This window comes from Lissotriton helveticus, chromosome 12 (genome assembly GCF_964261635.1).
Source record: "Lissotriton helveticus chromosome 12, aLisHel1.1, whole genome shotgun sequence".
Taxonomy (NCBI): Eukaryota; Metazoa; Chordata; class Amphibia; order Caudata; family Salamandridae; genus Lissotriton; species Lissotriton helveticus.
In genome coordinates this window covers 910,495,864-911,072,579 of record NC_136073.1, presented here as the reverse complement: position 1 = coordinate 911,072,579, position 576,716 = coordinate 910,495,864, and the positions used below count along the sequence as shown (strand labels likewise).

The 576,716-nt window shown below is 43.4% G+C and overlaps 1 protein-coding gene across 1 annotated transcript; it reads left to right on the top strand.

Annotated features, from left to right (window-relative positions):
* The first annotated feature begins 267,340 nt into the window (after positions 1 to 267,340).
* Positions 267,341 to 268,006, top strand: LOC144798206 (olfactory receptor 5A2-like). Its single transcript, XM_078668951.1, has one exon. It carries the CDS (start codon positions 267,341 to 267,343, stop codon positions 268,004 to 268,006), a length of 666 nt encoding a protein of 221 aa, XP_078525077.1.
* The last annotated feature ends 308,710 nt before the right edge of the window (positions 268,007 to 576,716 follow it).

Sequence of the window (576,716 nt, the reverse complement as noted above, 5' to 3'; positions counted from 1 at the left end):
GGTCCAGGGATCCCCAACATTGGACTTAAAATCTCAAAGAATATCTCAAAAGACCTACTTTAAATGCAGAGAACTTTTGAGATAGTTAAAATCAAAGTAGCAATGCATAGGAGCCATTATTCCCTCTAGATCAATAGGTCAACTTGTTTCTACCATTTCTTACCCCCAAATGGAGTCCCTGGTTTTCATCAGGACCAGGATCCCTTGATAATTAGACTTCATACTTCAGGCACTCATCCATACTTCATAGATGTTATGCCAAAATATACTTGCGTCTTGCAAAATTCTAGACACTAGGACCCTACAAAAGCAAATAGAAATATTTTAATCAGCATCAAGAGTGGATTCACTCCAATCATGTGATTGTATATCACTGTGTTAGAAAGTCATCCTTTTGCCCTGTTCACTTCCATTTTCTGCTGAATGATACTGGTGATAACTGACTCCGACTCTACCCTGGGCTCAGCTTTCCAGGCCCAGGGCCAATGCTATGTTTAAAATGTTAAATGTGATAGCGTACATTTATAATTGCCAATGACAGACCGTATAAGTCCCTATTGTATAATAGGGCCAGGGGGTGCAATATACCTATAAGTCACTAGTATATAATAGGGCTATGGGATTCACACTACTTATAAGTCCCTAGTATATAATAGGGCATGGATGTTTAGAGGCCCCGCGGATTGCCTGCACTTGCACGTGTGCAATCATGAGTGCCTACTGTCATTTTCCGACTGTCTTTAAAAGTAAATTGTATGCAAATTCAATTTTGGTGGCATGGGCACTTTAAAACTGATAATCTACATTATGTGTAAATATTAGGCATCCCCAAGTCTTCTCTTCGTGCTCGAGGTGTGGGCACCATGTAACTATAGACATGAATCTTATAAAATATGTTGTATACCCCCTGTTGAGGGAAAAATTACCCACTTAAAATTTCCTCATTGCAGGTACTTAGTGACCTCGGCTAACATTGCAACATTTTATTTAAGTATAACTATTGCTTGAAAAGGAGTAAGTGTCATTCAAAGACTTAAAAGATTGCGATTGATAAATCCAACAACTTACTACTGTTGAATGTATCATAACTGGTGCAGAAAACAAATTATATAACTTTCTCTTCTGTAATTCAAAATCCAGCCTTCTAGTAGTCACTGTCGATTGGTCAGCCTTAACAGGCTTAGCCAGGCTGCCTTGATGAGGTAATACGTGGACTTATAGACCAGGGGTTATCTGATGGAGAGAACTCTGCAGCTTCAGGGGATAGGTCATAAAGAGGGGGCTGCATAAATCAAACTGAGCTCAAAGAGAGAGCAGATCAGTAAGGAAAGCCAGGCGCACCTACACCGGCATCCTGTAACCCAAGCCAGATGGCAGGCTTAGGACAGGAATGTGCGAAGCCCAGGAGGACGGGAGCTAATGGAAGTGAGCCACAATGTGAGTTGGTTCAGCCAGCTTTAACTCTTCTGGAGAGAAATCCTCCATGTTGGATTTTGGAAGTGCAATGATTTGTAGGACAAGAAGATGCCATATTTTGGAGGACGTTGTCTTGCTTTTGGGTGGCACCCAGCATCTCATTGAATAGAGGTGCCCCCTGCTTGTTGCCCAGGACACTGAATACATATGGGGAGCTGCTCAGCCTCTCAGTTCTGCTGCCAGAAACTATTAGGAATAGAAGGACTGCTCTGCAGGAATCTGGATCCGCACCCAAAGGCCTGCACTAGGGCTGAATGCACCTGCTACATAATCTGGTACTACATTCCTGGTGACTGCGACTTGCTTCAAGAAGGATTAAGAAGTGGACTCCGCACAAACTGCAGGTTAACAGAGCACACCTGCATCATCTCCACCAAAAGTCTCCATCCTGGAGTGCTTACGGAGGGCTTTTAAGAATTTGACTAGGTGCAGAATTTCCAAACCCCCACAAGAACATACTTCCTACCATCCCTAAAGAAACCTTTCCAATCTCACCAAACTACATGAATACAACAACACCGACGTCAACATATTCCATAGCAGAACCACTGACTAACTTTCAATGCTTAGGAGTAGAACCCTTACTTCCTGGCATACTCGCTCATGGTGAAAGCCTCCTATACCTTTTAATTTCCATATGAAGCCTCCTCCCCAAAACACAGCACTCACTTTTATCCTCCTCCAGCCTGGTGCCCTGTGCCTTAGGCTCCCTCGTGCTGGCGCAGGTGGTGGTAGGGCAGGTAAGGCCTGGCATTATGATGCAGGTGTACATACAAGCTTCAAGAGCCCAGGCCGTTAGGTGGAGCACCTGCAGGGCCCCTAGGCTGGATCGGTGAAGCCATGCAGGGGCAGTGGCCCTGCAGCGAGGGGTCTCTCTCTCCCTGAACTCCAGGGCAGTGGCCTTGGAGTAGTCCAAGCCCAGCAGGCTCTCGGACATGGAGCTACTCGTGCTGCAAGTTGTACCTGACATGCTTCATAACATGCTCTTACAAGTGGACTGCTGCAAACTCGTGCCTACTAGCACAAGCCTAAGGAACCGAACAGCATGCCCACGCTGCACTCATTGGCGGATGCGCCTCTTGTCCCAGCTCAGGGAGAAGAAACGCCACTCACGTTGCATTGAGTTTCAACTGGTGGGCGCCACATGGTGTAGGCAGAATTTTTGCCAAACTCCGCTCTCCAAACAGAGTGCTGCATGGCAAAAACTCTGTGAACTCCATAGGTGGAGCAGAGTTCACCGCCCACCCCTAGAAGAAACAGCAAAAATAACATTTCTAAGTGTGAAGGTAACATTTTGACCGTGGCCTCCCACTTAATGCATCTGACCAAGGCTCCATCACATTCAGCCTCAAACTTTGACTTTGTCCCGGCCAAGCATGACCAGATGTCTCAAAGTGGCGTATAGGCTTTTAAGCACTAGAGAGTGTTAATTTTATGAAAATTCCTATCTCTGGTTCCCTACGTTGGATTTTTGTTATTTTGGTGTTGATTTGTTCATAAACATATAACATATTTTTATAAATTGTTGTGGGATTTTTATAGTGTTTGGAGTCTTACTTATTTGTTGTATTGTTGTTTTTAAATGCTTTACACTCCTGTCTCCTAAGTTAGACCGTACTGCTTGTTGCCAGCTATCAAGGGTTGAGCAAGGGACCAATTTATTGAGACCTTTACTGGACCTTACACTGCGTTAATGGCCTTATTGCTAGTAGTAGGTGCATACTTATCCCTACCAATCACCCACATTCCAGCACACTACGAAAGCAGACGTGGGGGCACAGCACACCGAAGTGGCATAGTAAACTAGTGCTCATGCGGGAAACAATGTATACAATGCTGTTTCCACAACGCAATGGCTTTACAATGCAGTCGTTACAATGACTGCGCTGTTACCAAGCAGTGCCATTACAATGCAAGTCGGATTTTAAATCCAACACCTTCCCTGCTGTTGCGCAAACTGGAGTAGGAACAGTAATTAAGACTATTCCTAAGTCCAGCGCGCCCCCTACAGCAAGTTGTTGAAATGACTTGCGATGAAATGGCACTGCGTGGTAACAAAGTGATCGTTGTAACGACCGCGTTGTAAAGCCCCGCGTCGAGAATGTATGCGATGTAACGTCATATATTTGCTCATGGTGTCCAATTTTGTCATGCAACCATTCAGCCATCTTACCCTAGGTTTAGGATATCAGTACCTCATGGAGGATCACCAGAGACGCCCCCTTGTTGTCACATACTAGGAAGAGAGACACAGTAAATTAATAATTGTGAGGTCATGAATAAAAGCAAAGGTCAGGTTCAACATGACCTCTGGAAGTGGGTCACATCCCAACACTTACTTCGTCAAAGGGTGATCTCTGCATCATGACGAAAAGCCCTATCTACTTGCAGTTGTGACTGAGTTTTGCGGCAATAATTAACACCTTTTTGAGATTGAGATTTCCTTGAAGAAATGCTTTGGTTTCTCCACAAGTATGAGACTTTGCATGTGTGCTGCACTGTCCAGCACACTTCCAAAGCGGTAAAAATGTTGAAGATTTTTTAGACATAGTTTTTTGCACTGGATGGCTACTCTTCCAATACAAAACCTATGCTAGACATCACACACACACTTTTATGATGGTGCAAAGGTGTGTGCATGGTGCTAAATACTCACATTTTGTAATTGTGGGCCTGCGTAGAGGGAGAGCAGAAGATATAGGGCCAGATGTAGGTAATCAGATTTTACCGATTCTTAAATAACGAATTTTACCGATTCGGTATTTAAAAATCGGTAATTGAGATGTAGATGAAAAATCGTTATTTTTTACCGAATCGGTAAAAGTCGGTATCTGAGTTTCGGAAAATACCGAATCGGTATTTACCGAATCGGTATTTACCGATCGGTATGTCCAATGCATTCCTATGGGCCAAAAGGCCCATAGGAATGCATTGGAAATACCGATCGGTAAATACCGATCGGTAAATACCGATTCGGTAAATACTGATCGGTATTTTCCGAATCGGACAGCAAACAAAAGTAAAACTTAACACAACAGCCAATCAGGTGCAACCACCCTCCCCCTTCCTGCCAGGAAGTGGCTACACAGGCAGATGCAACTAATTAGAAGGTTCTGGAAAGGCAGTTGGAGCAGAGAGACTGGGAGCAGCAGCAGCAGCAGACAGAGCTTGTGATTTTTGAAAACTTTAACATGGAAAGCAGCAGGGACACTGAGCAGGCTGAAAGGAAAAGAAAGCTTAAATTCAGTAGTACTGAGCTACAGGTCCTTGTTGAGGAGGTGGTAAAGGTACACCACAGACTTTTTGGAAAGCAGTCCCTCACTGTGCCAGAATCAACAAAAAGGAAAATATGGCTGGAAATCTTAGATAAAGTTAATGCAGTGGGAGTGACCACCAGAGTCACTGAAGATTTAAAGAAGAGGTTCTATGACCTAAGGAGCCTCACAAAGAAAAAATTGGCTGGATTGGAGGGGGGCAAGATGGCGACCGTGTAGGACGGTCGGGAAGCAGCTCGAGTGAGGAGATGCGGTCTGGAAATCTGTAGGATCCAGAAGAACCCGAACCATACACCCGCAGTGCCGACACGAGGATATGCATCCCCCACAGATAATGCGCGTTTAAAAAGATCCAGCTACCCTATCTGATCGGATCTGAGCGCAAGAAAGACAAGGGGGAAGAAGAAAAAAACGCGATCAGCACTGAAGGAGATACCGCCGCATGAAACTTACTTGCGGTTGGCCGCTTCAGCGGCTTCTGTTGGAGCTGTTACGGGCTGGGAGGAGGCGGAGAGCCCTATTGGTTGTCGGTCTGCGTGCAGAGGCTGCGGTGTCTGCAGAGTCGGCGTCGGCGTCCAGCAGGCAAGCTCGGCGGGGTTTGCTGGCTGAGGCAGCGGCAGCGGAGGTTGTGGAGTCGGCATCCAGTAGGCTTGCACGGCGGAGTCTGCAGGTGAGGCGGAGGCAGTGCAGGAGGAAGGGACAGATTGAGGCTCTGGAGATTCGATTGAGCCAGCGACTATACTCCCCCTGTAGTGATGGGAAAAACGCTCTGAGAGCTCTGGAGGCTTTGGAGGCTCTGGCGGACTGTGGCCCCGAGGGGTCAATTCGGGAGTGTAACAGCACGAGGGGTGAGGCGCAGTTTGGGCTCCCAGAAAAGAGGAGAGAGATTATGGCCCCCAAAAATACCGCAGGAGCCAAGGCAGCTGCTGCTAGAAGAAAGGCTGCAGCAGAACTAGCAGGCTTAACTACAGAGAAAGAGTCGGAGGGTAAAAAGACCAGGAGACAAGATACCCCAAATAAAAAAATGGCACTACAGGGTAATGGTAAACCCAATCTAGACTCTCAGGGTACCACCCCGATATCGAATATTTTTCAAAAACTGGCTAAAATGAAAGGCTCTGATGATACTGCTGATTGTATAGCCATCAGTAACGAGGTTGACCAGGCTACGACTAGACCTAAGGATGGGGGGGGGGTTCCCAATGATGCAGAGGTTGTACCTGCAAATGAAACAGATATAGACTTGCCTGTGCTCCAGGATCAAAACGAAGACACACTGGGGTCTAAGAAAGTGGATCTAGGTACAGGAGAAGCGGAGGGCATTGTGCCCGAACTCAATCTGCTAGAAAGAACATCAGAGGAGGAAACCGGGGGTGATGGAAGCGACAAAAAAGAGGTCCCCAGCGAAGCGTTCTTTTCGGTGTCAGAGGGCGGGGAATGGTCGGAGGAAGGGGATGACAGTTTGGATCAGGAAATTAGTGGGTCTGATGCAGACACTGACAGCGACCTGGAACAGGATGATCATAACCCTCCAACAACCGCGGTGAAAGTTGTGACAGGCCCTAAAATCCAACATAAAAAAGAGCAACTGACGTCTAAGTTTGCTAATACGGTTCAAGATAGTTTAGGGGGGGAGACGGCACAGATGTCTCTCCTAGAGGTTATCCATCAGGAGATAATCTCCCACAGGGAAGAAGTACGTCAGGAAAGCCGCAAATCTCAGGCAGCAGCTAGAAAAATACAAGGGGCAGTCAGGAAATTAACAAAAGTCTGCATGAATCTAGGTGAACGTGTTAATAATTTGGAGGAACGAGTGGTCTCAGTAGAAGCTGAGACGGCAGCAGCTTCTAGCAGTATGGACTTACAAGGAACTCAAATTACTGATATACAGTGGAAATTGGAGGCGTTGGAGAATAGATCAAGACAGAATAACCTGCGCATCTTGGGAATCCCCGAAGGTTCAGAGGATTCAGACACAAAAGCATTCGTGGTGAAGTTATTTGAACAGGCCTTTACAGATCTGAAAGATTGGAATTGGTCGAGGGAGGTTCAGAGGGCACATCGGATACCTTTCAAGATTCACAAAAATGCAAAAGAGGGGGACAAACCAAGGGCCATTCTGATCTTCTTGGGCAATTTCAACTTGAGGCAAGCAATCTCAGAGAGAGCAAGACCTGATAAAAAAAAGACTGTGGACGGTTACTCCTTTTTTGTGCGCCCTGATTTCTGTCATGTCACGGTGGAGAGACGCTGGAGACTACGTCAGATGATTAAACCGTTTCAAGATAAGGGCATGCAGGCATACTTGATTAATCCGGCTCAATTGAAGATAGTCAAAGATGGTCGAACATTATATTTTTCTTCCGAGATAAAGGCCAAAGAATTTCTGCAGCTGTAGGACATGTAGCAATGAGTAGCAATGAGTAGCAATGAGTAGCAATGAGTAGTAATGTATAGTAGTGTATAACAGTATTTAGAATATTTCTATTTTTGCCTGGTAGAGTAAATTTTGTTTTGCATAGGGTACTATCTTGTGAAAACAGGGATCTTTATTTGGATTAATAACCAACATGACAGGTACACGAAGTGGTGGTGATGGGTGGTGTGGGGTGTAGTAGACATGGTGGTGGGTGATAGGGTACGGGTATTCAAGGATGGGTCATATGTTCTAAATCTCCTCAACTCGGGCAGCGAACCATCACGTGCACAGACCTTCAGTCTGAGCGCCTCTAAGGAAGGGGGGGGAGCCCTGGCAGGGGAGGGGAGCAGCAGGGCAGGGAGGGGGAGGGTGCGAAAGAATGGGGGGAAAAAAAAGAAAATTTTTGAGATGGAAAGGAGTAAGACTAGCACTATGAGCAGAATGATATACATGGATAACAGTCATCATAGGGAGAAGAAATACAGCAATAATGTCAGACATTAGGATTTGTACCATAAATGCAGGGGGGTTAAATGATTGGAAAAAAAGACAAAGGATATCACACTGGGTAAGATCTAATAATATAGACATACTCTGTATTCAAGAAACTCATATACCCTGGGATAAAAGGAAGCTGCTGGATATCTATGGGTATACGCTGATAGGGTGTTCATCACAAACATCGATGATAAGAGGTGTGGCTATTTTAGCTAAATGCAATTTGGGGGGGGCGAAACGTAGCAAAACGGATGGGTCTGGTAGATGGGCCATAGTGGAATTGCAGATGGGGGTTACGCTGTGTGTAATTTATGGCCCAAATGAAGATGAGCCAATGGTTTTTGATAAGCTGGAGGAAGAACTGGCTAATTGGGCAACCCCGATGATAGTATGTGGGGATATGAACATCACAGCTGACTGGAAACAGGGAAGCAGATACACAGGGCGTAAACGGAAGGTAAAGAGGGCTCTTGACTCTCTAATAGAGTCACATGGCCTGGTGGATGTTTGGGGACTTAATATGCCCGGGGATCCAGGGTATACATATTTCTCACATCCCGCACAGAAATATTCTAAATTAGATTACTTTTTTGTGACAAAAGGAGAAATCTGTAAGGTTAAAATTACTAAAACCCCAAGAATTATTTCGGATCACAATCCTCTGATACTAACATATAAAACTCCTAGTACTCAAAGGAAATTCTCAAAGTGGACGTTTGAAAGGAAACTCCTAAATGACGAAAGGTTTGTCAAACACATTAAACAATGGGCGAAAGAATTTTTTGAAATGAATAGATACAGTGCATCTAGAAATGGTGTATGGGAATCCTTTAAAGCTTCATTAAGAGGGGAGACAATCAGTTGTGCAGCCAAATTAAGGAAAGAGGATAGAAGTATCTTGGAGAAACGTACATCGGAGTTAGCAGAAGCTGAGAAACGCCACATAATGGAAATAGCTTCAGGTCAGGATAGTTCGGAAACGACTAGAACTATGGCTTTGATCAAGGGGGAGATTCTAAAAATAATTACGCAGAAGGAGATCGGTAATTATCAGACACACAGAGCAAGGAGATATGAGACAGGTGAGCAAGCTGGAAGAGTCCTAGCCCTCCGTATTAGGCAAGAAACGAATAAAAATAAAATTGCGAAGATCAAATATAACGGTGTTGAGCATACAGACCCTAAAGCTATAATGGGGGTATTCCAGAATTTTTATAAAAAATTATATGATCAAGAGACTGTGTTGGTACCAATTTTGCATGACTATGGGCCATCATGCCCCTCGCTGGGGGAGGAGGAGAAGATGCGACTGGACTTAGACATAACATCAGAAGAGATCAAGACTGCTTTATATGAATTAGCAGCGGGTAAGGCAGTAGGTCCTGATGGGTTACCATTAGAAGTTTACAGGGCTTTGGAAGACGAAATCCTTCCTATGTTGGTAGATCTTTTTAATGGAATAATCTGCACTGGAATGATCCCCGATACATGGAAACAAACCAACATCGTTATATTTCATAAGAAGGGAAAACCGGCGGAAAATCCAGGCTCGTATCGGCCAATATCATTGATAAATTCGGATGCAAAACTTTATTCGAAAGTATGGGCCAAAAGACTAGGGAGGGTAATTGGCCAACTTGTCTCACCCTGGCAGCATGGGTTTGTCCCGGGTAGGGGGACAACGGAACACATTGCGCGAGCAATCTCGCTGTTTGACTCAAATGCTGCTACGGGAGGAGATATGGCCATGATCCTTTTAGATGCGGAAAAGGCCTTTGACCGTGTAGTATGGGATTTTATGTGGGAGGTTTTAGCTAGAAGGGGTTTTGGAGAAAAATGTAGAAATGCAATTAAAGCTATGTACAGAGATCCGGTAGCCAGAATTAACGCAATGGGTCTGCAGTCGGAAGAAGTGGTGATTAGGAGAGGAACTCGACAGGGGTGTCCCTGTTCCCCGATCCTTTTTTCTCTCTTCATCGACCCTTTTATCAGGAAAATCCTCGCCTCTGATAACATATCCCCAGTTATAACCAATGGTCATAGCACTAAATTATTGGCATATGCGGATGACCTGGCAATCACCACTAAGGATCCGCAAACGGCAATGATTGAATTAACTCATCTTGCGCATGAGTTTGGATTATGTTCTGGCTATAGGCTTAATACCGAAAAAACTATAATAATTGGGACTAGAAATATCTATAAAAGAGATCCAAGATATGTGGATTCTGCAGTTTATCTTGGGGTAAGAATCAATGCTAATGTTGGGAAAATCATCGAGGAAAATTATCTGCCTCTACTTACCTCAATAGATAGAGAACTCAGAAGATTAGATGTTTTACATTTATCTTTGATTGGGAGGGTGAATGTACTGAAAATGTCAATGTTTCCGAAATTGTTGTATTTATTCCGTGCCATACCCTTACTAGTAGAAGAGGGTTTGCTTAAAAAAATGGAAGCAGTTTTTGTAAAATTCGTGTGGCAGTATGGGAAAGTCCGGAGATCATTAGCTCGACTTTCTACACCATTAGAGGAAGGAGGGCTTTCTGCACCCAATTTGAGGCTGTACCATTGGGTTTGTTTACTGCTGCAAATGAATTATTTGTTGAGAAATGATGTTTTAGAAACTCCACCTGGCTTCTATAGAATTCCGTCAATTTATGAAGTATTACTAGGAGAAAGGGCTCGGGGGCTCCTAACACGAGAAATTAATGTATCATACTTTAAAAGGAGTAAAAGCAAAGTAATGCTAAGTGTATGGGGTACTTGGAAGGCGATACTGAAATTCCTGGAAATCCCGAAGATCAATGGTATGATTGACCTCTGGACCTCAAGACCTTTTTCTCATCTTGGAGAGAACAGAAATAGTAGCTCATGGAAGGCATTGGGTATTAGATGTCTGGGGGATGTCATGTGTGGGGATGATTTACTGGAGTTCGATATATTACAACAGAAATTTGGTATTCCGGCTACCCACTGGCTCCTGTATAATCAAGTCAAGCAAACGATTAAATCACTCAGACCGAGATTAGCATTACAGGAGATAAATCCTCTTATAAAGTATGTAATAAATGGCGGCAAGAAGATCAAAGTAGGGTATAGTTATCTCTTGAAGGCGCTGGGTAATGATATTACACAGATAGAGTCTGCTTGGGCTCAAAGGATAGGGGATCCAAATGTAGACATAGATTATGTGCTCGTATTGAACAAAAAGGTATTAAGAGCAACTAATTTAAAAGCGCAGCACTACAAGATGGTTTTCAATTTGTATTATACCCCTGCAAAGTTGTTTCAATGGGGGCTAAGAGATAACGATAAATGTCCAAGGTGTAATCAAGGCCCGGCGGATCTTCTGCATATTTTTTATTCTTGTCAGAATCTCACACTTGTTTTAACAGAAATGGAAAAATTTTTATCGGGGCTGCTAGAGTCTCAAATATCTCTATCCCCAATTATGGTTTTACTTGGTAGGGATGAAAACCTAGCAATCGGACATGACGCTGAAGCATTTATTTTTTTATCCGTGGCTGTTTTTAGAATCTTAATTGCAGCGGCTTGGAAAGACCCGATTGCGCCCTCTTTTCAGATGTGGCTAACCAGGCTGCTGGGGATCCATAATATAGAGGAATGCCTATATAACTTTAAGGGTAAAAGGATGAAAGAATATGGTAAAAGGATTTGGGCTCCTCTTAGAAAGTGGAGAGAACGAAGATGAATAGACAGTGAGTTGATGTAAGAATGATCCCCCTGTATTATTTGGACTGTAACATTTTTGTGTACTTTTGCTGCCCTTTTGCTGTTTGCCGAGATGTTTTTACATATTAACTGTCTGATTTTATCATATTCAATATAGTTTATATCCATATGTGTAAATGTCTGATGGGATTCAGTTGGTATTTGTAAAATTGTGTTATATTCCGATCCATCTCAATAAAAAGATTTAAAAAAAAAAAAAAGAAAGAAAAAATTGGCTGACCGCCACAAACAGTCACAGAAAACAGGTGGAGGAAAGAACACTGCCCCCCCTCACCGACCTGGAGGAGCTGGTAGCCACAACCCTGGAGGCTGAAAGTGTCCATGGACTGGGAGAAGTGGACAGCTCGGCGCAATCTGCAAAAAAAAAGGTAAGATGCATGCACAGCAATCCCCCTGCAACCCCCATCCATCCCTCACCCCTTGCAGCTAAGTTACCCCAGTCCCAGGGTGTCTGTGCCAAACTGTAGCAATGCATCATGGTACACCTAGTCAGTTATTGAAAGACCATGTCACACAGCACTGTAACCAACAAGTTATTTAAATGATTGCAGACAAAATGAAGGGCAGGCAGCATGTACAAAGTGCAATGTTATATGTTTAATTGTAGTGGCTGTGACACATTTGCACCTAGCTGATATGTGCTCATATGTCCACAGGTCACACATCCAGAAGGCAGTCCGAGGAGGCAGAAGGTACGGCACCCCAGAGGGATGACAGTCAGGAGCCAGGGCCCAGTGCATCCCAGGACACAGGTGTTCCGAGTGGGCAGCCACCCTCCCAAGAAACAGACATCAGTGAAGAAATGCAGGGCTCCCCAATTCCTTCACAGTCCCCACTATTGGTCTCATCACCAGAAATGCCTGCATCCTTTGTAGTAGTAACACCTGTTGCACACCCTAGCAGGAGGCATGTCGTTTCCCCACTGCTGGAAATGGAGACAGGTGCTGAGGAAATGGTGGGTGAAGACTCACAGAACTTGTCTCAAGCTGACATCACTGCCACACTGCAGCCCGGCACAGAGCCTGTACCAAGGACCACTATAAGGCGCACAGTACAAGGAAGGGGTGTAGGTGCACGTGGGGAGGGGTCCAGTGTCTTCCAAGGCCTGGAGGGATCCATGGTCAGGATACAGAGGATGCAGGGCAAGGGCATCATGGCCTGTCAGAGACAAATGAGAAACATGACCATTAACATTCAGGACATTGGCAAGGGCATAAAAGAGCTGGTGGAAGTGAACAAGAGCATGGCAACAGGCATACAGCAACTGTGCACTAAACTTAACTCTGAAATTACTGCAAGGCGCAGGGACAAGCAGCGCGCACAGAGAACAGAGAAGTCCATACACCGCCTGGCAACAGCCACATCCCTGCTATGCAGGCGTAGCATCAATAGTCAGGAAGTCCTGACTCATAATAGCAACCAGTTGACAAGGGGCATAGCTGGAATGACTGGTGCGCTGGAGGCACTACTCAATGCCCAAAGTGCACATAGTTCTGCTCTTGACGTGCCGGACACTGAAGCTAGCACCAGTAGGAGCAGCACAGCTAGCCACCATGGTGTTGAACCAAGGAGGAGCTGCAGGAGACAGGGTGAGGCTACAGGACAAACGCCCAGTGAACAGGCTGAGCCACAGACACCTGCCAGTGCAAAGCGTGGCCGAAAATGAACAGTTGTAACTATGGCCTACTGCCATTGGACATTTGATTCATAGTTAATAAAGTTTTATTTGCACATTTGTGTCATTTCAACCTGCCTAGTGACAATGTACAACTACGGTGGGTGGATTCAACACCTGTCTGAGTGTGTTTGCTCACTGTGAGCATTGATGTCAAATGCTTACTGTTGCACTTTTGTTCTTTAACATATCTTTAAAAAATCTAATTAAACAGAAGCTTGTGCTTTCACTATAGCTCAGTGTCTTCACTTACTCAGAAATAGTTGCGTGTTATGTCATCACGTCTGTATCTGCCATCACTTGGTGTTGACACTCCAGCAGGTTGTCTTTCAGGCACAGCAATGTCGTCGTCATGATCCTCATAGTCAGTTAACTCCACCTCAGTCCCCTTCTTAACAGCCAGATTGTGCAACATGGCACAGGCAGCAATTATCTTACAGCAGGTGGTGGGGGTATACTGCCTTGCACCTCCGCTCTTGTGCAAGCATCTAAACCTGCTTTTCCAGATACCAAATGTTCTCTCAACAACATTGCGTGTGCTCTTGTGGGCCCGGTTGTATCTCCTTTGGCTGGGTGTTGAGGGGTTGAGGTAGGGGGTGAGTATGAATGAGCGGAGGGCATATGCACTGTCTCCTAAAATGAAAAGGGAATAATTTACTCACATGCATACATGTACTGCTTATTGCAATAGGTGTAATAGGTGTTTCACACTGTCTCTTACCTAGGAGGTAGCCTTCACCAAATTCCCCTGCAGTCAGGCATGCATAGATGCCACTGTTTTGAAATATATAGGAGTCATGGGTACTTCCCGGGAATTTTGCGACAAGGTCTGTGATGACGTTCTTTGCATTGCAAATCACCTGCACGTTGATGGTGTGGCTTGACTTCCTATTGCGGTAAATGTATTCTGTGGCAGCAGGGGGACAAATGGGGATGTGTGTGCCATCAATGCATCCGATGATATGGGGAAATCTTGCCATCTGGTAGAAGTCCGATTTGGTTTGAACCAGTTCAGCATGGGTGGATGGAAAAGAAATGTAATGGTCCATCCTATGCAACATGGCGTCAAGGAAATTGTGAAAAAACCTTGAGAGGCTGCTCTGGTAGCTCCCTGACGCCAGCAGGTGGAAGCTGCACAGCACCTGTACATGTGTTGGAATTGCATGTGCCCTTGGGGTGGGGTGCTCCAACAGTGGTTTTAGGTCCCTGATGAGCTCCATGATGGTGGCTGGAGCCAACCTGTACCTTTGCAGTATCTCTTCCTCTGTGAGCATGAACAGGGTCACCCTCTGCCTGTAAACCTGCTCCTGTCTCAGCCATTCCCTCTCTCCTTCCTCCTGTAGCCGTAGCCGTCTTGCAATGACATAAAATGCCGCCATTTTGCAAACAGAATTGCATTTTGGGTCCATTTTTAAAGGCTGCACCTGGTTACCACCTGATTTGAATCCATGGTAAATACCGACTCTTAAATACCGATTTTGGTGCAAATTCGGTATTTCAGAGCCTCCCTACATCTCAAACTTCAATTTTAACTATTCTTAATTACCGATTCGGTATTTTACCGATTGGTAAGTTTACCGATCGGTAGGTTTACCGATCGGTAAGTTTACCGATCGGTAACCTTACCCATCGGTAAGTTTACCGATCAGTAAGTTTACCGATCGGTAATTTCTCCAATTCGGTATTTTACCGATCGGTAATTTTACCGATTCGGTAAATTTACCGATTCGGCCTATTTTCAATCACCTACATACCGATCGCTCAATACCGGTCGGTAACTGCCGAAAATCGGTATTTTCGTCCGTTACCGACCGGTAACAGCCTACCTACATCTGGCCCATAGTGCTTTCCTGGTCTCTCCCTCTCAATCAATGCACTGTGTTGCATGAGATTTTACTAAGTATACCCCTTAAGGTCAGGCATCAGCTACAGAAGTGGAAAATCCACAGAATCCTTAGGAGTATCTATTTAGTTCTTATATGTGGCCCGGACCAGGTCATGGTTGCGTGTTTGAACAGTATAAAGATCCTTAGCTGCTTTTGGATGCTAGGCCTCTTTCCCTAACTGTGGAAGAACCAGCCTCTCCAGGGAAAGAGTTCTGTGCCGAATAAGAAATATGAAGTTTATTGTGGTATAAAATCATGTCAACAAAGCTAGCTGGTGGTGAATGCAATAGCATAAAAAGTGCAGAAAGGATAATGGCAACCCAGTCTGGGGTTATCGGGTTGTATAGATAGGGTTTCCATCTTGAAATCAGGATAACTGGGCATGTTTGTTAGCTCTTGATGATTAGTGATCAGGTTCGTGGGAGCGGTAACACCCTGGGTGATCTGACCCTGGAATGATCACATCGGACAGGCCTTTTATCTGGGACCATGGTTGAAAGTTAAATGCTTTCATTTATAGTTACATAAATCAATGAAGTGTTTTAAAGAAGAGGTTACAGATAACAAGTCTGAAAGGAAAGGGCAGAAAAATGTAAGATAGAAGTTGAGATGTCAGCTACAGCACTTATTGTTTTCCTTGTAAGCCAGGTAAGTATTGAAAAAGGATTGAAATTCCTGGTGTCAGCACCACTGCCATGTCTCCAAATCTCAGGATCTGATTGATGCTCAAAGTGGCCCTTCTTCAAGCAACTCTGAGTTTTTTCAGTTATATCGCAGACTATTTTTTTTTTTTTTTGTAAGAAGTTTATTGCACTTTATCAGTTCGTCAGTATACATGGTGTCGCCTACAACCTTAACAGGCCGGCTATTCAGATATAACACACGTACAATGCTTGCTAAGTACACAGCCCATCAGCCGACATCCATGGGACCGGCGGCGTTGTGGCGAAGATTGTGTGGCAGTTCAGAGCAGTGCATTTGCACATAAAAATCACGTTAGTCATCTTACTTTTCTGTTGTTTTTTTTTTTATAACGTTTAACACTCTTTAAACAACTAAAAACCCAGGAAATCTGAGAAGAACTATCACTGTGTCACAGCATCCTTCCCCCTGTCACAGGTTGATATCACTACACCACATTTCTTCATGCCCGATGCAGTCTACTCTAAGGGTTATCCACATTGTCTACCAACTCATGTTCCATTAAATATTTGCGTAAGTACATCCAGCAGTCTCTGGGTCGCGACCCCGCTGGCAACTCTTCCTCATACACGACCAGCATATCCCGGCAATATGTCAAATCTTCCAGCCAGTTCTTAACCTTCGGCCCTAGTGTACTGTTCCAATGCATTGACACCCTTCTCTTGGCCTTCAGCAATGCCACCCCGCAGAATTTACGTCGTTGTGCCCTCAGCTGTGGGATAATATCCAATAAGCATATCTTGGCTTCACATTGCATTGTCATCCCAAGCATTTCATTTAGTGCCTGCACCACCTCCTCCCAAAATCCCGCCACCCGGCGACAACTCCACGCCAAATGTATGAAGTCCGCATTCTCTTGTTTGCACCTTACACATCTGGAGTCATCTCTTAACCCATATCTGTGCAATCTCATTGGGGTATAGTACATTTGATGTAGGTACTTGTAGTGAATGATCCTTAGGTTCCCATTTGGCGACAGCATACCTGTGAGCAGGCAGGTCATTAACCATTCATCATCCGTGAGTTGTACGCCCAGCGCAGTGTTCCATTTGTCCCTCGCCCTCTCTGTGTTCACTCCTATGTCTCGCTGCAAGCTGGTGTACAATTTCGATACCAACTGGGAAGCCATAGGTGTGGTGAGTACTAGTTGTAAAGGTGCCAATGTTTTAGGTTCAGTTGGGTAATTCGGGAAATGCTTTTTGACTGCCCTCTGCAGCCTGTAATAGGTAAAACTAAACAGCAATGTCGGATTAGTAATATATTCCAGGCTATCTAGTGTCTTAAAGGCCCCTGTGTTGTATAGGTCGCTGAATTTATCTACCCCAGCACATTTCAGCAAATCCATTCCAACCTGTTCCTGGGTGACTGAGAGTGCTGGATGATGCTCTAGTGGAAGGGCAGGCGCATAAAGTGGTAAGCAATTCGCAGCCTTCCCCATCAGTCTCCACGCTTCCGTGGTGGTGTTGACTGAGTTAATTGCATGGTCGTGTATACTAGGCCGTTTGTACGTTATTATACTTGTCAGCGGAATCGGGTCCGCATCCCCCGCTTCCACCGCCACATGTGTCAGGAAGGGTATTTCATGGTACCAGTAATGCGCGAATTGCACCTGAGCGCACAGGTAATAGAGATATAGATCTGGGACCCTGAAACCCCCCTGTGCGAATGGTAGTGTCATAGTGTGTGAATCCATCCTGGCCTGTTTTCCCGCCCACAGCAAGTTAAGCACCAGTTTCTTAATGTTGCGAAAGACCTCCGCAGGTGGTTTTATTGGGATATTATTAAATAAATAGAGGAACTTGGGCAGTAGCACCATCTTTATTATTGCTACTCTGTCTGCCAGTGACAACGGCAATTTATTCCAACTGGCAACCTTATCTTCTAATGACGAAATCGTTCTACCGTAATTAGTGCGAATGACCAGTTCCGGGTCTCTATGGAACCATACCCCCAAGTATTTGGTTGGTTCGTCTGACCACTCAAGCGGGTAGTCTAGCTCCGTGGGATGTGTGCTATCTGTTAATGCTATTACTAAGGATTTGGACCAGTTTATCTGTAAACCCGAGTGCTGTCCGAACTTAATATATTCCCTTAACAGGGGATTGAGATGTTGTTCCAGGTTTTTAAAGTACAGCACCATATCATCAGCGTAAAGCGAGATGTGTATGGGCCGTGTTGGTAGCTGTATCGCCGAATAGTGGTGATGTTGTCGAATTTTGCACGCCAGAGGTTCCAACATCAGAGCAAAGAGCATCGGTGAAAGCGGGCACCCTTGTCTGGTGCCCCGACAGATCGGTATCAGCTCAGAGACATATTAGTTAATTCGTATCCTTGCTGTTAGGTTCGTATATAGCATATTAATCCATCCCAGGAAGATAGGCGGAAAGCCCATGCGGGGCAGAACAGCGCGTAGGAATGACCAATCTATGGTATCAAAAGCTTTGGCCGCATCTAGCAGCACCGCCACTGCGTTAAGTTCTGGCGCCAAGTAGTGGGCCAGTGCGAAGAGCGTGCGCGTGTTATGCATGGTGGACCTATCAGGTATGAATCCAGATTGATCTGGCCGAATTAACATGGGCATCAGTGGCTTGAGTCTATCTGCCAATAGACTTGCTATTATTTTTGTGTCGACATTAAGGAGTGAGAGGGGGCGGTACGAATCGCATTTATCCTCGTCTTTCCCAGGTTTCAACAACGTGACTAGTAGTGCCTCCCTCATTGATGGTGGCAGAGACTGTGCCTCATGCGCCGCTCCATACAATCTCACCAGATATGGTGCTAGCAAGTCTGCAAATGTTTTATAAAATTCCGTCACAAACCCATCTGGGCCCGGCGCTTTACCATTGGGGAGTCTTTTAATCGTATCCGTGACTTCTTCAATTGTAATAGGTCGAGCTAGATATTCCCGGTGCCCATCCGTGAGCCAAGCTATTTGTACGTCTGCCATATAGTCCAATAAGTCCTCTTGTGGTATCATGGGGCGTGCCTCATACAACTTACCATATGTGGCCATGAATTCTCTAGTTATTCCCTCCATGTCCCTAATGACGTGTCCCTCTTGGGTTTGAATGGCCGTGATATTTTGGGGGGGCGGAAGACCTGAGCAGATCTTGTCCGCTAGTGCTTTGCCCGGTCTGCCCCCCTCCCCATATCATCTGGCAGTTGTGCGTTTGGACATATATTTAAGCTTGTCCTCCGCAAACTGGCGGTGTTCGACTAGTAATGTTTGTATATCTCCCAACAGTTTAGTGTCGCCTGTTTGTGCATATCTCTGTTCTAGGTCATGTATGTTATCCTCGCGTGTTGTTAACTGGCGTCGGATATCTTTTAGAATGCCTGCAGAAGCACTGATGCAGACCCCTCGAGTTGTGGCTTTAAACGCCTCCCACAACAGACAAGGATCATCGGTCTCTGGGTCATTGAGTTTGAAGTAATCTACCATTGCTTTATGTAAGGTGTCTACATATAAGGGGTCTCGCAGTGCTGCCGCATTGAATCTCCAAGTGAAAGGCGGCGGCACATATTGTGGGATAGCCATCTCGACCAGCACAGGGCTGTGGTCAGACAATGTCCTGGGGAGATGCCGTATGTGTATGGCCCATGACGTCACCTCACGTGTTCCTAGCCAGTAGTCCAGTCTGGACCAGCTGTTATGAGCTGCGTTGATATGTGTCGCCACTGTCAACCCCGGGTGTTGAGCCCTCCACATATCAATCATGCCCAAGTCCTCCACTGCATCCTGTATCATTGCTCTCGCTTTGACATGTGGCTCCAGCGTGCCCGGTGTTCTATCCAGCCCATCCCTCAGCGCCACATTAAAATCTCCACCCCAGAGCACATGTTCCACCTGAAGTTCTGCAATGGTATTCCATATATTCCTGAAGAAACCTGGATCATCGACATTAGGGCCATATGTGTTCACTAATGCTAGCCTCCTTTGTCTCACTGTACCCGCTACAATCACATATCTGCCTTCGTGATCTGTGTGTGTGCTAGCTATTTCAAAATGTGTCCCCTTCTTTATTAAGATGCTGACCCCTCTGGAATATGACGAATAATTCGAGCAGGTAACTGACTCCGCCCACCAAGCACCCAGATTTGCTGTGCCCGTGGCTGCAAAATGCGTTTCTTGTAGAAACGCAATGTCAACATGTATTCTATCCAGGTATGCAAATATCTGCCTGATTTTCTTGGGGTTGCCTAGGCCTCTTACATTCCACGTGAGAACTTTTAATGCGTGTGATCCCGTCACGACGGTGTTGGCAGGTATAGCCATGTCGTGTTAGTGGTCATCTTTGTGTACGTCTTAGTAGTTGGTCGCAGCCCTGTGTGCAATAGGTGAAGTGTGATTCGCATTTCTGTTGTCGTGTCTGTGTGATTCAGTAACAAGGAGGTCGCCATGCTTCTCAGACACAGCGTTTGTAATCCAACAATCCCCAAATCCCCCCCCATCCCCCCACCCACTTCAGCGCCCAAACTTTGCCAAAGCCTTCCCTGCAAAACTTTCATAACAGTAGTAGAACTTGGATTGGGGCGCACCCTCTCTGGGGTGTCGCCAGGTTCACACATCTCCATCCACATGGTGGATGTGGACAGAAGCTAGCGGTCTAGTTATTTTAATGTACGTAATCCCTTTTTCCCCCTCCCCCACCCCTCGTCAGTCCGCAAACACACAGTTCAACATTGCCGCCCGTTGTATGTTTGCCACTCAGCAGGCGTCAGTTACGTCGACTGACACATTTCTGAATCTGTCTTTGCTGGGACGTCCAACTGGACTCTACCTCACAATTCCAATGTTCAGTTACATTCGTTAAGTCCAATCTCATCAATATCCCTATATGCACAAGTTAGCATTCAGCACTCAGCGTGACGTCGTGCAGCCCATTATTGTCTATATTCTTCTCCCTCCAGCCCAACTCTCAACCCATGACCAGTGTACTCACTGCGAGAGGTGCCACCTCTAGTGTAATCATCCAGCTCTGTCAAGCATGTGGTGCGTGGGAGGTCCCCACACCCGGAAGCAGTGTGGTACCAGCACTTCCTGGCGTCCCTCTGGGAGCGCGATACCCAACTACTCTCGCTCCTCACTGCAGCACCCGTTAGTTAAAAAAAAAAAACTTGTCGACGTCTGGTCATGCATTTATGCGAGGGGTCCATTCTCCTGAAGAGTCAATCTATGTCACTGGTCTGCTCGTCTCGATCTTGTGCCTTCCTCCGCTTGCCCATTTTCTTGATGTATTCCTGTGCCGCTTGCACCGTCGGGAGCACCACCGGTTTACCCGCAGACATGATCTTGAGTTTCGCAGGGTACAGCATTGCGTATTCCAGTCCCAGATCACGCAATTTTTTCTTTACCGGAGCGAATTCTTTGCGCGCCATTTGTACTGCCATGGTGTGGTCCGGGTAAAATTCCAGGGTATTCCCATTATGCGCGATTTTGCCCATGGCCAATCTGAGGACTGTATCCCGGTCCCTGTAGTTTAGCAAACGGGCAACGATCATGCGTGGGGCCGCACCCGGTTTAGGCACCGGTGCCGATGATCGATGAGCCCGTTCGACCAGGAAGACAGACGATAGTTTGTCAGCGCCAAAGATCTCTTTTAGTAGCGTTTCGACATAGGTCTCCATTTTGCCAGTGTTGGTGGACTCCGGCAGGCCAGAAATGCGCACGTTATTGCGTCTGGACCTCGCTTCCTGGTCCTCCACCTTCGCCCGGAGAGTCTCCAACGTTTTGTCATAACCGCTGCACGCCTTCAATGCGGTCCTGGAGTCGTCTTCCACTTTAGAGATCCGCTGTTCTGCTTCTACTATGCGCCCACCGTGTTTTTCTATCGTCGCCGCCATGCTGTCTGCCCTCTGCATCACGTTATCCAGTTTGTTGTTCATCTCTTGGAGACTCTGCAGGATAGCCCTGAGGACTGCCTCCATGCCCGCACCTTCAGGCGTCTCCTGGTCTCCTTCTATGTCTGGGGTAGCCGTGTTGCTCTTAACTTGCTTCCTGGTCTCGAATGGGAGTTTTGTCTGTTGCTTATCTGGCTTTCCCATGTCACCAACGTGCTGTTGGGGGCTGTGGCTGTGCGGGCTCGCTGATTTCTGGGCTCCCGCCTTGACTTGGGTGCGGCGGGCTGGTGTTCTGGCTCCCAACAGGGCAGCAGGTCTACTCATCAGTTGCTGGCTAGTTGCGCGGGGCCTCCGTGTTGTCTTCACTTGTAGCGGTATGGGCAGCCACAGGTCAGGCGGCCATGATTGCCGTCTCCGCAGTGCTCAGGCACCACTGTTCATATGTGATCGCAGGGCAACTATATGGGGACCTAGACTTTCCCTAGGCCCATTGCTGTGCCAAACCTTCTGCGCTGCAGGAGCTACACGCCCCCCGTATAGTGTGGCAGTGGCGCTGCAGCTTAATGACTATAATCGTGTTGTTTCACTTCCCAGCGTAGACTTGGTTTATGACCCTGTGGTGTGCTTGCTGCATATGCTCCATTCGCCAGGATTTGCCGCTTAGAATTGCCGCTTTCGCACCCCTGGCTCTGCCGATATCTCACCTCGCATTTCCAGTTTCAGCTCTCGCCGACCTGCAGGCAGTAGACGCACTTGATCTCACCGCCAGCTCTGCTCCCCGCTGTCAGGAGGTTTCGTCGCTCGCCCTCAGCCAGTGGTCCCTGATCCTCCGGCATACAGGACCCCTTAGCGTCGCGCGGGTCTGGACACTATTTAGGCGCTCCTCACTCCGCAGCGGGTTTGCGTTCCAGCACCTCCGCCATTTTGTGTCCGTTGGAACGCACACCGCATCTCCGCAATCTCCGTGTGTCCCAGGGCTCTCCGTTGGCTGTCTCTAGTTGCGCTGGCATCCGAGCGTCCCGGCAGGTCCCACAGCGGGTCTGGATGACTGTGTGTCAGGCGTCTGGTCGCAGTACCTGCGATAGTCCTGAATGGCGGGCGCGGCCATCTTGCCGCCTCTCCCCACCCAGCAGCAATTATCTCCGTTAATGTCGGTAAACGCCACTAATTCGTCATTGCAGCATACTTCTCTCTTGGGTAGTGTATTCCGACGGCCATATCCACCGTTTTCGCCGCTTTTGGGGCGTCCGAAGGGGGTCAAAGGTCGTTGTTTAGCTCCCGTCCGGCGGAGCTGACACACTCAGCCAGCCATTCCGCAGTGCGCCCTCTAGCGCCCCCAGTTATATCGCAGACTATCAATGAGGCTTTATGAGGTCAAAGGGTTTTGGGAAAAGAGAGCAACTAAGAGGGATACCTGACAGAAAAATCAGGATCATCATTAAGTATTCGACACCAGATGTGGCTCCCCATAGGCGGCGTTGGGGCTTCGGCCCACTGCCTACCTCTGTCGCTATTTGTTTTTGGCAGGCTACACCTTTTACCTTTTATGATATGAGCATTCTCCTGTAATCAGTTTCTGCCTCATTAGGTGGACCTTTGAGCCTTTCCATGCCTTGCCCAGAGGATGAAGTGGTATTTGGGAAGCGTCTCTCGTTTATTTTTGGATTACTTCCATCTTTGGAACTGAAGCTGTCATGCTTTAGAATGCAGGCATGATCTTTTAAAGGGAGAGCTTAGTTCTTCCAATGAAGATACACAGGGTAAGATTTCCAAATATTATTATTTTTTACCTGGTCGTCTCCGGAGGCTTTTGTTGAATGGTTGTTTGGCAAACCAGTTGTTGCGTCTTCTCTCTTGGTTTTATAAGGTAAACAGTTTGTTTGGAAAAAAGAAGGGAAGGGTGTCTTCTCATTTTTTGTTTTCCTTTCTCCTTCAGTCTCTTCTTCGTAGTCCTCTCCCACTTATGACTCTGATGAATTTGACATAAGTGGTGGTGGGATGCACGCCTTGTTTTATGGTTTTTGTACTGCATTGTTTAGCCATGAATTAATTGCTTCAGACACATGTTGGCGTGCATGCTGGACTCGCGCTCCGTCCAGTTGTGCTAGCAACATAAAGCAGACACACGGGGGACCATTTTGCGATCCCACTCTAGTTGCGCAGCCATATCCGTTGCTAATTAATCAAATAAATCAATTTTATATATCTATTCTTCAATTTCAACCACATGGTTTACTCCTTCCTTTTTTCGCGTTTTCACCTTGGCCATTCCTCATCAATTTATTGTACTCATTTCCATATTCAGACTAACAATGTTCATAAACAGGAGATGTTTCTGCATGTCACAACTTTATTTTAAAATTTCACCCAATGCATTTCGGGATATTTCCCTTCGTCAGGGGTATCTATAAAAGAATTCATAAACATAACATGAGTTTAGATGTTATATGACTAATTACGTTACAAGAACACATTATTCACTGTTTAAAATGAACCATTCTGTCACAAACAATACCTACTGAACAGCAAGATGTCTATATGAACTCCCATAATCCAACGTTAATTAAATCTTCAATAGAACCTGAATTACAATCAAACCACCCCGCTTTGTGGAAGGCAACACGTATCTTTAAATAAAACTTGTGCTTTGTTCTCGTAAAGTTTAGCCCTCATATATCTAAATGCAGCCTGCGCTTTTACACCCGAAATTTAGCCCCCTTGTCTATCTGGAACCTAACTTCAATTATTTCTTCACCTGATAATTCACTGTGTGCTTACCGTGACATAGTGCTCTACAGCGCTCAACTACCGCTTTTTACTCCTTCATTCTTCTTTAAATGTCCCGGTACATCTTTACACGTAACAACTGAAACCCAATTTAAACCTACTTAATCATTTATAACCCCTCCCTTTCATTTCCGTTAAACAGTCACATGTCGCAGTGTGGAAAAGAAACTCAGGACCAGATTAAATCGGTATTGCGCTTTCCTCGAACTAAACTTCGATATGTGTACTGCATTTCTCAGAATACTTTTTGTCGGGGTCCTACACCGAAAATATTTGCTTCCCAACGTAGATCAAAGAAATTCAACCTCAAACGAAATAAATCAGCATGCTAATTACTGACAACATCGTTTCCTGATGAAACTTATTCTATGCCAAATAGTCGCAGCATAACAGTCAAAAATTGTTCTTATATTGTTTTCGTGTTCGTAAAAGTCGCTCATGTCCAAAAAGCTCCTGCAGTGTTAGTCATTATTCGTATGGTGATTTTCTCAGATCAATTTTAACGTGCTTTTCACATCTTAAACTCTAGGGTGCATCTCAACGTTTAGGACGGACATTCAATGTACATAAGTGGTGGTGGGATGCACACCTTGTTTTATGTTTTTTGTACTCCATTGTTTAGCCATTAATTAACTGCTTCAGACACATGTTGGCGTGCATGCTGGACTCGCACTCCGTCCAGTTGCACTAGCAATATAAACCAGACACATGGGGGACCATTTCGCAATCCCATTCCAGTCACACAGCCATATCCATTGCTAATGAATCAAATAAATCAATTTTGTATATCTATTCTTCAATTTCATCCACATGGTTTACTCCTTCATTTTTCGCGTTTTCACCTTGGCCATTTCTCATCAATTTATTGTACTCATTTCCATATTCAAACTAACGATGTTCATAAACAGGAGATGTTTCTGCATGTCACAACTTGATTTTAAAATTTCACCCAATGCATTTCGGGATATTTCCCTTCGTCAGGGGTATCTATAAAAGAATTCATAAACATACCATGAGCTTAGATGTTATATGACTAATTTATTTTTATTTATTTATTTTGAAGTTTGTAAAGCACTCAGCTACCCCCAACGGGGGTGTCCCGGCGCTATGGACATACGACAACCAGAAAAGGTCAGTAAGGGCTAAATCAAAGAGAAGAGCCAGGTCTTAAGTTTTCTCCGAAACAGAGGCTCTGATGTGAGAAATCTAAGTTCCAGCGGTAGTTGATTCCAGAGTTTGGAAGTGGCCACCGCGAAGGTACTGCCACCCGTACGTGCAAGACGGAATCGTGGGGCAAACATTAGGCGAAGATGATTAGATCTGAGGTCCCATGTCGCTTGTGTCATCCTAAGTCTGTGCCTTAAGTAGGCAGGGCCTCGTCCATTAAGCGCTCTGAAGGCAAGGACTAGGGCCTTAAACTGTATGCGGTATCTCACTGGCAGCCAGTGCAGTTTGGCCAAATAAGGTGAAATAGAGTGGCGATAGGGAATATTACAGATCAGCCTGGCCGCTGAGTTCTGCACCATCTGAAGACGGTTAAGGAGATACGCCGGGGCTCCAACATACAGACTGTTTGCATAGTTACGTTAAAAAAAACACATTATTCACTGTTTAAAATGAACCATTCTGTCAGAAACAATACCTACTGAACAGCAAGATGTCTATATGAACTCCCATAATCCAACGTTAATTAAATCTTCAATAGAACCTGAATTACAATCAAACCACCCCGCTTTGTGGAAGGCAACACGTATCTTTAAATACAACTTGTGCTTTGTTCTCGTAAAGTTTAGCCCTCATATATCTAAATGCAGCCTGCGCTTTTACACCCGAAATTTAGCCCCCTTGTCTATCTGGAACCTAACTTCAATTATTACTTCACCCGATAATTCACTGTGTGCTTACCGTGACATAGTGCTCTAAAGCGCTCAACTACCGCTTTTTACTCCTCCATTCTTCTTTAAATGTCCCGGTACATCTTTACACGTAACAACTGAAACCCAACCCCCTGATGAAACTTATTCTATGCCAAATAGTCGCAGAATAACAGTCAAAAATTGTTCTTAAATTGTTTTCGTGTTCGTAAAAGTCGCTCATGTCCAAAAATGTTTGACTGTTATGCTGCTACTATTTGGCATAGAATCCGTTTTATCAGGAAACGACGTTGTCAGTAATTAGCATGCTGATTTGTTTTGTTTGAGGTTGAATTTCTTTGATCTACGTTGGGAAGCAAATAGTTTCGGTGAAGGACCCCGACAAAAAGTATTCTGGGAAATGCAGTACACATATCGAAGTTTAGTTCGAGGGAAGCGCAATACCAATTTAATCTGGTCCTGAGTTTCTTTTCCACACTGCGACATGTGACTGTTTAACGGAAATTAAAGGGAGGGGTTATAAATGATTAAGTAGGTTTAAATTGGGTTTCAGTTGTTACGTGTAAAGATGTACCGGGATATTTAAAGAAGAATGAAGGAGTAAAAAGCAGTAGTTGAGCGCTTTAGAGCACTATGTCACGGTAAGCACACAGTGAATTATCGGGTGAAGTAATAATTGAAGTTAGGTTACAGATAGACAAGGGGGCTAAATTTCGTGTGTAAAAGCGCAGGCTGCATTTAGATATATGAGGGCTAAACTTTACGAGAACAAAGCACAAGTTGTATTTAAAGATACGTGTTGCCTTCCACAAAGCGGGGTGGTTTGATTGTAATTCAGTTTCTATTAAAGATTTAATTAACGTTGGATTATGGGACTTCATATAGACATCTTGCTGTTCAGTAGGTATTGTTTCTGACAGAATGGTTCATTTTAAACAGTGAATAATGTGTTCTTGTAACGTAATTAGTCATATAACATCTAAGCTCATGGTATGTTTATGAATTCTTTTATAGATACCCCTGACAAAGGGAATTATCCCAAAATGCATTGGGTGAAATTTTAAAATAAAGTCGTGACATGCAGAAACCTCTCCTGTTTATGAACATCGTTAGTTTGAATATGGAAATGAGTACAACAAATTGATGAGAAATGGCCAAGGTGAAAACACGAAAAATAAAGGAGTAAACCATGTGGATGAAATTGAAGAATAGATATACAAAATTGATTTATTTGATTCATTAGCAACGGATATGGCTGTGCGACTGGAGTGGGATCGCAAAATAGTCCCCCGTGTGTCTGTCTGATGAATTTGAGACTTGTGTTCCTAGGTGTAAGTACGTGCAAAAGGAACATGTAAAGGGACTGCTTATTTATATTTCCTCAAATTTGAATATGCCCCCAGAGGTGGAGCAGTTTTCTACCAAAAACTGTTTAAACAATTTAATAAACTACTACTCCCAATTGTGTGATGAGTGCTGCCTTTTAAAGAGGGAATGGAAGGATTGGAAAGGTTCTGTGAAGTGCATCAAATTTCCAGACTCGCCTAATTTTCAGTTCCCCGATTTATGACTATAGTTTACTCCCTCTCTAAGGTAGAGCTGTACCTTCCACAGAAGCTCTCTATACTCCCTTTTTTAGCAAAGTGGACATGCCAATCTGCAAAGCTGATGTCTGAGGATGTTGTATTTCCAGATCCAGTTCACAAGAAGGTTGAGGCATCTCTGAAGGGGGCTTATTCTGGACTAAATGTAGGATTAAAAGTGCATTTTGTATGTACCATGCGATCCTTAGTAAAAAATACTTTCAGGACCTGTCCTCTGCTGTTCAGGAGGTGGAGGGCCATGCTCATCTTCCAGCAGCTATGGAGGCCCAGGAAATGTTTCTTTCAGATTTAAATATTGTCTTTGATAATGTAAGAGCTTCTGCCTGTGGCATGGTAGCTGCTAGGAGACATTTGTTTTGAAGCAGTTGGGAAACTGATGTCAGTCACAAAATAAGCCTTCCTTTCAAGCAAGAATCAAGATCTTTTTCTAAGAGGAAGAAACCTTACTGAAACCAGTACCTGTTCTCCAAGGAGTACTCCCTAGAATTCCAAGTTTTTCCTCCAGAAAAATGTCTTGTTGTGACTCATCTTCCAAGGATTCAAATAAAGAGCCTTGCCTTACAGGAGAACATTGCTTTGCTGCTTCAGAAGAGAGTGATCGTATCCGTTCCAGATTCCAAAAGGGCTCTAGCCTGGTGTTCTCTGGTCTTCCTGGTAATAAAATGACAGGTGACTATTGGCTTATAATAGACGCGTTGGACTTGACTGTTTAGCTAAAGACGGATGAACGTCAGTACAACGCGATCTTTTAGATCGCGGTACTTTACAACGCTGCCATTACAACGCAAGTCGTTACAATGACTTGCGTTAGTGTGCGCGGATTGAGGATTATTATAATTTTATATTCCAACACCAGCCCACGTAACAGTAGGGAAGGTGTTGGAATATAAAATTACAATATTCCTTATCCAGCAGCACCATCCAGCGCAAGTCGTAGTAACGACTTGCGTTGTAATGGCATTGTTGTAAAGGTAGTGCAGTGTAATCACTGCGTTGTAAACTATGTATTCCCGCTATAGACTATTCACTTAAAAAATAACTCTGTGAACAATTGAGCTGTTGGTTGACTAGAGTGTGAGCCCTGGTCAAGCAACAGCCACAATCCCTGGCAGGATGAACCACAAAAAGTCACAACAATAACCTGTGCTTATACCTGGGTAGCAATCACAAAAACTTAGAGACAATGTGTAAAGCAAATGTATGCCACACACAAACAGTAATAAAAGGAAAACACAATACAAGAAAAATCCCAAACCAATTTATAAAAATAGAGTACATTTTAAATAAAGTATCTGACATCAAAGCAGCCAAAAAAAAGAAGTAGAACCAGAGTTTTTAATTTTTAACATTTGTAGTAAAATCTGGCACCAAAAAGGTCAAAGCTCTAACCTCGGACATCTGGTCTCCCAAGACTGGGACAAAGTCGATAGTTAAACCTGCCCTTAATGGAACATTGTTCGGATACAAGAAGTGGATTAGGCCTGCTCAGTGCTTGACCTTCTGAGTTAGAAGAAACATGTCTGGGAATGTAGAAGTACAGTTGTGCAAAGTTACATATTTTCCGAGGAGGGAGCTTTGCTGTGGAATGGCCTTGGGTATAAGTTGCGGTGAAGATTTTTACGTTTGTACTTAGGAGCCTGATTACAATGGCAGACCCCTGGAGTGTGAAGAATACTGACATTCAATGGACTTAAAAGAGATTGTTTTTTCCATCTTAGCATATTCTGTTCTGCCCATTATATTACATGTTGCTCAACTATCCAATAAAAATTGGACTTTTTGAACACCTACCATTAAATTCACTGACTTTTTTTATATTTTCTCTCTTTGTCATATTGAGTAGTTGGACTTCATTTCCATTGTCTTCACACATCATATAAAGTATTTCTGATTGTTTGGTTCTCCTTCAGAATCTTGTTCAATACCTTCAATTTGTCTGACATATTCAGTATTTTCAATGTTCTTGTTAATGTCTATAGTACTTTGTTTGTTCCAACTTGCATTTTTATTCCATGTCTCTTTTTTTACTTTCTTGAATCTGCAGACACTTGCAAAGTGGTTTTGCCTTCCACATTCTCTACATTGTTGTCCCATCACTGGGCATATTTTCAGATGTTGAAATTGAAATCCACATCTATAACATAACATTCTTCTTTTTGTGTGAAACTCTATTTTTTGTCCTACTATTTTCCTTTGACATCTTTCTTACCTCTTCTACAGTTTTCATTCTGCGTTCTTTCATGTTTGCAGCATGTTTTTGTTCTCACATTTGAGTTTTAGCCATATGAAGAATTTCCTGTAAATCATAACTTTTCTCTAGAAGTTTTTTAAAAATGTTATTGTAACCTTGGACTATTCTTAATCGTATTGCCTCTTCTTTGTTGAACTTTTCAAATTCACAGAAAGTTACACATTTTTTTAGTTGTGTAACATATTCATCCATTGTTTCATTTTCCTTTTGGAATGCCATATTTAAATTATATATTTCAGAATCTAAGTTTATTTGCGGATCACATTTTCATTTAAACATTTGATGAGACCTTTGTAAGTATGTCGTTCTTGCTCAGGAAACGTAATTATTAAGTCTTCTACGTCATCTTCCACAAGATTGATTAACAAATCTTTGGCCTGTTCATGAGTGTACCTTTTACACATTCTTTTATAAAAAATCAAATCTTTTCCTCCATTTCTACCACACGCAATATTTTGCTGATTTGAAATGTCAAAAGGTAATGGCCTTCTAAAAATTGTACTTGAAACACTCCCTATACTTTCTTCATCACTATATATTTCTGAATCTATATTTATTGCTGCTTTGCTATTTGTTTCTCCGATCAACATTGTTTTTATTCTTCTATTCTTGTACTTCAATGTTATTTTGCTGTATTTTACTGTTCAAATCAGCATCACATATGTTTTGCCTGACTTTAAAATATCACTGTATAGTTTCCCATTGCACTGTCATGATAATGTGTCTGTTTCCAAAATAGCAGAAGAGATTTGACCCAATCTCGTGAGATTCCAGCCTTTCAGCCTTTCTGCCTTTTTCTTATTATTTTCTTTAATTACCGTTGGCCAGTAAATCCCTTTTTTTTACATCCAATTATTTATGATGCTGCCCACTCTGTGATTTATGGGCTTCTCGCTAGTGATTTACATTAGAGTTTTGCTCGACGCAGGTGCCTGATTTTAAAAAAGCAGTCTTTATTGACAATGTGCATGCCCTATGCCTGTAATAGTTTTCCTTTACTTTTATTTTTTTCCTTATTGCCACTCACCGCTTCTACAGAACAATTCAGAAAGGTTCTGGAACAAGCCAAAAGGTTCAAAACAAAGCCAGAAGAAATGTAAAATAGCCATGTGATGGTGGCAGCCATCTATGATTTCAGGGTGGTGTAAATACCACTCCCTCAAATCACACCCTTTGCTAGGCAATCAGAGTTCAAAATAATTACATCACCTTTGTGTATCCCACTGACCCAGCTTACCTGTGCATCTAGGATATCTTCTTCCTCTGTGAACCTTGCACTTCCTTGAAAGAGTTCTCAACAATCTGCAAGAGATAAAAGAGACAAGAGAAAGCTAAGAAAATTTAATGTTTACCTCTTTCATGCTCGCATGCAAGTCCACAATTTAAGACAAAGGAATCATGATTGAGCAACACTGGTCGACAAACGCATGATACTTGATTATTTACAAGGTAGTTCATTAATATTTGGTGAATTGTGCAATCTCTGCACTAACCAGAGGGAGACATTAAGGAAGTGATGCAGCGTGTGTCAAGTTCTAATGAACCAGAATGGAAACATTAATTTTTTTAAGGATTCTCAAGTGAATTTACAGGTATATTGAGTCTAGATTGAAAGAGACAATGTAAATGATTGAAACCGTAAATCAAAACCTGTGAAGGTTTTTAAAACAAACTAAATGTTTGCTCTTGTTTTTGTTTAGACACTTGCACACTGTGAGGCAGATGACAGATAAGCCTAAATGGTTATACAAGGAAGCTGTCATACAGTCAGGGGTTGGCTATGTTCTTATTTTTCATCCGATTCCCCCATTCCTCCTTGTGTTCGTCCAGAATGAATGCTGTGTAGACCTTGTAGGTTGAGCATCAGGGGGTGGGATGATAAGCATCGTACATTGCTTCTGCCGGGCCAGTTATCTCAGGTTAGTCACTCTCTGTTCAGTAATTGTGGTATCTGACAGATTGCCTTGAGCACTTTGATCTTTCTGGCCTGAGCAATGGACACCAAGTTTTAACTACTATTTTGGAAACCATCACCAGTTTGCAGCAAGTAGTACAAACTTCTAGGGCTTGAGTTCAGGATTTAAGAAAGGAGTTACAGACAATTTGGAGAGAATTAACAAGGTTGTCTCTTCAGAGTAAAACTGAGTCAAGTAGTGGGAGAGCTGGAGTAAGTCTAAAACATTGGGCTCTGACTCCTCATGTGGTGGAATCTGAAACATTGTATAATCACACAACTACTTCTCCTTCAAGGGGTGGAATTCAGGGTATGGTATCTCAATATGCTTAACCCTCTGCAACAAAGACTACTGCCAGTTCTATTAATGTTCATCAGCTACCTGTAGTTTCAAAAGCCTCCCTGAAGGTTTTTATGGGGATCCAAAGAAATTTGGGATTTTTCTTAATCAAAGTCAGCTTACATTTTGAGTAAACAGGTGAACTTCACTGATGAACAGACCAAAACGGCTTTTGTGTTATCCTACAACGGAGGAAATGCCGATAGTTTGTTAATTCCTATAATTGAAAGAGATGACCCTATTATTTATACTTGTACTAACTTCTGTGAAGAAATAAAAAAACTATTTGACAGCAAAACTCATATTCTCTCCTCAGAGAAAGAGCGTATCACTCAGTTAAATCACTTCATTTGATTCTTGAATAATAAGATCATAAAGATACAGACTGTAAAATAGACATTAAATATACAGCCTCCATAGTACAAATATTGGCAATAATAAGAAAAGTTGTGTAAAAACATAATTTTAAAAACATATTGAAAGCATTAAGTTCTTTGAAAAAGATTGCACAATTGCCTAGTCTTCCATGGAAGAAGTAAAAAGGAGCCACAGAGTAACAAACTAGATGGTCAGGCAATAATTGTAAAGAATACATTCCTGGGCGGCATTGAATAAAGTGGTATTTGCGCATGAGTGGCCAGATAAATCAAGTTCGATGATCCTTCTAAAATGTACAAAAGAAAAAGAATTTGTAAATTTGATTCGGGAGAGATACCATCACACGGACAGGGAGCGAGATCAAGGATTGAATAGATTCCTGCTGAATAAGAAAACATACAGGGGCTAAAATTCAGTCGAAACCTCACTAAAATAAATCAGTGGCATGAGATGGTCACAAAGGATAAATATGGGGCTGCAACTTCCTGATCAAGTAGGCCCTCTAAGTATGATTTTACATACACTTTTGAGCAGTTTAGTTTGAATCGCTCGGATGCTCTTAGTTTGAGGAAAAGTGTCTTCATTTCTTTTTTTGAGACAGTGGTGCAGTTAAATGGGGAGGTGAATAAATGCTCTAAGCCTAGAGAAGAGAAACTGTTTTTGATGTATGTTAGCCATGGGATCCTGTGGGCGTATTCAAGGGAGAGACAATCTTCTATTAGTCTCTGTGTGAGGTTCACCTATTCTCTTCTCCAAATCGAGTGCCTTAAAAGTGATGGTGCCAGCCTGATTATGTAATTAATGTAAGGGACATCCAGTTCTGCATGATAGTTGAAATTAGAGCAGCTTGCTGGAATACCAACAAGTTTTGTCCAAAAGGAGTTCGCAATGATCTGCCTCGGAAGTTGCTACTGATAATGATTTGGCGGGAAAAAAAATTTGAGCGTTTCGAGGGGCTTTGCTTCCAGCTTCTTTATAAAGGAGTTTAGTGGAATAATGCTCTTTTCCATCGTTAAACTTCTATCAGTGATCATGTTGGCCCAAGAAAGTTGTCTATCAAAAGTTATTCCGAGGTAAGAGAAAGTGTCCGTGTGAGCTATTCTACGTCCTGCTATATAAATATTTGGGACCCTCCTTTCTTTGTGCTCAGCTGTTAAAACACAGGACTTGTCTGGTTGGTCTTTAGATCTAAGCTCCTCATGTAGCTTACATAGACTTCCAGTAACTGTTGTAAGGCCCGACCAGTGCGGGCAATCAGTGCTGCATCGTCTGCGTAAAGCAGATTTGGGGTGCGCACATTATTGATCGTGGGAACATCCTGTGTGCAGTCCAGCAGGGGTGATTCCACCCCATTCGTATAGATGGAAGAGAGGTATGGGGCGAGAGCACAACCCTGGCGCACCCCCCTGTTATTTAGGAGTGGGCTAGTGCATTCTCCCTGTTCACCGTAATGGACACTTGCCAAAGCCGATGAGTAAAGCTATATAATAAAAGTGGTTATCTCCTCATCAATACTCATTTCCGTCATTATTCTCCATAGGTGGTGAAGTGCAACACAGTCAAATGCTGTTGATAGATCCATCAATGCCAGGGATACGTTTCCCTGCTTTACTTGTGTATACTTGGCTATTAGTAGGCTTAGGATGATACAATGATCCTGAGTGCCACTCCTCTTTTTGAACACGTGTTGCACCGGGATCAAGAAGTTGTTATGGGTAGCCCACTCCTCTAGCCTGTTTAGTAAAACAAAACTCATCAATTTGGCAGTGCTGTCCAAGAGGGAAATTGGCCTTTAATTTTTGGGCTCTGATTTGTCTCCTTTCTTATAAATTGGAATTAAGACTGACCTCTTCCACAGGTCCAGTGGGCCCACGATGGCAATTACATTAAAAACATTGGTCCGGAACGGACCCCATAAACCTGGCTGCTCCATAAAAGGATCTATTGCTGTGCCATCCGGACCAGGAGCTCTATTAGTGGAGGACTTCGAAAGGGCCTCTCTTATTTCAGATTAATTAAAAGATAGAGGGGACTTAGTAAGAAATATACTAGGTGCCTGATGGCTGGCCACACCCTCGACGTGTATCTTTAAAATAGACAAGAAATAAGTAGTCCATGATTCCTCGTCCACCTGACAGTCTGTGCTCGGGTCATCAGGAGGTTTAAGAAATCAAGCATTAATAACTCTCCAGAAATCCCTGGCATTCTTCGAGAGAGCTGCTTGATGCAGTTACTCCCAGGCGTCCTTCTTAAGGGTTTTGAGTCTCAGCTTCCTTGCCTCTAGGTAACAGAGGCACAGTATGTTAACTAGTTCCGCGTCTCTGAGGGCCTGGTGTAGGGTGGATAGAGACGTGGTACATGACTGGTCAAACCAATTGGAACCTGGTGTGTTGGAGGTTGATCTTTCCCTGATTAAGGCCAGTTTGGTCTCTATTAGTATCCGGTCGTAGGCCATAATTATCAATGTTGGGTCAGGGATTGCTTCCAAGCAAGACATTATGTCATTATATCTATTGCCCACCACAGCTGTGGTGATTTATGCTTTATCTGCCATTGCCCATTTTAAAATTATCCTGTTTTTCCTTGATAATGTGGGTTTGAAGTGCCTTGTCTGCTCTAAAAGGGTTCCACCCTATTCCAATTTACCAATTAGGGCATCATGGCCGCTAATATCAGATGATATAATTGTGATTTTAAAAATGAACTTTTTAAGAGACGATGGATCAATAGCTAATCTAGGGTTGAACCCTGACTGGCATAGCCCAAAGTGTTTTGTAGAGTACTGGAAATAGGGTCTGCGGGATTCATAATTTTTAAGTCATTAATGAAAAAGAATCATTAAACACGCCACACACTGTTTTGTTTCAGAAGGTACAGCAGTGCGTATTAGAGTCACCCACCGATGATATATTTAGAGGCTGGTTAAGTGTACTAAAAAGGGTAGTAATGTTCTCTTCCAACATAACAGCAACCTGTTTCATATTGTCATTAAATTTATTGCTATAAAAATTAATTAGTAAAATGTTATCGCTTCTCAGACCTTTAAGATAAAGAAAGTGGTAATAGAGAGAGTCATTAAAAAACAATAAAACTGCTAGTTTTAGATTATTTTTTAGGAGAGTTAAGATCCCCCCAGCACAGCCCGAAGTGGAGGGGTGAGCTGGAGTGTAAAAGGAACGATAGCCATTTAGACTGATTCGTCCTGTGTCCCATGTTTCATTGAGATAGATCAAGTCGTAATTGGTGACAATTGCTAGCCAATCTGGATTGGACAATTTGGATCTTAGTTCAGCAATATTCCAGGAGATTAATTTTTCCTGATCTCTGGAATTAAGGTCATGAATAGAAATGGTCGTTGGAGATGTAGGGGGATCAGGCCCTAGGTTCCTTGAGCTTTGGGAGGATTAGGGGTGCTCCTATTTCCCCACTGTCAGTCTCACACATCCAGATCTGTGACGACACTGCAACAATAATGATGTGGAGGAGGGGTAGTGGTCGGCCTATGGAAAGATGCAAGTGCTCCTGGTAGTTGATGCTGTGTGGAATGAGGGGAACTTGAACCCTAGGGGAGGGTCTAGCTGGTTTATAAAAGAAGCCAAGTGGCAGCGCACACATTTGGGTACGCTGTGAGGGACTATTGGGTGTGCGACCAAACAGTAGTTGAACCAGGTGGTGGGACTTAAAGTTAACTACCACACAGTCCCCCTGAATAGATTTTGTGGAGTTCCTTAACCAGGCCACCCTTCTTGCCATTAGGATGTGAGGAAGTAACTATCCCCGCCCCCCCCCCCCCCATGTTTGCAGATCCAGTGGCATGACTTGGAGATTTGCTGGTCTGTAATATCTTTCTGTGTGGCGTTGTCTTGCTTCACCTTTCAGATAATACAGAATCTCCCACATGGTGGCTCAGAACCCATGGCGAAGCAGGAGACATAAAACACAACAAACCTCACCTTTAGACAAGGCTTTCATTTTACAAAATGCAAAGACTCTCTTTTTAGTATAAGGCATGAGATTTTATTTTACACAATGCTCTATATTAGAATGGCTTTCACAGATGCCTAATTAAAAACATAAAAATTTGTTTATAGATATGTATGTTTATATTTATATGCATGCAATAATAACACACGTGGTAAATGCAACAGTTAATTGCATAAATAACACTGATGAATAAACAAGTAGCAAAGGATATGATAATATTCAAGAAAATATAATATGCTGGACATCCTGCAAGAGATCAGAAAGATATATATATATACATTTGATACATCAAATTATTACTGTGGATGTGCACCTCACTCAGTCAAACATCTCAAAGAAAACACCTCAAATGATCAAAGCCATTGGCCACACATCACAATGGCAATAATCAAAACTCAAACACCTCAAAGGACCACAGCCACTGGAACCACTCATCACAATGACACTAGTCAGAAACAAATCACCTCACCCGATCGTTCACTCAACATCCTTGCCAATTCTTGCTGGGGGCCCGTTCACAGCTGGCTTGGACTCTCGACTGGGACTCAAGTTCCGTTTGTCTTACAGCAGTACATTTATCTGTAAGTGTGCACCCAAACTCAGCTGTCAACAAACCTCAGCTTTGTAGTCTCAAAACTCACACTAGAAGGTTCGAGAATTTCCTTCCTGCGTCAAAGGAATCTTACCAGGACTGGCCAGCTTCCAAGCAATCATTCCATGGCAGGAAGGAGCTCTCACGTTCCCTCTAGATTCTCGCACGTTCCAGCCTTTATCTTGATGAAGTTCATGAAAGCCTTCCAGGGTATATTAAACAATCTTTCACAAAAACAATCCTTGAACGTGATTAACCCAAACTACTTGCAAGTGTGGCTGTGCGCGCAGACAAAGCTCAAGCCAGGCAGAGTCAGAATTCAGGATGACATGAGGCCATGTCACAGCCAATAGTAAGAACTTTATGATACTTATCAATGTACAACACAGTGCACATCTGTGCACCACTGCCAATAGCATCACATACTTCATCTCTCAATGTACAACACAGTGCACATTTGTGCACCACTCCACATAACACTGCACTTCGAGACCAAAAAGTTCATTCCACAACTCACTCTCTCTCTCATGCTTTCAAATGCACATCCCACATGTTCTGTTCTTGGCAAGGCTGTTCTACTCTGTGGCAGCTCCCACTGAAAGACCACAAGATTACAAGAAATAAACCCCTAGAAGAAGCAAGGCATATGCAGGACATCGTACATTTTGGCTAGGATAAAATAACACACCAAAGTCAATTAAAATAATGGTAATCAAAGGTCATCACATTGTGTCAGACCACAAGAGTGCCTCTAGTGCCACAGGCATTTAATTTCAGAACATTTACCAAAATTATCATGTAGGGGCAAGTGGCAGGGGGAAGGTATAGTCTTGAGTCACAGGATGCCTGGGCTCCTTTTACTAGTTTGTGATAATGTTCTCTGGTGCATGCCACAGTAGATGGTGTGGGGGAACTAGGTGCCCTCTGTGGTTGCTGTACTTCATGAGAATATTGGGAGGTGGTGGGTAACTTGCAGAGTTGGAGATTGGGAGTGACTTTTAGGTCTCCCGGTGATCAAAACTACATTATGGAATTCTCTTGTACTGTGGCCCCCTCTTTCGGGTTCCGTGCAGTCCTGGATGTTAGTAAAGGAGCACTGAAGTGTTACGGGCAAATCAAGATGAGAGGACAACACCGTTGTCCTGACCCGGTTAAGGTTACTCATATCTGTTCAAGTGGGAATTAAGGACTAAAGGCTTGCCTCAATTCTGGATAGTCTATCAGAGAGGGGTTCAAGTATACGAGTGATTGTTCAATTTTTAAAATGAAATCGTCCGTTAAGGGTGGGGAGGCAACTTTGGATCCTTAGGGGCCAGCGGAGGTTTGGCTTAATGGTTGATCTTCCACCCCCTTTTTTCCTCTTTAAAGGTGCCTCAACAGGGGCCAGCGGTGAGTGTCTTTAACGTGGGAAATTGTGCGTTTCGAGCAAGTTGAGACTAACTTGGCTGTAGGGAGGAGGTAAAGGGATTGTCTATGTGTACAATCAGAGGCTCGGTAGTGGTGTACTCACATGGGCGATCAGGTGCTTCTGTGTCGCCCATAGATAGACTACGTTCAGCAATCTGGATCTCCTTGTTCAGAGCATCTGAACAAGGAGGGAAGTGTCTAAGGTGTTTGATGGCTCACCTCCATTAGTGGTGGACTTCCTTTTTCTCCTTCTGAAGGTCCAGATCTTATCTGGGGTAGCCAAAGTTGAGCATGTTTGGGGGGGGCTGCCTCTTCCGGGCTCTGACGGGTGTGGACGGGTCCGCCCTTGGCCCAGGTTTTGCCGGGGGTGCCCCGGGCATATCCTCGTGCACTTACCACGTGTGTCCCACGGGGCGGCTTCACACATAAGAGCGCAGTGACATGGGTGCCGGGGTTGATAGGATATGGAGTCCCCAGTGATGCCTCTCTGCTCCTCACAAGAATGGCACTCCCCAGCGGCTGTTGGCAGTCTTCACGGGGCCGCAGGCGCCTTCATGCTTAGGAGCACAGTGACGTGGGTGCCTGGGCTGATGGGATATGAAGTCCCCAGTAGTGACTCTCTGCTTCTCACTGGCAAGATCCAGCCAAATATCTAACTTACAGCGCTGCCGAATCTCAGATTTGTTGTTTTACTACCCTTCTGAAATGGTATAAAGATTATCGGAAAGTGCTTGATAAACAAAAAGCCAGTCAGTTGCCCACACATCAGGAGTATAATTGCTGGATAGATCTAGTTCCTAGGCAGAAATTCTTTTCCGAAGGACCTATGCTCTGATGAGCCAGAGATCCAAAATTTGCGAAACTTCCTAGATGAGAAATTGGCAACAATGTTTATCCAACCCTATTATTCATCAGCATCCTCGTCTCTTGTGGTGCACAATAAGAGAGGGGAGTTACACCTGTGTATAGATTATTGAGCAATAAGTTGGGTGGCAGTAAAAAATAGGTATCCTCTACCTTTAATACCGGTGTTGCTGGATCAGTTGAACAGGGCTGCGATTTTTACAAAGTTGGATCTCAGGGGCATTTACCATCTTGTTATAGCTCGACAGGGCGATGGATGGAAGACCGTATCAAGTTCAAATTCAGCCTGCTGAATTATAAGGTCGTGCCTTTCGGACTCTGTATTGCTGGTATATTTCATGGACAATGTGCTGCGAGGATATTTAGATGTATTTTTTGTAATTTAAATTGATGACATTTTAATATACTCAGAAGCCATTCAGGAACATATTGGGCATCTGAAGGCCATCTTGATTTGATTGAGGGAATATTGACTTTTCGCAACATTTGAAAAGTGCCAATTTCATATTTAGGAGATTGAGTTCTTAGGGCATCTCAGAAATCCTGAAGGCATAAGAAGGGATGTGAAAATGGTGTTTGCTATAACTCAATTGAATTCTTTGTTAAATGTAAAAGCTCTTCAAAGCTTTCTAGGATTTGCCAATAATTAAAGGTATTTCATTGAAAACTTTAAAAACCATTCTTCAATCCATCACTCGCCTCTTGGGAAAAGGAGCTACACTTACATGGATAGGAGAACCAAAACAAGCATTTCAAACTCTGAAACAGCAATTAATTCAAGCCCCTATCTTGAGTCATCCAGATGTTAACCTCCCATTCATACTTGAAGCAGATGCTTCATTTTATGCAATGGGAGGTGTTCTCTCACAGCGTCACATGGATCGTGGTGAAAGGCATCTAGTTGCCTATTATTCTCCAAAATGTACCCGAAGTAAATTAAACTATAGTATCACAGACAAAGAGTGTTGGCGATAAGGTAAGCATTCTAAGAATGGAGCCATTATCTGCTGTAGGCCAGACATACTATTGAAATTTATTAAGACCACCCAAATTTAGAAATTTTGGTAGTTTTCTCAAATTTTGACTTGGTCATAAAATACCATCCAGGTCTTCAGAATGGGAATGCAGATGCCCTTTCAGGGTCTCAAACAACAAATCCAATTGATGGACGGAATGATGAACAATGACAAACACTCACCCCAATACAGAGTTCTGGCCCTAAAGCCAGCAAAGTTCAAGGAGCTTTGCCCACTGCATGCTCCATTTGAAATATGGAGTTTGAGAGTGCAGTGATGTGGGTGCTGGGGCTGATGAGCTATGGAGTCCCCAGTGGTGCCTCTCTGCTCCTTACTGGCACGGCTCTTCCCAGCACCTGTTGACAGTCTACACGGGACCGCAGGCGGCTTTACGCTTAGGAGCGCAGTGACGTAGGTGCCGGGGCTGATGGGATATAGAGTCCCCAGCCGTGCCTCTCTGCTCCTCACTGGCACGACTCTCTCCAGCCACCGTTGGCGGTCTAGCTCATCACTGTAATGTAAGAGTTGCAAAATGTTTTTAACTGCATCACAACCTTTAACAGATTGGTAGTTGAGACCGAGTTGCTAGTTGGAAAGAGAGCTTCCCTTTTCTATCAAGTAGTTAAGTGAACGATGTGTTGGCTCAAGATGTAAATCTTCCAGATAACTGTGAGTAGTCGATAGAGTTAACTATACAACTTGATCACAGTCTGTTAAAACCAAACGGAGATAGGCCGCAATCAGACTTTAAGGTGATTGTATATGACTGAACAAACCTGTAATGGATGAATGGAGCAAAAGCTGAAATAGTGTAGAGCCAATGCAAATGACTGTAATATGTGGTCCTTTGACAATTGAAGAGTGGGACAAGTGAAGGAGATTAAAATGTTGTATGTACGGTGGGAAAGGAGGGCATTTTATAATGGATTGTCGTGCCAGAACCAAAGTAACTGAATTAAAGATCAGGCACTGTTGCTCACTGGTTCCAATATCAAAGAGGATTTGGAAAACTAGTTCTCTTGAATTAGGCTGAGGTCCCTTATCTGAGAGAGGCCTTTACTGAGAGCTCTGTGGTGTTGGCCAATACCCAACAAAGTTCTGTAGCTCATTTGGACATCAGCGTCCAAGTTCAGTTACCAGGTGGTTAGGAACCAATGGTTCCTGATTTGTTAAATTCTGGGGCCAGTGGGAATTTTATCAGTCAGAATTTTGCCAAAGAGTTGCAAATTGATTATATCAGGAAAGACATACGGGAGCCAGTAAAAGACATGGATGGGACTGCTTTAATGTTGGGAACAGGTCACTATCTTACGTGCCCAGCAATTTCGAGAATTGTTGAGGATAATTTTGATCACATTAGATTTGATGTAATCGTTGCATCACATTTTTAACTCAAATTCTGTTAAAATATTATCTACAAATTTGACATTCCTAGTGTGATCATAACTCATCGAGGCACTCAAATCACTTGATTTTGCTGCCAAAAAGTATGCTCAGTGATTAAAATAGATGCTCGGTTTTCTAATACCTTTTACCCAGAAGCTGATTATAAAACAGAATGCTTAAATGAAACATTAGAACAGTATCTTACGTGTTTAGCAATCACTTATACTGAAGATTGGAGCGGGCATAGGTGGAGGGCCAAGCTTGTTTATAATAATCACCACTATGATAGTCAGGAGCAGGTATTCTATGTTTATCTGCTTGTGTTTTACATGCCGCTTGATACTGTTGTTGGATATCATACAATTTAGTGTGTTGTTCCTGCACTTACTGGACTTTGCCTGCGTGGGTAGGGTCAAGAATAGGAAATATTCTAGTATGATGACCATTCAAAGAAAAAAAAGGGGAAACCCCAGTAGCAGTGTGCTTACTGTTATTATAGATTAATTCAATCAATGGCAAGACCATATCTCACTGGGAGGACCGCATGGAGACTAGACACTGTAAGATTTGTTCTAAAGATTAGTTCATGCACTTCGTTTGACCATCATTCTGGGGATGATACACAGCGGACAACGGACATCTATCCCCAGAAAAGAACATACACCCTGCCAGAAGCAAAAGATGAATTGGGGCTCACGGTCAGACGTGATGGAAGAAGGTAACCCATGAACATGTGTGGTGTTTTTGCTTTAATTCAAGTAGGACAGTCTTGAATGTATGTTTTAACATCCTGTATTAACTTGGGTCATCACAAATACCATTGACATAGGTAAATTGTCTCATTTTCCCCTAAGTGCCCTCACCAGAACAAGGTCATGTCCCCAGTGTAATACTGTTTCCTGCAATTCTTGGGTGGGAGCAAAGAGTTGGTCACCACGATACAAGAATCCCTAACGTTCAAGTACACCAGTGGGATAAGGAGTGATATCTTTTACCTGAGCAAGTTTCTCATAATATTTTTGGGAGGAACAGACTACTATAATTCTCTCAGCTGGTACGATAGGTTGCGTATTATTTTAATCACAATTGGGTGAGGACGTTTTTTTACGCAAAACTGTGTCTGCTTTCTGTTGTGTATTGCCGGGTCTATATGTAAAAACAAAATCAAATTCCTTAAAGGAGAACATCAAGTGGAGTTGTTGTGGAGTCAAGGCTTTAATGTTTTAGAAGAATTGATCTTTACAGGGATCAGTATGGATGGTTATGGTATGGCTTGCTCACAAGAGATGATGACTTCATTCTAGGAAGGTGAGCTTTATGCTAAGCAGCTCTCTTTCTGCCCCTGTATAATTCTGCTTGGTTGGTAACAATTTTTTTGAAAGAGAGACAACAGGGTAAAAACATCCTGTCTCCGGGTCTTGTTGTGACAAGACACCACCCACAGCAATTTGTGACACATCAGCCTCCACAAAAAAAAGTTGAGATGGATCTGCTGTCAAAGTAAAGGGGCTTTCGTGAAGACCTTTTTAAGTTGCTTAAAGGCTTCATTACCTTATGAATACCAGCAAAAGAGAACCCCTTTTTTCAGTAAGTGGGCGATGCGAGACACTCCTTAGGAAACTGGAATATGAAGCACTGGTAGAAGTGTGTAACTCCTAAAACTTGTTGTATCTGTTTCACAGATTTTGGGGCCTTCCATTGTAAAATGACTTGCACCATGGAGGTGCCCATGGTAATCCCACCTGGGGAGATGACATACCCCAAAAGCTCAATGGTTGTGGCATGAAAAATGCATTTCTCAGCCTTGATGAAGATGTGGTGTTGTCTGAGTTTTTGAAGGACCGCCTGTACATTCTCTATATGTTCTTTTGGAGAGGAAGATTTGATCACAATATCTGCAATGCAGACTTTGACACAGACATCAAGGAATTCCTGCAGCACTTCACTGATAAAAAATTAGAAAGCTGCAGGGGCATTGCACAGACCAAAGGACATAACAGTATATAAAAAAAAGTCCAAATTTGGTCCGGTACACCATCTTCCACTCTTCTCCCTCCAAAAGACGAATTAAGTGGTAAGTTCCCCTCAGATCAAGTTTTGTGTAGATAGTGGAGTTACAGAATTGGTCCAAAAGAACCGATATCAGTAGCAAAGGATATTGTTTTTTTACAGTTGCCTCATTAATTGCTAGGTAATCTGCAATGTTCCACGGAGTTCAGGGGGCGGGTTGAATTGGGCACACCACGATGCTCGTGCTAATTTTTAGCACCAGGAGCTTGTAACGCTCTGTAAAATCAATGTGAACTGTACCACTTGGCATGCAAGAGGGCGCTGCTTCTTTCTGACACTCGAGTAGATTTTCTACTCAAGAGGCAGCTTTCTCAACACGCACTGCCGTGACCTGCCACAACCGCCCCCCATCGAGTAATCTCATTGGGAGGCATTCTACTGGCTGAAAATTATGCTAGAGGACACAAATTCTCACTTGCACTATCTAACTTAACATTGTTGAGGCATGCGCGAGAGAAAACTGCACCGCACAGTGGTTGCTGGAGCTTTGCCTGTACCCCATGCTCCAAGCGGAATGCAGAGTGGGCAAAACTCCACAAACTCCACCGGCAGAGCAGAATCTTTCGCTCACCAATACTTTTGAATTGTTGAGACCTAAGGTCAAAAATACATTTCCTCCCTGGAAAGTAATGTTAGTGTTGAAATCCTTGCAGGATCCTCCATTTGAGCCACTGTCTGATGTGTCCCGTATGTTTTTGTCCCTAAAGGAAGCCTTTCTGGTTGCCATTTTTATCGCCAGAAGACTGGGGAAATTGGCAGCCTTATGATTTAATCCTCCATACCTTAGAGTTTTTAAGGATCTTATTGCCTTAAGATTATATCATCACTTTATCACAAAGTTAAATTCAGTTTTGGGAGGACTCAGGATATTGCTCTTCCAGTTTTGCCTCTTACATCTGATTCTGTGGCCCTTCATTTTTCATGCAAATAAAGATGAGAAGTATCCTCTTTCCACCATTTCTCGTATGATAATACAGGTAAGTCCCATTTCTTACGCTGGTGCAAATCATGTTCCTCCAGGTTTTTTTCACCCACGATTGACTCGTGGAGGCTGTTCCTTGGGGAGAGTGGGGTGATATCTCCATTTCAGATATTGGTGCATGGGCTTCCCCATCTACCTTTGTGGATCATTACAGGTTGAATCTTGCTCTAGGATCTGAACTGAGTTTTGGTACAAAAGTTTTAGCTTCTATGTCCGTTTGAAGTTGTTGTTATTTTTTTGGGTAGATTAATGTTACTTGATGGGATGATGTTTACTAAAGATTTTTCAAGCATGAATTCTGTCCTTTGTCTGACTTCTGTATATTCTGGGGTATGCTTGCATACAGTAAGAAATGTGATGAGGAATGGAGAAGGATGTAATGCTTGGATTGCATACTGGTAATCATATTTACTCCAACTTCTGATTCCTTCTCCCATTACTTACATTCCCTCCCTCCCTTCCCTTCTGTTGTGGAGTGGCTGTGGAAGCTCGGTAGTTTGGGAAGTCTCTTTTCCTTGACTTCTTTTAGTAGCAATGGTGCTGGGTTATGGTTTTTTACCTATTTTCAAAGGGCAAGTGTGCTTGGGAGGTTTGTTAGCAGTGAGGCCTTGCCTCACCTAATGCATACAGTAAGTAACGAGGAACGAGAGAGTAGGAATTGGAGTAATGAAGTTTACCAGTTAGTAATCTAACCATTCTTCCATTTTGACTTCCGTCCTATTCAAAGGCAGATTTTAGAGCAAGAATGAATGCAAACACAAAGCAAATAAAATAAAAAAGGGGATCTAAAAGAAGAGGGGAAACCACCTTTACAACACAGTCATTACAACACAACATCCTTTACATTGCATGTTATTACAATGCAGCCATTACATCGCATGTCACTACAAAGCATGTCAACAGAACTCGTCACTACAACGCATGTCATTACAACACAATATAAGGTAAGTAATGGGGAATAGTAATTTTTACCCCTACACTATCCAACACTTACCCTACTGTTGCCCTAAAAATAATATGCGTTGTAATGGTATGCGTTGTAATGGAATGCGTTGTAATGGAATAAGTTGTAAATGTAGTTTCTAAAAATGCGTGCGATGTAAAAACATGTGTTGTAATGGATGTTGCGATGTGAAAAGTGCATTGTAAATGTGTGCGTTGTATCATCATACATCCAAAGAAGAGTGCTCAGCTTTTATTAATCAGTAACTGCTGAATCACAACTCTCCTTCACATCTTAATATCTTTATTTGTTTAATGGAATATGTTTATTGAAATGTATGTAACCTCCAAGGGCTATAATTATTTTGGCACAGCTTGAAAACATGAAGTTGTGTCTTCCTTGTTACTGTCCTGCCCTTACGGCTATGGGGCCTTTGTAAACGCTATTAACCCACTGGAGTTGTGGAGAGGAGGGTAAGACAAGCTTTACAGTGTATGTGGGCAAACAGTAAGTACTCAGTGCGATGGAGCTGAATTTAGCCATTTAGAACAATAAATAAATGGTAATTATATGCATGGGAAAGAGCAGAACATTATAATGTCTTCTCTCTCCACAGCAGAACACATACATGACAGGGAAGGCTATCAACAAATTGGAATTGGAGCATATTTCAAGGTAAATTGGACCGATTTGGAGACAAACACATAGCTCACACAGCCCTAACTCCACATGGGACCCTCGTCTCAATGGCCAGCATTGATAGGGACTTCTGCAAGGACTTCAGAGCGCTGACATCTGCATATCTATGCTGACTTGAAATGGAGACATTTCAAGGCAGTAACATTTCCAGACTTGGGTCTGGAGCTCTCTGTGTCACTGGATCCGCGCTATACCACCTGCTGAGGAGTACCTAGTGTGAGCCAGTCCTAAGTTGCTTGTGTTCTGGTTCAGGGAGGACCTGGCCTGGCATTTCTAGCGGGACTGTTCCCATGAGGAGCAGGGTCAAGAATGATTTGCATATGGCTGGCTCCAAACTGAGGTGGCAAGGTGGGCAAAAGCACGATGGACTGGGATTCTACCCCGAGTGATCATCACTGGTAAGACAAATTGCAAGCATTCTCCCATCAACTTTGTGTATTTAAAATGGAGACAGGCACCGTTAGAGGGAGAGCTGAGCCCTTCTGAAGCAGCAGAGTAGACTTTCAGAGCAAGGACCCCTGCAGCAGTCTATGAACAGACACTTCTGGAGCATGGGAGCTGCAAAAAAGAACTGGTTTGCAAAACAAGAAATGTCAATGAAAGTAGCCCTGACATTGAAGGGACCTGTTTTTTGGACGGAGGTGAGGATGTGCACGGGCAAACTGCCGTCACTCACATTCAGGGGGACTCAATGGCTAAGGTGGGCTGGACAACTCTCCGTACTAAATGCTGCATTGGACTGAAGTAAAATGTGAATGACAGCTTAATGGACCAATGGATGCATACCAAGGACCAGAAGCCCCTCGATACACATACAGATACATTTTTATATATGATTTAAAAAAAAATAATAAGTCTGGTGAAGCAGCAAAAACTCTCTCTAGGCCAGACCAAAGCAGATGCAGTGAAGTGATTTGCTTAAGATCCAAGTGTTTCATTGTGATAACTGGGATCATAGGCCAGATGTACGGCCCATCAATTTTCTACTAGCTAATTACGTCGCATTTGCGACTCACAAATTGGGATGCACAACAGCGTCCCAAACAATGTTTGGGATTCCTAATGGGGTTCCACATGGCATGCCTCATTAATATTAATGAGGCAGGCACAATTTGTGACCCCATTGGGAATGGCTAGCACTCACAGGGATGGTGGCCTGCTGGGGTCAGAAGACCATCATGTCTCTGACTGCTTCTTTTAAAAAGCAGTTTCTTTTTAAAAGGCAGCCCGTTTTCATTTTTTTAAGGGCAGGCATTGTGATAGTTGGGATCCAAGTCTTTAATTCAAGCACTAGAAGTAAATATGTGTTGATTTAGTGAACATTTCTTAAAGTGCACGTGCCTGGTTCTCCATAATGCAGACAGGAGAAACTCCCATTTCCTAAATAAATAAAAAACATCACCTAAGCAACAGACCAGGGAGACTCCACAGAGGGTATATCTTTTAGCGGCCGCATCTCCGAGGTGCAGCCTTGCTGAAATCTGCGGATGTACTTCTACGGGTGATAGGTTTGCCTACATAAAGATGTCAATATTAGGGACATATGTACAAGGCCCTATCACCACAGTTTACTTTTTCTAATGTTCCTTGCATATGTTGCAAGTGTGTGTGTTATGGCCTGCATGGCACACGCATGATTTGTGTGAGTGTAAGCAGAGTAAGGGAGGCCTGTGGGGCATCTTGGATGGGCCTTGGCTGGCCTTTTGAACAAGATTAAGATGCTGCTGCTTTCCCAAAAAGTGGAGTGTATTGCTGGCATTCCTGAGACTGGAGGGAGGGGATCTGGATACAGGAGTGTGGAGAGATGAGGCAAGGCTCCTTTATAACTCCCAGTAAGCTTGATACTGAGAGGAGTTCAGACTTGTCTTCATGAGGCACTGCCATGTGGTGGATGGTGGGAGTGAAGTGTGGGACTGCTGGCTCTGCTGTGCGGGATGAAAGCAGCCTCTTAGGTGAGATCAGCCTGTGCCTTTCCCCTGAGCAGTCTTCTGTGTGGTTGTTCTACACAAAGGCTCTATCTGTGTAGTATCTTGAGGAGGTCACTGGAAGGAAAACCACCCTAAAAGTGTTCTGAGAGTGCAGACAGAGGATCCACATCTCCTGCCTGCTTTAACCATAACCGTGGACCCACTGACACACTTGACGTTCCAGTTCCAAGTTCTCTGTCAGAAAGGGAGGGAGTGGTCCAGAGTGTACTCAGATGACTTTTGTACAACCATATCTAGTGTCTGCCCGACAACAAGCTTTCCAAAAAGAAGGGGACATCACACAGCATGACTTGCACTCCTGTGCCAAGAAGTGTGCAGCCATGGTGTGACCTTAGCTTTGTATACCCCATCTGCCCAGTGAGGTTCACCCATCAACTCACCTGCTGTCATTGAACCTGTGGTTGCAACCTTCCAGACTTGCACACCTGGAAGGGGCTGCAATGCATTCCAGTCAAGATAGAGATGCCAAGTACCCTCTGGAGAAGCCTTTGACCAACAGGGTAGACTCAAACACGACAGTGAGAAAGGCCTGAGCAGGATGACTGTCTCGTGCTCAACCCCAGAAGCATCAAAGTAAGCAGGAGCAAGGTGGGACCAATATTGGACTTGAGCATCAGCCTCACATCTGTTTTTGGTGAGCAACTGTAGAAAGACTGAGGGACTGTGCACTATTAGGAGTGTTCTTGTGAAACAGCACCTGAGTGAATTCTTGCTACACCTTGCCTAATGGAGGGGATCTACCGAGTCACAAGGAGGGAATAAGGGTAGAGTGGAGAGCACGCCAAGGGACTCTGTCATCAAAACACTGCCTAGAATCCTGGATATATCTGTGTGTAGTATTCAATCCTAGTGGGTAATGAACACATTTATTTTTGAAAGTCAAGTGCTGGTTTGGACAATACTTTAATCTTGCAATACGTGTGTGGTGCGTGCTGAACTCCATCCCCTCCCTGAAGAGCCTGTGACTGCTTGTCAACATTACCACTGAGAATCAAGTGATGAAGGGGATGAACTTTCTGCTGACTGTGATGGGTTCTGGTCATTTGTTTCTAATGTGAGTCTCTTTTTTTTAATTATATTTCACAGGGCCTCCCCTTCATCGTGGGGTCGTTGGAGACTGGCCCTTCCCTTCTATGAGTTGTCGTGGGCAGACTGAGGCCACCTCACATCGGGGCCCTGGCACCCGCTCTCACTCTTTCTCCTGGGATTGTCCCCGTCTACAATGTAGGTGGTGCAGACAATTACAAACATGTGAGTCATTGAAAACCTGCATAAATGACATCTTAAACTTCCAACAACCACATGCAGGTGGAATACATTCCTGAAAGTGCAGGGAATTAATGAAAATCTGTAAAGCAATACATACGACACTGCAACAATTCAAAAAGACAAGTCACAGGCACTGTGTGAGCTGGAAAGATAAAATTCAGCACTCACCTGCAGAGAGGGTCGACCTCCCATAACAGCCATGGACAGGTGAAGCCCTCAGTGGTCCATTGCAGCATCTCAGACTTCCACTCGCAGTCCACCCATGTGGATGAAGCGCGGCCAGGCACTCATCATGCTATTGAAAACCCACGTTCCTCCACAGCAAACCATGCAGCATTAGAATGGACACCAGGCCACCCATCAATGGCTTCAAACAGCGCAGCAAAGCAGGACATAAACATAAGTCGACTTGATAATCAGAGAACATGCAGGCTTGATATTGGTATCAAAGAAACATAATGTCATCATTTCGGGTACCCTCGAGGCCAACACAGCCATCCACAGCCATCCCCCCTTCTTGAACATGCTAGCAGGTCCAGAACTCTGTACAACAGCCCCCACACCCCAGACTGTAGGGGGCTCCGTAGCATCTCCCAGCCAACCCTCAGCAACACACGCTGCTGAGAGATGCGACTTTGCAGCAAGTTAGTCTTAGCTACAGCAGGATTTCCAGACATCCTGGGGTCACTTACCTGCCCTCACGCCCACACGCTGGCCGCATGTGGCCCATAACAAGTGTGCTGCAGCTGTCACATGTGCAGATGCTTGGGATGTAGACATGTGTGCAATGAACTGCTGTGTTAGATGTCTTCCATCAAACTACAATGCCATGATCAGGCAGAAAAGTAACATTCATCCTAATGGGGTAACACATGACGCTCAACCCTTCAGACAATTCATCCCTCCACCATTAGGGGAAGGAGTGCATTACGACGGTAAACAATGTTTACCCCGAAACTTTCTCCCCGCAGGGAATCACAACGCAGTTGTTACAACGACGGCATTGTGATTCCGCATACCAAACTCCGCAAGTCGGAACAACGAATTGCGGAGGGGGGGAGGTGTTGGATTTAAAATCCAACACCTTCCCTAGTGTCCGCACAGACTGAAGTTGCAATAGTAAATTATACTATTCCAACATCCAGGGCCCCCCCTCCACAAGTCATTGTTCCGACTTGCAGAGTAATGGTATGCTGAATCACAACGCGGTCGTTGTAACGATCGCGTTGTGATTCCCTGCGGGGAGAAAGACTGCAGGATGGCTGTACATATTCCATTACTACTGTTGTTGTCCAATCTCAATACATGTCGGCAGCACCACTAGAGATTTTTTAGCCCCTAAGGCAGGACATATATATTTGCTATTGTGAATATGTATAACAAATTCCTTCAGTCATTCTTTGCAATGATGAGGATTCTCAGCTAAGTCAACCTTTTAACAACCAAATGTCCGTCTATTAGAACTCTCATGTCTCTTTCTTTGGTTTATTCCAGTGTTGAGACCTTCTTTCATGTCTTCCACTCCAGAAATGTTGAGGATACTCACATTTTTTTCTCCCCACAGCTTGAGTTAGAGCCTAGCTGTGGAACCACTACTAGTTGCTATGCTTTCATGCGTGTGCTTTGCAACTCTCCTAAGTACCGTGCATGTCAAGGTTTCCAACATGTTTTTAATGTTCTCAGCATGATGAGGATATGTTGATACAGTGTTGATTTTATTTGTTATCTCTTGCTACAGGCTTATTCATATTTGTTTTTGGTGGCATCTTCAGCATGATATAGCACATTCGATAGTCATGGTGTCACCACCTCTCGGCCAAGAAGTCTAGCTCAGGATCTGTAAACTTGTGCTTCATACCTTGCTGGGGTCCATGATGGAAGAGGGTGGAAGGTTTTAGTTATGATGACTGATAGCTATAAGAGGACGTAAGTGGGTTCTGTTTATCTCTTTTTAAGGGACTTTGCTCCCACAAAATGAATGCTTGAACCTCTAACACAGGAATGAGTTGTTGGTGTGCTTTGGAAGCATCCTGAGGTCATTCTGTGTTTTTCTTTGGTGTTTTCAAACCCTGGGCCTAGGACTACATTACGCTCGCGTAGTTTGCGCTACTACGCGAATTGCACGTAGCACAGTGCAAAAACGTGTAGCGGGCATTTTTGGCTTGCTCGTGGTCCTCAACGTCAAGTTGGTGACCGCGAGTGAGCAAAATGACATCCTGGCGAGACTTTTTCCTTGTTCGCGATCGGCAACATCAAGTTGCCAATTGCGAGCATGAAAAATAACCTCCCGGCGAGATTCTCAACGAGGGGAAGTCAGGTTTCTCATTGCGAGTGGTCACATATGCTCGCGACCGTTCGCCATGAGAAACTACCAGTCCGCGTTGAGAAAACTGCAGCTCGGGAACAAATCTACTCGAGCATCAGAAAACGACCGCTTGCACATTGCAATATGCCGTTTGCAATGATTGCACAGTGTGGCCAAACATCTGGCACTGTTCAATCAGTGCAAACAGCATTTTTCCTACCGCATTACCCAGGTTGCGTAGCTTGCATAGAGCGAAGTGCACTTCGCGTAGCGTAGCACTACTAAGGAAACTACACCCAAGGTTAGTGTTTTCTACACTCTAGGTGATATTATTTTATTCCTGGAAAATCCAGTACCAGCAAATGGGCACTTCCTTACTTATTGCGACTTATATAGCGCACGTATCACCCGAAGGCATCAAGGCGCTTGCCTTGGGAACCCGTCCTGGCTTTTCCCTGTGAGATAACCCCTACTGGGTATCCCCAGGGTGAAAGCCAGGCATCCCGCAGCGGGTGGGCTGCCGTAGTGGAGATTAAGCAGCTATTGCCCAGAGTTGCAGCGTGGAACCCCATGATTAGAATAGGCACCGAGGCGAGAATTATCGAGTCCGTGGACATTTTTGGGCTCAGGACCCTGCCGCGTCGGGAATTGAACCCTGGTCCCGGGCCAGACCTCTGCATCCGGGTCTGCCGCTCTAATCAGTGAGCCACACTCCTCCACTTCCTGAGGTTTTGTGCATGTGCTATATATCATGTGGAGAATTTTCCACACTTTGTAAATAGTACACAATCAGTATTTAGCACTTGCTCTCAATATCGATTCCATTGTATACAGTAGAAAATTCACCATATGTTTTATTTACCATGCGTTATTTAATGACCTCCACAAAATTGGTATTTGCTGCATGTGGTCGTGGCAGCGGGATGTCGGGTCCTGGAAGAGCTGTAATATCTGGGGCTGACAGCCGCACGCTCACTCTCCTCGCGCATGCGCCCTGGAGAGGTTGGCACCTTCTTTTTTTATGTTTAAAAAGTTTTATTAAATAACATGTAAAAGATACAAAGGCCAGCCAGGACAAAGGAGTATTGACTAACAAAGTACAAAGTATGGGCAGCAATAAAAAACAAAGAGGAAATCTATTTATATTTTTTAACGACAATAGGGGCAAAGAAGTAAGGGGAGTGTAAGAGAGTTTGGAAATATTCTTACAACTAAGGAAGTAGTTATATTGCAACACTTTAAATGATTATAAAAAAAATCTTCAACTAATTCAGGTAGACAATGTGCCAACCAGAAATCAGAGGAAAAAAGAGCAGAGAAAATAAAACAATTACGGATTTTACAAAATTTCAGCACATATACAAGAACTTTTTACAGACTTATCTAAATATGATATAAGTGGCAAACAGGAGAGATCTCTGTTAACAAATGGTTTACAGGAGGAGGCAAAAGCAATATCCAGTCATTGGTAGTGACATAGATAATTCCACCAGTGTTGGATAGGGGGTTTTAATGAGTTTTTCCAATTAAGGGCAATTTGTTGGAAGGCTAAAGCCAGCATAAGGTCAAATAGACCCTGCTTGTGAGTAGGGAGGTCCAGAGAGTCCAATAAACTCCCTGAGGAAAGGGTGACATTGGAAAAGGGAAGGTGTATGTTTAATATAATAGAAATATAGTGCCAAACTTTTTTCCAAAAAGAAATAGCATTAGGGCAGAGGAAGAGAAGGTGCATTAGATCAGCTGAGGGGGTACACATGTCCAACAGTTTGTGTTAGATGAATGGGAAAAAGTAGCAATAGATATGGGAGTAAAATATAGTCTATGATATAGAAAGAACATAGATTGAGTGACGGAGGCAGATCCTGGAGATTTTGAGAGATCGGCTCCAGGACGTGTCCCAGAAAGTGATGCTGAGGTTGGGACCTTCTTAAACCACAAGAACAGTGTCTGGCTCTTTCATTCACCTCCGCAGTGACATCACGGCCCCTTTCATCCAATCACAGACCGCACCCCTCTCTTTCGGCTTGGGGTCTAAATGTCCCACCAGGGGATCTGTTTTGATCATCATCTGACCCTTGCTTGGATGTCAGTGCCTTGATCTCTTCTGGTCTTGCTGCCCCGCTCTCTGGTGCCGGGTCGTGGGGACTGAATGTAGTGAGTGAATGCACTAGTCAGTCAGGAAACATCAAAGCACCACCAGGAAGAAACATGAGAGGATCAGACCCTGAGGCCTAGCAAGAGACAAGCCAGGCATTGGGACGCCCAGAGCGGAAGGGAGGTTTTCCATCCGGGTGGGTGAGGTGCGTCAGAGTTTAGCCCCCACACGGGTATGGGGTCGACCACCCCAGCTGGCTTTGCAGTCTTTTGGAACTCCCACCTGTCTCTTGGGGGCAGAGGGCAGCGGGCTTCAGGGCACATGCCATTGAAATGTGGATCTAAATACCATGGACTGGTGTTATGTAGCGCCTGGTGAGCCAATCACAGGCCTCTAAACCCAACACCTTTGCACACGGCACCCAGTGCAGGGTCTGGAAGTGCTTGGAATCCGGCAGATGTGTGGAATGTCCAGGATAAGACGGCGCGACATTCTGGGTCACCTGGGATATATTACTTGATATCCGATGGACGTTAAGATGGAATGCATAGCAGTGATGTAAGAGTGACGTCACCGACGCCTGAATCTAAAGGCATGAGCAGAAAGGTTGTTTCCAAAGCTCTGGTGATGCGGAGGCGAGGACCACTCGTATGACTTACCTCGCTATGAGAAGGCACGCCTTGTTAAAAATAACCCCAAGCTTCTTAGCTGAGCCCACAGGAGCGGGGGGGGGAAGGGGGCGCGAGAACCAGGCCCCCAGGTCCCTGATGAAACGGACCGCAGCGCTGGAAACACCAGACCTCTGTTCTACCGCATGAAGTAAAGGAAGGTTCCTTGAACCTTGCTGCCCAGAAAGAGCGCTACCCATAATGGACACAATAATTGGGTGTTTTTCTGCACAAGCAATGTTCACCCCAACACTCACAGAAGCAGGGATGAGACATCTTGGCGCTGGGGCCAGATCTGGGCCGTTTGAACAGGAGTGCGCACTTCGCTTGAGTTAGACGAACCTCTGGATGTAGTAACCCAATCAAGGTTATTATTTGTACGACAAAATTTGTTCAAAGTGGCAATAAAAAGGAACTCAAATGGCGAGGAATGCAAGAAATAATTTTATAACTCCGCCCTGGCCACGAGGAGCACTATTAAACCCTCTAGTATTTCCCTCATCTCTACTCCAACCCACACACGGTTTGCAAAATTGATTTCAGAATCCTTACAATGCATCACTACACATTAATCGTGTCCAAACTAAGGGGACAGTGTGAGGTGTTTCAATAAAACAAGCATTTGCAATGCAATAGGTCTCGCGTTGAGGCAGGTTTAAGCTATTGGCATTGTAAATGACAATGCCTTTTATTTATGTTTTAAAAATGAAAACAATAATAAAAGGCATTGTTATTTGCAATGTCAATAGCTCAGACTCATGCAAATGCAAGACCTATTGCATTTCAAATGTGTGTTTATATTACCGAAGGACATTAAAATATGTTGAGTTGAGCCAAAGCAATGTATCTGCCTAATTCTAATAAAAGCTATAAATGTACCATAAAGAATAACTTTAAGGTTGCATAGGTGCAGCTCAAAAATGTTTTTTTCTCTGCCTTGGTGAATAAATCCTAGTGTATTGGCATTTGTTCTGTGAAAAAAAGGAGCCTGCTGTTGTGTGAAAATTTAGTATGTGTCCTACAGTTTCGTAAGGAAACCAGGAGGAGCTAACGGAGTGAAAAGAAGCCTTGTTGTAAAGATCATGGGGGCATATTACCAACAACTAGCGATATTTATTGGTAAATGAGTTTAGCGATATTTTTTTTATCACCGCGCATCGCCGGATTTTATCGCAGAGATAACGTGCTATTAGCAATGTTTATCTCAAATGCAATAAAATATCCGGTGATAGCAGCTCAATGCGTGAATATCGCTGAAAATCCAGCGATATTGAGGCATCATCGCCAATAGGGTCTTAACCTGAATATCCACCTCCCATTGGATATACAGATTAAGAAGTGGTCTGAGCAGGCATTAGGTTTTGGCGATATTCGCTCTTACAGCAAATTTTTTTATCGCTTTACCTGCGTTGATAATAGGCGATAGCAATGTTAGCAACTGCTTTCAGCCGCTAACAGTTTGGGTACGCCCACTTTGCATGTCATTAGCGATAAATATCGCTGACATGCAAAGCGGGCCCCGAACGGGGCTATTGCCTACAAGCTGTCGCTAACTGTTGTTAGTGACAGCTTGCTAATAGGGCGATAAAATAATCGCCGCTTTCACAGGAAAAAGTCCCGATATAGCGGCGATAATGCGCTTGATAATATTCCCCGTAATCTTTTCATCTACAGCATCTGGGGGATGCAGGTTAGTAACCTACAGAAAACAACAGGATGATCAACACAGGGGAAAAAAGTATGTGGCTAAAGCTGCTGCCTAAATACAGCTCCAGCTTTTTTTTGCTTTGAATATTTTTACATATGTTTTGGTGTTTGTCACATGCTTACAAAAAATATATTACGTTAAGCCACAACAAGGCATTTAACTTAGTAAAATAAACCCATGATCCTACCATAAAGTTAAAGCAGGACTTTAATTTTAAAAGTAAGTTGTGTAGCCTGTTAAAGATGCCATGTGTGCTGTTCACTCAATGCGCCCAAAAAAACACAGACCATCTACTTCAGCCTTCTACACAACATTGTTATGTTCCACTTGAAAAAATGTAGGGAGATTAAGTGCAAAATCAAACACTATTGCGCAAAATATGACACTGAAACCGTGCTTTATACATGTAGTGGCAGACTCCTTTTAAGAGGGGGTTTAATAACAGCCACGGCCGGTGGTAGGTGTAACTGCAGGGCGGTGACGTAGGGAGGGGGAGGGGCAGGGTGGGGGGTTGTAATGTATGGATTACGGACTTTAACAGGTAAGTAAACATATAAATAAATAAAACGAATTTCATTGCGCGCACTGCATCGCATATGGTAATGCAGTGCAAACAACGAAATCGTTTTATTAATTTATATGTTAACTTACCTGTTAAAGTCCATAATCCATACATTATAACCCCCCACCCTGCCCCTCCCCCTCCCTACGTCACCCCCTGCAGTTACACCTACCACCGGCCGTGGCTGAATAAATAGTCTGTAGCTGCCAAAACACAAGAAAGTGAACGAGTGGTGTGCGCTCGATGGAGAAAAATATACAAGACGTCTCTGTCTCAGAGTCTGGGAGGGCTGCTTGCTCGCGGGTTTAATGGATGGATTGAGCTGGTCAGGAGTGAAGCGTCTGCTTGTTATGAGCCTTTCATGCGTATCTGTCAAATGGCGGTTTATGTTCTGCTGTTTTGCTTTTTCAGTACAAATAAAAATGCTTTGTAAAAATGCATTTCATGTTGGTAGATTGAAGGCATTTTTACGAAGCTTTTTCATTTGAACTTAAAAAACTAAACAGCAATTCATTCCTGTTTCAACACAAATGCAGAATGTCTACCAACAAACTCCTGAGCTGAGGTAGGAAATAATTAACAAGCTTTGTGAGTCAATTAAGTGGAACTGCCTGAGAGAGCCTCATGAATGTCTGGAAGGGGGGGCAGCAGAGAGAGTGAGGTGGAGGCACAAGGGGCGAGAGACCCCAAGGAAAGCAAACCCAGAGCTGCCCTCCTGAAAGGGCACCAGCTGATGAAAAGAGCCTGCCTGCCGAGCACAACAGCTGAGGAGCGGGGCAGGCACAGAGAGCAGTGGCCCCTGCTCTGAGGCAGGCACAGAGAGCAGTGGCCCCTGCTCTGAGGCAGGCACAGAGAGCAGTGGCCCCTGCTCTGAGGCAGGCACAGAGAGCAGTGGCCCCTGCTCTGAGGCAGGCACAGAGAGCAGTGGCCCCTGCTCTGAGGCAGGCACAGAGAGCAGTGGCCCCTGCTCTGAGGCAGGCACAGAGAGCAGTGGCCCCTGCTCTGAGGCAGGCACAGAGAGCAGTGGCCCCTGCTCTGAGGCAGGCACAGAGAGCAGTGGCCCCTGCTCTGAGACCTGGCTCTGCTGTGAGGCGGCTGGAGCCCGTGACTGATTGGGAGCGGGGAATGTATGTATGTATGTATTTGAGCTTGTAAAGCGCACTGCTACCTGTCCGCAGGTTTCCTGGCGCTGTATAACTCTGGGGAACCCCTCCTGGCTTTCCCTGTGGGATGGTCCCTGCTGGGAGTCCCCAAGGTGGAGCCAGGCATCCCCGGCGTTGATGGGGCCGTTGTGGAGATTAAGCAAGCTAATGCCCAGAGTTGCCGAGTGGAGCAAGCACCGAAGCGAGAATTATCAAGTCCGCTGACCCAAGTCCACGACCCTGCCGCGTCGGTAATTGAACCCTGGTCCCGGGCCGACTTCTGCTCCTGGGTCTGCCGCCTCTAACCAGTGAGCCACACCTCTCCACAAAAAGAGAGCAGAGAAACTGGAGCCAGGAAACACACAATCAAAACGAAACCAACACATTGCTGGTGAAATGCTAGCAGTGCTGATAGATAATCCTGGTAGATAATGTGACAATTCTTAACAATTAACCAAGTGGGAGGCAGGGCTCAGGAGGCAGCAGTAAAACAACTGTGGTGGGAGGAGGTGGGAGGAAGAATGCAATATTTAAATGTAAGCAGCTCGGTGCTGAAGTTGAACACAGACAAACAGCAACAGAGCAGGAAACCAAGAAAAAAGAGTCCCCCAGAGAACAGATAAAGAACCATAGTGGAATGAGATAGTACTTTGTCCCTGCTGCATGGGAGGAATGGAAGGGAGAAAGGAGGGACAAAGAGGCAGGAATGACCACTGGCAAGCAAGGATTTTTGAAGGGCACTGACACAAACAAATCAAAAGCGGGGGGATAGCTTTAATCCAACATAAGAAATTACAATAGGTCTTGAATGCTCTACCTAAAAAGGAATCCTTTACCTTTCTATTCCAAAAGGATGAGTGATATTTTTGAAAGATGTCTGTGTAACACTATCATTTCTACCTTTTTGACTCTTCAAAACAAACATGCATTTTCAAGATTATTTAAAGAATTTGCTCGCCTCAGTTTTTTCAACTACACCAGATTTTTTGCATTTGTCGCTCATTAGCAGGTTTATGATTGAGGCTGAGATTGAATAATCAGGTGTATTTTGATGCAAGTCCTCGCGCACCAGCAGCAAAATAATAAATATATTCTGACAATTGACTTTGACATAAGGTTTTGCGTCATGTGTGTTTGTGAAATAAAACTGTGAAATGCAATACCAGAATCTGAAGCATTACATTGCTTGTGTGTGTTGCAAATTTGATCCTCTTGTTATTTTTAAATAAAACCGACGCATTATGACTAAAGACAAATTACAGCCCCCCTTCGAAAGGACGCAGCACTTTGTGACACGGTGTTGAATAGATGGATGAATGGCCCATCAGATGTCTGGATCATGGGGCGGTTTGTGACTTTGGGGGTGTTGAGTGATGAGGGGGGGCTGAGGATGCACACCACCCTCCCCTCCCTCTCACACATTATCACCAGTGACTCTGTCGTGATATTTTACAACCTGTCAGTCACCGAGGAAATCTCTTGTGCACAGAAGGTTCTGCACGGTGGACTCATCCCCCCCAGCAGTACTTTACATCAGATGGGATGCCGGTGTTTGAGGTGAGACTTCTTGGGCACATATTCAGTGGTGCCCCTTGTCTCAGGTGAACCTGTGACACCTAACACTTACCTGATGTCCAGTCAGTGCTTGGTGAGTCAGATCTCAGATTCTATGCGCTACTGATGCCGTTGCCGGACTCTCCCCTCTCAGCATTAGGACCGTGCCTAGTTTTTATCGCTTATGGAGTTCGCAGAGAGCCCCCTCCTGGGGCCCTCGTGATGAAAAGATCTACACAGGAGAAACTTCTCAGCAGAAACCTTTTGAATCTTTGTTATTATTGGCCTGTAGAGACATGCCTCCCTGGTGCATGGACTAATTAGTGAAGCTTCACTGCTTCTGGCCAGGGACTGCAGCCTGTCTCTGATGGCTCAAAGCAATGAGTGTTGGGGGACTCACACAGAGCGGTCATGTCAGGGAAGGAAGAGCTTGAATTCTGCTATGGACCCAGTCTATAGGACATTGTGTGTGAGCAATGTACTGCAGAAAAAACACAGTGCACACAGTGAGATACACATACCATGTAACCTTAAAGTTTGTACACATGTACTCATATCAGCTTACACACAGACACCCATTGTGACCAAAAAACAACATTGTAGTTCAAGCTTAGGACGGTTGTCCCACAAAAAGGGAAAAAATGAGTCCTAAAAAATGCGAATATACATAATATTTGTTCAAATTTAAAAAAAAAAAAGTAAAATTGAGGCCCCATTGAGCAAAAAGAAACCTGCTCAAGCACATTATGAAAATCAGTATTGGTATACACAGTGCTCTTGTCATTTGTAAAGGGAAAGGTTTTTGAGTTGACCTCTTGATTCCTTACTATGGAGCCAAAGAAAGATTACAGCCAGTATCAAGAAACACTGATTCACAACTGTCAAAGTTGGGAGTGTCTCTAATACCCAGGGTATTCTACTTTCAGTTAATACCGTTTATAATCGATAAAACACATTCTAAGCAGATTTGCTTTCAGTAGAAATCAGAAATAACTGAATTTTGAAGCATATATAGAGCTTTGGTGACATCAACGTACTGCAAGTGCAGCCCCCGTCTCTGAGCACTTTTCAGGGATGCGTGCTCCTCCTATGTTTCATTCTGGGCCCAAGGTCGGCCACCCAATATTCCTTGGCCACAGGACCTCCTTTCAAATGGATTCTGGGTCTTTGGCTCACTGCATCTGTGCTCAGCCTACTGTTGTCTACACCCAATAACAACATATTTATCTGTTAGTGTTCTTTCCTCACAAGATAGACTATGCACCAGATCAATGTGGTCAGGGCAACCACTGCACACACCACACAAAGGTAAGCCACATTGTAGCGATACCCATGATTCCCTGTAGATGAGTACCTCAAACATCCCAAATGTATCAGCAGAAAAGTAGGAGGCACTTGGAAACGATATGTAATGGAGCAGATAGAAATGGTTACATGCACGCTCGGAACTCCTTCAAAGCTCAGATCTTTAAAGCCTGTTCTTTCATTTATACAGAGAACATTTCCACTGCCCCTAACACCACTCGCGTTTTGAATTACTCATAAACGCTGCCCCTCCCACGTCAACATTAGGTTAGATAACTGTAGGGTGAAGCTTTCTTTCCTCTTTTGATCCTTGGTCCTCGCTGTGCCACTCTGGAACTCTACGTGGCCTCATGCTCCTACGACCATATTTAGAGCGGGTATCACCCCTTGAACACATCTCCAAACTGTTCTTGATCGAGAAGGGGTGACAAACAGATAGCATGTCCACACTCCATGTGCCTCTGTCATTCAGTGTACTACATTCTTGCCCACCTTGACCACTTTCAAGGTTTCTGAATACTTGCTTCCCCCACTTTGACGAGCCACTGGTAATTTGACCTGGACTGTGTCTCCTACTTTCCACCTGCCCTTTACAACACCATACTTCGAGTCATACTTCTCTTTGTAACTAAGTTGGTGGAGCTCTCCAAGTCTTTTCATCTAGTCCTTATCCACCCATCTGGGCTCGCCTACACCCAACCAGTTATGTGATAACTTAGTTCTGGGCAGTCTTCCTTTTAACACCAGGAATGGTGAGATATTAGTAACTAAGTTGGATGTGGTATGATAGGACCATAGCATGCTTTGGAGAGCCTGATCAGCAGGTTTCCTTGATATTTGAGACAATTGTAAGCATTCCTTTATCATCCTATTGACCCTTTCAACCAGCCTAGCGCACCTAGGACAATGTAAAGCTGTCTTCTAATGGCAAATGGACAACCTCTTCAAGAACGCCTACATCTCATCAGATAGCCTTTTTATTACTTTACTAAATAGGGGCACGGGGAGGTTAATATTACAATGAGGACAGAATGTCGGATTTGCAGTTAGTCCTTCATATAGGGAGAGGCATGGACAGTCTAGGCTCCTGCCTCCTGTAATATTAGTTGGACCAGCCTACGTCTTGAATAGGTAAGTATTGGTTGATTACCTGATACAAAACTGGCAGGGGTCTTTGCACTTGGCGCGGGCCAGGCGGAAACGGGCGCAGACGGCCTTGCTTTTGGCACGCCTTCGGAGTGCCCGCTGCGCGCTAGAGTTATAATTCTTTTAAGGGTTTCCGGTCCAGCACCTAGAGCGCTGCCTCCCGAGAATCCCCAAGATGGCGGCCCCGCTATGCCTGGAACAAAAAGACCATGACCGGCAGTGCCCTCAATTCCACCGTCACCGGTCAGTCCGCCCGCCCAAATGGTAAGCCCTCAATTCCCAGCAAAGTTTAAAAATATTAAAATAACAGCAAAAACATAAAGTGCAGCGTGTCGTTTTTAGTTAAAATCTCCCGGCTGTGCCTCAGGAGTGTAGCAGAGACTGCACGCTTACATCCAGCCTCTTTTAAGGGTTTCCGGTCCAGCAACTAGAGCGCTGCCTCCCGAGAATCCCCAAGATGGCGGCCCCGCTATGCCTGGAACAAAAAGACCGTGACCGGCAGTGACCTCAATTCCACCGTCACCGGTCAGTCCGCCTGCCCAAATGGTAAGCCCTCAATTCCCAGCAAAGTTTAAAAGTTTAGTCAGTTTCTTGGCACGAGAGGTAGGCCCACACACACAAGAGAGGTATCATTTTTATTAGGAGACTTAGGGCCAGATGTAGGAAGCCTAATTACGGTCGGTAACTGCCGAAATAATCACATTTCGGCCGTTACCGACCGGAATTAGGCTTTTCAGATGTAGGTGGCTACATTTCAGATTCGGTAATTTACCAAATTGGTAATTTAAGGAATATTACCGATTCCTTAAAATACCGAATCGGTAAATTACCGAATCTGAAATGTAGAGAGCACTCAAGTGAGTGCTTTTTACATTTAAGGATTTGTTATTCACCACCAACTAATAGTTGGTAGTAAATACAGAATACCTTATAAAAAGCAATGTTGTGCTTTTTATTCAATGCCATGTGGCAGACATACATGCCCTTAGGGCATGTATGTGTGTCACATGTGTACACAAGCACGATTCAGGGGTGCAACAGGGTGTCAAAGTGAAACCCTTGAATGTTTTCCCCATTTTACCGAATCGGTATTTACCGATTCAGTAATTGACATTCATTCCTATGGGCCTCCAGGCCCAAAGGAATGAATGGCAATAACCGAATCGGTAAATACTGAATCTTACCGATTCGGTAATACTTACCGAATATTTAGTTACATAGCATTTACCGATTCTAGAATACCAAATCGGTAAAATTCAGTATTCTAGAATCGGTAAATGTACTTTACCTACATCTGGCCTAGTGAAGAATGCCAGGGGGATGGAAGTTTGGGCTCTCTACAGATCCAGAACTTTCCATCACAGAAATGTGTGGAAAATATATAGTTACAGCCAAAGTTTGAAGTTTGCAAGTAATTCTGGAAAAAAAAAACTGGTGAGAGCCATACAAGTCAGCTCACACTGGATACCCCTGGTTGTCTACTTTTACAAAAAGTACAGGTTGGCTTGGATTCCCTAGGTGCAGTCTGAGCTTGGGTCCCAAATCTAGAGTTATGCCCATTAGGAAAAAAGGGTCAGTTTTTGGTGGAAAAAAGCAATGCTTTCAAGTTGGGTTTTTGGCAGTTTCCTGTTGCAGGCACCAAGCCTATAACCACAAGTGAAGTACCATTTTTATCAGAAGCCTTGTGGGAGCATAGAATAGTACAATGTTTATTTCTACTAATTGGATTTCACTGCATTTGTGCCTATCAATTATAAGCCAGTGCATAAGAAAGATCACATTTTGAAAAATACCCTCTAAATCAAATGCTGGTACGGCTTCCCACAAATTCAGAGATGTAGAAATAACCACTGCTTCTAAACTCCATATCACGTGCACATTTCAGAAATACATAGGTTTCCTTTATACCCATTGCTCACTCTGCCTATTTTGCTATATGAATTGGTCTATATACAGTACTCAATGAAAACTATTTTGAGGTGCAGTTATGTTATGTTATGTTAATAAGGCATTTGTAAGCGCACTATCACCGATTGGTTTCTTGGCGCTGAGCTCAACAGTAACATAAGCACGGAAGGTGGATGGTAGGTTTAATGGAAAGCTTGTCTGTAGAGCCAGGTCTTCAAGGCTCTCCGGAATGAGAGGAGGTCCTGGCAAATCCGGATCTCAAGAGGGAAGGAGTTCCACAAATAAGGTGCCAGTGTTGCAAACCTACGACCTCCAGAGCGTTTGAGTTTGAAAGAGGGTATCTGGAGGAGGTCAAGATGGGAGGATCGGAGGTTGCGAGATGGGACATACTTTGTAATTAGTTTGTCAATAAATTTGGGCCTTTTGCAGTGCAAGGATTTAAAAATCATACATCCTGTTTTAAAAGCACAGCGCTGAGCCACTGGAAGCCAATGGAGCTTCATGAGTAAAGGAGTAGCCGCATGCCACCTAGGTTGACTCAAAATCAATCTAGCGGAATAGTTCTGTACCATTTGGAGGCGTTTTAACAGATAAAGGGGAGACCTAAATAGATAGAGTTCGCACAGTCCAAATGGGACAGAACGGTGGCGATCACAACCTGGGTAATCGCATCCAAGGTAAGAAGGCGTCGGACCTTTCGTATCTTTTTTAATTGAAAAAAGCATTTAGAGACCACCTGGCCTACTTGTGCTTTTAGTGAAAGTTCACAGTCCACAGTAACCCCAAGTGTTTTAGGCGATGGTGAAGGGGTCGGGGCTTGACCCAGGTCCGATGGCCAGTAGTGGGGACCCCAGTACTTAGTGCCGTCTCCGGTAAGGATCAACTCGGTTTTTCCCGGGTTTATTTTAGCTGATTTTGGTCCATCCAAGCTTTAATGAACCTCATGGTCGATTGGAAATGAAAGTTTGAGGTTTCAGAGTTATCGACCATGAATAGCAGCTGTAAATCATCAGCATAATTACAAACCTTCACTTGCTCCTCTCTGAGGGCCTGGATCAAGGGGAGCATGTAGAGATTGAACAGATGGGGTGACAGGGAGGAGCCCTGTGGGACTCCACAAGTAATGGACTGTTTTGAGCCAGCTAGATCTCCAAGATGTACTGCTTGAGTACGGTTCTCCAAAAAGGACATCAGCCAACAGGCCACGTGTCCCGGATTCCGGCCTGTTCGACACGGTCGATCAGAATGTTGTGATCGACCGTGTCAAATGCGGCCGACAGATCCAGGAGCACCAGAGCCTGAGGGGAACGTCTGTCAGCACAGTCCCATAGCGTATCCAGCACTGTGGTTACCACTGCCTCGGTTGAGTGTGCCGGCCGGAACCCTGCTTGGTGGGAATCAAAGCATCCGGATTCCTCTAAAAAGTTAGAGAGGGATTTGGCAACGTGGGCCTCCAACACCTTTGCCAAGTAAGGTAGTAAGGAGATGGGCCGATAGTTTGCCTTACAGAATGGGTCAGCCCCAGGTTTTTTCAGGAGCGGTATGACCGTGGCTTCCTTAAACGCTAGAGGAGCTAAGCCGGAGGTCAGGGAGTCGTTCAGGAGCGAAAGAGCAGGGCCCGGGAGGGCAGAAAAACACTCTCTCAGAATGTGAGGGGGGCAGCTGTCTGAGGGGGTACCAGATTTGACTCTTGTTAGTAATTCCTGGAATAGAGTCTGGGTTATAGGTGGAAAACTACACAGAGTGTTAGGGTTCTTCTTAATTGCCATTCCAGAAGTAATTGGGGTCACAGACTGGGGGATACTGGCTTTAATATTTACAATTTTCTCACTAAAATAGGTGTTAAGTGAGTCACATAGGGACTGGGTAGGGATTGTCTTAGGGCGGACATTATCCATGTTTGTAAGTTCATTAAGAATATTAAAAATGTCCTTGGATCTATTAGAAGATTTAAGGATACGGGATGAGAAATGGGCCGCCTTCGCGACGGAGACGGCATTCATATATTCCTTCCTGGCCCTTGTATATTTGATCTTTGACTCAGGGTCATAGTCGCGACGCCATTGGCGTTCCAGCTGACGCAAGGCCAGTTTCCTGGATTTTAAATCAGGGGAAAACCATCTATGGGCGTCAGCTCGCCGTGCCAGTCTGACTTTTTTGTAAGGGGCATGCAAATTACCAGCGGCTTGTAACCAGCCGGAAAGAATGGATTCTGAGGAGTTAATTTCACCATAGAAGGTGGGGGTGGTATTGGCTAGTGATTGTAGAAATGCTACTTTATCCGTAGCATTCCAATTCCTAGCTTAGCCACCTATGGCCGGTGTGGTAGTCCTAGCGGGGGAAACATGTAGATTGAATTTAAGAATTAAGTGATCAGACCAGAGACAGGGGAGGGTTGTCGGGGTAGTTTCTCAGGTGGTGTTGGTCCACACCTGGTCTAGAATGTGGCCCTTAAAGTGAGTAGGGGAAAGCACTAATTGAAAAAAGTTTAAGTTGGACATAAGTTCAGTCAGCTCGACCGATTGCGGGCTTTCCATGGGATCATTATACCAATAGTTTAGATCACCTACTAAGAAGATCCTAGCATGATCCAGAACTAGAGTAGCAATTTGGTCGCAGAGTGACATGGGGAATGTTGGCATCGAATCAGGAGGTCTGTACAGAAGTACACATGCCATTGTCATATGGGAAAAGTTAATCTTTAACACTAAATTATCCGTGTTTAGTAGTGAGAGGCAGGTCAGAGTGGTAACTTCCAGACTTGTGTGGATAATTGCCGCAACCCCTCCGCCCACTTTCCCCGTGTCCCGATCTGCATGAATGATATAATAGTTGGGTGGGAGAGCTGCTATTATATCCGGAGCAGAATCTGGGGTTAGCCACGTCTCGGTGAGCAGGAGAATATCCGGTTTCTCCATGTCCAGCAGAAGGAAGACATCCATCTGGTGTTTCACCAAGGAGCGAGTGTTTAAATAGAGGATTGTAAGGGAGTGGGTATGTGGCCCAAGGTTTACCTGGCAGTTTGCGGGGCTGCTGAAGAGCTACCCTTAATCAAGATGCCATATTTATGTGCCCGTCTGAATGTATCCATAGGCAAGTAGTCCTGACCCTTACTATATTCCATAAGTTCTTCACTGGAGTAGTGGATAGGGCGAGCAGCGTTATCTGCCCCTGGTCCCAGCCGGGCGCGGACGGGCGCAGATGGGCTTGTCTTTGGCGCGTCTTCGGCGCGCCGTTGACGCGCCCGCTGCGCTCGTCCGCAGCGCTTCCTGAGAGGAGGTGTCATTATATGGACGTAGAGGTGGGAGGGGCCGAGCACTGAACCGCTCGCCTGCTCCTCACCTAATATGGTGGCTCGGCTCTAGACCCCGGCAGCGCCTAATTGGCTGCAATGGGGCGAGCAAGATCGGGGGAGCGAGACAGAAGTAAGTTAAAAGTAATGCCCAGAGTGCTCGATGGGTCGATTTAAAAACAAATCACAATTATACGATTTTACACTTTTAAAAATCAATTTTACAGCTCACTCGCACAAGCAGTCCCGGCTTCCGCCTCAGGACACTCAACATCCGCGTGCACACTGTTAGTCGGTGCACGCGATCAAGATTAGCTTTTTTAAGTGGACAGAGGTGGGAGGGGCCGAGCACTGAACCGCTCGCCTGCTCCTCACCTAATATGGTGGCTTCGGCACTAGACCCTGGCAGCGCCTAATCGGCTGCAATGGGGCGAGCAGGATCGGGGGAGCAAGACAGAAGTAAGTTAAAAGTAATGCCCAGAGTGCTCGATGGGTCGATTTAAAAACAAATCACAATTATACGATTTTACACTTTTAAAAATCAATTTTACAGCTCACTCGCACAAGCAGTCCCGGCTTCCGCCTCAGGACACTCAACATCCGCGTGCACACTGTTAGTCGGTGCACGCGATCAAGATTAGCTTTTCTAAGTGTACAGAGGTGGGCGGGGCCGAGCACTGAACCGCTCGCCTGCTCCCCACCTAATATGGTGGCTTCGGCTGTGTTTAGCCATTTTTATTTCAGGTTTTGTAAGATAAATGAAGCAAAAATAGTACATTTCGCAATTTTTATTTAAATGTAAACTCTTATATGAATGTATAACCGATTTCAATAATATGAAATCTGACAGATGATACATTAATACCTATACAATTATTAATAATTAATAGAAACATTCACATTTTTAAGCCGTTGCAAGAATTTTCTGAACATAGATGATGACAATTAACCCCTTAGCTGCTGGGCCTTTCCCCTCCCCACAGTGCTGGTAGGGCTCCATAACTTTAGTTTCTACATAAGGTATCCATGCCAAATTCATGTTCAATTTTGACATAATTCCGGAGAGTCTAAGGATACACAGGGTTTGGAGGGTTACTTTGGAGGGGACAGAAAAAGTAGCAAAGTATAGCAACACTTTACATTTTTGGGAAAAAAGGAAAGCCTGCTTCAGATAAAAGTGTCTGTTTTATTCTCTAAATGTGGCATTCACAAACGGTTTAAAGTACAAGAGTCACCATCTTTCCAGCTTTCAGGAACATGCATAACTAAATAAAAAAACTAATTTTGTACCACAGCTTTGGCATTTTTCAAAGAGGTAGACCATTTTGCTATTTTTGTTCTCTCAAACTATTTACAGTTTGTGCTGTAAAACAGCATGAAACACATGGGTGATCCATCAAAGCGATACATTTCTGAAAGGTAGACAGAATTTCAAATTCAGCAAGGGCTCATATGTGTAGATCCCTTAAGGGTTTCCCAAAGAAAATAATAGTTGGAATAAAGAAATATTAAAAATGAGTAGGGAAAAACTGACCACGTTTTCATCTGTAACGTTTTGACACAATGGCCGATTTACAGAAACCAATATACCTTTATGCCCTTCTAGTTTTGGGGCTATATAGGGTTTGTAATTTTTTCCTACAGTCCTGGGCCCCAGGCACAGCTATGACATACAGGTCAGCCTGGTAGGTCTGGTGTAGTTGGTGTTTGGATAGGAACACAAATGCTGTTTCAGCAGGTGTAATTCCTGGTTAATTTCTTAGCCTCTTTGGCCTAAAGCACGATCAAGTCAACACGAATCAAATAATCACTGCACTGTAGATTACCATTTGATTGAATCATTTAGGAATGTAACACAAAAAAACAATCTTACGCCCGAGATAATTTTGTTATCTCGGGCGTAAGATTGTTTTTTTGTGTTACATTCCTAAATGATTCAATCAAATGGTAATCTACAGTGCAGTGATTATTTGATTCGTGTTGACTAGTGCGTAAGCTGAATTAACGTCTGGGACCACTTTTTCTATAGCAAATTGATACCCAGGTCCTTTTGACTCCTATTGGGTTACCCCTTGTTAATAACGCTAACGCACTGTGAAGTGAAGTAGTGTGGCTCACTGGTTAGAGGCGGCAGACCCGAGAGCAGAGGACGGCCCGGGACCAGGGTTCGATTCCCGGCGCGGCAGGTTTCTGGACCAGGGTCAGCGGACTCGATAATTCTCTCGCCTCGGTGCCCTCTCTGATCAGCGTTCACAGTCGGCAACTCTGGGCATTAGTTTGCCTCATCTTCACTAACGGCCCCACCAGACCGCCGGGGATGCCTGGTCTCACCCTGGAGATACCCATTAAGGGACCATCTCTCAGGGAAGCCAGGAAGGGTTTCGCAGCGGTCGAAGCGCCTTGGGACCCTACGGGTAAGTAGTGCGCTATATAAATGCCTATACATTTACATTTACATTTACAACGCACGATCAACACATGGGGTTGGTGGCTGTGGGGAGGGGAAAGGCCCAGCAGCTAAGGGGTTAATTGTCATCATTGATACCCAGGTCCTTTTGACTCCTATTGGGTTACCCCTTGCTAATAACGCTAACGCACGATCAACACATGCAGATCCGCAGTATCTGCAGAACAAGTAACAAGTAAGAGTGGACGGAGGACCTATTGGTGAACACCCTCTGGCTTGGCGATTATTAAAGGGAGTATGTTTTGCTAGACCTCCGGTACCCAAGTACAATGTCATGTGTTATGTTAATTTAATATTATGTTAGTTTATTGCATGTCCAGTTAATTATACTTTAGCTCTTGAGCATTTATCTGCCAAGATAACTATGCTCTTGTGTTTGGTCTCACTCAAATGTTTTTCCAATTTTAGTTTATGGTGGTTTTTAATTAGGGCTCCCTGTTTTATGGTATTTATTTTCTTGACATTTCTGTATGTATTTATCCATATTTATTTTTTACAAATTGTGTCTGTATTTATTCATTTTTATTTCGGGTTTTGTAAGACAAACGAAGCAAAAATAGTACATTTCCACATGTATTTAAACAATAAATGTAAACTCTTATCTAAATGTATAACCGATTTCAATAATATGAAGTCTGACAGATGATAAATTAATGTACATATATGAATTTTGCATATTTTAGTATCAACCTTTTGCATATATACTGGAGTTAAAGCCTCATAACAATAATTTCTTTATTTTGTAACCGCTTACCTGTAAATCTGCACAGCTATTGGCCTTACAGTCACGACTGACCATATTTAGAATCACTCAAAAAAAGAGTCTAATTTACGTTTTTATCCACATTTACATATAAATACATACAGAAAAATAATTGTTTTTTTGTTTGTATTTATCTGTAAAAATCTGTAAAAACTGAAAACATTGAGCCTTATTTATAATTTACTCTCAAAGTCAGATTTATACATTGAAATACATATTTTAAAGTTAAGGGTGCTGGAGAGTCCGGCTTCGAGAAGGCCACCCCTCAGGGAGGCTTCTTGCGTCAAGGTCAAATATCCATCATCATCTGGAACCTGGCAGCAAGAACATATACCTCCCTGGCCTGTGCAATGAGTGAGGGCATGTAGGGTGCAGCTGAGGTCTGCATTGGACACTGCTTGGGTCACAGATTCAAGAATCTGAAGAGGTGTAACCTGGCACAGCACTTCCAGCAGGCTGGCTCTGACATTTCAGGGATTGCTTGGCCTTTGGGGGTGGGCGCAAAGTGCTGCACAGACTGTGGTATATGGTAGGCTCCCCCCCATGGCAAGATAAGTCTCTGTCCAGGTCCTCACCAGGATGTCCTGATTTTGCACCTCTAATGTCCATCCCAGATATACTGATGCATGCCAACACTTTTCTTCCTAGAAAATGTAATGCACAGATTCTTCCTGGTTGTTCTGATGGAGAAGATAACCTATGAGATGGCACATGCGCAGATCTCAATGGACAAACCACATCATGGCTTAATTGTTTTCACTTTATATATATATTAGATGTTTGACAGAAGAAATATGTATCCTTGCATAGCCATCTGACCCCTAGCTGACAGCAGGATCTCATGTATTTATCAGATTCTTCCCATGTCCAAGCTCAGAAATCCTTTCCCAGTGGCCACTCCTCTACTCAGAGGGTGCTGGTAGGCTGGCTACTAGTGCTATCCCTGGGGAAATCCCAAAGTATATACCTTGACATGCTTTGTGTTGTGCTAGCTGGGTTTTTAGAGCACATTTCTCTGGAGTGTTCTGGGGTCTAGATTAATTCAGGGAAGATCAAATGCTCACAAATTGAGATCCCTCTTTGCTTGGATGCATCAGTTATATCCTGAAATGGAAGAAGTGGATTTATTTTGAGACACCACTGAATGAATGAATGAATGAATGAATGAATGATATTTTATTGTTTGGTTACTGAAAACCATTACATAAAGCCAAAATACAAAGTCACAGCATTACAAAAGTTAAAATCAAAATACATTTTATCTAGTTGCTCCATAGGTCCCGAAAATTCCAGATGAAAGGGTTCATGGGCCCACAGGAGACTCTATAGCCCGTCTAGTAGAAATCATCAGCATCGCCCGTGCTTGAAAGATGAATTTTCCGAAAGCCGCCATGTGCTTTACCGTGGACAGAGTATAAAGATAGCTAAGACCCTCCTTTGCAGTGCGTGTCCCAGATTGTCTTAGTAATGGCCTAAGATAAAGACTACGGGCCAAACGCAGGGCCGGGCAGCAGAAAAGGAGGTGGGACAAAGACTCGCGTTTATACATGCAAAGCCTGCATTCCTGGACTCCTGGGCTTGCCTGACCACCAGGATATAGTTCATTTAGGGGCAATGGGTGGAGTCTGTACGCCAAGATCTTGTGAAGGGCGGTGCGGCCCACGGCCTGCGTGAGATGAAGTTTAGCGATGTGCAGAATGTGCGGGAGACACAAAGTCTCATGCAGGCCTTTTCTTCCAAGCGACTCCAGATCCAGTTCCCGTGACCTCGCACGCACTTGTTTTTTAATTGCGTTTTTGATGGCAGAGTTTTTGACGTGTTCAGGGTTCCATGAGTCCGTAGCAACAGTGAGCTGGTCCTTAGCCGCTTCGAAGGTGGCCGACCAGGGGTTCCCTGGCTCACTGAAGATACCTTTCAAAACTGCCTTTAGTGTGTTCTCCTGAGCCGCCATTGTTAAAAAGTAATACTTACTTAGGGCGGCCAGCTCTTCTAGATTTTGCTGGTTAAGTGAGAACTCCAGGCAAACGAGGGTATTTCTGGTGCACCTTGGGAGATGGAAAAGTTTCTTATATGCTTTGCAGTGAATTTTTTCTAATTCATTGCTTAGTTTGCCCGGAAATGCCTGTAGAGCATAATTGAGTGCCGGCATGAGCTTAGCTTTAAGTACTCTGTTGATGGCTGTGGTGGATGGGCTGTATAAAGAGGCTTGCAGCTTGCAAATGGCGTAGGTGATGGACTTGCCTTTAGCCTGAATTGACTTAAGATGGCCACTTGCACGTCCTGATTCCTGGAAGCAAATGCCCAAGTAGGTGTACCGCTGCGTGCTTTCCAGAAGGAGGTTGCCTAACCTCCATTTTAAAGATTTCTTCCTTGGGTAATGTCCAAAGATAATTACTTTAGACGTGGTTGGGTTTGCTACAAGCCTGTTACTGTCATTATATGCAGCGAGTGCCGTCAACGCCTTTTGTAGCCCCACTCTCGTGTGGTCCAAAAGGACCAAGTCATCAGCATACTGCATAAAGTGGATTTTAAATCCACCGATCTTTGGAGTTGCCAGGGCGGCCCCAGTCAAGGCCTTCTCCATGTCTGCTGTATATAGGTTGAATAATAAATGGGCTAGCACACACCCTTGTTTAAGGCCTCTGTCTGTGTTGATCTTAACGGATGCGTGGTCCCTCGAAAGTTTGATTCGCACCCATGTTTTTTGATAAAGGGACTGTATCGCTCTTAACAAGACCAGATTGATGTTCCATTGGACCAATTTGTGCCACAGAATTGCGCGGTCTACCCCATCAAACGCCGCCGAATAGTCAATAAAGCAGGCGAAGAGGGGGAGGCTTTTACTAGACCGTGCGCGATGTGCCAGGAAAGAAAGAGCAATGATGTTGTCATCCGTGGCAGACCCAGGTCTGAATCCGGTTTGGCAGAAAGGAAGATTGCCTTCAGCGCTGGTCCAGTCTACGAGGTCCCTCAAGATGGCACTAGCATACGCTTTTCCCTCAATATCCAACAAGGCGATCATCCGGTAGTTGGAAGGTTCAGATTTTGGGCCTTTTTTATGGATAGGCTGTAAAAGCGAGCCTCTCCATGAATCTGGTACTTCCCCCTGGAGCCAGCATTCAGAGTACAGTTAGGTCAGATTTTTGGCCCAAAAATCAATGTTTGCCTTGAATAAGTGACCAGGATGGCCATTGGCCCCTGGAGCAGCGATTTGTCTGATGTTTTTTATGATGTTGACGACAAGCGATTTTCCAGGTGGAGCCATCTTCTCAACGAACAGATCTAAGTTGTCTCCAGCAGTGGATGCTTCATTTTGCATGTGGGCCGGACCAGCATTAGTGTAAAGAGCTCTTACATGCACGACCCAGATCGAGGCTTCAAGGGAGTTTTCTCTGTGGTTTGGGCCGTGGCCCAAGGTACATATAAACTTCCAAAACTCCTGTGACTTTCCCAGGCTGAGCAAATCAAAAATTATTAGCCATTGTGCATCGCAATGTGCACGTTTTGCTACCCAAACCTTCTTTGCATGGCTTTTTTTAGCTTCTTGTAAACATTTCTTGTTTAGGGCAGTCCCAATTTTGCGGGCGAGTTTGTATTGCTTATTTAGTTTTTTGGCGCTTATTTTGATTTCAGTATTATGACCATATGTGGGTAAAAGGCGCCTTTTTGATGTACTATTCACACTCCCGCGAAGAATCCCCGCCAGAGACTCTGTTGTGGAATTCCAGAATTCTATGGCGCCCATTTTTTGTTCGCTCGGTGGCCAACCTGTCCACTGATTAACCCAGCTGTTAAATCCAGTAATTGCCGTCTGTTCCCATTTAATCCTTCTGGGCAACCTTATGAGTTCTTCTCCATCGGCTTCTCCGATGGGTTCAAGCTTATGGCGATGATCCGCTATGAGGTTCAAAATAACGATGAGGGCAGCATGATCGCTATCACCTCGTGAGTGCACTGAAAAAATTTGACGTTAGAAGTTGGAGTTTGCCACTTAAGATTATATAGTCGACCGTAGTTTGGTTGTTAAATGTGGGGCCGACAGTCAGCCTGGCTGTTCTTTAAGAGGACTGAGTGCGTTGTCTCCAAGTTGTAGGATTTTAGTAGGGCATTCAGGGCATTAGTGGTCCCGGCCTGGAGCCTGCGTGTGGTTGTAATCCCGATATTGTGAATGTTAAAATCACCAAGAATGATGCATTCAAGGCCCGCGAATTGCAGCAGTAAACGCTCGATGTGGCGTATCAACGTAGCCGTGTTAGATATGAGCCCTTGAGGGTTATGATATAGATTAATTAATAATAATGAAAAGTTACTGTTTGTTAGATAACAGCCTTTCAAAATGCCTGCCTGAATGGTGTCCGGCAGGTTGGATATTTCTGCGAATTTCAGATTGAGTGCGTGTTTTATATAGACGCATATCCCACCAGAGGGTCTGCCGAAAATGTTGGACTTTTTTGCGGGTTTTCCATACTCAGCGTATCCTCTCAAAGAGAGGGGGTGGATTTGCCAAGTTTCTTGTGTGCAAATTATGTCTGCTTCCTCGATAAATGACACCGCAGATTGGTTGAGAAGCAACCTCCTGAGCCCAGCAACATTCCAAGACATGATTTTCAAATTCATCGGAGACCATTCCTTCTCTGGGGGCTTTAAGTGCGTATTTGTCGCGTCTCGATAGGTGTAGCCCCAGGGTTTAAAACGAGGACCATTAGGTCTTGGAATTTAAAGCGAGCGGCAGCCAGGACCAGTCTTTAATCGCGGGTCCCAGTGTTGCGCATGCGCGTGTGCCCTGGGTTGGTTCTGATGAATTGACCAGTGTTTGTGCCACCTTTTGACCCCTGGAGGGTAGGAGCCCTTTTTGGCGCGTGGGAGAAGGGCGCGTGCGAACGTGGTGGCTCTCCAACCGGTTGAACGATGTTTCCCATGTGGGGATTTGCAAACTGTGTTTTTAATATGAGGGGATATTTTTGAGAGTGCTTGGGTTTTATCTTTATTCTCCAGCGTTCCAGTATCTTATGCTGTCTTTTCAAGGCCTCTGCCATGGCCGAGCTCGTGAAGGTTAGCTCCGTCGTTTCATTTTTCTCTTCCGCATCTGGAGGTAGGAAGGCGATGGTTTCAATGTCAGTAGTTTTTATTCCCTCCAACCCTGGGATGTTTGCGCAGAGAGTCAGAAGATTGCTGCGATTGAGAACGTCCCACCTCCCCTGCGAGACATATTCTGGATACAGCCTAATTTCCCGATCCTGGGATAGGGCATTATTTATATAACCAACGGGGCCCGCGACCTGACCGCCTGTTTGTAATACTTGTGGGATGCCAGATGAGAGGGCGATTGCCAGCCCTCTTGGCCCCATGACTCGTTGAGGGGCCACCATGAGTGGAAAGCTAGGAAGACTGTTGTTAAGCGAGATGTTTTCAATATCTTTGGTCTCTAAGACGGCCCATGGCCTTTGAATCGCAACATGCGTCGTCAACGTTGATGGGACAGCGACCAAAAGATGTTTTAAGCCGGCATCATGTTCATTGGAACAAGTTTGGGTCGCTTCCGCGGCGTTTTGACCTTGCAGATCGTTTACTAGGCATGTAGGTGGAGCTGATGGGACTGGCCGGGGCGCGTTTTAACCTTGCAGATCGTTTACTAGGCATGTAGGTGGAGCTGATGGGACTGGCCGGGGCGCCACCAGGGGGACAGCTGTCCCTGGGTTTGTTACTGCGTCAGTCAGGTAAAGAACTTCATGCTTTCGTTCCGGGCTTTCTGATGTAATGAGAGTGGCATCTGATTGAATCATTTCCGGTGTATCTGTATGGCCTTGCGTCTGATTGCCGGGACATAGCCATTCCCGTATGGATTTATTCTTGTTCGCCTTGTTCAATTTTTTAAATGTTTTCTTATTTTTTCTCGATAGATTCTTTTGAAAGTCTAAGCTAGATGATATAGGTATCTTCTCCCAATCGTGGGTATTTGTTACGGTCAATAAGACCTCTGCGGAATTTGCATCAGTCACCAATGGGAGACCCACCCTGGCAGATTTCTTTTCATTATTTTCTTTGCAAGTTTCTGTTCTGTCCGATGATGAAATATTTATTGTGCCTTCTTTGTTAGACGGATCGGGCGTGGGTGCCTTTTTGTTTGAAACCTTGTTCTTGCCAGCCTCTATTTTGAGATCCTCAATTAGTGTGTTCATAATGTGCGGGAGTTTTTCTAGATTTTTCAAAATAGGAACGCAACTGCATGATTCAGGCTTAAAATTCGTGCTATCCTGTACTCTGCGGATCAAGGAATTCAAATGATCCAATTTAGCATCGACCCCTGATATTAAGTTAGCCACTGTTTGTAATATGTTTATCTGGGCATCAAGCTTATCGGCATGCATGATTGAGGCTCCAGTCATAGAAATGAGTGTCTCGTTGATCAATGCTAGATGGTCTACAAACGCTGGGGGCTATCCCCCCTGTTGCATCTAAAAAATGATGACAGAGAAATTTTTTCTTGATCAGGGGGACTCCAACTCAACAAGATCGGAGACTGGATGTGCCAGGCCTGTGACTCTGTAATTGCTCCTCCTTCTTCAGGGCATTTGCTGTTGCCAGACACATCAAGTATGTACTCTCCCTTTGCAGATACGCTGCGACGTGGGCCATTACGAGCTTCAGTCGTTGGGGCCCCATTTTGGGAGAACTTTAGTTGATGATTCTCTAAAGCTTGAGGGGGTGGGGTTGTTGTGCTGTTGTACTCGGGCCTCGATGCCGCCCTGTCAGCAGGCTCTGGCTTGGGTGGATCATCCCCCTGGGGCGTGGTTATTGTAGATGAAAGTGGTGGCCCTGGAGCCTGCGCCGCAATAACGCTCAAGCTCTGGCCCTGTCCTTCCTCGGGAGTATTTGTAGGCGATATACAGCTCTGGGGCCTAACAGGTGCTGCAGTACTTATTACTAAAGGGCGCAAGAAAGTTCTTATGTCTTTATTTCCTAAAGGCCCAGGGATGGCTATGGTAGCGCCTGGGCGGGGGGTTGGGTAAGCTCGAGTGTGACACTTACCCTCTTCCCCTGTATGCGGCTGTACATTGTCCAATGGCACTGACCATGCTGGGGACGCCGTCAGTGAGGCTAGGAGCGTAGGAGTGGCACCTGTGGCTCCAGAAGAATCCAAGAATGCGCCCTCCAAGGGCACTGGCCCAGGGTAGAGTTCCCCCGCTCCCGGGGGATAGAAGAGTTTTGCCTTCCGTCTTCTGGCAGATCTGTGAGGGCGCGGCTTTGCCTGGGTATGGGCCTGCAGTAAGGTTGAGTTTCTAGTCCTCATAGTTTCTCCTTTCACCCATCTCCTGCTGGGTTCCTATTAAAGTTACTGCTGCGTTGCGTTGTGCACTCTGAGCTGGTCGAAGTGAAAGTACACTCTGAGCTGGTGACGTGAAAGTGAGTAAAAACAAGGGCAATGTTCCAACACCCCGTAGAGAGGGACCCAAAGTCAGTCCTGCTCTCTGCGTTTCCTCAATTCCGTAGACCTCTTGCGCTCTGATTCACTTGGGGTAGGATTCTTTGCTCAATAAGTACGTAGCCAGATGGGCAAACTGGGCAGTGTCGGTGGCGGCGTTGTTATCACAGCGCTCAGGTTCCACACAGCGCTCACGCCTGCCTACCGCACACTGGAGCTTTGGCCCCCTGACGCGAGAGGCCATGGGGCACAGGGTCAGCGCTGATTTGCATATCGCCATTGTCTAACCCAGGGTGGTGTGGAGTGGAAAAACGATGGATTTGGGCCCAGATCTTTGGACTGGGGTGAATGTGTGACATTGATCCACATTCTGTCCATCACTGTTGTGTTTGCAATTACCGCTCTAAGTGTACTGGGGATGCTCAGACGTGAGTCCCAGGCACTCCACACCACTGGAGTCAAGCTAGCCGGGCTGATGAGAGGTGTTACCTCGAAACCGGGCCGGTCCTCGGATGCTTGATTCCGTTCTGGGAAGGACATGGCTTTTGTAGTTCGGACTGGACTGTTCCCATGGCGCACAGGGTCAGAGCTGATTTGCATATCGCCATTGTCTAACCCAGGGTGGTGTGGAGTGGAAAAACGATGGATTTGGGCCCAGATCTTTGGACTGGGGTGAATGTGTGACATTGATCCACATTCTGTCCATCACTGTTGTGTTTGCAATTACCAAAATGTAACAGCACCCGCCCCACCCCTACTAGCAGGCGTTGTTATCACAGCGCTGGGACAGCGCTCACACCTGCCAGCAGCCCCCCAACAACGCCGTGGGCCTAGCGCCTTAGTCTTTTGCGCCTGATTGTATTATTACGGGGGTTACGGGGGATTTACGGGAGATTAACGTTTTTTTTTAAAGTGTTTAAAAGTTTTTGTGTGCCGAGGTGGCGGCTGATCCTGATCCTGAGCAAAATTGGGCTCCGGTACCCACAACAACAGACTGGATGTCCTCAGTAGTATAGAACAATATAGAAATAAACTCAGGGCAGGTTATGGGTGAGAAGTTTTAGAAGTAGACTCCTCACCTCACCCAGCTGCTGCTGCTCCTGTTGCTGTATTTCTTTTACTCCTTTGTTTTGTATTTCCTTTGCTTCTTTACCCCTTTGCCCCTTTCAAAGTATGTGCTCCCCCTTCACCTCACCTCCACTTTGGCCTCGCCGTCACCACTCATCACTCCGCAGTCGATGTCTCACCTCCCAGCCTGTCTGCTGCTCGGCTCAGCTCCCAAGGAACTCCCAAGAGCACAAGAGCACAGGGAGCACAGGGAGCACAGGGGGAGCCGTAACAACCAGCCAAACCCGCCAAACCCGCCAGCCACCAGCCGCAACACAGGTGGGGCAACGTTACGGTGATGTGGCGGGGCGGTCGGCAGAGCAGCAGCCGTCAGGGAAGGGAGCAAGGCAGCAAGGCAGTAGGGCGCAACAAGGCAGCGGCACCGGCAGCGGGAGGTCCGGGGGGGGGGGACCCTGGGATCCAGGGGGGGTCCGTCAGCCGATGGCTCGATTATCCGAAGGCACGCTGGACTCTGCTTTCAACGCGGCTTTTCCAGCGCAGCTCGGCTCGGCAGCGCGGCTCCCTACGGTACGTAGCTCCTCCTACTCTGGCTGTGGCTGAGACACCACTAAAGTTTAAGATTCATTTGAATGACAGTTTTTGTGTTCATGTTGTCTAGAATGGGAGTCCCAGAAAACTTTGTGACAAGGGTCAATCTGCTATATATGAGTTCAACCGCTGTGGTCCTGTTGTATCTGACACTAACCCTATTGCCTGAGGCAGGGGAACCAGGCAGGGCTGTACCCTAAATGTGTTGCATTTGGAATGCACAATTAGACAAGCATATGTCAATAGCAGCCTACAGTTCAGAATCAGGAACTTAATTATTGCCTCATATGCAAATGACATAACTCTGTACTTGAAGAATAAAGAGAAAAAATGTATCCCAGTTATTTGAGAATTTACAGTTTTCAAGCTCTTGGCAGGCTTTCTATAAAATAAAAAAAAGACTGAAATTTTTTTTCACAGATTAAGAGGTGCTTATCTGTAAACTTGAGTCCCCCCTCTGGAGGAACAAGTTTTCCATTAAATATCTTGAATATGGATTAGTAGTGACAGAACAACTGTCATAGCAGAAATTGTGGTACTTTAATAAACAAAATCAAAGAACAAAAAAAGAAATGGATCTCTTTTGAACCCTCTTTAATGGCAGAATTGTCCTAATGAAAATTGTGATTTTACTGGATCTAATTTATCTGTTCTACAATCTCTCTATAACCCTTAACAAACAATTTTTCAAAACTCTGTTCTCAAATAACCACACTGGCTTGGGCGGACGGACAGCCCAGGCTCAACTGGCGTCCTTAACTCTGCCTCATGAACAGGGGTGACTGGCAGCTTCTGATTTTGAGTTCTATTGCCGCTGTGACGAGGAACAAAATGCCTATTTCTGGATGCATCCTCCACCATATATGGTACACTTACCTGTAGAGAATGACATTCCTCATCCGAACTCTCCATGTGTGCTGATCGGGCAAACCCCCTGCATAGTTACAAAGGGATACACTCTGTGGTTTGTACACAACATGCCTGGGATGGGATCAGAAATTGTGTGCTTTGCCTCATTATCTATGCACTGGAACAGTCAATAACCACTGTCTCCTCAGTCAGTTCATTGTGGAATGATTAACTCTTCATAGGCTATGGATCTAGGGGATTAACACTATTGGTGATGGACTGTTGTTTCCTGAAAACACCATCAAGGATAGGATAACTGGCATAATAATGATGCATACGATATTGAAACACACAAATTGTGGAAACCAAATATCGATAACAAAAATATCAACGTCCGATACTTAGTTAGTAAAACCACTAATAGTGAATAGACAAATGTTGTTTGTTAAAAATATACATTTTCACCTAAATCGAAAACAAAAAATGTAATTTAAACCATTTGTAAAGCGCCTGGTTACTCAAAGACAGTGTGTCCCCGCGCTCAAAACTGCAAAGAAGCTCAAAGGAAGGAGCACAGGTAAGGCAAACATGGGCAAGGGAAGGGATATGGATTAAGTACGTGGGAAAAGAAAAGTTTTACGTTTTCCCCGGAACCTGATAGCAGAGGGTTCCATACGGAGCTCAAGAGGGAGCTCGTTCCAACACTTGGCAGCCAGGTAACTGAACGAGCAGCCACCCATCCTGGCTGTGGTGGTTTTAGGGATTTTAAACACCATTGTTCCAGAAGATCTCAGATTCCTGGTAGGGCGATGTATTGTTAGAAGGCGTTGTAGATATCCTGGACCAGTGCCATGTGCGATTCGGTGGGCAAAGCATAAGGATTTGAATTGAATTTGTTCCTTAATGGGGAGCCAATGTAGTTTGGACAAAGCAGATTTCCCTGAAGATCTGCAAGGAAGTTTGAGCACTAGCTGCGCGGCGGCATTCTGAGTACACTGGAGTTGGTGAAGTCCTTTTTTGCTCAAACCAAGTAGCAGGGCGTTCCCATAGTCCAAATGGGGAGTCACTAGGGCATGGACAATGGTCTTCCTGGAGTCCTTAGGAAGGAGATCTAATACCTTCCGGAGAACTCTCAGTACGCTGAAGCACTTAGCCGTGACTTTGCTGACATGAGGCATGTATGATAGGTTTGAGTCAAGTGTAATGCCCAAGTTACGCACCGAAGCCACAGGGCAGGGCAGACTGCCTAATTCCACAGGCCACCACGTGTGAGACCATGCGGAAGATGATTTTCATACCACCAGCAGCTCGGTTTTGTCGCCATTAAGGCGGAGACAGTTGTTGTTCATCCAAGCTGCCACGGAGGAAAGGCAGTTGGAGAAATTGGTGGCATCTTCTCTGTGGTCGGGCGTAAGCTTGAACATCAATTGGGTGTCATCAGCGTAGCTAACAATGCCCACCCCATAAGTCTCAACTATACGAGCCAGGGTTTCCATATAGATATTAAATAAGGTAGGGCTCAGACTCGAGCCCTGAGGAACCCCATGGCTTGTCTTCCTGAGAGATGATTTAAAGGGGGGGCAGTGCAGCTGAAAGTTCCTGTTGACCAGAAAGGACTTCATCCATGCAAGCACGTGTCCCTTTACTCCCATATCAGATAGCCGAGACAGCAGTGTTGAGTGCCGCACGGTGTCAAAGGCTGCACTTAGATCTAAAAGTACCAACGCTGCTGTCTCTCCCTCGTCCACTATGTGCCGTAGACTCTCAGTGGAAAAAAGTAGGGCTGACTCAGTAGAGTGTCCCTCTCTGAAGCCTGATGGTGAGGGGTGCAGGAGAGAGTGTTCTTTCAGATAACTCATGAGCTGCCTGTTCACTACTTTTTCCACGATCTTTGCTTAAAAGGGAGGAGGGAGATAGGGCAAAGATTTTGAAACTGGGAGATGTGAATGTTGGCCTTTTTTTTAGGGGAATGACTTGAGCGGTTTTCCAAGCATCTAATACCTGGCATTCTTGAAAGGAGAGCGACACAATAGGACTAATATAGTAAATTATTGTGGTCTCCATGACTCCTTTGCAGCGAGTCGGCAGGCAGACATTGCTGGGAGAGCCAGATTGTATACTGTTTGCGATGCTAAGTAACTCTTGTTTCTCAGGAGTGATAAAACACGTGAGACCAGGAGTCCCCGTGTTGCTGTTGTTGGCTACTTCAAGTTTACTCAAACTGGCCTCATCCTTTATAAAAGTGGCATGGATTTTATCGATCTTGCTTACGAAAAAGTCAGCAATGGAGTCACACAGTTCTTTCGAGTAAGTATCTTGAGCTTCCAATCTAGTTGGGATCGTGAGTTCTTTATAGATAGAAAAGAGTTCTTTGGTGGGGTTATCCGCTAAAACTTTTTTCCGATCTCACTAGTTTATTGTATTTATTTAATTCCCTCTTATATAGTAGTTTATCACCAAGATTGTAGTGTTGTCTCCAGCTGCGCTCTAGAGTTTTACATCTAGTTCTGGCAAGTTTAAGTTTTTCTGAAAACCAAGGAGCGGTTTTGGATTGTCTAACCGGGGGTTTGGATGTCCAAGGGGCTATCTCATCCAGAGCAGTGGTCAACCATTTTTCATAATTTATCCAGGCCTCCTGGAGGGAGTTGCTTTGCGGGGGGGGATTTTTTTGAAGGGCCTGTCTAAAGGCATCTTGGTTAAACTTTTTCCAATTTCTTCGCTTCAAGGAGAGGGGGTTAGAAAGTCTGTTTTCTGTAAGAGTATTATCAACCAGAAACAGGAAAACAAAAAATATCAGAAACAAAAATATCAAAAATTCTTCTCAATGTGTTTCTAACATATGGAGATATTTTATGCCTATTTAAATAGCACGCTTATCATCTGTTAGATTACACAGATGCCTGAGCATGTGTGTAGGTGAGTGTCCCCTCAGAGTAATTCGAAGAGCCAGGTCTTCAGCTTCTTATAGAAGTCAAGAAGTGAGGAAGAGGCTCAGATGTGATGTGGGAGGCCAGTCTATACTTTTGGTGCAATGTGTAAGAATGAACAACCCCCTGTTTCGCTCTTGTGAATGAGGGGGATGTGTGTCAGTGGAAGAGAGGCTGAGTGTAGGTGTTTGCTGGAAGTTGATCTGGTTGTTGAGGTACAAGTTTTGAATCGGCTGAGTTTGTAAACTGGAAACCAATGCCGCTCTGACATGGACGAGATTTGGGTTCAGGGAGGGAGGTCAAGTATGAGCCTTGCAGCTGCTTTCTGGATGGTCTGGGGTATATGTAGGAGCTGGAAGATTCTGTTGTAGAATGTATTGGGGTGGTCGAGCCTGCAGTGATGATTGCTTGTGTGACAATAAGTCTGGTGTTCTGTGGCAGTCACTTGAACATTTTTATAGCTAATTTAGGATATGAAAGCGGGTGGTCTTTACTGAATTGACTTGTGCTATCGTGTTGAGCTTGTCGTCCCATATGATCCCAAGACTCATAGAGTGTTGGGTGGTTGTTGGTCCTAGCTTGGTCAGCAATCAGGTTGCCTCTCATGTGGAGGACTTGTTTCCAAATACCAGTACTTCTGTCTTGTCAGAGTTGAGCTTCACGCAGTTGGTACTCCTCCATTCTGCTACCATTGTCATGCAGTTGGTGAAGTTGGTGCTGGTTATGGTTCTTTTGTCTGTCAGGGAGAGTATGAGTCGTGTGCCATCAGCATAGGAGATGATGCCCTGCAATTGGATGATTGATGAGTGGTATCATGTAGATGTTGAACATTGTGGGGCTGAGGGAGGATCCCGGGGGGACTCCACAGATCAGGGTCTTAGTCTATGAGTTCAAGGGTGGCAATCAGACTCTTTGGGTTGTCCCATGAGGAAGGAACAGATCCATTTGGGTGCAGGTCCTTGGATGCCTATCTTGTGGAGTCTTCTGATGCGTTTGTTGCGGTATACTGTGTCAAAAATAGCAGGGAAGTTGAGCAGGATTAGGGCCGCAGTTTCTACAATATCCAGGATCATCCACATGTCACTGGTATCTGCGGTGAGTGCTTTTATGGTGATGTGCTTCTTTATGAATCCTGATTGAATGTTGTCAGTGGTGTAGTTCAAAGTGAGTTGTGAGTTACTTGTTGATGGTCTTCTCTATTACTTTGGCTGGGTATGGGAGCAGGGAGATAGATCAGACGTTTCTCAGTTGTTCGGGTCCGTGAATGGTTTTTGCGGAGGGCACTGACTGGTAAAGGCTTCCAGTCTTCCAGGAAAGTGTTGGATGTGATAGAGGTGTTGATGATGCGATTGAGGGCAGTGCTAATTGGTAATGCTCCCAGCCTGCGGACATGGTGAGCACATGGATCTGATGGGGTCCTGAGTAGATGGCCTGCATGATCTTTGCTATGTTGTCTCTGATGAGGGTAGTCCATTCGGTTAGATGACCATCCTGGTTTGTGATGAGCAGGATGGCACTGAGATTGCTGGGTTTGGGTTGGTGTGAGGAGTTACTGTTGATGTTGCAATGTTTCAGTTAAATATGTTTGACAGGCCGTTGCAGAGCTCTTGAGAGGGTGATGTTGTTGACGGAGGCTGAGGGTGTGGTCGAATGAGAAAATCGCCTTTCAACTGTTGGATTACCTTCGATGCATTCAGCTAGCACTCGTTTAGTAGTGTCTCTCAGTTGCTGATGGTAATGCAGTCCTGTAGGGGGGTTTGTGGCTGGCTCTCCATTTTATTTCCAGCTGTTTGCAGTACTGTTTGGCATCTCAAAGGTCCTCTGTGTACAAGCTTGTCTTGCTTGTTGGGTTTGATGGGTGCAAGAGCATTTGCACAGTTCTTGATCGAGTTCTTTAAGTTGGTGATATCAATGTTGAACTTATCTATGAGGTTGGTTGAGCATTGCTGCAGGTTTTGCCCCAGCTATGGCTTGGAAAGGCTGGTGCTGGTGGGTGCGTTGACTTGCGGTGTGTTGATTTGAAAGTGGCATGGTCTGTCCATGTGAGCAGTGAAGTGGCATTATATTTTATGCTGGTGTTGAAGATGGTGTGCATTGTGTGTCCTGTGATTAGCTGGGTAAGTCCAATGTTGTTCAGGAGTTTGAGGACAGCTGTCGAGCATGGTCAGTTTTGTCTCCCAGGTGGTTGGTAGTGGAGGTCACCAAGAACTATGTAATCAATAGAGTCGATAGTTAGGGGGCGATGAAGTCAGTGATGAGGCTGCTGAAGCGGCTTGCGGTCCGGGTGGTTGGTAGGTGGAGGTTCCATCCAGGGTGAAGTTCTCAGAGATTTGCAACTTGAAGTGTAGATTTTCCATAAATTGGAGTCCAGGGTCGAGTGACCTGAGGAATGCAGCAAATTATCGCAGTGTGCTTAAGAGACCAGGGTTTCTGGTGCTGGATGTGGTCCAGGCATGGCCAGGCACAGACGAGCTTGACTTTGTGTGCCAGTGGCATGTGTGTGGTCACTGTACTACCACATTGTAGCTGCCAATAAGTAGGTCCTGCGCGGAAGTCACAGCAAGCTCACAGCAAGGTCAAGTCACTTTCTTTGTAGCTGGATGATGGATGGAAGATCTAGCAATGTCACCACCTATGCTGATGGGTGATGGGTAATGGGTAATGAAGTCCTCTTGCTTGGCTTCTTCTTTCAAAGATGGTTTTAATGGGAAGCCTGTAATGTCACTGCCTGTGCCGACAGGCGATGAGAGTAGGACAAAACACCAGAGAAACTAATCAAAATGCCAACTTTTTGGAAGAACTACCTAATGCCATTTCCTAAGACTTGATCACTCTCCCAGAGAACAAAGCATTTGCAGAATAGAATAGTTTCCGGCAATGCCATAGTGGCCAAAGCAGGGTCTGCACCACAGTAGGGTTTGAATGCTGCACTTGCACCCTTAACACTTCTCTCAAATTCCATGAACAGATGGAACAATTCAAGCACAGCATAGAAGAATTGCATGAGATTAAATGAGACTTAGACTTGAACATGAGTGGCATTTGGTCTTGAATAACTGGGTTTTTGGAAAATGGGGAACCCTTAATTTGGGGTATCAAGCCATGCAAAGCCACCTTGTGTAGTCCTGAGTGACTTGAGAATCCAGAGTAAAACAACGCAAACCGCTGGGTTGCGTTATTCTGCCCTGGGAAGGCGTTATGTGGCTGTTCCCACACATCCATCCATGAATTCTGAAGCATTCCCAGATTTGCCAATATTGGTAGACCTGGGGACGAGTCAGAATGCTACGCCTTTCCAGGGGGAGAGTAACAAGGGGAAATATGTTTATTGTTCTTCCTTACTTCCTCTTTCTGTTTGTGCTGTATTCTGCATTCAGCAGCACACATAGAAAGAGTATTGTGCCTCAGGGGATTGTTTCTGTGAGGGAAGGTGTCCCTTACTGCACAAAAACAATCTTGCTAACAATGTAGGAAACACTTCCACCCCCTTGTAGTGTCCAGGCTCGCTGCACTTGCATGGGGGCTTGTCTGACCACATTTGCGTTCCCAATCCAGCTCAGTTCATGTATGTATTGTAAAACGTAGACCGTTTTATTTATGCTCTCCTGTGTAACTGTGACCACATATTTCCATGCAAATTCTCCTTCTAACCATTCCTCAGTTGTGTACCCACGGTTTCCTTTTAATCTCATACACATATTCCTCTCCCAAACTGTCTACTTCTTTGTGAACTCTGGGTCTAGTGTACACTATTTACAACCACAACTACATAGGTACAGCATGGTGTTTTAATTGTATGTTATCTGTGTTATCTGTCACTGTCTTTAGAGTTCTCAATTTTTATATGTTTTCACCAAAGTGATTACTTGCAGTTTTGCATACTCTATTTGCTATAGATGGGATTTTCTTTTGATCTAATATTATATTATATTTTTGCTCTCATGACCTCTCTGCAAATCCCACTAGTGGCTTTAGGGGCTTGGCTTGGGAAGTAAATAAATGACTAAGGAAGGACACTTTGCTCCCTACCTATTAATTATTCAATGCTAACCTGGGGGATCTTACACCACTGGGATCCCAGAAGTGAATCCCCTGTGGATCACTCAGGTAATAAATTCCTGGCTCCCGGAGAGAGGGAACCGTCTGATTCTGGCAGCTGCACGGCTGGCGATGAATGAATCTCTGCTCCAATGCAAAGCATCACCCACTCCTCCACATCCCGGCATAGACTGAAGTCAGGTGAGTACTGAACTGGTGCATCGCCACTGGATCAAAAAACCCCTGCTCAGTTACATCAGTTCTCCTTACTATAATGGCTCTTTCTGAAGGATGTCTCCTCAGTCAGTAATTCGAAATTTATGTTTTGACTCATATTACACAGCCAGTATACTTAGTTGGAGGTATTTATGCCCCCAGACCTCTTACCACCTTACCATGGAAACGTCTTTGATACCCTACAAACATGTGGCCCTGACAGGTGACAGTCTTATGCAATGTCACATGCCACAGAACTCTAAAACAACATAGGAGTTGAAAGATATGCAATCTAGTAGTAATGGGGCATATACCAAACAAAGCTTTTTAGATAGCTGTCAATGAAAAGATCATAGTATGCCTGGATTGGCTTGCAATCAATAGAATATGATGTGTTCTGTTAATAGTTGTTCATGGTTGTCAAGGGTGTACACATATATATTGCACACAGTACTGCACACTGTATTAAGTGTGCAGCAAGAGTATCACAAAGGAGCTACTCCCTGGGTCATGGTCTTTAATGTCTAAGGAGGGTTGTGAGGTTATAATGTCCTGCACACAGTCTACTGTCCTTGGCTTGTCAGGCTCTCTGTGTGGTCCTTGGTCTGACCTCACCTCTTGCTCAGAGGACAGTGGTCATATGCATTCCACTTGGCTTGGTATGATCTTCCTTGGCTTGTTAGGATCTTTACTGTGCGGTCCTTGATCTGGCCATACCTCTGTTCAGAGGCCAGTGGAGGTGTGCAGTTCACTTCCCCTGGTTTGTGTGCCTCACCACAGTGTCTGGCCTCACTTTTTCTCAGTGACTAGTGAAGCTGTGAAGTCCACATCACTTTGCTTGTTATGATACTCACTATTCAGTCCTTGGTCTGTCCTCACCTCACCTCTGCTCAGAGGCCAGTGGAGGTGAACAGTCCACTGCTGTTGACTTTTCATTCTTCCCACTGTGCAGTCCTTCATCTGGCCTCACCTCTGATCAGAGGCCAGCAGGGCTGTGCAGGTCGCTGATCCATGAGTGTGTAACAAGTGTGTACAATGAGATGGTGTACTGAGGAAATAACATGACTGGTGCATGTTTGAGATTGTAAGGAAAGCATAGCAGGTGTGGAGAGACCAGAACTGTAAGAAGCAGACCTCTGAATACGTGTTCAGGATGAGCTGCCCCACTCAGAGCACTGATTGAGATGCTCCTGAAAAACCCTGGACTTCATCATGTTGAACCTGAGTGTTGCCTGTACCTTCTGCTCCTTGTAAAGACCCAGGGCCTCATTTATGAGAAATGATGCATCGCTGCGTGAAAGCCGCGTTGCGTCACATCTCAGTGCGCACTTCTTGCGACATACCTGACGCATCATATTTAATGTATGACGCATCCTGTCGCAAGGAGTTACAGATCTGTCAGTATTTCTGATGTATCTGTAAGTGCAAAAGTGACGCATTGCTGGAGTGTGTCACAAAAGTAACACAACTCCAGCAATGTGTCCTTTCACATGAGGCAAGCCCCATGTGAAAGGGCCTGCATCAGTCTTACGCCTGCTGTGAGCTAGGCGCAAGATGTTGACGCAACAGCATCTTAGAAGTGACGCAGTGAATTCTCATAGATTTCACTGCGTCATTTCTACGGGCGATTTTTGCGGGGGAACGCCCCCCTGCATACATTATACCTAACGCAGGTATAATGTAGTGCAGGGGTGTACAAGGTGACGCATCTGCTTACATGCTTCACTTTGTAAATAGTTCGTAACAGGAGGCATGTTTTACGCCGCTGATGCGTCACAAAAAGTGACACATCGGAAGCGCAAAACTGACACAAGGCCTCCCAGTGTGGCTGCACATGTCAGTTGCTGAGACCATGTTTCATCCTGGACATACGATGCATCGCGTCAGTCCTCAGGAGTGAAAAGGATAGATGTTGCTGTACAGATGGGAGCAGATACGCAGCAATGCAGGTTATAAGATACCAATGCATAAAGAGTTGTCCCAGAGTGGAGCAGAGATGCTGGTTCATCAGCAGTTACTCTAGTACTGTGAACCAGGAAGCTAGAGCCTGCAGGTGTCCCACAGGCTCAGAGAACCACTGTATGAAACAGCATCTTCTGAGAGGCATTGTCATACCAGCCACTGGTGTACAAAGCAAATAATGTCAGTTTTTATGTATATGATCTCTGACATAAGTATACCACTGGCATGTGGTACTCTGCACGGAGGGCACCTTTTAAAGCATGGGTGTCTGGAGTTTGTAACACTCACATGCCTGTTGTTTTTGGATGGTCATTCTTTGACACTCTCTGAGTAGCTGTGCACTCTATAAGTTCTGTGATTGATTGATTGATTGATTGATTGATCAGAGGCTGGAGGCATTGCCTTGCTTCAAGGAAGTCCTGTCTCTGTGACTCAGCCTCACCCTTAATACAGACTAGACCTTCCAGAGCACGAGAGGTCACAGTATAACTCACAGAGTAATTTATACCTTGAGACATCAAGTACATTAGTAAAAGTGTTATCTTTACAAAGATAAGGAGGATATTGTGCAGATTAATTTCATCACTACATATAAGGAAGTTGCTGTGTATGTTCCATCCAGTCCTTGAAAACAATCCCACTGCCTAATGTACCAAAGATGAAATCAGCAGGTGACCACTCTTAGCAGAATAAACACACATTGGCAATATCACTAGGCCTGGCTTTTTTGTACTGCATCTTGCACTGTTACAGGTACACCACTCACACTGCACTCAGACAGGCTGTCTTTTACCTCACTTGGAATAGGCTCAAGAACCAAGAAAGAATACCTGTCTGCTCTAGTGAGATGGAACATGGGCACAACCAAGAGCACATGAGAAGTGGAATGAAGCATCTTTGAGGACACTTAGGAGTGATGCCCAAAGATGAGATGTTCAAGACAATTGTGTTAACAAAATTTGATTATTCAGTGGTCACTTGTAGAGAAAGTCCTACAGGGATTTAATCGAAAGGCGCTGTGGTAAATTGAGTAACTGATGTACCAGTGGCATTTTGCACAATTCAAAGGAGACAGGTAAGATATTTAGATAATCCAAGCAAGTTTGCATTCTTATAATCTAAATAGGGTGGGAGCTGCCTTGGCCACCAACCTTTCCCCATCAATTTATGGGCATTGAAGAATTTTTCCTGAGCCTTTCAAAAGGGAGTAACGTACCAGAGAGTTGTCATGCAGGAAGAAGGTAAGTTGAGTATTTATAGTAACAACAACATTTTGGCCATTATAACAGCATCAGAGGGTTGGACTAAAGGTGACTGACTGCCCAACAGAAGACCAGGACAACAAACACATTCAATGTATTAGCCTTCAACTCAAAAGCAACTGAAGCAACACATTCCTGAACTGAAAACTAGTGTTACTACTACATTGTTTTATCAGAAATTAAGTATTAAAAGACTAGTTAAAAAACTAAAGCAAAAAAAAAACACATTAATGCAACTTAAGGCTGAAATAAATGTTATAGAACTCCAAAATGTGCATCATAATTTTTAACTGTTCAATCTGCAGTATATTTACTTTTAAAAACTACTTTAATTTGCAACTGTTTATGAAAATAAAATTTCAAATGTATGCAAAAAAAATGAGATCTATTCCTGCTAATGTTGTCACATAGATATAAATGTAGTCCCTTCCACGTGCATTTGTCTAAGTATTCACAATGTAGACCTTGACTCTCAGGCTATTGTAAAAAAAGGCAGTCGAAGGCTGAATCAGGGAGTTGTTGTGGCTAGAACCTGACAACTGCAACACACAAACATAACACAGAATAAATCAATGTCCAACCAATGACAACTATTTACAAGATCCCAGGTGGAATTGCAAATTGGAATTGCTCACTTAGGGGCCTCATGAACAAATAGGTGTGCAAATTAAGTTTCCTACAGAAATATATCAGTGGGGCAAATAACCCTGTAAATGGTGCCTGCTCTTGATATCTATGAGGTATATTGTGCCAACTTGCACACAGCAGGTGATATTCATAAAAACGAGCAATGCTCCTACATAGGAGTTAGGAAAACATGAGGATTTACACAACCAAACTGGTTCTACGTATAGGCTTGGTCAAGTCAAATTGTAAAATGTGAGTGCTACTACCTTTTTCACACCGTTTGATACTCAATAAAGCAAGCCCGGTAGATTAAACATGAACATAAGCAGGACCATGTGATCTTTGCCTGGAGAAACCAGTCAAACAATTGAGTCAGACTCAAAGAACACATTGACAAGAAAAGTAAATCTCCTTCTAACACACCAAGCATTTACTATGGCTGGATGTAACATTAGAAATATGCACAGTCAGTTCATGTTGCATATGTTGGGTTGTTGACAATGTAAAGCCAAATCCAAAATCCTTCTTATCAAATAATTCAAAATATAAAGCCTCTTCCAAAAGTGTTTGTGGCTGAGGAGCTCATTACGATGGCGGAGGAATCACCACCACCACCGGGCCGGCGGTGGCAGTCCCTCCACCATCTGGCTCCCATTTTCCCCTGCCATATTAGGATGGTGGAGGGAATCGCTTAGTGACTGTAGCGTTCACAAAGACCGCCCTCCACGCTCCCGCCATGGCAATCGTCATGATTGCCTGGGGGAGCGGTCAGCATGTGTGAAATGGTGGCGATTCCTAGCAGGCTCCGCCCACCAGAATACAATGCTGGCATCAGCCAGCCTTTCCATGGCGGTTCCACTGCCATGGAAAGGCTGATGGAGGCTGGGTTCTGGGGCCCGTTGCGGGACACCTCTCTGAGGGGGAGGGTCTATGTGGCCCCTACATTTCCATGCATCAGGTGGTAGGCACCACATGGTACCTGCCATCTTGTGCATGAAAATGCACTACGTGGCATTTGTGCATTGCAAACGGTGCTTCAGCCAGCAGCACGATCTGCAATGATCAGGGGCCTGGATATGCCGGCCATAGTGGCGGGCACATTCTAATACACTCAGCGGGACCTCTGTCTTACCCGCAGGCGATCCCAGCTCTGCAGCGATGGTGGGCAGACTGATGTCAACCTGCCATTGTAATGAGCCACTGAGTCCTCACTATAACACTCTTTTTTATTGCATTTGTGAGAGTTCACTATCTGAAGCCACTTATATTTTTTTGGCAAGCAATTCCAAAATGGCCTAAAGGCTGTAATATATGATTTTACGATAAAGAATTCTGGCCTACAGCCTTTGTCATAAACAGGACAAACCTATGGCATCTGACACAACATTTCCCAATAAGCAGTTCAGCCTTGCTACTTAGATCATTGGCGTGTCTCCATAAGCAACCCAGGCCTACTGTTTGGAGCGTTATACAGGCACTGTTTTGAGTGGAAGCACACAACTTCTGATCAATCAAATCAGTAGGAAGAAACAGCGACTTGTGACCGGAGCCAAAGCTTTTCTCAGAACTTCTTAATGATCTTTTTCTACAGTCAAGCCAGATCCAAAAGCTATCAAGGGGTATGACCTATATGGGGGCCTTTCACTGTTCTGGTGAAGGACAGTTCCTTTGTGGCCTTGTACATGTCTATGTTGAATACACAGAATACTGAGCACATGGCCAACAGATTACAGATATTTCCAGAAGAGGTGAAATTCTCTATGATACATTAGACCATAACAAGAGGATCAAGACCTTTTCTTGTTGCATTGAGATGGTATTGTTGCTGCAGTAAACACTGAATGTGGCACCTGTGCCAAATAAAGGGGCTTTGGTGATCCACCCATAGTCCTCAAAAGGGTCTGTAGAACCAATCCCCACCAAAGGAAGATTGTTAGTTATTGTTTATTCAAGCTCCAGATATGGGACATTGCTATTTTCTGCATGGCAAAGGACTGCTGCAGCTTTACCCAAGCTGGCACTTGCTTCTGGTTGATTCTAAAATGTGAAATCTTCTTCAACTGACCTGGTAATTGGTAAGTCATCTGGACCACCAGAGGCCCATGAAGGTGTAACCAGGCTACTGCATCACAGTTAATGATAGATTGTACAATGCAATTTGTAGCTGCCCTGATGTGGAGTCATCAACCCTCCCCATCTGGAGAGGCATAAATGTGCCTTCAAGCATGGCACACACATGAGGAGCATCCCTGAGTGAATGTGATTATCTTCTTTGGATTTCACTCTATCATCAACCATTGCGTTTCCTCATGTTCTGCTGTGTCAAAGCACAACATGTATGGAACAGGTTCTTATGTTGAAAAGGGGTGTGAACTGAAGGACTGGATCTCTGCTCTGATCATTGGCTGAACAGTGTGCTGCACTGCATGACATGTGAAGACACTTCACACACTCACATTGCATGCAGCATGTCATACATGTACAGCAACTACAGCTGGGGTGTGTTGTGTACAGTCCTTAAGAATCCAATGTGGTCGTGCTGATACCTGATGTAACACCTGGGGAAGGTAACCTCTACCGTGGTATGACGTAGGGCAATATTTGGAGTTTGGAGGACACTTTACATCCACCAGAACAGTGACAGACGTCTCATCAATCCTATTTGGAGAACTTTGAAGCCACATGTATGTCAAAGAATTCAGACTGTTGTGCATCCGTCAAATTCAAACTAAGGACCTTAGACTTGAATACCATACCTCGGTAAGTCATGACTAGAATGTGTGGATGAATTTAACGTTTTTGGGATAAAAGATAAGCCAATTATGTGCCTGTGATTTACATGAAACAGAACAAGAAAGTAGGACAACATTGTGCCTTGCCCTTGCCTGATCTAGTGGTGTGTGCAACAGAGTAGACTATTTTCATACATAAGATCTCATGTGGAGCTTATCTTTAAATTCATGTTTACCTTTTATGAAGCGCCTGGTTACTCCATTTGGAGTGTCCCCAAGCTAGTGATTCATACACCAAGAGACCTGGAGGTAGGACATTTCTGGACTACACCTGCCTAAAAAGCCATGTTTTGAGCTTTTTACTAAAGCCTAGTCCAGAGCTGACCTGTCTAAAGTCGAGTGTAAGGGTATTCCACAGTTTGGAAGCCAAGAAACTGAAGGAAGGGCCTCCCAAACATGCTTTTTTCACCCTTGTTAGTGCTGCTTCAGTTGATCTGAGAGGCCTGCTAGGGCAATATGCCTTGATCATAGAGTGTAAATAGCGGGGGCCGTCTTACTTCTGAATTTTGTGGCAGAAGCACAGGGCTTTCAAGGCCACTCTCTTCTACATTGGGAGACAGTAAAGCTTAGCAAGAGCTTAGCTAATAGACGATTGTCTAGGAATGTTCAATAGCAGATGGGCAGCAGCATTCTGCCCCCTCTGAAGTTTTCCTAATCTGCCTTTAGTGGTACCTAGATAGAGTGCATTACAGTAGTCCAGTCTTGATATGACCAAAGACTAAACTATTGTTTTCCTGCCAGCTTCTGGGAGGAGACCTAGAAGCTTCTGTAGCATTTTTAAAATGATAAAGCAAATGACAGCAAGACAGGATATCTGACTGGCAAAGGTGAAGTTAAAGTCAAACTAAACACTGCTATTCTTAACTTTCTGTTTGGGGGTCTGCACCGGTCTCAATACATCAGGGCATCATGCTGTGGACCAGACAGAGGGCTGTTTCCCAAATGCCAGCACCTTTAGAGTCCAGGGAAGAGCAGCCAAAGGGAGACAAAGAGACCTTAAAACATGAAAGTAATTTTTAATCTTTAGAAATACAGCCATAAGCTTAACTAAAAGTAATGCAGCATCTACAATAATGAAAAATTATTGTTAAAGTGAAATTTCTAAATTGTGCATTACACTAATAATGGCACCCAACATATTTCTGAAAGCTTTAATCTAGAGTGAAATTGGAAAAAGTGAAAAAGGCAATTTAAGTTAATTCTTTCTGAAAGTATTTGATAAAACTACTCACCTCATTTCAAGCTGGGCTTATAACATAGTACAGTAATTTATAAATCTGTTCACGTAAGGTAAAAATGAGATGTTTAATAGAGATAGTGATTATTTCTCTGAAACAAAACTTTAAAAAAATGTCTCTAAAACTTTTACAAGAGCATTTAGGGGCATATTAACAAGGGGCAGCATTAATTATCTCTGATCACTGGTAGCGTGAGAAAATCTATCACCGGCTATCACTGGCGATAATCTCCACGTTAGCGTTGTATTAACAACGCTTAACGCCATGGAGATAAAAATCCCAGCGATAGCAGGGATTATCGCCGTTTTCAATGGAATATCGCTGGTTTTCCAGCAATATTCCATTGAAAATGGTGATAACCTTGTTGTTAGGGGAGGGTAATCTTAGCCATGTAATCCACCTCCCATTGGATTACATGGCTAAATCAGGTCACAAGCAGGCGTTAGGAATGTAGCATTAACTGTGGTTAGCGCTACTTTTCCTAACGCTCTGCTTGTTAGCGTGCAGCTTGATAATAGGAGAAATGTCGCTAAAATTTCTCCTAATATTTAGCTCTGGAACGCCCACTTTGCATCTCATGCAAAGCTGGGCGTTGTTGAAAGGCTCTCCAAAACAGCAAAATACACAATAGCGTGTCTTTGCTGATAAGGTGACAAAAACGGGCGCAAAAGCGGCGATAATTTCATAATGCCTCCTTGGTAATATGCCCCTTAGTGTTGAAACTTCTGTTGATGAACATAACATGAGCATAAATTGGGAGGCATGTTTTGTTTTAGCTTATAACTTTGGCGTTGTTTGATGAATCTTCATGAAATGTTTGAAACTAATTCTTTGTTTATATCAGCTCCTATGTTGAAACTCTGGGGGTGATACGTCAAGGGGAGCCAAGAAAAAAGTGGTGTCCCTAAATGTGTTTTCTCCATGCAATTTCCATAAGAAACTTTAGACAAGGCTACAGGTCGAACGGGTGAATGTAATTACCCCAATTTTGGCAGCGAGAAGGGTCTTGGTCTAGAAAGCGCGCTTTTGTTCATTTGGTGTAAATCCATTCAGTAGTTTTGGAGGAATATCGAAATTTAGAGATATCGATATTTGGGAATTCTACCTCCCTAGCTCCTAGCTCCTATCCACTCTCCCCTGAATCTCTCACCTTGCCTGCTAGTCTGCCTAGCCCCCTGTCCTTTGTGCCCTTTGACTAAGCACTCCTTCTCCCCTTGTTGGGGAAAGATGCAATATTTATATTCTGGAGTCTCAGCAAACTCGCTGAGAGAGTCCACTGCGCCAAGGGAGCCACTCACAGTTGAGGTATGGTATGGCACCCCTTGCCAAAGCACTCCCTCTGCCCTTTTGGGGGAAGGATCCAGAATGAAGGCCTTGGAGTCTCAGAGACCCCTCTGAGAGAGTCCACTGTGTAAAGGGAGCCTCCCGCAACAGAGATAGGCAAGTGATATCACTTCCAATGGGATCACAGCTTAATGGACTTTGGACGTTGCTTTGACTCGTCTACCGGTTTGGGTCCCCGTCGCCCTTCCCCTCCTCTTTCCATGCGATGTCCTTCACCCTCCCCTCCTCTTTCCCACCTTCGTTACCTGTCTATGTCCCCAGCTCCTTCCTTCCTCCCCTGAATCTTTCCCCTTGCTTGCTTTTCCCCTTTCTTATTTGTGCTTATTGTTTATCTTGACCTTACAAGTAACTATGTTCCCATGCTCTATTAACTGTGTAACCTTTGTGACGATGTAACCTGTAACTATGATCTGATGCTCATCTAAAGTGCTCTGATACCTCCGGGTCTAGCCAGCGCTATATAAAACCTTTAAAATAAATAAATAAATAAATAAAATCTGTTTGGATGCGACGTTACGAGCAAGAGCTTGCTGGTTATTGGCTGCGAGCGGTGCAACTAGGAAGTGTTGGTAGCCATTTTGTGATTCCGTTAAAGCAAGTAAGGGGGAAAAAGGGTGAAGAAAGTAGGAATGAGGAGGGTAGGAGCACTGTGAGCTCTGTGGGGTGGTTAGGGTGTGCTAGACAGGGAGTGTGAAGCGAAGTATTCACCCCCACCGGTGTGAAAGTGCTGTTTTGCCCAGAGGGAGATGGTGCTGAGGTGAGGTGCCGATACACTCGGGAATTAAAGCGTGCGCCTAAACTGTGAGTTGTTTGCTGTAAACTGATGTGCTCTGGGTACCGTAGCATACTGTGCGCTGTAGCATAGCTGTGCAAGTGGTGTTAGTATGCATTTAGAGTATAGCAGAAGTGGGAAGCAAACTACTTACTCCTACCGGTCTAAAGACTCGAATGCAGTATTTTAGCAAGTAGGAACAAAGAAATAATCATGAAGAATATAATGCAGAATGTTGCAATACCACAGAAGACAAATTGTCTGAAGACTCAGGGATCAAACCGTGAGCCTAAGCCATGAGCGGATTGCTGTAAAGTGATGTGCTGTGGGCGCTGTAGGATACTGGCCGCTGTAGCATACCTGTGTAAGTGGTGTTAGTATGCATTTATACTATACAGGGAGTGGGAAGCAAACTACTCACCCCTACCGGTCTGAAGACTTGAAAACAGTGTTTTAGCAAGCAGGAATAAACAAATAATCTGGAAGAATATAATGCAGAATGTTGCAATGCCACAGAAGACAAATGGTGAAATCACGTGTGTCTAAGAAAGTGGCTGTGTGTAATAAAGGAATGGAGTCTGCAAGTTATATAAAAAGTATCTTTATTTAAGTGCCATAAATGGACCTACTGGTGCAAGAGCTAAGGCATCCAGCTGAGGCAAACTCAAACGCTTCTGCTGTATTCAAACCTAAGCTCCTGCATCAGTGAATTCCAAATTACATGTTACAGTTCCATGTGACATAAACAATAGCTATTGGACATGAATGACTAAATTCTATAATGAAAATAAAGGTAGGATACGATTACCACACTGTGCCAATAAGAAAATAAACAAAATGTAATTATCAAAGTTCTTAGGTATCTTGGTACTCCTTTTTTGTTACACAAAATTATCAACACCAGAACAGTCAGCAATCTCTTCTAAAGTAGATTAAATCTGGTGCGTGTCAGAATCGGTAATAGTTCTACTCACATCGGAACTTTGAGGAGGAACACAAACATTGTGCTTCTCAGAAGCACATTTGGCGCCCTTCTCGTCAAACCATACATTATTGTCTTCAGCCCTTTCAAAAAAACATTCTTGTGCAAGAGGTAAGGCATCGAGCTGAGGCAAACTCCAACCGCTTCTACTGTATTCACACCTAAGCTCCTGCATCAGTGAATTCCACATCACATGTTACAGTTCCATGTGATATAAACAATAGCTATTGGACATGAATGACTAAATTCTATAATGAAAATAAAGGTAGGATACGATTACCACACTGTGCCAACCAGCTCCTAAACAATGTCGTGTTTTTTTAATCTTGATCGCCAGCTCGTGAGCAGAGGCTGAGGATGAGCTAATATGTGTGAAAGGGCTTTGTGGATAATAGGCAGGCAGAGAGACGTGTGCACAAAGAATAGACATGGTTTCAAAATGGATGTCGAGTTTAGGCTAATTTAGCAAGTAAATAGCGTATTTGCATAGGCCATACATCTCCCATCCCTGGTTAGGCTGGAGACGTAAGGGGCAATAATGAAAACAGAGTTCAAATGCCTGAGCATACTTAGAAAGTTATTATATGAAAATAGTACAATTGAAGTGTATTAAAAAATTGCATACAAGGATAACGTGAATTTCTTACAAGTCTTGGAGATTGCAGTTCGGAAGTTCTTCAGCGGCTTCAGATGAGTAATGTTCCAAGAGGCAATTGTTGCCATCGTGTGAGAAAAGCGAAGCAATCATATTCATATCCTCAAAAGGGACAGTAATGTTCCTCGAATGTTGGAGCGGCAATTTGAATTGGCAGGCAATCTGCGATGTTGTCAAAGGTCACACGTTGCAGGAGATCTTTGGCGCTGCGCAGAAATCTCATTCCACCAGGATACCTTTTTGCATTGCATCGGCCATTGCTCCACTGCCCGAACAATCAAGTTCATGGTTTTCATGGTTTTCACTGGAGCGATTGATGGGATGTTGGCAAGGCATAGATCCATTCACCAGTCGAATGGGCTAGTTTTGCAATAAAAAAATGGTTGCACATAGATTGTATATGTGTAAATAAATGTCATGTTGTAGCTGGCTCCAATAATAGATAGAGGCAGGCAGCCGAAAAGTTGTTCCATTTTTTAACGGTATTGATGTAGCTTCACGTAGAGGCGTATTCTGTCGGACATGCTTGTTACTACAGGGAGCGCAGTAATTTTTTACAAGCAGAAATAGTAGTAGGATGGCCGCAAACAAAGAGAGAATTATGGGCACTGTTCCTGTTATTCCAGAGCTGATCGAATGAATGAAATGTGGTATTATACCAAAAACAGTTTGAAAGCCTGTGACAAGGCGGGAGGAGACAGTGTTAAAAAACTGTGCCAGACTTTGAGTGTCAGATGTGTTGAAAATTGTGTAACAATTCACAAAGTGTAATGGGAGGTTCGCATTTAAAAGGGACTGTATTTTACTCGAAGTTTGTGCTATTTGCAGTTGATACATTTCTTTTGCAGAGGTGAGGGACACTTCTATTTGAAACAAAAGCGCTTTCAGTTTGCTCAGTTTAATGAAATCTGTTTTCAAAGTAGGTATTGAAGGCCAAGTTGAACTTTGGGAGTTACTTTGTGTGGGTGGGAATAGACATTGCCACGAGAAGGTACTCGGTTTGAAACAATAAGGACATACAGTATGCCAGCTCACTTTCCGTAGCAGTCCATGTTATTAAGAAGCAGATAACTGCCGTTAGAAAGCTGTGTGAATGTTGGCCTGATTGAGGGAGTTGGCGTGCTTTTAAGAAAGAAGGCAAGATTGGGGGCTGTAAGCTTAGAAGCGTCAAGCAGTTGGACATTCTTGCATAGTAATGAAGGACTGCCGTTGTGGTCGCACTTCTCACCTGTAAGAAAAACTTCTGTATCCTCTTTAAGACAGCGATACGTAAATGGGAGAAACCCCTGCTCGTGAATAAACGCACTACCTTATATAATCACATACGAAATGACAAACAACATGTACACCTAGCAGACACAACAACACTACATACTGTGGGAATCGTGGCTAGCCATGTACACAAACCAAACATGGCATGGCACCTCTGCCACACAATGCAGAATGCGGGGAGTGAGGGTAGCAAAGTATGTGCGAAAGTGGCAAGTGATTGTTGATTATAAAAGGATATAATGCAAAGTGTTGAGGGGATGTGCCGGACAGACTTGAGTATGCAGAGCACCGACATGTACATGTCAACATACACTGATGGTCTATTGAGTGAAGTGGACAGTGGACGCAACCATGATAGTACAATCAGTAGGGAAGACTACAAAAACATAGCGCGTACATGCCCCCTCCCCCTCAAATCTTTAGCGTAGTGGGCTGGCTCGGCGTACGCAAGGCTAGCGTAGGGGTATGAATAAAAGGTACGTTTCTCTGGGTGTGGTTCTCTTACGGAATGGCGAATGTGTCTGCCAGGTCTGCGCAGCTTACACCGCCACAAGGCTGACGCCGTGAGCGAAGGTGGCTGCGTTCATGATGCTCTCAGCCTTCTGGTACCCAGAAACCGTCATGGCCGCTGGGACGCACATATGCCCCACAGTTCACCTTTCGACACCGCCGTATGTGAAAGAGGGCCCACCACGTGCAGGCGGAAGCTCCTGGGCCCGAGGTCTACAAGCTGGGAAGGCTCCTGAGATCAACGCTGGCTAACGCGACACAGGCTCACAGCGCCCAGCCTGAGGCCCAGTACCGTGGAGTGCTCTGTACACTACTAATACAGTAGTCCAACAGGTACCAACAGTGGAACCGTGTCTTGATCCCACAATGGACGATGTTAGAACTGCATCTGAGAGTGGAGATGAAGGTACTCCCTTCGAACAGCTGCAACCAACTCTAGGTCCCAACAGTGGAACGGTGTCTTGATCCCACAATAGACGATCTCCGATATTACCTGCTGCTTGGTTTTCACACAACTCCCTCCGTTGAGGTGCATCACACTCTGTGCTTCTGTAGCTAACTGCTGCACATGATTATTGGGCTTGGTTGACTGTAGTCACTGGACTACAACGCGGTACAGCAGGTCCGAAAAAGTGAAACGGGGTCTTGATTCTATGATTGAGGATGTCAGAAGTTAAAGTCTGTGATGATTTCTATGTACCCCCTCTGATCAGGTACAACCAACTCCGTGCTTCCGAATCCAACGGCATGTGGCTGTGAGGTGTTAATGACCACTACCTCTGGCCTACACTGCGGTCAGCAGGGCTCACAAATCAAAAAAAGAGTGGCGATTGTTTAATTACAGACTCCAGTAGGCAACTAACTACAACGTCTATTGAAATATACACAATATCCTTTTAGTATACTTGATTGAAGAACTTTTTTAAGATGAGTTATAGGTCACTACAATGACCAAATTCTTCTTGGTAGTGGAAAAGAACACTGAATAACAGTCTGCACTGTGGAAAGCAAAGATTTCAGTTTGAATTGTTTTGATGTATTTATTGCAGAGTTTTTTGTAAGTTCTGTTGTTTTATTTTGTGAATAGGAAGTGGGAAAAAGTATTCATGGATGTCTGTGCTGATTACTGCCTTCAATTTACACTGCAGACAGCAGTGTTCACAATTCAGATTGAGTCGCTATTGTCGATGACGCAGTCCTGTATGCAAAAGACATTGCTCCGGGGCACTCTGTCCGTACCACACATACGCATCATCAGGCTCCGCACACGCTTTTTGTTGCTTCGTGTATTACAAACTGGGCAGCTCAAGTCAACGTCACTTGGCTGTGGTCCCTTGCTGACCGCTCTATCTGGCCTGCACCTCAGACAGCAGTGTTCACAATTCAGATCGAGTCGCTATTGCAGATGATGCAGTCCTGTAGGCACCAGACATTGCTCCTAGTACGGCGCGCCCGCCGCACACATCATTGCTGGATGTGCACATGCTGAATGCTTTTGATGTGGCTATCTGAGTGTACTAGAACTGATGGACCCTTTATGATACAATCTTTTTGTGTATTATTTCAGATCTACTGCCTGTATCTCAGTATACCACAAGTTATGGTTCTTTTACGATAGAATCTTTTGTGTATTATTTCACATCTACTGTCCCTACCTTACAGCAGCACAAACTATAGACCCTTTTATTATTAAATCTCTGTGTGTGGTCCAATGATTACTGTTGTAGTTGATGCTATCAGCAACCGTTCCCTGAGGGATGGCTTACACTCACCCCACACGCATCCAGCACAGACGTCACTGGATATGTGACCCTGGTAATAAAAAGGAGTCGAGCGCACGTGCCCGCACCGACTTCCACCATGAATCTGTGTTGGTGTGTTCATTATCTATGCATGATACTGCCCGTGGGCCGTACCACATTACATTGTGCTGTGGACAGCGTATGCAACCATGTTGCCTCTGGCAGTGGGGACAACTTCGGTTATGTAACTTTTAGGTGCATGGCTATCACAGGTGGAAGGCTACTTTACAGACCATGGCTTTCTATTTAACAGATCTTGATCAGTTGAAGTCTATTTCTATCAAATAGAAGCAACAAACCCACAAAACATTGGGCCAGACTCATGGTGCCATAGCGGTTGCAGTCTTCCAAATGCACTAACACAAATAGGGCAATCAGACCACCATTGCACCGCTGCAACCGCCAGAGATCACTGGCAATTTTGAGGTCGTCTCGGGGTCATAAAATGCTTGGGGGGACCATCATGGTCCTGACAAGCATATTACGAGTTTCCTCTCTGCCACGGTTTTCATGTCGATGAGCCCGCCATGAAAACTGTGGCAGAGAGGAAACAAAGAGGCCCAACAGGGCCCCCATTGCCTCATGGTAATGGACTACATGCAGGAGGGAACATGTTGTGCTCCCATGGGAGCATGTACCCCAGTACCTGTACGGCATGGACAGAACCAAGTCATGCCAAGCAGGTACAGCAAATGATGTTCCCACTGCGGTGCCTGTTTCATAGGGAACGCCAAAGAATTGCCCACCAGTAACTAAAAAAGTAATGTGATAATCTGGTGGGTGGTGTGCAAACAGGTTTGGCATGTGAGAGCGGGGCGGCGGCATGACAGTCCCACTCCTGCACCACCAAACTCATAATCAGGCCCATTGTGATTCAATATCCTCACATAAGTATTGAGCAATTCTGTAAGCAGTTAATGATCACAGTATGATAAAGAGTGTCTATTATTCTTGAGTCCCTACAGTTCAAACTAAATCGAATATCTCAGATAGAAAACTGTTCTAAGTTTTTATAGATTCATTATATTTGTTGGTTCACTTGCTGAGGGAGATCTAGTAGGATTTTTTCCCCCAAAATTACTCTTAATTACGCAAGCGGGCCTAATCGTGTTATTATTGGTAATTCTGCAAAATTAATGTGGAATTGCTAAAATTACTACAATTACCTCAGGAAAATTGAAAATTCACCCTGGCCTAATTAAAGTGATGTTATAGTTAGGAATGGGAATAATAGTTTACATTACATTAAGAAACCTGGACATTCACTGAAAAAAAATAAAGTTAAAGGGATTTGTACTTAGGTGAAAATGTCAATTGAAACATAGAATAAAAATTTTACAAAACCACCTAAATTCACCAGTTATAGTTATCTCAAGCAACTATACCTTGTGCCATAAAGAACTACACAACGTGTCCTTGCCATGCAAAGCTAATTACCTCCAATTTACATCACAAATGACATGTTCGATGACATTATTGATAACATCAATGCAACATCTGAAAGGATATCCTTGATGACAGCACTGAGCATGGTGAGGGAATGAATTATAGTTACTTTAGAGCATTAGTTATGTTTGTGAAGCACTTCTCCATGCAACTGAACACAACACAATGCAAGACATCGCAAGTTAACCCAATGCATCTCAACCAGGTGCGGGCATATTTCGCTAAGTAACCAAAAATCTCTGCAGAGTTTCATGAGTGGTGGAGTGCAGTATAGTGTGAACTGTCATTCGCACTGATCTTCCTGCCGCTCAAGTAGAAATTCTACCCATAATGCGCTGGCCAACTTACCATTCGAGTTAAAAGGGGTGGTTGCAGAAATCCTTGCACCCTATTGCAGGCTGCCCATGGTGCCTGCCACACTGTGCATGGTTGTAAAGAGAGGTCCCATGGGTACCCCCACGGACCCCCAACTTGAGGCCTCAGGGTGATGGGGGTCTGCTACGGGACCCCAAATTCAGATCCCAAAAGAAGCTCGGTGTCAGACAGACCAATTCAGAAAGGCTGCCGGAATCTGACAATGTAATATGCCGGTCGGAAACGCAGTACTTAGACCTGTATGATTCGCCTCTGACCATTTGGTAGTCTCCAGATGCCGGTCGGAACCCAGTTGGAAGACCAATGGTTGCATTCTATCATAATCGGTCGGTCCTAAATTATTTTGAGTTGGTAGGTAACATGGGTTCTGACATGGATTAGGAAAATCCGAATGCAGTTTAGAGCCTTTACGACTGACATCGTAATGATGCACTGTATATCAATGCAACACAACTCTAAGGGGCTCATTACAATGTCAGTCAGAAAGCCTCCAAACGGAAGTCAGATTCCTCAAAACCGTGTCAGAACCTATGTTTCTGACTCGGTCGGAATCATTTCTGACCGACCATTTACGATGTACTTGGTCAGGAGGTAAACCATTCAGTCAGTCTGAATCAATACCGACCAGCATTCGGAAGCTCTGAGTCAATCAAAGCCAAATCATACAGCTTTATTTTGTTTTGAAACCATATGTGAAGGGGTGCAATATTTAGAGGCTGATTGCGATGTTGTATTTGGACAGCCTTTACTAATTGGTCTGTCAGACATGAAAAGGCTGTTAGAAACTGACTTTGGGGGCCCCTAGCAGGCCTCTGTTCATCCTCGGCCTCTGGCTTGGGGTCTTGGGGGTACCCATGGGACCACTCTTTCAAACCATGCACAGTATGGCCGCCACAATTGGGTGCCCTCTACAGGTTGCAGGGTTTTCCGCAACCACCCCTTTTTTTCAATGGGAGCCTGTGTTGTCGGTCAGAACACAGGATCACATTGAAGTCAATGGGAGACTTTCTGAACAGTGTTTGGAAGCATCATAATCTGTCGGTCAGACTCGCCGAAAGCGAGCCAGTCGGAACCGAAAGTTTTCTTTCTGATCGACATCGTAATAAGCCCCTAAATATTACAACCCTTCACATGTTTCCAAAAATAAATATATAACAAAGCAACACATGACAACATGGCAAAAATGTGTTCTAAAACAGTAAAACACTGTATATTTAAAAGTGCTGACTTTTATACATTCATAACCAAGTACTCTGTCTCCAAACAAGATGGCTGACAACTTCTGTGAAGAAAGGAGAAATACTTATGATTTTTTACCACATAAATAATGATAATTTTTTTCATGTTTTGTTTCAGAACAAAACATAGTTTACAACACTTATTTTAATTAAAATGATGGTTTAACCTTCAAAAATATAAACACAATTGTCCACCATTTTGTAGTCAGTAGTATACTTAGCAGAGGGACATACACTGTAGAAAACTGCCATAAATCTATTGAAGTAAGTTTAGCTTGCACAATTTATAGGTATACAAATACAAAGGTATGTCAGATAAATAAAATATTATATTTGTTTGACATTTTCTGACGTTTTTTCAGCGGATTTGAAAACAACAAAACAACTGTGAAGGTTTTCTCATTCAAATATATAATGTAAGTTAACAAACAACAATATTGTGTCTTTTATTTTTTATAACATTTTCACAACAATTACAATGTTCAAATATTATATTACATTATACACTGGAAAAGTACTGGACAGTGGCCGGGGTAAATTTACTATTCTAACTCTACCAAGTGTTACAGAAGGGAAACTGCTGGACAGTGACTTGGATTGGTAGATCTACTATTCCAACTCCACTAAGTGTTACCATAGGGAAAGTGCTAGAAAGTGACTGGTGGGCAAATTTACTATTCCAACTCTACAAAGTATCACCTCAGGGTGGCTGCGGGACAGGAACGGATGGCTGATTTACTGTTACAACTCAACCAAGGGTTACCTATAGGAAGGTTCTGGACAGTGTCAAATGAGAATATCTAAGACATTTTGTTTGTAGATCAGAGAACTAAACAACAAAACTTCAAAAAAGAAGAAAACTTTGTACAAACCAAAAAGTCTTTCAAGCCATCAAACTAAACCAAAAGAAAATCACCAAAAGGAAGGTAAACAGTTGACAAATTTAAATTAATAACAGAGAAGTCAGAAATTCATAAAAATCTGTAAATAATCCTTAAATATTTTCCAGTCTTAGATACTCCACGAAGAAAACAAATAACATTACATTTCTTAGGACGACCAATCAAAATAGGAAACAAATACTAAACATCATAACATCATAGTCATATAATTTTTTTATTTTTCTTTGCAAATCATTTTAAAATGGAGAATGCAAGACTGGCAGATTACATTAAATCAAACTGTGGGAACAGACTTAAAATATGGAGGCTTTATTTACTGTAAGGAGAGATTAACTGAGCCAGGGAGTCACTGGACATATGTTGAATATTTCTCATCCTATTACAAAGGCATAGTGGTATTCTTGGAAACACAGAGGAAAAAAACACAGAACATTCCCTCTATGCCTCTGCAATGGAGATATACGTATGAAAAACGATGCAACAAATAAAGACACTTGCAGCCACCTCCAATGTACACCATGGGTCAGTTTGTAGGAAGGTAGTCCAAAACATCCCCATACTAGTTGTCAGTAGTATGCCCCAAGTTAGAATTTCATGTCATAGTAGGATTGAGGTTTTACCCTTGAGGGTTACTTGACTGTTTAGAATTTAAGAAGAATGTTTCAATGACAAAACAGTCAAGTAACCCTCAAAGGGTAAGACCTCAATCCTACAATGACATGAACATGCCGCCTGAACAAACTGTTTTTACTAGCTAAGCTTTTCTACTCTATGGTAATGAGAACCCTCAAAAATGAATTCTAATACTTGGTACAGTGCATAGCACAGTACCCTTGAGAATAGTTACATTTGGATGATGGATGGCACTTCTAAATCAACTCCCCTTCCTTTCACCCACATTTATACTATCCAGGCTAACATTACCAACTTTACCATCCCATTAGCTCATGGTTTACTTACTGACAAACAATACTCCACTTACACTGAATTTTTATAAGTTATAAAATGTAAAACATGAATGAAATTCCTAGGAAAATAATAATTGACTTTGAATTACAAATGATTGATACAATTACTAAACATTATCCAAACACACAAATTCAAGGATGATATTTTCACTTTTCCCAAGCATACTGGTAAAAGATTAAAATAAAATAAAATACTTAGGTGAGGATTACATGTCAAATACTAAACAGCAATGTGAACAAAAGAACTAATTGCATTGTGCTTTGTACCTCCTGAATGTGTGGATGACTTCTACCCTTTAAATATATAATCAATTATACAAAACAAAGCAAAGAAAAATTGGCTACGCCTCTAAATACTGCAAAGACACATGGAGTGGGCATCTAAACAGGTCAGGTCACAGAAGGAAACTATCATTACAAATTCAATGGTAGAGCTGTTACTAAACCTGCTTAGAGGGAGGTGCAAAAGCCAATAATGTCATGGAGGATTTGCATAATTCTTTCAACAACTCAATCGGAAAACATCACTCCAATCCACATAATTTCCTGTAAATTAAAAAAAAGAACAACATTTCCAGGGAATGAGAATTAGAGGTGGGCAAAACCAGTTGATGTCACTCTGTGGAATTCTGTTGAGTTTCCTAAAAACTCTACGAGATTCTGCAGAGTTCTGTGAGCAGTGGAATTCAGTATGTTGGGTAGCTCATGCTGACTTTTAGCGATGAGAGCTTGTCCCATGATGTAAAATCAGCACAAACAATTGACAAAGATTCATCAATTATTATTGATAGGAGTTTTTAACTACCCTGACAATTTTGTGTACATTTTAGAATACTAATGACAACTAATACCTTCTAAAATTACTCTCCTGTATAGTCTATATTTTTTTAATTTGGTAATTCTTCCACTTTCTACCTGTAGTTATCTTCTTTCTTCAGCTCTCTGTGATATTTTAGAAAACATCTCACCAAGCGCCTGGTTATGATGACGATTATCCCTGGGCGTAGTTCGCGTAGTAGCGCTACGGATAGCTACGTGAAGTAGTGCACTGTGCAAAATGCTGTTCGCACTGATTGCACAGGGCCGGATGCTTGTCCGCACTGTCCAATCAGTGCAAACTGCATCTCGCACAGTGCAAGCGGTCATTTTCTGCCGCTTGAGTAGATTTCTACTCGAGTGGCAGCTTTCTCATCACGGACTGGTAGTTTCTCATCGCGAGCGGTCGCGAGCATAGGCGACCACTCGCAATAAGAAACCTGACCTCCCCTCATTGAGAATCTCGTCGGGAGGTTTATTTTCCACTCTCGCGATCAGCAACTTGATGATGCTGATCGCGAACGAGGAAAAAGTCTCGCCGGGATGTCATTTTGCTTGCGGTCACCAACTTGATGTTGAGGACCGCGAGCAAGCACAAAATAACTGCTACACGTGTTTGCACTGTCCCACGTGCACTTCACGTAGTGCAAAGTAGCGCAAACTTCACAAACTATAGAAGCATAGCGTAATTCTTCGGCCAGGGTTAATGACGATGCACCCACCACCAACATGTCTGTGCCGGGCTCACCATCATCATGAGGCAATTTTCCGCTCACCATATTATAATAGTGGGTGGTAAAAAGGTGGTTGCAAATTCCAACAGCCATGCATCCAATGGGCTCCTTGAGCCTGCTGGTGCTGTGGAGACCCTCGTATTTCCATAAATGGTGGCAGTGCCAACAATTCACCACCATTGGGACTACAATGGTCCATCCTCACAAGCCTTTCCATGGACGTTCAGCTGCCATGGAAAGGCTGGCGGGGATGGACTTTGGGGGCTGTAGCAGCCCTCCTTTCACCGAGGTACCTTGGTTCTGGGGTTGGAGGCACCTATGGTGCCCCCCACATTTTCCTGCACCATCTGGCAGGCACCAAATGGTGCCTGCCACATGGTGCAGGGAAATGTAAACAGTGCATTTATTACATTGCGGTGGGTGCTTCAGCCAGCAGCACTCACCGCAATATAATGTGTGGCAATAGCGGCCTCCATGGTTGCGGGCTGCATCGTAATAGACCCTGAGGGACCACCACCTTGTAGGCAGGCGGTCCGACTCCCTGATACGATGGCAGACGGACTGAAGTCTGTCCGACATCATAATCAGCCTCCAGGAGTCTCAAATAATCCAACAATCCAAAGAGTTTCCCACAAATCTAAACAATCTATCCAAAAACAAAAATGAAAAAAAATCATGGCGCATGTATTTATTTTTATAGTGAAAAGTATTCATTTTCCAAACAAAATGAACAGAGAAACAGAAAAGCAATCCAGTAATCCAGAATTTTGTCTTCAACAGTTTTGTCTTCTTCTTTCACAACTGAAAAACAAGAAAGAAATATGACACAAAAAATAAGATTATACCTTTAACTCACATAGGTTTGAAAAGGGTAACATGATTTTTTCCCATTTTCAAACCTATAAAGTAAATACTTGTTTGTATTAAATAACATCTCTCCACATCGCCCATCCTTACATACAATATATGTCTTAAAAAGTAAATTAAACAGTCCCTATCTGACCGCAGTTGCTCCTTCCTTCTGACCTTGACTGCAATTATCTACCAACTGAAGAAGCAGACACTGAGCCATTTATGTAAAACTGGAAAAGAAACAACTAAAAGAGGACAATTTCTTCCTTTAAAGTCAACGGAAAAGCCTGGGAAAATGTTTTAATTATGTAAATAAATATGTTTGACCTTATTTTAAAATATATATTTTTCATTAAAATTATATTTTATTGTATTTCATAAGTATTTTTAATACAAGTTAATAAATATAATAAATCAATGTATTGTAATAATATTTTTCAATTAAGGTTCAAAAATTATTAATTCACTTTGTGTTTTGTTGTTGGGGGGGAAATGATTTTCCCATTGTACTATTTAAAAAAATAGTAGTCAGCTTTGTATCTATTTTTAAATTTCTTATGAAAACATAATAAAAAGTAGTTTATGAAAGTTATAAAAACTAATATCCAGGTATCACACTTGAAACATGAACATTAATAAACGTCCACACCAATTAGCCTTATACCCTTTACATCCCACTCCTAACATTTATTTTTATATTTTTTAATTATTTGCATAAATTTTTTGATCAAATTAAAGACAAGAGGCCTTTGGCGAAACATTAACAGTTAGTTTAATTACAGGTAGCGGCCCGGAGAGCAGGCAACAGAATCAGGGTCTGAAGGCTTTCTCAAAGTACATTGGTTTTGATAATCATTTTATACATTTCACAAGGTGTAGTAAAGAGATTTGTGCAGAACAGGACTTTGGGCCTAGTCATAGAGTCATTAATCTGTTCATTCAATAAGAAGCACAGGTGGGTCTCAACGCTGAGTGGACACAATGCAGAGTTAGTGGGTATGTTTCCAGTTGTCTGACATGGAGAGCACAAGATCACTGTGTGTATTGTGCTTGCTGTGTTCTGATTGGCTGAGTGTTCCTAACTAAGTGTGGTATCTGACTTTATAGTGTTTTGGGAATGCCATCTGGCCAAACATGTTTTTTTGGCGGCAAACCCCCAGAGACCATTGTGGTGTTGCTGCCTATTTGTGGGATCGAACTGGGTTTTCCAATTTGTATATTTGTCTATAGGTTACGTGTCACCCCACCTGTGATCTGTCAATCTGTTGTTTTGGGCTTAGGTTGCAGGCCTGATTGGGGTTTGTAGGGGGTCACTTCGGGTGATTTAAACAACGGTAATGCAAGTACGTCATTATACTATATCGTGGCGTGCATTCATATTTTTTCCAATGTTAACAAATTATTTTTAAAATATAAAAAATATTTTTAAATAGATTACATATTTAATACACAGGTATCACAGTTGATACCGGAGTATGAATGCTCTACCCAACCCATTAACCCATGTCCTACATCACACTCCTAAAACATACTTTTGATTTGTTTAAATCGATTTGCATAAAATCTTTTAGAAATATTACAATTATTTTTAACTATACTGCATATTTAATATTCAGGTATCACAGTTGATACCCAAATATTGATACACTTAGATCCTGCTTCTTAAACTTTATTTTGATAGTTTTGAATTAATTTGCATAAGTTGTTTTTAAAATATTACAATTATTTATAAATAGTTTATATATTTAATATTCAGATATAACAGGTTATACTTGAGTAGGAATACACTAAGCAACCATCCCCCTCTCTAACATCCCCCTGGTAAAAATTTATTTTAATATTTAAAAAATATTTTGCATAACATATTCAAAAACATAAACAATATTACTTAATATATAACATATTTAATTATCAGGTATCACGGTTGGTACCTGAGTCACAATACACGTCCTGATCCATTTTCCTATATCCTGTACATCCCATTACATATATATATGTGTGTGTTTGTGTGTGTGTATAGACATATTTAACAAAATGTCATGAGTGATGTAATTTGTGAGGTCATAAGCAGTTTAATGCAGGGGTGTAAGTTATAGTTAGCTGAGGTAACAATGACTGCTGAATTTCTATGGTTTTGAACAAGTGAAATTTTCAGCCTAACTGTAACGTCACTATAACCTTTGTAAGGGGATTTTTATTCTATTTCCGAACAAGGTCGTCCCTGTCACCTTTATTTTTTTCAGTGAATTCTGACTTTAAAAAACATGCATTTGCTAACTTTAACTTGTTCCATCATGCCAGAATGAATCCTGCCCTGCGTATTTATCCAAGAAAGGGCCATTGTCCTTAACCCAACTGGAGTACTTTCTACCGGCTAATCAGTAAATGTCAAACTGTCGGGTAAATGTATATTGCATCCCCTACACTACAGCTTTGTAAAGGATGCCGAGTAAATGTCTCCAGTGACCTTGTGTGTCTGTACCTTTGCCAACGTGATTAATGCTCGAGCCTCTTAAACAGATAATTTTATAAGGTGGAACTGCAGAGAAAATACTCATGGATGATTTGTACTTTACAGAAATAAGTGCTTCTTTGTTTTAGTGGGGATGAGATCATATTCTAGGCATCCCCGTCTCCAAAATCTTTTCATACTGCTAATGTATATGGGCTGGAGCAAATACTTGGGGATTCTGGTTTAGTCTAGTAAAAGGTAAGAGCACAATCTTTGATGTCAGTAGGAGATGACAGGAAAGAAAACCCTTCATCTATTACGTCTATGCACTACAGTGAGATATTACGCCCATAGGGCCCGCCGGAATAAATAATATTAAATGCCCCTGGGAGGTGGCAGTCCCCAGGGCGTGGAGGTTGCCATGCAGGCACGAGTGCATAAATTAAGAACACTTCCCTGGGAAGGTGGGGGCCCCTGGATCTTTTATATGCCTGTGGAGGGGACCCGTGTGCCTTCTCCAATTTTTTTTGTTGTTCTGCCCCCAGGCCCTAGCCTACCCGGGGGTCATTTAAAACTAAACTGTTTTTTCCCCGTAAATATCATAATTTTGCAACAATTCCCCCCCAAAAAATTTTTGTTGGGGCCTGGCTTGGTCCCAGAGAGTCCCCAAGACCATCGCTTGGGGGGTCTGGGTGTTCCTATCCAGTCCCCTTTTACTTTTTTACTTCTTTTGTGGGAAGTCGGGTCCCAAGGTAGCTGCCAGCACTTCCTGGTTGAAGTGGTTGCAGCCAATCAGAGCTCTGCATTTCCCTGCACGAGCTCCTAATTTTTTCACACAGTCATCAAGGCCAACGATATCACTAACTCTGTTTTCTTAAACTTCTCAACAACTACTGAACAGATTTACACCAAATAACAAAAGGCAAAATCGGCGTACCAAAAGCTAGCATTGTGCCAAATTTGTTGTAATTCCGTCCAGCGGTTCAGGCTGCAGGAATTTCTAAAGGTTCAATGGGAATTAACATGGGAAAACACACTTTTTTTGTCATCCCTTTATTCCAGCACCAAAACCTCCATGCACAACAAGACTCGCTATGACACTTTGGGGCAAATTCTCAAGGAGCTTTTGCCAAGTTTCCGGCACTTTATCACAGTCAAAGTCGCTATAAATTTACCGCCCCCATTCATAAGCTGGTGTAAACAGCCGATATCACCATTTCCAAACTGTAACTTGTTCCATCATGCCAGAATGAATCCTGCCCTGCGTATTTATCCAAGAAAAGGCCATTGTCCTTAACCCAACTCGAGTACTTTCTACAGGCTGATCAGTAAATGCAAACGTGTCGGGTAAATATGCATCTCCTACACTACAGCTTTGTAAAGGATGCCGAGTAAATGTCTCCAGTGACCTTGCGTGTCTGTACCTTTGCCAACGTGATTAATGCTCGTGCGTCTTAAACAAATAATTTTACAAGGTGGAACTGCAGAGAAAATACTCATGGATGATTTGTACTTTACAGAAATAAGTGCTTCTTTGTTTAGTGGGGATGAGATCATATTCTAGGGATCCCAGTCTCCAAAATCTTTTCATACTGCTAATGTATATGGGCTGGAGCAAATACTTGGGGCTTCTGGTTTAGTCTAGTAAAAGGTTAGAACACAATCTTTGGTGTCAGCAGGAGATTACAGGAAAGAAACCCCTTCATCTATGATGTCTATGCATTACAGTGAGATATTACGCTCGAGAAAAGTAATAATGTAAAAACCTTCATCACAGATAACGTTTCAGGGTGGAAATGCAAAGAAAACACACTTGGATATTTATACTTAACATCATTAAGTGATTTTTGGGGTGGGGGGCCATGAGGCCCCAACTTCTGGGATGATTTTGGCCCCATGGACCCCATCCCCTGGGGCACGGTTATGTCACCTGGGTGCCTCCAGAGTACCCAGTGTGGAAAGGCACCGCAGAAGGAGCTTCAAAGCCCTCGCATTCCCAGCTGGTTCCTTGCCTCCTATGAGAGCCTGGATTGCTCTGACAGACAGGGGGCTGCAGATAAGCAGGTCCCTGTCTAGCAGAGCAAATGTTGTCATCTGTTTCCTTGCACGCATATTGGCATGCTGGGAATCAGATGAAAACTCAGCTTTCTGAAAGCCGGAGATGTTTAACAGCTAGGGCTTGTAGAAAGTGGAAGTATGTTGGCTTTTGCTTGGTGGGATCTGTCAACTCCCACCAAGCAAAAGCAAACAGCTTCTCCCAAGGGTGGGCATCTTGGGAGGTAGCACGAGATGGGCCCAGAGGGGTGGCGTTCTCCAGGGCCTATAGTGGCTCCATGAGGGGGGTTGAGTGACCCCCCTCCATCATACAAGTTAGCCCCAGGGTGGTATTAGCATCGGGTCTGGGGTCCACGACAAACCCTCTAAATTAAATTATTTCTGCCCCGGGGAAGTGTGAGTCCCCAGGGCTGCAGGGGGGCCGCATGGGTCACCCAGCAATTAATTTTATGATTAACCCCAGGGAGGTGGCATAATCAGGGCAGTGGGAGAATCTGTACAGGCCTCCCCACCTTAATTTTATGATTAGCCCCAGGAAGATAGCAATCCCTGGGGAGAAGGTGGGCCCATAGGGCCAGCCCAAATAAAAAATATTAAATGCCAAAGGGAGGTGGCAGTCCCCAGGGCGTAGGGGTTGCCATGCAGGCACCAGTGCATAAATTAATAAAGGTGGGGGTCCCTGGGTCTTTTATATGCCTGTGGAGGGGACCCGTGTACCTTCTCGAATTAATTTTTTTTGTTATGCCCCCAGGTCATTTAATAGTAAGCGTGGGAGCATGTACTGTTTTTTTCCCGGTAAATATCACAATTTTGCAACAATTCAAAAAAAATATTTTTGGGGGGCCTGGCTTGGTCCCAGAGGGACCCCAAGACCAACTCTTGGGGGTCAGGGTGTTCCTACCCAGCTCCCTTTTCTTTTTTACTTCTTTTGTGTGAATTCGGGTCCCAAGATAGCTGCCAGCACTTCCTGGTTGAAATGGTTGCAGCCAATCAGAGCTCTGCATTTCCCTGCACGAGCTCCTAATTTTTTCACACAGTCATCAAGGCCAAGGATATCACTAACTCTGTTTTCTTAAACTTCTCAACAACTACTGAACAGATTTGCACCAAATAACAAAAGGCAAAATCGGCGGACCAAAAGCTAGCATTCTGCCAAATTTGGTGTAATTCTTTCCAGCGGTTCAGGCTGCAGGCATTTCTACAGGTTCTGGGAATTAACATGGGAAAACACACTTATTTTGACACCCCTTTATTTCAGCCCCAAAACTTCCATGCACAACAAGACTCGCTATGGCACTTTGGGGCATATTCTCAAGGAGCTATCGCCAAGTTATCGGCACTTTATCACAGTCAAAGTCGCGATAAATTTACCGCCCCCATTCACAAGCTGGTGCAAACAGCCAATATCACCAGTTTTCCTGCAATAGCAGCTGCCAAAAGCATCGCCACAGATGACCCCCACAACTATCGCTAATGAGATACAGAGAAGGCGTTCTCGTGCAAAAAGCTGCGACAACCCCACACCTCAACATTCTCAATAACCAGCCTGATCTGCGATAAGATCACAAAACATGAGATAAGGTGCGTTAGCACCAGGAAACTAACACCTGCTCTGACCTGGTGCAAAGTCGAACTACAACCTACACCAGAAAAGAGAGCCCAGCCCAGAGCCACACAGAACAACAGACGCCATGGAGCCACTGAACATATGTGCCGGACACCCAAGAGGGCCACAACACCCACTGCCACACCCCCAGGACCCCCCTCCCCGCCCCCCGGCCAAAGACATGCCACATCAAATACACAGAATCATATACCAAATAACCCGCATGATGTCACACAATCACATCTTGTGACATGCATGTGTCACCACAAAAATGAGCCTCACACATTCACCTTCGAAGCAAAAATTGATAATTTGTTAAAATAAACACAGAACAGAAATGAAGACACATGCGGCTCCCCTCGGGACAATCCGTAGGTCACAGCCTGCAAGACAAAAATCATGATGAGAAGGTGTGTCCTGCACACATCAAGGGACAGAGAGAGTGATGGAGAGAGAGAGAAACAGAGGGAGAAGAGATAGTTGGACAGAGAGGGGGAGAGAGAGATAGACAGGCAGATAGGGGGAGGGAAAGAGAGATCGACAGAGAGGGGGAGAGAGAGATAGATAGATATAGAGGGGGAGAGAGAGATAGATGGACAGAGAGGGGGAGAGAGAGAGAAAAGAAGAGAGGGACAGGGAGAGAGAGTGCCAACACTGCGTACCCAGGCCACACTGCCCACCTGCTGCCACCGGTGTATCTCCAACCATGTGCCGGTATGTAGTGCAGTTCACATGGTCCCACATCCGAGACAGACCCGTCATCTGAAACAGAGTCCAGATACCTGAATGGCAAAGTACATACAATTGCACAAGTCATCATCGCCTGACCGCCCCTGTGCACCCAGGCAGCTGCACCCCAACCCCTCGAGCGCCCAGTGGTGCATGCCCACCCCTGCACACCCAGGCCTCACTGCTCACCTTCCGCCACCGGCGTGTAGAAAAGATGGCCCACCATGTGCAGCTGCAAGCCACAAGCCCAAGGCACGCAGACATGGCACCCTCCACATCATGCAGCCCCACTCCGCAGGCCACCAGGTCTCACATTAGGCGCTGGGTCTTGATTACAGCATGGCAGAGGACCATCCAGTGCACCCGACATCATCGCAGGCTGCACCCCCACTCAGCCTCATATGTGCCACTAACTCTGTGATCCAGGAGGTGACGCCACATGGTGGTAGGCCCTTGCTGCCTGCTGGCTCAGGCCTTCGCTGCGGTTCAGCAGGGCACACAAAACCTAAGCCGTCCGGACTGCCGGGAAGGGGCATCATCGCAGGCTGCAAACCCGCTCAGCACTTACGGTGCCTCACCTGAGCACACTGAAAGTCACCATCCCATGGCAGTGTGCATGTGCCGGCTGCAGTGTATCCGGTGTCACCAAGTCTGTGCCCCCACAGTCATGAACCCTCTATAATTAATTATTAATACATTACTTCCCACAATTAACACTATAACATTTCAATGACATAAATACTAATAAATAAAAAATAATCATTCATTTATTATAATTAAATTACTTTCCACCCTATTCTCCTGTTATCCCACAACCCGCTTTGGACGGACAAATTGCAAAATGTAATTAAAATAAAATAGATTATTTCTTAAAATGTAACACATATATTAAAACAAATAACCAATACTTATAAAAAAATATATATTACATACACATAAAATATATACTTAAATACATAATACCAATTTAAAAATCGTTATTTTAAACAACTATATATTTGCAAACGATATTAATGACTTCAATATTTTTTTAAATGATACTTCTTACCTTAAAGTCGATATTCCTGCCCACAATATTCTGTGTCATAATATTTACAACTAGATATTTATGTAAGTTGACATTTCTAATTCGATATTTTGTCTAAATATCGTTTTGAAGAGCTCTAAAGGCTCCTGATCGATACATAAAGTTAAAATTCATCACCCACACCTTCAAAGCACAACACAACATAGGCCCTCCTACCTAAACAGCTGCATCTCCTTTCACAAACCTTTACGACACCTTAGCTCGACTGGACTCCTTCTCATACGCATCCCATGAATATGCAGAACAAGTTCTGGAGGTAGAGCCTTCTCCTACATCAAGAACCAACTCTTCTCTTCTTGAGTTCTACAAGAAGTTGAAGACCTTCCCTCTTAGAAATCTTCCCCCAAGTCACCCTTGGCATGGAGGCTGGACTCTCACTGACTCAGCACCAAAATAACCTCCCGGGTGATGGTTCACACATACAAATCACAAAACATAGCATAACATATCATTTTATTACTGAATTAGTTTGTACACTACATGTCAGCCACATATCAGGTGGGCAATAGTCTATACCCTTATACCTGGACATACACCACCAAAACAGATCAACACCACGTGGTGTGTTTAGTTGCCAATTACAGCTGAAAGCCATAGATTACTTTTGTATGAAACCAAAGAACCTGGCCTCTGCTTCATCACCATTGATCCAGAATCTAATCCACAAGGGCAGAGTGGAAGTGTGTTTGCAATGGTGCTGTGTCTGTAATGTTATGTTTAGGCTTTAGTACAAGTGTCTGTACACATGTTTCTACAGTCTAGGGCTACTGATACCCTAAATCAATAATATTATATAAAATATTCCATGTCTCTTTTTGTATTTCCTTTATAGGCAATGGCCATGGCAAGATCAGAGTGCTCCGGAAACACAACCGATGCTGCACAATTCCTACTCACTGGACTGCAGGTTGTCCCGCAACTGAGGACCTTCCTTTTCATCATCTTCTTTGTCATTTACCTATTAACTGTGACTGGAAATGTCCTCATTATAATAACAGTTTACATGGAAGTCAGCCTTCATTCGCCCATGTACGTCTTCCTGGTGAACTTATCACTGTTCGATGTCTGTGCCATCTCCAATGTGATACCCACCTTACTAGGTGGTTTATTAACACAAATCCATATTATTTCTTTCAGCAGTTGTTTGACACAGTATTTCTTCTTTGGTTGGATGGTATCGGCTGAGTGCCTTCTTCTGGCAGTGATGGCTTACGACAGATATCTTGCCATATGCTTTCCTTTACATTACCCAACACTCATGGGTCTGAGGCACTGCCTTCATCTGGCTGCGGGATCGTGTGTGGCTTCTTTTTTGTTGGTGGCGTTTGTGCACTCTCTAGTGAGTACAGCACTGTTCTTTGGTGTTAATGAGCTAGACCATTTCTTCTGTGAGTTAGAACCTCTACTGAAAGTCACCTGCTCAGATACCACCCTGATTAAAATAGTTGTTTTCCTTTTTACAGCTGGTATAGCATTGGTTCCTTTTGTATGCATCATAATCTCATATGTATATATTATCTCTGCAATTCTTAAAATTACATCAAATAAGGGTAGGAAAACGGCCTTTTCCACGTGTAGCTCCCACCTTGTGGTGGTCAGCATGTTTTTTGGCTCCTTGATCATAATGTATGAGGCTCCGTCAATGCACTTCTCACTGAATTTAAAGAAAGTCTTGTCCCTGCTGTACACTGTGGTCACCCCGTTGATGAATCCTGTGGTTTACACCCTGAGGAATAAGGCAATCATGGAGTCATTCCGTAGGATCCTAAGGAAGCTGTTGTAGTTTGCTCATTGCCTAGAAGTTTCTAAGTATGCAATCTCTCAGCTGGAGAATGAACACTCTGGCCACCCCATTGACTAACCCTGTGGTTTACACCCTGAGGAATGTAGCTTCTCACCCAAGCCCACAAAGCCCTCCACAACACCGGACCTACAAACCTGAACTACTGCCTCGCATTCCATGCATCCCAAAGATTCTTCCGCTCAGCACAGCTCTGCCTTGCTACGGTGCCTCATGTCAAGAAGATCAGAACCGGAGATCGCTCCTTCTCCATCCTCATGGCCAAGGCATGGAACACCCTCCCACTCCACCTCAGACAGACACCAACACTCTCCAAGTTCACAAAGGACCTCAAGACCTGTCTCTTTGACAGAGCACCATGACCATCTGGGACCTGTGCCCCCCCCAAGCGCCTTGAGACCCGCCCTGATCAGTAGCTACGCTGAACAAATCTATGATTGATGATGTTTGATTGATTGATGATTGATGAGGAATAAGGCTATCATGGAGACCTTCCCAAGGATCCTTAGGAAGGTGCAGCCTGTTCATTGCCTAGAAGTATCAAAGCATGCATTCACTCAGCTGGAGAATGAACTGATCACAGTGATGGATGCAATACTTATTAGAGGTGTGTGGCTAGATGGTTGTGTGATAGTTATTGCATGGTAAGTCATTAAGCCATCATGAAAAGGCATGGTGCTTACCCCTGAGGAGCAATGCTCCAATTGACTGTCCTTCATCTCTGCAATTGAACACTCTTCCTCTTGAACAACTGGATTCAGCCAGGGTGCTGCTATCAATGTTACATCAGTGAAGACTTAGGGGTTGTGAAAAATCCAAGTGTTGCACAATGTGTGGCAAATAGTGCGACAGGAGGAAGGTGGGTGAATAGTATGTGCCCACTGGTGAATATTGGAACTCGTCCCAAATATATGACAAAAGCATAGTGTGCTAGGGCACTGCTATGTACAATGAGCACATTTTCTATTAAAATGGCCTCTTGATTTGGATATTAAGCATCTAAGTGAGACACCAACAATAACCAGTGGAAATTTGGTTGCTGCGCATATTTGTAATTTGTCCATCGCACAAGTAAAATGTATTTGTTCCTTCTGATCCTATTAAAGTTGCTCCTTTTGTCACACATCTGTTACGAAACTAAAATCGCCTCATGAAATTCATTGCCAGTATTTACGTGTTGTTGTGTGATAGGAAACATTTCACATCCTATAGCCTTTCTTTCACACTCCTTGACCCCCAGTAAGATTGACACTTGATTCCCATTACAAACAAGGAGAGGAAAAGTAAATACCAATCCTCATGTTAAATAAGCAAGTTTGTCAGCAGGCATTGCATGACACTTGACTTCTGACTTTGAAGCACAGCTTCAGACAAGATAAAACTCTAACTAGAAGCCTCCTCATTGCATTCCACTTCAGATCTCCTTCAAGGTTATCTTGGGGGTGCTCCACTGCCGCTGACTGCCCTATCAGAATGTGTCACTGAAGGATGTTCTTCCTCTTCACAAGCTTGGTTCTTTCCTGATGCCATCCATGATAAATAGGCCTGGATGTGAAATTCCACTCCGTTCATGGAGTTTGAGGAGTTTTTCCTGCTCCGCATACCATGCAGTGTTTGGAAAAACCGTGTTTTTCCTCCCTAACACTTGCTGTCATTATGTTGGAGAACAAGAGCAAGGAAATTCTTACTCCAGACCACCTTCCCATGAGATTTCTCAATTTGAGTGGCCGTAAATAGATGCTACGGCTCATGTGGAGAAACCTAACGTACATGTTGAGAAACCTGCTGCTCGAGTAGAACATGTACTCAAGCAGCAGAAAGAAGCAGCGCCCTCTTGCACTGCGCATGGTGCCATTTGCGCAGATTTTCAAGTGTGGGACAGACACCGAGTGCTAAAAACTAGCGCGAATGGCACAACCTTGCAGAAATCGGCATAGCGTGGCTGAGTTTTTTGTTCACTGCGCATAACTTCGGGAAGTCTGCCGAGGCCTAAAAATAATTCACTGTTTTATTGTTATTCCTAGCTTTACATATCAAAATTCTCTTCAATTTTGTCAGTGCTTAGTTTGTAAAATAATAAGTGTCAGGCCCTAATCAGGCTACCACAGCTTGCACCACCCATTCACACTGCCAGCACTGGCAATCATAGTACCTGCAAAACTACTAACCCTCACTCTCCTACAAGAGTGACAATGAATCCCTTCGATGCTATGCCTTCACCCCCTCACCCTGTACCAGGCCCTTTTTTTGGCTATTTGGGGTGGTTCACGCCACATCGCATTGGCGTCTTTTTTTTCCAACACCCTGAGGATTTTAAAGGTACCCAGGTTTTGTGGATACCCCTGGAGGAGACCCAGAAATTAGCTGGAAAGCAGCAGCATTATGTTTTAAAAACAAAATGGGAAAAAGTAATGCAGAAGAAAGCATCTGTTTTTCATCCTGCAAATGGTATCAACATAGGGTTTGTGGTACTGAAATCACAATCTTCTCAGTTTTCAGGGACAGGTAGACTTTTGTCAGAAAACCAACATTCTCTACACAGTTTTGGCATTTTACTGGCACATGGTCTATTTTTTGCTATTTAAAATGCTTTCAACCTCCTTCCAGTTAGTGGTAGAAATTGGTGTGAAAGCAATAATGGATCCTGGAAAGCTATACATTTCTGAAAAGTAGACAAAATTCTAAATTCAGCAAAGGATCATTTTTGTAGATCCTTCAAGGTTTTTTATAGAAACTGGTGGAGCATAAATGTTAAAAGATGTTTGACTCTATCAAGTATCCCTTTCTAAAGAGATTAACAATAATTGTTTCTTGATAAAAACAAGAAAAATCCATAAGTTGAAAAATGTAAGATTTCATACTGCATCGTAAAAGCATGCAGATATGTATGATAATGTGTAAACGTGAACATTTTTAAAAAAGAAAGAGAAACAATGACCGTATATATGTCTGAAAAAACGTAATTGAGAAACCAATCTTAGTTAAACTGTAAACAATGATGACAATAACTTCTAATATGCACTAAATCAAATAACGTTTATACAATGAAGCTTCTGAAATTATTAAAATGCTTAATTCAGTAATAATCAATAGTCATGCAAAACTGCAGTTTGCTCTAACGTTATGTGATAAACATGCATTTCTGGAAATGAAACAAAAATAATATTTTGAAAAATGTCAAAGGTGCAAAAGATTTTTTTTAGTAGTGCTTAATATAGACATATAACTGCTCGAGAAGAATAGTAATTGAATTAATCAAGAAAGCTCAAAATTAAATTAATAATGTTTGATTTCTAATAATCAATAACATGAAAATGAGTCAGCAGAATTTCATGTAGGCCTCAAAAGCTTTTTCTCTCTTGTTCAAAAATGCAGAATCAAGATGAAGTAGTCATTTTAGCCGCTGTGAGAACTTTTCATGAAGTTTCCTTCCTGTACTTTAAAACAATAGGTTCACTTTTGTTTTAGCAACACTGTCAACAGAAATGTACAAAAATGATTGTAAAACTAGAGAAAGTGTCTGGGAACTGAAGGACTGTAAAAGGGAGTTTTCTTATTTCCGTGGAAAGTATGGAACTATGTACAATTTGGAACTTAATGGATTAGCAAAAAGATTCCCTAATGTTTCCGGGTTTCCAAATGAGGTATTGATCACAACATGAGCTGCCCATCGTGAGCAGCCAATTGAAACCATACAACCTGATTGGAAAGATACTTTGTGGGTGTAAACCATGAACTTTTGAAAGTATAATTGCTCCCTGGAGGAGGAGTCGGGGCTGGCTGTCCTTTCCGTTTTCCCTAAGTGTGGCAGGGTATGCTCAGACGTGAGTCCCTTGTTCACTTGGCCACTGGATTCAAGATAGCCTGGCTGATGAGGATTATGAATCCGAAACCGGTACCAGGATGCTTGTTTCCGGTCCAGGGAAGACATGGCTTGGCAGTTCGGGCTGGACTGTTCCCATGAGGCACAGGGTCAGACTGATTTGCATATGGCCATGTCTGAACAGGGGTGGCGGAGTGAGCTAAAGAATGGTGATGGATTAAACCCAGGTCAGTTGACTGGGGGTGAGTGTTTGATTTGCTCAAAAACTCCGTCCATCATCCCCTTTTGTATCGCTTTTCCGTTTACCCTGCCTGGAATGCTCTCGGACTGATTTTGGATTTCCTTCAGTGCCAAACCATTGGACGGAACACTCCTGACTGTCCTTAACCTGTATTTTTCTGGCTGGGACCGGCTGGTAAATTTGAGCAGAAAATTACCTTTTGGCTGAAGAGTTAGCTGACTCCTTCCGTGGCACGCTTTATTTCAGTTTTGACTTGATCAAAACAGACTATATGACAACCATCTCTTGGTTTGTATGATCTAAACTGAATCTTGTATTTTATATGTCTCTCTCTCTCACTCTAGGCATCCGGCAAATGCTCATTTATTGAATCTGCAATATGTTGTGTGGTTATGTTGCACTAATTATCTGCTAATAAATCTGATTATGAAATGCAACTTTATGTACTGGTTCTATTCAAATAGAGGCTATTGAGAAATGTTTCTATGAGTATTTCTATATCGTATTCGTCTCATTTCTTTGCTCAGTATTTTCTTGTCTCTATATTAGTCACTGGGTGTATGAGTAAGTTGATGAAATAGGCATGTATTTGGCATTTCTTTATTCCAGGTCCTCTTAAGGAAATTACCTCACATTTCTACAAATATCCAAGACCCTGTTAGCTAAAAATAAGATCCATTGGAGGACCAAGCGCGAATGGCACAACCTTGCAGAAATCGGCATAGCGCGGCTGAGTTTTTTGGTCACTTCGCATAACTTTGTGAAATCTGCCAAGGCCTAAAAATAATTCACTGTTTTATTGTTATTCCTATCTTTACATATACAAATTCACTTCAATTTTGTCACTGCTTTCATTTGTAAAAAAATAAGTGTCAGGCCCTCATCAGGCGGCTACCACAGCTTGCACCACCCATTCACACTGCCAGCACTGGCAATCATAGTACCTGCAAAACTACTAACCCTCACACTCCTGCAAGTGTGACAATTAACCCCTTCGATGCTAGGCCTTCACCCCCATGCCAAGCCTGTTTTTGGCTATTTGGGGTAGTTCAAGCCATATCACATTTGCGTCCTTTTTTTTCAACTCCATGAGAAATTTAAAGGTACCCAGGTTTTGTGGATTCCCCTGGAAGGGACCCAGAAATTAGCCGAAGTACAGCAAAATTATGTTTTTAAAAAAAAATGGGAAAAAGTGTTGCAGAAGAGAGTATCTGGTTTTTTCCTGCAAATGGTATCCACAAAGGGTTTGTGGTACTGAAATCATAATCTTCTCAGCTTTCAGGGACAGGTAGACTTTTGTCAGAAAACAAACATTTTCGACACAGTTTTGGCATTTTACTGGGACATAGCCTATTTTTGCTATTTAAAGTGATTTCAACCTCCTTCCAGTTAGTGATAGAAATGGATGTAGGCAACATTCTAAAATTCAGCAAGGGATCATTTTTGTAGATCCTTCAAGGTTTTTTTTATAGAAACTGATGGAGCGTAAATGTTAAAAGACGTTTGCCTCTATCAAGTAACCCTTTCTAAAGAGATTAACGATAGACTAACAATAGTTATTTCTTGATAAAAACTTGAAAAATTCTTACGTTGAAAAATGTGACATTTCATACTGCATCGTAAAAGCATGCAGAAATGTGTTATAGCGTGTAACCGAGAAAAAGAGAAAAAAGAAAGAGAAACAATGACCGTATATATGTATGAAAAAACGTAATGGAGAAACAATTCTTAGTTAAAATACAGACAATGAAGACAATAACCTCTAATACAATGGAAGGGTTTCGATAACCTCACCACTCACGCACATAAAAACAAAACCCTCACAAACACCACACATAGCCATCTAAATAAGTGCTCCCGCGTAGTCGTAGGCCGCAGCACGCCGCATCCCATAGAGGGGTGCGAAGACCCCAATGATGAAGCATGACACCAAGGGTCCTTTTGGTGTGTGAGGGTATTTTACCAACACTGGGTGCTCCCCACCATTGTAGGGAAACCCTTCCATTGTAAGAGTGGATTCTTGTTATTTATGCATAATCTACTAGGGAGAACGAATCCATTATAGCACTCTCTCTCTCCCCCTCTTGATATTTACAATAACCTCTAATATGCATAAATGAAATAAGGTTTATACAATGAAGCTTCTGAAATTATTAAAATGCTTAATTCAGAAATAATCAATAGTCATGCAAAACTGCAGTTTTCTCTAACGTTATGTGATAAAAATGCATTTCTGGAAATGACACAAAAATATTATTTTGAAAAATGCCAAAGGTGCAAATTATTTTTTAGTAGTGCTTAATATAGACATATAACTGCTCGAGAAGAATAGTAATTGAATTAATCAAGATAGCTCTAAATTAAATTAATAATGTGTGATTTCTAATAATCAATAACATGAAAATGATTCCGCAGAATTTCATGTAGGCCTCAAAAGCTTTTTCTCTCTTGTTCAAAAATGCAGAATCGAGATGAAGTAGTCATTTTAGCCGCTGTGAGAACTTTTCATGAAGTTTCTTTTCTGTACTTCAAAACAATAGGTTCACTTTTGTTTTAGCAACACTGTCAACAGAATTGTATCAAAATGATAGCAAAACTAGAGAAAACGTCTGGGAACTGATGGACTGTAAAAGGAAGTTTTCTTATTTCCGTGGAAAGGATGGAACTATGTACAATTTGGATCTTAATGGATTAGCAAAAAGATTACCTAATGTTTCCGGATTTCCAAATGAGGTATTGATCACAACATGAGCAGCCCATTGTGAGCATCCAAATAAAACCATATGAGCTGATCGAAAAGATACTTTGTGGGTGTAAACCATGAACTTTTGAAAGTATAATTGCTCCCTGGAGGAGGAGTCAGGGCTGGCTGTCCTTTCCGTTTTCCCTAAGTGTGGCAGGGTATGCTCAGACGTGAGTCACTTACTCACTTGGCCACTGGATTCAAGATAGCCTGGCTGATAAGGATTATGAATCCGAAACCGGTCCCAGGATGCTTGTTTCCGGTCCAGGGAAGACATGGCTTGGCAGTTCGGGCTGGACTGTTCCCATGAGGCACAGGGTCAGACTGATTTGCATATGGCCATGTCTGAACAGGGGTGGCAGAGTGAGCTAAAGAATGGTGATGGATTAAACCCAGGTCAGTTGACTGGGGGTGAGTGTTTGATTCGCTCAAAAACTCCGTCCATCATCCCCTTTTGTATCGCTTTTCCGTTTACCCTGCCTGGCATGCTCTCGGACTGATTTTGGATTTCCTTCAGTGCCAAACCATTGGACGGAACACCCCTGACTGTCCTTAACCTGTATTTTTCTGGCTGGGACCGGCTGGTAAATTTGAGCAGGAAAATAACCTTTTGGCTGAAGAGTTAGCTGACTCCTTCCGTGGCACGCTTTATTTCAGTTTTGACTTGATCAAAACAGACTATATGACAACCATCTCTTGGTTTGTATGATCTAAACTGAATCTTGTATTTTATATGTCTCTCTCTCTCACTCTAGGCATCCGGCAAATGCTCATTTATTGAATCTGCAATATGTTGTGTGGTTATGTTGCACTAATTATCTGCTAATAAATCTGATTATGAAATGCAACTTTATGTACTGTTCTATTCTAATAGAGGCTATTGAGAAATGTTTCTATGAGTATTTCTATATCGTATTCGTCTCATTTCTTTGCTCAGTATTTTCTTGTCTCTATATTAGTCACTGGGTGTATGAGTAAGTTGATGAAATAGGCATGTATTTGCCATTTCTTTATTCCAGGTCCTCATAAGGAAATTGCCTCACATTTCTACAAATATCCAAGACCCTGTTAGCTAAAAATAAGATCCATTGGAGGACCAAGGTTTGATACTTAGGTTGGTCATTAAAATGTGATTTTTGAGATCTGGACCGAGCTGGTGTAATGAATTGTGATGTTTGTAGAGTAATGAAATTTAGTAAGATTTCTGCTGCAACAAAGTTAACAGTTGAAAATTAAAAATATTGAAAGTGAGTGGGAAAAAACAGCGCTTTGTGCAACTTCTTCTAGGTTTGACAGATTTTTTTTAAAGCAATATCCCATTACATCTGCTGGATCCTTCTGGTTGTGGGGTATATAGGACTTGTAGGTTCACCAAGAACCCGAGTAACCCAGAGCCAATGACTGAGCTGCGTCTTGCAATGGTTTTTCATTGTGTACTGGGTATATAGCAATTTATTTGGTAAAATTTGAAGAGTGAAAAATAGGTACCAAGGAAACCCATATATTAAGAAATTGGAACAAAATATAGAGTTAAGAAGCAGTGGTTTTTCACACATCTCCAAAAGTGTGGGTACACCTACAAGCATGTGAATTAGAGGTCATTTTTTAAAATGACTTATTTTTTACAAATTGTCTTACCTTATATGTATTTAGCTATGCAGCACATAAGCCTGGGTGCTGAAACATCTACTGTTCTTTAACATGGAGGGAAAGTAAGCACCAAACTGCGTGACACACCAAATATGGGAACACATGGAGAGAAATATTGCCTTTCAGCTGGAAATGGTATAATCAAAAGTTCTGTTTTTAATATAAAATCAGGACCTTCTGTGGTTACATCACTGATAAATACAAGATTTGAAAAAAATATTATTGTCTACAGGTGCTCGTGGAAGACAATTTCTATGGACTGGAATCTAGAGAATGCTAAAGTGATTCTGGTATTTTACTGACCTCTGCTGGTCGTTTTCTATCCAGAAAGTTAAACAGAGGCATTTGCCAGTAAAATAGAAAAAACAAAGTCCCTCAGCAGAAAGCAAGAAAGAAATGTTGGTATTTTACTGACCTCTGCGTGTCGTTTTCTATCAAGACAGTTAAATAGAGGCAGTTGAACAGAACAAAAAGTCACTAAGTGGAAGCAGACAAGTGCTAGGGCTGATCTCCAGTGCCCACAAATGACATACACATATAAGTATATACTAAAATATATACAAGAGGTCTCGAATGCTCGACCTAAAAAAGAATGTGTGCTGGAAACAGGTGAGTACCGCTGAGTGGTGCCCAAGGTGGGAAATCACAGGGATGTCCGCAGGAGACGTTGTCACTGTGACCATGGTACTCTCAGTAAACAGAAAAATCACTCCTTGGTATCAGAGATATGTATCTAAGGCAAGAAAATATTCATGAGGAATCCAGAACCTATCACATATTGCCCCATAAGCGATTCGTGAGGTAAAAATAACTCTTCATCATGGTGCTGGCAATTGGCACTGTTGGTATAGACAGTACACACACATAAACACTTAAAGTATGAGTTTATATATGTATCTTTGTAGCTATGAGATTATTTAGCACATTATCAGACCCTGTGTTCAAATAACATACCCCTTATCTCTGATAAGGGGTTCTTCTTGAAACGTCATTAGCACCGCAGCCTAGCCGAGGGACACTATCTACTATTCTTGATTCCCCTTTCCTTTGTCTTGGATCCTGAGAAAACACAAACATGGACCCTAATCTTAGAATGAGCTATGGCGAAGATGTAGTCGCGGAGACGGGTAGGTGCAGACGCACGGTCCGCACACAAAACTGTAAGTCCTTGAACCGACCCCTGATCAGCCGAGCTCCGCTTTATTCCCACTTGACTTTGAAGCACATTCTCTTGTATTTAGAACCCTCTCTCTGACTTTGACACTTGCTATCTTTACGATGGATTGGAGTGCTACAGGGAAGGGTCATAATATACCTCAAATATTTCTGGTTAAGTTTGGTGTGAAACTTATTTTAGAGTTCTTGGGCTCTCAAGTGCTTTCAGGAATCAGGCCTCAAGTTGGCCCCTTAGGTGATGATCACCCCAATAGTCCGGGTCAGACCTGGTGGATCCCCTTGTAGGAGATTAGGATTTGCTTACTATGGTTACCCCCACTTTTTGTTGGTGTTTCACTGTTTTTCGACTTTAGTCTGGCTGGGGCCCTGCTATTCAGGACCCTAGCCTAGTTGCTTCCTTTCTAAAATGAATGCATGTACTTTATGTACACTCCAGATGGGTTACTGGGTTACCCTTCTGAGTCTCTAGTATATGGTACCTTAGGTACCAAGGGCATAGGTACCCCAGAAGCCTACCAGGGGCTGAAGCATATATTATGACACCATGGGTCTGCTACTGCAGCCTGGGTAAGGTGGTGCATGCACCCCGTACTAAGATATAGGTTACCTATATCTACCTTTAATCCCAGAAATATATAAACCTATAGTCACTCCTACGGCAGGCCTTATCAATCCTGAAGGCAGAGTGCTTGGTTTTGTGTGAGAGGGTGCCCAAGCATGAGCTGAGCCCCTCTGCAGCTTTCGGAGCCTATTCTCTGAGGCTTTTCTGTGATGTAACCAGACCATATACTCTTAAGTGCATTTTAACCTCGCAGTTAATGCTAACTTTGGAATGGCTTCATGGAAACATGTTGTGTTTGGTGTCAAACACTTTGGAATCCTACCCCCCACCCCCACCAGTCCTGGCGGCGGGGGTAGAATTCCACCATTCTAGAGGGAGAGACATGTACACACTGAACTAACCGGTAATAGTTTAAAAGAACCCTAGCGTTACAATATGGATGCTGCAGCCCCAGGCACAGGTCTGACCTCCTGCTGCTGGGCGAAATCCTGGCAGGGGAGGCCTGGGCAATAGGTTTCCTGTCACATGGAGGTGTAACCACCTCCCAAACAGGCTTTAGTGTACTGGGGCTGGGTGGGGGCATTCAGAGAATGCTTTTCAGACAGAGCTGGGGGCACACTTGGTGTCCCTGTGCATATCCTAGTTCAAACTGGTTGCAGGGCTGTCCAGGGGCTACACCCATTCCCTGGACAAAGGGAATGGGTGCAACCACCTCTCTTCCCAGACCCTTTCATAGGTGGGTCCCCAGAGTAGGTCCAACCCCTTTCTTTGGTATAAGTAAGGGACCCCTGGCACCAGGACTTTAGATTATACCTGGACGAAACTCTGAAGCTGAATCCTGGAACTTCGACACACTATATCGACTATAGGACTGAAGAATCTCCTTGGGGTCAAGGAATGACTCCCCTGTTCAAATAGGCACCAAAGAAGCATCTTGCCGGTCTGCATTTCTGAAGCTCCCGCCAGACTTCGAAGTAATTGCGACTCAGGACACAGACTTCCAGACTTCTCAGAGGCCGACACGATATCCCAGCAAAGCTGAGACCCTCAGCCCTCACGAGTGACGTAGAGCTGGAACTCCTGGACATCGTGCACATTTGCAAGTGCATCAACTTCCCGAGCTTTCCCCAAGTTGTCTGTTGGGCTACTTGTAGTACAAGGCCGAGCACACTCTGCACCAAAGATTGGGGGCCTACACTCCACGAGTGTTCCGTGAGCCCACTTCTAGCATTTCTGAGACCCCTTTGTGATCCCTGGTCCGTCAACTGGTGGGTCCCCATGAAGGTAACTCTTCTTTTCCTAGGGGTTTTCTGGTTGCTGCAGATGTGCCCTGACTCCTCACCAAGTGGTGAGTCCCTCAGTCCTAGCTAGTCTGCTTTCTGCATTGGTTGCTTTTACCAAGGTTTGTTGGGTCCGATCTGGAAACCGACACCGCAGCACTCAACATCCTTTGTGGGAATGCTCGAATCCAGAACCTGGTAATCGTAGACGCATCCTGGTCCTCGTGGCTGAAGTGTCAAGCTTCACCCTCTTCACCAGAAATCACCCGACATCTGTGGGCATCTGCTCATCGCCTTCCTGGTCACTGGCAAGTGACCCAGACTCTGTTCCCTCTGCTTTCAGGTTCTTCACATCTCGGATCCACCCTTGGATCCACCCGGACACTTTCCACTTGGTCGCCAGCAGCACTTTGCAGCAGCTCGTCATTGAAATCGACGACGAAACCCAAGATGAAAAGACACCTATGCACCCGGCTTCCCTGGGTGAGGTAACTCAAGTACTCTGGTGCTCCCGTGGGTATTGACTCTAGAACTTCCTTGTTCTAAAGGGGTTTGTTCCAAGTCCTCTTCTAAGTGTCCTTTAATCTTTGAAATCCAACCAAAGTTAATGGTGATTCGCAGCTGTGTTTAGACACTGCACGCGTCCCCCGTGGGTCCCCTGTGTCACTAGCCTTGGGTGGTTCCTGGTGGCCCCAGAGGTTCTACAGGCTCTAGGCCTTGTGTCTATGTCACGCGTGGTTCTTATACCACTTTCGTAATATATGGTTTGGTACGCCCCTAGGGCTCAACGTACATTGTGCTAATTTACTGTGCTAATTAAGTTTACTGAATGTACTTTTGCCTCTAGCCTCATAAAGAGACTAGAGGGATGTGCTTAGAATAAATACATATATTTTATATTTATACCTGGTGTGGTTCTCCTTTCATTTGGTCATTCACGAGATTATGGACTGGTAAAACAAGCTGCTTTACATTCCCTCAAGACTTAGCCTGAAGGCTGCTCTCCACAGCTACCACTAGGATAGCTTTCTATATAGGTTGTCTTTAAACCTACCATCAATAAGGGTCATTTGGACTGGTGCAAGGTTCCCACTATAATAGTGGACATCTTCTCACACCCCTTAGCTCCAAAAGTTAGTGTATTATTTTTACAAAAAGGAGGACTGGCAGGTGTCTCTCACCCTCTCTCTTGATATATTCAAGTTATTCGCTGCTTGGGTGTATTGAGAGTGAGACAAACCTGTCAGAGTAAGGCTGATCTACAGTGCCGCCCTTGTAGCCAAATCACTACACAATGGTTGGTATTTTGCTGTCATAGGGATTGTTTTTCTACAAATCATATGTGTTGCAATTGTAATTATTTTAAAGAAATGAGAAGATTACATGCAGATGGAGGGAAATATCTGACAGGCTCTAAAAGTATTTTATCTCACATCCCTAACTTATGAGTATATTCCCTACCCAAAGTATCTACATGTCATCCAACTTGTCATTGGGTCAGAAGTAGGAATTTAGCCCTGCTGCATCTCGCACAGTATTCAGTCCATGTGTATAACTCCTCCACTTTATCAGTATCTTACATGCCTTCATTGCCACAGATGTCATCAGAGCCAGGCGGACTCACTCATGTTCTGCTCCTGCTCTGCTACAGAAATGTGCAAACAACACCCCTTTTCAAAAGCCTACGCCACCTCACCCTGCTTGTTTCTTATCCATCCTGGTTGGATCTCTACAAGTTAATCTTCCTTTCAGGCAGTGGGTACAATATGCACAGCAGAGAAGCAGGAAGTGTTTCTTCCATGCCTTGTTAGTTTGAAGAGTGGCTCCCAGGTGCGGCCGAGGGTCTCATCAAGTAGGCCTGCATTGTCCACAGTTTTCTGCATTATGCGCATTCTTATCTGTGCCAGGGAGTGGACACCTCAGGAGGTCAGCAGCAGCTGCAGGGCTCCAGCCCTTCCTTGTTTGAAGGCTCAACGTGCAGAAAGAACAGAACTCTGGAGCAGTCCTTCTTGGGTGAGTGCCCAAGGCATGAGGCTCCCCCCTTCTACTGTCAGATTGGACCTCTCCTTCCAGCTTCTTTTGTCACCTTTCCTTTGATTTGGCTTGGTTTTGTTTGCTTGGGATTTATTCTAGCGTTAGCAGATGTGTTATTGTATATGTGCAATTTATACCAATGGTTCTCTAATTATTGTAGGTTATTATGTATGCACATAACATGTATCCCCTTTGTGCAATTTATCCAATCCCCCCAATTGGTTACATTTATTCATAAATTCTCCTTTGGTGTTTCAGTGTCTGTATCTTGTGACCAGACACCATATATTCTGTCAATCAATCAATCAATCTGGGAATTATTAAGCGCGCTACTCACCTGTGAGGGTCTTAAGGCGCTGGGGGTGGTGGGGAGCAGCTCCTGTTACTTGAAGAGTAGGTTCCTGAAGATGTTCAGGGAGGGGGCGCATCTGATGTTGATTGGTAGCTCATTCCAGGCCTTGGCCGCAGTGTAGGAGAAGGTTCTCCCACCTCTTTTTGCTCTGCGGATGTGCAGGGGTTCGGCGAGGTTGAGGTTGGCAGACTGGAGGTTCCTCTTGGGTGCGTGGAAGGAGATTCTATCATTGAGATATTGGGGTCCGGTGTTGTGGAGGCATTTGTAGGCGTGAGTGAGTATCTTGAAGGTTACTCTCGTCCCAACGGGGAGCCAGTGGAGGTTACGCAGGTGTTGGGTGATGTGTTTGTGTCGAGGGATGCTGAGGATGAGTCTGGCTGCGGTGTTCTGTATGGCCTGGAGCTTACAGAGCAGAGACGCATAAAGGGCGTTTCTGTAGTGTTGTCTGCTGGTTATGTGTGTGTGGGTGATGGTCTTCCTTGATTCGGAGTGGATCCATTTGAAGGTCTTTCAGAGGATGTGGAGGGTGTTGAAACAGATGGAGGCGATGGCGTTGACCTGTCAGATCATGGAGAGGGAGGAGTCGAGTATGATGATGAGGGTTTGGTTTTGGTCCATGGGGATGGAGGGGCTGCTGAGGGCATTGGGCCACCAGATGTTGTCATACGCAGAGGGGGAGGGTCCAAGGATGAGGTCCTCCGTCTTCTCCGAGTTGAGCTTCAGGAAGCTGCTGCTCATCCAGGATGCTACCTCCTTCATTCCTTCTTGTAAGTGAGTCTGGTGGTGATGGGGTCCTTGGTGAGAGAGACAATGAGCTGGGTGTCATTCGCGTAGGGTACTATGCTGGGTCTGTGCTGTCGGATGATGGCGGTGAGGGGGGCCACATAGATGTTAAAGAGCTTGGGATTGAGAGCCAATCCTTGGGATACTCCGCAGTTGATTTCTGTGGGTTCGGAGAGGAAGGGTGGCAGCATGATTCTTTGGTTTCTGCCGGTGTGGAAGGAGTTATGGTATGTCCTTGGTCGAGGAGAGTGTTGATGTCATCTGTGGCGGCAAGACGAGCAGTCTTTGTGCTGTGGTTGCTGAGGATTCCGGATTTGAAGGGGTCAATGATGTAGTGTTCTACGATGAATTTTGTTAGTTGGATGTTGACGGTCTTCTCTGTGACTTTGTCCACGAAAAGGAGGAGGGAGATGGGTCGGTACTGGTAGTTCTTGAGGTCCGTGTATCTGCCTAGGGCTTCTTGAGTGGGGGTCTGACTTCTGCGTGTTTCCAGTCATTGGGAAAGGTGCCGATTTTGAAGGTGGAGTTGATGGTGCATCGTAGTTCTGGAGCAATGGAGGCTGTGGCTCTGTGGAAGATGTGCGGAGGGCAGGGTTCCATGGTGGCTCCTGAGTGAATGCCTTTCATGGTTGATGTGGTGTCTTTGGTGGTGACTGGGGTCCAGGAGGAGATGGTGGGCTGGCTGGCATTGCTGGATGAGGAAGTGTTTTTGGGGTCAGGTGTCTGGTAGTTGAAGTTGGTGTAGAAGCCCTTGATTTTCAGATGGACGTAGGAGCCGAGCATGTTGCCTGGGAGGGGGTGATGCCCATAGTTTTGCTGGGAAGGTTTGGTTAGTTCATGGATGATGCTGAAGAGTTCCTTGGAGTTGCTGGAGTTGGCGAGGGCCTTGTTCTGGATGAAGGTCCTTTTGGTGAATCTTATGTGTTGGTGGTATTCCGCATGGCGTTCTTGTAGGTGGTGTTTTCTTCCGGGGTTTTGCTGTTTCTGCAGTTCTTTTTGAGACATCCTGGGGCGTAGTCTGTTGGGGTTGCGTAGTGGTGCGAGTTCATCTACGCAGTTGTTAATCCATCTGTAGAGTTATTTGGCTGTGAGGTTTGCGTCGATCCAGTTGTTGGGGGCATCGCGGTTGAGGGTGGAGTTGAGCTGCTCCTCTGTGACTTTGCTCCAGTTTCTTCATGGAGGGCGAGGTGCAGGTTTGGGCGGCATGGGTTTGTTGATGAGAAAGTATACACGGTGGTGGTCCATCCATGGGGGTTACATGGTGTGGCTGAAGCTGATGTTGTTCCCACTTTGCGAAGATGGGTATGAGGGTGCGTCCTGCCTTGTGGGTAGGAGTGGTAATGAGCTGTTTCAGTCTCATGTTGGCGAGGTTGTCCAAGAGTGTGGCACAGTTGGAGTTGCTGGGGTTGTCGAGGTGGAAGTTCAGGTTTCCGATGAGTATGTGTGGTATTGGGTTTCTACAGATCTACATACTCTGCAACGAACTCTCAATGACCATAGAATAGAAGTTGGCAAGGAAACTGGAAATGCAAAAGACAAGTTTATTAGGTCCCCATGGGGTGGTGGTACAATCCTACAGTACCCTTCGGTAATGCAAGAAGTATCACACCGGACATCGGTGCGTGACCTCTTTTATACAGTTTGACAGCAATAAAAAGGGTAGGCGGTATACTTTTACACAGTTTAGGTACATATAAGGGCATTTTTGGAACACAGCCAACTTGTGGGAGGAGTCTAGTACCACTGGTCAGTTTTGGAGAACATTCCTGAGAGGTGACCGTTCACTAATCTAAAATGTTCGAGTACGCATGCGTGAGCTTGACCAGTGCTAAAAATAGCCAGTTGCTGGGCAAGTTAAATGGTCATCGGTACAGAGGAAGGACAAAAGGGCATGCTGACCACGAGGCAGCATGTTCATTGGAAATGGAAGCCAGGCAATTGAAATGGCCTCCGCAAACATGGTCAAGTTAACAATGAGAGTTTGTGTAGCTGAGCTAAATGCTAACCTAATCACTGCCAAATTACGACAGACGGCCCTTTTAGCATTTAGCTGAAGCTACCTCATAATGGAAGTAATCAGGATACTCATCATCAGTATTAATCAACATTATATTAATTATTTCTTTGCTAATTATTTGCTCATTTTAAGCAATAGCTCGTTTGGACGGAATGCAGGCAGTAATACATACAGAACATAAGGTAAGGCCACATTGAATACATAAACAAAGGAAGAAGAGTATTCCAATGATCATACACAGGATAGTCAATAGTTCCCAACCCCAGGTACTAAGCAAAGTCCAGAACCAATTCGAGAATGTCCATGTACCATTTTCAGGATGAATTTCAGCAGCGATTTTGTGTAATTTAGAAATGGCATCATACACAGAAGGTGAGTTATCTGGGATGTTTACACAACAACTACTACCGATAATGCGACATGCACCCCCACGATCAGCTAATACTACGTCCAAAACCATTCGGTTCTGGAGCGTTACAATCCTAGTAATTTGGAGTTCCTCAGTCAAGTTCCCTAAGGCAAAGGCAGTTTCATTAGCAACAGCCTCCACAACACGTGTTAGCCGTCTTATTTTTCTACTATTTAGGGCAGCACCAACAAATGAAAATAGATCTAAATTTAAATCTACATATTGCTGCAAAGAGGTGTCAGTCTGGTCAATGTTATCAATCTCTAATGCTCTCTTTACCCTATTTAATATAAAATCATGATATAATACAAAATCATTATGATACATGGGCGTGGCAATAAATACAGGGGGTAGTACAAAATATATGTAACAAGTTCCTAACCACCCAATGGGAAGACGATGGTAACCCTTATTTCCACAAATAAAGTAAGTGTTTCGTGAGGCTACAAAAGCAATACCATTTGGTGCGTCAAATGTTAGTGTAGTGGTACATTCACTTTTCCCTACCGGAATAGTACCTTTATTTCGTACACATAAGTCAGCTTTGGTATCAATAACTGTAATCACATATAAACTGGACATATTTGCAATCCTTTGATTAGTGAAAATACGAGGTGTTGATACATTGTCCGGTCGATATTCTTCCCATTCAAATTTAGTTCCTTCTGCTTGTGGGTAACCATCTCTGTCATTATAACAAACTTTATTAAGTCGGAAAAGTAGTCCACCTTTTGTTGGGCATCTCAAAGTAAAAAGAAGAGTGTACCAAGCATTACAAGAACCATTATGAGAGAACGGAAGAGGAATAAGTGGAGTTCCTCCTTTCTTCTGATGTCCAGGCAACATTCCACATACCCAACAGTTCGAAGTGTTCGTCATATTATGGGTATGATGTGGAATTTGAATGAAGCTGTTATTTAAATAAGTCTGTCTATGTCTCTCTTCATGATAAGGCAGAGTGAAATGAAAATGTTCAGATGGGATTGGAGTGGTAGGCAGTAAATATTCTCTCGCCGGAATTAATCGTTCTACAATCCAGGCTATTGCTGCTATTACCACTATAGTGGTAACAAAAAGCACAGCACCAAGAATTTTTTTGTTTCTCATCGTAGTAGGTGCCATGGTTCCGAAAACAAAATATTCAAAACAAAGCTAAAAATAAAAATGAGTGCTGAGCTCCGAGGTGGCTGCTGGTTTCTTCTCCGAGATTCAAGACGGGTGTCGCTACACTGGACAGAACTGATCCCCACCCCCGTGATATTCTCGGCTTCCGTTTTCACAAACCTCAGATTGGTAACTCAACCAGTCTCGCACAAAACAACTGCTTTTCTTAACCATAGGTTATACTTTGCTGCACCAGAAACAGTGTGGTCCGGGAAGGCTCCCTCCGATTCACTAGGCGTAGTAGCTGGGCTCTTCTCTGCATCCAAGATGTCTCGATAATCAGACAGCACAGTAGGATTCACCAGATCCGGAGAGACACGACGACAATGAGTGGAATGCACCCACCGCTTCTTGTTCGTGACTCGCACAGCCGTTCGAGTTGCCAACAACACTTGTTCAGGGCCACGCCACCTCGGCTCTAAGCTGCTGGATCTCCCGAACGATCGGATCATCACATGATCCCCAGGACGAAGATCGTGAGCCTCTCCAATGGAATTATCTGGGAGCGCTTCTCGAACCTGCTGATGAATAGAAAGTAAATCATTTGTTAATCGTGCCAAATAATCGTTCATCATTATACAAGGCACATCATGTACTAAGCGAGGCTTAGGAACTCCCCAAATGTTCATAGGCCTTCCAAACACCACTTTATAAGGTGTAAGGCCAGATCGGGAATGTGGCACTGATCTAATAGACAGTAGTGCTAAGGGCAGGGCGTCTGGCCATTTCAAAGACGTGGATGCCACGATCTTTGCTAGCTTCAGCTTTAAAGTAGCATTATACCTCTCTACCAAACCTGCTGACTGCGGGTGAAATACAGCATGAAACTTCTGCTTAATCCCCAATCCTTTCAGGACATACTCCACTATTTTCCCAACAAAGTGAGGACCATTGTCATTCCACAAAAATTTACAAACACCAAAGCGGGGGAAGTACTCTTTGAGTAACACCTTAGCTGTTGTCAATGCTGTATTGTCCTTTGTGGGGTAGGCTTCGATCCATTTACTGAAGGCACACACCACCACTAAGACATACTTGAGATTGTTACAGCGCTCAAGCTGGATGTAATCCATTTGCAGTACTTTGAATGGTGCAGTAGGTGTAACGAACCCTCCTTTAGGAGTATAAGTCCCTTTGGCAGGATTGTACTGTAAGCATATCAGACAGGCCTGCACTACTCTCTTAGCCGTGCTGGCAATCTCAGGATGCTCCCAAACTCGTGTAAGCAATTTAGTAATTGCAAGAGCTCCAACATGTGCCAGCCCATGTATCATTTGAACCATTGTTTGCAAATAAGCGGCAGGCAATTTCCATCTCTCCATATCCTTGCTACGCCAACAACCCTCATCGTCCAACACTCCCTCTGTTGCCCTGGTTGCAAGTTCTGTTTCAGATGCTGATTTTTGTATATCTAATATTTCCTCTCTGGCATCATGCCATCGCTCAGCCTGTGATTTCACCACATACATAGGAGAGACATTTTGTAACATTGCAGTCTCTCTCGCTATGCGATCTGCGAAAGCATTACCTTGTCCTATTTTGTCTGTCATCTTCTTATGTGCACTACATTTGACTATCGCCACTTTCTTTGGACATAATAGTGCATTCAGGAGATCACGTACCAACTCTCCATGCATGATGTGTACTCCATGCGAGGTCAGGAACCCTCGTTCCTTCCAGAGTAGGCCGAAATCGTGCACTACTCCAAAAGCGTAACGGCTATCAGTGTAGATATTCACACATAATCCAGCACTTAACTCACATGCTTTCGTTAAGACTATCAATTCAGCTGTTTGGGCTGATTTTTGCGGTATCCGTGCTGTTTCTACCACTGTCTTAAGTGTCGTGATCGCATAGGCTGCGGAAGTCGTACCATCTGGCAACTTTAAACACGATCCATCAACCCACAGCTCCCCATCTACATCTGGAAGTGGCGTATCCTGTAAGTCGATACGACCCTTTGTTTGTTCTTCAGTCAGAAAAACACAATCATGGTTTTCTTCCTTCTGGGTTTCAGTAACCGGATATGGCAATAAAGTAGCAGGGTTCAAAGTGGCGCACCTCTTCAGTGTAATATGTGGCGCCAACAGCGTTAGCTCGTATCCTGTTAAACGAGCGCTGGTTAGATGCTGTGTTTTCGTTTGGTTCAATAAAGCATCTACCGCATGGGGAACTAACACCAACAATTTGTGTGACAAAACTATTCCCTCACTCTGTCGTATAGCCACTGCTGTTGCTGCAACTGCTCGAAAACACCCAGGCAATCCTCGTGCCACAGGATCAAGTACTGCTGAGTAGTATGCACAAGGTCGCTGTTTATCTCCGTGTGTCTGCACCAAGACTGACAATGCACACCCATCCTTCTCGTGTACATATAATGTAAAGATCTTTGTATAATCCGGTGTACCTAACACTGGTGCAGAACAAAGGGCTTGTCTCAAGTGTTCAAAAGCATTCTGACATTCATCTGTCCATTCAAAGGGAATCGGTGTAGTTTTGGACAACAACGCTAACAAAGGTTTTATAATGTGTGAAAATCCTAATATCCACTGTCTACAAAAGGACGTTAAACATATGAAAGCACGGATATCTTTCTGAGTGCAAGGGACTGGTGTATCTAAAATTGCTTGAATCCGATCTGACGTCAATGCACGTCCCTCCTTAGACAAAAGATGACCGAGGTAGGTCACCTTTGGTCTACAATATTGCAACTTCTTCCTGGAAACCTTGTGATTATTCTTGGCAAGGAAAGAAAGCAGGGAAAGAGTACTCTCCTCACATTGTTCCTGCGTGTCTGCTGCTAATAAAATGTCATCAACATATTGAATAAGAGCCCCCCCCGACTGTAGTTCGAAAGAATCAAGCTGCCTTTTCAAAGCCTGCCTATAAATACTAGGGCTCTCTGTGTAGCCTTGAGGAACCCTACAAAATCTAAATGATTTGTTATTTAATGTAAAGCCGAAAAGATATCGGCTATCGGGATGAATGGGAATCAAGAAGAAGGCATTTTTCAAGTCGATAACCGTGAAGGTAGTGGATGTAGGTGGAATCAAAGTAAGTAAGGTGGTAATTAACCCTGGGCGTAGTGGGCGTAGTGGGGCTTTGTGGAGCTACGTGAAGTGGGCGAGAAACTACGCCCACCTCCGCACTCCGCGTAGCCCCACTACGCACCGCAGGCCTCCCTCCCGCCCTCCCTAAATACTTTAAATTAAAAGTGTAAAAGAATTAAAAGGCACTTACCTTGCCCGCCGCTGCCCGCCGCGTCCCCGGGGCTCGCTATCTTCATGGCTTCCGTCTTGTGTATCTAATGCGCGGGCGACCGCGCATGCGCATTTCTCGTGAGAAATGCGCATGCGCGGCCGCTCGCGCATGCGCATTAGATACACAAGACGGAAGCCATGAAGATAGCGAGCCCCGGGGACGCGGCGGGCAGCGGCGGGCAAGGTAAGTGCCTTTTAATTCTTTTACACTTTTAATTTAAAGTATTTAGGGAGGGCGGGAGGGAGGCGGGTGGCGGCCAGCTACGCTCCGTCTGCGGAGCGTGCATAGTGCCGGATTCTACGCCTGCTACGCAAAATGCGTAGAAGCCGGCACTACGCACACTCCGTGCACGGAACGTAGCCGCCCGCCCAGGGTTAGTGGTAATGTCAGACACCACTGGATACTGGGGCACTACTATCTTATTAATATCCCTCAAATCAATAATAAAACGATAGCTCTTAGTGTCTGTGTCTTTCTTTAGAATTGGAAGAATTGGGCTGTTACAAACATTATAGGGGACTTCCTCCACCACCCCTGCCATAATCAAGTCATTTACAATATGTGTCAAGGCAACTTCACCTTCTCTGGAAATTTTGTACTGTGGTACACGAGGCAAAGACACTCCCTCCTTTACAGTAATACGTACAGGAGGGATAATCATCTGTCCTACATCAGTATCGGAAGTAGCCCACAAAGTACTTGGAAGAGAAGCTAACGCATCGGCCTCCTGCATGAGGCACGATCTCTCAACATCTGGGTAATTCTCATTCAAAATAACTCGCACCCCTTCAGGGGCGCAGCGTATAGTTGCTCGAAAATGTTTAAGCATATCAAGTCCCACAATATTATCTGGTGTGTTTGGAGATAACAAAAACGGGCATGGGGCAGTAAACTTATCAATGTGAAATGTAAGGGGTTGAGACAATGGGCTAAGAGAAGGTGTTCCATCGAACCCTATTGATGTAATCGTTTCGCCAGACAGGGGAGCCCATGGAACCAAGTGTTTGGACAGAGCGCTACGAGTAGCTCCCGTATCAACCAGAAACTGATCAGTAGAACCCAAAACATGCGCTGATATATATGGACTCCTTTGATCTACTGGTACTTCAACCGATTCCACACCCCATCCTACACAATCCTATGCATATGCATTATCCTGAGACTCAAAAGACTCACCCTCAGCTATCTGATACTGATTCTGTCTATCAAAAATATTATGATCAGCCTGACCACGACCCCTAGCCTCAAACCTACCACGATCATTCGCTCCACCCCTCGACCCTGAATAACTATTTCGAGACCTTCCAATTCCTCGACCACGCTGATTATGCTGTTCTCGAAGCACCGGACAATCTGAAACCCAATGTCCAAACTGTTTACAGTATGCACACTGATCCTCGGAAATATCGGAACGTGCTGAAGACGTACCATACGATCCACATCTACCCCTATCATTCCCTCTCGACTGTGTAGCGTAAACCTGAGCCAACATCACCTTTGTCTTCAAATCCTTCACTTTCTTATCACTACTTTCCTTAGCCTCCAATTCCTGTCCTTCATAATACTGAGCCATAGTCAATAAAGAAGCAGGGGTTGCCGTGGTCCATGAACTCTCACTAGTCTTTAAACGCTTTGCAATCTCCGGTAGGAGATTAGCCACGTACTTATCAACGAACAAATGCCTGCCCGTGTCCTCCGTTAATAATTGACCACTGTAATCATGAAACGCTTCCTCGAAGCGTGAAAAAAAGTCAGAGACCGATTCATCCGGCTTCTGTTTGCAAGAAGCCAACATTGTCCAATCAATTTTCTTAGGGGGAACGAGCGTTTTTAATTTATTCAAAATAGCCACCGGGAGATCTAAAATCAGTTGACATGGCTTACATGCGGGTTCTCTATCCAAATCAGCTCAAGCTAATTCCTTCCAATCTGCACCTAAAATCGTTCGATCATCAAACTTACGAATCGCTCTCCACATATCAGGAGGCAATATTAACCCAAAGAAAAGATCAATATCAACTAATGTCATAACACATGAAGAAATAGCACCTTCCACTCCTTCATAGAAAGCTGCCGGGTTTTTGCGGGGGTCAGGCAAAGCATTCTTAAGCGCCATAACATCTGTTCTATTCCAAGGCGTAAAAACCCAATTATATATAAAATAACCCTTCGCATCCTTAGACAACTTATTATCATCTGTACCTTCCCCTTTAGGAGGGACGTACAAAGGCGCAGCTTCTCGCATAGGCATAACATGGACAGTAGCACTCTTATCTGCTCCAAAGATAAGACACTCTTTGGACTCAGCCGTCGATCCAGACGCAGTCGAACCCGATGTCTTTTTCGCCGCCCGTAGTCGTAACGTCTCATCCCGTAGCTGAATCAAACGCTGGAAAAAAATATCCGCATCTGTAAGAACAAAAACACCTTTACGTAAATCATCACGACCGACCGATATATCCTTAGATTCCAACTCAGATGAATATTTTCTAAACCGTTCAACAACTTCTTCTCCAAAATGTTCCAGAAAATACAATCGTTCTTTCTCAGACCACTTACGCATAAGCTCAGCAATCTCTGAAATAGTAATAACATTAACATTAAGTTTACGAGCCAACCCGCGTAATTCCGCAGATCGGCTAACACTAATCCTGATGCGATTATCCCTCGAATCATCCTCGCCCGAGTCCTCATCCGGGGCTGTAGGCGGAACATACGGAGGCGGGCAACGATCTAGCAATGAAAAATCATCAGATTCATTAGTAAGGACAGGATAAAGAGGACGTCGAATAAGAAACTGACCATTAACTTGCAAATTACGTTCTCGAGTTTCCCTCTCTCTCTGTTCCTGCAATTCTTTCTCCTGCAACTGTAAAGCTTTGTCACGAGCAGCCTTTCGTTGCTCCTTGTCCGCCAAGGCTTGTTCACACTTCATTCGTTCACGCACCGCTTTCTCCCACATACGCACACAATCAAACATATCCTGTCTAGACCTACGCTGAAACAAACACTGCTCCACATTTTGAACCTTTCGCAAATCAAACGACCCATGTAGTGGCCATTGCAATTCATGATCAGTTTTCGTGTATTTGTGCCACAATGTACTATTCATAATAGGGGGAAGGCCAAATTTAATATACATTTCACGATTAGGTGTCCCCTCTGGGGGAGCCGGCTGAGATTCATTTAACCAATATCTGGTACCGTTTCCAAGACAGCACATTCCTCGAAGTGTGCTTAAAACAGGCATGTCAAAATATCACGAAAACGCGATATTACATAAAATGGCACTTAATATGTTTTACACATGGTGTGCCGTTCAAACAAATACAAAGTCAGAGAAATAACTCTACATTACCTGCTTATGTGAGGTGCACTCCACATATAACTCAAATCATAGATCCAAATGTTAGCTAACTCAAACAAATCCAAAAAGCCACAGTAAGTGTCAGTAGACTACCTGACCAATCAAAAGCTTACCAAATATTCTCAAATGTCCAGGTTCCAACTGCCAAGTTCCTTAATCGAATCAGCCAAACAGGCACTGCACGACAACCCAACCGATCAGGATCTCAGTCGAGGACCGGCGCCACCTGGAAGGTCAGGTCGGAGGGAAAGGAAGAAACCACCGTGGGTGCCAAGACTCGGGTCACTCAGTGGCAGCGTACGCGTCCATGGCGAGTTTCCAATCCTTCGTCGTGACCACTCCTTTGGGCATCCGAGGCGCCGATTAGTCCCTTCGTGGTCGCCAATTTGTGGTATTGGGTTTCTACAGATCTACATATTCTGCAACGAACTCTCAATGACCATAGAATAGAAGTTGGCACGGAAACTGGAAATGCAAAAGACAAGTTTATTAGGACCCCATGGGGTGGTGGTACAATCCTACAGCACCCTTCGGTAATGCAAGAAGTATCACACCGGACATCGGTGCGTGACCTCTTTTATACAGTTTGACAGCAATGAAAAGGGTAGGCGGTATACTTTTACACAGTTTAGGTACATATAAGGGCATTTCTGGAACACAGCCAACTTGTGGGAGGAGTTTAGTACCACTGGTCAGTTTTGGAGAACATTCCTGAGAGGTGACCGTTCACTAATCTAAAATGTTCGAGTACGCATGCGTGAGCTTGACCAGTGCTAAAAATAGCCAGTTGCTGGGCAAGTTAAATGGTTATCGGTACAGAGGAAGGACAAAAGGGCATGCTGACCACGAGGCAGCATGTTAATTGGAAATGGAAGCCAGGCAATTGAAATGGCCTCCGCAAACATGGTCAAGTTAACAATGAGAGTTCGTGTAGCTGAGCTAAATGCTAACCTAATCACTGCCAAATTACGACATATGTACTCCAGGGAGACGATGGCATTGGGTGCGATTAGGTCAGCGATGGGGGTGGTGAATGAGGTGCGAGGTCTGGGGGGGTCTGTATGTAAGGGTGCCGCAAAGTGTGAATCTATGGCTGTTCTAGATCTGGAAGATAAGGTGTATGGTGATGGAGCAAGAGTTGCTCGTGGATGAGGTGGCGAGGTGGAGGGAGCTCTTGTGTGCGATGGCGAGTCCTCCTCTTGGGCATTTAGGGCAGTACGTCCTCTGGATCTTTTATCCGTCGGGAATGGCGGTGGCGATGTCGGATATGGAGGAGGCGTTTTCCAGGTTTCTGTGAAGAAGGCAACATTTGGCAAGAGGGTGTCGAGGAGGTCAAAGATTTCTATGGCATCTCTGTGCAGGGAGCGCACATTTAGGAGGATGCACTTCAGGGCTTCGGTGGTGTTGGCATATCACGTGGGTGACTGTGGGGGTGCAGAGGGTGGTGAAGGTCTGGCAGCAGTGACGGCAGGAAAACTGGGCGTGGGTGGTGTTTGGCGTGAATAGCTGCAGTTGTTGTTCCTTACGGGGTTGAGTGCGAGGAGTGCAGCTCTGTCGTAGCGGAGGTTGGCCAGAGATCCAGGGTCCATGGTACAGGTCGCGGTCAGGGACGGGCGCAGATGGGCTTGCCTTTGTTGCAACTTCTGCAGGTTAGTGACGCCATTACATAGGGAAGGGTGAGGGAAGTGCAGCTGGGAGGTGGGACCGGGAAACGGCAGGGGAGGGCCACTGGGGCAGCATCAGAGGGAAAAGCCAGGCACAGAGGACACGAGCGGACAACTTGAAGAGACAGGAGAAAACAAAACAGGGAGAGAGGCACAAATCAGAATCACAGTAACAAGACACCAGGGCACAGAAATCACAGATACAGCCAAGGAAAAAAACGGGCACGAGCAGAGAGGCAGACAGAGGTCTCAAACCTACTGGCAGAGGAGACGCGGGGTCAGAGGTGGCGTCACAACAGCTGAGCTACTGTGGGAGAGAGCAGGTCCCTGGCCAGGAGGTCAGGGGTCTTGCTTGTGCTCCGTCGCAGCAGCTGCCATGAAATAGGGGAGGGAAGAAGAAATGGGTGGCGGGAGCAGGAAACCGGCATGGGGAGGGGCCGCTGGGGCAGCAGCGGCGGGAAAAGCTGGGCAAGGAAGAACACGACCAGCAACAAGAAGAGCCCAGAGAAAACAAAACAGGCACAGAGGCACAAATTAGAATCACAGTAACAACACACCAGAGCACATAAATCACAGATACAGCCAAGGAAATAAAAAGGACATGAGCATAGAGAGGCAGACAGAGGCCTCGAACCTACTGGAAGAGGAGACGCGGGTCAGAGGCGGCGGCATGATTCTGTTATAATGTAATTAATTTATCTTGTATTCTCCTAACTCTGGAATGTAGTCCATGTATAGCACTCTGCTGCCCACATGGTTTAGTATGCGCTTTATTAAACCGCAATGAAATAAACACAAACAATTGCTTGCACTTATGTGCAGCTTGGACAAGGTACTCCATGTATGTTTCCACCAATGCAATTCTTCCAAGCTGGTCATTTTGTATCTAGTTTTTGCTGAACCCGATTAACACTTTTGATACAATGTTACTCTGCATTTCTGCCTCATGATCTCTGGGTAAGCTCTTTGAAGCCCTTAGGGGCAGGGTTCATGAATATAAATAAATAGTGATGAAGGACACTTCAACTTAATTAGCAAACGGTAAATTGAGGCTCCTAGAAGTGGGTCCTCAGAGGTAAAGTCCCAGTGGGTCACACAGTCCATAAATTCATCACTCCCTGGAAGAGAGATCCGTCTGACACCGGTAAAGGCTGAAGGGAAGAAGGCGCTGTGCCAGGTGAGTTTCTGAAGAATGGCAGGTAGTGGCGGCTAGAGCAATTTGGATGTGGTGAGGCATAAACCCATTTTCCAATTTGCATTATAGAAGCAAGCCTCTACCCCTTATTTTGGAGAGGTGGGGGGAGGAAGGAGAGGAGATTTTTTAGCAACATTTCTCTCTCAAGTCGGCCAGGACACTTTCCTTTTTAGAGGAGGGTACGGGGCATTGGGCTGAGTGGATGATCAAGAGCCCTTGATATATTTCATCATGAGCTAAGGTCTGGCTTGGCTACAATAGTACACTGCATGATCAAGCCATCAGAATGTTTAACATGTAAATTGTGTAACAAACATCATATAAAATATGAAAAAGTCTCTTCAGAATAAAAAAAGATAAACCTCTTTAACATGTGGATACGTTTCACCTTAGTACATCACATTATATGACTTCTTTAGAGGCCTTAAAAGTGATAGTTTCTAACCATGTACTTACAAATATTCATTCAATCCCCACCATAGGAGGTAGGTCAGTTGTCATGTGCACCTTATAAGTTACTTAGATCTCTATTGTAGGCGGAGCAACATTATAGCCTCTTAAACCGAACATGGAAGGTTTTTGTACAGCACCCATCCTTAACTCAGGTGTTTCAAGGTTTGTGGCATCTTTGACCTCTAATGTGGGGCAGTGGTGATGTTGCAGCAGGAGGCGGGTAATGGATTGCACAGGATCACACGTGTAACAGAGCAGACACCAATGCTCCACACCTCTCTAAAGAAACGCTTCACAAGCATGACCATACTTTAGTGCAGAGCGCTGCAGGTTATTGTCTATCCTGACCTGACTCTCTGCTCAATGGAACGTGTGTTTCTTCTATCTGCAAAATGTCCATCACGCTGTAGTCCTTCCCTCCTACTCAATGAGGCAGAGCGTGGCAGAAATACACAAGCCAACAAGAAGAGACTCCTGTGATGAGTGGTATGAAGTTTCACACATGGCTTCCTCCTACAAAGCCTGAGACTATGTCTATCAGCTGCCCCTCTGCCTGCTCTACTGTGCCCTCACTGAAGTGATGAGGGGCTGGGCGATGCTAAGTTCAGCCTCATTACGTCCCGGCAGAGAGTCGTACCATCAAGGCGCGGGATAACGCAACCTGAAAATACAGAGGTTATAACCCGATGTACTACCCGCCAGTGCTGTTGTTGTTGCTCATCACTGGCCAGATAGTTTAGGCAGATACAGCGCAACACAGGTACACCTTTGTTTTCAATTTAAAAATCAGTAATAAATACCTGATACGTAGGAAAACACTATTTGTAGACAGTTTCCAATAAAATTCTTTCCGACATTGGTCCTGATGAATCGCTAGTCAGTGTACGTTTGCGAGAAACATGTCGACCCAGTCCTGCACACACTAGCCTAGTCTCGAACAAGGGAACATAACCTCCCTTCGAGTACAGTCTAGTTCTCTTTTAATTGAAGCAAGGAGCTCCCAGAATAAACCTGATCCTGGTACCCTTAGCCTCATTTTAACTCACTGCAACGTCTAGACCATCTTGGCCCCACACCCGCACTTCATCCATACGGCAGTTGGATAGAAGATCTCCGCCAAAGAGCCCCTCTTAGAGGTGTTGCCCATTGGGTATTGCACCGCCGACCCAACGAGGAGCATTGCCGATGATGAAGCATGACACCTGTAAGGGTGTGTGAGGACATTACATCCAACAAAATGGATGACCACCCGTAGGACTCCATTTAGGTCCTACTACATCCAAACAACTGTGCGGACCCTACACTCTTTATTACAAGGAACAGCCCAGTACCTTTTTTGATACTTAACATTGGTTACTCAAGGTTTCCAAATGAATAGCAGTAGTGTTGGTGGGACTAGAAAGCACAAGGCATTTAATAGGGCAGACTGGCCTTTTCTCTTTTGCACGCTGCAGCAGTATGGGTTCTGCGAGGCTTTCATCATGATCATTCAAGCTAACTATAAATAACCTTGCTCAAGAGTGGGGGTTAACGGAGTGAGCTCAGAACCTTTTCAACTAGGCAGACGAAAAAGACAAATATGCCCGCTATCTCCTTTACTTTTTGAATTAAATATTGAACCTTTTTGCAGCAAGGATGAGGGCAATATTGGAGATTAGCGGCATACAGTTTGGGTCAGTAGAACATAAAATCTCTGTTTGCTGATGATGTCCTTCTGACAATTTTGACACAAAGATCCTCATTGACCGCCTTAAAAAAGAAGCTCCGTTCCTTCAAGGGAATTGTGGGCTTCAGGATTAACCTATCTAAGTCCTTTCTGTTGAACCTTACTCTTTCCAACACAGATATGATCACATTAGGTACTGCTACCCTGTTCAAGTGGTCAAAACACGACCTCACCTCCCTAGGTATAAATATCACTCCCGTTATAGAGGGCTTTACCAGGCAAACTAGTCCCCCTTCTGTAACAGTTAAAGAATGATCTTGAAAGATGGATACCAATGTACATCTAATGGATAGGGTGCATACATGCAGTCAAAATGACGGTACTCCCTAATTTGCTACACCTATTCCAGGAGCTAAAAATAAGCTTAGACCAAGACTTCCTCCCAGCATTGCGAACACTCATCACTCGCTTCATTTGGCAGAATGGAAGGGCTTGGTTGTCCTTCAAACTGTTCAGGGGATCTAAGGAGGAGTGAGGCTTAGCCCTACACGATGTTGATCTAAATTGCAAGTCAGCGCAGTTAAGGGTCATTGCTGAACGGTCACTGAGGCAATCTGATAAGCACTGGCTACGAATGGCTAGAGTGATAGTGGGCAGGATTATTTTAGATGTGCTTTGGTAACCTAGAGAGCACTGGCACCAAAATGCTTATCTTAGCACCCCTACAAGAGACACTCTTAAAATTTGGGATGAGGTGTTAAGCGCTGCAGAGTGGACCACATTACCTTTCCCATACACAACTATACATTTAACCCAGCGTTCTCCCCGGCTATGCAGCCAGGCCACTTTGATGCATGGTGGCAGGAAGATTGCCTGACTCTATAGGACCTCTTCCATGCATATGATATATTAACCTTTGAAAATTGTTAAAGGTACTGTTGTGTTTCGATTTAGATACCCGTACATAGGTTTCCTGAATCATGTTGTTATATAGGCACAACTCACATTGCCCGTATTTAGGCATAGAATCCCAGTCCTTATTTAGGCATTAGCCATGCTATCCAAATACAGACACAGTCACCTACATCCGTCCATCCCACGTCACAACGATTACTTAGAAACCAGACCCTTAAGCCAGAGGGGCTTTCCCTGCTTGGATTATTGATTTCTCCAAGAACTCATTTATTCTGCATGAACTACTATTCCTTAGGGATTCATTCATGACGTCTTCCTCTGCCCGACTTTACGTCAATGCTAGCATTCCTAGGCACCCTCCAGGTATAAATATACCTTCACTTACCATGGCAAACTACGGCTCGACTCGGCTACACAGCTTGATACGGCTCGCCACGGCAAGTTCAGAAGGAAATTTTTCTTCTGTAATTATGAACCATTTCATCATATGTATATATATGTTCATTGGTTTAGCATTAACAATAAAAATATGCTTAGAATGAAACATTGCTTAAATATTTACAGCACCTTTGCATTCCATGCATAGCAACAGTTTTTTAATGCATTTTAAAGTATGTGTTTAGACATGTTTTTAGCAATTCATGTGATACTCTACTTTAGCATGTTTAGCATTTAGTAATGTCGATCATTCGAAATTGGAGTGGGTGTTGTGTTTCGATTTAGAGACCCATACATAGGTTTCCCAAATCATGTCCTTATATAGGCACAACTCACATTGCTAGCATTCCTAGGCACCTTCCAGGTGTAAATATACCTTTACATACCATGGCAAACCATGGCTCGGCTCGGCTCGGCTACACAGCTTGATATGGCTCGCCATGGCAAGTGTGGAAAGAATTTGAGTCCCCACCTGATGCACTGACCAGACGTTGTCCTCCCTGCTAAAAGAGAATCCAGCTTCCAGTGTTCCGACTCCCTTCGCGGGGTGTTAGAGTTTGAGATCCGGAAAGAGATTCCCACCTCTCTCATTCTAAGGTATGGAGCTGACTAGAACCTAGAGGGACTCTTGGCATACAGAACTATAGCTTACCATACTATAGAATACAGCATCTACTTCTTACGTCAAACTACACTTAGGCTAGGTACACTGGGGTAGAACTATTTAGAAGCATCAGATGAGTATCCACTTTTTAGCCTGTGTTATTTCTGTTTGTGTATATTATTATATGTCATAGATAAAAGACAATGCTATTACAGTATTATTTGTTCTTACTGCTTACGCTGTATGTATTATATTTCGCATACAGTCTTGCGATTGTAACTGCTCATATCTCTTTCACGAGAAACAAGACTGTTCAATAAATCCTTTTATTGAAACACCAGTCTATCTATTTATGTGTAACTCTGAAGTTAGCTGGCACACAAAGTAATTAAGTTTAATGTACTCGATAGAGGCATACTGACCTCAGTTCTATACCTAAACTATAGTGTATTTTGTTCCAATGCGCAGAGCCTATAAGGGAAATAGGAACTACACTACAGAACTTCCAACTTCCCAGTACTCAACACTTTCATTACCTCCATCTGAGGCAGTGGGAGTTACACCCCAAGGTTAGAGCAGTATCCACTAGAGAGCAAACACTCATAGAGCAGTTTGCACAGAGGACAGGTTCCTCAAGAGGTGTGATATCTTTTTTGTATACCTTGCTGCTTACCACTCTGCATTCTCCACAACCATACCATATGGGTTTCTGGGAACACAGCCTGGGGATGGAAATTAACGAGGGCCAATTGAGGACAGTCTGGATAGACATTGCTAAATGTAATCACTCCCTGGGCATGAAGAAAGTGCATTATAAGACACTTTATGATTGGTATTTGTATCCCACAAGGTTGAAAAAAATATTGCGTAACACCTCCGATCTTTGCTAGAGGAGATGTGGCCTTTTGGGAGACTTCCGTCATATGTGGTGGGATTGTCCAACAATCCATCCCTTCTGGACAGAAATTCGAGCACATATCAAGGACATACTGGGTTACCCTGTCCCTGACACTCCTGAGTTTACATTGTTGAGCCTACGGGATAAATGTCTGCCATATCAAACAAAAGGGGATAGGATGATTATGTAGTTCTGCCTTGAGGTTGCAGTTAATTTTGATGTTCTAGAGATGGTGTACTGTATTGAAGAAAATGTAAGCCAGGCTTCATCCCTATAATTAATATGCAACCGTGTTCTCTGTAGATCCACTGTGAACATATTTGGAATGTTGTGACACATAAAGTGCCATTGTCTGTAACTCATGGAAAAACTAATCAAAATAAGTTTGAGAAAACAAAAATGTACACATAACGGATGCACATTATTAGAAATGTACTGATATATAAATTGTTATAATAAAAACATAAAAATGTACTACTCACTTCACTTTAAACATTACCCTACACACTTAAAGACAAAACATTAGGCATTGCGTATCACAAACAAATGCACAGATACACACACAATGGCATACAACTCAACTTATGTTTAATATCCACAATATCTCACAACACAAGGAGAACAGGGAAACTCCAAAGTTGTGGGCACTATAAGTGGGTTTACAGTAGTAACATGTTTCAGGTGCCTATCACTTTCTTCAGCTGATGCCTCTTTCCGTATTCCTAGGTTAAGTGGCCCCGTCCCATCGCTTAAGCGGGAGGGGCATGTGCTTACACTTTGTCCACTTTGAGGAGGAAATCTCCACTGGAGTTGTTGAATTGCTCTAGGCTGACATGTACACATAGGCAGAGGAGCAAATCTATTGTGTGGAGATTTCTGAACACTGATTCAGTTCTGTGAATCTGACCTTTGAAGTCAAGTCTAATTTCAGGTGGTCAATAGCGCATGCCCGTGCACCTTAACATAAACGTCAATGTAGTTCTACATTATGGGACACATTCACAGTGAACAAGTCCTGGGCGTTTGAAGTCTAAAAAATATCGTTTTTCCTGATTGCTATTGGTCCAGGGTCTCAAAATCAAGTGGGGAGATTCTAATTGAGATATCAATGGCCGACTCTTTGGACATATTACCAAGGCGGCAATAAATAAATTATTGCCGCTTTAGCGTCCGTTTTCGGACACTAAGCGACGATAATATTATCGCCGTGTCAACACGGCCACTTAGCGTTGGTTTTCAACGCTTAGCAAACTGATTTTTTATTGCCTAGCCTCGCATCTCTAATGAGATGCAAGGTAGACGCGTGGTAGGCGTGTCTGGGAATACTTTAAGGAAATCTAACGTTAACAGGGCTTTGCGATATTAACAACTCGGCCCCGTCGGCGTTAGCGTTGCTCTTTATATCGCTAAGAGGGGCTTAAATCAGGAATTTAACGTCTGCTAAATTTCTGACTTAGGCATACCTGTAATGTTAAATGTTAAATGTCGTATACTTGTAAAGCGCACAGCTTCCCCAGCAAAGGGGCGTCCCGGCGCTGTATACCGCTGGGGAACCCGTCCTGGCTTTCCCTGTGGGATTGTCCCTACTGGGAATCCCCAAGGTGGAGCCAGGCATTCCCGGCGTTGATTGGGCCGTTGTGGAGATTAGGCAAGCTAATGCCCAGAGTTGCCGAGTGGGATCCCAGGTTAGAGTAGGCACCGAGGCGAGAATTGTCGAGTCCGCTGACCCTGGTCCACGACCCTGCCGTGTTGGGAATTGAACCCTGGTCCGGGGCCGACTTCTGCTCCCGGGTCTGCCGCCTCTAACCAGTGAGCCACACCACTCCACTATGGGGGGGTGGATTATGTGGCTAAAACCACGGGCCCTATCAACAAGGTTATCGCCATTTTCAATGGAATATCACTGGAAAACCAGCAATATTCCATTGAAAACGGCGATAATCCCCGCTATCGCTGGGATTTTTATCTCCATGGCGTTAAGTGTTGTTAATACAACGCTAACATGGAGATTATTGCCAGCGATAGCCGGCGATAGATTTCCTCACGCTAACAACGGTCAGTGATAATTATCGTTGCCACTTGTTAATATGCCCCCAAGTTTTCTATTGTCTGTTCTTCAGTACATGTATGTGTGCGTACACTTCTAGGGTCCTCAAAGAGTGAAAGAGACCTAGAGACATGAGTTTCCAATTCTCTCACCAGGCAGGTCTCACTCTAACTGAAACGATGACATTGATATCCTGGATATCCTAAATTAGCATTATCCTACATTAATATTTTATATCTTTTTCTGTTTGTTCTCTTAGACAATAACAATGGTAAAACCCGAGTGCTCAGAAAACACAACTGATGCTGCAGAGTTCCTACTCATTGGGCTGCAGGTGGTCCCTCAGCTGAATATCTTCATTTTCATCATATTCTTCATCATCTACTTATTGACTCTGTCTGGAAATATCCTTATCATTGTAACTGTTTACTCAGAAGTCAGCCTTCACTCTCCTATGTACCTTTTCTTGGTGAACTTATCGCTGTTGGACGTCTGCACCATATCCAATGTGATGCCCACCTTGTTGGGAGGTTTAGTGACAACAATCCATATCATTTCTTTCAGCAGTTGTTTGACACAGTATTTCTTCTTCTGTTGGACAATAATTGCAGAGTGCTTCCTTCTAACAATAATGGCTTATGACAGATATGTGGCTATATGCTTTCCTTTATATTACACAACACTCATGGACCAGCGACACTGTCTTCAGCTGGCTTTCTGCTCCTGCCTGACCTCATTTTTGCTGGTGGTGTTGGTGTACTCTATAGTAAGCACATTGCAGTTCATTGGCCTCAATGCACTCGACCATTTCTTCTGTGAGTTAGAACCTCTTCTGAAAGCCACCTGCTCAGACACCATCCTGGTTAAGGTAGTTGTTTATCTTTTCACAGCTGGTATAGGATTGCTTCCTTTTTCATTCATCATAATATCATATTTATATATTATCTCTGCAGTTCTTAAAATTGCATCAAATAATGGAAGACAAGCTGCTTTTTCCACATGTAGCTCCCACCTTGTGGTGGTCAGCATGTTCTTTGGCACCCTGGCGATAATGTATGATGGTCCATCAATGGGTTTCTCTCTAAAATCAAGCAAAGTCTTGTCGCTGCTGTACACCGTGGGCACCCCAATCACTAATCCTGTTATTTACACCCTGAGAAATAAGGCTATCATGAAATCCTCCAGAAACCTCTTAAGAAAACTGTTCTAGAGTATCCATGTTAAAAAAATCTACTGATCTCAGTGATGGCTGAAACATTTATCAGTTGGTATGGTATTTTATGTTGGCAAAGGATGGTGTATTTGATTATCTCAACCAATTCTTTTCTTCAGACAGTGAGTCAGCATCAATGGGTTACGCACGCAAGTGAAGGAGAGATGATCCCAAAGGAGCAACTGATTGCCCTGGGACTTGAAACATAGTTAACTTCAAGAGCAAATCCACCAGATTATTTTTTTCTAAATACTTGTGTTTTTTCAGATTTTCACAGTAGGTTTGTATCCTAAGTTGGCTACTTTCTGTGGAGTCCTTTTCTTTGTTTTTAGAACATGTGTGCAAAGTTATTGCACCTCATCGCTGTAGATAACCTGGCTGGAGATCTGTCATCCTGCTTTTTTATACTTGAGATAATAATGGCTATCTAGGTCAAAGCACAATTATAATATTTATATTTCACACAAATGTTAAAACATTGAAGCGTGAAATAAATAAAATGAAATTCCATTATTCTTGTCAAAGATATCATAGCAAGAGTACCAGGTGGCCTTGAGTTATTTTGGCTGAAGCACTTTTGTTGACTGAACTATTCTTTGATCAATGTGGCCCTTTTTTGTGACCATGTCTCTTGCATTAGCCTTGTTCCATCTACTGTGTGCTGCTGTCTCCCTGATTATGGTAGGTTAGGGATTCACACTCCACTCCGATACCCTTACTACAGCGAGAGTCTGCACCATACAAAAACAATGCACTTATGACTCTCTTCCCCCAAATTTAACTACTCAATTTTAGGTCAATCGAGGCCCTTAATGAGAGTGTGTTGTGGTACTGCTAAAGGGATTATATGTCAAACCTCAACCTTCAAGGAGGGCCAGAGATTCACTCTGATGCACATACAGTATGTTATGTAACAACTCCTGATTGGCGTGTGCCCATCCGCAATCCAACAGTTAACCTCCAGAATTTTGTCTAAGTGGTGACACCACTCGACTGCAAAGAGTCTGCCTAAATCCAATAGACTTAAGCAAGTGATTACCAACAGGCTTCTTGGCTCTTTCCCAAGGTCCATTAGTTCATCCACCTCCTCAGAGGGGAGACATATTGATGGCCTTCCTAGAGCATAACACTGAATGATCTTCAACCCTGTGTTTCTGTTTCACTCCACACCCTAAGTGACCTCATAGACTATCATCCACCCTGAGAAGCTAATTCAAACAACTGCCTTGCTCATACATTGAGACTCACATGAAACTAACTCAAGTACGTGCCAGCCACTTCTAATAATAACACATCATGCTCTGGAGGTGTCACTTATTCTTATCACGAAGACCAAGCCAATAGTAAGTGTAATTTATGTTTAGCATCAGTATACACAATTGCCTAAAGTTGTAATTGCCCCCAAATTAATATTTTGTTTTGTAGCATACAATTAATAGAGAGTGAGAAAACAGAGCACTCACCTTCCTGGAATGTGAGCACACTACCATGTATATGTATCAGTCCTCTCGAGATGTCTCTTACACTCTGTGTGAAAAAACGTCTTTAGGTTTTCTTTAAAGACCCTTCACTCACCAACCTTGTTGGTACCATGTTACATCACGGGGGTCTCACCTGAGGTATCTAGGGTATTAAGGGTGTGCGTAAACACCTGATTACACAGAGCGGGGGTTCTGGAAGGATTTCTCAAGTGAAGAAAAAGGTGAATTAAAATTGCTTTCAGCTGCCATCCACTGTGTATATTAACTCACTGTAACCTTTGACAAAGATTGAAAATGGTGGTGGATGTGCTCTGAGAAATGAATGAACTCTCACAACCTTAGTTTGGGTCGACATGTTTCAGCCATATTTTCTAATGCCCATACGGGTCTGTATGGCTTTCTTCAGGGCCAATATCGTATGCAAGCTAAAGCATGCAATAATATCACAGCTCACTTAAGGTTTGTCAATTAATTTGAACTACTCAAAAATAAGTGGAATGATTACTGGGCTATGTAAGTGCCCCTCACTCCCAAAATAAAAGGTTAAACATATTTATGATTGAGTTCTACTATGAGAGATTAAATATCCTAGGAGGTTGAATGCAAGATTTAATCCTGCAAATATTAAAAGTATTACAGGAGTTTTAAATATCTTCTCATATACATGACGCTTTAAGCTAAATCAGTAATAGGCTCATATGGTATGCATCAATAATTGATAATGGTATTGTATCTCTTCAGGTTCCTTGTCAGAAAACTTTTGTTGGCATAAAATTGAATTGTGGTATTGATAGCGGGAATTGGTCTAACTTGCCCTGTTAAAAATTGAAAGATTAAATACATAACATTAAAAAATCTAACAATAATATAAATAATAAAAATATATATTACTGATATATTAAACTAAAAGAATAAAGAACGAAATATAAAAGACTTATAAGAGAACAAATATAATGCATTATAGTAGCAAATGGGAGAAATCAACTACTTTATTTTAGAAGGGGGATCAAAAACAGTTGTGAAGATTAGTGAATGATGTATTTAGATCAAATCGTACATGGCTAAAATTGGGAAAAATATCTATATAATTTGTTTGGCCCACCACTCACTAGATTACTTCCCGTCAATCGTGTAGTTGATCCAACTATAATTAAGCCCTTCTCCATGACCACAATTGAAGACACCATTGGGTAGATCAATTAAACAGAACTGCTGCTCCAGAAAATCTCTCAGCAGTGGTAGTCAATAGCTATATTAAATGATGGGTCCAGTTCCTAATACCTCCTTTTAAATGGAGTGCTGAAAAAGGTATAATCCCATCTTTCGGAGGGGGTCATAGTGGAGCCTATCCTTTAAAAAAAAGATTGGACATTCCCCAGTAAACTCTAGATTAATACGTTTGACAAAAATACTTTTGGCACACTTGGAGTGGATTGCCGGTAGTGATCTAATACCACTGGGAAATGGGGATATCTCTGAAGGGCTCTCTCCATGGACCACTGTTTTGACCTATGGGTTTTAGTTTTAAAATCAATCAAGACTTCAGGTCGCTCCCCCTCCGCACAGCACCGCCTGTGTCTCCCTGCCCCAGCCGCCGCTGCTGAGGAAGTCCGAGGCCCTCCACCACCCGCAGGCTACCACCTGCGCCTCATCCCTGGTGGCCAGTGGTAGGCCGTAGGTAGGTTTGTTCATCCTCCGCTTTATTGCTTTTATTGTATTGCCTGTATTTTCATTCTTGTGTCTGTGACTGCTGTTGTCTGTCTTCCCCCGCTGCCTGTTTGTGGTCCGTGCCCTTCTCGCTGTCCCGGTGCTCTCTCTGCCGGGTCTTTCCTTCTGCACCCCTCGCTGCCCCATGCCTCTCTGCCCGTTCTGCCCTCTGTTCCACTCGTTTTTCCCTTGTTTTTTGTGCCCTTCTGCCCTCTGTGCCACTCGTTTTCCCTCGTTTTTTGTGCTTTTCTGCCCTCTGTTCCACTCATTTTTCCCTCGTTTTTTGTGCCTTTCTGCCCTCCGTTCCACTCATTTTTTCCCTCGTTTTTTTGTGCCCTTCTGCCCTCAGTTCCACTCGTTGTTTTGTGCCCTTCTGCCTTCTGTTTTGTAAAGAAAAACAGGTGTGTGACCCATAAACCAATCGGGATTGGGGTTCAAAGGTATAAGGGTAAAACAATATCCCAAAAGGTATGAATAGAAAGGCAATTTATATTGCATGCACAATGCATTACATAGGTCAGAAAAAGGAGACACTTATTCACATAAATTTAAAGTAAAAAAAAATTAGTTTTAGTATCTTGATATTTAAGTCATGAAAGGACAAATTCATATAACAGGAGTTATATACAGCACACAGTTCAAAAATTCAATTGACAACCAATAAGACTTGGTGCTCAGTATTTACAAGTGATGTGTGGCAGCACAAGTGAAAAAGTGAACAGCGATAAACGGCGCAGGGTGAGCAAGGTGAAATATGTACAGTGACTAGCTCAACATGTGACAAGGAATCAGTGACTTTATGTTGCACAATTCGCAATTTAATTGGAGTCACAACGGGGTGCGCCTATAGTTTGCGCTGTGGAGTCCAATTGAATTGCGAATCAAGTCTTATTGGTTGTCAATTGAATTTTTGAACTGTGTGCTGTATATAACTCCTGTTATATGAATTTGTCCTTTCATGACTTAAATATCAAGATACTAAAAATTTATTTATTTGACTTTAAATTTATGTGAATAAGTGTCTCCTCTTTCTGACCTATGTAATGCATTGTGCATGCAATATAAATTGCCTTTCTATTCATACCTTTTGGGATATTGTTTTACCCTTATACTTCTGCCTTCTGTGCCACTCGTTTTTCCTTGTTTTTGTGCCCCTTTTGCCTTCTGTTCCACTTGTTTCCCCCGCAGCTGTGCCCCCTGCAGCCCCGCCCCCCCTGACTGCCCACTGCCCATTCGCTTCCCCCGCCTCCTGCCTCCCAGTTGTTCCTCCCTCCCACCTCACCATACAGGCCGGGCGCTACGTGGTGAGGAGAGCGCCCCTTGACCCCACCAGGTAGATCGCTCCCCATCCCCACAGCACCACCTCTGTCTCTCTGCCCCAGCTGCCGCTGCTGAGGAAGTTCGAGGCCCTCCACCACCCGCAGGCTACCACCTGCGCCTCACCCCTGGTAGCCAGTGGTAGGCCGTAGGTAGGTTTTTTCATCCTCCGCTTTATTGCTTTTATTGTATTGCCTGTATTTTCATTATTGTGTCTGTGACTGCTGTTCGGTATTCCCCCGCTGCCTGTACGTGGTCCGTGCCTCTTTTTCTTCCCTCTGTTAACCTCGCTGTCCCCATGCTCTCTCTGCCAGGTCTTTCCTTCTGTTCCCCTCGCTGCCCCGTGCCTCGCTGCCCGTTCTGCCTACTGTTCTTAGATGCCCCTGTATTTCTGTATTCTGTATTTTGGCCTCTGTGCCACTCGTTTTTCCGGTATTTCTGTGCTCTTCTTGCCTTCTGTGCAACTCGTTCTTCCCTCGTTTTTGTGCCCCTTTTGCCTTCTGTTCAACTCGTTGTTTGTGCCCTTCTGCCCTCTGCGCCACTGGTTTTCCCCTCGTTTTTGTGAAGCCTTTTGCCTTCTGTTCCACTCGTTTTTTGTGCCCTTCTGCCCTCTGTGCCACTCGTCTTTGTACCCCTTTTGCCTTCTTTTCCACTCGTTTTTTGGGCTCATCTGCCCTCTGTTCCACTCGTTTTTTGTGCCCTCCTGCCCTCTGTGCCACTTGTTTTTCCCGCGTTTTTGTGCCCTTTTTGCCTTCTGTTCCACCCGTTTTTTGTGCCCTTCTGCCCTCCGTTCCACTCATGTTTGTCCCCTTCTGCCCTCTGTGCCACTCGTTTTACCCTCGTTTCTGTGCCTCTCTTACTTCTGTTCCACTTATTTGTTTGTGCCCTTTTGCCTTCTGTGCCACTCATGTTACCCACGATTTTTGTGCCCCTTTTCCTTCTGTTACCTTCGTTGTCCCTCACTGCTGAGTCCCATGTGGCCCCGCCCCCTGACTGCCCACTGCCTGTTCGCTGCCCCCGCCTCCCGCCTCCCAGCTGCTCCTCCCTCCCACCTCCCCATATATGCCAGCCACTGCGCGGCCGTGTCGCTGGCGCACAGAAGGTGCACCTAAGGCCAGCCCGTCTGTGCCTGTCCGTGCCTGGACCGCGCCCAGCGCCAGAACCCCTGGTCCCCGCACCTGCCATGACGACTGCGCCACTAGGACGCCAGTACTCTGCGCGAAATCAACTCCCGACAGGAGCCACACCTGCTTCATGGCTGACCTCTAACGCACATACAGCCCCTTCACCTGCCGCAACTGCAGCTACACCAGCCTCAGAGCTGACGAACCACCCACCAAGAAAGACCCCAACCACCTCCGATGCATACCACTGAACACCCGCTCCGCACGCAAGCATGCTCTGGGACTTGCTCGACACAACACCCCTGGACGTCACCTTCCTGACAGAGACCTGCATTAACGACTCCTCCGCACCCAACATCGCCATAGGTATCCCAGATGGCTACAAGATCACCCGCAGAGACCGCACCAACGGAGTGGGAGGAGGAATCACCATCGTCCACAAGAACAGCATCAGGGTCTCGACTAGCACCGACGACGCGCTCAGCACCGCCGAACAAATGCATTTCCAGAGCCACACAGACCCTAATTCACCCTCAGAGGCACCCTCGTCTACCGACCCCAAAACCAGTTCCAGGGACCATATAGCACTTTGACGAAGGACCTATTAACAGTATTTGCTGCTGCACAGAAGAACGTAGCGGGATCAGATGCAAAGTCAAATGCACCTTGGGCAGAACGACGAGCAGGTTGGTGCTTGTCTCCTCCTGGTTCTCAGAACAGTTTGTGTCTTCAGTTTTGAATTTTGGCCATCTGGACACCTTCAGCACCACAACCAACTGTCAAGAGGTGTTTGCCAGTGGCCCGGTGGCAGTGGGCAGACTGGTCAACGCTCGGAGAGCTTCGTTATTATTTTAAGCATTTCGCCCTGCTGATTGCAAGCAGAGGCGTTACCACGCTGTTATTGCATTATTTTAAAAATTGTCACTAACCCCTTTTAAAGTTATGCAGGTGCGGAGTTGATTCTGTTCTTGGGGGTGTGCTGCCGGCTGGGGCTGGTCGTGTTTGCGGGCTCCCAGCGGTAGCGGGCGCCATCTTAGGTTGGGTTCTCTCTACCATCCCAGGCCTGCCACTCCCACGCCGTCCCGCCCCTATTTAGGAGCTCAGCTCCCTCTCCTTCTGTGTTTGCCAGTGGCCCGGTGGCAGTGGGCAGACTGGTCAACGCTCGGAGAGCTTCGTTATTATTTTAAGCATTTCGCCCTGCTGATTGCAAGCAGAGGCGTTACCACGCTGTTATTGCATTATTTTAAAAATTGTCACTAACCCCTTTTAAAGTTATGCAGGTGCGGAGTTGATTCTGTTCTTGGGGGTGTGCTGCCGGCTGGGGCTGGTCGTGTTTGCGGGCTCCCAGCGGTAGCGGGCGCCATCTTAGGTTGGGTTCACTCTACCATCCCAGGCCTGCCACTCCCACGCCGTCCCGCCCCTATTTAGGAGCGCGGCTCCCTCTCCTTCTGTGTTTGCCAGTGGCCCGGTGGCAGTGGGCAGACTGGTCAACGCTCGGAGAGCTTCGTTATTATTTTAAGCATTTCGCCCTGCTGATTGCAAGCAGAGGCGTTACCACGCTGTTATTGCATTATTTTAAAAATTGTCACTAACCCCTTTTAAAGTTATGCAGGTGCGGAGTTGATTCTGTTCTTGGGGGTGTGCTGTCGGCTGGGGCTGGTCGTGTTTGCGGGCTCCCAGCGGTAGCGGGCGCCATCTTAGGTTGGGTTCAATCTACCATCCCAGGCCAGCCACTCCCACGCCGTCCCGCCCCTATTTAGGAGCGCGGCTCCCTCTCCTTCTGTGTTTGCCAGTGGCCCGGTGGTAGTGGGCAGACTGGTCAACGCTCGGAGAGCTTCGTTATTATTTTAAGCATTTCGCCCTGCTGATTGCAAGCAGAGGCGTTACCACGCTGTTATTGCATTATTTTAAAAATTGTCACTAACCCCTTTTAAAGTTATGCAGGTGCGGAGTTGATTCTGTTCTTGGGGGTGTGCTGCCGGCTGGGGCTGGTCGTGTTTGCGGGCTCCCAGCGGTAGCGGGCGCCATCTTAGGTTGGGTTCACTTTACCATCCCAGGCCTGCCACTCCCACGCCGTCCCGCCCCTATTTAAACGAGCGGTATGAGGCAGCGCAGCGGACGAGCGCAGCGGGCGCGACGATGGCGCGCCAGAGTTGCGCCTGAGTTAAGCCCGTCTGCGCCCGTCCGCGGCCGGCCGGGGTCAGGGGCACAAGATACTGCCCGTCCAACTATGTACTCAGCTTCTCTGCTCTGCTCGTATTGGTCCCCCGGTGTCATTGACCCCTTTACAGTTACCCACCTAATGCATCTTGGTTTGTTTACTTCCCCTCCTCAATTACCCCCGGGGATTGTTTCTTATTTAGCCTCGTCATCCAATATGCCCCTCCTTGTTCCCTCATCACTTTCTGTCCCTCCTGGTCCGGTATTTAGCACCTCTGCCACACTCCTAAACACCAGATCTGCGGTCACCCATCAATACGAACTTTTCGATTATATTGACTCCCACGAACCAGATCTCCTATTCCTGACAGAAACCTGGTTCAAGGATGACTCCCTGCCTAATGTGTTAGCCGCCTTACCATCTACTTATTCCGCCATTCGGGCGGATCGTCCAGAAGGCAGGCGGCGAGGAGTGGCCTTAATAGCTTGCACTGATCTCAGTTTTCAGATTCTTCCCTCTCCCCCCATCCCCGATGTAGACTACCTTTTAGCCCGTTCGATTTCTCACCAGGCACCTCTTACTTTTGTTTTAATTTACCGTCCTCCTCAGCCCACCCCCTCCTTTCTCCCTAGCATCCAGACCCTCCTGGCCACCCTGGTGATTAACAACTCATCAGTATTAGTCCTGGAGGACCTTAATTTTTGGCCCAATGACCCTGCTGAGAGCCCCCAATCCAAGGAGTTTACTAATCTCATGACCAGCCTAAACTTTTCACCGCTTGTTCACAGTCCAACTCACACACACGGCCACACGTTAGACCAAATCTGGGCATTAAATGTTCCGTCCACATCCCCCTTAATAGCTCCCTGTTCTTGGTCAGATCATTTTATCATCAATTTTTCCCTTGCCTTAGCCCCCATGGCTAAAACTCAGCTCCCCAAGAACACTTGGGCTAGGAAATGGGGCAAAACCGACATGCTTTCTCTTTGCTCGACCTTGGCCAAAACTAGCCCTGACCTATCTGGCCTTGCAGCTACTTCCCAGCTGGCTGCTATTAACAACTAGCTGACTCTGGCAGGTGACGAATTTGCTCCCTTAAGGCGGCTCACAGTCAAGCGGGCCCATGCTGCCAATCGCTGGTTTACTCCAGATCTAAAAGAAAAGAAACTAGCTGCACGGAGGGCCGAGCGAGCCTGGAGAAGAACTTTTAGCCCCGAGCAAAAGACAGTTTATTTGTCCATTTTACAAGTCTACAAAAAGGGCATTCTCGAGGCTAAAACTGAGTTTTATACGAGCAGGATAATGGCAGCCGAGTCTCACTCGAAGGAAATATTCTCTACCGTCCATGAACTGGCATCATCCAGCAGAGCCACGGCCCCCATCCCCCCTTCCCAGTCCCTCTGTAACTCGCTCAACAAGTTTTTTATTGACAAAGTTGCAAAAATTAAACTCAACATTCCTCTCCCTTCCCCCACATTTGTCAATCCTTCCCCACCCCCCACGGTCCCTAAACTGACCACCTTCCCGCTGTTAACCAATGATACACTTCCTTTACTGCTTTGTCGGGTCAAATCCGGCTCCCCCCTGGATTTTGCCCCAGCCCATATCCTTAGGGAAATTTATTTAGCTTGCCCCACCCCGCCCCTGACCCTTCTTAATGACTCGCTCACACACGGCACCGTCCCCAGCTCACATAAATCAGCGGTTGTCGTTCCAATTATAAAAAAACCTGACGCCGATTCATCTCTCCCTTCCAACTACCGCCCCATTTCCCTTCTGCCCTACCTTGCAAAAGTCCTTGAGACTCATGTCACGACTACTTTGAGCACCCATGTAGAGGCAAATCACTGCCTCTCTTCCAGTCAAGCTGGCTTTCGCCCCCTGCACTCTACGGAGAAGGTGGTGATTTCAGTAATGGACAAGCTACGTGAAGGCATAGACATCAATCTACCACAAGCCCTGATACTTCTGGATCTGTCCGCCGCTTTTGACACGGTGGACCATTCCATCCTCCTCAGCCGTGTCAGGGCGGCGGGCATAGAGGGCTTGGCCTTCTCGTGGCTCGAGTCCTTCCTAGCAGGGAGAACTCAAGCGGTCCATTTGGCTGGCTTCGCCGCGGCCTCCCGCAAGATAGAGTGCGGGGTCCCCCAGGGCTCGTCACTTTCCCCTCTTTTATTTAATCTATACATCTACCCCCTTATTTTTATGTTACAGCAGCTGGAGGTCACGGTGTTCAATTACGCCGATGACCTCCAGCTAATTTTCAACCTCTCCCATTCCCCTTCATCTGCCCAGAATGTTCAGTCAGTCATGACGTTTATCCAGGACTGGATGAACTGCAACCACCTCAAACTCAACCCAGACAAGACCGAGTTGGTCCTGACCGGAGGTGGTTGCAGCCCATGGTCCCCCTCCTTTTGGCCCCCGTCACTAGGTGCCCCTCCACTCCCTGTGCCCAAAGTTAAAACCCTTGGGATTCTCCTAAATTCACAGCTTTCTGTTCATTCACAAATTGGTTCAGTGGTTTCCTCTTGTTTCTTTTCCCTTAGAATAATTAGGAAATTTCTCGTTTTTTCTCCCTTTCTGCTTTAAAAATTATTGTGTTGGCCATGGTACTTTCTCGTATCGATTATGGCAACGTAATCTACAATGGGGCCCCTGCCTATGCGATCCACCGCCTGCAGCTGGTACAGAACCAGGCCGCCCGCCTGATTCATGGCCTACCTAAATACCATCAGGCCAGTCCACTGCTTAAAGCGCTACACTGCCGGTGCGAGAGCGCGCCCTTTTCAAACTTGGCTGCCTCACTTTTCAGGCTAGGTCAGGTACTGCCCCTGAATTCATACGCTCTGCTATCATGCCTTATCTTCCCGGTAGAGAGCTTCGCTCCTCTCATATGGCCCTACTAGTCATCCCCCGTTTTAAAAAACAGAGGGCGGGTGGAGCGAAGTTCGCTGTCCTTGCTCCAGTATTCTGGAATTCTCTTCCTGTTGCCCTCCGCACATCGCCTTCCTACCTACAGTTCCGGAAGGATCTCAAAACCTTCCTATTCACGCAAGCTTACCCTGCCTAAATCTCTCCCTGCTGCTGCCGCCCACTGCATCACACATAGCGCCATGAAACCGCTGGGTAAAAGTGCGCTGAATAAATGTTTTTAAATTCAAATTCAAATTCAAGATGTGGGGGACACCACTTGGGGGTTCTTATCTCACATTGGCTGTGTCCAGGTGTGGGTTCAAAATGGTAACAATCTTTTGTGTCCCTGTGGCTTTTCACAGGAGGTCAGCAAACTAGCTCTTGGAGTCACTCCAATAATTCTGAGTTCAAGATATAGGGTTCAGCACTAGGGCGGGCCTCTGACGTTGCAGGCTCCAGGCAGTCCTTCACACATGTCCAAGAGGGAACTGTTGAATGGTTCTGAGGTGCGATGTTTACACCTGGTGCCTTTCTTCTGGAAGGTGGAAAGTGGGAGAAGTTTCTAGAAAGTATCTTTAAAGTGCATGGAATTTCCTAAATTATTTGTGTGAAGGCAAACCACAGCCTATTCATTTGCAAGTGGGACAGTGCTCAACATTGCCGCCTTCCCATCCTGCTAGCAGATGGCTTATTCAAGCATATCCAATCCTTCTATTGTGAGTGACTATTGCACGACTGTCTGTGAGGATTTCAGAAAGTCTGTCTGTTACACCCAGTCATGTGACCCAAAACAGGGTGCAGGTCCAAAAGGGCTCAGGGCAGGAAAATCCCTATTTTCTAAATGTGCAAAACCAACAACCTGATGGATGGAATTCTTAAATTGCCATTGGCAATTGCTAAGGCCGCATCCCAATCCATCATTTTTCATTCACCTGGCCACTTCCATTTGGACACAGCCATAAGCGAATCAGTCTTGATCCTGCTCCTCTTGGGAACAGTCCAGTGCCAACTGCCAGGCCTGGTCCTTCCTGAACCAGAATACAAACAACCAGGACTGGTGTTGCTCTTGTTATGGGCTCTTCAATAGGTTTCAATGGCATATTGACCCGGGACCCACATCTGGGCATACGTGGTGCACTTGGGGAGTCAAATGCAAAACAACAAGGTGATGGCTGAATGCTTGAAATAATCTCACTAACTGGGAATCACTCGGACTTCATCCTAATCCATAATTTTTTGTCCACACTGCTACCTCAGTTTGGACCTAGCCATATGCAAACCAGTTTTGACCTTTTTCTCGTGAGAACACTCCAGCCTGACCTGCCGGGCAATGTCCTCCATAAAATAGGCCACAAGCAACCCAGGATAAGTTTCACCCTTTTTATGGGCTCTTCAGCCATTTATAGATTAGTTTGAGTGGCATAGTAAGCCCGAGAGACACATATCCTGAGCATTTCAAGAGCACTTAGGGTGCTAAAGGCAAAATCAACAATGTAACAGTTAAATTAATATCATCCACTGGTGATCACTCGGGCAGCATCCAAATCCATTGTTTTTTGCCCACAGTGCCACCTCTGTTTGGACCCCGCCATATGCAAATCAGTCTTACCTACTTTCCTAATGGGAACAGTCCAACCCAAACTGCCAGGCCAGGTCCTCCCTGAACAAGAACACAAGCGACCTGAGACCGATTTTGCCCTTGTTATGGGCTCTTCAGCTATGTAGTGCTTGGACTGTTCCCATGAGGAATAGGGGTCAGACTGTTTTGCATATGGCTGAGTCCAAACTGAGGTGGCATGGTGAGCAAAAGAACAATGGGTTCAAGTGCTACTCCAAGCAATTGCCAGTGGTTAGACTTATTGCAAGCAGCCTCCCATTACATTTTGTGCCTTTCAACTTTCTATAAGAGCCCGTTTCAAAATTGCAATTAAAAGGCCGACTTTACCATTAAAGAGGATATGCATTAACATTTAGTAAATATCAAACATGAACTGGCCACCTGCAGACCCATTAGTACCATTTAATTTACAGGCCCTGAGTATATAGTGTGCAACTCTACAAGGGACTACTAAGTCAATTATATATGTCAATCAGGTATAACCAACATAAACCATGTTTAAGGGATAGAGCACATATCAGTGGTAAATTGCACATAGTCCTAAAGCCAACCAAAAGGAATTCAGCAAAAAATAGGAGTGGAGGCAAAAAGTTAGAAGTTGACTCTGTAGAGGAGGCCAGGTCCAATATTTAGTATTAAAGAGGATTTTAAATTACAATTTTTTAATAAACCAAATATGAATTTCCTACCTACTCCCGATCAAAGTTACCACTTATTAAATGGAAAAAGTTAACACAATGGTATCCTATGGGAGAGGTAGGCCCTACATTAGTGAAAAATGAATTTGGGAGTTTTTCACAACCAGGATATGTAAAAATTAAAAGTGCATGCCAAATGTTTCAATAACAATGCACTCTTTCCGATGGGCTGTCTAGGGCCTACTTTAGGAGTGACTTACATAGGAGAAAAAGGGAACATTGGAGTTGTCAAGGGGGTTATTATTAGCAAGTCAAATTGTTTAAAACTCCATTAACCACTTGGGAGCTAGTAAACAAACCTCCCCAGTGCTGCGCTGTCCATTATCCGGTGCTGAACTGGACGTCCAGCGGTCGCACGCAGCACTGGGGAGGTAGTGCCCGTGACGACCGTTGGCCGACGGCAGCACTTAAGGGGTTAAGGCTGCACTGGGACATGTTTTTGGGGGTTATGTAAGAAGGTGGCATCATATGTGCTGCAGGTCTAGTTTACCAGCCCTGGGTATATGGTATACACTTTTCTAGGGACATATAAGTAAATTAAATACCAATCATGTGTAAGCCAGTTTTACCATGTTTAAGGGCGTGAGCCCAGGTACTTTAGCACTGGTTGGCAGTGGTAAAATGCACAGAGTCAAAATTCCAGCAAAAACGGACTCCTCAAAAACAGGAGGGCTGAACGCCAAAGGTTTTGGGGAAGAAATCCCTAAAGCTGATAGGTCTAACAGTGGGACTCCAGGCCTTCCTCCTCCTTTCCTCCCATCATTGCTCACAAAGACCCAGAATTCATCAATAAGCATTTGGGCAAATACTTTTTATCAGTTAAATGCTAAATAATTCTCAGGCGGACTTAGGTGTGGCTTTCCTGTTACAGAGAAGGGTCATAAGCTACCTCAAAGGTGTCTGGTTAAATTTGTGGGTGCCATTTATTTTAGGGTTAAAATAATAGGCAGATGAAGGAACATGTCTAACAGGCCCTAATAGCATTCTATCGCACATCCCTAACTTATGAGTTTATTCCCTACCAAAAGTGTCTACATGTCATCCGACTCATTAATATCGCCATGAGTTTCCTGACATTAATGTTGCCAAGCTAGGAAATGTTTCCCTGATTGCCTTATGTTGTCATTGGTTCAGAAGCTGGAGTTCAGGCCTGCAGCATCTCTCTCAGCAATGAGTCCATGTGTATAACTCCACCCCTATATCAGCTTCATACATACCTTCATGGGCACAGATGTCATCAGGGGCCAGGCAGAGTCAATCATGTTAGCCTCTTGCTTTGCTACAGAAATGTGCAAACTACACCCCTTTTTCAAAGACATGTGCCTCCTCATTCTACTTATTCCTTATCCGTCGAAGGCGGATACCTGCAAAGGTTTTTGCGCCTTGATGCCTCCGGGTTAAGTCGCGCCATATAAATTCCCAATTCATTCATTCATTCATTCAGGTCGTCTTCTCTTCCGCCTATGGGTACAAAATGCACAGCAGAGAAGCAGAAAGTGTTTCGTCCATGCCTTGTTAGTTCGAAGAGTGGCTCCCAAGTGCAGCCAAGTATATCATCAAGTAGGCCCGCATGGTATACAAATTTTTGCATTATGTGCATTGTTTTTTTTACTGTCCTCATTCATAGATAAGTAATTGTCTCGTGAGAGGTATGGGCTCCTAAACAGCTCCTTTGGAGGGAGGGCTCATCTTCTAACTAATACCTTGCAGTCTCCCAAGTTCCTAAAGGGCCAAACCTCAATACGACTAGGCGATCGGAGTGGAGCGTTGCAACCTTACCGTACATCAACCTTCTTGCCGTGGCCTTACTTATTTCATAATCATAGGACCAGATTTAAGACATTGTATAGTGTATCTTATTGGCCCACTCTTCCCAAGCCACCCAAAATCTCATTCTTTTTTCAGAGAGACATCCGTGATCAAGCATGTTGACTCTTTTAACAGAATGAACCCAGTCCAGGAGAACTGGGGGCTGAGGCGATACCCATTTCAAACAAATTTCTCATTTTGCCAGAAGAATTAGGATAAATAATAAATATACTTGCAGTTTTGTAAGTTTACAATTAACAACCTCTCTTGGGAGAATCCCGCAAATAAATAAAGCAGAGCTTACCTCAATTTCTTTCCTGAGAATCTTTGAGATAGTCTTACCAACGTCTTGCCAGAAGCCCTGGATCTTAGGACACTGCCGGAACATATGTAGGTCATCTGCATTAACGGAAGCCCACTTTAGGCAAGGCTTACCAGCATCACCTCCCAGTTTGAATAACGTTTTAGGAGTCCAGTATGCTCTGTGGAGTGTCAACAGATGGTTCCTTCTGAGTGGAGCAGCTTTAACAACAGACCACAAAGTGAGCATCGATACTGGCCATAGAAATGTTGTGTCAATCATTGCCAGGTCTCTCTTCCTGGACTCCTCCATAGACGCTGGTGGTAGGTCCACTTTTACCAGCATCCAATACCATTTGGAGACTACTTTGTGTTGGAAGAGGGGCCCAAGCAGACTATTTTCGCACTCTTCGTTTCCTTCTCCATCTTTATCTAGGCTAGCTGCCCAGCTTGACAATTGGTAGAATTTAACCATAGAGAACTGCTGGTTTGTGATGTTATTTAACCCCTTCCGTGCTGGGCTGTTTACCCCGCTGTGCTGGGGGGCGGGGGGCGCATACAGCGCCCCGCTGCTTATGACGAGGTCAGCTCGTCATGAGCTACGGCGCTCTGGTGCTCATGAAGAGCTGAGCTCATCATGACCATGCCCGTTCCAATGGAACGCTCAGCATGCGAGCGTTCCATGTAACGGGCGCGGTCATGACGAGCTCAGCTCGTCATGAGCACCGGAGCGCAGTAGTTCATGATGAGCTGACCTCGTCATGAGCACCGGAGCGCCGTAGTTCATGACGAGCTGACTTCGTCATGAGCACTCAAGGAGTGAAAAGTTCCCAGGAAAGCAACGTGTTATTCTGCAGGAGTTGACCCCATTTGTCAATCCCTTCTTCCATCAATGGGGCAGTCAAATTGTCTTTTAGGCAGATTGGAGTTCCTAGGCACTTCCAGATGGGGGCTCCAGAGATGTAATATGGAATAATTAGAGATCTTCTGATCTGGTACCAAAGCTCACTAGCTATTCTTAGGAACTTTAATTTGACTTTATTAAAAATTTTAGGATGACCAAACTTAAAAAGAAAACCATCACTGGCAAAATGTAGATTTTTTGTCATAGTTTGAAGGAAGGGAGGAAAGCAGGATACATTAAATGGAAGGGATTTTACATTTTTTAACTGGAAGGCCCAGCAGTAGAAGCGAAGGTGGGGGCTTGCGAAACCGCCTTGTAACTTTGTGCTTCGCAATTTCTTCCACGCGATCCTCACGCCCTCACAGGCCCAAACAAAACTAGATATTTCTCCTTGCTATATTTTTATTGTTTTAGAATTAAAAGGTAAGGGGTCGAGTCAAAAATAAAAATTAATTTTGGTAGAATTGACATTTTCACCAAGTTAAAGAGACCCAAAATAGAAAGAGCGAGACTTCCCCAAGATCTTAACAATGATCTTGGCTCTTTCAATTTGAGCTCGAAATTTGCCTGAGCTAACTTAGTAATGTCCTCAGTAGCCTGCAGCCCTAGATACCTAATTTCTTGTTCAATCAGGGGGTTGTTTGATTGAGTATTCCAGGACATGATTTAAGTTTTTTCTCAATTAATTTGGTAGCTGGAGACCTTCCTGAACTCTATTAGGAGTAGCTCCAGGGCGGGTAAAATATTAGTGCCCTCCCTAGTGGAGATCATTAGGTCATCCGCAGACAGGGCTGCTTTTGTTACCCACCCACCCATCCCAATCGAACAGCACTGGTTTTTGGCTGGCCCTGATGTTACATGCTAGGGGCTCAATGTATAGATCAAAGAGCAAGGGGGATATAGGACAGACCTGTCTAGTCCCTTGCTCTAACTTGAATGGGTGAGTGAGATTCCCATTAATCACTATCCTCGCTGTAGGAGTCTTGTATATAGAGTTAATGGCCCCTGCAAACCTTCCACCAAGGCCAAATGCATGAATCGCATGTCGTGAAAAAGGCCAGCATACTCTGTCAACGGCAGTAGTGTCATTGAATGTAAAGACGGTAATAGATAGACTATTCACTGAGGATATATTAATTGCGCCAATCAGCTTGTGTGTTAAGTCATTCAGTTGACGACTCTTGATAAAAACCTCCTGATCGGCCTGGACCAGTGAGGCCATCACAGGCTCTATTCTCCTAGCTAATATCTGTGCATAGAATTTATAATCACAATTCAGCAAGGAGATCGGTCTGTATGACGCACAACTTTCAGGGCTCCTATTAGGTTTCAAAATTAAGCTAATGGCTGCTTCATCCCAGAACTTCGGGCTCGATAGCCCATCAGAAAATATATTGTCGACCAACTTTGCCAAAACCGGGACAATTTCCTCAGTGAGGAATATATAAAACTCATTTGGGATACCATCCACCCCCACGGCGCTACCGCTCTTTACTTTCTTCACTACTGCCTTAACTCCTTCAGAGGTGATATTATGGTTCAATCATTGAGCTTGATCATCAGCAAGTGAGGGCAACGCTATGGTATTAATGTAATCTTTCATCTGGGGCTCGGAGACAAGCAGATCCTCAGTATACAGATCTTGGAAAAAAGCTCAAATGCTTGCTCCATCTTAACCTTCACTGTACAACCGTTCCCGTCTTTGTGTCAATTATTACTTTAATTGTACCTTAAAGGTAATCTGCTAGGGCCTGTTTTTTTGTTATTTCGATGTCTCTCTTGACCTGGCCTTGACGATCTAGCTGTAAAGTTCTCTCACTCAAGGCCCTGGAGATGTCAGTTTTTAACCTTTTTATCATGTGTTTGGCTTCCTTATACTTTAATGCGGCAAGGCTAATAACTCTACCTCTTATGAATGGTTTATAAGCATCCCATATTACATGCAATGGGGCTGAGGAGTCATTCAATTCAAAGAAGATCAGAGTATCCCTCCTCAGCTGTCAGATAATAAAGATCTTTCAAAGGTCCATCGTCCATTCGTGCGACCTCTTTCTATTGGTAACTCTAAGAGAACCGCAGAGTGGTCAGAGAGATGCTCAGGGATATGTGACACCTTTTTAGCACTGTTAACCAATCTGGAGTCTATCAGAAAAAAGTCAATTCTAGAAGCATACTTATGCATTTTGTTGTGGAAGGTAAAGTTTTGGGGGCCACTTTGCCCCTTATTTTTAACTCCCCAAATGTCAAGAAGGCCTAAATATTCCATTAATACCTTGTTAGACTGTCTCATTTTTGTGAAGCCTGCACCCGCCCCTTTAGTAGATTTATCAAGATTGGGGTTCAAAATCGCCTCCTATTACATTAGGGGATTTGAAATCCAGCAGGTGAAGGTAATGGAGCTCAAAGGGGTATTATCATAAATGTTAGGCCCTTAGTAACCTTCTAGAGTGCACCAATCATCCTGAAATTTAACATTGTCAATACTCCATCACTCCTTAGTGTCAACTTTACAACCCCGAATGTAGCTTTAGCAGATATTTTAATAAGTAGGGCTACTCCCTTCATGTAACACAATTGGGTTGTGTTGACAGATATTTCTATTCACTTCTGCTTAGAACTGGTGGCCTCCCACTCATCTTGCATTGAATGTGTCTCTTGTAGGATTATGATATCGTGTTTGGCTTGGCTAAAGTTTTGGAAAACTCTCCTTCCTCTATTTGCTACTCTAAGCCCGTTAGCGTTCAATCTTAGAATTTTCACTGGGGCATATTCTCTACAGTCAGTCATTAACTGTTTTTTCTTTTTAACTCTGACTCTGGCTTGACGGTAGCTCCCCTCCCTCTCACTTCTGAACTCAGATTTCCAAAACAAGTTAATGAGGATTCTTATTTATTTTTCCCTTTTTTCCCCATATGCTCCCCACCCAGTGAATTACTAAAGTAAACAACACAACTTATGACCCCACCCAGGGGAACCCTTCCCCCCCAAAAAATTGGGTATGTTGTATTTATTACTCTTGGAACTCACGTCTTCCTCTGGCCTGTAAATATTAAACAGATCAAACCTGGGCCCTTATCTGCTCAATAAACATTCCTACCTCACTGGGGTCCCGCAAGTTATACAATTTGTTCTTCCACATAATCTTAAGCAGTGCTGGGAATCTCAGTTGGGCTGAGCACCTAAAGACCTTAAGTCGGAGATGAACTGCCCCAACTCCCACCGTCTGTCCAGTGTTATCCCAGAGACATCTGGCCGAATCTGAAACCACCACTCGCCTTTGGTAAAACTGCCAGCCTTTAAGGCCACAGATAGAACTCGTTCCTTTAGAGTGCAGGTTTTAAAGTTAATCAAGATTCTCCTCAAGGTTTTCCTGTTCGGATTTTTTTAAAAAGGGGTCTCTATGTATCCTTTGAATATCTGCCTCCAACTCCTGAGAGTTGATGGAGGGGTATATTCAATTATGTGCATTCTTATCTAGCCCAGAAAGTGGACACCTCAGGAGGTCAGCAGCAGCTGCAGAGCTAAAGCCCTTCCTTGTTTGAAGACCCAACCTGCAGAAAGAACAGAGCTCTCGACCAGTCCTTCTCTGGGTGAGTGCCCAAGCATGGAGCTCCACCCTCAACCATCAGATGGGACCTTTTCTTCCGGTTATTGTTTTTCCCACCTTTCCTGTGATTTGGTAAATCGTGCTTGTTTATACCGTGTGTTCTCTGTTTGATTATCATGTATGTGTCCCCTTGTGCATTTTATCCAATCCCTCAAATGGTTTATATTTCTTTGGAAATTCTCCTAGTGGTGTTTCTGTGTCTTTATCTGGTAATCAGACACCATGCATTCTGTTATCATGTGATTCATGTATCTGGTATTCTCTTGACTCTGGCGTGTAATCCATGTATAGCGCTATGCTGCCCACGTTGGTCTAGTATGTGCTTTATTAAGCCACATATAAATATACATATAAATATACACATAAATAGTTGCTTGCACTTCCGTGCAGCTTGGCCAGCAGGTGCTCCATGTATGTTTCCACCAGTGCATTTCTTCCAAGCGGGTCCTTTTGTATCCAAGTTTTGCTGAATCCAATAATACTTTTGTTACAATGTTACATCACATTTCTGCCTTGTGATCTTTGGGTAAAGCTTTTTGACTCCCTTAGGGGCGGGGTTCATGTAAATAAACAAATAATGACAGACACTTTCACTTAATTAGAAGAGAGTAAATTGAGGCTCCCGGAAGTGGGTCCTCAGAGGTAAAGTCCCAGTGGGTCACACAGTCCATAAATTCACCGCTCCCTGGCAGAGGGATCCGTCTGACACCGGTAAAGGTAGAAGGGTAGAAGGCGCTGCGCCAGGTGAGTTTCTGAAGAATGACAAGCAGTGACGGCTGGAGAACGTTGGAAGTGGTGGGACATATACCCATTCCCCAGTTTGCACCATGGAATGGAGCCAATTTCCCTTATTTTGGTGAAGCGAGGGAAGAGAGCGGAGGAGATGTGTTGAAACAGTGAATCAGGTGCGTTTGTAAGCAGAATTTACCTTTCAGATTGGCCATGATCATGACTCCTTCCTTTTTAGAGGTGGGGAGGGAGCACTGGGCTGTGTCACCAGGAGCCCTGGGTATATTTCATCATGAGCTAAAGTCTGGCTTGGCTACAAGAGTTCACCGCATGATCAAGCCATGAGAATGTTTTGCTTGTAAATTGTGTAACAAACATCACGTAAAATATGAAAAAAGTATCTTCAGAATAAATAAAAAAGGTAAACCTCTTTAACATGTGGAAACGCTTAACCTTAGTACATCATATTATATGACTTCTTTAGAGGCCTTAAAAGTGATAGTTTCTAACCATGTACTTACAAATATTCATGCAGCCCCCACCATAGGAGGTCAGTCAGTTGTCATGTGCACCTTATAAGTGACTTAGATCTCTATTGTAGGTGGAGCAACATTATAGCCTCTTAAACCGAACATGGAAGGTTTTTGTACAGCACCCATCCTTACCTCAGGTGTTTCAAGGTCGTGGCATCTCTGACCTCTACTGTGGGGCGGGAGTGATGTTGCAGCAGGAGGAGGGCAATGGATTGCACAGGATCACACGTGTAACAGAGCAGACACCAATGCTCCACACCTCTCTAAAGAAGCGCGTCACAAGCATGACCATACTGTAGTGCAGAGCGCTGCAGGTTATTGTCTATCCTGATCTGACATGCTCAGTTCTTTGCATGTCAGGCTCGCAGCTGCAGAGGACTCAGGTTAGTCCACATATGACTCCGACTGTCCTGGGGCATAAAACAAGCCCGTGCAGCCTCTACAGCATGGGGGGCCCCAGCCCCTGAGGGTGCCTCCACCCCTACCGGGGCCCCCGTTCATCCCAAAGCCTGTGAATGTTTGTGAGATATTGTAGACTCAGGGTCTTTTATCACATTCTAGGCTGGGCCATCATTTTGTGCTATGACACTGCGACTCTCTGCTGTTCACCTCTCAGCTAAGAAGTTATTTCGAGGGGTGCTGTGTCTCTAAATGTGACCCTAAAACAAACCTCATTCTCTGTTCCATGGAAGGTGTGTTTCCGCTATCTGCTCAATGTCCGTCCCATCACTGCACGCGGTGGTCCTTCCCTCCTACTCAAGGAGGCGGAGCTGGGCAGAAGTACACAAGCCAACAAGAAGAGACTCCTGGGATGAGGGGTGTGAAGTTCCACCCAGGGCTCCCTCCTACAGAGCCTGAGCCTACATCTATCAGCCTTTGTGTGCTCTACTGTGCCCCCACTGAAGTGACGAGGGGCTGGGCGGTGCTAAGCCCAGCGTCATTACGTCATTCCTACCTCAGGCGCTCTGGACGCACAGGGAGCGCATGGCATGGGCCAGGTTGCCTGATCTTTGCTACATGCAAGTGTGAGGCAGCCTCGCAGTTTTCTTTCACTGTATATGTTTTTCCTCTTATCGGTTATATTACATTTAGAACAGAGGTTGCAAATCAGATGGGGGGACAGAGCCAAGAGCCCTATATGAGAAACCAGCACTTTCAGGTACAGACCATGGGACAGAATTTGGACAGAGGGCAGATGCTGCCGTAGAAGGACATCTGGAGGCAAAGGGCACCTGCCGCAGTCTGGGGGTCTCTCAGATAGACGTTTGCAGGGCACACAGTGTGGGGGAAGAGTGAGGCAGCCAAGCACAGCGAATGAACATGCAGACTGGATCACCCATAATTATTTAAACCACAGTGGAGATAAAATGTGGAACTTGTCATTCAAGGACCTTCTTGAAGCTGGACTTTAGATCTCTGGGGCCTCATTTATGAGGCCGTGCGTGAGTTTTTGCGCTTCCGATGCGTCACTTTTTGTGACGCATCGGCGGCGTAAAACTTGCCTCCCGATGCGCACTATTTACAAAGTGACGCATCTAAGCAGATGCGTCACTTTGTAAACCCCTGCGTCACATTATACCTGCGTCAGGTATAATGTATGCAGAGAGGGCGTTCACCCGCAAAAAGCCTCGTAGAAGTGACGCAGTGAAATCTATGAGATTTCACTGCGTCACTTTTAGGATGCTGTTGCGTCAAAATCTTGCGCCTGCCTCACAGCAGGCGTAAGACTGACGCAAGCCCTTTCACATGGGGCTTTCCCCATGTGAAAGGAAGCATTGCTGGAGTTGCGTCACTTTTGTGACACACTCCAGCAATGCGTCACTTTTGCGCCTACAGATACGTCAGAAATACTGACGTAGCTGTAACTCCTTGCGCCATGATGCGTCATATTATAAATATGACGCATCAATCATGTCGCAGGGAGAGCGCAGTGAAAAGTGACGCATCGCTGTTTTTACGCAGCGATGCGTCACTTTTCATAAATGAGGCCCCTGGACTTTTTGGCTGATGGGGCACGGATTTGGACTAGTCGTCCACTGAACAGCCAAGCGACCCAGAGCGAGTGTAGATTCAGGGGATGGGCCCGGCCAATCTCTTCCCAAAGCCTCGGTTTAGCTGGCCCCGTTTCTACTCCAGCCTCCTGTCTTTGGGAAGAGTTCATTTGACAATTCATACCATGAATTTGCGCTTTATTTTGTTTATGATGTTGTGTGTTTAACACTGGTTCCTCATCGGTTTTGTCTATCTAGGACAGTCATACAGCAGAAGTTTTTTCACAGTGCAAAACTAAATAAATGTAGGTGCAGGGTACATAGACTGCCGCACCACTACCTGTGTTTGAAACAGACTCAGAACCGGCGCTATGTTCCCATGGATTCTCCCCCTAAAAATCCCCACCTCTTAAGAACCAGCCGCCATTAATGGTCCTTAATATAACAACATGAAAGCACAAATACGAGAGGCACAAAAGTGGAGGCAACATCCCTGGGATAATCCCCCAAAACAGCCATTTTTGCGGGATTATCCCAAGGATGTTGTTTGATTCTCTCCACTTTTGTGCCTCTCTTATTTGTGCTTTCATGTTTTTTCACAGTCTTTAAAACTGTAATTGGTCGGTCCGTTTTGAGGGTGGAGGTGGTTGAGCCAAGAAGTTACGAGGGAGAGCCGCAGAGCTGAGTTAAGGCTCTGGCTTGGGTCTTAGAGCACACGAGTGGCCCGAGCCCAGGAAAAGCCTGCTATGTATAACAGACAACATCACGTAAAATGGGAAACATCCTTTTCAACGCAACTTTTACCACGCAGTGCCTTTACGACGGAACTATTACAACGCATGTCATTACAATGCATTGCGCTTGGGGGCGCTCTAGGATAGGGAATGGATTTAATTTACTATCCAACACCTTCCCTACTATCCACGGGGACTGGAGTTGGAATAGTAAATTAAACTATTCACTATCCAGCGCCCCAAAGCGCTATGCGTTGTAACAGCATGCGTTGTAAAACCTGCGATGTAAAGGCATGCGTGGTAAAAGCATGCGTTGTAGTGTCATACATCCCGTAAAATATGATACAGTCTTCAAAGTTCAAAGACGTGTATTTCCTTAACACATGGAAGCTGTGACATCAACACGTCACAATACTGCACTGAGGAGTACTTATTAAAAGTAATCCTTTTTAAACATGAGCTTAGTCCTTCCTACCCGTCCTCACACTGGTGACAGTGTCATTAGTGAACCCACAGGCGAGGCACTAGTCTTCTGGGCCCTGAATGTGGCCCAGATTATTATAGAACAATATTAGTTCATTAAATCAAGCATATTAGAAATGTATGTAGTTGGTTTTCTGATTCATGTAATTGAACGTGCTTTCCTGCGCCAATATGAAGAAAAACATGTTTTGATCAAATTAAATATGTGCCCAAGATCACACAATTTAAGTTGGGAAGCTTCATTTTATCCAGGTTTCATTTTTGTACTTTGTACAAATCAACCACTAAATGGCTATCTATTTATCTCTCCTTTTCATGCTACTGCTTTGTTTTGACCTCTTTGTGCAGTTTCCTACAGTTTTTATTTAGAGCGAACTTAGAGGTCTCGAAGCGCTTCACCTAAACACCAAGGGGCAGATTTATGTTAACTGGCGCATCCCCAGGGATGCGCCAGTTAATGTGCGCCACAGTGCGCCACTGCTCCGCCACCCATGGTGCGCCGCATTTATAATGCGGCGCACCATGGGGCAAAAACGGCACAGATGCGTGACGCATCTGTGCCGTAAAGGTGGCGCATTGCTGGAGTTGCATCGCAAGCGCGACGCAGCTCCAGCAAGGCTCAGGGGTGCCCCATCTTAACAATGCTGCGTCAAGACCTACGCCTGCTTCAAGCAGGCGCAGGCTTTTGACGCAGCATTGGCCTGAAAGTGACTGAGTGAAATCTTATAGATTTCACTCAGCCACTTTTGCGAGGCGCACCTGCCCCGGAACGCCCACCCTGCGCCGGAACGCCCACAAGCGGCGCAGGGCTTTACAACGTGACGCATCTGCCTAGATGCGTCACGTTGTAAATCGTTCGTAGGGATGCGCCACGTTTATGCCGCCTTGCGTGACGCAACAGCGGCGTAAACGTGGCGCAAGTGCCTCATAAATCTGCTCCCAATTGCATCGCACAAGGTCACCTTCATTTCTTTTAGGCACTGGAGGTTTACCCAGAATAACTGAATGTTGATCCAACCCCGAGACTCGAACCTATCTTGTTCAGTCCCAAAGTTGGAAGCTCCCGCCGTTATGTCACATCCTGAGCAGATTGAGGGTGGAGGCAGAAGGTACATGGAAGCCTGGCTCCTTATTGGCTCAAAGTTCCAAGAGCACCTCGAGCTGAGCTCGAGCCGGGCTGCAGGCAGAAGCTCAGATGAAACCTTCAGTTAGCCCCTCATCTCTAGTTGGAAGAGAGGGGACAGAGGTTTACCTCCCAATGGAGCAGCAGGTGCAGTGAGACCAGGGCCCAGGCCTGTGAGCTGCCTTCTGCACTTCAAGTAGGGTCTGTGTGGGGGTTCTAAGAGTGCTTATGTGTTTTAGCTTATGTAAGATGCTTGCAGTGAGATACTGTGCATACATTTTAGTATGCAGATAGTAGCAGTACGCGCCTGACTGGATGAGCCGCCACCAGGGCGAGGGAACCATAAATGTCTTCCAAGAATTAATGTGGAATAACAGCAGTACCGAATACAGTAAGAGCCTGATTCAAAAGGTACACGTTTGTGTAAGTTTGCAAATGTATTGTTTTTACAACTGCAAGTTTTCCTAAAATTAAACTTGTAGTATATTTATACCAAAAAATACTAAACGTACACAAATGTTTAAGTTTATCTTTGGAATCAGGGGCCTCATTTATGAGGCCTTGCGTGAGTTTTGCGCTTCCGATGCGTCACTTTTTGTGACGCATCGGCGGCGTAAAACATGCCTCCTGTTGCCCACTATTTACAAAGTGACGCATCTAAGCAGATGCGTCACTTTGTAAACCCCTGCGTCACATTATACCTGCGTCAGGTATAATGTATGCAGAGGGGGCGTTCACCCGCAAAAAGCCTCGTAATAGTGACGCAGTGAAATCTATGAGATTTCACTGCGTCACTTTTAGGATGCTGTTGCGTCAAAATCTTGCGCCTGCCTCACAGCAGGCGTAAGACTGACGCAAGCCCTTTCACATGGGGCTTTCCCCATGTGAAAGGAAGCATTGCTGGAGTTGCATCACTTTTGTGACACACTCCAGCAATGCGTCACTTTTGCGCCTACAGATACGTCAGAAATACTGACGTATCTGTAACTCCTTGCGACATGATGCGTCATATTATAAATATGACGCTTCATTGGTGTTGCAAGGAAGGCGCAGTGAAAGTGACGCATCGCTGTTTTCACGCAGCGATGCGTCACTTTTCATAAATGAGGACCCTGGTGCTAAGTGCGCATGACTGTTGTGAAGTAAGTAACTGTGTTATCTTAAGTAAGATATTGTGTTGGGCTGGATTTGTTCTCACCGGTAGGGCAGAGTTACAAAGGTGAGCATTTCATTTCTGATCTCTTGTTACAGTACATTGCAGCTTGTCAGGTTATAGTCAACACCCCTAGAAGTATACATTTTTATGGCTGTGGCGTTTTCTGCAAAACTATGGATTTGCCGTATTTGCCACATCATTGATCATATGCTGCATAATCTGCAGATTAAAAAAAAAAATGCTCCTAGCTCGAAGGGATCAAAGGTTACAGAAAAGATGCTACAGTGCAGTGCAGTGGAAGCCCCCTTGCAAAGGTTGACTTTCCATATTTCTGTTGCTTATTTCCATGTCTGCATGTTGAACCTGTATTAATGAGGTGCAACCGAGGCCCAGAGATTGTTAAAAAGTGTAAATAAATATCAAAATAATGAAGTAATACTATCTCAACATGTTGTGGTATTACACCACAGAATTGTCCATTTATTGCAGCGACATTGAGTAAACTCTGCGTCATTATTGGGTCCTCCCCTAGGACCTCATTTATGAAAAGTGACGCATCGCTGCGTGAAAACAGCGATGCGTCACTTTTCACTGCGCTCTCCCTGCGACATGATTGATGCATCATATTTATAATATGACACATCATGTCGCAAGGAGTTACAGACCCGTCAGTATTTCTGACCTATCTGTTGGCGCAAAAGTGACGCATTGCTGGAGTGTGTCACAAAAGTGACGCAACTCCAGCAATGCTTCCTTTCACATGGGGAAAGCCTCATGTGAAAGGGCTTGCGTCAGTCTAATGCCTGCTGTGAGGCAGGCGCAAGATTTTGACGCAACATCATCCTAAAAGTGACGCAGTGAAATCTCATAGATTTCACTGCGTCACTATTACGAGGCTTTTTGCGGGGGAACGCCCCCTCTGCATACATTAAACCTGACGCAGGTATAATGTAGCGCAGGGGTTTACAAAGTGACGCATCTGCTTAGATGCGTCACTTTGTAAATAGTGCGCATCAGGAGGCATGTTTTACGCCGCCGATGCATCACAAAATGTGACGCATCGGAAGCGCAAAACTCACGCACGGCCTCATAAACGAGGCCTTGCACATACATTCATTGGCCCTGGCGATACTCGTTGTCTAACCACTTCTGCTCACAAAGCGGGTGTAATTCATTTCAAGAGAGGGCCACCAGAGGGTGTGCAATGTGGGTGATATACACACGGTGGCATTAATGCTAATTATCTAGACTTACCTCAGAACTAAATAACCCTAGCCAAGAACCTTTGCAGTATTGGGGGCATTCCCTCACCACCCTGCACGTGGTCAGGACGTTATTAGTGGTCAGGACATGTGCAGGACAGCACGACACATCTGATGCCACAGACCAGCAGGGGACAGAAAGGGGCAGGGCGCAGGGAGGGGTGAAAGAGGGTGCCCGAGGGACAGAGTCGCACAACGCCCGTGAGGCGGCCCAGTGGTAGTGTGGGGGGCAGCACTGGGCTGGGGGGGGGGACAACAGATATATCAGACCTATAATAGCGTGCCAGACTGGGGTGGCCAGCTTGAGCCCCTGAGCTGTGAAGGAGCAGATATGGTGCAAGGAGTGTATTGCCTGCTGCTGTAGACCAAACTGACAGGGTTGGACCTGGTACCGTAGGAGAAGAAAGACGAGGAGTGGAGAAGTGTGGCTCAATGGTTAGAGCGGCAGACCCTGTGGCAGAAGTCTGGCCCGGGACCAGGGTTCAGTTCCTGCCTCGGCGGTTCTTGGGCTCAATTTCCTCGGACCTGATTTCTCGCCTCGGTGCCTACTCTAAGCATGGGCCCCGCGCTGCAACTCTGGGCAATAGCTTGTTTAATCTCCACACCGGCCCTGACAGCGCTAAGGATGCCTGGCCTCCACCTTGGGGGTGCCCAGGAGTGGACACCTCACAGCGAAAGCCAGGATGGGTTCCACAGCGGTATTCGTACAAGCGCCTTGAGACCCTTGCGGGTGAGTAGTGCGCTATACAAGTATCAATTTTACAATTTACAATTGCGAGGACAGGTGGAAGAGGTGGAAGCCCAGGCTGGACAGCGCAATCAAACCCTGGCTGCATGCATTCCGCAAGTGGACATGCCGCAGCAGAATTATTACTGTACGAACAGACTGTGCATAATGTGCAGCAAAAATGCAAAGTATGGTGAAGGCTTTAGGGCAGACATGCAGACATGGCCAATCATAAACTGGGGTCGCCAGGGCGTGGCGGGAGTTACTGAGCACGTGTTTGGCGCGCGAGAGAGGGTGGACTCACAGGAGCATTGCTTTCTTTAGGAGGACTGAGTGATACCATCAAGGTAGCAAAGGTAAACAATATTCAAGGACCAAGCAGGCGTGGCCACCGCCCATGGCATGATAATAATGTGAGAAGAGAGAGTGCCCATGGGGCTCAGCCTGCACCTTTACGCATGCGCGCAGCAGCTGCAGGGGAACCACCCGGCCAGCAAGTGCTGGAGGGGGACTGGAGTGACAAGTACAAGGCCTCCTTAAAAAAGTGAATCCGAGTCAAAGACGTGGAACACTGTGGGACAGGGACTATGGCTCGCCTCAATTAAGTGCCAACATCTGATCAAATTACTCAGCAAATACAAGAAGAATGCCAATGCACACTTGTTAGCAGAGGTTTTTACAAATGCCTTCAGCATACCTTACATGGGGCCGGTGGAAGGCAGAATCTGCAGCAAACTTAAATCAGGACTATGTAAATGTGGGTGTACTTGTAAAGCACACTGCGACTCCATGGAGTATCCTGGCGCTGAAGACCACTGGGGAACCCGTCTTGGTTTTCCCTGTGAGATGGTCCCTTTCTGGGTATCTCCAAGGTGAAACCAGGCATCCCTGGCGTCTGTGGGGGGCCGTTGTAGAGATGAGGCAAGCTTAATGCCCAGAGTTGCCGAGTGGGACCCCTGGTTAGAGTAGGCACCGAGGCGAGAATTATCGAGTCCGTTTTGACCCTGGCCCACGACCCTGCCACGTCGGGAATTGAACCCTGGTCCCGGGCCGTTCTCTGCTTACGGGTCTGCTGCCTCTAACCAGTGAGCCACACCACTCCACTAAACAACTCAGAAGCAGTTAGACGGAAGGGGGCCAAGGAGCAAGAGCTAAGACGAGTGGTGGGCCCACTTTAGAAGCCACAGCTGAAAGACATTGTAGCATCCCCTCTGGGGGGTAGTCACCAAAAAAGGAAAATGCCAATTCTTCTTCATCAACCCCATCTCACTATACCTTAAGGGGCAGATTGACAAGCCCCGTGCGCCTCTTTTACGCCGCTGTTGCATCTGGGAGATGCGTCACATTGTAAAGCCCTGCGCCAGAAGTAGGCGTTCCTGCGTGTGGGGGGGGGGGCGTTCCGGCGCAGAAACGCCTCCTAAAAGTGGTTGAGTGAAATCTACAAGATTTCACTCAGTCACTTTTGAGCCCATGTTGCGTCAAAACCCTGCGCCTGCTTGAAGCAGGCCTAATGATTGACATCGCAGCATTTTAAAGATAGGGCACCCCGGAGCCTTGCTGGTGCTGCGTCGCGCTTGCGATGCAACTCCAGCAATGCACCTCCTTTACGGCACAGATGTGCCACACATCTGTCTGTTTTGCGCCATGGTGCACCGCATTGTAAATGCGGCGCATCCATGGTGGCAGAGCCGTGACGCACAATAACTGGCACCAGTTATTGTAAATCTGCCCGTAAGTCATTTAGTGGTGGTTTTAAGCTCGCCTGTCAATAAGGAAGCTTGCAAGTTGTCAGCAGTCTAACCAACTGATTCTATCATGCTTATTTAATCTAATATGCATGTTTGTTTGAAGAACTCTTGGGGGTTGTCGAAACCTAGTGTCCCAGAAGCAAAGTAACTTCTGTTTTTTTCCCCAAAATTGGTAATTAATAATTATTTTTTGGGAATATGCCACTTTATTCGGCATGGTTTTACCTGCATGCAATTACAATACGGTTGTTACAATGACCGCGTTGTAACAACACATACCATTACCTCGCAAATCATAACAACGACTTACTCTAGGGGGGGTTGCTGGATGTTGGAATAGAATAATTTACAATTCCAACTCCAATATGTGCAACAGTAGGGAAGGTGTTGGATTCTTAATCCACTACCTTCTGCCCCCTCCGCAAGTCGTTGTTCTGACTTGCGGAGTAATGGTATGTATTGTTACAACATGGTCACTGTAACAACCGCATTGTAATTACCTGCGGGGAAAAAGATTTGTGGTAAACGATGTTTACCAATTTCTTGGCTTGTTGTTTGAGTGCAGATAGAAAGACAGGTTGTGATTTATACACTACTTTATTGGCATATTTGAGCAGATGGGTAAACATCCTTTACAACGCAACTTTTACCACGCAGTGCCTTTACGACGCAACTTTTACAACGCAAACCATTACAACGCATTGCTCTAGGATAGGGAATAGGTTTAATGTACTATCCAACACCTTCCCTACTATCCACGGGGACTGGAGTTGGAATAGTAAATTAAACTATTCACTATCCAGTGCCCAAAAGCACTATGCGTTGTAATGGTATGAGTTGTAAAACTTGCGAGGTAAAGGTAGGCGTTGTAAAAGTATGCGTTGTAACGTCACACATCCGAGCAGATGTATTTTTATTACACTTGTATTGGCAGGCATGACTCGGAAACTGTTGGATTTAGTCATACTTTACAGAGACGAGCCCAAACGAAAGCATTTCACAGAGTATGACCCTATATGTGCTTCAGCTAATACTGTGTGCATCACATGCACGTATTAACAACAAATGGGTCGTGGTTGCTGCTTTTGTTTTGAACTACAATACAACAATTGACAAATTACATGAATGCAACAATAAAACTTGTAAAACACAGAAAGGCTGTAAATGTAATGTGTTAGCTGTAAGTAACATGGGGCAAAGGAATCTATATATCTGCTGTCATGCCGGCGCTTCTGAACAATAGTGACGGCACACAGAAAATAAAGCATGCTAAGGTGTTTCGGGAAAGTATTACAAAATCAGTAAAACACAGCAAAAAAAACTTGGATTTAAATTTTACTTGTGGAGAAACTTGCCCATCTCCTTAATTAAAAGTATTTTCTTCCAGTAAAAAAAAATCCCTGGGAGGAAGACGAGAAGCATTGACCACAACGTGTTTTGCGTTTATTGTTATGTATGAGGGATTCAGAGTGCCATGGGCCTCATTTATGAAAAGTGACGCACCAGCGGCGTAAAAGTGACGCAAGGGCTAATAAATGAGGCCCCATGATTTCAGGGGTGCACGGAGAGTGCAGTGGTTTTTGAGATTGGTACAGAGGTGGAGAAATAAAGCGATGTCAGTAAATGCCAAGATGTTGAAGACTACAATACAGAAGACCGAGCAGACTTGGTAGGGCTGTAACCATTACTGATGCTGTTTTAAAGCTACTTACAGACCATTACGCTACACAACAGGGATATATCAGAAATATACAGCTGCGGTCCGTGCAGGTAACAGCGGTGGGGCCGGATGCTGAGGGAAAATTAGATAAATAATACATTTTCCTTCTGTATCATCGCTCTAAATCTCCCCCAAGCAGCTCCTCCGCCCCACGACTGTTACCTTCAAGGACCCCGACTGGAAATATATCTAATTACAAGGAGATCAACTGTTTTGCTCTCAGTAAAGTCTCACATCGTCAAGCACAATTGTACCGAAAACAAAGAAGTGTCACACAAAAGAAAACCAAACATTTAGCAGCTATGCAGATTCAAGATTACAAAACAGGATAGTAGTGTTTACACTAAATCTAGAGGGCGTCCTAGAGCACAAAGCTCACAGTCCCAGATTGTTGCATGAAACATATTCCTACTGACAAGATAAGGTCTAATGTATGTCATGCTCAAGTGGCAACCATGGTAATCAGTGAGCTTACATTTTATAAATGAAGGGTGACTTTTTTGACATGTGTACAGAGAGGTGCTAGTTTCGGACGTCAATTTTTTTTGGGGGGTAAATATATGCAATGAGGCAGATTTATGTTAACTGGCGCATCCCCAGGGATGCGCCAGTTAATGTGCGCCACAGTGCGCCACAGGTCCGCCACCCATGGTGCGCCGCATTTACAATGCGGCGCACATTGGGGCAAAAACGGCACAGATGCGTGACGCATCTGTGCCGTAAAGGTGGCGCATTGCTGGAGTTGCGTCGCAAGCGCGACGCAGCTCCAGCAAGGCTCGGGGGTGCCCCATCTTCATAATGCTGCGTCAAGACCTACGCCTGCTTCAAGCAGGCGCAGGGCTTTGACGCAGCATTGGCCTGAAAGTGACTGAGTGAAATCTTGTAGATTTCACTCAGCCACTTTCAGGAGGCGTTCCTGCGCAGGAACGCCCCCCCCCTGCGCAGGAAAGCCTCCTTATGGCGCAGGGCTTTACAACGTGACGCATCTCCTAGATGCGTCACGTTGTAAATAGGGCGCATTATTTGCGCCGCCGTTTCGTCAAATAAAGTGACGCAATTGCAGCGCAAAGTGGCGCAAGGGCCTCATAAATCTGCCCCAATGTCTCTGCTGCGTCGTCCCCTTCACAGCCCGCACATGCTGCAGCAGACCCAAGCCCCTTGGAGCGAGCCCGCACTACATGGACCCCGCCTTATCCTTATGTGTGTAGCTCACAAAGTACACAGAAGCATAACCTAGCTGCCGACTGGTTCTGGAGATGCTGTCTGCCGATGGGCAGTGCCTATGTCTCCGTTTCTAATGCTGAAGGTGGGCAACATAAGGTTAATGACCTCCAGCTGACACTGCAGCCTCATGATGCCTTAAGGCGCACAGCAGAGCTGTCAGCTTAATCCCACTGTTCTGCGTTCGCTCAATCCGCAACTTTTGAGAAAGAGGCGGGCTCAATCAGATAGTGATCCCTGGGCTCTCCCGACTCTTTGTACTATAGAGAAACCAATGAAGAGTAGAGCCAGTGATACCAGGGCCAATTAGTTCTGAACGTGTTTTTCAGCATAAGCAACAGTCACCCACCAAGAAACGTAGGGCCTCATTTATGAGAAATGACGCATCGCTGCGTGAAAGCAGCGATGCGTTACTTCTCAGTGCGCCCTCCTTGCGACATTCCTGATGCATCATATTTACTGTATGTACTGTAATTGGGAAGTATGTCCAGGCGAAGAAAGGCAACCTCCACCTGCTCTAAGTGGATTTGACCGCAGCCTTTGACTGTGTTTCACACTCTAGGCTGTGGTCAATCCTAACTGAATTGGGAGTAGACCCTCCAATAATATCCTTTTTACGTGAGCTGTATTCGGGAGCATTGGCAAGGGTGAGATTTGGGGTGAACGGGGAGCTTACTCCCCCTTTCGCAGTGACTAAGGGAGTTAGACAAGGGTGTGTCCTGGCTCCCTTTTTATTTAACCTGTACACAAATGGTCTCGAGAAGGCCATGTTAGAGGGGAGTCAGGACTTGCCAGCAATCGCCCGTCATCCAATTCCTGCGTTACTTTACGCGGACGACGCAGTGATTATGGCGCGAACCCCAGTACAACTTCAGATTCAGTTAAACTCGTACTGTAAATTCATGGCTTCATTGGATTTAATGGTTAATATTAAAAAAACCCTAGTTATGCATTTTGGCAAAAAGATATCTAAGAAAAAATCGATACGTATTGAAGAAGCTAAGTTGGACTGCACTAGGACATATCCTTACTTAGGTATCTTATTTGATAATACCTCCTCTTGGAAATCGGCCATCGATAGTAGACATCTTCTATTTTTAAAAGCTACTTCTGCCCTAACTGCTTTTTCCCGTAAAATAGGGAAGCCTCCCCCAAAAGAACTCATGCAAATATACTACGCTAAGTGCCATAGCGTAGCTCTATATGGTGCTGGGGTGTGGGGCTACGTACCTGTGGTCACCTTGCAGAGGGTAGAGAATAATTTTATTCGTTATCTTTTGGCCGTCATATCAAATTGGGCATGGATTACATCGCTGACTACATAAAAATCCAGCCAATTTTACTGTGGCATCGCATTTTGTCAACGGAACAGTGTAGCTTAACTCGTGCATTAATTGCAGATTGCTTGGCTCTAGACAATTGGTCAGATGTTCCGTGGCTGTCCTTTGTACATAACTTCCTTAATGACTTGGGTCTTTCTAAATATTTTAAAGAACCTGCTATTCTAACTACTGTTACAAGAAAGGCCCTGAGATTGCTTTGCCTATCTCATTTGGGGGAACTACGTATGGCTCAAGAAATCAATAAAGTTTCCAATCGCCATATTTGAACTATTCAATGTACTCCGGGCATCCAGCCGTATCTCACCTTTTGCCTGACCAGCTATGAAAAATATCTGCTGACGCGGTTTAGGCTTAATCTGTTTTTCCGCTTGGTTACATTCCCAAGGAGACAGGATTGGTCAACTTCTAACATCCGGTGTCCTTGCGATGGTATCTCAGAACAGTCTAATATTCACGTATTTCTGTTCTGTAAATTTTACGATCTACCACGCAAATGCTGGATTACTCCAATCCTGTTATCCCAAGGACTGAGAAGATGCCACCCTGCCCTTATGGCTTTACAACATTTAGATACAGTTTCAATCGCCAAATGTATAGCTATGTTTCTTAAGAGCTTCCTGAAAATCCGATTCACACATGGATAACTACAGTGACTGAAAATTGAACCACCTTGGGTAGCCATGTTTGATTTGATTTTATATCATTAGCAGACAGAATCCAAACTTTTTATATGAATAATTGTAGCAATGTAAAGCTTTATAATGTGAATGTATATATAATGTTTAATACTACTTTTATTGTATTCCTATGACTGTATATGAAAATGTATAACATGATTGTTGCTTTTATGATTTTATCCTGTTCTAAAATCGAATAAAGCTTTCTACTACTACTGTATGACGCATCATGTCGCAAGGAGTTACAGATACGTCAGTATTTCTGACGTATCTGTAAGCGCAAAAGTGACGCATTGCTGGAGTGTGTCACAAAAGTGACGCAACTCCAGCAAATGCACCCTTTCACATGGGGCAAGACCCATGTGAAAGGGCCTGCGTCAGTCTTACGCCTGCTGTGAGGCAGGCGCAAGATTTTGACGCAACGGCATCCTAAAAGTGACGCAGTGAAATCTCATAGATTTCACTGCGTCACTTCTACAACCCTTCCTTGCGTCAATACGCCCCCCTTGCATACATTATACCTGGCGCAGGTATAATGTGGTGCAGGGGTTTACAAAGTGACGCATCTACCTAGATGCGTCACTTTGCAAATATGGCGCAACAAGGCACATTTTTTACGCCACTGGTGCGTCACAAAAAGTGACGCACCGGCGGCGTAAAAGTGACGCACAGCCTCATAAATGAGGCCCGTAGTTTTTACAGACTAGGGCATTACGAAGCAAGCATGTCTGTCTTGGATTAAATAAGTAATAACGCTCTACATCATGATACAGCGGTTATTCGCAAAAATAAAAGGAATGCTAACACTATTTTGTATGGGTTGAATCTGAGTGAGGAGCGCAACATACTGGGGGCCAACCATGCCTTCAGGGCCATCTGGAGAGCAGTTTTCGGAAGAGTGCTCCTGCCGTGGGGTGTGAAAACAGTGTGCTGGATCTGTAACACCAACTGCAAGGTAGTGAAACCCATTGGCCGAGGAGGGCAAAGAAAACAAAGGTGCCCTGCAGGAAACACCATAAAAATGGCTATTTAGGAATCGCAATTCCTCATGTTGATGCATGTGGGCCAAAGATCATTGAGTTGGAACAAGGCACAACGGAACTAAGTGGTATGACACAGGACATCCGGACCAAATTATAGGCAACATTGTCAAACAAGCATTTGCAATGCAATAGGTCTTGCATTTACTAGAGTTTGAGCTATTGGCATTGTAAATGGCAGGGCCTTTTATTTATTTGTTGTTTTTAAAACAGACAAAAGGTATTGTCATTTACAATTCCGATAGCTTAAACGTTCTCAAATGCAAGACCTATTGCATTGCAAATGCGTTTGGCGTTAGGAGAGAGCGTGTCCTGCTTTTTCTTGCCTGAAAGAGCAGGCAGGACAAAGCTATTTGAGAAAATAGTGCTCGGAGGCTGTATTTAAAGAATACCGAGCAACAGCACCCAAACACGAAGCAAAGTAATGATTTTTTATTCTACAACAAAAAATATCACCAATAAATTTGACAGTCACACGAATCGCTTGAGGCTGCCCACCTTTCATGGTTCATTCTGAAATTTCAAAAACAGACACAACATTTTAAGGAAATTAGCCTTCCTTTGCCATTCAGCTTAAACCTTTGCGCGCGTCGGACGGTCCCCGGACGTCCGAAGTCACAGTGGGCGTGTGCGGAGGACAGCTGGGGGCCGTCTGAACCACGCCCAGTCATAAATCACCCGCACCGTGGCGAAATTCGTGCCGCAGTCAACAGGTTAATAGAGGAAAACCGAGAGGGAAGATAAAAATCTAAAACTAACCACTAAAAAAGCAACAACATTTAAAAAAAATTAAAAAACAGTCTGATCACTAGTTGGTAAGCTCTGACAATTCAAAATCCCATGCCCGTTTTGAAGAAGTTTGAATACAAGCTAAAATGGCTTTCAGAAAACAAGCCTATACAGAACAATGATAATCTACACTAAACGCCGTAACCATATGCTGCCGAATGCTGTGGACATAGGAGGACGGCAGGCACTTCATAAATAATCTTCTAAGGGCTGCATTTTTTTTTTTAAATACTTTATTTGTCATTTTCACAAGCATCGCACAAAAACCATCAGCAGTGTAAACAGCACACACCATTGTATAAGGAAGTACACCAAGTCCGTCACTCCATAGCACAGCAGTAAATATTAAAAAAGGGAGGGGGTAGCAATCGTAGTGGTTCACAGATACAAAATAGCCGCGAGCTCAATAACATCCCCATATATCACATGCATTTGGTACATTATTAACATTGTAAAGAGTTCGGTAATACCGTGGGTTACCCCACCCCTTCTGGGTACAGTTGGTTGTCCAATTGTGCTTGAAGTTCCGCCGTAAGTTTGGCAATATAAGTGCGGTATGGTCCCCATATGTCTAAGGGTCGAGATGGAGTGGGAATGGTAGAAGAGTATTCGACACAGTTAACATTGCAGGAGGCCAAGCTTTTTAGCCAGGATTTCACACTTGGACTTCTTTTGGAGCACCAAAGCAGGGCCACCTCCCTCTTGGCCAACAAGAACCCCAGCGCTGCATTTAAAGTGCTTTCTGAACAAATGTTCATCGGATGGGATTTTATTTTTAAACAGAAACTAACCGGAAGGATTGCTGTTTTGCTTTTTAATTACAAATGGAAATGCTTTGAAAAAATGCATTCGATATTGGTACAAAGCTTTTTTATTTGTACTTAAAAAGCAAAACGGCAATCCTTTTTCCTCTTTTATTATAGAAATACATCCGTCTGGTGAATGCTTTGCATTCAGAAAACGCATTAACTGCAGCTTTAACAAGGTTATTTTTAAAGTGTGCGCTTTGGACACAATTTGTTTTTAATACGGTTAAGAAACGTGTTATTTTTTACTTACACAGCAAGATGGTAATGATTGCTGTTACAACACAAATGAATGCAAAACAACTCTCGACTTCTTGGCTTTTGAAGTAATCACCACACCGCGTTTTAGCTTAAGCTAAAGCGCAGGTGTTGGCATGGTTAAACAAGAAGAATACAAAACAATGCCAGACAGCCACATGGAGGAAACTGGGAGGAATGAATGCTGCATTAAAATGTAAGCAGCTATGGGCCTGAGCACCCACAGCGTAACACAATGTTGAAAACATAATAAAATAGTCCCCCCCATTAGCAGATCAACAGAACAAAGCGGAATGATATAGTACTAAGTCCTTGCTCCTTGGAGGAAAAAGGAGGGACGAAGTGGCAGAACTGGCCACTAGTAAGTAAGGATTTTTACAGGTCATTGAAACAAACAAATGAGAAGCAAGGAATGGCATTTGGCCCACCAGACATATATGTATACTAAAGTATACAAGAGGTCTAAGCTTGCACTCGACCTAAAAACAAAGAATTGGAAAATAGATTCAGACAGTATATCATCAGAATTCAGATTCAGATTCAGAAAATGCTTTATTCGATTTTAGGTACTTGATAAAATCATAAAAGCAGAAAATACAAATGACAATTCATTTAAAGTATACATTAAAAAGTACATTACATAAACTACTAGCCCAACAATACATAATTTTACAGTTTAAAAGCTAACAAGTTATGTTCCTTTTCCTCAGTATACTTTTTAAAAGTCCAGTCATGATTCCAATACAGTACACATTATCCAATAATTGTAAAAATAGGAAAGCCGGACTACATTGCCGCCACGCTCCCTGCTTTATAAAAGGCATAATCCACCTGACACGTTCCTTAGCATAAAATGTACAAAAAAGGAACACGTGCATTGTTGTTTGGGGTGCTAGATTATCGCACGGGCAGTGGCAGAGATTCCTGGACCAGCAAGCTAAACTTCCCTTGTGGCCTAAATACTTTACAATTTATAACATGGCTCTCATTTTTCAAGAATGAAAGTCCTTCAAGATATGACAAAGACTTACTTCAATTAACTTTCCAGTAATGTATTCATTTTTTTGTATCACAAAACTTTTTTAAAACTTTTTCATAGAAATAAATATGTTTAATTGTAAATTCATTTGTCAGTACATTTATAATAATAAAAAAAACACTTCAATCAATTTGTAAATGACACAAATTTTTACATAAAATACACAAACGATACCCAGTAACTCACACACCTACACATTTAACCAAGCTCACATACTAGGCACACATTCATAATCATCCCAAACAGTCTCCTTTCTTCTGTGGTTTAAGGAAACACAGATATTTTTATGTAGTTCCACGCCAGGTCGACGCGCGTTTCGGTGGACTTGTACCACCTTCCTCAGGACCTCGACAGAGAAAAGTATGTGTGGACACAGGGTATCTGAAATAACAAATGCAACAAAATGTACCCATGTCATATGGCAGAAGGACAGATACTTAAATGTTATAATCAATGTCAAAAACGTATGCTTCTGATTAACGTTGGGGTAAGCGTACACTGACATGTCACTCACACCTGGGAGGAGCAGTTTATACATACTTCTATACTGAGTTTACATTTTTACCCCGTACACAAGCCCACCCCCTTAAGAGGGAAATTTACACATTAGTGTTGAGTGAGACAAGTAAAAGAAAAGATTTTGAGAATAGTTTGGAACAGAGGTCTCGCATTAGGAAAGTTTGAGCTATTGGTCTTATAAATTAAATTCTTTTTTTATTTATGTGTTTGTTAAAATAGCTAAATTAATAGCTCTGTCATTTACAATGCCAATAGTTATAACTTTTGAAAATGTGACACCTATAACATTTGTAATGCAACATGTTTTTTATTTACGTGACTTAGATGTATTAATATTACAAATAACAATGGCTGTTATTTTTTTGTTAAATTAATTGTTAATTAATTTATTTAATTTGTAATGGCAATAGCTTAAACTTTTGTAAATAACTTTTGTGAAGATTATATTCAGTGTTTTTTATTGTGACGAAAATCCAAGAACAGAAGTGAAATATTAACATCTTTTTTGTGATTTGTAATAAAGCTTGAAAGCTTGAAAACAGCTTGAAACAGTGTCGCCTGTCGTGAACTGAGGGCTGTAACTCACTGTGTAATGCACTATGTAAAGGCGACGACAAAATACAGAAACTGTGAATTGAACTTTACAGGAAATGGGAGCCGAACAATGGGGAGAGGGAGGGCGGGGTGATTTATGCTTCCAGATTATGAGGTGGAAGTGCTCTGGCGAATACACCGCCCCCTCCCCACAGTTGCAAGTCAAACTTGAGCGAAGAGAAGAACATGCAGTGTTGCAGATCCTGAGCTAACTTTTGTTTACCTTTGTCAGTGGCAGTGTAATCCCTGTCAAAGATTACATGTTGTTTTTTTATTTATTATTTACTTTGTGTTTCAGCCTGCCGCTAGTTGTGCTAGTTGTGTGCGTGTGTGTCTGAGTGGGAGTATTCACTCACTCGCTCATCTTACATGAAACCGAGCTGCATAAAGCCTTGCGGAGTCCTCAGTACTTAGGAACCTCCGCTGTCACAATACTAAGGAAACAAGCTTGGCAATGAAGCCAGCTGGTTTAAAAGGGGGAAGGCTGTTGTTTCTCTGACATCCAAGATAACATAAAGCACAGAGTGATGTTACCATAGTGTAGCCCACTTCTTGGTAAAGTTAGTGGCAAAATAACAAGACGGTTGATGCATCATAATCCTGGTCATGGGCAAAAGCTGGATCAAGGTTATCGAGGCAAAGAACTGGTCACAGGCCACTAGTGCGTGATCGCTCATTTTAATGAACCAAAAATAGCTCCACTTAATACACTGCTGCCAGGTGAGGCTTGCTACCTTCTTTTTGTAGCCTTTCCTGCCTGTCTCCTGACTTACGGAGACGTTTTTTTTCAAATTAATTGTGAATCGGCATCAGCTATTTGGCCATTTGTGTGGTTGCATAGCGGCAAAGAAGAAACACATTTAACTGCTCCTGGAAAAGGCAGAGAATGTCCTTGTCAAAGCTCTAGGGGAACTAAGTATTTAATTACTCTTCAATTCTCTGAGTACTTTAGCATACAAAATTACATAAAAATACATCCTACGCAAGAGTTTGTGATATTTCTCGTATGTGGCAGAAAATGTGCTGCACATGCTTTCCTTGTGATGGGAAAACATAACACTCCTTGGATGCTCTGTGCTCTGTGAATCTGACCTTTGAAGTCAGTCTAGTTTCAGGTGGTCAATAGTGCATGCCCACACACCTTAACATAAACATCAATGTAGTTTAACATCATGGCACACATTACAGTGAACAAGTCCTGGACTTCTGTAGTCTGAAATATAGTAACTCTCTCTATTCCTGATTACTATTGGTTCAGGGTCTCAAAATCTTGTGGGGAGATTCTAATTGAGATATCCATGGCAGACTCTTTGTTTTCATTTGTTTGTCCTTCCTTACATGTATGTGTCAATATACTTCTAGGGTCCTCAAATAGTGAAAGAGACCAAAAGATATCAGTTTCCAATTCTTTCACCAGACAGGTCTCACGGGAACTGAAACGATTGCATTGATAGCCTTGATATCCCAAAGCAGCATTATCCTATATTAATATGTTATGCCTTTCTCTTTTTATTTTCTTAGACAATAACAATGGTAAAAGCTGAGTGCTCAGGAAACACATCTGATGCTGCAGAGTTCCTACTCATTGGACTGCAGGTTGTCCCTCAGCTGAATATCTTTATTTTCATCATATTCTTTATCGTTTATTTATTAACTGTGGCTGGAAATGTCCTCATCATTGTAACTGTTTACTTGGAAGTCAGCCTTCACTCTCCAATGTACTTTTTCTTAGTGAACTTATCGCTGTTGGACGTCTGTACCATATCCAATGTGATGCCCACCTTGCTAGGAGGTTTAGTGACCAAAATCCATATAATTTCTTTCAGCAGTTGTTTGACACAGTTTTTCTTCTTTTGTTGGACAATAACTACAGAGTGCTTCCTTCTAACAATCATGGCTTATGACAGATATGTGGCCATATGCTTTCCATTACATTATACAAAACTCATGGACAATCAACACTGTCTTCAGCTGGCGGTGTGCTCCTGCCTGACCTCATTTTTGTCGGTGGTGTTTGTGTACTCTATAGTAAGCACATTGCAGTTCATTGGCCTCAATGCACTGGATCATTTCTTCTGTGAGTTAGAACCTCTTCTGAAAGCCACCTGCTCAGACACCATCCTGATTAAGGTAGTTGTTTATCTTTTAACAGCTGGTGTAGGATTAATACCTTTTTCATTCATCATAATATCTTATGTATATATCATCTCTGCTGTTCTTAAAATTGCCTCAAATGATGGAAGGAAAGCTGCTTTTTCCACATGTAGCTCCCACCTTGTGGTGGTCAGCATGTTCTTTGGCACCCTGACGATAATGTATGACGGTCCATCAATGGGTTTATCTCTAAAATCAAGCAAAGTCTTGTCGCTGCTGTACACCGTGGGCACCCCAATCACTAATCCTGTTATTTACACCCTGAGAAATAAGGCTATCATGGAATCCTCCAGGACCCTCTTAAGAAAACTGTTCTAAATTATACATGTTAAAATACTCTGCTGATCTCAGAGATGGCTGAAGCATTTATCAGTTGGTATGGTATTTTATGTTGGCAAAGGATGGTGTCTTAGATTATCTCAACCACTTATTTTCTTCGGACAGTGCGTCAGCATCAATGAGTTAAACAAGCATGTGAGGGAGAGGAGATATTCCCACAGGAGAAACGCATTGCATTGGGGACACAATCAAACTGAACTGAAAGAGCAAATCCACCAGATAATATTTATCTAAAAACTGATGTTTTATTTTCTGGTTTTCACAGTAGGTTTGTATTCTCAGTTGGCTACTTTCTTTGGAGTACTGTTCTATTTTTTTCAAAACATGTGTGCAAAGTTATTGCACCTCATCACTGGTAGACAATTGGGCTGGAGATCTGTCACCCTGCTTCTTCATACTTGAGATAACAATGGCTATCTTGCTTATAGCACATTTTAATCTTCATATCTCACACAAATGTAAAAATGGATGAGCATAAAATAAATGAACATGAAATTCCATAGTTCTTGTCAAAGAATATCATTGGAAGAGCAACAAGTGACCCTAAGTCTGTTTGATTTAAGTAACTCTGTTGATTGGTCAAATTGGACTTAGCAGCAGTTTTTGGGGTTTTGCGACATACAAGGAAATCCTTGTAAATATTGTGTTGTGTGTTTTGCTGGAGTTTTCACACAGGAACGCCTGCCTTGAAAGTCAGGCTAACAGCAGTGCAGATGTGAAAATTTCACGTTAACGAGTGAAAAATGCTGATAACTAGAGTTAGCGGCAACTTGTAAATATGGCGATAAAAAAGGCACAGAAACGTCAAAAAATGGATGCTACACCCACGTAAAAATGCCCTTAGCGTTTAATTCTGTGCAAAGCGCAGCAAAAAGTGGCACAGAATTGCCATTCACTGCAGAAAGGTGGTAGAGTGCAAGCCCTTGCTTTTTCTAAAAAATATACAGACCACACACATTGTGTACACTGCACACTTCTACCTGGGCCACAACAGGGTTAACAGACTGACTCCCGGAGCACCCATATGCAAGGTCCCATCGTCAGTTTGGGTTAAGTGTGGAAAAAACTTAACTTAGTAATCCTCTCTACGTCCTATTGTAATTGTGTATATACACCACGCCATCGTTACATGGCTTGTGGTAAGCAGCATTTGGTTACAGGAGCAGTCCTTCATCAGCAACCGCAGTCAGTGACCAAACACACAATATCTGATGCCAGTCGCCATCACTTCTGAAGAAAGCAAGCAACAACGACTAATGTGGTAAAATTCTATGTCAGTCTCATTCACATATGCTGTTAATGGACGATATTTGACTTCAAGGAGATCGTTGGTATTGCAAAGCACTGGTCACCAGTCAGGGCTTCACGTTGGCGGAAAACATGGGTGGTCATTGCTGACATGAAAAACACTGTGCGGATGATGTCCAGAGTCTGTAGCCAGGGAGGTCACATTGGCAGTCAGTTGCAGGTCTGACTCTTGCGTTGGCTTTTGTGAAAACGAATTGCATATGTGAGGAGCTAGTGTTTTTTCCAAAGCAAAGAGTCCAGAAACTGTGGATTACCAACAGGAGTCCAGTTCTTTCAGGTGTGAGGTAGAAGGAGTGCACTTGCATACCAGCCAAGGGCCTTGGATCTGGGATAACACCTTTAAGGGGACATCTGGTTTTACTCTAGTAAAGGCCAACAGAGGTTCTAGGCAGGTCCCATTGGTGCTGGCAAACAGGGAAGTCCTTCTTCTGGTTCTCCACTGGTCCAGGAAAGTTCTGATGAGAGTTTATGAGTGCTAGTGTGTGTGTAGGGATCACCCCTTTTATCTAACCCTAGGTGGTTCTGGTCACTTCTTTCTGTTCCCCTGGGACTGACTCCAATTTGTCTAGGGTAACATAAGGCAGGCAGGCTCTGGTATTGGCTGCATTTTTTAGTGACAGACAGCTTTAGAAGTCAGGAAGAGAATGCATTAACACTCATGTGACTCTGGACACAGATAGAAAGACCCATTTGGTTTAGGCAGAAAAATGCCAACTTTCTAAAAGTGAGTGAATTAAATGAATGTGTGTGAGAACCACACTTGTATTGAAAAATTCGGACAAAGTATTTTGATAAGTGTGCTATGCCAGATTAGTGCCTGCTAGCATACATGTAAAATATGAAAGTGGCCTAGCCTAATGTGGCCTAATGTAATATGTTTTTTCACCTAGTTGACTTAGGGAATACATATATCATTCCTTTAATATGATCAAATCTGTTCAGATCAACATAGCAGTGACTGTTCAACTAAATCAGGAACAATAAAGTTTGTTTACTATTTTTCATATTTTGAGGGCGCTATTACTAGTCCTCTCTCGATTCATACTACTCTTTAATTTCTAAATAATTGGTTTGATTCTTTCAAATAAATTTTTTTAAATACATCCGTTTCTTTTCTTTTTCCCATTCTTTGAACTGACTTCGCGCTTTATAAATAAAACCTATTCGAAGATACCTCATTCACTTGGACCAGTTCTATTTTTATTTTGTCCTAACACACCGTGTATCAAACAGTGAAAACCGACTCTTTCTTCGCGCATTCGCATGAAGACGGCACTAGTCTTATTTTTATTTCTTCATCTAAACACACTGTGTATCGAATAGTGAAAACGGACTCCTTCTTCGCGCATTTGCACGAAGACGGCACAGTTGTTAGCTGGAACTCACCGATGTTAGCGGGTAAGCTCATCTAATCTGAACTCAAACTTGAGTCACTCGTGACTTCTTATACACTCCGCCAAAGGGTATTGAGACTTATTCTTTTCCCTATTTTCCCTCAGTTGCTGTTATTTATGGAACCTTACTTGACGAATTTCAAATTCGGTTTCACTCACGCAGGTGAGCAATATTGACCGCTCGGTCTAATGCCTCGATATTTTCGTAATACTTTTAACACACTGATAGTCCGCATTATTATTTTTTTAGGTTGCCATCAAATTTCCCTGAAACCTGTTGATACAGGTAAGCTCTAAAACTCGAGGGACTTGACTATTCCCACATAACCTTGGCGGCTCACGCCTAAACGCTGTACACCTTTTTTTATGTGCAGATTTCGACAGTGTTTTACAAATGGTTTAACGCGTGCTTTAGAACACCCATACTTTTCAACTAGGTAAGATAGATCTTTTCATCTACCTAAAATCAGTAAACTCTATAAATGAATTTAATTCATACACAGAATTGCAGGCATCAAACTAAAATGTTCCCTTTATTGTGTTTTGTCGACAAAACCCCTGACGAAGGAACTTTCTGTTCCGAAATGCATTGGGTCATGAATTGAAATGTTTTATGGTTTTTATTGTCAAAAAACAATTATTGTATTGTGAAGCATCATGAAAAGCAACAAATGATTGTATATGAAATGAAATGAAATGAAATGAAAAATTGCATTTGTATAGCGCATAACTGCCCTGAGGCCTCGCAGCGCTATTGAATCTGATTGCTGAAATTTTGATTGTTGACATGATTAAAATGTTTATAATCTAATAGTCCTAGCAGCCAATAGGGGCTAGGCCACTTTCATATTTTACATGTATGCTAGCAGGCACTAATCTGGCATAACAAACTTATCAAAATACTTTGTCTGAATTTTTCAATATGAGTGCGGTTCTCACACACATTCATTTAATTCACTCACTTCTGCCAAAGTGAAAACCAGCACCACCACTATCAAAAATGTCTTTTGAATCTATTGCAAGTATCACGGACAATCGTGCATCTACAAAAGTATATACAACTGATGAAGCTACCGAAATTTACAAACGTATAAAGGAAACTAAAACGTTTGATGCTCAAAGTGGATCCATCACCCAACAATTACGTCAACTAGAGTACCTCACAAGACGTGAACTAAACCAACGTCTACATGCGTCTACTTTAATTCAATATCACCGTGTAAAAAGAATTCCACGCGGCCTGAGACTAGCAAGACGACCAATGTTATTTAGACTCAATAACAACCCACAATTCATGGAGAAATGGTACTGTATACTGAATAAGCGTTCTTTAGATTTAATCTTACTTCTCATCGAAGAACTCTCCAAAACAATAAATGAACTGGAAGAGGAAATCTATAATGTCAAACAAGAGCTATCCAGCAGAATGGAAGTTGAACCATGGGGCAAATTTCTAGAAGACCTAAACATCCGCCTTGATAAATATGGTAAAGAATTGCAAGAAACGAAGCTTCGTAAATTCAAAAGAGACACGATAGATTACAAGCTGAACGAAGCTTATACATGGGCTGAAGTTTATGCCCAACGAAGATACAGCGGTAAAAAAGCAACACAACCAACTTCATCAGACGAAAGTGTAATTTCAGATAGTGACATCAACATCTCCAGACAACCTGCCAGTCACATATCAAGCTTGAAATCAACTGACAAAACAGGTGACTCAGCAGCAACAAACAGTGATATAGCATCTGCTCCATCTTCGTCTTCTTTTTTAGAAAAAGAGGGAACATCAAACAGACCACCGGACCAAGTTGCTTCAAAGCAATTCGAAAAAAGACAAGACGAGGAAAAGGAAAAAGAAAAAGAAAACAAAAAGAAAGGTCTGAGAAGCCAAGGGAAAATCTCGTAGTCAATATCTATAAACAACAACTAACATCATTTGAGGAAAATTTACTGAATAAAGGCATCACATTTGTAAGTACTTATCATACCACGGAATTGGAAACGGAAATATTCTACAAATTCATGAGAGTATTACGTCTAAAAAATTTCTTTTCCATAGTCAATCCAACTGATTCAAATGATGATTCTACTATTCAGTTTAAACCTAAGATTACGTCCACTGCTCCAATTTCACATAAAAGTTTGGACACTTTCGAAATCTTGGTGAAGACTGATTTACACAAGATCAAATACAAAAGAAATCTCAAGAATCTTTCTCGAGCAGTATATAGCGCTCTTCAAACATTGGCCAAAAATGAGGCAATCATAATACAGAAGGCAGACAAAGGAGGAAGTTTAGTAATAATGGACGCGAGTTTCTATTATGCAAAAGGCACAGAGCATGTATTGGACCACAACATCTATGCAAAACTAAACAGAGATCCTACAAATGACATTGCTGATTCTCTAAGTAGAATCTTGGACCAGGCAGACAAATTCAACTGGATTAACATCACTACAAAGCGGTTTCTTTGGCAAGCATACCCGAGAAGACCAAAAATGTACTTTCTTCCGAAAATACATAAGAACCTCGAGAACCCCCCCTTCAGACCAATTGTGTCAGGATGTGAGTCTATCTTTGAGAATTTGGGGAGATTCATTGATAATCACTTGCAGTCTTTCATTCAACGCTGGCCAAGCTACATAGAGGATACATATGATTTCCTGAGAAATCTCATGACTGTTAATCCTAACACAACCGACAACTGGATCTTATGCACCATAGATGTGGTTGCACTTTACACATCTATTCCACATGCCTTAGGACTAGAAGCAATCGAATGGGCATTGTTACAAGAGGACACACCTGAAACACTGAAATGTTTGATTATTCAATTACTTGAATTCTGCCTGTAAAATAGCTATTTCATGTGGCAAGATGACTTTTTCCTTCAGCTCAATGGCACAACAATGGGCTTTCCAGGAGCCTGTGTATATGCTAATATCTTTATGGCCAAATTCGAGCACGATTACATCATGGCAGATCAGACATGGCAAGAAGGATTAGTCTACCATAAAAGATATATCGATGATATATTCATAATTTGGAAGAACACACAAACATCTCTAACCAATAACATCCAAAACCTCAACAAGATTGATCCTAGAATCCAATTCACTTACGGCATGGACAATCATACAATACCATTTCTAGACGTCATGATTACTCTACAAGACCACCAAATTCACACAAGTGTATTTAAGAAGCCCACTGATAAAAATTCAGCAGTACTACATAAGAGTTTCCACCCGACATCTTTAATTAACAACTTGCCAATCTCCCAATTTATGAGGATTAAACGAATCTCTTCTGATCAAAGCTCTTGCAATAAAGCACTTGAGGAACAAAAACAAAGATATATAGCACAAGGCTACTCTTCAAAACCACTGGATTCACAAATTGCAAAAGTAAATGAAATATCAAGAGCAGATCTTCTTCAAAAGAAAACAAAAAAATCTACCAACAGGATGGTCTTTGTTTCAAAATATTCCTCAGCATCACGAGACATCAAAAAAATTATCCTAAAGAGATGGGATATATTAGAAACAGAAAGTGATTTTGGATCTTTATTCAAAGAGAAACCTTTATTTGCATACAGACGAGCACAAAACCTAAAAGAACTTTTATCGAAACGAACTAAAGAACCAGCACAAATTGCATTCAAAGGTACCAGGCAGTGTTGGAACTGCAAGAACTGCAATACCGCTATCACCGGCAATATTCTTTTACATCCAAGGACAGGAGAAAAAATTAATTTACGACATACCACAAATTGTGACTCAGAACACTTGGTCTACATGATAAAATGCCCTTGCGGACTATTATATGTAGGCAAGACAGAGAGGAAAATGAAAGTCAGACTGTCTGGACATAAAAGTAGGATTCGAAACAAAAGTACGACATCTCCACTTGCGCTACATTGGATTGAACATCGACATACAATAGCGCAACTTAAATATCAAATTATTGAACAAGTTCCGCAGAAACTTGGCTTTGACAACTCCAAAATTCTACTCCAACGAGAAGTATTTTGGATAAAAAAATTACAAACTTTGGCACCTCTGGGATTAAATGATAAATTAGATATGGTATGTTTTCTGTAACTAACACATACATCGGAACCCAGTAGATTAAAACAGGTTTCCTATCACATAGAGCATGAGATACAATTTTCTCCGAAATGCATTTAAATACACAGAACTATTGATGTAGTTTTTAAATGGGATGTATTTAAAATGTAATATGTTTTTTCACCTAGTTGACTTAGGGAATACATAAATCATTCCTTTAATATGATCAAATCTGTTCAGATCAACATAGCAGTGACTGTTCACCTAAATCAGGAACAATAAAGTTTGTTTACTATTTTTCATATTTTGAGGGCGCTATTACTAGTCCTCTCTCGATTCACACTACCCTTTAATTTCTAAATAATTGGTTTGATTCTTTCAAATACATTTTTTTAAATACATCCGTTTCTTTTCTTTTTCCCATTCTTTGAACTGACTTCGCGCTTTATAGATAAAACCTATTCGAAGATACCTCATTCACTTGGACCAGTTCTATTTTTATTTTGTCCTAACACACCGTGTATCAAACAGTGAAAACGGACTCTTTCTTCGCGCATTCGCATGAAGACGGCACTAGTCTTATTTTTATTTCTTCTAAACACACCGTGTATCGAATAGTGAAAATGGACTCCTTCTTCGCGCATTTGCACGAAGACGGCACAGTTGTTAGCTGGAACTCACCGATGCTAGCGGGTAAGCTCATCTAATCTGAACTCAAATTGAGTCACTCGTGACTTCTCATACACTCCGCCAAAGGATATTGAGACTTATTCTTTTCCCTATTTTCCCTCAGTTGCTGTTATTTACGGAACCTTACTTGACGAATTTCAAATTCGGTTTCACTCACGCAGGTGAGCAATATTGACCGCTCGGTCTAATGCCTCGATATTTTTGTAATACTTTTAACACACTGATAGTCCGCATTATTATTTTTTTAGGTTGCCATCAAATTTCCCTGAAACCTGTTGCTACAGGTAAGTTCTAAAACTCTAGGGACTTGACTATTGCCACATAACCTTGGCGGCTCACGCCTAAACGCTGTACACCTTTTTTTATGTGCAGATTTCGACAGTGTTTTGCAAATGGAATTACGCGTGCTTTAGAACACCCATACTTTTCAACTAGGTAAGATAGATCTTTTCATCTACCTAAAATCAGTAAACTCTATAAATGAATTTCATTCATACACAGAATTGCAGGCATCAAACTAAAATGTTCCCTTTATTGTATTTTTTCGACAGAACCCCTGACGAAGGAACTTTCTGTTCCGAAATGCATTGGGTCATGAATTGAAATGTTTTATGGTTTTTTATTGTCAAAAAACAATTATTGTATTGTGAAGCATCATGAAAAGCAACAAATGATTGTATATTGAATCTGATTGCTGAAATTTTGATTATTGACATGTTTAAAATGTTTATAATCTAATATTTTCTCATTGTGGTTGCATGCCAGAGTCCTAGCAGCCAATAGGGGCTAGGCCACTTTCATAACTTTCTAAAAGGGACATTTTCTGAATTTTAACTTAAAATACAACTTTACCATTAAGAGAATTTTAAATGACACTTAAATGAGTGAAATAACTTGTTCTCTATCTGCAAATTTCCAAACTGAAGTTATTGCTTATTAAATGTAATAAGGTAACCCAGTATTAGTCTATGGGAGCAGTACCCTAGCTGCAGTGAAAACAATTTGTTTTTTTTTGGCTGTTTGAAATAGTAAAACATTAGTGCGCGTCCTACTTTTAAAATATCAAGATCATAGGAGATGGTAGGGTATTCAGGGCTTTTGTAGAACTGCCTGCAGGTGGCGGCAGTGTGCACACAGCCAAGACCTGATTAATGAAGAACCCCAAAGCCTTGTTGAGTAGGAGCTTGTGACAACAGAAACCCCTAACAAAAACTGGCCTCAATCCCTTCAGCCTCCAGCGTAAATGCATAGTGCCTGACATTGGCGGTCTAGCACTGTAAGTCAGCTGAAGTTCAGTAAGGTTCCATCTACACCAGTACTACAGCTGCAGCTATAGAGGCAGAGAATAACATAAAGCCCATTTATTTTCAGAATTTGCACACATACAAGGTGGAAACTTTTTTAAAGTTAGTTTAAGCATATTATTTTGTACTGTAAGGGTATCCTTCCAGTACAAAACCTATGCTAGACTCATGCAGACACACTTGCACTATGGTGCAAAGGAGTGTAAATGGTGCACGGCTGCACATTTGTGCAGCAGTGTTAGGGAAACGAGAGGAGAGTGCCATATTTCTGTAAATATGGTGCTCACCCTGCTCTCTCCTTACCATACAATGTAGAAATAGTGGCTATTGCACTGCACTGCATGACAAACTTTTAAATCTGACCCTGTGTGTCACACACACACACACTCACGAGATATAACACAACTGTAACTTATGTCTATTATCCACAATATCTCGCAACACAAGGCAAAAGGAAAAGCCAAAGGTGTGGGCATCAATATTGTTCTTCCAGTAGTAAAGTGTTTCAAGTGCCTAATATTTTCATCTAGTGATGCCTGTTTCCATATTCCTAGACTGCGTAGTCCTCAGTTTGGCAGATTTACGCCAGAAATATGTCCATAAAGTTACTGGTAGAAATTGCGCAGTCGTTCTTTGAGATGTAGATATCCCACCCCATCCTGTTGATGGGAGGGACATGTACCTCCACCTCCAGAAGCAAATCTTCCCCCTGGAATTTCCCACTTGAATTAGGTTGAAATGCACACATAAGCATAGGAGTAAATCTATGGTGTGGGCATTTCTGCCCATTGTTTTAGCTCTGTGACTCGGACCTTTAAAGTGAGTCTAATTTCAGGTGGGCAATAGCGCATGCCCCACAACCTTAACCTACTGCTATAGGGCATGTTAAACTGTCGTATGACTTTTGTAGTCCCAAATATAGTAATTCTCGCTATTCCTTATTACTATTGGTCCGGGGTCTCGAAATCATTTTAATAATTGAGATATAGAGTGCAAACTCTTCGTTTTCTATTGTTTGTTCTTCAGTACATGTATGTGTGCATACACTTCAAGGGTCCTCAAAGAGTGAAAGAGACCTAAAGACATCAGTTTCCAATTCTCTCACAAGGCAGGTCTCACGCTAACTGAAATTTTATATTTTATGTCTTTTTCTGTTTGTTCTCTTAAACAATAACAATGGTAAAACCTGAGTGCTCAGAAAACACAACTGATGCTGCAGAAATCCTATTCATTGGACTGCAGGTTGTCCCTCAGCTGAAGATCTTCCTTTTCATCATATTCTTCATCATCTACTTATTAACTCTGTCTGGATATGTCCTCATTATTGTAACGGCTTACTTGGAAGTCAGCCTTCAATCTATTCTTGTTCTGCCTTTCGCTGCTGGACGTCTGTACCATATCCAATGTGATGCCCACCTTGCTGGGAGGTTTAGTGAGAAAACTCAATATAATTTCTTTCAGCAGTTGTTTGACACAATTTTTCTTTGCTTGTTGGACAATAGTTGGTGAATGCTTCCTTCTCGCAGTCATGGCTTATGACAGATATGTGACCATATGCTTTTCTTTGCATTATACAACTCTCATGAGTCAGAGGCACTGACCTCAGCTGGCTTTGAGCTCCTGCTTGACCTCATTTTTGTGTGTGGTGTTTTTGTACTCTCTACTAAGTACACTGCAGTTCATTGGCATCAATGCAATCGATCATTTCTTCTGTGAGTTAGAACCTCTTCTGAAAGTCACCTGCTCAAATACCATCCTGATTGAGGTAGTTGTCTATTTTTTCACAGCTGGTGTAGCATTAATTCCCTTTTCATTCATCATAATAACTTATATATCATCTCTGCAGTTCTTAAAATTGCATCAAATGATGGGAGGGAAGCTGCCTTTTCCACATGTAGTTCTCACCTTGTGGTGGTCAGCATGTTCTTCGGATCCCTAATGATTATGTATGGAGCTCCATCGATGGGTTTGTCTCTAAAAACAAGTAAAGTGTTGTCGCTGCTGTACCCAATGACTAACCCTGTTATTTACACCCTGAGAAATAAGGCCATCATGAATGCCTTCAGAAATCTCTTGAGAAAACTGTTGTAGTCTATACATGTCAAGAACATCTGCTGATCTTAGTGATGGATGACATATTTATCAGTGGTTATGGCATTTTATGCTGGAAAAGGATAGTGTATTAAGTTATCAGACTCTTTTCTCCAAACAGTGAGTCAGCAACAGTGGGTTAAACACGCATGTGAGGGAGAGGAGATGTTCCCAGTGGTGGAACGCATTGCACTGAGGTCGTAAACTTAGTCTGACACTCTAAACTGCAAAAGCATATCCACCTGATTATTTATTTCCTAAATCCTTTTTAAGTTCAGAAGACGTTTATTAGGACAAAAGAATTACAACAATGTGCAGAATATAAAAAAAAAGAAGGCAGTAGGCTCTTATACAATGTATCAAGTGGGTTTTGAAAATAAACAGAATATGAACATAACAAATAAGAAATGCAAATACAGTCAAAAATAATGATAACATAAGCTATAGTGTACAAAAGAAGGTATAAATAGGAATATAAATGAACACTAAGGAAGTCTTGGAGGTTTAGTAACTTCTTGCTGCAGAGGTCTAGGGGTAGTAGAGCATTTAGCACTAGCGTCAATAAATAAAATGACTAGAGTCCATAAATCAGAACGCTTGGATGCCAAATGTGATGGATATACAAATGTAGTGTCTAGCCTATGATTATAACAGACCGCATACCACCATGCTTGATATGAAAGCTTAGTGAAATCCTTCCAGTTTCTCGTTATTTGCTGGAAGGCTACTGCTGTTAGGAGGTCAATTATTTTGACATTAAAATCAGAATGTTCCCAGATGGAAGATAAGTTACCTAAAAAAATATTCAATGTAGGAAAAGGGATGAGTGGACTGAAAAATCAAGTTTAGTTGAGTCCATACCTTTTCCCAAAAAGGGCGAACAAATTTACAATTAAAGAGTAAATGGAGTAAATCAGCATGTTGGGCCGAGCAGGACCAACATTCACGTGAAACATCAGAGTGGAATGAGTGGAGGGTAAGAGGGGAGAATAGAAGACAATTATAGATAAAGAAGAGCGTTTGCGTCGTGTTTGCAGCCCTGGAGGATTTCCTAAGTTTAAGCCAAATTTTATCCCAGACATCAACATTCCAGGAGGTGTCAAAGTCCTTTTTCCATAATAATTCTGTGTGAGTTTTGTCTCTTGGTGTGGATGAGGTATGTAAAAAACTGTAAATGGTAGAAGCTTTAGAATGAGCAAGCAAAAGAGAATGCAGTTTAGCAGTACGAGTATAATTGATAGAGCTGTTTAAAGGAGGTGGTTTAAAAGTCAAGGAAGCAGATAGGATAGCTTGTGTTAGGATGGACCCAAATCAGTCCACGTTGCCTCCAGGGTTTCCAAAAGAAAGGTTTATTGTTAATTAGGATGTGTAAATTGTGCCATATGGGAGAATTAAGAAAAGATGACGAAGGTATAGATGGGATAAGTTTAGAAGTAAGTTTAAGTATAGGAGTAGAAACGGATTGTGGTTTGCGTGTAAAAGATAGGTATTCCTGAAAGGAGAAAGGAGAAATTAAAGACTGTTCTAATTTAGTCCAGACAGGGCAAGGTGCAGAAGGGTCAGAGAGCCATCGTGACGATTGAGATAGCATGAAAGATTTATGATAAAGAGAGAAATCTGGGAAGTTCGTCCCACCTTCCGATTTTGGACAAATTAGTTTACTAATAGACATGCGGGACTTATTATGTCCCCATAAAAAAGAGGATAAGATAGAGTTAATTTTCCTAAAATGCTTGAGAGGGATAGACAATGGAATATTTGAAATTGTATATAAGACTATGGGAGAGAGCATCATTTTTATGGTATCCAAACGACCCCACCAGGATATGTAAAGTGGATGTCACTTTGACGTTAAAGAAGATAATCGTTGTACACAATTATCCATGCAACGCGATACTGTCCCCAAAAGGTTGAGGTAAAATGCAGACCTAGATAATTGATAAATTGAGGACTCCATGAAAAGCCTGAAATAGCAAAATCAGCGCTAAAAGTATATTTTGTCAAGGGCAGAATTTCACACTTGTCTTTATTTAGTTTATAGCCAGAGACAAACGCAAAGGATTGTACCTCTTCTAAAAAGGCTGGAAGAGAAGTTTGGAGTTGAGACAAAAATAAAAGCACATCGTCAGCATAAGCTGCTATTTTAATATTGGAATCATTCAAAGTAAAACCCTGGATGTTATCTCTTTGACGAATCCGGAGTAGGAAAGGCTCCAGGGCAATATTAAAAAGAAAAGGAGAGAGGGGACATCCCTGTCTAACACCTCTAGCAAGATCGAAGTAAGAGGAAACACCACCATTTGCTGTGACAGCTGCTCTAGGATTGGAATGTAGGATAGAAATGAGAGCCAACATTTTGGGACCGAGTCCAAACAACTGAAGTGTATGAAAAAGGTATGGCCATTCAACTCTATCAAACACTTCTTCAGCATCCAAAGCGATGGCTGCTAGAGGATGATACATGTGTGAGGCTTTGGATAAAATATCAAAGAATAGGCGTGTGTTGTCTGTAAGAAGCCTTCCTTTAACAAAACCAGATTGCTCAGCACCCAGCAAATCAGGCATGAGAGATTCTAATCGCAATGCTAGAGCTTTCAATTTTTTTTTATAATCAATGTTAACTAGGGATATGGGTCGATAATTCTTACAATATTGAGATCTTTACCATCTTTAGGGATAAGGCAAATAATAGCGTCAGAAAAAGAACCAGCAGATACACCAGACTGCAAAAAAGAAAGTATAAGGGTATGCAATTTGGGGATCAATAAGGACGCAAAGTGAGAAAAGAATTCTACAGTGAGACCGTCTGGACCAGGAGCCTTATCCATTTTGAATATTTTTAGGGCAGCGTGAAGTTCCTTTTGTGTAATATGCAATTCTAAACAGGAAAGATCTGGACGTGCTTCAGGTGGATAATGAATTTTGGATAAGAACTGTGATGTAGAGTGATCAGAAGAAAGGGTTTCAGATGTGTATAGTGTTTTATAAAATTGAAGGAATTCATTTAAGATCTCATCATCCTTGAACTTTAATGAGTTGTCAGTACCAAAAATATACTCTACGTTAAGCTTGTTTTGTTTAACTTTTAAATAATTAGCTAACAATTGTCCAGCTTTATTTTGGCCTCCGTAAAATTTTGTACTAGATTTAAGTAGATAATTTGAAGCATTGTTAGTGGTGTCTTTATTAAATTGAAATATAATCTTTAGGAGCTCGGATAAGCAATCTTTAGATTTGGAAGAGTAATTGGAGTGTTCCAATTTTTTGATCTTGGCTTATAAAGCATTTGTGACCTGCTGAGCTTTCTTACGTTTGTTGGAGACAAAACGAATAATAAAGTCCCTAGCTGAAGCTTTGAAAGCATCCCAGATTACGTGAAAGGACATGCTGTCTGTTTGATTAATGGCGAAATATTCATGAAAAAGAGAAGTAAAAAATGATGTGAATATTGGGTCCAGAAGAAGGGCATTATTGAAACGCTATTTGCGAGGTAGATTGGGCTTGTGTAAAATATCAAGGTGTATGATTACAGGGGCATGATCAGAGATCAATATAGAACCAATATCTGCCTTTATCAATGACTGAGAAATATTGTGAGAGACAAAGATGTTATCTAAGCGGGATTGAGTATGATGTACAGGTGAGTAAAAGGAGTATTATCGTAGGGTAGGGTTGCAGAGTCTCCAAGCATCTATGAGTTTGTGTTGTTTAATGGTATGTATGAATGATTTGTGAGATTTATGAGGTGTGAAAGAAGCTGGAGAATTTCGATCCAAAAAAGTTTCCAGGATTTCATTACAATCACCAGCAAGTATAACATTGTCATCATAACATTGTGTAATTTGCTGAGCTAATGAAGTCCAAAAAGAAGGGTCACCAATTGTGGGTGCATATATATTCAATAAGGAGACCGGGACATTATCAATTAGGAATTTAACAAAAACCCACCTGCCCGCCTGATCAGTACAGTGAGATAGGATCTTAATGGAAAGGGACTTGCGGAAAAGAATGATAACTCCATTACGTTTGCGATCACCTGGAGAAAAAAGAACATCCCCAAACCATGCCCTTTTGAGTTTCGCAGACTCATCGTTAGACAAATGAGATTCTTGTAAGCAAGCAACATCTGCTCCCAGTTTAGTCAAATGTGTCAGTACCCTCTGACGCTTAATAGGTGAATGTAAACCTCTGACATTCCAAGAAATAAGTTTTAAAGGCATAAATTAAGGTTGTAGAAGTACAAAAAATTCCAATAAGAATGACATGTGAAATCAATAAAAATACAAGCAATATAAAACCAACTGCACAAAAAGTAAGAGAACTGAACTAGAAAGGAGAAGCAAGAAAGAAAGGAATCAAAGCGAAAATGCAACCTCTGTAAGAGAAAGGAAGATTGCAGGGTATAAAAAGGAAATGAGGAAGACCAAAGAGAGAAGAAAATATGCAAAAAGAGAAAGAAACGAGAAAGAAGAAAGAGAGCATGAATAGAATAATGAAGAATGAAGAAAGAAAACTTACATACAATCCAAGACATATGAAGGGCGGAGGGATGGAAGGCCACACGGAACAATGACGTGTCCAGGACCCACAAGGGGAGGCGGAGGGAAGGGCATAACTAACATACTTGAACATAGGTAGGAGAAGACACACACGCGAAACCTGTGGGGGTAGAAAAAATTATTAGATATATTGCAAACAATAACAACGTAAGTTAACTGCTGCATACATTTTAAGAAACGACAAACGGATCAAAAACCAGAAGATAAAACATGAGAATACTGTAACCAGAAACAGAGTCTGAACGTAATCTAGCTGGAACTAAATGATGAAGTAGTCTCCATTGTATCAGTGTGGTGAGAGAACAGGAAGCTCTTCAACTTAATTGGATCCTCATAGGTGGTAGTTTTATTATGGAATGTCCCTTTAAACAAGCAAGGGTGAAAAAGACCATATCTTGCACCTAATGAGCGTAATTGCGGCCGCAGTGCTAAAAATTCTTTGCGTCGATCAGCCCTCGATTTGGAGTAATCCTGGAAAAAGAACAGAGAATTTCCTGACCAAGTTAAATGATTCATTGCCCTAACTGCTGATAGAATCTTTAAGAGGTCACTATATTCCAAAAAGTACGAGATAACTCCTCTCGATTTGTTTGGCGACGAAGAAGATGTTTGACGCATCGGTGGATCTAATCTGTGAGCTCTCTGTATATTCAACACGGTACCCTCAGGTAGCTTAAGGAGTGTTGGAAGAAATGATTTAAAGAAGGTGGGCGGATGCGAACCTTCTGTCCCTTCAGGAAGACCATAAATTCGAAGGTTATTCCGTCTATTTCTGTTTTCCAACTGCTCAACTTGTTTGTGAATTATGGAGATCTGTGAACTAAGAGATTCTACTTTAGAAGTAGACGAAGATAAAGAGCCAAAGTTCTGCTCCAGCGTATTGACTCGTTGATCCATTGCTGATCATTTGTCAGAGAGCATCTCAAGCGTGGATTTGGTCTCTTCCATAAACGGAAGTAGATCTCTAATCTCCTCTAGTATTAGATCCATTGTGACAGAAGCAGTCTGTTTAGGTAGAGAGGGAGGAATTTTTTTCAATCTTTTTGTAGAGGCTTTGGAAACAGTAGAGACTGAGGCAATCTGTGAAGGCAATGCACCTTTGGGCGATGAAGCAACTGAATCCTCTATGGATAAACAATTATAGCGTGAGCTGAGATGAATCAAAAATGTTCGAGGAGAAGGTGTAGATATCTGTAAATTTTTAGATGTCCTGCCCATAGAATTGAGACAAAGAATAGCAATGCGTAGAAGCAGAAATTCCGTATTAAGAGCAAATATAACGTGAACCCAACATTGGGGTACACTGCCTTATCACTGTAAGCATAACAATATTAATACAATAATAGCAAAAAAGATCCTGTAGAAATCTAGCATAATACTTTTTTAACCTACCCACGCAACAGGAAGAGTTAAAACCTATACAGAAAAGGTTATGTAAAACTGCAAGGTGTAACGTTAGTGCGCATTACACCTAATAATAGTGGGCAAGGCACGCTGTAACAGAATTTGCGTGCATTTGGCGCATGACAGAATATCAAAACATAAATTTACCAATAAGCATGAAGTGAAATATAAAAGTGATATCTGTTTGCTTAAATGGAAGAAAATATATGTATGAAATGTAAGTCACCACAATGCATTAAAAGAGTGTGTCTATGCCCAAGCAAACCATACCACCTAGTTAGCTTAATACCATATCCAAGAGAGCCACTTTAAATAAAGAATCTCGTAGTACACTCATATAACATTGTAGGTTCTGAGAGAAACACAATTAAGAAATGCAGATATTTGCACATACACATATTAGCAACACAACAACAAGGTTACTGGAATGCCCATCTAAAGCCTGTTAATACAAGTGCATGGGAGCAATGACCAAATTCAGTTTTCTACATGACTTCTAGTGTGAAAAATTCATAATCAGTGAACTGCGGTCAGTAAATGAATAAAACATTGCTCCTTTTGAAGAAATTCAGGCACGATGGAAATAATCTCCTCAGTGCGCAGACTGTTTTGAAGCCACAGTTTTCTTTCAGTTAGTCAGGAAGCGATATGTTTCACAGAGTGAGCAATGCGAGGCAATTAATCACTGCAAAGTTTAAATGAAGAGTTCTTCTCACTTTAGTTCAATTTGTTAACATGCATATATCTGCGCTGCCAGAGAAAATGCAAACTGAAAGGAAAGCCGGCTTCAGTTAGGCATCTGTCCCAGATACTTCAGCTGTGAGCAGAAAGGTTAATAAAAGGTCAAAGCTTGCCAGAAAGAACACAGCACTACTTCCATTTAGAGGATCCCACATTCCGACGTTGATTTATGCAGTTTTGATGACCTTCAAGACATGGGTGAAGCCATAAAATCCCTCGGAAAGCCCCGTCACCAAAAGAGAGCCACAGGAATGCCGCCATCTTCCTCGGCGCAAGCCACGCCCCCAATTTTCTAAATCCTGATGTTTTTTCTGGTTGTCTTTGTAGATATATGTCCCCAGTTGTTTACTTTTTTTGGTGTATTGACTTTTTTTTAACATGTTTGCAAAGTTATTGCACCTCCTCACTGGTAGACAATTGGGCTGGAGATCTGTCATCCTGCGTCTTCATACTTGAGATAACAATGGCTATCTTGCTTAGAGCACATTTTAATTTTCATATCTAACACAAATGTAAAATAAATGAACATAAAATACAATAGTTCTTTTCAAAGAATATCATTGCAAGAGTAACAATGATCCGGTTTGATTTAACCCCTTGCATACGGCCGCGATTCTGCGCCTGTGCGGCAAAATCGCAAGTGGGGGGGTTTATGACGGCCCCCAGCCGTCATCAGCACATGAGCGCCGTAGTGCATGATGGCTAGGGGCCGTCATCAGCATGCATGGGGTTAAGCAACTCTATTGGGCTACTTTGGGGCTAGTGCTACCCTCTTCCTTTGTGGACCATGTCCCTTGCACCAGCCCTATTCCATCTACTATGTGCTGCTGTTTCCTAGATTCTGCTCTGTTAGGGATTCACACTCCCCTCTGATACCATTACAATGGCTGAATCTGCTGTCATTCAAACATAATGCATTTATCAGTCCCTCCCCAAACTTAATTATTCCATTTTTTGTCAATCCATGCCCTGCCTGTACGGCCACTAATGTGAGTTTGTGTAGTGGCACGTTCACTGGTTAAGGGAATCTATGTCAAAACCACAATCTTCATAACGAGGCAGAGATATGCTATGATACGCATAAGATGGGTTATGTGACAGTTTGAAAGTCTGTTGCTTTCCCATAATCCAACCATTAATCGTGATAATTTTGTCTTAGGTCTCACATGGTTTGACTGCGGCGAAGAGTCTGCCTCAATCCAATGGACTTAAGCAAGTAACTACTGTGAAAAAGCCATCCATTTGCCCAGATCACCCCCATTTGTTTGCTTGTTACTGGTGGTAAATGACTCTGACTGCACCCTGGGGTCTCCTTGCCAGGTCCAGGGCCAGTGCTCTGATTATAAGGATATGCAAATTAGGTGTGATTATATTTGGTACTGACAGCCCAGCTGTAAATCCCCGTATTGGGCATGTAGGTTTAGGGGCCCGCTAGACTAAATGTACTTAAGTGTGCACTACTGTGGTGCCTGCTGTCATTTTAAATGCAGCACTTTCTTTCAGGCTGCCTTTCCCCTAAATTTATGTGCAAATTCGACTTTGGATTTTTAGGTAGTTCCAAAGTCTCAAACTACCTTACTTTTACATCTAAGTCACCACTAAGGTCTCACTACTTGCCTTAGGACTACGGTGCCTGGTAGCTATAAACAGGGACATTATAAATGATGTCTTATAAGCCCTGATGAGGGAAAAACTGCACCTCCAGACACACAGGAGCCTCAGCAATTAGATTAATCATGGAGTTGGAATGGGTGAGTTAGTGAAACCTAGCGACGTCTGTGGGTTGGCTTAGCCTGATCTAACCATCAAGGAGAGACATTGCCCATTTTGAATTTTGTGAGAATGCTGCTTCCTGGAACAAGAATATGCCACACTTTGGGGTATCCCATTAGTCAGGGGTGTCCCCTGCTTGATGCCCAGGAACAGTGAATACATATGGGAGAGTTGCCTAGAGACTCCGTTCTGCTGTCTGAAACTACAGGGAGAAGAAGGAGTGCCCTGCTAAAATCTGGATCTGCACCCAAAGCACTGCACTCTGAAGGACTGCACCTGCTGCTCAATCTGGTACTACATCCCTAAAGACTTTGCCTTGCTTCAAAATGGAATAAGCAGTGGACTCCCTGCAAGCTACAGGTTAAAGGAGCCCACTTGCATCATCCCCACCAAGAGTCCTCATCCCGGCGTGCGTCCAGTGAACTTTTAAGGATTTGGTCAGGTGCATTGTGGGAATTGTAGTCGAGACATCCCAAGGACCAGCAAGAAGATTCCAGACCTTCAAATTTGAGTTTTGGCCACTTTGACTCCTCAAGGAGAACTTCTAGAAGAAGAACCAGAAATGTTGTGAAGTTTGGGAACTGTTTGTCAAAAAGCACAATAAGGTGACCCAAACGACGTGGAGAGTCAAGCCGGCCACATACAAGCATGGCCAGCCTGGATTTCAGGTTCATCCTGCTGAAAACTCCAGAGCTCCAGAGACTACCAGGGTTTGCTGATGCCTTGTGGAGAAGCAATATGATGACATTCAATCGAAATCGGCCTGCTGGAGGGGACCGCTCAACATCGAGAAAAAATCCTCCAGATAAGTTTCTAAATCCGGGGAACATTTTTGACTGAGGCTTCCTGCTTAGTGTATCTGGCCAGGGCTCCATCGCAGTCTGCCTCAAATTTTGACTTTGTCCCTTTCAAGCGGAACCAGATGTCCCAAAGTGGTGCTCTATGTTTTTAAGCACTAGAAAGTGTTTATTCTTTCAAAATTCATACTTCGGTTTTCCGTTTTCGGTTTTTGTCATGTTGGTGTCTAGTTGTTCATAAAAATATAATCTTTTTTATATAAATTGGAGTTGGATGTATGAGTGTTGTACTATCTTACATATTTAAATTATTGCTGTTTTAAAATAGTTTACACACCAGCCTCTTAAGTTACACCAGCCTGCTGATTGCTAGCTAACTAGGGCTGGGCAATGGAATAATTATTGAGACCTTGTTTGAGTGTTTTGTGGCCTTATTACTAGGGGTAAGACACTACCAATAAACCACTTAAAAATGGTTCACTGACAGAATATCGACCCCCAAAATATCCCCACACCAAAATATCATGACCAAAATATTGATGTAAAAAATATCATCATCCTATACTTATAAGGGTAAGTACAAAAATATCCCAAACAAATATCGAGGTAATAAAAATTGTTGTATTCAATTTTGATTTTTAAATATATCTATGTTAAAATAATAAAAATATATAACAAATAAACATAATTAAAAAAAGTTAAAAGCACATATAATAATATATATATTTAAATATATCTACTTTAAAAACAACTATTAAACTAATGATTCTAATTTATAATATAATTTCAAAAATGTTAAATAAATATAATAAATAGGTGTTATAGTTAGGACCTTGTTTCTATTCAAAAAGCACTTTTTCTTTTGCCAATGTCTTTGGCGCCGTTTGACGAATCTTCGTGAAATTTTCAAAACTAATGGCTCCTGTCAGCTCCTGTCTTGAAAATGTTCATGGTGTTCGCCAAGCGGGGGCTGAGAAAAAAAGGGGGTCCCAAAAAGCGTTTTCTCCATGTGACAAGGCTACAGACCAAACTGCAGAACGAAATAACACTAAATTTAGCAAAAAGTTAAGTCTTGGTTCAGAAAGCGACCTTTTTTTAAAATGGTGTAAAACTGTTCGATAGTAATATTTATTTTCAATTTTTTTTTAGGTTAAATATTTTATATATTTTGTAATATATTTTTATCATTCAAAAATCATATTTAAGTTATTTGTATTCTTTTTTGTAAATCACCAATCTTGTCTATGGGAGAAGTAGTCTTTTTTCCCTTTCCGTTATGCAGCCATTTGTTTTGGATTATGTTGCTTTTGTTTTCGATCTATTTTGTTTTGAGTCATTTTGGAAGAGGGAACTTTGTGATTGGGAGTTGCATTTCGTTGCTTAAGATAAGTTTGTTTTTATCTTACTTTTCAGGTAATTTTGGGGCAGGGAGTAGTTGGTAGGAATCTTATTAGAGTAGTTAGACTGTTAAATGTAGGTTTGTTTTGTAGTATGGTGTAGTTTTGGTAGGTTAGTGTTTGGTTTGTTTGTTGTGATTTAGTAGGATAGTGTTATAGAGTGTTAGTTATATGTTATTTAAATGTGTTATGTTATTTTGAATGTAATATTTTATGTATTCAGGATTGTATGAGTTTTTGTAGAGGGTGTTGTTTTCCTATTTTTGCCAGTTCCTGGTTTCGTTTTCCAATGGAGGTGAAGAGGCAGGTTTTTTTTAAGACAAGGAAATTGTATTTAGCTTCATTGAAACTATATCATTTTTACATTTTCATTTATTTTTGGGGTTTGTTAGAGCATTTCTTTTTTTAAATCTATTTTTGGGGTATTTGAGGGTCTCATTATTGAGAGGATTGCGTCGTTGGATCCTTTTTTCTACAGCTTTATTTAAATTTTTCGGGGTCTATACTTTTTCTTGGATTGGGATTTGGTTGGAGATCGATTGGATTTCTACGCTTTTGAGGATGGTCTACTGCCACATAACTGTAAGTTATTTTTAAATATTATGAGTGGGAAATGTTTTTGTTTATGATTTGCTTTGCTGTTTGCTTTTTTAATTTCATAATTATCGGGATGATTATGTTGAAAGTCCAACCACCATCCTATCGGGAATGGGACCGCCCGACTAGGTGTTGGCGGTCTACCCAGAGGGATTACAATGCGATTGCCTTCAAGGCAGTCCCAATGTGTATATATTGTATTGTGGCGTGTGTTGCAGGCTGCAGCCCATGCCACAGTACAAAATATACACATATTGCATATCCCTGAACTATGTGGCAGGCACCATGCACTGCCTGTATCATTGTGCAGGGACATGGCCCCCCCAAGAACCCAAGGCTGAGGGCAGGGGGGGGAAAGAGGGCCTGCTAGGGGCCCCCAAAGTACCTTTCCCTCTGAAGAGAAAGGGACATTGTAATCCTTACGGTGGTGCCTACTCAGACACCACCACTGTTGTAATGAAATGAAATGAAAAAGGTTCTTAGTAAAGCGCACTGTGACCAAGCGGCTTCCTGGCGCTAGAGGTGAAAGGCTGAGGGAGAGGGGAAACCAGAACTGTTTAACAGGAATAGGCAATGGAGAACAGGTGGGTTTTTAGAGCCTTGCGGAATTGGGAATAAACGGTGATGGATCTGATTAAAAGAGGGAGACTGTTCCAAAAGGAGGGGCCCAAAACAGAAAATCGGGTGCCTCCGGTTTTGGATCTACGGAACCGAGGTACATTGGAGAGAAACTGATTGGCAGAATGAAGGGAACGGTTGGGGGTATAGGGAGTGATGAGGGAATTAATAAAGGCTGGGCCGGTGCGGGCTCGAGCCATGAAGACCAGACAGCCCATCTTAAAGAGAGATCTCTGAGAGATGGGGAGCCAATGAAGTGTTTTCAGAACGGGGGTGATGTGGGAGGACTTTGGGAGGTGAAGAATAAGACGGGCGGCCTGGTTCTGAACAGCCTGTAGGCGGCGAAGTTCATACGCTGGAATGCCCACGTACAGGCTGTTCCCGTAGTCAAGACGGGAAAGAATCATGGCCAAGATAATGAGCTTAAGGGCGTCAGAGGAGAAGAAACGGGACACCTTTCGGATGATTCGGAGGGAGAGGAAACAGGAAGAGACAACCGAGCTGATCTGGGCATGCATAGAGAGGTCCCGACTGACTCTAATGCCCAAGGTCTTTGCCGAGGCCACTGGATAAGGTGGAGGGCCAGAGATGGAGGGCCAGAAGGCAGTCGACCAAGGGGAGGAGGAGGAGCCAGTCAAGACCAGCTCCGTCTTGTCCAGATTGAGCTTCAGTTGGTTCTGATTCATCCAATCTGAAATAAAGACCAAGGTGGAGTGAAATTTAGGTGGGGAGTGCAAGGGAGAGGAAAGATCAAAAACAAGCTGGAGGTCATCCGCGTAGTTGTACACGGAGACCCCCATATCAAGAAGGGAAAAAATAAGAGGACGGATATAAAGGTTGAAAAGAAGGGGGGACAAAGAGGAGCCTTGGGGAACTCCACAGGGGACCAAGCGGGAAGGAGCAGAGTAACCGGAAAGATGAATCGCCTGAGTTCGATCTTTAAGAAAAGAGGCGAGCCAAGAGAGGGCAGTACCCCGAATGCCCGCTGCGCTGACACGGTTGAGAAGGATGGCATGGTCGACCGTGTCAAACGCAGCGGACAGATCGAGGAGCACCAAGGCTTGGGGCAAGTTGGAATCTGCCCTACTCTTTAGTTCGTCCAAGACGGACAGGACAACAGACTCGGTGGAGTGAGCCAGTCGGAAGCCCACTTGGTGAGAGGCCAGGAGGTGGTTGTCCTCGATGTAAGAAGAGAGACAAGAAGTAATGTAGCTCTCCAGGATCTTTCCGAGGTAGGGGAGGAGAGAAATAGGCCTAAAGTTAGAGGGGAGGGAAGGGTCTAGGCCAGGTTTTTTTAAAATAGGACGAACTATGGCGGATTTGAAATACTTGGGGACAGAACCAGAGAAAATGGAGGAATTAAGAAGAGAGAGAGGAGGGTCAGGGCAATGGGTGAAAAATACTTTCAGAAAGCGGGCAGGCGCACAGTCGGCTGGGGAACCAGACTTCACTTTCTGGAGTAGAGCCAAGAACACATCCAAGGAGATAGGGGAGAACTGATTAAGAAGAATAGAGGACAGAGAGGGGACAGAAAGAAAAGGGGACGGAGAGACAGAGGGAATATTAGATTTGATCTTGGCAATCTTCTCCAGGCAGAAGTCATTAAGAGATAGGCAAAGGTCTTGGGAAGGGATGGTGGTCAAATTGGCTCTGTCGGATGCAACAAGATTGCGAACTATAGAGAAGATCTCCTTAGGCTTATTTGCTGAAAGGGATATTCTCTCCGAGAAGTAGATGGTTTTGGCTTGCAATATGGCTTTTTTGTAACTCGCTAAAAGCTTTTTGTATTTGGCTCGCAAAACAGGGCAGTATTTACGCCTCCAATGACGTTCAGAGCGTCTAAGGTCCAGTTTGAGGATTTTTAGCTAATCTGAAAACCATTTTTGAGCGTCATGGGGGCGACAGGTCTTAACTCTCCTGAGGGGGGCGATCAAATCACAAGAGGAGGACAGCCAATGGTTTACGGCATATACTTGACGGTCAATAGGGAGGTTGCATAGGTCAGGGCCAGAAGAAGCAAGGGAGACACACAAAGAGTCAAGGTCCACCCGATTCCAATTTCGGGCCACGATGTTTTTAGGTAGGGGGGGCCTCTCTTGCATTCCGAGCTCAATGGAAAAGGAAATCAGTGAATGATCAGACCAGGTGCAGGGAAGGACAGTGGGGGTGGGAATGGGACAGTTAACTGACCAAATTTGGTCCAAGACATGACCATGAATGTGAGTGGGGGAGTGAATGTGGGAGGAGAAATTAAGAGACTGAAGGGTAGCAGAGAAATCCTTAGAAGACAAATCTTCTCTGGGGTCGCCCGGCCAATAATTAAAATCCCCTAGAAGAAGCACAGAGGAGTTATTGACAACGAGCGTAGCCAGAAGTTCCTGTAGTGCAGGAACAAAGGAGGACATATACTGCGGAGGGCGATAGAAAAGGGCTATAGTAAGAGGGGCCCTAAGATTGACAGAACGGGCAACTAGGAAATCTACTCCACACATGGGAGAATAAGAAAGAGACTGAAACTGGAGACTAGAACGGATGATCATCGCCACTCCCCCCCCCCCCGAGTTTACCAGCGGGACGATCCGCCCGAAGAGCATAGTAAGAGTCGGGGAGGGCGGAGAGGAGATCAGGAAGGGAATCAGCAGAGAACCAAGTTTCCGTAAGGAAAAGAAAATCAGGGGCGACAGTGTCTAAAAAAATGAAAATATCCAGCTGATGTCTACCCGCAGATCTAGTATTGAGTAGGTAGGCAGTAGCCGTACTGGAGGGGGGGAGGGGAGAAGAAACCAAAATGGGACAAGACTGGGACGAGGGGGAAGATGGCGTGGGTAAGGGTAGTAGGACTGATGGGGCTAGGATGTCCAGAGCAATAATGCGCTGAAGCAGAAGAGGGTCAATGCACTGACCGTTATTGAAGGACCGGAGTTGGGCTGGGGTATAGGGTAAGGGAAGGGCAGGGCAGGGTCCATGGCCCCTGGTCCCTGCCGGTCGCGGACAGGCGCAGACGGGCTTGCCTTTGGCGCGCCTTTGGCGCGCTGACGGCGCGCCCGCTGCGCCCGTCCGCTGCGCGACCGGGGGAAACACATTGTTTATGGAGGGGATAAGCGGAAGGGGCGTGGCCTGTAGGTGGTGGGCGTGGCCTGTGGCCTCTGGGGGATGGCGGCGGAAGGGTGGTGGCCCGCAGCAGCGCTCGATTCAGCTGCGCGGGAGTGCCCAGAGCATAGGGATCAAAGAAAACAAGTGCCCAGAGCCAGGTAAATCAGTAAATACAACAACAATTTTTTAAGCAAACAAGTTAAAAACAAGTGATGGCGTTCTCCCGGCTGTGCCTCAGGAGATTGAATAACCTCTGGCAGACGCTTGTACTCAGCGTGGTTAAATGCCTTCGGTTGGGGGCGTGGTTAGCGGGAGGGGCGTGGCTTATGGCCTTCGGGGATCGTCCAGCAAACAGATGCCCAGCGAGGACACCACAGTTGAAACCAAATGAACAGACAATTTTTAAAACAAAAGTTCAGTTTTTAGCAGAAACGCTCTCCCGGCTGCGCCTCAGGAGATGTGAAAGCCTCTGACGAGCGCTCGTTGTCAGCGCTGTGAAATGCCTTCGGCGGGGGCGTGGCTATCAGGTGGGCGTGGCCAAGAATTTAAGGGGATCGAGCAACAACACAGGAGCCCTAAGTGAGCAACACAGTTAGAAACTTAAGCAATAAGCACACAGTTTTAAAAACAGAAGTTCAGTTAAAAACAGAAACGTTCTGGGCGTGGCTACGCGAGCAGAGATGGCGGTCGCAGCTTGCTAGAGCTCCCGCCGGCCCGCCGATTATCCGACGAATTATCCTGTCCCCAAACCCACAAACCCACTACCGGACCGCGACGGACGTTCCTACAGGCGCCGGGTGTCATCCGGTGGGCTCAGGGGTGATCTCGTGCCCCCGGACAGAACCGAGCAGAGAGGGGCGAGGTGCGGCCTGGTGGTCGCGGAGCAGCCGGGGCCTCGATTTTGGCGAAGCGGCAGGGTGCGCTACCTGGCCCGGGAGCGGCCGCGGTGTTGGCTGTCCCTGAGGCCGCGACACTACAGGCGATCCTTCACCTGGGGCCAGGCTGGGCCGGAGAGAGGCACAGGCGCCACGAGTGGACTGTGGCAGCGGAGGCGGCCTGGTGACCTGGCGCAGCCGGGACCTCGATTTTCGCGGCCTCGTGTCGGGCCGGGGCCGGCGGCCTAGAGGAGTGACTGGCATCCCCTGGAGACCCTGGTAGGAGGCGGACAGACGTAGGGCGACCGGCCCGGCGAGCAGCAACTGTAAGTAGTGGCCCTCCCCGGCCCCCCCCCCCCCCCCACCCCCCGGGCCCACTATTCAGTGACATTATTGGCATAGCAGTGCAGGACGCTGGGAGTCCTCGCACCTCCCGAAAGGCAACGTGGGCCACGGGGGGGCCCTGGTCAGCGGCGGCTGGGGGGGCTGTTCCTGGGGGAAGTGGCTGAAGCCTGCCCCCCCTCCTAATTCTCAACTGCCACTAGACCTTACCGAAGAGGCTTCTTTCGGGTCTCCCTGACTGTGGACCGGCGACCCTAGTGGCCCTCATCCACCCGGGCGATCATGACCAGGGGAGGTGGTGGATCCACCAAGCAGGTGACCATCGACAAATTTACTGGCCCCGGTGGGGGCCCTGGATCATCGGGGGGTGGTCCATCAGGGGGAGGGCCGGACAATACAGCCCTTATGGCGGCTATAACCCAGTCGCGAGACATGCTGGACGCAAAGATAGGGGCAGTTGGCGCAGACGTAACCCTGTTGCGCCAGGATCTTAGGAACGCAGTGGCACGAATCACGGAAGCCGAGTCCAGGGTGTCAGTGGTGGAAGAGGATGTAGGTGCCCTGAAGAAGAGAATGGCGGCGATGGAGGACGCGCAGCGGACCACAGCGCTCCGGGTGGAGGATGCTGAAGGGCGGGCACGGCGTAACAACCTCCGTTTTCTCGGCTTTCCAGAGAGCTGTGCCAAAGGCAATATGGAGCAGTTTCTCACACAGTGGCTGGAGTCATGGATGCCCCCGGGGTCGCTGTCTGCCTGTTTTGTTATCGAAAGAGCACACCGCGCCCTGACACAAAGGCCGCCTGAGGGCGAGCGGCCTAGGGCAGTGATCGCTAGGCTGTTAAATTACCACGACAGGGACGCTATACTGAGGGAAGCCAGATCCAAGGAAACCCTCCTGTTTGAAAGTCAAAAGATCATGATTTTCCCTGATTACACTAGACTTGTGCAGCAACGGCGCCAGTCTTTTGTGGCGGCTAAGGCTAAGCTGAGAGGTCTTAAGCTACAATACTCCCTGCTGTACCCGGCGCGCCTGAGGGTGATATTCCAGTCACGGACATTGTTTTTTGATACCCCAGAGGACCTTTTCAAGTGGACGGATGAAACAGTGCGGGTCAGACCGAATCCTCAGCCAGGACTTCATCCAGGCACCCCTGAGGGTTCACCGCGGGCGCAGAGGGACCGAACGACACAGAATGGGCGGTCCAAACGCTCTAAATCACGCAGGCGTGCGGCCTCGGTGGATGGCTCACTGGACGCTGGCAGACCAGAAGACTCGGAGCAGTCGGGAACAGATCACTGAAGTCTCCGGAGCCTCGGCTCCAATTTATTGCTAGAAATGCTGAGACTCCGGGCTGGGTGCGCTGAGTCGCTTGTGACCTGTGCACTACTGATCACTGTGCAGCTCTGAGATAGTACTGTTTTGCTCTCCTGATTGGGGGGAAAGTTCTTGGTGGGGTTTGGGACTTGGGGACTGCGATATAAGGGCTACCACTCCCCTAGTTGTGAGTGGGATGTCAAGGGGAGGGGGGTGTGTTTATGGTTTTTCTGCTTGGGATGTTGGGATCCATTGGTATGGGTGGGCCCGGGCCCTCGGTTTTGGGCTCGAGACTACCCATGCCGCGACAGATACTTCATGGTTCATTGAGGTATAGGGTGGGGGGAGGCGGGATACGGGCGGTCGGGGTTGCGACTGCTGAGTTGGGGGAGGGAACTGTTGCAGATCATGGGACGAAGGGGTTGATAGTTTTTCTTGGGGTAGTTAGCGTAATGCATGTGTGTACCAAAATGATGCTTTGTGTGGTGTGTGGCAGGTGGTGCGGGCCTGGGGGGCTTTTATGGTGGACTCCGATTGACTATGGCTGAATCGATCGACCGACTCCCTGTAGACTTTATGCGGGTGGTTACGTGGAATGTCAGAGGATTGTTAGACAAGATTAAACGGGGGGCGGTGTTGCGATGGGGGAAAAGGGAAGCGGCGGATGTATTACTACTTCAAGAAACTCACATGATGGGCACTAAGGCACTGGGCCTACAGAGATTTGGATATCAGCAGGTCTTCCACGCGGGGTTCTCCAGAGGATCCAGGGGGGTGGCTATACTGATACACCGCAGAGTGGCGTATGTGCACGAGAAGCAGTGGGTGGATCCTCAGGGTCGCTACCTGTTTATTAAGGGCATGGTGGGCACGGAGCCGGTGGTGTTTGGAAGTGTATACGCCCCCCCTCCCCTGCAGTGGGCCCTGGCAGAGCGGCTGTTTGCGGTGTGGGAGGATGTCTCTGGATCACTGGCAGTGGTTGGGGGTGATTGGAATGACGTGATGGACGTGAGTGTGGATCGCCGGAGACGTCAGGAGGTGACTGGCACCACCCCCCCCTCCCTTCCGCCCACCAGATTGCATGCCATGAGTGAGGGGCTAGGCTGGGTGGATGCTTGGCGACATATGCACCCTGTAACCCGAGACTATACGTATGTCTCGGCAGTGCATGGCTCGTTCTCGCGGTTGGACTATATGTTTCTACCTGGAGAATATTTGTGTAGGGTGAAGGGCGCTGACATCTTGCCAAGGGGCCTGTCCGACCACTCCCCGGTTTCGGTTAAAATAGATCTCCATCGGAAACGGCAGCCGTTTAGATGGAGGATGTCCTCGTGGCATCTCCTTAAACCGGCGTACGCTCAGCACTTACGAGAGACTATTGACCATTATTGGCGGGAGAACCTAGTGGAGGGTGCCGATGTAGGTGTGGTGTGGGAGGCTATGAAACCTACTATACGGGGAGTCGATATTGCATGGTGCTCGGCGGCCCGTCGACAGCGACGAGAACAAACTGCGGAGGCAGCTGCCCGAGTAGCGACCCTCGAACAAGAACACAGTACCGGTAGTGATGGGGTGGATCTGCGGCTGCTCCTGCAGGCACAGCAATCATATGCGTCCCTATTGCTAGACGAAGCCAAACAGGCGTGGCTCGCCACCAGAAGTAGGGTGTATCAATGGGGGGACAAGTCGTGTTCCATGCTCCATAGATTGTGCCAACACAATTTCCAGCCCCTCGTACTACCGGGTCTCACGAACGACAACGGAGACGTTCTAACCGACCCAAACGAATTGGCGGCAAGCTTCGCCACGTACTTTACAGACCAGTATGCCCCACGTGACCAATTGCCTGAGGGCGACTTAGCCCGTTTCTTCGAGGAGTTCCCACCGGTGCCGGTGTCGGACGAGACCAGGGAGGCCCTGGATGCACCCCTCACGGCGGAAGAACTGGGAGACGCGTTGGGGCAACTCAACGCCGGTAAGGCCCCTGGACCAAACGGCTACCCGTGTGAGTTTTTTAAAAAATTCCATGTGCAGCTGGGATCGCACTACCGCCGAGCGCTGGAAGCGGCCCGTACCCGGGGTCTACTGCCACCGGACTGGCGCCATGCAGAAATAGTGGTCTTTCAGAAGCCTGGCAGGCCCCCAGATAGCCATGATTCCTACAGGCCCATCTCCTTAATTAATACTGAGGCTAAGATACTGGCCAAGGCCCTAGCGAACCGTTTGGCTCCACACATTACTGCCTTAGTCCATTCTGACCAGGCAGGCTTTATGCCCCGAAGGGCGACGCGACACAATATCAGGCGTGCGCAGGCGGCGATCGACGCTGTTGGAGCCCTGGGGGACCAGGCGGCGTTGTTGCTGGCCGATATCAACAAGGCCTTCGACTCGGTTGGCTGGTCATACCTATTTACCTTGCTATCTTGGCTCAACTTAGGCCCGGTCTTCCTCTCCTATATAAAGCTCCTCTACACTGATGTTACAGCCTCGGTGCGGGTCGCCGGGGCGGTGTCAGAGACATTCCGCATAGGCCGAGGGACCAGGCAGGGCTGCCCGCTCTCCCCCTATCTTTTTGCACTGGCCATGGAGCCCTTGGCGGCGAGGGTGCGCCAGGATGCGCAGATACGGGGCTTTGTATGGAATACTACCCTGTCGGACAAGATCGCGCTATACGCGGATGATGTCCTCTTTTTCCTCACTGATTTGCAACGCTCGGGCCCACGTGTCTTGGAGATCATGCACCAGTTTGGAGAGGCCTCGGGCTTGTATCTCAACCTCCACAAGTCCACCCTGTGGGTGCTATCAGGAGACCCGGTGACAGACCCTTGGGCCTCGGGATTGCGAATGGCCACGACTGGGCTGAAATACCTCGGAGTGTTTCTCTCGGACTCGGCTGACACTGCCTGGGACCGTAACCTGCAGCCCGTCTGGGAACGAGTTCAGTCGGACGTCAAAACTTGGTCTCGAATGCCCCTGACAATCTTTGGCCGATCTGCCATTTTCAAGATGGTTGCGCTCCCGCGCCTACTCTACCAGTTGCAAAACCATCCGTATCCTATTCCACCTCGGTGGTTTAAACAGGTTAACTCAGTGCTGGGCCGCTTTCTCTGGGCGGGAGGCCCTGCCCGGGTGGCATTGCGCACATGCTTTCTGTCCACCTACTGTGGAGGCCTGGCCACCTCGGATCTGCAGTCGTACTACCAGGCCGCTCACCTCCTTATTCTGAACGAATGGTGGTACTGTGACGGTGGGGACCCGGCCTATGCCCTAGAGCGTGCTTTGATGGGCGATAACTCGCTCCATACCATCCTATACTCACCCCGACTGCGTACCTCGCTGCCAAGGGTTACCAGACTCGTGTTTGCTATATGGCGACAGGCCTTGCGTCGCGTGGGCTGGTGGGGCCGACTAACCGCTGAAACACCTTTATGGCGGAACGGCATGCTACCTGAACTCTCTAAATTGCCAGGCTTCGATGGCTGGGATGCGATAGGTATCTCGCAGTTAGGTCAAGTGATGTCTGGTACGTCGCTCAAATCCTTTCAGACCCTCAGTGCCGAATTTGATATGCCCCAATCTCAATTTTTCCGGTACCTACAGTTCCGACATGCACTGACGCCCAGCATTGCCAACCTTGACTCACTCCCTGACTTTAGCCCGATCGAGGCGAAGGTCTTCATGGGAGATCTTGGGGACAAAAAAGTATCGCGCATTTATCAAACCATGGTCACCCACTGCTCCCCTACTCTTCTCTCACTGAAGGCGACTTGGGAAGTTGACCTCGGCCCCTTGGACGAGGACGACTGGCGAGAGGCCTTGGAATCCCCGAGGGGGGCGGCTATCGCAATGCGATTCCGACTCATCCAATTCAAGATTCTCCATAGGGCATACTATACCCGAGAGCGTCTGTGGAAGGCGGGCCTGATTGGGTCCCCGGAATGTCTGCGGTGTGGGGCTGAGGTGGGTACGCTACTTCATACATTGTGGTCTTGCTCTAGGCTGGTTGGCTTCTGGAGGGGTGTTTGGGGCTGTCTGTCTGAGGTGTTGGGCTGGACCCTCCCCCGTACTCACCGTCTGGGTCTGTTGCACGTCCTGGAAGGGGTTGGTGGCAATATTTATAAGCGGCACCTGCTCCTACTGGGGCTGGTGGTGGCTAAAAGGGACCTGGCCCGAGCGTGGAAGAATGTGAGCCCCCCCCCCCTGACTGCATGGAAGGCTGGTATGGACTTCTGTATGGGCCTGGAGAGACCTATATTTGAGGCGCGAGGATGCCCCCGCAAACACTTTAAGATTTGGAAGAGGTGGGCAGACTATAGAGATCTGACACTGGACCCTCCAGTGGAGCCAGAAGAGGACCTTTAGCCCCGTACTGGCTGGCAGGGCCCATGTCCACGCACTTTACCCACGTCATAATCTTACATCGTTACGGTTAGTACACACATGCATGGGGTTCGGGTGGGTTCCAGGGTGGGATCGGGGAGTTGGGTAGATAGGTAGCAGTATAAGGTGAAGGTGGGGTACCTGTTTTCTGATATCCTTAATTGCATCATCTTCTTGCTTGGACACTTGGTTAAGTGCTGTGATTGTATCATAATGTTTGGTGGTGTAGTCCTGATTGTGGGCTGCCACTATATTTCATATGCTCATCTTCATCAATAAACTGGTTGTGAAAAAAAAAAAACAGAAACGTTCTCCCGGCTGCGCCTCAGGAGATGAATGGGCCTCAGGCAGGCGCTCGCAATCAGCGCCGTTAGGTGCCTTCGGCGAGGGGGCGTGGCCTGTAGGTGGTGGGCGTGGCCTGTGGCCTCTGGGGGATGGCGGCGGACGGGTGGTGGCCCGCAGCAGCGCTCGATTCAGCTGCGCGGGATTGCCCAGAGCATAGGGATCAAAGAAAACAAGTGCCCAGAGCCAGGTAAATCAGTAAATACAACAACAATTTTTTAAGCAAACAAGTTAAAAACAAGTGATGGCGTTCTCCCGGCTGTGCCTCAGGAGATTGAATAACCTCTGGCAGACGCTTGTACTCAGCGTGGTTAAATGCCTTCGGTTGGGGGCGTGGTTAGTGGGAGGGGGCGTGGCTTATGGCCTTCGGGGATCGTCCAGCAAACAGATGCCCAGCGAGGACACCACAGTTGAAACCAAATGAACACACAATTTTTAAAACAAAAGTTCAGTTTTTAGCAGAAACGCTCTCCCGGCTGCGCCTCAGGAGATGTGAAAGCCTCTGACGAGCGCTCGTTGTCAGCGCTGTGAAATGCCTTCGGCGGGGGGCGTGGCTATCAGGTGGGCGTGGCCAAGAATTTAAGGGGATCGAGCAACAACACAGGAGCCCTAAGTGAGCAACACAGTTAGAAACTTAAGCAATAAGCACACAGTTTTAAAAACAGAAGTTCAGTTAAAAACAGAAACGTTCTCCCGGCTGCACCTCAGGAGATGAATGGGCCAAGTCCCTACGACGGTCCGACGGGCTCCTTGAGCCTGTCAAATTCCTGGTAGTCAGTCTCTCTGACGGACAAGCATCTGCCCGTCATCATAATGTGACGGGTGGTAATGCTGGATCCAATAGCGGTGGGACCACCACCGATGAGCTGCTGGTGGCTGTTCCACCACCATCGTAATGACCCTATTTTATGTCATTTGTTTTTCGGTAAAAAGTTATAGATGCAATGACATAATTATAATTATTAATTAAAAAGAGATGAGTCATAGGTTGTTTGCTGCTCTTTTATTTTATAGTTTATGGTGTTTGAATTGTTGTGAGTATAGATTTGGCTATTGTATCTAGATATTCTATGCCTTGGGTGTTTGGGTATACTCTAGTTTTGTACTGTAGGTGTTTGTACATAGTTTTGGCTTGTTTACTAAGTTTAGGACCTATTTTAGGGGGTGATTTTAATGTCGGACGAACTTCAGTCCATCCTCCATCGTTTCATATTTGGGATCACCCGCCTACAAGGCGGCGGTCCCACAGGGCAAATTAGGATGCGACCACCACCACTGCGGTAACATTGCTCATGTAGGTAGGTATTAGATGTTTCTGGGTGAAACAAATAGAATCTGCTGAACAGTGGTCTTGCAATGGCTGACACACCATCAGCTTAAGTGTAATGCAGAAAAAAATGGAAATACTCTGCTGTGGTGAAGAACTTAGGCATTAAGCTTGATGGTGAGCTATCCCTTTTGCCGCATGTCAATGCTGTGGTTGGGAATTGTTTTGGTCTACTCAGTGCCTTAAGAAAGTTCTTGTACTTTCTCTCTCTTTCAGAAAGGAAGCAGGTAGTTCAGGCCTCAATAACATCTAGGCTGGGCTACAGTAATGCACTGTATTTGGTCCTCCCTGACATCCTGATTAGGAAGGTCTAAAATGCAACATCTGGGCCTCTTCTTGATCTGTTTTTGAGAAGACACGTTTCCCCTTATCTAAGAGTACTGCACTGTCTTCCGATAAGGGAGAGGATCCTTTTTAAGACCCCGCTGTTGGTACAAAGAGACATTCATCAGTCTGGGGCTCTCTATCTTAGAGCAAGGAAGGACTTTAATATTCCACTCATACATTTGGGCTCTACCAACCTTTTCCGGCCAAAACTACAAGGATCTGGCAGGCCAGGATGGGAGGCAGGTCCTTTTTATTCTTAGGAGCCTCAGTATGGAAAAACTCCCTCTGGAGTTACGGAGCATCTCAGCCACCTCCCAGCTCCAGAAGAAACTGAAAACTTGGCTTTTTAATCAAAATTATTAGGGATGTCCCTCATTTGCTGGTCACCTTGGAGGCATAGCACCAGGACACTCTCCGGAGTAACAGAGGACTTTATAAATGACTGTTACATTACAATCTTGGTGGATGAAATATCCTGTCCATATGCTATAATGGAATCTTTATACGGCAGATGGGAAGTCCGCCACGTTTGTGATCATAATCATGCCCTTAGCCTCTTTTTTGGGAGCTGAAATACTTCAGTGGGATGAGGCAGAAGACTATTTGCCGGAGACAGTTCCCGGGGCTTAGATACATTTTAGTGAAGGACCGCTGAACAGGATTTTCTGTTGCGCAGAAGAAAGTATCAGGAGCAGTAGCAAAGTCAGCCAGCTGGCAATGCATCTTAGGTGGATCGAAGAGCAGGTTAGTTCCCGTCTCTTTCTTGTCCACAGAACAGTTGTGTCCTCAGCTTTGGTTTTCGGCCATCTGGGCACCTTTAGACACCACAACCAAGGTTAAAGGACAGGTGAGACTCACTCAGGCTGGGTCCAGGTTCGGGTTCAAGATGGTAAGAGTGTTTTGTCTTCCTGTAACTCTGCACAGGATGTCAGCAAACTAGCACCTGGAGTCACTCTGATAATCCTGGGTTCAAGGTACAGTGTTCACCATAGGACTTGCCTCTGAGGGTTCAAGACAGGCTTCAGACAGCAAAACAGTCCTTCAGACAGGTCCAAGAGTGAACTGAAGAGTGGGTCAGAGGGTGCTTTTTTTATACCTGGCGCCTTCTTCTAGAAGGTGGGAGAAGGTTCTAGAAAGTCTCTTTAAAGTGCATGGAATTTCGTGACTCCCCTTTCCTGGCTTCCGGCTGGGTGCAGTGACAATGTGGAGGTGATAGATCTGTTGTATGAAGGCAAAGCACAGCCTATTTATTTGCAAGTGGTGCTGTGCTCAGCTCTGCCCCCTCTTTCGAGCACCCGGCCCATTCAGGCATAGCTAATCCTTCTATTGTTTGTGACTATTGTGTGAGTGGGAGGAATTTATAAGTCTGTCTGTTACACCCAGTCAGGTGACCCAAGACAGGCTGCAGGCCCAAAAGGGCTCAGGGCAGGGAAATTCAACACAAACAAAGTGATGGATGGAGTGCTTGAATTAATTTCAGACACTGGCCATTGCTCAAGCCGCATCCCAATTCATCATTTTTCACCAACCATGCCACCTCAGTTTGGACACAGCCATTTGCAAATCAGTCTTGACCCTGTTCATCATGGAAACAGCCCTGCCTGAACTGCAATGGCAGATCCTCCCTGAACTGAAATACAAGTAAACCAGGACTGTTTTTTCCCTTGTTATAGACTCTTCCCCTGGGTATAGCTTGGTTCCAGTGAACACAGTGAGCCTGAGACCCACGTCTGGGCATACGTAGTGCACTTAGGGAGTCAAATACAAAACTAACAAGGTGATCAATGGAATGCTTGAATTAATCTCAGTTACTGGCAATCACTCGGGGCTATATCGCATTCCATCATTTTATTGCCCACCATGCCACCTCAGGTTGGAACCAGCCATATGCAAATCAGTCTTGACTAACCCTGGGCAGAGTTTGCGGAGTTGTGCTACGTGAAACTCTGCAAAGTGGAAAAAAACTCAGCCACGCTATACGGAGCTCAGCAAGCGTTAGAGTGCGATAGAAAATGGCATTCGCAGTGATTTCAGTGCTGTATACTTGTCCGCACTTTCAAATCAACGTGAACGGCACATTGTACAGTGCAAGCCGATGCTGCTTTCCTTTCTGCTGCTCGAATAGATTTTTACTCGAGTAGCAGCTTTCTCAACGCAAATGGGCAGTTTCTCAATGTGAGCGGTCGCGAGGATACATGACCACTCACAATGAGAAAACGGACTACCCCGCGAGCGAGGAAGAAATTCTGAGAGCTCCGCGTAACGCGGAGTGTGGAAAACTCCGTAAACTCCAGGAGCGGAGTTTACTGCCCAGGCTTAGTCTTGACCCTGTTCCTCATGGGAAGAGACCAGCCTGAATTGCCAGGCGAGATCTTCCCTGAACTGGGATACAAGCAAGCCAAGACCGGTTTTGCAATTGTTATGGGCTCTTCAGCGGGGCATAGCTTTGTTTCAGTGGCCCAAGACCCACGTGTGGGCATAACCAGTGCACTTAGGTCATTAAAGGTAAAACCAGGAAAGTGATGGATGGAAGGCTTGAATTGAGCTCAGCCACAGGTGATCACTCGGGCAGCATCCCAATCCACTGTTTTTCACCACCATGCTACCTCAGTTTGGACCCAGCCCTATGAAAATCAGTTCCTCCCTGAACAAGAAAAAACAAGCAACTGAGGATCAGTTTTACCCTTGTTAAGGGCTCTTAAAGATGGGTACAGCTTGGACTGTTCCCATGAGGAACAGGGTCAAGACGGACTTGCAGGTGGCTGGTAAGTATGGACTAATTTTGCGGATTTGCGGTCCGCGAAATCTTGCAAAATCGCAAAAAAATCAGCGAGTTGGCAAAAAAATTTGCAAACTCGCGGATTTGCCCAAATATACTAGACTACTGTTTCTACTGGCTAATCAGTAAGTGCTAGCTCGTTGGGTAAATGTATAGTGCTTTCACTTACTGATTAGCCAGTAGAAAGTACTCCAGTTGAGTAGAGGTATTGCACAAAACCGTGGCACCTTCGTGGACCACTATGCAGGGCAGGATTCATTCTGGCACGAGGCTCCTGTCACAAAATTTAAATCCCAACAGGAAGCACTTACAGATATAAATAAAGCAGGTGCCTGAGTTGAAGCTCAAATTCAGTAACGTTTTAATCAGCCCAAAACATTAGTGAACACGGTCGAGGCTGGGCAAGCGTGTTTTATCCCCATATCTGCTGTCGAAAATTAGCTGTAATAATTGGGGGAGGTCTTTGCATCCATGAGTTTCTCGAGCGCAACCCCGTGTAGTTCCTGTGCCCAGGAGGCTGCTTTCTCCTCATCTGCTGGCCTGCTCACTCTCTGACCCTTTATACACAAGAGTCATGTGAACACGCATTGCAGCCCCGCCCGTTTGACCCCGCACACCACACACTAGCGGTATCAAACGTCTTCCCACCCTTTCCCAACTATGATGGATAGCTCAATCAGGGGACCTCGGCACCTTTTGGCACGGTGGCAAAGTTACAGGCACACATGGTCAGTGGAGAAAAATCTTCTGGCCCTTTACGCAGCTGCAGTCTAGGAAAAGCACTATACATTTACCCAACGAGGTAGCACTTACTGATTAGCCAAAAGAAAGTACTCCAGATGAGTAGAGGTATTGCACAAAACGGTGGCATCTTCGTGGACAACTATGCAGGGCAGGATTCATTCTGGCACGAGGCTCCTGTCACAAAAATTAAACCTCAACAGGAAGCACTTACAGATATACATAAAGCAGGTGCCGAGTTGAAGCTCAAATTCAGGAACATTTTAATCAGCCCAAAACATTAGTGAGCACGGTCGAGGCTGGGCAAGTGTGCTTTAACCCCATATCTGCTGTCGAATATTAGCTGTAATAATTGAGGCATACTAGCATTTAATGTACCAGCACTGGTTATATGGTATACCACTTTACCAGGGACATAAAAGTAAATTAAGTATAGCAATCAGGTGTAAGACTATTTTATTATGTTTAAGGCAGTAAGCACAAGCACTTGAGTATAGTCCTAAGGCCAACAAAACCAAACTCAGCAAAAACAGATGGGGTGAAAGCAAAACGTTTTGGGATGGAATAGGAGACGTTACAATGCAAACTTTTACAACGCATGCCTTTACAACGTGGTTTTTATATCGCAACATCCATTACAATGCATGATTTTACAACACATGCCATCACAACGCATTTTTAGAAACTACACTTACAACACATTCCATTACAATGCATACCATTACAACGCATAATACTTTTAGGGCAACAGTTGTGTATGTGTTGGATAGTGTAAGGGTAAAAATTACTATTTCCCATTACTTACCTTATAATGCGTTGTAATGGCATGCGTTGTAGTGACATGCGTAGTAATGGCTGCCTTGTAATGGCATGCGATGTAAAGGCTGTTGCATTGTAATGACTGCGTAGTAAAGGTAGTGCGTTGTAATGACTGCGTTGTAATGGTTGTTTCCCTTTGAGAAGATCGCCCGAAGGCTGACAGGTCTAACAGTGGGTCTCTCTCTTTCTTTTCTCCCATCATTGCTTGCAAAGACTCTGAATTCATTAATAGTGATTTGGGCAGATACTTTGCTAAATTATTCTCAGGCAGACTAGGGTGTGGCCTTCCTGTTGCAGAGAAGGGTCATAACATGCCTCAATTATATCCGGTTAAATTTGTGTGAAACGTATTATATTATTTGGGCTCTCATGGGCGTTCAGGAGCCAGGCTTCAAGTTGGCCTCTTAGGTGGTGATCACCCCAATAATATTCAGTCACATTTTATAGCTCCAAAAGTAAGTGTATCCATTTCAGAATAAGAAGAACTGTGCCTTCTTATCTAGCCCAGAAGGTGGACAACTCAGGAAGTAAAGCTCACGCACGTCCTTGTTTGAAGACCCACCATGCAGAAAGAACAGGACTCTGGAGCAGTCCTTCTTGGGTGTGTGCCCCAGGCATGGGGCTCCCCCATTCTACTATCAGATTTGACCTTTCCTTCCTGTTTTTGTCACCTTTCCTTTCATTTGCTATATCATGCTTGGTGTTGTTTGTTGAGGATTTAATCTAGTGTTAGCAGATGTGTTATTCTATGTGTGCAGTTTATACCAAGTGTTCTCCAATTGTTGTGGGTTATTATGAAAGTATCTCTTTGTGCATTTTATCCAATCCCCCAAATGGGTTATATATCATTGAAAATTCTCCTTGTAGTGTTTATGTTTCATATCTAGTAATCAAACACCATGTATTCTGTTATCATGCGATTTGAGTATCTGGCATTCGCTTGACTCTGGTACGTGATCCATGTATAGCGCTTTACTGTACACATGGTCTAGTATGCGCTTTATTAAATCGCAATGAGATAAACAAATAAATAATCGCTTGCACTTCTGTGCAGCTTGGCCAGCAGGTGCTCCAAGTATGTTTCCACCAGTGCAATTCTTCCAAGCTGGTCATTTTGTATCTAGTTTTTGCTGAACCCGATAATACTTGTGTTACAATGTTACTCTGCATTTCTGCTTCATGATCTCAGGGTAAAGCTCTTTGATGCCCTTAGAGGCAGGGTTCATGAATATAAATAAAAAATGATGAAATACATTTAACTTAATTAGCAAACAGTAAATTGAGGCGCCTAGAACTGGATCTTCAGAGGTAAAGTCCCAGTGGATCACACAGTCCATAAATTCATCGCTCCCTGGCAGAGGGATCCGCCTGACGCTGGTAAAGGCGGAAGGGAAGAAGGCGCTGTGTCAGGTGAGTTTCTACAGAATGGCAGGCTGTGGCGGCTAGAGAACTATGGAAGTGGTGAGGCATAAATCCATTCCCCGAATTGCATCATGAAAAGAAGCCTCTACCCCTTATTTCGGGGAGGTGGGGGAGAAAAGAGAGGAGAATTTTTTTAACAGTGAAACAAGAGAGGGTTTTACCAAACCTTTCCTCTCAAGTTGGCCCTGACTCTTTTCTTTTTAGAAGTGCGGAAGTAGCACTGGGCTGTGTCATCAAGGGGGTATATTTCATCATGAGCTAAGGTGTGGCTTGGCTGTTAAGAGTCCACCGCACAAACCAAGCCAAGAAACAGTTTAGCTTGTATATTGTGCAAAAGCATCACGTAAAATACGAAAAAGTCATTTCAGAATAAAAAAAAGTTAAGGGGCCGTCGATGATTAACGCTCAGCACGCTTAGGGCGAGGATAATTATCGACGGCTAACGTTGAATTGTATTGCTATCAGCAACGCTTATCTCAACAGCAATAAAATTCCAGGCGCAAGCTGACAAATGTGCGATTATCGCTGGAAATGCATCGATAATCCCACAACGTTTGGCAATAGCTTGATGATAGGGCAGGGCAGATTCAGCCGCGATACCCACCTTCAAATGGATATCATGGCTAAGTCAGGCTGAAAGCAGGCATAAGGAAAGTAGCGATAACCACGGTGAGCGCTACTTTTCTTATTGCTATGCATGTTAGCGTGCAGCTTGATAGATGACATTTCTGCCGTTATTTTTGGGAGGAACGCCCAGTTTGCATCTCATTAGAGATGCAAAGCTGGCGTTAAGGGAAATGGTGTTGAGGCATGGAAACACGCGTTAGCGTGTCCATGCTGATAGTGCGATAAAATTATTGTCGCTTTTCGTCCGGAAACAGACGCTAAAGCGGCGATAGTTTTATCGCGTGCCTTGATGATATGCCCCTAAATTGCTTAACATGTGGAAACGTTTAACCTTAGCGTAACGCATTATATGACTGCTTTCAGAGGCTTTAAAACTGATATTTTTTAAACATGAATTAAAAAATATTCATGAAATCCCCACTATAAGAGGTAAGTCACTTGTCAATCATGTGCACCATATAAGTGACTTAGATCCATATTATTATGATAGGCAAAGCAAACTTATGGTCTCCTAAATCGAACATGAAAGGTTTCTGTGCCACCCATCCTTACCTCGGTTATTTCAAGGTGTGTGGCATCTCTGACCTCTACTGTGGGGCAGGAGTGATGTTGCAGCAGGGGGCGGAAAATGCACACTTAACCTCAGCAGGAGCAATAACTATTTGTCTGGGCTTTTTCTCATGTTGGTGAAGAGGCACCAGACACACCTGTTCTGTCATCATGGACAGGTGAAAGATGCGCCTGTAATGTACAGTGTCAGAAAAACCACCATTTCCCAAATAACATTAATCTGCAGAGCGTGTGCAGAGGGAAGCCTGGGAATGGATTGCACAGGATCACACATGTAACAGAGCGGTATCAATCCACCATACCTTTCTAGAGAAGCGCGTTTTCTAAATCAGACCTGAGGTACTTTGGTCTTTGCAGGCTGGTAGCTACAGAAGACTTAGGTCAGATGGTAGTGAGGGAATCCAAGGAGGAGATAATGGGGCACCAAAAAAGATTGTCGGACCAGGCGCCACCATCACTACTGCTGCCTCTGCCAGGAGCAATACCCCGGATGCGGGAGGTAGAGTCATAAACTGGACAACAAAATCACCACCCATTGCCAAAAGGTAATTAGTTAGGGTAGGGAAGGAAGGGGGTGAGTGAGTGTCAGTGAGGGCCTCTCTTTGTGCCTCTCCAAGTTCTGTACCCTAGTTCACTGTCTCCTAAATCCTGAAGCCCTTTCTCTGTTATATATGCGTATATACTGGATTAATTCACAATTTATTGCCGCTTGTTATCAGACATGAACCTGAATATGATTGGTCTTCCTAGATATATTTCTAAGCCCTCCTCAGGAGTTGGCAGGGCTGTCCTTAACCTGGATGTAGGGAGTGCGCTGCTTCTCAGAGCTAACTAGTGGTGTGCATTCCCCAGACAGATAGTTTATCACAAACATTGACTCAAACCCTGGCGAGGAGAGTACAAGCGTTTATAGTGGCTGTGGAATTGCAGCCTACTAAAGTTGTATTTCCTTAAAGTGAAACACCATCTTTGGGCTTTAGGCTACAAACGCACGCCCACTCAGGGTTAGGTACAAGGGAGCCATCTTGGGTACACCCACCTTTTCTTTACCCCTGCCATTTTGTTTCCTACAGTACATGAGGAAAGAATTCTTTCAAACACTTCATTTCTGGATGTCATTGCCTGCCTTACAAAAGGGGATGATGGACGGAGCGTTTGAGCAAATCAAACACTCACCCCCAGTCAACTGATCTGGGTTTAATCCATCACCATTCTTTAGCCCACTCAGCCACCCCACTTCAGACATGGCTATATGCAAATCAGTCTGACCCTGTGCCTCATGGGAACAGTCCAGTCCGAACTGCCAAGCCATGTCTTCCATGGACCGGAAACAAGCATCCTGAGGCCATGGACCGGAAACAAGCATCCTGTCATTGCCTGCCTCCCAAGAGTTCTTCTGTGGTCTTATGAGTGTGAAGCGAGGGTTGATGGGACGACAGAAGATGAGCAAGTAAAATAACTGATCGACTCGATTATATCCTTGCTTCAAAACCACCTGCCCCCGTTCCTTAAAGCAATCTCGTCGCTGGTGCTTGAGCCTCTTGTTGGGGTCTGGCCATGCACCCTGGTGTCTTTGGGATTGAGACGGATCTTGTGGTTGATGTGTGCGGGATACTTCCATTGCTGAGGTGTGCAACACTTCTTTTTCTCACATGCTACCAGTTCAATATTTTACCAGCTCGCCTGTAGCTTTCTTTACATTTTGTTTTCGAAGAGTGAGTAAAGATATCTGGTTATAAATCTCCAGGAAGTTCACTTATCTTTCCTTGCCTCCCTCCTCCCCCCACACACACACACATACACACACAATTCCCTTTAACATAAACCGGTCTCCGAGTCCGGCTGGAGTACAAGCAGCAGTTTTGTTCAGCGAGTCTCGTCTGGACTAAGGATCGCAGTGTTGAGGGCTCTGCGTCTCTCTCGGGGTCCTGCTGTATCGGTGTCTGCTATAAATACAGCGCTCTGCTTTCACAGTGCGCTGCCTTGGTAACTCCAGTCCCTTGGCGCAAGGGGAGCTTGGCATAATGACCTGTGAAGTACTCGGGTGCGGCTGGCAGAGCTCAAAAACTGACTGTCTGTGTGTGTCCCGGGAAGCTGCTGACACACACGAGTGGGGGGGGGGGCTGCGCACAGCCAATAAAAGGCATTGTTTGTTTTGCTGTCGCTCGGTAGAGACACTTTTTGGTAAATATCGCGGCCAATATGGTTATTATCGCGGCCATTGCGGTAATCTGCCGATTTCGCGATTTTTTCGTGAATCGCGAAATCGCGATAAACTGGAGGGTCTGCCTAATGACTACATGGAGGCGGTGCCTCTTTCCGACAGCCTTTCCATGTCGGCCTGTCTGACATGGAAAGATAGTCGGAAAAGTGAATTTTGGGGGCCACCAGCAATTCCCCTCCGTTGTGTGGCTTTCGGGCCGCAGCACAAACCGCATGCCACAATGGTAAAGGCTATGTTTCCGACGACTATGTTGGGGTCACATCATAATATCGGGAGTGGAACCGCCGACTACTTGTCAGGCTGGTCCACTGCCGAAATTATGTTGATTTTATGCTCGTCTGACCAGCATCTTAATATGGGCCAAAGTGTGACTGTTGCAAACATGGATGTGTAGCCGTTTGCGTACTAATGTCTGTATATGCAGGAGACCCAGAATCAAGCAATGCTATATGTTCTTCTGGAGTACAGCCAGAAGCTGGCAGGCACAATCTTCCTCTAACTCAGAACATGCTGTCAAAATGCCTTGTGTGGCTAGAAGATGAGTGAAAAGTTCTTCCATCTTTTGACAACTACCATTTTGTGGTCTAAAGCCTCATGTGTTCGGCAACCTTCAGTGTGTGGATAGCTTTGTCTAGTGAAATATCCAAAGGTCAATTACTTCATTATTACATATCAATTGGGGGAAAATAAAATACTGTAATTCTTTCCAATAAAACAACATACAAAAAAAAATAGAAATATAAGTTAAACCTCCATATCTCTCTAAGGGCCAGATGTAGGTAATCCCAATTTACCTATTCTTAAATGCTGAATTTTACCGATTCGGTATTTAAGAATAGGTAAATGGGATGTAGCAAAAAAATCAGTAAACATTACCGAATCGGTAAGATTCGGTATTGACCAAATTGGTATTTACCGATTCGGTAATGGCCATTCATTCTAATGGGCCTGGAGGCCCATAGGAATGAATGGCAATTACCGAATCGGTAAATACCGATTCGGTAAAATGGGGAACACATTCAAGGGTGCCAGGGTGTCACCTTTTGCACCACTGAATCCTGCTTTTTTCACCGACACACGAGGTGACAGCTGTACCCAGACCACTAACAGGGTCAGCGGAGCGTTCACTGACACACGAGGTGACGGCTGTACCCAGACCACTAACAGGGTCAGCGGAGCGTTCACTGACACACGAGGTGACGGCTGTACCCAGACCACTAACAGGGTCAGTGGAGCGTTCACTGACACACGAGGTGACGGCTGTACCCAGACCACTAACAGGGTCAGCGGAGCGTTCACTGACACACGAGGTGACAGCTGTACCCAGACCACTAACAAGGTCAGCAGAGCGTTCACTGACACACGAGGTGACAGCTGTACCCAGACCACAAACAGGGTCAGCGGAGCGTTCACTGACACACAAGGTGACGGCTGTACCCAGACCACTAACAGGGTCAGCGGAGTGTTCACTGACACACGAGGCGACAGCTGTACCCATACCACTAACAAGGTCAGCAGAGCATTCACTGACACACGAGGTGACATCTGTACCCAGACCACTACTAGGGTCAGTGGAGCATTCAATGACACACGAGGTGACAGCTGTACCCAGACCAATAAAAGGGTCAGCAGAGCGTTCACTGACACACAAGGTGACGCCTGTACCCCAGACCACTACCAGGGTCAGCGGAGCGTTCACTGACACATGAGGTGACATCTGTACCCAGACCACTAACAGGGTCAACGGAGCGTTCACTGACACACAAGGTGACAGCTGTACCCAGACCACTAACAGGGTCAGCAGAGCGTTCACTGTCACACAAGGTGACGCCTATACCCCAGACCACTACCAGGGTCAGCGGAGCGTTCACTGACACATGAGGTGACATCTGTACCCAGACCACTAACAGGGTCAGCGGAGCGTTCACTGACACACGAGGTGACAGCTGTACCCAGAACACTAACAGGGTCAGTGTAGCCTTCACTGACACATGAAGTGACGGCTGTACCCAGACCACAACCAGGGTCAGCCGAGCCTTCACTGACACACGAGGTGACAGCTGTACCCAGACCACTACCAGGGTCAGCGGAGCGTTCACTGACAGACTGATGGAGCAAGGTTTCATAAAAAACGAAACTTGCCTTCTCGACATAATATATAACTTATTAACCAACATTTTTTGTAAGTACTGATAATTGCACCACACACAATTTCCGTATCTAGGTGAAGCTTTACTATGTGCTTTACTAACAAGTAACCCGAGTGTCTTAAAAGGGCCACTGAAAACGCAGGAAACTCTTCTGCGCATGCGTCTACTACATCTACGTAGTATGATGTACTTTGCCTTTGTTGGGAATTCTTTGCAGATGTGCAGTAGTGCCAGAAATGGCCGCTTTGAATCTCACATGCTAATGCATATGCTTCTGCCTAAACTAAACCTTGTGTGTTTTGCTTAACTGCTAATGCAATAGATAAAATAAATTAATGGGATTAGAATAGGAATAAGTGGCATACAGTGCATTAATTTATTTTCGTATTCTTACGCGTCCTTCTTTTACTTTATTAGTAGCTCGTAATTGGGCCTGAAGGGTGACTTGTATCGCCATCTTGAAATCTGAATGCGCATGTCATGAAAAGAGACGCAAGAATGAGCGCCAGGTCCCATCCTACCAGTGATGCACCTGGGAACCTTATCTCCTGACCTGGAGAAAGGAATATAATAAAATAAAATGTTTTACATTGTATATGAAACTAAATGAAATAATGCGGGGTGGAATAAATTCATAGGAAATACATTTATGGGTGGGAACTTAGAACTATTAAGTCAATGAACATGAGATCATACTGGTATGTTGTGATGACCTCTCCCCATCTTTCTGACCAATCAAATAAAGGGAATACACAAATGTGCAACATTGGGGGGGGGGTGCATACCCTCGAAATTGGTATAACTAAGGTAGGCTCAGTTAGTTAACTTGTCTGACTTGACACAGACCTGTCACTGACCCAACGTATGCAGAAGGAGAATCGAGAGCAGAGGGCTGGTTGAGGACTCTAACAGAAGAATCGTGAATTTGCTGAGGGAGAAGAATCAATCTACCCAGTCAGGGTCCGAGAGTAGCATCAGAGAGGGGTGTAACGCTGGCGTTGCACTTACCAGAGGTTACCTGTCCTGTCCTGCTCCTGTCCTGCACTTGTCCTGACCTGTTGGTACCTGATTAGTTGGGAGCCCTTTTCTTTCCAGCCCCTGGCCAGGGAATGGTCCTCGCACCATTCTAGGTAAATATAAATCCATGTGGTATGGCCTTGTACTGTTTTCTCTTTCTCACCCTTCCCAGGTACAATGTCTAAAATTTTAATTAAGTCTCCAAAGATTTTCGCTTTGGTCATTATTCTTATTCTTGAGAAACTGTTGAATAGTCTGTTTTGGTACTTGACTCACAAAATATTGCATAGATAAAGTGTTTAAAACTGCCCGAGTCTGTGGTTATTTTATGATAAAGTGGATTGTTAAGTTACCTATTATTCTAACTGCCAGATCCATTTACCTAAGTGATTAAATGAGTAAAGTGACAAGGACTTGGTAAGTTGTGGTGTTCAGGTATAATTTAGAAAATTCCTGATAGGCAGGAAAACAAGATTACCAGTTTAAAGTGTGCATGTTTATGTGCCCAGGTGAGTATGTTGGTTAGAAATATCCTAAACTGGTAATCTTGCGCCATCAGTATTTCTTGGTAGCAGAGCTATGGTTAGGTTTTAGTTAGGATAGGTAGTTAGTAGTAATTTGTATATATAGTTGATTTTATGTAATTAACCAAACCCGTTTGTATTCTTATTCGTTGTCCAGAAATCCCCAGGGATATTGAATAGCGGGTGGTAAGTGGAAGCCACACTGCAATGAGGTTACTGGCCTTGATGAAGTAGGTGTGGAAAGTTAGGTAAAACTTGAAGCACTAATTAGGGATTATTTCTTTGTGTATAAGTGAGAGCGATTGATAGCAAAGAAGTTAGCTGGAAAAATTTTGGTCTTATATCACTTAGAAAGGGTAAGTCTAAAGGAGTAATATGTTCTTCGATGCTTGAGTGAAAGGTAAGTGGAAGAGGTTTTACTTGTAGTGTGTGAAGGGTAAACTGAAAGGTTTTTTACTCGCTGTGAAAGAAATAAACTTTTCTATGAATTTAGTCAATCAGGTGCAGTAGCAAATGTTTTTATGTTGTTAATTAATGATCTGCATAAGAAATATTAAAAGAAATTGAATTGTCTTATTACCTTGCAAAGGAGGGGTCAGTTGTGGGTGCTGCACTGACACATCAAGGGAAACAACCTTTACAACGCAACTTTTACAAAGCACTACCATTACAACGAAACTTTTACAACGCAGAATCCATTACATAGCATGCCATTACAACGAAACAATTACAATGCATGACACTACAACGCATGCCATTACAACGCATGTCATTAAAACGCAGTCATTACAGCGCATACCATTACAACGCATACAATTACCATCCAACACTTACGCTACTGTTGCACCCCCTGGAGTTAGAATAGTATTTTTTACCCCTACACTATCCAACACTTACCCTACTGTTGCACCCCCTGGAGTTAGAATAGTAATTTTTACCCCTACACTATCCAACACTTACCCTACTGTTGCACCCCCTGGAGTTAGAATAGTAATTTGTACCCCTACACTATCCAATACTTACCATACATGCAATGTAATGTTATGCGTTGTAATGGTATACGTTGTAAAGGTAGTATGCGTTGTAATGTAATGCGTTGTAAAGGTAGTTTTTAAAAATTCGTTGTAATGGCATGCATTGTAATGGAATGCGTTGTAATGGATGTTGCGTTGTAAAAAATGCGTTGTAAAGGTGTGGGTTGTAAAAGTATGCGTTGTAACGTCATACAGCCCACATCACTAAGAGCTGCGCTGGGATTGGTAGAAACAGCGGGCGTGTAGCCGAGGTAACATTTGTAAAGGAGGTGTGGGTGCAGAGAGTAAAACTCACGTCACAGAAAAGCATAGTAAGCATTGGTTAAAGTGTTTCTGTAAATGAAATGTTGATTGGTCAATAAAATAAGAGACGCGCTGTTATTGGAAAGACCGATTCAAAGAAATAAACAATTGATTACATTGCAAAAATATAATTTTCAGTATTCATAGATAGTGGTGATTATATGTGGAACCATGATCCAACTATAATCGGGACTCGTCTAGATAGAAGATAGATAGGTTTTGCCCACGAACAGTGCATTAGAGAAAGACCGAACATAATGCATGGAGAAAAGAGAAAAATGTCATTTATGCAGAAAATTAGGAATTATTTTAAAAAGGATAAGCCTATTTAAAAAAGAGAAAGAATTATTATTCCACCTCCAAAAACGCCTGCATAATACATGATGATAGAAAGAGGCTACAACTCTTGTGTAAAGTTGAAAAATTGGATAGAGTAACAAAAGATGATGGCATAGTAGCATTCCACTGGTCACCCCACACGCCGCACGGCTCCCCCTTTGCCTCCATGACCCCCTCCTGCTGCCTGGATCCCGCGGCTGGTGTGCCCCTGCCCCTGCCCCTGGGACTGGTATTGTTGTTATCGTAATTGGCATTGTTTCTGTTGCTGTTTTCTGTCGCTGTATTTTGTATTTTGTATTTTGTGGCTTCTGGCATCCCCTTGCACCCCTTGACCCCCCCCCCGCCCCACGCTCCCCGCCGCAGCTCCCTCGCCTGTTTTTCCTTCTGTAATCCCTACCCTCGCCCATTGGCCGCCCCGCTCCCGCCTCCCAGCTGCTCCTCCCTCCCACTTGTCCTCTTAAGGAGGAAGCCGCGCACAGTGGTTGTGACCTGACCTCTGGTCACCCCACACGCCACACGGCTCCCCCTGTGCCTCCGTGACCCCCTCCTGCTGCCTGGAGCCCGCCGCTGGTGTGCCCCTGCCCCTGGGACTGGTATTGTGGTTATCGTAATTGGCATTGTTTCTGTTGCTGTTTTCTGTCGCTGTATTTTGTATTTTGTATTTTGTAGCTTCTGGCTTCCCCTTGCGCCCCTTGACCCCCCCCGCCCCACGCTCCCCGCCGCTGCTCCCCCGCCTGTTTTTCCTTCTGTAATCCCTACCCTCGCCCATTGGCCGCCCGCTCCCACCTCCCAGCTGCTCCTCCCTCCCACTTGTCCTCTTATGGAGGAAGCCGCGCAGCAGTGGTTGTGACCTGACCGCTGGTCACCCCACTCGCCGCACGGCTCCCCCTGTGCCTCCGTGACCCCCTCCTGCTGCCTGGAGCCCGCCGCTGGTGTGCCCCTGCCCCTGGGACTGGTATTGTTGTTATCGTAATTGGCATTGTTTCTGTTGCTGTTTTCTGTTGCTGTATTTTGTATTTTGTGGCTTCTGGCTTCCCCCTGCGCCCCTTGACCCCCCGCCCCACGCTCCACGCCGCTGCTCCCCCGCCCGTTTTTCCTTCTGTAATCCCTTCCCTCGCCCATTGGCTGCCCTGCTCCCGCCTCCCAGCAACACCTCCCTCCCACTTAGCCTCTTAAGGAGGAAGCCGTGCGAAAGCTCAGCGGACGCGCGCAGCGGGCGCGCCGATGGCGCGCCAAAGGCAAGCCCATTTGCGCCCGTCCGCGCCTGGACCACGCCCAGTGCCAGAACCCATGGCCCCAGCTGATGCCAGGGCACCTGACTGAGGTAGGACACCGCCACCCTCACCGCACTCAACATCAGTCGACCTGCCGCCTGCCACCGAGCCACCCCGAGGCGCACCCACGGACCCTTCACCTGCCGAGCCTGCAAATTCACCTGCCTCCAAACCTGCACCCCGCCCACTGAACACAGCAACGACAACAACAACCACCTCAAATGCATCCTACTCAACACCCGCTCCGTCTACAAACACGCCATCAAACTCTGGGACCTCCTGGACACAACAGCACCAGACGTCGCCTTCCTCACGGAAACCTGAATGAACCCCTCCTCGGCCCCCGACATCGCCATAGCCATCTCAGACGGCTACAAGATCACCCGGAAGGACCGCATCAACCAGACTGGAGGAGGAAGAGCCATCATCTACAGGAACACCATCAGCGTCACGACTAACGCCGAAGACACACTCACCGCCCCCGAACACCTACACTTCCAGATCCACACCGACCCCCAGACCAACCTCCGGGGAACACTCATCTACAGACCCTCAGGCCCACGGACACAATTCAGCAAAACCATCGCTGACTTCATCAGCTCGCACGCCCTAGCCTCACCAGAGTACATCCTCCTAGGGGACCTGAACTTCCACCTAGAGAAAAATAATGACAACAACACCACCACCCTGCTCGACAACCTCACCAACCTCGGACTCAAGCAACTGGTGGACACGCCCACCCACCTCGCCGGCCACACGCTCGACCCCACCTTCACCGCCAGCAACCACGTCTCCTTCGCCACTCCACCGGACTCCACTGGACCGACCACAGGTGCATCCACTTCACCTTCAAGAAGACCACCTCCCACCACCAGACGCTACAGACCCCCTGCAGATGCTGGAGCAAAGTCACCACTGGCCAACTGACCACATCACTGAGCAAGAACCCACCTATCAACACCACCGACGCCAACGACGCAGGAAACAATCTCGCACAGTGGATCTCCAACTGCGCCGATGACCTCGCCCCTATGAAGAAACCCCCAGGCAAGACTAGCAACAAAAAAAACGCATGGTTCACAGATGCCCTCAAAATCGCTAGGAAATCATGCCGAACCCTCGAAAAAGCCTGACGCAACAAACGGACAGCAAAAACATGACAGCCCTCAAGAGCGGAACCCGCGAATACCACCAGATGATCCGCACCACCAAAAGGACATCGTTCAAAGAGCGTCTGGACAACAACGCCCACAACAGCAAGGAACTCTTCAGCATTGTCAACGAACTTTCCAACCACAGCGCCAGCAACAACAACATCACACTGTCGCAAGACCTCTGCAACTCCCTCGCCACATTCTTCCACCGCAAGATCACAGATATACACGACAGCTTCGGACCCCAGACTACGCCTCCAACCACCAAACCAACGCCCCCCACCACCAGCCTCAGCGCATGGACCCCCATCCGCACTGAAGACACCACCCGCGTCATGAACACCATCCACTCCGGCTCCCACTCCGACCCATGCCCTCATTACATCTTCAAAAAAGCCGACACCATCATCGCACCCCACTTCCGGAACGTCATTAAGAGCTCCTTCATGTCAGCCACCTTCCCGGGATGCTGAAAACACGCACAAATAAATGCCCTTCTAAAGAAGCCAACAGCGGACCCCAAAAACCTCAAGAACTTCCGCTCCATCTCCCTTCTCCCCTTCCCGGCTAAAGTCATCGAGAATGAAGGTAAATTTGAAGGTAAATTTGTATGGCGCTACTTAACCCGTAGGCATCAAGGCGCAGAAGGTGGAAACAAGCTGAAAGATAAAAAAAAAGCAACCCAGAGGAGAACAGCTTACCGGTAGAATTCTGAGAAAAGCCAGGTCTTAAGATTTTTTTGAAAAAGAACAAGAGACGGCTGAGGCTTAAGATTAGCGGGAAGCGTGTTCCACAGTTTGGGGGCAAGAGAAAAAAAAGCTTTCTCTCCCCACCTTGCCTTGGCAATTCGAGGTGTAATCAAAAGGTTTTTATGAGCTGAGCGCAAGTCCCTGCCGGGAGTGTAGAAGGATACAAGGGATCCAATGTCCTCAGCACCCAGACCGTGAAGGGCACGGTAAGTGAGGACAAGAACCTTAAAATTGATCCTTGCCTGTACTGGCAGCCAGTGGAGATCTTTTCTAATCCCCGAGACGGAAACCCGTCTGGGGGCATCCACAACAAACCTGGACAATTTGGAGGCGATTAATCAATTTTTTGTTTATGCCAAGGTAGAGGGCATTACAGTAATCCAGGCGAGGGGAAATGAGGGCCACTGAGATCTGTTTCCGGGCATCTGGGGAGAGGTAGTGAGCGAGTTTCCTGAGGATCCTTAATACCCCACAGCATGTGGAGACGGACCTTCCTACTTGCTTATCAAAAGCAAGAGTGGTATCAATGGTTACCCCCAGATTTCGAGCAGAGAGGAAGGGCTTGCGGCAGGTGCCAAGAGCAGGAGGCCACCACTGCTCTGACCAAAGATCCAGTTTTCCCCCAAAGACGAGGACCTCAGTTTTTTCCACGTTGAGTTTGAGGATATTCGAGGTCATCCAGCCTGCCACGGCTTCCATGCAGTTCTTAAAATTCAAGGCCGAGGACTCCACAGAATGGGATAAGGAGACCATTATCTGAGGGTCGTCGGCATACGACAGGACTTCCAGTCCATAGGATCTAACCAGTCTTGCAAGTGGGGCCACATAAATGTTAAAAAGTGTGGGGCTCAGGGAAGAGCCCTGCGGGACCCCACAATGCAAAGACTTGGCCGGAGAAAGGAAGTCACCCAGTTTGACCTTTTGGGCACGGAGGTTAAGGAAAGATGTCAGAAGACCCAGAGCTGATCCTTCCACTCCCATCTCACCAAGTCGCGTGGCCAAGATGGAGGGGGACAGGGTGTCAGACGCGGCTGTAAGGTCGAGCAGGATCAGAATGGTAGATTGACCCCTGTCGACCTTAGCACGGATGTTGTTGACTACCACTGTCAAGGCCGACTCGGTGCTGTGAGCCTCCCTGAAGCCATGCTGAGAGGGATCTAGCAGGCTAGCTGTATCCAGGAAGGCATTGAGATGGTGATTCAGATGGGCCTCAAGCCTCTTTGCAGGGGCTGGGAGGAGGGATATGGGACGGAAATTTTTAAGAGTCCCAGGATCCAAGGTGGGTTTCTTCAAAAGAGGTTTGACAATGGCCAGCTTCCAGGCTACGGGGAAGACGCCATTTGAGATTGCCAAGTTCATCACATGAAGGTAAGGGGAAAGTAGGACCTGTCTACAATTTTTCAAAACTTTAAGAGGACAGGGGTCTAGGGGAGATCCCGATTTAAGGTTGTCAAGCAGGCCGTTAAGCACTTCATGGGACAGTAGGGGGAAATCGGATAAATGTCCTCGCGGGGTCAGGGAAAGGCTAGATCCAGGAGAAAGATCGGATGACAAAGGGGAGTCCTGGATAGAATTAAGGGCTTCCAAGTGGGAGTAGATGTCTCCAATTTTAGTATGAAAAAATAAGGAGATCTCATCACAGAGTTTTTGTGATGCAACAACGGGGTCAGGAGAAGGAATAACAGACAAGGAATCCACAATATTAAAGAGATCTCTGGGAGAGCGAATGGAAGTAGTTAGATTGGTAAAATATAGCTGTTTGGCAGCTAGAATTGCGGCCTTATATCCTGTAATAAGGTTCTTATGTTTAGTCCTTTCATCAGGGTCAAGATGGGCTCTCCAGAGTCTTTCCTGCCTCCTGCATTCCTGCCTGCACAGTCTAAGAGCATCGGAGAACCAAGGGGCTGACGGTCGTTTCCTAGCACAGTAGTGGGGTTTGGCAGGGGCAAGAGTATTAACTGCCTTCGAGATGATATCAGCAAGCTCCTGAGCGGCAGTATCCAAGTTAGATTTGTAAGAGGACATAAAGTTGACAAGAAAGGGGCCAAAGGTCTCATTGTTAAGTCCTTAATAATTCCTTTTCAGAGTCCAGCTGTTATTATCCTTTAAAGGCCTGTCCAAAGGCCCAAAAGTAAACTCCAAAGGGACTGCCTTATGGTCGGACCATGAAAGGGGAATAGGAGGGCCTACTGCCAGCCTTGGGTCATTGGTGAACACGCCATCTAAAGTATGACCTGCAGAATGAGTAGAACATCCCACAATTTATGAGAGACCACAGGAAGCCATGGACTCCACAAGGGATAATGTGTCTGATGAATGAGAATTCTCGAGATGAAAATTAAAATCGCCAAGAATGGTAAAATTAGATTTGTCGATAAAAGGTTCAAGAGTTTCTAAGAGACTGGCGGGAAAGGCCGATCTGGGACCCAGGGGTCTGTAAATTAAGATAACCGTGAAGGATATTGTGGGTGAGGGACTGAGGGAAAAGTGAACAGCCTGGAAGGAGTTCTGAGGGGAAGGGAGGGATTCGATACGACAGGTAGAAGAAGTTTTATGTAGGATGCCAATTCCCCCGCCTGTTCGACCTATTCTGTCGAGTCTTGCAAAGGCATACCCTTCAGGGATGGCGTTGAGTAAATCAGGACCAGCTGATTCAGAGCCCCATGTTTCGGTAACAAAGACCCAAGAGGGCTTATTTTCTGAGATGAAGTCTCTGAATGCAATATTATTTTTAACAAGAGATCGAGCGTTAATAAGGTAACCTGATTCTCCAGAGTGAGGGGAAAGGGATTGCGCCTCCCTAACTGACGGGATAGCTAGAAGCGCGGGGGGGTGTTAAAAGTGGTGTTAGAGCACCGACAATCTAGGCCATATAGAAAGTCCTCCGGTGCATACTTGAAATGACAGCAACGCCAAGGGGGTCTAAGAGCTATCATGATCGAGAAGACCGTCAATAAACAGATGACTGCATTCCTCGAAGAAAACAACTCGCTCGACCCAGCCCAGTCCGGATTTCGAGCCAACCACAGCACCGAGACTGCCCTCATCGCAGCCACCGATGACATCAGGACCCTGATGGACAACGGAGAGACAGCTGCTCTCATCCTCCTAGACCTCTCGGCAGCCTTTGATACCGTCTGCCACCGCACCCTAATAACCCGCCTCTACGACACTGGGATCCAAGGAAAGGCCCTGGACTGGATCACATAGTTCCTCTCCGACAGAACCCAGAGAGTCCGCCTCCCTCCCTTCCGCTCTGAGGCCACCAAGATCATCTGCGACGTACCCCACAGTTCCTCACTCAGCCCAACCCTCTTCAATATCTACATGAGCCCCCTTGCCACCATCGCACGCAAACACAACATCAACATCATCTCCTACGCCGACGACACCCAACTGATACTCTCCCTCACCAAAGACCCTCTCACTGCCAAAGCCAACCTCCAGGACGGAATGAAAGACGTCGCAGAATGGATGAAGCACAGCGGTCTGAAGCTCAACTCGGACAAGACGGAGGTCCTCATCCTTGGACAATCCCCATCTGCTTGGGACGACTCCTGGTGGCCCACCACGCTGGGCACCGCACCGACACCCACAGACCACGCACGAAACCTGGGATTCCTCCTGGACTCCCCTCTCACGATGACCAAGCAAGTCAATGCAGTCTCATCCTCATGTTTCAACACCCTGCGCATGCCCCGAAAGATCTTCCGGTAGATCCCCACCGAAACCAGAAAGACGGTCACCCAGGGCCTGGTCACCAGCCGACTGGACTACGGAAACACCATGTACGCAGAAACCACAGCCAAACTTCAGAAACGACTTCAACGCATACAGAACGCCTCCGCACGACTGATCCTCGACATCCCTCGCCACAGCCACATATCCGCCCACCTGAGAAACCTGCACTGGCTCCCCGTCAACAAGAGGATCACGTTCAGGCTGCTCACCCACGCACACAAAGCGCTCCACAACATGGGCCCCAAATACCTCAACAGCCGACCTCTTGTTCTACACTCGCACCCGAGAGCTCCGCTCCACCAGCCTCGCCCTCGCCAGCGTCCCACGGATTCGCAGAACCACCACCGGAGGAAGATCGTTCTCCTACCTAGCAGCTAGGACATGGAACTCCCTCCCCGCACACCTACGACTGACCCAAGACCATCTCACCTTCAGGAAACACCTCAAGACCTGGCTATTTGGGCAGTAGTAGGCACCTCCCCCTTCCCCCAGCGCCTTGAGACCCTCATGGGTGAGTAGAGCGCTTTACAAATGTATGGATTGATTGATTGATAGATTGATTCCCAGAGTACGGAACATTTAATGGAAGAATTTTTCACAATTTAAGAACTCATATGAATGAATTAGAATCCAGACCTAGATTAACCCAGTATGAAGCTTTAGAAGAGTGGGCGACTGAGGCTTTTGAATGAGACAGATCTCGATGTGATAGGAACTTAAGTACATTTTACCCTAGATTTCCCATAGAAACCAGAGATAAGCAGATGAAACAATAGTGACAGTCTATGAAAGTGGAAGGATTATATCCTGTTTTACCACTGAAGAACCAACTGGAAGTAAATGTACAGAAAAGACAAAACATTTGGAGACTGTTAATGGGGATTTTGAGGACGATTATCTTGAAGATCTTTTATTGAAAAATCCACCAACTTATCAGGAAGAAACAAATAGAATTACTCCTAGTACCCCGTTTCTAAAAACTCCCTTGGTTCCGCAGGTTGTACATGAGAACACATTAGGAAGGATACTCCAAGAAAAAGAAAGAGAAGCAATAAATAAAAACCGAAGTGAGTTAATTCAGAAATTAACTCAATTAAATACAAGTCCTGAAGCACTAACAATCCCAGTGACTATAGGTCCTGTTGTTCATTTGTATGGAGATAAGCAAATCAGTTCTAAAACTCCCGTTATACCTACTCCAATCATTCAACCTAGAAAAAAAAATATAATAGTTGATGATCAAGCAAGTGAATGTGAGTCAGTATTTCCCTGATGGATTTACCAATAAGAGAGCCAATAAATGATTTAATCAGAATAGTTACCCACTGATGCTTAAGAGAAGTTCAAATAGAAACATCCACAGGAACGAGAAATGCTACTGTAGTCTCCCCAGAAGAAATAGAAAGATGGACACGAGATATAGAAAAGCCAAAATCTCAGCAAAAGGTATTAGACATTTTTAAATTAAGGGTGGAATTGGAAGAAATGATAGCTGGAAATGTAGGGCTAGAAAGATTGAATGTGTTTAGTGAAGAAGAATTATTATTCATATGCAGAAGTATTACACGAAATACAAAAATATTCCATGAAAAACTGATGAATCGGGCCTCCGAAATGGAAATTGACATAGGTAAATCAAAAGCATTGCAAAAGCTATATAGAGCAGAGCTTTCTGATAAAGATTTAGAGAACATGTATGTGTCAGGAAGAAAATTACAGATAAAGGAATTATTGTCATTATAAGAGAAATGGGGAGACAGATAGATGGAAAGCTAGATTGACAACGAAAAAGGAAGAAGCACAGGCAAATCGACCAACATCTGAATATGTAATAAAAGAAACAGAAAAGGTTGAATGACTGTGTCCAATAAGAGAAGTGCCAGGAGGAGGTTATATACATGTCCCATGGTCCTGACAGGATATTTTGTCATTTACAAATGCTTTCCCAAAGCTTAGACAAAAACCAGTAGAATGGTACAGGAAGTCGAAAAGTTTGTGAAGGTTTCTAAAGCGCTACTAAAAGATTTAGATGGGTTGTTTGACATAGTTGTTCCTGCTGACTTATGGACAGAATGTACAATTTCAGTCGATTGCCCTAGTGATGAATACCCAAGAGATGCAAATACAGGAGCCCCATCAGATGATGTAATTAAAAAATATCACTAAGTAATAACTTATTTGAAAGGAAGAGTCCCCCCAAAGGGAAAAGATTGGATAAAAATAGACAGGACTACCCAAGAGAAAGATGAATCTGTACATGCATATTATGAACTCCTTTTACAGGTATTCAAACAGTACAGTGGGTTGGAAAACATTGATAATAGGGACACATTTCATATATCGTTTTGTGTCTGGGTTGAGATCAGATATATCTCAAATGATTAAAGAGCATAAGTTATGCTGGCAAGCAAGGGAATTGACGAGATCCTCAAGTATGCAAAATACTGTGGGGATGAAATTGATAACAAGCGGAAGAAATTGGAAGAAAAGGTAATGTGGGCCCAAGTAAAATTAGCGGAGCAACAGGAACTTCAGTTAAGTCAACAGGCGAAAGGAAGAGGGGATGGTCAAGGTGAGAATAATGGTGGAAAAGCCAGAGAGGGATGAGTAAAGAAGAGGCAAAGAAAAAGTTTCCCTGTCACGGGTGCGGAAAATTGGGGCATTAGAAAAACAAGTGTAAACTTATACAGAAGAATAATGTCCAAACTCAAAATTTAAATCCGCAGACGCAGAATGAGGTGTCAATAAGACAGCCCCAACAGGTAATACAGAATCAATTGCCACCTGCCCCTATGCCAGATTTTGTGAAACAAGCCAAGTACAGTGTGGACACCGGATACCAGGAGGGAAGTGGTAAGAAAAACTCAGTAACCTTACAGTTTCTTTTACAGGACACATTTTTTGATGAGGTTAATTTATGACAGTGCCTGAGAGGGGGGAAGAGGAATGCGTACTTGGTGCATCCTTGCCGGTAGATCAGTCAGGCCCTTACATTGAAGGTAAGGTTGAAGGAGATGACGTCACCTTCTTGCTAGATACTGGTGCTACCCGTTCTACTGTGAAAACAGCAGACCTTCTTGGATCACTACAAAGTTGGGTGATTCTGCCAGACTAGGTCATGAGATGGTTGGTTGGAAAGAAAGAGAGTTGGAGAAAATGAATAGGAGAAAGAGTGAGTATGATCTGAGGAAAGCTGTAAGGAAAACAGTTGTGAATGTTGGGGATTTGGTGAGGATAAAATTACCTGAGAGGAAGTTTGGTGTTTCAAAATACAGTCAACCGTTAAAAGTTGTCAAACTTTTAGGCAATGCTGTAAGAACGCAGGACCATAAAGTTTGGAATCTCAACAGGATTGCTAAATGTTGCCCCAATGAAGTTGAAGAAGATTTCCCGCTTTCCTCCACTTCTTCTCCTACTTGTGCAGTGAGGAGATCTGTAAGGGACAAAGCTGCTCCTTCTTACTTAACCCCTTCCGCGCTAATGACAAAGCCGGCTGGTCATGGGCGTTACCTGCGCTATGCGGATGACGAGCTGGCTTTGTCATAAACAAGCCATTTTTGAAATTCCAGCGCACAGTGGGAAAACGCGGTAGTGCGGAAGCGGTTGAAAGACTTTGTCTAATTATATCTTTTTCCCCTGCTTCTCTGACTTGTTTGGTTGATAATATGAGGGAGGTGTTGTGGTATTATTAAATAAGCTGAGCCTTCTGTCATCTATGGTATACTGTTGCTCATGCATGTGTATATTGTTCCAATGTAGAATCTATCTTGTTTAGAATGTTTGGCCTCAAGCTGAAGTCAGTTGTATGCTGGTCTTTGGAGGATGAGGTCTCTTGCTTAGAGTTTACAATAAAACCCTTCCTACATCTACTGCTGTGCCTTCCTGCTCATCATTTCAACAGCGACACTACAGAGTGCTTAGTCAAAGGGCACAAAGGACAGGGGGCTAGGCGGTGTACCAGGCAAGGGGAGAGATTCAGGGGAGAGGGGATAGGAGCAAGGGAAGCAGACAAAGAGAGAAAGGGTATTAAATGGGAACAAACAGCCTCAGTTTATGTAACAGACTGTTTTCTCTCTGTGGCCATGAGTTTGCCCCATCTCAATGGTAAAAACCTAGTGCGTGCTATTCCAGAAGCTTTGCCATCCAGGACAAGAAGCACACAGTTTGTAATTCTTCTATTTCTAGTGGTGGTAGAAGAAGCACAAAATGGGAGTCAGCCACTGGGAAACTCAAAATGGGTGCCAGTCCAAAGTCAATATTTAAAAGTTCAGAAAAATGGAGACCCCACAAAAGCAATTAGGAGTGCACCACAGTGTCAAGATCAGCCATATGAGACTTCTGTCTATCATCTACCTCACTCAAAATCTTTTGTTGTCCTGCCTCTCGCTGCTATCTTGATCATGTGAGGGCGGGCTCTGGTCAGATACGCACTTGAATACGGCATTGGCAAGGTCACTGGAAAGGAACTCCGGATGAATGCAGGACCCCTTCCCCACAAACGGCCTGATCCCTGACTATAGCACACATTCTACCTGCTGAACCCGAGGACAAGTCTACCTAGATATTTTTGAAGTTCAGCCCAAATCAGTCATTAGGTTGGTCTGTGGGAATGAGCGGAACAAGATCACAGAATTGAGCAGGAGTGTCAGGTAAGAAAACACTCTGATCACTCTTCAACCGTCACGTTTATGGAAAATTAGTGCAGCAATGACTTCAGGATCTCCCACAAGCACCTATTTTTCACAAAGAACTCAGGCTTGATGAATTTAAAGATTATTTCAAGTCGGCATATCTTCTCCTGTGGATTTACATGTTGACTAATCTAGCCACCCATTAGCTCAAAACTGACTTAAACATACAGCAACTCAAATATTTATTCGGTAGTTATTAGAAAACAGAAATTCTGGAACAAGAATACTTTCCTCCATCAGATGGATGTATTTAAATTAACTAAGATAGACGCCAGGTCCTTCCCGACAGTCAAAAAATTCAGAGCCTATAGAGCTTATAGAGAGTATTTTTCTTTTTTGATGCTAATGAATGATATTGCCCAATGTATGTTATTTTCTCAAAGTGTTGCGCACTTGTGGATCGGAACTTCTGCCACAGTGACCGGATCACAATTCGGAAACTAAATTGAGACGTGTGCTAATACTTTAATTTGCTGTACATTTTCCCATACTGAAATTTCCATTGCAGAGGCAGAGTGGTTATGCTCAGTTGTCCTGACAACGGCAGCTTCCAGAGTAACTGCTCTGCCTGTGCAAAGGGAAGAGAAATACTGCACACACCTCTAATGACTCCTGGGCTCAGGCAATCTCTCCTTACAGGAGGCATTGCCACCATACATTACTCCATTACAAAAGTTGCTTGATGAGCTAAGGCCATTGCTGGGAAATCTGTTGAAAAGGGAAAAAGAAACTGTATAAGTATATTTGTTTTATTTGTATGCATTTCTGGCTTCTGGTGTTTTGCCTGGTTAGAGAAAGAGAGAACTGTGCAAATTGTTGTAGCCTGTGTAGAAAGGGAACAGTTACAAAACGTTGATGGACTAAAAACTGTTATGGACTGTTAACTCTATTGGTTTGCCAACTATTTGGGTTTCAATATTTATAGTGTACTTTATTGCATGAGGGTGAAATGGGTTGTGACTTGTTGAAAGAATGATGGTTGGTTCTCTGAGTTGTTAGTTGTTTTTGAGATGAAACTGGCACTTTTGGATACTCTTTACGTCTGTGGAAGAAGGGAAAAAAATGTATTTTATTTTTTGAAACGTATGAAAATATAAGGTGGTTCTGTTTTCTACCTCTTTGTTTTTGTGCTATGCTTACTTTGTAATTTGTACATTGCCTGTGAAATCAGTTATGTTTTCAGATGCTTTTTCAAATGTATTTTTGAAGGTGATCTCTCTTTTTGAAAAATGTTAACTGCTTAGATTCTGTATTGTTTCGACCTTTGAAACGTTAAAGACTTTATTTAACTTAACAGAAGACATGCGGTTCAAGCATTTTCAGATCCGCGACTGTTTTGTACGTAGCATGAATCTAATAGGTATCTTGGATTCTGATATCTGGAACTGCATTTATGAGGTCCTGAATAAATCATTGATTAGTAATGGATATAGAAGTCTCAATTCGTACAAGGTTGATGATTGTGTGAGACTAGCGGAGAGATGGAGTGTAAGGATGGGTACTAATATTACTCTAATACTATCTCCTCTGCTCTCAACAGCATTAATAGATCAATACATTCTTCTAGCTTAAGATTACAGCAATATAGAACAATATGTGCATTATACTAAACTCCAGAAAGGATAGCAAAATGTTCCTCAAATAATTTCATTAGTGACCGAACAAAATGCCCAAAATGTGATCTAGCAGCGGCTGATTTGAAAGATATGTTCTTCCTTTGTCCGGAACTAATGGAATTTTGGCAAGGAGTCGCTCAGGTCTTGACACAGAAACTTGGGAGATCTATATCATTAACGGCACTCAAGGCATTGCTAAGTGGACAGACTGCGAGCACCTGTCAGATTTAATAACCATCTTATTAGCTTGCGCCTGACTGACAATAGCTCGGGTCTGGATATCACGGCGCCCACCTTCGGTGTTGGAGTGGTGGTCGCTGGTCAGAGAAACATATGATATGGAATCATCACTGGCTAAAATGTGAGGAATTCAAGCATTACCCAAAATGGAAGAAATCTGGGGGACATTTATTTAATACCTATTTGAAATTTAAGTGTTGCTGTAAATTTGGTAGAATATAAAGAACAAATGATGCCTAGGACACCAATAACGCACTTATAGTACTAGGTAAGATAGCTAAATTATCCCATCTTATGACAAATATATTATCTTAAACACAATAACTTCTTGTATTTGTTTTTATAAGGCTTCCCACCTCCACACAGAGCACACAATATATTATTTTTCTTATTTACTTTTCAATTTAATTGAAAAAGAATTAGATTTAGGCTAACGTAATTTTTTTAAGCCCATTTCGTACCTGTAAACAAACAAACACATATATATATATACACATCACTTTTTACATAAATAAATACAGACAAATATACATACATCGATCCATTGGCATTTCTTTTTCAAATGTTGTACCCCAATTTTTTTCAACAGGATGCTTGCTACATGTAAAGACTGAGCATTCCTTCTAAAGTAAGATCACCCAGACCTACAAACAAAGAATATAACAAGTCTATATATTTTTTCAGACCTATCTTAAGTCCTTTACTCCTTGCAAAAAAATACATTTTCTTCACAACTTAGAATACTTTGGCTGCAGTCTTCTTGGAACAAAATGTCGACGCGTTTCAGCCCTCACAGTATGGGCCTCATCAGGACTCGGGCTAATGAGATATTCCGTGTATTTTCCGTTGTCTCTTGCCTTCAATTATGTATCTGTCTTCTAAAAAAGACTCTCTAGAAAACGCTCTTATTCCATCATGGAGAACTATTATGTACGTGGCAGTCAATGAACATTACTCCGTAGTTACTTCTCTTAAATTTCGTGTGGTACCCTTTCAACAATTCCCAAGCTCTTGTTCTCGAAGCGCATTAATAACATCAGAGGAAATACAGCTATTCAATGAGTGCATCGTAATGCACACGGCAGTCGGGTCATCTTGCCTTAAAATCCTGTCCAGACTCTTCCTCTCTACGACACTTTATTTTGTAAGGAGAGATCCTAAATGTGCACACCTTCACACGAACGCGAGCCGGTTCCTACTGCCGACCACGTGTCACGTGATCACTATATCGGCTTCATCTTACACAATTTTGGTAATTCTGGTAATTTCGCATTAATCTTGGTACATGAAAAATCTGAACTAATGCTATTAACCCATGGTACATACTTTGATGCTGTTAATGGTAAATTGTAATGCATGCGCATGAAAACAACACACCCAACATAACAAGAGCAGCTGTTGTTCACAGTACCTCTGTTTTTTTTGTGCTACTGTTTAGCACAGAATGCATCTTTAACGACAAAATAGACAGAAACATACATTTAGCTCTAAAATCTAGGGGAAATGCTGATTTTTCATTTACTAATGTATAATTTTTCAAAAATGTCATATTATTGCGCAAATGTCACCTACACTAGTAATCTGCACATAAGCCTAACCTCATTAAGCATTGATCTAGGGGGGTTTCAAACTGGACCATAAGGGAGTTTCAGGGCCAATATCGGGGAGGCGCGCAGGCTTATTCCAGCCAAAGACAGTAATTCCATTGTGTACATTTTCATATGTGTAGAATTAAGATCCAGTGTGCAATAAAGTACTTTTATTCTTGAAAATCAAGCACTGAGTTGGACAGCCACTTATTATTCTAATGTGTGTTTGTTGAGCACCACCATTCTGAATCCATGAGAAACCTGTGACTGCTCACCACCACTACCACAGAGCCAAGTGCTAAAGGGGTGATACTATTCTCAGTTTTCCATGCCAAATTTGATTGGACAATTGGAGGTTGAGGCAAATGACCTCTATACTGAAGGTTCAAGCCCAGCTGCATCTGCTTGCTTGCTTCATAGCCCTCCCTCTATGGCGTCGGAGAGTGTCCCTTTATGAATTCCCATCCACACTTTGAACTCACCTAAAGGCGACTCAGTTTACAGTATGCACTATATAATACTTTCATGTTACAGGAAAACAAAACTTCAGAGGCACTTCACCTAAGGAAAGGACATTTATTTTTTCTAAATTGGCCTAATACTTCTAACACCTCAATGGTGAGAGTTTGGGCTGTCAAAAGCCCAAAAGAAAGACATAACAGATGACTGATCCAGCTGCAAACTTCCAGGGCCCACTGAGTGGGGGCTGGTGACAACAGCAATCCTAGAACAGAAACCAGACTCCTTCCCTTCAGACTCAAGGGGAAATGCCCACTGTAAGTCATCTGCAACTCAGTAAGGTTACATCCACATCTACTCCAGTAGTGCTACAGCCCCCAGCTGCAGAGGCAGAGAATAACACCAGCAGCTCAAGGCTCAACATCCAGAAATATGGTTTTATATTGTTATATATTGTATTTAGCTGCATACATCACATTTTAGAAATATTGAAATATATATAAAAATAAACTAAAAAGATAAAATGTATGTAAGAAATATTGATGTCAATCACGCATGCAAATTACATTATCAAAAGTAAACATACTAACATCTGTAATTCAGTGCCAAAATACCCTTCACAGTGAGCGTGCATTTTACAAATACGCATACTATGTTATGTTATGTTACATTATGTTATGTTGTAACAGATCCACATACTTATACATTAACTCATCAATAGGTTGTTTAACCAAACTATAAATAAATGCACTACTCATTTCACATCTAATGTTGCTCCACATGCACTTAAAACAAAGCCCAATACATTGTGTGAAGGATTGGGCAGGGTTGGTGGAATTTGGTTCCACAGAATTCAGTGGAATTATATTAAAATCCAGTGGGATTCTGTGGAATTCCGGTAGGGTGGAGAGGGTATTTGGTGGTATTTTCTTAGCACATAGTGCACCGTTGCAGCCAAAAATGTATGTGAGGGTGCATTTTGTGCTAAGAAATACCACTGCGAAGCACCAAATGCACTACAGTAGATACCCCTCCATGCCGTTATAAACTCTGCAGTGTTTACTGCAGAGTAAGAATCATCAGGGTTGTATAGCGTGGCTTGTCAACCAGGGTTGTCTCCTGGCATTGAGTGGTGTAAGCAATACTTGGTCATAGAGAGGTTGAGGTTGAAAAAACTGTTGTTCAGCTTCTTGCTGAACCCCCTCAGAAAGGGGAATATGTGCAAGTGTATGGGGGAGGCCATTCCAGAACGTTTAGGAAAGATAGGAGAAAGAGCAGCCTTCGTATTGGCTGTGATGGATTTGTGGGACTTGGGCTAGGGCAGCAGAGCGGAGTTCTCTGGTCGGTTGGTAGAAGGTCAGGCAGTTGTAGATGTAGGTGGGTCTGGTTTTCTGGAGGGCTTTGTAGGCATGAGTGAGGAGCTTCAATAGGCATATCTTCTGAACCGGGACCCAGTGGAGGGCTCTGAGGTGAAGCTGAGGATGAGTCTTTCTGCGGAGTTCTGTGTAGTTTGATGGCAACTGAGGAGCTCTTTGCTGGTTCTGGCATAGAGGGTGTTGCAGTAGTGGAGTTGGCTGGATATGAGGGCCTGGGTCCCCATCTTCCTGGTAGAGATGGGGATCTACTGGAAGATCTTGTGAAGGGTGTGAAAGCAGGCAGAGGATACCACACTCATCTGTTGTTTCATGGAGAAATGAGTGTCCAGGATGATGACAGGTTGGGTGTGTGAAATGACACGGAAGGTGATGGGCCAAGTATGGAGGACCACAAAGGGTTTGTTCCAAGGGGAATGTTTGTTCCTCAAATTATGACATTTGTTTTGTCTGAGCTGAGTTTTAGGCAGTTGGTTTTAATCGAAGTGGAGATGTTGGTTATGCTGATTTAGAAATTGAGTCTGGGGGTGTCTTGATCTTCTAAGCTGGGCGTCGTCAGCATAGGAGATGATGTTGAGATTGTGAGTGCGGGCGAAGTTGGCCTGAGGTGTCTTGTATGTGTTGAAGAGGGTGGGGCTGAGGGAGGTGCCTGGGGTATGCCACTTATGATGTCTTTGGGTACAGAGGAGAATGGTGGATGGTAATCACTGAAGAATATGTAAGGGTGCCAAGATATACTCCTAAGAAAGGGAACCCCCTCTAAGGGCGAATTCGGTCAGGGAGAAAAAGGAGGACAACCACAGCAAACATAATATTTTATAAACCTCCCACTTGACCTCTATTTCTTCAACGTATTGGCTAGATCTGCTAAATCCTGCCCATACATTAAAGAAATAGAGGTCAAGTGGGAGGTTTATAAAATATTAAGGATGCCTTTATATTTGCAGAGCAGTGCATAACACTTTGCTCACTCACTTACTCTGCAGTGACTACTGCAGGCTATGTAACAGAGATGAGGCATATGCACTGCCTTGCATACCACTTGGTGCCCTTTCATTCTCTGCAGTAATGACTGCAGAGTAAATAAGAGCACGGAGACGTATGCCCCATAGTGCAAACCCCTCAAAAGTATACAGTGGTTACTGTACGGGGCCAAAAGGGAGAGCTGTTCCACCATGTTTTAAAGATCATTGCAGATTAAACTTTAAACTGCAGTTGTTTTTAAACATATAGAGTGTGCTCTCTCTTCCAGCCCTCTTTAAAACCAAACACTGCAGATCAATTCCACTGGAGTAATTGAGTTACAAAATTCCTCTGACTCCAACACAACCTTAACTTATGTTTACCATCCAAAATATCTTACAACACAAGGTGGAGAGGCATGCTCAAAAGTGTGAACTTTAATAATGTGCTACAAGTTGCAATATTTTTCAGCTGTGTATTATTTTTCTCTACTTTGTGTCTGTTTTCCAATTCCAATGTGGACCTACATTTGACAAATTTATCCCAAGAATTTGCCCATAGTGTTATTATTGGAAACTTCACAGTTGTATTTTGAGTTTTAATTGTCCCACCCAATCATGTGAGTGGGAGGGGCCATGTGCTTCCAAAGCTTCCACTTTGGGGAGTAAATCTCCTGTGGAGTTGCTGATTTGCATTAGGCTGAAATCTACATATAGGCATAGGAATAAATCTACGGTGTGGGCATTTCTGACCTTGTCTGTCAGTCCAACAGTAGGAGGCGTATTTAACTGTCATTCACAGCTGAGCAGCCCTGGAATTCTTTGCTATGAAAAGTGGCAGCTCTCTCTCTCGTCTAAATTGCTATTGGCCCAGTGCCTCTAAATCATGTAGGCAGTCTAATTGAGATTGTAATGGTATTGTTTTTACTTCACTGCTTGTGTGTGTGTGTATACTTCTAGTGTCCTCAAATAGTGAAAGAGACCCAGAGACATCAGTCTTCAAATCTCTCTTCTGACAGGTCACAAATTAACAAAGTAATTGCATTGACATCCTAAAACAGCATTTCCCTAAATTATTATTTCCTGTTTTTCTCATGTTTGTTCTCCTAGATTGTAGCCATGGCAAAGCCAGGCTGCTCAGGAAACACAACTGATGCTGTAGAATTCCTCCTCATTGGACTGCAGGTTGTCCCACAACTGAAGACCTTCCTTTTCATCATCTTCTTCATCATTTACTAATTAACTGTGTCAGGAAATGTCCTCATCATTTTAACAGTTTACCTACAAGCCAACCTTCACTCTCCCATGTACCTCTTCCTTATGAACTTATTGCTTTTGGACATTTGTGCTATATCCAATGTGATGCCGACCTTACTAGGTGGTTTATTGACAAAAATGCGTATAATTTCTTTTGTCAGTTGTTTTACACAATATTTCTTCTTTAGTGGGACAATGATTGCAGAGTGCTCCCTTCTTACAATCATGGCTTATGATAGATATGTGGCCATATGCTTTCCTTTACATTACACAACACGCATTTCTCAAAGGCACTGTCTTCAGCTGGCTCTGGGGTCCTGCCTCACCTCCTTTTTGTTGGTGATGGTTCTACACTCTATAGTAAGTACCCTACAGTTCCTTGACATCAATAAACTGGACCATTTCTACTGTGACTTAGAACCTCTTCTGAAAGCCACTTGCTCTGATACCACCATGATTAAGGTAGTTATTTATCTTTCCACAGTTGGTGTGGCTTTAATACCCTTTGTATTCATCACAATATCGTACTTATATATCATCTCTGCCGTACTTAAAATTGCATCAAATAAAGGGAGGACAGCTGCCTTTTCCACATGCAGCTCCCACCTTGTGGTGGTTAGCATGTTCTTTGGCTCCCTGATAATTATGTATGAAGCTCCATCAATGGGCTTCTCTCTAAATTCAACCAAAGTTTTGTCTCTGCTGTACACTGTGGGCACCCCCATGACTAATCCTGTCACTTACGCCCTGAGAAGTAAGGCTCTCATGAAGGCCTCCAGAAATCTCTTAAGAAAACTGTGTTAGTCCATACACGTCAAGAAAATCTGCTGAACACAGAAATGGGTGAAGTATGTATTAGTTGTTATGCTATTTTGAGTTGCCTTGTGTGGTAACATGGGATGCTGTCTTGGCAAAGGATAGTGTATTACATTTATTTCACTCACATCTTTGCTTCAGACAATGAGCCAACATTGGTTGGTGATGTGAGTATGTGATGGAGAGGAGATGTTCAATGAGAGAAACACATTGTACTGGGGTCTACATCACAGCCTGTCACTCTCGACTGCGAGAAGATCCACAATTTCATTTTTGCTAAACACTGCTGCTTTTTATCTGGTTGTCACTGAGTTGCCTAATTTCTCTGGAGTGTTCTGCTTTTTTTTAGAACATATCTGAGGAATGTTATTGCCCCTCATCACCGGTAGGCCTCCGAGCTAGAGATCTCCCAACCTGCTTCTTCAGACTTAAGAAAATGTTGGCTATCTTGTTTATAGCTCATTTGAATCTTCATGTCTCACACAAATGTAAAAATATATAAACATAAAATAAAGAAGTATGAAATCCCAAAGTTTTTGTAAAATTCTATCATGGTAAGAGTGACAAGTGGCCTTGAGCATGTTTAAGCACCTGCACTGACTCGGCTACATTTTGACCAGCATTGTCCTTGACCCCTTTCACTAGCCATACCCCATCGACTATATGCCACTGTCTCCTGGATTATGCTATGTTATGGATTCACAGCACTCTTGTATACTGCTATTACGGTGAGAGTCTGCAACATACACAAATAACTTATTTATCAAGAGTCCCTCTCCAGCTTTAACTATTCAATTGTATGTCATCCATGCCTTGTCTGTGAACCCAACTACTAATCATAGGGGCATATTTATTAGACGGTTGTGTTGTGTACATGCACAACATGAACCTCTAAGACAGATTTATTAAGCCACGCAAATCCACTTTGTGTGGCTAGAGTTGTGTAACGCAGCACAAATTGCTGTGTTGTACTACTCTGCCCTAGGTAGGTGTTCCATGTAGGTTGCAGTGGATGTTCCAATGCATTCCCCATGCAGTTTCATGTATTCCCAGACTTACAAGAACTTGTACACCTGGAACTGTGTCTAAATCTTACTCCTTCCTAGGGGAGGCGTAACCAGGAGCATTTAATTTGTTTTGCCTAGTTTCATCACTTCCTCTGTGTGATGCATTCTGCTCCTTCCTGCACATAAGCAATCCTTCATGCAACACAGGCACTGTTGCACCATGGTACAAGAGAGCCTGCATCGCCATTAGGCAGTCAAAATGGCACCAGCATGGGTAAAAAGGTAGGAATGCAGAGTATTAATTTAAATGTGGTTCTTTCCTGCCCTTTCCCTGTAACGCAGCGTAGTGCAGAAAGTTTACTTGCTATGTTGTGTTACTTTCCCATAAATATTCGCATAGTGTTTGTAGTGGTAGGTGCACTGTTAAAGGGAACATATGTCAAACCACAACTTTTAAATAAGGCCAGAGATGGTCTATGATACACACACCGTATGTTATGTGACAACACCTGAATGGCTTTTGACTTTCCATAATCCAACAGTTAATTTCTATAATTTTGCCATAGGCATTACCCCATTTGACTGCAAAGAGACTGCCTCAATCCAATGGACTTAAGTGAGTACCAACAGGCGCTTTCCCAAGGTCCATTAGCAGCTTCCTTAGAGGGGAGAAATGCTTCTGCTTCTACGAGAGCTTGATATTGAATGATCTTCAAATGTTTGTTTCTGTAGCAATCATAGTCTCAAGTGATCTCATAGACTAGCAATCAAACCAATATCAGAATTCAATGGACCACTGCCACAATATCATGGTAAGGAATATGGCTGTCAAACAAAATCCGGACAAAATATAGTTTACCATATTATTATGATCTAATACGACTGCCCTTACATCGGCCGGTTCTGGGAAGAAGTGTAGTCAACTCTGGACTCTATCTTAAATATATCACTATCCATCACTCTGACATTAATAATCTTTGGTCTGGATGCTGGCATCACAGGCCAGGCAAGGTCCTTTTTGGTTTATGCAATCCTCCTGGCCAGGAGACAAATTTGTAAAGTCTGGGTAGAAAAAACGGCTCCATCACACAGTGGCTGGTTGATGTCCCTATATGAAACATCTAAGGTGGACTTGACCAGATCTTGTAGTAAATGTAACTTGGCTTTTTGGGACTTGTTGGTCCAGTGGAGATAGTACTCTTTTTTTTGGGGGGGGGGTTCCCCGGGTCTTATGATTATGCCTACAACACTCCACGGACCCTGGTTTCCTCGGCTCGATATCGGTCCTACAGGTTGAAAAATACCTTGATGGAGTAATTGCAAGCCCACTCCCTCCCCCCCACTCTGGTTTTCTTCAGGACTCTTCTGCCACCAATGTTATCAAATCTTGCCTGTTGCGGGAGACAACTAAAACCTTAAGTCTCTCTGCGATGGACACGCAAGGTGGTTGGCGTTTCTTGAAAAGAGGGAAAGGCAAATGAGGACAAAAAAAAATCATAGTCTCAAGTGACATCATTGACTAGCAATCAAACCAATATCAGAATTCAAATTTACCACTGCCACAATATCGTGGTCAGGAATATTTTTGTCAAACAAAATCCGGACAAAATATAGTTTACCATAATATAGTGATCTAAAACATATATTAGTAAGTGCACAAATATAGTAAAACATATCATGGACATCAATACTGTCCAAAAATAGAAAACAAAATATATCTATAGCATAATATATGTATTACTATATATAAATATATACTTACAGAAACACACACACACACACACACACACACATATATATATATTACCTACTGGCGGTCGCCAGTAGGTAGTTATAGTTAGGATTGTTTTCCATAGGAAATACGCAACATTCTATTGGGAATAACTTTGGCGCCGGTGGACGAATCTTCGCGAATTTCTAAAAAAAGATGGCCCGCTCCTTCCCTGAAAGTTTGGGGGGATTCGTCAAGCAGGGGCCGAGATATTTGGGGGATCCCAAAACGTGTTTTCCCCATTTTAATTTCCATAGGGCGGTTGGACTCACTTTTAGCCCGAACGGCTGAATGGATTTCCACCAAACTTGGTAAAATTGTAGGGACTGGTAGCCCGATGTGCCTTTGCTATGTCTCAAGATATGTGCTCCAGTGGATTTTGAGTAATTTAGGTTAAAAAAAATATATATATCTACAAGCGCGCCCCGGTACGCGCACCGGGGCGCGTACCAGCGCGCTACGCGAGTTCGCGAGCGGAAAGCTGATTGGCTCTCGGGTGTCTGTCAACATTCCAAACAGTCCGGAGCGGCCGCCATCTTGTGTCTCGGTAGGATCGAGACACAAGAGGTGGCAAAAACAAAGGGGGAAATGACTAAAAGGGGGTAGGGTAGACCCCCACTGACCCCTAGGTTTGATGTGGGGGCCATAAAAGGGCCCCGCGAGGCAAAAAAAAATTAAAAATCGATTTTCGTGGGGGGAGCGCCCGGTACGCACACCGGGAAGCGTACCGGGGAGCGTACCATGGGGAAAACCAAGCGAAACAGTAAAATATTAATTTAAAGTGCTTAGAGGTAGGGTAGCTCTGAATAGAGTTGTTGTGTTGTGTGGGTGATTTAAGTACCAACATGTAGGTACCAATGCAGAGTCTTAAATTCAATGTACACCTTCTTTTCTGTAGATATCTTGCATGTTGTTACAGAAGTTATTGTGGTATATGGAATCCATACCAGAGTCTGTCAGGAAAGCAGAAACAGATCCTATAAGCACTCCCTGAGAAGGCCTAGGGGATTATGGGTAGTCTACCCTGCTCCCTTATGATGTTTTAAAATTGCACAGTATACTGTAAGTCTCACTTTATATTATAATCATTTTGGTACTACTTCATGAATTACATATACAAATGAATAATGTCTCAAACAATTTTTAATTATTAAATAAAAATGTATTGAATAGAATTTTCATAGTTTAATAAAACTTCCAGCATCAGATGATCTGGAATCTCCTCAAAATTGCATGATTCAATTTTTTTGTAAACAGTCTATAATTTGTTGGTCCAGAGACTCATCCATAAAATCATCGTCAACAAAATCTTGTTGAAGAATCTCCTCATCGGTAATTTCGAAAGAAATATTGATATTTTCTTGTTGTCCTTCCATTTTCTTGCTGTAAATTGTATAAAAAATAAATATATCAGTAGAGTTAGGGCACTGTTGGGTTTAAGTTCAGACAGGTACTTCTGAGTTTTTAACAGTGAAGTTATCTTTGGGCAGTGTATGGTATCAGGCAGGAAGTAGAAATATAAAAAAGTGTATGTGAAGAAGCCTAAGTAAATTCATAATTATACCAGAGAAGCCTAACTCAATCTATAACTATAACAGAGAAGCCTATCTTAATCTATAACTATAACAGAGGGACAGTAAATAACTATAAGAAAACGTTTTTGCAAATTAACTTAAAGTGCCCCTTACAAATTAACAACTTACCTTATAGAAAGGTGATGAAGATAAATGAGAATTTCCTTTAAAGATGTACCTCATGTAGTTGTAGTCAAAATGGCTGTGTTTCCCTCTCATTTTTCATTTATATTCATGTACATAACCAATCAAATGTCAGGAAATAAAAGTAGAAAATGAAAGTAACATTTTAATTGGTTGTAAATTCTAACACTTCATATGTGTTTTTGTCATGTAATTCACCTCAGGATATTTAGACAGGGCTACAGGCCAAATGGCTCAATGGTATTCCATCAAATTTGGGAAAATGGTAGGGACTGGTATGTAGTAGGGCCTATTCTATATTTGGTGAAAGTCTCTCCAGTGGTTTTTATGTAAATTAACTTTTAACATTTTTTGGGAGAGCTTACCGGTGCGCGCCCCGGTACGCGTACCGGCAGCGCTACGGGAGTCCTCCATCTTGTGTTTCGGTAGATTTGAGACACAAGATGGAGGACAAACAACGTTGGGAATGGGTAAAAGGGGGCACGGTAGACACCCCCTGACCCCCTAGGTTTTCTGAGGGGGGCTCAGGAGGCCCATATAGGCCAAAAAAATATATATATATTTTTCGCGGGGGGGGAGCGCCCGGTACGCGTACCGGGGAGCATAGCGGGGAGCGTACTCTGGTGAAAAACAGTGAAAAAAGTTAGAGTAAAGTAATCATTTTGAGTGATGAGAAGTACGGTAGCCCTGAAAAGAGCTTTTGGGTTCTGTGGCTGATTTAGGTACCTACAAGTAGGTTCCAATGCACAGTCTTAAATTCAGGAGGAATATTCTATTCCCCTCATCTGAGAAGTGCACACCATCTCCTCTGTAGATATCTTGCATGTTACAATGCAAGTTATTGTTGTATATTGAACCCATTCCATAGTCTCTCATGTAAGCAGAAACAGATTTATTCACATGTTTCCGTGCTTTCTCAAATTGTGGACAAAATTGGTTGGACCACTTCCATTTCTGTCTTTGGCATATATTGGAATATACCAAGGCAGTTTGTGGAAAAAGTGTCATCAATTGCCCAAAGGTGTCCTTTAAAAGCATTTCCAGACCTACCCCAGTCAAAGTGCCTAGGTCATTTCCACCACAGTGCAAAATTATGAGGTCAGGGTGTGGCAGATGGTAAAAGGTTTGAATTGATGACATCTCAATCCTCTTTGGCCAATCCACTTGATGTCTACATTTGGTAAATCAAGGTTGTGAAAATTTCTGATAGCTGCATACCTTTGAGCCCAGTGGATGTAGCTATGTCCAATAATCCAGACAGAATACATGGTGAGAGGAGGTTCTGGTGCAGTCAGATGAAGTGTGGGAATGAAATGGAAGTTGGAACAGTAGGAGTTTGCAAAAAAAAACTGTGGAGTTTCAGTGCTCACAAGCAATTATTGGTGGATTCAGATAGTTGAAACTGAAAGTTAGGGTGCATGGTTCTGTTCTGTGAAAGAAGTCTTTGAATGGTTAAGAAAAAATCATTTAAAGAAACATTGCACCGGATAAGCTGGTGTATTGAGAGGTCAAACATCCTTGCTGAGTTCATTTGCAACATTGTAGAATAAACTTTTAAACCTGAGAGGTCAGTGAGGAGGGAGTTGCTATGGTAACATGTAGAAAGGGCTGAGGGGGGAAGGGTGTTGGTTTGAAAATAGAGAGGGAAGAGTTTTAATTGGTTAACATGAGGGATATGTGTATAGAATTAGAGGTTTTCTGTGCCATTCATGGTTGCAGTGCCTGGAGTACATACCTTTTGCTCTTCTAAAGAAATATTGGTGTGTGTGTCTGACACTGTTCTCAATCTCCCAAAGCATTTGTAAAGGTGAGTAATGATTCATTTAATATTGATAGAGACTTGTATACTCTATGGAGAAGATTTGGAAGCAAATTGTGGTTTTTAAATGTTTCTTTGTGTCATGTTTTTTGATAATGCTTAGTAAAAAGTTTTTGCTGCATAGCGGAAATGTATTTTGTAAAATTGTGAAGTTTCAGTAGTGACATGGAATGCTTGTACATAGGACCTGCGCTCTGTTTCTAAAATGTTATTTAAAAAATGATTTTGGGGCAAATGAATGGCTTTTACATTTTTGAGAAGGAATAAATAGTGTATGTATGATTAAATAAATATTTTTGAACCTTTCACAATCATGTCACCTGTGTTACCTCAGATTAAGAAGCAGATTGAGCTTCTTTCTTGTTGGTTTGTGTCATGTTTTTTGATAAGATAAAAAGATAGAGGATTTGTATTTTGTGAAATAGTGAGGTTTCAGTAGTGAAATTGAATGCTTGTACATAGGACCTGCGCTCTGTTTCTAAAATGTTATTTAAAAAACGATTTTGGGGCAAATGAATGGCTTTTACATTTTTGAGAAGGAATAAATAGTGTATGTATGATTAAATAAATATTTTTGAACCTTTCACAATCATGTCACCTGTGTTACCTCAGATTAGGAAGCAGATTGAGCTTCTTTCTTGTTGGTTTGTGTCATGTTTTTTGATAATGCTTGGTATCAACATTTGCAAGATAGAGGAATTGTATTTTGTAAAATAGTGAGGTTTCATTAGTGAAATTGAATGCTTGTACATAGGATATGCGCACTGTTTATTAAATGTTATTTAAAAAACGATTTTGGGGCAAATGAATGGCTTTTACATTGTTGACTAGGAATAAATAGTGTGTGCATGATTAAATAAATATATTTGCAGTTTTCACAATCATGTCACTTGTGTTACTCTAGATTAGGGAGCAGATTGAGCTTTTTTCTTCTTGCTTTTTGTTAAGTTTAATGATAATATTTGGTATCAACATTTCCTAGATAGAAGAATTGTATTTTGAAAAATAGTGAGGTTTCAGTAGTGAAATGGAATGCTTGTACACAGGACCTGCGCTCTGTTTCGTAAATGTTATTGGAAACACGATTTTGGAGCAAATGAATGGCTTTAACATTTTTGAGAAGGAATAAATAGTGTCTGCAAGATTAAATAAATATATTTGAACCTTTTACAATCATGTCACCTGTGTTTCCTCAGATTAGGAAGTAGATTGTGCAGATGAGGTGAGGCATGTCCAGGGGTGCAAAGGAGGTGAGGCCTGTGTCCATGAGTGCAGTGGAGAGGACTCACCTCCTCTGACCCTTGGACTAGACTCAGCTCCTCTGTGCCCCCTGGACAGGTCTCAATGTATTGGGTATAATTGATGGTAACAGGGTGCAGATGAGGTAAGGCGTGTCCAGGGGTGTAGATGAGGTGAGGCCTGTCCAGGGGTGCAGATGAGGTGAGGCCTGTTCAGGGTTGCAGATGAGGGGAGGCTTGTCCACGGGTGCAGAGGAGATGAGGCCTGTGTTCAAGAGTGTAGTGGGAGAGAGGCCTGTCCAGGGGTGCAAAGGAGATGAGGCCTGTGTCTAAGAGTGCAGTGGGGGAGAGGCTTCATGAAGTCCAGTCCACTGCCCTCTTAGACACAGGCCTCAACACCTCTGCTCCCCAGGACAGGCCTGACCTCATCTGCACTCCTGGTCAGGTCTCACCTCATCTGCATCCTGATACCCAATAGATTGAGGCCTGTCCAGGGGGCACAGAGGAGGTGAGGCTTGTCTAGGGGTCAGAGGAGGTGAGTCCTGTCCACAGCACTCTTGGACACAGGTCTCACCTCCTCTGCACCCCTGGACAGGCCTCACCTCATCTGCACAATCTGCTTACTAATCTGAGGAAACACAGGTGACATGATTGTGAATTGTGCTAATATATTTTTTTAATCATGCAGATACTATCTAATCCTTGTCAATAATGTAAAACCAATTCATGTGCCCGAAATCTTTTTTTAAATAACATTTACAAAACAGAGCACAGGTCATATGTATAAGCATTTCTTTACACTACTGAAACCTCACTCATTTACAAAATACAATTCCTTTATGTACCAATATTACTTTACCAAGCATTATCTAGAATGTATTAGTCTCTATTATATCTCTTCCTGACTTACTCTATTTTTCCACCTGTCCCCTTCTAACACCCTCTCTCTGACTTATTCCTTTTTACATCCTGACTCTGTGTTACACTCTCTTACACTCTCTCTTTGACTTACTTTCTCTTACACCCTGTCTCTAATTTATTCCCTCTCTCTCTTTTTTACAGCAATTTGTAAATCATACTCTCTCTTACATCCTGTTCCTGATTTACTCCGTCTTACAACCTTTCTCTTTCAAACATTCTCTCCCTGACTTACTTCCTATTACAACTTTTGTCTGTTTTACACCCTCTCTCCCTCTTTCTGGCTTTTTTATTCTCTTACCTCTCTTCCTGTTACACCCTCTCTCAAACTTACTCTCTCTCTCTACCTTTTACAGCCTCTCTCTGTTTTAGTCTCTTTTACATTCTCTCATCTTCTAACACACCCTCTCTGTCTTACATCGTTTTACACCCTCTCTCTGTCTTACACCCTGTTACATCCTTTTTCTGACTTACTTCCTTTGTCCCTTTCTTTGACTGACTCCCTCTCCCTATTACATCCTTTTTCTGTCTTACAACATATTATACACTCTTTCTGTCTTACTCCTTCTCTATGTTTTACTCCCGCTACCTGTTTCTTTGTCTGACTCTCTCTGTCTTTTTGTGTTAGTTCCTCTAGCTCTTTTTCTCTGTCTTACTCCTAGTTACATAGTTGCTGTGATATAAACTTAGATATGTTGTAAACTAGTGTTTATATCGTTTGCTTATTGTCATTGCTTTGTTGTTTGGTAATAGTGGTCTAAAATGTGTTATTTTTTTCTTTAACACAGATTGAAATCAAGATTTCAATAGTAAGGAAATATGCCCTCAAGGCAGAGGAGAAGAAAAGATGCCAAGCGGAAAAAATCAAAAACAGCAACGGAATTAAAGCACTCGTCTACAACAAATACTTCAAAAAACAGGAAAAAAGCTCCTGGTAAGATAACTAAGTCTTTCTTTCGGAACATATGTAGATAAAAAAAAAATGTTGATGAGAATGTGAATATACAGAAGGAGAGAGCAAATGTGAAAAGGAAGGAGAGACCCCCCAAAAATGTTACTACTGGAATAGAAGGCAAAACCAATTTAGGGACATTCGTAAACGAATGTTTCGCAATAGGGTGGTTTTAAATTTGTTAAAAAATATTAAAAAAGGTAAACAGAGAGCTGCTTTTTATAAGAAAAAGAAAAGTGTAGAGAAGATTGTTGATCAGGCTTTTGAACTTAAGAAAAAAATATTTATTTTAGTAATCAATAGAATTAGGACACTTAACAAGACAATTGATGTTTTCAAATCAAAGAGTAGATGCAAAAGAGTAATTAATCGGACTAATTTTTGTAAAGTTTTTTCTGGAGGATGGATGCATAGTTCAAGTGGTGAGCCATTTTTTAATGAGGAGAGTTACTTCCAGGAGAATGATTTGGTACATGCAGTTGACACTAGTGGTCGAGCATATGAGGTGAAAGACGGTTGTCCGATTGAAAAAGAGAAACTTGTGTCTAGAGATGCAGAAGAGGTGTTAACTGATGAAGTTTTAGGGAGACGTACTAAGGGTCCAGTGTACACTTGGAAGTGTAGTAGTATTTGTAGTGTGCGACAGGATTCAATCGATTTGCTTCGTAATTTCTTACGTACATATAGTAAGAAAAGTCTAAAACAGAAAATGAAGATGTTGCAAGACTTAGATCCTTGCAGAGTGAGAGAAAACACAGGTTTGCAAGGGCATTCACTGGCTTGTCTTTCTAGAAAAGTATGTCAGAGTGTTTTTCATCATTTTAGGATGTTAGCAGTGCATCATAACAAAATGAGGACATTAGTGAGAAGGTTGTACTATGCAAAAAGTCCAGCACTTAAGCTTAAACAATTAAACAGTGCTCTTTTGCATGGAACTGAATTAGATGTGAAGAAGATTTGTGAAGAAATTGAGATTTGTTATTTTGGTGAAAAAGAGGACAGTGTAGAAATTGACACAGTAATAGAAGGTAATGTGGAAGACAATGTACAGATTTCAAGTACAGAAAAGTTTGACCAGGAAATTACCAAGTTTAAGGTGAAATCAAGTGAAAGGCCTAATTGTACTTGTGTGTGTTGTCGACGGACTCATTATAAGATTCAGACTAGGTTAGTTGATTTATATGCAGAAAGTGAAATGGAAAATAATAGTGAATGGAAGAATTTTGCAACTTTTTTGTTGGTGGAGAATTCTTTTGATTTGAGTTCTGATCAGCGTATTTGTAAGTATTTTTATAATAAATTAAATGAAAACAGAATGCCTACTAGAGCTGTTCATAATAATCTTGAGTTGGTAGACATTCCTCCTGAACTGATGGATTTAAATACATATGAATCTATTTTGATTCAATGTGTCCATCCTTTTCAGGTTATTGTTCGCATGGAGCCCAAGATAGGGAAATTGCCTCCTTCAGATTTACAGAGAAGATTAAAGGGAAGAGTTGTTTATTTGCCTCTAGATTTCAAGAAAAATATTGATACAATTGGTGTAGAGAAAGTGGAAGAGGAACCTCTGGTTATTCTAGTTAATGGGGTTCCGACAAAGAGTAAGAAAATCTGGCAAGATTTAGTGGATGTTAGGAAAGTCAAAAAGGCAACGTCGTATTTGGTCAAAAACAATGAGTACTACAAAGATGTATGTGTTGGAGCAGTGGAAACAGCTGCAGAAGAAGACAGTGATTGTTCAGCCGGCCAAATTGAAAAAGTTGATGTGTCTAGAAGTGAAGAAATATATGAACATTATACTGTTCATCCTTTGCATTCCAAAGAAGTAATGGGGAATGCAATTGACTTGTTTCAAATGAAAGCAGCAAAAGGAAGTCCCATTAGTGTATGGGAAGAAAGTTTGGAAGCTCGTTGTTTTCCACAGCTATTTCCAACAGGTCGAGGTGGACGATATGAAGATCGACCACTTCAAATTCCTGAATCTGAATACCGGACTTTAAGATTATATGCTGAAGATCCAAGGTTTCGTCAATGCATCCCATATTTGTTTCATCTACTGTATGAAAGTGACTTGTCTGGGCTTTCTTATGCAGTAAACACTATACTGAAAAGTGGAGCACATCTTCAAAATGTTTCGGCGAGGGACTTTATGGAGAAAGTCAATCTGCAAGACAATATTTTGGAATCTCATCTAATCAATCTCATGGCATGTCAGCGTGGTACAAACGAGTATTGGTACCGTCGTCATGGGGAATTGAAATGTATGCTAAGAAACTTAGGAACTCCTACATGGTTCCTCACTCTTAGCTGTGCTGAGTATGCATGGGATGACTTACTTCAATTTCTACGAGAGGCAAATGCAAACATACAAAATATAGAATTCAAAACACCTGGAGAACTGTGGGGCATATTACCAACCAATAGAGATAATTTTTGTCTCTAACTTGTTTAGAGACAAAAATTATCGCCGCAAATCGGCGATTTTTATCGCAGATAAACCTTGCTATTAGCAAGGTTTATCGCAAATGCGATAAAAAACGGCCGCAATGCATGAATATCGCTGAAAACTCAGCGATATTCATGCATTATCGAGCAAATGCTCTTAGCCATGTTATCCACCTCCCATTGGATAACATGGCTAAGAACTGCTCCTGGGCAGGTGTTAGCTTTTGGAGATATTCGCGCTTAGCGCGAATATCTCCAAAAGTTGGTAATAGGAGATAGCGATGTTAGCGACTGTTTCCAGTCGCTAACATCTTGGCATGCCCACTTTGCATGTCATTAGTGATAAATATCACTGACATGCAAAGCGGGGCCCAAGATGGTCACTATCTCCTATTAGCTGTCGCTAACTGGTGTTAGCAACAGCTTGGTAATAGGGAGATCATTTTATCTCCGCTTTCTTGGCTTTTAAAGCCAGAAAAGCGGAGATAAAGCCCTTGATAATATGCCCCCGTGTTCTTTGGATCCAGTGAATGTATGCAGATATTTCAATCATAGATTTGAAACTATGATGTCTTTCATTACCAACAAAAAAAATCCTCCCCTTGAAGAGGTTTTGGATTTCTTTTGGAGAAAGGAGTATCAAGCGAGAGGTGCTCCTCACATACATATGTTGTTATGGATTAAAGATGCACCCAAATTTGGAACAGATTCGGATGACACAGTGATGAGTTTCATTGAAGAGTATTCAACATGTGCTGTTCCGAAAACTGCAGAAGAAAACAGTTTAAGGCAACAAGATTTATGCTTTCAATCCCATCGTTGTGGAAAGTACTGTCGTCGAAAATTCAGAAACAAGGACAAGTTCTACACAAAATGTTGTTTCGGGTTTCCACGACCAGTGATTTCTAAAGGAAGAGTAAATAATTTGATGTTTTCTCTGCGACATACTGTGACGAGGAAATCACCAAAAAATACATACAATTTAAAAAGAAACGAAGAGTCCAAGTACATCAACGACTACAACCCAGTGATTTTGTCCATGTGGAATGCTAACATGGATATTCAGTTCGTTGCTGACAACTCTATTGCTGTGGCTCGATATGTGACGTCTTACATCACAAAAAAAGAAAAGACAGAACTGAAGGAAATGTGGGAGGACATTTCACATGAAAAGAGTATAAGTAAAAAATTATACAGTTTCAGTCTGAAGATGTTGTCGCATTGAGAAATTGGAGCATATGAATGTTCTGATCGGTTATCATCAGCAAGTCTCTACGCCAAGTCTAGAACAATTATTTGGGCGAGTCTAGGTCTTGCTGCAACACGAAACCGAGTTTTGAAATCTGTACAAGAAATTGAGTATTTGGCGGAGAAAGAACCAAACAGTACAGATATTTTGAAGACAAACATGTTGGATACATACTATCCAAATAGAAGTAGTCATCTTGAGAACAGTTGTTTGTATGAAGTTCTGCAAAACTATATTTATAAGAGGACCATCAGAGAAGATATCAATAATGGAATATATGCTATCATTGGGTGTGAAGGATGTCTAGTGAAGCAGAGAAAAGGCCATTTGATTAATCATCAAAAATTGAGTTGCAAAAATCCAGAGAAAAGGGAATTTTACTATTTAGCTCTTTTGCAACTCTTTAAGCCCTGGCGTACAGAAGAGGAACTACTTGGAGATTTTCTCTGTCACGAAGATTCTTTTAATGCAACCAAGGATACCATAGAATGTCCTGATTTTCCAAATTATCTGCAAATGTTGAACGAAGAAATAGAGCAAGAAGCCACAATTGCTGTAGAGATTGCTAGAGACAGTTCTCAAGACAGTCAGACTTCTGCTTCATTGAGTCAGGATCCACTAGGAGGACCAATTATCCAAAATGAAGCTGCCACTGCCATGGATGAGGTGGAAAGAGCTATGGAACAAGCTCAAGATGATGTAGTTAACTTAGAAGATTTGGTGAAACAACTAAACCTTGAGCAGAAACAGATATATGACGAAGTCACAGAACAGGTTGAACATGGATTCAGTCATGAGAAAAAAGAGTGCTCATGTACATCATTTAAGCCTGTCCGACTGTACGTGAGTGGAGAAGCGGGAACTGGAAAACGTTTTCTGATTAAAGCAATTGCAACTTATCTGCAGAAAAGGACTGAATCACCGCTGTCTTGTGTTGTTACCGCTCCAACTGGGCTGGCAGCACATAATATTAAAGGGATTACTTTACATTGTTTACTGATGCTACCAGTTGAGCATGATAACAAATTACAATACCACAAGCTATCTGGAGATGCTTGTTCTGAAGTTTCCAGAGTCCTGAAGAAAATGAAACTTCTTATCATTGATGAAGTAAGCATGGTCTCAAATCTAATGCTTGCATTTGTGCATTTGAGAATGCAAGAAATTCTTAGAACAGACTATGATGTCTTATTCGGAGGAAAACACATTATTGTTTTTGGAGATCTACTGCAGTTGACTCCAGTGAAAGGACAACCAGTGTTTAAAATGCTCACGCATGAAGATAGTGGAATGGCTCAAAGCCTTAAATGCCCTCAATGTCTCTCTTACTCCAACGGACTCAGCAAAATCACTAGGAATCACTCTCGACTCCAAACTGGACATGAAGAAGCATATCTCTAAAACCGCCAAAAGCGCGTTCATGAACTTGAAACTTCTCTACAAAATTAAACCCTTCCTCCCCCCCAAAGATCTGAAACATGCCACCCAGGCACTCGTGCTCTCAAGAATTGACTATGGCATTGCTGTACTGACTGGAACAGCCAAGTCACACCTGGGTCCCCTCAACTCCACCCTCAACGCTGCCGCAAGAATGATTACAGGAACAAGGAAATTTGACCACATCTCCCCGGCGCTCAAAGAACTCAAATGGCTTCCGATTGACCAACGAGCTAACTTCCGCACAGCCTGCCTCACACATAAAGCCTTGCACACAGGCAAACCTGAATACCTGGCTTCTAAACTCAAAAGGGCTGGACAATCCAGGAACCTCAGAAGCTCCAACACACTCCTGCTCATCCCATTGAAATCACAGAAACGCAAGACCTCTAATAAATCCTTTGCGGGGAACGCTCCCAGGATTTGGAACTCCATCCCCCCACATATCAGAACGACCGCCTCCTTCCCACAATTCAAAACGCTACTCAAAGCCCTCTTCCTTGAACACTCCGGTGCTTAAAGAGAAGCCCATCTCGCAACAGCAGAAATCCGATTCCTCTACCGTACTCAAATCTAACCGATTCACCCCCGAACTCCGTCTCTTATTATGTTATTATTGCTGTTGTTTTGTTGGTGTACAGGCTTTATTCCCATCCTATCGTGTCCGATTCTTGTGTTATTTGCTTATTGCCTTGATTGCATTTCTCTATTTGCTGTGAAGCGCTCTGATACCCCCGGGTCCAGCTAGCGCTATACAAAACTTCAATAAATAAATAAAAAATAAAGATACCAGGAAGTGCCTAGGAAGCATTGGAAACGTTAATATATGGTTAAATTTCAAATATGCAGAACTGCTTCAAAATATGCGACAGGCAAAGGATGAAGATTATAAAAATATTCTACAAGATGTAAGAATCGGAAAAGTAAGTGAGCATGGGAAAGAAGCATTACATGCACGATTAATTTCAAATTTGTATCCAAATGAAAACATTCTTCCAGAGAATATTTTTAAGAAAATTACTGAGAACAAATCTGGGATATGTTTCATGCCAACTCTGCAAGAATTTTCCATCTTCAACAACAACGTGTTAAAGTTAGAAAATGAAGAGATTGTGAAACTGGAATCTATAGATAAAATAGAGCATATGGGAGCAACAATTATTTTGTCAGAAAATTTGAAATCAAAATTGGATTCATTAGAGAAGAGTATATCTAAAACTGCTGGTTTTGAAAAGACTCTGAATGTGTGTTTAAATTGTCGTATCATTTTGAGAAGGAATTTAGATGTTGAAAGAGGTCTGGTAAATGGAGCAATGGGTCATGTTGTTGATTTTGTGAATGACAAAAATAGAGATGGAATTGAAATTTTATAACTTAAATTTGATGGCATTGACGAAATAGAACAAATTTGTCGTTGTTCAAATACATTTTTGCTTGTGAAAGACTTATATGTTCGCCGAAAGCAGTTTCCTGTTTGTTTGGCATATGCGGTGACAATTCATAAATCTCAAGGTTTAAGTGTAGATAGTGCTTTGGTGAACATTGGAAGTTCTGTGTTTAAAGAGGGTATGGCATATGTGGCATTATCACGAGTCAGAACTTTATCAGGATTGTAATTGATTGAGTGTGATGAAACAAAGATTTGTGCAGATCTAGATTGTGTTAAAGAATACAATAGGTTAAGAAGAGAGTATGCTCCACATTTGCCTCAATATCCTCTGTTTGAAAAACGTGTGGTAGGCCGAAAAAAAAGAAATGAGAATAATTGCAGTGAGGTAGTAGCAAAAAGACAAAAAGTAGATGAAACTGTAATTGTAAGCAGAAAGAAAAAGGATTCTGTTGAAGATGTTGTTGGATTTCAGTTTGAAAACAGTTCTGGTGTCAACTGCTATGCTAATGTAGTGGTTAATGTTGTTTTTTTTCTTCAAAATTTACAAGAACAGATTGTTGAAAATCGGGATCAAACATTCTGCTGTTTATTAAATTCTGTGTTTGAGAAATGTAGCAGTGATAGAGCAAAAATAGAAAGTGCTTCAGAAATTCGAAATCTTTTAGACATGTGTTCTGGTCAAAATCAATTATCACAGAATATTCAGCAGGATTGTCAGGAATTTTTAATGTATATGTTTGATGTATTGGAAGATGAAGGTGTAGATATAAAAAATCTTTTTAGCCTTTCTTATGAATGGCAGCATGACTGCGACAACTGTAGTTTATCAAGTAGTACTACAATAGACAACGAAAGATTTATATATTTGACTTTACCAGACTGCAAATCAGTGCCTTTTAATAATCTAGTTAAAGCAGCTGATCACAATATGGTGTGTAAATGTAAATAAATGTAAATGTGGGATACTTGTAAAGCGCACTGTTACTCTACCCGAGTGTCCTTTTTTTTAAAAAAAAAATGTTATTGAAGATTTTTTCCCCATTTTACATTATATCATGAGCAGGGCACAATAATTACAAAACAATGAAACATAGAATCATACAATCACATTCAAATGTACATCTAAACAGATTCTTATTATTTTAACAGTCGGTACCTAACTTCCATCCAATAAAAGGACCCCATATTTGCATGCCCAGTTTCTTGCCCTTTCTTCCCTTCCTAGCATATATAGCTGTTTCCAGTTTTTGTATTGAGAATACTTTACCTAACCATTGATGATATGATGGAGGATTGGGATCAAGCCACGCGGAAGCTACTAACAGTCTGTAGATCGCCATTACTACGAATATAAAGTATCTAAAGGGCGACTGCCCATCATTACTTATCCCTAATAACATAGTAGCTGGTGTTAACTCTATTGTAATAGATAGTGCATTCTGAAAAAAGTTCGCAATATCCTGTTTTAACTTATTCAGATGTGGGCATGTTGCAAAAATATGTAACAGATCAGCATCTATACTGCCACATCTAAAACAAGTAGTGCCAGATAAACCACCCCACTGGGCAATCTTAGCAGGTGTATAATATAGGTGGTACAGCATCTTATAATGTTGAGCCTGAAGAGACGAAGAACACAGCGTTTTACTCCCCATTTCTAAAGACTCAATGAAGATTTCCCTACCTATGTCTAATTCTATAGACCATTTTTCTGACCATTTCTCTAAATCATCTTTCTTTAAATTTGTCATTTCTAAATAAAACCTCTTGATAGTGCAATCCCAGCCGCCCTCTATTAAATCCATCACTGTATTTCTTTCAAAACCCAATGTACCCCCTTGTTTCTGTAATATACAGCTTCTTATTTGGAGATGTTTAAAAAAATGTTTTGTATCCAACGCATATGTAGTTTGTAGCTCCTTGAATTGTAATATACCTTGAGGTCCCATCATATCTCCAAATTTCTTAATCCCCCGCCTTTCCCATTCCTGAAAGACCACTCCAGAAAAGATCTCAATGGAAAGGGAAGGGTTGTCCTTTAATCTGGTATAGGCATTATATTTCCCAATTCCCAGCTTTTTAGCGAATCCTTTCCATATATTATAAGCAGCCATTACTGTCTTAAATCGCGTTCTTTTAAAATAACTTCCCTCTGTAAATCTCAAAAATACATTTTCAGCGTTAGAGCCCAAAACCAAGCCATAGATAGCAAGCGAACCAAACTTATCCCACCCCTCCATTTCTGCGCCCCCAATCAATCCCACCATACATTGCAGTGCTGTTGCCCAATAATAGAGCTTTAAATCCGGTAGTGACCAGCCACCTCTTTCCCGCGGGAGCGACATAAACCTCAGTGCCCTTCGCGTCTTGCCTTTTGACCAAATAAAACGATTAATCATTTGTTCACAGATTTTAAACCACTTATTGTCGACTGAGAGTGGGATTGCTCTAAAAACATACAGGAATTTTGGCAAGATCAACATTTTGACAATATTAACTCGTCCTACTAGTGAGAGGTGGAGATTCTCATATCGATCCAGGTCTTTCTTTACTTTGCCTATTATCGGGGCAATATTCTTTTCCACCAAGGAATCAAGATCCGCTGATATGTTTATACCTAAATAGATCCCGTCCTGAACCACTCGACTATCATCACACACAGTCTCAGAGTTTTTAATAATCTGTGTCTTTGAGGTGTTCAGGGCGTATCCTGAGACTCGCCCAAATCTATGAGCCTCAGCCTCTAACAACTCGATAGCCTCCGTAGGGTTTGGTGTTATCACTGCCACATCATCAGCATAGGCAAGAATCTTGCACGGTCCCAATAACGTATTTAATGGAGTAATATCTGCACATGCCTCTATCCTGCGAATTAGTGGGTCCATATACATGGCAAATAGTAGCGGGGAGCAAGGGCATCCCTGGCGTGTGCCTCTCTTGATTTGGAATTGTCCCGTAACACCCCCATTTACTCCTAATGCCGCAATAGGCTCCCTATACAGAGTCTGTAAAGCTTTAACGAAGCCCTCCCTAATCCCAGCTCTTGCTAAAGTGAGCCACAGATAGTCCCAGGAGACCCGATCAAACGCCTTCTCCGCGTCTAACAACATTACAGCCATCGGGTCTCCTGTGACCTCGGCGGCATCAAACAGAGTTATTACTTTCCGAGTGTGGTGTGTCGTCCCTCTTCCGGGAATAAAACCGTGCTGATTACTACTAACTAGGGCACCTATTATTCCTGCAAATCTTGTTGCGAGGGCTTTTGAATATATTTTCGTATCGTTGTTCATCAACGTGATTGGTCTATAAGACCCAGGCTCCGTCGCCAACTTCCCTTTTTTCAATATTAGAACGATATCTGCTCCTCCCCAAGATTTTGGGATAGACTCCCCCGTCTGGGCAGCATGTATTGTTCCAATTAGATTCTGCCCTAGACTCCCCCAAAATGTTTTATAAAACTCTAAGGGTAGTTGATCTGGGCCAGCAGCCTTTCCTGAAGGGAGATTGCCCATAGCTTCTTTAATTTCAGTGTAATCCAAAAGGTTCTCTAATCCTTCTGCTTCTTCATTAGAAATCCTCTCGGCTGGTATATTCCGAAAATACTCACCTATCTCTTCAATGCTACTGGGGCTTTGATCGTCATAGAGTACTTGATAAAATGTCCTAAAAACTTCCCTAATTTCCTCTGAATCTGAATGCAGCCTTCCATTTTCATCCCTGATCTCCCTTACTGTCCCATCTGCTGCTATCTGTCTGGTACGTGTGGCCAGAGTGTGTCCAACCTTTTCACTGAACTCATAACATCTCTCCCTTCTGATAGTGTAATATTGGGCTGCCTTGTTTGCTACATCTTCCTCCGCTTCACGTTTTGCTTTTATCAGTTCTATAGTTGATTGTTCTATCGATTCACCTTTTATTGCACATTCATGGAGGGATTCCTCCGCCTCTAATACAGCCCTCTCGATGTCATTATACCTAGTGCGTTCTAATTTTCGCTTATATGCGCTAAAACTACATGTCTCGCCGCGAGCACCAGCCTTGAAGGCATCCCATATAACTCCCACCGGGGCGCTCCCATTATTATTCTCAAAAAACTCACAGATCCATTTGGACATATGTTGTACATAATCATTGTCCAAAAGGAGCCGTCTTTCAAAAGTCCAAACCCTATTTACTCTAGTTTGGCTTGTTGACTTCATTGTCAGCACTAAGGGGTTATGGTCGCTCAGGATACGTGGGAGCCTGTCGATTTCTACACTCGTCATTAAATCGTTAGACCCGAGTGTCCTGGCGCTGTAGACCGCTGGGGAACCCGTCCTGGTTTTCCCTGTGAGATGGTCCCTTGCTGGGTATCTCCAGGGTGAAACCAGGCATCCCCAGCGTCTGTGGGGGGCCGTTGTAGAGATGAGGCAAGCTTAATGCCCAGAGTTACCGAGTGTGTTCCCTGGTTAGAGTAGGCACTGAGGCGAGAATTATCGAGTCCGTTGACCCTGGTCCAAGACCCTGCCGCGTCGGGAATTGAACCCTGGGCCCGGGCCGTTCTCTGCTTACAGGTCTGCCGCCTCTAACCAGTGAGCCACACCTCTCCACTTGACCAATGTAAGTCAGCAATGCTGTCCACATTATTTATACAAAATTATGGTCAGTATGTCATTTTAATGTTCCAACGATGTAGACCTGATGGAACTAAATTGACAACTTCTATTAAAAATGTTGTGGCTTCTCAGTTATCAATTTCAGGAAGAACTTTTGCAACTGTAGCTATTATTTATCATGACGGTCCTTCAACAACATCAGGGCATTACACATGCTATTTGAAATGTCAAAAAGGTTGGACTAAATGTAATGATACTCATTTGACTTTCAAACAACGTTTGCCTTTTGACTTAAAAAATTCATACCTAGTGTTTTTACAACCAAAAGTTAAGTAAAGGTAATTGGCCTATGAAGACGGGAGCAGTTAATAAAAGTTAGTCTGCTGTCTAAAATTATATTGTGAGTAAAAGTGATGAAGATAATATAAAAATTATAGTTCTCATATAGGTACGGTAAGTGGATCGCATAGTAAGTGATATCAGTATTATAGGAAATGTTCAACATGAGAGAGCCATAGATGGAATTAGGAATATTTAAATATTGTGAAAATGTTGTTTGAGACTTTCTTTCAGAACGTCGGGAAAACGGTAATTTTAGAGTTTGTTTTAAGTAATTTGAAAATATACTGATACATCTGACACTATTTGGCCTTAATGAAAGGTGAAGGAATGAGCAAAGAGTCATGACTGAACACAAGGAGTATATGAAAACATTGAAACATATTTCAGATGTTCTTGGAGCATTTCTTCTAGAAAGTCGATGAAATGGAATTTTTAGAGAACAGCAGAGTACCTTCCAACGAAAAGGACCTTCATGATGTACTATTTGGCCTAAAGGAAAAGTAAGTGAATAAAAGATTAGTGTACATATGTGATTTGTAAGTTTATATGGGTTTTTTTAAACACAATATTTTTGATTGTGTTTTTTTTCCCGCTGTCATATGATGAATAGTTTGAAATCACTGTTTTTAGTGAAATTCAACATGTTCTGGGAACAGCAAAAATAAACTAACATGTTGTAAAAATTATTCTATAGTTTGTATTGTGTAATTTATATTGTATTCCCATTGTCTCAAACTCACTTTCCTTTTTCCTCTCTCTTTCAGCTCTCTTTACTCACTCACACTGCCTTTCTCTCACTCTGTTTCACACCCATTCGTTTACTCCACTTCTTTCACAACCCCTCATTTCCATTTCAACTGTCTGCATCCCCTCTCTCCCTTGCACCACTTTTCAGCTTTCAGTCTCTCTGCTTTACTTCCCTTTTCCGTCTTTTCCTCCTTTGCTCTTTTAGTGATTCCTCTTTACTCACTCACCAGTATTGTCGCACTCTGTCACTATAACTCACCCACTCTCCCTCGCTTATCTTTGTTTGCTCCTTTCTTTTGACCTCTTCTCTCTATTTTCCGTTCACTACCTCTATGTCCTCAGTCCCTCACTCTCCTTGTGTTATGTTCACTTGTGTTTATCTACCTTCTATCATTTCTCTTACAACAACTTCACTGCTCCTCTCTCGTCGTTCTTCACCCCATTTCTTTTAGTCCGGTTCCATTACTACCCCTCTATTCCTATCTTTCAGTGTCCTTGTCTTTACTTTCATCACCGAATCACTTTCTCTCAGTACCGCTGCTTTAGTCCTCTTCTCCTCTCTTTCCTTCTTTTGCTCCCTTACTCATTTTCCTTTCCTCACTCATTGTACTCCACTTCACTCAGTCCTTCCCTCAGTCTCTCTGTCTACTAACTTCCTCACTCCTTTTCCCTCAATCCTTCTATATTATCCACTCTCCCTTCATCCCTTCACTCTATGACTCTCCTTCACTTACTCTCAGTTATCTTCCATTCCTCATTCTTCTAAATGCATCCTCAATCAGACTCCTTTCCCTCTCAGTCATTCTCTTTTTACTTACTCCTGTTTCCTGATTTAGTTTTACTAACTCACATTCTTTTAGTATCTTTCTTACCTTCAGTTCATTTATCTCTTCTTCTCTTCCTCTCTGTCCGTGAATCTATATGCCTTACTCTTAGTAATTTGCTCTCCTTCTATTTCTTTTACCCTCTTTTTGTCCTTCTACATTACTTTATTTCCCTTTCTGTGTCTTTCACTCGTACTTTATTTCTTAATACACTGTTATGATTTTTAACCTCTTCACTTGTATCTTTTATTTTAAAATATATATTTTACTAATTATAACTTATTTTTTCTTATCTCTTTCACAGATACGAAGTGTAGTAAAAAAAATGTAATTAAAGTTACATTAATTTATGGTAAGAGTGACTAAAAAAATGTAGTTTGTCATCACCCTTTGCTTTAACCTCACTACTATTTTCTCACCCTACCTCACTCCTGTTTCCTTACTCTGCTTCCCTCACTTATTCTTATCCTCCATGTTTACTCCTCTTTCCCTTACTCTCCTACCAACTTCAACTTCTTTTAGTCCCCCTTGCTTTACTTCCCTTATGTTCTGTTCCCTTCCTTCGCTCCCTCACTCATTCCCCTACTCATTTACTTCACTCCTCTCACTCCTTCTCTCAGTCCGTCTGTCCTCACAGTTCCTCACTTCCGTTCCCTCACTCTGTCTCTCTTACCATTGATGTCTCTGTCCCCTCACTCTGTCACTACTCTTTCGTCATGCTCACTCCCTACAACTCACCCACACTCCCTCACTTACCTTTCTTTGCTGCTTCACTCACACCCTTTCAGTCACTCCTTCATTTACTCTCTCTGTCCTTTCTCTCTGTCACTCCCTATGTCTTACCCTTATTCAATTTTATCCACCCTCTTTCACCCCTCTTTATTTACACTCACTGCTCTTTTCTCACCCTCCCTCACCGTTGTTCCTTTACTCCGGTTCCGTCACTACCCCTCATTCCTCATCCTTTACTGTCCTTCCTTTTACTCTCAACACCCACTCACATTCTCCCAGTACCTCTGCTTTAGTCTTCTTCCTCTCTCTTCCCTTCTTTCACTCCCTTATTAATTTTCCTTTTCTCACTTACACCCTATTACACCTTCTCTCTGTCTTACTATCTAATAAACAGTCCCTCTGTGTTGCTCCCTCTACCTCTCTTTCTCTTAACATCACTCTCTCTGTGTCGTTCCCTCATGCTTACTCCTTTATTTATTTTTTTGGTACGCGCCCCGGTACGCGTACCGGTGCGTGTACCGGTACGCGTACCCTGGAGAAAAAAGAATGACAGAGGTTTTTAAAAATGTAGCATGTTTTTATAAATTAGAGGTAGTTCTAAAAAGAACTGTTTTTTTAATTCTTTTTGTTGTTTTATATTTTTTTATTGTTTTTGTGAATTTTTTTTACTTTTTTTGGCTTTTATGAAGAATTTTATATTTTTTTTGTATTTTTTATGGGGACAAACAAAAAACAGAGAATTGTAAACGGCTCAACTGGAGCAAAAAAAAAACAGGAAAAAATTAAGGCTTCTTTGGACACTGGTGGTTGTCACCAGCAAGGTTGATGAGATTAATACTTTGCTCACCATAAGTAATAATTTTTCCACAAAGTATACAAACGATTTTGTATCTACCAAACTTGGTTTGTATGTTTGGGACCATCTCCCTTGCCTCTGGACCCGATGGAGTGGGTTCTTGGCTTGTTGAGGGTCTGGAAGATGATTGTAGAAGGTTTCTGCACAGTTCTCTCACCTCTGCTGCAGAATAGTTATTGGGGTGCAATCGTTGCATGTGGCGAATCATTGTGTGATTCCCAAATGAATATTTTTTGGAAGGGTTCCCCCTGGATAGTACAGCGCCACAGATGAGACAGGTCACCTTTGCAGCGTTTACCTTCTTTGCACCCCTTGGGAATTTAAAAAACTCCCATATAAAGTGCTCCTTTGGTTTATATGGGGGATTGTCTTCAGGCAGGAACTGCCTCTCTCCTCCTCTTCCTCCTCCTCCTCCTCTTCTTGTTCACCACCAAAGTGATGTTGTGGTGGTCCTTGTGCTGGTGGTGGTGGTGGTGGTGGTGCCGATGCTCCAGCTGCTGCTGCTACTGTAGCCATTTCTCTATCAATAGAAGCAAGTCTTCCTCACTCAAAGAACAAAGTGAGAATGAGGAAAAGAGGTGGGGGGTTTCATCATTTGGAAAACAAAACTGTTCTGAACCAATGAAAAGTGTTATTTTCAGGTCACATGACCTGGGCTTTCATTATTTGGAAACCAAAACTGTTCTGAACCAATGAAAAGTGTTATTTTCAGGTCACATGACCCGACGCGCTTACGCGCCCCGGTGCGTGCCCGGCGGCGCTTACGTTGCGCGATCGTATGCGCTCGGGCGCTTCTGGGTGTGCTTACGCCGTGCGTCATGAGACGCATCACGCGACTACGCGATACGTCACGATGATGTTTTCGTTCGCGGCAATAGCGCTAATGGGACGCTCACCGGGGCGTGCTATAACACTGCGCTTACCGGTGCGTTCACCGGTACGCGCACCGGGAGCGCACCAAGGCAAAAAAAAAAAGGGAAAAATATACATAAAAAAATAGTATTACATAAATATACAATATAGGATTTATTATAAAAAAAAAATATTTCATAGCTATAGAAATTAGCTATTAAAAAACCTATGAAATTCACTGAAAAAAACATAGGTTTGAGACCCTATATTTAGTTAGGAATTAGCTTTTACAAAACCTATGAAATTCACTGAAAAAACCATAGGTTTCACACCAGTTATAGTTAGGAATTAGCATTTAAAAAACCTATGAAATTCACTGAAAAAACCATAGGTTTCACACCAGTTATAGTTAGGAATTAGCATTTAAAAAACCTATTAAATTCACTGAAAAAACCATAGGTTTCACACCAGTTATAGTTAGCTGGAAATTTTACTCGCATAAAACCATTGAAATTCCCACGTTATAGTTAGTTGGACTCACTATAACTTGCGCGTGCAATGCACAGCTGATGACGTCACATATTACATCACTCATGACATGGCAGGGACATCACTCATGACATCACTCATGACACCATCCTTGTGACAGAGTGACAGACCTCCTTTCACTGTAATGTAACCCTTGAAACACATATTCAATAATAGAAAATAAAATTTTCAAAAAAATTGACCTACCCATACCAGTTTCAACAACCAATTCAATAATTCCAAGATCTATATACACATCCACTCATTCACCAACAGTTGTATATAGTCACTCATACATATACTCACTCATCATATGTAGTGATACACCTATACATCCTGTTACACACCTACAGTCATCTGAAAGATACTCTCACACATACTCACACATGCAAATCAACTATTGAACATCCATTTATTTGCATATACAGCTATACACACACTACCACCTTACTTCTAAGGAAACTTACACATACTTACTCTCTTAAACAATCACTTATAGAAACACATACTTATTTAAACAGGAACTCTTAGAATCCCTCATTCTCACATATACTCACTTATATACATCAATATTCACATATTCTACATTAAAACATATGTAGTTACTGATAAAGACACTAGTGAGACAGTCATTCACTCACTAACACACACATATACACACTCATCCACCCATACAGTCCTGCACATATGCTGTCTTCAAAACACATACAAAGAGAGAGTCAGTCATTCATGCATCTATGTGCTAAGTAATACCCCCACCAAACCATACAAACATCATACTGATACTAAGAAAAACATCTAATAACCATATACATACACATGTAGCTACTCACCAATCCATGCAGCCACTTATACACAAAGTGAAACACTGATACATATATTTACATTTTTAAACATTACTCTCTAATATATGTATTCACTAAGATACACTTAATAAACCAGTTAACCAATCATTTTTTTTTTTTAAAAACATCCATGTAAACACTTATTTAAACATTTATTCTTCCATCAACTTTTACATATACATATATAACACATATTTATTTTTTAAAAAGACACACATTCGCTGGATGGTGTCATCAGTGATGTCATGAGTGATGTCACTGACCATGTCATGAGTGATGTAATATGTGACGTCATCAGCAGTGCATTGCACGCGCAAGTTATAGTGAGTCCAAAGTAACTATAACGTGGGAATTTCAATGGTTTTATGCGAGTAAAATTTCCAGCTAACTACAACTGGTGTGAAACCTATGGTTTTTTCAGTGAATAGATATATATATATATATATATATTACCTACTGGCGGTTGCCAGTAGGTATATATAGTTAGGATTTTTTTGAATAGGGATTTCTGAAAATTCTATGTTGAATAACTTTGGCGTTGATGGACGGATTTGGCTGACATTTTCAGGAAAATGGCACATTTTGTTTCTGAGCGTCCCCTAAAAGTTTGGGGGGGTTTCGTCAATATGTTAGAGCCCAAATGTAGCCCAATGTAGCCCAATGTAGCCCAATGTAGCCCAAAGATGGCCACCAGAGACAAAAAAAAACAAATGTATCCCAAATATCAGCCAGATGTAGCCCAACTATAGCCCAGTGACAGAATGTCCCAGAGTGTTCTAAAGAACAACTAGAGCGCTAACAGTCTTACTTATGACAAAAGTATGGCACACCTGAAGTCATCTTGATTGGAATAAAGTGTTAACACTTAAAACATTTAATTTGCAAAGGAACAAAATGAGGGGGTTCATTTTGCCATAGAAATTATGATTAGTGCTGAAGAAAGAAAAATTAGGGCACATTTTGAGTGACTTCTCAAATCCTCTTATATTTCATTAAAAAAATTCTGATATGCAGTCTCCCAAGATGGCCACCAGAGACAAAAGAGCCCAAATGTAGCCCAAATATCAGCCAGATGTAGCCCAACTATAGCCCAATGACAGAATGTCCCAGAGTGTTCTAAAGAACAACTAGAACGCTAACAGTCTTACTTATGACAAAAGTATGGCACACCTGAAGTCATCTTGATTGGAATAAAGTGGCAACACTTAATACATTTAATTTGAAAAGGAACAAAATGAGGGGTTTCATTTTGCCATAGAAATGTTATATATATATATATTACCTACTGGCAGTCGCCAGTAGGTATATATAGTTAGGATTTTTTTGAATAGGGATTTCTGAAAATTCTATGTTGAATAACTTTGGCGTTGATGGACGGATTTGGCTGACATTTTTTAGGAAAATTGCACATTTTGTTTCTGAGCGTCCCCTGAAAGTTTGGGGGGGTTTCGTCAAGCGGGGACCGAGAAAAAAGGGGGGTCCCAAAACGTGTTTTTAACATTGAGTTTTCCATAGGGCGGTTGGACTCACTTTTAGCTCGAACGGCTGAATGGATTTCCACAAAACTTGGCAAAATTGTAGGGACTGGTAGCCCGATGTGCCTTTGCTATGTTTTAAGATATATGCTCCAGTGGTTTTTACGAAAATTAACTTTGAAAAATATATATTGGGCTACATTGGGCTATATATATGTTAGAGCCCAAATGTAGCCCAATGTAGCCCAATGTAGCCCAAAGATGGCCACCAGAGACAAAAAAAAACAAATGTAGCCCAAATATCAGTCAGATGTAGCCCAACTATAGCCCAGTGACAGAATGTCCCAGAGTGTTCTAAAGAACAACTAGAGCGCTAACAGTCTTACTTATGACAAAAGTATGGCACACCTGAAGTCATCTTGATTGGAATAAAGTGTTAACACTTAAAACATTTAATTTGCAAAGGAACAAAATGAGGGGGTTCATTTTGCCAAAGAAATTATGATTAGTGCTGAAGAAAGAAAAATTAGGGCACATTTTGAGTGACTTCTCAAATCCTCTTATATTTCATTAAAAAAATTCTGATATGCAGTCTCCCAAGATGGCCACCAGAGACAAAAGAGCCCAAATGTAGCCCAAATATCAGCCAGATGTAGCCCAACTATAGCCCAATGACAGAATGTCCCAGAGTGTTCTAAAGAACAACTAGAACGCTAACAGTCTTACTTATGACAAAAGTATGGCACACCTGAAGTCATCTTGATTGGAATAAAGTGGTAACACTTAATACATTTAATTTGGAAAGGAACAAAATGAGGGGTTTCATTTTGCCATAGAAATGTTATATATATATATATATTCACTGAAAAAAACCATAGGTTATAGACCATATATAGTTAGGAATTAGCATTTACAAAACCTTGAAAATTCACTGAAAAAACCATAGGTTATAGACCATATATAGTTAGGAATTAGCATTTACAAAACCTTATTTTACTCACACAAAACCATTGAAATTCGCATATATAGTTAGTTGCACTAACTATATATCGCGCACCCGCAATCCACTGCTGATCATGTCACATATTACATCATTCATGACATGGTCAGTGACATCACTGATGACATCACTGATGACATCTCAAATGACATCACTGATGACATCTCAAATGACATCACTGATGACATCTCAAATGACATCACTGATGACATCTCAAATGACATCACTGATGACATCACTGATGACATCTCAAATGACATCACTGATGACATCACTGATGACATCTCAAATGACATCACTGATGACATTACTGATCACATCACTGATGACATCATTCATGTGATAATACGATGAACCTCTTCAGACTCTAATATAACCTTAGATACACTCAGTGTAAACAGACACTCACAGACTGTCACTAATCCATGGAGTTACTCACACACCTAGTCAGTCATGCAAAGAATCAATCACACCTCCATTTCCTCAACTATACAGTTATACACACCTTACTTATTCAAACATATACTAACACATATTTACTCTCTTATGCAATCCCTGATACAAGTTCACAATGATCCATACAGCCACTCACACATTCACTGGCTCTTATGCACAGTTATTTATATGTCAACTCTCACATGTACTGTGTTTTACATATGTACTTACTTTGACATGTAGCACTGAGATATCCATTCACTCACCAATACACTCATGCACACAGTCAACCGCCCATACAGCTGTTTCCACATGCACTTTTGAACCCATACATCTAGTGAATCAACTGCTCACACATCTATGCACAGAGTCATACACCTCCCAGCCACCCACACACACACTCAGTCTCCCATACAAATACTTGGGCAACCAATCAATAACCCATATAGTTACTCATATAGCTACTGATCAACACATGCAGCAGTTTACAGAACAACAGACATAATGATGCACAAATTAAGACAGTTTAGTCACTAACCCATGCACTCAGTGAGCCACATTTAATCACTCACTCATACAGTCAGTCATGCACCTACTAAATCCTTCATCCAGACACTTATACATCCACTCATTCTTCAATATGTAAGACATATTTTAACTTTACAGAAACATACAGTCACTGGATGTTGTCATCAGTGATGTCATCAGTGATGTCATTTGAGATGTCATCAGTGATGTCATCAGTGATGTCACTGACCATGTCATGAATGATGTAATATGTGACATGCTCAGCAGTGGATTGCGGGTGCGCGATATATAGTTAGCGCAACTAACTATATATGCGAATTTCAATGGTTTTGTGTGACTAAAATAAGGATTTGTATATGCTAATTCCTAACTATATATGGTCTATAACCTATGTTTTTTTCAGTGAATATAGATATATGGATGACTTTATTACCCGTACTAACTTAGCCATTGACCAAGAAATAACGAAATTACAGACCCGTGTCTCATTAGACTTGGCCGCTGCTAGGAAATTGTCACTGGACTTTGCAAATTCAAAAAAATCCTCCTTGGGGCACATAGCAACTGCTGTAACTCCGGAGCGTCCGACCATCCCGCATTGTATAATTACGCAGGCAGATGTTCACATTAGTCCAACCACACCCACTTCACCTCTATTCTTGTCTCTCGCTTCTCTATCTGATAACCAGAACCTATCTTCCGCCACTTCCAGCCAGCCAACCACTAATTCCCCCTCCTTGCTGACTTTTGGGATACCTGTATCTAATAACACTAAAGGTAAATTACACAAAAGGAAACGCAATTCTAGGTCTGCTTACTCTCGTAAAAAATCTAAAATTGCTGTGGCATATCAGTTCAATGTGGGAAGTACACTTGTGACCAATGCTGTAGGAGGTAGTGCCTCTCCGACTGTGGGACTCACAGAGGTAGTTGAAGAGGGTCTTACCTCTGTATCTGCCACCACAATTGCTAAGGGTGATGGCAATCAGTCTGATGGACACGAAGTTGGGGATGGGGAATTTATAGGTTTGGTTTGGGAAACACTAAAGAAGCTTCTTTCTCCCTTAGACCTGAGACTATCACGTATTGAAAATAATTTGTTGGAGATGGAGAAGAGTATTATAGCCCTGGCTACACTTGGCTTGCGTGGACTAGAACACCATGGTCTCTTAGAGAAAGATTTAACCCCACATGCCGTCCAATCACCATCCTCAGTACCCGCTGTAGTACGGCCAGTTCCCAAACCACGAACATTAGGTGTGGATTGGCAAATTATTGACCCTATATCTATACAACCAAAGCTCCCCATCACACAACCTCCTGTAAATTCCATTGCTAGCGCTCCCTTAAGGCCCATTGCCAACAAAGCTGTTCACCATCCAACTCAGGGCCCACGTAGTAAGAACAATTTTCGAGGGGGTTATATTGATCTCCCTCCGGAGGCTAATGAGTATGTGGTAGTATTGACGGGGGTTCCGCAGCTTGGAAATGACCAGCACGAGACTGACTGGTCTTTGAAGAACAAGACCATGCATTGGCTCAATGTGAACAGACCGATCTCAAACGGTCGGAGAAGCAGAGTCCTAATGGTCCGTTGAGTTCCATGGGTGGGTCCCTCATGGAAATCTAGCCCGGGGGACTGTATAGTGGTAACATTTGAGGATCCATATACGGCGCACCACATTTGCTCTTGGGCTACTGATGGCAAAGGTTCACCTATTATACCAAGGCCGCTGTCTTTTTTCTACCCCCCGCGCAGCACGCATATGCAGGATGGCGATTGGTCCCTGGTACGCTATCGGCCACGCAGGGGGCTCTCAAATAAAGATAAAGATCGAGATCTATCGAGACGCTGGCTAGGGCTCCCTAATACGAATAGGTTCGGCTGTCTCGAGGATGTTGATTGACGCCCAAGGCCACCTGCTTCTCCAGTGCCTAAAAAGGCCCCTTCATCTATGGGGTCCTCTAATCATCTACCTTTGTTGCCTGATTCTATGTTATTTCCCCCGCAAATAGAGGGGGCTTCGAACGCCACAATTAAATTAGGAACCGAAGCTGCAGCTCAGGACCTAGATGTTATTTCTATGATCTTAGTGTCACCACATCGTATGGCCTCACCAGATGGCATGCATCCCAATGTAACCAGGGCCGTTTTCGGATCCCAGAAGGAGCCCCCCCAAAGACATAATGTCGCTGATGTAACGGCGTCAGGAATTGAGCCAGATCCCGTTACATTAGCCAGGTCGCTGAGAGAAGTTCCCCCCGATAGAAACCAGATAAAGATCCTAAGTTGGAATGTGGCAGGGCTTTCTCGTAACTTTTCCAACCCAGAGTGGATTTCTTTTTTGGATCCTTTTAGCATCTGCCTTTTGCAGGAAACTTGGTGCCTAGAACCTAGACACAGGGTAGGCTTTACTACCTACTTCGTTCCAGCCACCCAACAACCAGGTAGCAAAGGTCGCCCGTCTGGCGGCCTTCTTATTTGGGTTAGTATTGCTCTAGGTCTCAGTGTTAATTACAAACTCACCCAATCCCCCGATCTTCAGAGACTAACCATACAGTGCCAGGGGGGTAGGAAGTTAGAAGTGTTCAACCTCTACCTGAGGGGGGCCAAAGGAGGGGTATCAATGTTATGTTCATTGGGTCTAAAAAGTGAACTAGAATCCTGTAAGATTGACTCCTATGTAATCCTTGCTGGCGACTTTAACTGCTGCTATGAGCCCTTGGCAAGTGAGGACATACTAGATAATTGGGAAAATGACACAAGGAGAGGTATCCCTACGCTCGCCTTGGACCCAATCCAAAAATGGACGCAGTGTGTAATTGACATCAATTCTCTCTGCATGGAACACGCCCTGAGAGCAACAAATGGGCGTTCCAAATCTGATCTAAGGGGAGCGCACACCTATAATAGGCTGGGTCACACTTCCAGAATAGACTATATTATGCTGAATTACAACCTATGGCCATTCCACCGAGATATGGAAGTTATTTCTTCTTGTGACAGCGATCATAACCCCTTGTCTCTAACTATTATTCCACCGTGGCAGGTCGGGAACCAGGTCAAGGTCGCCCATGCATGGAAATCATCCCATGAACTTGTTCCCTCCAATTGTGGCAGGCGACTAAAATGGGCCAAAGTAGTAGCGGATGAGGGTAGGATGGAACAAGCGAAGATTATAATGGCAGCTATGAGGTTGAGCTTAGATGCTCTGGAAAACACCGTCCTTACTGCCCTAGCGTCCTTTACAGAAACTATCTCAGCCCTTAGTGAGCTGTTTTTTATTCCGCAAAACAGGGTAGGGGTCGGGATGAGAAGTGTCTCTAAGGCGAGAGACAAATGGTACTCTGCAGAATGTCGGGTCGCTAAAATGGATCTCATTCTTGCTGTGAAATCCAAAGACCCTGGGGAAATTAGACTTGCCAGAAAATTATATAAAAAACTATAGTCTTGGCCAAGGAAGCCCATGATTCCATTTTTTGGAGTGACCTAATGAAGGCGAGTGCTAAGAAAGACTCTAAGGGGTTTTGGGATCTGTTGAGAGCTAAGGACAAGCCCAACGATGTACAATTGACCTGTAACATCTCAGGGGAGGCTTGGTTTGTCCACTTTTCGAAGCTATATTCTATCCCCTTAGCTTTACAATCTAGCACGGATTCCCCACCTAGATTGCCGGTTTCCACTGCAATTATTGATTACCCCTTTAGTGCCAACGAAGTGGAAGGGGCAATCAGGTCCCTTGTTACAAATAAAGCTGCTGGCCCGGATGGCATTCCTGGCAATCTGTTGAAGGAAAACGTACACGAGTGGAGTAGACTAATTGCCTCACTCCTGAATGAGGCTGTTTTGGGAGGCCGCCTACCTGACTCTTGGAGGGGTGCTGAGGTCGTCCCGATTTTTAAGAAGGGTTGTCGGGACGACCCAGCTAACTACCGACCAATCAGTCTGCTCGATTCAACACAAAAGGTAGCAGGCAAAGTAATCTTAGGCAGAATCCTACATTGGGTTGAAGACAATCAGATATTATCAGATTTTCAGGCGGGATTTAGATCAGGGACAGGTACAATCGAGCAGACATTTCGCTTCTTAATGTTGTATTGGAAAGTGGTCGTATTGGGCAAGGGCAGCTTGTATTTAATTTTCATCGATCTACGAACTGCCTTTGACCTGGTCCCACGAGTCCAATTGTGGAATGTCCTGGAAGGGTTGGGTATCCCCCCGTACCTGTTGGCTCTGCTTATTAAGTTCCATGAGCATAATTTTGCTCAGATTAGGTGGGGTGATCAGGGGCAAAAAACATCTCGAATTCCTGTAGATAGGGGTGTCCGCCAGGGTTGTGTCCTAGCTCCCACTCTGTTTTCACTCTACGTAAACGGAGTGGTTGAGCATCTTCTTCAAAAACCATCAGATGCACCCTCCCTGGCCGGTAGGAAAATCCCCACGCTCCTATTTGCAGACGACACCCTCCTAATCTCTAAGACTCCTGCTGGCATTCAAAGGTTGCTTTCTAGTTTTAAGGACTTTTGTGACACCAGGGGCCTAGCTATTAACATAAACAAAACCAAATTCCTTGTTCTAAACCCTCCCAGGAAATCTGTTATCCCTCCTGTCCTGGATTCTGTGCCCCTTGATAGGGTTAAGGAGTTTGACTATCTGGGCTTAAGAATCTGTGACTCGATGAACTTGAAGGCCCACCACCAAAAAATGTTTCTGATTCATAAGAGGGTCACAGGGGCCCTGCTGAAAGAACAACGCGCCTCATCCCTCAAACCTATTGGGGCGCTTCTGGACATATACAGGGCAAGGGTGGTGAGCGCTGCATTGTATGGTGCGGAATTGTGGGGTGTGCAGAGAGTTAATACTTTAACTTGCCTCGAAAACAATTTTCATAAGGATCTTATGAAATTGCCACATAGTACCCCCACACTCCCTCTCCTGCTTGATGCAGGCACACGCCCAATAGGTGAGCAAGCTAGGCTACGACCCCTCTTATTATGGGCCCGGATATGGAATGTTCCAGAATTATGCAGCTATGCTGATGCCCTAAGAGAACTCCTTGCCCTACCTGGTTGGCACAAGGTCGGCTGGCTTAGGGAAGTTAAGCGGCTTCTCTATGAAATGGGTCTAGGAGACGCCTGGGTAAACAGAACAGACCCTTCAAAGCAGTTGCTTAAGAAATTATATTGGGCTTGGGCGACTAATGAGAGAATGAGCAACTCCAATCTCTGTAGATCTGCTGTAGAGTTTCTAGCTATTAAGGAGATCCCTTACAGAGAACCCTACCTGGACTTGATCCATAATCCATGGGACAGATCATTGTATTTTAGATTCAGGGTGGGAGTTCTTCCATTAGGGCAGCTAACCTCTAGTTGGAAGCCACCGTTGCAAACCACACCATTTTGCCCTTTCTGTGAATTAAAGGTGGAGTCCATGGCCCATCTGTTGTTTGAGTGTCCCGCATATGTAGTTCCCAGGTCCAGATGGTTGACTCCAATATGCAGGAGCCTTGGCACTAGATCGCATCTGGAGGCTCTACGTATATAACGATCGGATGCTCGTCCTTTGTTCGCCTGTTGTATGGCTAAATTTCTGGGTTGGATTTGGCGGTTGAGAACTGCTAAGAAACTCTTGCTCCAGTAAAATGTTCTGGTGGTATTTGCATCCAAACTGATTTTATGTTAAGCTAACAGTGTATTTTATGGCTTAGTATCGTTTTGTAGATTTTATACAATGTATTGTTGGATCTTCATGCATTTTTAGTATTGTTGTATTGTAATGCTTTTATGATATGTAAAGATATCGAAATAAAGCTATTCAAATCAAAAAAAAAAAAAAAATATATATATATATATATATATATATATATATATATATATATATATATATATATATGTATAAAATATTACCTACTGGCGGTTGCCAGTTGGTAGTTATAGTTAGGAACTAGTTACCATAGGAAAATCAGAACATTCTATTCCCAATAACTTTGGCGCTGATTGATGAATCTTCACGAAATTCTCAAAACTTATGGCCCGCTCCGGTCTGCTCCTATCTTGGAGGTTTCGGGGTGATTCAGCAAGCAGGGGGCCAAGAAAAAAGGGGGACCACAAAGCGTGTTTTCTCCATGCAATTTTCCATAGGAAATTTTAGACACAGCTACAGGCCGAACTGCTGAACGGAATTACACCAAATTTGGCAAACAGGTAGCCCGTGGTTCAGAAAGAGCCCTTTTTGTTGTTGAATGGTGTAAATCCGTTCAGTAGTTGTTTAGAAAATCAAAATATAAAAAAATATTGGTATCTATGGCCGGTCAGGATCCGCACACCCTGCAGATTAGGATCCATGCACCCTGCCGATCACGAGCTGCATTCTAATTGGCTGTCAACAGTCCAAAGCAGGAACTGTTGACTGTCATCTTGTGCCTCGGTAGAAGCTAGGTGCAAGTGAAGAGTAAAATGAAGCAACAAAACAAAAATAGGGGGCAGGGTTGAAACACCCTGATTCCCTAGGCCTGCCGTGATGCGTGCTGGGTGCGCGGATCCAGCTGTGAAAAGATGTGAAAATTAAAAAAAAGAGGCACGGTCTCCCACGCTTCATTTAAATAAAGTCCCTGTGTGAGCCAGGTCCCAGGGGTAAAAAAACAAAAGTGTTGAGGGCCCCGATCCCCCCCACAAACCCAGGGACCGCCACCTACCCGGCGCTCTAATTATTAAAAATGGGGGTCCATGATGGACCCCCAAAACCCGGGGACCACCACCACCCGGGGCTTTAATTTAAAAATAATTCCTGGGGGCGTGGCCAAGATGGCGGGCTGACTAGACGCTCTTGCCGTGAGCTCCTGAGACCCCGGAGCCCCTGAACCGTCCTGCGCCGCTGATCTCCCCCGGATTCAGCGGAAAGGAGACCGGACACGGCTGCGAGCACGGTGTGCGCTGCTTGGAGCCTCCGGCGGCGCGGATAGCATAGCGCGCCGCCTCGCCCCGCAGGTCCCTGGAGCGGGCGGAGACAGCGACTCAGCCGCGGTCCCGTGTGATGGAGGCCGCGGCCAGCCCACGGAGCCCTTAGGCCGTAGTGCGTCTCCGGCCCACCAACCATCGGGGATTCGGGGATATACCCCTCCCGGAACGCCGGAGCGCTTTGAGGGTGGAGGAGGCGGTCGCGGCGGCGACGTGCCTCGCGGAGCGGACCGGGGGTGGAGCCGGCGTAGTGTCGCTACGCGACCCCGGGGATTGAAAGGGCCGCGAGGCCTAGCAGGCCGGAGAGGCAGACTGACTCCTTCCAGTGACCCCAGCAGTGCGGTGAGCCGTGTGAAGCCCCCGAGGACGTCTCTGAGTGCCCGGCCGGACCCGCTTGCAGAGGGGAGGACCCGGGAGACGAGAACAGGCGACAGCCACGCCGGGCCTGGGCGGAGGAGCCGCCTAGCAAGTCGGCGGTCCCGCCCGCCGCCGAGCCACCGGGACCCCGGGCCTGAGCTGAGACGCCACATCCGCAGGAGGGCCCTTTGGACCCCAGGGCCGCCCAGGGCCCTACAGACATCGGTCCGGCTGCTGAGGTGGCACGATCCGGCCAGGAGGGGGCCTATCCCGTACTGCTTCTCCTTGTGAAGTGGCGGTGCTCATCCAGGACCCTTGCGGAGGAGCTGCGTCCCGGCCATCAGCCTGGAGCCAGCGAGGTGGTGCGCTCCTGAGCAGGAAGGGCGCACTCTCTGACTTTCGCTATTGGCCACTGGTCGTTGGCCCTCCACCGGGTGACTTGCAGTTGAGCGTGGGCTACTGCGTCCGTGCGTGGGCCGCTGCCCTGGGCCCTGGCATGCCACGGATCTGACCTGCAGCGGAGGCGCTCCGAGCGAGGGACGTAGCTCCATTATCATACTGACGGCCTTCCACCACCACGCTTCTGTGATGTCGGGCAACAGAGGGGGCAAGAAAGGAGAGCGCACATTGCCCGAAATGCTGGGCAGAAATGCCACACGACAGGACAGATCCCAGCCAGCCCCGAGCCCTCCAACTAGCTCTCGAGGAGCAGAGGGGGGTGAACCTCCAGTCACCAGATCTTTTCTGGAGTCGTTGTTTAGCACCCTCAGGGAGGACTTCCAGACGCTGAAGCAGGAGGTGGCTGGCGAGGTCCGCGAGGTGAGGAGGGAAGTCTACTCACTTGGAGAGCGTGTCTCCACCATGGAGGACGCTAATCAAACCCGGGACGAAGAGATCGTGCACCTGCAACAGGAGGTGCTGCGGCTCAGGGACCAACAGATTGACCTTCAGGCCCACGCAGAGGATCTCGAGAATAGGTCCAGGCGCAACAACATCAGAGTCAGGGGCGTTCCGTCTAAAGAAGAGGGGGAAGACACAGCAGCCTACCTGAGAGACCTGTTTCGCGACATACTGGGCAAACCCGGAGACTTCCCGGTGAGAATCGACAGGGCACATAGGGTGGGACTCCCGCGCCGCGCCTCAGCGCCGCCCCCAGACATCTTGGCCTTCCTGCCGGATTTTCCTCTGAAGGAACGGATCTTGCGCGAGGCGCGCCGCAAACACCCGGTGAGCTTCCGAGGCCAGCAACTAGCCTTGTTTCAGGACTTATCCACGATCACGTTGCAGAAACGCAAGTCCTTCAAGATTGCCACGGACTTTCTGCGAGAGCACGACACGCAGTATTCTTGGGGTCCACCCCTTTAGGCTTATTTTCCGCTGGAACGGAACGCTGCATCAACTTCGGTCCCTCCAAGACATTTGCGGAGTGCTGGGTATCACCGCAGCGGATGACACTGCGTCGACGCCTCGCCGCCGTAACTCCAGGGACGGCTGGCAAACGATTAGACGGCGATGACCTACGCCGCTGCCTCCTCGACCGGACTCTCCCACGATCAGAGCCGAAATGTTCAGCGCCATACGAGAGGTGTCTAGAGACACGTCGTCAGGTGACACGGCCTTGACGGCTTGAGCAACCTCCGGGGGGAGATTGTCTTGGCATCATCGACATTGCAGGTTCGAGGGTTCTGGGTGAGAGGGGGGGTTCCGGGAGGGCTACGGTGGTGGCTGGACGTCCACTCGAATACCTTTCCACGGACTTGTCCACTAGGGACTGGACTGGGACAATGGAGTTTTCTACACAGTTAGGGCCGGGGCTGCAGGGGGGGAGGGGGGAGGTGGGTGGGGCTCAGGAGGGGGGTTGGGGATCCGGGGAGTTGGGAAGTTCGGGGTCTGTTTGGGGAGTTGGGGGGAGGGAGGTACGGGGTTTGGGATGTGCTACATTTGCCTGCTGCCGCGCTTGTTATGTCCTCATGTCACTATATCGGGGCTGGTTGAGGCCTACTCAGGGGAGGATCCAGACTCCGCGTGGATTGATGTAATTGTTCTTTGTTGCTGCTCTTGCCCTGTCCTTCCTCTGCAGGAACAGAGTGGGAAATGCTGTGCTGGATGTATGAGGCTTTTGTTGCGACCTGCACTGCCGATTTGTACGGGACTCCCTGTTACTCCCGGCCCATTCAGCGCCACTCTTACAATGTTTCCTCATGGCTCTTAAGATTGTCACTCTTAATGTCAAGGGGTTAAATAACCCGGTCAAACGCAGGGCAATACTGTCCCTCCTCGAGAGTACCCAGGCGGACATATGCCTTTTGCAGGAAACTCACTTGCTGGCCCGAGACTGTCCCAGGATGCGGTCTCCAAAGTTCCCGGTGCAGCTCTTTTCCTCTGGGGCTACTAAGACAGCGGGGGTGGCTATTCTGGTCTCTAGGAGATTTAAGGGGGAGGTACTGCACAAGGTCGTAGAGCAAAAGGGGAGGCTCCTGGCTTACAGGGTTAAGATGGGGAGCTTTCTATTCACGGTGGGCTCCATATATAGCACCAATGACCGTCAGGATCTGTTTTTACAAACTGCACTAGCAGACATAGCGACTACCCCAGACAGACACATAATCATTGGGGGCGACCTGAATATGGTCTTTAATTCGTCCTTAGACAGGTCCATACAGCGCCACCCACACACCGGGGAATTTTCGCAATTGAGTAACTCCCACCTGGGGGATCTGGACATGCATGATCTCTGGAGACGCTTACACCCCACTACACAGACCTATTCCTACTACTCCCACGCACATAGGACATACGCGAGGCTGGATTATCTCCTGGTTACGGGGCCGATGGCGGAACTGGCGATCGCTTCTGATATAGGGGTCCTCGCGTTGTCTGATCACGCTCCGGTGACGGGCTCTTTCCAGCTGCCGCCGGAGTCTCCGTTTCGCGGAGTTTGGCGCCTGCGAGATACCCTGTTACATAGACCAGCGGTACTGCAACAGGTACGCGCAGCGATTACTGAGTTTCGGGAACACAATGAGAACGGAGACACCTCCCGGGCGACGCAGTGGGCAGCCCTGAAAACGGTGCTCTGGGGCGAGTTTATCGCTATCTCCTCAGCGGAGAATAGGGACCGGCAGCGGAAAAGGGGCGAACTTACTGACACCATACGGGAGCTGGAACAAATGCATCGGAGGACGGGGGCCCCCAGAGTCTGGAGGCAGCTCAAAGCGGCCCGGAAGCTCCTTTCCGCGCTCGACATGGATCGGGCGGAATATGCGGCGCTGCGCATGAAACACGCTTACTACACAGGTGGTGACCGCTGCGGCCGACTGCTGGCGAATAAGCTTCGGGTGCAACATCTGCGCCAACGGGTCACGGGGCTGTCCGGCCCTGGTGGTACGTTGGCCACGGAGGACCACCGGATTGCGGACGGTTTCCGTCGCTTTTACGCCGACCTGTACGCGGGCGAGTCCCCCTCTGCCTCGGCTGAGGCCGATTACCTCGCGTCGGTGGACCTTCCTGTTCTTACATCAGAGCAGGCGGAACACTTGGAACGGGACATTCGACCGGAGGAGGTGATTGGCGCTACCTCCCGCCTGAAGCATGGGAAGGCCCCGGGACCTGACGGTTACACCCCGCTTTACTATAAAACATTCTGTACGGAGCTGGTGCCGCTGTTGACGCGACTCTTTAACTCCTTTGCCGAACCTGGGGCCATCCCTCCGGATCTCCTGCGGGCCACAGTGTCGGTTATCCCTAAGCCAGGGAAGGACCGGACCGACTGTGCCTCCTACCGGCCGATCTCGCTACTCAATGTAGACCTCAAGCTCTACACTGGGATTCTGGCGGCACGTCTAGCACCACTCTTGCTGGGACTTGTGGACCCGGATCAGGCCGGGTTTGTCCCGGGCCGACAGACGGTGGATAACACTAAAAGGGTGGTACACATCCTGGAGAAGGCCTCCCGTATCCCCGGTGAGCGCATGCTGCTCTCGGTCGACGCGGAGAAGGCGTTCGACCGGGTGCATTGGCCTGACCTAGAGAAGGTGCTTTGTAAATTGGGTATAGGAGAGAAGTTCCGCACCCTCATATTTAATTGTTACAAATCTCCTACTGCGATAGTGAGAGTGAATGGCTGCGACTCTGACCGATTCGCGATAGAGAGAGGGACCAGACAGGGGTGTCCACTTTCCCCACTGCTTTTCGCTCTTTACATGGAGCCATTTGCTCAGAGGATTAGGCAAAACTCGGAGGTGACTGGAGTCCGGATGGGGGGATACATTCACACCATCAGCTTGTATGCGGATGATGTGATTTTCATGCTTGACAATCCGAAGGAGTCACTCCCCGCTTGCATTGCTGAGCTGGACGCCTTCGCCGCGGTGGCGGGTTTTAAAATGAACATGAGAAAGTCGGCGGCCCTTGACATCTCACTCGCCTCTGCCACACGGCTTGCGCTGCAGAGACAATTCCCCATGCGATGGTCTGGTGAGCTGATCCCCTACCTTGGGGTACTACTGGCGCCCTCTCTGCCTGCCATGGTTACTGCTAACTACGCAGCCCTGAGCAAGAAAATGAAGGAGGAACTACTCCGGTGGAGCAAAGGCACGCTATCATTATTGGGACGGGTCGCCGCGGTAAAGATGACCCTCCTACCGCAGGTACTGTATCTGTTCCGGGCCTTGCCACTCCAGCCGCCGAAAGGGTGGATACGTCAGGCTCAGACCGATATCGCGCGGTTTTTCTGGCAGGGCCGTAAACCCAGACTCAGGAGAGCCCTGTCCACGCTGGCACCCGAGTCCGGTGGTCTTGGGATTCCGGATCTCCACAAGTATTTTCAGGCAGCGCAGCTGAGATACCTGGTGGAATGGAGCAAATGGGAGTCTGACAAGCACTGGCTGTTCCAGGACCAAGCGGTGGCGGGCAGGACTCTACAAGAGATACCCTTCCTTCGCAAGGGTCACAGACCCCCCAATCTCTATGCGTCCTTTGTCACACAGGTCCCGCTCCGTGTTTGGGATGCGGTGAATATTAAACATGACCTTACCACCTTCCCGTCACCGCTTACACCACTGGTGGGGAACCCCGACTTCCAACCCGGAACGGAGCCTCGAGCGTTCTCGCTCTGGCAGGCAGCCAGATGCTGCGCACTGTACCATATCTACGGCCCGGAAGGTGCCGTGCCATTCGAAGACCTTCGCCGGGAATACCGCTTGCCTGAGACTGAGCGTATGCGATACCTGCAAATACGCCATTGGGCGGTTCAGCCGCAGGTAAGGGAGTTGGCTGATCGGAAGCTTACTCCGTACGAGATGTGGCTGGCAACGCGTTCCTCGGACGCCAAGCTCATTTCGGACATATATCGACTGTTACAACCCCCCCCTTACCACATCCATAGCCCCGGGAGAGCTAGCTGGGAACGAGAGTTGGGGAGGGAACTGAGTCATAAAGAATGGGACGACATCTCCTACCGAGCGCGTCACTCCGCATATCACACCGGGCTCACGGAGACCTTCACTAAGATATCCACATACTGGTACTATACACCACAGAGGTTGCAGGAAATGAACCATCACATCTCGGACACCTGCTGGCGTGAATGTGGGCAGGTGGGCACGCTTACGCACATTTTGTGGGATTGTCCGCTGCTGGGTCCGTACTGGAAAGAGGTTTTAGATGAGATAGACCAGTGCTTTAACATCGAATTACCTCGCCTCCCTGCCTATGTCCTGTTAGGGTTGCCCAATGGCTTGATGTACCCTCTGCGCTCCAGGCGAGGCAGACAGATTGCGATCGCCTTAGGCTCGGCAATCCAGAACATTCTTATATACTGGCGAACCACCACCCTTCCTCATTCCGTAGGCTGGCTACACAGGTTGTGGCACGTTCTGGGAATGGAGAAGCTGTCCCTCACAGTGGCGGGGGAGGTGGACAGGTTTGATGACCTGTGGCGGCCTTTTCTCATCCTGTTGCAGTCGGAGTTCAAGGAGATTACATGTCCACGATATCTTAGACTGCTGCGGCTGACAGCTCCAGTTACGCAACCGACATAGAGGGGGGGTGCATTGGAGGATGTGGCTCCTTTGAGGAAGAGCAGGATGTATAGGGCATTTGCACAAGCACAGAGGGGAAGGGAAGGGAGGGGGGGTTCGGGAGGGGGGGTACGGGAGGGGGGAGTTGGGGGGGTTGTTGGTTCCGGAATCTGTCGTCACGACCCCTTTGCCCACAATAAGACTCTGCGAATGCGTGGCTAGCAATATGTGATTTTCAGACGGTGTTACAGGAGAAAGTCTTTGCAGTACTTAAGCACGACGACTGCATTCCTTGTTTGTACTGTTTTTCTCTTTGTTTCTGAAACTGCAATAAAATACTTTAAACCTAAAAATAATTCCTATGTGGGGGGGCTGGAGTCCCCCAACATGCCCCAGGAACCACCACCTCCCGGGGCTCTAATTATTAAAAATGGGGGTCCGTGACGGACACCCAAGCCCCAGGGACCACCACCCCCCAGGGCTTGGTAAATGTTGGCCTCCTGGAGCCCTTCATGGCCCTGGGGACCGCCACTCCCGAGGTCAGGCTCTTGCAGTATACCGGGGTGCCCACCCCCAGGACACTGCTGTTTGCTATGGCAGGGGGGGTGTCAAGTGCCGAAATCTGAATTTGATGTTCCACAGGAGCGGATGATAATTCCTCAATCCCCTATCTCACTACAGTGAACACCAAGGCTCATGAGTAGCAAAGAGGGGGAAAGGGGAGTTGGAAGAAAAGAGAGACTGTCACTGCTTCACTTCTTCTTGACTGGTCTCGAGTTGTGGGCCTCAAGATATCCTGTAACCCAAAAAACATCATGTAGCAACTACTATTTGTACTAAATAACTATTACTAGTACCTTGCTTAAATACCTGTCAATCCACAGTGTCTTGCTGCTCTCTATAGTGATTGGTTTTATGTAAATAGGATTGTCCTGCACCATTCCTATGTGGTAGTACAGTTACTGTTAATCTCCTGCAAAGAAAAACATACTTGTAAGTTCTGTACCTAACTATGTGAAAGTCCCTGCTAGATGAATCCCTGTTACCTGTATTTCCAGACTTATAGCTGAACAATTGTCCTTAAGTTATTCTTCTTTTCAGTATTTTAGATTGTGTCTAATGTTCTTCTCTTCTTATCTTACAGAATTCTGTCTTCTTCGTTGGTAAGTACAATTATATGTATACATGTGTATATATATATATATATATATATAAACGCTCCCAGACTCCTTTCGCCACTCCAGAAGAAATCACAAGCACTCACGGGGGGTGATATCAGCAGTATAATTTAATCCAGCAGGTAAAACAAACGCGTTTCGGATATAGTCCTTCTTCAGTGTTCATTACACATAGAATAGTGAGGCGGCATATTATATACACGCATACGATCGCGTCACAGTAGAAACAAAGGAGGGGATGGTCGCCAGCAAATTGCGGGCGCCATCTTTGAATGACAAATTATCACAGTTGTTATGTTACGTTCGGCATTTAGGAACCTCAGGATCGAGGTTGCTATCTCCCTACTGCCTTATTCTCAAAAACCATTGTGTGGCCGTATATCGGCTTACTCACTAAGTAACAAAAACATTTTCTTAGACACAAATTCCCAAACTCAGTGCAAAAGATTTAGTTTCAAAAAAAGTTCCTTTACCTATGCAGACAGTATTTATTAAATAAATACATCCATATAGAATTGAATTAATAAAGTACTACTCTAGATCCCTAGGTGTACTGTTAGCTCTTCCCCAGAATTTAACCCATTAGGGCTTTTAGTCTGCAGGTCAATTATATATCCCGACTCCAGTCTTCGGAGTCTGGTCACCCTGTCCCCTCCTCTAGCATGTACAGGGACGCAATCAATGGGAAAAAACTGTAAAAGATTTCTATCGCTCTTGTGTTTTATAGCAAAAGTTGAAATCCTTTTTAGCTATAGCTTGCATATGTTCTAAAATTCTAATCTTGACATTATGTATCGTGCTGCCCACATACATAAGTCCGCAAGGGCATTTCAAACAGTAGGCAGCATGTGTGGTAAGACAAGTCAAGAATTTAGTGATAGTTCTTCCTTTCTTCAACCCCTTTACGTTGTAGGTTAACATTCTTTTACTAACGGCGCAGGCTTTGCACTTCCTGCATGGGTAAAAGCCTTTCATTTCTTTTAAAGTGCCTTGTTTGGATGGAACTGGATGCAGATGACTATGTACAAAGCTATCTCGTAAGGAGTGCGCTTTCCTAAAAGTGATCATGGGGACCAGTGATATATCGGGGCCGATGACTGGATCTGTTTTTAGAACATGGCAGTTTCTTTTCATGATAGTTCTAAGGTCAGAGGCATTCTCGGAAAAAATGGTTTTCAAACGGAATTGGCCCTCATTCGTTTTTTTCTTCTGTTTTTCTTTCAAAATTTTCTCTCTAGCCAGTTGCTTTACTTTCGTTAGAGTAGATTTTAACAAATTACTGTCATAGCCTCTTTCCAGAAAGCGGCTCAAGCTCACATTTGCTGCTTCCTCAAAATCACATAGTTTTGAACAGTTACGTAAACATTCCCCTTAGGGTATGCTGTTTTTTAGTCTCTTAGGGTGGCTGCTTGAAGCGTGTAGCATGCTAGTGCCCGCTGTCGGCTTCCTATACAGGGAGGTTGTTAATTCCCCTTCCTTTATTTCTACCTTCAGGTCGAGATAGTTTACTGCCACTAAACTAATCTCGCTTGAAAATTGTAGATTACATTAATTTCTGTTCAGATGTTTAATGTATTCCTGGGCTTTGATCTCTGAACCCTTCCATATGAGGAAGAGATCGTCTATGTATCGATGCCATGATACTATTTCCTTTGTCCATTCAGCATTACCAGTGGACCAGGCCACCTGCTCCTCCCACCAGCCAATGAACAAGTTAGCATAGCTGGGGGTGAAGCAGGTGCCCATTGCTGTCCCGGAGATGTGTCGATAAAGGTCTCCCTGGAAAATATATATATATATATATATATTATATAACTATATTTACTTGCAAGAAGTCTCTTGCATAAATGCCAAGCGGAAATATTGCTGCAATGCACTTCTTCCTCTTGCTAACAGTAATATTCCGTGAGCCGCTGCATCTAAAATGAGTACTTCTTTGTAACTTCTTGTTCTCTGACTAAAGTTCTCTGCGAAGTCTAAACAGTCCTTTACTATTGATACCATATACTTCTACTGGAAGCTATGGACAGTTCATTTTACCATTGTCAATCTTAACTACCAAGCCTCTTATTGAATTAAATGACTTACTTGATATTTCTGAAGTTACCTTCCATTACCTCTATCAGCCAGTTCTACAGACCGACTGTTGTTTCTTCCTTGTGCTTATCGAGTTCTGCATATTGTGAATACTCTGCTTTATCTTCTGACTGACTGGAGCATCTGACTAAACCTTCATATATGTAGAATTCTTTATTTTCTTTATGTATTGCCCAGCCTTCTCCCTTTCAAACACAAAGGTGAAATGTGCGGTGTACAGACATAATATTGAGTTTTTATTTTTTAAGTGCTCAAATATCGAGTTTGAAATATCGAAGGGACAGAATATGGACATCAAGTATATCGATGACCAGAATATCGACATGAAGATCAGTAAAATCGTTTGTAAAAATATTGATGTTAATAATATCAATGTTTATATTAGTAAGGAAACAAATGTGAGATCACACTGCTTCACCTCCCAGCAGGTTCATCCCGAGCCATCATGGTAAATGCTGTTTGCCAAGTGTATGTACTTGCAAAGTCCCTTGACTGTTTCACCAGGTAGGTGCAGGCTGGTGTGGGCCATCTCTAAACATGTAATTCTGGATTATTATCCATCATCAGTAGAGATAAGGCAATTGAAATGTTAGGGGTTGCTGAGCAGGCTGCCAAAATATTCTCGGTTCACAGTACCTCTCAAGGCGCGCAGGTGCCTCTCCATTAGCTCATCAGCTCAAATAGCTTGAGGGAGCCTTTTAAACAGGAAACAAATGTGGGATCACACTGATTCACCTCCCAGCAGGTTCGCCCCTAGACATCATGGTAAATGCAGTTCGCCAAGTGTGTGTACTTGCAAAGTCTCTCTACTGGGAGATGAAGCAGTGTGATCCCAAATTTGTTTAATATTTATATTAGTGTTATGTATTTTAGTATGTATTTTAAATGTATGTGTTCTATATTTTTGGTTAAGTATTGTATTTTTGTTAAAAATATAAGTATTACATTTTTAGATTTTATTAATTTATTTTGTAAGTATATTTTGCATTTTAGTTCCGTAGTAGGTTGCGGGTTTATAGGGGAATACGGTGGGAAGTAATTTTATTATAGTAAATTAAATAATATTTTGTATTAATTTATACTTATATATTAAATATTGAATATTTTTAATTGTGGTAAATAATTTATAATCAATTACTTATTAATTGGTTGTTAATTATTATTCATTATTTAGTAAATATCTTAATTGTGTAATATTTTTAGGAGCAGGTTGGGGTTTAAAGGGGAATAGGGTGGGAAGTAATTTAATTATAATAATTAATTAATAAGGTCAATTAACTAATTAAGTAAATATTATTTTATATTGTAAATTGTTGTAAATAATGTATTAGTAATTAGTTATTAATTGTTTGTTAGTTATTAATAATTAATTGATAAATGTGTAAATTGTGTTGTTTTTTTAGGAGTGTGTTGTGGGTTTATAGAAGAGTAGAGTGGAGAGTAATTAAATAATAATGTATGTATTTGAATTTTTAAATATTTAATATTTATGTATTTTAAAATAATTTGGAAATTGTGTTAAATAACATATTGTTAATTATTTATTAATTGGTTATTAATAATTAATTATTAATTATGTTGTTTGTGCGATTTTTTTAAAGATTGGGTTGTGTGTTGATTGGGGAGTAGGCTGGGAAGTAACTTTATTTCTATTTTTTTAAATTTTTGTTAAACCATATTTTTTATATTGATGTATACTGTTAATTGTGTGAATTAAATTCATATTCATTTTTTTAATTGTTTGTTAATTTTAATTAATGAATCCATTAAATATTAATTAATTATGTTAATAGTGTTATGTTTTTACAACATTGGTGGTTAAACAAAAGGGAAGAACCTGGAGCTTTTTTAAATAGTTCCTGAACTATGCTCCTGAAGGTCAGTCAGTCAAGTGGGTGAGCAGTTCCTGAGGGGGGGATTCGGGAAGTGAACAGGTCTCTTATGAATGCCCTCACACACCCCAAAGGATGTCTTGCTTCATCATTGGGCTGTGCTCCTCATTGGGCCGGCGCTGTGATGCCCGATGGGCACCCGTGAAGAGGCTCTTTACTGGAGATCTTTTAAGAGACAGCCGTTGGGTGCGTGTGGGTATGTGATCAAGGTAGTGAATTGAGAGTGCAAAGTTGGTTAAAATAGGTTTAGTACTGCCCTGTATGGAACAAATGTTATTCTGGGGGTGTACTAACCTAACTAAAATAAGTGAGCCCTGTCTAGAGGCTATGATCCTAGAGGGTCTAGATAGTGTAAGTGGTTGACATGTTTCTCGCATTCTGGCCCTAACGGGTCAATCGGCAATTCTTCAGGACCAGTGTGTTGTTAAAATGGGAAGGAGTAAAGCTTGAAGCATTCTTGATATAAGAGGCTGACCACAGGAATGCTGTTAAAGTAGGACAATGTACACCCCCCTTCCTTAACCAATAATAGAAGTGACCATAAAGAAAAAGTTAGAATAATCAGTAAGATGACTGATAGGTAGTAGTGGTCCCTCCTAGGGACAACCGCACATCAATATGAACAACGTCTTAGTAATTGACAATGGTTGCGTGTGAATAATTATGTTGCTATAATCAAGACGGGTGCTAGAGTAGCTTAATGCACCTACTACCTGGAGGTGCAATTAGCACATTAGAAGCTAATATGCATGTAAATACACTGAAACAAAGCAGTTACAGCACACCCTTTGATATCTATAACAATCAAGATAAAGTGATTCCTGATATATGTTGGTGCGAACAGTTCAATGAGACAACAGATGTGTGAAACATGGTATGGAGCATACAGGATTATATCATTTCAACATTCACTCTCCGGCCCCCAACTACCTGAACAACCTGAACAACAAACTGGTAAGAGCAGGTCAATCCAGAACACTGAGAAGCTCCAACTCACTCCTTCTTATTCCTCCAAAACTGAAAAAGAAAAGCACCCGATACTGATCGTTTTCTGGCAACGCTCCCAGGAGCGCTCTCTCTGGAGTCCTCAGATGCAACCCCTCCTTCTCCTGTTTCAAAAGGGACTTGAAACTCCATCTCCTTAACAAATACTTTCCTGACCAACGTCAACCAACCCGGACTTCAATATCCGAGTTGATTCCTCTTTCTCTTGACATTCAAGGATAGTTGGTGCCCGGACTGTGTTAATCATATTTTTTTCTGTTCTCTCCCGCTCCGATTCACTGTTTACTTATTTTTCATGCTGTATTCTTTTATCTCTGGTTTGCCTCCTTACTGCCTGCCCGCTATGTAATGCAATTTCCTTCTGTTTTTTACAGTGTGCATACAAAGTGCTCTGATACCTATGGGTCAAGCTAGCGCTATATAAATCTTTTAAAATAAAATAAAAAAGACGTTTGTTTGTCCTAGAAGAGCAACAAGTGTTTCTCAATCCATTACTATTTCTATACATTTTTTTAAATGAACCAGCAGAAGTAAAAATTGCATTGTCTAAATTTGCATCCATTTTTCCTTTAACCACCACAACTCTGTTTAGATTCCAAATGCAATGATCCTGGGTTTTTGATAGCATTCTTGAAACCTTTAATGACCATAAGAGGTTTAATAAATTTAGAAATAGAATTACCACCCAGACTAGGCTGTTTAATCATGACCCAATCACCAACCTTCAACCTTCACCAAAGTTCTTTTTACAGCATTCTTTATATCAAAATAACATTTCCTTTTATTGCCTATCATATCTTCCCTCTTTTGTATGTCATTACCATCACATACACTTTCTTTTCCATTGGCTAACTCTTTTTTGTTTACTCAAAAAAGGTTCTACAAATGTGGTGAGTACTCTACCACTGAATAAAATATTAAAGGGGTTTTCCCTGTGGTACCGTGAGGAGACATTTTGTATTCCTCCATCTTTTTCATAACTTCACCTTTCCAATCCAAGGACAACGACTTTGCCAAGGTAATAGTTTCTTTAAGTACTCTATTAAATCCCTCAACCATGTTGTTGGATTCCGGATGATATAGAGCACAAGTTTTATGAACAATACCTCTCAAGGTTAAAAATTCCTCCATTTCTCTAGAAGTAAGATTAACACCATTGTCAGTTAAGATAGACTCAGGCATACCGTCCTTTGAAAACAATTCTTTAAAACACTTAATTACGTGGGCTGAATCTATCATAGACACAAAAAACTTCTGGCCAACAAGAATACATATCAATTACCACCAAAACAAAATATTTGCATACCACCATGAAGAACTAGTTCAAGTATGTTCAAAGTAATGTCCTGCCAAGGATGAGAGGGACGACTTCTTATGATCATGGGTTGCACATGTGGACATTTAGATTTATCACTCAACGTGCAGGGAACACAATCCCTCACCACAGGATCTACAAGCTTATCCATGCTGGGCCACCAATATGACATGTGCACCCTTTCTTTGCTTTTAGTAAGACCAGCATGGGTTTCATGAACTAAATCCACTAATTCATTCCTGAGGCTACATGGAGGAATTAACCTAGTGCCTCGAAACAACAAGCCATTCTCAACAGACAATTCGTTTAATATAATCCAAAATGGTCTCATAAGATCAGAGCCTGCCTTTCTGTGTGTCCAACCCTTTCGAACAAACTACATCACTTCTGTCAAAGTCGAATCTTTGGCCACCTCCGCCATCCACCTTTTCTATGAAATTATTTCATGATCTACCACACACACCCATTCAATGGAATCTTCAGATTCCTCACTCACAGTGGATTTGTAGTGTAGTTCCTATATTCCCAATAGGCTATGCGCATTGGAATAGTGTATCCTGTAGTTTAGACGTAGGACTGAGGTCTAGGTCTCTACAGAATATACTAATCTTAATTGTGTGTGTGCCAGCTAGCTCAGAGGTCACTAGAAACTTTCTCGAATAAACAAGAAGGGATTTAGTTTCTGACAACCGCTCAAAACATGACAACTTTGTTTCCCAAGAATAAGAATATACCTCTAGAGTTGTGGAAACAATAGATTGTTATTTCACTCAGTCAATGGGGCATGCTTCGTTTCACCAGAGGTGCAGAGAAATAGAGAGATGGGCGTTTTCAATAAAATATTTATTGAACAGTCTTCTTTCTCAAGCATAAGAAATGAAGTGCTGCAATTGTAATACTTGCGGTAAAGTACAAAGTGTACAGTACGAAGAGTATTATAAAATAATATTGCAAAAGCATGATATGGTTTTTAAGCCATAAGATATCTAAAATGCATAAAATACATACAGTGATAAAATAATGACTAAAATTACTCAACTGGTGCTTCTAAAATACGCCTATCCCGGTGTACCTAACCTAGGCTTAGTACAAGGGAGGGAGTAAGTAAGTTGTAGCCTAGTTTTAGTATTTGTTTGCCAAGAATCTAATCCAAGAATTCTCTTAGGGTCTTATCAGCTCCGTACCTTAGTTTTAGAATGTAAGAGGTCTGGTATCTCTCTCTCAGGACTCGATTTGCCAACAACCCGCAAGGGTAGCCTGGAAACACTGGAGCTTGATTTCTCGGCAGGAGAAAAGTGCAGCCTCTCTCAGTGCGTCAGTCGGAGGGTCGGCTTCCTTCGGCACTTGCAGCAGCAGGGCGCGTCGGGCAAGTAGATAGTCGAACTGCTCTTAACCACCGTGTGTTTGTTTGGACAAGTGCGGACATATTTATACCTTGAAGGTGCCGAGTGTGACGTAAGAGTGGACATAATAACGTAATTAGAGACTTAATTCTCTGAAAACTCCATGATTTCTTGGATAAATTAATATTCATGCAGGGGGAAGTCCCTGACTGCTGAAGGCAGGTTATTCCAAGAAATCGTTGTAGATTTTCGGAACTAGTGGAAGTAGCCTAGCCGTATTAGGACTACTTGAGTTATGTCTTAACACGGTTATGATTTCTATGCCTATATAAGGATACAATATGTTATACCTATATAAGGACATGAATCGGGAAAATCGCACTAGGATCCTAAAACGCAATACAAAAGATTCTCTAGGAGCTGTGATAATACATCAGCAATGCCATTGTCAATTCCTGGAATAAATTTAAGTGAGAAAATATATTCTTGCAAACCAATGACCCATCTAGTGATCCTACTTGAAATTAGATCAAGACCCTTTTCATTGAATATTTCCACTAATGGCTTATGGTCAGCGCGAACCTCAAAATTAATTCCCCAGAGAAATGTTAAAAAAATTTTATTGCCCAAAAAAGCGCAAAGGATTCCCTTTCAACCACAGAATATCGTGTTTCAGGATCTCTCAAACTTCTGAAAAGAAACATAACAGTTTGCACACCAGATGGACCATACTGTTGTAAAACGGCACGCCGGCCTTTCTCACTAGCATCAGTAATGAGAATAGGTTGAATAGTGGGATCAAAGCTCTTGAGGGAAGGAGCAGCATTAAGTTTTTCCTTAACACTAATATATTCACTCTCGCATAACTTCGACCATTCAAAATCAACACCTTTACGTAATAAAGACCTCATATTTACAGTTGAATCTGCAAAACTTTTCCCAAATTTTGCGTAATATTCCACCATACCTAAGAATTTCATCAACTCACTCCTATTAGTAGGAGAGCTCATATTATGAATAGTATTAATCAAGTCACTCTTGGGTTTAACTCTATCACCAGTTATATTGTGTCCTAGGTAATTTATCGAATCAGCTCTGAATCTACATTTCTCCATCTTAATAGTAAGATTGCACTCACACCGAGTAGAACGGGTGGTGGGGTCGCTGCCATCATTCGCTCCCAATTTCTCTTTACTGAACTCGCTTCTATTTCAATCCCAAACACTGATATTCTTACGTTAAAATTCACTTCCCCTCAATTGTCTTTTATATGTGTTCATCGTCCTCCTGTTAATATGTCCTTATTTCCCTCACAATTTGGTAGTTTCATCTCCCAATTAGTTATTAATTCGGCCAAAATCCTCATCATAGGTGACTTCAACTATTGGCCGCAAGACTCCCAGGAAAGCAGTCTGTACGCTGATTTCACAGATCTGCTTTATGGCCTGAATTGTAGACAGCACATTTCAGTTGCGACCCATATTAAGGGTCACACTCTTGACCAAGTATGGTCGGCGAATCTTGCCATCTCCCCGCCCTTAGTCTACCCTTGTACTTGGTCGGATCACTTTTTTATTTCTTTCTCGTTAAATCTCACTCTACCCATCCGCTCCCCTCCCATTGTTAATTTCAGGGCACGTAACTGGAAGCGAGCTGATATTCCTCAGTTTCATTCTATTTTGCTAAACACAATTCCCAGCTATTTCCCTCCAAACTCTTCCCAAACTGCCACCCTTGATGAATGGCTGGGACAGGCTAGTGACAAGGTTGCCCCGATAAGAGTTGTCAAAACTAAACGTCCTCATGACGCTCAGCGTTGGTACACTGACCAACTTAAACAGGAAAAATTAACTCTTAGACAAGCCGAGCGTAGTTGGCGACGCAACTATGACCCCTCATCAAAAACCATCTATATGAATCTCCTAAAACTGTATAAAAACTCCATTCTCCTGGCCAAAACTTCCTATTTCTCACTAAAAATTCTCAGTTCAGCCTCCAAAACCAAGGACATTTTTTCAATCGTTAGAGAACTTTCCTTGCCTGACCGTATTACCGCGCAACCCCAACCTTCACAAGTTTTCTGTGATTCACTCAATTCATTTTTTTTTTAAAGATTTCCTCCATTAAAAACAATATCCCTTCCCCTTCTCCTTCCAGTGTTCACCTTTTACCCCCCAGAAACCCCTGGTGCTTGTCTGAATTCCCCCCTATTTCCCAGACTGAATTCATCTCCCTGTTACATGCAGTTAGTTCAGGCTCTCCCAACGATTGCTGTCCCCCTCTAATCCTAAAAGCTGCCTTTTTGGCCTGCCCTGGCCCCCCCTTGCTCTTCTCAATGATTCACTTGCTACAGGTTCTGTCCCTAATGCTTTCAAACAAGCTGTCATTGTACCTATTCTTAAAAAACCTGGCACTGACCCATCTGTTCTGAGCAATTACCGGCCTATTTCCCTTTTACCCTATCTGGGGAAGGTTCTGGAAACCTATGTCACTCGATGCCTCAGCGCATTCATTGAGAGGTCCTCCTTCCTCGATGACCAGCAGGCTGGGTTTAGACCTGCCCATTCAACCGAAGCGGTCATCGCGGCGGTGATGGATGCGCTGAGACTAGGTGCTGACCGGAACCTTACCCAGGCCCTGGTTTTATTAGATCTGTCTGCGGCTTTTGACACGGTCGATCACGATATCTTGATTGACCGTGTCAGAAATGCGGGCATCCAGGGCCTAGCTTTAACCTGGATTAGCTCCTTTTTACATCAGCGTTCTCAATCGGTTCATTTATCCACCTTCTCTGCTCCTTCCTCTTCACTTTCCTGTGGTGTCCCCCAAGGTTCTGCCCTCTCGCCCCTTCTCTTTAATCTCTATATGCACCCTCTCTTAGCCTACCTTTGTCACACCCCAGTAACTATTTTTAACTACGCAGATGACCTACAGTTAATCTTCCCTATCGATACCTCCTCTGCTTCCCGTACCAACTTTCAGGCCACTATGCTTACCATCTCCGAGTGGATGCATTTCAGCCAGCTGAAGCTCAATCCTCGTAAGACAGAGCTTGTCCTGACAGGAGGGTCCTCCAACCCCTGGGATTCCAGTTTCTGGCCCCAATCTCTTGGCCCTCCACCTTGTCCTGTCGATACCGTGAGGAGCCTTGGCGTGATTATTTCCAGCGATCTGTCTATGAGACCTCAAATCAACGCCGTCACTTCTGCTTGCTTTTACCACCTGCGCAGAATTGGCAAAATCCGTAGGTTCCTCACCACAGAGGCTCTTGTACTTGTGATCATGGCCCTTGTTATTTCTCGTGGTAGGCAGACAAAATATCGAAATTAAAATATCGATATACAATAATATCGATGTTTTAATATCGATGGTATAGTATATCGATGTGCCATAATATCGACAGACAGAATATCGAGATTAAGGTATGTATGTTAGTAATATCGAAATTTTGTTGTTTAGTGTTATGTATTTATATGTTTGCTAAATATGTTTAGAAATGTATGTTTGAAAATTAGTAATTTTGTTAACATTTTGCGTTTTAATATTAGAGCTGGTTGTGGGTTTATAGGGGAATAGGGTGGGAAGTAGTTTAATAATAATTAATTAATTAATATATGTTTGTAAATATTTTTAATAAATAATTAATTAATCGGTAATGAATTAATATTAATTAGTTAATTAATTAATATATGTTTGTAAATATTTTTAAATAATAATTAATTGGTAATTAATTAATATTAATTAGTTAATTAATTAATATAATTTTGTACATATTTTTAATTAATAATTAATTGGCAATTAATTAATATTAATTAGTTAATTACATTAATTAAAGTAATTTTTTAATATATATAATTTTTTTATTGTTGATTAATTATTTGGGAAAAATTTATATTAATTAGTACATTAAATTAATTATAGCTAATGTGCTAATATATTTACTTTATTGTTAATTAATAATTAATTGGTAATTAAATAATGTTAATTAATTTTGGGTAAAGGAGTATTTTTAGGGTTCAGGGTCAGTTTTCAGTTCTTGGGTAAAGGTATTTTTTGGGTTCAGGGTCAGTTTTCAGTTTTTGGGTAAAGGGGTATTTTTAGGGTTCAGGGTCAGTTTTCAGTTTTTGGGTAAAGGGGTATTTTTAGGGTTCAGGGTCAGTTTTCAGTTTTTGGGTAAAGGGGTATTTTTAGGGTTCAGGGTCAGTTTTCAGTTCTTGGGTAAAGGGGTATTTTTAGGGTTCAGGGTCAGTTTTCAGTTTTTGGGTAAAGGGGTATTTTTAGGGTTCAGGGTCAGTTTTGGGTTTTTGGGGTACAGGGGTATTTTTAGGGTTCAGGGTCAGTTTTGGGTTTTTGGGGTACAGGCGTACAGGGTAAAAATAAAATAAATTTAAATTTAATTTAAATCAATTAAATGAAATTAAAAAAAATAAAATTACATTAAATTATTAAGTTTTTAATTTATTTTAAATGTATATGTATTACTTTTAATTTTTTAATTATGTTTTAATGTTTTTATTTAATATTTGTTAAATTATATGTATTTTAAAATTATTTTTACATTATTATTAATACATTTAAAAAAACGATATTTTTAATTTTGATATTTTTGTACTACGATATTATTTTTTCGATATTTTTGTACTTACCATTATGTAGATATAATTTCGATATTTTTGATTTCGATATTTTTGTGTCGATATTTTTGTATGTAGATATTCTGTCTGTCGATATTATGTCAGACATTCATTTCTCGTATCGACTACGCCAATTCCCTTTATGCCGGGACTCCTGCTTACCATCTCCATCGGCTCCAGCTGGTGCAAAATAAGGCGGCCAGACTGTTTTTTTAACAGCCAAAACATCAACATGTCTCGCCCCTGTTGAGGAGACTACATTGGATCCCTGTAGCCTCTCGATGTACCTTCAAACTCGGATGTACTGTTTTTAAGTCACTAACTGGTCTTGTTCCCGCTTTTACTTCACACAGTCTCAAGTGTTACATCCCGTCTAGGAACTTGCGATCTTCTGATCACAACCTTCTAACCACTCCCAGGTTTAGACGTAAAAAACATGGCGGCTCCTGTTTTTCGTTCCTTGCCCCCTCTACCTGGAACTCCCTTCCCGCCACTATCCGACTCTGTCCTGATTACATATGTTTTCGTAAACTCCTTAAAACTCATCTTTTCCAGCTAGCTTACAACTGAACCCTCAGGCCCTCCGCTATGTTTGCCTTTGAGCGCCATGAAACCAATTGGTGTCCGTGCGAGGTACAAAACCTTTTAACATAACATAACACAATCTTTCTAACACCATCCTTAGTCGAGAATCATGTTGCTCTACATCATCACCAAAAATAAGGATGTCATCTTGGAATATACATACCCCTTGAACATCTCTAAGTACATTTTTCATGGCTCGTTGAAAAACAGATGACGCGGATACTAAGCCAAATGACATTCCAATGAATCTAAATGTACCAAAAGGTGTTATAAATGATGTAAAATCCCTACATGATTCTTCCAACTAAACCTGATGATAAGCGGAGGTTAGATCGATTGTGCTAAACACCTTCGCCCCAGCTAGCAAAACCAACAATTCAGTGATGTTTGGCAAAGTATAACGATCTACAATCACACATTTGTTTAGTTGTCTCAAGTCAATACAGAGACACAAGTCACTGCTGGGCTTTCTGGCTGCGACCACTGGGGCCAACCATTATGTTCCCTCTACCTCTTCAATAATTCCAAAACTCTTGAGTTTAAAAATCTATTTTTGCATATCATCCTTTACAGATAGAGGCACATTTCGTACTTTGCAACATACTGGTACAGAACCTTTTTTCAAATTGATTTTGTGTTGATAGCCCTTTAAGCCACCCAACTCATGTTTGAAGACACCAGGAAATTCTTTCTTGAGATTATGCAAAAATGAATTGCCCTCAGATTTAATCACTGAATGCTCTTTATCCTTAATTTGAATTGGAGGATCAGTGTTGGGATCAAGAAACACTCCTAAGTCACCTTGATGTAACCAAATGATAATACTATTACCTTTTTTTGACACTTATATCTTTCCAGATACAAATCTGTTTCTATATTCGATCATTAGACCAATAAAATACCCATGCAATTTTATAGGCTCCCTACCAAAGGCCAAAAGTGTGATGTCAGGCTTTATAAGTGAAATTTATTAAAATCATTAGATACAATGGTACTCTTGTCACCTGAGTTGAAAAATACATGAGTGGTTTCCCCTTCAACAGTAATATTGTCAAAAGGGCATGATTTCTTATTAGTTTCACTCTGAACCTGAATAACAATTTGTCCAAATTCAAAAACATCACCACCCACCTCACTGACGTCGGCTACATAAACCTCCACAGTTTTAACTTTTGGTACTGCTTTACTTTTACACATTGAAGCAGAATGACCTTTTCTTTTACACTTCGTGCAGGTTTGAACCAAAGCAGGACATATTTTATCGTTTGTGAGATGGCCCACTCTACCACATCTGTAACATCTTCACTGCTCAACAATTTTTCCTTTAAATTTATCCTTACCAACTGGGGCATTATATTTACATTTTTCAGCTCTATTTTGGTTTTTATCTTTAACCTTTTGTACTTTTACATCTTTCTCAATATTTTTTTTAAACTTCAACACATTTCAAAGAATGTTCTATTCTCTTAGCTACAGTGAGAACTACATCTAAAGTAGGTTCATCGCGTAACCAAAGTTCTTCCATAATCTTTTCCATGTTGCACCCAAACATGAACTGATCACAAATACGTTCATACGTTAAGTTTTAAAATTTACATGAAGAGGCAAGTTTTCGTCAATCAGTAACATACCCTTCAATAGTTTCTTCTTTCCTTTGCATTCTTTTTGCAAAATGATATTTCTCTAAAATTGTACTTATCTTGGGTAAATAGTGTTTATCTAACTTTTTAATACAGATCTCATAATCATTCAAATCTCTTGCTTCCGCAGGTGGCGCATAGGGTAGATGATCAAACACATCGTGGCCTTCTGTGCACAAACAATGGAGAAGTAACAACAACTTTGTCTCAGCACTAAGAGATGGACCACAAACTCTGGAATACCTTTCACACACTACTTTTATCTTTTCCATTGTATGGGTGGGACCCCAGAACTAGAAAGAAAGAAAGGTGTTGCCATAACATTTTGCATGTTGAATTGTAAAATTTCTAATTATTAGCAAATTATATCTATGAAAAATATTAGTTGAATGCCATGTACGAAGCAATATAAAATATCTATAACATTATTGTGACTGTAAGCAATAACAATAAGGTATTTCAAAACAAAATTTCAGCACAAAATATTGAAAAGTTCTAGTAATAAACAATTCCAGTGATGAATGTGTGTGTGTGGATCACAGTTGATACTTTACCCGATGTATTGGTGGACATGTTTCTGCGGTTATTTAAAGAGCCACAAGGTATCTACCGCTTCAACAGGACCTAAATATTTTGCTACTGCTTGAAAAAGAAATACAACAAAATTGATACAGAAATCACTTGATCAATCCTGGTTGCCCTCCTCAGAATCAAGAGGAACGTGCTTCTCCTCACCTGGCAACAGCTCAGGAAGATAGTGCACCGCTCTGCCCGTCGGTACACCTTGCAGCCATCTGTGCTGCATGGGGAGGTCCCCATGCAGCACAGATGGCTGCAAGGTGTGGATCTTTAAATAACCGCAGAAACATGTCGACCAATACATCGGGTCAGTAGCTATTTGCTGAACCTACTGGCTTTTTTTGCACTAAACTGCTTTTAACATTGGAAGTGGACGGCAAATGCAGTTCGCCAAGTGTGTGTACTTGCAAAGTCTCTCTGCTGGGAGATGAAGCAGTGTGATCCCACATTTGTTTAATGTTTATATTAGTGTTATGTATTTTAGTATGTATTTTAAATGTATGTGTTCTATATTTTTGGTTGAGTATTGTATTTTTTTTTAAATATAAGTATTACATTTTTAGATGTTATTATTTTATTTTGTAAGTACATTTTGCGTTTTAGTTCCGTAGTAGGTTGCGGGTTTATAGGGGAATACGGTGGGAAGTAATTTAATTATAGTACATCAAATAATATTTTGTATTAATTTATACTTATATATAAAATATTTGATATTTTTAATTGTGGTAAATAATTTATAATCAATTACTTATTAATTGGTTGTTAATTATTATTAATTATTTTGTAAATATCTTAATTGTGTTATATTTTTAGGATCAGGTTGGGGTTTATAGGGGAATAGGGTGGGAAGTAATTTAATTATAATTAATTAATAAGGTCAATTAACTAATTAAGTAATTATTATTTTATATTGTAAATTGTGGTAAATAATGTATTAGTAATTAGTTATTAATTGTTTGTTAGTTATTAATAATTAATTGATACATATGTAAATTGTGTTGTTTTTTTAGGAGTGTTGTGGGTTTATAGGGGAGTAGAGTGGAGAGTAATTAAATAATAATTTATGTATTTGAATTTTTTATTATTTATCATTTATGTATTTTAAAATAATTGGAATTTGTGTTAAATAACATATCGTTAATTATTTATTATTTGGTTATTATTAATCATTAATTAATTATTATGTTGTTTGTGCGATTTTTTTAAAGATCGGGTTGTGTGCTGATTGGGGAGTAGGCTGGGAAGTAATTATATTTCTATTTTTTTATTTTGTGTTATAAAATCTTTTTTATATTGATGTATACTGTTAATTGTGTGAATTAAATTCATATTCATTTTTAAAATTTGTTTGTTAATTTTAATTAATTAAACCATTAATTATTAATTAATTATGTTAATAGTGTTATGTTTTTACAACATTGGTGGTTAAACAAAAGGGAGGAACTGGGAGCTTTTTTAAATAGTTCCTGCACAATGCTCCGGAAGGTCAGTCAGTCAAATGGGTGAGCAGTTCCTGAGAGGGGGGATTAGGGGAGTGAACAGGTCTCTTATGAATGCCCTCACACGCCCCAAAGGATGTCTTGCTTCATCATTGGGCTGTGCTCCTCATTGGACCGGCGCTGCGATGCCCGATGGGCACCCGTGAGGGGGCTCTTTACTGGAGATCTTTTAAGAGACAGCCGTTGGGTGCGTGTGGGTATGTGATCAAGGTAGTGAATTGAGAGTGCAAAGTTGGTTTAAATAGGTTTAGTACTGCCCTGTATGGAACAAATGTTATTCTGGGGGTGTACTAACCTAACTAAAATAAGTGAGCCTTGTCTGGAGGCTATGATCCTAGAGGGTCTAGATAGTGTAAGTGGTTGACATGTTTCTCGCATTTTGGCCCTAACGGGTCAATCAGCAATTCTTCAGGACCAGTGTGTTGTTAAAAAAGGGAAGGAGTAAAGCTTGAAGCATTCCTGATATAAGAGGCTGACCACAGGAATGCTGTTAAAGTAGGACTATGTACACCCCCCTTCCTTAACCAATAATATAAGTGACCATAAAGAAAAAGTTAGCATAATCAGTAAGATGACTGATAGGTAGTCGTGGTCCCTCCTAGGGACAACTGCACATCAATATGAACAACGTCTTAGTAATTGACAATGGTTGCGTGTGAATAATTATGTTGCTATAATCAAGACGGGTGCTAGAGTAGATTAATGCACCTACTACCTGGAGGAGCAATTAGCACATTAGAAACTAATATGCATGTAAATACATTGAAACAAAGCAGTTACAGCACACCCTTTGATATCTATAACAATAAAGATAAAGTGATTCCTGATATTTGGTGGTGCGAACAGTTCAATGAGACAACTACCTGAACAACCTGAACAACAAACTGGTAAGAGCAGGTCAATCCAGAACACTGAGAAGCTCCAACTCACTCCTTCTTATTCCTCCTAAACTGAAAAAGAAAAGCACCCAATACTGATCGTTTTCGGGTAACGCTCCTAGGAACGCTCTTCCTGGAGTCCTCAGATGCAACCCCTCCTCCTCCTGTTTCAAAAGGGACTTGAAACTCCATCTCCTTAACAAATACTTTCCTGACCTACGTCAACTAACCCAGACTTCAATATCCGAGTTGGCTCCTCTTTCTCTTGACATTCAAGGATAGTTGGTGCCCGGACTGTGTTAATCACATTTTTATTCTGTTCTCTCCCGCTACGATTCACTGTTTACTTATTTTTCATGCTGTGTTCTCTTATCTCTGGTTTGCCTCCTTACTGCCTGCCCACTATGTAATGCAATTTCCTTCTATTTTTTACAGTGTGCATACAAAGTGCTCTGATACCTATGGGTCAAGCTAGCGCTATATAAATCTTTTAAAATAAAATAAAAAAGACTTTGTTTGTCCTAGAAGAGCAACAAGTGTTTCTCAATCCATTACTATTTCTATACATTTTTTTTAAATGAACCAGCAGAAGTAAAAATTGCATTGTCTAAATTTGCATCCATTTTTCCTTTAACCACCACAACTCTGTTTAGATTCCAAATACAATGATCCTGGGTTTTTGATAGCATTCTTGAAACCTTTAATGACCATAAGAGGTTTAATAAATTTAGAAATAGAATTACCACCCAGACTAGGCTGTTTAATCATGACCCAATCACCAACCTTCAACCTTCACCAAAGTTCTTTTTACAGCATTCTTTATATCAAAATAACATTTCCTTTTATTGCCTATCATATCTTCCCTCTTTTGTATGTCATTACCATCACATACACTTTCTTTTCCATTGGCTAACTCTTTTTTGTTTACTCAAAAAAGGTTCTACAAATGTGGTGAGTACTCTACCACTGAATAAAATATTAAAGGGGTTTTCCCTGTGGTACCGTGAGGAGACATTTTGTATTCCTCCATCTTTTTCATAACTTCACCTTTCCAATCCAAGGACAACGACTTTGCCAAGGTAATAGTTTCTTTAAGTACTCTATTAAATCCCTCAACCATGTTGTTGGATTCCGGATGATATAGAGCACAAGTTTTATGAACAATACCTCTCAACGTTAAAAATTCCTCCATTTCTCTAGAAGTAAGATTAACACCATTGTCAGTTAAGATAGACTCAGGCATACCGTCCTTTGAAAACAATTCTTTAAAACACTTAATTACGTGGGCTGAATCTATCATAGACACAAAAAACTTCTGGCCAACAAGAATACATATCAATTACCACCAAAACAAAATATTTGCATACCACCATGAAGAACTAGTTCAAGTATGTTCAAAGTAATGTCCTGCCAAGGATGAGAGGGACGACTTCTTATGATCATGGGTTGCACATGTGGACATTTAGATTTATCACTCAACGTGCAGGGAACACAATCCCTCACCACAGGATCTACAAGCTTATCCATGCTGGGCCACCAATATGACATGTGCACCCTTTCTTTGCTTTTAGTAAGACAAGCATGGGTTTCATGAACTAAATCCACTAATTCATTCCTGAGGCTACATGGAGGAATTAACCTAGTGCCTCGAAACAACAAGCCATTCTCAACAGACAATTCGTTTAATATAATCCAAAATGGTCTCATAAGATCAGAGCCTGCCTTTCTGTGTGTCCAACCCTTTCGAACAAACTACATCACTTCTGTCAAAGTCGAATCTTTGGCCACCTCCGCCATCCACCTTTTCTATGAAATTATTTCATGATCTACCACACACACCCATTCAATGGAATCTTCAGATTCCTCACTCACAGTGGATTTGTAGTGTAGTTCCTATATTCCCAATAGGCTATGCGCATTGGAATAGTGTATCCTGTAGTTTAGACGTAGGACTGAGGTCTAGGTCTCTACAGAATATACTAATCTTAATTGTGTGTGTGCCAGCTAGCTCAGAGGTCACTAGAAACTTTCTCGAATAAACAAGAAGGGATTTAGTTTCTGACAACCGCTCAAAACATGACAACTTTGTTTCCCAAGAATAAGAATATACCTCTAGAGTTGTGGAAACAATAGATTGTTATTTCACTCAGTCAATCGGGCATGCTTCGTTTCACCAGAGGTGCAGAGAAATAGAGAGATGGGCGTTTTCAATAAAATATTTATTGAACAGTCTTCTTTCTCAAGCATAAGAAATGAAGTGCTGCAATTGTAATACTTGCGGTAAAGTACAAAGTGTACAGTACGAAGAGTATTATAAAATAATATTGCAAAAGCATGATATGGTTTTTAAGCCATAAGATATCTAAAATGCATAAAATACATACCGTGATAAAATAATGACTAAAATTACTCAACTGGTGCTTCTAAAATACGCCTATCCCGGTGTACCTAACCTAGGCTTAGTACAAGGGAGGGAGTAAGTAAGTTGTAGCCTAGTTTTAGTATTTGTTTGCCAAGAATCTAATCCAAGAATTCTCTTAGGGTCTTATCAGCTCCGTACCTTAGTTTTAGAATGTAAGAGGTCTGGTATCTCTCTCTCAGGACTCGATTTGCCAACAACCCGCAAGGGTAGCCTGGAAACACTGGAGCTTGATTTCTCGGCAGGAGAAAAGTGCAGCCTCTCTCAGTGCGTCAGCCGGAGGGTCGGCTTCCTTCGGCACTTGCAGCAGCAGGGCGCGTCGGGCAAGTAGATAGTCGAACTGCTCTTAACCACCGTGTGTTTGTTTGGACAAGTGCGGACATATTTATACCTTGAAGGTGCCGAGTGTGACGTAAGAGTGGACATAATAACGTCATTAGAGACTTAATTCTCTGAAAACTCCATGATTTCTTGGATAAATTAATATTCATGCAGGGGGAAGTCCCTGACTGCTGAAGGCAGGTTATTCCAAGAAATCGTTGTAGATTTTCGGAACTAGTGGAAGTAGCCTAGCCGTATTAGGACTACTTGAGTTATGTCTTAACACGATTATGATTTCTATGCCTATATAAGGATACAATATGTTATACCTATATAAGGACATGAATCGGGAAAATCGCACTAGGATCCTAAAACGCAATACAAAAGATTCTCTAGGAGCTGTGATAATACATCAGCAATGCCATTGTCAATTCCTGGAATAAATTTAAGTGAGAAAATATATTCTTGCAGACCAATGACCCATCTAGTGATCCTACTTGAAATTAGATCAAGACCCTTTTCATTGAATATTTCCACTAATGGCTTATGGTCAGCGCGAACCTCAAAATTAATTCCCCAGAGAAATGTTAAAAAAAATGTTATTGCCCAAAAAAGCGCAAAGGATTCCCTTTCAACCACAGAATATCGTGTTTCAGGATCTCTCAAACTTCTGAAAAGAAACATAACAGTTTGCACACCAGATGGACCATACTGTTGTAAAACGGCACGCCGGCCTTTCTCACTAGCATCAGTAATGAGAATAGGTTGAATAGTGGGATCAAAGCTCTTGAGGGAAGGAGCAGCATTAAGTTTTTCCTTAACACTAATATATTCACTCTCGCATAACTTCGACCATTCAAAACCAACACCTTTACGTAATAAAGACCTCATATTTACAGTTGAATCTGCAAAACTTTTCCCAAATTTTGCGTAATATTCCACCATACCTAAGAATTTCATCAACTCACTCCTATTAGTAGGAGAGCTCATATTATGAATAGTATTAATCAAGTCACTCTTGGGTTTAACTCTATCACCAGTTATATTGTGTCCTAGGTAATTTATCGAATCAGCTCTGAATCTACATTTCTCCATCTTAATAGTAAGATTGCACTCACACCGAGTAGAACGGGTGGTGGGGTCGCTGCCATCATTCGCTCCCAATTTCTCTTTACTGAACTCGCTTCTATTTCAATCCCAAACACTGATATTCTTACGTTAAAATTCACTTCCCCTCAATTGTCTTTTATATGTGTTCATCGTCCTCCTGTTAATATGTCCTTATTTCCCTCACAATTTGGTAGTTTCATCTCCCAATTAGTTATTAATTCGGCCAAAATCCTCATCATAGGTGACTTCAACTATTGGCCGCAAGACTCCCAGGAAAGCAGTCTGTACGCTGATTTCACAGATCTGCTTTATGGCCTGAATTGTAGACAGCACATTTCAGTTGCGACCCATATTAAGGGTCACACTCTTGACCAAGTATGGTCGGCGAATCTTGCCATCTCCCCGCCCTTAGTCTACCCTTGTACTTGGTCGGATCACTTTTTTATTTCTTTCTCGTTAAATCTCACTCTACCCATCCGCTCCCCTCCCATTGTTAATTTCAGGGCACCTAACTGGAAGCGAGCTGATATTCCTCAGTTTCATTCTATTTTGCTAAACACAATTCCCAGCTATTTCCCTCCAAACTCTTCCCAAACTGCCACCCTTGATGAATGGCTGGGACAGGCTAGTGACAAGGTTGCCCCGATAAGAGTTGTCAAAACTAAACGTCCTCATGACGCTCAGCGTTGGTACACTGACCAACTTAAACAGGAAAAATTAACTCTTAGACAAGCCGAGCGTAGTTGGCGACGCAACTATGACCCCTCATCAAAAACCATCTATATGAATCTCCTAAAACTGTATAAAAACTCCATTCTCCTGGCCAAAACTTCCTATTTCTCACTAAAAATTCTCAGTTCAGCCTCCAAAACCAAGGACATTTTTTCAATCGTTAGAGAACTTTCCTTGCCTGACCGTATTACCGCGCAACCCCAACCTTCACAAGTTTTCTGTGATTCACTCAATTCATTTTTTTTTTTAAAGATTTCCTCCATTAAAAACAATATCCCTTCCCCTTCTCCTTCCAGTGTTCACCTCTTACCCCCCAGAAACCCCTGGTGCTTGTCTGAATTCCCCCCTATTTCCCAGACTGAATTCATCTCCCTGTTACATGCAGTTAGTTCAGGCTCTCCCAACGATTGCTGTCCCCCTCTAATCCTAAAAGCTGCCTTTTTGGCCTGCCCTGGCCCCCCCTTGCTCTTCTCAATGATTCACTTGCTACAGGTTCTGTCCCTAATGCTTTCAAACAAGCTGTCATTGTACCTATTCTTAAAAAACCTGGCACTGACCCATCTGTTCTGAGCAATTACCGGCCTATTTCCCTTTTACCCTATCTGGGGAAGGTTCTGGAAACCTATGTCACTCGATGCCTCAGCGCATTCATTGAGAGGTCCTCCTTCCTCGATGACCAGCAGGCTGGGTTTAGAACTGCCCATTCAACCGAAGCGGTCATCGCGGCGGTGATGGATGCGCTGAGACTAGGTGCTGACCGGAACCTTACCCAGGCCCTGGTTTTATTAGATCTGTCTGCGGCTTTTGACACGGTCGATCACGATATCTTGATTGACCGTGTCAGAAATGCGGGCATCCAGGGCCTAGCTTTAACCTGGATTAGCTCCTTTTTACATCAGCGTTCTCAATCGGTTCATTTATCCACCTTCTCTGCTCCTTCCTCTTCACTTTCCTGTGGTGTCCCCCAAGGTTCTGCCCTCTCGCCCCTTCTCTTTAATCTCTATATGCACCCTCTCTTAGCCTACCTTTGTCACACCCCAGTAACTATTTTTAACTACGCAGATGACCTACAGTTAATCTTCCCTATCGATACCTCCTCTGCTTCCCGTACCAACTTTCAGGCCACTATGCTTACCATCTCCGAGTGGATGCATTTCAGCCAGCTGAAGCTCAATCCTCGTAAGACAGAGCTTGTCCTGACAGGAGGGTCCTCCAACCCCTGGGATTCTAGTTTCTGGCCCCAATCTCTTGGCCCTCCACCTTGTCCTGTCGATACCGTGAGGAGCCTTGGCGTGATTATTTCCAGCGATCTGTCTATGAGACCTCAAATCAACGCCGTCACTTCTGCTTGCTTTTACCACCTGCGCAGAATTGGCAAAATCCGTAGGTTCCTCACCACAGAGGCTCTTGTACTTGTGATCATGGCCCTTGTTATTTCTCGTGGTAGGCAGACAAAATATCGAAATTAAAATATCGATATACAATAATATCGATGTTTTAATATCGATGGTATAGTATATCGATGTGCCATAATATCGACAGACAGAATATCGAGATTAAGGTATGTATGTTAGTAATATCGAAATTTTGTTGTTTAGTGTTATGTATTTTATTTTGTTGTTTATATGTTTGCTAAATATGTTTAGAAATGTATGTTTGAAAATTAGTAATTTTGTTAACATTTTGCGTTTTAGTATTAGAGCGGGTTGTGGGTTTATAGGGGAATAGGGTGGGAAGTAGTTTAATAATAATTAATTAATTAATATATGTTTGTAAATATTTTTAATAAATAATTAATTGGTAATGAATTAATATTAATTAGTTAATTAATTAATATATGTTTGTAAATATTTTTAAATAATAATTAATTGGTAATTAATTAATATTAATTAGTTAATTAATTAATATAATTTTGTACATATTTTTAATTAATAATTAATTGGCAATTAATTAATATTAATTAGTTAATTACATTAATTAAAGTAATTTTTTAATATATATAATTTTTTTATTGTTGATTAATTATTTGGGGAAAATTTATATTAATTAGTACATTAAATTAATTATAGCTAATGTGCTAATATATTTACTTTATTGTTAATTAATAATTAATTGGTAATTAAATAATGTTAATTAATTTTGGGTAAAGGAGTATTTTTAGGGTTCAGGGTCAGTTTTCAGTTCTTGGGTAAAGGGGTATTTTTTGGGTTCAGGGTCAGTTTTCAGTTTTTGGGTAAAGGGGTATTTTTAGGGTTCAAGGTCAGTTTTCAGTTTTTGGGTAAAGGGGTATTTTTAGGGTTCAGGGTCAGTTTTCAGTTTTTGGGTAAAGGGGTATTTTTAGGGTTCAGGGTCAGTTTTCAGTTTTTGGGTAAAGGGGTATTTTTAGGGTTCAGGGTCAGTTTTCAGTTCTTGGGTAAAGGGGTATTTTTAGGGTTCAGGGTCAGTTTTCAGTTTTTGGGTAAAGGGGTATTTTTAGGGTTCAGGGTCAGTTTTGGGTTTTTGGGGTACAGGGGTATTTTTAGGGTTCAGGGTCAGTTTTGGGTTTTTGGGGTACAGGCGTACAGGGTAAAAATAAAATAAATTTAAATTTAATTTAAATCAATTAAATGAAATTAAAAAAAAAAAAATTACATTAAATTATTAAGTTTTTAATTTATTTTAAATGTATATGTATTACTTTTAATTTTTTAATTATGTTTTAATGTTTTTATTTAATATTTGTTAAATTATATGTATTTTAAAATTATTTTTACATTATTATTAATACATTTAAAAAAACGATATTTTTAATTTCGATATTTTTGTACTACGATATTATTTTTTCGATATTTTTGTACTTACCATTATGTAGATATAATTTCGATATTTTTGATTTCGATATTTTTGTGTCGATATTTTTGTATGTAGATATTCTGTCTGTCGATATTATGTCAGACATTCATTTCTCGTATCGACTACGCCAATTCCCTTTATGCCGGGACTCCTGCTTACCATCTCCATCGGCTCCAGCTGGTGCAAAATAAGGCGGCCAGACTGTTTTTTTAACAGCCAAAACATCAACATGTCTCGCCCCTGTTGAGGAGACTACATTGGATCCCTGTAGCCTCTCGATGTACCTTCAAACTCGGATGTACTGTTTTTAAGTCACTAACTGGTCTTGTTCCCGCTTTTACTTCACACAGTCTCAAGTGTTACATCCCGTCTAGGAACTTGCGATCTTCTGATCACAACCTTCTAACCACTCCCAGGTTTAGACGTAAAAAACATGGCGGCTCCTGTTTTTCGTTCCTTGCCCCCTCTACCTGGAACTCCCTTCCCGCCACTATCCGACTCTGTCCTGATTACATATGTTTTCGTAAACTCCTTAAAACTCATCTTTTCCAGCTAGCTTACAACTGAACCCTCAGGCCCTCCGCTATGTTTGCCTTTGAGCGCCATGAAACCAATTGGTGTCCGTGCGAGGTACAAAACCTTTTAACATAACATAACACAATCTTTCTAACACCATCCTTAGTCGAGAATCATGTTGCTCTACATCATCACCAAAAATAAGGATGTCATCTTGGAATATACATACCCCTTGAACATCTCTAAGTACATTTTTCATGGCTCGTTGAAAAACAGATGACGCGGATACTAAGCCAAATGACATTCCAATGAATCTAAATGTACCAAAAGGTGTTATAAATGATGTAAAATCCCTACATGATTCTTCCAACTAAACCTGATGATAAGCGGAGGTTAGATCGATTGTGCTAAACACCTTCGCCCCAGCTAGCAAAACCAACAATTCAGTGATGTTTGGCAAAGTATAACGATCTACAATCACACATTTGTTTAGTTGTCTCAAGTCAATACAGAGACACAAGTCACTGCTGGGCTTTCTGGCTGCGACCACTGGGGCCAACCATTATGTTCCCTCTACCTCTTCAATAATTCCAAAACTCTTGAGTTTAAAAATCTATTTTTGCATATCATCCTTTACAGATAGAGGCACATTTCGTACTTTGCAACATACTGGTACAGAACCTTTTTTCAAATTGATTTTGTGTTGATAGCCCTTTAAGCCACCCAACTCATGTTTGAAGACACCAGGAAATTCTTTCTTGAGATTATGCAAAAATTAATTGCCCTCAGATTTAATCACTGAATGCTCTTTATACTTAATTTGAATTGGAGGATCAGTGTTGGGATCAAGAAACACTCCTAAGTCACCTTGATGTAACCAAATGATAATACTATTACCTTTTTTTGACACTTATATCTTTCCAGATACAAATCTGTTTCTATATTCGATCATTAGACCAATAAAATACCCATGCAATTTTATAGGCTCCCTACCAAAGGCCAAAAGTGTGATGTCAGGCTTTATAAGTGAAATGTATTAAAATCATTAGATACAATGGTACTCTTGTCACCTGAGTTGAAAAATACATGAGTGGTTTCCCCTTCAACAGTAATATTGTCAAAAGGGCATGATTTCTTATTAGTTTCACTCTGAACCTGAATAACAATTTGTCCAAATTCAAAAACATCACCACCCACCTCACTGACGTCGGCTACATAAACCTCCACAGTTTTAACTTTTGGTACTGCTTTACTTTTACACATTGAAGCAGAATGACCTTTTCTTTTACACTTCGTGCAGGTTTGAACCAAAGCAGGACATATTTTATCGTTTGTGAGATGGCCCACTCTACCACATCTGTAACATCTTCACTGCTCAACAATTTTTCCTTTAAATTTATCCTTACCAACTGGGGCATTATATTTACATTTTTCAGCTCTATTTTGGTTTTTATCTTTAACCTTTTGTACTTTTACATCTTTCTCAATATTTTTTTTAAACTTCAACACATTTCAAAGAATGTTCTATTCTCTTAGCTACAGTGAGAACTACATCTAAAGTAGGTTCATCGCGTAACCAAAGTTCTTCCATAATCTTTTCCATGTTGCACCCAAACATGAACTGATCACAAATACGTTCATAAGTTAAGTTTTAAAATTTACATGAAGAGGCAAGTTTTCGTCAATCAGTAACATACCCTTCAATAGTTTCTTCTTTCCTTTGCATTCTTTTTGCAAAATGATATTTCTCTAAAATTGTACTTATCTTGGGTAAATAGTGTTTATCTAACTTTTTAATACAGATCTCATAATCATTCAAATCTCTTGCTTCCGCAGGTGGCGCATAGGGTATATGATCAAACACATCGTGGCCTTCTGTGCACAAACAATGGAGAAGTAACAACAACTTTGTCTCAGCACTAAGAGATGGACCACAAACTCTGGAATACCTTTCACACACTACTTTTATCTTTTCCATTGTATGGGTGGGACCCCAGAACTAGAAAGAAAGAAAGGTGTTGCCATAACATTTTGCATGTTGAATTGTAAAATTTCTAATTATTAGCAAATTATATCTATGAAAAATATTAGTTGAATGCCATGTACGAAGCAATATAAAATATCTATAACATTATTGTGACTGTAAGCAATAACAATAAGGTATTTCAAAACAAAATTTCAGCACAAAATATTGAAAAGTTCTAGTAATAAACAATTCCAGAGATGAATGGGTGTGTGTGGATCACAGTTGATACTTTACCCGATGTATTGGTGGACATGTTTCTGCGGTTATTTAAAGAGCCACAAGGTATCTACCGCTTCAACAGGACCTAAATATTTTGCTACTGCTTGAAAAAGAAATACAACAAAATTGATACAGAAATCACTTGATCAATCCTGGTTGCCCTCCTCAGAATCAAGAGGAACGTGCTTCTCCTCACCTGGCAACAGCTCAGGAAGATAGTGCACCGCTCTGCCCGTCGGTACACCTTGCAGCCATCTGTGCTGCATGGGGAGGTCCCCATGCAGCACAGATGGCTGCAAGGTGTGGATCTTTAAATAACCGCAGAAACATGTCGACCAATACATCGGGTCAGTAGCTATTTGCTGAACCTACTGGCTTTTTTTGCACTAAACTGCTTTTAACATTGGAGGTGGACGGCACCAGAATAAAGTATTTTTTGCGCTCACTCTCCAATTTTATTAGGGCGCTTTTTGATTTTCACATCTTTTTCATGCACTGCTTTCAGTTACTAACACCAGTTCTTTGTGCCCCTGACCCCATAGAACTAGCCATTCACATTAAGTGAGGTGGCAACAACAAAGATTCTCCACTTTGGGAAGTGGTTCAAATGATGTAAGGGCGGCAAAGGAAGAGTAACTAATGGATATCTTCCCATATAGTGCGATATCCTGTTGTGTGCCCTACTAACACACTCAGAGTACACATCAAGTCATCTAGACACACATAGATTCATTGTAGACCCTCAGTTAGTCTTTTTGTAGTGCATGTCATATTTAGGGGGTAGTAACTGTGTGGTTGTTAAATATTCCCTAGGACCCTCCACCTACGTGTTTGTTATTGTTGACCCATTAGGGACATCATTTCCTCCACTCTTCACCTAAGATGCTCTAGAATAAGACTGTCTCACAATCCATTTAAAGTTGAGGAATTAACATCTGAGGGGAGGACTTTTTCAAGTTCTTTGTCTTCTTTATCTAATGTTGAACATCTTATCATAAATAGTTTAGGATTTAAAGGAAGAGTAGGACACTCCCTGGTGATAGATTCATTCTTAGTATGTTTCACAAATTTAAATGGGACAGTATCTATAAGGGGGCCCTAACTTGGATGCATCCTAGGAATATTCCTAAGGTCTTCAGGTTTAGATCTCTAAACTCAATAACCAAAGGACTGGGTTTAATGTGCTATGTAAGAGGAAAGTGGCTCTGGTGTACTGCTGACCAGCCCCCTGCCCGGTTTCACAGGGAGAGATGTGCGCTCTGGTAAATCATCATCACCACCATGTATAACTTTGTTTCGATCACAGAGATCTTAATCCCTTCGGTGTGTCAGACGGCCTGGGAGCTGGGGAAGCAGCTCCAGAGGCTGTTTCTTTGGTTTCCCTGAAATGGCGATAAGCGCGCATGTCACACTGAGGCTCATTTCAGTTTCACGCTCACGTGCTCAGGGGGCTATCTCAGCCCTCTAAGCACGTAGAGAGTCAAGAGAGGTATCGTTGTAGAGGGGAGAGTCCCCCCGTTCCAATGGTACCCCTTCATAGTGGATCCTCATTTGGGGATTGCCGCAGGAGGGCAATCCCCAAGCAGGGATGCACCCACTAGGCAGGGGGAGTGGGCCCTGGGGCAAAGGCCTTTGCTCCCCCCATATTAAATTGGGTATATTCAATCTTTATGCCCAAGTAAAATGATACCTCAATTGTTTGGGTGGCCCAAAGGCCTGTGACTGGGGAAGAACCAAAAACATAGGGATTAAAGGTATAGCACCACAAAGTCTAGGAGCTACAATTTATTACAAAAATAATTTTTTTGCGGATTCTACATTGAACAGCCACACAAGTGAGGTATCATTTTACATTTTACATTTAACATTTACTCGGGAGAAAAAGGGGACCACTGGGTGGTAGGACATTTGTGCCGGCACAATGATCCCACACAAAAATGTGTGGAAAAATAGATTTTTATAGATAAATTTGAGGTTTGCAGGGGATTCTGGGTAGGGAAACTTTGGGGATCCAAGCAGGTCATAGCTCCCTGGACTCTCCTGCGTCTCTAGTTTTCAGAAATGTGTGGGTTTGGTAGGTTTCCCCAGATGGCCGCAAGCCTGGTGGCAAAAACCGGTGCCCCCCCTCTGCAAAACCAGGTGGTTTTATGATAGCAATTTTGAAGTTTCTACAATACGTTTAGGGTCCTTGCCTGTCACGGGTTCTTGACCCACCCACACAAGTGAGGTACTATTTTTATTGGGAGACCAGGGGAAACCCTCTGTGGTAGGAAATTTGTGTCATCCTACAACTGTCCCACTCAGAAATTTGAGAATAATTTGATTTTTTTCATCAAAATTTGAGGTTTGCAGGGGAATCGAGGTAGGGCAACGTTAGGGGATCCACGCAAGCCATACCTCCCTGTCTCCCCCCGGTCTCTATTTTTAAGAAATGTGTGGGTTTGGTAGGTTTCCCTAGATGGCCGCTGAGCCCGGGACCAAAAACTCATGTGGCCCCCCTTGCAAAAGCAGTTTGTTTTGTAATAGGTCATTTTGATGTCCCCACAATATATTTTGGGTCCTTGCCAGTCGCAGGTACTTGACCCACCCGCAAGAGTGAGGCACCAATTTTATTGGGAGACTGGGGGAAAGCTAGGTGGTAGGAAATTTGTGTGCCCGGTGATCCTACAACTTTTCCACTCAGAAATATTCAAAAAATTTGATTTTTTTCAGCAACATTTGAGGTTTGCAGGGGATTCTGGGTATAACAATATTGGGGGATCCATGTAAACCATACCTCCCTAGACTCTCCCAGGTCTCTAGTTTTCCGAAATGTGTGAATTTGCTAGGTTTCCCCAGATGGCTGCCGACCCCGGGACCAAAAACGCAGATGAATCAGAAAACAACCAGGTTTAGCAAGTGGGGAAGAAAATCAAATGCAGACCCTAAATCAACAAAAGCCACATAGAGCTTCCCTCTCTCATTAGCAACTTCCTTCCAGTAAATGCAAAGTAGATGAAAGGGCTGATCCAGGGTGCTGATTTTTGCACAAAAATCCGCTTGATAATCACTCAAGATTCGGGACTCTGGAAACCAATCCTGGATCCTGGCCAGGATCTGTTTACAAAAGATTTTCTGCAGGGAGTCAATGAGACTGTTGGGCCTATAGCTCGCCTGCTTAGCTCTATCCCCCTTCTTGTAGATGGGAATTATTTCTGGTATTTTCCGTGAAGGGGGATTGTAGATCCAGATGTTATGGAGTTGGTAAGCAAATTTATATAGGATCCCCTGAGGATAATATCCTCTCTATACAAGTTGATTGGAATTCTGTCAAGACAAGGGGCACAGCATGGAACACACCAGCAAATTGCTGCTTGAAATTCTTCAATAGAAAAAAATTAGAACTTCAACCTCTCCAGTCGGAACCTCCCCCACTCTTATCGCTGGCTGCATCCATTACTGTGGTGCCTAATTCATACAGGGCCCCATAATAAGATACCCGCTCCTCAGGCTGGACAGTGAACTCAAGAGCCAGCTTTCTACCCTTAAGCCAATGCGCTGCCTTGCTCCAGAAAGTCTTAGGCTGTTAGCACCCTCTGTAAGGAGAACCACAAGGAACCTTCTCAATTCTTTTCTGACTCCATTACCTGCTTGTAATTGGCCCTACATACTGCTATAGCTGGAGGTGCTTTCAACGTTACTGCACGTACAAGCGCCCCCTTTGCTTTCCTACAATCCTGATTGGACCAAGCAACCTGGGTGTCACCTCTCTTATGGGTGGCGTTTATCTCATTTTTTAGCACCTTGCACGGTATACTCAGTGTGGATCTGACATCATTATAGAGTGACTCATGGCAGGTGACCAGAATCATCACTACATTGTTTATGGGGTATTCGGCCAGTTCTTCCAGCTCCTAGGGGCGTTTGTCTTAGCTGCATCAAGAACCCCTGGATGTTTCTCCACTCAGTCCCATCTAATTTGTCTCTGGTTATTCGTGATAAATAGAGCACCCAAATTGGGTCTACCAGTGATTTCAGATTCATGAGTACCCGGCTTGATAAGGTAAAGGACAAGGGAGTTATGATCACTATTTATTCTTTTGGCCACTGTCATGTCATGAACTAGGTGCCAAAGTTTAAGAGCAACCAAACAGTAATTGATTCTGCTAGCATGGCCAGGTCTAGTAAAAGTAAAATCTCTCTTAGTGTCAGAGTTCGTTCTCCCATTTGTGGCTCTCAGATCATGTTGCAGAGTAAGGGCCAACACCTGGGCTCTCTTCGTTCACCTAACCATGGGAAGATCTAACTGTGGAATTTGCCACTCACTGTCTCACTCCTCAGTAAGGTCTGGCGGAGTGAGGGCAAGGGGTTCAAAAGTGCAGTTAAAATCACCAATTACTAACACAGGAACATTATAAGAGAGTGTAGACAAGGCGTGGTCTAGGTGCGGATCGTGTGAGGAGTACACAGACTCCAGGTTTCTTGAAATAAAATCATATCAAAGGAATCCACAAAAGTACACCATTCTCAATCAGCTAGAAGATTGGAGATCCCTGCCACATTCCAGACAAGGAAACTTAAATAATGATCACAAACTCTGGGGTGGTTGGGTTTGCTAGAGCGATCCATGGGTTCCCCCTTTTCTACTGTATCTGGTAAATAAAAAAGTCCCTCTCTCACACTGAATAATAATACAATGCAGGTTTAAAAAAAACATGTATTGCAATATTCTATGGATTAGTGCATGGGCTATGAACACAGAATATATGAAGCAGTTTGCTAATATTAGGGTTACTATAAGAGTGATGGCTCTCAGCCCCAGATTCCCAAATTTCATCACTGACTCTTATCACTCACTACTCTGAGAGCATGACAATAAATTAGCAGTTCCCACAGGGGAAGTGTTACACGTTTTGCTCTGCATACCTGTCACACAAAGGGCCTCTGTGTTATCAGACCTTCAGCTGGAAAGGCAAGGAGAACGGAACCTTCAGTTACCAGAGTTCAACCGAGCTCGGTTTCAGCTGCATAGGCCAAACATAGGACCAGGCAGGAGAGCAGCTGATGATCTAGAATCTGACTTTACTCTGGTCGACTCCGGGGTGAAGACCTCTCTAATATGAATGGTCAAATCTCAGCAGATATCTAACAAACTGACCACTGTGTGATTGTGAATGAGAAGCAAGACAGAAATGCGATGGAAAAGTCCAGCGAGATCCACTAAACATTTGATTCATCACCTCTGAGCATGTATCACTATTCTACATTATACATGTATCGGGTGACCCTGAAATGTAGCTAATCTGGGACATCTTTGCCAGACTCATGTCTCCTGCTGATAAACCAACAAGAAAACATTGGGCCTTATTTATGAGGCCTTGCGACACTTTTGAGCCTCTGGTGTGTCACTTTCTGTGACGCATTTAATCAGATGCGTCACATTGTAAAGCCCTGCAATTCATCATACCTGTGTGAGGTGTAATGTAATGTAATGTATGCAGGGTGGGAGTTTCCCCGTAAAAAGTCTCGTAGAAGTACCGCAGTGAAATCTATCCGTGCCTCACAGCAGGCACAAGATGGACACAGGCCCTTTCACATGGAGCTTGCCCCATGTGAAAAGACATATTGCTGGAGTAGTGTCTGTTTTCAGACACACCCCAGCAATGGGTCACTTTTGCACCTGCAGATATGTCAGAAATACTGATGTATCTGTAACTCCTTGCGACATGGACTGCCATACATTAAAAATAGTTTGGGAAGCTACATCACTAACTGGTAAGAGGCTAGGTATAATATTGTGACTAGTTTTACAGGACAACATTTTCAATGAGAGTTCATTATTGTCTTCCCATGATTAAAAAAAGTTGCAATTCTAAATTAACATCCCACAGCGTAGACTATCTTGGTTAGTCAGACTCAAGTACCTAAACCCCTATTAAAAGCTACAGGCCAGGAGGTGCTCCCCAATAGGATTCTTTTTTACATTCTTGTGTCCAGATGAAATTGCCAAACTATATTACAAGATAGTTTGGTAGGATTTCTGGTGTGAGCCCATAGATGCCAGTAAATTAACTACTTTTTTGTCATTTGGTTATGAAATCAATGCGACTTATAGGCTTTATAGGACCCACTCATCCAGGAAACGCTTATATAAATGTAAGTTGATTCTGAAAGACCTGGCACATCTGTGAATGATCGAAAAGGCTCCATGCCACCTGGCTGAGCTAAGCCCTGTAGGTCACAATAGTGATAGTGAACGTCCAGATTCATCAACACCTGTAGAAAGACAGGCACCAGATACAATGACCAGTTGATGGCTGCTGAAAGGAAGGATACCCAATCTGTGCTTTCCATAAGGGCACTGCCAAGTCTACTGTTACTGATTGTAAATCTATCATACACACCTGGATACCACTAGAAAAGGTGAAATAACATCAAGATTTCCACCAAAACATTGTTGAAGAAAAATATCTGTTGCCAATACCTCCAGGTCTGGTCTCCAACTGAAGTATCTTTTCAACTGAGTCATCATCCAGGAGGAAAATAAATCCACCTCCTAAACACTTGTAAACATTACCGATGTTCATTGCATTGAGAGATCCTCTTACAGTCAAAGGTTTGACTCAAACCAGGAAAATGTAAATGAGGAGATATATGATTGAGGAAGGATATTCTTGGTTCCTAGTAACATTCCTGGACCTCTGTGGAGGTTATGGTTTGCTACACGTTCCTCTAAGCAGCATCAGTACCTCAAATTAAACTACCAATAATAAGTGTACTTGCTATCAGAGTATGGACTGATCTAAAAGTACACAATCAGGGTTGTGGACAGAAGCTCCACCCCAAAAAAAAGGAATAATCAGTATATAGTCCTTCATAATAGTGGAGAACAAAGGGATGTGAACCCCAACATTGGAATAATCAAGAGGAAAGGGATATGTATTAGATTGTATTTGGCTTTTGACAGAAACATTGTCCACAAATAAAAAGAGAAAAGTTGTCCAGAAGTACTGCAGTCATCGAGGTGCCTGAACCGGATGGGCTTAAAGTTGGCTGCACTTTTAACAGTGATATCATTCAATGCAGGTTACATGATTTCAATTTGAGATATTTTTAACCCAAAGTCAGATAGAAAGATCACAATATTTCATAGTCAGGATCACAAACACCTCACAAGTAAGAAGAACCAGGGTGACACGTCTCAAGCTAAATTGTCTACCGGTGCAGGGATATAGAGACTTTGTACACAGATGTTCTGGAAAAATGTACAATACTCGCATAATGTAGACAACTATAGATACAAAATCTACATGAACAACAGAGTGAATCTAGTGAGTGAGCACTTACAGGCTAGGGCACCAGACTGTGAATTAGTGTCTTTTGATCCTGAGATTGCTTCTTCTTCCACATTCACTCAAAAGCTTCTTTAAAGCATCAAAGCTGGATCACGTTGTGGAGAAACCATGCGGGTGTACATGTGCAGAAGCAAAATGTATTCTACATTAACACGCTGGTGTTCCACACTGATCCTCTTACAACTAATAAATATTGCAACCATCAGCGGGATCAGCAGATTCGCTCACTGAGTAAACAAGTAGATCTTTCTAGACTTAAATAGACTACAGCATCTTCCATAGGATCCTTCTGAAGGCCTCCAAGACAGCCTTATTCCTCAGGACATAAACAACTGGATTAGTCATTGGGGTGCCCATGGTGTACAGAAGGGATAGCGCTTTGTGTGCGTACAGTGAGTGTCCGGCAGACGGCACCATGTACAAAATAATCAACAGGCCAAAGTATGTGCTGACCACCACCAGGTGGGAGCTACATGTAGAAAAGGCAGTACTCCTCCCTTTAGTTGATGTAATCTTAAAGATTGCTGAAATAATGTATACATAGGTTAGAATAATAAATGTGAAAGGGATTGATACTACGCCAACTGTCAAAGGGAAAGAAACTCTTTTAATCAAGGTGGTGTCTGAGCAGGCTACTTTCAGAAGAGGTTCAAAATCACAGAAGAAATGATCAAGCTCACTGACTCCAAAGAACTGTGCTGTACTCACAACGGAGTGCACAGCTGCCATCACGGAAAGGGAAGTCAGCCAGGATGCCGCAGCCATCTGAAGACAGTGTCTCTGGTCCATGCGTCTTGGGTAATGTAAAGGATAACATATGGCCACATATCTGTCGTACGCCATCACTGTCAGCAGGAGGCACTCAGTAATTGATGTCCAGCCGAAGAAGAAATATTGTGTCAAACAAGTAGAGAAAGATATGATGTTGATTTCTGTCAATAACCCACCCAGTAAGGTGGGGATCACACTGGACGCAGTACAGACGTCCAACAGCGACATGTTCCCAAGGAAGAAGTACATGGGAGAGTGAAGGCTGTCCTCCAGATACACAGTTACAATGATGAGGACATTTCCTGACACTGTTAACAAATACATAGTGATGAATAAAAGAAAGAGAAAAGGCTTCATCTGTGGGACCACCTGCAGTCCAGTGAGAAGGAATTCTGCAACATCAGTTGTGTTTTCTGAGCAGACTGTTTTTGTCATTGCTATTTTCTAAGAAACAAAGACAAAAAGAAAAATTAAGTTTTGCCAACCAATTTTGCCATCTAAAATAATATTATACCTCAAAAACAGCTGCCATGTTGTTTAAAAACCCAAATCCATTTTGTAGGTTGATCTTATACTAACATGTTTCTCGCCTTCGATGTAAGTAGTAGTAGTTCTCAGTCTGACACAGCAAAGTGAGATTTCATGTTCAGTTCTCAAACATACCCAAGAAGGAGCTGCTTTGGGAACACGTGGAGGTGTCTCAATTGTTCAGGACTCACTGCAATGTGTACAGTTGGACTCACTCCTCAAAGGATGATTGAAACCATGAATATAGAATGAAAGGGCTTCATGACAGCGAAATAGGTTTCTTTAAAAGTCATTTAATACCTACAGTAACTTTAAGGAAAACCTAGCTTCAGAGACAAAGATTTGAATAATGCATTGAATGTGTCCAATTAGATTCCCACAATAAGAAACAATTTAGCTCACCACAAAGGCCTATCTGTGATTTTGAGAGCGCAAATCTAGGATCAACTTGACTCCTAGGTCAGAAAAGAAGAACAAGTATCAAACGCGGTGGCCTCACCTCAGTTAGCGACAAGAACCAACGTTAACTCTGGTTACACTCCCCAACCTGAAAATATTTAGGGAGTGGCGTGGCACCAATATTCTGCTTCATTTGTTCTATAAAGCTGGAATCCTACTACCAGAGGAAAAATATCTACGACATGTCCCTTAAAAGCTCATGCACTGCTTTACTCAAAAATCTAGATATATTGGACAGCTTCACCTGAGCAGACAACTACTACTTCCCATTAAAATTTAAAAAATGTTATATTTGTAAGTGGTGAAGGCCTAAAAGAGACTTCTAATATACCTATCATTGAATACATGATGAACACATTATGAAAAAATAGAATAAATGCTCTGAAAATGGTGCACATCTTGACAACCTGTTATAAATCAATATTATAGTGATTCTCACAACCTTATTTGTTGTGATTTTTTCTGGGAAGTCTATTGATTCCTACTCAAGGGCTGCAAATTCCTTAGCCACTGCCAATCCTCCACCAAGCACCTCGCCACTAACCTTTTTTTGTGATCAGAGGAGGCCTGGGACACGCCTTCCGATTTGGACTCAACTCCCTTGGCCATTGCCCCTAAGGCTTTGTGGGTCTACCACTGTGCTCTGCCTACCAACCCCTAATTCAGGGACCCGGCACACTTTTGTTCATGGTCAGCCAGTCACCTGTTTATCTAAGGAATACTGCACCAAATCTTTGAAAGAAACTGAATGAGATCTTGGAGTTCTGTTGTATATACGCTTCTCTCAATGTCACGCCTAGTTCTCCCCCTTTAACAAAGCACTTAGGGAAAACCTGTTGGGCTGTACTCAACTGTGTGTGATGGGGGCTCACCTGTAGTCATTGTTCTGGAAAAAATGTGGAATTTCTCGCAATCTTCCTGGAACTTCGGACACATGCCAATTTTCCTGAAATTCTAGTGTGTCCTGAAAAACAAAAAGGCAGACTGGTGCATGCTTGACCGCAAAAAACATAGCATCGTGATAATGAACATCACCCTCACAGTTGTTACTTGAAATCTTTAAGAAAGTATCCATTTCCAGCACCTCTTGGTAAGAACTGCTGACAAAAGTAAGGAACAAAAGAATATAGCCTTATAGACCACTGCCGAAGGCTATAACGGTTGTTAGAGGCCCTGAACCTGAGTCGGAGGCACGACCTACAGGCGAGGGCCTATAACAAGGGTGAGGGCCTTTCACAACAGTTATAGCCTAAGCCAGAAGAGCTATAAGGCTATTAGAACATTGCACCCACTGAGTGTAGAATGTTCTAAATTAAAAAGGGAGGAACATGAAGACAAACATTGGAATGTTGGAGCTCCGGGCTAATACCCGCCATTATAGGAGTGGAGCTACTCCATTGTCTTCAATTAAGTTCTCAACATTCAAATGTTCTAAAATAGCATGCTGCCAAGGGCTAAACAGGTTGTTGAAGTACCTGAACCTAAGATATAGGTCTGAGCCACAGGTCAAGGCCTATAACACCTCCGCAAACCTGCCCATTGTGATTGATAACAAGATCTCCTTGGCAAACTAAGCCAATACTGTAGCGTTCTCTTACTTTCACACTCTCGGAATGCTCAAGAAAATATTGAAATATCTCCCGCTTGACACCCAGAGAAGAATAGTCCAAGCCCTTATCACCAGCAGACTGGGCTATGGCATCCCCCTTAATGTAGGCATCCCAGGCAGGCTCATCAAGAGACTCTAAGTAGTACACAATGCAGCAGCCAGACTCGCACTCAACCTTCCTCTTCTAGCACACATAACCAAGCAACTGAAGGACCTCCACGGGCTCCCAGTCCGGAATTATGGGCTTATTAAACTACTCACCCTCACTTACAAGACTTTACACAACCTGGGCCTAGCTTACCTCAACTACAGCATTCGCTTCCACATCACCCCTGCTTAGCTGGACCACTACTCGCACAGGAGCCAGAACGTCAAATCAGAGGGACACGCCTTATCTCACATTGACCACAAGCCCTCCAACCAGCTCCACTTCCACATCAGAGCTGCCAGTTCCTTCTTCAAATTCAGAATGAAACACAAAACCAGACTCTTCCAATAGACTCCTTTCAGTCATCCTAGTCAGCACCTTCTATGGTGCAAGGATTCCCTCTGGGTGATATGGGCTCCTTAGAAATACTAACAACACAACGCAACTCAACACAACATAACATAACATGACATAACATAACATAACATAACATAACATAACATAACAGAACATGATTTTCTATGTAAATGAGATAATGAGAAGTATGAGGAGTGGATGTATCTATGAGTATGAGTATGTCGGTTGATTATAACGTTTGTCATTTATATAATGTATATATTTTTACTGCTAATTATTGAGCTTAAAGACACAGTGATATTGTTCTTTATTGATTAAATAGATTTTTTTATTATTTTTGTTATCATAAGCCAATTTTGCTGTGTCTTTCTTTGTGCCCTCTATCTGATGTTATATTCACTTGCCAAAGATAATTTTTAAGCTTACCGTCTCATACAAGATTCACAGGCAATGTCCTTCAATGGTTCTCCCCCTACCTTTCCAACTATCACATGATTGTTTATGTGGGCAGCTGAAGAGTTCCCCATGGTTCCATACTATCCCGTCATTGTCAATTCCTACTCAGATTTTAAGAATAGGGTTGGCCTGCTTAACTATAGATGTCTAGGCACTAACAACACTCAAAAAATACAAATGACTTCCATTCAAGTTATTTAGCTTAGACCTTAGGAACCTCCAAAACAATATATAGATTAAGGGCCATATTTATGACCCAGTAAGCGTCGCTCTTGCACAATGTAAAATGGTTCAAGAGCGATACAAACCGTAAGTCATATTTTTGAAGCCACGAAAAGCCACTTTGCGTGGCTAAGAGTGGTTCCAAAAATATGTTGTAACGCAACGCAGCGCAAATTGCTACATTACGTAAACTGCCCTGGGCAGGCATTTTATGTGCATTGGTTGGGTCTTCACATGCAACTCCCACAGCTTTTGATGCATTTCCAGTTTGGAATTAAACCCTGGATCATAGCTGAATATTTTAAACAGGTTGTCCAATTGCTAGTCTTAGAATACGACAATGCTTTTCTAACTGAGTTTCTTAAACTCCATTCAGGGCCCCTAAAAGCTGTCTCCTCTCAGATGCACCTCTAGACATGTTATCTATGCAGTATGACCATATCTCAGCTACATCGAGGTTTTTAAACTGGGTACCAATCAAGCAGAGAAGCACCCTGAAATTCAGAAATTTCTACTTTGAAGACCCTGCACGAAGATGGCTCTTTATATAGTATACCAAAAAGAGGTATGCTGTGCAAAGAATCCAAGTATTACCTTATAAGTGAACAGGGGTTTGCTCTAGCAATCCCAAGGTGCTCTTCTATGAGCTAGTGTATTCAGGCATCCTTAGGCTTAATAGAAAGTGTTAGACATCAGCAATACACACACAGTCAATACACGATGCACACGACTCAATATGGAGACCCACACCAATTTATAAAAAGAACTCCTATTTTGATGTAAATTTTGGCACCAAGAGCATCAAAATCAGGTAAGTGCAATTAGAGATAGAAATACTTTTACGTTTCATAAGTCGACTGTACAATTTTCATTGGCGCCAATGTTATTCTATGCAGGAAAAACATACACTGTATACAGGTTCTTCACAGTGACTTACTGGACCAATTTCCTGGACTTAAGGTAAGTATGGAGCAAGATCCAAGGCAGCATCAACAGGTCACCACGGGCAGCACTGGAGCGGCCGGCTGCAGCGGTGCATTTCAGCATCAGGTGTCCAAAGTTATCCTATGTGGATAAACATGTACTGCATTCGGGCACTTCACAGCGACTTATGGGACCACTCACCTGGACTTAAGGTAAATATGGGGCAAGGTCCAAGGCCACACAAAACGTCACCTCTGGAGGCTCTGGGTCATCCGGTTGCAAAGGTGTGTTACGGCATTGGGTGTCCAATGTTAGTCAATAGGGATTTATCCGGTCAAAAAGAGGCTGTAGGCTTGGACTGGGAAACCAGTCAAGCTGAACCAACAAGGGGGCACAGATCTCACGATGCTCAGGGACATGTGGAGGCCTTCAGTCCACTTCCACTTGAGCTGGGGACGGCGGGTGTAGAGCAGTGCTTAATTTGTGCTGGTGGTTTCCTGTGCTCGGCACCTTCACTTAATAGTCAACACCAGCTCTTAAGACAGGCCTCCACACGGGGGCACTGTTTGTCTTATTTTGAATTGAGCATGCAAACAGTTATATATTGATTTAATATGCATTTTAAATGACAAATACCTGCTGCCCAAGCCTTCGTATAGCTTTTAGTAGCCTGGAACAGTCCAAATAGTTATACTTTTAGGAGCTGTACTGTTATAATGATTGGCAGTGCTGACAGGTGCAATGGGTGATGCAAGTGGCAGTGACCTCTTGATGAGGGCCCTGGTACTTCTTTTTTACTAATTAAACACTGGAGCAGAGGTGTCTTGAGGAGTCAGGTTTTTCACAGCCAAGTCACTCACGGGCATGGGGCTGCACACAGAGGCTACTTGCGGAGTTGAGGAGCCACATGGCAAACCCAAGATGGGATATTCTCTGGAGAGCTGGGGCACCACACTGCCATCACTGGCCCACTACCACTCTTGTTGGAGCAAGGGGTGCAGTAGTGCTGGCAGTGTCAGGTTTACGAGGTCCAGAGTCTTCACAGTTCTTTCTTTGGTATCTGCGGGGTGCAGGGAAGCATCTCCACTGCTCAACTGGAGATCCTCAGTCATGGTAGAAGTGCTGGTTATCCTCCCAGCTTACATGGTCAGTCAACTTTGGCTGAATCATAGGGTACAGCAAACAGGAGGCCGAACTGCTCCTTCCACAGTTCTTGCTTTTCACTGCTCTTCAGTCCTTCTTCTTGTTTTAGGTCAGCAGGATTTGATTTCCTGGTGACAGGGGCTTCCCTAAATACTAGATTTAGGGATGCTAGGGGAGTGTAAGGTAGTAGCCAATGGGCTACTAACCCCTGGGGTCACTATGCCCCCTATATGACCACTTCCTATATGAAGTGGACTTAACCCTGTCCGAAAGTTCCTAAGTGTACCATCACAAAGATATAAGACTTCGGATTTTCTTATTTACTTCAGGTAGTCCACCTTAGGGGTAGAACTAGCCTGAAAGGTAATACGTCTCTCTGACTACTATTTTACCATCTGTCCAGGTGCCAAATGTGCCTGGAAAGGGGGGTCGGTATTGTCTCCTATGAGAGAAGCCAGATTTCCATACCAAAGGGGGTGGGCTCTTTGATGCTTCCTGTCTTAGAATTCTGATTGGCAGGGCATCCTGTAGCGGAGGGGGAAACATCTTCTGCCAAGCAGGTTTTGTCCTGACCTCCTGAGAGCAAAGGCCCTCACTACAGGAAGGGGGGGGCAGAACCTCATCTGTGGTGACAGACTGGCTAGGATCACTCACTAAACAGCCTAGCAGTTGATAAGTTTTCAGGGGGCACCTCTAAGGTGCTCTCTGGGTGCATGTATTAGTACACCATCACTGGAATCAGTGTGGCTTATTGATGTGAAATGTTTGATACCAAACATCTGTAGTTTCAGTGATACCTTCAGGTAGCTGGGAATCTCATTTATGACCAGTGTCCAGCAGATGTATTTAAAATGGCTTCTCCATTCACTTGTACTGGCATTAATTGAACTGGCCATCACAGGGGCACATCTTCCCACGCAAACATGTCCACACATGTAATATAATGCACCCTGCCCTAGGGCTGAAAGGCCTGCCATGGAGGTGACTTACACATACTACATACAGTTTAAAGGGACATAGCACATAAGTGTGTGTCATGTCAAGTTTTCACTTTTTAGAGCACCTTGTCACGCAGCCTGCATTGGCAATATGTATTAGTTTAGTCCTGGCTTCCATAGAGTGGCAAAATATACGCTGCAGCTCTTAGGGACTCTCTTTAGTGCCTATGCCCTCGGTATCACAGGTACCACTCTCTAGTGACTTACAGAGGTGCTAAAGGCCAAGTCACTTGGGGATCTTCAAACTGAGCATCCTACGGACACTAAAACCTTTCCTGCCCCCCCATGACCTCAAGTACGCAGTACAAGCATTAGTCATCTCACGACTGGAAGATGGCAGTGCAACACTCTGCGGTCTGCCTAAATACAGACTGGCCCCCCTCAGAGCCTCATTGAATGTGGCCGCCAAGCTTGTCACAGACTCCAAGAAGTACAATCACATTTCCCAGGACCTGAAAACACTCAACTGATTACTGTTCGACGCAAGGATACACCTTAAACTTTCCTGCATGACCCACAAAGCCCTTCACTTCAACACCCCTCTCTACCTAGCAAAAAAACTTGACCTCTCGGGTGGTGCCCGTACCTCCAGGAGCTCTAGCACCCTCATACTTAAACCAAAGAAATAAAAAAAAAAAACCTATAACAAACAGTTCCTTCTCAGGAATCGCCCCACGAATCTGGAACGCCCTTCCACCGGAAATGAGATTGATTCCTTCAACAATGTCCTTCAAAAAGGAAATGAAATCGCTACTGATGAATACCTACCTACCCTAAAGTTCAGTAGGGGTCCTGAATCACCTCATATACTATCACACTGATGACTTTCTTGCCTTATCCTACTGGCCAATTCTTTTGCCCACTATTATGTCATTATGTAAAGATTGCTATTTTTGTCTATCATGTTGTCACGTAACTATGCTATTTTTGTCGATTGCTATGATTCTGCCTTGGTTGCCCCTTCCCATATATGTTGCATCCCTCTGTAAAGTGCTCTGATACCCTCTGAACAGTAAATATACCTGTCTTCCAAAAATAGACTTTTAGAGTCTTTAATTGACCTGCAGCCATTGCCTGCTCGATGCAAACCTACCACAATCATCATCATCTGTCTCACTATTTTCAAAGCTCTCATTTCCATATATTTCTTGTTGCTTTATTTCAATTTATAATTTTCCATTATCTCATACTATTTTGTATAGATTTTGAGAATTGCATCATGTTCAGCATTCAGACACTTGGATCTAGTTTGTGATCTAGAAAACACTAGAGAAACAAAAAAAACAAAGATCACTAGTGACATTTCTGAGAACCCTTTCTGTGCTAGTCTCCTATGTGACAGTTGTGTGCTTTCATCCTCACCATTAGAGGTCAGGGTTCTGATTGGCCACAAGGGCAGACACACCATTGGAGGAGATGATGGAAGTTTGCATCACTGACTGGCTCATGCAAGTGAAGAGAACTCAATAGTAGTCCTGCTTCTTCTATATTTATCATCAGGGCATGTGACATCACAGAGCATGAGCCAATGGCATCCACCACCAATGACTGACAGGTCAGGGGCAGCCACTGGTGCTGCATGTGACTGGATGCCATGCAGAGATGGTGGAGGCCCTTTGACCCTCAAAGCAGAGTGGGGAGTGTGAAGAATGGTAAACAACGTTTACCACGAAACTTTATCCCCGCAGGTAGTTACAACACGGTCGTTACAACGACTGCGTTGCAATTCCGCATACCATTACTCTGCAAATCGGAACAATGACTTGCGGATGTGGGAGAAGGTGTTGGATTTAAAATCCAACACCTTCCCTACTGTCCCCACAGACTGGAGTTGGAACAGTTAATTATACTATTCCACCATCCAGCGCCCTCCCTCCGCAAGTCGTTGTTACGACTTGCGGGGTAATGGTATGCGGAATTACAACGTGGTCATTGTAACGACCGCGTTGTAATTCCCTGCGGGGAAAAATACTGCATGATAACGAGGTATATTCGTGAAGAATCAAATCATCACCAAACTTCTGTAGCTTGCAAAGTTTAAAAGGAATGCAAGACAATAATCCTGCAAAGGTATGTTTTGCAGAGAAAATATAAGGAGAACATATTTTTTCATTGCCAGAAATCTGTCACAGAAATATGATGGATAAATTATTCAACAAAATCTTTTTGGAAAGAATTTTTGATCACTTTGAAAGTTTTGTAATAGGCAACAAAAACTAGAATCTCCTCAAAGTACACTATTTTTAAACTTTGGAAAACTTTACATTCAAAAAGTAAATATCAATCCTCCTGACTGCAGAGTAAGAGCTGAATAATGCAATCTGACAAATGCTGACATACCATACAGTGTCAGATCAAGGGTGTCATGTGCCCAAACACAAGCAAAGACAATGCCCCTCCACCCCCCCCCCCCATGGTAAAGAAGCAAAAGACACGAGCCTCTCACATCCTGGGGCCCAGAGCCCCTGACTTGCTGCCCCATTGGCAGAAACGTCACTGATTCAAATTGAATCTCTAGTTAGCAGGGGGGAGTGAGAGCTGGCTGAACATCACGGAAGGGGCTCACAAGATCTACTGACAAAGAAAGGGCGGCCCTGCCTAAATCAAGTAAAATCAGAGGACACCCAAGTCTGCAAGACTCGAACAATCTGACATCTGCATTGGGAGCATCAGCAGGGCTCAATGGAAAAGTCAGTGCCATTGGCATGACATCTATTCTAAACTTGTGGTCTATGTTGGGTAAACACAGAGCACTAACCACTTATTGATAACAGCTCACACCAGTCATTAATAAAGATTACTAGAAAATTGCATTTACTGCACAAGTAAATACCACATTTGAGAAATAACGTTTCCCTGCAAAGATGCCCATTTTATTGGGGAGAGTAAGGACTCTGGACAGGTTGGTGAAGCCATGTTCCCTTTGTTCTCTGAGCTCTCTTCTTTGCCTGCCATGTGGGTGATGACAAGTTTGTGGAGCTCTGTTTATTCATCATGTTATGATGCGATCAAAAGCCTTTTGGAAGGAGCATCATTGTTATCGCTCTTTAGGAGCCCATGTTATTTTGTTCGTGTTTTGTTTTTCTCTTCTCCTGTTATTTACACTTTAGCATTTGGTTGGATGTAGTAGTCTGTAGGGCACTGTTGTTCTTTTGAAATGTTTAATCATTTTTGTCTATTCCTCCCCCTCCCTCCCATAGGGGCACCACTGGAGCAGATGGAACACGGGTATATTTTTATTAATTTAATACATTTTTGCCCGCATCACTCTGGCTCCGATGGTGGTGCATTGGACTTGGAGAATCACCAGGTAGATGTTTTTAAATTTGATAGATTTTTGCCTGTCTTTTGAGAGTTTGACAGCTCGGAGGATTCTACCACGCGCCAGGTCATCCCAATTTTGCACATGCTGCAGGACCATGTGTGAAAAATGGTACAAACATACCTGCATGTCAAAGAGGAAGCAACTGCTTTTGGCAGTAGCCGAATCATTTGTGTAAATACCAATCAAAGGGTGCAAGAAGAGGTCACTTCTTCCAAAGTTCCTCAGGAATAGAGGGGCATATTATCAAGGGGGTTTATCTCCGCTTTTTTGGCTTTAAAAGCCAAGAAAGCGGAGATAAAATTATCTCCCTATTACCTAGCTGTCGCTAACACCAGTTAGCGACAGCTAGTAGGAGATAGCGACCATCTTGGGCCCCGCTTTGCATGTCAGTGATATTTATCACTAATGACATGCAAAGTGGGCGTGCCAAGATGTTAGCGACTGGAAACAGTCGCTAACATCGCTATCTCCTATTACCAACTTTTGGAGATATTCCCGCTAAGCGCGAATATCTCCAAAAGCTAACACCTGCCCTGAGCAGTTCTTAGCCATGTTATCCAATGGGAGGTGGATAACATGGCTAAGAGCATTAGCTCGGTAATGCATGAATATCGCTGACTTTTCAGCGATATTAATGCATTGCGGCCGTTTTTTATCGCATTTGCGATAAACCTTGGTAATACCAAGGTTTATCTGCGATAAAAATCGCCGCAGCTCAGCGGTAAAATTTTGTCTCTAACCAAGCAATAGCGATAATTATCGCTATTGCTTGGTAATATGCCCCAGAGTGACCTCGAAGATGAAAGATTGCAGCCTCGAGGGCATAGAATAGCTGAAGTACTGACTACAACCTCTGGAGATTGCAGTGGCAGTGGTAACACAATCGCCTCCTGCTAGACTTACAACGCCAACCACATCACTTTCGCTCCCAGTAGCTCCAATTGGTTGCTTTATGAATATTCCAGGACCTAAAAAACCACCCATGCATAGGACACTTGGAAACAGCAAATGGCAACACTGTGACAATGGAGCAGAGGGTACAAAGATACTGAAAGACAAAGTAGAACACCTTCCATGCCAAGCATTTCATTCTTAGCTGTAAGTCAAGATGTAAAAGACTGCACAACCTATGCATGTTGCTTCAAAGAGAAAAAAGACCCCTGGACAGATAACCCACCCCTGGAGCCTATAACTGGCATCAATGGGGGCAACATTATGGTTCATGTGATGGATGGGAAGGGCTTAGGTAAGTGTGGTCATTTTTAATGTTTGAGTGGTCATTTGTGGATGAATGATTCCATGTGTTGCAAGGAATGTTACTTACTGGCCTTTTGTTCAATGCCCTCCCGCTTCTCTAGGTTTTTCCGAGACATCTCAGTTTACCAAGTGACCTTGTCTAGATTGAGATTCAATGTTTTTTCTATTTCAGAAGCAAAGTCTATTTTTGGAAGAAACAAAATATGTAAGACCTGGCAACAACATCTAGGAAAATGACCAATGCTTAGCTACTGAAATGGAAAAAAGACATAAAGAGGCCAACCACTGTGGACTGGAAAAAGGTGATGTATTTAGAATAATACAGACTAGTGGCTCAAGTGGCAAATCCTAAGGGATTATAAATAATGTTGTGGGTATGAGGAGTGCCTCCACACCTTTTTATTGTTTGGGGGTCAGTCTTCAGGGTACAGGCAGCTGTTATCAGGGATCAGTGGGATACTTGGGCGGCCCGTAGTTAATAGTACGCCAGCTTATTCTCTGTACTCTGATTGCTCGCACACCACGTTTACCTTAAATCCCAAATATCCTATTTTTCATTTGTTAATCTATATATCTTCTCTTCTGCTTTGCAATTCAGCACCGGTCCCAAGACCTGCATTGCTAGAAGAATGCTGTTGCATCACTAGCATGCAGTTGCATCATTTGCATACACTATATTTTTCTTAACTCTTAATTTTATTTTACGTCACTCTGAACTGCATTTATCCTCATCACCATTTTGTGTTCCAGCATGAATAAGGATAACTAACTTGGGACCCTGTTGTCTATTGAATACTATTTGAATAGGTCAGCTTGACTGAAATGTTTCTTACACAATTATAGCGCTTAGATACCCCTGGGTGATAATGCGCTTTATAAATTCATATTAACATAACATAACATAACACAATAGGTGTGCCGCGCTCATGGAGGTGCTGAGTGCTGTGTGTGCCTAAGATTTTCCTCAAATCCCACACCCATCACATCATCAATAATTAAACCCTCTTCTCTCTAGTTGTGGGTTCTGTAGTGTTGTTGTCAGTTTCCACCCTCTACAGACCTCCCACTTGTCTCCTTCATGGAAAGTGTGATGTTGATTCATCAAACGGGCACCAAGAAAAAGGGGTGGGGAGTCTGAAAGCATCAATTTCCCATTTTTATTTTCAAAGGAAAGTTTGTTCTCTGATGCAGATAATATGGTTGAACAGAATACCAAATTTCGAACAGTTAGAAATGTACTTAGACAGCATGCTTTTAAATATTTGGTGTACATTTTTTAAAAGTTTGTGAGAAATGTGCATTTAAAAACATTCCTTGGGTTAAGCATGAATATTTTAATCTCTAAAAAAAGTTAGTGAGATATGTATAGCTGGTGTTCAGCTATGCTCTAATTGGCCTGTTTAAAGGGGATTGCTCAGTCGTTATTGGCTAGAAAAATATAAGCAATATGTTGTAGCAATCATTACAGGAGTCAAGGACATGTTTCTGCCATCCTGAAGATGAATTGCAAATATGAGGGAGCGAGGTGAGCACACCCTTACAGCAGGGCAGGTGGGGGTCCCAAGGGAACCCCCCGTGATTGAGTAGCTGCAACGATGGACAACATGTTGTGCAGCCTTACAGAACTCAGGGACATTTTCCCCAATAAAATGCATTACAGTGAAATCTTGTTTTCGCGAGTCACAAAAAGCAACAATTATGAAAGGTACAATATAATATGTTTTTGTTTGTTAGTGGCACCATACTAGTTTTAGGATGTGTTTTGGGTGATTTTACTCAGTGAAAAATGTGGATCCTTTGCTGGGAGTTAATCACTCATGTAAGAGAGAAACTGGTTTTCTCTCCTGAATAGTTTCATAGAGATTATGGAATGTGCTCTGGAAACTAGAATGAAAGCATGTTTTCTGTCATTCCCACTAATGTCCTCAGCAATGTCAGAATACCGTCTGAAATTCTGAGTAAAACGTACTTCATACTGCAAAATCATCCATTGGTTGATTCCCCAGCATTCTACTGCAGCCTCTCACCGTGTTCCAATGAACAGCTAGAGCGATAACAACCTTATTGATAACAAAAGTGTGTCACACCTGAAGGTCATCTTGAAGGAATCAAAGTGCAAAAATGAAAGTGTTTCCTGTAAAGATGAACAGAACGAGGGGCTTGGTTTTGTCACAGAAATATTGTTGTTGTTTTTTTAAATGGTGCCAAAGATATTTTATTAATTCTGTCATGCTGAACAATGAAATGTGTACAGTGCATAGAAACTCTGACACAGGAATGGAAAGATCAAAATTAAAACAATCACATTCTTAGAAAAGTAATTATAGTACTTGAAATGCATAGTAATTAATCACAGAAATAATGTTTAATGCTCTAGAATGTTAAAATGTAGACAAATGTTCTATAAATCTTCAAATATTCCCCTCATCAATGTCAGAAAAAATTCTGGTATACTCAGTGAAGTTTTGATTTCTAACACTAGAGGGACCCTTCCAGTTGATTCCCCAGTGTTTTACAACAGCCTAACCACAGTGGTCTAATGAACAACTAGAGGGCTGCCATTCTGTATTTGTGAGAGGAGTGTTGCACACCGCAACGCCATCTTGGTCGAATTAAACATGTAAAGCTGAAAGCATTTATACCAGAGTATACTGCAAAACATTCACACAATGAGGGGATTCTTTATGTCATAAGAATGATGTTTAGTGCTCTAGGAAGCTTGAATCTGACACCCATGTGTATGAGTTCTCAAATATCTTCCTCACACATTTCTGTAAAATGGTCTGACATGCAGAGTGAAGCATATGTCTAACACCAGCAGCAGTCTGTCCGTTAACTCCCTAGTAATCAACTGGAGTGTCATCACAGAATCCTAGTGGGCAAACAGAGCGCTAAAATTTTGCATTCAGGGCAAAAGCGTAGCACTCCTAAACACCATTTTGTTGCAATACAGTATCCCTTTTTAACATCTGTTTACTCAACCTACCCATCATCCACGTGGTTTCTTAACATTTCCTTAATTTTAAAATATTAACATTTTGGTAGACAAACTTTGTCCAAAGCAGAAAAAGCAATATTATATTAAAAAATAGCAGAAATTCACAGAAAAAACATAAGGTTAAAGTGGCGTTATAGTTAGGACAGGTGCTAAAATCTAGACTTGCATTTAGAAAAAACCTAAAATACTTTGAAAAATACAAAGGTTACGTGATGTTATGGTTAGGTGTTGAAATGAGATTGGAACTACCTTAACCCCTTCCATGCTCATGACGGAACGGTTCCGTCATGAGCGTCGGTTGGCCTGTGCTCATGACGGAACCGTTCCGTCATGAGCCCGTTGGCTCATTAGAACGCTCAGCACAGCGCGAAAATTCGCACCGCGCTGAAGCGGTTAACAAAAACCGAAGAACCTCCTACATCCACAAGTTATAGTTTAATCAACTAACAATAACTTGCACCCCCACCATGCACTACTTAAGACCTCACGTATTAATTCACTCATTACATATAAATCACATAATTGGTAACATTAGTAAATAGATTTAAAGTACAGCATCTTTAAATTACTAATGAGTACCAAGGCTCCCCCCCAAAAAAAATGTAAAGAGAAAAAGGGGATGGGGAATGAGTGCACTCCGAGAGCAGTCACCACTGGGCAGTTATAGTTAGGACCACGTTTCCATTAGAAAATCATTTTCTGGTTTGCTAATAACTTTGGAACCATTTGCTGAATACTCACAAAACTTATCATCTGCTTTCTGGACAGTTTCAATGTGATTTATCTAGCAAGAACCCATAAAAAGAAGATTCCAAACTTAATTTTCCCCATGCAATTTTCCATGGCAAAATTGAACAGTGATTAAGCAAAAAGAACTAAACAGAATTACACCAAATTTGGCAGAAAGTTCGATCTTGGTCGAGAAAAGCATGCTTTTTGTGACTTGGTGCAAATCCAGCCAGCGCTTTTAGAGAAAATAAGGTTCCACATGTTTCCATATGTCACACTGTAGAGGACCCACATATCCAACAGAGCTAATGATAGGATATGATTGGCTGCCACCACATCAACAAAGATGTGGTAGTAACCATGTTAGGACTCAGTTGGCCTACTCCCATCTCATGTGAAAAGATTATTTTTCTAAGCAAGACCACCATGGATCCACGGGCCCCTTTAAAAAAAGCACGGCTTCAACCTTTTTTTATAAATATGCCCCCAGGGATAGTTAGGGTGAAAGGATCTGCAAAACTATTTATTATGGGGAGAGGGTTGTGTAACCTCCCTCCAGGAGCCTCATCGAGGCCCTAAAAACACAATCTCTCGGGTCGATATTCATATTTAAGGATGGGGAATAGGACTATCCACGATGAATTTCACACAGGCTGAGCAGACCTTATTCAACCCACCCTCTTTTATCTGTTCAACTGCCCCTAGGGCCACATATCTCGAGACCTACTGAGAGCAGTATCCCAGGGACCCAATACCCTGGGGCACTGCTATTACCTGGTTGCAAGAATTCAAGGCATTCCCTGCCTGCACACTCCTGGACAACTTTACTCCTGTCTGACAGGAGTATAGAAAACTACTGCTTCAAACACATGAGAGCAAAGGAATAGAGCCAGCTCCAGCAGCAGCTAGGATGGGTGTTGGCTGGCGAGCTGGCAGAGACCCCAGGGGCCTTGGGTTTCTCAATGATTTGGGCAGTTGTATGTACCCACTTGAGGCACCTACAATGGGCAAAATTATTGTGGGCCACATCTGGGCATTCACTTTAAAAACAAATTGCCAGCTCCTGTCAGCACCCAGTATGGGTGCTAGCTGGGGAGCCGGCAGAGGCCCCAGAGGCCTTCCTTATTAGAAAGTGCAATTTGAATTTGAAAAGGAACTTGATTAAGCGCACTGTGGCCAAGCGGCTTCCTGGCGCTGAGGGGTTGAGCCAGACTCATGAGGGGGACACGGGAAAGCTTGGGAAAACAGAAAAGTTTTGAGAGCCTTGCGGAAGTGGGTGTAGATGGGAATAGAGCGAATGAACAGGGGACGGTTATTCCAGATCTGGGGGGCCAGGACCGCAAATCGAGTGCCTCCCGTTTTAGATTTGCGGAAACGAGGGACATGGAGAAGAGAGAGGGAGGAAGAGTGAAGGGTGCGGCCAGGGACGTGAGGAGTGATGACAGAACCAATAAAAAGAGGAGCAGAATGGGTTTGCGCACGAAATGCCCTGAGTGGCCTGTGGGGCATGCAGTGCCGGCCCCATGAGGAGCCAAATCCCGAAGATGAAGCATGACACCCACAAGGGTGTGTGAGGGCAACACTTTCAAATAAGGAAGACCCCCTCACTTTACATACTCCAACCTTTCGCTTTCCATATAGGATTAGCCTCACCTTTTGTTCATGGTGACAATTTCTTCTCATGATATTTTGATTTTAGCCTGAGGAGAACAGCTGCACTTTAGAGCCAGATCATGGAGCTGGATGTCAGTGGCTCTCAGGCCCGGACTGGCCCTATCGAGCACCGGACAGTTCCCTGGGAGGCTGGGAAGGTGGGAACCAGGTATTCTGCTTAGGGGGCCAGTTTTGATGCTGAGGAGGGTCCAGCCTCTTTTCCTGCCATCAGCACTTCAGTGAATTACCAGCAAGTGATGCAAAACAAGCAATTTTAAGGTCAACCAATTAGACCAAGTTCACATCTAAACCCTTTGTTTTTGCATTTGGTTGGTGCCAGTGTCTTGCAAGGTCTCCACAAGCACTGTCATCTCTGCCTTAAGAGGGAAAGGGTGAGAAGTCTGATGCTGCTTCACTCAGAGCGGGGAGCATGAGCTGAGCCACTGACATATCTGGAATTTAAATCCAAATAGAGAGTCCAGGTCACTTAGGATAATAACTCTTCACAATTCAAAAAAGCATATTTAATTTTAATGCAACCTTGGCAATACAATTCAGTTTATAATATTATGTTATACTAAGGTCCACTGGAATAATGTGCTTCCACAGCTTTTTGCGCATAATTATGAATTTGCTGCATCATAATCTTTCATATGCAGCATAATCTTTATATTTTATCAAAATACATTTTGTTTCTAGGTCAATCAGATCAAAAGTTACTAAAGATGTAGCGATGTGGGTTTGCGTGCGGTCGAAGGACCATTGTTAACTGGTCATCTTCTGGTTGTTTTTTCTGAATTTGGTAGCTAAACCTGTCCTTATGAGGTGTGTACCATGTGTAAATATGACAAAATATTGAAGTATTGGTATAACATTTTTTACTGCATTTTGCTATATAATTGGCCTTTTCTTGCTGCATAATTTAGTCAACTCTACCGCATAATGTGGTCCTCCCTGCCACATAATTCCAGTGGCCCTGGCTATGCTAATGCACTGAGCGGCAACTATTAGTATAAGTGTTATCTCCTCCATATGAATATTCATGCCCCCACCCCAAGAGCCCCAACAAGAATGCTGACAAGAATGCTATTAGTGAATCAAGAGAAAAGTTTGTGTTATTGTTCCCCTTGTACGTGGCCCAAGGAGTAACTACAGATGGAGTAACAATATAGGCATTTTTTGAGTGCAGTGAACACCCTGAATTGATGTAGTATAAGGAGCCCTCTAGTGACGATGAAGGAAAAGGAGGCACTGTGGAAGAAATGTGTTGCCTAGGATCAAACAATGTGGTCACATATAAGCCCGGATTAATCGTTTCCTGGCATCACAATATGCAATTCAGCAACTACATGCTCTCTCCTGCTTTAGAGCAAGTGTCATGCGTAATACTTTTGGTACAGATTTACAATAACTGGCGCATCCCTGAATATCAGCAGGGATGCGCCAGTTATTGTACGTCACGGCTCCGCCACCATGGATGCGCCTCATTAACAATGAGGCGCACCATGAGGCAAAAACGGACAGATGCGTGACGCATCTGTGCCGTAAAGGTGGCGCATTGCTGGAGTTGCGTTGCAAGCATGACGCAGCTCCAGCAAGGCTCGGGGGTGCCCATCTTTGCAATGCGGCGTCAATCCTTACGCCTCCTTCAAGCAGCCGCAGGGTTTTGACGCAGCATGGGCTCAAAAGTGACTGAGTGAAATCTTGTAGATTTCACTCAGCCACTTTTAGGAGGCGTTCCTGCGCAGGAACGCCTCCGTGCAGGAACGCCTACTTCTGATGCAGGGCTTTACAATGTGACGCATCTCCCAGATGTGTCACATTGTAAGTACCCCACAGCATGGCGCTGGTTTTGCACTGCCGCTGCATCACAAAAGTGACACTATGGCGGCGTAAAAGACGTGCAAGGGGCTTGTAAATCTGCCCCACTGTGTTTAATTTGTTGTGAAGCTAAATTGGTGCCTTGTGTTAAATTCACCAGGGCCAGTCATGTTTCACGAAGACTGGAGGTGGCAGTGTTTATGGAGAATGGTGTTTTGATGCAGAAGCCAGAATGACAAGCAGAGCACCCACATTAGTCAGTGCATTGACACTCTAAACTCCACTCAGCTGAAATCTTTATTGATTGTCAACCTTTTGTGAATAATTCCCCCACCCCCTCCTCACACATGCAGTTATTAATGGAATGGTATAGCGCATGGCTACCCGGGGGGCATCCCAGCGCTGCAGCAGGACTACGATATGGAGGAAGGGGAATACTCAGGGAAAAATCCAGGTTTTCAACTGCTTCCGAAAGACCAGATGATTGGGTTCTTTCCTAAGGGCTAGAGGGAGGGAATTCCAGAGCTTGGAAGAGTTGTATGAGAAGAGGCGGCCAACCGATCTAGACTTTCTGATTCTGGGGGCCGTTGCCAGATAAAGGTCGTCCGAGCGGAGACATCTGGATGCCTTGTGGGGTCTGACTATATCTTGATTAGAGGGGGGCCAGTTCCCTTCAGGGATTTGTGGGCAATACACAATGCCTTAAAGTGGATTCTTTCCTGTACCAGGAACCAGTGGAGGAATCGAAAGGCGGGTTTAGCTGAACATCGGCGGCTCGTACCAGTGAGCAGTCGTGTCGCTGAATTCTGCACAACTTGTAGCTTGTTGATGACAGAGTTAGGGGCACCCAGATAGAGAGAGTTGCCAAGATCTAACCTGGACAGGACCAGGGCCTGGATCAGAAGTTTTTTGGTGTGTTTGGAAAGCAAGGGGAGGATTTTCTGGATCGTTCTAAGAATACCACAGCATGCTGCAGCGGTCTTGCGTGCTTGGGATTTGAATGAAAGTTCATGGTCCAGCCAGATTCCCAGACTCTTTATTTCAGTTGCAGGGATGGGGGCTGGACCCATGCAAGCTGGCCACATGGTATTTGATTTGAAACTGATTAATTCAATTATTCATGCAGCCATGTCTGCAATCTCCATCCATCCATTCAATGACTAGACAAGGCTCCAAAATAAAAAATGCAGTGCAAAACACACCATACTGGGATTTTTTTTTTTAGAGGAGAACCCTCCCCCCCCCAAACCCCTTTGGCAGTGGTCAGGTTGCTACGCACAGTATAGGGATGGTCAGACATGATGTGTTTACAGACAGGTATACATACATGCCAACATTTTAGAAGGGGAAAGAGAGAGATTAAAAACAAGCATCGGGAAAAATGAGTTCCCCACTGACTTTCTTTGAGGAAGAGGCAATCAATTTCAGGTGGGAGACCGCCACAATTAAGCCCATTTTGGCCCAAGAAATCGGGAGTCTCCCGCCTGGTTCGGGTCTACTGGCATGCTTGGTATGAGACACTGTGTTTATGAGATTATAAGATACTTAGGGGCATATTATCAAGCAGGGCGATAGGCAATTATCGCCGCTTTAGCGGCCATTTTCGGCCGCTAAGCGGCGATAATTCTATCGCCCTATTAGCAAGCTGTCGCTAACTGATGTTAGTGACAGCTTTTAGGCGATAGCGAGCGGTTTGGGGCCCGCTTTGCATGTCAGCGATGTTTATCGCTAATGACATGCAAAGTGGGCGTACCCAACCAGTTAGCGACTGAAAGCAGTCGCTAATGTCGCTATCGCCTATTAGCAAGGCAGGCGTAGTGATGGAAATATTTGCGCTAAGTGCGAATATCTCCAAATACTAACACCTGCCCAGACCAGTTCTTAGCCATGTTACCCAATAGGAGGTGGATAACATGGCTAAGAAGATTTCGTCGCTAATGCGTGAATATCGCTGTATTCTCAGCGATATTCACGCATTTCGCCGCAATCGCTGGATATTTTAGCACAATGGAGAAAAACGTTGCTAATAGCATGTTTTCTCTGCTAACATATCCAGCGATAAAAAAATCGTCGGTAAGCCTACTTAGTGATAATTATCGCTACGTGTTGGTAATATGCCTCTTAGGCCTACTGTATTGAGCATATGGTTTATAATTCGACAAAGGAGGCAACATTTTGGGAGCAGCACACAACCTCTCCTGAATCAAATGCTGTACAAGAGAGAATCAGCATGTGGGCGGAGACTAAGCCCCTCTCTCACTAGTGCTTCTGAAGGTTTTTACTTTGGTCATGTAAGGGAAGTTGAAAGCTGTGCTAGAATAAAAGAGCCAAATACGTTGATGTCACTCACTTCAGATCGAATTAAAGTTCAGCTTGCTGAGCCTGGGTGACTTCCAGTGCTTAGTTTGAGTGGTGGTTGCAAATGCAGTTCATTTTTGTGGAGAGCATGTATTATTCCTCACCAGAGAAAGAGAAAGAACAACACAGAAGTGGAAAAAAGGAGGAAGAGACAGATGGAGCAACAGTAACAAAGAAAGAAAGTAAGAATGAAAAAGAACCTGAAAGAGTGAGATAAAAGGGGCAGGAGTGTCTGATGGGGGATGAAAGAGACATGAGGTGGACTCAAGACCACACAGCCTTAATGTCTGGCATACCCGATATTGCTTCTGAGCAAAACCTTCAGCACCGAGGCTTATTCTTCTACAAATTAAGCACTGCTTTCTACCCTATAAGAAAACTACTTTTAGATCTAGTAGAATCCCTAAAATACAACACTGGTTTCTGCAAACAAACTCACGCCCAGAGGAGACTTATAAATACTGTTTAACCCCTTGCATGCTGCCGCGATTCTGCGCCTGTGTGGCAAAATCGCAAGTGAGCGGGTTTATGACGGCCCCCAGCCATCATCAGCACATGAGCGCCGTAGTGCAGGACGGATGGGGGCCGTCATCAGCATGCAAGGGGTTAAATAAAAGGTAGAACTCTGGTCATTGATGCTGTTGCTTGAAGAATACAATCCAGTGAGAGCCCAGTCATGTCCTAGTGCTGTGATCACAGTGCCTGGTGCAGATCAGGAAAGAGTTGCATTGTGAGAGCTAAATGAATATCTCAATACTAACAAATCTATCAGAATTACTGAGGAGTGTATCCAGTGCATGGGAGCCTTCTTTGTTTATCAAGAGATAGGAGTTTGTACTGGAAGCGAATGCTCAAAGAACAAATATTATGGGTTGCAGCCCACACTCACCCCTGTGCCCTGGTGCAAAGCTGTGATTCTTTGATTGATTGTTGAGTCTATGATGTTTATGAGTTTTTCTTTTCTTTTTTTTTTTTAATTATTTTACTTTTTTAATATTATTTTTTTATATTATATATATATAATATATATATATAAAATAAATATTAATTTAATGAGTCTACATGCTCATGGGAGCTCCAGTGCATGGGGTCATTCTTAGTTTTGTTTATCTAGAGATAGGAGTTTGTGCTGGAAGTGTATGCTTCAGGGGCAGAGAACATGGGTTGTAGAGTACACTCACCTCTGTTCCATGGTGCAAGGTTGTGCGTCCTGCAAGGCATGCTCATGTAAGCTCCAGTGCAGGGGGACCTTCTTTGCTTATCTAGAGTTAGATGTTTGTGCTGGAAGTGTATGCTTCAAGGGCAGGGGATAACACCTGCAGCAGGCCAATCTTTGGAGTTATGGAACTGCACTGTTTTCTCCCTTGTGCAACGGAGTGCAGCAAATGTGGATGTTGCATGAAAAAATTGAAATCTGACCCTAAGTATCCTATTAAGCTGTCTCCTCCTGTTGCCTACTAAACTGCTCTTTCTGACACTTTCCATTGATTTATTACGGTCAAGTTCTTTTATTTTTAATGGGTTGTATGTTACAACAATAAGGGCAATACATTCCACCTGCACTTACACCCACGCTACAGTACCAAAAGCAAAGATATGTTCGAAGTAGGTATATGTGGGGCAGTACAGAGCTACTATTCTCCTCCCCTCACCTACAAGCCTTGAGGACATGCTGGTAGTTCATATTATAGAACTGATATAAGTGCTGGTTTTTGTTACAACTTCTTTCTTGTATTAGGAACCCCTTTTAATAAAGTGTGCAAACAACTATGTAGTTATAGTTAGGTACTAATGCTTGTAAGTGCTTTGAAAAACAATGGGAATTGATAACTTATGATTGTACAAAACAATAATTCTTCAGGTCAAAGGTTTGCAAAGTTGACAATTTGGAAGCATGTTTCTTCTGTACAAATTGTAAGTTTTCCTGTTTTTGTCTATCCTGCAAAACCACCGACCTTGGGAGATTTTTGACAGAAATTTGTTTTTAAAACCTTGGCCGCAGTGGGAGGATTGTGATATCTGCAGAGGCTTAAAAACTCCAAACTTTGCAAATTTCTATCACATCAAAAAACATCTACACACATTGTATTTTACCCCAGTCAGACTGTCCTACACCTGGACGGTCTTCATCACTTGCACGCTGCAGTGAGTGAACCACCACTGCAGTCACTGTGAGTACTCACTGTGAGGAGTGTCTGCAGAGGAGGGGCTCTCTCCTTGTGTTGAGCACAGATGCATGGGTTCCTTTAGCTCATGCAAGGTGGGAGCTGCTTTTAAGACATCACACCACAGCTCCTAAGAGAACAACAATTCCCAAGTCCCCAAGCACCAAATTAACATACACATCCCTGGGTACCTCCAGGCTAGGATTGAAAATTGCTTTGAAAACTATCACATGGTGCTTCATTTAGAATATATGTGAACGAACAACAATGTCTCAACAGGTCACATTTGGATAGACCGTTTCTTAAAAAATTGTAAATTGTAAAAGCAACGGAGAAGGGATACAAACAGATGTTCTTGGAATACGTATAGCGGTCTATGTCAATATTTATGTCATCACTAATATCAATACATGTGGGTGTAACCTAAATAAAGGGTGTGCACATAAGTGCTCTTGCAAGAAGTGATCGCCGCTTTTCCAATTTCCAATTTTTTGTGAAACTGTCTATCCAAATGTGACCTGTTGAGACATTGTTGTGTGTTCTAATTAATCTACCCAGGTCTCAACTGGGTTTACAGGTTTTCCCCCTGTAGTTGTTCTTGTCATTTAGAATATATTTCATTTATTAATTGAGTCTTTCATGACTTTTTACAGTTGTACAATATTTGTGATCTAGAGCCTGAATATGATGGAGGTGGGACCTCCACTATCAGCCCATCGGGTGGTAGTCCCATCCCCATCAAACAGTGGCGGTCCGCGCGCCACATCACAATGGCAGGTGGATGTTTTGCAGTCCAAAAGACTGACTGCCATGCATACGACAAGCTCAAGGTGCGCAATCGTGTGTTGGAGGGAGTTGAACCCCTTCAACAGTGGCGGTGAATGCTCAGGCACCGCCATAGCGATTACAATGTCCCTTTCCACCGTCTGTTTTATGGCGGTTAACGTGCCACAAAATTGCTGACAGAAAGGGACTTTGGGGGCCTGTAGCGGGCCCTTCTTCCCCTCTGGATCTCCGATATGGGCCCTGGAGGACACATATGGTGCCCATCTACATATCCCTGCACCAGTGGCAGGCACTGAATGGTGCCTGCCACATTGAGCAATGATATATCGGAGTGATTTTTTGGTATTGCAGCATGTGCTGCAGGCCACAGTACACACCGCAATACAAAGGATACACATTGCGACCGCCTTGAATATGTGATTCCGGTTGAAGGACTGCCGGCAGTCTTCTTTTCAGATTCTCTTCATTTCTGAGCAAACCCTCTGCACATGATCAGGCCGAGCCGTAATGGCTGAATATTGTGAATAACAGATCACTGGGTCAGGCAAAATCTCAGAATCCACTGCCATCTCAAACGGAAGGTCAACATCCCATGAAGGGTTCACTGACATAATATCGGCTAGGAAAACATTGACCTACAACATGTTCGAGGCAAAAATATTGACAGCAAAAATATCGACTCTCTATACTTAAAAAGGTAAATGCCGAAATATCGGGAAAAAATATCGGTGTTAAAAATATAGTTTTATTAAAGATCCATTTTTAAACATATACAGATTCAAATATTAAAAATAAAATATATTAAATGCTATCATTAATTTAATAAAAATAAAATATTTGTGATATATACTTTAACAAATATAACAAATGACATGGTTGAGGTTCAGTCACTCACAGGCTCCTACAATTCGACCATTTCCCACATCATGGATGACATTGCACCACTCCAACAAAAAATGCCTCAACAAACCTATCCAAACCGTGGTACAATGACAATTTAAACACTGAACGCCACAACCTTAGGGCAATTGAACTCTCCTGGAGATCCAAACCCAACTCGGACCAACTAAAACTCCTTAGAGATGCTAGGAGCCTCTACAACAAACACATCAAGAGTGCTAAGGCGGACTACTTCAGACACCAACTTGATCAAGCTGCTAACCGCCCCAAGAAACTCTTCGAATTGGTCAAATAGCAATCAGTTCCAAACCACCCTGACTCTGGAGGCAGCTCACCCTCCTGCGAGGAACTTGCTGTCTTCTGCACTGAGATATCAAGACTCAGCACCATTGACCTCACCTCTAAGAAGGCTCTACTGACATCCTCCAGTTCAGCAGCACCCCTTGACATCTTTGAAAAAGCGCAATCCTATCATCCTGAACACCAAGAAGAATGCCTCATGGGGCACCTTTACCCCACTCAGTGGAAATTATATCAACAAAATTCTTCAGAATATCAACCCCTCTAACCATTTCAGCAACCCGTTGCCCCTGGCCATTTTCAAAAAAATCAAGAATGTACTCATCCCCACCTGGTCAAGGATTCCAAATGCTTCTCTATCACAAGGTACGATCCCTGACTGCCTAAAAGCAGCTCAGGTATCACCTATACTACAAAAAAGAAACACAGACAAAGCTGACCTCAATAACTTCCACCCTATCTCCAATATCCCGCCCCCCGAGCCAAACTCATAGAAAAATGCGTACAATCCCAACTTGTGATGACATAGAGAATTTCCAACTCCTAGACCAGCATCAATCAGGCTTTCAGAAGGGGCACAGCACTGAATCGGATCTCACTCATGTTATTGATGACATTTTGAAAATGCTTGACCAAAACGAATCCTGCCAACTGATCCTCCTGGACCTCTCCTCTGCATTCAACACGGTTAACCACGACAACCTCTTATCCATCCTGAAGAACAGGATGGGTTTCTCCAGTCAGGTGCTACAATGGTTCTCATCCTTCCTCAGCCACAGATCACAAAGAGTCAAGGCAAACCACTCTCTCTCCCAGCCCTCTCCAGTACTCATGGGTGCCGCCCAAGGGTCTGCCCTATCCCCTATCCTCTTCAACCTCTTCTTGGAACCATTAGCTAATTCCCTAAACTCTTCCACTTGTATGCAGACGATACGCAACTCTATTTGAAAATCTCATCCCCGGATAACATCATCGCACCCAACACTAACCTGACAGCTACTCAAAATTGGTTAACTGAAAACCATTTCCTGCTCAGCACCTTCAAAACTGAATTCCTGCTCATCTCTCCTCCGACTCACACTCCCAAGCCAGACCTTTGGCTAATTCACCTCACTGCTTTCAACTGCACCCCTCTCATCATAGACTCGGCCAAATGTCTCGGAATCGCCCTGGACAAGCACCTGATTATGAAAAATAATATTAGCAATGTGTGTAAGGGAGCTAACCACTTGTTGAGGACACTTAGAAACATCAAACTATTCCTTCCACAAACTGATTTTAAGCGGGTGGTCCAAGCGCTTGTCTTACTGAGGCTAGACTAGAGCAGCGCTACGCTCTGTAACCTTCCCAAACAAACCCTGGCTCGACTAAGGGCATCACTGAATGTTGCGGCCAGACTGGTTAGAGGCAGCAAAAGAAATGAGCACATATCCCCAGTCTTAAAATCTCTTAAATGGTTGCCCTACAAAGATCGAATTCAGTTAAAAATTGCCATTCTGGCACACAAAGCCCTTCATTTCAAAACTTCCAGGTACCTATCACAAAAACTTGAATTATTCTGTGGTGGTAGAGCCTCAAGAAGCGCAAACACTTTCCTTTTGAAACCCCTCATCCTGAGCAAAAAGAGAACTTGTCAATGTGCTTTCTCCGGCGCTGCCCCAAAGATTTGGAACTCTCTTCCACCGGAAGTACACAGAATCTCCTCAACAACTGCATTCAAAGTGGAAGCCAAAAGATTCTTAATGAATAAATTCTTACCTTAACTGGACTAGGTTTCACCTGCTCGAAGTCATTGATCACACAACTGTTGTACCATCATTTGATACTGCTATCCTTTACCACGTGCCCCCCTTCGTAGCCCGCTATATACCTGGCTTTTGTATTACTCTCCTTGACGCAATTGTCCTGTAATTATGCGATCATTCTTGTTTCCTATTCTTACCTGATGTCGATATTGTATTTATGTTCTATTGTAAATTGCTCTGATATCCCCCGGGATCTTGTTCTCGCTATATAAAACTTTATAAATAAATAAATAAACTTACTTTCAAAATCTTAGACCCACATACATATTACATATATATTAACTTATATCTAATTAAACAAATATTTGTAAATTATATTATAATGTGAGTGTTTAAATAATATTATATATATATATATATATATATATATATATATATATATATATATATATATATATATATATATATATACACATATACACCTAAAATATTTAAAACCACTTTAATGAAAACATCATACATATTTTACATTGTAATAAAAGAAATTACAAACAAAAAAACATAAACATTTATAAATATTCTTCTTCTAAAGAAACAAAAACATAATTATATCAATTAAAACAATATCAAATAAGTTATTAAAATGTATAATAAATACATTAAAATGTCCCACTACAACAAAAATAGACACTAATAATATATAAAATGTACTACTCCCACCTCACACAACACAACAGTAAGAACATTGTTACATTACATAAAAGTAAAATTTACTACTCTAAATACAATAAATAGAAAATTAGATCAAATATTATATTATTTTAAAAAGCACTAAAATGCACTATTCCCCCACAAATAATACAACACTAGTAAAAAGTTTAGATTGCAGAGAAATATAATTTAATAATCTCACTCCAATGACTGCAAAATGTTGGATTGCAGAGGGGTACAATATACTATTCCCACTCCAGTCAGTAAAACCGGCGGGAGAGTGTTGGATTGCAGAGGGGTACACTGTACTATTCCCACTACAGACAGAGCATCAGTAGGGAAAGCGTTGGATTGCATACGGGTAAAAATTACTATACCCACTCCAGTGAATGCAACAGTAGGGAAAGTTTTGGATAGCGGAGGGATAACATTTACCATTCCCACTCTAGTCAGTACAACTGTAGGGAAAGTGTTGGATTGCGGAGGGGTAAAAAATTAATTTTCCCACTCCAGTGAGTGCAACAGTAGGGAAAGCGCTGGATAGCAGAGGGATAACATTTACTATTCCTACTCCAGTCAGTACGACAGTAGGGAACGTGCTGGATTACTGATGGGTAAAATGTACTATTCCTACTGCAATAAGTGCAATGAACAACAAATTAATAATTATTTAAAATACATTACATACTACTCTTCACCCCTACAAACCACATAACCCACACCAAAAAAAAAATATTACCATATTAAATTATCAATTAACTAATTAATATTAATGAATAAATAATTATTAATTCATTAAAAATAAATAACTTCCCACCTTTTACCCCTATAAATACCACAACCCATACATACATTTACCCCCCAAAAATGTAAAAGCACAATTAACACTATTATATATAAATTAAATAAATATAATTAAATAAAAAAATGATTATTAATTTATTATAATTTAATGACTTCCCACCCTTTTCTGCTATAAACCCACAACCCGCTACAGAACTAAAACAATTAATTAAATGTAATACCTGCTAAAAGTGTAACACATATATTAAAAAGCATAAATAATACTACATCACATACATTTTAAATATATACTAAAATACATAACAGTAATTAGAAATTGATATTCTAAACAACTATATTTTTGCAAATAATAAGAATGATTTCTATATTTTAAAAATGTATATTACTTATCTTAAAATCAATATTCTTGTCCACGATATTCTTCCTTATGACATTTCTGCGTCACAATATTTCCAACTCGATAAATGTGTCAGTCGATATTACTGGCTTGATATTTTGTCTGAATACCCCATGAGTCTCTGTGTGACTTTTTTTGATCTGCCTTGTGTTTTTCCACCAATGGACTTAACATTATGAGGTATTCAATGGAGTCAACAATATATAAGTTCACTGAAGGGCTCCATGGTCAAGGGTGAAAATTATTTTGCCCATACCTAGCTCTAGGGAGTCAGGTGGGTGGTCGTAGCTGCTGGTCATAGCTCAGGGACCCCTATTGTACTCTTGGAGGTAGGCAACCTACTGTCTACCTTATGGAAAATGTGTGTAATCCCCCATAACTGGGATCCTTACATTCCCAGACACTTTGAAGTGTGCGTCATTGTATATGAGTGTTGATTGGTTGGGACTTCATGTGCAGTGAGAAGATGAAGGACACAATCATCGTTTGTCCTTTCCTGTGACCTTGTCAATGATGTTGAGCAACTGTATTAAGATAAAACTGTCAAGCTTGATAAATAGTACAGGTTACAAACTTGGGCCACCAGGACTCCCGAAGCATGTCCTGGATTAACTCAACCTTAAAATAACTGACATAGAGTGTGAAAGGTAGGTGCAAGGGACATAGAGGGTCATTAGGATGGCAGACAGACTTTAGTCTGCCCTCCATCCTAGTGGTAACGGGACCGCCCGCCTCTAAGGATGTCAGGATGCGACCGCCTCCGTGGTGGCCACATCCAGCGTTTTAACATTACGGACGGTGCTGCTGGCGGCAGTACCGCTGCGATGTTAAAAAATGTGTGTTGTGCATTTCCATGCACATCGTGGCAGGCACCACTCAGCGCCTGCCAGCTTGTGTATGGAAATGTAGGGGGTACCATGGGTACCCCCCAGTGCAGCGACACCCCACAACAAGGGGGCCCACAACGGGTCACCAAACCCAATCCCTGCCAGCATTTCCATGGTGGCATCGCCGCCATGGAAAGGTGCCTGGCCACACACATCCTAATGTGGCGGACGGTGCCTGCTAGGCACCGCCACTATATCAGTGGCCCTGCTCCGCCTTCCAGACAATGGGCTTGATTGCAACCCGCAGAAAATCTGTGGATGAACTTTGCCTCCTCCACAATTCCCACCACCACCCTAAACTGCTGGTGCGTAAATCTCAATGTGATGGCGGAACGATCGCCACCGCCGGCCCGGCGTTGGTGATTGTTCAGCCATCGTAATGAGCCCCATAGTTCTGTTTAGAGCAGGAAAGGGGCACTGATTGAAGCTAGTGCTGCCTACATGTGTTGCCCATGCCCCATGCAAGAAAGGATCTTTCCACCAGTGTTCAATTAGCCATTACTTGTGTCCTTACTGTTAATTTCCAGGGCTGTGGCTCAAGATGCACAATGTGGCAGGTGCCAGACCAGCTCTCCAGAGTCTGTGGGTTTCAGATGCAACTGATCACAGAATTGCCATTTAAGTTATTTTTTATTTATTTGTAGAACTTATATAGTGAGGAGCAAGCCATGGGGGCTGAAGGTGGGTGAGCTGAGTTTTGAACTGGGCACATGGATGGAAAAGAAATTGTGATCCTAGGAAGACCCAAACTTACTGCGTTTCCTCCATTCAGGTGACATGGCAGTAGGGTTTCTACTGCAGTCCAGAAGTCCAGTGGCAGGATAGAAGTTTTGGTGGAAAGAGGCAGGCTTTCTTACCTTTGAGCTTTGGTCAGATATATCAAGATTTTAATCACTGAAGCCAGTAGATTTGTCATAGGCATCCAATGCTGCATACAGTCTCAAAGGAAAGTCTCTTGCCAATTGTGGACTGGTGGAGATTAAAGAAGGAACGATTCAGTTTAGCGGGTTCTGTTTTAAGAAGAAACTGGACCTCCAGTCAGTTACTTTGTTGAGAACAGTTTGGGACTGGAGTCTCTCAGATACTGTTGCATTTCCTCTGCATACTGCTTGGGGGGAGATTTAAATAGAAAGGTTTAGAGAATGCATTCTTGTGAGATTGTGCAACACATCTTCACAAAATCAAATTTTGTACAGAGGAACAAACAAATGGAGGAGCGAATGGAACATAAGAAATTGCTCAGCCAAAGAGTTATACACGTGTCTTGAGGGTGCAATAATAGGAGCTGGGAAACAGCCCACGGCCTGATCACTTACTTCACTTCATATGTGTTCACATCTCCCTGAAGTCGTGTTTAATTTGCAAAAACTCTAAGTATGGATTGTTTGTTCAATAAAAATATAGTTTGAGTTTATAACATTGAGCCATAATTTAAGGTTGGCCATGTTGTCCCTGTGTTCCATAATGATTCAGTATAGATTGGCATGTCAGATGCAAGAGCTGTGGACCTGAGGTTTTCTGAGTGTTGCGGTGACAACATTTAGTTGAGGGGCTTCTCCAGGTTCTCATGGGTTTAGCTTGACGCATTTCCTGACTTTAGAATTGTGATGCAATCAAACATATGGTATGAATGATCCAACCAGTCTGCATATCAAGGGAGTAGAAAGAGCGATGGTGTTGGGAGAAGCCATACGTAGGGCTATAGTATGAGTTTTCTTTTCAGTAGCTTGGGAAACATTTTACGTATGAACATATCAGGAGCACACTTCTATCAGTTTCAAAGGGAGTTTTTGGAGATGTTCTATTGAATGTTAATATCCTCTAAGAAGATGTTAGTAGGCTTTCTAAATGTTATGATCGTGACCTATCCATCAACTGTCCAGTAAAGGAAAAGTTGCAGATCTTAATGTAGGATATCATTTGAAAGTACCAAGTCTTGTTGTGTGTTTGTTTGGGTGAATGCGAAAGTAGTTCAATGGATGGGGAAGTAGGTGAGTGGGCTATGCAGCAGTACCTACATAACTGTAGTGCTTTATACTGTTTGGATGCTTGCAGTGCCTTCCCAGTTCTGTCTACCTTTCTGTAGGATTGTGATTAAGGTCACCATCATGAAGTGCATGCCTTGAACAATTGTGGGGAGGAAGGCAGTGATTTCACAGGGATCTGCTTGAGCTGATTGCATGTTGATTAGTGCACATAGTCAGTGGCATAGTGTTGGATGGTGCAATCCGGTATCCGTTACTATTAATATGTCAAAACTGACACCCTGCCACTGTTTCTTTTGAGAATGCTATTGTTTTATTATATGTTCTAGCTCTGTATAGATATCTCAAATGTTTGTTAAATCAATCAATCAGGTGTTTGTTAGGCGTGACCACTCACCCATAAGGGTCTCAAGGGGCTGTGGGGTGGGGGGGTCACAGGTTCCAGTCCTTCAAGGAGGGGGTCTATCGAACAGCCAGGTTTTTGAGGTTTCTTGCGAAGATGGGGAGCAATGTTATCTGTCTGAGGTGGAGCGGAAGGTCGTTCCAGGTGCTGGCCGCGCAGAAGGAGAAGGAGCGGCCTCCCAATCTGGTCTTTCTGGTGCGGGGGACCTTGGCATAGTAGAGCTGGGCTGACCTTTGGGGTGCGTAGAATTTGAGTTGGCTGTTCAGGTATGCTGGTACGTTGTCGTGGAGGGCCTTGTGAGAGTGGGTTAGCATCTTGAAGGTGACTCTAGCTTCAATGGGGAGCCAGTGGAGTGTGCGCAGGAGCTGGGAGATGTGGCAGTGTCTTGGCAGGTTGAAGACCAGTTTTGTGGCATCGTTTTGGATGTTCTTTAGCTTGCGGGTGATGTATTTGTTTATTCTGGCATAGAATGTGTTGCCGTAGTTGAGCCTACTGGTGACCAGGGCGTGAGTGACGTTCTCTCTGTGTTCGAGGGGGATCCATTAGAAGGTCTTACGTAGGAGGCGCAGGGTGTGGAAGCAGGAGGATGAGATAGGGTTGGTCTGGCAGTCCATTTTGAGCTCCGAGTCCAGGATGATTGCCAGGTGGCATGCATGGTCCGTTGGGGTGGGTGGGCTTCCAAGGGCAGGGGGCCACCAGCAGGCATCGGGGTTTGGGCCCATGATGAGTACTTTGTTGATGTTTAGTTGTAGGCAGCTGTTTTTCATCCATTTGGCGTCAGCTTCCATGCCTTCTCGAAAGTTGTGTCTGGCAGTGTTGGGTTCGTTGGATAGGGAGAAGATCAGTTGGGTGTCATCTGCGTATGACACAATGTTAAGTCTGCAGGTTCTTGCGATGGGGGCGAGTGGAGCCATGTTGACGTTGAAGAGTGTAAGGCTGAGGGTGGACCATAGGGGGACTCCGCAGGTGGTAGGTATAGGGTGCGAGAGGAAAGGGCGGAGTCTGACCCACTGCATTCTGCTGGTGAGGAATGAACAGCTCCAGTCGTCGGCCTTGTCTTGGATCCCTGCGTCGTGGAGTCTGCATATTAGGGTGCGGTGAGAGACTGTGTCGAACGCCGCTGAGAGGTCAAGGAGGATGAGGGCTGCTGTTTCTCCTTTGTCCACTAAGGTACAAATGTTGTCTGTTGAGGCGAGGAGGGCGGATTCCGTACTGTGTTTTTATCTCTTGCCGGATTGGGAGGAGTCGAGGATGTTGTGCTCTTCGATGAATCTGGCGAGTTGGTTGTTGATGGCTTTCTCGATGACTTTTGCTGGGAACGGGAGCAAGGAGATGGGTCTGTAGTATTTGAGGTCTATGGGGTCTGCCAAGGGTTTCTTCAGGAGGGGGTTGATCTCAGCTTGTTTCCAGTCGTCAGTGAACGAGGCGGTTGCCAGTGCTTGAGCAGTGCTTTGTTGAGGCACATCTTGGGGGTGTAATCACCAGAGGAGGTGATAGCCAGGGAAAGAGTAATGGACGGAGAAGGCTGATGGTCCAGGGTAAATGAAAGTAGTTCTAGTAAGACGTTGAAAGATTCCATCAATTTTAGGAAGTATATGCAGTTTTTTTCCCCAGCAAATGGCTACCTATCATCTAAGTCTGTCTCCTCTCCCTGCACTGTGGCATTGGGAGCACAAAGAGAACAGAAGCAAGAGTGCAGTATATATTTGACTGAAATGGTCTGACCACAGGCAGCTGATGCAGAGGAGACGTCAATGCTTTGGAAAAAAATTGAGCTGAGGATGAAGGATCTCCAAAAACTGGTGCATGATGATCTGTGTTCCCGGTCTAGAAGAGATCTGTAAATATGATCAACATATAAGGGTCACCACAATTCTGTTGCATAAATTCCAAAAGAGGCTGGGTTGTGTGTTCAGTTACCTACATGCCTGTCTATCAAATGAAGGCCGGTGGTTGGAAGGATACAGGAGTGCTGCACATTACTTGGAATTTAAAATAATAGGAAAATATATTTTAAGGTGGCAGCTATGTTAGATTTAATAGGGAATTATTTCAACTATCATAGTGTTCTTTCAGTTGGTGAGGGCAAGAGGTTCTACAGTTCAAATACAAGATCCATTGAGCATGAGGAAACCACTTGAGGTGGGGTGGTTATAGACAGATACAAGTCAGTCATCAAGGATGTGACAGGAGACATGTAGGTAGAAAAGGGTATCATTTTACTGGCATGTTATGCCATTTAGTATGGTTTCAGATTCACACGTCTAGAGTGGACTTGTTTGTTGGAATTTACAATGGAGATGCAAGTAAAAGACATTTTAAACTGAGATTTAGTAAGTCATCATTGTACACAACCAATATCTGGAAATTGATTTAAAGTTCTGGATATATCCTACCAGTAATTGATATCTAGTACCATACATTTTAAAGAGCTGTAGAATGCATGCTACCTTTTCAAAAGCATGTTTTTGGTCCAATTCCCAGGTCTAACATGAGTGTCACACTCCTCTATTGTAAAGTTTAATGAAAATGCTGGTAATGAATAAAAAGAAAGTCATCTGATGCAAATTAGTGCCTTCAAGACTTATTGACAATGTTTTACTTATTTAGAATATGAAAAATAGCCTTTAAAAGCTGTGCAAGGAACACCACAACACATATGTTAGCTGTTCTGTTATTTCATACTCATCAGTTTTTTTCTACAAACAAATACAGGATTATCTCATAATTAGCAGTATTTCAATTTTATTTTTATTATGATTTGGAATTCCACGGAATTCCACATAAAATACAGAATAAAAACAGCTTTTTCATACAAAGCAAAAAGATAAAAAACAATTTCACAATTACACCTATCGATACAATATAATTAGCCTCGTAAATCTGGTTTACTAAAAAACATCAGTTGTTAAGATACAAAAATTAATACCTCATTTTCACTAAATTTCAACTGCGAGGGTAAGTAATCTAATACATCACATTAAAGGGCAAAAGTATCATATCAATCGGCTTTTAGTCTAAAAACCATCGGTTATCAGCAAAGACAAACATTTCGAAAGACAATGGGTGTTAAAAAAGTTTTTTGTTAGGAGATGAACTTGTCAAGAAGAGAATCAAAAAAAAGCAGCAATTATTTTCAACAGTACTAACTAAAGTGCTAATGCATTAATTAAAGTGCAAATGTTTTACTAATACTTTGTAATGCAACACACATAGTTAATTAACATTCCCACAAATATGATCTGAAGCAGTAAGGGTTTAATGGTGTTATTATTTTTAGCGGTCTATTTTAAAATATCTACAATTCACCCATACCCATTCATTTTTCTCTTAATAAACATTTAAAAATTCTTTAAAAAAGCAGAACATTTTAAAACACATCAGTTCGGATGGGGGGAACATAAGAAAATCGCGGGCCTGTTCTGCCGTTGCAATATTATACTGTAAAAAACCATGCCTTAAATATTTACGGCGAATTAGATGGAGTGCTGGACACACTATCAGGACATGATTAAGGTCTTGTACACCGCCATTGCATAGATTACAGCGTCTTTCATTTTTGGGGATACCCTCCCAAGCACCTGTCACAATCCTCAAAGGAAGCATGTTCAATCTCAATAATAAGAGCACGCGGCGTGCTCCATGATACAGGTTCCAAAATACATATGGCTGAGGTTTTTTGACAATAAAGCTCCCCATAATGCAATCTAGCCTTCCATTCACATTACATGTTTGCTGATCTCTTCTACTTGAGATCATATATATAGATTTTTTAATAATAAGCTTTAGAGCTGATTTATCTAAACGGAGTACTTCTTCAAAATCAAGATCAAAAATACTTAAAGATTTTAAATAATTTCTAAAGATTACACTTTTCTTTAGCAGATTAACAAAAATTTCCTTAAACAATGCAGCCCTTAATAGATTCTCCTGCCCATTCTGCAGAGCCTTACACCAGCAGTAGAAATTGAAACACTTACAGTGTCCCAAAATATTTTGGTCAGTATTAAGTGGGGACAAGTTAAGACTGGTGCTACAACTGACTCTACTTCTGCTACCAGGAAGTGTATATATGTTAATTGCAGACACAATACCAAATGAAATTATATCCTGATTAATCTAGAGCAGCCAAAAAGGGTGTTAAGGAGGTAGGGGTTATTTCAGATAGTTCTCCATCTTGTTTCTGGTTGTTTACAGTGGCGCTTAAAGTCCCTGAGGTCTTCTGTGTTCCAGCCTGCTTGAGCGTGAGTTCTAGTATGCCTGACTTTCTTCAGAGGAGTCGGCACACTCTGAGATCCAGTTATTGCATGTGCCTAGGTCTTTCGGTAAGTTGCCGGTAAGGATAGGCTGGTTAGATCTGAGGGTGTGGGTCCAGTCTGCTTCCACTATGTTGTTTTAGTTATGGCTAGCGTAGATGGCCGGCTTCAGTTAGAAGATATTAAGATGTACTGCTTTTTAAGATATGTACCATATCGAAATAAAGCCTAATCTATGATGATACATGATACTATGATGATATTAAGATATGCATATAACAAATAAAATATCATTTATTGTGCTACATGTGGGAGTAAAAAAAAATAGTTTAAACTTCATCAGATTACAGATTTGTGTTGATCATATCTTTAGTTTCATCATGGTTACAATCACATATTGTCTATTTCTTCTTTTACTTTAGTTCATGTCTAGACGACCTGATGGTGGTTTATTTTATCTTCCAAATATTGATAAAGTGAACCCCCTGTGCTAGTAGCAACAGACTGTGTTACTCAGCAGTAATATATCTCAGTGGATGAATATACTCTCTACAAATAGACATAAAGTGAAATTCAGACTAATCTACATTTGCACTAATCATTCCAACTTATCATCCAAGTTTTTTATTTAACCAAATAAAGATATATTTTATTGATTCCATCAGTAATGTTTTGGCTCCTTGCTAATGAATATGAGCCTTTTTTGAGCCAAACACATTTAACATTTTTTAAAAATGTGGTTAAATGTAACCAATGGTCTTTATCACAATGTTCTGGGATCTCCTGATAACAGATGGTGAAATGTTGACTTTAGGAAGGCACATAGTTTCTCCAATGAATTTACCTTTTTATAATGATTCACTCTGTCAATATCTTATTGATATCTTTTTGATTTTTATGTTTTAGTCGCCAGTAGGTAGTTATAGTTAAGACCTAGTTTCCATAGGAAAAGCGTGTTTTGACTTGCCGATATCTTTGGCACCTTTTGATGACTCTTCAAAAACCTTTCCCAAAAAAGTGTCAAGTTGGGTTTTGCTGTGCATGGAAAACTTAGGGGTGATGGTTCAAACGGGGGCTGAAAAAAAAGGAAGATCAACAAAAGTGTGTTTCCCATGTTAATTCCCATAGAGATTTTGAACACAACTACAGCACGAACTGCTGGATGGAATTACATAAAATTTGGCACAAAGCGAGCTCTTGTCCAGAAAGAGTGCTTTTTGTTATAAATGTGTTCAGTAGTTTTAGAGTTATTATCCAAATGTTTACATCTAGGGACCTGAACCTGCCTCAAACCCTCCCTTACAGAGATCTGATTAGCTGTCGACACTTCATCCAGGAATTGTTGGCAAGCATCTTGGGACTAGGCTTCTGCTGAGTCCCCCAAAAACTTTAAAGAAATAAAAGGGCCACAGTAGGAATACCCTAACCACTTAGCTTTAGTCCTGGGGTCCCTTGGGGACCCTGCCAGGGCAAAAAAAAGCTTTTTCTCTAAATGTTATCCACAAAATCATGACAGAGTCATATTTCTGTGTTAAAATTAAAAAAAAAGAAAAATAATCAATGGCCCCTGTGCTTATGTATAGCACCCGGGGGGGTCAGGTTCCAGGACTATAAAAAAAGGAGGGAGCTCAAGCAGTCCCCCTCCTGTGCCTCTTTTGAGTCCTGCAGACCACCACCTCGCTGGGACATTATTCAATAAGTGGAGGGGTCCACCAGGAGTTCCACCTGAGGCTGTTTGAAGCCCCGAGGAGTACCACATCCCCAGGACCAACATAATATTTGAAACTGGGAGGGGTGCTGCGGGGGGCCTTGGCGACCATCACTTCCCCGAGGCCGTCCCATGCTATTTAGAGGACAAGGGCCATGCAACCCCCTACTGGAGCCATTTAAGGCCCTCTGGACTGTCACCCCCAGGGTCAGCTCCTACTATTTCCACTCATGGGAGATAGCTGTTTGCTTTTGCTTGGCAGGAGCTGTGACAGGTCCTGCTAATCAAAACCTCCCTTTCCTGCAAGTGGGAGCTGTCAAGGTTCACACTCTTTGCTGGAAGCTGAGTTTTCATCTCTTTCTATGATCGCGGACATGCGGGCAGCAAAAGGGATGAAAGTGTTTCTCTAGCATGGGGGAGCTGCATTTCCAGCGGGTCCCAGCATGCTGGAGCAATGCCAGCTCCCACAGGAGGCAGGGAGCCAGCTGGCACCCTAGGGGCCTTGAGACTCCCACTGCGGTCCCCAACATGTACACTGGATGTCCTGGGTGGGTCCAGGGCACCCAGGGAGACATGGTCGGGACCTCGGGATGGGGTTCAAAAGGGCCAAAATCAGCCAAGGCAGAGAGGGACGCATTGCCCCAATGGAAGGCACTTACAAATATAAACATAGCTCCAATAACACATCGTTCATGACGACCCTGCCCTTGGCTTGACTGCTTTATGCTTGTGCAGAACCATGAATTTAGTTGTATCCTTATTTACAACCAAATCATGGTCCCTACAAAAGTCTCAAAATATCAAAGCATTTGCTGCAGCCCCATTTGGGTTTTTGCTAATATTAGGGTATCGTCTGAGAACATGAGTATTGGGACCTTTGTACCTGCAAGTGAAGGAGCATCAGTGGGGTGTGAATAGAAGTATTTGACCACCCTGTTTATAAATAATGAAAATAAAGTGGGGGCCAAAACACACCCTTTGCGTACCCCTTTTGATATTGGAAACTTGGAGGTGACATTGCCCTGAGTTTCCCAGCGGACCTGTGCAAAATTAGTCTCATGCAGCTTGACTACAAGCAGTAAAAACTCCAAAGGCATCCCCAGATCTTTTAAGACAGCCCAAAGCTTATTACACGAAACTGTGTCGAAGGCTGATTTAAGATTAACAAAGGCGGCATAAATAGTGCCACCTGCTAAAATTACAAAAACAACAATTGATGGACGGAATGTTGCACAATGGCAAAACATTCACCCCCAGTCACAGATCTGGGTTTAATTCATTGTTATTTTGCTCACCACACCACCCCTGTTCAGACATGGCCATATGCAAATCAGTCTTGACCCTGTGCCTCATGGGAACAGTCCAGCCCGAACTGCCAAGCCATGCCTTCCCTGGACCGGAAACAAGCTTCCGAGGACCGGTTTCTGGCATTCCAGCCGTCTTCAGCCCGGCTTGCTTGAATCCAGTGGCAAAGTGAGCAAGGGACTCACGTCTGAGCATACCCTGCCAACTTATGGCGAACTGGGGTGGCAGAGTGGGCTAAAGAACGGTGATGGATTAAACCCTGATCTGTTGACTGGGTGTGAGTGTTTGATTGGTTCAGATGCTCCGTCTATCACCACCCCCTTTTGTACCACTTTGTTCGCCATGAGTTGAATTCGAAAAAAAGAAAAGCTTTCAAGAATATGGTGAGACAACTAGTAAAGACATGTAAAAGGTTTTTGCTTTTTATTTGGGTCGGTGTAACATTATAAGTAGTTGTAGAATGGCAAATCAGCAGCCCAAAAGAGAGGTTTGAGATATGTTTGTGGAGATGTTATTTATTAGAGTAATTTGTATGATGTGTGGAAAGGTATATTTCAAATATACCGAATATTGTCAGTGTATGTTTGAAAGTTGAAGTGTAGTCTCTGAGTCCCATTCTGAGAATCTGGCCCTTTGCGAGCGCAATTTTTGCATTTGGGAATCATCATCCCAAATGCAAAAATCGCAAAATGCAAAATCGCTATATTGCGAGGAATTGCATTTAAGGAATCTCTCTTTGAGATTCCTTAAATGCAATTCATGAAACATTTCAGAATTGCGAATTCGCAATTTTTGGCCGCTATTTACCGCGAAATCTGACTTCGTGGTAAATAGCGAAAACTTAGAAAAATGCACTTTAGTGCATTTTTCTAAGTTGTATGTTACACACACACATGTCCTTTGGAGATGTGTGTGCGCAACATCAGTCTACATTTTCATTTCAGGGGTGCTACAGGGTGTCCTTTGGACACCCGTGGCGCCCTTGAAATCGCATCCTTATTTGCGATTAGCAAATTGCTAATCGCAAATAAGGAATAACTCCCCATTCATTCCTATCATTCTAATGGGGAGGTATTCCTTATTTGCGATTAGCAATTTGCTAATCGCAAATAAGGAAGCTGTAGAAATCGCATTTTTTTGCGATTTCTACATGAATCCCGTTTTGCGAGTCTTTAATAGCGATTCTTTAATAATCGCTATTAAGGACTCGCAAAACGGGACATTGATGAATCTGGCCGATAGTCTACTTTGGTAGTCGGAAAAGAAGCTGCGAATCGGAGGATGGAGACGGTGTGAAAGGAGGAAAGGAATGCATTCTACTTACTATTCGCAATGCCATTTACCAATTGTTTGCAACTGCAATTGTGGTTGCACACCAATGATCACATGGCAGTTTCCAAAAGGGTTGGTATCCATTTGTAAACTGTGAGAGGCAGGTTCTATTTTTTAAAAATGGGCTGTTTGCACTGGGGTTTACACCAGGGCAGTATCAGCTGGTTCTGCCCGCTTAAACTTGGATGCCTGTCCTCTAGGCCCTCGCCCTACCTGAGGCGGTGTGACTACCTTTCATATATTTCCCTCGCCAGGATCGTAATAAAAATTGGAGAAACTGAACAATGATCCCTCACTTGCTTTGGGAGTTCGTTTCTTGAAAACAAAAAAACCTTTGTCAAGCGGATGCAACATGGTACCTCCTTGGCAACGTTCATTGCTTTCAGTGGAGCCACTGCTTTGGTGGCTTTACTAAAGGCACAGAGATCCCCACCTGCTTAGTGCATATCTCTGGATGTATGTCGTTACCTCGCATGCATTTACAACGCATGCCTTTACGACAGAACTTTTACAACGCACGTCGTTACAACGACTTTCATTAGGGGGCGCTGGATAGTGAATAGTTTAATTTACTATTTCAACTCCAGTCCCTGTGGATAGTAGGAAAGGAGTTGGATAGTAAATTAAACTATTCCCTATCCTGGAGTGCCCCCCAGCGCAAGTCGTTGTAACGACTTGCGTTGTAAAAGTTGCGTCGTAAAGGCACAGTGTTGTAAAAATTGCGTAGTAAACGCTGTTCCCCCATATCTCTAGATTTGAATGGTGATCTTCTGTAAGCAGAGCAAAAACCATAGCCCCTGCTGACTGGCAGGCCAGCGGGCCACTCGCCATTGTCTATTTGCCCCTCTAACTCTAGAAATAGGCACGCAGCCTTAACCTTGGAGAAAAGCGCTGCTTTCATTTATGTACCACTTTCAACAATGCAAGATGTGAAATGGAGGCACCCAAAATCAGTTGCCTTACATTTATTTGGCTGGCTTTAGCTCCTGGTGTTCAAGCAGTCCCTCAGTCTATGTCAAGGGCTGTAAGCAGCGGCTTGTTTTCTATCTCCTTTGGAGTAGCAATAGGAAAAGGGCAACTCCTCGCTGAAATGTGAAAAGGTGGCAGTGTCTCCTATTATAGTCACAGTAGTCCAAAAGATTTTAAGGTAACTGAAAAGAAGTAGAGCTCCACAACAAACTGTAAGTAGGAGGATACTTTATTCCTTCCAGACACAGGGACTCCCCGGCAGCAACTGCCAGAGAAAGAACATTCCCCACAGAATGTTCCACGCAGGAAACGCTCAAACCCCAAGGTTCCCAGATCTGATGAACCAGATCCCAACAGTAACCAAAGCACTAGACTGCACAGAAGAATCATGGCAGAATCTGGCTGAGCATCTCCGATTCCAGAATCCAGCAGGATATATCTGGGAAAAAACATAAAGCATCCAGGGACGGAAATTCAGAGCACGGGGGCAATGTAGATCAAGGAAAAATACCCCAAAGTTCGTGTCACGCAACTACTTCGAGGAAAAGCAACCTTACATAGTGGTAAAAAGGGAAGTTTCTTCCTACAAGATCATATCACCATGGTACTTTGGAATATTTTAGTTTGAAGACAATAATGATGAACGTTTGGATTTGGAAGAGTTAAAGAAGAGGTTTCTACCAATCTTCACATGGCCAGAGAAGCAGACAGATCCAGGAAGCACTATGGTGTGTTGTTTACCTAAAGAGGTAATTGTAATTCCCTGGTCAAATGCTGGAACTGTAGTTTTAACACAGGTCTTTATGCAAAAGCCCTGCTCAATTTCAGCCACACAGCCGAAGGGTATTTGATCAAGCCCTGTGGGACAAATCAGTGCCACTACGGCCTGTGATCTGAGGGGAGAGCACTGGAAATCTCCCTGTCTTACTGCAGGTAAAACAAGCATTTGCAATGCAACAGGTCTCGCATTTACGCCAGTTTGAGCTATGGGCATTGTAAATGACAGTGCCTTTTATTTATGTTTTGGTTTTTGAAGCATAAATAAAACGCATTGTCATTTACAATGCCAATAGCTCAAACTTGCGTAAATGCGAGAACTATTGCATTGCAAATGCTTGTTTTAAGTTTCTAGAGAGGTACAGTTGAAAAATGCCCCATAATTGTGGGTGTTTTAGAAGTTTGTTCTGTGAATTTTTAAGGTTTGGATAGTGTTATGCTACAGACATATTCATGTATGCTTTCAAGAATATGGAGAGACAACTAGTAAAGACATGTAAAAGGTTTTTGCTTTTTATTTGGGTCGGTGTAACATTAGAAGTAGTTGTAGAATGGCAAATCAGCAGCCCAAAAGAGAGGTTTGAGATATGTTTGTGGAGATGTTATTTATTAGAGTAATTTGTATGATGTGTGGAAAGGTAGATTTCAAATATACCAAATAATTTTCAGTGTATGTTTGAAAGTTGAAGTGTAGTCTCTGAAGTGTTGAGGTGTGGATGGTGCTGTGACTGAGATATGTTTCTAGTAGCACATATATTATGGTATGTTTTATGTGTCTGAAGATGATGGATGCATAAAACACAGGTATACATTTATCTGTATATTACTTTTATATATGATGCTGCTAGCAAAAGGATATAGACATATGCATACATCCTTTTAGAAATATGTGGAGACTTTCATCAAAGATAAGTGAAGGGTTGCCTTGCTGCTTGCTATGATCAATACCAGATTAGTACTAGAATAGTTGAGCAGTAGTAGTTGAAAAGTGATGTTTAAGATATGTTGGGAGAGGAAATATTGATTATGGTGCTTTTTAAAAGTATGAGTAGAAGTTCACTTGAAATTTTCTGCATAAATATAGGTGTGTTTGAAATGTTAAGCATAGTATGTAAAGTTTTAAGGCCTTTATGGTCTTGTGAGCGTGGTTATGTTTCTGCTTGCACATGTGTTCTAGTATGTGTAATGCTTTTGGCAATAGGTATAGATAGATGGATGCATGCTTTTAGGAATATGGTTAGAGTTATGGTAGAAACATGTGATAGGTTGCTACTTTGTGTTTGACTAGGTCTAACATTTGTAGAATGGTGAATCTGTAGAATATAAAACTGAGTGTTAAGACATGTTGGTATAAGGGATTACTGACTAGGCTGTTTTCTATAAATTTTGGAAAAGGTACACTTGGCATACATTGCAGAAATGTAGGTGTGTCTTTGAAATGTAAAGTTCAGTCTATAAGTTTATTGCTGTTATATATGATGATGATTTCAAAAGGTAGACATATCTGAATGTATAGTTTTAGGAATATGGTGAGATTTAAAACAGAGTCATGTGAAGCGTTTATGCTTTATTTCGAGTATGTTCAGCTCTCTGAGAAGTTACAAAACTGTGAGGCTGCAGTACAGAAGTGTGCACCATGTCATAGAACTGACTTTTGAGCTGCAAAATTCAGTATTCTGCTAATATTAGAATGTTGTTGTCCTCCAATCACTCAGGCACTACTGTAGTACTACTCCAATCACTCAGGCAGTACACATGCACTAATAAAATTACTCAGGCACTTCCTATGTACTCTCGTAATCTCCCTGATATTATACCTGCAATCGTGGACTCACTAGGTATTACCCATGCACTCCTTTAATTCCACAGATATAACTCCTGCAATCATGCAATCACTAATGCTTTAGTTATACACTGGTTTAATTATGCAGGTACTAGCCTTGCACTCTTCCAATCACCCTGTCAGGATCTGTGCACTCCTCCTTAGCCAGTGCCCATGACTTATAAAATCACCTAGGCATTAGCTTTACTCTTTTCCATTCACTGAGGCACTACCACAGTATTACTGCAATCACAGAGGCAGTACTGATGCACTTATAAAATCACCTTGGCTCTTTATATGTACTCCTGTAGTCCCCCAGATATTACTTGTGACTCATGCAATCACCAATGCATTAGCTATACACTGGTTCAATCACCCAGGCAATACCTTTGAAGACGTTTATTCACATGGGCACTACCTCGGTAGTGCTGCAATCACCCAATAACTGCTCGTACACTTATAAAATCACCCAGTGAGTTTCTATATACTAATGTAAGTCCCCAGATATTACTCCTATAGTCATGCAGTCACCCAGGTGTTATATATGTACTCTTTTAATCCTCTAGACATTACCTCTGTACTCATGCAATCAGCAAGGCAATAGCTACACAGTTTGTCAATCACCCAAGCACCATCCTTGCACTCTTTCAATCATGCAGGTGCTACTCTTGTATTTAGGTAATCACTCAGCCAGTACCCATGCACTTATAAAACCACCCAGGCATTACCTTTGCACTCCTGTAATCACTCAGGAAGTACTTCAGTACTTCTGTAATTACCCAGGCAGTACTTATGGGCTTATTAAATCATCCACTCACTTTCTATGTACTCCAATAATCCCCTAGATAATAACCCTCCAATCATGCAATCACTCAGGCACTAGTTATGTATTACTCCTGCAGTCATGTAATCATTTAGGCTGTACCTATGCACTCATGTAATAACGCAGGCTCTAACCTTGCAGTCGTAGAATGACCCAGACCCTATTGGTGCACTCATCTATGCACCTACACACTACTCAATGAGTTATCTATATCTTTGGGTGCTATTTATACACTTATTTATATACTCAACATGTATGTGTGCACTCATGAATTAGTCAGTCACTATCCATCTTCTTTTACAATTATCCAGCGACTACCCTTCAACTCATTCAATCACCCAAGCACTACTCCTGAAGTTATTTAATCACCCAGGCAGATCTATTACATGTTTCAGTTGTAGGTTTCACTCTATTCCAGGAAATATTGTATACATATTTCTTTAAGATATGATGATGCTTTGAAAAGGTAGAGATGTATGTATGCATGCTTTTAACAATATGGTGATTCTTATGGTTCAGTCATGTAATAGTCTGCTGCTTTGTATTTGGCTAGGCCCAACACTGATGTTGTTATAAAAACATCGAAGTACTACCCATTCAGTCTTCCAATGATCCAGGCAGTACATATGTACTGATGCAATCACCCAGGTTATTACCCCTGCACTCATTAAATCATCCAGGCACTACGTATGTACTCATGAAATCAGCCAGGTATTACCATGCACTCTTTCAATCACCTAGCTACTATCTATACACTTATATAATCTCTTAGGTACTATCCTTGCGTACCTTCTATCATATAGGTATTACCCTTGTACCTATGTAGTCACTCAGTCAGTACTCATGTACTTATAAAATCACCTAGGCACTACCTTTGCACTCCTTCAATCACTCAGGCATTCCATCAGTACTCCTGCAATCCCCTAAGCAGTACTTATGCAGTTTTAAAATCACCCACTGATTTGCTATGTACTCCATTAATCCTCCAGATATTACTCTTTCAGTCATGCAATCACTCAGGCACTAGTTATGTGCTACTCTTGCAGTTGTTGAATCATCTATGTTCTACTGTTGCATTTATCTATTCACTTACGCACTACTCAATGTATTTCTTTATTAACAGATGACAATATTTGTATATAATTAATTTAATAATATCAAATTTTAATTTGAAAGATAATAAACTTTTTTTAGAAATTCTCCATAATTATTGAGAAATATTCATTATGACAAGAAAAGTTGAAAATGTAAGACAACAAAGAAAACAGAACTATTTAAAGGAGAGAGAAAAATGTTCTATTTAGCACTTCTGAAACTCTTCAAGCCTTGGCTTATTGAAATGGAATCACTTGGAGATTTTGACTACTATGAAGATTCTTTTAATGCATGTAAAGATAGTATTCAATGCACAATTTTTCCAAATTATCTACAATTGTTAAATGAAGAGGTTGAACAAGAAACTACTGTTGCAGCTGAAATGCCTAGAGACAGTTCTCAAGATAGTCAAAGTTCTGCTGCACTAAGTCAAGATCCATTAGGACAATCAATTCTCAAAAATGAAGCAGCAATAGCCATGAATGAAGTAGAAACGGCAATGCAATAAGCACAACAGGATATTATTGAGTTGGGAAACTTGGAAGACCAACAAATGTTTGAACAAAAAAAAATATATCAGCAGGTGACACAACAGATACAGCATGGTTTACTTCATGAAAAAACGAGTGCAACTGCACATCATTTAAACCTATTCAAATGTATATCAGTGGTCAAGCTGGGACAGGGGACAGTTTCTTAATTAAAGTTTTGACCAGTTATCTACAGAAAACCACATTGTTCTTGTGTAGTAACAGCTCCAACTGGATTACCAACACACAACATTAAAGGGATTACATTACGTTGTTTACTCATGCTACCAGTAGTACATGAAAATATGTTGGAATATCATAAACTAGCTTCCAGAAGAGTGAATAAGTACTTGATAAGTATGATAACTCAACCCCTGGTTTGTAATCGGAGACAACGGCCACAGCGTGCTTCCTTCTGGATAATTTTGCTCTGTCGGAGTAGAAAGACCAGAGCAGAACACTTCGCTTGATTACACTCTTCAAAGCTTGTTGTGATGGATTTGTTCCCCAATATTCAGAGACTCCGAGGAGCCGTAGGGATTGGTCCAAGTGGTGCCGATATTTTTGGCTAGATGAGATGGTCAATATTTTGTTCCAGAGTTTGATCTCAAGACTGTCGTCCCGGGAATTACGCAGTCTATTGCAGAGCTTGATGAAAGCACCAGTCTCTACGCCATTGTGATCTAACAGGCCAAGTTCTAGTTTCACTTGTGCCGGGGATGAAGACTGCGGCCGATGCCTTGCTCGCTTGAAGATTCTGATGGTTGATTTGTTTAGTAAGATGTTAGTTAAGCCCATCATAATCTCGTGACCATATGATAAAGAATTTGTGATCTTGGCCTTTATCACTTTGAGCAGGGGGGTTAGGCTTGGTCATAGTAGGTGTTTTGAGAGTTTTGCCGCTGCGACCTCCAGTGACAGTGCTTTTGCCTTCATGGCGTCTTTTTGTTTCGTGAGAGAAGCTCTAGAGTCAAGAAAAACTCCCAAATATTTATACTGTGGCACTGTGTCGATGCTTTTGTTATTGAAAAACCCCCTGCTATTCCGCTGCTTCTGTTTACTAAAATGAATTATTTTTGTTTTTGAGAGGTTTAATTCAAGAGCGTTTTCAACTGAATAGGGAAGGAGTTTGTCAAGAAGCCTCTGCAGGCCAACCTTTGTGTGGGTCAATAATATGAGGTCGTCGGCGTATAACAGATTGCTGATGCGGGTCCAGTCCAGTTGGGGCGGATGAGAAATAACCTTGTCAAGTAAAGTTGATAGATCAGAGATAAACAGGTTAAAAAGGAGAGGCGCTAAGACACAGCCTTGTTAACCATCACTTCCCGTTTGGATCTTTTTCGAGACATGGGACCCATCGCCCAACTTTATCCTTATCCAGGTCTGTGTGTGGAGTTGGATGATAGCTTGTGAAAGGCCTGGGGGTATACCCCAACAGACTAATTTTTGCCATAGGCGGCCGCGTGGCACTCAATCAAAAGCTGCCTTAAAGTCAACAAAGCAGCAATAAAGTTCCATGCGACGGATGTCAGCCTTCTCAATCAATACAGATAATGCCAATAGATTGCTGGTTGTGCCTGACTTGGCTTGAAAGCCAGTCTGGTTGAAGGGGAGACGCTGTGTTGATTCAACCCAGGTTGTCAGTTCTTCTAGTAAAATACTGGCATAATATTTGGATTCAATGTCAAGGAGGGCTATCATTCTATAATTTTTTGGGTCGTCTCTTTTGCCACTTTTATAGAATGGATGAATGATGACACCTTTCCAGGAATCCGGGATATGGTCGTTGAACCTACAGTGTGAGAACAGTGATGCAAGGAGACCTGACCACAGTGTTTCATCTACCTTAAACAAGGCCTGGGGGAGTACATTGGGGCCAGGTGCTTCAACACGAAGGAGTTACTTCTTCTCTCTTAGAAATTACAGATAAAAATTGGATTCTTTGGAAAAGTCAGTGTCTAAGACTGCTAGTTTGGAAAAAAGACTTTTTATGTATGTAAAAACTGTTGGGTAATTTTACGACGTAATTTGGATGTAGAAAAAGGTTTAGTAAATTATCAGAACAGAGATGGAATTGAAATTTGAAGATCAAATTTGATCAGATTGAAGAGGTAAAACAGATTGGACGTAGTGATGTTCGTTTTTTGCTTGTAAAAGTCTTGAATGTTCGTAGAAAACAGTTTCCTCTTTGTTTAGCATATTCAGTAACCATTCACAAAACTCAAGGTTTAAGTGTAGACCATGCTTTAGTAAATATTGGAAATACAGTGTTTACAGAAGACATGGCATATGTTGTATTGTTTCGAATAAGAACATTATTTGGTTTGTATTTAATTGATTTTGATGAGAAAAAGGTTAGTGCTGATTCAAATTGTGTAAGAGAGTATAATCAGTTAAGAAGACTGAATGCTCCTAACTTAGATGAATATCCCATATTTGAAAAGCTTGTAGAAAATATGACAAACATTCTAGTGAGGTTGAAAAAAAGAAAACAATTGACGAGAATGATGAAGCTACAAAGAAAATGAAAAAGGACACTGTTGATAATATTGTAGGATACCAGTTAGAAAATAGTTCAGGCATCAACTGCTATGCTAATGTAAAGGGTGGGATAAGCTTAGGGTGCACACTGATGTTCAGTGCTTTGTGCTCTGCTGGGGAACAACACAAAACTATGGAGCCCTTCAGTGAACTCACATAGCGTTGATTCCAGTGAATGCAACATAATGTTAAGTTCATTTGTGCAAATGTAAAGTGTAGAATAAAACACGTCACATAGTCTCGTGGGATACTGATCTCCCATTTGAGAGGACAGTGGATTCTGGGATGATGCCTGACCCAGTGATCTGGTATTCACAATGTTCAGCCCTTATGGCTCTGTCTGGTCAGGTGAAAAGGGTTTGTTAAAGGATTAAGGGAATCTACAAAGAACAAATTATGACAAACTGTATGAGTAAAGAAGCAATTACTAAATTAACTATATTCTGAATGAAGCTGCAAGTAATTACATGTTGCTTCAGGACTTGGGAATTGTTGTTCTCTTGGGAGCTGCAGTGTGATGTCTTAAAAGAAGCTCCCACAGTGCGAGAGCTCAAGGAACCCCTGCATCTGTGCTCAACGCACGGAGAGAGCCCCTCCTCTGCAGACGGTGATCACAGTGAGTACTCACAGTGACTGCAGTGGTGGTTCACTCCCTGCAGCGTGCAAGTGATGAAGAGCGTCCAGGTGAAGGACAGTCTGTCTGGGGTAAAATACAATGTGTGTAGGTGTTCATTTCTGGGGTGATCTACACTTGCAACAGAGCTCTTTCGATAATATATTAAAAGGGTTTCCTAACTCAAGATGGAAGTTGTAACATTGACCAGCACTTACATGAGTTCTACAATGTCAACCACCAGCATGTCCTGAAGGCTTGTGGGTGAGGGATGGAGAAGGGTAGCTCTGTACCGACCCACATAGGTGGCTCACTGGTTAGAAGAGGCAGACCCGGATGCTGAGATCAGACCCGGGACCAGGGTTCAATTCCCGACGCGGCAGGGTCTTGAGCCCTAAATGTCCACGGACTCGGTAATTCTTGCTTCGGTGCCTACTCGAATCACAGGTTCACACTCTGCAACTCTGGGCAATAGCTTGCTTAATCTCCACTATGGCCCCCCGCGGCGGGATGCCTGGCTTTCACCTTGGGGATACCCAGTAGGGGCTATCTCACAGGGAAAAAACCAGGACGGGTTCCCAATGCAAAGCGCTTTGAGACCTGGCAGTGATATTGCGCTATATAAAAACCTATCCATCCATCCATACTTTGGCCATATCTTTGGAGTGGGTGTAGGTGCAAGTCAATATAATTTGACCTCAAATACGGTGTCATAAAGCTCCTTAAAATATCAGAACAAAGCATGAACCCATGTGAAACAATATCAAAGGTAAGAATGTGCCTCTGTATCCCAAGCAGGAGGAGACAGTTGCTTTGGAGACATAGGCTAAGAATCTTTTTTTTCACTCAGAGCAGCGCAGCATCCATGTTTACCGCTCCCAGGAAGGATCTGAAGATAGTAGTCAAGAGGAAGCACTGGGGACATGTTTAACCAATAGTCATGAAGCATAGCCAGTCACTGTGTGATAGGAACAGTGCAGGCATGTCCCATACCTAACAATATACAGTGCATTCCTGTCACTTCCCAGCGCTGGCACAAGTTGTGCTGCCTAGTGCCAATGCAGGCGCCCCTGCACCTTCCTGCACACAGCAATGCTCTGAGGCATGTTCCTCTTTCTATGTGTGCTGCAGAACGCAGGACACGACGTAGGAGAAATCAACAAGGAGAAATAAAGATAGCTGTCCTTGTTACGCCTCTCCTGGAAACGCGCTTCTTCTCGGTGCATTCCCAGGGCAGATACCAGTGTAAATTCTAACACACTTGAGAGAGTGGGGGACTGGTATCTCTGAAAGGTCACTACAATGTAGTAATTGTGTAGCATTCCAGACAGCATGTAAGTCAAACTTAAGAGTAGCGTTGCTTTTGCGTCTTGTAGGCATGGCTCTGGCCGTTGCAACTCCTACATAAATGTGCCCCTATATTTAGGATAAGGGCAGGGAGCGTCCTGCACTTGGATCAAAGATGCAAAATACATGATTGTAAATGCAAAATGTAAATTGATACTTGTATAGCGCACTACTCACCCGCAAGGGTCTCAAGGCGCATGTACGCATACCGCTGTGGAATCAATCCTGGCTTTCCCTGTGAGGTGTCCACTCCTGGGCACCCCTAAGGTGGAGGCCAGGCATCCTTAGCGTTGTTTGGGCCGTTGTGGAGATTAAGCAAGCTATTGCCCAGAGTTGCAGAGTGGGACCCATGATTGGAATAGGCACCGAGGCGAGAATTATCAGGTCCGTGGAATTTTTGAGCTCAAGACCCGCCGAGGTGGGGAATTGAACCCTGGTCCTGGGCTAGACCTCTGAACCAGGGTCTGCCGCTCTAACCATTGAGCCACACTTCTCCACAATACCATACATTCGTGAACATTGATAAATATTGTGCACCCTTGCCTCTTTCAGATGCATGTAAAACTAGAACAGACAAGTCAATGGTAATATAATCCACATTTTGACGTCGACGTTAAGGGTGCAGAGCAGAAAAAAGGTCAGGTAAGTGGTTTACCAAAACAATTTTTCTATTTACACAATTGCAAACACCTTCTACAACTTCCATAATTGGTGTTGACTTTTATATGTTCTCCTGCAATTCCTAAAATATCAAAAATCTGCGCTAATCGTCGGTAGAAATGTAGAATGTGTGGGAATGCATGGGAACCTGATTTTCAACGCTTTGTTTGTGGAGCAGAACCTTTGTAGCCGACTGCCTGGTCCAGACGTGTCTAAGATTGATAGACTATTAAAAATTGTCCAGATCTGAGGATTTTGGCTGCAGTGTACCGCAGAGATGTGTATGTTTGCCATTCACCACAGAAGCGGGCACAGCCTGTGAAAAAGACCATTTTTAATATAGGTTTGTGCAGTGCTTAATTTGTAAAAAAAAAAGAAGTGCAGGTGCTGAAAATGTTGTCAAGGAGGCCACCACACTCGTCTACCTCTGGTGAGCCCCACATGCAACACTCTCACTGCCTCAGTCTCTATCTTCTAACCTTGATCTGTTGTCTGACCCCCAAGTCTTTGCTCTAAGAGTCTATCCTCTCACCTCTCAATTGTTTTCTATCACCTTTGTCACTCCCTGTATTTCTGATTTGCCTCTATTCATTTTAGCCCTGCCCCTCTTCACTTTTATCCATGCTTTTATTAATGTTCTGCACTCCCTCCCCTCGATCTTGGCTCTTTACTATCAGTCTCTAGCAGTGATTAGCTGTGTCTCCATTTTATCATTTGTCTGCATTTTTACCTCTGTCCTACATCCTTTCATTCTATCTTCTCTCTTCTTAATGCTCTCTTCTTCACATCATGGCTGCTTTCTCTTTGTATCTGATTTGCTCTCCTCCTTTTCTTCTAATTTGCTCTGTTTTATCTCTCTCCTCTCTTGTTGTTTCTTCTCCTCTTTACTCCTTCTCTCTCTCTCATCTATATCACTGCTGCTGCCTGTGACCCCTGTTGTCGGCCTGTACATGTCCCTGCTATTTTGAACTCTGCGCTTTCCTGTTGTCATTCCTAAAGAAGCGGGAGATGTTTTACTTTCTTACCTACACTGAGTGCAAAAACAAAATGTACACCAAATGAAAATGCTTTTTTGCATATATTAATCAGTGCGGTATGACTGGGTTTATTGCGAAACAGGCGGCTGCTTGAGCATAGCAGGTCATGTCACTGCTAGTGCTGCCTGCAATTAGTGGATCCAGGGATGGCGACGGCATCGGCATCCACTGCTCAGCTTGCTGTGATCCTGCCTGCTACCGCACAGGCATTGTCCCCAGCAGTAATGCTGCCAATGCTGGTAAGTATGGCTGTAGTGCCTACTGGACTCACTCACGCTCAGCAATTATCATGCTGGGGTGCAGCGCACAGATTTTACAGGTGACGCCATGGCGCACAAAAGTTGTGTTGGGCCACAGCCTCATCGAACACATTGAGGATAGCAGCAATGCAGGGCTGCCGGATGTGCTACTTTGGCTACGCAACAAGTGGAAAGTCCGCACTTACTTTCATTTATTCTTCCTCAAGAGCCCTCACTCCAAAGTTCCAAATGCGCTCTTGCAGCTTCCTCGCCTCAACTCTGTCATGAGCCAGCCCCCTGCTACAATTATCCAATGGGAGGTTAGGCTCAGGCAGTGGCTGGGTGCAGCAGACTAGGGGAATAGAATGCAAGCCATAGTTTGTCGATGACTTCTTGGATTTGTGATCGGCGTGATGACATCATCACTAAGTTGGTGATACACAATCATGGCTGCCTGGACAGGCGTATGCCGGCCTGTCTATGAACGTTTACAAGCCAGTCACCATGCAATGTATGTTATTCTTTTTATTTTGAATTGAACAATTGATATTAAGACCACCACCTGCAGGTTCAGAAATTGTAGCCCTGTCCCTGTGAAAGAAGTGCAGGTGCTGAGCATTTGAAAACACCTGCTCAAATTAAGCACTGGGTTTGTGCAAAATTCAAATAACTTCCTCAGTGGAAATGATGCCGAATGCCAGAAAAATATGATGAAATCTCACATGAAGCAACGGAAGGGAGATGCAGTTTTGGGTGTGACACATAATTCATGTAACCTCCTCCTGCCGGCCTCTGTTTCCTCATCATCCTGTCCATTTTACATGCATTTCCAACAACTGTTTAATTGACCTTCAGTCTAGTTTCCTCTCCCATGTCCTTTAATTTTGTATTCATTTTCCCTCCATTTCAGCATTTTTTGTTTTGCCTACCAACATGCCAACCCCTACAACCGCGTGTCCCAGACAACAACCAACTCCTGAAGATGCACATCATCCAACACAGTATTTTTGTTGAGAAGGAGTCTGCAGCACTGATATTTCAAGAGCTCCCCACCTCCCCCTCAGGTTAGTGACAGGCGGCCGGCCCGGGAGCGGTACTCCTTGGCACAGCGGATACTCCACTGGGGTAAGTCCAGCGCCACCACTCTGCCACCACCTGCACACAATAGCCGGTCATGCAATGATGGACCGGGTTCATAGAAAGGGCAATACCTGTTCAACCGGCTGGGAATTGACATAGCTGTATTTAATATTTTTTTACTCTAGTTTTGATTACTTGGCAGGAGAAATTACATAGCTTGTAAGTATAAGTAAAATATCCTTATATATTATGGGCCATATTTATGAGCCCAGTTTCATCGCACTTGAACCACAAAATGTAGTGTATGTGCGATGCCACAAAAAAAATGAGATTTATGGAGACATGCAAGCCCACTTTGCGTGGCCATGAGTTGCTCCGAAAACCTGGGAAGACATTTAATGGGTTTTGCGTAGGTTTTTCCCACGCAACTCCCATCGAGTTTGAACTGGAAAATCTTTGAATGAGCCAAAGTGCAAAGCCTTCACAGGGAAGCCTTAACAAGGAAATAATATATTTACTCATTATCGTCTCTTTCTATGTGTGCAGCATTCTGCAGTACACCTAGAAAGAGGAATATGCCTCTCAGGATTGTTTTTGTGCAGGAAGGTGCCCCTGTCCAGAGAAAAACTTTCCTGCATGCATCACAGAGACCCTTTCACCATGATGCAAGAGTCCCTGTGTTGGTGCTAGACAGCCGGATGTAGGACGTTACAACGCACACTTTTACAACGCATACCTTTACAACGCATTTTTTACAACACAACATCCATTACAACGCATGCCATTACAATGAAATTTTAAGAACTACATTTACAACGCATTCCATTACAACGCATAATACCTTTACAACGCATACCATTACAACGAATAACATTACATTGCATGTTTGGTAAGTATTGGATAGTGTAGGGGTAACAATTACTATTCTTACTCCAGGGGGTAAAACAGTAGGGTAAGTGTTGGATGGTAATGTTATGCATTGTAATGGTATGCGTTGTAATGACATGCGTTGTAGTGGTGTGCGTTGTAGTGTCATGCGTTGTAATGGTTGCGTTGTAATTGCATGCGTTGTAATGGATGTTGCGTTGTAAACGTTTAGTTGTAATGGTAGTGCGTTGTAAAAGTTGCGTTGTAAAGGTTGTTTCCCTAGGCAGCCAAGCCAGATCAAGCACATGAACAAAGACAGACACACACTGTTTTCTTCTAAATACGGCACATTCCCGCCCTTTCCCCGTCATTTAGCGCAGCGAGGTGACTTCCTGCGCTGCATGACTTTCCCATAAATATGACCCTATGTATTTCAAAAAGATGCAGAATTTATTTGCATTTGTAGTATTTCAGAAAAGGCAGAGGATGTCTGTATATAGAGAGCCTACACAATGAGCAGTGCTGGAGTCAGATGTATGACCCAGGCTGGGGCACAGGCGGGAAGAACTGATACGCTGACTCATTTCACTCTTAAGGCTTACATTTTTCAAATAAATATTGGAGCATAAGAACCAAAATATGTTTCTGAATGCTTTTCAAAGGTAGAAAATGAAAGGTTGCCTTCATGATTCATTTAACTATTCATTATGATTTCTCCCATTTCACAGTAATGCATTTACTAGCGGCAGGCCTCTTGCTCCCAGCGGCCAGTAGACACCTTGCCATATTTATAAATTTAAATGGTCGAAATTTAACATGAAGAAAAATATTTCAATGGATAATTAAGGGGGCATATTACCAACAAGTAGCGATATTTATCGATAAATAGGCTTAGCGACGATTTTTTTATCTCTGGCTATCCCTGGATATGTTAGCGGAGAAAACATGCTATTAGCAACGTTTTTCTCCATTGTGCTAAAATATCCAGTGATAGCGGCGAAATGCATGAATATCGCTGAGAATACAGCGATATTCACACTTTAGCAACAAAATGCTCTTAGCCATGTTATCCACCTCCTATTGGATAACATGGCTAAGAACTGGTCTGAGCAGGCATTGGCTTTTGGCGATAGCGGGAATATTTCCATCGCTATGTCTGCCTTGCTAATAGGCGATAGCGAAGTTAGAGACTGCTTTCAGTCGCTATCAGGTTGGGTATGCCCACTTTGCATGTCATTTGCGATAAATATCGCTCACATGCAAAGCGGGCCCCAAACCGCTAGCTAACATCAGTTAGCGATAGCTTGCTAATAGAGCGATAGAATTATCGCCGCTTAGCGGCTGAAAACGGCCGCTAAACCGGCGATAATTGTCTATCGCCACCCTAGGTAATATGCCCCACAGTCTTGATCTTTTTCTCCACTTTCAATTAAGCCAAATACATCTTAATATTTTATGTAGCATTTTTTATCACTTTAAATTCCTCCCATTAAAAAAAATTACTGTATTGTTTTGTTACCAAGTTGGCACCTTGTCTACAGGCCACTGCTGTTTGTAAATGGGACACTTGGAAATGGGATTGCATTTATATTATGAGCTTTATGGAATCCATATACACATAAACTTAACTCTAAAATGTTATTCTCTCCCATTTTAAAGTGTCGCCTTTACACAAAGCAGATATCTTGCTCCCAATCCCAAAAGACTGTTTTGTGTCCCCCCTCTGCCTCTGTCCAATTAATTCATGATGAGGTAGGGATCGAGTTTATTTCTGACTTAGCAGCCGTTCGGCCACTCTTATTGTGGCGTTCTATTTGGGCTAAGCCAGAGACTCGATTCACTCAAGAAATTATTCTTGATTGTATAGGATTGGATTACTCATCACGTATCCAGTGGTTGAAATACATTTATTTCTGGTATAAAACTTTATTTGAAATAGATGTTTTCCTTGACCCCGAACTGGCGGTTGCAATTCCCAAAAAAGAAATTAAACAAACATTTTTAAATTTTAAAAAGAAAGGGCGAGATAAGGTGTATGGCAAGTTAGCGACCGTGAAGTTCTATAAGGAACTAAATCTAACTCCGGGGTTTCAAGCCTACCTTTTGAACGTTTCCCGTCCCTCCCACCAATTTGTACTAACCCGAGTCAGGTTGGGCATCGTACATCATCTCGTCGCATTTCCAGTTCAGAAAATAAGATCCGAGACTCCTTGCCCATGTGACAATACCTCACGCCAGAGCTGCTGCCATTTTCTACTGTTTTGCAAATTTTATCACTTTTTAAGGGTAAGGTATCTAAAACCTATCCTTTTAAAATATAATATTCGATCCTCAAAGAGTGCCCTAGAGCTATTATCTTCCCTAGAGAATGCGGACATTTGTTTCTTCGTTGCCACTTTTATCCTGAAATGTACAGCTGCCAGGAAGAGCATAGTGCTGCCATAATTTCATATATTCCTGTCTGTACACACATGTCTTAACAGCATATTATATTTTAACCTTGTATTATTGTTTGCCCGAGCCATACTGGAACTTTTGCATCAAAATCATATTTTTAACCCTGTATTATTGTTTGCTTCGAGCTATACTGGAACTTTTGCATTAAAACGTACAGCTGCCAGGAAAGCACTTTGTGTGACAACTATATATATTCCTGTCTGTGCATGCATGACCTTTTTTAACTTATAAGCTCCATACTATACCTTTAACCATGTATTGCTGCCCAGCGTACGCCATTATATGTTCTCTTCCTCTCTACGTATTATTCCCGAGATTATTTGAGTCACTTTGTATTCAGAACAAATATGTACATAATGAATTATTTTTATATGTTTTTATGCTTGTATGATTTGTATTTCTCAAATCGAATAAAAGCTTATGACTTGACTTGACTGGTAGACACAGTGCTATACTTATAATTGAAAAATGCAGCCATTATTTTAAGTATGAGAAAGTTAAGTGCAGAAAAATGTTCCATATCATTAACATTTCTGCACTTTAAATTTCTCCCATTTAGAAATAAATGGCTCTATGTTTGTATTATACATGTAATGGTGACACATACAACAAAAGGTATTCCAGTGCCACAAGTACATACAACATAGGCTCTCAGTAACCTGTGCACATGTATCCCATTCATACACACACATGTTCATACATCCCCAAGACCACACTCACTGACACGCATGGCAGTCCTGTCATAGTGCCTGAGTCAAAGTATTGTGTTCAAACCATTGAATCTGATTCTATGGACATTTGGCTTCAAGTCACTGGAGCTGGACCTGAGGGTGCCTGGTAACAATTCACAAGTTGCTTAGCCTTCAGTTCCCACAATGATTTTCGCCGATCAGAAATAGCTCACACTACAGAAGAGGTTGGAGATCTATGTAATATGGTCCAATATTGCCAATGAACCTGGTAATTTCCAGGTTAGATTATGCCAACTCCCTTTATGTTGGCATTCCTGCCTACCAGTTGAATCGATTGCAGCTGGTTCAGAACCAGGCTGAACGATTGATTTTCAAACAGCCCAAGCACCAGCATGCTCGTCCACTGTTAAAAACCCTTCATTGGCTCCCTGTAGCCGAACGTTGTAACTTCAAACTAGGCTGCACCATCTTTAAAGCGCTGGCCGGCCTCGGCCCAGCCTTCATCTCTTCTCTCCTTTATCACTATGCCCCCTCCCGTAACCTCCGATCCTCCCATCTTGCCTTACTTAAACCATCCACCTTCAAAGGCAAGAAACATGGAGGGCTCCGATTCTCGTTTCTTGCCCCTTCTTTTTGGAACGCACTCCCTTTAGAGTTTAGGCTCACCACCTCTTACCCCCACTTCAGGTCTCTCCTGAAAACCTACTTGTTCGGTTAAGCACATAACTAGTTCTTCCTTCTGCCCCCGTCCCTTTTTTTTTTCTCCCCGCTCTCACCTCTCCCTATCTGTCTCCCTTTTGCCCGTAGCGCCAAGAAACCGTTTGGTGTAAGTGCGCTCTATAAGAATTTTTACATAACATAACATTTTACAATGAACCTGAATGGCAAAATGGCACCGAGTTCCACGTTACCCATTATGTTTTTTTATATCATTTGTTTATTTTTTAAATTTCAGGTAACAACGGGCAATGATTGCAACATTTTGGTTTATCGTTTGGGAATAAAATATTAATGATATAATGGACAATGATTTGGCTGTATGTCCGTCCACCTAATTTAGATGGGCAGACATACTAGCAGTTTTTAATGCCCATAACCTCCAGGAAAAACATGGCAGTAAGGGGCATTGAAAAGTGCTCAATGCCCTCCTAGCCATGGTAGAAAACGAAAGGCAAGAGGGGCATTGTTTTGGGGGGAGTTTGCAAAACGAAAATCCTTTATTGGGGTTTTCCTTTGAAAATAAAAAAAAAGTATGTTTGCCATATGTCTGTCATTTATCAAATTTACAATGCATGGACAGGAACTTCTGTGACTGAGGTTCCTGCCAATGCTTGATGTCGGCTGGGTTGAACCATGTTTAAGTTGGCAGCACAGGCACTATACTTCTGTTTAGTAGGGGTAAGGTGCACGGAGTTCAAAAATAGCAAAAATAAGATCCATAAAAAGGTGACAAACCTGGGGTGGCTCTGCACAAAAAGCTGATTTCCTAAAGAGAGTTGCCTCCAGAACTAGTTTTGAGTGAACACAGAGGAAGGGACTGCTCTTTTTCCTGGCCACATGTCCAGGTGGACACAAAGACTTCGCCCATGTGATGAAGGATATCCCTATCTTGAAGTACTGGAGTAATAGCCACTGTGTGGGATAGTAAGTAGTAGGGCTAAGAGGTACTGCTGTAAAATTGTGTATGGTTGTCCATGAAACCAAAAGTTACCTTTTGACCAGTAGTAAATGGATGTAAACTGGACCTTGCTAGATGCCCCTATTGGAGTGAGTCTGTGTTCCCCAGTTATTGTCACTGAGGCCTGGGTAGCTAAGAAGCGACACAGAGTAGATGTTCCAGGAACCCCGAAAAGTTAGGACTTAGAATATGTTTTACCCAGAGCCGTCAGGGGAACCCTATGGCAAAGTTGTCCAATTTTGATGAGTAGTTTGTGTTAAACTCCACTCCTCCAGTGGAGATCTCTTAGCTTTGCCCACCCCGTGCTTTGCTTTGAGCTCCATCAACTGGCGCGCGGCAGAGTTTTTCTTGTGCACAGCTCACCAACATTGGGATGGCAAGCACAAATGATAAAATCAAGTTCTGTGCTGCCTCCTGGCAAGATATCCCAACACAGGTGGTCGCGGCAGGTCTCTACCGCTCACATTGTGAAAGCTGCCGCTCGTGTGACAGATAGAAGTAGCACCATTTGGTGCACTGTGTGGTGCAATTCACATTAATTACACAGTGCGGGTTAAGCTCCCATTGCTAAAAATCAGCTTGAGCAGCACAACGTATAGCAACTCTGCAGTTTGCAGGACTCTGCGAGTTCCGCCCTCCCCTAATTTTGATGTACCTTCCTTGGATGCAGCTTCAGACTCGCCCTACTGGGGGATTTTGAGGTCCATGAAATAAAAAAAATCAGAAGGTAAAATCTTTCCCCGGGACAAACTGACTTGGGGCATCCCACCAGTGTTACATCAAGGTTGGTTTGAAATCACTTATAGGTCCTGGTCTACTGCTTCCACCGACTATCATTATGTTTTCGGTGCTATTTTTATTTACAAATTTAAAAAAAACATATCTCTGGTTCACCTTATTGGATTTCTATCAGTTTTATGTCATTTTTTTTATAAGAAATGTCCCATCATACAGTTAAACTTGAGGATGTAGCCCAAATATTGGGACTTCAATTGGATGAACACCTCCTGATGAAGGATATTCAGAGGATGGGAAAAAGGACTAATCCCCTGCCGCCCCTAGGGGGAGGATGAGGACATCTCACCATGAATATCAGAGAAGATCATGGCATCCCATGAAAGATTAATCACATTTAGCAATATGACCTGTCGTTGGATGCTGTCAGCTATTAGGCCAGGGAACCTTTATGGGTCCAAAGTATTTGTCTTAGGGGCTTAATATTCTTCTTTTATGCTAACTAATAGGCCCACAAAGAGTTGGTGACAATCTTGATATCTATGATATAGGTGTAATGCCTTGTGTGAATTGTTCAGATGGGCACCAGCTGTCCCGGTGTCACTTGACTGTTATCTTGATGCAAGTAGGGGATGCCAAAGGACAAGGGTACTCCATGATGTCGCAGTGCGCTTTACAAGTACACCCACATTTACATTTACAAGGGAGGAGCATGGGGAGGCCTGGTTTGAACCCTCAGACGGATATCACTCCTCAATGATGCAATCATGCGTGAAGATGGGGGATTTCCAATGGGGGGAACATACCAAGGCATCAAATTGCCTTACTTGTTATGGGATATGTACAGATGGTCAATGGGAAGTTATTTATTCTTGCTTGGCATCTTTTAAAGATGCTTTTACCTAAAAGCCAGTGCTGTCACTTCCTGTGCGGATAGATGATAGGAAATCCAGTGATGTCACTACCTGTGCAGATGGGCGGTGGGAAATTAAGAGCTCTTGCTTGGCTTCTATTTTCTTAAAGATGATTTTAGCGGGAAACCATTGATGTAACTTCCTGTGCAGATGGATGATGGGAAATCGAGTGATGCCACTTCCTGTGCATATTGGCAATAGGAAATTAAAGTCTGCTTGCATGGCTTCTTCTTTTAAAGATCGCTTTGGCTGAAAACACTTGAAGTAACTTCCTGTGCAGATGGAAGATGAGAAAACAAGTGATGTTCTTAAAACTCACTTTCCTGCATCTTCAGAATTGGCTCAAAGCAGCTTTGAGAACTGCATTCACATCACAGACTTTAGAAACTGGGGAGTAGGTTGGGGTAGTGAGGGAGTGGGATAGAATTGGCCACTGGTTGTAGGAGGTGGTTTTTATTTCACAATGTATTCATTAGGGTGATCTTTTATATCTCCCTCCACTTGTTAGTGGTGTTTTTTTCTCTTTTCTCTGGCACCTGTAATTTTCTCAATGAATGAATTTGATTGTTTTCGGCATGGAACTGGTTAGGGAGGGGGTGGGATATAGGGATATGTGTTTTAAATTGTACAATAAAAAGTTATTTGTAAAGAAAAGTGAACTTTGGAAAACCCTTATCTTTTCTTCTGACCAATCGCCCTTTAATTAAAGGCTGACTCAACATCCCAGTGACATATTACTGTTGTGTGTGTCATTTAAAGATCAGGTGGGTATAATCCACATGTCTATACCATAAAATAAAACAAAATGACAATTGAGAATTTGGTGACATGATATAATTTTATTTTTGCTGTGGATTACAATAACCTTTCTCCTTCGAATTAATGTTAGTAATGAGTCTAATATGTAATGTTACTGTAATTTTTTTGTATGATTTGAACTTTGGAATAAGTATCTGTGAGCTTCCATGTCAACTAGTGAAAGATGCACAAAGCCATCAAACGCCAATGTGGCCTGATTAATTCCTAACCCTGGGCGAAGCACTACGCTACGTTCGCGTAGTTTGCGCAACTTCGCACTACGCGAGCTGCACGTAGCACAGTGCGAACACGCGTAGCACAGCGTAGTGTAGTGCAGCGGTCATTTTTTGCTTGTTCGCGGTCCTCAACGTCATGTTCGCGACCGCGATCAATCAAAATGCCATCCCGGCGAGACTCTCAATGCGGGGAGGTCAGGTTTCTCATTGCGAGTGGTCGTGCATGCTCGCGACCGCTCGTGATGAGAAACTATCAGTTCGCGTTGAGAAAGCTGCTGCTCGAGTAAAAATCTACTCAAGCGGCAGAAAACTACAGCTCACACTGTGCAAGATGCAGTTTTCAATGATTGCACAGTGCCGGATGCTTGTTCGCACTGTGCACTCATTGAAAATGCATCTTGCACAGTGCGAACATGCTACTACGCAGCTCGCGTAGTGCTATGTGGAGTTCGCGTAGTGCGCAGTGCACTTCGCGTAGCTTCGCATAGCGCTACTTCGCGAACTACGCCCACCCTTATCAATTACATGTGGCATAATTTAAAGCATCCCACCAATCAATTGTTAGTTTACTTCAGATTGGCACCCTAACAGTAACGGGTGTGCCCAGATATGGGTCCAGTGCTCATTGTGCCACTGGATCAAACTACACCCGCTCGATGCACCCCAATCAGGGGCTTGAGTTCAAGTTTGGACTGGACTGGACTGGCAGTCTGGGCTGGACTCTTCCCAGTGGAGCAGGATGTGCATATGGCTTGGCCTAATCTGGGGGGCATGGTGGGCAAAGAAATCATGCTCTGGGATACAACCCTGAATCATTACTAGTGGCTAACATTATTTCAATCATCCCACCCTTGGCCAGTTTGTCTACATAAGCATGGGAACTAGGCCTATGTATGTCAGAGGTGAAAAAACATTGCTATAGCATCATCATGCAAAATTCCTTTGGAATAATGGATGTGGCAGTGGTTTATGCAGTATTGCAAAATGGCAAAGTGGTTCACAGACATTAATATCTCTTGTTGTCTTTGTTTCTCAGACTATAGCAATGACAAAAACTGTCTGCTCAGGGAACACAACTGGTGTTGCAGAATTCCTACTGACTGGACTCCAGGTTGACCCACAGTTGAAGCCTCTCCTCTTTTTTATATTCCTCAGTATGTATTTGTTAACGGTGTCAGGAAATGCCCTCATCATTCTGACTGTGTATCTGGAGGACAGCCTTCACTCCCCCATGTACTTCTTCCTTGGGAACCTGTCTCTGTTGGACATCTGTAACACATCCAGTGTCATCCACACCTTACTGGATGGGTTATTGAAAGAAATCAACATAATATCTTTCTCTGCTTGTTTGGCACAATATTTCTTCTTCGGCAGCATGGTGACCACAGAGTGCATCCTTCTGGCAGTCATGGCCTATGACAGATATGTGGCCATATGCTTTCCTTTACATTACCCAACACTCATGGACCGCAGGTGCTGTCTGCAGCTGGCTCTGGGGTCCTGGACAGCTTCATTCTTCCTGTTAGCACCTCTGGCCTCATTTGTGAGGACAGCACATTTTGTTGGAGTCAGTGAGCTGGATCATTACTTTTGTGACTTTGAACCTCTTCTGAGAGTAGCCTGCTCTAACACCTACTTTATTAAAGTGGGAGCTTTTCTCCTATCAGTTGCTGTCATTTCAATCCCTTTCATGTTAATTATTATATCCTATTTATATATCATATCAGCAGTCCTTAAATTCCCATCAACAGAAGGGAGAAGAAATGCTTTCTCTACATGTAGTGCGCACCTGGTTGTGGTCGGCACATACTTTAGCATGTTGATTATAATGTATATGGTGCCTTCATCTGGACACTCACTGAATACAAACAAAGCGCTGTCACTGCTCTACACCATGGGCACCCCAATGACTAATCCAGTTGTTTATGTCCTGAGGAATAAGGCTGTCTTGGAGGCCTTCAGAGGGATCCTACGGAAGATGCTAAAGTATTCGTATACCTAGAATTAACTTCTTTTGTATTTACTCAGTGTAAAAAGCTGCTGATCTCACTGATGGTTGCAATGTATATTGTTAGTGGGAGGATGCAATGTTGTTGTGGTGTTTTTTTGTTATAGGGCGGTGCACTGCCTTGAGTACATTTCACTTGTACTCCTAAAAATGCTGATGACTGCTTCACAGCATGAGCCAACTTTGATGGGTTATAGAAGCAAACACTCAAAGCATGGGAAGACACTGGACTCAGGTCCTAACCATAGTCCAAGCCTGGTGCCCTGGGCTGCAAGAGCTCCCCCACTAGACTCACTCTTTTCTAACTATTTTGTTGTCAGTGTAAAATATGCATCTAAATGTAATATGTTAACATAACATACTTTTTAGATAAATTAGCAGGCCCTCTTTTAGATATCCTGTCTTTTAGACTCCTGCTATTTATTTCCTCTCATGGTGCATGGAAGCCAGTGTTGGGTACCTGTTTGCATTCTATAAAAACCTAATAGCATAACATCCATAGTTGGGTACATTATGTGGAGTACTGTGCATTTTTCTAAAACGCCTGTGTGCAGTCTCTTCACCTCTGCATCGGTAGACACTCAAGCTGGCACAGTGTTGATAATCTTCTCTATGGAATATGTTGATCTTTACATCTGACTCGATGTTAAACACACCCACGATTTAAATCGCTTAGCTTTCGTCGAATGATATCACATCGCTCAAGCGGATTAAACCCTGTCTTGGTAAGGCCCTTCCACTTCTCTATTTAATGCAATATGCAGGCGTTGGAGGTAATTTCATTAATTGAGGTAACTTCAATGCAATACACATGTATTTGTAGCTGCAATTGCCGGGACAAATGGTGTGACTGCAAGGTCCACCTGACTCTAACTTCTCTTTTGGGCTTTGTATAGTCCTTCCTGGGTATCACAAGGGCCAGTGAACCCAAAGGGTGTGTATGTTTGTGACTGTACGCAATTGTACTGCACGCTGTGTCATGGGTTTTACCACAACTAGTGGATTATGTACATTAGTCTAGGGAATTTTGCTCTCACAAAGAAAACAGGGATCTGTCATTCGTAGATCTTGATAAAAGCCACAAGACCCATCTGAGTTGACTGAAACATGTAGAAGACCCTTGACCTGAATACAGGGGATAACTACTTTTTACCTGGTCCAAAATTTAAATAAATTACACAAGGGTATTTGAGGTAGTTTTTTATAGAGCAGAGATCCCACAATCAATTCCCCTAGTAAGAGCTCCAATAGGTATTCTAGGTGAGGATTTGGTGATAAAGCATCCCATATGTGAATTTTAGTGGGTGAGAGTGCTTTTAAAAACAAGAAGGGATTCCTTATCTAGGATCGGGTGTTAGTGGCCTCATTCCCTATTGATTGTTTCTTGGCATTGTCCAAATCCTTGTCTACAAAAGAATCAGGACCTCTCAAGGGATTTGTCTCATGGAGCTGTGTCAGGCTCCTTAAGAGTCAGCTTTGTAAGTTCAAGGTCCCCTTGTGCAGACAAGTCAAGTATATTTGGTAGATCCATGAATAAAGGGTTGCCATTACTGCCTTAAAGATGTGGTCTTTCTCCGTGGGGCCATCTTCATGAGCTGCTGAGTAGTCTCAGTATTTGTCAGGTATAGATTTATTTTTGGGTGGTGGTTTATATAGCGTGAACTTGACCCGGTATCGGGTATCATAGCACTTTACATAGCACCAGTTGCATTACATGAGGACACATTCATTTTTGTTAGGCACTCGGAGATTGAGTGATTTGCCCAGAATCACAGGATGTTCAGCGTCATTGCTGAGACTCGAACCCGGTACCTCAGATTCGAGGTTGACCCCCCTAGCCATTAGGCCAACTCCTCTCTCAATGGCTAATTTGTTTTTCAGAGATCAGACAGTTTTCCATTAGTTGTCAGTGAAAGATTCAGTCATCAAAGTCAGAGAGATGACCACTACCAAACCTGATAATAATTCAACAGTTTCTTAAAAGACTTAAAATGTATAATATGCTGTTCCTGGTTTCAACTTGTTGAGTCTTACCTAAAGTCAGCGTCGGCGATAGCTGTTGGCTAGCCTCATGTTTTCTAAAAAATGAACACATTATATTTTTATAATTTATAATTTATAATTAAGCTATCTTGTTTTAGGATTAAACCTTTAATACCTGATAAAACCCCACCAAAGGGTCTAGGATTATTCTGCTTGTGTTTTACTTTTTAGGGATGCCATTAAAATGTTGTTTTTTTCTTCCTTTTATTTCCTCCAGTTGTGTGTGCTTGGATTAAAAGTGCAGGGTTTAGAATCATGTTTTAGGTTTAATCTAATCATTTTATACACCAGAGGTAATCTTTGAATATTAAATCATCATCATCTTCATCAAATTCTTCATTTCTGTTGGTAAAACCATAGAAGAAACAACCACACAGTTCACAATTAGTACATACTGAGTTAAAAAGAGTATTTAGGGGGCAAGTGGGCCATAAATAGATAAAAAAAGAACAGAAATTGACATGATAAATCAGTGTAGAAAGGCACGAATAATTAATTTCCCGTATGATACGTACTTGAGAACACTATAACAAAGTGAGCCAGGGCTATAAGTTCACAGTAATTAAAAAGCTAAAGTGCTGGTGCATTAGCAAATATTGTACAAGTCAATTACCAGAATTAGAGCCCATATTTGATATTTTGGCAGTGTTTAATTATTTCATTGATTGCTAAAACTGTTGGCTCATAAGAACCTTTGCCAATATGTACTATTAAATTTAAACACAGCCACAGAATAGTAAAACTCTTTGATATAGAAGCCCAGTCACTAGTAAGTGCATATTAATAGCAGATCAACTGCCAAACACCCTAGAATTTAAACACGCCATAGTTCCACGCATCCGAAGAGCCACCATGGGAGGAAGATCCTTCTCCTACCTGGCAGCCAAGACTTGGAACTCCCTCCCCATCCACCTCCGACGTACGCAAGACCACCTCTCCTTCAGGAAGCAACTCAAGACCTGGCTGTTCGAGCAGTAGCGGACCCCCCTCCCCCAAGCGCCTTGAGACCATCTGGGTGAGTAGCGCGCTATACAAATTTCTTGATTGATTGATTGATTGAAGATGTAATGATAGGTACATATGAAAAGAGTGCTGTCACCATGCACATTGTATAGGGGTGAAAGCATAACACAAGACTTTCCACATTCTAATGCAATTCATGGCTGTGAGATGTCCCAATATTCTGTGTGACACCTTCAGCTAATCGTGGCTTTTTACCCAACTGCTGAGTTTTTGAGCCCATAGTTAAAATGTTACCAGCACATTTTCAAATCCTAGAAAGCAAAATGATGTCTGCTAAAATGTCAAGGCCGTTTTGAAGGGAGACATTTGCAGTGAAGAGACTTGGCAGCTCTTATACGTCCACACAACAATAGTACCACCTTAATGTATTCCTGCAAAGAGTTTAGAAAGCAGGGGCAGGCATGCTTATTGAACATCAGAATGTTGCCTTTACCCATTCATCAACTGACAGATTGCTGCTCTGAACTTTATATGGATATCTGTCTCAAATGTGTCTCAATTTTTGGTGAGGTCAGATTTTAAATTGCAGTTCTATAAATGCCACTTTTCGAAAAGTTGTTATTTTCTTGCCTTAGCCACTTGCTGCCTGCAACCTGTCTCAGGTCACATGACTGGATGTACTTGGCAGCTGGTCTTTGTATATTCCTCTTAAATAGCCACACACAATAGGAGCTTGGGTGTGACTGAGTGGGTCATCACTCGCAGCATGGGAGGGAGGAGCAGGGTGCAGCCTCACCTATACCTGAATAGGCTGTATCTGTCCCCACACAAAGGGCTGCATATCCCCTTCAGCTAGTCATCATTGGCAGATAGCACTACATGAGATGCAAGAGTCTATGGGCCCGATGTAGGTAATCACAAAATACCAATTCTTAAATACTGAATCATACCGATTTGGTATTTAAGAATCGGTAATTGTGATATAGTTAAACAATCGGTATTTTTTACCGATTCTGTAAGATTCGGTATTTACCGATTCGGTAAATATCGAAACGGTATTTGCCATTGATTCCTATGGGCCTTGAAGCCCATAGGAATCAAAAGCAAATACCGATTCGGTAATTACCGAATCGGTTAAATTACCGATTTGACAGGGGGAACAGGGTGTCACTTTGACACCCTGTTGCACCCCTGTTTCAGGCTTGTGTGCCATGTGACACATATACATGCCCTTACGGCATGTCTGTGTGCCACATGGCACAGGTGTACATGCACAGATGTGCATGTACACAGGGATTCGTTATTTACCATGTAATAGTATTACATGGTAAATACCGAATCCTGAAAGCCCTGTAGCACTGTTAACAGTGCTACCTACATTTGAAAACATACATATTCGGTAATTTTACCGATCGGTAATTTTACAGATTCGGTAAAATTACCGAATATGTATGTTTTCAACACCCCTACATGACAATGTCCAAATATCGGTCGGAAACGGACGAAAGTCGGTATTTTCGGCCGTTTCCGACCGGTATTTGGGCACCTACATCGGGCCCCATGTGAATAATGTATAAATATAGAACATGCAACTGATGACTTTTAAATTACGCATCTTTTAACTGTTTTAATTGTATTTAATTGTGTATAATGGGAATATTTCTTGCTATGCATTTGCAAAGATTTTAACTAATCAAGAAAAATAAAAAAAATATCTTATCCTTCAGTTAGTCTGGAGCCAGGGCAGGGACAGCAAGAAGTCTGTGTACTTCAAAGGCATGTCTCTGGAAGCTTCTTTCCACTTCAAGGGCAAAAGTGTTTTAAAAGAAGGACCTCAAACACCAACAGTTCCATACACTTTTGGAAATGTGGATACTCTGCCAGGAAGTAGGACTGCTGTGCTGCTGAAATACTGCCACTCTGCTTGACTGCACTCTTCTGGACTCCTGCTTTTCTGTGATGAGCTGCTGCCTGCGCTTGCCTGAGCAAGAACAACTAGACTAGCATCTCTTTAACCCAGAACCCAGAGTGACTCCAAAGGCTATTTGGCAGGCTTACTTATCTGAAGCCTCCGGGACAGAACTTGCTTCCAAAAACCTTGCACCTACACTGGACTCTGTAATCTGGGAGTCTATCCCTCCAAGTATTGTCACCCAGTCCTGGACCCTTGAACCCTTGAACCTAAGATGCTTGGCAGCGAACCTGATGCATCTTCCCTGCTGTGTGATGCATCCCGAGCAGAACTGACGCATCTCCTCAGCTGAGTAACTCATCCTCAAGCAGAACCAGTGCATTGCTGCTGCTGCATGTATTTGACCAGTCGCAAAGACCTGCAGTGCCCAACACAGTCCTCTGAACAAATGCATCACCCGGCTGCACGGTGCATCCACAGCCCAGATCCTTGCATCTTTCATCAACTGCAGCCTCGACAACAATACTGGACTTCTCATCACAGTCTCACAGCTCCTTGCTGCATCCCGATCCCGATGCCAGACTCCACATCGCAAGCCTCCTCGACGGGACTCTTGATGAAGCAACAGGCCTTGCACCACAGCCTCACTGCATCTCAAACCCAAACCCACCTCTTCTCTTGTTCAGTGCTTCTTCCACATGGATAAGTGCAACAATCCACAACCAGGATTTAAGGTACTCTGTTCAGCAGGCTTAACCGGGTCCCCGTAGCCGACCCATGCTCTATCGCCGAACTTGTGACTTTGTCCCAGTCTGGGTGGCCAGATATCCCCATTGGTGGTTTGTGCTTCTTATGCACTATTTTCATTACAAACTATAACATTCAATATCTTCGATTCTATTAATTAGATTTTTGTCGCTTTGGTCTTGTTTCATATATTAAAACTCACTCTGTTTTTCTAAATCTGCTGTGGGCTACTTTTGTGGTGTGTTTTCACTGTTTTACTGTTTGTAGTGTTGCACAAATACTTTATACATTGCCTCTAAGTTAAGCTTGACTGCTCTGTGCCAAGCTACCAAGGGGTGAGCACAAGTTAATTTGGGATATGCTTGTGACACCAGATACAATAGAAACACATCAAGCAATACAAATATATGTCTATAAAAAACTTCACATATACAAACTGTAATTATGAAGACGCCGATTATGAGATGCTACGGATAAACTGCTGATGGTAACACGAACAGCAATTTTGTAAAAGAACTGCGTCTACCAGAAAGGAATGGGCCCCTGATGCATTGGGCGCTATTGTTAAATTCTATAAAAGTTGTAAACGTGAAAATACCGTCACAACAAAATGAATTATGAAAAATGTAAAAATAAAATAAGTGAACATTCTAAACACTCTTTGGATTACAATTTGATTTTATTGAAACTTTGTTGAACTGAGTGAAGACTGGAGACGCTTTTCACAGGAGGAGAAAAGCGCTGATTTATTTTGGTATGGGAGAAAGGCAACTTGGGGGCATATTACCAAGCAATAGCGATAATTATCGCTATTGCTTGGTTAGAGACAAAATTTTACCGCTGAGCTGCGGCGATTTTTATCGCAGATAAACCTTGGTATTACCAAGGTTTATCGCAAATGCGATAAAAAACGGCCGCAATGCATGAATATCGCTAAAAAGTCAGCGATATTCATGCATTACCGAGCTAATGCTCTTAGCCATGTTATCCACCTCCCATTGGATAACATGGCTAAGAACTGCTCAGGGCAGGTGTTAGCTTTTGGAGATATTCGCGCTTAGCGCGAATATCTCCAAAAGTTGGTAATAGGAGATAGCGATGTTAGCGACTGTTTCCAGTCGCTAACATCTTGGCACGCCCACTTTGCATGTCATTAGTGATAAATATCACTGACATGCAAAGTGGGGCCCAAGATGGTCGCTATCTACTACTAGCTGTCGCTAACTGGTGTTAGCGACAGCTAGGTAGTAGGGAGATAATTTTGTCTCCACTTTCTTGGCTTTTAAAGCCAAACAAGCGGAGACAAACTCCCTTGATAATATGCCCCTCGGTTTTTAGGAAATGAAGGTGTCCATTTCCGACTTAGATACCATTTCTAATTGCAATGTGTACTATTGACCCTAGAGCTGAATTAGTTTTTTTTCTTTGGCATCTTTCCCCACTCAGTCACGTGGCCAAAATGTCTTCCTCCTCCTTCATTGTCAATCTATGCTCTGCACATTGTTCTATGTGAGTTCTTTTCCATTAGCTGCACATGGTAAATTTAAAATAAAACTGAAAACTGAGACTTAATAATATTTTTTACGTCATAATGTGTAGTTCTTCTTCAAATTCAGGAAAGTGTCTAGAGGATGAACACTAGCCACATGTGATATCAGAGAAAATGGCTTCATCATTGGGTGTGTCTAGTTGAGCTTTACAATTTGTGGGTATAAATTGTTTATTCATTTTTATCATCATCAGGCACTCCACATTTGGAGGCGATAGACTGGTTCTTCTAACTATGACAACTGTCCCAGCTACACTAAACATTTACTCTGAGGAAACACTGGCTACAGGACATACACTTCACCACCATCCTGTTGATATCTGGCCACTGTTCCTTATGCTATGCTCATGGACCAAGTCGGTTAATCCAACTAGACTTCCGTTTGGTCATCCAAGTAGTCATGTACAATGTTTTCCACTGTCAGAGTTGTGGATCTGGGTAGTTTCAAAATTGCCTATGTTTGTAGAGTTGATTAAAGTCCTGGAGTGTTCATACATCAACCCTTTGCAGGGGTTAGAAGTGAAAGCGATGCTGTTGGTGTTCTAGGTTTAATAGCAGGAGATTGTGTTCCCACCTGTGGAAGCTGAAGCTGCAATTGCAACATGCTTCTGGATTTTGAGCCACAACTGTGCTGGCCAGAGGTTGAAGGCAGCACTTCAGTTCGGTTATGCCATGGATATTGCAATCATTCATCTTCTACATCACTCACGTTTGTAACTATTCAGTTCTTGTAAATGGAGACTTACACTGATGAAAAGGGAATGAACAAGGGAAGCCCATGTGTGCACCATGGATCTGGTACAAGGACACACATATACAATCTCTCTTTCCAGCCTGTGATTTTTGTTCACCTGAAGGAGTAGCCTGTTGACGAAATAAGCTGCTTCTTCAATGACGCTGGCGTATGTTTGGTCCACCTTTTGCAGCTTGTGTAATAATGGATTGGCTTAGTTCATGGTAACAATTGTGCTTGCTGGCTTCCCATGTCCAAATCTGAAAAGGCAGTAGCAGTTGGATGAGGCTCTTCTCTAGCTGACATGTGTTACCTCCATTACCATGGCTTTGGCAGTAACACCCTGCCTCTACACTGCTCAAACAGGCTTTGCAGCACATAGAATGTCAGGTTTCACCCTGGTGCTTTTACTGGGGCTCTATTAGCATGCTAAATGACCCTCGGTTGCTTCCTTTGAAAGAATTACTGGAATGAGTGCACTCCTGTGTCAAGTGATCAGCATGTTATTGACTACTTCCTTTTTTTGGAAGTTCTGCACAATTAGGTTGATGCAATAAGATAAATTCTGAAGTATTGTGCATCAGCCATGGCCATTATTAGTGCCATTGTCAGTTGCAACAAATCCAATACTTCTTCCAGAATGTTGGCCATTGAATGTGATTCCTCCCATGATAACATTGCAACTGTTGCATTTTGGCAAATACCTTGAAAGACAGTGGCAACAGTGAGAAAAGTGGTTAGCCTTTGCAAAAATTCAAAGAGGCCACGTGTGAATTGATACAACTTGTCCATATATCTGCTGTGAGGTAGATGTACTGAACAGTGCCCCCGTCATTGCTTCACCAACCAGTTCCAGCACCTGATGTCACAGCAGCAGTGTAAAAATAGGTCCATCTTGGAACATTCCATTTTGGGTAGAGGGTTTCTTTAAATTCCAGAAACACATCACCTTCTATAAAAAAAATGGGGTCATCATTATGGCCGGCTTCCGATTGTATAAATGAACTAGATGTTGGTTTAGTGGCGTTTAGCTAGGATTTTGCTATAGAAATACCACATACATACATACATACATACCTACATACATACATACCTACATAAATACATACCTACATACATACATACCTACATACCTACATACATACACACCTACATAAATACATACCTACATACATACATACATACATAAATACATACCTACATACATACATACATACATAAATACATACCTACATACATACATACCTACATAAATACATACCTACATACATACATACATACATACCTACATACATACATACCTACATACATACATACATACATACCTACATACCTACATACATACACACCTACATAAATACATACCTACATACATACATACATACATACCTACATAAATACATACCTACATACATACATACATACATACCTACATACATACATACCTACATAAATACATACCTACATACATACATACATACATACCTACATACATACATACCTACATACATACTTACATACTTTGACGCCTTGCTCTAGATAGACTTGATAGTGGGTTGTTGTGCTTATTGTTTCTTGTATGACAATCCCACCTCAATTCACCTATGAGTTGGAGGTAAGTTGCTTGGACCATTTGGAGCGACTTTATCTTTCTTTTCCTTGTGCCATGTTGCAGTTGCAGCTGGTGATGAAGTCACACTAGGAGGACAGGGATTTTTATCAATTTATTTTTTAGGTTTCGGTAGAGAACATGTTTATTGAACATTAAATCTAGGCTAAATCAAGGTCTTTAAAGCTTTTCTGAACTTTAATAATGAGGGTAGGGCTTGAATCACAAGGGAAGTCAAATTCCAAAAGGGCACCCTAAATCTTAAATGATTTTCCACCCCATTTTTTGTAATAAAAGCAGAGAGCTTTATGTAAAATGTTTTGAGTATCTCAGGCTCCCGATAGGAGCATATTTTTGAACTTTGTTTTGTAGGAATTTGGGGCTATGCCATAGTAGAATTTGTGAATTACACATGAATTTAAAAAAATATATCTTATTCCCTGGCAGTCAGTGAAGTTGATAAATATGAGTGAAGAAGGAGTCAATCCATTTGAGACTGAAGATTGATGTTACTAAGGAGTTATGGATGTTTTGGAGATGGTCGATATATTAAGAATGGAGGCCTGCATAAGGACATTGATGTAGTCAGAAGTGAGTTTACAAATGCATCCACTACCACTATTTTGTGGGAGAAACAGATAAAAGGGAGGGTGCATTATAATACTCTCAGTTGATGGAAACAGGTTTGAGTAACCTTATCCATCTGACACTCCGGATTATGCTAAGACCCCAGAATGAAGTTTAAAATATGGACTGAATAGACCAGATATGGGCTGACACCAAGACGTCTTGGCCAAAATGAGTTATCCCAGTGACTAAACTTGCTAGTGGTAGGTTATGTTATGTTATGTTAATACTGCTCTTTTTGAGCGCACGGCTACCCAGGACGGGTTCCCCGGCGCTTTAGCAAAGAGGCCTGAAACATAACCAAGAAAACCCAGAAGCGGATACACTATCGACGCACAGGTTATGCAGAGAAAAGGACGGTCTTCAGCTCCTTCCTAAAGGCCAGAAGATTGTTAGCCTTGCGAAGTGAGAGAGGGAGCTCATTCCAGAAACGGGCTGCCATAAACTGGAAAGACCGGCCTCCCATCCGCACTCGTTTGATCACTGGCACCTCCACTTTAGCCAGGTCGGCAGATCTCAATTTCCTCCGGGGAACGTAGAAAGCAATACGCTTCCTGAGGTAAGCCGGGCCCGTCAAGTGGAGGGCTTTAAACGCCAGCGTGAGGATTTTAAACCTGATTCTGCAAGGCATTGATAGCCAATGCAGCCTGCCACGCAGCAGAGAGGCGCTGACTCTCCGTGGAAGGCCAAAAATTGCCCTGGCCGCTGAATTTTGGACAGTTTGTAATCTGGACACCAGATATTTAGGCAGTCCGGCAAAAAGTGCGTTAGCATAATCTAAACGCGATCCCACAAGCGCTTGAACAACATTCTTGCGGTATTGTAGGGAGAGCAGTGGGAGAAATTTTCTCACCATTTTAAGAATGCCGAAGCATTTCCCCGCTAAACCCGTAATGTGTGGACGAAAAGAGAGACTCTCGTCAAACACAACTCCCAGATTTTTTACTTGGGAGGAAGGTTTCTCGGGAGGAAACATGTCAGGGGGCCACCACGACTTCCATCCAGGGTCAGGGGCACAGCCGAAAAAGAGCAGCTCGGACTTATCAGAGTTGCATTTCATGCTCTGGTGCTGAAACCATGCAAAGACTGCACTCAAACAGTCTCTGATTCTGCCGCCGTCAAAAACCTCTCCCTTCCTGCAGGTAAACAGGAGCTGGGTGTCGTCAGCGTATGAAATGACCCGGGCTCCAAATGCCTCCGCGACCTTCGCCAAAGGGGCCATATAGATGTTAAAAATGGTGGGGCTCAGGATAGATCCTTGAGGCACCCCCACCTCTAGCGAAGGCATTTCCGCGGAGAACGGTGGAGCCCAGATCACCTGTCGACGGTCGGCTAAGAACGATTGGAACCAATCCAACACCGTCCCCCGCAGTCCTACCTCCTTGAGTCTTAAAAGGAGGCCTGCGTGTGGGACGGTGTCGAATGCCGCCGACAGGTCCAGCAAGACCAACATAGCCTTTCCCCCAAGATCAAGCGTCTCCCTGATGGCGTCGGTCACCTCCACAAGAGCTGTCTCCGTGCTATAATTGGCACGGAAGCCAGATTGGGAGTCATGCAGCAGTTAGTTATTCTCAATAAAGGTGGTAAGAGTATGCTGAACATGTTTCTCCGCCACCTTCGCCAGAGCAGGGAGGAGGGAGATTGGTCTATAGTTGGCCAGCTGCAAGGGGTCAAGCAGAGGTTTTTTGATAAGCGGGAGAATGAGAGCATGCTTCCACTCTCTAGGGACCACTCCGGAGCTCAAAGACATGTTGAGCAGGGGGTTCAGCAGGTTGTTTACAGCTGACGCCACATTGCTCAGGCATTTAGCCGGACAAGCATCCAAGGGGGATCCAGATTTCAAACGGGAAAGCAGCTCAAGTGAGGTTTCGCAGGAGAGCGGGGGAAACGCCGATAGCGTGGGCCCAGACTCAGTTTCAACAGAAGGGAGGAGCTTTAGATCGCTCTCCAAGGCCACAGCAGCTTTCAGAGGCCCCACCCTACCAAAAGAGTCCTGAATCTTTAGGATCTTAGCCACAAAAAAGTCAGCGAGCTGCCTGATCCACTCCTCCGTATGGGAATGTACACGGGCGCCTGCAACAGGATGCACAAATTCTTTCACAATTCGGAATAGTTCCCGGCTCGTATTGTCAGCCTGGTCTATTCTATGCTCGAAATAGATCTTTTTGGCTTCGGCAATCTGTTTGTGATATAATTTTATAACACCCCTGTACTTCAGTTTCTCCTCAGGGTCGTACTTGCGCCGCCAGAGCCTTTCCGCCCTTTTACAGTCCTGGCGCGCTTTCCGTAAAATGGAGGTAAACCAAGGAGCAGAGTCCTGACAGGGGGCTGTCCTAGCCGGCTTTCGAGGGGCAAGCTCCTCAAATCTTGCCTGAAGCCAGTCTTGGACTAGCAGCAGGTCGGCTTCTAGGTTCCCTGTCAAAGTACAAGGGTGTGAACAGAGTGCGTCAGCGAGCATATCAGCTGTCACCAGGTGAAAAGCTCTAGATTGGCGAGACCCATCCTTGTGAGTTCTATGGCTAGTCTGACACTCAGCCAATAAAACGAAATTTATTAAAAAGTGATCAGACCATAGAACCGGTAAAGGGAGGGACACCTTAATCGGCACGGTGGAAAAGATTAAATCAAGCGTGTGCCCTTTGACATGCGTGGGACTGTCGATGAAAGGAACCAGGCCAAACATCTCGGTAATATCCCGTAATTTGGACGCTTCAGCGTCAGTTGTTGAATCCATATGCAGATTTAAATCGCCCAGCAGCACACAGTGCGCCGAGCGCATACAGGGTACTGACAGCGCCGCCTGCAGGTCCTCAAAAAACGAGCCTATAGGCCCTGGAGGTCTGTAGACAAGAATCCCTGTGCAGGTATGTGAGGCTGACAGATGGAGAATAAAGCCAAGAGCTTCACATCCAGCGATGTTGTCCACAGGGAAAGAGGAGCATTCCAGGGACTTGTCGACAACTAGGGCCACTCCGCCACCTCGGCCTCCCGTTCTGTCTCTCCTTAAGATGGTAAAGTTGGGGGGAAGGGCACTAGCGATGTCCGGTTCAGAGCCCGCCCCCAACCAAGTCTCTGTCAAAAAAAGACAGGAAATTTTAGAGAGCGCGAGGAGGTCCCAGATCTCCACCGAGTGACGCGCCAGGGATCTAGTATTTAACAAGGCACAGTGACATTCTAAGGGAGGAAAGGACAAGATACGAGGTGGTAGAGGTACAGGACGCCAAGCACAACCAGGACATCCTTTGCCCAGTTGGCGACCACCAGGAAAAAGAGATTTACAATCACGCCACACAGGGCGAAGCGCACATAAAGCGGCCGCGCTGTAGACAATCATCCTTGAAAGCCTACCCGAAAAGCCAGAGTCCCGCCTCGCCCGCCTCCGAGACGCTGGTAAGATCTCTGATATTTCAATGGCTTTAGTTTCAAGTATTTTTGATCGATTGATTCATTCATTCATTGTAGTCAGGATGCAATACAATCCTAGACAGAGGCTAAGCATCCACATTAAAAAGTAGGGGGGAAACTAAGAGTCCAGGGGAAAACCCCAACGCAATGGGGTGGCTATAGTTGAGAAGGAGCCATTTGAGTTTGTTTGGTTCTTTCAGGTACAAAGGATTCTAGCCAATTCAACATGTTTATTCTCAGCTGGTAAAGTTTAAGCTGCTTCAGCAGGATTCGGTGGTGGATCGTGTTGAATGCTGCAGATAAATCCAGATGTATTAGTACTCCTGATGTACCACTATCCTGCGGCATTCTTCGCATGATGGCAACAACTTCTTCTTCCTCCTCACTACTACCTCCTTCTACCCCTTCAAATTCTTTTCCTCTCTTGCCAGGAGCTATCCTTTTGAGGAGCTCTTTCCAAAGAATTGCTTGTTGATTTTTCAGATGGGAAGCTGATCAACATACACTAATATTGACCTGGCCTCCCACAACATACTGGTTTACAGCAAAATGTTCAATATGTGAAGTGATCCTCATTATGCCTCACTGTAAAGAAGTCCCAAAATTTCTTATAGAACTAAAGCACCAAAACCTTGATGAGGTGGACTTTTCCAGTTGTGTTGTCCTTTCCTTAGAGTGGGCTGCCACTGCAGTAAGGATGGGGGTCGGTGGTACTCAATAACTCACAGTAGATAAAGCAGAAGTCACAACTTTCTTCTCTGCTCTTACCCCCTAAACAGTAGGTATAGCAGACTTTCGATTTTGAGTTTCCTCTGAAGATTTGGTTGGCTGCAAAGGAAATTTGAATTTTGTCTCACTGCTCTCAGCCATGACTGCTTTCACTGTAACACTCAGAGATATCTGCTTATCTGCTTTGGTTCTTATAGTGCTAGTGGTAGGTACCCTTGTGATAGCCGGGGGTGATCCTCCCCCAAGTGCCTTCCTGCTCAGAAGAAGGTACAGGAGGTGTGGTGTACACTCAGACAAAGGATGAGATCTTGATGGCAGTAGTCGTAATAGGCTTTTCCTTACTGGCAACTTTCCTATCGGAATCTGCTTCTTAATGGTCATCTTCCTGACTTCTTGTACTCTTGGTTAGCAGCATGAGCAGACGCAGTTAGCAGAAATGTCTCTGGACTCTGAGGTCAGCTAATTCAAAGACTTCTCTCTATCTCTGCATCCTCTTGGAGGTGTGAGACTTGGCAATTCTAGTCAATGTAATACAAGGCATCACCATCATCATAACAATATTATAGAAATCAGTTTAATAAATAGCTAAATCCCTGGCGGCGGACAGCAGACAAACATTGATTAAATTATTTTTGAAAAGTGTATGTCCCTCCAGGCAGGGCCATTGGACCTCTATGGAAGCTATGGGAAATAGGCAAAAAAGGATTACTTAAATGAAAAACAATAACCGAGTCCTATAGACTACTGCAATCAGCCACATACACAAATAAATAAAACAGGAAAAATATCTAAAAAAAATGTGAGAAGTGAACAAAAATAGCACAGGCTTCTACAGGGTCCAAACATCGATGTTCCTAACAAAATACTTTTAAATGTGGCATAACGTTATTATTAATCAGTCACACAGCTTGCCTCCACAAAATGATGTCAGTAAAAGAACAGATGTCCCACATATAAAGCATAAAAACACCTGAATGAAATAGGTATGCAAGCAATGAAACCTATATCTGTTGCCCAGTGGACAGTTTTTAAATGATTTATTTTGCATAAATATCAAACAATAACGTGGGAAGGAAAAACAAAATAAAAAGACAGTCAATTTGGACTACAGAGGCTCAGGCACATACATATGACAAATTAAACTCAATGGTTGTAGTCACAATTCAAAAGTACCACTGTTCTTGTGTTCAAAAATATCAACATTTCCAATTGAGTCTAGGTACCAAAGTCAACAAAGTTTCGATCCTTACAATACCATAGGATAATAATCAGGACATAGAATAGTGTGCTAGAGGGAGAGTCACAGAAATTGTGAACACTCACATGGCCCTGGTTTTAAATTGCACCTTTTTCCCATAGAAGAATTGCACTGTGCAATTTACCCTCTTCCGTCTGATGCAGACTTCATCTCCATTCGGAAGACAAGTTCCCCCAGCTCCCGTTCATACACTTACTTGCTTCAGGCTCCACGCTTATTATTGGATCCTCCCGCGGACATTGTTTCCTTGTAACGCAAGGTAATACCTCATTGTAATATGGAAGGTACCCCAAGGGACTCATCCTCGTATGACTGGGACACACAAATGCCTGGCCGTAGACACATAATGCATCACTTACACACATGGACAGATGATGCCTTACCCCAAACCACAACATGACAACTAATTCTCTTGCTTCCCTTCCTTTTTTACCCTCTTCTTTTCCCTTTTAGTTCATGTAGTTTACAATTTCTGTCCTACGTGGACCTCTATTCCTTCACCGAACACAACTATACACCCTAAAGGGACAGCAAACCACTTCAATCTACTTCAATACAGAACAACATCCCCACAACACACAGAACCTGCTTGTGAAATACAGACTATAACCATAAACACTTCTCAGGAACAATGAACCATAGCTTCCATTATGAACCATTCCAACCTAAGACAGATCACTCTCATCCCAGGCAATGAAATTAGGAAGAGAGAGCCTGAAAAAGTCAGTGAAATGCTTGGGCGCATCTGCAGATCAGCGACTAAACATGCCACTGACACAGCTAACCATATCATGTTATACTATCTAGACATAGGAATCCTAACACATACCTGGTTAAATGACTCTTCTGTGCCACTATTTGATATATTAGATCCGCCAAACTACAACATCATAAAAGTCGACCTCACACTAACACCTGACAAACTATACTTTTTCCAACAGAGAATTGATTCTCCTGTAAAGGTATTGGAATTGAAGTCCTCAAAAAGGGCTGATCCCTCACTAAATTACACATTATCAACCACCTCCCTGGAGACAACCAGACTTTCACTGAGAAACTAATGGGATCTATCACAAAAGACACCTTACACCACCCAAACGCAATCTTTCTAAATGATTTTAACTTCCACTGGAATGAAATCGAAGACCCACACATGAACATGATGAAATCTTTCCTCAAATACCATGATCAGGTATGACCATGCATAGGAGCAACAAACAACAAAGGAGCAACACTATACCTTTTCTTCTCAAAGACAGAAGCGCTATGTATAGACTCAATGCCGTATATGAGCGGGCCGATCACCACTGCATCTCATTCCACTTCACAGTTCCCGAAGCAAAGGCTGAGAGACAGCATTTGAAACCTATATGTTGGGTCAGAGACACTTGAAATATGAATAGAGATGAACTAGTTCACCTATACGTTCAATGCCAAAGAAAACGTTATCCCTAGGAAAACATTTTTGATGTACACAAACTAATGGAAAACTACAACAGAACAGTGAATGACCTTATGAGCACTGTAACCCCCATGACAAAAAAGGATCAAAAATAAATTAACACAACCAAGGTACACCAGTCACCTAAATGAAGAAGGAGGAAATTCAGACTTGCAGAAAGTCTATGGAGGCAAGTACCATCCTCGTCACAGGCAACAGAGCTCAGAAATCTGAGATATGTTTATAAAAAAAGTAAATGCAATACAAAAATGGAATACTTCAGATCACAGCTAGAAATTGCAAAAAACACCCACACAAGGTGTATGGAACCAATAAGCAACATTACACCAGAGGAAATGACCACATAGTGGAACTGTGAAGACTTCTTAACCTTCTTCGATAAAAAGTTGAAGAAAATTCAAAGTGCAATAACAAAGGATTAAGCACATTTACAAGCAATGTTTCTCTCTGCCCACTGTCCACAACATAAGGAAACAAAATGTCAAAAGCTGCCACACTATCCTTCTCTATGAAAGCAAACCATAAAGACACCTGGAGTGAATTCCAGACACCCAGTGAAAGCACAATTGAAACAAAAACCCTCTATGAGTGAAGCCAACAATACACTTCAAAGACCAAATACCTTCTAAAATCTTGAAAGACCTTAAAACTCTTTTCTCCACTCTGAACTAACATTGTGAACTCCTCCCTGTTTGCCTTAAGACTGGTCAAGTAACACCACTCCTGCCTGACTCTGATCCATCAAACAGAAATGACTTGTGTCCAATATCCTCCATATCGTTCCTCATGAAACTGCTGGAATAATGTGTTATGATATGTTATGTTATAAGAGACTTATAACGCGCACAACTACTCTGGAGTATCCTGGCGCGATACGGACTCATGCGTGTGAAAGGGAGGCTTAAATGAAAGCTTGTTTGAAAAGGTGAGTTTTAAGAAGTTTCTTAAAAACATTGAGATCCTTCGTATGGCTAAGGCCGCAGGGAGACAGTTCCAAAGCACTGCTACCTTGACCGAGAGTGACTGACCCCCAAGTCTGGAGCATCGAAAGCGGGGGGTAACCATCAGACGGTGCAAGGCGGAGCGCAGAGAGCGATGGGGGGTGTAGAAGGACACTCGTTTCCCAATATAGGATGGTCAGGAATCATGCAGGGTTCTGTGTGCGAAGGTAAGAGCCTTAAACTGCACCCTCTGAGCCACGGGTAGCCTGTGGAGGTCGCGGAGGTGATCCCTTATGCTGTTTCTCTTAGAGATGTTATATAAGAGTCTGGCCACCGCATTTTGAATCAGTTGGAGTTTGTTCATTAAGTAGCCAGGAATGCTCAGAAAAAGCGCATTAGCATAGTCTAAGCGGGACAGGATAAGAGCTCGGGCCACCATTTCCTTAGCTGGCTGAGGGAGTAGAGGGAAGAAACAACTGAGTGACTTAAGTGTGCCAAAGCAGACACCGGTAAGTCGCAAGATGTGCTCAGAGAATCGGAGATCCTCCCCGAACCAAACCCCAAGGTTTTTTGCCGGGCCACCGTCCGACAATGGCCGGGGAAAATCTGCGGGCCACAGGGCCTCCACAAAATTAGGCGGGAATTGACCATGGAGGAGGACTTCCGATTTTCCTTCATTACATTTAAGCTTGTGCTGCGCAAGCCATGAGAACACGGCGGAGAGGCAGTTCTGTGCAACATCTGTGCCCAGAGCGGGGCTGTTCCAGGTAAATAAGAGCTGGGTGTCGTCAGCATAGGCCATCATTTTGGCCCTCAGCTCTTCAGCCAGTGAGATCAGAGGAGTCAGATAGATAATGAAAAGCAAAGGGCTCAAGGTCGAGCCCTGAGGGACTCCCATTGAGACCTCCCTGGCCGAGGATGCAAACAGAGGTATCCAGACCTGCTGGGACCGGGTGTCCAAAAAGGACTCCAGCAAGGCGTGCACAGCACCCGAGATGAAAATGGCAGAAAGGCGGGAAAGGAGAAGCTGGTGGGGAACGGTGTCGAAGGCGGCACCATGTACATACAAAACAATGGCAGTCCATTAGTCTATTAGACCAGTCTCAATCACGCTTTAGAACAGGCACAGCACAGGAAACAGTCATTGTATATATTATGGGTGGAGTCCTAAAAATACTCGACCAAAAGGACTCCTGCCCCTTGATGCTCCTGCACCAATACTGAGCATTCAACATGGTCAGACAATCTCCTAGAACCCCTAGAAAACAGAATGAGGTTGGCCAAAAATGCACTGAATGGTGAACCTCCTTTTTCCAGAAATGATTGCAGAGAGTTAAGCTGAGTAACTCACTATCCAATGCCTCCCCGGTCTCCATCGGGGTTACGTAAAGCCCCACCTTATCCCCCACTCTGTTCAGCGTATACATGGCTCCACTGAATGAAATCCTTAAACAAGCTAATATATGTTACCACATTTACATACGTGGCACACAGCTGGAAGACATCAGAGGACTCACTAATGGAAACACAACATTGGCTGGCAGAAACACACCTAAAATTAAAAACCCTAAAAACAGAACTCATACTAATATCCATATCGCAATACTCTCCACCAGCCGAAGAATGGATCAACAACTTAGTAGCCCTCAAATGCAAACCAAATATCATTTAGTCATTTAACATCACTTGGAATAACTCTAGACAAAAACCTCAACAAGAAAGCGCACATCTGTGCAGCCACAAAAGGAACGTCTTTCCAAATGAATCTCCTCAAGAAAATAAAACCCTTCTTACCACCCTAATACTTGAAAACAGCAGCATCTAGAGTGGAATATGGGTGTGCAACATAAACAAGACTGCAAAAAGCAAGGACTGTTCCACTCAAAGCTTCTCTTAACACTGTGACTAAGATGTAAATAGGATCAAGATGCTACAACCACATTAGTCCTATGCTCAATCACTACACTGGCTCTCTTTTGAGGCCATGATTCAACTGAAGATATTTTGTATAACACACAACCCTTTACATCACAACACTCCCTTATACCTGGCCCAGAAGCTGTGAATCACAGGAGGCAGTCATACTGACCAGATTGCCAGATTTGTGTTGCTAAAACCTCTGAAGTTCAGAACAAAGTCATGACTGAAAGTTCTCGGGGTGGCACCAAAAATCTGGAAGTCCTTCCCACTGGGGACACAGACTAAACCTCCTTGCTCAGCCTTCAAAATAGAAGTCTAATCCTAATTAACAGATTCCTGTATGTGCTTTTTAAGACAAAAAACACGTTTGCTTTTAGCTAATTTTTGTTGAATGAGGAGGACATGGCAGCTTCCCCAACAATAAAGTTTTTGCAAGAACTATGACAAAGAAAAACAAGCATTGATCAAGTCAAAAACCTGGCTGACAACACCAGACCATTGCCAATGTTTTTTATGCTTGCCTTGAAGCAGGCACTGGTGGCAGCTGCAGCTAGATTGTGTAAAAAATTAACAAAAGCATATCACAGCAAATGGACCAACTGGGCGGGCATTTTGTAGTTGGAAAGACAAACCTGTCATTCATACTATAGGTCTTCACGGGTACCCTACCATGCAGATATCACCCTGTCAATATAAGAAACTTCAATTGTTTGTTTAGTCACCACTATTATCTAACTGAGGTAACAATATCATGCTAAAATGTATTTTGGGCCAGATGTACATTGATGTGGCCACAATATTGGTCACCAATTGTTCACCAGTACAGATTTTAAAGAGCCTGTGTAATATTACGGTCAATAATTAAAGATCTGAGCCATAGTGCATTGCAATTTGAGCCTTTCAATGTTTGTAGGTATTTGAGTCTCAAACCATTGATGTCTATGGGCAGGAATCGCTATATGGATGGAATACCTACAAAATGCACCTTCCAAAGAGCAACTCTCTAGAATGGAGTTTCAAAAGCTTTAATGTTGTGAGAAGATTCAAAGTGCCAGGAAAAAGAGGGCTAGACATTGTTATTAAGGATAAGTTGCAAGTTTGGGTACCCACAGTGTGTCTTTGTTTAATGCCATTATGTTAATCAGTTTTTGTTGTAAAAAAGAATATAAACATATTATATATTTATTATTTAAGTAAAAGATATGGGTAATTAAATATTGTATATTTAAACAATACATATGTACTATGTCTATGTATTTTTAAAAATAATTTATATGTATTCATATATTTATCTATTTTAAAGAATCCACCGTAATTTCATATTATTTCCTATGAGATTGTATTTAAAGTCCTTACCTCCATTATTTTCTATGGGAGGGTGTTGCAGGACTATTGGTTTGGCCAAGTGTAGTGCTGTACTCACCACCATAGTGTAAGTTACTACAAAAATGTAAGTTATTACAAAAGAGCAGTTTGTGATTAGTAAAAAGCAGAAAAGTTACTCAAAAGCGTAAACCTCCGTAAAAGTAGTCTTAGTGAATCAGGCCCTAGGTCTCCATTCTTCCACAGAGAGACAGTACATTAGTCATTGCTACAAGACTTCAAATGGTTTCTTCTGTCAGAGGGGCTGAAAGAAATCAGATTAATATTTGGAGTGAGTCAAACCCCATCTCATTTGTTTTATTTTTTTATATTCATCTTTATTCAATTATAAATTATAATCATGAAAGATAACAACACTTTAAAAAGAGACATGTTAAAACATTAGAAACCTTATTAAACACAAACTAATACATTCAAATAGGACAATTCATGAGTGTATAATAACTTTATGAAATCAGCTGCCCAACCTAACATAAACATCATAATTTACTAGGCACACATTATTTTATTACAATTTAAGGCACCTTTTAGATAACCAATAACTGCCGACATCACCGCCTGATCCGGTACTAATAACTGTAAGTATAAAAGGCAGGTTGAAATTGAGTAAAAACCCCTCACTTTTAAAAGTGGTAGTAGGTACCTTCTGCTCAGAAATTCATAAAGTTTACAAAATAGAAACAGATGTATTAGGGTCTGGGGAGAACTGTCATCACAAGGGCAAATCAAAAGGGCTTGGGGATCAACCTGACCTGGAGGGAAAGATATCATTGTACGGATAGTGTCCAAGCAAAATTTAGTAAGCAGAGATCTCTCCCTGTGATGCTTAACTGCGTAACATAAATTTTAGGACGGATTAAAGATTTCAACAATAGAAAAGATCTGATGCAAATTTTTCTCCAACGCCCAAACTTCCTTTTCTTCTTTAACATTATTTAAAAATCATTCCTTAAAAAGACAACAATCACCCTTTTTAAGGAGGGGTGACCTGTTGAAAATATGCTACAGTCAAGGGGACAGATTTTATACAGTTTGTCCACGGTATCTTTTGTCAATCCATGTTTTCCATACAGACCTCAATCACACTCCTGTTGAACCACAATCTATCGTTGACCCAAACAGAAATCCAGAGTAGCAGTGGAGCCAGTTTAACCTGATCTTCCACATAGTCACAGCCCAATTCCTCATGGGTGACAATTGAGGAACTGTTTGGACTCAACCCCAAACATCTCCTACAGAATCAGTCCTCTTCCAGCAGGATCCCCGTACACTTAAGGTGCCCCAAATGGCAGCACCATGTCAGTACTAGGAGACACTTATTTCTGTAGATCTGTAACAGGGGCAGAATGAGCTTATAACCCACCGACAGTGAATATCTAAACAAGGCGCTGCAGGCTTCTGTAAATTTGGAACAGTGGCTGGAAATGGATGAAAGTCAATTATTCTGATGGTCGGATGATATCCTCAAATAGGGATAGGTGGAAACCCTTGTGATTTTTTGTCCTTTAATGTCGATGGGTCCTGTCTTGGCTGTTTTCCTCCCACAAACCACATAATGTGTCTTTGAGATATTAGTATCTAGGCCCAGATCGTCCATGAACTTCACAAACCAATCCACCAGAAGTTTTAACCTATTAGTCGTTGTGCCCATCAATATGTCGTCGTTGGCATATAACAGGGTAGGCACATTGACAGACTTTACCCTGGGCAGATCAGCCCCATTTCCACTCAAGCAGGAGTTAAGTTTATTAATATATAATAAAAACTATATTGGTGCCATCACACATCCCTGCCTAACACCCCACGGAAGGCTAAAAGATACAGTAGTCTCCGCCTCTGTGCCGTATCTGATGCAGGAATTTTCGTTAGCGTGTAGAGCTCTAAGAATTGAGCAGTTGAGCTGACAGTCTCATTTACCTAAGAATATCCCAAAGCTTAGACCTGTTCACCCGGTCAAAGGCACTACTGAGGTCCATGAATGCAAGGAAAATGTATCCCTACTTTGCCACAACATATTTCCCTATAATAAGCTTGAGGTACAGTCATTGTTCCACTGTGCCCATCCCTTCTCTAAATCCATAGTGGACAGGGCAGATAAAATCGTTGGCCTGGGCCCAAGCTTCCACTCGCAGAAGGACGATAAACCCTACCACCTTTACCACTGAGCTTAACAGGGAAATTAGTTTACAGCCAGTAGGGTCCTACCAATTCCCCTTCCTAAAAACAGGGACTATGATAGCTGTTTTCCAAGACGACTGTACGCCTAGCTAGGTCACAGCATTAAGAACATTAGTCAGGACTGAAGCCCAGAGTTGAGGTTCAGTCTTGTATAAGTCCATGGGTATTCCATCTGGCCCAGGTACTTTATTGGACTGACTTGCAATGATTGCATCATACAGGAAGTGGTGGGAGCACACTGCTTCACCTCCCAGCACAGTTCGCCCCTTAGCATTCTGGTCAATGCAGTTCATGGTACATGCTTACTTCAAAGTTCAGTGGAATATTCCACCAAAGTTGGTGACCCAGAGGGCTGTAGGGATGGAGGAGCCTATATTATCTTGCACAGTCACATTGGGCTGTCTTCCATTAACCACTGCCCAAAAAACCCTAAAATCTCTAGAGATACAAGTAGACACCAGCCAGTCCCAAGATGTTTCTTTGATCCCCACCTTACTCTTCCCTAGTGCAATTGTATACGCCCTCCTAGCCTCCTTAATAATATCCTGATTGCAGGGTTTACTGTTCAGGGCCTCCCGCAACCGCAAATAATTGCCTGTGGACCTACATGCTTTGTCAAACCAGCCCGGCTTAGCACCCATAGGTTTACTCGCCATATCCCTTATGATATTAACGGTAGACTCGTTTAGCTGGTCAACTGCTTCCACCACTAGAGCAGGTGTTGTATCAAGGGCTAACGGGGGCTCCAAGATAATAGCAATAATCCGTCTGACTACAGATTTATTCACTTTATCCATTGGGAGGTTACTCTCAAAACCCCCATCTTTTGCAGTTAAGCCAATCAGACCAGGATCGGGAATTACGCCTGGGTCAACTTTAATTCCTAGTGCAATATCTATAGGGTTATGATCACTAAAGTTAGTTTCATGGACCACTCCTGGGCTAACAAGACAATCACGGGACCTCGAGATGGCACCTGATCCCCTCTGAATGGGAGCTAAACGAGCTATCCTTTGGTTTCAGACACAACACACACAATTATGGAGGAACCTTGGTGAACACTGGCTTTTTTGGTGCAACTAAACTGGGATGCAGAGACACACACTGGCTTATCGATAATATCCACTGTTGAGCGCCAGAAAATACTCATCAAGCTACCCAAATCAAGCAAGCACCATTCAAAGCCATGAACTTTAAACCTGGAAGCCATTTCTCCCATTGAGTTAAAAGAATTGTCAAGAATATCATTGAAAGCAAGTGTGCCTCAACGCATGCTGCTGCAAATTTCACCATTCTTACATCCCTAGAAGCATAGTTCTGCTCTTTACAGCTCTTGTGAAGATGTGTTGTAGAGTAAACATATAATCCATGCAAAAAACACCACATAATGCACTTAAATTAAATCCATGCACAAAACACCACATAATGCACTTAAATTAAATCCATGCGCAAAACACCACTTAATGCACTTAAATTAAATCCATGCGCAAAACACCACTTAATGCACTTAAATTAACACCCAGTTTCAGCACCCTTTTAGAAGCATCCGCGACCTACCAGACAGTAAGATACACAGCTCAAGTGAGAGAGGATGATTACACATGAGCAGAAACCTCCACATGCTTCATCGCACTAAGTTCCCTCCATCCAGGGCTCTGGAGTTCTCTGTTTTTACATTTGTCAGCTCAGCACAAATTTCTAAAATGCAGGAATCAACTGAAGTCTTGGTGATGCTCCCAATACACTCCACTTTCATCCACTGAGAGCAAGTCCTCTAGTGCCTGTAGACTCCATTACACAACATGTGGTGCCCTTAACAAATACAAAAATAATTAATAGAACTCTTACAGTAGCACATTGATTAAGATATAATAAATATTCACACTAGTAAATAATTATTTAGCGAAAATATGCGATGAAATTGCAGGATGTTGTTATGTAGCCTCGGGTTCTTCCCTACAGATAGGCAGTGTGTAAACAAACATTGGTGGGAGAACAGATAGTCTGACCCCAAAACAGGCACCTAGGGGCATATTAGCAAGGACGATATCGCCGCTTTATCGGGACTTTTTCCCGCCAAAGCGGCGATATTTGTATCGCTCTATTAGCAAGCTGTCGCTAACAGCAGTTAGCGACAGCTTTCAGGCGATAGCTACAGGTTTGGGGCCCGCTTTGCATGTTAGTGATATTTATCGCTAATGACATGCAAAGTGGGCGTACCCAAACTGGTAGCGACTGAAAACAGTCGCTAACACAGCTATTGCCTAATAGCAAGGCAGGCGATTATCGCTAAAACCTAACGCCTGCTCAGACCACTTCTTAACCTGTATATCCAATGGGCGGTGGATATTCAGGTTAAGTCCCCATTAGCGATGATGCCTGAATATCGCTGGATACCCAGTGATATTCACGCATTTCGCAGCTATCGCCGGATATTTTATCGCTTTGGAGATAAACGTTGCTAATAGCACGTTATTTCTGCGATGATATCCGGCAATAGTCGGCGATAAAAAAAATGCGCTAAGCACATTTAGCAATAATTTTCACTATTTGTTTGCTAATATGCCCCCTAGAGACTTCAGGCAGCCATCTGGAGGTTATTCGGTTTCGATATAGACAGCCAATAGGACACCCATCTTAGGGCCAGGTGTGCAGTAGAGTACTGACAAAACCATTTAAAAACTATTCTTACAGTAAAAATCAATAACAAAAATATTGGTTTCTGAATATAATGCATGTACGAGATAATTGAATGTGATAAAAGTGTGAATATTAAATGTACATTTCAGGTAACATATGCCTGCTGCATGCTAGATGGGATCTGTACTTAGAATAATACGGCGAGCAAAAAGCCTTTTATTTGGAATTGTTTGTAATTGAAATTGAACCTTAACACTTGACTTGTTATTAAACTTTGCACTACTTGCACAGAATTGGTGGGGCAGCCAATCAGCATCAAGGTGAGAAGCAGGTTAGAGCTGTCCCCTCATCTGTTTAAGTTGTACATCTGCCCCAGTACAGTCCAGAACAGATGAATGTTAGAATATTTACCCACGTTGATGACATGCAGTTCCTTTTCACCTTTGATAATTTCATGAAATCAAAGAAAGTTTTCCAAAACACAATGCTGTACATCCATAACTGAATGAACATCAAACAGTTAAAACTAAACTCTGATAAACAAGTACAATTTGTGGAACCCTTCCTTCTGGACCTTGAGAGGGGCACTCCTCATACTCCCAAGAAATCAGTAAATAGCCTTTGAGTCCTTATTGATGAGGCTCTATATATAAAACCTGACTAGGAGCAGTCGCCTCCTTCTGCATCCTGCCACTCCACAGAATTAGGAAATTCAGAAAGTCCCTCACTTTTGGAGCCATTATCCAAGTCTCCATTGTCTTAGTCTATCTCTAGGGTAGACTACACAAACCTTTTTACTTGTGCCTCCCCATAGGTCTAAATACCAAACTACAATTAGCACAGAAATGAGCAGTCTGGCTGTTTTTCAACATCTTAGACACTGCCACATCACACCGCTGATGAGAAAGCTGCACTGCCTTCCGGTAGCACAGACGACTGTCTTCAAACTGGACGCATTATTTTCAAATCTCGCCAAGGAACCTAAGGTCTACCTAATTCAATCTCCTGTTTATCCCAATATTCAGAAAGAAGAGCATAGGTGGTGCTAGATTGTCTATACTTGCCCCCTGCATACGGAATGCCCTTCCTGCTGACATTAGATCCACACTCAACTATGCGAGATACAGGCAACTCCTAAAACATGGCTCTATCAACAGGCTGAAGAGTAAACCACATGCTGCTGTATATACACTTGTTACCCAACATGAGACCAACCCGGTGAACGTGCACTCAACAAATACTCAGTAACATAAGATAACAGGTGAAGCATACTCCATCATAAACGGGCACTCAACAAATACTCAGTAACATAAGATAACAGGTGAAGCAGACTCCATCATGAACGTGCACTCAACAAATACTCAGTAACATAAGATAACAGGTGAAGGATACTCCATCGTGTACGTGCACTCAACAAATACTCAGTAACATAAGATAACAGGTGAAGGATACTCCATCGTGTACGTGCACTCAACAAATGCATTTAACATATGATAACGGATGAAGCATACTCCATCATGAACGTGCACTCAACAAATACTCAGTAACATAAGATAACAGGTGAAGCATACTCCATCATAAACGGGCACTCAACAAATACTCAGTAACATAAGATAACAGGTGAAGCAGACTCCATCATGAACGTGCACTCAACAAATACTCAGTAACATAAGATAACAGGTGAAGGATACTCCATCGTGTACGTGCACTCAACAAATACTCAGTAACATAAGATAACAGGTGAAGGATACCCCATCGTGTACGTGCACTCAACAAATGCGTTTAACATAAGATAACGGGTGAAGCATACTCCATCATGAACGTGCACTCAACAAATACTCAGTAACATAAGATAACAGGTGAAGCATACTCCATCGTGAACGTGCACTCAACAAATACTCAGTATCATAAGATAACAGGTGAAGCATACTTAATCATGAACGTGCACTCAACAAATGCTTTTAACATAAGATAACGGGTGAAGCATACTTCATCATGAACGTGCACTCAACAAATACTCAGTAACATAAGATAACAGGTGAAGGATACTCAATCATAAACATGCACTCAACAAATACTCAGTAACATAAGATAACAGGTGAAGCATACTCCATCGTGAATGTGCACTCAACAAATACTTTTAACATAAGATAACGGGTGAAGCATACTTCATCATGAACGTGCACTCAACAAATACTCAGTAACATAAGATAGCAGGTGAAGCATACTCCACCGTGAATGTGCACTCAACAAATACTTTTAACATAAGATAACGGGTGAAGCATACTCCATCATGAACGTGCACTCAACAAATACTCAGTAACATAAGATTACAGGTGAAGCATACTCCATCATAAACATGCACTCAACAAATATTCAGTAACATAAGATAATAGGTGAAGCATACTCCATCGTGAATGTGCACTCAACAAATGCTTTTAACATAAGATAACGGGTGAAGCATACTCCATCATGAACGTGCACTCAACAAATACTCAGTAACATAAGATAACAGGTGAAGAATACTCCATCATAAACATGCACTCAACAAATACTCAGTAACATAAGATAACGGGTGAAGCATACTCCATCATGAACGTGCACTCAACAAATACTCAGTATCATAAGATAACAGGTGAAGCATACTTAATCATGAACGTGCACTCAACAAATGCTTTTAACATAAGATAACGGGTGAAGGATACTCCATCGTGTACGTGCACTCAACAAATGCATTTAACATATGATAACGGGTGAAGGATACTCCATCGTGTACGTGCACTCAACAAATACTCAGTAACATAAGATAACAGGTGAAGGATACTCCATCGTGTACGTGCACTCAACAAATGCATTTAACATATGATAACGGATGAAGCATACTCCATCATGAACGTGCACTCAACAAATACTCAGTAACATAAGATAACAGGTGAAGCATACTCCATCATAAACGGGCACTCAACAAATACTCAGTAACATAAGATAACAGGTGAAGCAGACTCCATCATGAACGTGCACTCAACAAATACTCAGTAACATAAGATAACAGGTGAAGGATACTCCATCGTGTACGTGCACTCAACAAATACTCAGTAACATAAGATAACAGGTGAAGGATACCCCATCGTGTACGTGCACTCAACAAATGCGTTTAACATAAGATAACGGGTGAAGCATACTCCATCATGAACGTGCACTCAACAAATACTCAGTAACATAAGATAACAGGTGAAGCATACTCCATCGTGAACGTGCACTCAACAAATACTCAGTATCATAAGATAACAGGTGAAGCATACTTAATCATGAACGTGCACTCAACAAATGCTTTTAACATAAGATAACGGGTGAAGCATACTTCATCATGAACGTGCACTCAACAAATACTCAGTAACATAAGATAACAGGTGAAGGATACTCAATCATAAACATGCACTCAACAAATACTCAGTAACATAAGATAACAGGTGAAGCATACTCCATCGTGAATGTGCACTCAACAAATACTTTTAACATAAGATAACGGGTGAAGCATACTTCATCATGAACGTGCACTCAACAAATACTCAGTAACATAAGATAGCAGGTGAAGCATACTCCATCGTGAATGTGCACTCAACAAATACTTTTAACATAAGATAACGGGTGAAGCATACTCCATCATGAACGTGCACTCAACAAATACTCAGTAAAATAAGATTACAGGTGAAGCATACTCCATCATAAACATGCACTCAACAAATATTCAGTAACATAAGATAATAGGTGAAGCATACTCCATCGTGAATGTGCACTCAACAAATGCTTTTAACATAAGATAACGGGTGAAGCATACTCCATCATGAACGTGCACTCAACAAATACTCAGTAACATAAGATAACAGGTGAAGAATACTCCATCATAAACATGCACTCAACAAATACTCAGTACCATAAGATAACGGGTGAAGCATACTCCATCATGAACGTGCACTCAACAAATACTCAGTATCATAAGATAACAGGTGAAGCATACTTAATCATGAACGTGCACTCAACAAATGCTTTTAACATAAGATAACGGGTGAAGCATACTTCATCATGAACGCGCACTCAACAAATGCTCAGTAACATAGGATAACAGGTGAAGCATACTCCATCGTGAATGTGCACTCAACAAATACTTTTAACATAAGATAACGGGTGAAGCATACTCCATCATGAACGTGCACTCAACAAATACTCAGTAACATAAGATAATAGGTGAAGCATACTCCATCGTGAATGTGCACTCAACAAATGCTTTTAACATAAGATAACGGGTGAAGCATACTCCATCATGAACTTGCACTCAACAAATACTCAGTAACATAAGATAACAGGTGAAGCATACTCCATCGTGTACGTGCACTCAACAAATACTTTTAACATAAGATAACGGGTGAAGCATACTCCATCATGAACGTGCACTCAACAAATACTCAGTATCATAAGATAACAGGTGAAGCATACTTAATCATGAACCTGCACTCAACAAATGCTTTTAACATAAGATAACGGGTGAAGCATACTTCATCATGAACGTGCACTCAACAAGTACTCAGTAACATAAGATAACAGGTGAAGCATACTCCATCGTGAATGTGCACTCAACAAATACTTTTAACATAAGATAATAGGTGAAGCATACTCCATCATGAACGTGCACTCAACAAATACTCAGTAACATAAGATAACAGGTGAAGCATACTCCATCATAAACATACACTCAACAAATACTTTTAACATAAGATAACGGGTGAAGTATACTCCATCATGAACGTGCACTCAACAAATACTCAGTAACATAAGATAACAGGTGAAGCATACTCCATCATGAACGTGCACTCAACAAATACTCAGTATCATAAGATAACAGGTGAAGCATACTCCATCATAAACATGCACTCAACAAATACTCAGTAACATAAGATAATAGTTGAAGCATACTTCAACGTGAATGTGCACTCAAAAAATGCTTTTAACATAAGATACGGGTGAAGCATACTCCATCATGAACGTGCACTCAACAAATACTCAGTAACATAAGATAACAGGTGAAGCATACTCCATCGTGTACGTGCACTCAACAAATGCTTTTAACATAAGATAACGGGTGAAGCATACTCCACCATGAACGTGCACTCAACAAATACTCAGTAACATAAGATAACAGGTGAAGCATACTTCATCATGAACGTGCACTCAATAAATACTCAGTAACATAAAATAGCAGGTGAAGCATACTCAATCGTGAACGTGCACTCAACAAATGCTTTTAACATAAGATAACAGGTGAAGCATACTCCATCGTGTACGTGCACTCAACAAATGCTTTTAACATAAGATAACAGGTGAAGCATACTCCATCATGAATGTGCACTCAACAAATGCTTTTAACATAAGATAACTGGTGAAGCATACTCCATCATGAATGTGCACTGAAAAAATACTCAGTAACATAAGATAGCAGGTGAAGCATACTCCATCATGAACGTGCACTCAATAAATACTCAGTAACATAAGATAGCAGGTGAAGCATACTCCATCATGAACATGCACTCAATAAATACTCAGTAACATAAGATAGCAGGTGAAGCATACTCTATCATGAATGTGCACTCAACAAATGCTTTTAACATAAGATAACTGGTGAAGCATACTCCATCATGAATGTGCACTCAACAAATACTCAGTAACATAAGATAGCAGGTGAAGCATACTCCATCATGAACGTGCACTCAATAAATACTCAGTAACATAAGATAACAGGTGAAGCATACTCCATCTTGAACAGGCACTCAATAAATACTCAGTAATATAAGATAACAGGTGAAGCATACTCCATTATGAACGGGCACTCAACAAATACTCAGTAACATAAGATAACAGGTGAAGCATACGCCATCATGAACTGGCACTCAATAAATACTCAGTAACATAAGATAACAGGTGAAGCATACTCCATCATGAACGGGCACTCAATAAATACTCAGTAACATAAGATAGCAGGTGAAGCATACTCCATCGTGTACGTGCACTCAACAAATGCTTTTAACACAAGATAACGGGTGAAGCATACTGCACCATGAACGTGCACTCAACAAATACTCAGTAACATAAGATAACAGGTGAAGCATACTCCATCATGAATGTGCACTCAACAAATACTCAGTAACATAAGATAGCAGGTGAAGCATACTCTATCACGTCTTGCAATGAAAGCACTTCCAAGGAAGTGGAAGCAAACACCGAGCCGCCAGGTTGATGATGATGATGTGTTATTTACCCCCAGGGCTGACCCAAGATGTGATTGATGATATTTCAAACCAAGAATGGAGGGGACAGACACCAACAAGTCAAAGCATATTGCAAAGAGCAGACAGAAGCACCATCGAGCTATATCTAAGAGACCTTCAATGGCTCTTCAGTAAACATCTCTTGCTAGCTGTCCTGAAGTTTCAGCTCCACCATCTCCTACTGTATTTGTCCTCACTTATCACACAATGAGTTTACCTTTGTCTATTGTGCTTATGTTATGTTTTCCTATTATTGCTATCATACTATCAGCATTTGTATAGAGATTCCCCATCTCCCATCATTTTTATTTTTTTATGAAATCAATATTCTGTGTTTCTTCCATAGTGGTCGTTTTGAATATCATTTAGACTGTGCACAAAGAGAATTCATACTTTCATTAATAAAGATTTCAATATAATTATGCTCATGTTAACTCTGTATATAACTGTGTTGCCCTAAGGGTCTTGTTTACCTGCAACAAAACAATGTTATTAATAAATAAATAAATAATGAAGAAGGCCACTTTCCTACCTCACGCGGCCCTCAATTTTACACCGGTAATTGTTCCTCTAATGATGAGTGAACAGTAAATTGATGTGTTTTACTCTTGGGATCTCACAGGTGAATTTCCTCTGGATCACACAGCTCATAAATTCATCGCTGCTGGGAAGAGGGATCACTCTGACAGGGGTGTGTGCAGGACTGATGATGAATGAGTGTTGCTATGCTCTGCTAAACTCACCAAACTGAAGAATCCACTGGAGTTCAGGTGAGTATTGGACTCTTTCAGCTCCCACTTGGTGCTGAAGCCACATTCACCCAGGTCACACAAAGACAGCAAATGTGCACAACTGTGTTTACTAGGCACAAAATACACACAAACAGTAGGCAAAGCACAGTGGAGGTAATGATGTACATACTTGTTTAAAAGTGATCCTTTCTGGAGGTCCTGACTAGTGCTGGGGGAACTCGCCGACTGACTCTACGGTTTTACAGAAAAACTTTGCAGTATTCCATGGAATTCCACCAACGGGCAGAAAATCCGCAACTCACACCTCAATTTAGCACCGGTAGCACGAGCAGCGCTGAAAGTCAGCGCAGAGGACACCGTGCAATGTGGAGGAGCGCACAGCTATTCAAGAAGATTTTGCTGCTGCTCGAGTATAAAATCTACTCCAGCGGCAGATATTCTACTCAAACGGCAGCCCTCTGACCGCGACCGCTCATGAGCGTCAGCGACCACCCGCATCAGAAAATCGCGATAGGGGACGCCAAATCTGACTCACATATTCTGAAATATCATGAGAGAAAAATGCTGCCTTGGGGGGAACGCTGGTAAGCATCACTGACAAAAGACAGAGAACTCCCAACAGTTCTATGTAACAACCTCAGCTTTTTCAAGAAGGATATCAATCAATGTAAAGTTGTGTAATCTCACACACACTTCTCAATGGCTCTGGGCGTGGCAGGATTACACACACTGCTGATGTTTTCTTCCACTGGTTTCACAGACTTCCTCAGTTATGAGCTCCACAAAATGAGAGCGACCACGAAGTGCATTATTACTGATACTTGTGAGTTGATTTTTTGGTTCTTTACAACCATGTGGCTGGAAGGCACAATTTTTCTACATCAGTAACATTGAACTTATTATAAAAATAAATAGAAAGTATGATGCAATTAAAAATAACAGTAGAAAAGACAGGTGTTGAAAGTACTAAAATGTAGCAAATATAATTTGCATCCTTTTTGAGTGCAGACTCCTCTTGCTCGTCCTTGCTACTGCAGCTGCCATCACGGTGTAGTTCCCTCGTCATACTGTGGCAAAATGTGAAAAATATTGGAAAAATATATTAGAAAAATGGAACAATGCTGTTATATTTATTTATTTCCAGTTTTATATATCACGAACCAGACCCACCAAGGCAGTAGAGCACTTTGCAAACAGTGTAATCGAAGCAAAGTATAACAGGACCACTGGAATTATATGGCAAAAGAGGGTCAAATTATGTGGCACGGTTGACTAAATTATGCACAAGAAAAGGCAAATTATGCGGCATATAAAGCCCATTTTGTGAGAGTATTACGTCATTATTTTGTCTTTTTTTTTTACACTTGTAAACACTGTCTGAGCATAAGTTGCACCTCATAAGTACCAGTTTAACACTCAAATATAGCAATAAGCAACAACAGAATGGTGACCAGTCAGCCTTTGCAAAGGGCCTTCCACTGCGCGCCAAAACGTGTCCTTGAACTTTTAGTAACTTTTAACCTTTTCACCGAGAATCAAATGTTTTTGTTAAAATCTGCCAATTATGCAGCGGATGATGGATTATATGGCAAATGCGGCAAATCCATAATTATGCGAAAAACGCAGTGGCGCACAATCACATAATTCCAGAAGCCCTGAGTGTAAAGGCAGGTCAATGATGTAAAATTAACCTTGTGACATCTTATGCTGGTTCACGCCCTTCGTCTTCCTCTTCCTCACTATCCCTACTCTGCACCTCCTCTCATCTTCGAACCTGAGGGTTTTTCTTCCAGTCGAGCCTGCCTCCCCACTCACACCTGGTTTTTTTACACCTTGTCCCTCCCGCCCTTTGTGAAGTGCAGGGCAGTTTTGAACATGGGTGATTCAGTTGTGGAATTCAAATAGAAGCTCAGGTCTGGTGAGCAGGACATCTAACCTGGGCATCTATTGGAATTCTATAACGCATATTAGCAAGTCCATTATCGCCATTTTAGCGGCAGTTTCCTGGCTGGTACTTTGTACAGGGCATTTTCACTCACTTTTCACAGCGCTCCACCACTGTCTGAGAAGAGGTTTGAGGTTGTTTCCTCAAGAGGCAGATATGGAGAGGAGGTCACCTGTTTTGGGACTGAAAATAACATTCTGCTGTGTTTTTTAAATAAATAGTCACTGCCCATGATGTCCATTTCTACTCATACGTTTGCTCACTCTTCTTGAATGGATATGTTCAGCAGTGTCGGCATGTATTCCAAAATAAAAGTGCTGCCTATTGGTATATCAGATAGCAAAAAAAAAGCATCCATATTTGTAAATTTAGGCAGTTTTGAGCTTGGAAAGACTCGCTGTGTATGTGTTTTGCGATGTATAGAAAACTACAATGATTTGAGTTCCTGTGGACAATGTTTGTTTTAATATCAGGGAAATAAACGGATTACCTTTAATCAATCTGTGCTTGGTCTTTGCACCTTAGAAATGACCAGATATGACGTTTTGCCTGCAATGTCCTAATAAGACGCCTGTAAAGAAGACTGACACTGAAGAGCACAGATGGTAACCATGGGCGGGCTCCAAGCCCTTTACTGTACACAACAGTGTCTCGCAAGTGAGATGTATGTGCTAACAACGCATGCACCCACAGGCTCAACCCTAAAAAGGGGTCCTCAAACACTATTTCTTGAGTACACTTCTGGACCTGTGGATACTCTGACTGGAAAGACTGCTGTGCTGCAGGATGGAATGCCACTCTGCTAAACTGCTGCTCCGAAGTAGGCATGAGTGGTGAAATCCGCTCCATTCACGGAGGCTCCGCAGAGCTCACTGAGTGCAGAAAACTCCACTCCGTGTAGTGCAGCAGTGTTTTTTCCCCGCTCATGAACAGTAAGTTGGTGAGCGCAAGCTGCCACTTGGGTAGGATTTCTACCCAAGCAGCAGAAAGATCAGCCCTAACGGCAGTTCGCACTGCACTCCCCAACTTGCGCAACTCCGTGGAGTTTATATGTGACTTCACGGATTTCCACGTAGTGAAACTCCATGAACTGCACCCATGCCTGCTCTGAAGGACTGTTGCCCTACTGTATTGATGCACTTTTGTCCTGATGCTCTGCTACCTTCTCCCTGGATACAAGGACAGGATCTTCTGTTCTGCGACCTCCAGAGTGACTCCCAAGGGCTAGCTTGCTGGACTCCTGTTCAGAGCCACAGAAACACAAAAGGCTTCCTCCAACTTGAACCCACACCGGGACATAGCCTGAGTGAGTACTCTAAATTGTGTCCCTCCAGTCTTCTTGGGCCCTTGAAAGTATTGTTAAAGGTGCCAGGATTGCCAAAATGCAGAAGTGGGGAATCTTTAGTGAAAAACTGCTCCTAGAATCAGGAGGAGACCAAAACCCACCTGATCACCTATACGCTCAAGGTGCATCGCCAGCTGGATTGACTTTGTAGTTTCATCTGCTGCATTCTGCTCCACTTTACCAAATACATTTTAGCAGTCCTTCACCAAAGGGGAATTTGGCCTCATTGAACTGTCTTTGGCTACAGCCATCTGCCTCGTCCTGCTGGAGACTTTTGACTTTCATTTCAAACACAGAAATCCTCTCTGCTGCCTCGACCCAAGGTTATCGAAAGATGACGCTCCCTCCTCGGACACCTGTGGCAGTCTTGCCCCACTGAAATTTACCTTCTCAGATCATTTTGCTCAGAAATATTTCTAAGTCCTAAGGTGAGCACTGACCGGGCCCAATCCACTTCTTGTGCCCTAACCTTGCTGCATTGCAGTTTCTTGTTAGTCGCTTACTTGAGGCATTGAGGAGCGATCACAATAGAGAATAAGAGGTTATTACTATATGTAGAGAATAAAATGACTGCTCTTCAATTTTACTAATTGTGACTGAAAGAGAATATTCAACAATTCAGATTACATCACACAATTATCATCTATTACTAATAGGGGCAGAAGTAGAGCTGTAAACTACTTTTCAGTCTACTCAGGAACATATTCCAGTTGACACTCAAAGTAGGGATAAAGCTTTCAAAGTCAAAGTGCATGAGAACTAGAAAACCAACTCAAACTAAACCAAAGAAGATTAGGCTGTGGATAGGAAATCAGGTGAAACTGGTGAGTCTGAATCTGTTGTATTGGCCAGAATTTAGGACAATCATATCTGTCAACTAGAACCACTCAACATGAATTCCAACAGTAATTGAAACATCAGTGCCCAAAAAGTCATGAGATCCTGTACCACCGGTGCTGGGGCCAAAAGAGGTTGAGAGTCAAACACCAGACAGAGCATTGGAGTCCAAGCCAAAAACCTTGTCTGATAAAAGCGGGGCAATCAGACGCTTCCTGACCTAAAGAATATCAGTGAGGGAAGTCTAACCTTTAACCCGGCTTAAGTACAGTAGCCCTGGGATTCATTGTGAAAAACCAGTCAAAACAGTGGACAAAGGTGCTGGGCAACAGACTCAATGGACCTATGTGAAGAAAATATGCAGAATTTCATTCTTAGTGGCTGTGATTGTACAAATGTTGTTTTTCTTCCCATGCGTGCATGTTATATAATCCAGATGACAGAAAAAGGTTTTAACAAAGCAGAGAGAGTAGCATCCATGAAGCTATGTATGCAAATAAGTAAGGTCCTAACATATAAAGTAACTATGCTGTCACAAACCATTTAACTTGCAAAATAAATGGCTCGGCACCATATACTTCTAGGTGTGAATGCAGAAAAGGCACATAGTGAGGTGGACACATATTTCAAACTTGCAAACTGCGGGGCAGATTTACAAGCCCCTTGCGCCCCCGGTGTATCACGTTGCGTGACGCACCAGTGACGCAGCCTGCTAAGTGATATTTTCAAGCACAGGTAAAGACACCCTGCGTGACTTAACCTGTGCTTGAAAATATCACCCCTGTTCCACAACAGGTTTACGTGTTAGGGGCGTGACATGTGTGTTGGTGTGCACTGTCCACTGATGCATTTCCAGATCTACGAGAAATGGTTAATCTGGAAATGCGCCAGAATGCTGCTCAACCATAGGGGTGGTGTAGCGAGGCACAACGAGGAGAAATGTTTTCATTTCTCTTCGGATTTTTCCTCTTTTAATGCGTGCTGCATTCTGCAGCACACATTGGAAGAGGAAATCACCTTAATTTATAGTTTTTGTGCAGGAAAGTGCTCCTTTCTGCACAAAAACAATCTCCCCACAACAGAGTCATCCTTGCACCATGGTGCAAAGGCGCCTGCGCCAGCGCATGGCAGCATTTTGTGTGCCAGCACAGGGGGGAAGCACAGAATTGTGACATATTGTTGTAAATATGTTGCATCCCTGTGCTTTCAAACTAACACAGTGTGGTGAAGCAGAATGACTTGTGGCACCACGATGCGTTAGTTTCTTGTAGTCCGCCCCTCCATGTTATTATCCATAGTGAATTACAAAGGAAAGTAAGTATGTCATGTTTATTCTCTCTCCTTTTTAATGTGATATGCAATGCACTCATACATTATGATCACATTATTAGCAACTCCAAAAAGGATTTGTAAGGAATTTTCAAAGCATAAACAGTCCCCAAAGTACTGCTTCCATCTTGTGAATGGTGGCTGTCTGCCTTAAATGAGCCAACATTGATTGAAGAAACTGCTGCACCCTCTTCATAATACATATCACCAAATGCCACCTTTTATTTTTAAAGGCAGTAGCAGTCCTGGTCCCTTTAATCAATTATTTACAGCTGCATATATATTTTGGCATATATTGTATTTATTACTGATTTAGGGCCCGATGTAGGTAATCCCAGATTACCGATTCTAAAATACCGAATCATACCGATTCGGTACTTAAGAACTGACAATCGGGATTTAAGTAATTTTACCGAATTCATTACAGAATCGGTAAGATTTGGTAATTACCGAATCGGTATTTACAGATTCGGTAATTGCCATTCATTCCTATGGGCCTGTAGGCCCATAGGAATGAATGTCAATTACCGATTCGGTAATTAGGGGAAACATTGAAGGGTGGCAGGGTGTCACTTTGACACCCTGTTGCACCCCTCAATTGTGCATGGCTGCACATGTTGCAGACATACATGCCCTTAGTGGCATCCTTATTACTCAATATTGTCTGAATTGCTTCCAGTAACACAAGTCTCCTACAGTTCATCATGAATTACAGATTCTATTAAAAAATATGACCACATTAAAAAATTATATTTCAACAATGTTTTTAGATTAAAATCAGTTACTGTACTTAGGGCCCGATGTAGGTCGCCAAATACCGGTCGGTAACGGCCGATTTTGCCCGTTACCGTCCGGTATTTGAAGATGGAGATGTAGGGGCATGTAAAAATACAGAATCGGTAATTTGACCGATTCTGTAAAATACGGAATCGGTAAAATTACCGATTCTGTATTTTGACATGTAGGTAAAACTGCAATCAGTGCTACAGGGGTCTAAGAATTCGTTATTTACCACCAACTAGAAGTTGGTGGTAAATAATGAAATCCCTTTAAAAAGCATTTTTTTGCTTTTTCAACAGTGCCATGTTGCAGACATACATGCCCTAAGGGCAAAATCTGCCGTTACCGACCGGTATTTGGCGACCTACATCGGGCCCTAAGTACAGTAACTGATTTTAATCTAAAAACATTGTTGAAATATTATTTTTTAATGTGGTCATATTTTTTAATAGAATCTGTAATTCATGATGAACTGTAGGAGACTTGTGTTACTGGAAGCAATTCAGACAATACTGAGTAATAAGGATTTGAACTATATAGCTAACTTTCCATTTGTCCAGGCTGCGGGTTCAAGCCACCAATTCACATCAACTACCAGAAAGAACTAATTTACCTTAGGTTTTGAAGGCCGGTTATTATTGAGAAAGTCGATGAAAATATGAACAATGATACATTCATGTATAACAACAGAATTGCATCTCTTTCGACAAATTTACCCGTAATGAACTCCACATCAACACCGACTCAGAAGTATATGGTCAGGTAGGCCCTAAGACCCAGGCTTTAGGTCACTGGTTGACAGGTCACAGGTGGGGTGGCACGTAGGTGGCAGACAAACAGGCAGACAGGAAATCCAAGATATACCCCACAGATAGTCACAGCGACACCATATGGTCCAGGAAGATTGACCCCAATAAAGCACACACGGCCGGAGGGGTACGAGTGTTCCCAAAACACCATAAAGTCGGATGCCACATAAAGTTAGGAATACATATCCAATCAGGACACAGCACACACAGTATATGCAGTGATCACGTGCACCTCATGTCGGACATTTGGACATCCTACCCACTGGCCTCATTGTGTCCCTGCAAGGTCAAGACCCACCTGGATTCCTCATCAAAACATTAATGTATGGCTCTAAAGACAACAGCTTGCATTCCTTACCAAAGAAAGGATTACCAGATTTGTTTTATTGCATCCAACAAATTATGTAAAATCAATGGCCGATCGATTGTAAATTGAGACAGTTATCAGACCCTATGCCTGTAACTGATCCCCTGGCCATACTGTTTAATTAAACAAACTTTTCCAATTTTACAAACGTACTGTTTCTTGTTTTTTTCAAGGTATTTCATGTTCAAGCAACAAGCCAACCAGGATATTGAAAATAAATTAAATTCTCATGATTTGAATAGCTTTTTGTGAGAAAAGTTTTTCAGAGCAGCAAAAGATAGGAGTTTGTAGGAAGAGAGATGGTGATGCTCAATTATGGGCAATAAAATGAGGCTTTTCAGAAGATTTCAGTTCCTTGCGCTTCATGAAGTAATGATTTTTTATGCATGGACAAGTAACACTAAACTTGGGAGGTGATCACTGTAGAACGGGAAACGGTCTGTAACCCGCAGCCACAACAACAACCAGCCTTTACAACACAGTCACTACACTGACTGTGATGTTACCACGCTTTACTTTACCACTTAAGTTGTTACAATGACTTGCTGTGGGGGTGCACTGCTGGACTGGGGTTGGAAAGTCCAACACCTTCCCTCCGGTTGCGTGGACTGGAGTTGGAGCAGTGATTTACACTATTCCAAAGTCCACTGCCCCCTAAAGAAAGTCATTGTAACAAATTGCGAGGTAAAGTAACAAGTGGTAACGTCGGGGTAGTGATTGCATTATAAAGGCATACGGGGTTCCCTCATACAACCCTGTAGAAGTCACCATCTTTAACCCCTTGGCTGCGGGGCCGATTCCCCCGCTGTGCTGGGGGGAGGGGGGCACGCACAGCGCTCCGGTGCTCATTACCAGCTCAGCTCGTCATGAGTCACGTTTCTCGTGTGCTCGTGACGAGCTGAGCTCGTCACGACCACGCCCGTTTAATGGAACGCTCAGCACAGCAGGGGAATTAGCCCCGCACCTGAGCGTTCGAACGGTCATGACAAGCTCAGCTCGTCATGAGCACACGAGAACCGTCGCTCGTGACGAGCTAAGCTCGTCATGAGCGTCGGAGGGGTTAATACGAGCTGTCTTCCCGGGTGTATACGAGATGATGGACACCAAAGTTCATTAGTTGTGATGTCAAAGCTCATAATCGAGGAAAAGAATTTAAGACCATAAAAGTAATGTTTTTAAAGCTCCATAAAAAAATCTACATTGCTGGAAGGCAACATTTTAGATTGCTTTTTATAAGTCAATGCAATGGAAACAAATTGTGGAAAAAAACTTTCATGTGTGCACTGACATTAAAAAAACACAATTAAAAGAAAATGCAGAGCAGTACGTGATAGGTGTTCGTAAAATGCACATCCGCCCAGGGGGGTTTGTGGTGCTAGAATAACAGAGAGTTAATGTAACTCAGACCAATGGTGCTCAGTGTAGTGCCCTTGGGAGGGTAAAAGGCTGAGGAGACAAGCTTTGATCTGAACTTCTGGCCACATTACAGAAGTGCTGTTTATTAACTGTACAGCAAGACTATCAACATCTACTCATTTACTGAACCCAGGGACACTTAAGGTTTCTCTTTCAAACCTTAGGAAACCACTTAGGTCTAGGTGAAGCCTGCAATGGGAAAGAAATATATGCATCACTATGAATTAAACCTAAAACTACCGTGAACCCTTGCGCCCTGCACTGCATCCTTGGGGTGTCTCTGCGACTGGCGATCGGCGCCCCCGGGGTCCCGGAGGTGCCCGCTGGCCGGACCGTGGAGATTGCGGTGGCCTGCAGCGGAGATCCGGGTAAGAACTAATCCTCCCGGTGGGCGGCGGACTGACCCAAGGGCGATGGGGATCCTGCACGGCCCGATGGCAGCTGTGAGTGCTCGGGCCCTGACCCCTCCTGGAGCCACGTACTGAACGCGGCGTCTCCTACCCTGCTGGGGCACCCGGCCTCCTCTCTCCCTTAGTTGTGCTACGTGGGACCTGCAGCCTTGCTCTCCCCCGTGCCCGCACTGAACTTTGGCTTACTCCTCCCGCTGGGTGCTGCCGACTGGGGACGTGAGACGGGGCGCCTTGCAAGTGGCGTTGTTATTGAGGTCCGGCCAGCGCCCGTCCGCCATCTTCACCTGCATATTCGACCGCTTCCGGAGTGGTGCTCTCGAGCTCCACAAGTGAGGGGATCCCTGATACAACCTGTGCTGCGGCTAAGTGCTTGTCTGCGGAGCTGTCCCTGTGGCCCTGGTGACCAGACTGCTGCCAACTGAAGGTGGGGGTCTCCGTAGAGTGGCGTAGACTGAGGGTCGGCTGACACTTCCTTGCATTATTAACGGGTGCCAGACTTTAGCCACTGCCGGGCTTTCGCCGTTACATAGAGGTGGGGAATCTACTGCCACTATACCAGCCTCGCTGTGGGGTCGACTGACTCGCCCTGGGTGCTCCCCATGAACTGTAGTGAACCTCATTCTTACTTTGCCACTGCCTGCTCCTGATCTCGGCCTCTACACACTTGGCTTGTTGGACCATCGGGGCCCTTTGGCAGGCGCTAACTGCGTGCATTCGCTGCCTCACAAGATGGCGGCTCGAGGCGGTCGATCTTCGAAGAGATCTCAACCTAATACTATTACGCAGTATACCACCCCGCGCCTGCCGTCGCAGAGGATCACGCGTCAGACGGGGCCTGAAGACGGCAGTGAGAGCCTGACGGAGCCATCCAGGGCCGAACTCTTGAAGGCTATTCAGGGCTCCCACTCTGCTCTGGAGCGACAGATAGAGACTGTTTCCGTAGATGTGAATCTCCTCAGAACCGATCTTCGCAAAGTGGCAGACAAAGTCTCGGATGCGGAGGGCAATATTACGCAGTTGCAGGGTGAGGTGGCCGCCCTACAAAAATCAGTTGCACAACTCACGTCTACTACCCGCGCATTGGAGAGACGGGCCGAGGACGCGGAAGGGAGAGCCCGTCGGAGCAACATTCGGGTCCTGGGAGTGCCGGAACGATTGGAGGCGAGGAACCCTGAACGCTTCCTTGAAACTTGGATCCGCACACACTTGTGCCCGTCTGGATTGTCCAATGTGTTCGTTGTGGAGCGGGCGCATAGAGCCCATGTGCCCCCTCCACGCCCGGGGGAAGCTTCTAGAGCCCTCATCGTGAAGATCCTGAACTATAAGGACCGTGACTGTATTTTGAGGGCTGCAAGGGAGTCGGAGTCCCTTCTGATTAAAAATAGCCGTGTGTCGATCTACCCTGATTATACCCAACACGTGCAGGAGCAGAGGAAGTCCTATGTGGAGTCAAACAAAAACTCAGTGAAATGAAACTTCAATATATGCTTCTGTACCCGGCCAAACTCAAGGTACTCTCCCAGGGCCGTGCGCACTTCTTTGAGTCACCAGCGGAGGTGTGGGAATGGCTCGAGATCAGAGGAGATGACCTCCCCCCGGGGGAGCGAGGTGGCCAACGTGACACTTGGGGGACCAGACCACAAAAGAAACACCGAAGTAGGAGAAGGCGCCGTTCTGGATCTCGGGGATCTCCTGCACCTCGACCTACAGTGGGGGCGGATGGAGCTATCCATATGGAAACACCGCCGGCGAGAGCGGAACCGAGTTCGTCTGCAGCCCCTGCCCCTGGTGACATCCTGGTGCCGGACACTTTGCAGGAAAGGTCTCTGGATACGGACTCTACAGCCCCGGTGGTCCCGGAGACGGCCCTCACTGAGCCGAGGTTGGAGTGAACTATTGACTGGTGTTGCTTGGCCCTGTTTGTGTGGATAATCTTAATGTGGGGGCACTCATATTGACGTACTACTGGGTTTCCCTGGCTCGTTTCTGCCACTGTGGTTTTTGGATAATGGATCATAACTGAATACTTGCGCCCTTGTGGCCTAGGGTGTGGGGGAGGGGGGTGGGGCTAACTTTCGTCCTGTGTGACTCCTTGCCGGTACTGCTAACGGGGGGGTGAGGACATGCCCAGGTACTGTCCTGACATTGCTGGGTCTTCTCGGAGAGCTGGGAGGTAGGGTGGGTGGGGTTGTTTTGTTGTGTGTGAGTGTGTGTTGCATGAGTTGTATGGGGTGGCTGTGTACGTCCTGGCTCTGGCAGGGGAAGGGCGGGGTGGCGTTTCTTGTTGTTGCTATCCTCTTGCTCGTGGGTGGGGGGGGGACCAGTTTTTGCAAAAGCTCAATGTTTCGGAGTTGTTGGGGGGTGGGTTGGAATTTATGGGGAAAGTATTTTTAGCATCATGTGCACAATGAAACCGATTTGTGGACAGCTTACTGACAAAGCTGCCCCAACGGATTCTACTATGGTGGGGGCCAAAAGGCGACAGGTCATGTTGTATCTATGCTATAGCCTGATTAAGCGTTATCGTGGGTTTTAAATTTTTAACGTGGAATGTACGTGGCTTGGGTACTTGCACCAAGAGACACAGAGTCCTCACCTTCCTTAAACGACATGGGGTCTCGATCGCTTGTCTGCAAGAGACCCATCTGGATGATGACGGCGCACAACGGCTGTCCAGGAAGTGGAGGGGCCAGATTTTTCATTCCTCCTTCTCTACGTATGCTAGGGGGGTCCTTATCTGGGTGGCCCAAGGGATTCCTTGCGCGGTTCAATATATTGAAGCTGATGTAGACGGGAGGTACCTGTTGGTGCGACTTAGATTAGATGACAAGGAGCTCTTGCTCCTTAATACTTATGCCCCAAACACTGATGAGCCGGCTTTCTTTATACGAATCCAGGATCTTGTGGCTTCGGGTTTGGATGCACCCCTCCTTTGGTTTGGGGACTTCAATTGCATGCTGCACCCTGACTTGGATCGTCATCCACCCCGGTCAGGCACTAAGCCCCGTATGACGGCCCGTCTGCGTGACGTGATGCATAACCTTGGAGCTATAGACGTGTGGCGTTCCGGTCACCCTGCTCAGAAGATTTACACATGTTATACCCCGACGCATGGTACCCATAGCAGATTAGACCGCGTTCTTGCGGCTAACCTTACTCCGTCCCTGACCTTGACGGTTACTCATCAAGCCCGATACCTATCAGACCATGCCCCAGTGACATGCGTGGCGCAGTGGCCTGATTGGGCTGCATGTCCGCGCACGTGGAGAATGCCCGCTGACCTCCTCCTGGACCCGGTGGGCAGAGACCGCGTAGCGGAGTCGCTGTCGGAATACTTGGAACTCAACTGGGGGGGTGATGATCTACCCTACTCTACTAAATGGGACGCCTTGAAGGCAGTTGTGCGTGGCGTCTGTATGGGCCTCACATATGGGGTCTGCAAACAGTTGTTGTCTGACTTACAGAAAGCAGAGGCTGCGCTTCAACGCGCCCAATCTTGCTCTGATCCGGACGCAACAGATCAGCGAACGGAGTCTGCTGCCCTGGTCTCGATTCATGACATACTTGCCCGACTTGACAAGTTTACATTGGGCCAGTATAGACAACGCCTCCACCGCGAAGGGGATAAATCTGGCCGCTTATTGGCCTGGATTCTTCGCCGTGAGTTCGCACCTGAGAAAATAGTTGCCTTTCGCGACTCAGGTGGAACTGTGGTCCACTCTGAATCCGATATCCTCGAGGTTCTCCGGGGCCATCTGCAAACCGTATATAAGGCTGACCTGTCCATTACGGAGGATGCCTATCACACGTACCTTGAAGGCCTAGACCTCCAGACGCTGTCGGAAGCGGCAGTGAAAGAATTGGATGCGCAACTCACACTCGGTGAGATTAATGCAGCCATAGCCGCCCTCCCCCGTGCGAAGACCCCCGGTGGAGACGGTTACCCAGCCGAATTCTATCATTCCTTCGGGCACGTTTTGGCTCCCCTTCTGTTGCAGGTTTACAATGAGGCTCTGCGTACTGGCGCCCTCCCGCCCTCCATGAACCAGGGTGAGGTGTGCATGATTTTGAAACCAGGAGGTGACAGTATCGATCCCGCGGCGTGCCGCCCTATAACCCTGATTAATACGGATGCCAAAATCCTCACTAAGATCTTGGCCACTCGCCTTGCCCCAAACATGACTCGACTGATCCACTCCGACCAGTGCGGATTTATCACGGGTCGTAATACGGCGATGAACTTGCGCCGCCTGAATCATGTCCTCCATGAAGTTCAAGGTAGAGAGGATCCTCAAGTCTTGGTCTCAGTTGATTTGGCTAAAGCCTTTGACACAGTGCACTGGGGATATTTAATGCAGGTGCTAAAGACAATGGGGTTCGGGCCTGGATTCTGCAATTGGATCGGGGTGCTCTACGGGGCGCTCCGAGCCAGGGTGCGATTGGGTTCAGCCCGCTCGGAGGAGTGGACATTGGAGAGAGGCACCCGCCAGGGTTGTCCCCTGTCCCCTCTCCTGTTTGCCCTTGCAATTGAGCCCCTAGCAATCGCCGCTCGCATGAAGCTACAACAGTGGGGGATAGTGGTGGGTGCTACTACCAACATAGTCTCCCTTTACGCAGATGATGCGCTTTTCTATCTGCCCTCCCCCTCTGAGGCCCTCCCCGTCCTATTGCGGCTCCTGGACCGCTTTGGTGCAGCCTCTGGGTTGCGTGTCAATCTCACCAAATCTCTGGTTTTCCCGCTGGCGGGCTGTGCTACAGACTCAGGCACAGATATGCCCTATTCGGGTTTCCGTTGTGAGCGATTGGCATTCAGATACCTTGGCATCCAGGTAGCTACATCTGATGAGACTCTGCTGACCTATAATGTCGACAAAGTACTCGCGGCCCTCCACAAATCTGTTACCTTTTGGAACACGCTTCCCCTTTCCCTAATGGGGTGATTGGTGATTGCCAAAATGGTGATGCTCCCTAGGATCCTCTATACCCTGCAGAACACCCTATGTCCGTTGCAGCCCCGAGTATTTCGGACCTTGGACTCGCTCCTCACCTCCCTACTTTGGGCGGGTGGTCGTAGCAGAGTAGCTTTACGCACGGTGACGCGGAGTTGGGATGAAGGTGGCCTTGAGGCCCCGAGATTTGACCTGTACTATTACGCAGCTCAGCTTCTCCCAGCAGCTAGGTGGTTCGCTGACGCTGAGAATTGGGAACTAGCGCTTCTGGCTGGTACGGCCGATGAAAAGACCCTCCAGGAGGCCCTGATGCAGGGTCGCGGCGCCGATCGCGCTCTACCGTATGTGGTGCGCCACACAGCCGAAATCTGGCAGCGGTTCGTCGAAAGAGTGTTGAAGCGTGCGCCGTTTCATAGGGAGCTCCCGCTTTGGATCTTGGCCCCGATACTTCGATTGGAGGAGAATATGTCCTATAGGGAGTGGCGCTCTGGCGGTTGCGAGACTCTTGCGGACCTCTACCCGAACGATTCCTTTGTGTCCTTTGAACGCGCCTTGGAGTCCTTTGATCTAAACGAAGGACAGTACCTCCACTACGGAGCCCTCCAAGACGTGGCCAGAACTACGTGGCCCCAATACCCGGAGGCACCTCCACCTACCAATGCCCTAGACATCATTTTATCCTGTGGGAGAGGCAGGCGCTTGATCTCCCTTCTCTACTCGGCCATGCGCCGGGACTCGGCCCCCCCGTTGGCGCCGTCTTGGGCGGCGTGGGAGGTGGATTTGGAAGTGGAACTGGAGCCGGACCAACGGAGACGGATCGGGCTTTTGACCCGTAAAGTCTCCTGCAACGCACGTTTTAAACTTATTCATTTCAATTTTGTCCACCAAACTTATATGACGCCTGTCTCCCTGCATCGCATATCGGCGGACAGACGGCATAATTGCCCTAGATGTGGGGAGCGGAGGGCGGGCTTCCTCCACTTAGCGTGGAACTGCCCCCTGGTTCAAGACTTTTGGCGGAAAGTGGTGGCCCATGTTACTCGGGCCACGCAGATTACACTTCTTTTAGAGCCACTCCACTGTCTCCTAGCGCTGGTGCCGAAGCCCAGAAAGAAAAAGTTATCTTATAAATTCCTACAGCTCCTGCTGGTCCTGGCGCGGAGACGTGTGGCTATTACGTGGATGGGTCAAAGGGCGCCGGAGTTTTCCCTATGGCTGAAAGATGCGAGAGAATGGGCCTTTGCGGGGAGACTCACATGCAGCGCACTCGCAGAGATAGGAAACTACAGGATGATTTGCTGGCTTGGAGGGTGCTGTGTATGGAGGGGCTAGAGGAGGATGATTCTGATGCCACAAGCGCGGAGTTGTTCTCCCCTGCTGATTCGGAATCTGATTGTACTGGGGGGGGAGGGACGGTGGGAGATTCGCGTCCGGTGTAGAGGCCCTACGTAGCCACACTGCTATTCCTTGATATATATATGTTTAGACATCACTGTGTCTCCCATAAGCCTATGAAGTACTATACTACCTGTGCCTCTCTTGACCCTCACATGACTGTCCTACTATATTCGGATCTGTGCTACTGATGCCATTTATGGGGTAACTGTTCATTGTTCAATTGTTTTTTGAAATGTGAATACAACATTATAAATCTAGCGAATACAGTGATACGTTCATATCTTTTGCGCACAAAGACAAATTGCATGTTCTGCTCCTACGCCGCCCAGCCCCCGGGATGTGGGCTGTATTTGGCTGTGTATGCTCCCTGACACTTCGTGTTCCTATTATTTGCATATGAGCGGTCCTCATGATTATGTCCTTTGTGCCTCTTTTCTATTTTCGCAATAAAAACATAATAAAAAAAAAAAAACTAAAACTAAAACTGATCTCTACCTTAGTAAGATGAATTGAATTATTCATGTATTTATAAATGTTAGATTAAGGTTGAACAACATTTATTTTAAACTTTATTGAAGCTGGTAGTTACAGGCATGTAAGTTGGTTCATGCACAGAAATATCAAATGTATCCATTTATTTGAAATAAGCGTGCAATTACCTTGATTATATTTCATGTTATGTCCTTATAAAATGTAACAGTTCACATGTGTAATAAATATTGCATATGTAAGCCTGGTCACACTGCTTTCATGAGTATGTAAAGCAGTTATTGTGAAAGAAGGGAATATATTAGTGATGCATAAACTCATGTTACACTGCTGCTTTAGTTCATTCAAGTAAATGCATTGACACTTATCCTCAATTTACTTCTACCCTCGTAGGAGGGGTTTATGTCAATCTACACTCAGGTGAACAGACTCTGTGAGACACCTCTTGCTGTTTTACACCTGCAATGAGCACATACATGAAAACTGTATCTGTTTTATATGTGATTTAAGGTTACTGTACAAATGAGGTTTAAACTATCAATTGAGTGTGTCCTTCATAGTAAAATGATGCTTCAGATCTTTTCCCAGTGGGTGTCTCTGCTCATTATTCTTGTATTTGATCCTTCTCCCATGCGCCTTAACTGTATCAACCCCTGCATAGATAGAATACTTCTAGAAGGGGTCAACAAAGGAAAAAAAGTAGTTGGGCAGGGGCAAAACAGGAACTAGAGAGGTTTTGCAGACTCACACCTTGGAAGTAAGACACACCTCACAGATCTCACTAAATATTTCATTATGAACACCCTTTACATGCAAAAGCATATCTTAAGTTACTGGGGGACTTGTGTATGTACCCTCAGATATCAGTTGGAAATCATTATTTGAGGTGAAATATCTGACTATATTGTAGTTGCTTCACTTGCACTAAACAAAATAAGCTTTTCAGTGCGACTGATCGTTGGAAATGACCATCTTTTCTGTGCTTTTTCCCCAGATTGTTATCTTCACAACCCTATTCTCCTGCTGAACCCATATTTGAAGGCTTAAGGGGGGTCTGCACACTTTACCCTTGCTAACCAGAGGTAAGGTGCTTGCGCACTCCCTTCCAAATATGGCACATTGTGTTTACACCTGATAGGTCCCTTTTAATTTACTCATAGGTATCTTATATATGGAACTACCATTACCCAGGTCCTGTAAATGAAATGCTACTTATCGGCTACCCAACTCATTGTACCTGCCGCCCACTAGAGTAAAACATGACTCAGGCCTGCCATTGCAGCCAGTAGTGCAGTTTAAACCTGCCATTCTGACCTGGCAAAATTAACCTTATCTAGGTGAACTCTTCTTTTTAATACTTACCTCTAAAATAGGTCTGACCAACTCATGGGGCAGAGAGCATGGTATTTAAGAGGTAGGACATGTATATTAAAGTTTAAATGTGCTTACAGGTTAAGAAAAAACACCAAATTCAGTTTTCACTGTGGTAAGGTTGGATATCCCATAGAAGTGCTCTGGGTCACAGAATAACACATTATAAAGCATAACTACAGTATGGGACTAGCAACAAAAACAATAGAAAGACTCATCATAATATGGATTTAGAATCCAACCTAATGGTCAAGTCCAATTTTAAATGACTATTTTGTAAATGTATGCAATTTCCAGCCTTAGCCAAATGTGCCTTTCTGCAGCGTCCAGAGTCTCATGACAGTTTAAGGCCCTCCTGTGGTGTAATGTGTATTGCTCCCAGACTGTGGACAAAAGAACTGCATTCAGAGAGGTATGTGTCCTCCTGACAGGACGACTGTTTTGGAGCTGTCCCTGCACTGATTGTACCTAGCCCTGCCTGATTTCAGAAGACCCCTACCCTGTCACAACTCAGCCTGCCATCCCTAGGTTCACTAGCCAAACTGGAACCAAACCCAAGGGAAAGGGAGATACAGACAAAGCCAGTTATAGGATTAGAGAGAGGTTTGCCCCCACCAAGATTACTGCAACGGGCATAAAAGTTGCATCCCCAGAATCTACAATCGGAACACGCCTGGAACTGAGAAGATTCAGGGAAAGGACTGCCTAGCTGTCTGAAGAAGAGAGGTTGGACCTGCTTGCCTAAAACCAACAACCTAGAAGTGACTACACATGTCAGTTGCCTTGCTTCCTATTCGATTTACAGGGACACAACATGCTTCCAAAGGACTTTGCTGCTTAGCTGTGACCAGAACCAACTGGACCTGACCTGGTCCCCTCTGATGGCCTCTGTGGGAGAGAGTTCTGATCCTCAAGTGCTATCCTCAAGGTCCTGAACCCTTGGCTAAAGTCAAAGTTTACTTATCTCTTATTAACTGGTGGTTTCTCTCATCCGACAAGGGTGCTGGACCTCGTACTGCAACACCACACAACCCCTGATCGGCAGCTTCACCGGATCTGAAACAGAGCTTTGTGTCACAACACCACGCAGCTCCTGATTGGTGGCACAGAGCCTGGCATCACAGCATCATGTAGCCCCTGATTGGCGGCTTCAACAGACCCGATGCAGAGCCTTGCATTGCAACACCTCACAACTCCTGATCACCTGTTTCATTGGACCTGATACAGAGTGACGTAGAGGGATAGCATTGAACTATGGAACAGAAAAATGCACCAAGGACAGAAGTACACTTTTCAGTGGAACAAACCTAGTCCTGTACCCAGTCTGTGCTTCCTTGGGATCAATCTGAACTTGTGACTTTCTACCTGTCTGGTAACCGGACACCTGCAGTGGCATTTCAAAGCTTTTGGCACTATTTGTTATCTTAAGCTATAAAAATTTAAAGTGTGGTATCTACTGATTGCATTTTGTCATTTTGGTATAATTCAATTTGATACATTGGCTCTATTTTCTGAAATTAGTCTTGTGTTTTGTTTTTACTTTATTACTGTTTGTGTACTCCATATATACGCTATGCATTGTTTCTAAATTAAGCCTAACGTTTGTGGTTCACTCTGACAAGGATTTTGATTATTATTTCAAGTGGCTTCTCACCCTCATCAACCAATAATCTAATTTCTTACATTCATGTAATCCCCCCTGAGTGTGTTTAAAGACATACCCCCTCAAAGCACTCTTAATTACATTAACGTCTGTATAGTTTTTGGTGCTTGTTGCATAATGCAAATGCAGTTATCGCACAGATTCTAAACCTGCCTTCTCTGTTATTGTTAAACTCTTTAAATCTGTTCCCTGCAGCAGTTGCCATCACATGATCAGTAGTAACTCCCGGTGCAAACATTGGATTTAGAGCTGCTTCAATGAGAAACTGCCTTTCCTACTCTTGAAACACCTACAGACTGGCGGCTAAAAGCAGCATCTGTTTGGGTATTTTGACAACTATGCTTAAAACATGTACTTCAGAAACTCCTGACCTACTTATTCAGGACACATACCACTTCTTCACTTATAATCCACCCAGAGGGTGCTCCAACATGCTGGTGTTGAAATTAGTCAGTACACCTTGGGCCATATTATCAAGAAGGGCGCAAACATTATCGTAGCTTTAGTGGCAGTAAACTGCAGCTAAAGCGGCGATAAGGGGCTTGATAATATGCCGCAGAGAATTCCAATAGAAGCCCTTGTTTGATGTCCTTAACACCAGAACCTGGGCTTCTATTGGAATTCTGAAGGGCATATTATCAAACCCCTTATCACCGCTTTAGCAGCAGTTTCCTGCCACTAAAGTGACAATAATGTTTGCACCGTTCTTGATAATATGGCCTATGACCTGATTCTTTAATGTAAACAATAATTGCAACTCAGCAGGAGGTAGCATTTACTATCAGGAGTCCCTGAATTTCTTTCAAATAAAATGTGATAACCCTTTGTCTCCTTGATTTTGAGTCTGGCAAAAATATGTATAGGAAAAGCTTTATCATCAACAAAAGAAGGAGGGAATGAGAGGAGTGGGCTGCCTGTGATTGCTTCCCTCCAATCTAGTACTATACAATCAACAGGAGTCAATCGGGATGTAAAGGGTATTGCACAGAAGATCATTAAATTTAGAGGCCCTCTAATGTATAATTTGTGGTTCTCTTGCAAGTTTAGGGCAACCCCCACCCACCAACCTAGGGGAAAAGTTTCCTCGTTGGGTTTACCTCATTCGTGCCAAAGTCTTACGGACGGGTGGACTACCCCTTTTCAGGGGGCGCTTTAATGTGGTGGCAGATGTGCCTCCGATTGTTTATGGTCGGAATAAAAAAAGTCAGGTCAAAAACCCCTAAACATAATCCGAAAGATTTGTTTAAAGATCGATTGTAGGGGGATTTTAAAAAACAAAGAGTATACAGCAGAGTTTCTGAAACATTTTAGAACCACCGTCCCCTTTTCAGAGCATCAACTTTTCACAATCCACCTACCTTCAATGGAAATGAGGAGAGTTGATGATTTTTTTATTGGAACTAAAGCTTCATGTGGTAGAAGACTATCATTCACAGCACATTTTTAATTTAAATAGCCAATAACTTTGCCCAGTTGTACAGCTTTATTGATGCGAATTATATAGTATATAGCACTAAAATGATAATGTCTCTGTGAATATTTATCATTTGTGCATCCCCAATTAAAGTGCCAAATTTTTGTTTTGATACCATCAAAACTTCTGTTTCCAGCCCACTTCAGAATTACAAAACATGTACTTCATTTTTGCTTTTCTATTTGCTGAATGTATACAGTTAAGTTACAGGCATTTACACATTGTTGTGTGTTGCAGCTGCCGGTGCGTCACATTTAACATGGGAATAAGTGATATACCGGTGGCACAAGGGGCTTAGAAATAAGCCCCAAAATCCTAAGATTGCCATATAATTTACTTAAAAATCTCCTCCCACTTTGCAGTCAGAGAAAGAAAAGTAAACACCTAACTCATGTTAAAAGAACAAGCAGTCATTTGTCAGAAGACATAGTCTTACATTTTACCTTTGTCGTTGAAGCACGGCAAATGTGACTAGATAAACAGAATTAATTTATTGATCTGATATTCTCAAGTCAGCAAAATCAGGGATTGCTATTGGTCTCACATCCCCCAAGGAAGACATGTTTCAGCTGTGTAAGCTGCCCAACCAGTTGTGCTCGATTACCCTCAGGACATAGATCCCAATTGTTGAAATTAACTACATGGCCTTTTATATGTTATGGTGTTCAAATGGAATACTAACACATACACATGATACTAGCATCCGCATTCAGTCAAATACTTATATATAAATATTAAAGTATATGAGACACAAATATAAAGACAGACTTTTTGTAGCAACACACCTGGGCCCTGATTGTGAGTTGAGGAGTTATTTACTGGCTCTGATCAATAATGAAACCATGGGGTACAATATTTATTAGGTGTGATAAATAAGGCCTAATGTGGGTTTATGAGAAATAACAGTTGGATTTTGGTGTTTAATGCATCAAAGTCCGCATGATATGGTAATTACCATATGTTTTAGCCTGTTATTTTTTAGCAGGTTTGACCTGCTGAAATGTTATGAAGGTTAAGTTATCTTACGCTTCCGATAAATATTGACTGCGTTAAATTCCTTCAAACTCATAATACCGACCTAAACGTAAACAGGGGATAACATATGGGTTGGAATATTAGGAGCAACTCAACAGCAAGCCCTAGGAGTTGAATCACTCCATTTTGCACTTCAAATAGATAAACCTTAATCACTAGAACGCCACATTGTAGTCACATGCAAGGAAGCAATATTGTACATTTTGAAACCACCCCTTTCTCTGTGAACTTGGGGAGGCTGTGACATCCATACTCTTCTCAGTCTTAGCATAGTCAGGTTGTTTGTATGGCCCCAAGAAGGGAGGTATATGGGATTCTCCTTGTGGTCATATACTAGACTAAAAAGTGAATAACCCTTATGCCCTGGTTGCCTCTTTGATTATATAGAGTTGGAAATAAAATCTGAGTAAGATTGTAATAATGTAATGTTTTATTTCTATTATTGTGCTCCAGAATATGGTTGTGAACATTTAAAACAAAAATACTACAAAAGATGATGGGGAGAATGTTTGCAACCTGTCTAATGACTGGCAATCACCTTAGGTAGCATTCCTACCCATCGTTCTTGTTCATGTGTTTTTGTGGACATTTTAGGTCTAGGGTCCTCCACCAATAAGCAAGTTCTAATGATATACGACTTCAATTCCCTCATCTGGCAGGTCTCACTGCCACATAAAATATCACTATGATATCCCAAAACACCAATAGTATAAATTAATATTTACTTCCTCTTTTTTTCTAGATAATAGCCATGTCAAAAGCAGACTGCTCAGGAAACACAACTAATGTTGCAGAATTCCTGCTTATTGGACTGCAGTTAATCCCTCAGATAAAGCCGTTCCTCTTTCTTGTATTCATTACTATGTATTTGTTGACTCTGTCAGGAAATGGCCTCATCCTTCTCACTGTGTATCTAGAAGTCAACCTCCACTCTCCTATGTACTTCTTCCTTGGGAACCTGTCACTGTTGGATGTCTGTGCAACGTCCAATGTGATGCCCACCTTACTCAGTGGGCTATTGACAGACAGGAATATTATTTCTTTTTGCACTTGTTTGACTCAATATTTCTTCTTTACCTGGATGGTATCCGCTGAGTGCCTCCTCCTGACTGTAATGGCCTATGACAGGTATGTGGCCATATGTTATCCTTTACATTACCAAAAACTCATGGACCGGAGGTGCTGTCTTCAACTGACTGTTGGATCTTGGATGACGTCCTTTATTTTGATGGCGGTTGTGCACTCTCTGGTGAGTACAGCAGAGTTCTTTGGCATCAATGAGCTAGACCATTTCTTTTGTGATTTTGAACCTCTTCTCAAAGTAGCCTGCTCTGACACCGCCCTGATTAACTTGCTTGCTTTTCTCTTATCAGCTGTTATAGTATCAATCCCTTTCACATTTATAATTATATCTTATTTATATATTATATCAGCAGTCCTCAAAATCAAGTCAGCTAAAGGAAGGAGTACTGTTTTTTCTACATGTAGCTCCCATCTAGTGGTGGTCTGCACATTCTTTTGCATGTTGATCATAATGTATATAGTGCCGTCATCCGGACACTCACTGAATGCAAACAAAGCATTATCGCTGCTCTACACTGTGGGTACCCCAATGACTAATCCAGTTGTTTATGCTCTGAGAAATAAGGCGATCATGGAGGCCTTCAGGAAGCATATAAAGAAGATGATTTGATCTATACATGTCTAAAGATCTCAGCCTTTGTTTTTAAATACTGAATGTATGACCAGTGGTTGCAATTGTTATTAGTTGCATCCTGGGTATGTTTTGCCTCTTTTTGTTTTGTGTGTTGGCATAGAACACTATGTCGTTCGCTGCAAAAGTATGTTTAGTCCTTAAGTAAATTTTTCTAAATATTGATGGTTTGATCTGGTTATAGCACTAGATTTTCCTTTGAATCTATAGTAGGCTACACTGTCTGGAGAATTGTGCATATTGCCAGGAAGATTTGGGTACTGAATCATAGCACCTGGAAATCAACTTGGCATTGGTGGTGAAACTGTTTCTCCTAAAATTAATATATAAAGTGCTAGATTATTTAAAATAAAAAGTAGGTAGCAAAGGGTTCACAGTTTAGCACATTACCTACTGGCGGTCACCAGTAGGTAGTTACAGCAAAAACCATGTTTCCATTAGAAAATCATTTTCTGACTTGCCTATATCTATGGTGGCAGTTGATGCATCTTGACAAAACTTTCCAAAAAATGTGAATCTCACTCCAGCTACTGCCGGGAAAGTTTTGGGGTAACCTGCCAAGCGGGGGCTGAGAACAAGGGGGTGTCCAGAACTAATTTTTCCCACAGAGATTTTGAACATGACCTCCTCCCGAACCTTTAAACAGAATTACACCAAATTTGGTAAAAAGCTAACTCTTGGTCCAGAAAGCACGCTTTATGTGAATTGGTCAAAATCTGTTAAGTAGTTTTAGTGATATTATCTGAAATCCAAATGAGTATATTTAGGAGCACGGATTAACCTGTGGGTAATCTGCAGCTCTACATACCACAGCAGAGTCCTGAATGGCTGGCCGCAAACTGAGGGAAAAGTTGCGGCTGACATTTTATATGTTGGGAAATGGTCTCTTTTGATGAGAAGATGGTTGAATATTAAGTGAAGGGGTCAGGCGAGAGCTTTCCTGACCCTTATGTATGTTAACAATGTGGGGCAAGCATGTGTACATGGGTCACAAATACCCAGAACGTTTTTTTTGTGCCACTAGCGAGATCGGCGGGCCAATCGTAGGGAACAACACTGTCCCTCTGTAAATCTGTGACTCATCCATGGATCTCACTTGACTCAAACAAAAACCACTCCAACACTGATTCACATACGCATAGAGACACTCCATTCAGATACTCTCCCACCCATTGACATACTGATACAGACACTATCACAACTACTCACAAACCCATGCAGGTGCTTCCACACCCACTCACATACATATACAGACACTCTCACACCCACACCAACACACATACCCGTACAGACACTATCACACCCACTCTCATGCCAATAAAGACTTTCTCATACCCACTTATATTTCCATACAGAGACTCATCCACACACTAAATTACCCATGCAGACACTGTTATACCCACACCTACACCCATACAGACAGCGTCATACCAGGTCAAATACCCATGCAGCTGTGTCAGAGAGTACAATTGGTTAAGCAGTGTATATGTCCCTCTTTTAGGACAGTATCCTACTTATGAGAAAGAGATAAACTGCCCTAATCGGAAGTTTACTAAGGAATTGATGGATGTTCCTCAAAAGAAGCAAAAAAAGACAAGGAAGAAGATGTTAACGAGAAACAACTGGAAAATCAGATAGATGTTCTAGGTTCCCCGTTGGGAAATAGTAATGGTGTCAACTGCTATGCTAATATAGTTCTTAATGTGCTCTTCCATTTACTGCGTCTTGCAAATGCAACTCAACATAAAGCAAACAGATTCTGCTCTCAACTGTGTCATTTGCTGCTGGAACATTTGTACAGTGATAGGACTGTAGTACATTTTGATTTAGCTTTACAGATCTAATAGAAATAGATAGTGGATCTGTAGTATTTTCTTTCATCTATTCAACAAGATACACAAGGATTTATCATGGCCATCCTTGGAGTTTTGGAACAAGAAGAAGTAAATACTGAGAACTGAGCTACACATGGAATCATGCCTGTGAAGATGGCTCTTTTACATCTACCACTCAAACCAATTCTGAATGATTTTTCTATCTAATATTTTCGGATTGCAAAACTGTGCCTTTTGAAAGACTGATTAAAAAGACTATCCAAAATATTACCTGCTCAAATTGTAGATCGGATTGTATGTCTATATTACAGTTACAGAGAATTGGGAAATACGTATTATTTATTTTACAATGACGCAGAGCCGATGGATCTAAAATGGAAACTTACATTAGAAACTTCAAAGCAGGACACATTTTTGTTACTGGAAGGTTGTACACTACAGTGGTATCATATTTGTTAAAGGTTCTAGACCAGTGGTTCCTGAACTTTTGACTCCTGAGGACCCCCACTGAGTCACCACTGGAAGCCGGGGACCCCCAAGGAATTTGTATAATTTAAATTTCAAGCATTAAAACAGTAGTTCAGAAAAAATTAACACGCGTGCACACAAAACAAATACTCGAATTACTATGGATTTTAGGGGCATTTTTAGAAGCCCCTATCTCCATGGGAACATCACTTTTTTGCAACGTTTCCGTGGCGATAGAAGCTTTGCCTTAACTACAAGGCAGCGCTAAGCCACTTAACATGGCTTAACGCTGCCTTGTAAATAAGGTCCCCTGTCACACAATGCCTAGCGTGAAAGGGGCGCGCAGTGGGTGTTGCGGTGGGCGTTCCACCGCAACACCCATTGATTTTGACGCTGTCCCCTATTTACAAGGGTGACATAAATAGGAGGCAGTGCCAAAATTAAGCCAAGGAAAACCAGGTCTTAACTTGGCAAAACAAATAGAAATCCTTTATTTCCCCTCATTTTTGCTTTTTCAATGTGTGCTGCTTTGTGCAGCACACATGGAAAAAGCAAAACGCCTTGGATTGTTCATGTTCAGGAAGGTGACCCTTCCTGCACATAAACAATCTTTAAAAAAAATGCAATTTTGTAACTTCCATGTGGGCTGCATTAAGCAGCACACAAAGAAGTGACAAAACGGAATTTCAAGATTGAAGCTGGACCTTCCTACACATAACCAATCTTCCACTGCATTCACACACCCTTGCACTGTGGTGCAAGGGTTTTTCCGTTGGCGCTACACTGCTAACTGTAGCGCCAGCACAGGGGGAAACGCAGGGCTGCACCATATTCTTGTAAATATGGTGCAGCCCGGTGTTTCCGAAGTGACGGAGTGTGTCGTTAAGCCAAGGAGGATAACGGCACGCTCTGCCACTTCTGTTGTAAATATCCCCCTTAGTATTTTATATTCAAAGAATTTGCAAAAAACAAAACATTTTAATGGGAAAGTTGGTGCTGCATCTCCGTGACTAACTTTTAAATGGTTGGTTTTATTTCGCAGTACGAGGCGTCTGCTCCTGCTACGGCCAGAATGAAAACTCAAAGCAGCCCTGGCAAATGTTTCCAGATCAGTCGCCATACGGTGCACACCAAGTGCAGCGAGTGAGCCTGACCACTACAAAGGGGGCTTTGGGAGGCTCTCCCTCCAAGAAATTTAGGAAACATTGGTGCAGCCTAAAACACTTATATCATTATATATTAAATTGTATTGGCTTTTAACAAATAGTAAATGAAGACCCTACTATATACCAGGATACGACAATCTTTGTTGGGGTTCTTCAATGATTCCCTTATTATGATCCTTCAGCAGTGCCTCTCATTTCTCCATAGCCTCTCTGTCACATGTATTTCATTTGTTTTAAAGCATCTCTCATACCATTGTAGGATGTCGGAGCACTTTACATCACAAACATATAGAGACAATGAATCATACGTGTAAATCAGTGTATAGAAAATATTACATAAGGCAAAGGGTACTACAATGTGTAGGATTCACGTCATTCATACTAGTAGGCATTTTTGTTTTTTGTAACTCTTTTTTTATTATCGATAAAAAATAAACAAACAAGGCAATAAAAGGCAGTACAGCTGGATATGCGTTCAAGGAGGAAGGAAAGTGCATTACAATTGAATACAAATCCTCAGTGCGAGGGGGGGCAGGGGGGAAATCAGAGTCATAATACATTGAGGCTTAAACGATACCAGGAATGTCGGGTCAGGGGGAAAGAGACTAGTAGGCATTTTTAAAGAGTGCTTGATCCGGAGAAGCGCAAACTTGGGATTCAGAACATCAGCCAGTGATTAGCATTGACTTTAAAAAATAAAAATGTATTTCCGCCCATATAGACCTTTTTAGCAGCATCAGGATAATGAAAGACTGGGAAAAAACATAAGTTACTAACTTGTACCATGCAGTTTGCAAGCAGCTCTTTGATGACAGTTTATAGGTCACTGTGCTAAATTACGATTGTCACTTATGAACTGCAGAGTAACAAAAAAAAATCTGTCACAAAAGCAGCAACCTACTGACCAATGCACATAAAACACTGTTTTTTTAAACGCATGGTACACGTTCTTTGCACCCTCTGTTCTGTGCTACTAGATGACTCAAAGCTGCAACTGGACAAAACTCTCATCTCTCCAGCAGGCTCATTAATCACTGGCTTTATTTTGAGACTTTTATTGTTGCTCTAAAACTGCTGATTAGCCAAGGAACTTTGGAGGACTTTTAAAACTGCCTCTTGCGGACCCCCTGGGAATGTGTCACGGATCCCTGGGTGTCCGCGGACCACAGTTTGGGAAACCCTGTTCTCGATAATGGGGTAACCCAAAAAGTCGGAACGGACTGGGTTGCAATACGGGAATAAGAAGTGGTCCATGACCAATTTCACATGAATTGAATTTGAATATGTACAATCTGTGTTGTGTGGAGTACTACAACACTAATAATTAATATTCAAAAGCGTTTCTACATACATATACTCAATAGTCATTCATGAATACATGTGCAGAAGACCCACACAAAAAATATTAATCTAAGCGCCAGTCAATTTCATTTGCTTTCAACAACAGTATTTAATTAAATTGTCAGCAGAATATTTACTTTTCAGTGTATAGAGGTTTCGAGCAAGAAAAGGAATGGGGAAGTGATGGTGGAGGGAAGTGAGAAGGGGTGAATCACAAGAATATATAATACAAACAGTTTAGATAAATTCAGAGTTACTGGTAATCAAAACCAGACAAAGTAGACCTGTCCAATGTGAAACGTTCATTTACATGTAATCTGTAAATATACAAATGTGCAGTTAATGCACCTTCAAAGGAATGTCGGGATGGTGGTAGGTACAGGTCTTGACAGGTGGAGAGCTTCGACGTTTCGACTCGACTGATGCAATGAGGGAGAGTGAAGCCTCAGCTGCGAGTCTTCTTCAGGACATGGGATGGCAACCTACAAGTGAGAATGTTGATTAGAACAGGCTCTATGTGTGTGGGTAGGCTAAGAGGACAAGTGGTAATTATACTGACGTAAGCCTGGTGCCAAGCCTGGCTACACAGGTAAGTCTTGAAATAACAATCACAATGGTCCAAATCACCAAGGGTCCAATGTTCAATGGTGCGCAGAACCTTCATGCACCAATTTTGTAAACATCCATGAATGATGTCCGAGATTTCCTGGAAATCAAAGGATAAGACCGTGTGTCAGCCTGCAATCGTATATTGATGCACATACAAGGATACACATACAACATCTGTGGACATGGCACATCCAGTGTGCGCACTAGGCAGCTTAAAGGAATAGGTAGTGGTTGTGGACTGGGCTGCCATGGGACCCCTTCGCAAAAGTAAATACTAAGAATCCATAGATGCTTACAATTACGGCAGACCCGTGAGAAGGCGAACAAGGCCCCAGAATTCGAACAGTGAAAGTCCTCTAAATGTGACCCCGTTTTAACTCCCAACACATGTGGCAACTGATAAGTACATTTAACGTCCACTTAAAACATCCTAAAAGCGCTACACGCGTGGTCCCTATGAATATGCCGTGACAAGGTGCCTATGATCACACAAAATATCTAAAGGCCTACCGAATACTGATCTATTCTTCACAACTTGGGCCAAACGTACCTTTGCAAAAGCTGATTGAGAAGATCAAAGCAGACCGCCGGGCATTCCGTCTTGCTCCTGGCAGGGCAGACAAGGAATGCGGTGATGGCTGAAAGGATATTTAAGCCGTTCGGGACGTGCGTGACGTGCACGCTCGAAAGGCTCCATTCGGCAAGGACGAGCCCGGATGTTCAGGACGTCATCCGTATCTCACGGGAGGTTGAATACCTCATGTGTCCAAGTAACCTATTGAAATGTATGTAATGCAAATGAAACAGGGCATAAATTCGGCATACAATGTAGTATGAAGTGCCTTCAGCGATTGTATATATACAATATGGATATATCAAGGGGATGTATGACATTACAACGCATGCATTTACATCGCATGCTGTTACACCGCGGTTTTTACAACGAAAACCTTTACAACGCATAGCGCTTTGGGGTGCTGGATAGTGAATAGTTTAATTTTCTATTCAAACTCCAGTCCCCGTGGACACTAGGGAAGGTGTGGAATAGTAAATTAAACGTATTCCCTATCCTAGAGCGCCCCCCCAGCGCAATGCGTTGTAATGGTTTGCGTTGTAAAAGTTGCGTTTTAAAGGCACTGCGTGGTAAAAGTTGCGTTGTAAATGATGTTTCCCACATCAAAGCATGTATTCAACATCTTGGACTTCTGGTGTCACAATTAAATCGGCAACAAGGTTGATAGCATACGTACAGTGTAGATGAATCAGGGCATAATTGCGACATTTAATGTGGTGTGCAGTACATTCAGCAATTGTATATAACCAGTGAGGATGCAACAAGGCATGTATTCGAAACATTTGGCTATTGATGTCTCCAAAACGGAGGTACTTGAGTGCACGTTGAAGACACCTTACAAGTGTTGAGAGGAGTGGCCTGTAGAGTGAACCACTTCAGTCAATTGGAATTAGACAGACATAAATAACTAGGGTGGCATATATACAGTGTATGTACAATAGGGTAGTGACATATGTACAGTGTAATACAATATAAATTACAGAAAGGCACTCGTATGTACATGTAGTTGGCAACGGAGGTTGCCACCCTGTAATTCCCCCATCCAAAGTGGGTTAAGAGGCGCAATACATTAGCCAATGTGAATGCGCTACAGAGACTACAGTCATCTAACAGGGCTGACTGAAATCAGCTAATTCGCAGGCTGGCTGCCTGCCTGGCAATTTCCTCGTATTCGTTCAATCCCTTGTGGATCGTGTCGAAAGTGTGAATCCATTTACATCCACGATAATTGAGATGATGTGAAAGGTTCCCTCCCCTCGGATTGGTGCGCACTTTCTCGATCACCCGCCATCTAAGGCAGTCTGCGGTGGGTCCAAACTTAGTGAAGTGATCCACTAGTGGTGCTCCCTGTGTGATGCATCCAATCCTACTGCAGTGTTGCAAAATGCGACATTTTATCTTTTGTGTGGTTTGGCCTATGTATAGGAAATTGCATGGACATTGGATGGCATATATAACTCCTGCAGAGTTACAGTTAGTGTGTTCGTTGTGAGTATAAGTGTAGTCATTGTATGTATTTGATAAACGACTTTGTATAACTTCAGGGCACTACCCTGTGTTCTTAATAATGTGTAAGTGAATGGACGGAGTGCAATGACAGTAAGCTTACATTGAGATAAAAAAGTTGCCTTACAAACGTCCAAATTTAAACCTCTTCTTTCTTCAACTAGAGTTCTAAGGACCATTTCTGTTTAACCGCATGCGCGCTAGCGGTTTTCCCGCTGCGCGCTGCGATTTTGAAAATCCCGCGTTACGTGACAAGGTCAGCTCGTCACACGCGCAGCGCAGGTAACGCCCATGACGAGCTGACCTTGTCATGAGCGTCGAAGGGGTTAAAAAGTGGTATACAGTGTTTGCTCCTCATGGATAATCGCTGTTTAAGACATCATTCCGCCTACAGGGGTAACGTCTTTAAAACGGACGCCAAAAATCCAATGTGCATTACATCTATCTCGAGCAATGGACTCCTTTTAATATCATAACAGTTTATTTTTTTGTTTCTTTAAATTAGGTCAGTAGCTATAGTTAAAATAATCTATTAATTATTTGTAGTGAGTGCAATGCATAGTGTCACTGCTGCACTTTGTGTTCTTTTGCAGTTTTTATGATGCCCCCCGGAGGTTCTTTTTAAAATCATTTTTAAAAAAGTATAATTTTAGACAGGTTCGCCCGCTCTTTATTTTATGCAACTTTTAAAGCCAGATTGTATACCATTTGTGGTTGCTTTTCTGAAATCCTGTTACAGGTATAGAAACTATGTAGACCCTTAAAAACCGGTTAATGTTTTTCACCATGAGATCCCCAAACCGTCGATGATGTAGTGCCAATTGAATCTTTCTCATCCTTCGTTTAAAACTGTGCTTTTTGTATGTATTGGGAGATTTGTACATAATGGTATGGGATGCATGTCTGTGGTTTTTATATTTTTAAATATGAATTGTGAACTTTTATGGTTTTCAAACATGTAAACCGAATAAAGTATATTTTGGTTTGATTTGAGTGCAATGCATAGTGTCACTTATTTATGGTGCCATACTGTGCAGTTCTGGTTTTTTTTGTACAATCTACATGATTGTTTTTTCCCCTCTGTTCAAGGATGAATATTTATACAGTACATGGTTTATGGCGTACAAGTATGAAAGCTGAGAACATAAAAAGTTGTTTACAGTGTTACAGCTGTTTAATGCTGTATTAATTAAACATACCCATTGAATTGTAGAAACTTAAACTTTATTGAGCACGTTTTGTTTACAGTTATGTTGGTGACTAGTTACTTCTTTAAGCTATATAGTACATCCAAAAAGACATATTAGCAGACACTGGATGCACTGCAAAACTAAAGCACAAACGTATACAGATAATGATATAGGCAGGCACACACTGATGCATACAGTGAGACGACCTCGAATATACTTATGAATGAAAGTTGAAAGTTGAAAGTTGAAAGTATTTGTAAAGCGCACTACGGCCAAGCGGCTTCCTGGCGCTGGGAGGATTTGGCAGTAACAGAAGGAGAGGGCGCCAGGAGATTACTGAGGAGAAAAAGCTTGAGCAAACAGATGAGTTTTAAGCGCCTTGCGGAAGAGCAGATAATTAGTAATAGACCTAATGGAGAATGGGAGACTGTTCCAGAAGCGCGGGGCAAGGGTAGAGAACCACGTGCCGCCTGTTCTGGACTTACGGAAGCGGGGGACACTGAGAAATGCCTGACTGGAGGAATGGAGATCGCGGCAGGGGAGATAGTGGGTGATCCTAGAATTGATGAAAATAGGGGCCGTGCGGGCGCGAGCCATGAAGACTATACATCCCAACTTAAAGAGGGCGCTCTGCAGGACGGGAAGCCAATGGAGGGACTTAAGTAAGGGGGTGGTATGATGAGACCTAGGGAGCCGGTGGATGAGACCAGCAGCCTGATTTTGGATGGTCTGTAGGCGGCGCTGCTCGTAGGCAGGGATGCCCTCGTACAGGCAGTTCCCGTAGTCCAATCTCGAAAGGGTCATAGCCACAACAATTATCTTAAGGGCATCAGATGAGAAAAAACGAGAAATCTTACGAATAATCCTGAGGGAGAGAAAGCAGGATGACACAACGGAGCTGACCTGCGGGCGCATGGAGAGGTCCTGGCTGATTTTGATTCCCAAGGTTCTTACTGAAGCAGAAGGAACCGGGGGAGGGCCGAAGATGGAAGGCCAAAAGGCAGGGGTCCAAGGGCTAGTGGGACCGCCAGTCAGGACCAACTCCGTTTTGTCCGGGTTAAGCCTAAGGTGGTTTTGGTTCATCCAATCAGAAATAAAAATAAGAGTAGTTTGAAATTTAAGAAGGGAATCAGAAGAGGGGGAAAGATCGAAAAAAAGCTGAAGGTCGTCTGCTTAATTGTATACGGAGACCTCCATATTAAGCAGTGAAATAATAAGGGGATAGATGTAAAGGTTAAAAAGAAGAGGGGAGAGAGAAGAGCCTTGGGGGACCCCAGAGGACACCAGAAGGGAAGGGGCGGAGAAGCCGGAGAGACAAACAGCTTGCGTCTGGCCTTTGAGGAGAGAAGCGAGCCAGGAAAGAGCGGTGCCCTGGATGCCCGCTGCCCTGACACGGTCGAGAAGGATGGAATGGTCGACCGTGTCAAAAGCAGCAGACAAATCAAGAAGCACCAAGACCTGAGGGGAGTTGGAATCCGCCTTGCTCTTCAGCTCGTCCAGAACAGAGAGGACCACAGATTCGGTCGAGTGGACCGGTCGAAAACCCGCTTGATGGGAGGCCAATAAATGGTTGTCCTCAATATAGGCCGACAAGCAGGAAGTAATGTGGCTCTCCAGAATTTTACCTAAGTAGGGGAGCAGGGAAATAGGCCTAAAGTTCAGAGGGAGAGTAGGGTCAGAACCGGGTTTTTTCAAAATGGGAATAATGGTGGCTGATTTGAAGGAGGATGGTACTATGCCCTGAGAAAAGGATGCATTGAGAAGGGATAGGGGGGGGGGTCGGGGCAACCAGAGAATAGCTCCCTTAAGATGCGAGCCGGTCCACAGTCAGTAGGGGAGCCTGACTTGACCTTCCTGAGCAAAGCAAGGAAGGATTCCTTCGAAATAAGTGAAACATGATTAAGAGAAGAGGACAAAGGGGGAAGGGAAGAGCGGGGAAGAGGAGAAGATGTCAAAGGTATGTTCCGTTTGATATTAGCAATCTTCTTGAGGAAAAAATAATTCAGGGAGGAACAAAGGGCTTGGGAGGGGACAGGATTAGGATTAACTCGGTCAGGTTATGAACAATGGAGAAAATCTCCTTGGATTTGTTGGCCGCAAGTAAAGTTTTATCAGAAAAATATTCTAATTTAGCGGAGAGGATAGCTCTCTTATAATTCTTTAAAAGAGACCTATATCGATCCCTCTGGAGGGGACAGTAGTTGCGCCTCCACTGACGCTCTGACTGTCTAAGAGCCAATTTAAGGGCTTTAAGGTCAGTGGAAAACCATTTATTGGCTTCGTGGAGGCGACAAGCCTTGACCCTCCTGAGGGGGGCTACCGAGTCACAAGAAGTAGATAGACAGGTGTTAACGGCATCGACTTGAAGGTCGAGGGAGAGGTCAGATAAGTCAGGGAGAGAGGTCACCAAAGAAGAGTGAAGAGTGCTAAGGTCCACCCGGTTCCAATTCTGTGCTGAGACGTTCTTGGGCAGGGGGGGCTTATCAGTGACTGCAAGTTCAATGAGAAAGGAAATGAGGTAGTGGTCAGACCAGGTACAGGGAAGAATGGCGATGGAACAGATGGTCCGGCTGGCTGAACAAATCTGGTCAAGAGTGTGACCATGGACGTGGGTAGGGACGTGAATGTGAGAAGTGAAATTAAAACAGCGAAGGATGTCAGAAAAATCTTTGGAGGTCTGATCTTTCCTGGGGTCACCAGGCCAATAGTTGAAATCACCCAGTAAAAGGACTGATGAATTATTGACCACCAGGGTGGCCATCAAATCTTGGAGAGCGGGCACAAAGTGGGGCATGGTTTGGGGGTGGCGGTAGAGAAGAACTACAGTGAGGGGAGCTAAGAGATTCACTGAGCGGGCGACTAGAAAGTCCACGTTAGGTATGGGAGGATGAGGCAGGAGTTGGAACTGCAAATTGGACCGAATGATCATGCCCACGCCCCCCGCCAACTTTCCCATCTGGACGATCAGCCCGGAGGGCATAGTAGGAGTCGGGACGTGCAGATAAGACATCGGGCATAGAGTCTGCCGAGAACCAAGTCCGTCAGGAACAGGAAATCAGGAGATTCAGTGTCGAGTAAATTAAAGAGTTCCAGCTGATGCTTACCCGCAGAGCGGGTGTTAAGGAGGTAGGCAGAGGCCAGTGTCGGTGGACAGGAAGGCGAAGGGGGGGACACACAGGAGAGGCGGCCGGCAGGGGTTTGGACAAGGGAACAACAAAGGAGAAGGGGAGAGGGGCAGAAATGCCAAGGGCAAGGATACAATCAAGCATAGGAGGACTAAGGGGCCAGTTACCCTGATGGGCAAAGAGCTGCGCAGAGGTATACGTTAAAAAAGGAGCAGGGTCTGTGGCCCCGGGTCCCGGCCGGTCACGGACGGGCACAGACAGGCCCTCCTTTGGCACTCCTGCGGCGCGCAGACGGCGCACCCGCTGCGCGTGGCCGCTGCACATCCGAGGGGCCATTCCTATTTATTTATATCCCAAGCTCCTCCCCCAGCAGGACCGCAGCCTACGGTAATGCAGGGAACCGGCACTCAGGGAAGATGGCGCCTGAGCCTGCCCTCCACAGCAATCGGCACTGGGAAGCCGCGGTGGAACGGGGCAGAAGGCGACAGTGCACACCAAGCAGAGTGAACAGAAGACGTACCGCACACAAGGTAAATGCACAACACACTAGTAAATCAGTGTTAAAAATTATTAAAAAGAAGTCAGCTGAGATAAAAGAGCAGAGGAGAGTCCCTTGCAATCTGCTCGCCGCACCTACAATATTCGAGGCGCTGCCACCACCTCTCACTATTGCCCCGGCACTCAAACTGGGAATCTATTTATATCCCAAGCCCCTCCCCCAGCAGGACCGCAGCCTACGGGCAGGCAGGGAACCGGGACTCAGGGAAGATGGCGCCCGAGCCTGCCCTCCACAGCAATCGGCACTAGGAAGCCGCGGTGGTACGGGGCAGAAGGCGACAGTGCACACCAAGCAGAGCGAACAGAAGAGGCACCGCACACAAGGTAAATGCGCAACACACTAGTAAATCAGTGTTAAAAATTATTAAAAAGAAGTCAGCTGAGATCAAAGAGCAGAGGAGAGTCCCTCGCAATCTGCTTGCCGCACCAACATTATTCGAGGCGCTGCCACCACCTCTAACTATCGCCATACCTTACCATACGATTACTTTGCCATACCTAGTCAAACACTTATTCATACACTGAGACAGCCACGCATAAACCTATTCATACAGTTAACTACCCAGAACACACACATGCATACACTGACATGCCAAAGCACACATGAATGCATTCATTTACTCACTCAGAAACTCACTCATGCATACACTAAGACACCCCAGGGAATAACCATACCTGTACTTACACAGCATAGAAATACAATGATGCATTCACTGACTCACTCAGACTCTCACTGATATATACACTCAGGCACCCTGGGACACATTCATATACACACACTGACACGCCAAAGCACACACTGATGCATTCACTGAAACACTCAGACACTTAGGGCCCGATTACAACCATGGCAGAATATAGGATCACCGAAGTCACGGTGGCGGTCCACGAACCGGCACACTGGTGGTCTGACTGTCGCATCACAAGTGCAGTGGTAGGACAGCCACAGGACCGCTGCAACTGCTGGGGATGAATGATCTCACAGCAGTGTAGTGGTGCAGTGGTTAGAGGCCGTAATATGCTGGCAGTGCCACTGTGGCACCGCCAAGCATATTATGAGTTTCCTCAAAGTGACCGCATTTATGGTGGTGAGCCTGCCAGGAAAAGGGTGGCAATGAGGAAACTAAGATGGCATCAGAGGGCTCCTTGCTGCCTCTGGGTCTGAGGGGAATTCAGGGGGGGGCACATGGTGTGCCCCCCTGTTTGCATGCACCCTTTGCACCTGCACGGCTTGGACTGCACAGTCCATGCCAAGCAGAAATGTGCTTTGGTGCTTCCATGGTCCTGCCTTTCTAAGGCTCACATATGAGCCTTAGAAAGGTACCACGGTGGGCCGGCCAAAGCAGGACCGCCCAACTTGGATTCAAGTCGGACTCCAGAAGGCAGTCCGACTATGAGTCTGGTGGAGTTGCAGAGGGGAGTTGGGGTGGTGGCCTGCTGCAAACCACCAAACTTGTAATCAGACTCTTAGTCAAACATGCACTCAGGTACTCATTTATATAAACACTAATACACTAAAACAAACACTGATGCATTTACTGACCTACTAACACACTCAGTCATACATACACTGAGACACTCCAGAAGACCCTCATACACACACACTGATACATCACAGATACTCACTCATAGATACACTCAGACACCCTGGGTCACAATCATAAATACACTGATATCTCAATGCTTATTCATACAGCTATCTACATACAGACAAAAATACACCAGAAATATAAAGATTCTGCTCATTGAATAATTCAATGGTGGTTCTAAAAATAACCTTTTTTAATTGTTTTTAAAAAAAATGAAATTTTTGCTCTTTTTTACCATCATAAACTCACCAAAAGCAAACAAATAAACTGGATGCAATAAAGGTGTTGTGGAACATTAGCATGAAAGTAATATGAAGAAAACTAACGTCGGTGCTAGTTTACTTCAACAAATAATCAGAAACATTCTGTAGTTTCACTGCCACAAGTTTGTGACAGCACAATATGTTACCATGCCTTCTAACTTTGTAGAGGTAGCTGGCAGGAATTACTGCAGGACTTCTATGGCATGAAGAGGTTGAACCACCTGTAGCATCTCCATATGTAAACTCCTTCTCCCTCACCATACTCCGATTTGATAGATCATGTATGGCCTTCATGTGTTTCCACATACTTGGTGTTCCATGGCTGCACTCTTATTCAGTGCCACGCGATAACTCCTTCCTATAGAGGTTGCTTTTCAGAAACCTGGCAGATACCTTCTTCTCTCCAGACAGTATAGTGAAATACTGCCTCACCTTGCTCTCCTTCCTAAAAGTAGATAGCACTTCTTCTTCGTCTTCTTCATCAGCAATAAGTTGAGGGTCTCCAGATGTAGTTGGAGCATTCCCTCAGCTATAGAAAACTAAATGCAACTGGAAGAAACTGCAAGCAATGCTTCTCCCACAATAGATTGAAGAACTATAACTATTTTAGATGAGCCTGGGTGGAGTTCGAGGAGTTCCACTGTGCAAACTCCGTAAAGCGACAAAAACACTCTGCTGCACTACGCAGAGTTCCACAAGTGGTGGGGAGCACATATGTGTGGTGAAGAATTCAGTACACAGGGAAAGAGCAATATGCAAGGAGAAATTAAACATTTCTCCTTGTATCGCATTTTTAACACAAGGTATTTTCTGGTCTTATTTTTGGTGCTGTGGCAGTGTCAAAAAGCAATGGGTGTTGTGGCAGAACGCCCACTGCAACACCCATTGCCTGCCTCTTTCATGCTAAGTGCTACATGAAATGGGGCATTATTTACAAGGCGCCGTTAAGCCATGTTAAGTGACAAAACGCTGCCTTGTAAATAAGGCCAAGGACTTAACGCTGCCTTGTAAATAAGGCGAAGTACTTAACCCTTCGCCTGAAGACAAGTGCTGATACTCAGACCATCACAAAATGTGATTTTCTGGTGCTTTTGACCACTTGTCAGGATAAAAAAATCTCTGAACTTCACTAAAAACATAAAAGATTATAGGTATGTTGTCGAGAATAGGATTTGAAAAAACCTTTTGAAATACACCCAAAATAAACCAAAGATACAGGGACGTTGTAGTTAGGAAATAGAATTTAAAAAAACTTAGAAATTCTCAGAAAAAAACAAAAGTTACAAGTACTTCATAGTTAGGCTCACATTTTCCTCATACAAAACCATTAGAATTTAGCACTTATAGTTAGCTGAGCTAACTATAATTGACACCCTTGCAATGCACTGCTTATGAACTCATATATTACATCATTCATGACATCACTGATGACATCACTGATGATATCTCAAAAGACATCACTGATTACATCATCCAATACCACTCACACACCCTCTCATACCCACATAAAAACTCTCATACACCCACACAAACACTCACATACCCATTTGAATACTCATTCAAAGGCTCACATACACCCACCCACTCAATCATATAGTCACTAACACAGTTAAATCACCCACCCATACTGCCACTTATACATCCACTCATTCACCCACCTAGTCACACACACCCACTCACCCACTGATATAGCCCCTCATACTAGCATTTACTCACCCATTGAGCCACTCACAGAGCCATTCACTCACTAATACATCTGCTCACAACACCATTCACTCACCCACACGGCCAATCACACTAGCACTCACTCACCCATACAGCTATTCACACAACCACTCACTTACCCATACAACTAGTCATATATCCATTCACTAATCCAGTTAACCACTTGCATACCTATTCACACATTCATACAAGCAGTCACCTACCCAATCCCTCACCTGTACAGTCACTCATACAGACAATTAGAGCCTCATTTACAATATTTTGAACAAACCTTCCTGCTGCACTGCTGTGTGTCAAAAGAAAATGCTGAAATGCACTGTATCTAAAAGATATGGTTAATTCCTGTCCTTTTACCCTGTGCTGGTGCCCAATGGGCTTCAATGCGCTAACCCAGGTTCCCTTTTCCATGGCACAAGGGTGTCTGCATTGTAGGGGTGATTGTTTTTGTGGAAGAAGGGACACCTTCCGGCACAAAAAATCATGAGAGTTGTTTTCCTATTTCTATGTGAGCTGCAGAATGAAGCACACCTAGACAGAGCAAAAGCAAGGATAACTAAAGGTATTTCTCCTCATTGCCCTTGCCTTACCCTGGGGAGGCATAGGAATGTGACACATTCCCAGATTTCCGAAACCTTGTAAATCTGGAAATGCATCATGTTCCAAGGATATCGCGTGGGAACACCCACATCAACAACGATGGAATGCCCCTTTCTTGCAGATTAATACGTGAAAGGGGGCCAAAATTACAAGGCCATGAATATCCACGCAGGGTGGCTTTACATGGTCTTGTAAACTTGGGCAGGCACACTGCGCCGCCGATGCTTATAAAAAAGTGATGGGCAAACCAGATACTCATACAATCTCCTACCCATACATCCACTCAGAAACCAAAACAGCTACTCACACACTCGCCCACCTATATATCCACTAAGGCAGCACTGACTGTCCTCATTCCCAGGTTTACAAAACCTTGTACATCTGGATATTCATCAGGTTCCAAGGATGTTGTGTGGGAACACCCACTGCAACACCCATTGAACACCCCTTCCATGCAGAATAATGCATGAAAAGGGGCCATATTAACAAGGCCATGAAAAGCCATGCAGGGTGGCTTTACGTGGCACTGTCAATATGGGCAGGTACACTGCACCACCGATGCATACAAATGGTGATGCACCTGCGGCACAATGAGCTTGTATATAAGTCCCTTATTATGCAAACCAGACACTCACACAATCACTTACCCATACATTTTACTCAATCACCAATGCAGCTACTCACATCACAGCTTTCCACACAACCCTGTACTCACCTATACCTTCAATCACATACATACAGCACTCCTACGCTGATACAGACAGTCACACACCCACTCAGAAGACATTTGTTTGAAAAAGTAACACTCATTATTAGTTTAGAAATCGTATTGATTTCAATTATGTAGTAACTTACTATATATCTTTGTCTCAAATTTCAATGGTCTTTTACAAGTGAAATGTGAGCCTAACTATAACGCCCCTCTGAATATTTCATGTATGTGCATGTGTCCATGTAGAACATGGAAATGTGTAGCCCTGGAGACAACCTGATTTAGTATAGTAAAAGATATATGGCAGACAGTTTTAGCGTCAGTAAAGTTTAAAATGCAAGTAGACCTTTATTTAAACAAGACAAAGGATGACCTTAAGTACTGTGATCTGTGCACGTATGATGAGAACATAAACATTCAGCTTCCAATACACTATTCATCTTTGGATTTCTGTGTAGATGCTGAAGTTAAAGAGCTGATAAGGAGTATTATTGACAGTTTCTTCATAAAGTTGAGATTTATAACATTCACATAATTATAGCTAGAATTTCTGTGAAAACTTTGAGACATTAACATTGTTGAAAAAATTAAAATGTATCATTGACTCATTTGCATGGAGTTTAACATATAGTATCATTGGAAGCTCTGTTCTTAAGGTGTTCACCATTCTGCTGATTTCACGAATATGTAGTTGACAAAAAACTCTATATCAGATGAGGCAATTAACAGTTGCATCTTATTAAGGTAAAAACTGACTAAACCCTCCTTTCAATGCTATTCAAGGTTTAATAAATAGCTCAACACATTAATCTAAACAGCGATCTAATAATTCTTACAGATATGAATATCAGTTTAAAAGCATAATATCTACTAAATATGTTTATTTCACAGATATGCTTCATGTGTTGCGCAGGATTACACTGTCATATAGTTCCTAGGAATCACCAGGAACTGCACATTTTGGATGACATAAACTGAGGGCTTGGTGTCCAAACCAACTCCGGACACCCCCGCAGGATATGTCAGCCGTTAGACCAGCTAGCTCTATAGTACCACTACCACCCCCTGTATTCTACAGTGGTCTAGGTAGCTTCTGGCAACCACTGAACATGAAAACCCTGATTCCTCAAGGATCGTGGAAAAGAGTAAAGTACTTTTTGCTCAGTCACTCGTGCTTGCTTATTCTCAGGAAATAGGATTGTGATTAGGAAGTTTTCAATTTTTTGGTCCAGCAACAGTATTGTTTAATACCTGTTTGCTGAGACAATCATGAGACTGACACATACAAAAGAGATTGCTAGTACCAATATAGTAAATAGTAGATACATTTCTACCATAGTGCTAATAAGATGAACATAAGCAGTTCTGATAAAAACAGTAGCACTTCCATATTCCTAAAATGCGCATCCTAAGTAATTTACCTAAATGTACCTAGCCTAGATCTGTATGTATAGCATGTATATGTATGTATATGGCCAAGAAACCCCTAGGGAATAACCATCCCCCTCACCTGTTGGTTGAAATGAAGGACACTGCCTCTGCTTCGAGGATGACACCGCACAAGGGATGTCAGACCGCTGCGTGTCAAAGATTCAGTATGCAAGTCCCCATGTCAGCTTGAAAGGATTTCTCCTCTAATTTGCAGGGGGAGTAAGGGTTTTATATACTAGAGTGATCACTCCAGGGTTTCTTCTAAAATCTATGATTTGACAACAGTCATGAATGTTTTGCAAACAATCATAAATGATTTTCCAAACAAATGTGATCATGCACAGCTGGCTGTTGCCAAGGATGAAAAAAAGTGGTGACCCTTATACCAGATAATTATGCAGTGCCTGAGGACATGTTTATGTAAATCAGGTACAGGGATTAGGATGGAATACTAATCTGGTGTCAAAGAGACAGGAGCAAGCTACTAGGAAAAATGCACCTGTTTCAGTACTGTTATTGTTGTGTGGGTGGGATAATGTGTGTCAAAAGGGGTATACATGACAGGACTAGCCCAAAGAACATGACACAACACAACTCCTCACCATAAGGTCAACAGGGTCAGCTAAATATTAATAAAGCTAAAGCCAGGTAAAGCAGAAAGATCTTTTATAACTAAGAACCAAAAAATCTATTTCTTTAAAAAGCCTCAAAAAACTGTTAATTAAAAAAACTATTTACTCTAAAAGTGTTCAAAATGTCCTCTTACCTGATATAACTGGCTATTATTTCACTGAGTACCCTGATAGCCACTATGCTCAGTTGGAGCAGAGAAGGAACAATAAAACAAAGTCATTTTCCGACCTTCAATTTGGTAAATGTTTGAAAAGTTGCCAATTAGTTCCCAGCACAGCAGAGGCCAGATTGTTTATGAATCCTGCGCTGAACACTCAACATCGCTGAAAATCGTATCCTCAGGTGGCACTTCCTACAGCACTTCCAAAATCATGTTGAGTGAGCAAAGATGGTCATCTCCAGTTTCCACAGCAGTCACATGGGAAGAAGTAGATGCCTGCACACCTGGTACCGATGCCTGTACCTCTGGAGTGGAGTTGATTTCCCTCCCAACAGGAGCGGAAGCAACCCTAGGAGGCTTTAGAAAGGCCGTCATCAACATGGGAGTACACTGTGGACAACTGTACATGTAAGCCTGTTAGGGCTCCATAAGCACTTCTATGTCCGGCTGTTCAACCAATGTAAGTGTCAGACACAGGTCCAACACGCATGCAGAGCAGCACAAGAGGCAGCGGAACACAGGCAGGACACAGTGTAGCCAGACTGGTCTAAAAGACAGGAATTAATGCTCACTCAGCTCTCGAAGCCGAGGCATATCCAGGTACAACACAATACGCTCACAACAACGTCGTTCCAGCAGTGTTCTCTCCGTGTCTTGAGGGATTGAGACATCCATTGCAAAGCAATAGGATTAATTTCAGGATGCCCACTACTGATAGTAGGACCAAAGGAAGCCCTCCAAAAACGCTTCCAAGTACGGAGTGTATGAAAGCTGGAATTACTCCGAAGATGGTCTGAAAGGAGGTTAGGAGACCTGATCCAAGATGCTTAAATAAGTGTACGATCCCAGTCATTCATGTTAAATATATGATGAACCATTTCTCCAAAATGGATCGGGAAGTTCGTACGGACCAGGGCCTGTATCTCTGCTGAGGAACTGCAAACTGGAGATCAAAAGTCTGTCGGGCTGAAGTTAAAGCCACATTCTGTTGAAACAACATGGCTTTCAGCCTGCTCAACAAATCACACCTTATACCGTAAAAATTTAATGAAGGACACAGTGGTGCCTCCCTAACTGTGCGAGCCGGGGGAAACAATACTTGGTTACAGGCAACAACCCTGAAGTTTACTGTTGATAGATATGCAATGCCAGGTGCCATCCCACAACAGCCTTGATCATTCAGCATTAAATAACTTCCATTCAAAAGTAACTCAAAAAGGGGATGCATCACAGCAGCTGGGGTGCCTTTCAAGTAGCAGGATAAATTTGCTTTTGAAGCATTACATGCTATGTGAAGCAAGACCTCCTTACAAACGAAAGAAACACTTAAAGCATTCTCACAGTCTGTTAGACTTAAGAAAGCTTCAGTGTCCTTATTTCTACACCTATATCTGTATAGTAATTCACATAATTCCTGTATGTACCCTTCACCCAACTATTTATACCTACCTGCTTGGATGACTCCGAGGCAATATTGGAACTGGAATGTCATGATTGGCAGTGTGATAGTGTTGCGGGTCTGACAGAATAGATCTTACAAAATGTCGGGATAGTGAGGGTTTATTTATTTTAAAGCTGCATTTCCTATGTCAGGCCAGACTGTCAGTTATAAAGTATATAAAGATAGTCTCTTGTGGTTGGAATGTCAATCCTGGAGATGGGCGCTGTCACACGTTTCTCTTACTTTATGTCTTCTGGTTGCAAGGCGGATTCCCTGGGCTCCGGCGTGGAAAGAGAAACAAACAAGGAGAACGTGCTGAGAATGGTTATACTTCTGCTGGTGCGGGGAAAGGAGTGAAGGAGAACCCAAAATAAAGTAACTGTGACACACGTTTAAAAAGTGAGGTGAAATAACGTGATTGGGTCAGGGCGCAAGCAGGAGTAAAATGAGGGAATCAGGTTTACTTTCCAGTGTTCTCCCTCCTCCTGACCAACCCTGAGATCTTTTCCCATATCTGGGATAGCCATGCTCCTCCAGGAGCGTGGCTGAATAGGGCGCGGTGATGTCGGCTCCCTGGTTTCTCCGGTTCTTCTGCCGTTTTCTCTAGTTGCCTTGGCTTTCCAAAACATGGCGTTCTTCCCTCTTCAATGGCATCCTCCAACTCTCCGGCTTCCTCTACAGAGGTGATGCCACACGTCGACGTCCGTGAAGCTCTTCTCCTTATTGGTCCCGAACTGTCTACGTCGTCAGAGGGGCGTTTTCTTTGAAAAGGACTCTCCCAGTTAGAGACACCCCTACTACAGTACGCCGTAGCTCCCAAGACAGGTGTGAGTGACATAGACCACTCGTCTTGCTGTAATGGGGATAAAAGGTGCGGACCAGGGTGTCATAGACCAACAGTCAGGATATATATCATCTTGTGCATAATGCGACCCCTCTTCGTTACACATATATTCATGAATTAAACATTCTGTAGACGGGGACTCTGCTACAGTAAAAGGTAGCTTCTCTTATTTTTCAATGAACAACATGGTCTCCTTAGCATCTCTGTGTGCCATGGTCAATTGTCTGTCAGTCGGATTATAAGCCAAAAACAAATTTGGGATGTTAATGGACCGTCATGGCACGCGTCCAGCTCAAAAGCAGAATGAAGCGCAATTGAGATTGCCAGTGTTGTAGAATAGACAAATCTTGTTCCAATATGTCAATATCTGAGGACACAATGTTGTCCAGGTAATAAATACATGAAGAAAGTGTGGTCATACCAAGACCTTTTCTAGGTTAATTCTATAACATTCACGTAATCTCTCTGCAGCATCCTGTTGGGAGACTTTCCATAGTTCATTGTAGATGGCATATAAGAAGCGTTTTTATGCAGTTTCTGAGGACCTTGCCAGAAATCCCTAAGAACCATGTTTTCTGATAGAAGGGGCAAGTGTTGTTTCACCTGTACTAGTGTTAAGGATTTAGTAATTCTAGACACAACTTCCCAACACTATGAGAAGTCACAACCCATGGGTTGTCTGTGTGTGCATAAGGTGGGTTAGGCATATGGATACTAAACCCTCCAGTGATACCCGTAAATCTTTATTGACACCTATTTGTGTCAATAGGCCAAACCAAGCATACTGTTCAATTGGGAGCTGATGAATTGATGTACCATTCTGTATCATTGTTACCAGTACCTCCTCACTAATCAGTGCATCATTTGATATGCCTTCAATATGCATGGGTTGTGTTATGTGTGTTATGTTAAAATATTTCTAGAGCGCACTTACACCAAGCGGTTTCATGGCGCTGAGGACAAGAAGGCTGCGGCCGTGGAGGGCAGTGGGATGGTTAATCATAGGCTTGTGAGAAGAGAAGAGTTTCAAGGAGAGTTCTGAATTGAGTGTAACATGATACAAATCTCAGGTTGTTAGGAAGAGAGTTCCAGAAACGGAGGGCCAAAGAGGAAAATCTAAGGCCACCGTATTTTTTCCGTTTAAAAGTGGGGATTGTGAGCAGGTGAAGGTGAGAGGAACGGAGTTCGCGAGAGGGGACGTAGTGTTGAACTCTGGAAGAGATGAAGGCAGGGCCTTGGCTAGCAAGGGCCTTAAAGATGGTACAGCCCAGCTTGAATACACTGTGTTTTGCCACCGGAAGCCACTGAAGACTCTTCATCAGGGGAGTGACATGGTGATGTTTAGGGTGGCGAAAAACTAGCCTAGCTGCCTGGTTTTGGACGAGCTGTAGGTGATGAAGTTGGTATGCTGGAATGCCAACATAAAGGGCATTCGCGTAATCGAGGCGAGAGGTGACCAGTGCCAAGATGACAAGAGTAAGGGCCTCGGTGGTCAAAAACCTACAAATGTTCCGGATTCTGCAAAGATGGAAAAAGCAAGAGGAGACTACAGCATTGATTTGAGGCTTCAGGGACAGGTCGTTACAGATAACTCCAAGGCTTTTAACGGAGTTGTCTGGTTGGGGGGGTACCCAAAGAAGGAGGCCAGAAACCGGGGTTCCAGGGGTTGGAGGATCCCCCTGTTAGAACAAGCTCGGTTTTATCGGGTTGAGCTTTAGTTGTCTAGAGTACATCCATTTACTGTTAACATGACTACAATGTCTTCGTATGGAATGTATTCTTCTGGTGCTTGAACTATAAATGTATGTGTGAAACAATTTAGTTCCCTGATCTAAAGGTGGAAACTGAACCCAAGAATAGAATATCATGTGTGCCTCAATCACGAAGGTACCACAGCCCCCTGTTGCTGGTATGCCGTGTTCTAATAATTTTATATTTACTGCATGCCTGCAGTTCTCTGTAATGTTGAGAGCATTTGTAAATTTGTCTTCCCCCAAACTACTCGCAGGGTCAGTCATTTTTAAAGGAGGAGAAAAAAAGTTAAGAACTAGGGTTTTGCGCAATGTGGGAACCTTTTAACCATACAAGATTTTTTTAAACTTCAGCCAGCACACAAAGTATATCTGCTCAGGTGGGGCAGATTCCCTTCCCACTTCAGACGTCTCTGAGAAGTGTGAGTAGGGCTTTCTGAGAAAGCACAATTGAACTACTCAGATTTGCACTGTTAATATAAGAATCAAACCAACGTTGGCGGCGCCATGTTGTGTAGTTCCTAGGAATCTCCAGGACCTGTGCATTTTGGATTACATAAACTTAGGGTTTGGTGTCCAAACTGACTCCATACACCCCCACATGATATGCCAGCCCATAGACCAGCTAGCTCTTTAGTGCCACTACCACCCCCCATATTCTACAGTAGTGTAGGTAGTATCTGGCAACCACTGAACATGATAACCCTGATTCCTCAGGGATCATTTAAAACAGTACATTACTTTTCGCTCATTCATTCATGTTTTCTTATTCTCAGGAAATACACAGGATGGTAATTAGAACGTCTTCAATAAGTATTTATTGGTCCAGTGACAGTCTTGTGTAAAACCTATTTGCTGCAACAATTGGGAGACAGAAGCATACAAAAGAGATTGCTAGTACAAATATAGTAAATAGTACATACATTTCTCCCATAGTGCTAATACGATGAACACAAGCAGTTCAGATAAAAAACAGTGGCAGTTGCATGTTCCTAAAATGCGTGCCCTAAGTAATTTGCCTAAATGTACCTAGCCTAGTTCTTTATGTGTAGCAATTATATGTATGTATGTAGACAAGAAACTCCTAGGGAAGAACCAGTCCCCTCACCTGATGGTCCAGAATTAAAGACCCTGTCTCTGCTTCCAGGATGACACCCCGCAAGGGATGTCAGAATTCTGTGTGTCGAAGATTCAGGATGCGGGACCCTGTGTCAACTTGAAAGCAGTTCTTCTCTAATTTGGAGGGGGAATAAGGGTCTTATATACTAGAGCGGTCACTCTAGAGTTTCTTTTAGAATCAATATGTTTTGACAACAGTCATGAATGTTTTGAAAACAATCATAAATGTTTTTCCAAACAAACACAATTATGCACAGCGGGCAGTTGGCCAAGAATGAAAAAAAGCAGGGACCCTTTTATAGAGTAATTATGTTGAGCCTAAGGACATGCTTATGTATGTCAGGTACAGGGATTAGGATAGAATACTAAGAGCCTGGTGTCGAAGAGACAGGAGCAAACTACTAGGTAAAAGGTCATCTGTTTCAGGATCGTTATTGTTGTGTGTATGTAAAAAGGGGTATACATGACAGGACTAGCCTATTGTCAGAACTCACACTGTTATTATCTTGGCTTACCGGTTCTTGCACAGGAACAGAGATGCTAGGTCCCAAATCCCTCTTGGCAATGCTAGGAGGTCTTTTAACCGAATCTCTGAATCATTACCTTGGTGGATGGGGGAATTGGATAAAATAACAAACAAAGAAGAGACTGGTCCTGAATTGGGTTCTTCTTTCGGCAACTTGCTGACGTTTTCTTTGTTCTATGGAACCTGAAAATTAACACATCATTTAGAGACCTACCACTACACTTCCTTCTAGATCTACTCTCCAGACTGATATATTTACATGTTTATGTGTTGGTATTTCTCACCCACCCTGGCTATGCTGGACCTTGCTTCTCTTCTGCTTCTTGTTGGTTTTCTAGCTTCTTCTTCTGGTCAGTTTTGACTAATTCAAGTAAATGACATATTAGTACCCATTTCTCATTTACCTACGCTATCTCTAATGATTAGATTTTAAGTAAGTGCACTTACTTCACTAACTGGAAGAGTGGGCCTGTAATGTGGGTTCTGGTTATTTCTCTCTGTACATTCTAGAGCTGCCTCTATCTGCGACTGCTTCCCTTGATTCTGTACTTTCTCTTACAGGTAGCAGGATGCCGCAGATTTCGACACTGGTGGTAAGTATTTTTACATATTTACATATTGTCCTTTAACCAACTAAACACTCTGTAGTGATTTTCTATGATTGTCGATATTTCTCCTTAAGTTTTGTTCATTTACTTTCAGCCTGGACACTTCCACCGTAAACTCTTAACTCTGGCAAGTTCAGTATTCTTTTACAACTAATTAACTAGAGTTTTCACTTAGCTCGATTTTAGTTGCTCTGCTCCTCTGAAGATGCGCTGACTACGGCGAGGGTCACACTCGACGTTCACAAAATATGCTGATACTCCTCTCGCCCAAGGATCGCCTTATTTCATTGCGAACCTCTGACACAGAGCTATTAACGCTCCGACGTTTGACCAACTCGCGCTTGAATTTAAACGCGCCGAGTTTTATTTTTTGACTGCACAGCCGAACTTTCGACTCGTGTGTAGATGGATATGCCGAGTCACGTTAACTAATTACTCACAAGATTTATTCTCGGGTTATTTCTAATTATAGATGCACTATGGAATTCTTTCACACTGCGTTGCTCTACGGACGTCTTGAGGGGGTTTCGTGCTAAGGTGAAGTGCGCAGTTGATAGTGCGCTCGCACTTCACCTACTCTTTTCCCGCCGCAGTGCACTGGAGACTAGACTGCCAACCCACACCGTGTCATGGACACGTGGGCGGCCATCTTAGTTCTCCGGCGTCTCACCAAATCGGACCAAGAATTGGCATCAAAGACTCCTTAACATATGTTACGTGATTTTACGCTGCAAAGAGTATGAGCATTTGTCAGGGTCCTGACACCTATAGGACATGACAACACATTTGAGCACCGTAGAGGCAATACAAAACTGGGTCAGAATGTAGCTTGATGAATACCTTCCAGTATGAATAATATTATTAGAGAGGTCATCTGTAATGTCATCAATAATGGCATTTAACATGTCTTGAGTGATGTAATATGTGAGTTCCTAAGAAGTGCATGGCAAGGTGCAAGTTATAGGTATCTTACTGAATTATATCTGGCAGATTTAAGTGTTTTTTTGGTTATACAATGTGTGTGAAATTATCACCTTTCACTACAGAGATTTGCTTGCTTCGCCAGGGGAGCGCACCTGGAGGGAGGAACAGCAATATCTCCCCTTTGATTACCGCGAGGTGGCAAGCTGCAACATTCGCAAACTGAAACCGAAACCAGTGGAGACATATCGTAAGCGCATTGCCTCACCTTCACCCGCCTGTGGATGTGAGCTCCCACCAAATCAGTGCTAGGGTACGCTAAGTACTTTAGCTCACTCCTGCGGGTGCTCGTGTGTCTGTGGCAAAACAAGCTTATTTGCAGCAACTTAGAAAGACTTAGGACTGCCTCTCCTTGAGAACAGCCCTGTGCTGGGGGGTGATCGTGCCAAACTTGTGTGTGCTACTATCAGGATATAATGTACACCCAAGGAGCAGGTCGATGTAGCTGAACTTACAACGTCGCATACGCCCTGCCTGAGCTCCAGATGGCCGACTCAGTGAGACACTCTGTGATGTTTTCGTTCCTCCCCTGGTCTTTAATCATTGATCTTCCCAGGACCTCAACCAGCTTTCGCCCGTTCCTGTCCCCACCCACCCACCTGGTCCTTTTCCCTGCATACTTCCCTAGACAGTTGAGACCTAGCTACTTTTGTATCATGCCCAGTGGAGCTACCTCGCGAGCTATAGGGGAGATTGACTTTGGACTCCCTCCTTTGACTATCACCTACCCAGCCAGACTTCGGGCAAACGCTCCCGTGTCTCTCCTGACTTTATCTTCCCCATCCCCAACCCTAACCCCCCTCTGCACCCTTTCCAGCTTCTGTCATCTGCCCCCATCTGCCCTTGCCCTTTGTCCCCACCCTGTTTTTCTGTGAACCTCTTCCCTCGCCACTTGAGACTGAACTATCTTGTCTAATGCCCGATGGAGCTACCTGGTTTAGCTATAGGGGAGATGGGCCGTGTATTCCCTCCTTGGCCATCACCTACCCAGTCGGTCTTTAGACAGACTTCCTTTCGTCTCTACGGTTGTCTCCTCCCTTATCCTCACTTTCTCACCTCCCCTACCCCCCACTACTTTTCTCTCTCCTTTCTCTCCTCTCCTAATGTATTGCTGATTATTTGATGTAATGTGTAATTGTTGATCTTTTTCTGTTATACTGTTGAACCACATTGTTGAACTACCTTTCGTCTCTCCTGTCGTCTCCCCTCTCACCCTCCCTATATTTATGTCTCTCCCTCTCTCCTCTCTCAAATGTACTGAGACTGAACTATTTTGCCTGATGCCCGATGGAGCTACCTGGTTTAGCTACAGGGGAGATGGGTCGTGTATTCCCTCCGTGGCCATCACCTACCCAGTCGGTCTTTAGACAGACTTCCTTTCGTCTCTACGGTCGTCTCCTCCCTTATCCTCACTTTCTCACCTCCCCTAACCCCCACTACATTTCTCTCTCCTTTCTCTCCTCTCCTACTGTATTGCTGATTATGTGATGTAATGTGTAATTGTTGATCTTTTTCTGTTATACTGCTGAACCACATTGTTGAACTACCTTTCGTCTCTCCTGTCGTCTCCCCTCTCACCCTCCCTCTATTTATGTCTCACCCTCTCTCCTCTCTCAAATGTACTGAGACTGATCTATTTTCTCTGATGCCCTATGGAGCTACGTGGTTTAGCTATAGGGGAGATGGGCCGTGGATTCCCTCCTTGGTCGTCACCTACCCAGTCGGTCTTTAGACAGACTTCCTTTCGTCTCTCCTTGTTGTCTCTTCTCTTATCCTCCCTTTCTCACCTCCCCCTCCACTACTTTTCTCTCTCCTTTCTCTCTTCTCCTAATTGTATTGCCTATTTTTTGATGTATTGTGTAATTGTTTAACTTTTTCTGTTACATTGTTGATTCTGATGTAAAGCACCTCTGATGCCTTCGGGTCTAGCCAGCGCTATATAAAACATTTTAAATAAATATATATATATGTATATATATATAGATATATATATATATATATATATATATATATATATATATATATATATATATATATATATATCCTAATGGCTGTCGCCACTAAGTAATTAAAGTCAGGCCTAGGCCTTGTTCATGGAGTTTTGCTACACGGAGCTCCGCAAACTTACAAAAAACTCTGCAAAGTTCCGTGAGTGGCGGAGTGCAGTGCGAACTGCAGTTTGTGCTGGTATTCCTGCTGCTCAGGTAGACATTCTACCAGAGCGGCAGCTCACGATCACAAACTTACTGTTTGCGATTGCGAACTTACCATTCGCGATTGTGAACTTACCGTTCGCGATTGCGAAGGGGAAAAAACCTCCCCTGCACATCGCGAAGTGGGGTTTTCTGCACTCCGCGAGCTCCACGGAGTGTGGAGTGCAAAAAATTCTGCAAACTCTCCAAATAGAGCAAAGTTCAACGTCCAGGCCTAATTCAGGGGTCGATTAGGATGGCGGACGGACAAAGTCTGTCTGCCATCCTGTCTGGGGCAGGGACAGTCCGCCACAAGGACGGGGGTACCGTGCCCCGAATTAGGATGCACCCGCCACAGTGGCGGGTTCAGCCGGCATTTTTAACATTGCAGCCAACAGTGCTTTCACCGTCCGCCGCAATGTCAAAAATGCATGTTGTGCGTTTCACAGCACATGACAGGCACCGCACGGTGCCTGCCATGTTGTACTGTGAAACACAGGAGGGTACCATAGGTACCCCCCATGTGCACCCCCCACCCCCTCCTTCACCCTGGGGGCCTGCAACGGGCCCCCAAAGCAAAGCCCGTATGGCTTTCAAGGCATCTGCATCCGGCCATCGTAATATGGCTGGCGGTGTCTGGAAGACACCGCCAGCCATATGAACCCTTTTCGCGTCGGACGGTGTTTCTGTCCGCCGCCGTCCCCCCTCAATTGTAATATGGTGGGGGGAAATTGGTGGCAGATGGGCACAGATGGCGGACGGATCGCCACCGCCTGCATGGCGGTGGCGATCCGTCCGCCGTCCTACTCAGCCCCATAGTTAGGTCTGCTTTTCCATAGACTGAGCTTTTTTTGGTTTGCTAATAACTTTGGTCCCATTTGATGAATCTTCACAAAACTTTCCCCCCATAAAATGTAATCCACCTCAGCACCTTCTTGGAACATTTCCGGATGATCATGCAACGGGGGCTGAAAAAAAACCCATGCATTTTCCATATATTTCTTTAGACAAGGCTACAGCATAAACTGTTGAATGAAATTTCAACAAATTCGGCAGGAAGCTAGATCTTGGCTTGCAGATCGTGCCTTTTGTGATTTGTTGCAAATCCATTCAAAAGTTTTTGTGATAATAAGGGTAAACATTTTTTGTGTATGTTAGCAGTTGGCATTGAGACATCCTCGCGTGTGTCCCGCAAGACCACAAAATTAAAAATGGAGCTCTATGATTGGCCGAGTGGTCTGGCTTGCCGTTGATCCTTCCCACTCTCATGGGAGTGAGAATCTTCTATTATTCCCACAAGAGCATGAGCTCAGAATGATAGGCTGTTGTAATTTTAGAAATTAAATGACTGCTATTACTGTTTAAAGTTAAATATAGTAAGTGTTTTGAAAATTAAGCAAAAACAATATGAGGGAGAAGTAGAAAGCATGTTCTTCCACTAGATTTGGAGAGGAGGTGTTTAAGGGATAACCTCTGTGAACAAAATAAATGTATATTCTTTCTAACTATTTTTTATGATCTCACAGGACTCTCGCTGGATCATGCATATTGATGTTTCAATCTTGTAAGACTCTCACAGGATTTTAAAAAGTAAAAAGGAGTAGGCGATCTTTGAATACAATGTAGTATTCACACTTGCTAATGTAGGAAGGAGTAAAACTGGAAATGGTGTTTATCAGAGTAAAATATTTATACCCATTGGCTTGGTAAGAGTTGTGAGAAAATTACAGTCTCTTTCCACAACCTAATATGCATACCTATGTTCAGAGAGAGGGGTGTTAGCAGTGAGGACAGTCTCTACTCACTACTACATACACCCTTTATCTGAGAGTGAGGTGTAAGAGGGGGAGGTAAGTCTCTCTCATAACAATCTACTATGCACACCCGTCATTTGAGATAGAGGTCTGAAAAGAAAGGCTAACCCATCCACATACCCTACTATGCACATGCATCACCATAGGGAGAAGTCTCAGCAGAGAGTCCTCTACCATGCCCACTCCGTCATCTGGGAGAGAGGTGTAAAAGAAGAGGCCAGTCCCTCCCCACACCAGAATCTGTCATCTGACACAGAGGTCTGACAGGAGAGGTCAGTCTGTCCCTGTCCTCTACTATGCAGACCTGTCATCTAAGAGGTAGGTCTGAAAGGAGAGGCTAGTCTATGCTCATAGCCTGAAATTGTGTTGCTATCCCACAAGATTCTTACAAGAGTAAAGAGGAAGATTCAGGGAGTGAGGCTTGCCACATGAGGCTTGTGTGTTCCACATGGAAAATTGCTGAGCCTGCCACAAGGTGTTTTATGATCCAACGAGAGTCCGGTGGGATTGCATGTGGAGGAATTTTACATAAGGGCCAAGGGTCAACAAATAGTTGCTATTCATATAACATGATTGACAAAATGCTGTGATATGATTGGGTGCGGGAAACAACCTTTACAACGCAACTTTTACAACGCACTACCATTACAACGAAACTTTTACAACGCAACATCCATTACAACGCATGCATTTACAACGCAACCATTACAACACATGACACTACAACGCACACCACTACAATGCATGTCATTACAACACAGTCATTACAACGCATACCATTACAACGCATAGCATTACAACACATAGTACCCTTACACTATCCTACACTTACCCTACTGTTGCACCCCCTGGAGTTAGAATAGTAATTTTTACCCCTACACTATCCAACACTTACCCTACTGTTGCACCCCCTGGAGTTAGAATAGTAATTTTTACTCCTACACTATACAACACTTACCCTACTGTTGCACCTCCTGGAGTAAGAATAGTAAATATTACCCCTACACTATCCAATACTTACCTTATATGCAATGTAATGTTATGCGTTGTAATGGTATGCGTTGTAAGGGTAGTATGCGATGTAATGGAATGCGTTGTAAAGGTAGTTTTAAAAAATTAGTTGTAAATGCATGCGTTGTAATGGAATGCGTTGTAATGGATGTTGCGTTGTAAAAAATGCGTTGTAAAGGTAGGCGTTGTAAAAGTATGCGTTGTAACGTCATACATCCATTGGGTGCAGATCCAGAGATAGCTCAATTTGTCCTTGGTGCTTTGGAGGAGATGGAAGTCTTTTTGAGCTGTGCTCAGCAGATGCTAATGTATGTGGAACTGTGTGACTGGTGTCTTCAGCTGCATTTTAAGAAAGAACTTTAAGTGCAGGTATTTAATAATATATTTTATAAACTTTGTTGTGACGGGTCAGTAAGTGCACTAATGTTGGTAAACCTAGTTCACACTGTGTTTACAGAGTGAAACGCTGAATGGGGTGGTGAAGATGTATGAATATAGCTTTTGAGATGTACACATTATAATGTAGCGAGATGTGAGAAAGGTTTGCAGATTGTGTTACAAATGTTCTTCAAAAATATATATTTGTAAGAAAAGGAAGTACTCTTTCCTAAATTATAAAACAAAAATTGGTATACTATAAGCTCTACTGTTCTTATGAACCTCATTGTATATATTTTAACTCTATGACATGTATGAGTTGATATTGCTATTTCTGGAGTGAAATAGTGTGGTGAGTGTTAGCAAACGTGTATGAAAATTAATGTGTTCCTTTATAAACTTTTATGGAAGCAGAGTTCATGGCATGTTATACTTTAATTGTAAAAATATTAAAATTGATGGTTGACGGTGTGGATTTTTTTAGGAGAAAGTAATAACAAGTTACTGGTACACTAGATAAAAATATGTGATTGCGGGTAAAATATGTAGTAGTCAATATATGAATCATTACGTAACTTTTCTCTTTTTTGTACTTTGTCTTTATTTAGGAGGAAAATGGAAACTTGTCACTGAGGAAATAATTATCTGCTTACATAAGCAGCAAAAAAGAACCTTATTAACATACGCAGGATTATTGTGCTGTTCACCAATAACTACCTCTTCACAGTGGTTCATATATACAAGCAAATGTCAGAGCGTGGAGCAACAATACAGTGCACACCTGTGTATTCCTTAGGAAGAGTCTGATTTGCTACCCCCACTCAAGTCTAAGCAGCAGTCTTTATTATTTACTAAACATATTTTCATACCTAAAACAAAAGTATTAAATTATATACAAAGGAAAAAATAAATATTTAAGAAAAATATCAATGTTTTTCAGCACATAACATAAAACACATAAAGAGAAGATTGCTTACAGTAACGTTCACTTGCCCAACTACTTTAAATTAAAAACATTTTAAACAACAAATTCTTTAATTTACATATGTCTAAAATATGTCTAAAAAAAAAAATACAATTTAAACACAAAAATCATTCCAGACAAAGGGGCCGACAACTATATCAGTCGGAAAGCCTCTGAATGCTGGTCGGAAGGTGACAGACTCGGTTGAGTTGCATTCCGATCACTAGATTACAATGTCGGTGGTTGGAGCGTAAACCGCTTGGTCAGTCCTGCTCTCAGAGTATTCTGAGCAAGTGGAACTGCGCTGTAATCGCCTATGGATGCCATTTGTGACTGCCCGATTATGATATTGGTTTCCAACAGCCTTTCCGTGCCTGCCTTTCCGACATGGGAAGGCCATCGGAAAGCAACTTTGGGGGCAACTAGCAGGGCACCCTTCACCCTGCCAGCCTATAGTTTTGGCCGAGAGGATAAACAGTATGCCCTCTGTAAATCCCTGCACTGTGTGGCACACAGAGTGTAAGGTTTTCAACACCCCGCCCAGTTCTCTATGGGAACTTGTGTTACTGCAGGTGTAGGTTCATAAGACAGGCTCCCATGGGGAAAAGGGAGTATCAGAATGAACAGCGTTTGGTCACTTCATAATCCGGTGATAGAAACTGCCAACTGGAGGTCAGTCGGTCCCGAGACAGTGTCAGTCAGAAGCAATTCTGACAAACATTATAATGGGCCCCACAATTTCAAAAACACTAGCTATTAAAATAATTAGGACTTCAATAAATAAATAAATAAATAAATAAGAAGAACAGCAGTAAAATTATCACTTAATAATTACATATAGCTAACAATTTATTTAGAAAATGTTATAACTTTAATATCTTACCACCTTATCCCCTACCAAAAAACATAGGGACTGATTACAATTGTGGAAGGCCCTTCACCGCAAGCCATGTGGTGGCGGTCCTTCTGCAATCGTACTGCGATTTTACCCCCGCCACATTACGACAGCCGAGGGAATCACGTCAGACTGTGGTGGACTCAAAGACCGTCTGCCACAGGTCCTCCAAAAGCAATCTTACAGATTGCCTGGCGGATGGTCCTTTCAGCCAGAAATGGGGGCGGTGCCTATTAGGCACCCGCTGCATTGTTAAAATGCAGGATCCGTCCGCCACGGTGGCAGTTGCATCCTGATCGGGTGTGTGGGACCGCCGCATGCATGGAAGATGGTCCCGGTTTACACCAGGGTGGCGGACGGACTACAGTCTGTCCGCCATCCTAATGAATCCCATAGTATTAACAATTACATGTGTAATAAAAATATACAAATTAAAATATAACTTAAAGGAAATTATACACTGCAAAAATTAAGTTATTTTCAAAATTACCATTCAATTAAATATTTAATTAACATAAAAATAATGTTAATAATAAATTGAAGCTCATCTTATTTAATTAACTTTCCTCACTATTGCCGAACAAAATAGGATAATGCTTAATTTTGATTCCACTGGTGTGATCACAGTAATTCTAGTAATTCAATGTTGCACATTATGCAGAGTTACCAATAATGTGATTATGCCTCCTTGTGTAATTAAGAATAATTTGGGGGAAAACAATTCTGCCACAAGAGCCCATTACGAAAACTGAATGTCCACTCACTTTTGCTATTTGTATTCTCCTGCATATAGCGCTATTTCTTAATGCAAAATGCGTGCTCACTCTCCTTTTTGACATCGATATAAGTAGGGGGGAATTCTACCCCAACAGCACATATAGAACTATTTTATTTGTTTGCACTAAAAAATCATGCTAAGGGCAGAATTACTCTTCTCGCATACCTAAGTGTAAGCTGGTGGAATTTTCAGGTAATTCGAAGTGAGTATGCCACACTTCATTGCGCAGGTAACACCCGCCAAAGGAACAAACTCAGCAACCTGCTACTAAAATATAACTAATAATTACAGTACAATTAAAATGTATATTAAAATACAATTTTCTTTTTCAATATTACAAATAAACAATTTGCATAGGTAAAAAACGAATTACAAATCAATATAAAGTATTTATAATGTAACTACTTTCCCATCCTATTCACTTACAAAGCCAACACCCTGCTAGTACACTATAAATTACTACTTAAATATAAACATAAATTACTAAACCACTTAAAATTAAAACAATATTCCAAACAAAATGAATAGCAAATATACAAACAATCCTAACACTCACAAGTAATACATTAACTAAAACATATCAAAATACTTAAAAACTATATTTGATCAACTATATTAAAGACAACAATATTAAAAACAACACTATTCTTGTAAAAGGTAACACATGCCAAAAGCACAATTGTCTTGTCAATGATATTCTGTCCCACAATATTTTGGTAGTAATAATATTTAGTAATGATATTTATATCCCATGATATTTAAAGCTCAATATTTTGACCAAACACCTTTTCTACTACCATTTTGACTGTGTCCTCAATGAACAGTCAAGGAATAAAGGGAGATTAATTAAAAGAAAGAAGAAAAACATTTTCTAGTTACTCTGGTGAGCAACTCACTAATAAAATCTTACAGGTTATTTATCAACCTTTTAACCTTCTGGTGACAAAATTGGTGTGTGCGCTATATCATTCAAAGCCATTGCAGTGTACTTTATCACTATATTTTACTTGTGTTACATAGTAAAACCAAACTATAGACAATGTGTAAAAGTAGAGTGCTTCAATGGATATTGAACATTTCACACTTCTGTATCCCTAGAAACACAGCACTGCTCTTTGCAGCTCCTGTGAAGATATGTTGTAGAGTAAGCCCATCCTCCATGCACAACACACCACAAAATGCACTTTGCCAAATGCTCAGCTTCTCTATGAAACTCAGAACGTACTGTGTGCCACAACACCCTTTCAGAAGCATCCAGGACCTATCACACAGTAAGATGCACTCAGTGGGTCTTGATGGCACAAGCACAGCTAAGGTGAGAGGATGATTACACATGAGCAACAACCTCCCCATGCTTCATCGCTCTAAGTACCCTCCATCCAAGGCTCTTGAGTTCCTTGCCTTTTCACATGTGAGCTCAGCCCAAATTTCTAAAATTCAGGAACCAATTGAAGACTTGGTGATTCTCCCAATACACTATAATTTCATCTATTGAAAGCAAGCCTTGTAGTGCCTATCGACTCTAGTACACAACCATTGGTGCCCTTAAAAAAATATATATATATATATATATATATATATATGATCTTTACAGTAGGTATATTGAGTACAATTTAATGAAGTTTCATATCAGGAAATAATTTAGCAAGCATATGTGATTCCATAGCAGGATGTTGTAGTTCTGTACCCGATGGTTCTTCCCCACAGATAGGCATTGTGTATGACAAGCATTGGTAGGAGAATAAATGATCTAACTCCAAAACAGCCAACTTGGGACTTCAGGCAGCCGTCCAGAGTGTGTTCTTTTTCGATATGCATCCAAAAGAACACACATCTTAGGACCAGGCCTGCTCTAGAGTACTGAAACAGCCATTTAAAACAATTCTTACAGTAAAAATGTATAACAAAAAGATTTAATTGTGAATATAATGCATGTAATGGATAATTGAATGTGAAAATGGTGTGAATATTAAGTGTACATTTCAGGTGGGCTTCTGCTATGGGACCAGGGGGTGCATATGTGGTGCCCACCCAAACATCCATGCACTGTGTGCCAGGCACCACATGGTGCTTGGCACACTGTGCATAGATGTTTACAAAATGCCTTTTTGCCATTGCAGCATGTGCTGTGGTCCTTATCTGGGTAACAGCACAAGCCACAATGGGAAAGGGTATTTTCCCAACTTCCTACATGGCGATAGTATCGTAATTTGGCTGGTGGAACTTGCCACTACATTTCAGGCAATTAGAAACTATCGCCCTCCCACACCGAGGCATAAACATGGAAAAGCAATAAAACCAACACCAGGAATGGGATTTGACTCTTAAAAAAATGAAACACATCAAAAGACTGTTCTCAGAATAAGGCATGGGGTTTTATTTGTGCTGCACTCTCTAACAGAAAGGCATTCACAGATGTCAAATGAACAACACTCAAATGTATGTATATTTGTATGTATGTATGTATATATATATATATATATATATATATTTTCCTTTCAAAATGCCCCAGCTGGGGCATTTTGAAAGGAAAATATATATATATATATATATATATATATATATATATTCACTGAAAAAACCATAGGTTATAGACCATATATAGTTAGGAATTAGCATTTACAAAACCTTATTTTACTCACACAAAACCATTGAAATTCCATATATAGTTAGTTGCACTAACTATATATCGCGCACCCGCAATCCACTGCTGATGATGTCACATATTACATCATTCATGACATGGTCAGTGACATCACTGATGACATCACTGATGACATCTCAAATGACATCACTGATGACATCATCCATTGACTGTGTGTTTCTGTAAAGTTTAAATATGTTTTACATATTGAAAAATGAGTAGATGTAGAAGTGCCTAAATAAAAGATTTAGTAGGTGCGTGACTGACTTTATGAATGAGTAAGTGATTAAATGTGTCTCACTGAGTGCATGGGTTAGTGACTAAACTGTCTTAATTTGTGCATCATTATGTCTGTTGTTCTGTAAAGTGCTGCATGTGTTGATCAGTAGCTATATGAGTAACTATATGGGTTATTGATTGATTGTCCAAGTATTTGTATGGGAGACTGAGTGTGTGTGTGGCTGGCTGGGAGATGTCTGACTCTGTGCAGATCAATGTGTTCTTGTATCAATGATTGTATAAGAGAGTAAGTATGTGTTAGTATATGTTTGAAAATGTAAGGTACTCTATGTTTAACTGTATAGATTAGAAAATGGAAGTGTGATTGATTCTTTACAGGACTGACTAGGTGTGTGAGTAACTCCATGGATGAGTGGCAGAGTGTGAGTGTCTGTATAGGTGTATGAGTGCATATGATAGTGTTGTAAAGATGAGTGATTGTATGTATGAATGATTGTATGGGTGAATGAGTGAATGTGTGTGTAGACGTAGGAATCAGTGAGTGCGTATGTAGTAACTAGTGTTGGTGTGTCAATGGTTTAAAAAATTATATTCTGTATTTAACACTGGGTGTAACAGAGGTTATATTAAAGTGTGAGGAGATGCATTGTATTGTCACATGAATGATATCATCAGTGATGTGACCATTGATGTCAAATGAGATGTCATCAGTGATGTCATTTGAGATGTCATCAGTGATGTCATCAGGGATGTCATTTGAGATGTTATCAGTGATGTCATTTGAGATGTCATCAGTGATGTCATCAGTGATGTCATTTGAGATGTCATCAGTGATGTCATCAGTGATGTCACTGACCATGTCATGAATGATGTAATATGTGACATCATCAGCAGTGGATTGCGGGTGCGCGATATATAGTTAGTGCAACTAACTATATATGGAATTTCAATGGTTTTGTGTGAGTAAAATAAGGTTTTGTAAATGCTAATTCCTAACTATATATGGTCTATAACCTATGGTTTTTTCAGTGAATTTTCAAGGTTTTGTAAATGCTAATTCCTAACTATATATGGTCTATAACCTATGGTTTTTCTGTGAATTTCATAGGTTTTTTAATAGCAAATTTTTATAGTTTTTAAAAATAATAAATTTTAAATCGAATTTTATATTGTATCATTTTTTTTTTTATTCTTTTTGGTGCGCTCCCGGGGCGCGGACCAGTGAACGCACGGGTAAGCGCAATCTTGCGACGCGCCCCGGGGCGCGTACTGATGAGCGTCCCGATAGCGCTATTGCCGCGAACGAAAACAACATCGTGACGTATTGCGTAGCCGCCACGCCTTGCGTCATAAGTGCGTATCGCGTAGCCGCGAGATGCGTCTTATGACGCACCGCGTAAGCGCACCCGGAAGCGCATACGATCGCGCAACGTAAACGCCCTGATGCGCTTACGAAACACGCCTCGGGACGCGCCCCGGGGCGCGTAGCGTAAGCGCGTCAAACCATGCGACTTTAAAATAACACTTTTCATTGGTTCATAACTTTTTTTTTTCCAAATTGTGTGAAACCCACCCATTTCTCTCACTATTGCTTTGTACTTGGAGAGAGCAAGAGCTGTTCTGTGTACTTTGTTCATCTCCTACTTTTCTGATCTACAGCAATGGCTGCAAGAGAGTCATCCAGCAGTGATTCCGACGGATTTGTAGATGAGGACCCTCCTCAGCAGAAGAAAAAAAAACATTTCATCTGGAAATTTTATGACATCCCTGAAGGGCAAAAAAAAGTCAACGCTCCAAAAGTAACCTGCAAAATATGTGGTAGTACTTTATCCAGAGGCAATCCTCTGAAAAAATATAGTTTTGGAAATGCTAATTTAATCAGGCATGTGAAAAGAAGACACCCTAACAACTTTGCCAGGGAGAGTGTCAGAGAGCTGGCACGGAATTTACCCACAGATGGCGGCAGCACCTCCACTGGTGGAGCAACACCTTCGGGACCACCCCGTGGAAGAATGGTCCCTAACATTCAGCCGGTGTTTGCAGGCATCAAATTTCTGTGCACAGAGTGTAACGAACTGCTCTGCTATGGGGAGCAGAGTGTTGAACTCATTGCCATGAAGAAACAGCAACACCGCTGCCCTGCCAGTCCCTAAATTTTCACATTTTTTTGCTCCTGTTGAGCAGTTTTGGAATCCCTGTTTTTGTTTTTCCCCTGACAAAAATCCCAAAAAAATATAAAATCGTTTTAAAAAGTCTAAAAAAATATAAAACAACAAAAACAAAAAAAAGTTCTTTTCAGAACTACCTCCAATTTATAAAAAAATGCTATTTTTTTTTTTTAAATAGTGTCATTTTTTATCTCCATGGTACGCTCCCCCGTACGCTCCCCGGTGCGCGTACCGGGCGCTCCCCCCGCGAAAATCGAATTTTTTTTTAATTTTTTTTTTTACCCGCGGGACCCTTTTATGGCCCCCACATCAAACCTAGGGGATCAGGGGGGCTCTACCCTGCCCCCTTTTGGTCATTTCCCCCTTTGATTTTTGCCACCTCTTGTGTCTCAATCCTACCGAGACACAAGATGGCGGCCGCTGCGGACTGTTTCGAATGTTTACAGACACCCGAGAACCAATCAGCTTGCCGTGCGCAAGTTGATTGGCGCGCCCGGAGCGCTCCCAGGTACGCGCACCGGGGCGCGGCTCTAGATATATATCTTTTTTCAAACCTAATTTACTCAAAATTCACAGGAGCACATATCTTGAGACCTAGCAAAGGTACATCGGGCAAACAATATCTACAATTTTGCCAAGTTTCGTGGAAATCCATTCAGCCGTTCGGGCTAAAAGTGAGGCCAACCGCCCTATGGAAATTAACATGGGAAAAACACGTTTTGGGACCCCCCTTTTTTCTCAGCCCCCCCTTGACAACCCCCCCCAAATTTTCAGTTGCTGCTCAGAAACAAAATGTTCCATTTTCCTGAAAATTTCAGCCAATTCCGTCCACAAACGCCAAAGTTATTAGACATAGAATTTTCAAAAATCCCTTAGAGAAAAAATCCTAACTATATATACCTACTGGCGACCGCCAGTAGGTAATATATATATATATATATATATATATATATATATATATATATATATATATATATATATATATATATATATATATATATACACACACACACAAGCAATTATATCACATCTATAAGTAGGCAAATGCAATTGTTAAATGCTTGGAATAAAAAAAATACATGAAATGAAATACAAACAGATAATAATATGATGGCCGTCCACTCCAAGAAATCAGAAATATATATACACTGAATGCATCGGATGATTAAAACCACTGAAGACTTGAATGTGCACAAATACACTCACACATTACAATGATGATTATAGCCACTGAAGACTTGAATGTGCACAAATACACTCACACATTACAATGATGATTATAGCCACTGAAGACTTGAATGTGCACACAGACACATCCACACATCACAATGTCAATAATCAAAAATAAAACACATCATCAGCTGCAAACTGTACATCTTGACCCGCTCCAGACTGGGGCATTGACTGCCAGGGTCAAAAGACTCAGCAAACCAGGAACTGCTGCCGCACTGAAGTAGACATGTCCATCATTCGGGCCAAACATATCCCAGTTTCCAAGTCAACAAACCCCACCTTTATAATGTCAAAGCACAGTAAAGTTTTCCAAGAGAGGCCCTCCTCTGCACCAAGGAAACTTACTGGAGTTTGTTCACTCCCCATGCATGCATTCAAAAGGCAAAAGAGTTCTCACATTCCTTCTGCGCTTCACTTGTTCCAGCCATTTTCTAAATGAAGCATACGAAGGTACAGAAAACAATCTCAAAAACAAACCTTGAGCATGAATAGCCTAAATAACTTAAGTAATCTGGGTGCCTAGTATGCGCACAGCTTAAGCTAGACTGAGTCAGAATTCAAAATGACATGAGGGCATGTCAAAGCCAATAGTAGAATCTTCATAATACTTCCTAATGTACAACACAATGCACATTTGAGCACCACTGCTTATAACTGCACTTCGAGATCAAGAAGTACATTCCATACTTCTCTCTCTCATGCTTTCAAATGCACATCTTTCACGTTCTGTTCCTGGCAAGACTGATCTACTTTGTGAAAGCTCGCCCCCTCCACAGATACAAGAAGAAACAAAAGAAATGGGGAGAGGAGTTGGCCTAACTGCTAGGGAGGTTGACCTCGAATCTGGGGAATCCGGTTCGCGTCTCAGCAATGATGCTAAACATCCTGTGATTCTGGGCAAATCCCTTAATCTACCCGGGCCTAACACAAATGAATGTGTCATCATGTAATACAACTGGTGCTATATAAAGCGCTCTGATACCCGATGCCTTCGGGTCAAGTTTGAGCTATATAAAACTTTGTAAAAAAAAAACTTCACGGAAAAAAGGCACATACAGGAAACATGATGTCATACATTGAAGCTAGGATAAAGTAAAACACCAAAGGTTTATTAAAATAATAGTAGTCAAAGGTCATCATGTGGTCCCAATACAAGGGAGTGCCTCTGGCACTACAGGCGTTTGCACCCGATGCTCGTCGAACAGCCATCGTAACCAGGCCCTACTCCTAAAAGACCTGAAATGCCTCTTCAGTAAACATATCTTGCTAGGTGTCCTGAAGTTTTAGCTCTACGATTTCTTACTAATTTTGGCCTTACCTATCACACAATGAATTTACCTTTAGACCTTTTTGCTTATAGGCCTGATTATAAGTTTGGTGGATGGGATACTCTGCCACATACATGACGGATATGCCGTCCACTGTATTTATGAGTTCGATAGTATATAATGGAACTCATAATATGGAGGATGGGATATCCGTATGTTTGTGATGGAGTATCCAATCCGCCAAACCCATAATCAGGCCCTTAATTATTCTCTCCCTGTTATTACTATCATACTATCATCATTTTCAAGTTGATTCCAAATCTTCCACCATTTGTATTTTTTATCAAATTAATATTTTAGACTAAGTTTAGAGCTTAGACTATGCACAAAGATAATTCATACTTCAAATAACAAAGGTCCCATTATAAATATACTCCTGTCAGCTCTGTATAGCGCTATGATGCCCTAAGGGCCTTGCTTGCGTGCAGCAAAACAATTATATTAATAAATTAATAAATCGAGAAGTAAGGCCACTTTCCTACCTCATGAGGCCCTTAGCTTTACACTGATAATTGTCTCTATAATGATGAGTGAACAGTAAATTGGTGTTTTTCACTCCTGGGATCTATCCTCTCTGTCACACAGCTCATAAATTCATCGCTCCCTGAATGAGGGATCCGTCTGATAGCGATAGGTGTATGACTGATGATGAGTTATCACTGCTATGCTCTGAAGCTCAGTCTGCAATGCCACAACCCACACTGCTAAAAGCAAGAGCCCACTGGAGTTCAGGTGAGTCGTGAAAGGGCAACAAATTCCACCTCCCAGTTCCAGATCTTCTTCTGCATCAAAGGTCAGACTTTCTCTTATACATATCCCTTTTCTTTTGTGCACAATTTTTTTATAAGGCACAAAATACACATAATAATGTGTAGAGCATACTGGATGTCATGATGTACTTAGCATACTTGTTGAAAAGGGATCCTTTCAGTTGGGTCCTGACTAGGGATGGGCAGGACTCGAGAAGTTTCACTCTGTGGTGTTCCTCAGAGTTACAGAAAAAGTCTGCAGAATTTTGCACATGGACAGAAAATGTGCAGCTCGCGCTGCAATTTAGTGCTGGTATAGCAAGCAGTGCTGAAAATCAGCTTGAATGGCACCATGCATTGTGCAAGAGCGTGCGGCCTTTCGAGTTGTTTTGCTTCCGCTTGAGTGGAAAATCGAGAAGCCGCAAATCTACTCAAATGGCAGCTCTATGAGTGCGAACGCCGGCAAGCGCCGGCCACTGCCTGTGTTAGAAAATCACTCCAGGAGACGCCAGATCTCACTCGTATATTCTGGAGCCTCGCCAGAGAAAAATTCCACCACGCAGCAGTTGGTGGAATTTGTCCAGAACTCTGCGATAAAGAGTGATGTGGAGGGGCCAAAATTCAGCCAACTCCACGGGTGGAGGGGAACATTTCATCCACGACTAGTCCTGACAAAGCTTCTATCAGTGTTCAGTGCTACTGACCCTGGGTCTCATGCGCCCACCTGCCCTTGGCCAGAGGACACGTGTGAGCATCACTGACTGTGTCCTGAGACAGAGAACGCTCAATAGTTAAAGGTAACAACTTCTGCTTTTTCAAAAAGGATTTCAGATAGCAATGCAAAGTTGGTTTAATCTCACCCACACTTAGTGTGGAGTGGTGTGGCTCACTGGTTAGAGGCGGCAGACCCGGAAGCAGAGAACGACCCAGGACCAGGGTTCAATTCCCAACGCGGCAGGGTCGTGGACCAGGGTCAAAACAGACTCGATAATTCTCACCTCGGTGCCTACTCTACCCAGGGATCACACTCGGCAACTCTGGGCATTAAGCTTGCCTCATCTCTACAACGGCCCCCCACAGACACCGGGGATGCCTGGTTTCACCTTGGAGATACCCAAAAGGGACCATCTCACAGGGACAGCCAGGGTGGGTTCCCCAGCAGTCTTCAGGGCCGGGACACTTACGGGCAGCTGTGCGCTTTACAAGCCCCACACATTTACATTTACATTTACTTATCAAGGAAAAGCAGCAAATGACTGTGGGCGTGGCTGATTTACACACATTGCTGGTGGTGCACTGGTTTTACAGACTTCCTCAAGTATGAGCTTCACAAAATGAGTTTGACAAGGAATTGCATCCTTACTGATTTTTTTTATGGAATATTTGTTTTTTTACAACTACATGCTGGAATGTGCATTTTTTCTAAATCAGTAGCATTCAACTTATTATAAAAAAATGTCATAGAATTAAAAATAAAAGTAGAAAAGACGTGTTAAAAGTGCTAAAATAACATTTGCATCCGTTATGAGTGCAGACCGCTCTTGCTCGTCCTTGCCACGGCAGCTACCATCACTGTGTAGATCCTCATAACACTGTGGCAAATTGTGAAAAATATTGAAAAAATACTTCAGAAAAATGAAATAATGTTGTCATGTTTATTTATTTATTTGCAGTTTTATATAGCACCAACTAGACTCACCAACGCAACAGAGCACTTTAAGCAAGAACAAGTGGCGCAATCCAAGCCCAGTATAACAAGGCCATTGGAATTATGTGGCAAGAGAGGGTCAAATTATGTGTCAGGGATGACAAAATTATGCACAAGGAAAGGCACATATTTGGAACACCACTCCACCTCTGCATGAGTAGAGATTTGATGTAGTCTCCTCAAGAGGCAGGGGTTGGACGGAGGTCTATTGATCTGGGATGGAAAATAAGGAATTAGGTGTGTTTTTTTTTTTTTAATTAACAGAACTCGTAGAAAAACTCAGATGTAGAGCAGTTTGGTATTGAAGCTCTTTGAGACTTTGTAGTTGGACTGCTCATGTATGCATTGGTCAGCAAATCAGCTTCAATTCCCATCCAAATAGTTTGTACTTTCCTGCACCTTTGAACAGACTTTACCCTAAACATGGTTCCTAGTCTTGTTATGTGGATCCTCTTCCAGGGAGTTTTTTCAGATTAACTTTTGCATGGGCCAGTGTTGAACCTGGCCCTTTTTGCAGGGTCAGGCCCATATTTTCACCTTTTATTCATAAAGTTTTTTCTAGCGTGAACATAACGCTAGAAGGTATCAGAGCACTTTACATAGAGGAAGACAGGATATAGTTCTAAGAACAAAACCTTGTCGCATAAATGAACATAGCATAGTAAGACCGACATCTATAGAGGGTCATCAATGTCGTAGTCATACACTGTACTGGAGTTGTAGGCAGGTATATAGTCAATAAAACATAAGGTGTTATCGAAAGAACATAAAGTGATTATCTTAGGGCATACATTTGAAGAGTTTTTGCTTCTTTTGTGAAGGAGGAGGTAGATGAGATTTGGCAAAAATCCGGCGGCAGAGAGTTCCATATCTTTGGGGCGAAGTTTTATTTTTGTGGAAAATCTCTGGTTTCAGTAGCAGGGAGCTCACCCTTTGTGAAGATCTGAATCCTTCCAATAACTCTAGCTTTTGTGCCAAATATCTGGGGGTCTGGAAATGTAGGGTTTCATGAGTCATGCAAGCAACCTTTAGTTGTATTCTGCCTTGTAAGGGAGCCATTTCATTGCTTTTGGGGCCGGGGATATGTGATTTTTTTCTTTCTTTTTCCGGGACCAGTCTGGCTGCAGCATTAAGGGAGGCCCTTAGCTGGGTCATTTTGTATCTAGGAAGGCTGCATAGAGTGGAGCGTCCGTGGTTCAATCTAGGCAACACAAGAACTTGGACCGTCAGCTTAAAGACGTCTTGTGGTAGGAAAGGCTTAAGGTTCTTTAGGATACTTATCTGATAATTAGCTCCTTTAGTGGAATTACTGATATAATTCTGAATATTCAAGTATTTGTCTAATGCATTCCCAGGGATTTAGATGAGTAAATAATGTGAGGAGAACAGTTGAAGGCTGTTAGAGGCCTCATCCAGAAGTCAATCTTGGGCATGTGGTTAGAGAAAGAGATATGAGGAAGAATTCCGTTTAGGTAGTGTTGAGCTTGAGGTGGTTGCCAGTAAGCCAGTTTGAGCGTTCTGCAGCGTAGAGTTGAGGGAAATTATGTCTTCTGGGGAGGAGATCTTCAGATACAATTGAGTGTCACCTGCATACACGTGATAAAGAATGTTTGCAGAGTTCAATGCTTCTGCAAGAGGTTCCAGGAATAATTTGAAAGGAATGGGTGATAGGGCGGACCCCTTGTGGTACCCTTAGAGTGACGGCAGAGGGCTGAGAGAGGGATTGATTCCCCTGGACTCTTTGGATTTTGTTGTGGAGGAATGAAGTAAACGATTGCAGCACAGGTCCTAACAGGCCCATCCTCCGTCCCAGTAGGAACAGTAAACTGTTGTGGTTCACAGTGTCGACAGTAGAGGATAAGTCATGTAGTATCAAAAGACATGATTCATTTTGGTCTAGCATTTTCACATGTCATCCCTGATGTGAGTGAGCGCAGATTCTGTGCTGTGACCTTGTTGAAAACCAGATTGATGTTGATCCAGGAGTTGGAAGTTCTCTAGGTGGTTGCAAGGTTGAATCTGTATGCACTTTTCCAGATATTTTGCCAGAGTGGGGATGTTGGAGATAGATTGGAAGTTGTTAAGATTGGAACAGTCTTCGCTAGTTATTTTTTAAAATGGGGGTTACCTGCCCAACTTTTAGGCAGTCAGGGATAGTGCCTTGCCGTAGTGAAGCATTAACAATCTTGGACCGTAAGGGGAGAATAGCAGCTTTTATCTTCTTTAAGATTGATGGTGGTAGCGGGTCGCTGAAGTGGTTAGATGGGTTAACTGCTAGAAGAATTTTATGGCTGGGGAGTGAAAGCGTGCCAGGAGGCATTGTTTTTGAGGACATCCCCCGGGGGACCAAACCAATCCGTTACCTGGAAGGCAAGTGGAAAAGCATGCCCGGTAGCTGGAAGTAATTCCTTCTTTGAATGTAGGTCAATTTCAATCATTTTTGTTTTCCACAAGAAGAATGAGGCCAGTTTGGGGGAATGCTCCAGCAGGTTTGCGGTGTTAAGCAATTGTTGCTTGATGATTTCAAAAGGTTTTATGGGTCAATTTTTGGCTTGGATAATCTGAGTTCCATAGTAGCTGGCCTATGCATTTTTCATTTTGCTATTGTATATGTTCCTCTTTGATCTAAGGTGTTTTAGGTATTCAGTGGATAGTACAGATGTCCATGTTCTTTCTGTCAATCTCAGATTGATCATTTCAGAGTTTATATTGTCATTGAACCAAGGTCTGGAGATTTTAGTGGAAATATTTTTGTTGACTGGAGTCAATAGAATCAAATATGTCAAGACTAGAGGTATTATAGAACTCTGTGAGATCATGTACATCTACCATGCCTAACTGAAGAGTCAAGGCAGTATTTCTTCAGGTTGATAAGTCATTAGAATTAATGTTTCAGAGCTTCCTTTTCCATGGTTTTGGTTTTTTTTGGTTTGGTTTCTCTTCGTGGTCACCTCCACGCTGATGAGGAAGATGATGATGAAGTGGTCCGACCAGTTGCAGGTGATAATGGATTCCAATGTGATATTATTCATTTTAGATATGATAAGGTCCAATGTCTCTCCCTTGTTGTGGGTTGGACCATCGCAGAATTGGATCAGATAGTGATCTGATAGGAAGGATTTAAGGTAGTTTGGTTATTCCAGAGGACATTTTAAGGAAAATCTGGCCCACTTGAGGGTCATAGTTTGTTCAATGAATGGCGGATTTATCCAGGCGGGTGGTAGAATGTGTGTAGTTTGAAAATGAGGTTGTTGTTGCTCATGATGCTGATGCAGAGATATCCACAGGTAGGCAAGGTGACGGTTTCTGCTTGGTACACAGAGTTTGTCTTTCAGTAGATGTAGGCTATTCCACCGCACGTTTTCCTAGTTCTATCGATTCGAATTATGCTGTGGCTTTGAGGGACAGTAAGTCTTGGATAAGAGGAGAGGAGCTATTTATCCAGGTTTCCATGAGGATAGTAATATCAATCTCCTTTGTGAGGATGAGATCGTAAATATCAGGTGCATGTTTACTAGCTGATCTGCAGTTGAGAAGTATGCATCTCATTTGGCAAGTGAAATAGACAGTGGCAGCCTGGGAGATGTTACTGTGCTTGAGGTTATTGCTATTTACAGATCTGTGATTGTGGTTGAATTCTCTGTAGGGGTTAGCTTGAATGGCTTGGATTTGACCCCGGTAGGGCTTGTTGGTGTATATTAAGTTAGTATAAGAGAGGAGGAGGTTGCGGATGTCACTGTATGATAGATCAGCATTCAATCTCCGGGGATGACAGGAGGCATTGGGGAAGGGTATAGTTTTTGAGTTAGGATAATAGCCATGCTGGTCAATGGAGAGATACATGCCTTTTTGGGAGCTGGTCCAGTTCATCAAGACACCATTGGGTCTATGCATGGGCAGAAGCTCTTTCGTGATGGATGTCCGTTCCTGTAGAGTTTCTTTGAGGTGGCAAAATAACCCATTTTCCAGGCAAAAAACATAATTTTCAATGCTCATGAATAGGGCTGGGTGGTAAACTCCGCCAGTGGAGTTTGCGAATTTCCTCACTCCACGCTTTACTTGGCACAGACTCCACAACCACAATGTGGTGAAGTGTACTGGCGCTCACTAACTCTGTTACAAGTCCTATGAGAGGGAGGGGAGCACTGCATGAAAAAACAACATTACAGAAGAGAGACACCAAGCACTGTGTAAGAGTGGTTCTTGCACTGCATGAGTGAGTGAGAGTAGAGCATCAATCAAGAGATGACACTGCAGGAAAGTGACAGCACTGCACAAGAGAGACATCCACATTGAGCGTGAGCAACTGCAGGCACGGCGTAAGAAACCTTGCACTGCATGGAAGTCTTTCTCCACACTGAAGAGAAAACAGCAGAGGTGACAGACCATGCTTAAGAAAAAGACAGACTGCACTTTGGTGCAGGAAAGATACATGCTACACTGCATTAGAAATGGGGCTGGGGCAGCGAAGTATAAAAGACATCTGCATTTCATGACAGACCATAACACTACATGAGAGAAAGGGATCCACAACACTGAAAGAAACAGCCCATCATTGTAGTCAGTACCACAGTGTAAGAGACCCCTGGACTGCTTAGAAAAAGATCATCCTGAACTAAGGGAGAGGCATTTCCACTACTGTGTGAGAGATCCAAGCATTGTATGAGACAGGCGGTGAGAGTGCCAGGGGGAAAAGATGCATCTCAGAAGGAGAACATGTGAAGCATTTGAGCAATGCAAGGCTGGATCAGCACTGCAGAAGTGAGTGAGAGAGCGGGAGGATAAATAAAGAGTGCTGCAGTAGAGTGAGAGACTAAAGCACTGCACAACAGGACTACACTGTTGGAGAAACAGCACTCCGAGGGGCACTTGGCATCCCAGTAGTGTATGATACTGCAGGTGAGAGATGTCAGACCTATATGAGAGAAACAGCTCTTCCAGCCAGAGACACGAGTGTTGCATGAGAGTAAATACCAGCAGTGCATGGGACAGGATAGGAGCAGGACTTAAACAATCCGCCATGGCGTCAACAATGTCCGATGAGCGGGCCCAGTGGTTCTCACACTTTTAGCCATCACAAAGCACAAATCTACATTTATCTATGTTTGCTGTGCCTATGCTTTAGCCACCCCACTCCTTGTGTAATTGCCATCCTTTGTTTATGTTCTTGACAATGCTCAGCTCAGTAAGGGAATTATGCATGTGGCGCATGCCATTGCGTTTAGGGGGATATAAATATTACTGCCTAATAAATTAATTGCTATAAGACCAAACCATCAAAAGTTTGTTTTGCTTCAAAAATTTGCAGAGCTTATCTGGCTTCCAGTTTGTGTTAAGGTAGAGAGAGTGTCTTTGGCTGGTGCTAATTCTTCTGAATCTAATCTACACCCCCTGCTCCATTGTTCTATGGGGCTTACTCTTCCTCTCTGCAATCCTGCTATAAGGCCAGTGCATACAGGGCCTTAGGAACTACAGCAGCAGAGCAGGTTGAGCAGAAGCAGGCACTTTACTTGAGATTGAGGATGAAGTGCATTTCCTGGACGACATGATTGAAGACCATGACACTGTGGTAGGAGAGGCATGCGCTGTGCTGGGTGGTAGCGACCTCGAGCGGTGCTCTTACCTACACTAGAATAAAACTTAAACCCATTTCAAATATGCAGAGGCATCCTCAAAAATCCATCAGTGCATCCCCATGGATCTAGAATTGACACAGCCATTGCCTTAACCCTCACTCACCCCACACAGCCTGGAATGGCACTGTTGCCTATTTATTGACCTACACAGATGATGCAACAGCAGGCTGCCCTGAATTATAGGAGAAAACTTTCCACACAGCATCGTGGGTGTACTAAGCCTTGATCTTTTCCTTAATGCAAGTGGCTCATTAGCAGCAGATCTGTCCATGACCAGAAAACTGAATCCTCTCTATCAGATTGTGTATGCAACATTACTTTAACCAGGACCGAGCGGCATTCCACCACACGTGGAACTCCACGGAATCTCACTGAGTGTTTCGATAACACTGTGAATTCTGCGAGCTCCGTCCAGCCCTACTCATAAGTCACCTCTAGGGTAGGAACTATAGGCTCTTGCGGCAGAATGTAATGCATTTAAAAGGTAGGACATGTGTACTTAAGTTTTACATGTCCTGTCGTGTCTCTCCCAATGTCTGACAATGTGTTACTTACTACATTGCTAATAGTGCTAACATAAATTGGGAACCAAATAGAGATATGCTGTTTACACACAAATGAATTGTAATTTATAACCCTCGCTAATAGTGAGGACAGATGTTAAGTTCTGAAGATGCCCCTTTTAGAAAGTTGCTGCTGCAACAAATTAAAGAGTGCTGAATAAATCAAACATTCACCCCTAGTCAAGAGCTCTGGGTTCAGTCCATCGTTATTTTGCTCACTTCACCACCCCAGTTTGGACACAGCCATATTTAAATCAGCCTTGACCCTGTTCCTCATGGGAACAGCCCAGCCCGAACTGCCAGGCCAAGTCCTCCCTGCACTGAAAACTAGCATCCTTTGATCGGTTTCGGGACATCACCCCTCATCAGCCAGGCTAGATGAACCCAGGGGCACGGCATCCATCATTTGTTGCCCAGCATTTTCTGTACTACGTGGGATAGATTTGCCCAGACTTGGGTCCCTTGCTCACTGTGCCACTGGATTCAAGCTAGCCTGTCTCAGCTTTCAGCAATGTTCCACTAGGAATCTGGAAGGAGGTTTCCTTAACCGCAGTGCTTGTGGATACTAAGGCTTGTTGGTGGTCAGCCAGACTACTATCTGCTTTACTTGACACTCCAAGAGAAGGGATCCACCATGGATGGCACTCCACCCCTGTGGCTCCATCATAAGTATCCAGCATTTAATTTCACCCTCACCAGTCGCTGTGAAAATAAAATTGTGCTAGCTGTTGTGAACGGGCCTAGGGACTCACAAGATCATAACATGAAGTGGTTCCTTTGAACTCACACTCTAAGTAGCCAATTGCATCTTTGTGTTTTTCCCATGGACCGCAACTTTAATGTTTTACACTCCTAAAGTACTGCTTATATAACGCTTGAAAATTAATAACTCAGATTATCGTGTCTCTATTGACTTCATTTTAGAATCTTAAAATATATAGAAATCATAACTATTTTTATAAAATTGTGTCAGAATTCTCTGAAGTCATGTCAATTACTTATCACCCATAATGTTGATGTGAAATGCTTAACACATGTTACTCTAAGTATCCTGTCTGCTCTTTGTCACTCTACCAGGACAGAGAGGAGGTGTACAAGAGAATACCCGGGATCCATCTTTGTGTATTGTGCTGGTATTACAGGGTAAGGCACTCCGGGCATACACATAATAGTTTCGCCTTGCAACGCTCACACTATCGGATTAATTAAGTTTTACAGTTCTGAATGTGTCATTTTTATTGTTCTGCAAATAGTGATGGTCTACACTAATGTGTTCTCTGGTGATGGAGTATCCTACAGATAAGATGATGGTCTGCCTGTCCTATTTAAATGCGGACAGAATATAGTTTGACCATGGCATGAACACATTTCTCAAATGACCTGATGTAGTAAGGGCCATTGGAAGATTGGCTTCAGGTATTCTCACTTAATTTAGATTCATGGACATATAGCCATTTTTTACTGTCTGATACCAACAGGCAAATCCTGGTGACAAGGGCCTGTAAATTGTTAAAAAATAACATGCCACCCTTGCCATGGGAGATAACTCCCAGGGAGAGGGGACAGTTTTCTATTTCATTTTTAAAAACAAGCATTTACAATGCAACGGTCTCGCCCTTTGAAAAAGTTAGAGCTATTGGCATTGTAAATGACAACATTTTTATTTGTGTTGGTTATGAAAATAGATAAATACATGGCACTGTCATTTACAATGCCAATAGCTTAATCTCTCACAAATACCACACACAAACACACAGACCCACACAGAGTTCCACACACATACATACCTACAGAGCCACACGCAGAGCCACACACTTCCAGTAGTCGGTGGGCAGCGTGGAGCAGACCAGCACCCAGCCCGACAGGGCCAGTAGGAAGGCCACGATCTCCCCCGCCATGCTGGCCATGGTCCCCGGCGAGGGTCACAGGGCACAGGTGAGGGCAGAGGGTACAGGGGTGAGAGCTGTGGGCAGAGGGGTGAGAGCTGAGGGCACAGGTAAGAGCTGAGGGCACAGGGGTAAGAGCTGAGGGCACAGGGGTAAGAGCTGAGGGCACAGGGGTAAGAGCTGAGGGCACAGGGGTAAGAGCTGAGGTCACAGGTAAGAGCTGAGGGCACAAGTAAGAGTTGCTGGCACAAGGGTAAGAGCTGAGGGCACAGGGGAAGAGCTGAGGGCACAGGGGTAAGAGCTGAGGGCACAGGGGTAAGAGCTGAGGGCACAGGAGTCAGTGAGGGCACAGGTGAGGGCAGCGTGGTGAGGGCTGGAGGCCTGGGTTGAGGTCAGAGGGCACAGGTGCCAGACGTGAGGGCCTAGGAAGAGCTGAGGGGTAAGAGCTGAGAGTACAGGGGTAAGAAATGAGTGGGGGCCCGGGGTGAGATCAGATGGCAGAGGATTCAGAGCTGAGGGCACCTGCGAGGGCAGAGAGCAACGCGGCAAGGGACGAATGCCCTGCTTTAGGTCAGAGGGCAGTACGGGGCAAGAGTTGATGACCAAGGGGTAAGAGCGCTATGTCGGAGCCGGGCACCGGTCAGAGCTGAGGGCACAGTAGGGGGTGGAGCAGATGGACGCGGGGCTCAGAATAGGGCCCTTCTGGCAAACGCACTGGTGGGCGTCACTGTGGTTTCTTCTTGCTCCAAGTTCTTGCCCCGTGGTTGGTGTGTGCTCTCCAGACCATAGCTTCTCTCCCGCAGTGCTTCTACCTCACCCTCACACACACACCTGCCCACCAGCGGACTCCTCCCACCACCCTCCCCCTAGCCCCACCTAACAAAGCACCTGGGTCACAAGCAGTGAACAGCGTGCACAATGAGGGAAGAGGGGCAGAAATGCACGCACAATGAGGGAAGGGAGGGCAGAAAAGCACGGAACAGAGGCAAGAAAACGGCACAGACAAGAGCACAGACAGCATTGGGGAAGGGCGAAAAGAGCAAAGAGGGGGGGTATACCTGTAGCAATCGAGGAGGGGCACAACTGGCCGCCCTGGGCCCTTGCATAGAGCAAAAGATGGCGAACGGGGGGGCAAGGGGGGTGCATCGCCTGCAGGGAGGGGGAGAAGTGACGTAGCAGGGGCAGATGGAACTAGGAGCATAAATCGCAGCCGTCGAGATGGGAGGTAAAGGGACGGGGTGGGGCGGAGCCAGCTGACATCAGGTATCACTAGCAGCGGAGAGGAGAGAGTGCAACCAGCGACTGCAAGAAAATAGGAGGGGCGGGGGGAAATAGAAAAGAAGGGAGGAGGTGAGACGAGCTAAGAAAGGAATGAATGGCAGAGCTCAGATTAGGGTGAAAGAAAAGGAGGAGTAGAAAAGCAGTGAGGGGCAAAAGGTAGTGAAGGGGCTCGAGGAAATAGGTGAATGAGAGCGCGAGGCACACGGATAGAGCGCTGGAGGAGTGGGTTTAGAGAGTAGGCAAAGAAGGTGCGTTGGGGATATGGGAGAGTGAAATGAGCACGAGAAGAGAGTAAGAGTCCGTGTGCTGCAGGCAGAGGGGCTATGCACATCAGGCAGAAAGGTGCCGTGCAGTGCTCGCGAAACATCCAGTCCTACTTCAAGTGGGTGTGGTAAATATCTACTCTTTTATAGCAGCCTTCCAGATTCCTATTCCTCAGAGATGGCAAGTGATCATTTTCTGCCTGCAGCTGGGCAAGTCACTAGTGGTTTTGCAAAGGAGTCTGAAGAAACCTGCTTGCTGCTCCCGTCGTCTTCAGGCCAAAGAAGCAAAAAGGCATATCATTTCTTCCTGTCCCCAAATAAAATGATGACGATAATTACTCTGCAGTATTGGCAGCGGTTCAGCCACATGCACCCAGTGGAGAATGCAGCTGCAGGGCACCGCCGCTCCCTCGATGTCGTCTCCTGGCCCCGGGGCGGCCGCTCCTGTTTTTTAAATCTCCGCTCAGTTAAACAAAGAGCCGCTTCCAGCGCCATTTTGAGGCGAGATCGCCCGTCGAGATTTCTGCTGATTTCACGGCAGCGAAGCGGTATCATTGTGAGGCTTTTTGGCATGTCTCAGGGGTCAGTAGTGCACACTGTTTCACAGCTGCGATGGATCACAGTCTGCTCATTATATTTTGTAGCAACTCCTCATGCCGCCATTTCAGCTGCCGGGGGTGTGTTCCGCTCATTCGCTAATTAAGTATACAAAGCTGCATGGATGCTACATACAGCCACACCGCAAGGCCAGCACTTGTCCTAAAATGTTCAGTGAGTGCCCTTACATATAATCACTGACGCTCTGCAATAAACGATATTTCCGCCGATATCTGCCCTTAATGACCACGGGGGGGGTAGCGGGCGGGAAGCACAACAGCAAGCACTCTCCTGAGGACAACTTTTTAACAATGACGAAACAAGTCAGGTCCCGGGCCGGCAGCCAATCACAGCGCGGCCCAGGAAATGACGTCACGGGGGTGTCCCGGGCCGGCAGATTCGGGGGCGTGTTTTTCGTGCTCTCCCCTTCCCATTGGCTGGAAGGTAAAATTCCAGCCAATGGGAAGAGGAGAGGGCGTGACTTAAAAAAGACACGGAAACGCCCCCGAATCGCGTTTTTACGGGGAAAGCGTGATTGACAGCCAATCTCTTCCAATGGCTAGCCTCCATTTATGGAGCTAGCCAATGGAAGACAGAGGCGGGACCAAAGCCCCATATGTAGGACATAAGATTTCGCCCTAGGCGGAGCAACTGCTATGCAGTTGCTACGGCCAGGGCGAAACCTAACTAAAGTCTGTTTCAGGAGTTATATACTACATTACCCTGACAGAGGTAACTCTGCCATCCACCCTCTGTCTTTTTTAATCTTTTCTGATACCAATCTTAGTGGGGTTGCAACAATGTTAATTACAGGTGCTTTTTTATTAGCGTGGTCCTAAGTAAAAGGGACAATCCTACACCCCGCTGCTATTCTCTACCTGACCCAGGAGCCTTTCTGTGTTTATTGGTCATGACTTCACGATGATAATTTAACATAATGTGGATAATTTGGACTTCTTCATAATGATTTTTCAGCCTGGAAACGTCACACATGTGGTTTGGTCCTGACAGGGCTCTATCCTTCTTTGTTTTCAATGCTGACAAATTATCTGCATTGTGTAAGGTAATTCAGAAAACTACATTTGTAAATTGCAACTCTTGAGTCTCTTTCGGAATTTTTCCAGTGAGGTAGCCACACAGAGCTGGAGGAGGAGGTCTTTCCAGATCTTGGCTGTGATGTAGGATAAGGAGCGACTTCCAATGCAGGTTGGGCAGATGCGGGGTGTTTGCGAGGATGAGTGAAGAGGAGCAGAGGTGTGTAGTGGGTTGGTGGATCTCAGTGGATGGTTGAGATAGGCAGGTCCTAGGTCATGAAGGGCTTTGTAGCCTCCTGGTTTTAATGCTCCCCGGTTGCTTAGGCAATAACACAACAGCTATATGATTTTCTTACAGACCTTCATGTGTTCCGTTAAAGTGAGGGATGAGTGTTTGCCCTCCTCACACTGCACTATGATAGTCTCAGTTATGAACTAGGTTTACCCACGTCCCCTCTTTTTTATTCAGTCTTTGTTACCAAACACTTCTATATGAGCAATTAATATATTCTTTGGAACCCTTGCATACTGACAAGTGAGGTACAGGGACCATATTGAGGAACAACGGTGAAGGCTCCTCCCCCACAATACCATGCTCATGCCTGCCACACATGCTGCACCATCACAGCAAGATGCTGATGGAGGATTGCAGCGGGGGCATTACTTAACAGCTCTATTAGGCCCCAAGTGTCCAATTGGCCCCAATCTTTGCTGCAAACTTGAGGTGGTTGTTCCCAAGTCTGTGACATTGAAATGAGGTAGCCTCTAACCGCCGATTGCTACCGCCAGCGTCAGTTTTGGATAGCCTCTTACCTCGCACCCCTGTCACTGCTCCCAATTCAGAAAACTCCTCAAGACATGGCTTTTTGAACAGTAACTCATCAAATCCCCCGCACCCCCCCCCCCCCCAGCGCCTTGAGACCCTTCCAGGTGAGTAGCGCGCTTAATTAATTTGTTGATTGATTGATTGAATGGCTCGCGGAGGTGGTAGGCTCAGGAGTACAGCAGGCAGGCCTGGAGGAGAGCTGCGAGTGTTGGTGTGAGGTGTGCACCATACAATGGCATATTGAATGTTTCCCCTTCTGCTTGCGAGCCCCGTTTGGCACTTGATGTTTGGGGTGTGGGGGTGCTGGTGCCAGTGTGAGTTTGTCAGTATCCGCTCCAGTCTAGAGCTGAGCAGGCAGTGGGCAGCCTGAATTCCAGCCTTAGCCTCGTCTGCACTAGCTCTACCCTCCTACGTCAAACTTCCAAAAAGTCTATGGTTCCCAAGTTCAAGTATAGCCGAAACAGCAGGACAACATTGGACTACATTGGGCATTACTGGACATCACAGGCAGTTCAACAGCCACTGGGTACCTAGGTGTGTGGTGGAGGTGGCAACCTGCAACTCCAGGTTGTATAAGGTAAGTGAATCCTTCAGGCTCCTCAGAATTACTCCATCTGCTGCTGCTTATTGATCACCTACTGCTATTGCTATTGCTGCTGCATTATATGAACTATACATGGGCCATAGTTTTACATCAGATTCTAAGCCGTCGTTGGTCCCTTCACTGATAAATAGGGGGAAAGTCGTGCTCAAGCCATCTGCGCTGCTGGGGACTTCAGCCCCGCAAGCCCCACTACCCCCTTAACACCACACTTGTCAAACATGTGTGACCTGCGACATTCCCTTGTTATAGCTCAGAAGGCCCACGACATTTAAGAATCTGAGATGGGGCAGATAAAGGCCACGGGAAAAAAGAAGGACAAGAGAACAGGGACTGGAGGAAAAATTATACACAGCCTTGATTCCTTCTTTATTAGTACAGCGAACGCCTTAACTAAGGAGATTGAATGCATAGAACAATGGCTCTCTAGTGAGGAGGTTAGAAGTGGTCAGATCATTATTGAAGATCAGCCCGGAAACAAGGACATTTTGGAGCCTGAGTTGGAGATGCCCCACCCCCACCATAGCTTATCAGACATACAGTATGTACATCATGGAGCCTGATCTTTGGCCCCAATTTACCACCCAAATAAGAGGAAAAGGGGAGGGTGTAGATAAACTAGCGCACTTAAATCTAAGAAAGCAAACAAGGCAACATGACTTAATCCTTTAACCCAGGCCTCGTTATATGGTAACTTGGATGATAATTGTCATAGATTGGAATGCATCATGGCATTACAATTACAGCCTGTGATAAGTAGATTAGAATTGATAGAGCAACGATTGTCACAAATATTCAGCACACGCCAGAAAGAACTCTAACTAGCATCCTGAATCCACTATCAAAATCTTTTATGTCAACACTAGAGGCAAGTGGAAAGACCAAGCAGGGATAAGGAGATAGGACCCCACAACAATTCATGCAGCAACAGGCCCCTGCAAGTATACCATGTCTGGATAACTGTCACGGGGGACAACGCACTCTAATCAAGACAGAGACAATGCTCTCTCAGTACCAGACCAATCAGGCTTGAGTACTGCTGGAAACCCTAATCCGGATAGTCCCTCTCAAAATCAAGTAGCTCACAGACAGTTGGCCTCAGAGGTAGAGGCAGCCTTAATAACCAGCACAGTGGGAGCAGCAGGTAGGGAAGAACTTTGAGGGAGATCACAGAGGGTCCAGAGATTTGATCTGCCACCAGCTTCTGCCCCAGATATCCTTTTTTTGGTACTTTGAGTGTTTATAAAAATAGCCTAATGGCAGGGCAAATATCTAGGACAGTCCCAGATTGAAACAACAGAGCATATTTTAATGGCAAGAAGAGTAAAGTGGGTAGACCCACAATGAACAGCATATAAGGGGATTGAATAGGGGTGAGCCTAGATAGTCAAGGACAATTGCCCCTTCCCTAAACTCCTAGATATTTGCCCTGCCATTAGGCTATTTTTATAAACACTCAAAGTACTCAGAGGGTAAAGAGGGGGAATCCTATGATCAATTTTAACTTCAATCATGGAACCAATCCCCTAACAAGATCCAATGTGCCTCTTCTTAGAAACAGATATACCCCATTGGGGAACTTAGAGGACTGCAAATGACTGGGTATCAAAAACAAAGTGTCAGCTGAAGTCTAGGGTAACATCCTCAAAGAAGGATAATGAGGTGCAGGGTGAAATAGACTCCCTAAGACTGGTTACCTCGAATTTAGCAGGATTTAAGAAGAAAAAGGATGGAGCGTGCGGTGGCAGTGGCAAGATGGATGCACCCTGAGGAGGCTCCGCAGCGTTGGAACAAACTTCACCGCGAAGGGACTTCTCACCGGAACCGCACCTGCTCACAATTAGATGTGAGTACGTCAGAAACCGACAGGACTGCAGTGGCGAGTTTCCGACCAACGTAATGTACTCCTAGCTCCAATTTTCAGCGCGCTTTTGATTCTGCTTTCATGCCCGGCATTGCGGCCGCCATTTTGTGCACGCTCAGAGCAGCGCTGCACAGTTCTCGCTCAGCACAACATTTATTACGGCTGCCACTGTGTGCACTTGTCACAGCGCTAAAAACAACAGAAAGGAATAAAGAAACAAAACCTGAATAGATTTCCTCAGCATAATGGCTGCATTTGTATTTGTGCCTGGGTCTTAGAATCAAACTCTGCCTCAGTTGATTTTGCATCTTGGCTGCCATCATGTGGTCATTTGTAACTGCGCAATTTAATTCACCTCAGCCTAACAGACATTGCAGGTAATTCTGTGTGTGCATTTAAAATAGTGCAATCAACTATCTATCAAGTTAAACAACATTGTAGCCGCTAAGGTATGCGCATTTTTAATGGCGCAATTATTATGGCTTTATTCCAAATAGCATTTTTGCTGTCATTATGTGTGCACTGGTATTAACCTGTACTTACCTGAAATGCAGTTCACCTCATCATCTATGCACTGAGCCTTCCAAAACAGCTCCTTCCTATGCGCAGTAGGTTTGGATAATGTTACAGCGTTTAGTGCACACTAATTTGTTATTCTAATCTTCAACTGGATTTAGGAACCTGTTTACTCACTAGGAAGGCAGTAATCCTCTCTTCACCAATCCTTTTCCTTATTGCAGTTGGAACTTTTTTGTGTGCTTGTTCAAGCAACGCTACTTGCCCCTGGGTAAATTCCTATTGCTACTTACTTTATTCTACAAGTACGTACGGTCATATCTACCAGTATATTGGCTGCTTTTCAACGCTTTTAGTCTACACTGCGTCTACTTAGATTACTGTTTTGATACCTACTATATTTTGTTCCACAACGACTCTATTTCTAGTGATTCTGTAGTTGTATCCTGTTTTTTTCCCGATTTGTGCTCTTAACTTTATTTTAATATCCTCTTCATCGTCCCAACATGGATCTTACGCAGTCTAACAAATTTCACGGAACTTCAGGGACCGCTTCTGGAGATCATAAAGACTCTACAGTTAACAATAGCAAACGCCTTAAGAAGGACCCCTCCTCTCCAACCAAGTCTCCTCTTCCCATCACATTAGAAGACATCATGGATGAATTGCTTCTCTTTCACCCATTCATGTCGGATACCACGACCACCCTTCAAATTATCGAGGAAAAATGGTCCGGTCTTGATATGAGACTATCTGATTGTAGTGTAGTTCCTATATTCCCAATAGGCTCTGCGCATTGGAATAACATAAACAGCAGTTTTGACGTAGGAATGAGGTCATCTAGGTCTCTACTGACTATGTTAGACTTAATTAGTTTTGCCAGCTAGCTCAGAGGTCACTAGAAACTTTCTCGAATGTTCAGGAAAGAGTTAACCGTCCTGATTTAGACAAGAAGGGATTAGTTTCTGACAACCGCATAAACATGACAACTTTGCTCCCTCAGAATAAAGAGTGTATCTCTAGAGTCGTGTGAAAACAATAGACAGTTATTTCACTCAGTCAATCGTGCATACTTAGGGGCAGATTTATGAAGGCCTTGCGCCGCCGGTGCATCACCTTTTCCCATGTTAAAAATGACGCACGGGCGGCGCAAGGCCTTCATAAATCTGCCCCTTAGTTTCACCAGAGTGCAGAGAAATAGAGAGATGGGCGTTTTCAATAAAAGGTGTTATTTATTGAGCAGTCTTCTTTCTCGTGCAAGGGAAATGAGTTGCCACAATTGCAATACTTATCATAAAGTAAAGTACGTACAGTAAAAGGAGTATTATGAAATAATACTGTAAAAGCATTGATATGGTTTCTTAGCCATATGATATTTTAAAATGGATAAAATATATACATACATAAAAACATTGACTAACGAACTCAACTGGTGCTTCTAAGATACGCCTACCCCGGTGTACCTGACCTAAGCCTAATACGTGGGAAGGAGTAAGTAAGTTGCAGTTTAAGTTAAGTTAAGTTTTTGCCAAGAATCTGAATCAAGGGTTTAGTCAGCTCCGTACCTTGGTAATAGAATGTAGGAGGTCTTGTATCTCTCTCTCAGGACTCGATCTCCCAGCAACCCGCAAGGGTGACTGGAAACACCGGAGCTGGATTTCTCGGCGCGAGAAAAGACAGCGTCTCTCAGTGCTTCAAAAGGGAGGGGCGGCTTCCTTTGGCTTCTCGCATCAGCTGGGCTTCGGGTAAGTAGATTGCCGCCCTGCTCCAAACCACCGTGTGTGTGCTTAAGGCAACGTTGGTATATTTATACCTGGAAGGTGCCGGGTTTGACGTAAGGTTGGACATAAGACGTCACTAAGAACTAACAGTTCTTGCTGGACTCTAGAAGTTCTTGTGCAAATCAAAACAAGAGCAGGGGGATTTCCCGTGCTGCTGGAGGCTTGGTTTGTTTAAAGAACGCGTTGTACTTTCTAGGAGTCTAGGGGAGTAGCCTTGCCGTATTTGGACTGCATGGGCTATTACTAAATATGGATATGATTCTTATGCCTTTATAAGGATATTATTTATTATAACCACATAAGGTCATAAATCGGGAATATCGAATTAGGGTCCTAGATAGAAACACAACACCCACTCCACGTACTAATGTCCATCATTACTAAAAACTAAGCAATATTAAACATATAATGATGCATGTGTGTTTTCCAACCCACCACAAAATACATAATTCGCATTTGAAATGGTGTATGGTAAATACACGAAAATTAGTATTTGTACTGTACGTTTTTCAAGCAGTGGTATCATTCAGTTAAATGCATATATATATATATCAGCTGAATGAATTGCAAAAATTACACATGAAATGGCTCTAAATACAGAAAAGAAGGTTGAGACCATTTCATCACATATTTATACAAATGCTGTACCTGTGCTAGAGGCTGAGGTAAAATATTGTCTCTAGAGTTCCTAAATTAGAAGCTCTGTTCTCTAAGAATAGTTCTACTTTAAGCAGATCACCATGTGCCAGAAAAAAGGTAAATATTTTGGAAGTGAAAAAAAATATTTTCGCTTTCAGGGGAAAAAATAGTTCCAAATGTTTTCAGTAGTTTTGTTTATCAAAAACTGAAGGCCGAATTCAGAGTTCAGGGAATGCTGTGTGCTTGTTGTTTTAAAAGTTATTCTCATTGACTGGAGAGAACATCATTTCAGACAGGCTTGCAAAAAAATGGTCTACAACATCAGGTGGAAATTCGACCCAGTTCGAAAAAGTTGAAATTGTGCACATGTGAGAATGATTGCTATCATCGATGTCGGGATCAGCAATGCTCACATGAGGTTGTACCTGTTTGGTGCTGCTTTCCTCTCGTACTTCACCGCCACCTACTCGTAATGGTGAAGTCTCAACGAATGCCGTCATCAGAATAGGTAGCCGCTGGGGACAACACAATGCATGAGTCGTTACAGGACCTAGCAAATTATCGATATCCATTGGTACTGCTGATGGTAGTGTAAGACAGACATTCAACACGCATTCTTCTCCGCATAGCAGACATCGAAGCACAGGTAAGATGCAATTCTGCCAGATGGGTATGAATGAAAGAAACCATGTTGTATTCAGATCTCTTAGCCGTGCTAATCCGATGACTTTAGTGATTCGGTCTCGGTAGCGTATTGCTAGGATCGTTTCTTCCATCGTAGCTGGAGCTTTGTCTGTGGCTTGGCTTGCCATATCGGAGCAGGAGGATCAAAAATAAAATTCCTGCTATGAGTCCCAAAAGAAGAGGCAGGCCGCCGAAAAGGTAATGAACAAAATTCGGGAAAATGCCCAGAACTGTTTCAAAGGGTGCTAACAGCCCCGAAAAAATTGTCTTAAATACATGTGCGATGCCACTGGTATCAGACATGTTTAAGATTTGACCTAACATTTCTACGAAATGCACGGGCAATTTGTTGATAATAGGGAATGTATCTCTGCCGCTGTCCTTGCAACTTGCAGATCATACGTTTCTTTGGACGAGGTTAAAGGCACAGTTGTCTGTAAAAGAACTGACTTCATTCTGCTTAAAGTATCAATTCGAATAGAAGAGATATTCAAAGAAGGCCATATTGCCGCCTCCATGTCTGGATTGCTGTTTGGATACAATGCTTGCATACAGCAAGTGACCAAGGAAGTAACGCTCACGAGATAGGCTTTTCCTGGCACCATGCCACAACAGCTGTGGTCACTTATTAGAACATAGCTGCCGTTGGAAAGCTGTCTAAAGAATGGCTCAATCTGTGTTGCAGGAGTACCATGCAGGTGACATGAAAGGTTATTTGTAAACCTTCGCAGGCTCCATGCAAGTTAATACCTTGACACAGAAGTGTACTACTTAGTGATTTTTTACAATTATTACCACTAAGAAATACCTCCTTTTTACCTTCACTATAACATTTGTGTGTATAAGGTAAATTCCATGTTGACTTTATGTATCCTTTACCCAACCTTTCATACGGGCCTGCTGGTATATATTTTTGGCAATACTTAACCTGGAAAGTTGTAATCGGAATTGTAATTGTTCCGTGTATTATCCATTCAATGATAGGTCTCTCTGACATTGTCAATGGTAATCTCTCAAGTTTTTTAATGCTCAGAATAGTATAGTCTGCTCCTTTTTGTGCCAAACTGATTTGTTTATCAGTAAGGTTAAAGATAGAGAATAATGACGTTATGTTGATTAGACGCCATGGCACGTAGCCTGAACGCAGATTTTGCAACGTCCAGCCAAGTTGTACAATAGAACGCAATTGAAACTGATCATGTTGTAACATTAGTAAGTCCTGCTCTATTATATCAATAGCAGATGATACAATGCTGTCCAGTGAATATATTCTGGAGGACAGAGTCGTTAACCCATTGTCCACTACAGAAAGTGATTTTTCCAAATGTATACGATCAATTTCTCGTATTTTTTCAGTTGTTTCAATTTGTGTTACTTTCCAAGCCTCGTTGTAAGCAGCGTATATACCGGCGTATATGAAATGTTTTTGACGCTGTTTGCGTGGTCCCCGTATGAAATCACGCAAGTCAGCACCGTCTTTAAGTAAAGTCAAGTGTTGCTTAATTTCAGCCAGTGTGGATTTCTGTAGCCACTCAAGGCATAGTTTCCCTACACTGTATGTTGTAACTATCCCTGGATGTTGTCTCTGGGAGTATCTTGGGTCTGGCCTGTTCAGTTTTAACCCCTGTATTTTGTTCAGGAATCTATCTTGACAGTTATTAGTGTCTGTGGGCCAGACCAACCATTTTTTCCAATCAGGATTTGTTCTGTTTTGTTGAAAAATATGGAATACGTCTATTTCCTCATCTGTAGTGCTATTACTATCAGGTATGGGCTTTGGAATAGACGGTTTGTTTAAGTCTTTTATCTTGGCTAAACCAGGACAGGTTGTTTGCTAAATGGTGTCATTCAGGAATATTATCTGTTCTGGGATCATGCAGGCTCTAAATAATGCTTCTAGACCTTGTACCTGCCATTCGTTTGAACCCCAGATGGTTTTTGTTTCAATGTTATTTTTCCAAAATTCAAAACCAAATGTAGATATTTTGTCATAAAATTTTTCAGAATAAATCAATTTAGTATTTGTCAACATTGTTTTCATTCCTCTCTTATTTAACATTTTAAAATAAAACGTTTCTGGATCAGTTGTGTTAAACCCTGAGAAGTATGGGAATTTCTCATAAAATGTTTTCGAGCTGCCTTTTGGCGGAGTTGCACAATGTTCCCATTGGTTATAATTAAAAACATTTCTAGGTTGAGCAGATTTATGCAAATAGTGATGACCATAATGATTATAGCAATACATTTCTTCATATTTTGCTGAACCCTGCAAATAATCTTGTTTAGTGAATTTTGCTGACATTACTAAATCTGACATCATATTATTAATATTTTCAAAGTCCCAATCATCAGAGAAAGTACTTGGTTTTACAAAGTCACTTAATGAAACCTTGAACTGGTGTGGATATTTCAGGAGCTCAATCGGGCCATAAATGTCATAATCAGTTTTGTCCCGTGCTACCCCACCGGGTATTGGATTGGCTGTGATGTTCACTGATGACAGTTCTCTTTTCTCGATGTGAGAGGATCTGTGAGGCTTTAGGACCAAGTTGATGTTCTGACTTGCTGTGTCCATTGTACTATATTTTCCTTCAATGAATTTTCACAAACATAGAACCATGATGAGCCAAAGTAGGAGGAAAAGTACACCTAACACAATCCAAAATTCAATCCATGGTGAAATCAGATATGTTTCTTTTAGTTGATGAAAAAGGTCAGTCATTTTTTCTTTGAAAGTTTTTGTTGCTGGCGTTTCTTTATGCTCGCTTGGATCATCAGAAAAGTCATCGAAATTGATGAAGTAGCCAGATGCAGTTCTGTCAATTGTTGGAATTGCTTCCGGATTTTCATTTGTCTTTGGATCTTTCTTTGTTACATTAGTTTAGTCTGAAGCTACATCATTGTAGACAGGTGTTTCTTGACGAACTGTTGCAATTTGGGTTTCAAGAGGCACAAGTTCCAATGCTTTGTTGCACAGTCCTTTTTTATTCACTGCAGGTTTATCAAATGTGATTAGTCTCTCAGTTTGAACGTCTTGGATTGTAGCAAGATTTGGTCTTATGCTATTTCTTGGGAGTCCACTGGGCCTACTACTTATTATTGGCCACATGATTGTGGTTTTACCAGGTCGATGGATACAACTCGGTTCTTCTTTTTACCAGCAAGGGGCGGTAGTACAACTGATCTTGTTCCGCTGACAGCTAAGACAGGTACTGCTTTTCTGTAAGAAGGCCCAAATTCCTTCTTCACCGCGATCTTCTCTCTGACTAGATCCCCAATCTTTGGAATCCAGACAGGTCTTGCTGGGACAGGTGGTTTTTCTTCAGTGGCTGTTGGCTTTAACTTTATATTACTCAGACTTCTTCTTGTTATATTTAAGTCCTGTAAAACAGCCAAACGATCTTTGATATCAAGGGATTTTTTATTTACCACTGAAGTCTGACTATCTAAGTCCTAGATGTGCATTCTAGTACCGAACAATAGTTCGTACGGAGTGATACCTTTTAGAGAATTTCTTGGCAGATTGTTAAGACTACGTTGGGCACTTGTTAAATGTTTGACCCACCTATCACCCGAACCTAATACCCTCACCGTTATAGATTGCTTTATGTCACGGTTTTTTCTTTCCACTACCGCATTACCCTCAGGATGGAAGGGAGAAGAGTACCGCAATGCAATGCCCATGCTAGCCATGGCCTCTTTGTAAGCTCGAGAGCTAAACGCAGGACCCTGGTCAGAATGTAGCATGCCAATTGCGTATGTGCCGATAAAGACTCGCAAATCTTTTATAACAGTTCTGCGGTCAGCCGAGCGCTGGGGCCACATCCAAATGAATCTCGTGCAGGAATCCACTGCGACCATGATATATTTATAGTTGCCATCCCTTTGTAAGGGACCACAGTGGTCCAGGTAAACACACGCTAATGGTTTATCTGAGATTAGAAGGGGCGTTTGTGCTGGTCGTTTCACTGTTGATACTTTCATTCTTTGGCATATTTCACATTCTAGAACATAGTTTCTAGTCTGTTTCCTCATGCGTGGCCACCAATATCTCTGTTTTAATAATGATATTGTGGCAGAAACACCAGTATGTGCAGAGGCGAGCCCTTCGTGTGCCGCTAAAATTAGTCCTAATCTGTGTTGCAGGTTTGGAATTGCCCTATCCCCAACTCCAGGGATTCGAGCAAAAGGAACATTATTCGCATCAGTTATGTATGAGTACTTTACTGGAAAGCCGTTTGGGAGTGTTTTTCTGTCATCTTTGACTAAAGCACTGACAGCTTGCATTATATCGCTGTCTATTTTTGTTTTTGACAAGCTGATAGCTGCTAAGGAAGCCGTTTGCACAGCTGCCTTTGCGGCTTCATCAGCCAATGAATTCCCCACAACTTGAACGCCATCACGTTGATGACTCAGTGTATGGATCACGTGAGTCTTTTGTAGTTCTTTCTGTAAAAGAACTACTTGTTCCCAAAGCTTTTTATGCTTGATTGTGCCACCTTTTGCATCTTTGAAGCCGTTTTGAACCCAGTTCTGCAAGTATTCATTGTAAGACTGAACGCAGTAATATGAATCGCACACCATTAGTGTGGGGAATTCGCGATCGGTATTTTCAAGCGCCATCTTAAAAGCCAGTAGTTCAGCTAGCTGAGCTGTACAATCTCCTAAAGATTGAGTTTTAGTGACCAGCGGTCTAAATTTTCCTTCGTGCCAACGAACTTTAACAATTGCGCACGCAGCACTGTAAACTTGTTTATCCCCAACTGCGGGTTGTGCTGATCCGTCTGTATATATTATACAGCCGTATTGTTCCAGAGGCAGGATTTCGATCGGCAGAGGACATTCATATTCGTATTGGAGAAATTCTTGTGTTTTTAAATTAGGATCAAATTCGTATACTACGTCTGTTGCAGCAAGAGAATTAACCCATTGTATCCATCTCGGATGTAGTGCTTTAGCATTTAGAATGCTTGCTTTTGTTACTGCCTCTAGGGCAGGTACTGGTGTAACGATTATTATTCGTTTACCTTGTGCTAGGGCTCTTTCTTTTGCTACAGCAGTCTGAACCGCAGTTAGAATTTTTTCAGTAGAACTGAATTTCATTTTAGCTTGTGTGTACAAGTGGGATTTGTAAGCAATTGGTACCGTTTCTCCCTCATTAGAGGTCAGGTACGTGAATCCGCATCTTCCTGGGATGACTCGGATTACAAGGTTGCGTACGTTTTCGCGAGTTTGCAATTTTGTTTTAGCTAACATGTCTGTTTGCAATGATCTTAAAATTTCTGTATGTTTCTGAGTCCAATTGATTGGTTTGAAATCAGGTTTTATTAATTCATAGAGAGGTTTAACCCTCTCTCCATAATTTAGAATGTATGTTCTTCCGAAATTCAGGAAACCTAGGATTGATTGTAAGTTCTTCAGCATTTTTGGTGCTTGGAGTACAACACATTTCTCTAAGAAATTGTCTGCAAGGCTTTTGCCTTCACTTGATAATTCATATCCTAAAAACAGGACAGTTAGATGAGCAATTCGTGACTTTTTAAAGTTGAATTTGTACCCTTCAGCTGCGAACCCAAGTATTATCGTGTTCACTCTTTTCAAGTGTGTCTCCAGGTCATCATCTGTGAGATAGATGTCATCGACACAAGATAATGCCTCATCATCATATATTTGTAGTAACTCTGTTACCCTTGCTGAGAATAATCCTGGGCTATTCTTGAATCCCCGTGGGAGTTAACAGAAGTGTTTTAGCGACCCCATTATTGAGAAAGCGGTCAAATACCTGCTTTCAGGTGCTATGTTTTGACAAAAGAATCCATTAGAGATATCTAATGTTGTTTTATGTTTTTTGCGCACAATGTTATTCATTAGTGCTGCACTGTGTGAATTTTGTACTGCAAATGTTTTGCAACAGGAGTTTAAGTGTCTATAGTCCAAAACTAGACAATATGAATCGTCTGGCTTAGAGACAGGAAACAAAGGATTATTCATTTGTGAGGTGCATGTTTCAATCACCCCCTGGTATTCAAGTTGATTTAAGATCTCCCTGACTTGCTTTTTAGCTTCTTGTTTAACTGGGTACTGCCTTTGTGCAGTGGGCTGATTTTTTAACTGGATTTTGTGAGGAGGAGAATCTTCATCCCATCCTACATGATTTTTATATAATGCAGGGGCTTGGGCCACTGCCCATTTTCTTGCTAATGTGTATTTTTTATGAATTGGAATATGATTTGAGAAGGCAGGCATAATCATTCTTCGCCATGAGGGCACTCCCTGACAGACTCTGGTGGCCAGTCTTTTTCAGCTAACAGGATGTCATAGCCTTTAGATAAGTTATCCCAAAAGAGAACCCTTATTTTCCTAGTTTTATCCCCCTCTATACGCAATGTTATCTCGTATAATTTATGGGGTTTGCTAACTCTGGAGTCTGCAGTTTCCACCTGAATGTATTCATTCTTGTCCACTGTCTCCAGAAGAGTCATCAGGATCTTGCGAACTATGGTTACTTCTGCTGCGCTGTCTAGCACTGTCTGGGCCCACTCTCCGTTTTTCAGTTGTGTCCTCAGTATCCTTGGCATGTTTTATTGTAATACTGGCTACCTTCTTTCTTGGAAGTTGTAATTTTTTACTTTGATGAGCAGGTTCCTTGTCTTTGGACTTGACGTGCTCTTCCTTGTGTTCTGACCGTCCTCTTCTTTCCGATTTCTGTTAGAAATTCTGAAAAGATCGAGAGGGACGTGTATCAATATCTTGATATCTGTCAGATTTTCTCAATTTATCCCTATCTCTAAGGTTAAATCTTTTCTCAGAGGGCTTCCTTTGGGGAGACTTGTTTCCTCGGTCTGGAGATCTATTTCTCCGTTGAGGAGACCTTCCTCTGGACTGGAATCGTTTTTCTTTGGGAGTGGATTGCTTGTTACCATCCCAACTCTTTTTTGGAGTATTCAGATTATTTTTAATAAAAGTTTTTTCAGGACTTTCAATTAGGTGTGGTTTTAATGGTTTCCCACCCAAACTATCTCTGCCTAGTTATACATAGGATTTTTCTATGATTCTGGCAAGTTCAAAAGGTTGTTCTGCTATATCTGTTTCTTTCAATTTCTGGCGGATCGCCACAGATGCTGCTTCTCCTTTTATGTTGGCTAACAATATAGCTGAGACCTGCTTGAAGTCATTCAGTAATTTCATACCCAGAGTTAAAGCAGGTTCTGGACCGTATTCATTTTGAATCTGTCTTAGTACATCTGGTATAACCGCCATAGACGGGACACCATGTGTTTTTGTGTAAATTGAAGCAAAGACTGTGCCCCAAGTGTCACAGTCCTCCACTTGTGGTGCGATCACCATTGGAAGGCAGATAGTCAGAATTCTGTGTTTCTCATGAGGTGTAGTATTAGGAAATACTGCCTCTATTTGAGTTATTTTTTGTGCTAACCAGAATGGAATTTGTTCCCGTTTGGCGGGTATTTTGCCAATGACTGATTGTAAAGTCTGTGGTGTGATTTTATTTGTGTTCCCCTGTTGAGGGGTTTGTTGTGGAATTCTTATTGCTGGTTGGACTGTTGAAGTCCGCATAACATATTGGACCAATTGTCTATGTATTTTAATTAGCAGTTTTAGCTGAGCTAAAAGTTCCCGGTCTGACATTTTGTCAATGTCTGGATGTGGTGTGTAGCTGGCTAGAACCGGCCACATAGCTCCTGGTCTGCCTAGTGGACCGAGCCTGGTAATGTGATTTTGATGTTTTAGGGCGCCTTTAAACCAGAGCAGGTGCTCTTGGTAAGTTAGTGGGATTTCAACGTCCTCGAAAGGAACGTATTCCTCCGGAGATTCCTCTATTTTGTAATAGTGGAAGTCTTGTGTTGCAGCGTTTGCTGCTGAAAAATGTATCCATGAATAGAATACCTCTGTCTGCCGATATTCATGGGCCTCTACCACGAATATGACTGTACCACCTCTCGATGATAGTCCATTTTCTATAAGTTTAAGAGTTATAGTTCTTCTTACATTAACCGGAATGATTATAACATTCGGGTCATTTTCTTGGAGACTTGTGTCATCCGCTAGGAGTTGAGCTGCTAATCGAGCTCTCTCCCTTTCGTCTTCACTTTCTCCCATTTTACTGACAGAAAGTTTTGTTGCAGATCAAGTTTCAAGGAAACAAAGACTAGGTGCACAATATTTTGGAACACTGTATCCTTCAACGTTGACTAAACCAAAAACTAATACATAGGAATCTCTTCCTACTAACTTCTGGCGGATTTTAACTTTTTACCCACTCCAGACGTCTATTGGAGTTTTTACAGGAAAAGGGGTCTGTGTGAAAAAGCACGACTGAGTTACTCTAATGTCTTGCGTTAGATTATCGCCTTACCAAACGTTGGACGCCATGTAGTGTAGTTCCTATATTCCCAATAGGCTGTGCGCATTGGAATAACATAAACAGCAGTTTCGACGTAGGACTGAGGTCATCTAGGTCTCTACTGACTATGTTAGACTTAATTAGTTTTGCCAGCTAGCTCAGAGGTCACTAGAAAGTTTCTCGAATGTTCAGGAAAGAGTTAACCGTCCTGATTTAGACCAGAAGGGATTAGTTTCTGACAACCGCATAAACATGATAACTTTGCTCCCTCAGAATAAAGAGTGTATCTCTAGAGTCGTGTGAAAACAATAGACAGTTATTTCACTCAGTCAATCGTGCATACTTAGTTTCACCAGAGTGCAGAGAAATAGAGATACGGGCGTTTTCAATAAAAGGTGTTATTTATTGAGCAGTCTTCTTCCTCATGCAAGAGAAATGAGTTGCCACAATTGGAATACTTATCATAAAGTAAAGTACGTACAGTAAAATTTTTTACTTTGATGAGCAGGTTCCTTGTCTTTGGACTTGACGTGCTCTTCCTTGTGTTCTGACCGTCCTCTTCTTTCCGATTTCTGTTAGAAATTCTGAAAAGATCGAGAGGGACGTGTATCAATATCTTGATATCTGTCAGATTTTCTCAATTTATCCCTATCTCTAAGGTTAAATCTTTTCTCAGAGGGCTTCCTTTGGGGAGACTTGTTTCCTCGGTCTGGAGATCTATTTCTCCGTTGAGGAGACCTTCCTCTGGACTGGAATCGTTTTTCTTTGGGAGTGGATTGCTTGTTACCATCCCAACTCTTTTTTGGAGTATTCAGATTATTTTTAATAAAAGTTTTTTCAGGACTTTCAATTAGGTGTGGTTTTAATGGTTTCCCACCCAAACTATCTCTGCCTAGTTCTACATAGGATTTTTCTATGATTCTGGCAAGTTCAAAAGGTTGTTCTGCTATATCTGTTTCTTTCAATTTCTGGCGGATCGCCACAGATGCTGCTTCTCCTTTTATGTTGGCTAACAATATAGCTGAGACCTGCTTGAAGTCATTCAGTAATTTCATACCCAGAGTTAAAGCAGGTTCTGGACCGTATTCATTTTGAATCTGTCTTAGTACATCTGGTATAACCGCCATAGACGGGACACCATGTGTTTTTGTGTAAATTGAAGCAAAGACTGTGCCCCAAGTGTCACAGTCCTCCACTTGTGGTGTGATCCCCATTGGAAGGCAGATAGTCAGAATTCTGTGTTTCTCATGAGGTGTAGTATTAGGAAATACTGCCTCTATTTGAGTTATTTTTTGTGCTAACCAGAATGGAATTTGTTCCCGTTTGGCGGGTATTTTGCCAATGACTGATTGTAAAGTCTGTGGTGTGATTTTATTTGTGTTCCCCTGTTGAGGGGTTTGTTGTGGAATTCTTATTGCTGGTTGGACTGTTGAAGTCCGCATAACATATTGGACCAATTGTCTATGTAGAAAGTGCTTTCGACACCGTAGCACATTCCATCTTGCTGCGGTGTCTGAAGGAAGCTGGGGTGGCTGGTCACGCGCTGTGCTGGCTACAGTCATTCCTCTCAGAGAGATGCTTTCAGGTTCAGCAAGGGACTTGTCGCTCAGCAGAGATGCCATTAGATCAGGGAGTGCCTCAGGGCTCGCCTCTTAGCCCCACTCTTTTTAATCTTTATATGGCCTCTCTGGCAAAAGTGGTACAATCATTTGGGGTGGAATTGGTGTCGTACGCCGACGACACCCAGCTGCTGATCTCTTTATCGCAGAACTCCTCCAACACTCCTACCAACTTTAAATCCTGCATGCAGGCACTGGGAGAATGGATGGACTCCCATTGTTTAAAACTCAATGGTTCTAAAACAGAGGTGCTGGTGGTGGGGGGAAAAAGCGATAATTGGTCAGCTGAGTGGTGGCCTTCATGCTTGGGTCCTACTCCTACCCCCTGTGAGGAAGCAAAGAACTTGGGAATCTGGATGAATCCCTCCCTCTCGTATGATGGCCACATTAGGCGTCTTGTGGGCAAATGTTTTGGAGTTCTAAAGACCCTAAATAAAACTTTAGACCTATTGCCCCTTGCGGCCAGAAGGACTTTAACACAGGCACTGGTGACCTCGCGGTTGGACTATGGAAATGTACTGTTTCTGGGGGCAACCGAGGGTAGCCTGGGCCGCCTCCAAGTCATCCAGAACTCCGCCGCCAGGTTGGTGTTGAGAAGACCTAGGAGGGCCAATTCGCAGAAGGCGCTGGATGCGATTCATTGGTTGCCTGTGAAGAAACGGGTGCGTTTTAAGTGCCTACTCTTCTGTCATCGGATTGTCTGGGATAGGTCGCCCGCTTATTTAAAGGATCTAGTCAGCCGGTATGAACCCTCCAGGACCCTTCGTTCGGAGGGGACCGGACTGCTGACAGTCCCCAGGACGAGGAAGGCCAGAATAGGTGGTCGTTCTTTTGCGCTCCATGCAGCTCAACAATGGAACAAACTTCCCTTGGCCTTGAGACTGGAGAGTAGTGAAGCGCGGTTTAGGGCCTTGCTGAAAACTCACTTATACACAGCATAGACCTCTGGATCTCTCTCTTGCTGGTTCACTGCTAGCTTTAGCGCGGGGACATGCCGTGATGGCATTACTGAGCGCTTTACAAGCTCTTTATTATTATTATTATTATTAAAAGAGTATTATGAAATAATACTGTAAAAGCATTGATATGGTTTCTTAGCCATATGATACTTTAAAATGGATAAAATATATACATACATAAAAACATTGACTAACGAACTCAACTGGTGCTTCTAAGATACGCCTACCCCGGGGTACCTGACCTAAGCCTAATACGTGGGAAGGAGTAAGTAAGTTGCAGTTTAAGTTAAGTTAAGTTTTTGCCAAGAATCTGAATCAAGAATTCTCTTAAGGGTTTAGTCAGTTCCGTACCTTGGTGATAGAATGTAGGAGGTCTTGTATCTCTCTCCCAGGACTCGATCTCCCAGCAACCCGCAAGGGTGACTGGAAACACCGGAGCTGGATTTCTCGGCGTGAGAAAAGACAACGTCTCTAAGTGCGTCAAAAGGGAGGGGCTTCCTTCGGCTTCTCGCATCAGCTGGGCTTCGGGTAAGTAGATTGCCGCTCTGCTCCAAACCACTGTGTGGTTGCTTAAGGCAATGTTGGTATATTTATACCTGGAAGGTGCCGGGTTTGACGTAAGGTTGGACATAAGACGTCACTAAGAACTAACAGTTCATGCTGGACTCTAGAAGTTCTTGTGCAAATCAAAACAAGAGCAGGGGGATTTCCCGGGCTGCTGGAGGCTTGGTTAGTTTAAGGAACGCGTTGTACTTTCTAGGAGTCTAGGGGAGTAGCCTTGCCATATTTGGACTGCATGGGCTATTACTAAATATGGATATGATTCTTATGCCTTTATAAAGATATTATTTACTATAACCACATAAGGGCAGAAATCGGGAATATCGAATTAGGGTCCTAGATAGAAACACAACAAGATGTTGAACAGAAAGTAAGCGACACACAGGATGTCATTGCTAAAGTTGAGACCCTCACCATGGAAGTTAACCTACTTAAAAAATCTACTAAGGATTTAGAAAATCGCAATCGGCGTAACAACCTACGCATTTATGGAATCCCACAGGGTTCTGAAGGCTCCGACATGATCTCTTTCTTCAAATCTCATGTTTTGCAGATTGTTGGCCTCCCACAATCAGTTGACTTTAATATTCAAAGAGCGCGTAGATTAGGGCCTCAAAATGCATCCTCTACCACCAAACCAAGAGGTATCATCACCTATTTTCTGCTATACTCCAACCTTATGGCAATCCTCACTGCAGCCAAACAACACAAGCAGATGTTCTGGTCAGGTCATAAGGTTTTTTTCAGTCAGAATGTGTCTAAACCAACTGCCAGTAGACGTAAAGAATTCCTAGATCTCAGACCGACCTTAAAATCCATGAACGCTCACTATGGCCTTATACACCCCTGTTTCTTAAAGGTTACTTACAAGGACAGAACATTTTCATTCGATGATCCAGCTGATCTCCGGAAGTTTATCCATACCCATCGAGAAGAACACATGGGATTGTCCTGTTATTGTCTTCTGATTACATTTTTTTTTAAGTGATACATTTGTTGTAAATCATTGTTAATTGTTCTTTTGTCTGTTTTCAGGTTCTTCTTGTGCTTTGGTTGAAGACCCCGGCTTACATCATTCGTTTGTCTATTTTGTTTGCCGTATCCAGTTGATTTGTTCTCTTATGTCTGGTAAGCTCCCTTTCTCTTTGTCTCATTTGTTTAAAATGTCCTTTTTGAAATATTTCATCCCTTCCTTTTCATCTGATGTTATATTGTCGATTTTCGTTCTCAGTGCCCCTCCCAGTGGTGTGGTTGTTTTGGTCTTTTGCTGCCCCCCCTCCCTCAATATTGTTATCCGTTCTCTCCTCTTTGATCACCATGACTAAAGCCTCTTGGCTTTCCGTCATTTTTTCTTTCCTATTTTTTTCAGGAGACTATGCTCCCTACTTCTTCTGTGTTCTTTGTTTTTTCTCTTCTCTATATTTTCATCCTCTCTCGCATCTTCCTCTTATCCCTTCTTTTTGGCTAATTCCTTTCTTGTATCCTCAATATGTGGTACTTTACTGTTTTTCTTTTCTTCTTCCTTTGTTGCCAGTCTATACAAGTTTTTCCTTTCTCTACGCTCTATGCATTTTCTCAACCTTTACTTTTCTTCTTTTCCCTAATATTTTTCTTCTTCTTTGGCTTGTTTTCATTTTCAAGCCTAACAACAGTTAACTCTATAGATGAAAGGTTTTCGTGTTGTATTCCTGGAATGTCAAAGGTATTCGCAACCCTGTTAAGAAGCAACGTGCCCTATCTCACTTAGCTAGACTAAAATGTCAGGTTGCATTGTTACAAGAGACTCACCTTAAGTCACAAGAATTGTCTTCATTATGTAAACAATGGGTAGGAGAAGTTTTTTGTTCTCCTGCTGTGAACAACAAAAATGTTGTGATTATATTATTTCACAAATCTTTGTGCATTCAAGTGCAAAATGAGTTTCATGATGATAATGGTAGATGGTTTTTTTTAATGCTATTGTTAATAATACTCAACTTTCGTTTTCTAATATTTATGGTCCGAACGGTGTTGACTTTCAATTCTGGACTGATTTTTCCACCTTTCTTTCCTCACATGCTGTGGATGATTTGATCTTGGGTAGTGCCTGTAATCAACTGATGGATCCTTTCCTAGATCGCAAATCACAAACCAAATATGTCCCTAACAAAATGCAAAAACTTTTTCACAAAGCAATTTCATCTAGAGGCCTTACTGACTCATGGAGAGTCTCTCACCCTGACACGTTGGAATTTTCTTTTTTTTCTCCCATTCACAAGTCTCACTCCCGTATTGACTACATCTTTCTCACTCAACACGCCCTACAATTTATGATGAACTCAGAAATTGGCTCCATCCTAATCTCAGATCATGCCCCTGTCATTTTAGATATGGACTTTCCTTCACCTTCCCCTACTTCCTGCCGATGGCGCATTCAATAATTCTCTTCTCTTAGATACCCAGTTTGTTGAACAATTCACACTTTTTATTGATGATTTCTTTCTCAACAATCTCTCTTCTACTTCTCAATTTCATTCAGTTTGGGAAGCCTTTAAATCCCCTGCCAGAGGTTTCATTATTGATTATGTATCCCGCAAGAAGAATAAAGCCATCTCCGTTCCTCTCTAATTCTTAAACAAATCAAAACTCTTGAACATCAATACTTTACCACTGCTTTTAATGATACTCTTTCCTCTCTTATCAAGGCTAAAATGCAATTTAACAAACATTCATGGAATTCCGCATGTAACAACCTCCTAAAATGTAATGCTAAAATGTATGGTGGACGGAATAAAGCTGGCAAATCTCTGGCCAACTATCTTAAAATTAAGAAACAGAAATCTAAAATCATTTCTATTACTGATAACTCTGGTGTTCGTCACACCGTTGATGATAGAATTCTTGATTGCTTTGTCCAGGATTATACTTCTCTTTACACTCCAGAGTCCACTCCCCCTTCCGTTCAAATTGATTCTTTCTTTCAATCTCTCCCTCATGCTCCTGATGTTTCTGTAGATTTTAAGTCATTGCATACCCCTATTTCGGAAAAGGAATTCCTTAATGCTCTTAATCTTTCACCTAAAGATAAAACAGCTGGCGCAAACGGTTTTACTGTTTGGCTTTATCTCCAATTTAAAAAATCTCTAATACCTCATTTATTTTCATTGATAAATTACTTTCTTGGTGAAGGGAAATCAAAGGGAACCTTCACCCAAGCAATGCTTTGTTTAATCCCTAAAAAGGATAAAGATCCCTCCTTATGCCAAAATGATAGTCCCATCTCTTTAATCAACACTGATTTTAAAATCTTTGCTAAAATATTGGCCGTCCGTATCAACAAGATGATTTCTGATCTTATTATTATTTATCAGTCTGGGTTTGTCAAAGGAAGGTCTATAACTGACAACTCGAGAACCCTCCTTAACATCATTCACCTTGCCTCTAAAATGGATTCTCCTGTTGCTGCCATGACGCTCGACGCTGAAAAAGCATTTGATAGGGGGAGCTGGGACTTTATGTTTGGAGCATTGAGATGGCATGGTTTTAGTCCCTCATTTATTCAATATATTCAGTTGCTTTATTCTGATCCCTCTACTTCTATATGGGTTAACGGACGTCACTCTAATTATTTTTCTCTTCATAGAGGAACAAGACAAGGGTGTCCCCTTTCCCCACTTCTTTTTATTCTTGCTTTAGAGCCTTTTCTCGAAAAAATCAGGCGCTCGCCTTTATACACAAGTTTCCAATTTCAGAATATTGACATTAAGTTTACTGCTTATGCAGACAATATTCTGCTTTACACCTCCAACCCTTCCACTTCTTTGCCGGCTCTTTTCTCCTTACTACAAGAATATTCATCATTCTCCGGCTATAAATTAAATATTGATAAATCTGAAGTTTTACCCTTAAACAAATGTTGTCTATCTCACATGTTTCACGGCTCAGGCTTTGAATGGAATCCCAAGAATATCAGATATTTAAGCATCATTTATGCTAGCACCATTAGGGAAACCGTTAAGATTAATCACATAGATATACTTAAAACACTTTCTGCCCTTATTGAGAGAGGGTCCCCTCTTTTTTTATCCTGGTGGGGTAGACTAGCCACTATTAAAATGATGCTTCTCCATATTATTCATTTTTATCTTTCCATGGTTCCTGTTTCCCTCCCGCTTGACTTCTTTAGCACTATTAATCGTTCCTTAACAAATTTTTTATGGAATAACTGTAAAGCTAGGCTTTCTCTCTCTCGTCTCCAGAAACCCAAAGACTTAGGTGGGGTAAATTTCCCGTTCATCAACCAATATCATTCTGCCTTCACATTAAAGCAAATTTGGCTTTTTTTTATCTGATTCTCCTTGCCCTCCTGCAACAGCGTGGAGTACGCTTGAATTTGCTCAACTCCTACCATTCACATTCCTTACAGCTACTTGCTTATCTCAACCACCGAAACGTCTTTCCACTCCCATTTTCAACCACTCAAAAGCCCTTGCTCTTTCTCTGTTTCAATCTCATCTTTCTCCTAAGGATTTTTTCTTCTACACCCCAATATGGTATAATAAATCTTTAAAGATCAATAACAGAGTGCTCTTCTGGAAGGAATGGATTGATAAAAGTATCATTACTCTTGATCAATTAATGAAGGACAATTTCACTCACTCTTCCCACTACCCCCTCTTGACAGCCTCTCTCATTCAAACTTTTTTTCAGTTATATCCTCCAGATACTCCTGGTCAGGCTTCATCTTCTCTAATTGATTTTTCTATCTCTCATAGAGCTGCTGCCATCAATAAATTGCTCTCCCATCCTTTAGCTGATAGATCGAAGTCGCCAATAGAACTATTATGGGAGAAAGATTTAACACAATAATTTTCACTACAGCTCTGGGAATCTGTTTGGTCCAAAATACATACCTCTTCCTGTTCTGCTAGTACTACACAAACTCTATTTTTTTTATAACCGACTTTTTTTTACCCCTTCTGACTTATACAAATTTAAATTAGTTCAATCTAAAAAATACTGGTCATGTTCATGTGAAGACAGTGACCTTCTCCATATGTTTTTCACTGTCCATTGATTAAATCTCTATGGTTTTGCATTTGGTCCAAATTAAATGACATTTTATCCACACATTTTACTTTTGACATTACACACATATTTTTAGGAGGCTCCTCACCAATCTGGCATGCCCGTTGTAATGCACGAAGATTCATAGATTTATTTGTTGCCATCTCCCTCCAAATTATCACAACCAATTGGAAAGATACTCCCAAAATTTCATATCAGGCTTGGTGGAATTTGTTATACCATCACCACCGTCTGGACCGGGCAATCGCCACTTCTGTGCCTTTACTGATTAAAAGGGATTTATTATGGTCACCTCTTACTGCATACCTTTCTAAGCATGTTCCCTGACTGTTTTTGTTTCATTTAAAGTACCTTCCTCTTTCCCCATTATCTGTTTATTTTGAACTCTTGCAGATGTTATAAATATTGTTTTGGCATTTTGTCTTTTTCGTTACTCCTTCCCTCTTCCCCTCTTCCCCTCTATCTTTCATTTTCTTTTTCTTTCTCTCTTCTTTCTTCTTCTTTTTTCTCCTATTAAAAATTTAAAAAGCTCTTTTTTCTTAGTATAGTTTTACTTCCCAGTTATGGAACTCATTTTGAAAGTTAATAGTTTAATACTGTTTGTTTTTTCATTGTAAATTATTTACCCTTTAATAACGTTTTACTATGTTTACAAATTGCAATAAAGCTCTTTAAATTAAAAAAGAAGAAAAAGGATAATGTGGACTGGATAAGAGTGGCATCCAACTATGATATAAAATACCTACAAGAAACCTGGTAATGGGTCCATCTTTTTTAGATGGTTTTCACTCTTATGAATCACCAGTGATCCCAGGAAGGTCTGGCATGGCTAAAGGGGGCATTTTAATAGTAATAGCCGAAACAACCAAGAAAAGTATCTTGAGGTTTGTGAATATCTCACCCTATTTCCACTTTTTGGTCAGTGAGGGTAGCAAAGATAGTGATCTGATTGTAATAAACTTTTAGAATAATTACTTTGAGGGTGATAGTGCACAAGTGGTTGAATCCTGGTTAGATTCCGTTTAAATCTCGTTCAACTCATGCTGGGATTCCCAGGAATTACCTACTCGCACACAAATGTGCCTTAATGTCCTTGTGATGGAGTATCTGCTTAGTAAGTTCAGAACATACTTTGTTGCACATTCTAGTCCCAACAAAGGAAAAGAATGATAGTACCATATATGCGTAGTGCTAACGCTCCTCACTATAGGCTGCCTCTGAAACATTACCAACAGCTGGAGTCCCCTTTGGTGTGCTATGTACTTGCTACCTTTCTTTGGTCAGTGGTGAAGCACAGGAAATAATTATAGATCCATGGAACAGGGAACGTGTAATTCATGAATATCATAAGCTAAAGTCATTTATAAAGTTGTATTAGCTGCAGTGATGGTCTATTACCTCTATACCCCCACTTTGCACCACAGCTAGGTAAGAATGTGACACTTAAAGGGACCTTGAACAATTGAGCATAAAGCACGAGGCTTGGGTAGTTTTTATCAAATTTTTGGACTCCCTGATTGTTATTCAATGGTTTTAGGGTGTTAAATTATTCATTTTTAAATTATGGATCCATTCAGATAAAGGGAATGGTTTTTTAATTCTTGTTTTAAGATGTTTTTAGATAACAATTTTTGTCCCACAACAAGTGGTTGTGCGTATTGAATGTGATGCAATTTTTTGGGTACTTTTATCCATCAAATACGATGTGAATAAAGATTTCTGACTGATTGACTGACAAATTTAGTCATTATTTTTTTATTTATCAACACAACAATCTTTCACAATGAACCCACAGTGAGATACAGTAACACTTCATCTTTGCTGATTAATGGCAAAATTAGTTATTTAAGCAAGTTAAAACATTTACATAATACATGCAGAGAACTAAGACTGTTTAGATTTTTTCCATGTATTTATGACAAAAAGGTCTTTTCAGACTAAAGATTCAGGGCCTGCCGATAAAAGCGGCGATAATGCATCGCCCTTTATTGATAATATGGCCCTCAGTCGCTTAAAAGCAACTCAAAAAATCTCTACTCAAAGGGGCTGAACATCACAGAATTCTGTGCTCTGGAGATCTGACCTTATCTGAGTGGGGAAAAGGAGAAACTGAAGAACAAAATGCCAGAAACAGCAGATATGTTAACAACAATTGAATGGGATGTTGAATAAGTGAATAGAGTAGAAAAACGTTGTCTGAAGAGAAAACATTCTGATAAAGATCACAATACAGTAATAGTACATGCAGGTGTGGAAGACCTAAGGACCATTGTAAATGAATATTTGAGGTCGTGGTGTATATGATGACCTCATTAAGTTTAGCAGAAGTCTGGGAAAAACTAATTGGTTCCCTAAAGTATAAAACAGACTGGAAGCCAGAGGTCTGAAGTTGTCATTGCATGAATGAAAATGTACACTTGTACTTGATACCATTAAAGCAGAAAGCTGAAAAACATGACCAGGCATTGCAGAAGATGTGTACCCAGGGCTTTCAAAATGGTGTTGGCTTTATGCCAACAACCCGCTGCTTTATGCAGCTCCACTCTCCTTCAGCAAGATTTAGTGATAGTTGTTTAGTTGCAACTAAGCCTATCATCATCAGCAATAGTGACCACTATCAGATGCCATGTGTTTTCTAATGTGGGAGAGCATTTTTTCATACTTGGGTACTTTAATACATAGAAATGGGCACTTATGGCACATGGAACAATTAGGAGATGAATCCAAAGAGCTGCACCTTAACTTTGGGCCCCAAGTCCCGCAAAAGCACCTGGCAAGCCTGTTCATATCTGTGTTCTCAAAATAATGTAGACCCCTGGCAGAATTAATAACAAGAAACCCATCTAGATGAAAGAGGAAAGGTGAATAGAAACTGAAATAGCTTGTGATAAAGTGTGTGAACCTTTTGATTCAGTATGAAGTGCACAATGCCAACCAGCACTCAATCCATCCAAAGAAATAGGGTGCATACCTAATACTGGTGTACGCTAATCCACAATCATCATATCTTCTCCATGTATCAAGGAGGAGCTAAGAAGCTCAGAAGCAGAGGTGTACCTCCTTCAAAGAGGATCCATCCAACCCATAAATTCTTAGGACTCAACTGTGCAATAACTGAGAAGTTCCACTGCTGCCTCTACATAGTAAGAACTGACGACATCCCACTGACGGAGGCACCGAAGAACATAAGTACAATATGCATAGACATAGACTGGTAGCAGCTTAATCATTGCATAATTTACAAATCTGGTATCACCATGGGAAGACCATCATGATTGCTGATGCCCTGATCAGGTGAGCACATCCAGCTACACCTGCTGGGAGTTGGCTTAAAGCTTCAGACTCATGGATGAAGTATGTCCATAACTTTTCAACTAATGTGTCCAAAATTGAGACTCATATCATTCTATGCAACCAGACCTTAGACCAAAGTAGTTTCAGAGAATGTCTGATCCAAGATCAACTCAATTGCTGAATCCTCTTGTTCACTTTGGGGGGTACCGGATTCCGGTAGCCCGAGCCACGTTTAAGAACCTGGGTATCCAAGTCTATAGAAAGCCCTAAGACCAGATTGAGGGCAATGTTCGAAGGGCCATCACTAACCTCAGCAGCAGTGTGGGGTTCTGGACGTCCTTGCCCCTGTCCATCATGGGTAGAATCGCCGTCTCAAAGATGGTCCTGCTCCCCCGCATGGTATATTATTTTGTTAGCTTGCCTGTCATCCTTCCACACCAGATATTTAATACCTTAAATACGATTTTGATCACTCTTATTTGGGGGTCCGGGCGGAGACGTATCGGCCTCCGAAAGCTTCAACTTGACACCAGATTGGGAGGTCTTGGAGTGCCGGACCTGCTTGGATATTATTATGCCAGCCAACTTCAGTGGCTGGCGCGATGGGTGGCTGGCAGGAATCTGCACCAGATTAATTTTACGACAGACCAACTGGTACACGGCGAGTTACACTCCCTGCTATTGCCTAAGGCCAGGATTCCCCCAGATTGCCATCCTCTCCTGCACACGGCTCTGATGTGCTGGAGGAAGGCACTGGCATATACTTCTACAACCACGCCCTTTGCGGAGAATGTTCCTTTGTTAGGCATTCCGACACCGCAGGGACGGCTCAGCCAACGTAGGCTACTGCCCTGGACGGAAGCTTGGGTGGAGGATGTGGGTCTTTTTTTTCGGGGATGACGCTTTACTAGATCATGAATCCTTTCTGCAAACCACAGGGGCTCCCCAACGGTTATACTTACTACATGCCACTGTGTCACACTACATAAGACGTACATGGGCCCCACAGCGGATCAAACCTGCACAACATGAACTGGTGCATTTACTATATTATATGGGGGCAGGTGGCCACTTGGTGCGGTGATTCAGAAAAGGGGGTGGTGATGAACAGAGTGTCTGAATTAAGCAGACCACTCTTACCCAGTCCAAAGATCAGGGCTTGATCCATCACCGTTATTTAGCTCACTACCCCAACCCAGCTCAGAACCTGGCTATTTGCAAATTAGTCTGTCCCTGGCCCAGTGCATCATGGGAACAGGGCAGACCAAACTACCAAGCCAATTCTTCACCAGAAAGGAGACAAGCTACCGGGGACCGGTTTCTGGCATTTCAGCCTCGTCGGCCCGGCTTGCTTGAATCCTGATGGAGCAGTGAGCAAGGGACTCATGTCTGAGTATACCCTGCCACACCTATAGTGGCCAAAAACGATTCAGAAAAGGGGGTGGTGATGAATAGAGTGTCTGAATTAAGCAGACCACTCTTACCCAGTCCAAAGATCAGGGCTTGATCCATCACCGTTATTTAGCTCACTACCCCAACCCAGCTCAGAACCTGGCTATATGCAAATTAGTCTGTCCCTGGCCCAGTGCATCATGGGAACAGGGCAGACCAAACTGCCAAGCCAATTCTTCACCAGAAAGGAGACAAGCTACTGGGGACCGGTTTCTGGCATTTCAGCCTCGTCGGCCTGGCTTGCTTGAATCCTGATGGAGCAGTGAGCAAGGGACTCATGTCTGAGTATACCCTGCCACACCTATAGTGGCCAAAAACGATTCAGAAAAGGGGGTGGTGATGAACAGAGTGTCTGAATTAAGCAGACCACTCTTACCCAGTCCAAAGATCAGGGCTTGATCCATCACCGTTATTTAGCTCACTACCCCAACCCAGCTCAGAACCTGGCTATATGCAAATTAGTCTGTCCCTGACCCAGTGCATCATGGGAACAGGGCAGACCAAACTACCAAGCCAATTCTTCACCAGAAAGGAGACAAGCTACCGGGGACCGGTTTCTGGCATTTCAGCCTTGTCGGCCCGGCTTGCTTGAATCCTGATGGAGCAGTGAGCAAGGGACTCATGTCTGAGTATACCCTGCCACACCTATAGTGGCCAAAAACGATTCAGAAAAGGGGGTGGTGATGAACAGAGTGTCTGAATTAAGCAGACCACTCTTACCCAGTCCAAAGATCAGGGCTTGATCCATCACCGTTATTTAGCTCACTACCCCAACCCAGCTCAGAACCTGGCTATATGCAAATTAGTCTGTCCCTGGCCCAGTGCATCATGGGAACAGGGCAGACCAAACTACCAAGCCAATTCTTCACCGGTGCGGTGGCTCTACACTGGGATCAGAGAACATGCAGCCACATCCCTAACCACACTTAGAGACACCTGGACACAAGACACAGGGGAGGTCCTATCAGATAAGGCATGGAAGGTTGTCCTTGAGCACCCCAGAAAGGTGTCTAGGAACGTCAAATTTAAGTTTATTCAGGTTATGATGTTGCATAGGGCGTACCTTACCCCCCCAAAGGCTACATCGAATGTTCCCGGATTCCCCCCACCATTGTCCTCATTGTAAGGCAGATGAGGCTGGCCTCCTTCACATGCTCTGGGCGTGCCTGCGATTACGCAGTTATTGGAGGGCAATTTGTTATATCCTACACACTGTCACCGCTCTGCCGGTGCCAGAGGAGGCGCTGTATTGCTTGGTGGGGCACCGTCAACGTCCTAAACACCATAAGGCTCAATTTAAATTCTTAGACCTGGCTTTGTTACTGGCAATTAGAGCTTTAACAATGCAATGGAAGTCCCCCAGACCCCCTGGAATAGCTGTGTGGCAATCTGACTTGTTGAGATGGGGCAGGGCAGAAGGGACGGCCTTACGCCGGGAAGAGGAGCGAGGACAGCGGAAGTATCCAATTGCACAAGACTGGGAACTTATGCTGTTAGAATTGGAAAGAATGGAACTGGGGCCATCGCAGGTTGATGTGTAAGTGGAAGACCTATTAGTGAGTATCGGAGTAGGCAGTATTAGGGCACAGGATCACATAAATGCGCAGGTGGTCCCCAAAGTGATTCTACACAACATTCCAAGATGGCCCGCTATCTACGGCACGAAGTGTTACCCGTTGGTATTGGTGTGCCAGGAGACGTACAGGATGAGGGGTGGGGGGAGGAAGGGGGTGGGATGGATCATGACATGATTAGCAAGATACGGCTTCTGTATAATGATGTGTTGCATAATGATGATTCTCTAATTGAGGCTTTCTCGCACATTTTATACAACGAATATAAGTTTCCCGTTCATTTTCCTGATTGCTTCAGACAATGTAATTATACAGCCAGTATTGTTTAAGCCGGTTTGGGAATAGTAGGGGCGAAAGGTTAAAAAGACTGTATTTCATAACTGATGAAAATGATAAGATGTATGTAATTATGCAGTCGCAAATAAAAAGTTATACACAAAAAAACTCAAGTGCTGAATTAAGAGTGAACGCCCTGCTGACTGAGTAAAGTGTGAGAAACATACATACTGCCACCAGACTGCAGTAGGTTAATAGAGACAAGAAGTATCTTAATCAAAGATTCAATTGACCATGACCAATGTGCTTGTCCAAGATTGGTGTTTTTAGTCTGTTCATTGCAAATGGGGGGAAGGAGCGCAAACATGGCTGCATAGTAATGGATGCTTGAAAGGATCTCTTTGCAACTCTGTATTAAGTTAGTGGTATGGTGTTTGAGCCGGGATTGTGGTGGGAAGAGGCCCTAGGTCAGTTCTCATAAGAACATTGATATCTCAGTGGTCATATTGTTGGAAGCAGTAAATAAATCCTCACTCTTTTTCAGATGCCTTGCTTTGCAATTGGGAATTGAACTGAAGCGGTTATGACTCACTTAAAATCGGGATCTGACTTTCCTATATAGATCGTCTGTTCCCTACGACAATCAATATCCTCATTGCCCTATGGACCCTGGACATTGGTCTCTTGATCTGAAATAAAAGAAAACAAAAAAAGGTTAGTGAATTGTATGTGCATTAAAGAGTAAACAAGTGCCTCTCTTGTAGGGCGTTAGAGTAATTAAGGGCCTTATTTCTTCGATGGTGGGTGGGATACTCTGCAAAATGTGGTGGATATTCCAGCCACTGTATTAACGTGTCATACATGGCCCCATGCAAATGACGGAATCACTTTGCCTCTGCACCTGCGTCGTATGATTGACGGAGGCAAAGAGCCAAACATGCCTTTAACAGGCACACTGAAAGTGTGCCACAAAAAGGTGGTGCACGTTTAGGGAGCCTCTTAAAAGCAGCCCTCTGGGGGAACGAATGGGGGTCCCATTGACCCCCAATACATCCCCCTGCAGGCGGGTGCAATCACTCACTGAACCCGCCTGCAAGGGAATCTCTAATCCCCTTTCAAAGTGCAGGCAGGTGGGCACCTGCACAGTGAAGCATGAAACAGCTTTTAAGCAGCTGCTCTGTATTTCACTTGAGTTCGGGGCTGCCCTGGGGCTGCACATTCATTCTAATGTGGCACACTTTTCTTGTTTGCACTCAGCACACTCGGCACACCTTTTGAAAGATGTGCTGTGGCGTGAACAAGGAAAGTGCCCCAAATCCGTATTATGGCCAGGAATTTAAGGATAATGACACCAACTTTATGACCATACAATCAACCATACTGCAGCAATGGCATATCCTCACCAATATATCAAAACTTAGAAAGGGCCACCAAGCGATAATGGTGGTGTTGGGGAGGTGCAGATTTGGACCTCCAGGGAAATTGCAGACTCATGGCTTGGAAGATCTCACTAAATACCTCCTTATGAACACCCCTTACATGAAAAAGTCCATCTTATGCTAGAGGGTGAGTTGTGATTGTGAGCACAAAGTGCAGTTGCCAATCATTAATCTCACAAAATCCCTCCTCATTGTCTTTAGGGCTACACCCATGCACTGTTCATACTATTGAAGTCTGGATGAGAGTATCTGGCTCCAGATGTTGCATGACACACATGAAGTTATCACACAGCTTTTAAAACTTCCATCATTTTATCAGTAGTCACTCCTGGTACAAACATTAGATTAAGATGTCCTTCAATGACAAACACCCTTTTTAAGATTCCCTCTCCAATGAAATCCATGCTCTTTAAACAGGTACAGAATGGCTCAAAGCAGCAGCTGTTTGGGAATTTTGACAACCATGCTGAAATCCTGAACTTCAGAAAATCCTAACCTGCATATTCTGCACACACACCACCTTTTCACTGATGCGTAACTCACAGGTTGCTTCAGCAATCTGGCAACATGATTAGCCAGCACACTAGAGGGCATATGTCCAAAACAATGTTTGAGCGCGGAACTTTGGCCAAATTCAGCTGTTCTGCGCGCCGCCATTTTTAAAAGGTAGGGATGCGCCGTTTTCTCAAGAATAAGGTGCATCCCTGTGTTTCCCCTAGCGCTGGTGCAAAAATAGCTGCTTAGCGCTAGCACAGGCAGTCTGCGACCATGTTGCAAGGGAGCCTGCACGGCAGGGGCAATTGTTTATGAGCAAGAAGGGACACCAGTGACACACAGTGCATGCACAACAGTGCAAATAGAGAGGGGCACAACATGTGCCCCACATGCACAGTCCCCAATGGGCAAAATTGCCCTGGGCCACTTGGGGCCCTCTCCCTGGCTTTCAGCCGACCTTTTCATGGTCGGATCCCTTCCATGAAAAGTTCGGCAGAAAGGCAGGTCATGATAAGCATTGCGATGCCGGCATCAGCACCACCTCCATGGCTCGCTGCATTCTCCACTGCCGCTGCCACGGGATCCAATGTCCTGGCAGTGGCAGCGGTCTCGCGGCAGTCTGACAGCCATGCTAGTAATCTGGTGGTCAAACCACAGAGGAGGCAGTGGTCAGACCACTACCAACAGTACAGCGGTCTTGGGTCTACAGTACAAATAATCAGCCCACAAATCTTTCTAAGGAAGAATTAATAAAAGTCACGCTGCAGCATTCTGTACCACCTGAATGTTATGACTTGCGAGGTCAGGAAGTCCAAGTTATAACATGTTGGCATATTCCAAGTGAGATGTAATGAGAGCCTGGATAGCAGTTTTCCAGGCACAAAAAGACAGAAAAAGCAAAAACTCTTATGATGCCCGCAGGAGTCCACGACACATTGCATCAAGGTAGTTTGAGGTTGGAAATTTACTTGATTTTCAAACTTAACGCCGACGTTCTTGCCACCTCTGTACAGGAAGCTTACAGAGTGTAGCATCCTGCTACAATAAGCACATACACATGCAATTACTTTAACTGAATCTTTATTACTTGCTTCTGCTCCCTGCCTTGTCCCTGCTCTAACTAACTGTTTCCTGCGTCCACTCCTCCTCTTCCTCTGGCCCCTTAGCTCCTCCCACTCCCAACTACTGGTGTGCTAACTTCACAACATCTCCCCCCTTTGTGACAAAACAAACAGAACATACTGACTTCTTAATCCATCTCCTCGATCAGTCTCTTGGGTGGACGTATGTCACGATGAGGTCGTGGCGACCTGGCTCTCAGATTATCGGTACTCAGTGTCTCAATGCTCGGAGCAATGTTCTCTTGACCATTTGAATGTGGTTCTTCCGCTCTGGGATTGTCCATGTCACTCATCATGGTTCTTGAGGTGTCTGGTGGCAGTTTCTTAAAGTGCGAGATGTTTCTCGTAACTCGCCGCTGCTCGGACTCAGCAGTTACCATAGTCCCTTTCCTTCTGGTGACCTGGACAGTCAGTCTTTTTCTGCATCTCTTGCTTGACGATAACATTGTCCCCTTCATGTAATGATAATGACCTTGCTCTCCTCCGGTGGTCTGCGTAGGCCTTCATTTTCTTTTTGTTGCGTTCATCAATGGCTCTTATTTCACGCGGGTCTTTCTCAGATGATGATGCTTCCAGGGCTCCATCCCACGTGGGAATGCGATTCCTCATGGAACGTCCCAGCATGAGGGTCGCCGGGCATTGGCCAGTCGTAGCATGAGGAGTTGTACGGTAAGCTCGAAGGACCTCATTGAGTGCTGTTTGCAAGTCTCTCCCTTCCACGGCAGCATGTTGGAATGTCTTTTTGAGCGTGGCCATGAACCTCTCAATTGTCCCATTCGCCTGTGGCCAGAGAGGCGTAATCTTGCGGTGATGAAAGTCTAGGTGCTTCGCAAAAGCAGCAAAGTCATTTCCGTTGAAAGGAGGCCCGTTGTCTGATTTAACGATCTTGGGAACTCCCCACGTTGCAAAGACTTCATCAAGGACTTTAAGAGTATTGGCAGTGTTCGTGGATGACACAAAACAGGCAATGGGGTATCTGGAATACTCATCAATGATGGCCAGCACATATTTGCCCGATGACAGGGGTCCATAAAAGTCTATGGCGATTTCTTGCCACACACCACTGGGCAGGGTGGTCATATGTAGGGGTGCTGGAGGATCGCTCTTGCTGGTGAGTTGGCAGAGATGGCAATCCTTCAAGGTGGCTTCCACTAGTTGATCGAGGAACGGAAACCACACTCGTTCCCTTAGTGCTCGTTTGGTCGACACTATTCCTCGATGCCCTTCACGTGCAAGAGCAACCACTCCTTGTCTCAGTTGAGTAGGAACTACAATCCCCTGATCACGCAACAGTATGCCATCAGTCGTGACCGACAGCTCCCCACTCACATGCCGGAAGGCTTGTAGTTCACGTTGGGTCAAGGAATCGGCATTATCGTCCTGAGGATCATGCCTCCATCGGTTGTTGCGGATTTTGTGAAGGACTTTCTGCAAGATGACATCCTGTGCTGTGATCTCTCGAATGGTCTCCATAGGGATAGCTGGAGGAAGAGCTTGATCTGTTACAAAATGAATGTACTCTTCCGCAATGGAGGACTTGGAAGCTGATGATGGAAGAGGATGCCGGGACATGTAGTCCGCTGGATTTTCAGACTTCCCTGGTTTGTGAATTATAGTGAAGGTATATTCCTGTAACCGTAGGCCCCACCTTTTGATCCTCGGGGGCATCTTGGATCTTGGATTTCCATAGATTTATTTATTTATTTATTTATTTTTGGCAATTTTTAAAGCGCTGCAAATACCCGTGGGTGTCTCGGCGCTAACAGCTAAAAGACACTAACCAGAAAGTAAACAGAAAAACAATGACTAAAGTGATCCACAAGAGTGTCATTGAGAAAACAGCCATGTCTTTAGCTGCTTTCTGAAGACAATCAAAGATGGACTGGTCTTTATATTGAGCGGAAGAGAGTTCCACAATTTCGCCGCTGCTATGGTGAAACGTCTGTCTCCCCAGGTCACTGTCCTTGTTCTGGGAATCTGAAGCATGTGAGCCGTGTTGGAACGCAACGTTCTAGGGGTTGGCAGAGGTTTAAAAGAACTTCTCAGAAATCTAGGTCCCATGTTATTTATTGCCTTGTAGACAATACAAAGGGTCTTGAACTTCGTGCGACTTCTGGCTGGAAGCCAGTGCAGTTGGTCAAGATGTCTAGAGACAGAGCTGTATTTGGGAATACCTAGTAGGACTCTAGCAGAGGCGTTTTGTATTAGTTGCAATTTGGAGATAACCTTTTTTTGAGCATTGAGGAAAAGGGAGTTGCAGTAATCGGTGCGAGAGAACACCAGTGTGGATATGAGTGTTTTTCCCATAACTGTGGGAAGATACGGTAGTAGTTTCTTTATCTTCCTTAGGATGTTAAAGGAGGATGACACTACCGAATTCGCATGATGATGGAAAAGGAGCTTGTTGTCAAATATCACTCCCAGGTTTCTAACTTTACTGACAGGTTGCGGGGGGGATCCCAATTCCTCTGGCCACCACGAAGGGGACCACTCAGGTTGAATGTTTCCAAAGAGCATAACTTCTGTCTTAGCAGAGTTAAGTTTTAAGCAGTTGGAGGCCATCCAACTGCTAATGGCCCTCATTCCATTCTTGAAATTTGCTGCGACCGTAGGTCCATCTTTGTGAATAGACAGCACCAGCTGAGTATCATCAGCGTACGTTGTCAAGTTGATGTTATGCTCCTTTATAACCCTCGCTAAGTCCGAAACATAGATATTAAAAAGGGTCGGACTTAGCGAGGAACCCTGAGGGACTCCACAGGGAAGGCTGAATGTGGGTGATGTAAAAGTACCCAGCTTGACCGCTTGGCTACGATCCGCCAAGAATGATGCAATGAGATCCCTAGCTTTATGTTTAATGCCGATGGCCTCGACACGGCCGACCAAAGTTACGTGATCGACCGTGTCGAAAGCCGCCGACAGGTCCAACAGTATCAGGACAGCTTGTCCACCCTTATCCATTGTGGCCCTGATTTCGTCTGCCGCCTTGATCAGGGCAGTCTCTGTCCCGTGACCTTGCCGGAAACCAAACTGAGTTTCATCTAGCAAGTCGTTGGTATGAATGTAGTCAGAAAGTTGTTTGTTCATGACCGATTCAAAAATCTTGGCAGGAAACGGCAGAGATGCAATGGGACGATAGCTGGAGGGTAGTGTAGGATCTAGGGAAGGTTTTTTAAGAAGCGGCCTAGTAATGGTGTTTTTCCAAATGGTAGGGTAAGAACCAGTGGCAAACATACTGTTACAGATTCGTGCCAATGGCATTGAAATAATGTCTGGGATTTTATTGAGTATGGATGGGTGACAGGGATCCAAAGGGGAACCAGATTTGATTGACTGAGTTAATTTGTAAATGTCATGTGGGTTCGTGCTGGTGAATTCAGTAAATTCAGTGGAAGCTGTCAGAGTCTCATGTAGCTCGGGGTCAGAGGTATCAGAGGTTGACACTTTGGGGCTGAAGTCCCTAAATATAGATGTGACCTTTTCAGAGAAAAAGTCAGCGAGTGTGTTACAGAGATTTTGGGACGTTTCCGTCCGAGGATTAGAAGGTTCAGCAAGATGGTTGACAACTTCAAACAGTTTCTTCATGTTGCATTGGGCTTGGTTTATTTGGGCAGTATAATAGATGTTTTTCTCAGATATTATATTCTGCTTATAGCTGAGAAGTGCAGCTTTATAGGCGCTCTTATCTGCTGAGTTGTAGTTTTTACGCCAATGTCGTTCCTTGTTACGACAGTATTGGCGTTGGAGTCTGAGGTTTTCGGTGAACCATGGGGCCGAAGGGGTCTTCCTGTTACATTTTCGTGTTTTGAGGGGAGCCAAGGTGAGAAAAGCTTTTTCCAGAAAAGAGGTGTAAGTAACTGCTACATTATTTGGGTCATGTGTAGTGTCTATACTAGCAAAGTCGTCAGTGAGGATCTGAGCAAGTTGATTAAAATCAAGATTTTTCCAATCTCTATAGGTGAAGTCAGATTTTAGAGACGTGGTGTAAGGAGCTGTATTTTTTATTCGTATATCAAATAAAATGGCAAAGTGGTCTGACCAAGTTAAAGGAAATATAGCGTTTTTAATAATATGAGGGTCATTAGTAAATATACCGTCAAGTGTATGGCCAGCTTCGTGGGTTGGCTCTGTGATCACTTGTTCAAGACCTACAGCAAGCAGATCGTTAATAAGCTGGTCAGTATCTTTGTCTGACCGAGAATCAAGATGAAAATTAAAATCTCCCAGGAGAGTGAAATGTTTGTGATCTGCAGATAGCTCACTCAGTTGATTCAGTTGAGAGAGAAAGATAGAGCGGGAGCCTGGAGGTCGATAAAGAAGGCTACCTGTGAACGTTTGGTTGTTGGTGAGGGTAATTGTAAAAGCCAATGCCTCGCAACTTGAATGTTTAAGGTCGATAGTTTTCACGCGGAGGCAGTTCCGGTATATTATTGCGATCCCCCCACCTTTATGGGCAGAAACGCGATCCTGCCTATGAACACAGTAGTCCTCTGGCATCGCAGCCTTAAAGTCAGGCCCAGATGCATTGTCTCCCCAAGTCTCAGTAAGAAATAGGAGATCAATAGCATAATTATTGAGCAACTCCAGAATGTCAATTTTATGACAAGGGAGCGAGCGGGCGTTAACAAGTGCAGCATGTATAAGTTTCTGGGAGTTGGGTGGAGTGTGAGTTTGGGTAACCGTGCTCTTGTTAGTGCACAATGTACATAGGAAAGGACCCCCAATAGGGTCAGCTAGTAAGCATGTAGGAGGAACATGTACAGTCTGAAAAGTGGTATTGAACTGACGTAAATCAGTAGCAGTGTAGACTAACCTTACTGAGGGTGATGATGTAAGGGGGGTGGCCCTGGGCTCGGTCCAGGCTCGGACGGGCGCAGACGGGCTTGGCTTAGGCGCGGCTTCGGCGCGCGCCCGGCGCGCCCGCTGCGCCAGCCCGCTGCGCCGTCTGGAGATAACACACATTTTATAGCCAGTTGAGGAGGGCGTGAGTCCTGCGCAACTAGAGCGCTGACCCCGCTACCCCCAAGATGGCGCCCACCGCTGCCAGACGCGAGATCAAGTCGCCACCAACAGAGGTAGGGAAGTAGTGGAGAGCGTGAAAAAGGTGTCAGAGTGCCTGATTAATTCCCAGTTAAAATCTGTGATAAAAAGCCCCCAAGTATGAATTGTTTAACGAAGTACCGTTTTTGACACAAACTAATTAAAAATCACTGTTACACACAGTTAAAAGCAGTCTTCGTTTTCTGTCACTGGTTAAACGCGAATAGCTCGCAGCCCCAGTCGCAATCACCGGGGAGAGCTTCTTAGGCAGCGCGGCCTCCGGGAGCCTAACTTAAGTACACTGGGAGGGCGTGAGTCCTGCGCAACTAGAGCGCTGACCCCGCTACCCCCAAGATGGCGCCCACCGCTGCCAGACGCGAGATCAAGTCGCCACCAACAGAGGTAGGGAAGTAGTGGAGAGCGTGAAAAAGGTGTCAGGGTGCCTGATTAATTCCCAGTTAAAATCTGTGATAAAAAGCCCCCAAGTATGAATTGTCTAACGAAGTACCGTTTTTGACACAAACTAATTAAAAATCACTGTTACACACAGTTAAAAGCAGTCTTCGTTTTCTGTCACTGGTTAAACGCGAGTAGCTCGCAGCCCCAGTCGCAATCACCGGGGAGAGCTTCTTAGGCAGCGCGGCCTCCGGGAGCCTAACTTAAGTACACTGGGAGGGCGGGAGTCCTGCGCAACTAGAGCGCTGACCCCGCTACCCCCAAGATGGCGCCCACCGCTGCCAGACGCGAGATCAAGTCGCCACCAACAGAGGTAGGGAAGTAATGGAGAGCGTGAAAAAGGTGTCAGAGTGCCTGATTAATTCCCAGTTAAAATCTGTGATAAAAAGCCCCCAAGTATGAATTGTCTAACGAAGTACCGTTTTTGACACAAACTAATTAAAAATCACTGTTACACACAGTTAAAAGCAGTCTTCGTTTTCTGTCACTGGTTAAACGCGAGTAGCTCGCAGCCCCAGTCGCAATCACCGGGGAGAGCTTCTTAGGCAGCGCGGCCTCCGGGAGCCTAACTTAAGTACACTGGGAGGGCGGGAGTCCTGCGCAACTAGAGCGCTGACCCCGCTACCCCCAAGATGGCGCCCACCGCTGCCAGACGCGAGATCAAGTCGCCACCAACAGAGGTAGGGAAGTAATGGAGAGCGTGAAAAAGGTGTCAGAGTGCCTGATTAATTCCCAGTTAAAATCTGTGATAAAAAGCCCCCAAGTATGAATTGTCTAACGAAGTACCGTTTTTGACACAAACTAATTAAAAATCACTGTTACACACAGTTAAAAGCAGTCTTCGTTTTCTGTCACTGGTTAAACGCGAATAGCTCGCAGCCCCAGTCGCAATCACCGGGGAGAGCTTCTTAGGCAGCGCGGCCTCCGGGAGCCTAACTTAAGTACACTGGGAGGGCGGGAGTCCTGCGCAACTAGAGCGCTGACCCCGCTACCCCCAAGATGGCGCCCACCGCTGCCAGACGCGAGATCAAGTCGCCACCAACAGAGGTAGGGAAGTAGTGGAGAGCGTGAAAAAGGTGTCAGAGTGCCTGATTAATTCCCAGTTAAAATCTGTGATAAAAAGCCCCCAAGTATGAATTGTTTAACGAAGTACCGTTTTTGACACAAACTAATTAAAAATCACTGTTACACACAGTTAAAAGCAGTCTTCGTTTTCTGTCACTGGTTAAACGCGAATAGCTCGCAGCCCCAGTCGCAATCACCGGGGAGAGCTTCTTAGGCTTCTAGGTGATGAGAGCTTGATGATCTGTAATTAGGGTGAAATGTTTGCCATAAATAAAGACTTGAAAATGTTCACATGCCCATACCACGGCTAGGCTCTCTTTTTCGGGTTGGGAGTAGGCTCGTTCCGGCTCAGTCAGACTACGACTCGCGTAGGCAATGATGCGGCGTTGATCTGAGTCATTTTCATACTGTGCCAGGATCGCTCCAAGTCCCACTGGACTTGCATCTACAGTTATTTCAGTTTTTCGCTTTGGGTTGAAATATGACAAGTGATTCGCCGATTCCACCGCTTTCTTGATTTCCTTGAATGCCTGCTCACATTGGGGAGTCCATTCAAAAGGCTGCCCCTGTTTCGTTAGCATGCGGAGGGGGTGGCTGATCGTAGCGTAGTCCCTAATGTAGCGAGCACAATAACTGGCCATTCCCAGGAACGACCTGAGGTCGCTGACATCTCGGGGACTCTTGGTGTTGTTTAAAGTCACAATTTTGTCAGGATCAGGTTTCATGCCGGCACCAGAAAAGATGTGACCGAAGAACTTCAGCGTGGCCTGGTGAAATTCGCATTTTTCTTTGTTCAGAGTCAAGTTGGCCGCCAATAGGGCATGGCAGACCCGATTGAGTGCAATGTCGTGTTCTCTGACGTCAGAACCATAGACAAGGATGTCATCGCTATAGTTGAGCGTGTTTGGAATATTGTGAATGACTTGCCGAATCATTTCCTGAAATATCTCGGCCGCCGAGGACACACCGAAGCTCAGTCTTTTATATCTAAACAACCCCAGGTGAGTTGCAAAGGTGGTGATATATCGAGACCCCGCTTCCAATTCCAATTGATGGTAACCTTTATTCAAATCCAATTTGGAAAACACAGTGGCTCCATTAAGTGCTGCGATCATGTCGCTCAAGTGTGGCCGCGGGTGTCGCTCTCGTTCTATTGCGGTGTTGGGCAGGCGCATGTCCACACAGAGTCTGACTTTGTTGGCCGTGCCCTTTTTGGGGACGATGACGACCGGCGAAACCCATGGGGTCGGGCCATCAGTGCGTTCGATGATGTCCGCAGCTAACAAATCTTGGAGTTCTTCCTCAACAGCGGCCTGTAGGTGAAATGGTACCCGCCGAGGGTGTTGGGCGACAGGCCTGACTTGTTCATTGATGTGCAGTCGCACTTGACAGTCTTTCAATTTGCCCAATCCTTGAAACAACCTGGGAAACAGGCGAGTCACGTCTCGGATGTCGCTGACTTTGAAAAGAATTTCTACCAGGTGGAGCCGTTCAGCAGTTGGTAGGCTCAAAAGACAGTCTGCTTCAGGGCCTTTGATAACATGGATGACCGCTGATATAGTTGTGTTGTCGTGTGTAAGCGTCGTTGAGAACTTCCCCAGGCAGGGAAGTGGCTTCTTAGCCATCCACGTGAAAACTCTCACGGGTGCAAATGTCAGAGAAGGTCGTGGACTCATCCTTTCATATTCAGTAACTGGAATGTAATTTAAGGAGGCACCAGAGTCTAGCACAAACTTTGAGTCGTGATTTCCAACTTTGATGTCCAGCCGAGGGTATCTCTTAAGCTGGTCCGGATCTGCTGCCAAATTCAGGTATTCAATGGTGTAGGCAGAGTCTCGGGACGAAGGTCTGGATTCTCTGGAAGGTGACCTCCTCTCCCACCGAGACCGACGTGACTCTCTGCTGGAATGTGACGATCCAGAGGACTGGTCCTTCTGATCTTGGACAGCTCGCGCATGGTGTCGTCGAGTGTCGGACCGCGACGTTCTTGGGGCTCTGCTTCGTGTGTTAGATCGTGTAGTACCTGAGTGGCCACTTCGTTTTTCTTTATTGTAGTCCCCACACATTGCTTCGAAGTGGTTAGTGCGACCACACTTCCGACATCTCTGGCCCATGGCCGGGCAGCTGTCCACATGAGGGTAATCATACCCACATCGGTAGCACTTTCTCACTCTTTCCAATCTTCTCTCCTTCTTCCATGGTTCTCGACGTTGATAGCTTGATTGTTCTTGACGGGAGGACGTGTGCGACCTCCATTGTTTGTCTCTGGAGCTTCTTCGACTGTCACTTCTGGCGTGCACGTGTCGCACCTGTTCATGACTCCCTTTGTGTTCCGTTTCCATGACGGCTGCGTACTTCTCCGCCTGATCATAAGCTCGTGTCATTTCCTCTATTTCATCCAATCCATGTGGTTTTCTCAGTAGTCGCCTCCTAAGTTGATCCGAATGACATCCATCTATTATTTGAGATTTGATGGCAGCATCTGTAGAGAAGGAATCAAATTCACAGTACTTGGCTAGTCTCCGCAGACGCACCATGAATGCACTCATGGGCTCATCCTTCCCTTGCCTAGCGGAGTGAAATGTGTGTCGTTCATAGTCTACATTTCGCTTGTGAAGAAACTTTTTATTCAAAACCTCACATGCTTTAACATAAGTATCCACGTCGGTAGCAGGAAGGTCTTTGAGTATTTTGACTATCTCTCGCCCCGCCAGGTTGCGCAGAGCAATCAGCTTCTTTTTCTCATCAGTGATGTCCGAACCTTCAATATAATCTTCAAACTCTTCCAGCCACTCTTGCCATTTGGGGCCCATGCTTCCTTCCGTTGTTACCTTGATAGGGGCGGGTGCCCGCAAAAGCGATCCACTGGGTGGAAGTTGAACATCTTCGTCGGACATTTTGCAGCAATCTCACTTGTCTTCGCCAGTGCTTATTTATTTTCCAATACTTGGTTACTTGACCTGTGCTTGTTTCGCTTTCAATCGCCAATGCTTGTTTACTTCGCCAATGCTTGTTTCTTTCAGTCGCCAATGCTTGTTTACTTTGCCAATGCTTGTTTCTTTCAGTCGCCAATGCTTGTTTACTTTGCCAATGCTTGTTTCTTTCAGTCGCCAATGCTTGTTTATTTTGCCAATGCTTGTTTCCTCCCCAGCGCCTGACTTCAAAATGGCCGCCGTTGCTTTGCACAGGGTTGTCCTTCCAAGGCGCCTGACTTCAAGATGGCCGCCGTCCTTGCAGGCACACACGAGGCTGGCTCTCCAGGCTCATTCACTCGGGGGTATTCAGGACTCACCGGCGGTCGGCTTCTGGGGCAGTCCACGCCAGGATTCACTTCTCCACCACCACCACGGACATCAGGTGAGATCGGGGTGGGCTCCCGGCTCGCCTCCGCAGTTCCCGGTCGTCTTCGCCGATGGCCTCCTAAATCTCACGCATCGGGCGTGAGGTTTTCCGACGTCCGATGTCTCCCGGGCTCGGATTTCAGCGCTCGCAGCAGCGCTTGCTGGCGGTACGTTGTGGACGCCGTCCACACTTCAGGGGCACTCTTCTCACCGCTCTGGGCACTTCACAGGGTCGGAGTAGGCTCCCGATCCCTGCACACAGGCTCTCCACACCAGGCACACGCTTCCAGCGTGAGGCTATTTTTTTAGCGCGACAGACTGCTTTACCTTCACGCAGTTTGGCGCTCGTTTTCTCGATCTCCAGGCGGTGACCAGCAGCGTTTTCAGAGCTGCTCGGGCAGGGCGTCTTCTCAGCGCTTTGGGTGCAGGGGGGCTGACATCTATCCCACCCTCGTCGCCAGTTGTAGCATCCTGCTACAATAAGCACATACACATGCAATTACTTTAACTGGATCTTTATTACTTGCTTCTGCTCCCTGCCTTGTCCCTGCTCTAACTAACTGTTTCCTGCGTCCACTCCTCCTCTTCCTCTGGCCCCTTAGCTCCTCCCACTCCCAACTACTGGTGTGCTAACTTCACAACACAGAGGTGCTCCATCCGGTCAGCATGCCAACCAGTTGGTAGGTACCTGGGTGCTATTTTGGTCGTATCGGTCAAACACAGCAGTTAGGCAAGTATTGATTGAATTAAAGACATATCTTCACCATCCTCAAAGGAGAAGAGAATGTTGGGATCATCTGCATATGTTATGAACTTGCTTCAAATGACGTGACCAAAGGAGCGCGATAGTGAGATAGACATTCAACAAAGTAGTTCCAAGTGTGGAGCCCTGAGGAACCTGACTGAAATTACCTTATTACCAGAAGCTAAAGGAGCCGGACATAGGTCCTGTTCTTTATTGTCTAAAAAGAAGGTCAAGCAGCTAAGTGTCAGCCCCTGATTATATACTGTTGAAAACTCATTCTAAGTAAGACTGCAGTAATGCAATATTTGGTTTATTTCATTATTGCGCTTCAGAATGTTTGTGGGCATTTTAAGTGTAGCATCCGCCACCAGTAAATAACTTCTGATAACATAAATCGCCAATTCGCTTAAAAGGCAGGTCTCACTGCCACAGAAATGATCACTCTGATATTCCAAAACAGCAATAGTCTAAATTATTTTTAATTCTGTTTCTTTTCTTTTTCTAGGTAATAGCCATGCCAAAAGCAGACTGCTCAGAAAACACAACAAATAATGCAGTATTTCTACTCACTGGACTACAGGTTGTTCCACAGATGCAGCCTTTCCTCTTTTTTATATTCATGATTATGTATTTGGTTACTGTTTCAGGAAATGGCCTCATCATATTATCTGTATATATGGAGGACAGCCTTCACTTGCCCATGTACTTCTTCCTTGGGAACCTGTCACTGTTGGATATCTGTGCAACGTCCAATGTGATGCCCACCTTACTCAGTGGGCTAATGACAGACAGCTATACCATTTCTTTTTGCAATTGTATGACACAGTATTTCTTCTTTATGTGGATGGCATCTGCTGAGTGCCTCCTCCTGACTGTAATGGCCTATGACAGGTATGTGGCCATATGTTATCCTTTACATTACCCAATACTTATGGACCAGAGGCTCTGTATTCAACTTGCTCTTGGATCTTGGATGACTTCCTTTATTTTGATGACGTTTGTGCACTCTCTGGTGAGCACAGCAGAGTTCTTTGGCAACAATGAGCTAGACCATTTCTTTTGTGATTTTGAACCTCTTCTCAAAGTAGCCTGCTCTGACACCGCCCTGATCAAATTGGTTGGTTTTCTTTTGTCAGCTGGTGTAGTATCAATCCCTTTCACATTCATCATTATATCCTATTTATATATTATATCAGCAGTCCTTAAAATCAAGTCACATAAAGGGAGGAGTACTGCCTTTTCTACATGTAGCTCCCACCTTGTGGTGGTCAGCACATACTTTGGCATCCTGATGATAATGTACATGGTGCCCTCAGCCGGACATTCACTGAATGCAAACAAAGCTTTATCGCTGTTGTACACTGTGGGTACGCCAATGACTAATCCAGTTGTTTATGCTCTGAGAAACAAGGCAATAATGGAGGCCTTCAGGAAGCATTTAAAGAAACTTTTGTGATCTACATAAGTCTAGAAATCTCATTGTTATGAGTTGTGTCTTGGGTATGTCTTACTGCTTTATGCTTTGTGTTATGGCATGGCACACTCTCTTGAACATGTGTAGTGCACTGCAAAAATATGACCTGTCCTTAAATTCATTTAAAAACATATTGGTGGTTTAACTCTAGGTTTTCTTTTGTATCCGTAGTAGGCTGCACTAACTGGAGAATTGTGCATATTTCAAGAAAGAATTGGGTGGAAAGTCACAGCACCTGGAAATCAGCTTGTCACTGATGGTCAAACTATTACTCCTTAAAATATTATGAAAAATTCTTGATTATTTAAAATAAAAAAGCAGGTAGTAAAGGACTCACACTTATATATAGTGCATATTTAATGTATCTGCGTGTCCATGTATAAAATAAAAATGTGTAGTCCTGGAGACGGTCTGATTCATTATGATGAAAGATATACGGCAGACAGTGTTAGAGTCAGTAACATTTTAAATGCAAGTAGTCCCCCACTTAAACAAGATAGAGGCTGACCTTAACTACTCACATCAACAACAAATAGCAAGGGGTCAGCTCATATGCATCCTAAGTTTAATTACTACGTGGTGATCAAAGGGAAATGAAGTAGAACTAATGATGTGTTATGGAAATCACACATAGGGTCTCTCTTCTATGTGAAAAGATTCCCATCAGTCACCACTCGGATACGCCCTTCATCATCTGGGATCCTTCACCATTGAAGGTAGATGTGAGACCCACTGTGGACTGGCAGATGTTTGAAGCCTAATCCTACATGTGGTGCCCAGTGAGAGAAGATCAAGTGATGGATTATGAGGTGACTGAAAGCGGTGCTGAAAGTGAAGTGCAAAGGGAAGTTGTGTAGATGTGAATAACAGTAAAATTAGGTAGAGAAGAGAAAAGGATTTTAATAAAGTTCTCTTCAGTCCCAAAATTAAAAAAGTGCGTAGTGGACTAAACAAATAACCACTATTACAGATGAAAGGTCGACATGTTTCTGCAGACTAATTAGATCCAGCTGGTATCTAGCTGCTTCCTCAGGACCATTAACGCTACTGCTTATAGAAAATTTGTAAAAAAGATAAAATATCACCTGAGATATAGTGATAACATCCTTCTCCTGACTTCATAGTTCAACAGGATATAGATCCATTACCGACGAAACACACACATAGGAAAGAAACAAAGTGCATACAAATTAAATGTAGAACACTATATTGAAACAAATCTTTCTAACACAAAGTGATCTAATTGGTGACAGATGTGTGGTATCTTTAATACAAATGTCGTACACATCCGTCAACAGCACAAATATTGTAGCTGCTCACTTACCAATTTGGCAGGAGAGAAAAGTCCCACCTCACCTGGCTGCAGCGCAGGTAAAACGGGGCACCGCTCTAAGTAGCGAAAGCAGATAAAAAGAAAGTTAGGACACATAAAGGTGTCACTCCATCCAAACCACAGCTATCAAGTCCAAAAATAATTTCAAGGAGGGCCCTGTTTAGTATTCATAAAGTGCTGCCACTTCAAAAACTATTGTGATTGTTTAACACAATCACTAGAATGGCAGTAGAAATCAGGCCGTTAGGTGGGGCACTAACGTGAAGTGTTTCACGTGCATCAGCTTTGTGAATCCCTTCGTGGTAATCGACATAAACTGTTTTTACACAGCGACCCCAAAGATTGCATTTTGGTCAGTTGATAGCGTATATATATCTCATAGCCCCACACCAGCATTCCGACTTCAACTGGACACTAAGGGCGTCAAAGACGCATTACACAACACAGATACCGACAAACAGGCAGGTGGCCATTAGTTATAAAAGCCGGTATTTTTTACACATATCCGATAGACTATTAGGTCACACGTGAAAAACAAAGGCTCACGAGCCCAAGTGACTCACAGATCATGCTCGCGCTTACCTGTCCGTCGGTACTCCGGGCGTCCCTCTGGGCGTCCCTCTGGGCGTCCCTCTGGGCTGGCGTGGGAGGTACCGACGCGGCGCACAAAGGCTCATTATCTTTCCATCTCGTCGACGCCCAAAGGCGTCCGAATGACGTCAGTCCCGGCGCAACTCGCTTAGGACCTTGGGAGAGGTAGTTTGATGGAAAAACTACTCGTTTGTATTATTATTCAACCCTTTAATGGACGCGCTTAGTGTGTCTGTTGTTTAGGGAATTACGAGCAATTCACCACGTCACATATATTTGGAATTAGAAAAAATGATTAGGGGTTCTGCCCACATAACCCTCCCGTACCTGAGCAGGAGACATCCAAGGATGAAAAAGTAGCAACAAAAGGTACTAAAGGGATAAATCTACTTTAATTCTCAAACAAGAAATAATGAATTATCTTGTGATATGCGATTTATACGCAGTATAGTTATATGTAAATTCATAAACACATATATAAGCAAACAGCCAGAGAGGCACAATATCACAAAATGATACAATCTATATACAACACATCACATCTACAATATGTACAAATACACAGGACATTATACAATACCAGACATCCTTCTAAGTACCCTAGAAAAAACAAGAATTATATACACCAATTTACATATGTATCTCCTCTCACTTTGGGCTGGAGTATACAACAAAATGGTAGTCCCAAACAAAGAGGAAGCACCAGGGGGGGAAAAAGACTTATCACCCCAGCATAGATTTGTATTGGTGTGCCTAGAAAAAAATCAATCAAATCTTCCTTAAATTTATACAAGGGACTCCATTCCGAACATGAGGTGTCGACGCAGTCGCGGTCGCGTTTCAGCCAGAAGATATAGGCTTCATCAGGACATGGGTACTATTCTTAAGAAACCCCGGTCAGACCTCGGGCTGGTAACCTCCGCCCCCCACCACGACCACAAGAGTGGGTGGGGTAGCGACCACCGTCTATACTCAGTTCCAGTGTACTCTTGAATCTTCGAGAAGTACACCCAGGTAGAAACACACTTTTTGGAGGTTGCTCGGGTCACGTAATCTTCCTTCAATCTCTCCTCCGGGGCCGTGGCTCGTGCACTCACTATTCGCTCCGGAAGTCCATTATTGCCTCCTAAGGTTTGCCCTTCATGTATGCTAGCTCAACTCAACTGTTATCTCGAGGGAACGAAATAACAGACAGCAAATAATACGCATGTGTATATACCTTAATTCTATGTCAGATTAGTTATACAGTAAATTTGCTGTAGAAAAATCTCCCGTGCAGGAAATGTTGAATATTTGCCCCTCATATTCAGTCACTCAATTGCACGGGAGAAAGGCAAGGCGGACAGCACACTGTCATGTCACGATCTCTCTAAGATGTGTATCTAGTCATGCACTGTCCTACCAGTCAAAAGCAAATATCCATTCATTCATAAATCTTCTCATGGTCCAAAACAATGGGGTAAATACTCTTATGCCAGTTGTGGCGATGGGCATATTCATTGTCCTTATTCATTAGAGTGACATCCATGGGATGTCCTCATTGAGACCCACCTTATCAGATTTAAGTTTATAGACCCATCTTTGTTCTTTTTTAAATAAAAAACTGCCGATGTCAGTTACATGGGATGGGATCAAAGGTTGTTCAATGACCGTCCATTTTAGGTCTGTGGGTAGATGACCAACTTCAATGAAATGTGTAGTAAGTCTAGTTGCCTGTTTGCAGCATCTGATGGAACTCTAATGCTCTGAAATCCTTATTTTAACTTTCTGCGTGGTCATCCCTACATACTGTTTATTGCAGGGGCATGTGATGAGATAGATTACATTTTGGCTGTTACAATTTGTAAAGCGTCGTTGCTCCCAGGGACGACAGGTGCCAGTATCAATTTGTGTAGATTTAGCTGTTAAAGGACAGGCTACACAATTGCCGCAGGGATGGTGGCCAGTAACTGCCGGCATATCCCACAAAGTCCCTACAGTGCGGGGAATAGTGTTTTTAGGTCTAGTGTGGACCAACTGGTCCTTCACATTTCGTCCGCGCTTAAAGACGAACAGCAGGGGTGGTAGATTGACAGTATCATTCCCAGTGTTCAGAATCGCCCAGTGCTTCTTCACAATTTTTGGGATTTGATTAGACTTTGTACTAAAAGTGTTGACACATGTTATCCTCTTTTGTGCCGGTTTTGGAGGCAGTAATTCTAATAAGCCCTCCCTGTTGTTGTTGGAGGCTCGTTTTTTTGAGGACCTGATCAGCCTTTTGGGGTACTTTTTTTTCAATCAGATGTTTTTCTAAAGTCTGAGAGTGTTCCTCAAATGCAGATCTGGTTGAGCAATTCCGTTGGATACGGAGGAATTGCCCATAGGGCAGGTTGTCACGGAGTGCCTTAGGATGAAAGCTTTCATAACTCAGTAATGAGTTCCTTGCTGTCGGTTTACGGTATATCTCTGTTTGCAAACCAGTGGGAGTGGAGGTAACCAACAGATCTAGAAATGCTAACTGATGTCTGCTAAACTCCATGGTAAATTTCAAGAACGGGTTCCTCTCATTTAGCCACCTATGGAACTTGTTCAAGTCATTGACTGAACCACGCCACACCACCAAGATGTCGTCAATGTATCGTTTCCATAGACGCACACATTCTAGGAAGGGATTGATCTCATTGAGCACCTGGTGTTGCTCAAAACTGTGTACGTACAGATTAGCGAGACTAGGGGCAAAAACGCTGCTCATGCTGGTCCCGCCAATCTGCAAGTACACAGTCTCCTCGAACATGATAAAGTTCTCTGTCATGGCCAGAGTTGCCAGAGTCATAATCAATCTCACAGGTGTAATGGATTTGAGATCTCTAGGTTCCAGAAGACTCTCTATCACTTCCAAGGTTTCAGTTTGGGGTATGGAAGTATACAGACTCTCCACATCAAAGGAGACTAAGAGGTCTTGTTCTGTATCAAAGTCAACTTCTGGTAAAATTCTAAGCACTGCTTTAGTGTCTTTTAAATAAGTAGGCATCTCTCGTTCCAAAGGTTGGAGAAGCAATCCACAGAGGTGGATAAAGGTTCGAGCAGCGAGCCTATGCCCGATATTATGGGGCGCCCAGGAGTTGGTCTCTGGGGTTTATGTACCTTAGGCAATACATAAAAGTATGGCATCACTGGATTGCTTGCTCATAGATATTGTGGCTCTTTCGTGAGCCATCCTTCGGCTAAAGCCTCTTCGACAATAGTGCCAATAATGGTTGTCAGTCTGGATGTTGGGTCTGTTGTTAATTTGTGATAGAATTTCTTATCACTCAGTTGTCGTAAACATTCTTCCCGGTAGGTGCTTGAGTCCAACAGGACTACAGCACCCCCCTTATCTGCGGGTTTGACTATGACAGATGAATTGGTCGCAAATCCATTCAGAGCCTCTTGTTCCTTTCTGCTCAGATTGATAAAGGGTTTATGGTGTTGTTGGAGTAGCATCTGTAAATCATGATCCACTGCCTCTTCGAAAGCCATAACTTTCGCAGGTAGACCTATTGTGGTGGGGTTGAATCTAGAAGGTTTTCTTAAACCAGTGTTGTCATCAGGATTTTCATCAGTTGCATCATGTCCCTCTTTATTAGCGAACAGATAATCTAATCGGATTTTCCTGAAGAACTTGTTCATCTCGATGTTGGTGAGGAAGGGGTCAGCAGTGTTAGTAGTGACAAACCCGAGTCCTCTATTCAATACTTGTTCTTCAATTTCTGTCAGTGTGTGGGAGCTGAGATTAATTACGAGGGAGGCCCCGCTGATGTCCCTGGTATTTCTTGGGGGATCTTCTTCCCATTCCTCAGGTCCATCGTCTGGGGGAATAGATTCCATTGGACCTGTCCCTGCTGTTGAGATCTGCGTCGGCCTCTCGTTCTCCCTTGGCCATAGCCTAAAAAAGGCTGCTGATTATATTCTGGGTAGAAGTGTTGAGGACCAAAAGGTCCTCCTGGAGGTGGAAACGTGGGAGTGCCCCACGGCGTGGGTTGCCACCATGGTGGAGGAGGTGGTGGGCCGTAGCCCTGATTGTGGCCACCCCAATTCCTCCTGTTGTACCCTCTGCCTCTCTTATTGTTAGGTGTGTTGCCGGAATTTGATGTATCAGAGTCACTCGACTCTGTTTCCGATCCGGAGGTGCCATAAGGCGAGCCCCCTTTCCGACCCTTCTTGTTAAAAGGCACGGGTGTATAGCTATCGCTAGTGTATGGATATACTTTTTCCATGGAGAATTTTGCAAGGTCTTTTATGCACTTTTTTTCTTTCCTATGTGTGTGTTTTGTCGGTAATGGATCTATATCCTGTTGAACTATGAAGTCAGGAGAAGGATGTTATCACTATATCTC

Bases quoted from the DNA above. Each gene is read 5' to 3' on its own strand.
- LOC144798206 (XM_078668951.1), top strand. From the start codon at position 267,341: ATGCGTATAATTTCTTTTGTCAGTTGTTTTACACAATATTTCTTCTTT.